The sequence below is a fragment of the Pipistrellus kuhlii genome, unplaced genomic scaffold (genome assembly GCF_014108245.1).
Source record: "Pipistrellus kuhlii isolate mPipKuh1 unplaced genomic scaffold, mPipKuh1.p scaffold_m20_p_2, whole genome shotgun sequence".
In the NCBI taxonomy this organism is placed as follows: Eukaryota; Metazoa; Chordata; class Mammalia; order Chiroptera; family Vespertilionidae; genus Pipistrellus; species Pipistrellus kuhlii.
In genome coordinates this window covers 157,319,062-157,895,777 of record NW_023425515.1, presented here as the reverse complement: position 1 = coordinate 157,895,777, position 576,716 = coordinate 157,319,062, and the positions used below count along the sequence as shown (strand labels likewise).

The 576,716-nt window shown below is 41.8% G+C and overlaps 1 long non-coding RNA gene across 1 annotated transcript; it reads right to left on the bottom strand.

Moving 5' to 3' along the window:
• Positions 1–147,866: 147,866 nt before the first annotated feature.
• Positions 147,867–433,395, bottom strand: LOC123652712. Its single transcript, XR_006742181.1, has 2 exons — positions 433,128–433,395; positions 147,867–147,924 (listed from the first exon to the last, which is right to left on the bottom strand). It is a non-coding gene; the product is annotated as an uncharacterized LOC123652712 (long non-coding RNA).
• Between the last annotated feature and the right edge of the window lie 143,321 nt (positions 433,396–576,716).

Below are 576,716 nucleotides of genomic sequence, written 5' to 3'. Positions count from 1 at the left end.
ATAGAAGAATAAACCAAACACAGAGCAGATGCATAACTTGCCCAAGGAAGGATTTTAAGCCAAGCTGACAATTCCTTAGCCTCACTGTCCTCTGAAGGTTCTTAGTGACATGAAGTCTACCAAAAATAGATCAGTATTTACTTGCAAAATTTCTAGAACCACCTGTGCCTTCCAAATACAAAAACGTGGACATTGTCTCAAAGGATAGGTGTAATATCCTGAAGTCGGGAGTGGTTCGCACTTGATGCGGAGACCAGAGCTATGGGTGTGTGGCATGCAGAGCTGGTGCTTCCCACACACTGCCTAAGCTCTCCTGGACTGAGTGGCATGTACCTTCATATAGGCTAAGAAGCTGCCGCTCAACCATGGGGAAGAACTACAGTACTAAGAGGTTGAGGTGTCTGTGGCTTATCCTAGCAGCCCAAGAATAGCAGACTCTTGGCACATGTGATCCCCTTTCTCCCCAATCCCTTGAAAGGCCCCAGGAACCAGCAAAGTGCTGTCTGTGCAACTTGAGCAGAACATCCTCCCAAACGTATTCACATGGTGCACCCCGGCAGCCCTTACTTGTGGATTAGACTGGGCATGTGGGAGTGAAACCCATTTCCATCCCTAAATACCCTGAGAAGCATTTCCAGTAGGTTTATACCATTTCACGACCCATTTGATGCAATCAGTACCATCTCTGCACTGTCATTTCATATGTGTCTTTCCAACTGAGGGAGCTTGGGAGCTCACCCCCGGGCAAGAAAGATTCCTCTGAAGGTGAAAGGGCAGAGCAACAGGCCCCAAAGTGGGCTCCTCAGACCTGACATAGATAAATGGAAGCAAAATGATGGGTTTAAAGCTACTTTGAATAGTATTAGCCTTATACCTATTAGACTCAGCCCACCTGAGTTATCCTTCTCAACCTACACATTTCTCCACCCGAGAGAACCCTTCCTACTCCAAAGCACTAAAGGCAGACTTGTCAGAGGGATTATTTGAATGCATTTTTGTGACTATGTCACTCCCCTCTTCAAAAGACTCCAACAGCTCTTGGGGGCCTACAGGATGAAAACCAAGCACCTTGATCTGCCATGGATATTAGTTCAACGGTTCTCAATGCACAGGCTTTCCAAATTAAATTCAACACATTTCAATTCTATAATGAGAGTGGATTCCTTGCAGCTCCCCTAATGAGATGTGTGACCGTGAGCAAGTTCCTTGAGTTCTCTGAGCTTTTCTCATTTCACTTTGAACAGTACTTACCGCTCATAAATGTCAAAAGTTGTGTGGTTTTTAGTTGTGGGTTTTATTTTTTTTCAGACATGTCTATCATATGTCTCTTGAATGCATATCTATTTCCCAGCATTATGCTATTGATCTGTGTGTGTCTGTTTATGTCCCTGGGTCTCTCTCCTATTCTTATGCTCCATATATCAGGTCCAGGAAAAATGCCTTTCCCTCCCTGAAGAAGACTCCGGGTATGTAGGGCAGGGCCCTCTCCCAGGCAGGCTCAGTTAAGGCAAAACTGCTCTCACACACGGCATTTCCTGCATCCACAGAAGAATGACAGGAGTGGAAAGCCCATGCTCATAAAAGCAGGGTCTCTGGTTCTCTCATCTTAACCTGTGTCCCTACATGCAGGTATGTGATGCCCTCAATTAGCTCTCTGTTTCATTTTGGCCTCTCTGTTTTTAGTGCTCTCAGAGCTCAGCTGGAAAGGTTGCTGATTGGCCCATTCTGATTTCCAGCCTGTGAGAGTTTGTTAAAGTGACAGATGACTGAAACAAACACCATTTTGGACCACATTCTTATATCAGCCTAAAGCATTTCATATTCAACAAAAATAAAATGGGAATGATTTTATATTCTAATTTTTATTTAGATCAGTGGTTCTCAACCTTTTTAAATGCTGCGACCTTTAATATAATTTCTCATGTGGTGACCTCCAACCATAAAATTATTTTCGTTGCTACTTCATAACTGTATTTTTGCTACTGTTATGAATCATAATGTAAATATCTATGCTTTCTGATGGTCTTAGGTGACCCTGCTAGCAGTTTTCAATCTGTGGGTCGTGACTCACAGGCTGAGAACCACTGCTGTAGAGTGAGGAACCACAACATGAGGAACTGTATGCAGCATTAAAAAGGGTGAGAATCACTGATTTAGACCCACCTCTACCTATTTTTTGCTTCAACTCTGTCAAAATGAAAGCTGAAGAGGATCTGGGGCAGGAAGTCCAGGGGAACATCTGTAGCTAACCATCAGAGACAAGGGCAAGTGTGAATCCTGTGGGTGGATGGCACATAGGGATGGTGGTAGTATGGTTTTAATCTTGGTTTAAAAGGTAGAATCATCAATCTCTTTTTACTGCCACTTCCATATTCTCTGAATAAGAGCTATTGTAGATCAAGATGGTGCAGAAAAAAAAAAAAAAATGGGAGGAAGGAAGGAGGGGGGAGGGAGAGAAGGGAAGCTGAAGAGAGAGAAAATGTCCTGGAATTCCAAGCCTTTGGTCACTAGATCACTGTGCCCACAGCAGAATGCCTGGTATTACTTATTCTTGTCTTCTCCCTGAAGAGCACCTCTTAACCTTTGAAAACTCCCTGCATCAAACCAATTAGGATGCTCTAAAATTAGTGTGTTTGCCTGGCTAGTATGGCTCAGCGCTTGAGCATTGACCTATGCACCGGGAGGTCACAGTTCGATTCCCGGTCAGAGTACATGCTTGGGTTGTGGGCTTGAACCACAATGGGGGGGCATACAGGAGACAACCAATCAATGATCCTCTCTCTTCATTAATTTTTCTATCCCTATCAGAAATCAATAAAAACATATTTTAAAAATTAGTGTGCTTGATAATTTTATTAAAGATCAGAGGTTAATGAGAAAATAATGTGACAAACTACAGTCCTCTGCCATGTTGCTGGCTCCCCTCTATGCCTGAGAAATATATTCCCCTCTTCATCTGACTCGCCATCACAAGACCTTCCTTCTTGGAGCAGCCTCATGGTCAAGAAAGGGGAGCAGCCCTGCCTGGCTGGCCTGCTTTCCCCAGTTCTACCACCACTCCTCCCCCTGGAATCCAGTGGTATAAATTCTGGAGGTTGAATAGAGATGTGCCAGATAGTTAGGAATATGGGACAGGAAGAGCCTTTTATGGAGAGGAAACATGGTTGGCAGTGCCAGGGGCATGGGACACAACTCGGACACACTGGGAATTTCACCTCATTTATATGATGGAAATCAGGATTAAGGCTGCAGAGACAGAATGTTCAGTGAAGGAGAACTTTGTATGAAAATGAAGAATCTTGGCCCTTATTTTGAGGAAAGAAATCATTAATATCACAGCAGCGAATGAGCACTGAGTGCTTGCTCTGAGCTAGGCATTATTGTAAACACTTTATATACTGAACATGTTATACACTTTGACTTTATTTAACATACATGACAATCCTAACTTCTATTCTTATCATCCTCATTTTACTGATGAGGAAAACTGAGCTGCAGAAAATTTGAGTAGCATGCTCAAGATTACTCAGCTCCAAGTGACAGAGGCAGGGTTTGAATTTAGCTGGTCTGACTGTAAAGTCCATGCTGTCAGTCACTACTCTCAACTACCTCTGATAGAATCAGGTTTCTGTTAGAGAATGATCAATCTGGCAGCAAAGGGTAAACAATACCAAGACTAGAACTGGATTCAGAGGAAAAATAGATAGCATTTCTCATCCAAAGTAGAGCTCTAAATGTTTGAGAGATTGACCTGAAAAGTTGAATATGAGTGTATGAAAAGACCATGAAAGCACCCACAGGTATGAATGGTGGAGGGAAATATGGAGCCAGATATCCCAGTAAGTTAGAGGCCTAGCAGAAGTGATTACACCTCAATTCAATGTCAGAACCCACAGAAGAAGTCATGCAGGTTCTCACTATTCCCAAATATTGACTCACATCTCAGCCCAAAACTAAGCAACAGGAAGTTCAAGCCAGCACATAGGCACTGCTTTTTAAAAAACGTCAGGTAGGCTTAACTGTTCCATTGAATAGTTGCCTAACCAGAATTGATGTGTTGAAACTCAGCAGCTGTTGACACAACTTTGCAGACACCCACAGGAATTACATCCAGTTAGACTAAGCATGCATCAGGCTATGACAGCCTGCATGTCACCTGTTACTTCACATCTTGTTAACTGGCTATTAGATTGCACATCCGTAAGCCACTGCAATCACAGGTAGGCTCGGCGGGGATGGCACCATGACCATGGTGGATGGGATTCTGTTTGCATCACACTATGGCCACTGGTTCCTGGGGCCACTTGTCATATCTCTATCTCTATCTCTATCTCTATCTCTATCTCTATCTCTATCTCTGTCTCTGTCTCTATCTCTATCTCTATCTCTATCTCTATCTCTAATCTCTAAAACAGAGAACCCCCTGTCATTTTTCAGCACAATAAATAAAGCTGATTATTGGCACTTTGCAGAACCTCTGAGAGGGAGGCACGGTTGCTTAGAAATATGATTGGTAAAGACTTGTACTTAACATCAAGACCTCAAGAAATCAGCATTCATTTGCAGAGAAATAATTCTACAATCAGAATGAAGGCCCAGATATAAGAAAGGTACATACCAGCCAGCTCAGCAATGGAACAAAAACCCATTGGGAGGTCAGCATACACTAAACTTCACGTGTTGGGAAAGCAGCCTGGATCAGATCCTCTTAGCCTTATCTGGCTAAGGACCCATCATTGCTTAAAAGAGCCTTGCACCAGAGTTGCTCTACAGGACCCTTTAGGCCAGTGGTTGCACAGTACTGGGAGTCTACTTGCTGGTTTAAATGCTAGAATCACTTCTAACCATGAATAAATTATATCATCTCTTCATGCCTCAACCTCCACATATACAAAATAGGATCAATAATAGTACTTCCTATGGTAGAAAACTTAAGATGGCACATTTAAAACACCCAGCATCATGCCAGACATAGTAACAGCTTCATTTATGTTATTAATCTTTCTTTTATCTTTTAACTATTGCTACTTATGTCAACATTCTCATTACAAGTGTTGTTTTTTTGTTGTTGTTTTGTTTGTTTGTTTTTGTTTTTTTGAAGTACCTAAGGCATAACTTCTCCACATTTTGTTAGAGATGCAGATCTGGTTTGAAGAACTTAAGTTTCAGCATTTCTAATGGCCAAAACCAGTATGCAGATCCCCATATAAACTGTGGTCTTAATGAAGTTTGGTTCTGCCCAGGTGTCTGACAGTGAGTCCTGTATTAAATGTATTTGGATATAGAATTTGCACATCCAGATCTGGCATCCAGAGGCAGATGGCTGTGCATATTTCTTTGCCATCCATCAGTAACACCTGCTGCTTGAAGGAAGCTAAGCCTCTCCCTGGGTCCCTGAGCTTGTAGGTGTCACACCTGGGCCCTGCTTCAGGTGATGGACCTCAAGCCACTTGTCCCTGCTTCCTGCCTCCTCTCACTGCACTGACATGGTGGAGGAATGGGAAGCACTTAGGCCAAAGCTTTCTAGGCAGGGATAAGGAGTTGGGGGTATGCATAAGGGTGGGTGGGAACAAGGAGGGGGAGAACAAAAGCCACATGAGTGACAGAGAAGACCATATAAAAGCCTCGCCGATTCTCCTACCTCACAAAAACTCATGATCTCCAGGTTCCCATGTTTTGATGGCCTTGGGGGAGACAGAGAGTGGGATGTTGGCAGGCAGGGGACAGGCAGATAATTAATGAGATGCCTGCATTGTTTCTGCCTCTGCAAACATTACTAGGAGGGTGACATCAATGAGGGCAACACATTTATTATTTTCTAAATGTTTTATATAAGAACCTTAGAAAAAGGGCACTAATATTTTCCCCACTTTTAAAAATAGAGGCATAACAAGGTTAACTAACTTACATAAAGTAATCCAGCTGGCAGCAGGGAAGCCATACTGTGGGCCTGGCTCTGATGGTTTCACTGCCCCTGGCCTTACCTTCTGTACAATGCTACTGTATCTGGGCACCAGCCATGGAATTCCAATTCCCTCTCAAACTGAACACCTACTGGGTGTGAGTCAGCATCCTGAAGTTTACATAAATATGTGTCAATGGCTGAAGTGGTCAGGGCAGATGTCCCACAGACAGTGGCCTCTCTTAACTCAATCTTCCATTTGACCCAGAAAGAGAAAACAAGAGGCTCAGAGAGGATAAGTGACTTGTCCTATTAGAACACTGTCACATCTATTAGATAGTGAAAAAGGAACCTGCAACCAGAGATCCAGCTCCAAAGACCTGGGTTCCTGGCTCCTGAGCAACAGCCCTCAAAACTCCTCCCATGTGGCAGGCCTAGAAGAAGAAAATCATGGGGTGGGTCCAACATACATGAAAACTGACTAGTATAGGTAAGAGGCAACTAGAACTCTTCCCTTCCCTTTAATTCAAGCCTAAACCAGATAAATCCAAACAGAAGAGGTTGAGAGGGAGTTTTGAAAAAAGATGTGAAGTTATTTTAAATCAAGTTCAATCACAGGTCCCATAGATTCCAGGATTGGGTGGAGAAATTCAGTACTGATATCTTTGCCTCTCACAGGAGATGCTGAACTGCTTGAGAACAACTGGGATTTCTTTCTTTTAACTTGTAGGATTGAACTAAGATCCAAAATACAGTGTGGCAGATGGATGGATGTATGGATGGACAGATTAATGAATAAGAGAGTCAATAGTCACTTTATACCCATTAGGATGGCTATTATAAAAAATGAAAAAGAGAATGACATGATGGCAGGATGTTGAGAAATTGGAACTCCTATGCATTGCAGGTAGAAATGTAAAATAGTGAAAAATGGTATGGTGGTTCCTCAAAAATAATGCTAAGATCTGTCTTAGGCCAGTTACACAGATTATCTCACCCAACTCTTACAAAAACCTTGTAAGATTTGTTTACTATCTGTGAAAGCTAACTTGAGTGTCAAGGGCACAAATATAAACAAATCAGGGTTCCACTCTCAATTTAGGTATTAGCAATTTAGAGAGACCTCCTTACAATGAAGAACCCGAATCACATACAGGTCAGGTTACTTGCCAAATGTTAATACAGAGAAAACCCACATTACCCATAAGTGAATTTGAGTCCAAAGAAAGAGAAAAACAGAGAGAGAAGAGTTCTAGGTGGCTTGCTTTGGGAAGAGGAAGCTCAGGGAAGAGAAATGAACAGGAAGGGTCCCAGAAGTTATCTCAGGAGTTCAGGGAATATGAGCATTTCCCCACATCTGGAGGGAATGAATTACCACTGACCCAACCATAACTTTCACTCAGCCCCCTGACAACCCAGGACACATTCCTGCTTGAGTTCTTTAAGCCAAGAAGCTGTGCTTTAATAAAAAGATTTCTAGAGTTGGACTCAGGAGCCTGAATCAAAGTCCTGTCCTAGTAACTCAAGGTATGGCCTTGGGCAAATCAGTCAACCTAGGGCTGTTGTAGAGAGCTGCCAGAAAAGGCTCATGGACTTTCTTTTAATTCTTAACAGCTGAGCCCAAGGGCACTGGAAGAATCCTATTATCAGTACTGATTTCTTAATCCATGTACTTAGAATGAGGAACAAATAGGATCTTGACTCACCCAGGTCTTGATATGCTAAATCTTGTACCAAAAAATAAGGAGCTTATCCAGATTTTGATGAATAGGATCTGGGCACGCCCAAAACTCCTTTTGACCTTAAACTCCCCTTTGGAAGCCAATAAATATGCTGTGTTGTCTGTGGTGAGTGTGACTGTCTCTCCATCAGAGAGATGGCACCCACCTAGCACCCAGCTTTATGAATCTATTTCTGCCTCTTGTCTCTTTCTTTCTCTAATTTCTTTTTTTTTTTTTTTTTTTTTTTTTTAAATATATTTTATTGATTTTTATACAGAGAGGAAGGGAGAGAGATAGAGAGTTAGAAACATCGATGAGAGAGAGTCATCAATCAGCTGCCTCTTGCACACCCCCTACTGGGGATGTGCCCGCAACCAAGGTACATGCCCTTGACCGGAATCGAACCCGGGGCCCTTCAGTCCCCAAGCCGACGCTCTATCCATTGAGCCAAACCGGTCCCGGCATCTTTCTTTCTCTAATTTCTTAATCCCCAGCTCCTCCCCTCAGGAACCTGTCATTTTTTTCAGTGAGGGACTTGGAAAAAGGAGAAACACCACAGGCTGTGAATCCCACCTTTCAAATGGGGGTGCACTTTTACAAGTGTGGCACTGTGATGCTGCTTGTAAAACACCGCATAATCAGCAGCCCTTGGGGCATAGCTGGAGAAAGCATTTAACCCAGAGTCCAAAGGGGCTCCACCTCTCCCCAACTCCATGAGCTGTGCCTTACAGGCAACACTCTCAACTTCCCTGAGCCTGTGTCTTTGCCTGTAAGCCACAAGAAGTAAGCTAAAAGAAGAGATAACAACTATGGAGAGAGAAATGCTTCACATGTGGTTTAATTTATTTACCCAGATCACATTTGCACAAGGTTTTCACCAACTCTGCAAATTTCACTCAAAATCAACCTGGACCTAATGAAGGTGAACTCTCCCAACCAAAACACATACCCAGGTTTCCACTTGTTCATGAAATAATTTGCTTTTGAAAGTGATACTGTTATGTGCCTGATTGTAAGCCCCGCCTTTAACTTTTTGTGACTCCTTTTTGTCTGGGGAGACTCTCAGATCATGGATGCAGGGCAGGAAGGGGACATGGTATGCTTTCCCAATTCAATTGAAAGAGGCAGTTAGGTTCTCTGTATACAAAAAGTAAATTGTTGCAAATTTCTTGTCAATTCCCAATGTCACCAGCAACCAGTAAGCACCAAAAAGTTGCAAATTACATTCAGGACTATATCATTTAAAATATAATTATAATAACTGATTTAAAGGAGCTCTTTTAATTACCACTACATATCAAAGCCTCAGAAAAGCATTCCAGAATAACTGTTTTCTATTGTAACTGCATAAATTTAAATGCCATTAATTTCATATCTGTCATTCACTTAGCTTCTAGTACATTGATCCCTATATCAGAGAATGCAATGCCTCCCGTTTCATTTGGGGATTTCATGGTCTTGATTCAGGAAGAGCTTTGTTTTCATTCCTTCAGTTCTCAACTGCCATTTCAGCTACACAGTATTAGTTGATAGACCAAATGAGGGCTAAAAGGGAAAGAAGTGAGATCAAGTCAAGGGGATGGAAAGACAACTGGCCTTGTCATGAAAAGATCAAGTTTTTACTCTTGATCCTGCCACTAATTTGCTGTGTGACTTTGGGCAAGATACAGTACCTATCTGAGCCTCAGTTTCCAAATCTATAAAATGTGAGGAAGAAAAATTGCTGCCCCTTATTATCTCCCTAGACTTTTTGAACTTTAAATGGAAATAAGAATGAGCTTTACAAAACCATTCATTCATTTAGCCAGTCAGCCAATCACTCTGTCATTATTTAATAACATTGACTACACTCTAGGCAGCACACTAGCAGCTAGAGAGAAAACAAGTCCAGATACAGTGACTCACTATTAAGAAATTTGCTCTGGAATAGAGAAGATGAAAGAGTGAAGCAACCTTTTGGGCTATATGTGCTTGTTTCCCCATTCTGTCCAGTTGTTTCCATTTTCATTAAAAAGTTCCATTTTAGAGTCTCTATAGAGAATGAACCAACTGCTGGGTGTAGCCCCAACCAATCCATTCAGTTTCATGTCTTGAACCTTTGTTCACACAAATAGCTGCTTACACGGTTCTTTATTTGACCACTTGTTTAAAATGTTAAACAAACCTAGACATAATCATAAATTGTCCTCCCATAGGAAAAAAATGTGGCTTCTTAATAAGTGGTACTTCCATTCTACTTTAAGGGCGCTGTCTGAACCAAGGATTAATGTACTTCCAGGAGAATGAAATCAACGGCATGTGGAGAAGTGATGGCCTTTTTGATTCTCAAATAAACATTCCTCAGAGAGACCTTCCATGTCCTCAGGGATATCATGATGATACATTCAAATGCCACCCAGCTGAACAAATATCAATATCTAAGTTTTAATAAAAGACCTACATTTTTCAAAAGGGGCAATTGGAAGTGTGCATTAGTGCCTCTCTGCATCGATTGCCATTTGCTGCTTATAAAAGTGGTTTGTGGCCTGCCTTGGAAGACTGAGATGAAAGGAACCTGATAGAACAAATATACTTTTCAGCACTGGAATTGCTCCTCCTCCCCAAGATACAGTTGAGATTGGTGCTCAGGAACTAGAGAATAAGGTGCAAACAAAAACAGGCAGACTGAGAGATTATGTGACAGACCCTAAATCTAATTTCCATTGTGACCAAAGCCCTTCTTCTTCCAAGGTGGTTGTGACTCCCTGCACACTGGATCACTGTCAGGGAGGAGACACCTCACACTCAGAAACTGCAGCTGGGAAATGAAATGACATGAACTGGATTTGGAATTTCTTAAAAAAATATTATTGATTTCAGAGAGGAAGGGAGAGGGAGAGAGAGATAGGAACATCAATGATGGGAGAGAATCATTGATCAGCTGCCTCCTGCATGCCCCACACTGGGGATGAAGCCCACTACTCAAGCATATGCCCTGACCTGGAATCGAACCGTGACCTTGCTCATAAGTTGACATTCAATCTCTGAGCCACTCTTGCCCAGCTGGAATCAGAATTTCAATGTGAACTTAGACAAATGATCTCTTTGAAAATCAGTTTTGTGATCTGTGAAGTGGGGGTGAGAATATACGTTCTAAAAATGAAATAACATTTCTTAGAGCTTTATCACAAAAGTGATTCTTATTTGCGAAAAAAGAACTAATCCAGGTGTGGTAAGGTGGACTGGCATTCTACATTTCCGTAACAAGGGCCTTTCATCCATCTTTCCCTCCCTCCCTCCTTCTTTCCTTCCCTCCTTCCTTTCTTCTTTTTTCTCTCTCCAAGTTACGTTTATTATGGCTATTACTTATATATTTGCTAGGACAGTTTTATCAGTCAGGACTCTGGCATGAAACAAGTGGCTCATTTAAATGAAATAACGTAAAGGAAGGGAGTTTAATGAGGAAACTGTATATATATAGGTGTGGACAGCATAAGAAAAGCCTGTGAGGTGGTGAAGCACTCCAGACTAGCAATAAAGGGGAAATGTTAGGGGATAATGGTAGGTTTGGCTGTTGCTACAGGAGGAGGCTTTTCAATAGGACCTGAGGCCTCAGGTTGAGGAACCCTTGGCCTTGGCACAGAGGGAGCCAGGAGATTTACTACCCTGTTTCCCCAAAAATAAGACAGTGTCTTATATTATTTTTTTCTCCCAAAGTTGTGTTAGGTCTTATTTTCAGAAGATGTCTTATCTTTCCATGTGGTAGGTCTTATTTTTGGAGGATGTCTTATTTTCGGGGAAACACAGTAGTACTGCCTTGATGAATCTTCTTCCTTCCAATTTCCTGCTGGTGCTTTCTATTGGCCAAACCTAACCAGAAGCCAGAGGCAACATGGCCGTGACAAAGCCTACTGAGCTGGGCACAGAGTCATGTGGACAAGGATGGAGACTGGATCTGAAGAACATACACAGACTATTTGGGACCAGAGTATGGTGTAACAGTTAGAGCATGGGTTCTTCAGGCTCTTAGCCTGCGTTGAATTGAATCTTTGTTTCTTTCTTTCTCACCTCCCCCCCTGCAACTGTGGTAACTTGGGTGGGCACTTACCCTTTCTATATCTCAATTTCTTCATCTGTGAAATGATTATAATAAAGTATGTAGCCATAGTTTATGGGAAGAATCAAATTACTTAATTTATGACCACTTACAGCAGCTCCTGGGACATCCCATGTGCCGTACTGAGCATTAGCTTGGACACATGGGACACGATGGTGAACAAGAGAATTAGTGAGGGAAAGGACTTCTTAGTGTCCTGCACTGCAACTTGCAAGAGGCCACCCCCTGGTGATTTCTTTTCTTCTCTTGTTCTCAGACGTCACCCTTTGAGAAGGTGGAGTGAGGGAGAAAGAATAGCAGGAAGAGGAATATTTCATTCCATTTCAGTTTCCCCTCACACAGTTCTACAGTTTTTGTCTTCACAACTCAGGTTTTGTCACCAATGAACATGTGTCTTGCTCCCTGATGATTTGGAACCAAAGCAGGGGAATGGGTCACCCTAAGGACCTGGCTGATAGTCACCATCAGCCCCATGTTCTACTTTGGAAATCGCAGATTCTTAGCAGGGACTGTGTTCACCCTCTTGCTGTGGGTAGAAACTCACTAATGGCTAAGGAGTATAAGAAAGGAGCCCGATCCTAGTTTGACCTTGACCAAATGACAGTTACTTTCTTAACTATTGGTGCCTTCAATGAAAACAGGGACTTGTGTTCTGCATATTATTTCAAATGTAAGAGGGGGCGGGGGTGGGAAGCCAAAGCTTTTAGTAAAATGAGGAATGGACAAGTTTAAAAACCTGTGCTAGGGTTTCAATTCTTATATCGACTGGCAACATGACAATGGATGAGTTAATCCATGCTGACCCATAGTTTTCCCATTTGCAAAATATCTATCTGGCTTATAGCAAGGTATAGCTAGATGTGAACATGCTTTGTAAATTACTAGATGTATTTAACAACATATTATTACTACCATACTCTGACCTCAGATTCTAATCACACTAATTGGAAGCCAGTGTTCATCCCCATACACAGACACCTCTCAGCCAACAGACTACTTGCTGACCACACACAGCCAGGAGCAGTGGGAGAAATGCCAGTACATGGCATCTTTGCTGTCTGTAGCATCACTCCACATTCTGGCAGCACAGAGTGCATTTCTTTCATTATTTATACTTAAGAAATTCCACATCATCATTCAAGTTCAAAATCTGAATAGATTGCTAGGCAGATTGCTGAATTATTTATTTTAACTGGCTTATTTCTGTATTGGGTAATTCCTTCCATGTGCTTCTCCTATATCAATAATGGGAGGCAATTATTGATTTTTCTAAAGCCATTAGGCTCAATGAATTGTTCAATTAGTTTTACGATTTCAAATAGAAAAATATGCAAGATTACCAATGTTAGTGGTTGGAAACAGCTTTCTAAAAGGAGGCTAATGCCTTAATTGGTAAGATGCGCAGGTAAATGATGGAGGTGGGCCTTGCATCACACATACACGGCAAGGCTGCAAACAGATGGTTGGGTTTCCAGCACAACCTCCTGAGCACTGTGTTCAAGAGGCTGCTAACCTGAGCCTGAGAGTGTTTACTCATTGATATGGTTGAGTTATTATAAATCCAGATGGGTAATAAAGACTCAATGACTTTAAATGATAAATATAAATAGACAGTGTCATGGTTCTAAATCTCTCAAGATGCTCTGCTTTCTATAGAATAAAATTCAAATTATAGGCATACAAGTCCAGACAGTTCCGTGTGTGGAACAGACAAGTGCATTCTTGACTTCAGACCTTTGTAGGTGCTTTACCACCTGGAATGCTCTCCTCTCTCCTTCTCTCACTGTCCTATTCATGCATAAGGGAGGCAAGCGGGTATAATACAGAGCTTCCCAAAGACACCTATGGACCCATTTCCCATATCTATGATCCAACTGTGTTATCATTCACTTGGCAGTTTTTCAAAGGGCACACTCTAACTTGTAAATATCTACACCAATAACATCATGGATATAATTCTAGTCATACCATTGGTGGTACACATTAAAACAGATACATCATGTAAAAATGAACCATGAACCACATAACAGTACTCTCACATACTACTGGGGATTTCCATATACTATTTTAGGGAATATTGGGATAGTAGATAATATTTCAGGCTCAGTCAATAGGCTTAAATTTAAACTCAAGCCACTTACCTGCCATGAGTCCTTAAGCAAAATAAATAAAAATGCTAGGCTTCACTTTACACATTTATAACTTGAACATCAGAATAGTACTTGCATCAGAGTATTGTTATGAAAATTAAATAAGATCTTACAGGTAAAGCACCCATCACTTGATGACCATTATCATATCCAGTTCAGCAAATGCTCATGGAGAGTTATTACATAAAGGCTGGAAACAAGGGATCCGCGGCCAGACTACTTGAGTTCAAAACCAAGGCAACTGAATAATCAGGTGAAAATCACTAAATTACTCAGTGTGTCAGCATCCTTACAAAGTTGCCAGGAAGTTTAAGTTGATATAAATATAGTACTGAGAGGAGTGCCTATAAATAGTAAGCACATCATAGATGTCAGCAATTAGGATTATCTTAGCTATGTTCTAGACAGTGAGTTATGTGCTCGTGATGCAGAAAACTGACAAATACATTAGAAACCTTCACTTTTGCCAGCTGGTATCGCTACATGGTTAGCATTGATGTATGAATCTGGAGGTCATGGTTCGATTCCCAGTCAAGGCACATGCCTGGGTTTCAGGCATGATCACCAGTGTGTGTGTGTGTGTGTGTGTGTGTGTGTGTGTGTGTGTGTAGGGGCATTCAGGAGGCAGGCAATCTATCATTATCTCTCATTTTTGATGCTTCTATCTCTCTTTCCCTCCCCTATCCTCTCTGAAATCAATAAAAATATATTGAAAAAAGAAATACCCACTTTTTGTGTGCATTTCATATACAAACATGTCAGTACAGACAAAGTACAGACATCGGCTAAAGGATGACATCATTAACTTTTATTAAGCAGGGAGGAGGGAATCAAGGAGAGTTTAACTAAGGAGGTGACATTAGGTGTGGTTTTAAAGATTGAGGTGGGGTACTGGAGGATTAAATTGATTCATCAAGACCAATTTAGTTGACATTTCCTCTAGAAAGCCTTCACTGATCCTACAGGCACAGTTGATGGCTACATATTGTTTGAGGGGCAGAGACTGGGATTGGGCATTTTTAAATGGTGAGGGACTGTCCCACAATAAGCGCTTTATAAAAGTTGATAAAAAGTATGAAGCCATTTCTCATCACTTAGCTTGATTTTCTTATATGTAAAATAAATATTCTTTCTGTTGCCACTATGCTATTCTATCACTTCACAGAAAAATATTAGTTAATATTAACAGTAATATAAAGTAACATATATTTAAATGTTTCCTATATGCTATTATTCATTTTATCCTAGGAAGTGGGCATTATTATTATTATTCAAATAACATATATAAAAGCTTAAGCAACCAAAACAACTGGAAGGACAGAATTACCATTTGCTACGACACACACTGACCACCAGGGGAAGATGCTCAATGCAGTAGCTGCCCCTTGGTGGACAGTGTGCTCCAACAGCCAACCTCCTCCTGCCAGCCAACCTCCTACATTCCCTCCTATTAGTCCCATCCAGGCTGGGATGGAGAACCAGGGCTGGGTGGTGGTGGACATGGCTCCTTTTCTAGGGGGGTTGAAGGCCAGCTTCCTCCTCAGGGCTGGCAGCCAACCTCCCATGTCCTGTTTTACCCCTGGCCAGCAGGCCCTGATCAGCCTACCCCTTGCCTCCCATGGTGGCAGCAGGTGGTGAAGGAAGGAGTGGGGGGAAGGGAGACAGATGGGGAACTGTGCAATGGTGGGGCGCTAAAGATGGCAGCATCCAGCATCCATTCTTTCTGCACTTGGCCTGGCGACTGTTGTCTCCTTTCCAGCCTGGACCTGATTGCCAGCTGACCTAGGGACCCCACCTATGCACAAATTTCATGCACCAGATTTCTAGTTTTATAGAAAAGTAAGCTGAAGCTTACAAAGCTTAAGTAACTCTTCCAAAACCAACCACTAGCCTAAGATGCCTCCCACTTGTCCCAAGAATGTGTATACAACCCTATGGCACATTGCCTCTCAAAATGTCTAAATTTTTAATTCTGTTTCATGGAAAATGATGTCAATCATGTGGGTGGGACCATTTACTAAATAATATATAGTCATTCTCAGATATCATCACAGTGGACTGAAGCAGACTGCTCTGGGACTTGGCATGCTAGGTCCATGCAAGTCTGCACAGTATGCAAATAGTTTACAACAATAGAGACCTGGTTCCCAGAATTAATCATTTCCCCTTCCACTGCCCAGTGAGAAATGCTGTGTGGGGGTTCAGCCCAGCTCGTGCTCAGCTGGCCAAGGCTAATTAGAACTGAGGAGACCCAGGACCCCAGCTGAACTCCTTGGTAATCAGAGAATTATGAACTTAATATACAAGTATAATTTGTAATAAGATGAAGTGAAGGCAAATAGATTCTAATCACTATTAACTTTCCTGTATTATGCTTTCATTAAGTAATACATATCAGATCTCTGCAGGAGCACTAATTCTCAATGAGGCCCACAGAGGTGGACGCTCGAGCACCTGAGCAGGTTGGAAAGGGAGAAAAATGAATAGGACAATTGAATCTCAGTAAATAGTGTTCATTTAAACTACATTCCATGGCCCTTTGATGAAAGTCACTTAAAATAGGGGGATATTTCTTTGAGCTCCACACACCACAAAGGGGGTGCTTCACAGATATCAAAATATTAGCCTGGGGAGGACCTTGGATATTTATCTTCCCCAATTTATTTATCTTCTCCAATATTTATCTTTCTTATTTATCAATTCTCTTATTGTACATATGGGGAAACCAAGGCCCAAGGAGTAGCAGATAGTGGACTATAAGATAAAAATATAAAAATAGATAGCATGGTATTTGAAAAACAATGTGGACCGTAAATCTAGGGAAATAGGATGGACAGGATAGAGGAGAGTGAAAACCTGGACATGTTTCCCTAACCCTGGCTGGTGTAGGAGGTATAATAGGAGAGGATCAGGCAGCTAGCTTTGAGTTCCACACCATTCTCCTTATGATAACTACATAATAAGGGAAGTTCATGCCTGATATGGTGCTGAGGCAGGAGGCCCATGGGACTGCCCTGAGACTGGAACTTGATTCTGTATAAAAACATAGATGTAGACCTATGCACTTTCGAAAGTCTTGGCCTCTTCTAGGCTGGTGGCCCCTTCTCCAGCACAGACAATGACGATGACTAGCCACATAATGAGTGACAGGTCATAAAAGAAGAGTGGGACTCTCTGGAAGTATGCGTGGGGATGACCAAATCTGGAGGTGGGGGACAGGGGACTAGGAAGGCCAACATATGAAAAGTGGTAGAATTTAACGAGGATGGTGGGGCAGGAAAATAAGGTAACCTAGGATGGTACTCGAGGCAGAGAGAATCACAAACATAAAAATGTGGAAGCAAGGGAAGCATGACTGTCCTACTACTCTTCCCAACAGAGAGGTAATACCCAAAGCATGCTACAGATATGCCCTGATACTGTGTAGTGTGCGCCACTTTATACGTGAAGATGAGTGGCCCTTGGTACACATGTCAGTTACTGGTGACACATAATAATTCATTCCATATTCATATCTGCTCTGAGCTGTTCCTATGTTGCCCTGAGTTAAAAGAGGTATTGATACACAGGAGCTATTAAGAAAGAGTAAGATCTTCTAGTGACTACCTCTTTGTACTGTGCAGGTATCACACCTGAAGACAGAGCTTGAGCAGGGCCTGTGGGTGGTAGGGTGAGCCACACCTTGCTCAGAGAAAAGGCAAAACCACTAGGTAACCTGGGAAGTCAGTTTGAAAATGTTCAACAGCCCAACGTGTGTGGCTCAGTGGTTGAGCATCAACCTATGAACCATGTTTGATTCTCAGTCCATGTCCAGGTTGCTAGTTACAGGCTCCATCTGTAGTGTGGGGCATGCAGAAGGCAGCTGATCAATGATTCTTGTCATTGATGTTTCTATTTCTCCCTCCCCCTTCCTCTCTCTAAAAATAAACAAAAAGACTAAAAAATTCCTCTGTTATCCAGGATATTCTGTTTATTTAGTCCCCTGCCTATATTGGTGATTTAAGAACTTGAACTATTTTAAGTGCATGATATTTAAGGATCAGAAAGTTCATTCTGGCTAATGTCACAGAGGAAGCTGAAAAGAAATTGTGACACTGGGGTTGGGGCATGTCCTCTGAATGAAGAAGAGTCAATTAAATGCTCAGGGCACACTGTGCAGGAACCCTCCATCTGAGTGTCCACACCTCAGCCACTGCCAATAACACTTCCTGCCCACTGGAAACCAAAGCTACGTGGTAGGCAGGCCTTTGCCAAATGCTATTAGTTCTACCTGCAATTTCATTTCTCAGTTTCAAGGACTAAAGCAAAGGTTGGACATTTTTATGTTTTATAGAACATTGCACATCTCTCTAAAGAGCACTAATCTCACTTCTCTAAAGACACCCAACACCTGCTCAAGCCATGGAGAATTTCATGTTGCCAATCTGAGTCTGAGAATGCACTCTGCCATTTAGTAATTAGCAATGTCCTTGGTCTGGCTCAATCTCAATATAGTGAATTTGCAGATTGGGATGGTAGTACCTAGTTCTTAGGATTTTGAAGCAAATACTCACAAAAATGGAATTGGGGGAGAAGGGGAATTGTGCAGCACGGGTATGCAGCAGTAAAATACAGCTTTGGCTCTCTACTTCCAAGGCAGTGGTTTATCTTTGGGTCCTTCCCACCTAGCACAGTACCTGCCACAGGGGAAGTTACTTGCCATAGTTTGCTAATGATTTAATAAAGTGATTTTGAATACAGAAATGAGAAAATTTCTTTTACTTAATCTTTTATATTTAATTTTAGCAAACAACAACAACAATCAACAAACAACACACACTATTGTTTCCTATGAGGGATGTAAGCCATGGTCAGAATCACTTGAATTTTGTACTACTTTACTTTCCCATGAGCTAGGGCATGGCTTGTCCTAGGACCATTTGAGGCAAGAAAATCATGAAAGTGATCTGCATCCTCACCCTCACCCACCAATCAGATATGATGTTTCAAGTAGCTCTTCCTCTCCTGAGATTGTATTTAAATGTTTGAGACATATATAAAAGTAACAAAAATGAAAATGAAATAAAACACACATCCATGGACCCACCCTTAATGAATAGTTGTTAATGTCTGTCATAGTTGCTTTAAATTGTTTTCCTAATAAAGGGATCAAACACTTCAGAGAAAATTGAAGTCCCCTCTGGCTCTTACTGCCAATCTCATTTATTTATCCCTCTCTAGCAGCCACTACTTTTATGAATCAAGTATATATCTATCTTTTCCAGTTTATTTTAATACATTTTATGTATAATATGAAGCATATACAGTGATGCTTTATGTTTGTGTAGATTTTTAAAAAATATATTTTATTGATTGTTTACATTACAGAGAGGAAGGGAGAGAGATAGAGAGCTAGAAACATCGATGAGAGAGAAACATCGACCAGCTGCCTCTTGCACACCCCCTACCAGGGATGTGCCCGCAACCAATGTACATGCCCTTGACCGGAATCGAACCTGGGACCTTTCAGTCCGCAGACCGATGCTCTACCACTGAGCCAAACCGGCTTTAGCTGTTTGTGTAGATTTAAAAGAAATTCCATGAATGATATCATGCTGTGCATACAATAAAACATAATCTTGCACATTTTACTTAAATTATGTATTTTAGATCTAATTATTAGTTTATTCTTTTTAAATATCCATTATATCAATACTTTAGTCATCTGTTCCTCAAATAATGGTCATGCAGATAGTTTGTATTTTTTTCTATTATGAATAGAATTGCAATATATTTTCTACTCCATGTCTCTTTGTTCACATGTCTATAATAGTCTCCAGAGTAACTATATATATATATATATATATATATATATATATATATAGTTATATACATATATATATAACTATATATATATAACTATATATATATATGCATACATATGTATATGGATGGATAGATAGATAGATAGATAGATAGATAGATATGCAAATTATTGGGTCATAGGAAATACACTCAGACAGCCAAATTGCTCTTTGCAGGTGTATTACCAATGTATATTTCTCTGACAATTCATGATAATTTTTCTTTCGTTATTCCTTTACCCACACTTGATCTTGTCATACCTTTAAATGTTTGCTAGTCTGATGGATGAAAAAATTATCTTTCTCATTATTATTTTAATTTGAATTCTCAAGATTACTAAGGTTGGTTATTTACTAGGAATTTAGCATTTCTTTTATGTGAATTGCCTGTAAATTCCCTTTACTCATTCTTCTCTATATAGTTTTGGCTTTTATTCACTGATTCAGTGTTTCTCTGGATACTCGCTCTTTGTAGATATCTTTGAATCTGTGAGTGATCTCATGAACTTCCATCTTTTTTACACATCGGTTTTGTTTTCTTTGTTTCTATTTTTGGCCATATATTCATTTTGCATTCTTAAACAGTACAATTTAATAACTGTATCCTTTGTATGTTACACTTTTTGTCAGATTTATGAATTTCCTTGTAAACCATCTTAAGAGCATTTAGATATTCTTCCATCAGTTTACATAATGATTTTAAGGTGTTTTTTTTTTTTACATTTAGATTTTCCCTATATCCTAAACCATACATTTACTTTCTTTCCCTTCCTTCTTTACTAAAAATTGGTTTTGCCTTACCCCACCCTTGGTAGAATTGTCCTCCCTCCTTCAAGTCCTCTTTCATCCTTTTCATTAGTCTTTGTATCATGAATCCTACTCTAAATGAGGGGTCCTTAGGGCAAAGCTTTTGTCTTAATTCATAGATTTAGTTTTAGCCTTTCATGTAGTACTTAGAACAGAATAGATACTTGAGAGAAAAGTGAATTGTCAGAGTCTTAGCTTAGATGATGCTAAAAAGAGAAAGTGGAGAGTGTCCATAAAAGGGGGAACAGTAAGTATGAACAGGGCTCTTGGAAAGTCCACCATGAAAGGAAAGATGAAAGACCTGGTGATACATTGCCTGGGATCTTGATAAATGTGACTTACTCAACAAAAAGTTATTTTGTGTTTACTACTTGCCAGACACTGTTCTAGATAATTTACAGAGGCTTGAACCCTGAAAGGTGGCATAAACCTCATTAAAAGTCTGGGATATGGAATATGTTCTCAATTTACTCTGAAAGGAAAGGACAGAGTCAGGTTGGAAACCTGGCTCTGGATGACACATCCATGCCCTTGGTCCTGCACACTAAACCTTGGTGCATGAGGATGTGGTCTCTAAGACCAGACTGCCATGGTTTCCTTTCTGCCTCTCCCACTTCCAAGCCATGAGACTTTGGGGATGTCATGTAATTGCTCTGTGCCTCATGTGTTCTTATCCTTAAAATGAGAAGGCTTTGTTATCTGCCTTACAGAGCTTTTATGAATGCTAAACAAGTAAATATATGTAAAACACTGAGAAAGGTCTTGGCATACATGTTTTGTGTGTTCTATTATAATTATTGAATGGGATATCACATTGTGTGGTGACTAAACTTACTTTCAGTATTGCTGGAGGGTAGATCTGAAACCATGGGCAGAAGTTACTGAAATTCAGATATAAATTTGATACAAGGAAAATATTTCAAGTAAGTAGAGTGGCCAGGGTGGCCTCTCAGAATAATGAGCCCATACCACTTTAAGAAGATACTTTAAGCTGAATCTAAAGGGCTATTGGGTGGAAGACTGGACTAGATGGCCTTCTTTGAGGTCCTTTAAGTGTTAGCATTCTGTGAGTTCATAGCAATATCCACCAGAGTGAGTTCCAGGCCAGTGACATCACTCGGCCTAATGAATGGAAATATTTTCAGGCTGGCTGGCTGATTCAAGCCATGCGTACAATGAAAAGAGCAAATCTTTTCATGTAAAATTGTGTATGAATAGAGATTCATTGCTCATATAAGATGCATTTTGGGAAAATGGCTTGCAACAAAGCAGGGTAAGACTATACAATGAGTTCTTCTGACTTAATCACTCACGGAAGAAACTGATGTTGCAGAAACCACTGGTCTTATCATAGACTGTAAACTCCTCTCTGGAATCAGATGTACATGTGATTAAAACACCATGGTATAAGAGTAGAGGGCATGAGGGAATTATTATCTATGGTGTATCTATTCTGTGTGAGACAGTAAGCTTAGCACTTACTATGCCATCTTCTATACTACTTAATGGTCATGTAACTAAGGCTCAGAAAGGTTAAGAGATGAGCTCAGAGTCACATAGCTAGAAGCAAGGAGTTTGACTATGTTGACTGTAGAACCAGTAAACATAGCTGAAGGTTTATAGGTCATTACCAGCCTGCAAGACTTTAAAAAATAACAATATTAACTGATAAAAAATTTTAAAATCAGAATATTTCATAAAAGATAAATCTAAATTTTCAGGCTCTTTGGAAAATTTGGAAGACTTGAGAGTACTGAGTCCACAGTCAAGCATGGTAATAATTAGGCCTTACTGAGTAACATTGCTCCTTATAGATTAGGCCTCCACTTTCATTATTATATCCTAATTTTAGTGGCCCACTGACCTATGTAAAATTCGAGTCATGATCCCTGCTCTTTATGCTGTGTTATAAAAATACAGAGCAAGAAATAGAGAATGATGGGAGAAAGAGCAGAAAAAGGGGGAGGGGAGAGAAGGGATCAGGATGGGGGAGAGAAAGAAGTTGAAGATGTCCCAGCCCAGAACAGGACTTGATGTGCCATGCCCTGAGATGTTATCCTGCCTTTGCATTCCACTCAGCTGATCAGGAGAGCCTTCTGATTTTGTAGAAGTTAGGAGTTCAGTACTCATTTTTGTCTGAATATCCTTATTTCAGGTAAGATTGCAAACCCAGCCTGGGGTGAAAATTCATATGTGTGATATTTTAGATGGCTCCTTGGCCAGGTTTTTGGTCTTTCAGGAATGTCTCATTAGTGTACTATCTCACTGCCTTGCTGATTCTTTCCCTCTCTTCTTTGTTACTAAATTATCCTAGTCACCTGTAAGATGGATCTGTTCCTGGGATATTCAAAAATCCTGAATAAGACACTTTTGGGATTGGTCGACCAACCGTGCTTTTTGTGTTTCTATCACATTCCTTTCTTATCCAGACTCTCAAAAATGCCCTTCCTGATGCTCTTTTATTATCCATTTGATAACTGTTCTCCTAGAAAGCAACAGAGTGTCACACGAGTGAGCACTTGATGCTTTTTTTAAAAAGATACTTTGAGGTTGTACTTACAATTTCGAACATATTACCTTTCTGGTAACACTGACATCACAGGAGACCTTTTATTTCTTTCCCACTCTCTTGTATGATGTTGAGTAAATCAATAAACTTCTCTGAATTCAGTTTTCTCCTCTGAGTAAAGACTATATCACATTGTTTTTACAAGGGTTAAATAAATATGAAAAGGTCTAGCCCACCCAATTTCTAGCACATATTATATAACAATATATAGCTATTAAAATGAAATATCTACCTATAACTAGCTGTGTGACCCTAGGTAAGTTAATTAACATTTCTGGGCTTCCATTTCTTGACATAGGAAACAGAGGAGGTTTGACTAGATTTCCAAGATGTCTTGTAGTCAAATGTTCTCTGTTTACTGAGCTGGGATCCTTGATTTACCTCTCCCACCCTTAGTGAAAGCCTTGGATGTTGATGTCATGTCCTTTTATCTTTGTATTCACAGTGCCTATCATGACCCTCTGTGGCTCAATAAAATATTTGTTTTCATCACCAACTTGGCCACTCCAGCTATTCAAATTCCCCACATCTGCTTATTGTCAGAGGCCTTAGGACTGAAGGCTGCTGGTAACAATTTGATCATTCCACCAGTCCTAGCCCAGGCTCTTCTAAAGAAAATCTCCCCTTTCCTGCAGTTTAAGGGGCAGCCTAGGTGGCTGATGAATGTAACCCATGAGCTTACCATTTTAACCTCAGGTAATTGGATAGAGGTGGACCTGTGACATCCAATCCAAAATTTAAACAGACCAACTGCTTGGGGGGCAGACAAGTGGGAAGTAGTAAGAGAGAGGAAGGAGAGAGAGCACCAGAGAGTCTCCTGGGACAATGGGTAGTTTTATGTGCCAACTTGATTGGGCTGTGAGATACCCAGGTATTTGGTCAAACTTTATCTAGGGATTTGGGGATGAGTTTAGATTTTAAATCAATAAATAGATAAGGCAGATCACTCTCTCTAATGTTGGTGGGCCTCACCCAATTAATTAAAAACTGAATAGAACAAAAGGTTAAGAAAGAGAATATTCTTCTTGTCTGATTGCTGGGACATCAGTTTATTTCTGCCTTGGGATTTGAACTGAAACATAAGCTCTTCCCAGATTTTCAGTGTGCCAACTGCAGAACTTGAAACTTAGCATCCATAGTTATGTGACTAAATTTCTTGTAATAAATCTCTTTATAGATACACATATAGAGATATTATATATATATTTTCCATCTGTCTCTCCATCCATCCACACATCCTCTTGGTTCTGTTTCTCTGGAGAACCCTAATACAATCAGATTCCTTGTTTGGGATCTGAACTAGAAACTGTGAATGGGGATGATATAATTAGAAGCAGGAAATGAAAGTGAAAGGAACCAGAGAAAAGGTAAGGAGGATCCAGGGCCATGAAGAAGAGTCACAACCTTGAGGGGCTGCAGGAAGTCCAAGTTCCTGAGAACAGCAGGTGCTGAGCCATTGATGAATCTGGAAGGGGACACCAGGTGGCTCCTGAGAGGCAGATGGATGATGAAGGCTCCATCTCAGCTACCCACCTCAGCCCTGATTGTTTCTGGTTCCAGTCCTTCTGCACAATGATTCTTACTTGTGACATTTTGAGTGAGATTAGAAGAGACTGACCACACCAGAGACTTAACGTCTGTGGCAAAAGATTAAAGTGAGAAAGGAAGAGGAAAGAGAAAGGAGAAGAAGGGGGAAGGCAAAGCATAGGATAAAAAGGATAAAGAGGAATGAGAAGGGTGAGATAGGGAGCAGTTAGATCTCACAGAGAAGAGCTTCAGGCTGATGGCTGATCACTCTCAGGATTTCTACTGTCTTTACCACTACAGTCAATACGAGGACTCTTCTCTCCATCTCTTGTTCTTTATGAGAGAGACAGAAAGGGGTAAAGAGAGAGAGAGAGAGAGAGAGAGAGAGAGAGAGAGAGAGAGAGAGAGAGAGAGAGAGCAAACCTGGCTATTTCCTCCCTGGAGAATTGAATGTGATCAGTTCTAGACATAAAGCCCCTGGAGAAATTCACGGTGTTCAGGAAACATTAAGAGGCTGAAAGAGAGATGGCTTCTAAATCTCAGAGGAAGAAGTTTTGCAATGAAGTCTTAGACCTAATCATTTTACGCCTTCCCTCGGCCTGGTCACACTGCCAAATCCCCCAGCGGCAGCAATCACTCACGGAGGAAGAATCTCAGAGCCAGGCGCGGATTCAAACCCACAATCAAATAGAAGCACCAGTTCTCATGTAATTTATGGTAAACACTATCAATTCCAGACTTCCAAATGGGGAGTCTATATTATTTCACTTTAAGTTATCTTCTCTTTCATTTTCTTGGGAAATGGGACAATTGTGCAAGCAGAGGGGTTTGATTTTCTGCACTGACTATTTTTCAACACATACATACACCTGTCAAGACATAAACTGTGCTTTGATGTTGAGATAAAGGAAGCACCATTGTCCCAAATGGGATATTCAAAGGCATGGGGTGTGAGGAAATCCTTGCTTTCAAGCTATAATAACAGATTAAAAACAGAATTGGCTCGGGTTTTAGCTGGGATAGAGCATTAAAAAATGAATGGATTATTCTTTGTTTAACAAACAAATGAGTTCTCTACTGCTGTTGGTGATCTTCTTCCATTGCAACCACTGACAAATGGAACTCTGTTTGGATTTTACAGGCATACTTGTCCTTAGTATCACACGTATGGGCAGACCTATGCTGTGGAAAGAGTAAGGTTTGGAGTCAAAGAGCCAGAGATTTTGATGCTTGGCTCCAGCACTTATTTAACCTGTGGCCTCTGATAAGTTTATTTATCCTGAGCTTCCCTTTTAACACTTGATAAACTGAAGTAGGGAATCTAATGTGTGCAGTTGTGATAAGGATTAATAAAATCAACAATGCAAAGTGAGTGGCACCACATCTTAAACTTGGTAGGCATTCAATTAATCTTTCCTAAAAGGAAACCTTATACTTTAAATATTTTTTAAAAATCTATTTTTATTGATTTTAGAGAGGAATGGAGAGGGAGAGAGAATTGGAAACATCAATGACAAGAGAGAATCATTGATCGGCTGCCTCTTGCATGCCTCCTACTGGGGATCAAGCCCACAACCTAGGCATGTGCCCTTGACCAGAATCAAACCTGGGATCCTTTAGTCCACAGGCCAATGTTCTATCCACTGAGCCAAACCAGCCACGGTGGAAAACTCATAATTTAAATAACTAAAGAGCCAGAAATAGCCCTGCCCTAGGCAACATAATATTTCACCTCTGCAACTGGGTTACAATCAAAAGTGTAATTCATGAAGTTGCTGACCTGTGTTCCCCAGGGCCACAATAGCGTTTTGGTTTCATAAGAGCTGTGTTCTGCTAGAGTTAGATGTGAGTTCTCCTGGGTTCTGTAGCCTTCTCCTGTCCATGATCCAATCCTATATGTCGTAGACTGTCCATGCTAACCTGACATTTAGAACAGCAGGTGTCTGGAAAGTCCTTGATCTTGCTCTATATAAACATGGCCAATTACCTCATTTCTGGGAACCCAAACCCTGCCTAGTAGTTGGAAATGTACCTGTTGCTTTTATCTTCAGCTGACCTCTCTGGACCTGGCCCCCTGTGTGAAGACAAGAACTAGGCTCCTGGCACTGAACATGGTTGGCCCTTCCAAGAAGGCACAGGTAGAGGAAGTACATCATGGGCCTTGGAACTAGAAAGAAAAGATTCCAATCCCTAAGTCCACTGTTTGTAATCTCAGTGTTGTTGTTGTTGGTTTTTTTTTTTTTTTTTTTTTTTTAATCTGGAAAATGACTATAACAGGGCCCATATCCCAGAGAAGTTGAGATTTCAAACAGTATAGGTATTAGTGTCTATATCCATTTCCATTATGTTTATCCACATTCCTCCCCATTGTTGTCCAGTTTATAAAACATTGAATAGCCAATTATCACACTCATAGCCTCTGACTGTGCAGAAGACAATTCCTACTCTTCCTTCGTATTTTTAATGATAGAAACAGAAGAGCAGTGAGGTTCTGTACTATTCTTCAGTGACATTTATTTAGTAAGTAGCAGATTTCAGATTTGAACCCTAGTCATCCGATTCTCGAAGTGAGGTCTTTTCACTTCTAATTGGAGAAGTAAGACTAGCTACAAGTCAGAGTCATAGATAGGCATTGTACCATTTTTGAGCTAGAATTATCCTTAGAGAGAGCTAGTTTCCATTTTAAAGGTGGGCAAATGAGGCTCATAGAGTGAAAAACTTCCCGTGGGCCACACTGCTTTCCAAGGCCAAGCTACAAGAACTCTTGTCTCTCTTCTAACTCCCCTGCCAGGTTCTTCACTCCAGAACTGAAACTGCCCATTCACTGTGTACCTGTCTTATGTTCACTCACAGTTTGTCATAAATCCTCCTCCCCTGTCTTCTTTATAGCTGCTACACACATGGGCATGACCTGCCTGGCCTCTGCAGACATTTGAGGCTGCAATCCCTACTTTATAGAAAGCTATTTCTAATATAGAAAAATAGATTTTAAAAGCACCAGAATATAGCTCAACTGTACTTTTGTCTAGTTAGCTTTTTATTAGTTAAATTTTGTATGCCCTGACTGGGTAGCTCAGTTGGTTAGAGTATTGTCCTGATAAACCAATGTTGTGGGTTTGATCCCTGGTCAGGGCACATAAAAGAAGCAACTAATGAATGGAAAAGTAAGTAGAACAACAGATATCTCTCCCCAATAAATAAACATTTTAAAACATTACAGATGAAGAAATTGAGATGCACGGAAGTTCAGCAATGACTCAAGGTCTCAGAGCACATGAAGTCAGGAGGCCAGAGCAGGGGCTCAACCTGGTACATGTGGTCCGTGCTCTCCCCTACTCTGAGCTGTAGCTCACAGCTGGCTCCAAGAGAGCAGATCCATGCTGCCTGCCTTCACTTTTCACTAAAACCCCTCAGTGTAGAGTGACTCTAGAAAGTTTGCTAAGAATCAGTTCCCTGAATGGCCAGCTTTCAAAATAAGGAAACACCAAAGCAAAATCATTCCTTAAAATTACGTAGAGCTTTAGAGTAAATCTTGATACCTACTAAAGCAGGTCAGTTCTCTTTCTTTCCCATCTCCCCCTTCAAAACCTCTTCCTATTCTTAGCCCTTTATTTTTCCACATAAATGTTAGGTTTGGCTTGTCAATTTCCTTAAAATACCTGTTGGGGTTTTGACTGAAATAGCCTTGAATCTATAGATTAACTTGGTGAGAAGGGACATCTTCATGACTCTGGGTTTTCCTACTTGTGAATAGGGAAGTATAATCTCATTTAGGGCTTCTTTGATGTTTTTCAATAAATGTGTACATATCTTTTTCTTCTGTAAATGTCTCACACCAGAATTTCATTCAATAAAAATCACTTGAGCATGTGGTATATGCAATTCCCAAATAGGCCCATTCCATGGGGAAAAAAACTTTTCTGTTTTTCTCAACGTTAACCACTTTTGTTATTCTAATACAAATTTTACAAGCAGGACGTGAGACTGCCTGATGTATTGGTAACATTTTTAAAAATATATTTTTATTGATTTCAGAGAGGAAGGAAGAGGGAGAGAGATATATAAATATCAATGATGAGAGAATCATTGATTGGCTGCCTCCTGCAACCCAGGCATATGCCCTGACTGGGAATTAAACCATGACCTCCTGATCCATAGATAGACACTCAATTTTGCAAGCCATGGCTATTTCTAACATTTTTACTTTAGCATTTCTTGCTCCTGACAATGTACAGGAGGGACAAGTTCCAGAGACTCAATGGATTCAGTCTCTGGCAGAATGCCTCGTCCCTGTACTTCCACGCCATCCTGGAGCTACATACCTAGTGAGGCGTGTTGTTTCAACTTCTCTTGGAATGAAAAGCCATTTAAACCCCAAAGATGCTCCAGAGGTCATGGTGTGTCTTCCACCATGAGGCTGCCTCAGTACAGAGCATGGATCCTGACTCCTGTGGGTTCTGGAGACTGTTAATTAGCCATCTTTCTTTCTTAAATGGAAGCCTCTGAGTAGCAGTTAGATCACATGGGCCTTAGTTAAAGCAATTAGGAGTAAATACTTTAGCTTTGTTCAATGAGATGGGATCTAAGAGGCTGCATCATGTGGGAAAGAATAAAGAAACTCCAGAAAAAAATAAACTGGTGGTTTCTGTACTTACTCTACAACTGGCCCCTAATCTGTGAAACAGCAGTGTGGCTTTGCAAATAAATGCTTCTTAAAGGGAAAGCACAATGCTTGCCTGGAACCTGGGTCATCTCCCAGTTCTTTTAATCTTTTCAACATATAGGTATTGATGGCTGACTGTATACCAACAAGGAGCTAGGTGTTGGGACACAAACATCACAAAGATTGTCAGAGTCTTTGTCTGCATGCTCAGGTAGTCTAGTGAGTAATACAAACAAATCAGCATGTAATTAATAAAAAGCTTCATTCATTTTTATGATTTTTAAAAAAGTATAGAGAAGGCACACAAGACATAGGAATTTAAGGTGGAGTTTGTGGTCAGGGAAGGCTCCTGAAAGAGGTGATGGGGCCAGGCAATGACCACAGAATTCACAAAAAAAGAAGGGAATCTGATCAAACTGCCACCTGCTTCTTAATCACTATATTTTTCTGACTAATATGTATATTTCTGTACCTCAAATTGGCATTGTCTCCCTCCCTCAAAAGATAGCTGAATATAACAACAACGGCAACAAAAACTAGTAATAAAAAGTTTAAAATTGATAATATCTCTGAAGGGCTGAGATGGTCTTCCTCGAAGGAGGTAATTACAGGAACTCAGTAAGGATGGAAGACATTTTTCAGAAAATAGAGTCTGAGCAATCCTAACGGAAATGTCAAAAGGATAATGTGTTTTGCAAATGTTTATTGCAAACAGACAAAAGTAGATTCAATTACTCATTACATCCTATACATTTCTCTCTCTCTCTCTTTCTCTCTCTCTCTCTCTCTTTTTTTTTTGTCTAGAAAGCACTCAGGTGTTTCTTTTGTTTGTTTGTTTGTTTTTTATTATTATTTTCCAGGATGGCATGGAGGTATTTTTAGCTTTGATTGTGAATTGCTATGGCTTATTTAAAAAAAGTGAGGCAGCCTTGAAACATGAAAAAGGATGATAGAACCTGGCAGACATGAGGAATCCACTGGACTTCATATATCAGCTGACCCTGGTCCCTCCCTCCTCCCCCTCCCCCTCCTCCCCCTCCCCCTCCTCCTCCTCCTCCCCTCCTCCTCCTCCTCCTCCTCCTCCTCCTCCTCCTCCTCCTCCTCCTGTGCCTGGCTCTGAACACCTCATCTGTGATTGTGGGCACCTGAATCCAGAATCTGTACTGGGCCCAGGTCCCTACATGATTAAATAAAAATAATCATCTTTCTCTGCTGTTGCCTCTGCAGGAGAGAGTTTGCAACTCCACCTCATCTGCCAGTGTCCCCTGCTGGGCCCCTTGGAGTGGAGTAAACATTGCTGGCTTTGGAGAATAGTTGCTTTTAAATCTTAATAGTGAGACTTTGGGCAAGAGTCTTGTCCTTATTGAGTCTCCATATCTTCTTATACCAGTAGAGATGATGGTGCCTGCCTCCTAGGGCAGGTGGCTGTGAGGGTTGAGATGTATTCTAAGTGACTACTGCCTGATATCCTTTAATGAGAATGGTTTGAGCCTTTATTGTGTACGGGCACTTTGCCTTTATTATTTCATTTAATTTAACTTTGTAGAGTAGGTGTCATTATCCCTCTATACAGATAAAGAAACCAAGGCTCAGAATAATAAAATTTTGACTGTTCCCTAAAAAAATAAAAAAATAAAATGTTGAAGTCCTAACCCCCACTGCCTCAGAATAAGAGGTGGGCATTAATCCAAATGACTGGAATCCTTATACAAAGTGAGGGGGGGGATTAGATGCAGATAAAGACACAGACATGCACAGAAGGAAGACAGTGTCAATACCAGAGGAAAGAGACAGCCATGTGACTGGAATGATGCATATACAAACCAAGGAATACCAGGGATCATCAGCAAATACCAGAAGTTAGAAGAGGCAAGAAGGTTGTGGTAAGGGAGCTATACTGCCTGGGTTTGGATCCTGTTTCTGTCATTTTCAAGCTGTGTGGCCTTGGGAAACTGCTTAAACATTCTGTGCCTCAGATTCCTGGTGATAAAACTGGGATAATAATAATACCTAGGGCATAGAATTGTTGAGGATTGAAGAAGTTAGTATATATAAAGAGCTTAATTGTGTGTATATTACACTATGTGCTCAGCAAATGGTGATTATAATTGTGGCTGTAATTATTTGGCATGAGGAATGACAGACAGCCTTGAAGTCAGAAGGCACTGTCACTTACTGTGGAATCTCACTGACTATATAATAATTCATTGGAATTATTCAATCTCACAGAGTTGTATAAAGCAGAGTAATGAGAGTGTGTCTTTTTTTCTTATTTTAATTAGTGTGTTGGTTGTTTTTTTTTTTTTTTTTTTTTTTTTGTGTGTGTGTGTGTGTGTGTGTGTTTTACAGGAGAGTTAAATTATCAGATTAGCATTTTACAAAGTTACTACAATTATTCTTTGGGGAATTAAATGGGCAAAGGTGAAACTAAGAAAGGTAAGACCTGACAGGGACATTGACCTCCCCATCCTGGTCAATGGAGATGGAGCAAAATGGACTCATCATGCAAATTGCAGGTGACTCTACTGGATTCAGTCACAGAGGGAGGAACATGAAGGACAATCCCTGGGCTTCAGATCAACTGGACAGAAGAGCAACACATTGAGATATATGCAGAGATTGTGTATACTCTGGAGTGTAATCAGAGAGAACAAAAAATGAAAGAAATGGAAATGTCTGCATGGAAAAGAAGACAGATAACTCAGTTTGTGGAGAACCTGCACCATCCATAGAGTGTTGAAGAAATGCCTTGCAGCCCTAGCTGGTTTGGCTCAGTGGAAAGAGTGTCAGCCTGCTGACTGAAGGTCCTAGGTTTGATATCGGTCAAGGGCAAATACCTAGGTTGCAGGCTCAGTCTCCAATGGGGTCTTGTAGGAGGCAGCCAGTCAATGATTATCTCTTATCATTGATGTTTCTATCTCTCTCCCTCTCCTTTTCTCTTTAAAATCAATAAAAATATTTTTTGAAAAATAGAAATGCATTGCAGACTGAAAGATCAGCACAATAAAGGTGTGGCAGAAGAGGACACTCATATTTGAGGGACACTGTGGTTGTCATTTATGCACAGGAACAGTACAGCTTTCAATAGTGCTTAGTCACATTATGCAGGAGTGGCCTTCCCATCGAAACACCTGAGAGTGTCCTACAGCACCACAATGACTTATGTATCCCAGTCCCATGCATAAAACAGAGTTCTTGGTAAGTACTTAAGACAGTTATTTAATAAAAGATAAAGCATTTATTAATCATCAACCTTTTTAAGAGCCAATGCTAGGTTTGGGGAATAAAGAAGATGAATGAGATATGGTTTGGTTCCTGTCCTAAAGACATGGATCTGCCCTAACTGCCTTTCCTTTGCCCTTGCTTTTCATCTCCTCCTCTCCTCTCTTTTCTTTCCCTTACTTCTTTCTATCTGCCTGCCTGTCTCTCTCATACACATTTATGCACACCCACAAACATGCACATACATGCACATGTATGTGTGCATGCGCACATACACAGGTTCCTGCTCCCCATACTTCACTATAAAGGGGATTTAGCAGCACGGAGTCCAATAACAAATCTTTCTGCAGATAGAACCTCATTCTGACCAACATGTTTCTCCTCCTCCTTGTACCGACAGGAAACATGGCATAGCCTGCTCATGGTGATGGATGGTAAAATGCAAGAAAGCAAGCACAGCTCTACAGGCCAATTCAAAGCCTCTGTCTGCATCACATCTATTTACAAACAAACAAGTCAAAAAGCAAAGCCCAAAGCCTAGAGGTACGAGCAATATGCCTCCAGCAGGAGTTACAAAATTACTTGGCAAACAGTGAAGGTAAAATGACAGATATAGAATCATAGTTGCCTTGGACAAGTCTTTTCTACTCTCCAAGTAGCCTCACTCTTTAAAAGTTTGGATCAGGTCCATGTGCCCAATGGTGTGAAATTCAGCCATCCAGTAGCACACAAAATGATTTTAGGTGGTACATGAAATTTAGTGAATTCTTGGGTATGGTATTAACTAATATTAAGCATATAAAGTAATGCTGATTCACTTCTGATTTGCTTTCAATATCAACAGGTACATCAAGGAGTAAGTCTGAGTAAATGTCTGTAACTATCACAAGACTTGTTGATTTCTCACTCTCATGATGAGCTAGTAGGCCACAGTGTCAAGCTATAATTTCAAAAGACTGCTTTGTTTTCATTTTATTTACTTTTGACTATATTGTATTTAAAGCAAGTGATGCTAGCTTTTATTTACATAAATTTACTTTCAAAAATGTGTATTTATTTATTTATTGTTCCTGGTAATTTTTTTTTATTTTTTAATGTCTTTATTGATTAAGGTATTACATATGTGTCCTTAACCCCCCATTGCCCCGCCCCACTCATTCCCTCATGCACCTGTTGTCTGTGTCCATTGGTTAGGCTTATATGCATGCATATAAGTCCTTTGGTTGCTCTCTTTCCCTACCCACCACCCTCCCATCTCTTCCCTCTGAGATTTGATGGTCTAATCGATGCTTCTTTGTCTCGGGATCTGTTTTGTTCATCAGTTTATGTTGTTCATTATATTCCATAAATGAGTGAGATCATGTGATATTTACTTTCCTCTGACTGGCTTATTTCACTTAGCATAATGCTCTCCAGTTCCATCCATGCAGTCGCAAATGGTAAGAATCCTTCTTTTTACCGCAGTATCATATTCCATTGTGTAGATGTACCATTGTTTTTTAATCCACTCATCTGCTGATGGGCACTTAGGCTGTTTCCAAACCTTAGCTATGGTGAATTGTGCTGCTATGAACATAAGGGTGCATATATCCTTTCTGATTGGTATTTCTAGTTTCTTGGGACATATTCCAAAAATTGGGATTACTGGGTCAAATGGGAATTCCATTTTTAGTTTTTTTAAGGAAACTCCATGCTGTTCTCCACAGTGACTGCACCAGTCTACATTCCCATCAGCAGTGCACAAGGGTTCCTTTTTCTCTGCATCCTCACCAACACTTGTCATTTGTTGATTTGTTGAAGGTAGCCATTCTTTAAATAAAAACTGACCCTACTTAAAGGATATATAAAGTCAATTATTGATGACATTTAGATAGTAAAAAATCATGACTATAGGACTTGAATCTCTCAAGTTTGAGAAATTTTGGATATGATGATCTTTACGGTTCTGAGATGCTAATTGCTCCAGCTGTGGTCTTTACTTCTGCCCCAGGCTTTTCTCGAGGAAGACTAGCAGTGAGGGTTTGTCCTTCTCTTCTGAAGGTTTCTAAGAACATTCATCCTCCCTCCCTTCTAAATTTCAGCAACCCAGCTGCCAATACGACTACCCAGACAGATGTATTTGATTCACATGCATATCCCTACACAACAGGCCAGAGTCAGTCACCCCGGGGCTATCCCTACCCTTGGCATTGTGACATGTGGGCCCAGATTCCAAATGTCATGTTACATCTCCTTGTGGCATCAAAGCACTCCGGGGAGCAGGAAACCCTAGCAGATGGCTGAAATGCCTTCAAATAGACTCACTGGGACAGCCTGGGAGAGGCACAGAACCCTGTCAGTGGTGATGGGTTGTAACATATGCTCAGCAAAAAATGCCAAAGGGAAGAGTGGTTCCTGTACCCACTGAGCCCACACAAGGCTGCTTGCCAGCTGCCTTTCACAGACTGCCATTGGCTTTTGCAAAATATCTATTAAATCCCCTATCATGATCCTTGGCTCCCTGGACTTTTAATAGTACAAAAGGTGGTTATATGTAACTTTTATTTTTTACTTACATTGAATGTTTCATTAAAAAACAGATAAGTAAGAAAAAGGCCTTCCCCTCCCTACAGTAGTAGACTGTTATCCCCTCTGGTCCTGGAATTCCTAATCTGGATTTTGTAGATTCATAAAGGGCCCATGGCTAGTCTGAAAGAGGCCTGTCTACCTTCTAAAATTGTCTGCAAAATTTGTGTGTGAGGACATACACAGATCTCTCAGCTAAAAGGATCTGAAACTATAGTTCAGATTCTCAAAATTGTCCGTGTCTACTTAGAAGCCACAGCTGCAATGAGTCTCTTTAGGGAAATTGTAGGCAGTAGAAAATTTCAAAACTAAACTGAACTGAGAACTGAACTGGGAAGCAATGTTTCCCCTACTAGTAACATTAAGAAAAACATTTGTCATCTCCATAATTTTAAAAAGGTTATTTCAGTGCAGAAGGACATGACAACAGGAAGGTCATACACTCTGAATAAAAACATAAATTTAGCTTTAATAGAGAAATTTATCATGCACCAGGCCCCTAGTCCAATATAATAAAGAGCTAATATGCAAATTGACCAAACAATAGAATGACTGGTCACTATGACACATACTGACCACCAGGGGTCAAATGCTCAATGCAGGAGCTGTCCCTTGGTGTTCAGTGTGCTTCCACAGGGGGAGTGCCACTCAGCCACAAGTCGGGCTCATGGCTGGCTAGTGCAGCAGCAGTGGTGGAAGCCTTCAGTTGGACATTCCTTGAGGGTTCCTGGACTCCAAGAGGGTGCAGTCCTGGCTCAGGGACCCCCCCATCTCCGAGTGCATGAATTTCATGCACTGACCTCTGGTATTATAGTAATCCATGTCTCCACTCAATGTGGGGAATCCCAAGTGAGATGGAATGATTGGATTTTCTTCATCTCCTCAAACTCTAAAACCTTGAGTTATGCAGGTCTTCATCCTTGAACACTCTTCCTCTTTTTCTGAGACTCACTTCTTAGGTAATCTCAGCCACTTTTATGTCTTATATATCACCTATCACCTATACGGTGACAACTTCCAGGTTTGAGCAATTCTACCTTCAAAATAGTGAATTAGAGGCCTTGCCCATACTAACCTAACCTAACCTCTTTTCATCACCACTGGCACCATCACCATCATTTCTGGATTACTGCATTGGTAACCTGGTTTCCCTTCCTGCACTCACCTTTCCTTCCCTATCTTTGATTTCTCACAACATAGGCAGAAAGAGATCATTCCTTTATTCCTCTGCTTGAACACCATGGGGATTTAGATCTCAGAGTGAAAAAACAAGTCTCCATGAAATCTCTCTATCCTACACACTGCTCTGGTTCCAGCTCAGCTTGTTCTAGAGACTGTAGTCTGCCACATATTCCTAACACAGGCCACACACAAGGACCTCAAGGCTCTCACACTTACCATGTCCTTTGCCTGAAAGGCTCTTTCTCCCAAATGTATACATACTTGCTCCTTCCCTTCCTTTAGGTCTCTGGTCAAAAATCACCTGGTGAATAAGGCCTTGACCACTCTGCTATAGGGAAGCTCCCCTCCCTCCTCTGAACTCACACTATGTCCCTTATTATTAAGCAATGATCACAATTGCACAAACCATCAATTTAATTTTCTGCTGTCTTCCTCACCAGGATGCAAACTATGGCACTTCCTAATAACTGAAATCTTGCTATTGTGTTCACTGCTCTCTTTCTACCCTCAAATGGTTTCTGCCACATAGTAGCTCCTCAATTAATCATTATTGAATGAAAAAACAAATTAGTAAATTTTATCTAAGATTTACAATCAAAATCAGGGAGCAGTGCATTGAAAGGCACCATGGAGATTGGAAGCCTCCCCCATTCCCCACACTTGAATGTTTCTCCAGCAAGACCCTAGGCTCCATTAGGGATTCACTTCCTTACAAAGATATTAAAAATGAATCATATCTTACATAATAAGGTATAGTGGTTAAGAGTTGAGGTGCTAATTCAGCTGCCTGGATTCAAATTACTACTCTATTCCTTATGTGCTGTGTGTCTTTGTGCAAGTAACCTAACTTCTCCATGTTTAGATTCCTCCTCTGCAAAATGGTTGATAATATTTGTACATATCTCATGAAGGTGCTTTGAAAGAACCTGGTACACTGTAAGTGTTAGCTCATGTTATTACATTAAGAATATATTGTACAAATAACTCTCTTTTTTTGTTCCCCAAGAAGTTTTTTTTTGTTTTTTTTTAGGGATCTACATTTATAGCATATATCCACATATGCATATATATGTATATATAAATTACATATGCATCATATGTGTGTGCATATATATTTAGATATATAAATACGTATGTGTATAAGCACATATATATTTATTTAAATTCAATATTGGCTTTCATTTTTTTTAATATGTTTTATTGATTTTTTGCAGAGAGGAAGGGAGAGAGATAGAGAGCTAGAAACGTCAATGAGAGAAAAACATCGACCAGCTGCCTCTTGCACACCCCCCACCAGGGATGGGCCCGCAACCACGTACATGCCCCTGACCAGAATCGAACCTGGGACCTTTCAGTCCGCAGACCGATGCTCTACCACTGAGCCAAACCGGTTTAGGCTGGCTTTCATTTTCTTATGTCCAGCCTCTGAAGCAGGATTCAGTGCTTATCTTTCTTCCCCCCAAAATAATCCATTCTTCTAAATATTAATGAACAATATAGATTTTACTTAATATTTCATAAAGGCCTTGGAAGAGAATGCTTACATCACATATCACACCAAAATATTTAAAGATCTTCAATAAATAGTTCTCTTCTCTATCCAAATCGCCCTTTATCCACACCATCCACCAGGTTTCTCCCTTTCCTGCTTCCCTATGCTGTTCCGTGCCAGGTCTTTCAGAAGCCTTGGGCCCCTTCCTCTGGGCTCACATTATCCTTCAAACACCCACAGCCTTTATGTCTGTCCACCCCCTTCTCAGCAGGGGCTACTGTGGGAGCTGTACAGCACTTGTATCTTACTCACACTCACATCCTATACCCTTGTCACCTATCAGAGGATCCTTTACACAGTACTGTGATCTGTGGGCTATTATGAGGATGAATCAAGGAAAGAATCTTATACATGTCTTCATCTCCTTCTATGGAGAGGAAAATGAAACAAAAGGTTGTCAAAGGGCCTATGGAACAGTCACAAAGAGCCCTCAGATTCTCTTGCTGTCCTGTGTCCCCATCCATCACAAAGACCAAGCACATCCAGTTACAGACTTTCCCTTAAACCCTGGAAAGATTCTGACCACCCTGCTTATTTGGAAGATCAACACTATACCAGACCAGTCTTGGGCCATGCAGAGAACAAGCCTTCTCAATAGCTGTTCCCTTTCTTTCATTTGTCAGTAGGAAGAACTAATCAAACATGCAGGAAGCTTAAGCATATTCCAAGGAGATTTGATTGTTCATCAAGAAATGCATATTCATTTTCCTCTGCCTCCCTTTACTGGCATTGCCTTGGTCTATCCAGAGCAGGGCCCAGGTCTGAGAGAGAGAGAGTGGCCCAAGAAATAGCTGCAGGAAAACAAGCCCTTGTTTCATCATTTAATCCAGACAAGGAGACCTGATTGACAGGTGCCTGGATTGTAACTCTTTCTTCTCTGTGATATTTTTGTTTTTCTGGGGGAGAAGGGCTGTCAAAGTGAAGAACTCAGCACTGATGAGAACAGAGATGAAATATAAGCTCCTAAAGGTTCTTGTTTTGGAGTGTTTTAGGAAGGCCTTTCCCCTTCCTCATTTACATGGCGAAGTCAAAACTAGTCTTGATACTCTGCTTAAGTGACACATCAAAGTTCTCTTTCCCTAAGTCCCTGCAAGGCTGACCTTTGCTCCTCAGTAATAACTCTTCATATCACACACATTGCCTATGCCCTGTCACTGTATCCACCACATGGATTAAAGTCATTGCTCTCCTGATTGCAAGATGCCCTCTTCCACAGACAATAGGCTTCTTAGGGTAATATCACATTATGCCCAGTATACAGTCAGTTCTCAACAAATTAGGTTAAATATATAAATAGATGACAAGTACAAGAAGCTTGAAATTCCAGCTCTGATCCAAAACACTTTTAATGTAGCTAAACCTTGATATACTAATCTGCACAGCAGGCATGATAATCCCCTCACTGACCTCACAAGATTGTTGAGATAATTAAATAAGATAATAAACAGAAAAAGGCTCTGTAAAGATAAAATGCCACATAGATATAGAGTCATTGTTGGGTATTGTCAAAATCCCTTTAATTTTGGATGACACAAAAATTAGTCGATGGAACTGTTTTTAAATGCCATCCAATGTAAGTTTAATCATAAAATAATGATGAAAAGAGCTAAATGATTCATTCAAAAAAGCAAACCTCTTTTTTAGCTGAGAAAATAAAACTTTGCAGTGTATTACTATAGAATAGTAGGGGACAGAAATAAAAGTCATGATGAAAAAGAACAGAATACACAGAATGAATAAGACACAATAGGTTAGAAAAAGGCAAGCTATGAGAGGATGGGAGAAGAGGAGAGGCAGTAAGGTGATTAGACAGACACACAGACAGGCCCAGTAGGGGAAGCCCTTATTGTCTGATAAACACTAAGTAGATACCTGGTGATCTCAGTCCTCACAACCACTCTGTGAAGATGGCATCACAATCCATCTGCAAAGATGATAGAATCCAGAAGTTTGGAGAGGGGGAGTACGTTGAAGCCTGGGACTGTGAGCTCTGTGAGGTTAGGAGCACATCCCTTTAATGCACAGTCCCTATGACTGGGGAAAATACCTGGCACCTTATAAAAACCATTTATATAATAAAGGATTGAATGTGCACAGCTAGTAAGTGGCAAAGCCAGCATTTAAACTACTAGCTAGCCTAGCCCATGTGCCTCAGTTGTTGAATATTGACTTATGAACCAGGGGGTCATGGCTCAATTCCAGTCAGGGCACATGCACCATTGTACAATAGGTTTGATTCTCCAGTAGGAGGTGTGTGCAGGAGGAAGCCAATCAATGGCTCTCTCTCATCATTGATATTTCTCTCTCTCCCTTTCCATCTCCTTTCCTCTCTGAAATCAATAAAACAATCTACTTAAACCACAGGCTGAATAGTACTGAAGCTTAACCAGCTCTTTCCACTATACCACAGTCAAGTTTATATTAGGAGTTTGTAATGTATAAAAGCTATAAGACCAGCGAAATTCAGAAAATGGTGTAATTGTCCACATCTGTTAAATAGAATAATTAGCAACCACTAAAAAGATATCTTAAACACAAACATTAACACTATGACATAGATCCTAACATCTCCCAACATGAAAGTGCTCTTATTGACCATTTATGGCAGGACTGGGCAGGAGATGTCAGTGGTTGTTCCAACATTTAGTTGCATTCTGCCTGGCTTAGGTGAGAGTTAGGTAAGAGCAGCTCTCCCAGAGCGGTTTTACTCCAGTGATAGGTGGTTATATTTTAAAAATCAGCTTTAATGATGCATAATTCTCATGAAATAAAATGAACCTGTTTTATGTATGGTTATTATGTATGCATATACTCCTTATATGCAAACCTTTACACTTGTAACCACATGCAATCAAGATTCAGAACATTTCCATCACAATGGGCTTCAGTGAATCTCCCTTCTCTACTCCCACCCAAGGAAAGCACTGATCTATTGTAATTCCTGTCATTACAGAATCTTTTCTCTATTTTACAAATCCACATAAATGTAATCATTCTGTGTGTAAGGTTTGGTCTCTAACTTCTTGAACTCATCATACTAATTTTGAGATGCATCCAAGCTACTATATGGATCAATGGTTCATTCTTTTTTTATTGTTGGAATTTTTTTAAGTTGATTTCAGAGAGGAAGGGAGGGAAAGATAGAAACATCAGTGATGAGAATTATTTGTTAGCTGCATCCTGCACACCCACTACTGGGGATCAAGCCCACAACTTGGACATATACCCTGACCAGGAATTGAACCATGACCACCTGGCTCATAGGTTGATGCTCAACCACTGAGCCACCTCTGCGGAGCTATTTTTGGTTATTTGATTGTATGGACTTAACACAATTTATTCATGCAGTTGTCAGTGGACAATGGGGATGTTTTCAAGTTTGGATTATTGTGAATAAAACTGTTATGAACATTCAAGTGCAGGCCTCTGTATGGATATATGTTTCCATTTCTTTTAGGTGAATATCTGGGGATGGAATTGCTGGGCTGAGGGTGAACATGTATTTAACTTTATAAAAACTGGCTGTATTCCAAAATGGTTGTATCATTTTACCAACCACCAGTAATGTATGAGAATTCTATTTGCTCTACTTTGTTGTCAGCACTTAGTATTGTCAGATTTTAAATTATTTTTAGTTAGTCTATCAGGCATTCTTATTGTTGTGTTAATTTACAATTCCCTGATGATGTTGAGCATCTCCTATGGGTTGAATTGTGTCCCCACAAAATATATGGTGAATTGTTAAACCCAGTATTTGTGAATGTGACCATATTTAGTAAGAGGGTCTTTGCAAATATAATCAAGATTAGGTCAAACTAGTTATGGGGGGTCCTAAATTCAATGCTTGATATCATAGAATAAGAAGGTCATATAGATAGAAACAGGATGGCCTACCCAGAGGAGAATGCTATGTGAAGTCAGAGGCAGAAATTGGAGTGATGCATCTATGAATTTACGATTGCCAGCAACACCAGAAGCTAGGAGAGCGGCATGGAACAGATCCTTCCCTATAACCTTCAGAAGAAGCACAGTCCTGCTGACACCTGGATTTCAGACTTCTAGCCTCTGGACCTGGAGAATAAGTTTCTGTTGTTTTCAGTCACCCAGTTTACGGTACTTAGAGTACCACTAGAGAACAAATATGGCGCATTTTCATGTACTGATGGGCCAATTGCATATCTTCTTTTGTGAAGCCAATATTCAAATCTTCTGCCCTTTTTTAAATTGCATTATCTTCTTGTTATTGAGTTGTATACATACATGCACATATTAGTCTAATATATACTTTATAAATAGCTCCTCACACTCTAAAAATTGTTTTTTTGGTTTCTATTTTAACAGTGCCTGTCAAAGGAACATTTTTAATTTTGGTAAAATAAACTTGATTTATCTTTTCTTTTATGACTCATGTTTTGTGTCCTAAAAAATGCTCATCCACTCCAAGGTTATAAATATTTGCATAAACGTTTTCTTTTAGAAGTTTTATAGTTTCAGGCATTCCACTTGGGTCTGATATCCATATCAAGTGCATTATTGTGTATTATGAGATCAAAATTTACTTTTTTCTCCATATAAGTAGTCAGTTATTCTGCCATTCTTTGGTAAAAAGACAGTCTTTTCCTCTATTTAATTTTTTTGAAAGTGTTGAAAATCAATTGAACATGTATGTGTGGGGTCTATTTCTAGAATCTCTGTACTGTTCCATTGAATGATATGCTTATATCAACTCTATCCTATGTTAATTACTGCAGTTTTCTTATTAGTTTTGAAATAAAGTATTATAAATCCTCCAACTTTATTCATATTTTCCAAAGTTGTTTTGGCTATTCTAGGCCTTTTGCATTGCATATACATTTTAGAATTCAGTTTGTCAATTTGAGGGGTATAAAAAGCATGTTGAGATTTTCACTGGGATTGCATTGGATTAATGAGTCAACTTGGGAAGAATAAAAATATTAAAAATATGAATTTTATAATCTTGCAACATGTGAAATCACTTTAAGTATTAATATTTCTTTCAGGAATGCTTTGTAGTTTTCATAAGTTAAGCTTGACACTTCACTTCTGTAATTAAATTTATTTCTATGGTATCAAAAAATCCATTTCATTATCAGTAGAAGGTGGAAATACAATTGATTTTTGTATATGGTATTTGTATCCTGCAACCTTTCTAAATTCACATCTTAATTCTGGTAGGTTTTTCAAATAATGCTTAAGATTTTTATACATCTGTAAACATTTAAAAAAAAACTTTCTTTCCCATTTCTTGTCTTTTATTTCATTTTCCTACTTTAACTAGCACTTACAGTACTTACAGCACAGTGTTGAATAGAAGTGATGAGAGTGATCTTGATCTTAGGGAAGGTGTCAGCCTTTCCTCATTAAGTAAGACATTAGCTCTGGCTTTTCATAGATGCCCTCTATCAGCTTGACTATGTACTATTCTCTTCTTAGTTTTCTGAGAGTTTTATTACAAACTAGAGGCCCGGTGCATGAATTCGTGCACCAGTGGGGTCCTCGAACTTGCCTGCGGGATCCGGCTGAAACTGGCTCTCCTACATCCTCTGAATTGTTCTGAATTGTGAGAGAGAACAGACTAGGCTGAGGGGCCCCATGAGTACATGATTGGGGCCAGGGAGGGATGTGGAAGGTTAGCCAGCTGGGGAGGGGCCACAGGAGGGCTTCAGAGCATGTCTGGCCCATCTCATTCAGTCCATATTGGCTGGACTCCAGCAGCAAGCTAACCTACTGGTCAGAGCATTTGCCTCCTGGTGGCCATGCATGTCATAGTGAGCAGTTGAATGGACTTAGCATATCATTAGCTTATTATACTTTGAATGGTTGAACAGATGACCAGATGACAGGACACAGTGTATTACGCTTTTATTATATACCAGAGGCCCATTGCATGAAGAGATTTGTGCAATAGGCCTTCCTTCCTTTGGCTTCTAGCACCAGTTTTCTGGGACCCAGGCCTTCACTCTAGCCAGAGTCCGCCTTCTTCATCTTTACTGCAGACTCAGGCCAGACTCTGACATCTTCACTGCAGCCTCTGTTCCAAGTCTGCCATCTCCATCTTCGCTGCAGCACTCCGCTCCTGTAGATCCCTTCGCCCACTGCCCTCCCTCTCACAGCAGGTGTCATGCCCTGCCATACAAATTACATATATCATATATGATGATACATATCATTATATATAATAATGGTATACAAAATACATATGCATGCACATATATGAAGAGTATTGAATTTTGTCAAATGCTTCTCTTGCCTATATGGAAATGATCATATGGTTTTTCTCCTTTATTTTAATTCTTTTGTATCATGAACTATATTGATTAATTTTCAAAGTATAAAGCAGCCTTGTGTTCTGGAGATAAACTTCACTTGGCTATGATACATTGTTCATTTATTTATTGTTTGGTTTCAGAATAATGCTAGTCTCCTCTAAATTTGGGACAATTTCATGTAAGAGTAGTATTATCTTCCTTAAATATTTGATAGAATTTGCTAGTGAGGCCCTCTGGGTCTGGAGTTTTACCTGAAAGTCAATTAAATGTATGTAATATTTAAGTTTCAATTCCATTCAAGTTCCATTTCTTCTACTATAAATTTAGTTAATTTTTAAATTATAAGAAACTTGCCCATGTATTTAAGTTCTTGAATTTAATGGTATAAAGCTGTCCATAATATTTTATTGACTTTTTAATCTGTAGTATCTATAGCAATGTCTTCTTTTTCCTTATTAATATAGAAATTTATATCTTCCCAATTTTTCTTGACTAATTTAGTTCAATGTTTATTGAAGTTGTATTGACCTTTCCCCCAAATCAGCTTTTGGTTTAATTGATTTTTCTTTATTGTTTATTTTCTAATTCTCTAATTTTTGCTCTTGTATGCAACATATAGCTAGGTCTTGCTTTTAATCCAATGTGATATTCTGCCTTTTCATTTGCATGTTTATACTAGTTATATTTAATGTGGTTATCAAAATGTTTGAATAAAGTTTATTGCCATGGTAGTTTTTTTCATCGTTCTTTGTTCTGTATTTTCTCCTTTTCTCTTGGTTTAAGCATCTTCCCATATTCCATTTTATCTCTGGTTACTTATTGATCTTAGTTGATGTTATAGAGTTTGAAATAAATGCCTTTAACCTATCATAGTGTAACTTCAGATTACCATTTCACATGAAATGTGAGAATATTACAACAGTACATTTCCACTTCCCCTTCCATCTGTTTTAATAATGTCACATGTTTTACTTCTAGATATGGGCAAATTCCAAAATAAATTATTGTTATTGTAGCTTTAAAAGTATATTATCTTTTAATGAAAAATTTTAAATGGGAAAAACTGTCATTGTTATTTACCGTTTTTGGTTATCTTCGTTATTTGTGTCCAAGTTTCCATCTGATAAAATTTTCCTTTTGTCTAAAACATTTCCTTCCATATTACTTATGCTCAGATCTTCTGGCAATATATTTTCTGAACTTCTGTCTTTCTGAAAAACTCTCAATACTGCCTTAATTTTTTAAGTGTATTTCTATGGCTATAGAATTATAGGTTGATGTGTCTTGTTTTGTTTTAAGTGTGTTAAAGATGTTCCATTATGTTCTGGATTTCATTCTTCTTGAGGAGAATCAGTGGAATTTTGTAATTTTGTTCCTCTATATTTAATGAACCCCTTTGCTGGTGTTTCTTTTAACATATCTATTTTATTATAAGTTCTTAGAAATTTGATTGTGATGTTCTCTAGCAGAGTTCTATTTTTTTTTATCCTTATTGTTTTTATTTAGTTTCTTTAATCTGTGAGTTTATAGTTAAATTTTTCCAGTTGTTATCTCTTCAAATACTTTTTCTGCTCTTTCTCTTCTGAGGTTCCAACTGCATATATGTTAAATTATTGAATATTGCCACACTGCCAATCCTACTAAGGAAAATTTAAACTTTTTTTTCTCTTGTGCTTTTTTCTCTTTTATATTATTTTTATTGATATGTCTTCAAGTTCCTTTCTTATTTATTTTCAGTATGTAATCTGCTTTAAGCTCTTTCAGTGTATTAAATTTCAGATATGTTTTTTCAACTCTAAAAGTTCTCTGAGTCTTTTTTAATATATTTTTTCTCAATATTTCATATAGCATATTTATAATAGCTATTAGAGGCCTGGTGCATAAAATTTGTGCATTCAGGAGGATCCCTCAGCCTGGCCTACATCTTTTTGCAGTCTGGGACCCATTGGAGAATGTCTGCCATGTTAGGCCCACTCCCTGCCACTGTGCTTGCCAACTGTGAGCCCAGCTTCTGGCTGAGTAACACTCCCACTCTGGCACCACACTGACCACCAGGAGGTAGCTCCTGCATTGAGCATCTTCCCCTTGGTGGTCAGTGTGTGTCATAGTGACCTGTTTTTCAGCTGTTCAGTCAATTTGCATATTAGGATTTTATTATATAGGATTTCATAAACTTGTTTACTGATTCCATCATGTCTGCCGTGTTTGGGTCTAAGCCTATTTACTACCTTTATTCTTCTTAATTATAGGTTACACTTTTCTACTTCTTCACATGGTTTGTAATTACTTTTTTTGAGGGGGATACTGGCCATTACATATATTTTGTTATTTACTTTTCAGATTTTCTGTCTTTCTTTAAAGAGTGTTGACACTTGTTTCAGTTGTTATTTGTGTATCAGCTTGATCATTTCAAGGCCTGTTCTTTTACGTTTTTATGGCAAGTCTAGATTCGCTTTTACTCTACAACTAGGTTTGGCCATTCACTAAGGTGTGACCCTACTTGAATGTTTATTGAAATCTCTTTACTCTTGTTGTTCAGAACTCAAACGCTTTTTTGTACTCTAGGAATTGTTAGGCTTAATACTCCCTAAGTCTCTTGTCTAACTAAGTATAGTTTTACCTTATACATCCACAGGTTATTATTCATAATCAGACTCATGAGGACCCATATTCATGTTTCAGGAGTTCTCTCTCCCCCCATGACCTCCCTTACTCCTCAACCTCTTCTCTAAAACCTTGTCTTTCTACTTTCAGATGCCTCAGTCAATCTGAACTCTGATCATTTTCTCAATTCCTGAGTGTGCCACAGAATGCTTGATTTCTCCCTCCTTCTGCTATAATCTAGCTAATGCCTCCTGGAAAGTAAGAGCTAGTGTAGTTTTTACCTCAGATGTTTTTGTTTTGTTTTATTTTTCCCCCTCAGGAATCACATTCTCAAACTGCTATTTTCTAGTTGTTCACAGTATAAAGGCAAGTCTGGTAACAATTATTCTAATATGGTTAAAACATAAGTTCCAAACTATCTTTTAAGACCATGGCCGGCAAACTGTGGCTCAAGAGCCACATGGGGCTCTTTGGCCCGTTGGGTGTGGCTCTTCCACAAAATATCATGGCCTGGGAGAGTCTATTTTGAAGAAGTGGTGTTATAAAAAGTTTGTTTAAAAAATTTGGCTCTCAAAAGAAATTTAAATCATTGTCCTGTTGATATTTGGTCCTGTTGACTAATGAATTTGCCAACCACTGTTTTAAGATAACTAAAAGAGCCATGCTTGCCAAAACCGGTTTGGCTCAGTGGATAGAGCGTCGGCCTGCGGACTGAGAGGTCTCGGGTTTGATTCCGGTCAAGGGCATGTACTTTAGTTGCTGGTACCTCCCCAGTGGGAGGTGTGCAGGAGGCAGCTGATAGATGATTCTCTCTCATCGATGTTTCTAACTCTCTATCCCTCTCTCTTCCTCTCTGTAAAAAATCAATAAAATATATATTAAAAAAATAAAAAATATATAAGAGCCATGCTTGAATTAAAAACAATTGTCTTTAGAATCCCAGTTCTTCCATTCACCACCTGTGATCACTACATAGATAAATAATTTCTCCTGACCTCAGTTACTCATCTGTAAATTTGAGATTAGGGATCCTACTACACCTGACAGTAGTAAGGACTGTCTGATCTAAGTTCCTCCCTTCCACTCTCCATCCCTCCCTCCCCACAGTATTCTCCAAGGGGTGGGGAATCCATAGTCATGATCACAAAAGCCACCACCGCCTCCATCTGCATTGAGTTTACCTTCTAGTAAGGACATATATGGAAACAAACAAATAAAGAAGCCATTTCAGATAGTAAAAAAGTCTATGTAGGAAAGAAAAGAATGATGTAATCAGAGAATGACTAAGGAAAACAATGTTACAGCTGGCCTCTAGGAAAGTCTTCTCTGAGAAGCTAACATTGGAGTTAAGCCCTGAGCAAAAAGGAACCAAGAAAGCAATGAGAGTGCAAAGCATTCCAGGCAGAGGGATCAGCCATGACAAAAGCTCTGTGGTGAGAATGAGCACATTTATCATGAACTGAAGGCCCAGCCTGATGGGCACAAGTAAAAGAGAAGATCAGTGGCTCAAGATAAACCTGAAGAGACACATAGGGAGGAACCATTTCACACGTGCCTTAGAGGTCAAAGTTAGGGGTTAAATTCCATGGAAAGCCATCAAAGGCATTTGATTGTTTTGATCTGTAAGCAGAGGGATGATAATAAAATCTGATTTTCTAGTTTTTCAAAATCATTCCATCTCCTTTATGAAATTTCCTAAGTGTTACAATTTTAAAGGTCTGTTTGATAAAATTTAAATTAATTTTACTAATATTGATTTAGTAGATACATTATGACATTTATTTTGGGCGAAAATAAATAAAATTTCCCTTGACTTCCTGAATCTTAAACCCTTGTTGAGAAGACAGAGATGGGCCCAGTAACTGTGACTGTTTCTTCACTGTTACTGAGTAGAACAAAGGAAAATCTTCCATGGGTTAAAAATTGATGCTAAGCTGAAAACTTTCTATTCAGATACAGCTTCCCTATCACACCTTCCCTCTCTAGTTTACCTATGATGTGTGCCATTCTCCATCAAGAAGAGAGCTGTCTGCCCTGGCAGGTTCACTCAGGCTGATTAGAGCATCAGCCTTCTGACCCAAGGGTCTTGGGTTCCACTCCTGGTTAAGGGTAATGGGTAGCTAGGTTTCAGGTCCCTCAGGTAAGGGCATGTGCAGGAAGCAACCAATTGGTGAGTCTCTTTCATGTCAATATATCTCTCTCTTCCCCTCTCCCTTTCTCCTTTCCACTCTCTCTAGAAATCAAAGGAAAAAAGATAATTGGGTGAGGATTAAAAAAAAACTAAAACAAACAAACAAAAAAAAACAACAACCAATAACAGAGAGGTCTGAGACCACAGAAGCTGTACTCTTATCTGACAGTTGAGATCTTTTCACCTTCCTGACCAATGACTCATCCTGAGATAGGAGAATGAGGTTTTAAATTATAAAGGAAAAAAGTTCTAGTAAATGGATTTTAGGCTGGAGGAATGGGCACAGCCAGATTATACTTTAAAGGCTTTAAATTGAGTATTTTGTTACAAGAACTAGAACCTGAACCATTGGGACTCTGAACATGTAGAGTTTCTATTAAAAAAATACACACAGACACACACAGACACACACACACACACACACACACACACACATATAGACACACACACATACACATACAGACACATACACGCACACACACACATACAGACACATGCTGCGTCAATAGCAGGCCAATTATATTTCTCATGCATTTTTAACAGGTTGCTCTCCTGTGCCATTCTTAACTATACACAGCATAGACACTTAAATTAAATATACAGTCATGCCAAGGAGGAGGCAAAAGTGGAAAGCAAGAAAAATAATTTGAAATAGATTATGAGAAAATTTGATAAATATTCATCAAACTAAGAATGTTTACTAAGTAGCACAGTCCTGTCAGAGGGGCATTGTCTTAGGAATTCTTCTCTAAGCTTGAATCTCCTTTAACAGTTAGCGTATACAGATTTATTCTTTACTTTGCAGTCAAATAGATATGGTTTTCTATCTTATTCTATATTTAATATCTGTTAATTATTTAAAAAATAGAAAAATTTGAAAAGTGGAAAGTATAAAAAGAGAAAAATTACCCATATTTTAAAAGGTATAAGAATTGGCACATATTGAAATGTAGAAATAGAAAAAAATTATCATATTCCCACTACTACCTACTTTAAATCTTCTGCATATCTCTTTCTATGCATATTTTATATATTTGGGATCACGTTATATATATATTTTTGATGCCTAATTACTTTTTTCAAATTTCCTCATTATATATCTCATAATTTTATTGTTACAATTGAATAATTTCCTATCATCTGGATAGAACCATTCTCTATGGTTGAGATTAAAACAAGACATTCATTTGTACTACTTCAATTTAAGTTATTTGAAGAATCCAATATTATAGACAAAGGAATGAGATATGATAAGGGAGCAACTTTCAGAAACTCCACTGCCACTTCAGTGGGGGTGTGAAGCAAACCTAACAGCAGGCATTACTTGGTAGTAGCTATTTTATGCCTTGCATTTGGGTAAAATCTAACCTCAAAAATGCATATAACATGAGTACATTCCCATTTTACAGATGGAGAAACAAGACCCCCTCCCCCTGCCAAAAAAAGACTGTTACCTCAATCATACATTGTGTAAACACCAGAGATGAGATTTAAGTACAGGCCAATAGGATTCCTAAACATTTTACCAGATCCCTATATGGAGTCATTATCAAGCTGGGTTATTGGATTTTGGTTAAAAGAATTGAGAAAGAAAAAGTGTGGTAGATGATTTGGTGCTGGTTAAATTGGGCAAATTGATTATGTTAAACATAATGGGCAATTTGGTCTCTTGAAGATAGTAAAACTAATTTTGTTCTTTTATACTTCTGGGCTGATTTATGATCTAAGTGTCTTCAGGGCACAGTTTTCTTGATTATGTCAAGATACAAAATCCTGGGAAATTTAAATAGACAGTAGGTCCATAGGGAAAAGCAAGTAGCTTTTAGTATACTTTCAATATTCTAAGAGTTTGAAAAACATTAACTCACTAATTTTACACACTGCAAAGCAATTTTAATTAAACCTATTTTACAGATGAGGAAACATTCTGCAGTGTTAATTTAATTCATAAGCCCTATAATGTAGACTTTTACTACCTTGGAGGTTACTAATCTCTCTGATAGTCAAATTGTGTCTAGGATAAATATTTGCTTTTTCATGTTGACCCCTTTTCTTCCATCTAGAAGGCAAAAAGCTTGAAGGCAAAGAATCCTCATAAAACCAGAGGATAAAATAAAAATCATTAAGCTCCAATCAACCTCATTACCCTGGGCCCATATTTTATAGACAAAGAACATGAAAGGAAAGGGCAGATGACTAGGCCAAAGAGACACAACTTTATAGAGTTCATTGCAGAGCTTGACATATGCACTGCCCATGGACACAGACAATAGGGTAGTGAAGGCCTGTGGTGAATGGAGGGGGTGAAAGGGAACTCTCAAGAATAAAAATAAAAGAAAAGCAAAAACCTGTGGCTTAACTATTTATGTACTGTTTCCTGTTATATATTGGTATATGATTTCCCATATTATCAAGGATGCTTACATCAAACTCTCTAATTTCCCTAGAGATTATGCTACCATTTATACCCAAAGCATGATAACCTAAAATGTCCATCAGCACTTCTATCTTCTAGAACCTACCTATCTCTCTCCCCCAACATTAATAAGTTGGCCAAGTTTTTTTTGTTTTTTTTAAATAAAATAGGAGAAGAATTAAAGACAAAAAATATTATCTTGGGTACTTTTTAATTTTTTCAAGTAAGAAACTCATGCTTTGGAGTGAATGCATTTGAACACATGAAGTCACATCACTACTCAATATTGGCAGCTACTGCTTGCTTAATGATAGTGGTAATTAGGTGTATATATCTAGAAGTCATTATAATAAGTAGATTGATTCTAGTTACCATCTGTATTGAGTAGTGACAGTGTAGGCGAAGGGTAGTTCTGTGGAAAACCAAAGAAAACCACTTGACAAGAATGGTCGGAAACAATTAGTACTCAATAAGTCAGTCTGGCCGTCATGTAAATATACTAACAGCCACTTCTACAATTTTTAATGTTACCTAAAGTTTTCTGCAACACTAGTATTCAGTGTTCAGAAGGTACTCTGTTTTTTAGATAGTCATTTGGTTAATATCAATATATGTCAGATACTGTATTAATATATTGATAGATACTATTAACAGCTGATATTAATAAGGACATATTATGTGCTAGACACTGTCTCTGTGCTGCCAAAGCTTTATTTTAATTTAACTTTTAACACAATTTTATTAATGCTATCATTATTCCTAACTAATACATGTGGAGATCAATGATAGTGGTAATTTGGTGTATGTAACTAGAAGTTTGGAAACTATCTTGCCCAAGGATACTTAGCTATTTTTACATGAGATGTACAATATGGGCCCATATAGATGAAGAAACTGAACCCTAGAAAATGCTACCCTGTTTCCCCGAAAAATAAGGCAGTGTCTTATATTAATTTTTTCTCCCAAAGTTGCGCTAGGTCTTAGTTTCAGGGCATGTCTTATCTTTCCATGCGCTAGGTCTTATTTTCAGAGGATGTCTTATTTTCGTAGAAACACTGTAGTAAGTGGTAGAGTGAGGCTTCACACCCAGGCAACTTGAATCTGGAATCTGGGCTCTTAAAATTACACTCTGATGCTTCTCCTAATTGGTAATTCCAGTTATCAGATGTCGCTCAGCCTGGTCGTACAACCCTCATCTCAACTACTGTCAAAACTGGCTGGAGTCTGGGAGAAACATATGGATAAAATACCAGTACTGTCTGTCTTAATAGTGAATCCTCCACAATAGCATTAAAAAAACAAACATGAAACACGTTTGGATAAATCTAATTATTTCAATTTTGTGTGCTGCCACCATAAAAATAATTAATGAGAGAATTAAAAATAAATAAATAAGTGGGGGAAATTAATTTGAAAATTCAATATTATTAACAAACCAGTTATCCCCAAATTAATCTATAGATTCAATGCAATTTCAATAAAAATTCCAGTGGGAACTTTTTAAAAGGAATTGGCAGGCTAATTATAAAATGTATATAAAAACATAAAGAACTAGACTGGCTAAAGCAATTTTAAAAAAGAATATAGTTGAAAGACTTAGCCTATCTGATTTCAGGACTTAGTATAAATCTACAGTAATCAAGGGTGATATTATTATTAGGATAGACAAATACATCAATGGCACAGAATGGAGAGGCCAAATATAGGCCTGCACATATATAGATAGCCAATTCATTTTTGACAGGGTACAATGGTAATTTAATGGAGAAAGGATAATTTTTTCAATAAGCAGTGCCAGTTTCTTGGGATATATTCCTAGAAGTGGGATTACTGGGTCAAATGGGAGTTCCATTTTCAGTTTTTTGAGGAAACGCCACACTGTTCTCCACAGTGGTTGCACAAGTCTGCATTCCCACCAGCAGTGCAGGAAGGTTCCTTTTTCTCCACAACCTCGCCAACACTTGTCGTTTGTTGATTTGTTGATGTTGGCCATTCTGACAGCTGTGAGATGGTACCACATTGTTGTTTTGATTTGCACCTCTCAGACAATTAGTGACTTTGAGGGTATGTGTGGGAGGGAGGGGGGCAAAAAAAAAAATCAATAAAATATATTAAAAATAAATAAATAAAATAAAAAATAAAAAAATAAGCAGTGCCAGAACAATTAGATTCACTTATGCAAAAACAACAGCAACAGACACAAAAACCTCACACCACATAAGCAAATGAAATCAATATGAACTATAGACCTACATAAAAAATATAAAATTATGCCGGGACCGGTTTAGCTCAATGGATAGAGCGTCGGCTTGGGGACTGAAGGGACCCGGGTTCGATTCCGGTCAAGGGCATGTACCTTGGTTGCGGGCATATCCCCAGTAGGGGGTGTGCAAGAGGCAACTGATCGATGACTCTCTCTCATCGATGTTTCTAACTCTCTATCTCTCTCCCTTCCTCTCTGTACAAAATCAATAAAATATATTAAAAAAAATATATAAAATTATAAAAATTCTAGAAGAAAACAGAGGACAGAATCTTTGTAATTTTGGATTAGGAAAAAATACTCATATAGGATACACACACACACACACACACACACACACAAATTTTTTTTTTTAAATGAACCATACATTTAAAAAAAATGATAAATTGAACTTCATTTAAATTAAAATCTTCAGTTCTAAACAAAAACAAAAACAAACAAACAAACAAACAAAAAAAAAAACATAAAACAGTGAAGACTATAAAAGAATAACCACAAGATGGGAGAAAATATTTGCAAAACACATATCTGTTAAAGGATCTATATCCAGAATAAACAGACTTCTTACCATCTATACTAATAAAAAGGTAATATGCTAATTAGACTCGGAGACCTTCCGGATGTCCTTCCAGACAAAGCTATGGTGGTGGGGCTGAGGCAGAGACCTTTAGGAGCGATCAGGCCAGAAGAGGAGTGCAGTTGGGAGTGAGCAGGCCGGCGGGGGCGGCGGCGGGGGGGGGGGGGGGGGGGGGGAGGAGAGGTGGGGACAATTGGGCTGGCCGAGGAGTAGTTAGGCATCAAGCAGGCTGGTAGAGGAGTGGTTAGGGGGTCATCGGGCTGGCAGGCAGAAGTGATTAGCCATCTTCTTCACAAGGCTAAGGATTGAATCTGAAAACAAGGTATAATACATGCCCTGGACCAGAAATCAAATCCAAGACCCTTTGGTTCACAGGATGAAGCTCTAACCACTGAGACCCAACAACTACACTGTTTCCCCGAAAATAAGACAGTGTCTTATATTAATTTTTTCTCCCAAAGTTGCGCTAGTTGAGATATCTTTCCATGCGGGTCTTATTTTCGGGGAAACACGGTAGCTCTACATATTGATTTTGGCATTAGTCAAATGTACCTATGTGTCATAACTATTCAAACTTTATATCCAATAAGGGCACATTGTGTTCTACATGTAAATTATACCCCAGGAAACCTGATTTATATCTAAGAAACAAACAGAAGCACCTAGAGGGTTTGTTGAAACAGGTTGCTTCACCCCCAGACTTTCTGATTTTGTCTGAGGTCTGAGAAGTAGGACCAAGTGAGACTTTGAATTTCTAACAGATCTCCAGGTAGTTGGGGGGCCCTACTTTAAGAACCACTGTCCTAAATAATAGGGGAGATGCTCAGTATATGGCATTGGAAATAGGCTCTCTTGCGGTAGGCTATTTGGAGATACACACATTGATCTCCTATGCTGGTTCCTTGGGCCTTCTCCATTCAGCCAATAATGCCACCAGATGCAGTCACCTGGGGGCTTTGCCTTGTCCTCTGCAGTCCTCTAAGGCTGTGTCCTGGGGATTGGAATCCCCTCATTGCCACTGTCTAGTGGTGTCTAGTCACAGGAGCAGCCCAGCTGAAAGGTAGTCTCTCTGGCTACCTTATGATTCTTCCTATTCTTCTCTTTGATTATCCAGGAAATGCTCCCTGTGTCTCCCCACCACCCATGCTCCCCATCTTCATTTCCCACTACTGATTAAGAGAGCATTTCTTTGGTCCTGTGGGTGGACTTTGGGTTATTCAAATCTAATTTGAATGTCAACTCTGCCATTTAAAACTGTGTAACTAGATTCAGCCTACATTATCTTCTCTGAGTCAGATTTCTTCACTTAAAGGAGGATGATAAATTTTACTCCATAGGGCTACACATGTATGTTGTAAGAATACATAACCAGATGTTCATTGAGACTCTTCATTTTGCCTCAGAATTGGCAGTGAAATCCAAAACCGAGACAAAAGAATATGTGTCCAAAGACTTAGGACAAAGCAGCAAAACTGACTTTGCCATCTTCCCTCCTTCCCCAACCATTACCACCTTCTCCCTCCTTCACTATGACAAAGCAAAACAAAAATCCAGAGAGAACTGAGAAGGGAGTCACTAGAGGTCTCTAGAGAGGGTAGAATTTGACTCTGAAGCTTTTCCTTCACTTCCCTGAGCCACCACCTGCCTGTCCCCAAACAAGGTAGAGAATGTGCCAAGAACATCCTTCAAAGAGATGGGTGCCTGCAAGAAAGAAGACTGGAATTCTTCTGTTTAGATGGCTAATTGTACTAGCAGGCCCACTGGACTGCTTCTTTTACCCATGTGAGAAGAAGAAAAATAAAATTGGGGAGCAATGGTAGGGAAAAGGAAGGGCCCTTAAATCATCCCTTACTCTTATGATTAGATATGGCAAGGATGAATGGTTTCCTGTGGGTCAAAGGTCATGGACATTGTCTTGATTACTGACTAACAAAAATTCTCAACAGGCAAGGGGTCCCAATAGCAAGAGGTTTTGGTGCAGCCTGCAAGGGCGTGCCATGTAGGTCAAACAGTGCTCAGTCTACTGCATTGGGCCCTCTCAGAATCTCAAATATATAGGAGGTACTGAGGGACAGTGAGGGTCCCCAGGAAATCAGCAACAACCAATCAGTAGGGAACAACTACTATTAAGGACCAGTAAGAAATTAATGTTTGCTCCTCCAGCTCCTAACATCAGAGATGAGCACTGGAAAGGGAGAGAGATGTATCTGAGAGCCAGCCCCAAACACTTTTCTCTAGCATGTCCCCTAAACCACAATTCTGATAGCACTGAGGTGGGGCTCATGGGAAACTGGTATGAGAATAGAGTTGTACATTGGATGAATATTTAATACCAAAAAATGTTGTGAAGGTTATGAATTCTGCTCAATATGTCATTAAGAAATGAGAAAAGAAGATTTTTATAAGTAACTTACAAGCAGTGAATAGAGGGAAATATCAACTTTATACATCATTGAGATTAGATTCCTTAATAAATTGGTTATATATCTTTATAAAGCACTTGATACACTATGCTATACATACTCACAGATGCATCCATACATATACTTATGTGTGTATTTATAGCACATTATTTGTGCTATTAGAAACAATAAAGATAACAATATTAATTATAATAGTAATGTAAAGAGAAGTAAGCCATTTTTATTCTACATAGTACTGATCTGCAGTCATCCTGCAAAGTCTTGTGAAAAATAAAGGTTAATTAGGCAAATATTTACCCTCAAGTAGCTTATAACCTATTAAGGATGGTCAAACTTATAAAAAACATACAGAAAAAATATCATATGAAGCATCTATTATAGAACAAAAGAAGGTCCTGCCTGAACTCCAGTCTACCTGATTATAGATTTTATAATCAGATAGACGAGTTCAAATTCTGGGTCTGCTACTTATCATATTAACTTGGACAGTGATTAAACCTCTCTGACCCTCAGTTTTCTTATCATAACACCTACCTTGCAGGGTATGATGAGAAATCAATGTGACAGCAAATGTAAAGCACCTACCACAGTGCCCAGCATGTAATTTGTTTTCAGCAAATACTTGATCCTCATCTCCTGCACATCCAAAGGGGAGCAGTTCATTGAGTGCATGAGACTTGGGCTCCTGACCTTCATCTTCCCCTCACCACTGAAAGCCCAGAGATACCCAGACATTCAACTTAGAATGCACCTCTCAGGAGTCTCAATCAATCACTTTGGGCTTGACCACTCTCTCAATCTCTGAGCATGCTTAATCAACTTCTTCTTGTCAGGATTCACCTTTATTTCTTTCAAGTGCTCCTCTCTCTCCTCTAGAATGGAATTTATGCTCACACCTAGCATTCATCTCCCAACCACTCCTGTTAACAATCACTGAGGCAAATAATTAATTTTTTAAAGGAATATCTACTTCTCCTTGTCAATAAATTACATTGGGCAAGCTCCTGAGGCCCCACCCACCCCTCCTTTGATGATTTGTTAGACATGTTCTTGCAAAACATGCTGTTTATCTCTGTCTCTCCTCTTACCCTCTATTCTCATTTTGGCATTCCCTTATCAACTTGGTTTTGTCCCTTAAAATTATTCTAATTTCTCACCAGGCTATGTGAATAGCTTGGACAATGTGCAGGTTCCTGTTGTTTTCAAAGACTTTTCCATTTATTTCCCCTTGTCCTTGTCTGACACATTTACAGGGTCAGACAAAAGTAGGTTTACAGTTGTTTGTGTAGAAAAGAATGAAATAATTAATAAATAATAATACAAGAATAAACTGTGATCCATGTACTAACCACTGTAGACCTACTTTTGCCCCACCTTATATATTTATGCCTGTCATATTTACTGTTAGATGGCAGCATACCTTTCAGATATACATCCCTATTTCTTTGAAGACCTTTCTTTCTATCTGTCCTTTTATATCATCCCTTTACAGCTCTTCTTCCACTGGGCAAATCCTAAAACTCTATTTGCTAAAGTATTTTTTAGACTCCAAAGCAGTGATAATACAATTAGGGTGTCATTTTGCTACAAGCTGCCAAAGAACAAATGGTCATCAGTCAATTTCATGAATTTGACTCAACTCTTCCTTCCTGACTGAGATGTCCTCACCTCTACTACAAGTTTTCTTAAACACATGGGCCCAGATAACAACCCTTTTCTCTCTGATCTTGTGAAATCTCAGTTGTGCTTTCCCTATAGTTCCTTTCATATCCTGTTGGATTGTTTTATGCATCTGTCTTTTCCAATAAATTGATACTCCTCTAGACAGCAGGGATTTTTTTTTAAAGTAAACCAAAGTGAGATTTATCTAATATACAGTTCAGGAGAGGAGCAGGCTAGTTGAGAGAGACAATGGAAAGCAGGGATTGTTTTTTAACTTATGTACTCCTAGCTTCCAGCACAGTGCCTTGCACTTAATAGGTGCTCAATAAATATCCTTTATGTGCTAGTAATGTTTAATATGCAGCAAAGAATTAATAACATCACAACATTTGTTGGATTTATCAGATATGTAACTATTTTTATAGACTAAGTAAATATTTTTAACAATTGATTTTTTAAAAATAACATGTTTCCAAATGGTTAGAATTCCAGTTTTGAAATTTCTTAGCTGGACTATTAACCTCATGATATTTAACTTCATTGTCTGAAAATGAATATGAATTGCATTGTTGAATAAGATTTTAAAGACTACAAGGCTAATCTCAATTTTTACATGAGGAACCTAAAGTTCCAAATGGGGAATCATCTTACCTACAGTTGGCTTTTGGGCCCACAATCTTAAATGAGAGGTTGGCATTTGGCATGAACTTGCTGATGAATTCATTTTACAATTTTAGTGATTAAGTTATAATGTCTATGCAGGAGCCCTAATGTATAAAATAGGGTGCACAGCCTTAAGTAGGCAGAAACATTAAATGAACAGGATCTTCTTCCTAGATGCAGATGTTGGAGTCTTCAGGTTTGTGACAAATTTTCTCTATGACCTTGTCATACCTTCCCTCAGATATCTGGAAATAAGGGACTGTGGCCTCACAGAAATGGGTGACAATTAATGAGGTATTTTTTTCATAATGTAGTGAAGTCCTCAAAGAAAGTGTTGTAGGAATGTTGAATCAAGGAGTAAACATGGAAGCAAAGAGAAGGCCATGAAGAAGAGACAGTGAATCTTTAGTGACCATGCAATGGATATTACAGGCCACGATTTGCTCTAGTCCTGTGCTCGTTGACAGCATGAAGCTTCCAAGGAGTCTCAGGCCACCAATCCTTTGGCCAACACTGACTGAGGCTGCAGAAAAGCAGGTAGCATGGTGGCTGAGCTGTACCAGAACTCAGAGATAGAGAGACCAGAATTTGACTTCTAACTTCCTGTGAATACCTGGGTAAGTTTCACCATGCATAAAAACCTCAGCTTTCTTTTCCCATAAAACAATAATAGTGAAAACCCCTTCTAAAGTTGTTGTGAGAACTAAGTGAGAAAATGATTGAAAATCACCAGGCAATTAGTGAGAGCACTCAGCTTCCAAAGGAGTGGCCTCTGAAATGAATTATCTGGTCTTCAGAGTGCCCCATAACCAGCAGCCCATTTCTGAATCCACAAAGTGTTTGCCTACTTGATAGGGTTCAGCATTCATCTTGGTGTCCTGATTAGTTTTGGATGCCCTGATGAGACTAGAGCACTGCCTACATTTTGGTGCTAGGCTGGAGTCCTGATATCCCTCACTGAGTTTGCTCCATGATCCTGGATCCTGCTTGAATAAAAAACCCAACCTCTGGTCCACCTAAGACTGGCTGCATCCTAGATCCTCTCATCCTCAGGAACCTGCGATTTTAGCTACTCGTTAATTGCTCCCATTACAATCTAGCTTTCTGTCAACATCAGTGGAGCAGAAGAAAATCAAAACTGCCTTGGGTGGTAGCAGACAGATCCACATTGCCAGCAGGGCCAAACACTTTAGCAAGGGCACAAGTTCCATCATGATCTGGCTCCTGGCTGCCTCTCTGATATCAGCTACTTCAACACATCCTTTGATTTTTGTATTTCATCCATGTTGTAACCTTTCTCATTTGTGACAGTGCCAGATCTCTCTGCTTGAGTACATGCTCTTCTCTCTTCTTGGGATACTCTACATTTTTGTCAGAAAAAAACTACTCATGTCACAAGCCCTAGCTTTGGCACTATTTCCTCTTCAATGTCTTCCCTGACCCTTTTGGTCAGAGTAGGGCAGTCCTTGCCCTGTGCCTCCATTGTATACATGCATATAAGTCTTGCATAATACCACGTTAGGTTGTTATTTCATTCTCTGTGTATTATTTCCCAGCCTTCACTCCTCTCCCAGATTGCAAGTCCTTGGAGAGAAGTGACTATGCTTTATTTATAATCTGTATCCCTAGCACACAGCACAATGTCTGGATCCTAGTAGGTCTTCAAAAATGTTTGCTGCTTTAATGAATGAAATTAGTTTCCATGGCAGAGTTCTCATTTTAACCTGTTTTCCTCCCATCATGACTCATGGGAATAGATAGCTGAATTATGGCAAGCAGTGCTCAAGTAGAAATCAGGACCTTAGGGACAACAGTCACTTGACCTAATAATGGTCCTTATGGGAAGATCACATGTTTGCCGGGGCATGTAGCATCAGGATGTAACTATCCATCCATCCAGTCAGCTTAATCAATCCTAATGGTCAATGGAATGACCCATGCCATAGCTCGACTCTCTCCCATCCATCAGAGTTATTGATTAAGGTGACAGTGTTAACATGTGCTTTACAGAACACAAGTAATACAGGAGACCACTGACAAAAATGGTCCCATGGCCAAATAAGGTGGGAAATGTTATACACTTTATTTCCCTCTAGGAGAAATAAACGTCATTTACCACATAAAAGGTTCTGAAAAATTGATGAGTAAAGACATCTATTTAATTTACTTAATCCAGTGTTTTCCAAACTTAAATGACCATTGGATCTCATTTTCCTTGTTACACCTATTTATATCAAAGTGAACTAGTGTTCTTCCAAACATGTTTTGGGAAGTACTAGATTAAGGAGTTTCTTTGGGTGCAGAGGAAGCAACCTTAAGGAGGGGATTTTTAGATAAAGAAAGCATAGAAATGTATACACAGGTAGAGGGTAGATCATAGCAAGATATAAATACCAAAGATATACAATATAATTATCATAAATGTATTCTACATTTTCCTCTTAAAACTCTGATTTGGCAGAATCCTGAGCAAACACCCTGAAAGGCTTTTCTGCTTTCCTAGTCAAACTGACTTTTTATTTTCTTTATACTCTACAAAATAGAATCATCCATGAAATATAATGCCTGGATATATGTAATATACATATGTATTTCAATAAATGACATACTAAGGGAAATACTGATTTTATATTCAGAATATAAATGCAAGTCTAATCCTTCCTTATCACTTATAGCTATAATCCTGGAAAAATAATTTGCCTTCTTGAATCATCAGTTTCTTAGTCAGTACAGTGGGAAAAATGATCCATGCTCTGGCAAAGTCACAGAAATATTGTAATAATTTAATATCACCAATACTTAAAGTGCTTTAATATAGTAAAGAGTGAAATAAATAAGGTATTTTTACATATACACATGCTAAACTCACTCCAGAATTCATGTGTCCAGATAAAATATAAATTTTTTCTAAGTCTATTCTGGGCTCCCCTCAAACTCTTACATGATGGTTGACAGAAAAAATACAATCTTAGTCAAACTAAATATCCAATTCAGTTTGTTCATTCAAATTCAATAATTTAAGCTATTTTTGGTATTACCCAGTGTCTCTGATTTTAAAAAAATGATAATGTTCCATTTTGAGATGGTCTCTGCCTCCAATTTTTTCTTCCTTATTATGGTGTCCAGATGGACATGGGGATGCCACAGTTGAGAAGCCCTGGAGAAGGCAGAGGGGAGTTGGGATTGTCAGATATGTAATTACTGCACATTTTGGTTTCTGAGACCATGACTTTTGATTGCTTGGTTCTGCTTGCCTTCCTACCACTCTGGTTGGTGTGAGTCATAGTCTGGTCTCTCCCTTGACCTAGTCTAAGCCTGGTTGCTCTCTCTTCAGTTCCCACTGGTTTCAGACCCCTGATTCTATGTCATTTCAGCCCATCAATTATTCCTCCTCCAGCCTGATGTGGGGTTCCCTGTCTGCTGAGTTAAATGATCAACAATGTGGCTTCCCCTTAGGCATCTCTCTACCTGAGCACATTGTGCTCCACTGCAGATTCATGAAGGCAGCTCAAAAGGTTTTCTCTTTGTAGAGCCCTAAGAAATGAATGGGGATAACAGCCTTCTACCCTCAATATCACCCATATTTGCCCAATGCAGCTTCTGGCTTTGGATTGGAGAGCAGAATATCAGAACACAACTGCCCATCTTGTTTCTCTCTTCCTTCCAAACAACTCTCCATGTTATAGAAAAGCTATTATTGTATTTTCCCTGAGTTAAATCCTCCTACCAATGAGCAGCTACTCCCGTGTCTGTTCTCTCATATTCTCAGAGCTGAGTCCTCCAGATTTAGGCCTTCCTAGGGTAAAGAGGGAGAATGAAGGAATTTGGATATTTCTCTCTGAAGACAACAGTGTGGTCTATAAGCCTACTGCCTTGCTATATAATCCTATATTGCAAGTCAGCAGATCCATACTATGTCCTTCCTTTTCATATTTCTCTGCAATACATTTGATCCAATCATAGCTCAAACAGGTGTATGCCTTGTCCACTTAAGATAGCACTAACCTTATCTTTATTTAATTAGAAGCCTCAAAACACTTTAAATTCTCACCCAGGATATGCTTTTTAATTGGAGAGAGAAAGAGAGAGAGAGAGAGAGAGAGAGAGAGAGAGAGAGAGAGAGAGAGAGAGAGAGATCAATGTGAGAGAGAAACATCAATTGGTCTCCTATATATGCTCTGACCAAGGCTTGAACCTGCAACCTGGGTATGTACCCTGACTCAGAATCGAATCTACCACCTTTCAGTGTACAGATGATGTTCCAACCAACTGAGCCACACCAGCCAGGGTTCAAAACACTTCTAACTTAACATAAAAGAAACTATAAGAAAACATATAGACACCAAAAAATGTTGAAATCCAAATCTTTACATGTATTAAAAAGGTTACAATTTACAAACTAAAAAGAACATTGGGAAGAATTCTTTATTCAAGTTAACAGCATAGAAGAACAGATTGCATAGCCTGGGACAAATTACATAACCCTTCTGATGCTTTGATTTCTAATCTGAACTGGGAATAAACATATCTAAAAGATTGCATAGAGTTTTCATGAAGATTAAATTCCATTGGTTTATACAAAAAATTATAAATGGCCATACACATATTAGTTATTGTTCACTAATTAGAGTCTCACAGAAGACTACAATGATTACAATCGTCACTTATTGTGTGTTTAGCATATTCCAAGGAGTATGGTAAGGGTTTCATGCAGATTAGGTCATTAAATCTTTGTAACACCATATGAAGTAAATACTCTCTTCTTCCATCTTGCAGATGAGGAAACCAAGGCCCAAGGAGGCTAAATAGTTGGTTCCAGGTCACCTATCAATGAGTGATAGATACAATATTCAAAGTCCAATACCTGCTTTCACAGTTCAAGCTGTTATCCCCTGAGCAGTAGGGTCTCCCGTACTGAAAAGTGGAAGACCAAATATGTAATGATGGTGATACCCATCTCATTGCCAAGGAAAACAAAGCAGAGAGCTGTGGAAACTTGCTCAAAACCACACAACACAAGTTAAGGGCAAATCCAAGTGAAGAATGAGGGAACATGATTTCTGGTCAGTGGGCAGCTTTCCACGCACTGGACTGCCTGCTTTTCAGGGTCACAGAGCCAAAGATAGACAGCCTCAGGCATTTTGTCTTCTATGCATGTTCTGCCAACCCATTCTTCTCAGAAGTCTCAAGGTCCAGAGGAGAGAAGTACAAGGGCCTCACCACCCACCACACCAACGTGCCGATTGAGCTCAAATTAGTCTTGTTAAAGGAACTTGGCCATTTCATGTCAAGGCACATTATATTCATGTGGTATCACCTCTCTCTGCTGGAAAAACAAGGCAACTTATTCATTTTAGCAGCTTTTCCTTTCTTGCCAAATCCGAGTCCTCTGATGACGATAATGCAGGGAGATGGGAAATCTTCACTGTGGGTTAGCATACATCCAAAGCAGCATTTCACCCATCTGGGCTCACTTTCAAGACTGTCTGTGTGGATTAGGGAACAGTATGGTTTTGCAACTGTAAATAAGGCATCTTATGTTCCTCCTGTTGTCACTGGGTGTGACAGAAAGGGGAAATGTAACTTCAGGGAAGGTATTGCATATGCCTTCATGCACATAATGAAATGTTTATTTTTGTCAGTTGAAAAAGCTACTCTCAGAAGGTCACCAGCTGTCATGTAAAAAATATTCAACATAATGTAATGGGTAAGAGGATGAACTCCCCATTCTTGGTGCTCAAGTTCAAGTCCTGGATCGGCCATGTACTAGCTCTGTGATCTTGGGCCAGTAACATACCCTCTCTGAATGAGTTTTCTTGATGGAAAACTGAGGATATAGTTTCACCTTGAGGTTTTTGTGAGAATGTGATGAGGTTTAAGAATGAAAGTCCTTGGTACAGTGGAGTGGGTCAGGTGGAGTAGTTATTAGAGCAGGTGGAGAGGGATTTCCTAATATCTTCAGACCCCAGCTGCAAATGGACTCCTTTGTTCTAGAGAAGCTGGGCTGCTGTCATAGCAGCATTTCAGGTTGGACCTAAAAACACTTAAATGTTGAGGGCATCGCCCTAGGTTTTTTCCAAGAGATTAAACTGGTCATCAAGTAGATGATAGATCAGAATTAGGGTTGATAAGCTACAGCCCATAGATCAAATCTGGCTCACCATCTGTTTAGTCTGCAAGCTAAGAATGTATTTTACATTTTAATTAATTAAATAATGAATTAATCAAATTTATTGTTTTAATTGAGGTATAACATGATTTGGTATTTGTATCTATTACCAAATAACCACCCCTATGAGACTAGTTATCATCTGTCAGCACACATAGTTACAGAATTTGTTTTATTGCAATGAGGACTTTGAAGATTTACCCTCTTAGTAACTTTCAAATGTGCAATATATTTGTTAATTATCATCATCATGCTGTCCATTACATCCCCAGAACTTACTTTATAGCTTGGAGTTTGTACTTTTAAAAAAAAAATCTTTATTGTTTAAAGCATTACATAAGTCTTCTTTACCCCCCATTGACCTCTCCCCAGCCACCCCCAACCCTCAGCATATGCCCTCACCCCCTACTGTCTGTGTCCATTGGTTATCCTCATATGCATGCATACAAGGCATTTGGTTACTTTTTGGCCAATTTCACCCATTTTGCCTACCTGGCTTTTATATTTTTTTAGATAGTTGGAAAGAAAAATCAAAAGGACAGTATTTCATGACAATGTGAAATTTATATGAAATTCAAATTTTAGAGTTTAGATATAAATCTTTATTGGAACATGGCTGTGTTTATTTGTTTACTTATTATTTATAGCCACTTCTTCTATTGTGGCAGAATTTGAATTGTTACAACAGAGAATGTATGACCCATAAAGCCAAAAAAAATTTACATTAAGTCCTCACTTAATATCATCAATAGGTTCTATGAATTTAAGCAAAATGATGTATAATGAAACCAATTTTACCATAGGCTACTTGATATAAATAATAGTTTTCCTACAACCTTTCATTACTATTATAAGGAAACAATATTAAAGGAAAAACACTATTTGAGAACCTCTGTACCATCTGGCCTTTCACAGAAAATGTTTGCTGGTCCTTGGATAGGAGAGGGATTGAACAGTAGATAGAAGCCAGATTGGGATGCCAATGCTTATATAAAAACTACCATCCACTGTACATTTACTCTCTGTCATGCTTTTTATTTGTATAATCATGTTTAATATTCAGTACAAACTTACACTAGCATCTAAGTAACTTGGCTAAGGTTACATAGAGAGGACAGGCAAAGGCATCATCTGAACCCTTCCTGATCATTAGGTTCACTGCCTTTGACAGTCACGTGAAAGTTGGTGGGAAATGGAAGAAAGAGAGGCATTTAAGAGGTATGTTGGAGATAAAGTTGGCATGACTCTGAGAGCTTTTGAATAGCAGGGACCAGGATAAAGTCAGAGAAGAAAAAATCCTAATGTCTATGTGCCTGGGACCAGTCAGACAAATTGCTTGCAAGGCTCTAAGTTTGAGCTTCCCATGAACTCCTCGTGTTAGTGTTCTGTCATCGCTCTTGATCTGGTAATTGTGCCACTTGGGCTCCCAAGCACTAAAATTAAATCTGGAAATTTGTCATACACCTTCCCCATGTGATGGTAACACAGAAGGTTTGAGCTCCAACAGTCAAAACGAATTACTCAGCGAGTTCATTTGTCACAAGAAGGTAATTGGGGTTTAAGCTACAGTCTCAGGAAGAAATATATCACATCGCATGATTACTTGCCTTAATGGAAACTTATGTCTAATTTTCATCCCCACCCCAACTCCTTTACATCAGTTCCAGGGACCTGCTAGCAGTATAATTTGCCTCTGTTCCTGCTGCCCCCCTGAAATATCAGACCTCAGCTGAGACCGGAAATGCCCTTGAAGAAGGATGATACCCTGGCTCTGGTTTTAGGGATTTTCACAGACGTTTATTCTTTCATAGACAACCATTTACTAAGAACTTATTCCATGCCAGGTCCAAAATTGATGCTAGCAATCCAAAGGAAAATAAATCACATTCCTACAGATACAGTGGTGATTCTAGCATATGATTTTCAATAGGATCAGGAGATCCCACACATATCAAAACACAACCCCTCACCCCCAACCCCTCAACAGGAAATGTGGCATTCCTCTGTACCTTCTACTCGTTTGTGTCTGAATATGCTGCCATTTTTTATGGGTAAATCTATAAGAAAATATCACACTGAACTGTAGGTAATGGAGAGAATAAGAAGACCTGTATTTATTTTTATCTCTGATATGAATTGTTACTTGTCTTATCTGGACCTTTGATTTCACATCGGTAAGATGATGGAGTGGGTTAGTCATAAAAAATAAAGGTAGAAATGTTAATTGATTTGGGGAGGGGCCAAAAGAGGGACTAGTATCAGAATCTCCCTTTTTATTCTCATTCTTTCCCCTTCACAAAGGAACACCATGGAATACAGTCTAATGTCTTGGGGTGAAAAAAGAAAAAGAAAAATACTTATATTTGGAATATACTTTTAGAGAAGTAAACTGGATTAAGTAATTCACAGCTTCATCCTTCTCTTTAACTATATTAAGCCCATCTGTGAAGCTGAACAAAGTAGCTGCATCCCTCAAAGCTGAGTCTGTGTATCTGACATGCCCAGGTGAAGTCCTCTCCCTCCCACCATGGAATCTGAGGATTATTCCAAAGCATTTCTCACTTGCCACCTGTTGAGCTATCATGGTGCACATCTTTCTGGTTCAAATAACACTGTGAGTCACTTCCTTGAATTTACTCTTGAACAAGCCAGGGAAATAGTTTTCTAACGGAAATCAAGCCATGGAACACAAGGGTTCCAATCCTAACATGTGAACACTCACTGGGAGCCACACCGTTCCTAAGGAGTCTCCAACTTAGAGCATAGAGTTTTCTGCTTGAGACTCACAATGGGAGATTAGACAGGTGGGGAGGCAGTTACCTAATCTATATTGTCCCTTTGGTAGAAAGACCAAGAGGGAGCATTCTGTACTGCTACAACAGGCCCTTCAATAACCCTGGGCATCAGTTTCCTGTCTCAGAGGAGTTCCTTGGAGGAAGATACAGAGACATAGGACATAAAATTTTAAATAGAGAACCAACAGCTAGAAAAGAAGCAGGAAGAACGGGATTGGATAGAGAGAGAAGTTGAACTCTGAGGCAGGCCCAACAGAGTGTCTTCCCTGGCAGAGAGCTGTAATGTGAATATTATTTGTTAAGGTTTTCCTGGATTGGACCTAAATGGCCTGACCTTTATATGCCTCCTGCTTTCCTGCTTCTCTCAGTCACCAGATGGAAGCTGCTGATTAGAGCATGACCTGGACAAGGTTGTCTCTGCAGGTGAGGCAGGCCCTAAAGATGCTGACAGCTGGAGGCTGCCTGCTGAACTTACTCCACATAGCTGGGCAGCATATCCTTCCTTGAAGGGATGCCTATACTGTCCACAAGACCCAGCACTAAATTTGATGGCAAAGGAGGCTTATTGAGGAGAGTTTAGAACAGGTACAATTTACAAGGGTGCTGCCCTATACTTTGTAAATTGCAGAAGACTGTACCCATAAACCTCAAGGACAAAGTGGCACTTGCTATAACCTAGTGTGACCTGCAGCAGTCGATGAACTATAGAAGGAAGCCACTCTGTGTGGGCAGTGGCATCAGGCAGAGGACATAGCCTGGAAGGGGAAAGCTAGGGAATAAAAGGTTCTGACCTTGTCCTCCTGCCCTCTTCCTCCTGTGTGTGCCTAGCAGTGTGGCAATGTAAACAGTGTGGCAATGTAAACTGCCAGTTGATGCAGTCTCCCTGGTGCAGAGCATGGGGGAAGGGGAGACTGGAGATCTGGAGGAGCAAACAACAAGACATCCAGCACTCTCTCCTATGAAATCTAGAGTTTAAAATATTGTCAGATGTCTAGCAAAGATCAAGATCACAGAGATAGAGTCTGAGTAAATTAAGAGCCCACAGTATAATCCTGTGACCTCTTCATTGTCAGTTTTAGTGCATTGAACTTGGTCCCCAGAGTAGAACTAGATCCTGGAAAAGGTTACAGAATGAAAAGTTTTATGAGTCTCTTCCTTGGCTTGGCTCTGTTTTCTCTTGAGACAGGCTGCTCTGTCCACATCTTCATTGATTCTTGAGAACTAAAGACCAGCAACCTCCTTGCTTTTTTCTCTAATTCAGTGTTTTTCAAATTAGGCATTGCAGTTTATTTGTAGGCTATGAAAGCAAACTGTCATGGGAAACTTTAAAACAACAACAAAAAAGGTATAAGATTCTGTCAGAGTGTACTGCATGAAAAATAAGGCAATTGTTGTTCAGAACAACCTTGAACTTTGACTTGGTCATGTGTATATGTATTGAGTAAAAAATGTAAAATGTATTTCTTATTTATGTCCAAAGAAAAAGTCTAAACTCACTATTGTAGTCCATTTAAAGTTATCTATCTATCTATCTATCTATCTATCTATCTATTACATATATATGCCTAATATGCAGTGTCCCCTAGGGAGTTCTACTGACTTGGAGTTTGATCGATCGCTATGATGTACACTGACCACCAGCGGGCGGCACAGAATGAGGGAAGGCCCTGGCCAGCAGCCAGCACCTAGGGAAGGGATATCCTGGCCAGCAGCCGGCAGCTGCTAGGGACCCTACCCGTGCATGAATTTTCTACACTGGGCCTCTAGTAGGAAATAATTATTAAGAAAAGTGTATTAAAGCTCACATAGTGTGGCTCAGTGGTTCAGCATTTGACCTATAAATCAGGAGATTATGGCTTGATTACCGGCCAGGGTACATGCCTGGGTTGCAGGTTTGATGCCCAGTAGGGGGCATGCAAGAGGCAGCCAATCAATGATTCTCTCTCATCATTGATGTTTATATCTGTCTCCCTCTCCCTTCCTCTCTGAAATCAACAAATTTTTTTTTAAAAAAAGAAATATGTATTATAGATATTGCAATCCCACTTTTTCAATGGATCAGGAATGTGGTTTTAAGAATAAAGATCAAGGATGGTGTGAGAGTCAAGGTTGGGTGGGTAGTAATGCCAGTATAGAACTTAATTGTTGGTTTTCTTAGAGTCATAACATGTTCAAATGGGTTAAAAATATTATTTTAAAATTCCTGCTTTTCCTCTTTGGTTCTTCCTACTCTAGACTATTTCTAGTAACCATCATATCACCCCAAAATTGACCTGAAGGCATCATTCTAACCTCAGCCAAGTACTTCAGATGCTCAGCTACAGCACCAGCCCCATATAAAGGGAGGAATCAGAACCAGAGAGAAGCACACTAAGATGTGCCTGCAGATCAATATCCTCAGAACCGTTCCCATTGCCATTTTCAGATATCTGATTTTCCTTTCTCAAAACAGATGTGCAAGGGCTGACACAACTGGTTGCCAGCTTCCTCTTTGGAAACAGCACCCTGATGTCTGGCTCTGCCATGATCACTATATTAACAATTCAGCAGCCTTTGTACATAGGTTAGAACTGCATGCATTTGATTGCCTCAGGTTATTAAGAGTTAACACCATGACCTACCCAGGGGGAAACTGCAAGGAATATCCAATTAGAGACAACCATCATTCTATGAAAATATCTAGTGTACAAGAGTGCTTGATAATGATCATGGAAATCATAATAATTTTAAATAATTTTAAAACTGTGAGCCATTTCTCATCCATGGAAACTTTATTTACTAGAAACTAGATCCTTACAATTATTCTAATTGGAGATTTGTATTCTTGTTGTTGTTCTTCTTCTCTATGGCCTCTCGGGTAACAGAAGGACAGAGAAAGCCATCCCAGAGGGGGACAGAATCAATCCCAGCTGCTCATTAAAAGGTAAACCGTCAATAATCTTTGTCAGGCCTTTTTATCTTGGGCTTTAGTGCATGATGATCCCTAAGGCAGCATGTGGTATTAAGATTTAGAATAACTCCTTGTCTGTACATCCCCAATGGTGTGGGTTAACCCTCAACTCACCACAATAGGCTCACTTGTAATCACTTCTGAACCCTGGATGGACAAGAATTGTGAGGGTGTTAAATCCATTTGTAGGAGGTATGCATTTTCCTTAGGAGATATGTAAATATTCAAGGTGCTTAGGAACGGAACCCAGCTATTAGGAGGAAGCAACAAGAGACAAATGCAGAGTAGAGTCACCAAGCTTTCACTGTTTAGAAATTCAACTCCTGTCATGGGCATTTATTGAAAATCCTTTATATTACCCTCTCATATTTTGATCTCAGTTGATCCTCACAGCAATAGTGGGAGGGAAGAGTTATGATTCTTATTTTGCATTAAAAAATTCAGAGAAGACAACTTACTGCTAAAGACACTCCTGTGTTGCTTTTCTTTAAATATCATTCATTTACTGATGACTCCCAAATCTCTCTCTTCAGTCTAAACTGTTTCTGGATTTGCAGATCCAACTGTGTAGTTGACATCTCCATTAGGATACGCAAGAAGTGTCTCACACTTTACATGTCTACAGATGAGCTCTTGATATATTCCCCTAGAGTTAAAGTTTATGACAACTCTGTCTATCAATGGCTCAGGCTCAAAACTTTGTGTTCAACCTCCATCCCTCATCCTTCATCTGATTCATCAGCTAACATTAACGCATCCCAAATTTGACTATTTCTCACTAGTTCTGCTATTATTGCTCTGATCTTCCTGCCATTATCTCTCCCTCAAATCACTGAGTTATCATACTTTCCAACTCTGTTCCTTGTTTTCCTTTGTCCATTTTAGTCTGTTCCTAACACATTAGCTATTGAGAACCTAGAAAAGTATGAGAAAATATGTGGTTTATTTGCCTTAATATTCCAATTAGTTTCCATTTCACATTATTCCTATACCCTGACAGCCTTACCTGAGCTGGGCCCCATTATCTCTCTGGAATCATCTTCAAGTAGATATTATTTCCTTTGTTCACTACTCTCTCTACTTCAGTCACATGGTCCTCAGGCTTTTGGGCCTGATATGAGTTGAATTGTGTCCCCATTCCCAAAAAAAGATGTTTGAGTCCTAATCCCCAGGACCTCAGAATGTGACCTTATTTGGAGATAGGGTCTTTCCAGAGATAATCCAATAAAGTAAGGTCATTGGGGTGGGCTCTAATCCAATAAGACAGGTGTCCTTATAAAAAGAGAGTCATGCACATTAGGAAAATTACTGGCAAAAATGAAGGTAAAGACTAAGGAGATTTGTCCACAATCCTTGGACTGCCAAACATCACCAGCAAACCAGTGGGAGCCAGGAGAAAGGCCAGAACAGATCCTCCCAAGTGGCTCTCAGAAGAAACCAACTCTGCAAACAGCCCATCTCAGACTTCTCTCCTCCAGAACCAAAAGTCAACGTATTTTGATCATTTAAGCTGTCCAGTTTGTGGCCCTTTATTATGGCAGCTCAAGGGCACTCACCCAAGGGCCTCTGTCCTTGCTCTTCAACTCTCCTGGAATATTATTTCCCCAAGAACCACATGGCATGGTTCGTACCTCTGTTAGCTCCTTTTCCAGTAAATCAATCTCTGGACACTTTACCAAAACTTAATACTCATTCTCTAATATGTCCTCTCTCCCTTTCTTCTTTTATTCTTTAAAACATGCTCAGCATATGTGACTTGTACACTTTCTATTTTATCCAGTACAATGACAGGATCAGGAGGGGAAAAACATTTTTGGTCATGGTGGAGAGTTGTTCATTGCTGAATTCTCATCACACCTGCATAAAATAGTCATTCAATAAATGTTGAGTGAATAAATGACTGACTATTGCTACTCTCCTCTATCATTCTAACTGCCACTATCCTAGTCTAGGCAAAAGTTACTTCTTTCCATTCCATAATAATAGCTCTTTTTTATATATAAGAAAATGTAATGAGTTTTATTATTATTGTCACATTCAATATTTCTTGCCAATTCTGTCTGGCCTGCATAGTTTCTGTTGAGAAATCAGCTGACAATTGTATGGGTGCTCCCTTGTAGGTAATTAACTGTTTTTTTTATTGCTGCTTTTAATATTCTCTCTTTGTCTTTTACCCTTGGCATTTTAATTATGATGTGTCTTGGTGTGGTCCTCTTTGGATTCCTCTTGTTTGGGGTTCTGTGTGCTTCCTAGACTTGTAAATCTATTTGTTTCATCAGGTGGGGGAAGTTTTCAGTCATGATTTCTTCAAATAGGTTTGTAGTATTTTGCTCTATCTCTTCTTCTGGTACCCCCCATAATTTTGATGTTGGTATGCTTGAAGTTGTCCCAGAGGCTTCTTACACTATCTTCAAATTTTTTAATTCTTTTTTTCTTTTTTGCTTTCCCCGTTGAGTGTTTCTTGCTTCTTTGTATTTCAAATCTTTGTCTTGATTCTTGTGTTCCTCTTGTCTGCTGTTGGGTCTCTGTATAACATATATATTTTTTTTTTATTTCAGTCAGTGTATGTTTAATTTCTAGAATCAGGTGTGTGTGTGTGTGTATATGAAGGAGGGAGGAGAGAGCTGGAGCTAGAGATGAGAGAGAGAGAGAGAGAGAGAGAGAGAGAGAGAGAGAGAGAGAGAGAGAGAGAGAGAGAGAGAGAATCCATTTGTAGAAGTTTAAAAATTCAGTGTGGCAGACAGAATAAGTTGGAGGTGGTGAGAGTACTATTTGGGGTGAATCTAAAAATGTTTCAATTATTTATTGCTGCATAAGAACACACCCCTAAAACTATATGGTGCATGCCACCTGATTCTTTTCATATACTAGTTTCTCCATTTCCTACTCCTCTCATTGTTTTGCCTGGTTAACTGTGTTCCCATCCTCTCAGCCCTTCCTGCTTTGAGAGCCCCCTGAGCTCACCAATGTCAGCAAGTTCAGCTCCCTGTATTCTTGGCATCTCTTGATTGTCTTCCACACCAGACAGAAAGCTCACTGGGAGTATAAAAATCATCTTAGTCACCTCTTTGGATGCAGTACTTAGCTCTGTGCCTGGCACATGGTAAACATCAATAGAAGATTTTAAAATAGTGAACTGTACTGAATAATCAAATACTCATAGATGCTAACAATTTACTTGGGGTAGAAAGGAAAGATTAAAATGTATGAAATAATTAGAGAACAACCAAACAATAGAAAACTAAATAGCAAAAGGGTACCAAATGTTCACAACCACAGAAATACTCTTATCTTGATAATTGGTCTATGTTACACTAGGTTTTTCATATTAGTAGTAGTTAGAATAATAAAAATCCATTACAATGAAAACCTTAGTTTTCAAAATGCTTTTTATCTCATTGACTCTACTCCAATTATTTAGGGACAAAGAAGTCATGGAATCGCTTCAGCGAGTCATATACCATGAGCAGGTTTCATGTCATGTGTTCTTTGCTGAACTCAGTTGCTTGTGAAGCAGACCACTGCTCCAATGTGGGGGGTCAGCTTCAGGAGGGGCGGGACTTGTCTATTACCAACACATGTAATGAAACACGTGCCCAAGAAGTGCAGCCACTGCACAGACTTCTTGAGAAAAAGCACACACAATAAAATCACAAAACAAAACTGAAAATAGGAACCTAGAAATAGAAGGGTGTTTAGTAAATGGAATTTAATGCCTTCAGATTTAAAATTATAATGAATACATTCTACATATGTCCATTTGCAGATTGGCAATTCTATATCCAAATACTCAAAAGATTCTGTAGCCAAGAGCAGAAATTTCAATATTCAAAACCAACAGGAGGATTAACCGTGAGGTAAGTGAAAGCTGACCAAAAGAGCACTTGGTCCATTCCAGCTTGCTTATCTCAGCTGGTGTTTCTTAAACAGCTGTCTTGAGCCAAGAACTGTGTCAGGCACTACAGTATCTTTACTATCTGTAATCTTTAGGCATTCTCAAAGAGCAGGTATCACCCCATTGTAAGGTGAGAAAACCAATGCTCAAAGAGTTCAGGGGAATGTTGCATTACAACCTAGTAAGTAGCTGCTAGGATGGAAGTGAGATCTTTCTGACTTCCAAGTGAGTGCTCCCTCTACCTTAAAAGGTTTGCTAATCAAAGAATAAATGAATATTTTAGGGTCCCTGGTTAAAACTAGGGACCTGTCATGTCAACTGTTTCTCATTATTGTTCCTAATGAAAACATGAATTATTAATTAAGGAATGACAGTCACCTCCTGATATAAAACACTCAGAATTGCAGATGGGCCTCCCTCCAAGACAGTCTAGCAACCAGTCGAAAATTTTAAAAAAGAAAAAAAAAAGCCTTCCTTGATCACACAGTTGTTTGCTTCCATTTCAGGTGGAAGGGAGGAAGGAAGAATGAGATAATTAGCCTAATAACTTACTTAGGTGTGACATACAATGGAACATCTGTACTTCCCACTGTGCCTCTCCTCCTTACAGAATCTCAGAGCACTCTAGCAGCACCTGAGAAGAAAATGATACCTGACCTGAAAGAACCAGCTCATCAGAAAGGGTCTTTCAGGGCTTTGGAGATTTCCTGTAGGAGGACACCTATACCAGGGATTTGAACTCACCAACCTATGGGGATTGACTGGGAGATTCAGAAGTTTTTCTTGATGAGTTTCCAACTCAGTGGCCACTACCAATGGGTTCTGCTGAAGGCTTCCCTTACCCCATTGGGTGTTTTCCATCCCCAGTGAGCAGAGAGGGGAAAAAGATAGTAGTAAGGGCCTATTGAATTCTGCTCAAGCATTTTCCTAACACATCCCTTCTTGGTTTTTGAAATAATAGAACAGATATGTTAGGAAAATGCATGTGCAAGCTATAAAGTACATTTTGTACATGCCATTTGCTCTGCCTGCAATTACCTAACCTGCCCTTTCCTCCCTCTTCTGATTAACAACACATGTTCAGCTATCAGATTGCAGCTGAGATGTCACTCCTCCAAGAAGTCTTTCTTGATACCCCAATTCCAGGAGAAGTTCCTCAGCTTTGTGTCCTCAAAACCAGCACATACTTCCCTAAAAGTAACACTGAACAGTAATTTACAGCTTATGACATAACTTTAAAGTGTGAATTAGATTCATTTGCTAGGAAACTATGACAAAAACACTATAACAAACTACCACAATTTTACTGGTTTAAATGTATTCTCTTAACCACTCTGTAGGTCAGATGACTGAGGTGATCCTTTGGGACTAAAATAATAGGACTTAGTTCCTTCTAAAAGTTCTAGGGAGAGAATCCATTTCTAACCTCTTCCATCTTCTAATATCTGCTGGCACTCCTTGACTTGTGGCTGCATCATTTGAATATCTGCTTCCATGATAAATTGCCTTTTCTTCTTTTATCATCAAATCTCCCTCAGTTTTCTACTTCTAAAGATACTTGTGATCACCTTTAGAGTCGACTGATAATCTAGGATACTCTTCCTAGCTCAAGATCCTTAACTTAATCACATCTTCAGTCCTTTTGCCATATAGGATGATGTTCACAAGTTCTAGGAATTAGTGCCTAGATATATCTCTACAACCTTATTCAGCCTCCTACAAAGTCCTAATTGTCATGGACACCTTCTGTTTCCCATTCTGTCCCGCAGCCCTGTACAGGACCAAGCCCATAATAGGTACTTAGTGGATGTGTGCTAAAAAAATGAATTAAATTAGTGGATGGATAGAAACATAAATGCTCTAGGTTACCCAAGACACGTGGGTTTGATTATTCATAAGACTGGACACAGAGAAGGGATAGGTCATTCAGGGTTGTATAGTCCTGGTAAGGAGCTCAGCCTTACTCCCCACTGAAGGAAGTTACTGAAGAGCATCAAGGCAAACATTATTAAAGAATATTGTGTTTATGTAATAAAAATTACCTTGGTCCCCACCTCGCCTCTGAGGTCTATATCTCTCCTGGTCAAAGTTGGAAAGTGGAATTCCTCCTTCTAAATGGTAAATGCCCTGCTTCTAAATGTCCTACTGGGATTCTTATGTGAGGCAGCCTCATGGTGAGGATGCCAGTTTAGAAAGACAAAGTCCCTGAGTAAACCAAAGACTCATGTATTCCAAAATGAAGAGTCCTTTTCCTGGGAACAGCTGTGGTAGTCACTGGAAATTCACACACCCTGGGCTTCCTTGCAAGGCTCCAGGAGAGCAGCACACAAGAGTGGAGGCTCTCAGAGATACAAAAGGGGCTCAGGAATGACCACAAATAAAGCAGAGGCACATGCTTCTCCAGAGTGAGGATGTGTGCATTGATGCTTCAGTGGAGGAGGAGGCAGGGAGGCCAGAGGTAGAGGGCAGGGAAAGAAAGAGAACAGCAACGTGGGGCTTTACCAGTGGGCTTTGCAGCTGCCAAGCAAATGGGAATATGTTCAGCACTTGAAGGAAAAAGCAAATAGGTAGTGCCAGCCTTGCTCTCAGAACCACTGCATGGTGCCAGGAACCTTTGAAACTGCCTTCCCCCCCCCCCACCTCATTCACATTTTCAAACAGTAAATAGCATTGGCAAACAGTCTTGTCACAAACATGACTTATTTGGCATCCGTTAATCCTTTTCATTGATTTAACCAGCAAAGGGGTTTCCATCCACTGTCGCAATTGGGATCCACACCAGCTCCTTAGAAGGAGGTGTGGCAACTCTCATCACCTCTATTTCACAGATGAAAAAACAGAGGCTCGAGAGGCATGGGCTCCTGCTCGTGGGCACAGAGTGAGTTAGTCCAGGCCTGTGGTAGGCAAATTGGGGCTGCTGAGTTACATGAGGCTCTTTGGCCCCTTGAGTGTGGCTCTTCCACATAATACCACAGCCCAGGCAAGTCTATTTTGAAGAAGTGACATTAGAAGAAATTTAAGTTTAAAAAATTTGGCTCTCAAAAGAAATTTCAATTGTTGTACTATTGATATTTGGCTCTGTTGGCTAATGAGTTTGCCGACCACTGGTCTAGATGGCTTGTTCCAACTCCTGCTCTGCTGTGCTGTCTGTTCTACCACACACATATATGACAGTTCTCAATATATTATTTTAAAGGATCATATCCTATCTTATATGTATGTATATACAGGCTGGGTAAAAGTAGATTTTTACAGTTGTTAGTACACAAAAGTTTATACTTGTATTATTTATTAATTATTATAAAATTTCCATAGGAACAACTGTAGACCTACTTTTTCCACTATGTATATGTAAATAAATTGTACATACATATGAGATCTTTTTATATGCATATACTAGTACATATACACACATAATATACATATAAATATGTATGTAATACTGATTATATACTCTATACATGGTCATATTTATATGCACTAATAACATACAGGTTTAACAGGAAAGCACTTGAGGTTGCATTGAAATAGCACAAAAAGTATGATGTTTATATGAATGGCAGGAAAGCCTTCCTTTACCCTTAATAACGAAAGGAATAGAAACATGATGACAAATTTATAAGGTCAAAATAGAGCCTCCGGGTATTTTTTGGATAGAAAGGCTAGCTGCTAATTAGGATCTGTGTCTTACTCCTCCAGAGCAGGATTCACTCATCATTATGTTCTCGGATGTCTCCAACATCAAGACCCTTCTATGAGGTAAGCATCACTCATAGTGTGTGGGACAGAAAAGCAAATTAAGACATAGTCTCTGTCTTCAAGGAGCTCACAACAAAGTGACAAGCAGACTTATAAATCCAGCAATCATCCTATGATGCCACAGCTGCTTCCATTTCACTAACCCTTGGGAACGTGGGGTGGGAGGGAGCAGCTATCTCAGGCTTAGTTCATAAGGAAACCCTGCTAGAACTGATGCTTGGGCTCAAGGGAGAATGTTTTGTGCTCCTGGCTAGATGCAAAGCACTCAGTAAATGTTTATTGAGCCAACCAATGGATGATTGAATGAAGGGAGGACTCCAGTTTCTCCCCCACATTCCCATTCCTTCCCCACCCCTCGCTACCATAGCAGCTCGCCACCTTCTTTGTAGAGTCAAATATGAGATATTTAATACTTAAGAATTCATAGATAATTCATAGACTGTTTAGATAGCAGATGCCATACTCAATAAACAAAGAAACCCACAACTTGGGCAAATGAAAGAATTGGCAGCCTCTTCCCACTCTATAATGAATGGAAATAACTATTCTGGTCTCTCTTCACTCAGCATTGTCCCAGCCTCTTCTCTTCTTAGTGAACTTTTTGGATGTCCAATTACCAGCCAGCTCCAAAAATTTTATCTTCTTAAGATAAACAGCCAATGACTGGTGCCCAATTTATATCTATTATTTTCTTATCAGGCTCCCCTCTCAGCCTGGCCCAGGCTATATAAGAAGAACTGTTAGGGAAATCGGAGTTGAGAACACAAATGAATGTTTTACCTTTGGTATTTAGATGCAGCTCTGATCCCAAATCCTGTGTGATATCTTAGAGAACGTTTTCAGTGCCGAATTGGAAAAGATGAGTCTAAACACAGATATAGTCTGTAATGAAGCCATGTGGCGACACATCAGTTTTAAAATATTTACAATTATGGCCTCAGCCTTATTAAACTTGCAGGCAAACAGCCGCAGCAGGATTTACATATGAGGCTGAGAATGCTCTCTTAGCCCAGGACCATGACAGCAACTGCTGAAAATTTCTAGAAAAATATAGACTCATTCACCAGGTCAGGAAATGGCCTGAAAACAGCAGGAAAATGGCTCGCTGGGGTATTTGCAAACTGCACAGAGGACACAATGAAGAGCATGTGTGAGATATCAAGTCCATATTTAAACCTATGGGCATTCTGAAAGGATACTCCAGGATGATTGCTCAAGAGGAGGCAGTTCCAGCAGATAAAAGGGAACTAGTAATCCATACTGGAAAATTAAGAAAAAAAAATCTCTATTATCAGGGCAATGCAAAAATCAAGATTTGAGACTGAGTTGAAACCCAAGCTTGTTAATGTCCTCTACTCAGAGAAGACAAAGTGATGTCCTTAAGAACCACATGGCCCATGACCTGGAGGTTCTGGTTCTAGTCTGGGCTTGCCACTCATTGTGTGAGGGTGGGCATAGCACTCAGTCTCCTCGAGTGCCATTTTCTCACGTGTAAACTGGAAAGAACAATCACTATCTAAGTCCAATTTACTGGAGAATCTGATGCTATTGCAGTAGTTTCTAAACTATGGTTTAAGAGCAATTAGTAGGTCTGAAAATTAGTTGAGGGAATTACAACAAATATTTTGAAACAAAATAGAATTGGAATAGAGTACAATAGAATGGAATGGAGAGTTACTCACAAATAAAGTATAGGTTTATAATATGTTTGTCTTTTTTTATGTATGTAAATATGTAGTAAGCTATGTTAAAAGCATTTGTTTCTGTAAATTAAGGCTATAGTACATAAAAGAGCTTGGTAAAATGTAAGGGGAGATACCCTGTGAAGCAACCAGTGGCCCAGTGATTACAGATGTATTTGGTTTTGCCTGAACAATGATTTCAATTAAAAAAAATAAACTTGATTTTTTAGAGTTTTAGATTCACAGCAAAATGGAGAAAGTACAGAGATTTCTCATGTATCCTGCACCCATGCTTGCAGAGACACCCCCATTATTAACATTTCTCACCAGAGTGCTATATTTGCTACAATTGATGAATCTATTATATATTGGCCCAAAGTTATCACTCAAAATCCATGGTTTATATTACAGTTCACTCTTGATGTAGTATCTTCTATGGATTTCACAAATGTATAATGACATATAGCCATCATTACAATATTGTACAGAGGAGTTTCAATGCCCTAAACATCTTCAGTGCTCTACCTACTCTTCCCTCCATCCCCCAAGCCCTGGTGACCACTGATATTTTTATGTTACTATAGTTTTTCCTTTTCCAAAAATTGTGCAGTATGTAGCCCTTTCAGACTATCTTCATTCACTCTGATATATAGATATAGATATATAGATATAGATATATAGATATAGATATATAGATATAGATATAGATATAGATATATAGATATATATAGATATAGATATATAGATATATAGATATATAGATATATAGATAGATATATAGATATGTTTTTTTAATTTATTTTTTTTCATGGCCTAAGAGCTCACTTCTTTTCAGTACTGAGTAACTCAATTTTCTGGGTATATTACAGTTTATTTAACCATTCACTCACTGAAGGATATCTTGGTTGCTTCCAAGTTTAGACAATTATGAATAAAGTTGCTATAAACAGCCTGCACAGTTTTTTGTGTAGATATATTTTTTTCAGTTGCTTTGGGGAAATACCAGAAAGCATGATTGCTGGATCATATGGTAAGAGTAAGTTTTGTAAGAAACTACCAAACTGTCTTTCAAAGTGGCTGTGCCATTTTGCCTTCCCACCAGTAATGAATGAGAGTTTCTATTGTTCTATATCCTTTTCAGCATATCGCGTTTGTCAGTGTTCTAGATTTTGACCATGCTAATAAGTGTGTAGTGGAATAGCATTACTGTTTTAATTTTCATTTCCCTGGTGACGTATCATATGGATCGTCTTTCATATGACTATTTGTGAGAATATATATATTCATTCTTTGATATGGTGTATGATAAGATCCTTGGCCCACGTTTTAATGGGGTTGTTTTCTCATTGTTAAGAGTCTTTTGTATATTTTAAATAACAGCCCTTTATCAGATATGTCAGATTTATCAAATATTTCAATTTGCAAATTTTTTCTTCCTGTCCTCTTATTCTCTTGACAGTGTCTTCAGAGAACAGCAATATTAAATTTAAAGAAATCTAGCTTATCAATTATTTTTCTCATGGATCACACCTTTGGTGTTATACCTACAAGTTTATTGCCAAACCCAAGAATTTCTCCTATGTTTTTTTCCAGGAATTTTATCATTTTGTATTTTACAATTAGGTTTGTGATCCATTTTGAGTTCAAGGAGTGTGAGGTCTGTCTCTAGATTCATATTTATACATGTGGATGCCTAATGGTTCCAGCACCATTTGGTAGAAAAAAATTATATTTTGTCCATTGTATTGCCTTTGCTCTTGTGTTAAAAATCAGTTAACTGTATATGAGTCTACTTCTAAGCTCTCTATTCTATTCCACTGATCAATTTGTCTATTCTCCTACCAATACCACACTGTCTTGATTACTATAGTATTGTATACTAGTAAGTTAGCAAATCCAGTAGTGTCAGACCTTCAACTTTGCTCTTCTTCAATATTGTGTTGATTCTTCTGGATCTTTGTCTCTCCATATAAAATTTAGTAAGTTTGTCAATATTCACAAAATAACTTGGTGAGATTTCATTGATTCTATAGATCAAGGTGGGAAGAAATCAAAGCTTGACAATATCAAGTCTCCCTACCTTGCAACAGAGGACATTTCGCCATTTTATTTTAGTTTAGTTTTTTGTTGTTGTTTTGTTCTTTGATATCTTTCACAAAAGTTTTATAGTTTTCCTTATATGTATCTAGTAAATGTTTTGTTAGAATTATAAGTAGAATGTCACTTATGGTGATGCTAATGCAAATAGTATTTTGTTTATAATTTCAAATTCTGCTTGTCTATTGCTCAAATATAGGAAAGTGATTGACTTTTGTGTAAGTTATGTCTTGTAACTTTGTTATAATTGTTTATTAGCTCCAAGAGTTTTTTGGTTGATTTGTTCAGATTTTCTGCATAGATTACCATGCTATTTATAATAAAAGAATATTTTATTTTTTCTTTCTAGATCTGTATACTTTTTATTTCCTTTCTTGTGTTACTGCATTAGATAGGACGTCCAATATAATGTTGAAGCACAGTGGTGAGAAGAGATATCCTTGTTTTGTTCCTGATCTTAGTGAGAAAGTTTTCAGATTGTCACCATTAGGTATAATGTTAGTTATAAGGTTTTTGTAAATATTCTTTATCATGTGAAAGTTTTCAAATTAAAAATTAGAATGCACTCTATGGACATTCATGTTCCAGCTCCCTCATTGGCCACCATGACTTTTTCTCAACATGTTTCATGATACCTGATTGACCCTGAAGGCCTCTGAGTTTGTGATATATGAGGAAATAAAGTAGAATGTATATATACCTCTACTTTTGCATTTTTCACACTGAATTAGAATTGTCCTCCAAATTCTTAAGAACAGAAACTTCATCTTTCAATATATCCTGCAGGCAGTGGCCTTTACATAGTAACTACTTAATAAATATGTCTTGAAGAAAAGACATTACTGTTGGACCAAAAAAAGAACAAGATTTCTGGAACCTTGGCTGGGCTCAGAATTTGCCACTGACCACCTAAGTGATATTGAGGGAGTCATATGACTACCTTGAGCCTATGTTTCCCTCATTGGTAAAATTAGAGTATGGAATTCAAACCAGCATTTTCCATGCATGTATGTATTCGGGGAGATCCACAAACCAGGAAAAGTGCTTGTCTGCCAAATAATAAAGACTTAAACTGCCAGAGGAATCTGCTCATTGCTTTTGCCTGTTTTATTTATTCAGATTCTGCTTTATGATTTCATTTGACTAGATGACTCCATCTCGCTTTGCCATTCAAGAACACCGGGACTCCCAGTATGGTGCTCTCTCAGGCACACACCAACATCTTCATTAAGTTGTTTTTTTTTTGTTTGTTTTTTTTTTCCAAAGCCTGCTAAGGTGTTGGTGAGTGAAGCTGTGGCTAATATGTATAGAAAATTTGACAAGCAGCTGGGATCTTCATTTGTTATCTAGCTTTCAAATAGAATCCAGGCGAATGGTCCCATCTTCCTTTAGGTCCTGCAATTTCTGATGACTAACTGCATTCATCTCCTCTGATATGTGGCTACTCCCATAGATCTCGCTGGGAGCTTTCTGTTTCAGGGGTTCATCCATCAACCAGTGTGGATTAGGAGGACATTTAATGGAGAATTCATTATGATGAGAAATCTCTGAGTTGCAGTCATAAAATTTGCTCATGCTTTTGTAGAAAGCTTCATCACTCACCCACTCCTCCTGAAAATGACTGATACCAGGCTAATACTCCTACCTCTGGCCTCCTGCTCTGTTTTGCAATGTTCGCAATGTTCACCCAGTTGATTCATTTCAACCTAGGCTCATTGAGTTCCTGTTATGTACCAAATATTGTACTAATTATGAGCAGTAAACTGAGGTATGTTTTAACACATTCATGCTTTTGGCCATTGGCATGTTTGCTCCCAAATTTTCTTCTTAATATCTCAAGATTAAATTCATTCACAAATTCTATTATGCCTTTTCAAACCTACCCCTCATAGGCTAATTCATTATCATAGTCTGTACTTATATATCTTGATTTCTTTCTTTTGATCACCTCTTTTACCCTATACCTCCATTTCTTTACCTTGTGGAGAAAATAAAATGAGTAAAGAGAGGGAAACGACTTAAACTGTGCCAGCTACATAATACATATTAAATAAACATTAGCTATCATTATTGCTATATTATAACTTGGTAACTACCTCTATTTCATCTGAACAGATACCACAGAGCAGGATAAGAGGGAGCTGGGCATTGGTATGTGTCACTCCGAGGGAGGAGAAGAGGATCCAGAGGTTGGGGATGTGCTGATTCATGGACCACTTGTGGAAAGGGAAAGAGGTGGTTTTGGATGAAAAACTGATAATGCTGGAAGCATTCTTCTGATTGCTCTAGGTGTCCGTTCCAAGCTATGACCAGTTGCCATGGAAGGTCAGCCATCACTGAGTGTCCTTGCTTCTCCAGTCCTATCTCCCCGCAGCTGGAAGGAATTTTCTGTGCTGGCTTTTCAAGAGGATCTGCCTCAGGCTTTCATCTCAGGCCACCAAAGTCAAGGGAGAGGGTCACACTTCTGGGCAGCCAAGGGTGAAGGGCTCCTCAGGCAACACTTGATCTGTTGGCTGCTTTTCTGGTAGCCCTCTCCCAATTATTGATTTGACCGTGTGGATCAGAAATGAGGGCTAGAGCTGAAAAGGGAGCTGCTACTCACCCCTAATAGAAATAGCATGATTTAAAGGTACTCTGTTCACACTCTCTCGGAGGATCTCAGTCTGTGCTTTTCTCAAGGCCGGGAAAATGTTAGCCACTGCCTCATTCACAATGCCTCAGCAGGCTTTGAAGAAAGATATAACAACTCAATTAAGATTTTGGACAAGGCCCACATTCCAACAAGTCTCAATGTCCCCTCTGTCTGCCTAGCTGCAAACTGGCCAATTTAAAGCACAGATGCAGCAATATTTAGACATTAGAACATGGTCACAAGAAGTGCGGTGGGGGACGGGGCTGCCTAAATACTTCCTTAAAAAAATTTAATGAGGACTTTTATTCATTTGTGTGTGTTTTTTATTACTTGGTTCATTCATCCATCCAACAAATACTTCCTAAATCCCTGGAACAGCATTTCATTATTTAGATAAGTAAGTTTACAAACTATAACGTTCAATCTGTTCTCTAGCTATCACAGGCTAATCATGAAAAAAACAGAGCTAAAACTATAATGTAGTGTAATGAGTATTACAATAATGGCTAGCACATGTTAAAGCCTGGGCAAGGCCCTTGGAAACAGGAATATCTAAAGGATAGAGTCAAATATTTTAAAAGTGTTGTTTTTTTAAAAAATTGAATGTGTGCAATTGATATACACAATCCTTCCTCCACTGCTGAGCCTCACACAGACCCTGATCCTCATCACATTTCCGACACCTCCATGTCCCTAACCATTCCCCTACCTGTGCTTTCCTCAAGACCCGAGTTTGTTTACTCTACTTTTTGTTTGGTATAATAGTATAATGTTGCTTTGTTTTACAGGCTAAAAAGATAGGTTCAAAATACTAAACTATATTATTTACAGTCATGATAATAATAATAATTGCTAACATTTATTGGATTTTTACTATATGCTACCTATCTGGCTAACCACTTTATATCCATTTCTTATTTAGTCCTTGTGAAACCCTGGGTGTTAGGATCAATAGCTCTCCACTCTAAAAAAGATGGCATAGACGTTCACGTAAGTTACCCAAAGTCACCCAGTTAGTCTTTGATGAAGCTTGAACTTGAACCCACACCTGACTAGGAAATCAGTCCTCCTTATCATTGAATTACATTGTTTTGCAGAGGGGACTTGGGGTGCATCAGAGGCAATTAGAAAAGCTTTACTAAAGAGGTGAGTGCCAAACAGAAATCTAAAAATCTGCTCATCGTAACCAATCAACCAACCTTTCTCTGGCTTTATAAGGCTATGAAGTTCATTATGTTTTAATTTAATGAACAAATACAGAGATAGCAACTCAGTGCCTCAAATTTGGTAAATGTAAAAGGAAACAATTATTCTAGATTACTTTATCCTCATTCTCCCTGCCTTTACCCCCACATGGCTAGTGTTGAGTTAGACAGACATTTGACTGGTGACTGATGAATGTAGACAAAATCTGAGTCTTGGGAAACCTCCGAGGTCATCAATCATGACGCAGGGTTTGAAGGTGACAGTTACACATCCCCAGCCATGGTTTGTGCAAAAACAACATTTTCTTTCAAGGCACATCTTCTTTGCTTTGAGAGTGTTAATTATTTCTGAAGTGTAAGAAAGTGTATCCAGACAGGAGTAGAAACATGTACACCTTTAGCTACTCTTTTTAAAAATAGACTTTTTAGAAGCTATCTTGCTTATCAAACACGATGTACTCTAAGATTTTCTTGCTGGTTTCAGTTTCATTCTCTCCTCGTATTCCAAAATCTTATTGAGAGACTTGGGGAGTGGCTGGGAAAGGGAAACAGTTTTAACAAACCAAGAGGAGTAAACAGCTGGTTTCCCTTTATGCCTTTGGAAACAGAAAGGACAAGTTAAGGGACATCTTTCATTCCTGGCAAATTCATTTTTCTATAACGAGAAATGTCCATCTTTCTGAGAAATCTGGAATCCTATGTAATAAAAGCCTAATATTCAAATTGTCCCCTTGACCAGTAGATGGATCAGGAGTTTGACCACTCGCTATGACCTGTGCTGACAACCAGGGGACAATGCAGGACATGGCAGACAGTAGCAATGTGGCACATGGCAGACAGTAGCAGGCGGCAGTGGGGGTGTTGCTGGCCCCAATGGGCCCTGATTAGAGCAGAACCCTGGTGAGATGGTGGAGCATATGATAATGTGTCACCAGGCCAAGGCAGGTGAGAGTGGAGGCCCAATTGCCCCATCAATTGCCCCACAGATAGCAACCAGCAGCAGTGGGGGGGGGGGGGGCGTGGCTGTCACCCAGCTCCCAGGCAATGAGGGAGCCAGGAAGGGGTTTGATGACTCAGGAGGAGGGGGATACGTGAGGGCCCAAAGGTCCAGGTGCTGCCTAGGGCCCAGAAGTCAGTTAATACCTGCCCTTCCATGCCAGTTGCTCATGCTTCAATCACCAGCCCAGCCTAAGGACTGCTCCCATGCACAAATTTTGTGCACCTGACCTCTAGTTCTCAGGTAACAATGAAAAGATAGTGTTTTTTCATAATGACATGGATCTGCAGCCCCATTTGTTTTGTGTTCCAGCAGCAAAACATACTGAGGACTGTTGTTCTGCTTTGCAAAGTGGGAAACTAGTTAGTCATTTAAATAGTTCTGAAATAAAAAGAGGTACCAAAGGGGAATAGCACAGAATAATAACTTTAGAGTCTCTTTAGGAAAAAAAAATTAACTGCTGGCCCAGATAGTAAGAATTCATAATTTGCCTTCTGAACTCTGCCTGCAACTGGAGCTCTTTAGGAAAGAGTATTTCTTTTGGCTGTCCTTTAATAATCATCATCACACTTTATATCTCTGTAGCACTTTAGATTTCTTTCACAGAACTTCCACGACCATTATTTCACATGGCCCTCCCAGTGGCCTTGGGAAGTGCACAGGGCCAGGGAAGCCATCCTCATGAACCAAAATCGGTGATGATCACAAGCCCTGAGGAATGTGGTTAAAAAAGCAGAAACCACAACCACATGCTCTAGTCTAAATACCAGATTTCTTTTCTCAGAAATCCAGTCTCTCCTTTCTGGGAAGACGCTTTCTCATGAAGTTACAAATCTCAACATCTTCAAAACAATTTCAAGTGTTTCCTTGAGCCACCATGATTGAAAAGATAGCTCTGCTCTGACAGAAGCCAGGCAGATCTTTCCCCTCTCTTATATGTTATACTTGGGTCCAAGAAGGTTTAGAATAACTTCTGGTGAAAAGCTTAATCCCTTTAAAGAAAATAAAATGCAAAGGTGATATTTGGGAACTCCTCACGTTCCCTCACATCATATCTGCTCAGTCAAGTCAGGTTGGTGCCTCACTCTGCCTCGATTTTAAATTTACAGCTGGTTATATTTTCACCTTCTGGTTTAAATACATTTCGAATGTGTCAGTATCATTGCTTCTACTCCAGATTAATAGGATCAGCCAAAAGGATGGCTGACATTTTTGTTGCTATAGAAACTGGGGCTGATGTTACACAGCTTGCCTTTCCCCTATTTGCCATACATCTATCCTGCTATGGAACACAGGCATCTTTTTGTTTCACAAAGAATTACATTTAAAAAAATTAAGCCATAATTTATCCTGTGTTAGTCCCCATTCTGTTGAAAAGAGTATTAAATAACATTAAGAGGTATCCACAGAAAGTGGGAATGGGTGATAATGCTGCTCAATAGCTTATGAGCCTCCCAGATATAAAGAGAATACAAGTTGAGCGAATTATCCCACATCCTTAATCCTTTTCTTTCCTGCTTGAGCTAAGTACTTCGTGGCTTTTCCCTAGCAAACTGCTAAGCTAAGCCGACATGTTCCACTTTAGCCCTCAGAAGACCAAACCAAGCCAACTCCTCTTCTTCCTCCCCCACCCCACAATAATTCCTGGACAGCTGTTTTCTTAAATATGCCATCAACATCCTCCAACACATCACCTCCATTGTACACTGAAATTCGTTTTCCACAGATGCACCATCGCCCCCAGAGAAAACCTCTCACACAGAATTAAGATGTAAAGTCTCGGCACTTAATGATGCAGCCAGCACGTATGGCTGGTGCCAGAAGGTACACTCAAGAAGGAAGAGATAGAAAGAATGAAAAAAAGAAGTGCCCTGGGAAATGACTAGGGAACAGCTCCTCCAACCCCTGTAATGACTGATGTTTATCAAAAGCAGAGTCAATGAGCAGCTCTCTAATTGGCACGGTCTGAACTGTCAGATATCCATTTGTCACAACTGTGACAGTGGGAGCGGACTATATATGGGAGTGGAATCTCTCCCTTTCCTGTTATGGGTTTAAATAAAACTTTCACCATCATTTAGTAGGTACAGATGCCCAAAAGGGACAGCTTCCTTAGGTAGCTCTCCGGGTTTTCAAACTTACCTGCAGCTGTCGGACATCCATGAGGTTGTATTTTCTTTGTATTCATGGTACATTGACTAAAAGAATATGTAAGCTAGACTTTCTCACTTGACAGAATATGGAACTCACCCTACAGGTTGATACAGGAGACTCTAAAGAGCTTGAGACTTCTTTATACCAAGAACAAAAAAAGAAGCAGAGGTGCCAGGAGCCTTTCTATCGTAAGTTAAAACAACAACAAAATATTATATTTCACCCATTTCCTGCATTATAACTTTTTACTATATAAAATGTTTTATTGATTTTTTAGACAGAGAGGAAGGGAGATGGATAGAGAGATAAAAACACTGATGAGAGAGACACATCATTAATTGGCTCCCTCATGTACAGCCCCTACTGGGGATTGAGATTGAAACCTAGGCATGTGCCCTGACTGGGAATCAAACCAGTAACATCTTGATTCATGGGTCAATGCTCAACCACTGACCCACACCGGCCAGGTAATTTCCCATATTTTAGATATTGAACTTGCTTTTTGGAGAGGACAATAGGAAAAATGTTAACTGAGCCTCTATTATATGGTACTCCAAAGTGGACCTAATAACTATATCTTGTCAACTTTTCACAATTTCTATGAGGCAGAGGTATTCCTCAAATCCACTTGATAGAGCAGGAAGCTGAGGTTCAGCAGGGCTAAGTCTTGTCTCCAATACCACCAGCCCCTTGGGTGGTCCCAGACTTCCTTTAAGTGATTGAATTGAAAAGTAGATTGATCAACTGTAAGTAGAGTATCTATCAGGCCGTTTTAGTAGTTTGCACATGTAATCTATGCAGAACATAACATGATCTAGCAAGCTTTTCTGTACGTCCCACACTCCATCCCCACCCCCAGCCACAGGGAAAGGTTTCACAGTGCTGGACAGAGAGTGTCGTGCGGTCCACGGTAATCAGCAGTGGAGGACTGCTTTCAGTTAAGAATCTATGAAGGAGGCATCTCTTCTTACCAAAAGGAGTGCTGATGGGGCAGGGAGACAGCACTGAAGACCAGAGAAAAGAGGGTCTGTGTGGACACAATGGAGTCTCTAATCAAGGCCACACTGGATAATGTTTCTTCTGGGAGCAGGATCTGCAGAGTGACCTAACAGGTTTAGGTGTATCTTTCAGAACTATGGTCATAATGCAATTTATCAGTTGAACCAGGACTCTTGATAATGAATAAGGCATTACTAAGTTATACTTGGACACTAGGCATAAACTGGGCCATTGGTGTGAAATTCTAGAAATATAGTCACCCTATCTATAAGGTAGCTGCATGAAAGTACAAATAATTAATTAAATATTGTCCCCAAAACAGGGAAAAAGTTCACTCTCAAAAAATTAGAGGCACACCTCGGTTTATAGTGCTTCACAAATGTTGTTGTTGTTTTTTTGTTTGTTTGCTTTATTTTGTGTGTTTTTTGTTTTGTCTTTACAAATTGATAAGACTTTACCACCAAAACTATTATAACTCTCTTCATTGCATTACTTGCTTTGTTGCAATACTCGCTTTACAGCGTTGGTCTGGAACCAAACCCGCAATATCTTTGAGATATGCCCACATTTTGTCATTCAATTTAACTTGTGATTTAAGATGGTTCCTGATATTATTCCAGATCAATGGTATGCAACAGAAGCAATGAGAGCATAACTGTTGGGTGGATGAATCTCCAGGGGATGATGTATACCAGGAAATTGTTCTTGGGATGATGGGAGAGTAACTACCATTTGTGGGATGCCTTTAGGTTCTAGCACCATGTGAACTATTGTTATCTAATACAATCACATGGAAGTAGGGAACGCTGATTTTACTAAAAGGATGAATAAGCAGAGACCCAATGTGGTCAAGTAACTTGCCTAAATCATCAAAACTTGGATTTGAACTTTGGGCCTGTTTGGGATAACTCCTTATTGTTCAACTTCTTATTTCATACTGTTACTATCTAGCCAGTTGGTGTCTGGTTTTTGAGAGGAATAATAATGGTAATAACAGTATTGGTGATGATGATTATGATGTTCATAGCTGATATATGAAGGTATCCCTCCAAAACTGTATATGCACTTTAACACCAATAGCTCATTTTTGAAAATGAAGTGGATTTTAATGAACACTGCATTTATAATTATTCAAAGTGTGTGTGTGCATTTTTGGGGACACCCTATATATTCACTAAGTTGCCAACACAGTTCCAACCATGTAATTCTATGTTTAATTCATTTAGTCCACATGATCACCCTATGAGGTACGGGTTGTTACGATCTCCATGTTACAGAAGAAGCTAAGGCCCAGAGAATCAAAGATAACACTGCCTGTTAGTGGCTGAGCTGGAATTTAAAGCTTGATAGTTTGGTTCCAGAGTCCACAGTGTTATATACCCAGTGACTTTCAGGGAAGGCTTTGCATTATATGCTATGAACAAGGTCAAGGTGTAGGATAGGAATTTGCCTTGGAGACTGAAGCACAGTGTTTTCCTGGAACTGGTGACTTTGGTTGACTACTTTTCAAATTTGACTGACTGTTCTTCCAGGGTGTGACTCAGAGAAATAGGGCATCCAAAACATGTTACCTCAAAATAAGTTTAGAGGAGAGCTTGAGAGTTTCATTATTGACTGGGATGCAACAATGCAGACATTCTCAGCACAAGATTTATATCTAAATTCAACAATAACACGTATGTAGACTGATATATGTCAGATATTCAGTAGCAATTTTTCCAGAAGCCAAGAGTAGAATATGCCTCTTAACCAATACCACAGTGTAAACTCTCAGAGAAAACAAATATTTATTCCCTGTGTCAGTCATTTGTTGCCCACAGCTAATATTTATGGTATTCATCCCTAGCACTAGCCTGCAAAGATAATGCTTTGTCAAGCTTCAGGGATTCCAGGAGTAACTAGGCAGAAGAGCACTGAAGTTTCTGGGGGAAATTCACCTCCTCCTGGGGGAAGGAGCTGACAGGTGGCCTGCCTAGAGAAGAGCACAAATGACCCCAAGCTGCGCTAATGAGAGGCCTCATGGGATGTCTTCCATAAGGGGCTCAATGTCTAACAAGATGATCTAGGGAAAGGCCTGGACTGGATTCCACTGTCCACATGGTCATTGGACCCCATGATCTCAGACAAGGCACTTCACTGGTCCAGGTCTCAGCTTACTCAGAATTAACATGAAAAGGCTGGTTCAGTCTCATTCAGGATCCTTCCAATTCTATGCCGAGCTGTTCCAGTTCATGCCCACTCCCAAACAAAGCTTAAGCTCCTGTGAATCCTCTTTCATTCACTCATTTACTATACAAATACTTATTGAGATCCTCAATGAATAGTTGATTTCTGAGTAAGTGACCATTTGGTCTCAAATAAGAAATATTTTCCTCTTGAGGCATTTTGATTCTAGGATCTGGTGTCTAATTAAAGGGCATAATTGCCCTTCACTGAGCTAATGCATGAATGTTGTTTAGGTCTGTTGGGTCCCACACATGGATGAGGTCATGAAGAAAAGGTAAAGAAACACCATCTTCGGAAACTTGGGACCATTTCCAATTTCCTGGGTCTGACTCCCTCTCAGAATAATTTCACGTGCCCAGCTGCATCATCAGCATGTTGGGTTATACAAGGTAGCAAGCTGTCGCACTGTACCAGGCATGACGTATCTTTCCACCGATGCATGAAATTAAAAAGATGTGGTTTGCTAGAGATATAGCAGATAAACCAAACTTGCTTCTCAGTCCATCTACTTTTATTCACATGTAAAAATCTCAGAAGAAGAAAATGAAGAAACAGTCAGTCTGATTAACTACCTATACATTTGCTTGCCAAGAAACTATTTCATGCAATCCACAGTTAAGGAAGGGGTGTTTAGTATTTATGAAGTTCCTACTATGTGCTTGGCATGCTAGGAGGTACAATATGCAGAGGAATAAACAGAACCTGCAGAACAGCAGGGAAAGGGCATCTCATCCAAGCTGAAATGATTAGAGAAGGGTCTTTTGGGAGGTAATGAATGCATGACCCGCATCTTGAAGGGAAATTAAGAAAAAGCCAAGAAAAAGAGAAGGAAGAAGCAGGGGCAGGTAGAGGTGGGGGTAGGGCAGCAAATTCCCTTACTTTATATCCCAAGGATGGGACATCTGTTGTAGACACTGCTGCCCAGGGCTTCAACATGGATGGCAAATTTTTGCCAGAAGGTGAAGAGATACAGTGAGCAGGCATCAGAGCAGATGTGGCAAGTGCACAGGGTTAATTAAGCAGTCAGCAGCCAGAAAGAGAAATAAATGCCCCAGAGCAATATTGGCAGCAGCTGGCAGGAGATGGCACTGACTCATGCTTTGTCCTCCTGGAATTAGAGGCACTATGCTGCTCAGAGGACTGGAGGCACTTGCCCAGTGCTCCTTGCTGGCCCTTCCTCATTCACAGAAGGGGCAGGAGAAAAGTGCAGGGAGAATAAATTAGAAATAGTGTCACTGACTTACAATAAAGAAAGCAATCAATAATCGTCCTACAAAGGAAAAAGAGAAGCGAAGTAGATGTTATTTGGTAATGTAATGGTTTCTATTTGCTGCTCTGACTTTGATTTTACAGTTGGGAAGGATGTGAGTGTTATTACATGGCAATGAGGTTGCTATGGTAACTCCTTATTGTTTAATATAAGACGAGCTAAATCTTAGATAAGTTACTGGGAGAAAAATTAATGCTGCCAAAGGCCAGCTCCAGTTTTTTATTTTTTATTTTTTGTAACATTTATGCCTGTTTCCCCTTCACAACCTGTCCTTCTCCTACAGGCCTTCAAACACACATCAGAATGAAGGATGGCTCCAGTTATTGTTGAGAGATTCCACTACTATAAAAATCAACCAGGGCCTAGTGGTCAGGAAGAAAAGACAATAAGAGAGGCGAATGTCTGTGTCTAGGAGAATTCAAATCTGGCTCCATCCCCAGACTCCCACCTTTCCCAACTTCCCTGGAAGACACAAAACTTGCTTCTCCTCTTAACTCCCTTTGATCAGTCTGAAGTTATCACAAGTGGCACTAGTTTTTAAGCAAAGAAGGGAGAGTCATTGACAAGTCCCAAGAGTTTGCAGTGGCCTAAGTGCTAAGCCAGGCCCCATTCTATTCCCTTATTATTTGACAAAACATTCCAATGACTTGTATGTGATTACCCCCATTGTACAGAGAAGGAAACTGAGACTCGGAGAGGCTTAATATTGGCAAACGTTTCCACTGTTCAGAAATGATAGATCAGTGGCTATCTGAATTCAAAACCCGAGCTTTTTCACAACATCTGAGAAACATTCTGGGTGTATTACTTTATAGTTCCTCTTCTGTTGCATTGCTTTCTTATCTCCTACCAGCCAGCAATTTGAGAGGTCAAAAGTGGGCCTTCATTTCTTCTTCCTGGTGTTCTTCCCCTTCCCTGGTTCTAATAATAGCACATAAAGGTGTCCCAAAAAATGTATACACACTTCAACAGCTAGTAGCTCAATTTTGAAAATGAAATGTATTTTAATACATACTGCCTTTATAAACATAAAAGTGTATGTACACATTTTTGGAGACACCCTAAATTACATGTTCAACAAAAGGCCTGTTAATTAAGGTATTGACATCAGTCAAAGAAAAAAAAAAAAAAAACTGAGACAAGAAAGATAGATGAGCAGGGTGTGCTGGCAGAGACTGACTTGGCCTTGGTTTTCAATTGACAGAAAGGAAAGACAAAGAGAAACAAGGATGATACTTTTGACATAAGTGACAGTCAGGAGAAAAAATCACTATGAAACCAGTGGATATAAAATAAAGCAGGGGAAATCTCAGGAAAGCTAATTAACTTTCCAATTATGGCAGAAGTCATACAGTGTAAGATTTTGCACCGCTGGAAAGAAGACTGAGAGAAGAAGATGACAAACCAGAGGTTTCAATATTGCAGAACACTAACCTCCCATTTAATAGGCAGCTCTGGCAGTAATATTATCCAAAGCATTCTGGTTTCATGAAATCCCCATATTAATGAATGGCTTCTCAACTCAATAATTTTATTTTGGTTAATCTATCACCTTGAAAGCACATGCTAAGGAAACCTAGTAGAGCGCTCTTTTGGATAATTTAATAAATCTTTCATCTTTTCCCCAACCTCCCTCCCTTCAAGGAATAACTGTGCTTGGGTGACAACCTTAAATGACAGGCAAGAGGTCCACTGCACTGTCTGCACTGAGGCTTGTTCTTCTCCTGCCAAGGTGCATATGAGAACCTTAAATGTGAATTATGACGTTGTGTTTGATTACTGCCTAGCCATCTCATTAAGAAGTGAATAAGTCCACTCAAGAAAAACAAAGTGTAAAAATAATAAGACAATTGAGTATGAGGTGGCTGAGAGTATATTGTGACTTTGGAGCCTCACAGACCTGCGCTTGTATCCTGGCTCTGTTTCTTATTTGCTTTCTGACTTTCAGCTTAAGAGATCTCAGTTTTCTCATTTACATTAAAGGAGTAGAATAATGTCTAACAGGTAAACCTGCTATCATGCTGCAAAAAGATAATACAGCCCTAGTTGGTTTGGCTCAGTGGAAAGAGTGTTGGCCTACAGACTGACAGGTTGCGGGTTTGATTCTGGTCAAGGGCACATGCCTGGGTTTCGTGTTTGATCCCCAGTAGCGGGTGTGCAGGAGGCAGCATCAATGACTCTCTGTCATCATGGATGTTTCTATCTCTCTCCCTCTCCTTTCCTTTCTGAAATCAATACAAAATGTATTTTTTTTAAAAGATAATACACATGCAAAGTGCTTGGGAGATAGTAGACACTTTAAAACAATGGTCTCTCATGTGTAATAATACTTTCAGCAGATAGGATTTATTTATTCATCAACAGTTACTGAGAGCCTCTTGCTAGGTAATAGATACTGTGCTAGAAGCCAGGGACCCAATATGAAAAGCAAATCTTTAGGACTGAGAAACTCACAATTGGGAAGGGCAAAACGTTCACCCCCATGCCAATCCCTCTCTCTCTCTCTCTCTCTCTCTCTCTCTCTCTCTCTCTCTCTCTCTCTCTCTCTCTCTCTCTTCCTCTCTCTCTCACTATCTCTGCCATCTCTTTGCTCAGGCAAACTTCTTCCACCTACCAATTCCCACCTCTACTGAAGGTTAATAAATACTTGGTAGGATTTATTTAAAGTACAACAACTACAATTGCTTTGTGTGGTAATACAAACAATCCTCTGGTTATGTTAGACTCAATGTATATCATCATCTCCCATTTATCTATTAAAAAAAATAAGTTCCATCATTTCGACGTATGTACATACCTGCTTCATGTTTTTTATTATTTATTTACCACAGTAAAGGTCAGGAATTGTTGTCTTTCTCTTATTATTATTTTTTTACTGTTTCACTTCATTACTGTTGTGTATGTGCTCCATGTGAGTGGGTTCTGATTTATGGCGAAAATCATGTTAAGTCACATTGTAGGAATGTGTCTCTGATGTAATCCAAGGACCTAGTGTAATATAATCCCTTACATGGGTAAATGCAGAACATACCACCTCCATGACTTCATTTGGGCATAACTGCAATACTAGCAATAATCTCAGCCAACGCTTATGAAGTATGATAGTATGTCTATAGCCTTACTTTCCAGGTTAGGTAGAGAGAGAGAACCGATTATATCTGACTCCACAAATCCAAGGCTTTCACATGACACTCCGAACTCACTCCCATTATGCTGAGAGAATTGGCCATACAAGGATTGCTGTCTTAATTGTAAAGATGAGGAAGCTGAATAATGTGCCCATTATTGTGTTGTGACAAGTGGAGACAGAATTAGAACCCAGGTGCTTTGTCACCCATAGATTCATTCAGTCATTCAGTTTATAGCCACTGGACTAAGAAAGATCATTACATATTGGCAAATCCCTGAATAATGATAATAATGATGACACCTTCCTCCCCATCAAGCATTTTTGAATGAGGGTTTGATTTCCTACAACGTCTGCAACACCAAGAGACAGGTCTAGTACATTTCTTGTTTTTACATATGAGTGAAGAGCATGGATTTTAAGAAACTTGCCCAAAGCAACATATCAAGTATAGCCAAAAATTAAATCCAAGCAGTCTGATGCCAAAGTTGACCCTTTTACCTACTTCACTAAACAGCCTCTCTCACCCAGTTATTGCTAGTGTGTACATATGTATATGAGTCTATGTATTTCCCCATACACATGAAAAAGTAAGGCATAGTCCTCTGTGCAGGAAAGAATTAACCTACAGGCCTGAGGCTGCTGTCTTTAAAGGGACCTGCTTATAAGCTTAGTCCTTGGCTGATGGCAGAAAATGTGGCTCTTCAAATGGTCCCTTCTGTTAAGGCTGTTCAAAGTACATGCATTGTTTATGCAAGCAATACAGTTTATGCTGAACACTTGCTTTCTTTTTTGAAGATGAAATGTTGGTATTTTCTAGAGAGGGAGTGTAGGTATGATTAGCCCCCAATGAAAACAGTAGGCATTAAGCCTCAAATGCTCTTTCTTGGGTATTTACTGTCAAATGGGTTTCCTTGGGCCAGAAACGTCTTACAAATGTTGCTGTATTATTCACTTCTGGGGGTACAGTGCATTCTGGGAGACCCCTCATGGAAGGGAGAGATTTAGAAGTCTGAGCATGCATCCTCCACACTCCACTTAGGCCTTTCACTTAGTGATCTAGCTGTCTGTTCTTGCTGCAGCTCTGCAATGCATCTCAGTTGTGAGCATGACTGACCAACTGTGGAGTGCTTATCATGCTACTCCTGAATAACTGGTGTGTGAATGGTCTTGGGTACCCCTGAAACACTGCTTCATTAGTAGGCTATGACAAAAAAAAACAAAAACAAAAACAAAAAAACAACAACTCAGGTTAACCAAATAATACCGTATTTTCTGGTGTATAAGACGACCCCCTAATTTTACAGTTAAAAATAGGTTTAGGCCTATATTCGCTGTATAAGACTACCCCCCACTTCAAAGAAAAGATTTACTTTGCCGTCAAGATCTGCAGGTAATTTTTGTGCAATTTTGGTCTTTTGCCCCCGATTTTCGGTTGACTTTTTTTCGTTTCAAAAGTCGTCTTATACGCCAGAAAATACGGTAACTGTTTCTCTATCTTTTAGATTTTTTAAAACTTTAATTTATATTCCCCTCAGTTTGATGAGATAGAATTAACATATAACATTATATTAGTTCTAGTTGTACAAAATGATTCAATATATGTAAATGTTGTGAAATGGTTACCACAATAAGTTTGCCTGACATCCATTACCAAACATAATTACAATTATGTTTTTATTATCATAAGCACTCATAAGATAAGCACTGTCTCAGCAACTTTCAAATATATGACACAATACTCTTAACTATAGTCACCATGCTATAGATTATATCACCACTAGAAACCCAATGGATAAAATTCTTGCAAGAGTAGGCCTTCCTACCCCCTGCTGCTGACACTGGCTTCCCTCTAGCACCCAGGACCTGGGCTTCCCTCACAGCCCTGGCTTCATTTGGAAGGTCTTTCAGAAGGACATCCAATTTAATTAGCATATTATGCTTTTATTATTATAGATAACTTATTTGTCTTATACTTAAAAGTTTGTATTTTTTTTACCACTTTATTTTATTTTTATTTTGACTATATACTTTTATTTATTCATTCAACTAGAGTCCTGGTGCAAAAATTTGTGCATGAGGGTGTGGGGGAGGGACCTCGGGAATTGGCTGGCAGGGGAGAGGGGAAAGGGAACCAGAAGGTTGGCTGCCGGCTCCAAGGAGGGAGCCAGCCCACAGGCCCCTGGGAAAGGAGCTGTATCCACCACCACTCACACCTGGCACCCTGTCCCAGCCCAGGGCCCAAACGCATTGGGTGGGGTCAGGAGAGAAAGTGATGGTCCTGGGCCCAGTGTGGAAGGAACAGATGCTGGACACTGATGATTCTCTGCCACCATGAGGTTCCCTGCCTCCCCGTCTCCTCCTTCCCTCACTGCTTTGCTGCCACCACAGTGGGCAGGCAGCTCCTGGGAAAGGGAGCAGAAAGGAGCAAGACAAACCCTTGTGTCAAAGGCTGACTTTCAATAGATCGCAGGAAGGGAGCTGTCGCACCCTGGTGGTCAGTGTGCATCATAGTGACTGGTTGGCCAGTCATTCTGGTCATTTGGTCATAATGGTCATTTAGGGTTTTATATATATATAGATAAGTATTCATCAAGGATTTACGATGTACCAAAGATTGCACTTTGTGCTGGAGATTAAGATTTTTATTCCAGTGGAGAAGACACACATCTACACTAATAAAAGAGAAATATGTGAATTAACCATCACTCCGCTACATCCACCAGCCAATCAGAAGTTAGTATGCAAATTAACCCAACAAGATGGCAGCGGCCATAGAGCTGGAGTGAGCAGGAGGTTTGGGTTGCCCTCGTTGATGGAGAAAGCCAAGCTTCCTGCCTGCCTTGGCCAGCCCTGGCCTCCTCTCAAGTCTACAAAGTTTCAATTATAAAAGATAAATAAATCTCTGATACCTGCTTCCAGCCAGCCCTGGCCTCTGTTCAAGGAGGCGCTAAAAAAAAAAAAAAAGAAGAAAAAAAAAGAAAAGAAAAAAAGGAGGGGCTGGGAGATTGGATCGCCAGGGGTGTGGTCAGCCTGAAAACAGCCCTCAGCCTCTCACCTAGGCTCGCCACATCCCCATGAGGTGAGGATCCCTGCTGGGGTCTTGGACAGCTTGCAAACAGCCATAGCCCCTCACCCAGGCCGGTCAGGTACCACAGTGGGGAACCCCACCCTGAAGGGGCTATGGCCAGCCTACAAACAGCCATCAGCCCCACATCCAGGCTGGCCACACACCCCAGCAGAGACCCCCACCCTGAAGGGGGTGTGGCCAGCCTGAAAACAGCCCTTAGCGCCTTACCCAGGCTCCACACACCCCCATGGCTCAATCCCTGTAACCCAGCAGTCAAATATCCCTTGAGGGGTCCCAGATTGGAGAGGGTGCAGGCTGGGCTGAGAAACACCTCTCCCCCATGCACGAATTTTGTGCACTGAGTGGCCAATTTATTATGATCTTTAAATGCATAATAATATAACCACTCAGTATATATGCCACACCCACCAGCTAATCAGAGCAAGTATGCAAATAAACCCAACCAAGATGACTATAGCCACAGAGAGCAGGAGGGAAGCGTTTCCCCGGCAATGGAGGAAGCCAAGCTTTCTTCCTGCCCTTGCTGGCCTAAGCCTCCATTCAAGGCTACAAAGTTTCAATTATAGAAGGAAAACAAATCCAAACAGAAATGGCTGCCGCCTTGGAGAGAGCAGGAGGCTTGACTCTGCTCTAGGCTACAAAGTTTCAATTGCAGAAAGTAAGTATATCCCAGATACCAGGGCCTCCACTTGGGTCGCTGGGTGAGCATGGCCAGACTGCAAACCACCATAGGCCCCTCGCTCAGCTGCCCCACGCCCCAAGGGAACCCCCACCCTGATCCAGGACACCCTTCAGAGCAAACCAGCTGGCTTCCACCCGTGCACCAGGTCTCTATGCTATTTAATAAAAGAGTAATATGCAGATTGACCATCACTCCAACATACAAGATGGCTGCCCCCATGTGGTCAAAGATCCTGCCCCTATGTGTAAACAAGATGGCCACCACAAGATGGCCAGCAGAGGAGGGCAGTTGAGAGGGACCAGGCCAGCAAGGGAAGGCTACCCTGCAGGGGAGGGCAGTTAGGGGTGACCAGGCTGGCAGAGGAGAGAAGTTGGGGGCAACGGGGCTGGTAAAGGAGCAGTTAGACATTAATCAGGCTGGCATCGGAGTGGCTAGGGGGTGATCAGGCTGGCAGGAAGAACTGGTTAGAGGCAATCAGGAAGGCAGGCAGGCAAGCAATTAGGAGCCAGTAGTCCTGGATTGTGAGAGGGATGTCTGACTGCCCATTTAGGCCCGATCCCAAATCTGGCAGTTGGACATCCTTCAGGGGTCCCAGATTGGAGAGGGTGTAGACTGGGCTGAAGGATAACCCCACTTGCCCCCATGCATGAATTTCATGCACCTGGCCTCTAGTGTGTATATAAAATAGACTGTGACCTGAGGTAAAAAGAGAAAGCACCGTAAGACCCATCTGATGACAACAGTCCAGTCTGACTTAAATAGTGGCAGCAAAGAAGACTTCCCTGAGGAAGTGGCATTGGTGCTAAGGTCTGAAGGACAAGTCAAGGTGAAGGAAGGGTGGGGGACAGAAAAGCAGGACTTTTAGGGACCTACCTCTCATCCCTCTTCCAAGCTTGAAAACCTGGGCCAATAAATGAAAAGAGAGTGTCAGCCACACCACTGGAGAGCCATTCTGGTCACAAAGTTGTAAGAGCCATGAAGGGACCCTGTCAGGAAAGAGGAATCCTCGGGAAGGTTCAGTAGGCCCTTTGCAGGGCAGATCTTGGCCCAGGGTTTGAATGACTGATGAGGATGGTAAACAACAGTGCTCCCCATTGCTAGTTACAATAGTTTAAGTCAGAAGCTTCTTCCAGCACTGCTGACAGGGGCTGGTCACTCCTGGGTCAACTCAGCCAGCCTTGGACCATCCAGGGTGGAAATCAGGGTGTGCTGTCACTGAATAAATTGCAGCTGCCTGCTGAGATGCAGATGTGCAGTCAATGGAGAGGATTCAATTTGTGCAGTGGCAGAGAGGGAGAAAGAGAGAGGAGTCAAAGGAGCTTAGTCTTCCTGCTTGTTCTCTCCTGAGTCTTTTCTTCCTCAAGCGCTGAGATAGACTTTTCTATATTGCAGAGGGAATTGGGCTCATACAACTGGGCACTTTTTTTTTTAAGGGGAAGTAGTGTAATAGGACAGGATCTAATGATGGGCCAGGGTTCATCCAAAACCATCCTCAGGATTTCATTGTGGGGTTGAGAGGGAGTGATAAAGAGCTGTGAAAATCCTCTCTCCTTTCCCTGCTCCATGAATCCTGGCATTAAATACCTGACCCTACAGGCCTATGAGCTCAGGCTAGAAGGAGGGAAGCACTGCAGTGGCAGGTAAAAAGGAAACTGAGCAAGCCTGGGAAGGACTCCTAAACAGAACTGGCTGGGACCCAAGAAAATCTCTGTGCTAATAGTCCTTTTCCAGGATATTCAAAAGGAATTTATAAATCTTCCACCAGTGAGTGTGCTTGGTTATTGCTGTTGTGTATAATATTATGGGTAGTGAATCATACTACCTTTCCTCAGAAAAGAGATCAAATTAAACACCTGTTATATGCCAGATATCTCTGTAAGTCCCATTGGCCAATTATTTATTTCTGGAAAAAAAAAATCTATCAGTAGGTGTTTAGCACCTATTATATAGATTTGGAAATGGGTTCAATTAGGCATTTTTTCCCCCTGTGAACACTGAGTGCTGCACATTTTACATTGCATCACACACTTTATCAATTGTATTTCACTTAATCCTTATAATGAAGGAAACTTCACTATATCAACAAGAGAACTTACATCCAGCCTTGCTGTCATGTAAACAGCACATTCTAAGAGTCAGGCATTGTCCTGGGCTCCAGTTGCCCTGGACCACATAAGCTTACATCTGAGGGAAGCAAACAGAAAATTTGGGCAAACAGAAAAATTGATGCCAGGAGCATAGAGCAAGACTCAGAGAATAAATACATGAATAAGTTTGGGGAATTAATAAATAAACAGAATGGTTGGTGAATTGAGGCATAGGCTGAAAGTAGAAACAGCAATATGTTGTCCCGAGGAGATCTGAATATTTTCAAAACCACTTCTAGCCTGGCCTCAGCACATGAAACCCAAAACATCTTTTAGCATGGGAAACAAAAGGTCATCAAACTAGGAGAGCCAGTAAAATGAGCAAAGAAACTCATTTTGTTCAAACTTGTTGTAGCTATGGTTTAACACAGTTTAGGACCATAGCCATAAAGCCCTCAGGAACAATCTAATGTGCTTGAAAGTATCATATTAAATTACATTTCATTACATTTTGCCCAAACAGCATAACAATATTTCTGTACAATATTTGTAACAGAATGCAAAATTGTGCCTTCTATTTGCATCCTATTAATCTGCTTAAAATCCCAAACAGAAAAAAGATGAATTGGAATATTTTATAGTCTAATGCATTAGACCACAAAATGTGGCAATAGAAAGTGGCATTAAACAACTGCAAATATAATAATAAGCCCTGTAGCAGTGTGGCAGTGATTTTCAGATTGTAGGAAATTCACATAGTTTTATCTATACTATCACAGTGAGGTAAGGAAGGCTGGTTTGAAGTATAAAATGGAGCTTTAAGAAAATAAAAATTGTGCTGCACATACAGCCATTGTCCCATAAATGAAATCAATTAACCTCCTTTTGAAAATAAATAAACATAGCTGAGTGATATGAAGAAAGTTTCTGTTCACTGTCTCCTGGAACACAGTAGCTGCTCAATGAATAATTATTGTGGAATTGATATCAATTCCATTCATTTGCCAAACAATCATTAGTACCTCCTATGTGCCAGGCACTGGGCTATGCATACCAGGATCCAAGGGGAATATTTACAAGGGAGCAGAAGAAACAGAAAGGTGGTTATGACTATCTCCCAGGGCTGAGGTCAAAGTCCCTCCTCCTTCCTGGTGGTTGATAGAAGTACATGTATTTAGACAACAGGCTAACACAGGCACTCCATCATTTGTTAAACTTGAGGGGTCTGACTTGAATTGCACTAAAAGGGCCATCAGGTCTCCTTAGAGAGGGTTCAAAGTTTCATAAAGGAGAGCTATTTGTGTCCAACCATGAAGGATGACCGAAGGAAGGGCATTCTTTGGCGAATGGATCAATAGGTACAGAAGCACCTATAAAAAATTAATGTGCTAGAGTGTAGGATAGGAATAATAGACACATCGTGTTTGGTAATAATGACTTTTAACATGATTCTAATGCTCAGATTAAACAGCAGTGGCCCCATAATTCAGCACTGATATTAGGCAACACTGTGACCTCGGGGCAGGAAGAAATCTGTTGTTTGCTGAGTGTCTATTATATGTGAGGAACCATATCAAGAACTATCTAATCAGCATCTCAGTCCATTCTTGTAATCAGCCTTTATAGTAGCTATCGTCATTCCTGATTTCAAATTAGGAAACTACGCCATAGAGAAATTGAACAATATGTCCAATGTCTTCTATCAAAGCAGTCTTCTGTTATTAACCCTACCTATTCCCCAAGCAGCAATTGTCATTGTAAACCACAGAATGCCTCTGCAGACTTAAAATCATGAAAGGAAGGCCTGTGGAGTCCAAGAGACTTGCCCAGAGTGACCCAGTAAATGGTGGGCAAAGCCTGGACAGGGCCCCAAACCTGCCTGTTTCCTCCTGGAGTTCCTATACATTAGGCTGTCCCCAGACTATCACTTCTCCAGTTGGAGCCTGTGCAAACAAGGGAGGCAGTGCAGTGATAGATCGTGCCTAAGAGCTATTTTAATAGCCCTGCTGTTTGCTGGAGAAACACAGATGCTATGATTTGCTCCCCCTGAAGCCTGCAGCCGGGTTACTACTCAGGCAGCCACCAGATGCTGCTATTTCCAAAAGACACCTGAAAGCAGCCAAGCATCTGAGGACTTCTGGGAGGGCTGCCTAGACTGCCCATGTCATATGACATCTATTAGTAGCCACCTAGATCCTTGACTGATGTAGGCACTCTACCCATTGGGGTCAAGGTCTCAAGATAAATGGATGATTAGTGATCCCCAATAGTAGGACTCCCCATTTTCATGCCACTCATTCACAACCCAACTCAAAGCTAGTCATATCTCATGGCCAGTTTTTTAGTCTATAAGGTAGGGAAAGTAAGCAATGGGCAGAAAGAGAAAGGAATGGGCATTTACTGCATTTCCACAGTTGCATTTTATGTCTAACAAATTTAATATTTATAACAACCCTGTGAAGAAATTATGATCCTTATTTCACAAATGAGCAAAGTAAGGCTAGAAAAGTAAAGAAACTCATTAAAATGTAATATAATTGATTTTGGGGTAAAGAAAGGCTTTGACCATTGGTCTGAAGGTTGCAATACCTATACTATTTCAAGGAAATGGGTAACAAATATGACTTTCAATACTTAGCATGCCAGTACCTTTTAAGGTAAAATAACTGACTATACCATCCCTTGATTAAGTCACTTCTTATCCTCTCCCCATCTCTCCTATGGTACCCATCTTTCCAAAAGGCCATCTAGCTCTAACTATACTGCATCAAAAAGTATCTATTCTTGCTCTTTTGAAGATGAGGGGAAAAGAGATGGAGGGAGGGAGGCGGGGACTGAGATTTAACCAGAATCCATTTTCATAAATGAGAACCTTTCTGCAGTGAAATAAATTTCCCACCTATGGTATCTCTGCATCTCATTCAGTATCTCCCATCTCTTGATTATCACTGTGGGTTGTAATGTACACTCTATTAAATGGGCAATAAACACAGCGAGGGTTATTGCTGCACATAATAGCTAACAGAGATCTTGTCTTTTTCCCTATTTCAAAGCTTTCCACACCTTCCTCCTACCACCTTCCCATCTCCCTGCTAAAATAGAAAAGCCAGACATAAGTCCTTATCTATAAAAGTTTCATCATTCATCCAACAAACCAAACACTTCATTATAGCTTCCAAAACATTATCTCCCTCCAATGTCCTCATCACAGAAAAAGCATCTCCACTTATAAGTTTCTCAAGCCAGAAACTTAGGGATGATTCCTGGCTCCTCCCTCTCCTTCACTGCTTCCATTAAGTTCTTCTCAGAATCAAAATTGACTTGCTGAATATTTTTTTCAAACCCATCTTCACTGCCACCAAGCTAGTTCAAACAAGCAGTGTTTCTCTCTTGAACTGAGAGAGTCAAAACAGATTGCTCTCTCCCCTGCCTTCATTTTGGCCATCCCCTACCTCCACTCTGTTTAACCTGTCCAAGGTAACTTCCAGGTTGTTCTCCTTTGGCCTGAAACTTTTATAGTCTTTGTACAAAATCAGGTCAGACCTCAAGTGTATATAGAGAGGGTAGATGCCTCAATGGTGGGATCTCGGTGATTCCTGTCCTAAAATATCCCTTTCATTCCAAATTACCACCAATAAATATTTACTCTTGTCAGGCACTCAACTAAGCCTTCACGTTTTTGTCATATTAAGCATCACATAGTCAAACATTGATGTTTGCAAGAGCTGGATATGAATCATGGTACCAAACTCCAGAACCTAGAACCTTAACTGCCATTTCCTTTCTTAATTACTGCTGGTAGTTCCTTGGATGTCCTAGGCTGCGTTCTCCCTGCCTCCCCACTCCTCTCTCTCTTGGCTGCTTTTTGTATTCCATGTTTAGTCTTTGCTGTTCTTTTTGTCTACTATGTGTTTGCATTTTCTCTTTCTGGCAAACTCTCCATGAAGCATTCCTTGAACTCTTCATATTCCTCTTTGTTCTTTTGATTTGCTCACATTCTTCTATCAGAACACTTACCTTACATTACTATAACTAATTTTTTATCTGACTGTTCAATTCATACCCATAACCACTAGGTGTGAAATAGAGGGTGGGCCCCATTATAATATCCTAGGCAATTTTACAAACATCTGGGAGTTTCAATATCTACTTTATGGGACTACTGAAAATATGTAAAGTGCTAAAAAAAAGTACATAGTATATGGTAAATCCTCAATAAATTATACATATACATATATATGTAAACACACACATATATTTGTATATACATATATACATATGTGCATAAATATAATATATATACACACATAAGGTAAGTATGTATATATACACTTATATATGAACATATGTATATATATATATATTTACTTAATAGAGAGTTTCTCAGGAATGCGACTCAGCAACTATATATCATTTAATATATGACAATAATAAAGATAAGTTCAATATTAATAATTTGTTATCTTTTTTTAAACAAAAAACAGGTTCCAGAATTTATGAATGCCTATTGTACACTGGGAATTGGTATCATCCCTTTAGGAAGCAATTTGAGAATATATATCAAGAGACTGGCAATATTTGGTAACTTAATCCAGCAATTCTTTCTTTGGGACAGTTGTTTAAAAGAAATGATCAGAAATATACGAGAAGATTGATCTGCTCATCTATACAAGACATGCGTGTCTATCAGCTGCCAGGCCCTGTGTTGGACTCAATATTTACTGAATTTTTAATAAGACAAAAATTTGGAACAGCCTAAATATCCATCAATAGGGACTATATAGCATGAAAGACTATGTAAGTATAAAATAAGATTTTTCAGGGAACATCAATGATATAAAATAATGCTTTTTTTAAATTAGGATATCAGAGAGTCATAAAATATAATCCCATTATTTTTGTTATATTTATATGGAATAGAATCCTGAAGAAAATACAAACAGAAAGTTGACAGTATTTTATTTGGATGATTTCAATGGGTGATTTTAATCTTCATCTTGAGTTTTTAAAAATATGATTTACAATTTAGATATAGGGTATATTGCCCACTAAGGGAGAAAAACAACTGGTATGACTGAGAGATGGAGAAGGTACAGAAATACAGTTCTCCAAAGGGTTGAAAGGAAAGGAAAGGATCTGCCTTCTATCTCCCACAAAGAGCTCAGAAAAGAGATATAATATGATTTGGTGAAAACAGCATGGGTTTGAGACTTCTGTGGTTGACTCTGTGGCTCTGCCATTTAACAACTATGACACCTCAAGCCAAAGATGTCATCTCTTTGTTTGTGTCTCAAGTTTCTCAGACAGAGATAAAGAAACTGGTTTAATGTATAGACCATGAAAATATGAACTCCTTTTCTTAGACACAGCTCCTATTTCCAAGATCCTCTGAGGGATTCTTCTAGCAATTCACCTACATGCAAACCAAGCATTAAAAATCTTAGGCCTGGAAATGTAAATTGGATTTAAAAAAACAACAACATACACACAGAGTTAAGTGGGTAACTGAGTCCTCAGACCCTTGCTCCATCCTCACTGGATGGCAATGAAACCCAGTATTTAACTACATGATTTTGATAGTTCTCAGCCATGACACCAAGGAAAGAGGTCCATGCCACCTTCTCCAATGATCTAAAGTGTCTCAGATTGCCTCTCCTCAGATTTTCCATCCTGATGGAAGGATACAGGCAACAACTTCATTTATAATTAGTATTTTTGTCATTTAAGTTAACTAGATTTGTGGTCAATTATTGACTAGAAAACATTTATTATTTGTAATATATTATTAGTTTATTATGGCTCATTGGTCTAAAATACTTTGTTTAATCCTTTGCAGGTCTTTAAACACAAATATGGCAGCTATTAGCAACCTCTTCAGTCAGGCATAAAATTGTACCCAGAGGCCTCATAAACAATAGAGTGCTTTGCAAAGATTAAATCAGTGTACACAGCTGTGAAGAAGGCCATTAGGAAATGCATTATCATCCTGTCTTACTGTTACTTTGTGTGCCACTGGGCTCTTGTCAATCCATCAGTTAGCCCTGCCCCTGCCCTATAAGTGGATCATAAAGTGCTACCAATGAAGAGGTAGTTGGGAGCAACAGGACTCCACCCTCTCCATGTAAGGTTAAGGGGATGGACCTGAGAGCTGTAGGACAGAGTCAGCCCAAAGAAAGCACAGCAAGGCTGTCCTTGTTACCAGGCTTCCTAAAAGAGGCTCATTCCAAATAAAATAATTGTCTTTCTGTTTGACTTTTAGTCTTCATTCAAAACCCCTGCTGTCTACAGAAAAAGGAGAAAGAAAAGAAAAAAATATCATCTAAGGTGCACCTGCTAAGCTATGGGGTCTCTCATATAGCCATGTGTTCATTTGACAGGACACATTTTGTGGACAGTACTGCAGCCACATCGAAGAGTGAAAAGGGATTCAGCATCGGGTGGGGGAGGCAAGCAAACAGTTGAGGCACATCCAGTACTATGTGACAGTGTGTATCTTCCTGGTGGAGGATGATCTAAGCTAAATTAATAAAGATGAAGGCAAAACACAGGCAATAAGAGTGATGGGGGAATCGTGGGAATAGGAGGAAGGATATTTCAGGCTGTGGGATCAGCATATGTGAGGCCAAAGAAGTGTGAAACAAGAGGTATTTTATTTCATTAAGTATGTCCCAACAACCTTGAGAAGTGGAGGGTATCTTTTACAGAAGGAAAGCCTCTTTCTGCCCTAATCCTTCACCTCTGACTGTGTATGGTCTGCATTGTCTTTTAGAGGCAAACATGGCCAATGCTAATAATGGCCAGACAAGCATGAGTTCAGCTTTGGTTATTATCTACTTGGGTGCTCTTGGACAAGTTGCTTCTCTGAGCCTCAGTATCCGGTCTGACAAATGGGGCTAATAATGCAGACCTCATAGGATTACCGAAGATTTAGATAACATATAAAAAGCATCTAGTGTATTATCTATCACAGAGCAGAGCCTCAAAATGTTAATTATCTTCCTTCTATACTAAGGCATCAGTTAAAAAATTTTCTTTCCCAGGAAGCTTTCCAAGATTCACCTATTGAGAAATTACCTAAGGGCAGGGGGCATCATCCTATGTTGGTATTTTCCAGAAAAACTGCACACAGAAAGTTTTGGAGAAAGATCAGATCAACAAAACTACAATAGTTTCATGCTCTGTTCACCTGAGAGCTTCCCCAGTGTGCCCTTAAGCTCTTCTCCCTGCACAGCTGAACACCCTGGGACACCATTCCCTGTGGCTCTCTTGTAGAGGCTGCAGGAGAGAACCAGTAGGAATGACAATGCTTGACTTCTTTGGAAACATCTCCTCCTGACTTGGTGTATGTATGGAAGAAGCAAGAATCTGACCACGTCTAATGCTCCCGGGAAGCTCTCTATCCCAAACCCATTATATAATCTGAGCCCATTGCTCCAGCCACAATGACTTTTTAGCTGTTCCCTGCACACACCATCTCTTTTCTACCTCATATAGCATAGCATTTGTCATACTGTCTTCCAGGCATGGTCCTGCCACAGTGAAACTTCAATCCATCCTTTAAGTTCTAGGCACCATCTTCATAAATTCTCTCAGGGAGAGTTACTCCTGCTACCTACAGTCCCACAAACCAGCATTCACACTTCCATTGTACGTCTAACATGTTGAAATAATTGATTCCCATATCTGTTTCCCTTAGTATACATAACATGTGAGAGGACAGGAGTCATATCTTTTTCATCTTTGTATTCCCAGTATTTAAAGTAAAGGATGGCACACAGTAAATCTCTGGTGAATGAATGATGGATCTTTAACATGCAGGAGAAATCCTTCAAGAGGCACAAATTCACAGAAGCCAGCCTGGCATTTGGCACAGGCTGTAGTGTGAATAGATGATAAATGCCTCCAGAATAAACCATGACAGAATTCTATAACCCCTTCCTTTCTGAAAGCTGGCCCCAGCAACCACGCACAGAGCTTCTGCTCTGATGATTCAATGTGGGCTTTCCCTCCATTCAGCCCATGACCCAGTCCCCCCCCCCCCCCCCCCGAACTGGCTGTGTTCTGTGTGGTTCATGTGTTGTTTTGTGGCCTGTGACCAGCTTCACTTGGGCTCCTTAGCCTTTGGCTCTTGTCCGGGTTCTGTCTATGGGAAGCTCTGACAGGAGGTCAAGGGTCAGTGAGAAAGAGAATGTGTATTTCCTCCCCTCCCCCTCTCTGCCATGGAGCCTCTTCAGCAGAAGCTGTGCCTAACCAGGAATGTAGGTCCTGCCAGCTGCTCCTACACAGCCCAAATTCTCCCCTTCTCAGAGAACACGACTTCCTCCCTTTGGTCTTCAAGCTCTGAAGTGGAAATGTTTTCCTACTTTTGACTCCTTGGATGCATCATCACCTCTACTTGATCCAAGTGAACTTGAACCTTGTCCACAGCTCCGCAGTGATGCCTGCATTAAAGTATCTCCATTGAACTACCTGAGATGAACTCTGCTTCCCACCAGGGCCCTGGCAGCGGCACCCTCCCTTGGATATTACTGGGGAAGAGAACAGGTCTCATTCATGAGGACCTCCACTTACATCTGAATGAGGAAACCACTTACAGGTGAGGCCTTGTGATGAAGGAAGTGTCCCTGGGATGAGCAATACTTTTGAGACTTGGTCTGATAACATTCAGGATGTGATGGTTAGAACTGTAAAGTGTCTAATTTTGTGCAGTATGTTGGGGCTGATCTGAGGGCTGGCAGAGATGGATAGATAGGCAGGAGGAAGGTAAAGGAGACAGAATAATGGAGGTTTGAGGGGGTGGGCTGATGGATTTTGCAAGCTTGCATCCAATTTCTGGTGGTCATGCAGATCTGATCCTCTATCTGTTTTGGCAGACAGCACATTCAAGTGGAAAGAGAGCAAGTTGTGCAGAGAACAGAGAGATTTGAGTTTAAGCCAGACTCAATCACATGCTGGCTGGGGTTCAACTTGCTCATGTCACTGTGTTTCCTTACACAGTGAAGTGTCAGTGAGAGAGCCTACTAGTGTCCCGGGCAGAGCAAGAACTATAGAAAACACAGTTTCCTCTTCTCTGGCTCCTGACTGAGGAACAGACTGATGAATACATGTCAAATGAATGAATGAACTCACACATCCCCTTTCATCACACCTTTTGTTATATCTTAGGCTGAGCTAAAATCTTCCTCCTATAACTTTCACTCCATGAACTTAGGTCTGCCTTCTAGAGCCAAGCAGAATAAATCTTCTAAATGAAAACCTTTCAAATATTCCTGTTTAATAAATTGAATAAATAGACTCCACTTTAATAAATTTGCCCTAGGCCTGGGGGTCTTTGCAAGGCAGGCAATATAAATAAAGATGATGTGTACACACAAAATGCTTTGTGAACCACATGACTGCTGCTCTGCCCAGAGATACAGAGGATGTGGGATGGGAGTGGGGGCTCATGTAAAATGAGCCAGCAGTGGTGGTCAGACATATAAGTTTTAACCTTTATGAAGCAAACCTATATATCACTTACTTAGATTTTTAAAAAGTATATTGTACATATTTAAAAATCAATCATTCCTTTCTTCTGTATTTTCCTTCTTTGTTCATTTATTTAAAAGATATTGAACCCTGGCCAGTGTGGCTCAGTTATTCCCATGCAGAGAAAGGCTTGATTCCAGTCAGGGTACATGCCCAGGTGCAATTTCACCCCAGGTAGGGGTACACCAGGGAAACAACCAACAAATGTTTCTCCCTTCTCTCTCTCTCTCTCTCTCTCTCTCTCTCTCTCTCTCTCTCTCTCTCACTCTCCCTCCCTCCCTAAAAAAACAATTAAAATCATTTTTTATAAAAAAGTGTAATTTTAAAAAAATTGAATACCTAGTCAGTACCATGTACTATGTGAAGCATGCCCCATGATTATCTCATGACATCATTCAGTCCTTACTCTAAGGGAGACATAATGTTAGCATCCTTACTGTAAACGTTGACTCCAAGCCAAAATTTTTATCCAGGGCACAAAGAGCTGCAAGGAGCAGAGCTGGCACTCAATGTCAGGTATATTTGTCAGATGAGTCCTATTGCATCCTTTTATCTACAGAAGAATGGGGCAGGAGAGGAAGGCCTCCTACCCACCTCCCACATACACATTGCATTCGGCCTTGAGGAAGTTTTGCAGGCAAAGAGGAAACAGCCTGAGCCAAAGTGTGAATATGTTTAAATATCTGTCTGGTTTGGGGATTGGGGAGTGGTTTGTAGCTTGATGTGCCTAAAGCATACAGTACTTAGCTAAGGCTGGTAAGAGGTGGGTAAATTTGGACCAGGTGTGAAGCTCAGAAATGTGACCCAGAGCTGATGAGTGTGGGCTTTATACATCTGAAATAAGGTGGTGCAGGAGCAGCCGTCACTATTCCCCGGGGTCTAACACCATTTTTATTGACTTCCATGCTCAGTGGTCTGGCTGCTCACCCACTGTTACTCTTCTGTCACTATTATGGCTCAGGGATCATTTCTTTTTAGGTTCACCCAGGACTGGCTAAAAACAGATATTCAGCTTTTAAATCACTAGGAGACAAAAAGCACGAAGATAAGAGAGCCCATATAGAAAAGGACAGAAAACAAAGAAGCCCCAAGAAGGTATAAAAAAGAGAACACATAAAACAAAAAGACAGGAAAAAGACCAAACATATTAGTTATGGCAGTAAATATAAATGGTTTAAGTTCCCCTAGTAAAAGATAAAGTCTTTCAGTTTGTGTTAAAAGCAAAATTCAGGTATATGCTGCTTACAAGAGATGAGCAGTAAAAAAAGAAAACACATAGACAAACAAACACAGAAAGAAAAGATGGTGAAAAGTGTTTTTCAAACACACAAAGCAAACAAATGGAAAGCAGCAACTGGTAACATTTCAAAGTAGAATTCATGGTAAAAGGGGTTGCATGAAATAAAAAAAGGATATTTTACTAATATAAGGATAAAGGCTCATTTTACAATAAAGCGATGAGATATACTACTACATAAAGGCAAACCATCTGAAGCAAAAACTCTTAGAAATATAAGGAGATAGTGATAAACAACTTCCTTGGTTTTAACAAAAACCAAAAAGATAAAAATAGGATACTACGGTACCATTAAGTTCTACATGCATCTCAAAACAATTGTTAAAAATGAACTCGAGGACTTACAATGTTCCAGGCATTGTTCTAAATATTTACATGTACTATCATTTCATTTAATCTCACCATGACCCTAGGAGTTAGGTAACTATTATTGGTGTATTAAAGATAAGAAAACTGAAACACAAGATTATAACACAGATGCACCTTCATAGAGATAAGCCTGGTTCTACACTAAGATGGGTATCTCGAGCCTGCCCTTACAAATACCATGTTAAGTAACTGGAAAGAAAAAATGCATGCCATTTTAAAAGCAAACTAAGACACTGACCATTCCAAAAGATCAGATTCCAGGCTATAAAGAAAAGCTCAAAAAATGGAATAGACAGAAAACATAGTCCAGATAATCTAAATGCAATGTAGTAAATGTAGACACAAGGCCACCAACACCAGAGCAAGGTATAACTTGTCTGTATGCATACACATGTACACAGAGACCCCATATATGCACACTGCATGGATTAATCATAGACATGTGATACCAAAATTCTATATCAAACACTTGTCAACCCATTTCATCCACTGATTTAGAAGATTTATCAGAACCAAATGTGATTTATTCTAAACTACAGAGATAATTCATTAATATAATGCCTCTCACCAGTAATTCAAAGGAGAAAACCCCATGGTCACCTTGACAGATCACTTTTTTTTACTTACTTGTAACATTATGAAGCTGGGGGCAGGGATGAGTAGTGCTAAAAGTCCAGGCCAGTCAGAAAGGACTCTTATTCCATAGAAGTTACCAGGAGCAATGACTCAGACACAGGACAATGAAGAAGTGATCAGGGTATCTCAGCCAGACTAATACCAAAACAACCTAAGTTTAAAGAAACCTTCTAAGCTTGTCTGCACTGATCCAAATCAAGGGGAGATTGGAGGTGCAGTGATGGTGGTGTGTATGGAGGTGTATGTGTGTTGGGAGGGGAGGGAGGGGGCTTTGGGGTAGGGTAACTACTTGATCCCAGTTTTGCAGAAGAGGTGCCCACGATGTAAATACTTAATGGAGTCTGGAAGTTCTCAGAGGGTATATCCCAAGATGTAATTCTCACACTTGAAGAAGGAAAATGCAACACCAAGATGGGAGTTCATGTCTGAAGATAGCCCTGGAAAGTTTTAAATGATGTGGATTCCCTTAAGAAAGTTATCTGTCTTAAGGGAATGTGCATCATCAGAAATGGGGATTTTGTTCTTGCAATATTGTAAGTTTGAGCTGCTATTCTTTTGAAAATGGGCTTCCTTCTCATGCAGCAAAACTTGGGACAGGATGCTTGAGATGGACAGAGGGACTTTGGTTTCTCTCAAACACCAGTCCTGGAGTGTCACCAGGAGTATCCTCACAGGGATAGGCACAGGCTTGAGACCAAGGAAAATAATATATCCTTTGCAGACAATTTTGAAAAATCACAACAATGTCCAGAATTAACAACTGGTAACATTGCAGGGATTTTTTCCCCTTTCAGTAATTCCTTCTTTTTGAGTACTTAGATGTGCATGGGTGCATAGGTACATAATTATAAAAACAAAATGAAGAACAATTCATGTTTTGAATGCTACTTTTTATTTTATTTTATCATCCTGCTTGTGGAAGGAAGAGCATTTATGGAAATGAGATACAGGCAGCAAAGCTGGCATTGGGCTTAGCTAGAAGATCCCCTGCTCATTAGGGGAGGTCATATAGGTGGGCAGACCTCAGCAAGAAAAGAATGAAATGGGGGAAGGAGAGATAGCATTGCTGCACAAGTAACTCAAGCGGCTTCTCTGAGAAGGAGAAAACTAAGGCAGAGGGCAGAGGGATGAAATCAGGAAGGTCTAATGGGAAAAACTCGAGCTTGGAACCAGGTACAGTGGCTTACATCCCAGCTCAACCACGTTCAAACCCCAGGACCAAACAGGAACGTGAAGCACCGATTGATCATCACCATAGGGTTTAGCTCCTTTCCACCTCCACATTGGATTGGGTATATTATATCAAATCTGGTAAAGAAACTGAACTCAGGGCTGCCAAAGGACACACTGTAAAAGGGGCAGAGCTGGGATTTAATCTAACTCCAGATATAACATGGTTAATTTTAAGTGAAAAAGTGGGACATTTACTAAAAAATGTAACTTGAAAGCTTACATAATTAGTTCCTAATAAAGACAAAAGAATACATACTAGATGAAATATTTGTTTTTTAACCAAAAGGCACCCAGGCCCATCCCTAGGAGCTAGAGTGTGACCTTAAGGTTTTGTATGGATGAAGCCCATCGACCCAGCCTGGGTGTACTGGGCTTGATCCCCATTAGTTTGATGCACCTGTGTATTCCTGTGACACTCCCACACTCTCACACAGGATGCCTCCTCCCCTTTCTGTATCTCACACAATCTTCCTTCCCAACATCAGTTTGTTTTCTATTTGACTGTGTGGTTTTCACAGGCATTGACCTAGAATGGCTATGTTACCCATGAGTTGAAATTTAAGCATTTCTCTTTCAACTCTCTGATAAAAATATTTTCCCTTTAATAATGCTCCCAGTGGTCCTTCTCCCATTTCTTTTCATTTCTGCAAGGTGCTTTTAAGTTCAATTTTCCTTCCACCCCCTACAAACTCCCCAAGGCTTAGCTTCACAGATGAGGCTCTCTTAAGACCCAATCAATTCCAACATTCAATTAAGCTAATTAAGTTTAGGTTGCCATCAATATATTTCTTAATTATGGTTTAAACATAGGTAAAACCTAGAATTGTTCATCAACAGCCTTTAGCCTCAGCTGAAAGCTAGCATCTACCATTAAGCATTCCCATGGGTCAAATCAAGGTTCTGACAATAGTTAGAAGACCACATGCGTATTTGCATAGGATTTGCATATATATACATAGGTTAGTCTCTTCACGTAGATTTCCAATTAAAATGTTATTATTTCCGCCTTGAAGTTGTTCTTTCCTGATTCTCCTATTCTCTAGAACTATTAGCAACACCTGTTCATGTTGAAGTTGCTGTTTTCCATGAGAGGACAGTAGGATGGTGAAGAGAAGGACAGGTAACAGGCTTCAACATGGTTTCAAATATCTATTTCACCAATATGAGTATCAGGGCCAGTACTGGGGGAAAAAAAAAACTACTCTTAGTCAAAAGTCTCAAGTTAGCCTCCCCAATGCCACTCACCTCCCTTAACTAAAAATAAGATTAGCAATAGATTCAATTAATCTCTTGTGTTTATATTCTGATTTTCAAAATTTTGTCATATCCCTAATTTCAAGTGGGCTCCAGAGCATTTACTATTGTTCCCATAATTCAGATAAGAAAAATTAATAAAGGTTAAGAGATGTACTTAAGGAGACAGTGATTTATAAATATAGCATAGAGGAGACTGGATCCTGATTCTTCAGATACTTAGATTTATATTTTTATCAAATGTAGCACAGATAAAAATATTTTAAAAGGAACCAATATATGTTTTAAATATATTTATTTATTGATTTCAGAGAGGAAGGGACATGGAAAGAGAGATAGACACATCAATGATGAGAAAGAAACACTTACCAGCTGCCTCCTGCACCCCCGCACTGGGGATCAAGTCTGCAACCCAAGCCTGTGCTTTTGGCTGGAATCGAACCTGGGACCTTTCAGTCTGCAGGCTGATGCTCTATCCACTGAGCCAAGCCAGCTAGAGCAGAAACCAACATATTTTGAATACCTACTTAATATAAGATGTTTATTATCCCCTGTATCTTAGGTTCATACATTATACTCTTACATTATATTCACAACATTAGCAAAAAGTGGTCACTATTATTCTTCTCCAATTTTCTAGGTTAGGAAAGTGAGGCACAGAGAGTTTAGTGGTTACCCACTTCCATAGAAGTCACAGAATCAGGGTTGTGCAAGGGTATCTGACTCCAAAGCTGTTCTCTCAAGGCTTCCTTATGGCATGCTTTTATTCTCCATTAAATCCAAGGTGCTTAAAGAATCGCACACAGTATTAGAACAGGAAGACACATCCCAAGCACTTCCACTAGTTGCTAGGTTACATCTGTTTGGCACAATCTGCTGAACACTGTCGTGGTTATCTTGACAATAGGAGCCAGCGATCAGGATGGTGGTGGGGCAGACACTTGTTGTCAGGAGACAGGGTCTGGTGTTTAAAAGCCACAGAAGTATCTTTGGATGATTAGGACCCAAGGGTACAACAACTTTGCAACAACAACATAAATAGTATGTGCTGGATGGACAGGCACCAAATGGGGATATTCCCTACTGCCCTGAGATGAGAAAGCTGGCACCACTGAGGACTTGCAAAACAAATAAACACTCCATATGCCAGAAGGAAAGCATGGCACAGCCCTATTCCAACTGAAGATGGTGAATGTCATACCCCAGGAAGCCGAGATCCAGCTGAGAGTGCTGTGGGGAGCATGAGGCCTATGGCTGACACTGGGCACTGCTGCCTGGTCTTTGGCCACTACATGGGTAACCTGCTGAGCCAACAGAAGAGGAATCCTGCAGCTGTGGTCCCAAACCTACATATATATTTCCACCAACTCAGAGACTGACTGCAGCAGAGGGTGGGCAAGGGGATGGAGGGAGGATGCAAGGTGTTGGAGAACTGTACCTTTCAGCAGCATGTGTCCCTAGGCTATGGCTGAGCAGAAGGAAACTAGCCACAGAGTGCCTGGTTGCAAGCATTTATTTAGTTTAAACATACCTGAACTCAAGGCTTTGCTCCTCCAATCTGTGCATGATTGGGCAAGTAATCTACCACGTTGAACTCATTTTTCTCATCTATCAAATTCATTACCTAAGGTGGTTGTTGTGATGATTAATACTTTATAAATACTTAGCACAATAGCAATCCTCAGTAACAAGAACTTCTTATATATTGTATAGTATATAAAATATAAGGTTTTGGCATGGCTGGTATGGTTCAGTGGTTGAGTGTTGACCTGTGAAGCAGGAAAGATTACAGTTTGATTCCTGGTCAGGGCAGAGGCCCAGGTTGTGGGCTATATACCCAGTGTGATGATTCTTTCTCATCATTGATATTTTCATCTCTCCCTCTCTTTTCCTCTCTGAAATCAATAAAATAAATACATACACACGGTTGGGCAAAAGTAGTACAAGAGTACAAGAAAGACAGAACTTATAATTGTATTATTTATTATTTCATTGTTTTCCATATGAACAATTATGAAGCTACTTTTGTTCCACCCAGTCTTACATATTTTATATCACTATGTATATACTTTAAAATGTATTAAATATAAAATGTTGTTATTTCCTATAAGGAACCAAACATTTTTTAAAAAAACAGGAGAGACATGAGAAATTCAGTATTTTTCTCAAGGAAACAATCATCTCTTCTAAATCAAATGGTCATTCCTTCTCTGCTTAAATGCTCCAGGTAATGGGGAACTCAGTAGCTTACCTGGTTGTCTTTTTCACTTCATTTATTGAACAGCAATAAGAAATAATTCACTAAATTTAGTAAATTGAGACAATCTGCTTCCCTATTATTTCAAACCTTTGCCCCCTCTTCCCTGCCTCAGGATCACAGGATAAAATAATGCTGGTAATTATTAAAGTCTCACTCCATGCCTCACATTGGTCTCAGGAATCTGTTCATATTCACTTAATTCTGACACTAGTCCCCTGAATGAGGTTATATTATCTTGATTTTACAGACTGGTTCCTATATGGAGGAAACAAAGTCACCTTTTTGTGCTTGGCTTACAGTGTTTAAAGTCAGAGGTTGTCTCATTTGGAGAACTAAAATTTATGAACATTTCCATGTGTAAGATTGCTGTGTTCCAGTGTCTAGGACTGTGGAGGGGAATGCAACAGAACTGCCTCACTCAGGGAACTTGGAAAGGAAATTATAAAGGCAAATCATAGACTAGAAGAAAATACTTGCCAAATTTTTATCTGACAAAGACCCTGTAGCTGGATTATACTAAAAATGCGTATAACTCAAATGTAAGATAACTCCATAAAAATGGGTAGGCCCCCAAAGAACATATAAAGACAACAAACTCATGAAACAATGCTTAAAAAATCATGGGTTATTAGAAGGTTGAAAGATAAAAGCACAATGAGAACCACTATAACCCACTAAACTGATTAAGGTTAAACAGACTAATCACACCAAATGTTGGCTAGGAAAAAAGACTGAAACTCTCATATACAGCTGTTAGGAATCTGAAATTACAACCACTTTGGACAAGGGTTCAGCAATTTTAAAGGTAAACAGATACCTATTATATAACCTGCAGTCCCACTTCTGGGCATCTACCCAAGGAAAACGAAAACAGGTTTATGCAAAGACTTGCATACAAATGCTCATAGTAACCTCGTTAAAGCCCCAAACTCGAAACTATCCAAGTGGCCAACAGTGAATGGAAAGATTAGTTGTACAGTGGTGCCTCGCATAAAGAACGCCTCGCACAGCGAACGCTGCACACAACGAACTTCATTTCATGATTCATACAACGAACTTCGTTTCACACAACGAAGTCGCCTGAGCTTCCACGACCGCTTTGCCCGAGCTTCCATGACTGCTTCGCCCGAGCTTCCACGATCGCTGCCGATGTATTGCATCCTTCCGCGCAGGCAGTGCAGGCAGTCGTTAGTCACTGCGCTTAACTTAAGCACGTATCGCGGCAATCGTTCTTCATTACAAATTAAATCACGCACGTATCACGGCAGTCCTTTTAAGTTAAACTCAATATTTTTTTTATATCATGGCTTCTAAAAAAAGCAGGAAGGTGATTTCTGTTGAAATGAAACAGGAAATAATTAGAAGGAGTGAATGTGGGGTAAAACAGTGTGACCTCGTCAAAGAGTTTGGCCTCAGCAAGACCACCATTTTCACCATTTTGACAAATAAGGATGCAATCAAATCAGCCAAAGTAGCCAAAGGAGTATCAAAACTATTTCATGAAAAACATAGGTCTTCAATCCACGAGGAAATGGAGAGGCTATTAGCGATTTGGATTAAGGACAGGCAGGTGAAAGGTGACGTAACAACCCAAGATATTATCTGTCACAAAGCCAAGAGAATTGATGACGATCTAAAGAAAAATGTCCTTGGAAGTAGCAGCAATCAAGATAATGAAGAAGAATTCAAAGCCAGCAGGGGGTGGTTTTTTAGATTTAAGAAAAGGTGTGGAATCCACAGAGTTACTATGCATGGTGAGGCTGGCAGTGCTGACAAGAAAGAAGCAGAAAAGTTCTCTATTAACTTTCAAAAATGTATTAAGGATGAAGGATACTGCCCACAACAAGTGTTCAATGCCGATGAAACGGGTCTTTTCTGGAAAAGAATGCCGAGCAGAACCTTCATTACAAAAGAGGAGAAGAAATTGCCAGGACACAAAGCCATGAAGGACAGACTTACCCTTATGTTTTCGTCTAATGCCAGCGGAGACCTCAAGATCAAACCTCTACTGTATTGGTTTATCACTCTGAAAATCCAAGAATTTTCAAGAAAAATAACGTTATTAAGTCCAAACTGCCCGTCCATTGGAAGTCCAATCAAAAAGCCTGGGTGACCCAAGTTATCTTCAACAAATGGATTCTGGAAACCTTTGCTCCTGCCATGAAGAAATTCTTGCTGGAAAAAGAACTGCCGCTCAAAGCCCTTCTGATACTTGACAATGCCCCTTCTCACCCAAAAGACCTAGAGGAAATATTGCAGGAAAATTATCCTTTTATCAAGGTGCAGTATTTGCCACCAAACACCACATCCATTCTTCAGCCAATGGATCAGCAAGTTATTGTGAACTTTAAAAAACTCTACACTAGAGCCCTCTTTAATAAGGTGTTTGAAGAATGCGAGTTTGGTGGAGACAATATGACTGTCCGAAAGTTTTGGAAGGAGAAATTTGATGTCCTTATGGCAATACGACATATACAGAAGGCCTGGGAAGAAGTGTCACAAAGGACCCTCATTTCTGCTTGGAAGATGCTTGTGCCTTCGTGGACCCAGGAAGAAGCAGTAGTTGATGACACAGAAGTGGTGAAGGACATCATCACAGTGGCCCAAAGGTTGGAATTAGAGGTAGAGGAAGAGGATGTAGAGGAGCTTATTGAGGAACACGAAGAAGAGCTGACAACTGAAGAGCTCCAAGCACTTCTGGTCCAGCAACAGGACAATGCTCAAAGGGAAGCGTCATCTGATAACAAGGAGCAACAATGAAACAATCAACCAATCCCAACTGCTGACATCAAGAACATCCTGGTCAAATGGAAAGCAGTTCAGGAGTTTACCAATGCCCGCTATCTGGATTCAGCTGAAGCAAACAGGATCAACGATCTTTACTCCGATACTCTTGTCCATTATTTCCGGCAGATGTTGGAGAAAAGAGAAAAACAAACGACTTTGGACAGGTTTTTCATGAAACCATCGGCCAAAAAGCAGAAAATGGATGAAGATGTGCAAGATTCGGTAGACTCTACTTAGTCTGTCTTAAAATTAAAAAAATGTGTGTTGTTTTTTTTTTTAAATTATGTTTTTAGATGTATCTAAATAAAAATAATAACAAAAAATTTATCTTTTTTTATGTCATCTTAGCATATTTTATGCTACAGAACGAATTATTTTTTTTAACATGTATTGTTATGGGAAAACGCGTTTCACATAATGAACTTTCCGCATAACAAACTTGCTCCTGGAACGAATTAAATTCGTTGTGTGAGGCACCACTGTATTATACACCTAAGGTAAAATTCCTAGAAATGCTCTGAAAAAATAGAATTTGACATATAATAGAACACTAATCAACAATAAAAAGGAGAAAACTCTTGATACACTGACAGCATGGATGAATGTCAAAATAACTACAGTCTATTCTGTTCATCAGTTTATTTTGTTCATGAGATTTTAGTTATGAGTGAGATCATGTGATACTTGTCTTTATCTGACTGGTCTATTTCGCTTAGCATAATACTCTCCAGGTCTCTCCAGAGACACAGAAGCATGGAACAGACTATTGAACCTCAGAGGGAAGGTGGAAGGTGGGTGGGAAGAGATCAACCAAAGAATTTGTATGTATATATATATATACACCCATGGACACAGACAATATGGTAATGAGGGCTTGGGGAGGGGGGTTAGGGATGGGTTAGAAGGGGACAATGTCGGGGGGGGGGGGGGAAGAAGACATAGGTAGTATTTCCAACAATAATATTTTTTTTTAAAAATAACTACAATGAAAGAAATAATCCAGATTTTAGAGTATAAGATTCCATTTATACAAAATTCTAGAAGATGTAAAGTAAGTGAAGTGACAGAAAGCACAGCTGTTGCTGCCTGGGTCTGGGTGTTGTGTGTGCTTGTTGTGGGGAAGGATAGAGAAAAGGAGTCTATATTATAAAGGGGCATAAGAAAACTTTGGGGCATGATACAAAAGTTTATTATCTTAATTATAGTGCTGGTTTCACAGGTGTATGCTTATGTCATAACACTTTAAATTGTATACTTTAAATATGTAAATACACTATACATCAATTATATATCAATGAAACTGTTAAATATGCTGGTGGAAGCCTGTGACTTTATAAAAAGATGGCTATGTGGTCCAAACTAGTTTTCTGAGTCATAACTCCAATGTAGGCTCTCATAACTCGGACAGTGTGGAAGAGTATATGTTCTATAGCATCTGCAATGAATACCAGGGGAACTGTGGAGTGCTGAAGCCAGGGTCTGTCACACTTTCTGGGAAGGCTATAAACCTTTGTCTTGGGCACAGTTTCTATAGAAGCAGATTAGGATCTAGAGATGTGGAAGCAGCTTTTAGGAAAGAGAAAAGGAATAAGATTTGTCCACAGACTCTAGGGTGATAAATGATCCACTATACCACAGAGGAAAAAAGAAACTAAGATCTGAAGTAAAGCTAGGACTTGGAATGGAGTGCTCTTGTGATAAAATCATCATTTACTCTTCTATTTCTTCATCCAGTATGCTCCGGGCTCCTACTCCATGTCAGACATTGTTCTAGATGCTGGAGATACAGCTGTGGAGGAGAGACAAGATCCCTGCTCTCATTGAACTCACATTCTAGTGGAATGAGATGGAGCATCAATACATAAGGGAAGGCTCTGCAATATCAGGAGTCAGTGTGTGCAAGGGGGAAATAAAAAACAGGGCAGGAAGGCTGTCACAGTGCAGGGCCTGGAGGAGTCACTGGAGTAGAAACAAATGAGCAAGGGCAAGCCATGTGTAAAGTAATCAAGAAGAAGAATATTTTTGGCCCTAGCTGGTTTGGCTCAGTGGAGAGAGAATCAGCCTGAGGACTGAAGGGTCCCAGATTTGATTCTGGTCAAGGCCACATGCCTAGGTTGTGGGTTCAATCCCCAGTAGAGGGTGTGCAGGAGGCAGCCAATCAATGATTAGCTCTCATCATTGATGTTCCTATCTCTCTCTTCTGCTCCCTTCCTCTCTCTGAAATCAACAAAAACGTATAGTTTAAAAAAAGAAGAAGACTTCCTTTGGGAGAAGAAGATATAAGGGCTATTCAGAAGAGACAAAGTACAAGGGCAGGGGGCTAAAATAAATGTGTACCTAATGGAACATAATGACAATAACATAATAGCTACTTATGCTTTGGAATCTTTCCTATGCACCACAATCTTGACCAAGAGCGTTCATCCATGTGGCAATCCCATGAGCCACATGCTAGTGTTATTCTCATATCACAGAGAAGAAAATTGAAACTTGTGGCTATGTAAGTTGTCTCCCCCCCAAAACACCAAACAAACAAAAACAGAGGTGGTGATCAGCTGAAGAAGAGATTCAGACCCACCAGGTCTGTCTGACTTCCTATCCTGAGCCCAGAAGCATATAGCAAGCAAGTAGGGGAGCACAGGTTTGTGAGGGTCCAGCAGTACAGTTTGGGATAAGTTATTCTACTTCAGTTATCTGCACTGTCTCTACCAGGCGTCTTCAAACTGCGGCCCGCAGAGGAGTCTGATCCGGCCCGCCAGGTTTTTTGGGCAGTGAGCGCAGCCGAGGTGTTACAGTAGGAATTAGTAGTTCATATAGTCCGGCCCTCCAGCTCTCTGAGGGACTGTGATCTGGCCCCCACTTTAAAAAGTTTGAGGACCCCTGCATCCCTCCCTTGCTTATTTCTAACAAAACTATACTTTGCTATTGTTTCTTATAACATCACTTCCGTGTAGACCATGAAAGTGCTACATAGAGAGAAAATAACTAGAAGTGCTCTGAAAATAAAGAACTTGACTTTTTTTTTTTTATTTCAAGTAATTTCCTCTGTTTACTGGACCATCAGGAGAGAGGATTGAAGGAATTATTGCAGCAGAGCACATGACCATCTGAGCCTTTGGAATGGTCCAAGCTGCCTGGACCATTTCTCACCCAGACAACTGTTCTCCCTGAATCTTCCCCTTGCTCTTCTTCCTTCTTTAGACCATGCCAGAATGATCCCTTTAAAATACAAACCCTATGCCTTTAGTTATCCTATTGCTAGCTACTGATACAAATAAAGTTCAGCACTTCAGTAAGCATGTAGATGTTTTATTTCTCCTTCACAAAGATAGTCCATCAATGTGGAGCTGTGTGCTTCTTTCTACCTGCCATCACCATGGGTCTCAGAGTGACCACCATCTAGGAAGTGGAAATACAAAAACCTCCCAGAGAAGGCACACTTGCCTCTGAAAACCCCTCGCCTGGCAGTGATACACATCACTTCCGTACATATTCCTTAATAAGAAATAATCAAATGCCTGAATCTTGAAAGTAAGTGGGAGGGTAGAAAAGGCAGTCATGTTTGTATTTGTTGCTGTTGTTGTTAAGTATTTCTTTAAAAATATTTTTAATGATTTCAGAGAAGGATGAGGAAAAGAAAGATAGAAACATCAATGATGAGAGTGAATAAATCAGCTGCCTCCTGCATGCCCCTTACTAGGGATCAAGTCCACAAACCAGGTATGTGTCCTGACTGGGGATCAAACCATGATCTTCTGGTTCATAGGTTGATGGTCAACCACTGAGCAACACCGGCCAGGCCACAGTCCCTGTTTAAACAGTTGCCCCCAGAAACAAGCCTACATTATGGAATGATGACTACATATTTCTGATGGATAACTAGGTGTCTCTAACATAGTCCCCTCATCTTCTGCTTAAGGTCCATATGATAAATTCAAGTATGTTTAACACCACCCACTAGTTGCTATTTAAAGTGGCTCTTACCCAGCTTCATCACATGCCAATCCCCTTGGCCTCAATGCTCCAGATGCACTGGTCTCTAAATGCCTAAAAATATACTTGGTCTTCTAGGTTCACTGGGTGTGATAAACTCCCTCCTCCTCTTCTCCTTTGCCAGCATCTTCATGAGGCTCCTTTTCACTTGAACTTTCTCTTCTTAGCCCACACTCAGCTAGTTACTCCTGCTCTAGGGCTCCTCACATCCATACTCCCAGGTGCTCCCCACATGCTTTCAGACCATGAACTTTCAAAGCATAGGTTCTCTACCGACTGGTGGCCTCAAGACCTAGCTGGTTATTTCAACTTTCTTTGCCACCATTTTCTCATTTGCAAAATATGGATAATGATAATACCTTCTTCTCTGATTACTGTGAAGATTAAAGTACATTGTGCATATAAAATACCTAGTGCAGCACAAGGTATTACTGTTACCATTCCTTCTCACAGGTAGAGGGCTAGCCCCCTGACCATTTATCTTATTTGCTATTGTAGTCTCCGGAGTTGTACCAAGCCTGGCCAGAGTGGGTATCTTGTAAATCACTATGGAGTATGTTAATGCTCTCCTTCTCCTTGTCTGTGGCAGGCCCTCTTAAAGAAATACCTATCTGTTGTTGGTCACTTTATGTGCAGGTCCCATTCTGTGAATGAGACCATTGAGGAGTAGAGTGCACAGCACCAGTGAGACTGTGGGTCCTGGCTTGGTTGTCTCCTCCCTGCTAAGCTCAAAGGAAGTTACTCCTCGATACTCCAGTGTCCCTGACTGCAAGTTGGACATAAGAACAGGGCATGACTGATAAAGCTTTCATGAGGGAATACAGCACCTGATGGGGGAAGCATCCATAAATGATGGCTGATATTCAGAACAACTAACTCTTTTTATAACAGAAGTGAGTGCAGGATTCATTCACCACACAGTGCCCTTCCTCCCTTCCCTTAGGAGAATTCTAAAGCCATGATGTTTACAGACTCCCTGGATTGAATGCCCATTGAAAGGAGGTAGCTGAGAATAGATGAAAGCTCCTGGGCCTCATTTATTTTGGATCATGAAATGGCACCTGAAACAGTCACCGTCTGTTTCCCTTCCCTTCCCTTCCCTTCCCTTCCCTTCCTTTCCCTTCCCTTCCCTTCCCTTCCCTTCCCTTCCCTTCCCTTCCCTTCCCTTCCCTTCCCTTCCCTTCCCTTCCCTTCCTCCCCTCTCCTTCCCTTCCCTTCCCTTCCCTTCCCTTCCCTTCCCTTCCCTTCCCTTCCCTTCCCTTCCCTTCCCTTCCCTTACAGTTCCAGGGTAGCGGCATGGGGGCACTAATGGAGGGATTACCACATCTACGCTGAAATATGGTGTTTACCTAATTGCAAAGGAACACATCCTGGTTGCGGACAATAAATAGTATGTGATGCTTCCATGGAGTGAGATGGATGGAGCTCCCTGTTGCTAACTGGCCGTAACCAGGGTCATTAATCACAGGCGCACACCCAATGCCAGTAATGGACTTCACCCCAGAAAACTCCAACTCATGGTGCCAGTGGGTTAAAGAAAAGGCCTCGCCTGTTATGGAAATGCAGGTCTTCCATTGGGATTAACCCTGGGTGTTTGCCACCCCTCATTCCCTGAAAGGCCCCTGTAATTGATTTTCCCTCTTTTTCCCTCCAATCTGGCAGGCAGCTTACATGCCAGCCTATGCCTGGACCCAGAGTCTTGGCATGAACTGTATGAATTGCTAAGAAGCCTCATAAGAAATCTCCCCTCTCTTCGGCCCTTGACAAGAGAAATAAGGAAGCCTCCACTGCAGATACTCGTTTTTGCATACCTCACACTCTGCAGCCAGGTCTGTGTGGGAAAATGACCTGACATCATCAGTTGTAATTTACTGAGGCTTGTTTTGGGCCAGGCCTGGTGCTTCATGCCATTTCCTCACAATTATTCTAATAATAATTCCAAGAGACATTTGGCTCTCCATTCTTCTAGGTAAAGAGACTGGGGTTCAGAGAGGTTAAGTAAGTGACTGGCTCGAGGTTGCACAGCTAAAAAAAAGCTAGTGTCCAAATAAGTATGCCAGATTGCAGCCAGTGCTCTTTCTCAAGCATCTGCATTGGTGCCTTGTTTTCTTTTTTTATTTAATATTTTTAATATATTTTTAGTGATTTCAGAGAAAGGAAGGGTAAGGGAGATACAGAATTCCTATCTAATAAAGAGAGAATATGCTAATTGACTGCCTCACCCTCAAAGATGGCAGCATCCATAGCCAATAAGGAAAGAATATGCTAATTGACTTTTCCACCCTCAAAGATGGTGGTGCCCACAGCCAATAAGGAGGAATATGCTAATTGCTGTCATGCCTTCAAAAATGGTGATGCCCACAGCCACAAGATGGCAGCACCCAGTCCTCTCAGCCCCACCTGGGCCCAGCCACTTTGCACACCTACCTCTGGAATCCCCCAGGCCCCTCAGCCCCCCAGCCACCCAGGGCCAGCTTGAGGCACAGGCAAGCCTTGGATGGTGGCTGCCAAGCCAACCAGGGCTGCCCGAAGCTCAGGTAACCAGGGCCAGCCAAGGCTTGCACTGCTGGCAATGGCAGCAGCAGAGGTGTGATGGGGCATCATCTTCCCCTGATCACCGGGTCACCTCCCACCCCTGAAGGCTCCCTGACTGTGAATAGCGGCAGTCCAGGCTGAGGGACTCCACCTCCAATGCATGAATTTTCATGCACTGGGCAACTAGTATGAATGATAAGAGAGAATCATTGATCAGCTGCCTCCTGTATGCCCCAAACTGGGGATCAAGCCCACAACCTGGGCATGTGCCTTGACCAGGAATCAAAGCATGACTTCCTGGTTCATAGGTTGACACTCAACCACTGAGCCACACTGGCTGAGCTTTCTTGTCTTTCTTCAACTGACATCTAAAGGTTCCTCAAAACCACAACTGAATTCCTATTTTTCCTCTTGACCAGCATTAAATAGCACTGGTGTGATTAAGCTGACCATGAAAAGTAGACTTTCATTTTAAAAGGCAGTTAAGTTCCACTACATTGATACTCCCAAGCTAGCTCCAGTAAATATCTATTACTTAACTTAATAAATGGGCTCTCCCCAGCTCCAGTACTTTGAGATGTTCAGAGTAAAGAGGGTTAGACATGGTTTAGTCCATTTCCTTTCCATGGGAGAACCATGTGATTACAGAGTTTGTAATAAATTCCTCAGCTGTTCAGAATTTCTGCAGAGGCAGTATTCACTTAATTTGATTAAGAAGGAAGAAGCAATCTAACATTCCTTTGTGGTGGGCTGTATATTTTCATCAGCCCTGAGTGGGTTTGAACCAGAGCAGGTAGAGAATTGCATTTTCAGACCATCCTGGGCCTATAATAAAATAGTTGAGGCAAGTGGACTGATTTCTTTTGTGTTGGGCGCTCATTTGCAACCAAAAATGGTTTGCAAATGTCATTCCTGTTACGTTTTGGTTGCATGTGGCCACCTGATCTGGAAAAGGCAGAAGCATGGCCAGCAAGGTTCTCCAGGAGCTGGCTCAGCATAGACAAGTTTCCAGGAGACCAAATGATTAAATGCTGTGGGAGACTGTCCTGTGCATTGTAGGATGTTTTGCAGCACCCTGGCTTCTACTTACTAGTGAGGGGCACTACCCAGCTGTCACAATCATACTACCTCCAGTCACTGCCCAAGGTCACCTGGGGTACAAAATTGCTCCTGATCAAGAGCCACTGCACTAGAGTATTGTAATTTATATTGCTTGTTGTGTTATTCCTGGGAGCCATAACCGTGCTGAACATATAGCAGGCACCCAATAACAATCTGTCCTTGAAAGAACGTGGCATGGAACCCAGTCTCATGTTCCACTAGGCTTCATTCACACAACACCCTCTTCCTCACCATGACCAGGGGGTTTCTTTTCCTCCTCTAGATCTTGATTATTCCACCTCAAATGCCTTTTTTCTTCCATTTTGATGTAGCTATTCAATGCTGGTCAAGAGGAAAAGTCTGCCTTGCCCTAACCTGTATGGCTCAGTGGATAGAGCATCAGCCTGAGGACTGAAGGGTCCCAGTTCGATTCCGGTCAAGGGCATGTACCTTGGTTGTGGGCACATCCACAATAGAGGGTGTGCAGGAGGCAGGTGATCGATGCTTCTCTCATCGATGTTTCTAATTCTCTATCCCTCTCTCTTTCTCTCTGTAAAAAAAATCAATTATATATATATATATATATATATATATATATATATATATATATATATATATATATATATATATATATATTAAAGCCTGTCTTTCCTTCAACACCCTATTCAAGGACAATTTTAACTAAAGCCACCCTTAATCACCCACATGGAACATATATCACTATCCCATGGCCTCCCTAGGTGACCTGCTATTTCTGTTTCTTTTGTGACACCCAACACTTTCTGAGAGAAATAACAAACCTAAAGGTTAAGATATGAGATCAGATGCTGAATTGAAATGTTGGTGCCATTGTTTTTTAGCAGTAAACCTGGGGGAAATTACTTAGCCACTGAGATTATTTCCCCATCACTAAAATGTAGATAACAATATTACTATCTCAAAGGTCCCATGTAGGAACTGAATGAGAAAACATATTTGATGGACATGCCCAAGTCCTTAGCATGCAGGAATAGGCAGCAGTTATATTATTCTCTCTATCAGAATGAGAGTTCCTTCAATACAGAGAACATTTGCCCATTTGGTGTAGCTCTGTGGTTGAGCCTCGACCTATGAACCAGGAGGTCACAGTTCAATTCCTGATTAGGCAAATGCCTGGGTTGTAGTCTCAATCCCCATTAGAGAACATGCAGGAAGCAGTGATTTATGATTCTCTCTCATCACTGATGTATCTCTCTCTCTCTCCCCCTTCTCCTTTCTCTCTCTGAAATCAATTTTAAAAAAGACAAAGACCATTCCTTACTCATCACTGTAGTCCCAGCTTCAAGGTCAGAGCTGGTAGAATGGGTACTGAATAACTCCCCTGTGTGCCCAGATGAAGGTGAGGCTTCAGACTGGGACATTTTCCAGATAGTCAACTCATAGACTTACTGTACAATAGAAGAAAGAACCTAGTCTGAGCCCCTTATTTTACAGAGGAAACACTGAAGGGCAGGAGGTGCAAATAGCCTGTCCACAGTCACACAGGATAATCTGAGCCTGAAAGTCACCTGCTGGGCTGTTCCCTGAATCTCTCTGCACACCACTTGTCTTAGGAGAAGTCCAGCAGAGCCCTTCCCTCCTGTTCACAGAGTGGTGACAGGAGAAACTCGCTAAAGTGTGCGGGAAAGCTAATTAAAGCTAATTTATTATCTTTCCTCAGAACTATGATGCTGGGTAGAACCTGCTAGAGGTCTGTGCTACAGAGAGAAATGTTGTTGATTATATTTACACATCTGATTTGAGAAGTACATGGGAACCTAATCATAACTATAATCACATGTTCATCGGTTCTCACTATACTCATCTTGCCTGTGTGGTACATTTTCCAAGGTATAGCTTGAGCTTCATCCTTCTCATGAAGTCATTCCAGGTGATGTTCTGCATGATTCAAACCCTCTCTGAGGCAGCCTGATGGAGAAAATGATACTCTGGAGTCAGTGCATGACCTTGTGAAAGGTATGTCTCCTTTCTCAGCCTGATTCCTCCTCTATAGAGTGGGCACCAATATCTACCTTATAAGTTTTATGTGGGGATAAAATGTATTAGTGCACCCTCATGGCATGTTCAATGCCAAGTACACACAGAAGATACACAGTGAATGTTAGCCTACACCCATGTGGATGTCTGGGTGTTTGTCATAGAAAACACTGGCCCTGTCTGTGAGTGCTGAGACATCTTCTGCCTCAATTCCAGGCTCTGCACTTAGGACTGGAAAGAGGTCTGGGAGCAGCATCATGGAAAGATGGCTGGAGTGAAGAGAGAAGTCATTCTGGGGTGGAAGATGGAGGTAGCATCAAGTATGATGGGAGACCCATGCATAAGCATTACACAGACCTGTGTTGGAATCATAGCTATGATATTTTCCAAATGGAGGACTTCAGGAAATTCATTCAATCTCTCTGAGCTCAGTTTTCTTATCTGAAATATGGGAAAGAGTCCCTACTTCACAAAGCTATTGTGAAAATTAATTTATAGCATACATGTGAAATGCAGAGCACACAGCAAGAGCAAAATCACTGAGTATAAGGCAGAGGTTGATCCAAGACCCTTTGGGGCACCGAGCACAGTGATTTTGCTAAATAAGTAATGATTCGGATGGAGCTCACTATAACCTTTGATACCAGGGGAAATAAAAAGGACACTGCTTAGGAGACAGAGCCATATTAGTTTATATCTTAAATTTGCCGCTTGAGCAAACTCCCATCATCCCATCTCAATCTTCTCATATGTAAGAGGAGAGGGTGATCCTATTGAAGATGAAAGAATTGACATTGGCGAAAAGGATTCATAAATTTTAAGATGGGATATCATGATATGTGGAAAGCATTTAGTGTGGTACCTGTAAATAGTAAACCACTCAGTCAATGACTGACAATACCTCTAACATACTCATAAAGCACCTATGATGTATCAGTCATGTGGATTCCATATGAATAAGACACAGGGCTTTCTTGGAGGAGTAACAGCAGTATGAACTCCTCTCCGTTGTCACTAATGGAGGGATCAGAAAGCTAGAGTCTGTAGTCATGATCCAGCTCCTGCTGACAGAAACAGCATGTGCGCAAAATATACACATTGTGTGTGTGACAATTCACTCATTTGTTCTCCATTTTAAGGTTGTTGTTTTTTTCATCGTACTATACTTTCTTGTTCTGGTCTTTTGTCAAATTTTTCTTTTTTTGTTGCTCTCTCTAGAAGAGTTTCAACTCTCAAGCATTCTTCTGACTTCCTGACTTTAGCAAGCACATATTAATTATTGGTTAGAATGTTATAGAGAATGAAGGAAAGGCTTTGAGGGGAGGCCTGAGGGCTCTTCCAAGAATAGAGTAAATGAGTATTGATGAATGAAGTGACTGATAGCTGTTTTGCCTGCTTCCCACCTATCAACATTAACCCAGGTCTATAGCCCAAGTAATCTCAGCTACTAATGCTGGGGCAGGCTGTTCCTTCATGGTCTCTGATCAACCATCCCTCCTGCACTCATAGTTCCACGTCATCACCTCCAAACCCCTGGATCAGGCTGGCCTTGTGACTCTAACCTACAGAATGTGGTGGAAGTGATAAAGAGTCTAAAGTTTCAAAGGCTAGGTACTTCAGAGATGTGGTAATCATTTAAGTATCACTACATCCCTCAAAAATAGATACAATTAACTAAGAGCTAATAATAGTTTCCTGGATGTTGGTCTATTTTAAAGTATTCAAATGAGTTGATTTATTTAATTGTCATATCAACCAAATGGTCATTTTACAGGTGAGAAAACTGAAACACAGAAAAGTTAAGTGTCTTTTTCATGAAAACACAACTAGTAAGCTTAGAGCTGGGTTATTTAGACCCTGGCCATCTGATTGTAGATCTCATACATTAATCACTGTGCTGAACTTCAGAGGGGTTAATTGTGGGGCCCAGAGTCACAGAGAGGCCAGAACAAGAGTTACTGTGCTGTGTGCTGAGGCAACAACAGTGAGCAGAGTGCAAAGACTCTGCTCTCACATCCCCTGCAGTGAGTCGGGGTAGGATCTCATCTGGCTCCTCCAATGGGGGTATGATCTGGGGTGGGTATTGCACACTCATCAAGTCTTAGTTTCTTATCTGTAAATGAGTAAACAATAGTATCTGTATAATAATTTATATATATATATATATATATATATATATATATATATATATATATATATATATATATATGTAGCCATAATGTCTTAACGACCATCAACCAGACAGGAAACCACAGGGAATGGATGGGTGGCAGCGGTGTCCATAGCAAAGCAGATCGGGTCACCAGGAGGTGCATGGAGCACTTCTCGGTCCCTCCTCCTGGCCTGCAAGTTGCTCACGGTGGTGGGACAGGGCTCACATGGTGTGGCCCACAGGCTCTGATTGAAGCAAGGCTGGCTGCCAGCATATGGGTGGGGCAGAGGGCAGGTGGGCACAGTGAGGCATGTACAGGTGGGCAGGGTTGCAAGTGTGGTGGGAAGGCAGATGGATGGGCACAGCTGCAAGTGCAGCGGGGCACATGCATATGACTGGGGCCCCATGATTTTGCATGCTGGGCTTCTAGTCTTATATAATAAAAGGCAGGGATCATAAATATAATGACCAGATGCCATGAGGTGTATTGACCACCTCTCACCCCTACCCCCTCTTCCCCCTGCCAGTCATGGGCAGGGCAGCAAAGGATAGGCAGGGTGGTGAGCTATGAGTGGTGGCAGGTGAGGTGGAGGCCTGAGTAACAAGAAGTGGTGGGTGAGTCGTGAGCAAGGAGCAGCAGGTGGGCTGATGAGCTAAGAGCGGTGGGGCATGGTGGTGAGCAACAAGTGGCGAGTTGGGCAGTGAGTGATGTGTGGCAGCAAGTGGCAGCAAGCTACTCACACACAATTTTGTGTGCTGGGCCTCTAGTCTAGTATACTATAAAATTATTATATTGGAAAAACAAAATTAAAAAGCTGAAATAATTAACACAATGTCAGGTAGTGATGGCAGTCAGATGGTTTAAAAGTTATAATTACTATTAGAGTCCTGGTGTGTGAAATTCATGCATGAGGGGGTGTCCCTCAGCCCAACCTGAACCCTCTCCAATCTGGGACCACTTGGGGAATGTCTGACTGCTGTTTTAGGCCAAATCCCAGTAGTTGGACATCCCTCTCATAATCAGGACTGCTGGCTCCCAACCTCTTGCCTGCCTACCAGCCTGATCACCCCCTAGGCACTCCCCTGCTATCTTTTTTTTTTTAAATATATTTTATTGATTTTGTACAGAGAGGAAGGGAGAGAGATAGAGAGTTAGAAACATCGATGAGAGAGAGTCATCGATCAGCACCCTCTTGCACACCCCCTACTGGGGATATGCCCGCAACCAAGGTACATGCCCTTGCCTGGAATTGAACCCGGGACCTTTCAGTCCCCAAGCCAACGCTCTATCCATTGAGCCAAACCGGTTTCGGCTCCCCTGCTATCTTGATGGACGACTAACTGCTCCCCTGTTGACCTGGTTGCCCCTATTGCTCTCCTCTGCCAGTCTGATTGCCCCTAATGGCCTCTGCTTCGGCCCCCACCACAGTGGCTTTATGTGGAAGGACTTCCAAATGATGTCCAAAAGATGTCTGGTCTAATTAGCATATTATAGATAAAATATATGCCCTTAAAAAGTTATATTATTTTACACACTTTAAATTATACAGTACATATTAAAACTCTTTTACTTTGTTTATTTTATTTTTTCTAAATATATCTTATTGATTTTTTTTCACAGAGAGAAAGGGAGAGGAATAGTTAGAAACATCAATAAGAGAGAAACATCGATCAGCTGCCTCCTGCACACCCTCAACTGGGGATGTGCCCGCAACCAAGGTACATGCTCTTGACCGGAATCAAACCTCCTGGGACCCTTCAGTCTGCAGGCCGATGCTCTATCTACTGAGCCAAACTGGTTAAAGCCCACCCCCTACTTTTCTTTTTTTTTTTTTTTTTTTTAGATTATCCACATTTGTAGATGTGGCATTAATTCATTTTTTCCATTGATTTTTAGAGAGTGAGAGAGGGATATGTAGAGAGGAACATCAATGTAAGAAACATCCCTTCAATCACCTTCCTTAGGAGCCCTGAGCAGGGATCCAACTTGAAACCCAGGTATGTGTCAGGTATGTGCCCTGACCTGGAATCGAACCTGCAGCCTTTCTATGCATAGGACCATGCTCACGCTCAACCAACCTATTCACTTCAGTCTGGCTGTTATACAATTTCAGGAATTTTATTTCAATTAATTCTCGTAAAGTCTGTGGTTTAGGTATTATTCACATTTTGCTGATGAGAAAAACAACAACAAAAATCTCTTCATTTTGAGACATTATTCTTCCCTCATTGCTGCGTTTTCCTGAGAGCCCTAGAAAGGCTCTTGACAGTGGTCCCTCTAATATCTAGGGTCAGAAGCATTATCCTCACTACTAACCTCTCCAAAGCCTCCTCTGCACTGGTACTAAGGCTGCCCTGGAGAGTACAGAGGCTAGGAAAAGGAGACAATGAGGTAACTGGAGCCACCATATCCACCTCTCTTCTCTCAGGCTTTCTCCATCATGCTAGAGAAGGCAGTGCCAGCAACTTCCAGCAGCACTGAATTCTGGATAGGCCAAGGTTTGCGGTGTTAGCTCTTTGGACACCGGAAGTGCTGCAGTCTCTCCCTCTCCTGAGCCGCTGCCGCCCAGAAGATTATAGGGCTGCCCTGATGGATAATTTGCATATTGCCCTTTTATTAGATAGGATTTTTAAATAATAACAATTACAGAAGTCTCATCTACACCAGACACTGTGCTAGGTTGTTGGAATGCAGCAAAAAATAAAGCCTGTTTTCACCCTCAAGGGGTTCACAGTGCTATCCAGGAGAATGAGCATGTGAATGTACAGTTAAGATTAGGGTTGTAGGCACTATAACAGAGTGGCATGTTCAGTGTTCTTGAAGTGCAGAAGAAAGACAGTTAATAAGTGTGTGGATTGCCCAGCCAATGTGTCTCAATGGTTGAACATCAACCTATGAACCAGGAGGTCCCAGGTTTAATTCCCATTCAAGGCCCAAGCCTGGATTTCAGGATTGATTCCCAATAGGGGGTGTGCAGGATGCAGCTGATCGATGATTCTCATCATTGGTGTTTCTATATTGCTTCTCCTCTCCCTCCCTCTCTGAAATCAATGGAAATATATATATATATATATATATATATATATATATATATATACACATACATACATATATATATACACACACACACATTTGTGTGGATAAGGATGTGATTGAGGATATTTCACAGAGTGTTTAAACCTGGCCTTGGTGTTTGGAAAGGGTTTAGGTAAGGAGAAATGTGAGAGAAAAAATTGAAAAGGGTACTTAAGGCAGAGAAAAAAGGCTGAGCCTTAGTGGTGTGATTGTTCTTGGATGCTTTCCAGTTAAGAAACATTTTCTGGGAGTAGATGGAGAATAAAAGGCAAGAACTGGTAGGAGATAAGCCTGGAAAGATACGTGAGGACAGAGGACAGAATATGAAGGAGCTAAGAAGGTGTGCTACTTATCCTATAAGTAGGCAGGAGGAATGAATTAGAAAAACTCTTAATACAAATAGACTGGTTGACCAATATATAAATATATATATATATATATATATATATATATATATATATATATATATATATATTAGAAATGTATATATATAAAGCTATCTCTGTCTGTCTTTCTGTTTATGTATTTTCTGATTAATTTTTATTTTTTCAAAAGTAAATAGGGTGAGAGCAGTGTATGTTTGTTCTCTGTTCACCATTGTAGCCACTGCATGAAGCACAGAACATTGAGGCATTTGATAAAATCTCACTGAATAGATGAATGAATTGGCTGTAACCACTATACTTTGCAGTTTCCTGAAGAAGAAAAAAAAGAACTTATCTTGAATGTGGGGGGAGGTGGATGGTTTTACAAAGCAGGTGGCATTTAATCTTGGTATTGTAGATGACATTTAGCCTTGCAAAAATGAATCATTCCTGATGGTGAAAACATATGTACATGGAAATGTTGCTTCCCATGGTTTAGTGTGGTAGGGAAGAGCATCAATTCTGGAGCCAGGGTTCAAGTCCTAGATCTGCCATTGAACAGCTGTGGCAGGGGGTGGGGGGTGAGGAGTAAGAGAAGGGCATGTTTCTTAGTGTTCTGTGTCTCACTTTTCTCATTTGTAAAATGGGGACAATAAGAGGACTTACCTTCTAGGATTATATGAAGTTATAAGGTGCTTACCAAAATGATCAGCGTATAATAAGCTCTACATAAATGTTTGCTGTTATTGGTAGTTTCATTGTTGAGTCCTGAATGCAGTCAGCAGATCACACACTCTGCATTCCTATTACATATAACTGGTTCTTTCTTCAAATATTATATCTGAAGTGTCTACATGAGCCTCTTTGACACAAGTCTCTTTGGTGCAAATTGAGGCCAGAAAACTTGGGAGTCACTTCTGAAGAGAAGAGGGAATGACTAAACAAGGGGCATGAGGATACAAAGAACATATCAAATGCCAGGATTCAGAAGGAATTGTTCCAAGATACTAATGAGCAGAGAGCAGAGAGATCCGGAGAAACCATGTCAAAGCTTTCTGAGAGAGAGTGAGAGCAATACCTGGGGAGTGCCAAAAAGAAAGATGATAAAGAAGAATGACAGCTCCCTGCAGGCCTGGACCAAATGCAACGCAGAATAAGCAACGAGGCAAGAGGAAGGCAGTGCATCTTTCTAAGTTTCTTCGAAAAGCTTTAAATCAGCAGTGGGCTCCTGGCTGGGTGAGGCCAGACTCCAACCATTGCAGGTTACCCAGAAGCCACCAGAGAAAAATGGAGAAGGGAAGCCTTGAAGAATGAGCCTGGTCCCTGCTGTGATGTGGTTACCATGGAGACCACTCTCAGCGGTAGCCAGGAAGGCCAGTGCCTATCCTCTGAGCAGTTAACAAGCTATTAGGCCCCAACACGAAGATGCCAGCAGGTGAGTAGAATGAAGCTGCTAGATCACAGCTGTCTGTTTGCTAAGATCAAACATGAGAAGAAGCAGCCATAAATCAGCCAGGTCACTGGGGCCATTGAGTCAAGTTCAGGGGAGCATGACAGGATTTCTAACCGGTGAGCCAAGGCCCAGAAACTATGGCCCAGAGGGACATGTTCAGAAGAGGGATGCTGATGTTTCCCCAGACTGGCTTGAGGATTCATACAACATGAAAATAAAACAAAACTGCAGCACCAACAAACAGAAAAACAAGAACTGAGAATGTGGGAAAGAAAAGACCAGCTGAGAAAAGTGCAGGAGGAAGTATAAAAAAAGAGGAGTTCACACAGTTGGTGCCTCACATTCAGACAAAACTGAAGAGACAGCCTGGTTTGCAGCACGCAGGACCTGCTCAGTGTAGGATGGCAGAAGCAGGATTGAATCTAGGTCTGTCCCCCAGAAGGGGCATTTGGTTCTCCTGGGCTGCTTCTTCAGGAAAGTATCCAAAGGAGGTGAGCCCATGTGCAACTACTTCCTTTAGATGTGATTGCCATTCCAACAGCACAAACATAATGCATCTGTGTGGTCGTTCCCTGCATGTTGAGGCCTGTCCTATAATTGGGTGCAAGTTTTCTGGGGTCCACCCTGCCTTCTGTCAATATGTCTATGTACACAGGTAGCTTAACACTCAAGGTCATTATGTATGTTTCTTAACTATCTAGAGCCCACCATTTGCCTTCTTTCAACCAGACTGGATTCTGTCTCTCCTGTTTGCCAGGCCAAACATGCAAAGGAAAAATGTGCTATATTTAAAGCAGCAAATCTTTCTATATTTGCACATGCTTTTTTCCTCAGCCTGAAAAGCCTCTGCCTACTTTTCAGTTTAGCCAATTTTTACTTCCCTTCAAATTTTAGGTTGAGAGCCATCTCTCATTCATTCATTCGTTTGTTCATTCATTCATTTTTGTTTGACAAGAGCTAAGTAGACAACAAGCGCATAGGATACCTCTGTGAGTCCTTCCTCAGTGTTTCCACATGCCCTGTACTTAACATCTAATAAAAACATTCCCCATGAGGCCAGGACTGTTTGTTCATTGATGTATCTGTTGAGATCATTAGATGTTACATTCTTTGAGGGCAGATTGTGTTTATAGGGTGCATAGCAGGTGCTCAATAAATATTTATTAAAGAATGGATAAAAAATAAATAACATTATAGCATTTTTAGTTCTATCCAGGTTTCCATATTCTAAAGGAAATTCTCCAAGCTATCCAGTTGGCATAGGACAAAATGTTTTTGTGCACATTACTTAATAAAAAGAGCTCTGGATCAACTGAAAAATTTAAAGTCAATATGAAATTGATCCTCATCAGCACTTTATCTTTCAAACATGGAGACAGAAGGACATTTCTGAAATATATGTATTAGTGTTGCATTTTCTGCTCCAGAGACTCAGCGATCGTTGTCACCTCCAAGTCCAACCCTCATTAATTTAGGGGGCATCCAGCATAATCAGCAACAGGCTTCTTGGCAGCATACATCAGAGACTTTTCTAGAATTTGGGAGAGTCTCTAAGCTGCAAACAGAGCCATTTTCTTTCATGCTCCTTTCTCTTAGAACTCACTGGGCACTATTTAAATTAAACTGAAGAGCTTTACACTATATTTCAAGGACACTGCAGAATCATCAGCAAATTTGTCCTCTTCAGCCATGCAGGGAAAGGGTATAGACAACCAAAATGATATCCAACAGCAATTCTCAGGAACTTCCATCCCATATTTGCTCAGTTTAACAACCATGTAAATCAAGATGTGCTGGGTAAGGTAGGAAGGATGGAGGGAAGCAGATGAAAAAAAAAAAAGAAAAAGAAAAAGAAAAAAGAAAAAACCTCTTCTTGATGGAGGAATCAGTGTAAGAGCTAGATATACTGGGTGTGACAATGCTTGGGCACATCAGGCACACAAATGGGCCCATTACTTTGAAGTGTTGGCCGCAATGATCTGTTGAGACTATCTTCAGATAGAATTGGGAAAATGGTTCAAAGCTCTTGCTTATGTAGCAAGAATACTGGTATAGATGCATGTTTGTGTCATCCCCCACCCAAATTCAAATGTTGAAATCCTAATGCCTAATGTGATGGTTTTAGGAGGCAGGGACTTAAGGGGATAATTAGGTCATGAGGGTGGAGCCCTCAGGAATGGGATTAGTGCCCTTATAAGAGAACAGAAAACTGGCTTCCTCTCTGCTCTTTCTGCCATCTGAAAATACAAGGAGAAGATGACTACCCACAAACCAGTAAATTAACCCTCACCAGACACTGGATGTGCCAGCACATTGGTTTGGAGTTCCCAGGCTCCAGATCCTTGAGAAATAAAGGCTTGTTGTTTAAACCGACCTGCCCATGGTATTTTTGGAATAGCAACTTGAGCTGACTAGGACAGATGTGAAGTCACAGCATCTGGGCTGACTTTCTTCTCTGTTAATTCTGTAGAAAGGTGCAGTGTCACAGCCTGAGTGCCTGCTTACCCAGAATCAGCTGGTGAAAACTAATGCAGTTGCCTTGAATATGTCTTGGAGAAAGACTTCCTTCAGGAGGCTTTACTTTTCTCCCAATCAGTGTGTAGGCTGGACATGGAGTGGGCCTTGATCACTTGGATGCCAAACCTAATATGCAAAGGAAAACTGAAGGAGACTCCCCAGGAAAAACATCCCCAAATTTCAGGTGAGCATCCTCTAGGCTAAAGCTCCAGGTGGTCCTGATGATGGTTTGGTGGAAGAAGGTAGGGATGAAGCAGAGGAATGAAGGCTGAAGGAGATTATGAATATTCACAATACAGAAAGCTTTATCTCAAAGTACACCCCTTTGAGCTTGGTGGGAGGTGTCAGGTTTTAGCTTCCACAGTGTTACCTGAGCTTCTGTGAAACAGGCTGGATTCTGTATCACCTTTTTCCTTAGATGCTAAAAGAATCCCAGCTAATCAAAGGTGTCATCTGTCAGTCACAGACACCACAATTCCATCCTTAACTTGTTTCTAGTGATTCATAGAAAGTATATTCATGGACCCAACTATTAAAGTCCCTCATATTTTGACTCTTGGGGCCTCCTTACTGTGTGTGTAATTGCATGTAATGTCATAGTAATACCATAAGAACATAGTATTATTTCCATATTTTTTAAATTCCATGTTTAAAATTAGGTTCACTGTGAATAGGATGCATGACCAAAACCACAGTTAGTGGAGCCAAGGTTTGAACCCATTGCCCTGATCTTATATTTTTAAATCCATTCACTTTCCCATTTTGAAAGCCAGTTAAAGTTGAGATTTGTGCAATCTAGCCTTATTGAGAAAATTATTTGCTTAAATCCTAACCTTCGTGATATCTTCTGGTCTCCAGCCCACTATTCCCTCTGGACTTGACACACTCCAGATCATGGCTTACACACACCCTCTGGTTGCTCCCTCCTGAGATATTTGGGATCATGCACCTCCACCTGAGTCAATCCTAATCCAAAGCTATTCTTTCTACTTCACACTTTTGAAATATTTTAATTAATTTATTTGTATATTTACAAAAGCTTTGCATACATATCATGCTATCAGATTTAAGAGAAAAATATAAATAGGAAAATAAAAGTCCTTATCCCTAATATCTCAGTGCATTGACTTCAACTTTTTTTAGATGTCTATGTCTATATTCTTACACATTTGCAACAAAAATTGAACTGTGTTGTACATAAGGTTCTGAAGTCTGCCTTTATGTGTATATGCCATTAAAAACATTGAAAATTCTGTATAAACATTTTATTTAATGACTACATTATTTGAATGTGAAAAACTTCAGTAAAACATCTTTCTCATTGTTAGGAAATGTAGGTTGTTTGCTTTTTTTCCAAATTGTAAGTAATGTGGAAATACACATGTTTATTCACAAGTCTTTGTCATTTCTATTTTTAAGATGGAATACTGAAAACTGAGTTTTGAAATCAAAAGTTGTGAAGTCATTTCAGGTTCTTCCAGATAATTTATATGAGTTAAATTTTCAGTAGCAGTGTTCAATTCTACACTGGAAAATCATTTTTCCTGGAAGGTCCCCTCAAAGTGGTCATGAAGGGCAATCTAGATCATCTTTCATTTGTTTAAATAGCAACTGACTTTATCTAGGCTTGACACATGGTTAAGCTGTATTTCCCAGAGCACTTACAATTAAATGGGGGCTTGCAACTGAATTTTGGCCAACAAAATATGGGTGGAAGGAATGTAGACAGCTTTCAAAAGGCCCCTAAAAATCTTCCTTTTTATCCCCTTCAGAAACCTCAGAAGCCACATATTAGAAATGATGGTGACATATATAAGACAAAAAAAAACACCCCCCCCCCCGAGTTCCTGAATGATTGCATGAAGAACAACAATGCACTTTTATTTTATTAAATATTAAGTTGGGAGAAGCTGTTGATTAAGGCAACTACTATTGCTTATCCTATCTAACACAGGGAGTGTCTGGTTTACTTAGTGGTCCCCAAATCAAAATTTGGGGCTTAGCTGGTTCTTTGTGTGTCAGCCACTTCGTGGCTTTTCACAGAGCCCGGCATCTAATCCAGTATCCAGCAGACATTAGGGCTCCTCTGGGTGAGAGCTCATGTATGCTTGTAGAATGAATGGGATTCCAACAGACTGACAAGTAAACAAGGTTTCCTCTGCCATCTGAAATAGACCATGCCCTGGCCTCTGACCCCACTATAGGTACATTCTTCACCCCCTGAACAAGCCCATCTCAACTACCCATGGTCTCCGTACATGGCCCCCACAAGAAAAGCCCGATGCTGGGACCATCCTTTAGAACAGAGGCTGCTATGCAGAGAAGAGGTGTCCCCAGCACAGTCTTTTCTCTTCTCCTGCCGACGCTAATTACAGTTTGCTAAATGCAAACTGGGGAAACATCTCGCCCACCCAAAAGAGTTCCAGAATTAGGTTTGTTGTCTTCACAGTAATCCGGAGCAGAAAAAGCTCCTCCTCCTTCTAAGTCTTTGATCTTATTTTCTCCCAATGCATTTGGAAAACAGAGAGGTACACTCATAGAAAAGGTGAGATTGAAACTGCCAATCTTCCCAACCTTAGGCCCTTTCTTTTGGTGGCTGGCTCTGAGGCAAAGCTGGAGCAGAAGTGATGGCGTGCAGAAGACACCGTCGGGCTGGCAGGGGGCTAATTACCAGTAGATGTGTGCAGCACTGTGGTGGCTGACTGGGAATGCAGTTATACAACTAATTATATTGGCACAACAAACTGGAGCTTCCTTGAAGGGCCCCCGCCCATGGGACCACCATGCTGTCATTTTGCTACACAATTATTCCTATCTTCCATTTTAGTATCACTGGTTGAATCTCCTCCTGCTGTTAAAATCCTTCTCCTCCTTCTAGAATAGGGGTGTCGAACTCAATCAGAGAAGGGGCCAAAATCTAAAATCCAGCCTAAATCGCGGGCCGAATGGTTTACTGAACAGTCATAAACTGTCATTGTGATGGAAACACAGCGGAGTGCAGTGATGACAGCGCGGTGTGGGCCACATTGCAAGGCCTGGAGGGACGGATTTGGCCCGCGGGCCTTGTGTTTGACACGTGTTCTAGAACATCACTAAGAGTCACACCTGGAGCAGGCTTTTCTGGTTTTAAGTGTGATCTGTAGCCCCTAGCATACAACCACGTGCCATGTCCCCAGCCACGCGAATCCATCTTTCCTCTGTGCTGTCACTGGACATAGCATGGCCTCTGTGACTCTGCTTCCAGGGTCTGGGCTGCAGGTGTCAAACCTGGGAAACAGAATTGATGGGTACCGAAGGTCTTTTCAAGTTTCAAAACATTATTTTTTGAATACTTGGGAATAATTTTTTTAAATATCATAGCCTAGTGAAAAGACAGTGGCTTTGACACCAGAAGAAGAGTCTGAACATCCAATCAGTGGCTTTTGGCTGAATGATCTGGGGAGGACTTACCTGTCATGTCTCTGGGCCTCAGTTTCCCTATCTGTAAAATGGTAGTAGTGCTGACATCCCTTCACAAGCCTGCAGAGTAAAGTAAGTTAGGTCGTGACTGTGAAAGCACTTTGTAAATGATGGCATTCAGGGTTTATATTAGCCATATTCATTTGTAAAAAGCCTGAGCCTCTTCCCACTCAGGGAATACCGTCACCACTGCTGGGTTATCCATCTCCATACACACAACTCAGATTTTGAGGATAGTGCCTAACAGCCTGAACAAAGACCTTTATTGAGAATCTCCAGGCAGCTTCACACTAATAGTGGTGACAGCTTTGGCCACCACTTGTTAAGCTTTAGCTAGGCCCTTGCCACATAAACTGAGTGAAAGACTTAAACAGGCTTAAGGTAAAGTCTTGGATTTGCAAATGAATATTTATGTGATCTTGAGAAAATTGCTTCACTTTTTGACTCTTCATTTCCTTGTCAATAAATCAGCAGTGATAGGGCCTACTATGAGGGACTGTTGTGGAAACCCACTTACAGCATACAGACACAATGAATAGAAGGCACGCAACAAAAATGAGTCTCTTTCTCCTACATTCCTTTCAGCACCAAGAATGTAGAATTCCACAATATGAGACATTCATGCAAATAAATAGGAGTGTGATAGATGATGGGCAACTCCTAGGGGAGTGATGTCAGAGAAAGATTTTGCCAGAATCTCTCTTCCAGTATCACAACGGGACCCCTGCACAAGCCATTCACCCATGGTGCTCATCACCACAATATTTTACAGTGAGCATTTATTTTTTTTATTAAAAATAGAGTATTCGCAACGATGCGTGCGATAAATATGCCGGCTTTAAACCTTTTAGAAATATTAAAGGTTTCCCAGCTCAATGTTTGACAGACTTGATTAATCCTTTCCACTCAGGAAGATAGCCGTGGTTCGGTTTTAAAGCTCCAGGAGTGCTCTTGGACAAAGGGAAAGAAAGAGAAAGAGCTCTCAAACGAGAGAGAGAGAGAGAGAGAGAGAGAGAGAGAGAGAGAGAGAGAGAGAGAGAGAGAGACCCTGATGCCACACAGAACAAAGAATTCGAAAACTCGGAGGCTTCACGGTACATGGAGAGTTGGGAGCTGGGGTGGGGCTGAGGGGGAGAAAAGCGCTTTAAAATCTCCTCTGGAGGAGCTTTAAAATGAAAGGCCCCTGTCTAGCCTGACCACATTAGTCTAAGAGTTTTCTTCTCAGCTGGGTTCCTAAATGGATGATGTAGGAGGGAGCACTGGCAGGGCAGACCCAGGGCAGTACAAACCCAGAGAGGAATGCAATGCAATGTACAATCGCCCCTTCTCATCATCCAGGACTATTGCCAGCCCACCATCTGCTCTTTCAGTCACCAGGGCTATTTCCCATGGGGACCCCTCCAATCCCCAACTGGAGTTTCAGCTCCTCTAAGAAACAGGAAATACATTTTGGCTATTATTTTATTTATTTATTTATTTATTTATTTATTTATTTATTTATTTATTTATTTATTTTGCCCCTCAGTGCCTACCCTAGCGTTTGTATAGAACAGGTGCCTAGCAAACATTTTTTAAATAGAGTCGGTGTTTGATGAATCCTTAACAAAAAGACCTAAGGATACATGGGACAAAACCCCTACTTAAGAGTGAAGCTTTAGAAATTACTAAGATTTTGCCTCCTTCTGATTCCCACTCCACAAATGAAAACTGAGCTTAGACATGAAACCATTGAGATTTCCAAATAAATCCTCATTTGACAGACAGTTACTGGCCATCCTGACTGACGTGGACATGGTCCCCAGCTTAACCACAGTGCCTGGAAAGGTGACTTGTCCTCATGTGTGAGGCACTAGAATGGATGTGCATATGGGAAATCATGCAGGACAAAGGAAGATACCCCAAGCCCACCATTTTGGCTCCTGGGGAATGTTAATTGAAAGCTTTGAAGATGAGTGGCAGACCCTTGAGCTGCACACTGAAGGACACTGGGAAGATAGCCGAGGGAAGGATGCACACCTCCCCATATCACGTATACAGTCTTGAGCTGTAAATTTCCACGTAAATTACAAATAAAACACTTGTTCTGCTAAGTAGCCTCCCCCACAAAACCTCTAGGTGTCTGCCCACTCCGCTGTGGTGTTTTTCTTTGACATTCAGGTCAATCACCAACGCCAACTCCTACTTCATTTATATGGAAACATTTCCCAACACAAAACACTGATGTATTTGATACATGATATGGGGGGGAAGGCAAAGAAGTAATTCAATTATGTGACTTAATCATTTCAAATGGCTGATGTATTATACAAGGATCACAGGATGCCACCCCACTTTCAACTGAGGGCAAATAATTGTTCCATAATTTCTTAATTCTCCCACAAGACACTTTAAATTAAGGAACGTCAATTTGCCAAGCCATACTGCATTGTATTCTTAAATTGGGCCTGAAATAGCCACACGATGAAAGGTAATAAGGCAGAGAGTAGAGCCCAGAGTGCCTGGTGCTGTGCAAAATTGTTTAATACGGTCAGACCCTTTAATCTTCATATCTACTGATGCAGAAAGCAGCATATTTCTGTCACTTATGATAAGAAACATTACTCTTTAAATTCCTTGGTGAGGCCTGCCGATCTTAGACAGCCAAGATAGCAGGAATCTCCATTTCTGTGTCTGTGAACATTTCTTCCCCCCCCCCCCCCCTTAAATTGGTTTTATTCTAATCCATTTAGTCTCCAATCTAAGTCAGAGACAAGTAACCCTGACTTCAACCACACAGGAGAACAAAGGCTTGTGCCTTTCAGTTCTCAGATTCCCCTGGCCACCACCTCCTTGGATAAGTCAGTGATTAAACAAAGAATGAACCTGAGAGAGTGAACTACTAAAGGACCAGCAGTTAGTCCCAGAAAGTAAGAGAATTGGAACAGCTTTTGAGAGATACAAAATCATGCTCAAAAGTGGAGGGTACAGAAGGGGGAGATGGGGATGATTTGAATTATTTGCATAAAAGAACCAAGCAATTTACTCACTGGGTATCCTAAAAAACAGTTTGGTCAATGTGTTCAGGCTGGATGGGGGTGATGCTGGGGAAAGTTGGATCCTGAGGTCTGGATTGAAGAAAGGATGATGTTTGCCCAAGATTGCCAGGGCCACGAATCAGGAATAGTCACTGAGAAAAGCCAAGGACATAGCTGCAATGAAAGAAGTATATGTCAGTTTCAAAAGCAAACCACTGAAGGAGAAAAGAGGATGAAGTACACAATGGAGCATCTTTCTGAGGCATATGTGATGATGCATGAGGTGGACCTGGGGCACAGAGATCATAGGAATCATGCCAGGCCAAACAAAAGGGAATGTGTGCATCTGTACCTAGCCTTGTGCTGGACAATGTAGAGGGTACAAACTAAGCATAAAACATTTGCAAATCTTTAGTTTAAGAATTTGGACTTGGCCGAAACCGGTTTGGCTCAGTGGTAGAGTGTCAGTCTGCGGACTGAAAGGTCCCGGGTTCGATTCTGATCAGGGGCATGTACGTTGGTTGCGGGTACATCCCTAGTGGGGGGTGTGCAGGAGGCAGCTGGTCGATGTTTCTTTCTCAGTGACATTTCTGGCTCTCTATCTCTCTCCCTTCCTCTCTGTAAAAAATCAATAAAATATATTTTTAAAAAAAGAATTTGGACTGGGTTATACATACATAGTCTAAAATTCAATAGTACAGATTATACATTTTTTTTTCTTGGAGTGAATCTATCTATAGAATAAATACCTAGAAGGAGAATTATTGGGTAAAAGAAATATCTTTTAAATTTTGATAGATGCTGTCAAATTACCATTTACAAAGGCTGCACAATTTTACACTATCTACAGCAATATATGAAAGGATAACTTTCCCATGCTCTTACCAACAGAGCCAATCACATTTCTTTCTTTCTTTCTTTCTTTCTTTCTTTCTTTCTTTCTTTCTTTCTTTCTTTTTTTACAGTTTTTTATTTAAAGAGACATGAGATATAAGGCATACAAATGGCAATCATAGTGCTAATATTTAATGAATGATCACAGAAGTTTAGGTACAGTTTTTAGTCTCTATATTAATTCATTTATTCCTAACAGCAACCCACTGATGTACAGACTATTAAACATTAAACAGATAAGAAAATAGGAACAGAGAATGTAAGAATCTTGTGCATGGCTGAAGCTATGAAAGACAGAGTTGGGATTTCAACACTGGCACTCAGCAGTTCTTTGAAGCCCAAACTCTTAACCGATAGCTCTTTTTCCAGAAGGTGGGATGTTATCTATGGTGTGTGTTATAACAGGTACACATATAGGAAAGCTGAGGTGGGGTGTGAATGCAGGAAATCAGAGAGACAGTTCTTTCCACTTAATGAAAGTAGACACAGGCTATTAAGTGGGAAAAGTTGGGCTATAGTGATTGATAAGGAGCATTGACATGTTTTCCTTATTTTTTTCTTATCTCTTTCACTGTAAAAAACATTCTATAAGTGTTCATGATGAATTAGAATGGTTAAAGCTTTGAAACTGAATGTGTGGTATAGTCAAGTGAATGCGGCACATTAAGTACCATAGACTGGGTTCAAATCCAAGTTCTACCACTCTTTAGCTGGATGACCCTAAGCAAGTTATGTACCTTTTCTGAAACTCACTTTAAAAAGAAGTGAAATGAAAAAAGAAAAAGAAGCCTATAACCCCAGAAAGATTTTTATGACAACTATGTAATAAATATCATTAGTTGCAAACAATTTTTACCTACCTATTTGACCTTATTCCTCCATGCTTCTCTTTACAGACCCTCTGCTTTCATCAAATTAGTGTCTTTTCTTAAACATGATGGGATTTTCCAGTCACTTCCATTTCTGCATCCCACTCTCTCATGCTGAAATACTCCCTCCCAAGTCATATCTGTAAGAATTCTACCATTGCACTGGCATGTGTGCTTCAATTGGTTGGAGCATCTTTCTATACACCACAAGGAGGTGGGTTTGGTCCCACTTTAGGGCACATGTGGGAGACAACTGATTAATGGTTCTCACATCAATGTTTCTCTCTCTCTCTCTCTAATTTTTTAAAAGAAAATAAAAAATAATTCCACTAGTAAGCCAGCTAGGTCTGCATTAGATGCCAGCAACTACACAAAGTGTGGCTTCACCAATGCCCTTTGCAAACCTACCCCTAAGTGGTTTGAATTCCTAAGTACTATTGGACTCTACTACTTTTAAGATATTAATCATAATAATACCAGTAAACAAGGACTTTAGTGCATACCAGGCACTGTTTATAACACTTTATATATTTCTACTTCAGTTAATCCTCTCCACTTGTGATAGGCATTGTTATTATCCCCACTTAAGACATAGTCATGTATGTTGGTCATATTTGCAGGTCTTTTCTGCACAGCTGGACTGAAGGCTCAAAAGGGCAAAGAGAATCTGTGCAAAATATTTAAATATGTATGTTTAGAAGTCAAAGAACCTGGGTTCAAGTCTTGGTCCTACTGCTGTGTGATATTTGTCAAGTTATTGAATATCTCCAGGCATCAGTTTTAATTTAAAGAAGGGTATGTTGATAATACCTATTTTGAATAGTCATTATAAGGTTTAACATAGTTTGTAGATATAAGAATTTGAAACAAGGTGTGGCAAATGGTGAGCATTTAAATGTCAGCTTCTGTTATTATTTAAATAGCTATATATGTTTTCCAACAAAATGCTTGCTTCACAACTTCACATCCCTATTCCCTCTCCCTGTGCCACTTTTTCCAACCTTCACCCATCACTTCACTACCAACTCAAAGAACTTAAGGTCTAGGTCTCTAGTATCTACCTCCAGCATTTCCTGCCCCCTCACTATGAACAGCTCCCTTTTTCGACTCCTCTATTACTTTATGCCCAAGTCTCTTGTACCATTTATTTCATCATGGTGCAACTTCTTGTTATAATTCCTGCACAGAAAAATGAATTCCCCGAGGATGGACAATATCTTGTTTATGTTTAATCCCTAATACTTTACTACATTGATAGCTACCAGAGGCTGAGTGTTCATTATATGCCTATTAAATGAATAAACAGATGTTTTAAAATAAATACCCAGTCCTGTCCTGTGTAACTAAGTTGGTTGGGTGTCATCCCATGCACCAGGAGGTTGCTAGTTTAATTCATGTTAAGGGCACATGCCCAGGTTGTGGGCTCCAACCCCAGTAAAGGACTTGAAGGAGTCAGCCAATCAATGTTTTGCTCTCACATTGATGTTGCTCTCTTCCTCTCCCTTCCTCTCTCTCTAAAAGTCAATAAACTATTCTTTTAAAAGTAAAACCTTATACAATAAAGGGCTAATATGCAAATTGAAAACAGCAGAATGACCTGTCCCTATGATGTGCACTGACCACCAGGGGGCAGATGCTCAATGCAGGAGCTGCCCCCTGGTGGACAGTGTACTCTCACCTTAACCGGAGTGCTGCTCAGCCAAAAGTCCTAGCCTCCACGGCAGCACTAAGGATGTCCCACTACAGGGAGTAGGCTGTCAGTAGGACATCCCCTGAGGGCTCCTGAACTTTGATAGTGTGCAGGCCAGGCTGAGAGAATTTCCCAAATGCACAAATTCCATGCACTGGGCCTCTACTTAATTAATAAATACTCAAATGATAAGAGAGGAAAAAGTACCAATTCTTTGCTCACTACTATGTAATTCACCAAAAAGTCATTCAGTCTCCCAATCAAAGCTTAGAAAAGAAACCCTACTAAAACTAAATGTTTTATAAAAATAGAGGAGAGGGCCGAAACCGGTTTGGCTCAGCGGTAGAGCATAGGTCTGCAGACTGAAAGGTCCCAGGTTCGATTCCAGTCAAGGGCATGTACGTTGGTTGCAGGGAACATATCCGGTAGGGGGTGTGCAAGAGGCAGCTAGTTGATGTTTCTCTCTCATCTATGTTTCTAGTTCTCTATCTCTCTCCCTTCCTCTCTGTAAAAAATCAATAAAATATAAAAATAAAAATAAAAAATAGAGGAGAGGGTCCTGTCAGGGACTCATGGCATTACTATCAGCCACACATACACTGGCCACGCTGCCAAGCTATTGATGTTTTAGTGATCAACATTGTAGAATTATAGAATCACCAGCAGTTCATCAAGTGAAGACACTAACAAGTACACTGGCTGCTCAGATATAAACAGAGCATGTGGAAGGAAAATAATAATTAACTCATAGGAGAGGGGCAAGTAAACATTCTATTAAAAGGGGGAAAAACTCCCAAACAAATATAATCTCCTTCCATTATGCTATGAGCATTAAAATTAATGGTAATGGTGTTGGTTTTTCTGTGGTTTGAATAGTCATTGTATTTAACAAGCCGAAGTTAACTTCACAGGGGAAAAGGAAATAAATTAAATGTGCGGTGTCTCCGGAAACTTCATTTTCTGAGTGAATAGCCAAGTTGATGCACATCACCAGAGTGTCTGACAATCAGGTTTCCATACTGGTGTGTTCTAAATGGGAAAGGAAGCCAACTCTTCATTTAAATTATATTGCAAATCACTTCTTGCCTGCTGAATGGCATTCAGCTGCAGTAGGTGGCTTTCACTGTTGGGGCCCCAAATAGGACATTGGCTGATTAATGCTAATTTGAAATGTTTTCTTAGAGGGGGGAGGGGATGGGCACACTATCTTGGTGCATGTGAGGCGAAGGAAATTTTATGGCGGGTGACTGACTCAAAGGCCAACAGCATATTTGCCATCAGATAAAAATGCACATTCACAAACATACCAAGACAAGTCAATTATTCCCTGATTCACTGTTCCCTGGGTCCCTTTGTGTAAAGAAAACTATTCATGCTCCCCATCAGACGGATACACAGAATCATAGCAAACAGGCCCCCGATTCAGCTAGTCTATATTATATTTCCCAGGACACCTTCCTCTGTGGAAGTCATTAGTTTTGGTCTTTTAGTTCCCGATTTATCAAAACAGACATTTTACTAAGTGAGCTCAGCTTTAGCTCCAGACACAGAACAGTTAGGAGACGCAATTTTGATCAGCTGGAAAAAGGAAACAAAACATTCTTTGTAATTTTTGGATGTGAGTGACTGGGAATTTGTTTTTCTCTACCTTGATAACTGATAGGTGGATAAAGACTAAAATCAGTGCTCAAAAGCTTATGATTCTTCCCCCCTTCCCTCACGAATAGTTCAAAGAAACAAATGCATCCTTGTGTTTTAATTACTCCCAATATAATGCACTTGAGACAGATCGTTCAAAAATAAGGAAATTAATCAGAACTGACATCTGAAAGAATTAACATGAGCTATCATATTTCACTTGTTAAGTCAGCAACACTCTTTAAAAAAAAAATAATACTCAGTGTGATTTATCTAATTTAGGGCTTGGGAAGGCGGCCCTGCTCCTAGGTGCCCAGTCACAAGAGCATGCTCCCTGGACATTGCTGTCACTGACGATAACGAGTGTGTGGCACAGAGCTGGGCGTGCTTGAGTCAGACACTCTGGCAATGGAATCCTAGTAACAGTTTCCTTCTTGCAGGGTTGTTGTGAGGATTTGAGGTAAACTAACTTGTCTGTCATTAAGTAGACATGCCATAAATGAGAGCTACTATGAGGTTGTCCTTAAAACAGAACTCCTTTCGGCTTTTATTCCACCATACTACGATATAGTTAATACTACCATGTAGATAATCCATGAGTAGTCCTAGAATATCAGTTCTCAGTATATCTAATGGGCTAATTTATACATACATAAATAGCCAGTGTGCAATGAGGCCACATTTTTCTGTTGTGTGTTTAACTCAATGTGAAAAGCTAATTTCTATGTGGGTCTTTGACCTTTGAAATTACTGGGTGTACTGCTCTCAAGTGACAGGGTCTTTCCTATACCTGACACTGACTTGCAAAATTAGATGTCGGGAGGGCTGAAACATAATTCTTATGAACAAGACAACAGTGTAACAAGCCAGGGACTATCTCAATAAACTTGACGACAGACAAGTCTTGGTGGCCATCAAGTGACCAGCCTTCTGCCATCACAGGCTTGTGGAGCAGCTCAGGACGGTTAGGCAGGGGAGCATGGACAGGCCTGTGAGCAGGTTGCACAGCTATCATGAGTACACGAGGTGCTCTGCCCTGGAATGAAGCTGTGGCTCTCAAACTGCATGTGAGACTCACCAGGGGAACATCACAAGCCGCTGAAGTTTGTGGTCCATCAGACCCAGTGAGTCACAGCTGGAGTAAATAAATGTTCTGATTGGTTGATGGGGGGAAGGAAAGCTGGACAGCAGCCATGGACACAAACTTCCTCCCCCCGCCTTTGAGAGGGATGGGGATGTTGGTAAGTTCTATGAAAGCTTATGCAGTGCAATAGTTTGGAAGTTTGTAATTAACACCTACTCTATGCCAAAATTTGCCAGGGTGCCTAGGATTCAGAATTACACCAGAAAGGGTCCAAGTGTTAAGGAATTTACCATCTAACTGGGAGAGAAGAGCAAGTAAACAACTTGTAATATTGGTTGTGCATTAGAATAGGAAAGCAAAAGAGCTGAGGCACGACTGTGGGTTGGGAATAGCTGAGAGTAGCATAGAGTCAAGGTGAAAAAAGCATGGACTCCAGAGACAAGGGCCAGAGGGTAAGCCAACCTCCACTCCTTCCCAGCTATGTGACCCTGAATGAGGTATTTAACCTCTTGGCGATTCATTTTCCCACCTACAGAATAAAAGTGATAACACTACTTTGTAGGGTTGTTGTGCTGATTAAATGAGATAATGTAAAGCACTCCAAACAACATGTGGTTCAAGGTGAGCACTCAGTAAGTATCAATTGCTACTATTATCATCTGATTTCAAGCAAAGGCTATCAGCTCTACCTAATTCATTAGGGTGGAGGGGAGGGGAGAAAAAGAGGGTAGATTATTAAGGGGAGGTTTCCACCATAGTTAAAAGCAGATCTTGCTATTCAAAGTGTGATCCCTACTGGAGCCCTGTCATTTGGAGGCTTGTTAGGAATGCAGAATATCAGGCCTTACCCCAGACCTACTGAATCAGAATCTGCATTTTTAACAAGATTCCAAGTAATTATTCTGAGCAAACTTTAAAGATTGAGAAACGCTGGTGGAGAATAGTATTCCTGAACTGCACAAATCAGAAGAGCAAACACACAGGCCAAGGTATTCAGATATGCATGGTAGGGCTGTGGAGTCTGAGGCAGGAAGTGGTGGGAGAGAACAGGAGGTGTGGACCAGCAAGGCCACTGGAGGAGGGCTGAGCCTCAGGCATCCAGGTTTGCTGCAGCAAGGACAGGAGTGGGGTCGAATTTTATTTGAGAAAGCTCATCAAGTAGGCTGGGTGCGAGCTAGAGGTCTAATTCACCATATATTATCAGAGCCAAAGACAGTGCCTGGCACACAACTCATGGGATAAAGCTGGCTGCATGAGATGAGCATATCTCTGAAGTTCCTGCTTTACATTTACAGGCCATATGACTTTGGCCATGCTTTTAGGCCTCTGTTTTTCCATGAATAAACCAAGTATGAAATAGTCTACCCAGCATCATTGTCATGTGTATGGGGCACAGAGTGATCCAAAGTAATGCTCAGCCCAGAGTGGTGACTGCTACTACTAATATTAATACTGCTACTATTATTATTGCCACATGCTTGTAGACTTAAAAACTAGCATCAAGGCCAAACAAGTTAGGGAAAAGGGACTTTATCATAAAAACACAATTTCAGTTAGTTTTTTGATAACTATAGGAAATACGTTCTGTGTCAGTTAACAGAAACTCTTGGAGCAACATGACTTGATAGAGAAATCTGAGAGACAGCATAGCAGTTAAAGGTGTAGATTTTGGACCAACCCCCAGCTTCTCCACTTATTTGCTATGCAATCCCGGGTACATTACATAACATCTCTGGGTCTCAGCTCTCTCATTTGTAAGGTGGGAGTGTTAATAGCAATCGGCCTTGTGGAATTGTTGAATATTAAATGAGGTATCGTGCATAATGTATTTAGATGTGCCTAACAGTATGTGAACACTCAATCATTAATTATTGTGGTTATTGTTTTGGTTTTTCACTGTGTGTGTGTGTGTGTGTGTGTGTGTGTGTGTGTGTTTAAGGCAAAATCAGGAAACTAGCAGAAGCACAAAACACTGGGCCCCTGGTCCGTCTGCATGTGGCTAACAATGTAACCAACTCCAAAGAGAAGAGAGACTCGCCCCTCTCATTATTCCTAGCACTGAGCAATTCCAAGATGCTGTCTGGCAATCCTAATAGCTACAGGCTGGCTATTTAACGACTTACAAAAACAACAAGAAAGAGGAACCATCATTTGATGCCTAAAAGTGACATAAAGCGAAAGAGAAGGTTTGAGTGTGTAAAAGAACGTATTGTTCCGTTCCTTATGCCAATTAGTGTAATCAGCAGAGATACAGCACAGTGCGAGGGCATATCCGGAACTCCTTCTCCTGTTCTATCAAAGGATAATATATATTTTCACCTTCAGAAAGGTTAGGTAATTATAAATGTATTCTCCTTACTCATAATATTTTAAGCAAGTAATTGTTGCCCATGGGAAAATGTTTAATTATTTCTGATGAACAGTAATGGCACAGAAACATGAGAACATGACAGGCAGAGTGGAAACCGCAGCCCAACTCTTAATTGTGTGGGAATCTTGTCTTTTTGTGGTGGAGGGGAAAAAATCCCATATTGATTTTTCTCTCAATTGATTTCACAAAATGTTCAGTTTAGCAGCACTGAATCCCTCCAATTATAGCATCTTGGTTTCCATGGCTAGAGCCTGCCTCATGCCTCCAATGACAGAAGCCTCACACCATGTAGGGTTGGGCTGCCCAGCTAGGCCCCATCCATGGACACTAAAGCCTCATAACTGTGCCACTCCCATCCCCGAGGCCCATATTTTAAAAGTGGATAGAGAAATGCAAGAGAATGCAGCTTTGGGGTGACACAGACAGGTGGAGGAGCCCTTTCTTATTCTATATATGCTTCAGAGGCCCATCAGAGGAGGAGGGCTTGAGGAAGCTTGCGGATGAGAAGCACCCTGTTGTGGCTGGGACTCCCAAGACTCAACTAGGGGGGTGGCTTACCAGAAGCTACACAGCAAAAGCCGGTCTTAAAAGAAGATTTTGGACTCCAAATCCAGGTTATTTGGGAAGGGAAAGAGAAGCAAGTTGAACTCGGAAGAGCATAGGCTTCAATCCCAGTGCAGCTGACATGACAATCTGAGAATTAGTCCTTCAGAAGAACATGGCATCCCAGCCATTGGCAGAAAGGGCTAAAGGGGTAACAGTCAGGAGGCTGCATACAAGCCCCGTAGGCTCCCTTCCCTGTAGGTGGCACCTATTGTCTCCATTCGGGGTGGCCTAGCAGGGAAGAGCAAGCAACTTAGGACTCACACAAACTTAACTTCAAACCTGCCTTTTCCTAACAATGCTGTGAAATAAGCAGAACTATCACATTTTTCATATTTTGGAAACTGAGGCTCATAAAAATTAAGAGGCTTTTTCCCCAAGACAGAGTGTAACTACAATAGAACTTTAACCCATCTCATTTTCATGCCCACCACAACCAACTGCTGGAATAATTCCATTGAAAATATTTTCCCCCATCCTGTGTGGCTTAGTTGGTTTAGGTTTGCCCCATGCACCAGGAGTTCTCTGTCAGAACACATGCCCAGGTTGTAGGCTCAATCCCCAGTAGGGAGCATACAGACAACAGTCCATCAACATTTCTATCTCTCTCTCCCTTTCCCTACCTCTCTCTGAAATAAATAAAAACATTCTATATTACAGTTACAAAGTGATAATAACTTCAAAAAAAATCAGTCATTTTATACCTTAATTTTTAATTTACTCATGCATTAAAGACTGGTTATATACATTACAATGTTAGTCAACTCTTCTTAAAAGAAATTTTTTATTGAGACAATTATAGATTCACGCGAAGTTTTATGAAGTAACAGTGAGGTCCCATGTGTTTTATAGTCAAATTTTGATGAAAATTTTATATCAAATATGGGAGACTTTATAATAAAAAAAGAAAAACAGTGTCAAGCAGCACAAAAGGTGGTTAAGTCTGTAGGTCTTTAAGTTCCATGTTGGCATTGTGATCCCAGGAATTTTCTGGCCTTTCTGTGCTTGAGCAGTGCACTGTGGGATGTTAGGTTTCCCCAGAAAAGACCTGGGCTTCCTGCTGCATCTTTATTTGGAGCCAGGATAGGAGTCACCTGACCATCTGGGGAAAGCTGGAACTTTGTTATCAAGGTGCCTCCAAGAGTGAGGAATGCCCTGCTCTAGGACATCAGCCTGGCCCTAGGGAGTCTGCATAGCAGACAAGGCTGGATAACTTTATCAAGACTGCAGAGGTAACTCCTAAACACCTTGGCTTGCCTCTTTTTTCCACATTTGTGGACAAAAAGGGGGGGATGCTTATAGCCACCTCACTGATAACAGTGTGAGGTAGCTATAAGGGGGATTAAATTAGTTCTTACACATAAGGTACTCAGAACATATAACCAGCTAACCTTTGATATTCCTGACAAGTGTCTACATTTTTTTGTGTGTATATACTAACTCAGGAAACAAACTCAAATCTTTCCCCACCTATTTCATGCCCTTTGGGGGTAAGGGACTGGAAATAAGGGTGGAGTTTTTTTGTTTTAACTTAAGTAACACTTGCATAATGGTATTATTCATCCATATCATCAATAAATGGGTTCTTTCAGATGTAGAAAATTCAATTTTTTTATACCAGATTACCCTGCATGTGGGGAAGATGTTCAAGGACACCAGCAGTTTCTTGCAAATTTGGGATTTTATTCCTTTCTTTCTTTTATAAAGTCTCCAATAGAGAATGCAGGATAAAAAAAAATAATTTCCTCACGAAATAGGATCTATTTCCTCATTTCATCTATGTGTGAACTTTGCATGTTCTAAACCAACAGGGATGGGAATTGTTTCTGGATCCTGCAGGCAAAATGAAAAGTGTTTGATCTGACTTCCTTGTCAGATGTGGAAGTCCTTAGAAAATCCTCTCACTGTCATAGTCAGCAAATATCTCTCCAAAGAACACAAGCTGTTTTTATGTCCTTCTTACTGGTAAATAATTAGGGAAGATAAAGGTATAACAGAGCAAAGGGCAGAACAATGGAAGGTGTCTTATGTGTCACTGAGCTTGACTCCCCCACCCCAAACCATTCACATACAAAGAACACCACCAACTCCACTTGAGGGGGGAACCGGAAACCATAAAATGACAATGATGTGCTGATCTGCACATGCTACCTGAAGAGTGAATGGCAGGCAAAACAGTCTTCAGATCCCCCATGACATCAGCCAGGCCCCAGGGAATCTTTAAGGCAGACAAGGCTGGGCAACTTTAGCAAGACTGCAAAGGTAACTCCTAGACACCTTAGCTTGCCTCTCCTCAATGAAAACATAGGCTTCCTTCACCAGGTTTCAGACCTTTATCCATCTGGTCAACCAGATCATCATTTAAGTCCCTGACCCTGCTCCTTGGGGATGGGAAAGAGTATTGTTGTTTATGATGGGTCTCCTTAATGCTATTTCTTTCTTCAGAAGGCCTTTCTGAGTTCCCACTCACAGCTGCATCTGTAATCACTTGGTCTACTCCCCTCTTCCTTGCTAGGTGACCTGCTCCATAGGGACAGGGACGGTACTTTCTCCTTCCCTGTTATACCCCTGGACCTAGCATAGCCCTGATACATAGTAGGTGCTTCATAAGTACTTCCTGAATAAATAAATGACAATAAGACAAAGTACTTCTTATATGTATTAACTGTTTTGTTTAGTTCTCACATGATCTATAGAAAGGAAAACCATTGTTCTAATTTTTACCAATGAGAAAAACTAAAAATTAAAGAAGGTTGAGAGTCAAATTGAAACCACCAGTCTGGCTTTCTTGCTACAATTATATGACCTTCTCAGAGGGCAGGGTGGGGCGAGGATGAGCTCCTTCCTCCACTGCGGGGCAGGGTGGAGTTATCCCTAGCCCTCACCCAACCAATTAGGGTTAGCTGAGGCAGTGACATCACCACTGACTGGAGTAAAACTCCTGGACTGGGCAAAATTCGCTCTCTTCCGCCATGCTGTCAGTGAGTGGGACAGAGCCCATGCTAGCATGGAAAAGGCTCTTTTGTTTATTGCATCAGACTCTGCTCCCTGGTGGTCCTTGGGAATCACGAAGTCTGGGCGTAACACCTCCTCCTTGCTCTTTAAATTTTCTCTCTATTCACCTAAATCCCAAAGATAAACTTAGAATCACCAGCACCTTCCATCCCCCACACCTGCTGTGGATCCCAATTAATAACTGCAAAAAGCATTTGCTATTGTTCCCAGAAGCTGGGAAGTCAATGTGTTCATTAGTGAGTTCCCCCTCCCTGCAATCAGCTAGGAAGATGAGGTGCTGGGGCCTGTTCTCTGTATTTCTCTTCAGCCATCTGTTTTTTGAAATTTACTCTTCCCCAACTCTCACAATTATAATTTCATCTCATTTTTATCTCCATACTAACACTCTCATCTCTGCAACTAAAACCCCAAACCCCACCCGGCCTGGTGACCTGCTCCTCTTTCCCAAACCCTCTAGGCAGCAGGAAAGAGATTTGGGCAGCTGCAGGTATCAAAGTTTTGCCAAAAAGGAAAGCAGACTTTCGTCACTAGTACTTCTAGTCTGTCAGGCGCTGTGTTCATGGCTTGTTAGTTCAGACACTCCAAAGAGAAGGCAAATGATGTGAGTATGAATCAGACAGAGGCTAACCCTGAGGCCACCAAACCCCAGCTCCCCCTGTTGCTTCTGCTCAGAACCAACCACATTTCCGGGGGTACAGACTGATGGACCAGCAGCCAGATTAAATAGAATTCCAAATGCTGATGTGGCAGGATAGTATAAAGCTAGGAAAATTACTTGCAAGTGGAATAGGATAAATGATACTGAAAACTGGCATCATCCAGCACACACCCTGACTCATCTGTCTTCTTTTCCCTTGCACACCCATTCCCTTAAACATTAGCCTTCAGAACAATGAGGTTCTGATTAGCATTAAATTATCCTGGGGACAAAACCTCAAGTCTGTTGACCACTGAGGCAGAGTTTTGGTCAAATTAGAGATAACATCTAGACCTCAGTGGTGTTTCAGCTCTAGGCCCAGAATAGCAGCAAAACCAGATAAAGTGACACCAGGACTAGATGCAAGGACCAATGATCCCCTACCCTAGTGCCAACCAATCAGTAGAGACTCTGACCCTATATACTCATTTTTAAAAATGCATATGTTTTTATTGATCTTAGAGAAAGAAGGGGGGGGGGAGAGAGAGAGAGAGAGAGAGAGAGAGAGAGAGAGAGAGAGAGAACAATGTGACAATGTGACAGAGAAATATTAATCAGCTATCTCTAGTACCCACCCTCACCAGGGATCAAACCTGCAACCTGGGCATGTGCTCTGACCAGGAATTTGAACCAGTAATCTTTTAGTACATAAGATGGTGCTCAACCAACTGAGCAACACCAGGGCAATTCAGCATATTAAAGGACACACTTTTGAAATTGATGAATATTCTATTGAAATACTCTTCTGAAATTTCCCCTAAAATTCTTGCCTTGAAAGAACAGATAAAAACCCTAAGAAAAAGGACCCAGTGTGCATACTCTCTCTCTAGAACATGCCCATGTCTTCTTTCTTTTTCCTAAGCTCTAAGGGTCCCCCTGAGACTTGCTACTAGGGAAGCAGTGGACAGCAGTAGCTCCTCCAGGGTTAAATTAATTCCTGAACCTGTCTCCAAGGGCCCTTCTTTTGCCTCTGTAACTTGTTTCCTAAATCCACACAGCAAAGCTGGCTCAATTCTTCTGCTTCTGTGACTCTTTCTAAAAGACAAAGGCAGGCCTCTGATCAGCCCACTCAAATCTTCATTTCAAGTGTACTGTCACTTTGCATGCTAAATAAACTTCCTCTTGTGTTAGAGTTCTTGATTCTGAATTCTTTCTTTGCTGAACTCAAGAATGAGGGCTAGCATTGCCAGTAACAATGAATTTTGGGGAATCCATTATATACACAAAACTTGAACAGCCACCAGAGAGAGTAAAACACTTTTTATTTAAATCAAATTTTAAACCTACTTAAAAGGTTTTTATAATTATCACAATTATAACATAAAGAACATCTAAATACTACTCTTTACCTAGGTTCACCAGCTTTTAATATTTTGCCACACTTGTCTTTCCTTGTGTACTTTTACTTCTTTTCCTAAACAATTAAGTTGGCAACATCATGACTCTTTAACTTATTCTTTAACATGCATCTTCTAAAAACAAGTACATTTTCCTGGATAGCCACAATATTATGATTTCTCTTGACACATTAGAAAACTGTTATCTAACATGCATTCTGTATTCAGATGTTAATGTCTCAATAATCTCACCATTTCTTTCTCATGTAGGATTCAACCCAGAATCATGTGTTGCATTTAATTGTCATTTCTCATTAGACTATAATATGAAAATGGTCCTCAGCACATTTGTTTCTCATGACATTGACACTTTTGAATAGCATAAGCCAGTTGTTCTTCAGAATGATTCTCAATTTATGTCACATGATTCCAATTAGCCCCATCATTGGTGACATTACATTTATCATATGATTAATATGGTGTTCACCAGATTTCTTTGTTGTAATGGTACCTTTTCCCTGTGTAATTAATCAGTACTCTGTGGGATGCTATATGAGACTGTATAACTATTCTTATCCCAAACAACTTTTAATACAATGGTTTAAGCATCTGTTAATTATGCTTATCAAAATCAATTATTATACCAGTGGTTGCATAATAGTAGTTTTCTAATTCTACCATTCCTCATGTATTAATTGGTTTCCCCTATTAAAAAAAAAAAAGAGCGCTCTCTCGCTCTGTGCGCTCTCTCTCTCGCTCTCTCTCTCTCTCTCTCTCTCTCTCTCTCTCTCTCTCTCTCTCTCCCTTTTATTATCACTTTAGACCAGGGATAAGGAAAGTCTAGCCCAAGGGTCGTATTAGGCCCACATAATCATTTGGTCCAGCCCTGCCAAGAAATTAGGGGTGAGTCAATTTAGTGTTTAACCAAATATAGCAGCTAATTTTTAAGTTAATGTTTTGAATGATGTAATAAATATCCAAATGGCCCTTGGCTGAAAAAAGGTTGCCAAACCCTGCTTTAGACCTATGGGTTCATTTTTGTATTATTCAGTGTATTAGAATTTATTGCTAACATTATTATTTCCAATTCAATAAAAGGAGAAAATGGTAAGTCTAGCTCCCTTCGCATCTTTTTCTGCCAAACTTTGGCCACTTGAGGCTTCCTGACCCCTTCTCTTCCCTGCTGACCTTATTCCTGAGAGGGAGACCTGAGAGGTCACACAGAGGAATCTGACACTGTATCATGATGCCTATTTTCATGCTTAGCTCCTGGAGGGATGTGGTCATATCTTCTCATTGCTGTGTCCCCAGCCCCTAGCAAGGTGCCTGACAGGTAGCAGGTGCTCACTAGTTATTGTGAGATGCAGCCCAGAAAGAATTACTTCAAGGAAGCACGAAGTGGCAGCTCAGTACCTCAGGCAGTCTTTATCACAGGACAGGAAGGAAAATTCACCTTTCCACACTGCCTAGAATGGATCAGGTGCCTGAGAGACTCAGCAAAAAAGCAGCCATATTTGCTTGGACTTTTACATGAGATGTGAATACATATACCTGGTAGTTTTTTGGGTTTTTTTTAATACTCACCTGAGTATATGTTTTTATTGATTATGAGAGAGAGAGAAAGGGGTGGGGAGAGAGAGAGAGAGAGAGAGAGAGAGAGAGAGAGAGAGAGAGAGAGAGATCGGTTGCCTACTGTATGTGCCTGAATTGGGGATCAAACCCAAAACCTAGGTGTGGGCCCTGAACAGGAATCAAGCCTGCCACCTTTTGTTGTATGGGACTACACTCCAATGAACTGAGCCACCCAGCCAGGGATTATCTGGTGTTTTTAAGCCTCTATCATCCTGGGTTTGTCATGTGCAGCTGAATTTATATCCTAGCTGAAACATTACCTTGTTTACTTTATGCTCTAGTCATGATGGCTATTCCTGGTTCCATGAACACACTATTCTAGTTCTTCTCTAGTGAAACACCTGAAAGTCTTCTTAGAATGCAGATTCTGACTCACTGTGTCTGGGCCGAGGACCAAGACCCTGCATTCCTAACAATTCCCAGGTGAAGCTGATGCTTTTGTTATGAAGACCACACCACATTTCTAAATAGCAAATCACTACTCTATGTCCTATCAGAATGCATTTGTAAATGCTGCTCCCTTTGCCTCCAATCCTTGCTTCTTCTTGTGTATCTGGAACATTCCTATTTATTCTTTAAACTCTTGCTCAAGGGTCATCTCTTCTTTCATTCACCAGCAGGTTTCTAAGTACCTATTATGTGCCACCACTGGTTCTGGGATCCACGACCATATAAGTAAATTAGATCTGTGCTCTCAGAAACCCCATATTCTAGTAGAGGCCATAAAAGAGGCAAAGAAACCAACAAGAAAACCACAGAAAAGGAAAGGGGAGCTCCGGCCTGGCATAATCATGTTGCACTGAAAGGTGGCTGATTCAATTCCCGGTCTGGGCACATACCCAGTCTGCCAGTTCAATCCCCAGTCAGGTGAGTATGTCAGGCAGCTGATGGATGTTTCTGTCTCACATTGATGTTTCTCTCTCCCCCTCTCAAAGTGAATAAAATTATATTTTTAAAAAATTAATGAAGGGGAAGAATTACAAGAGCAGGGACACTCCTTTAGGCACATGGTCACAGTGGGCCTTTCAAAGGGGGAGGTCATTATGTTGAGATCTAGAAAAAGATGAGTCAGCCCTATGAATCATTAGAGGGAGGGAAGAGCATTTCAGGCAGAGAAAGAAGTGAGACAATGTTAAAGAAATTAAAATAAAGCTTGGAATGTTAGAGGAATTAAAATAAAGCAGGCAGGGCTAAAGATGGCAGCAATAGCTATATGTAGAGATGGAAGGAGTCAAGGGCTAATAATGGAAGACCTTTGGCCATGGTAATATATTAGAATTTCATTGCAGCTGAAATGGGAAATCACTAGAGAGTTTTAAGCACAGAAACGATAGGATTTAATTTATGTTTTTAAAAGATCACGCTGGTGGCTCCATGAAAAATGTATGGTAATAATAGCTAACATAATAAGCTAACATTTATTGATTGTGCTTATTATATGACAGGCCTTGCTCTGAGTACTGACATACAGGGCAGGGTAAGAATAGGTTCACAGTTGTTCATAGGGAAAATAATGCAAGAATAAATAATAATACAAGAATAAATCCTCTGCTTTGCATACTCACAACTAAAAGCTTACTTTTGCCAAACCTATATAGCAACTCATATAGTGTTTACAATAATCATGTGAAATAGGTCCTATTATTATTCTCATTTTAGAGATGAAGAAGTTCAGATTTTTAAAAAGTGTTAATAAACTTATCTATGTCAGATACCTAATATATGTTGGAGCTAAGATTTGAACCCAGATTGTCTGGCTCCAGGGTCCTTGTACTAAACTACTGTGCTCTATCACAGAACAGAGTGCAAATAGAAGGATTCATTAGGAGGGACTTCCAGTAGTTAAGGTGAGGGATGTTTCTGGCTTGAAATAGAGCAGTGGTCGCCAAGGTGTAACAAGGTGGACAGATTTGAAAATTATTTCAAGGTTAGAAATGGGATTGGGGGATGATGAAGGATAAGGAACCATCAGGCTGGTTTCTAGAGTCTTGGACTTCAAGCAGATTTGGAGGTTCCCTGTTCTGAGATGGGGAAAGTAGCAAGAGAAAAAATAGCTATGGTTAGAAAAGAAAATTTTGATTTGGTTATTCATTCTACAAGTGAAGAGAAGGTGACAGCTAGCATGAGTGCAGAGTAAAAGTCTAGGGTGGAGATGCACAATAGGAATCACCAGCATGAGGCGATATTCTCCACCATGGGAGTGAGTGCAGCTGGAGAAGAGAGGGAGGGTCAGTGGTAAAACTGGGGGTCCCTAACATACAGAGCCTGGGAAGAGGATGAGAAACCATCAAATTTGATAAAAAGACAGTGGCCAGAAAAGTAGGAGGAAAACCAGAAGCCAAGGTAGACAAGTATGTGTAGATGGGTAGGCAGTGAGAGTAAAGCAGAGAAGAATCCATTAACTTTGGTTATGTAGATAAAACAGAGTCTGCCGAGGCCTAAAAATATTCTACCCTCTTTTCTTCCTTCCAACCAGTTTCTCCACAGGGGCATGATACCATTCGGAATAAAAATGTCATTTCCAAGTCTCTCTTATAGCCATGTATGTCCAGAAAGCCAGGTTCTATAAACAGAAGTGTTGTGAGGACCTGCACAGGAGAATCCTCACAAGAACTGACTCAACAGGCAGAAACCCCTTTGCCTTGACTGTTGTCTGGAATGTGGTTTGAATGGCTGGAGCCTCAGTAGTCACTGTGTATGCAGAGGCATTTGCACAAAAATGTAGTGTGTCCAATACTAACAATGAACACATACCTATATAGTGTCAGGCACTGCCTTATATAGTATATTTTTAATTATTTCATCTTCAAAATCCTATGAAGTAAATATTAGTATCTTTATCTTACATTAAATAAGAAAGGCACAGCTAGAACTGGTATACAAACCCAAGCAACGTGGCTTAGCTCGGAACTACTCCACCATACCCCCAAGATGAAGGTTTGTTATCATGAAATATAATCAGGCTGCCTGGCTGTGCTTTTATTCAGCTACATGCAGCTGCTCTAGTGCCAGACACAGGGGAAGACAGCTCGATTCCCCTGAATTGTGGTCTGAATAATACAGAAGGATAGAGGTAGGGAGGAAAAGTTGCTGGGGCCTACTACTAGAGTGATAATATTGATGGATCACAGACTCTGAGTGAAGACAGGGAGGAAATTCCCGGTAGGAGTATGGGCCTAGTCATATTAAGATCCCAGGTTCTTCTCTAAATTGAGAGCTTTGAAGAAGACGACTGCATAAACCCCTTCCAGCTCTAAAATTGTGCGGTTCACTTGGTGCGCAATAAATATTTGTTGAATGAATAAATGAATAGATGTGTATGCACATAGGCAATACACATTTTCTTAGTAAACATATAGAAATAAGAATCTGATAAACATAATATATTTGCGAAGCAAATGAATATTGCAGGCAAAGAGAGTACCTAGATCTTTGGGAAGAGAAAGGTAAAAACATATATATACACACACACCAACAGCATTATTTTATCATTACATCACATGCATATAAAGCAAAAGCACAACTGCTCCATAGTCTTGGATATTCTGTATCCAAATTATTGGGGGGTTTGCAGGACTCTGAGCATGCTTTGCCAGCACATAAGCCAGGCTCTCACCACTGCCTCATACAGATGCAGGGTCTGCACACAGCACAGCTGTCTGGTGGCTACCTTTCCTTCACATCTCCATCACACAACCAGGTTAAACACATAGGAGGGGGGTGGTGAGGAGAGAATTGACCTTGGAGGTAATCAGAAACCAGGAGGTTTCCTGACCTGGTTGAAAGGCACCCTGGGATCTATATGAAAGCATCCTAAAATTTACCAGCACAAGATCCCGTGTGCCTGGTGCATTACATATTCTAACCTAATTTGTAGAATTCATAAGTGCTCACTTGAAGAACAGTAATTATATACCCAGTATTGTGTGTGTATTAGCTCATTCCCACCTCTGGACCACCCATTGTAGTGAGGAGAAAGCTGAGGCTCAGAGTTCATCCTCTGCCCTAGAAGATGGCTCTTGGTGGCAGGAGTAGGAACTAGATCTGCATGAAAACTGAGCCCTCCACTCCTCTCACCATCTATTGGCCTATGGTTTGCAGAGATAAAGCACCATTTTCTTCTTCCTTTGAGATGCCTAAGAAATAGATTTTTTGGAACATCTTTTCAAGAGGACCAGGGCCTCACTCAGAAGGGTGGCTGTGAGCCCTCTGCTACGGTAGCTCCCTCAAACCACCATCCTTTGGCTCTGAGGCCTGATCGGGTTACTCATCCTTATGCCCATATATTAGCTAAACCCATTAACCTGACAGGACTCCGCTGACATCCTTTTCAACCAGCCTCCCAACAGCCGATTTAACCGATATGGATTTATTGCTCAACGCTGGAGAGGAGGGAGCCAGCATCCCTTCCTTCCCTACGCTGACGGGCAGCCAGCTATCCTCTCCTCCAGCAATTACTGACACTAATTAGCAGCTTACTACAGATCTGAGGGAAGAGACTGACACGGGCGCTATCCCTGCCTACCCCATCCCGGTGCATCGGAATCTTCAGGAAAGGCCCCTGTCAAGGGCCTGTCTGAGAAGAACTTGGCAGCTCGGAAACTGAGCAGATTGGAAGGGGTGGCGGGAGGATATGGAAAATGGCCTCATAACCAGAGGCCGTTCCAGTTTCTCGTTCCCAGTTTTGGTCTGGCTGCTGCTCCCCTCAGCTGAGGCCCTGGACTTCCATCAGCAATAGCCTTCATTGTGGGCATGCAGCTGGCTGCCAATCATGAAGGCATATGGCTCAGATTCCTGAAGCCAAGTCATTAGTCCTCTGACCCAATTATGTGGATTATCACAAAGAACAAAGCAGTTGGGATTTGGCCATTGTGGTGCTCGGCACTTCAGGGAAGTATTTTGGGAACCAGGTCTCCGTTCCACTTATTTCCTTTTTAAACATGTCCATTTCACAGGATACAGAGGCATTTCAAGTAGAAGACAGACTTGACAAAGGAGGAAGAGGCTCCTAGTGGGTAAGAAGCAGATGTTATTTAAAGTGAACTAGCTGGCACAGTAGAAAATGAGCTGGGCTAGTCAAAGGGTCTAGGCTTGCTTCTGGCTCCATTGGGTTGTGCGACCTTGGACAAGTCACATTCCCACTCTGAGACTCAGAGGCCACGGCTGTCTTCATAAAATGAGCAGTTAATAATCTTTGAGGTCTCTTCCAGTGTCTCATTCTCAGGCAATCAAGCTCCAGAGTCCCATAAAAGTGGTAAAATATTTAATAAAATAAACTCATAAAATATTAATTTTTGTGTGTAGGAGAATCATGGATGTGTTTTCTTTGGTTTATTTTTAGTGTTAACTTAACCTAAAAGATTGGACACCCCTGAATCTAAAATGTGAACAAAATTGACTATATGATTTTGTATCCTTTGGTTAGAGAAGCACGTGGAAAATAATAGAAAAAGAAAGCATAAAATTATGATTGCCCATTGTAGCTATCTATGGGTAATAACTGTTGCTGAATCTGTGTCATTTAGCAAAAAATACTGCAAAGAAAAAAATATATATTGCAGGTTTAGTATCTTAATTATGTAGATTTTACATTCAATGAACTCTTGCCAAAATAAATTGCGTATATTATCTAAAAAGCAAATGTTAATTAAAACTGTATCTTGATAGCGTGTGTGGTTCACGAGACATTCTGAGCACGTGAGATTATATGGCTCACATTAGCTACAATCAGCTCAGACTGAAGGTTAGGGTCATTTCAGTGATTCATGTGGAGGCAGACAGCACTGGCTGGTGCTGGCGTCTGACAGCAGTGCTCAAATATTTATACAGAAGATGCAGCTTCATCCAACTTCTTCTTCCAGATGAGCAGTGTCTCTGCCTGCTCCAGAGTCTCATAAATAGGACAGCTGACTTGAGTTGCCATTAATTAGCTGTTTAACGGAAAGTTACCCAGCGATTGCGGCATCCAGGATGAAAAATAAAACACCCAGCGAGGAAATGAGACTGGGGAACAGGCACAGAGAATAGGAGGTCACCATATTCATCACTTGTCTCTCTCCCTCTACTGACCGGAGCTCGGAAGTCCCCACGACCAGATCATCATCCGTTCGCCCTGATAGGTGGGTAATTGCATTTTTGAGCCCCAGCATCAGGTCCTTTTTGAACATCTTCACTGCTGAGCAGTGTGTATAAAGAACAGGATCCAAACACTGCAGAATTGATTCTCCCACCCTATCCAGGAGGCACTGCTCCAAAGCTGGTTTAATTATAGGTGTTTAGACATGCTGAGATGAATACCTAGGGAACAAGTGTTCCAGAGTGCTGCTCTGGTAAGCGTGAACATCCCTTACCTTTTTGCCACCCCCCACTTTCCATTTCAACAAACAGTCAACTGTGGGTTGCACGTGAGTGATCTGTAACTAACAGAACACCTAAATGCCAAGTGTTAGGAAAAGGTCACGAGAGAGTTTTCAGACAGGAGCCTGAAGCCACATCGTGGCCACAAATGGCAAGGCTGTCACATCCACTGGACTCCCAGGGGCAATTAATATCTATGCTGCTACCAGAATGCCTTCATGGAAACTCGGGAATGCTCAACAACCACTCTCCACCCTTAAATGTGGGTATATATATATATATATATATATATATATATATATAAAAGGCTAAGTAATCATTCAATCATCTGATTATCTGACCAGCTGGTTCATATGACACACACTTACCACCAGGGGGCAGATACCCAATGCAGGAGCTGTGGAGCTGCGGTGACTTGGTAGGGGAGGTTCTCAGGTGAAACACCCTGGAACCAGAGAGGTTTCTTCTAATTAATGTCCTTTCAATGTGCATGAATCCGTGCACTGAGCCACAAGTATTATAGAACTTCCTAAAGCAGTAGCAGCGATTGAGGCAAGCAGACCTGGGCTTGCGTCTCATCACTACTTTGAAGATGTGTGATGGTGAGCAGGTCACTCCCATTCTTGGAGCTTCTCTGTCACTGCCAAGTGGGAGTGATAATGCCCCTCTAGAGGAGCAGATGTGAGTCTTGGTTTAGAAAATGATTGTAGGTACTTAGCACAGGACAGATCCTCAGCAATACCTAGGAGTAACTGCCATTCATTCATTTGCCATCGATCTATACATCATCCATCCCTCCAGTCAGCTTTGACAGAGTGTTGACTTTGATGGTTTAATGTCCAATTTATGCATGTGCACACTTCAAAAAGAAATAACATTTTTGAGGATAGAGGACCTGTGGGATGGATAACCAGTGAGCTGGTCTAACACCCAGGAGCAGAGCACAGGCCCAGGGAATGAAGGGGGACAGGGGAGAGAGTGACTCTCCTCTCTGTGTGCTGGGCATATGCCTGCTTATTGTCAGGTCCCATTTCTGCCCTTTCTTCCGGGCACCTGAATTTCCACCATTCTTTTGCCTGGAGATTTCTGTTAGGTTTGTCAATAGGGAGATCTGGTAGGATACCGTAAGTCGGGAAGAAAGGAGAAGGAAGTCATTTTCTGCCAGCATCCTTTCAGCAGCCGTGGACAGCTAGAATCTCAGCATCTTTTGGCAGTTTCCTCCCTCAGAGGACAAAGCCTCTTCCTGTAACCCAGGGCCAGTGCTCAGCAGCACCCCCACCATCTCAGCATCAGCCATGTGATGCCCCTTGGCCCTCAACCTCAGCCAGGAAGTGCTAGCTTAACATTCTCATCACCAGCCAGTGTGCCTCCTCGGCAGCTCTGCCCCAGGCCCAGCATCTGGATGCCCCAGCACAAGCCATGCAGCACCTCCCTAGGGAAACCATTCTCGCTGATTCCAGAGCAGGCTAGTCCCCCAGGCCCTTGGTAGTGCAGTTTAGCAAGAAGGAACGGCCGGCCACTGGAAACACCCCAGATTTCCTTTATGTTCACTCAGTGTCTGTGGTACCTGCTTCCTGTAATGACTGTTCTCTGACCTACCTCACCTCCCCCCCCCTTTTCTGTTCTTTCAAACTACTTTATAATTAAGCTCCTGTATGAAATGCCAGATGTGGTTTGTCTTCTCTCTACTGGACCCTGACCAATTTGCACCTTGTACCAGACACGACCCCCACATTTTCACAAATTCTCCAGGTGATTTTCATGTACCTAAGCTCTTGGGAATAAGTAGAAACGAAAATTACCATTGTGGTTGGGCAAAACAAAAATAAAAGCAACCAACCCAATAAACAAAAATCAAGGACAATGGTATAGTTAAGTTAGATAAGCATGTAACTATTCATAGAGGAAGGTAACTAAATGAAAAAGCTAATATATCAACATTTTTTTTTTAATTGGAGAAAAAGAAATGGAAGAAAATGCATCAAAATGTTTCTCTTTGGGGACTGGTAAAATTGACTTTCCATATTTTCTGAATTTCTGATAATACGCACGTATTCTGCAACAACAACAACAAAAGCCAACAACAACAACAACAACAACAATAAAACACTATTATCTCTTAAAAGAAAAAAAGAAAGAGATGCTGAGCAGCTCACTTGGGCCAGTTGAAAATGCCAGGTCAGGCTCTCTGAACTCTATGCCCTGGGTTTCTTTTCATCCATAGGGCATAGGAGGTGATCCCTTCCTTAAGTCTTACCCCCCTGTCGACACTAAAGCCACAGCTCGGCGCCTGGTAAGCCAATGAAATTTCATACTTAAGACATCAAAGCTGGCAGCCTTGCTTCCAATTTCCCCCCAGCTCATCTTCTTAGAAGAAAATTTTCACGAAAGCTCTTGATCCTGTGAAGTTATTGGGCATCACATTTAACTAAAGCCCCGCTCAGGACAGAGGGGCCAAGTCAGAGAGAGCCACGCACAGTATATTAAAGGTATGGGTCTGTGCATGATGCCGAGGGGAAAGGGACCCGCTCAAAGCCCCTGGAGTCCAATTCCCAACAGACGGTACAATTATCGTCATGGGAGGAAGAGGGAGGACTGCACGTGTGGCAGGAGTTAATCTTGGGAGAGACTGTCTTTGCAGCCGAGCCCGGAGCCTACCATTACCCAGAAACAGCATAATCACACGCTGTTAGGCTGTCTCACAGGAGGAGATTTTTAGGTGAGCCCTTTGACATCCTTAAAAATAGGGCCTCGCTCAGTGGAGCTGCCTGATGGGGACAATGCTTCCAGCCTGCTGTTAGTTCTTGAGCTGGCAGCTCTGTGCCGAGACCCCTCGCTGCTCCATAAAGACAGTCATCACCCCACCAGGTGAAAGTGATTCCCAATCCTCCAGAGCAATAGGCAGAAGTGCTCCCTGACAGGCCTTGGAGCTGGCCACATGACAGGCATTGGCAAAGCCCAATGCTGTCAGCAGGGCTGGCCCTCCCTGTTCCCAGACAATGAAATTACCATAAAGACCTTGGCAGCAGCCTTTTCCTTAGTCTCTTGACTCTAGTTTTCCTGCTACTTGAATATATTCTAACACAGGTAAACCTTTCCAAAGCCCGGATTTTGTCAGGCCCAGAAACCAAGAGTTACAGAATTGAGGGTGAGTTTCACAACCTGGCATCCAAGCCCTTCTATAGTCTAGCTCTAAGCAATAATTCTTAGTGTGTAACAGTAGCGATCAGCATAGGCTGGAGTGCTCACTTGTGCACTAGGCGATGTTCTTAGGGCTTTAAATATGTAGCTCATTTAGTTCTCAAAATAACCCTACAAGCCCTAGTTGGTTTGGCTCAGTGGATAGAGTGTCGACCTGCAGACTGAAAGGCCGATGCGATTCTAGTCAAGGACACATGCCCACGTTGCAGGCTTGATCCCTAACTGGGGACATGCAGGAGGCAACTGATCAATGGTTCTCTCTCATTATTGAGATTTATATATCTCTCTCCCTCTCCTTTCCTCTCTAAAATCAATAAAAATATATTTTTAAAAAATAACCCTACAAGAAAATAATATTGGGCCCCATTTTACAGATGAGAAAACTGAGGCACAGTCAGGTCAAATAGGTCAAGGCACTTGCCTAAAGTTATTCAGCTCATTAATGGGGGAGCCAGAGATGGAATGGGGCAGTGTGACGCCATAACCCACACATGTGCACTGGCAACTAAGCTCTGCTGCCTCCCCATAACCCCTAGAAGGAATGGTCCCCCAGCCACAGTCTGGCCAGTCTGAACACTTTTCTCAAAGTTTGTCTGTCTTACTCCTCTGTGCTGTCCTGTGTTCCCCTCCTCTACACTTAGTAAGCATGATGTGTCAGAGCCCAGGCCCACGGCCTGCTCTGAGGGCCCAGCTATTCCCTCCCTCTCTGCAGGGTTGGCTGGTCTTGGATGGAGGTGTGTGTACCCAAGAACATACTGTTTTAACAACTGGATTTATACTTCAAATGGGTAAACTATGTTCTATGAATTATATCTCAATAAAGCTTTTCCTTTTGAAGGGGAAACACACACACACACACACACACACACACAACCACAGACAATATGTAAACAAGTGGGGTGGCTGTGTTCCAATAAAGCCCTGCTACAGAAAAAAAAAGTGGATTTTAAACTTCATGCTAATTACATGAGGGGATGGGGTAACTATATATGATATTTCCAAGCCCCAGACCTTGAAGGAAGACAGATTTCAGTTTGAATCCTGTGTCCTTCCCTTCACTCTGTGCCCCCAGACATGTCACAATGCTCCCTAAGTCTGGGTGTCCTCAGCTAGGAAATAGTGCTGGGACCACCTGCTGTTGTTGGGAGGCTCATGTTCAAGACATTCATAGCATGCCTGGCACAAATTGGCACTCAAAATTGGGAGTTCCTTTCCATCTGCAGCACTGTGCCTTAAGCCCTGTATTAAGGGTTGGAGATGCAAAAATGAAGATGTCACCACTGGTGCCCTCAAGTAGCTCCTCAGGTTATTGGAGGTTATAGAAATGGATATTGTGGGACAGGTGGTGGCAAAGCAAGTGAGAGGGACAGCAGCCTCAGGGGTGTCTTTCCAGAGCCCAGAGGAGAAAGCGTGAGCTAAGCCTTAGAAGATGAAAGGATACAGACCACATCTGACAACCTGGCTCTAATTCTTACTTCGCCTCTATTTGCTGGGTGATCTTAACAGAGAGACTCTAACTCTCTGAGCCTCTGTGTCTGTTCCATCTGAAAAAGGAGGTAAGCAAGAGCACTTCACTTGTGGTATTGCTATGAAGTTCACATGAGATAATAAACAAAAGTTTTGTAATGGCAAAGCTTGGAGTGAATTTCAGGACTAACAGATATCAGATTAGGGAGAGTGTTTTTTAAAAATTAAAAATTTAGCTCCATTTAAAAAATGTACTTTCTAGGGGTGTGGCAATTTATATGGGTTATTAAATATAATCCTCACAACAATCCAAAGAAATGGTTAACGTGGCCCAGTGTTGCAGAGAGGTTCACTGATGCAAAGACAAGTACAAAAATGAAATAAAAATTAAAAGTTTGTGAATCTCAACATGATGTGCCAATGCGTTGAAAGTAGTTCAATGTTATGTAAAATGAGCACCTGTGTGCACTTCTATTTGTATTGAAAACAAATCTATTTGCAGGAACTTATTCCTAATAAAGGCCCAGGGGAGGCCAAGTGGACCGCCCAGCTCCCCAGCCCTGCAGCCACTCTCCTAACACAGATTTATAGAGCTTATTTGTCTTATGTTGCTCTAAGTGCTTCAGGTGTGTTACCTGATGTGGAGGCAGGCAATATTATTTTCATTTTGTCGATGCAGCTATTAAAGCTGAGAGGGGAGTAGCTGAGTCCAGGAACGTTTAGCACAGAAAAAGACCCTGACGCTCATTTAGTCTGACCCTCCTGCTGGGGCTACAGTGCTCTCAACAGCATTCTTGACAAGATCTTATCCAGCTCATGCCTGCATCTGTCCAGGCCGAGGGAGGTCTCTGCAGGAGAGAGAACTCCAAGTGTGGACTGGGGAAAACTCCTTTCTGGAAAGGCTACCGTGGAGTCAGTCTGGGCTTTGACATGTGAGAGACTTGGGTTCAAATCCCAGCCCCACCATTCACTAGCTGGTCCATCTCTCTAAGTCTCCACATTCTCCTGCATAAAACTAGAATACAGAACATCTACTTTCTATTATAAAACTCTTTCTAAATAAATGGTAGATATCAAGGCACAGTGGCTAATAGAATCAATGCACCTGCAGGTTATCCTTTGTTTCTCTATTAGCATAAAGGCATTTCACCTTGGCAGCTACCATCATGCATCGCTGCTGGGCTATAAAGGTGTACTTGGGTGGACACAGTGGCCCATCTTTTTTTTTTACTTAAGTGTACACATTCCTCTGAAGCCACCTAATCCAGACCTAGGAATTCACTCTACACATACACTCCCATGTGTGTATAATACACATCCAGAGCTATTATCCAACACTACATCATTAGTAATTTTAAAATACCGGAAACAACCTTAATGCCCTTTGGAAGGAATTAATTAAACACAGTAGGATATGGCAATATAATGGAATATGCTGTTGTATTTGCAGGAGAATTAGATATTTCTGTATGTGCTGGTATGGAGTAATCTCTAAGACATTATTCAGTGAGACCTGTAAGCTGCAGCACAGGATACATAGTCTGAACCAGTATTTTTTTAAAAAATAAAGTGAATATATTGTAAAATAGCCTCACCTCCACATATGTCTATTCTTAGACTGTGTCTGGAAAAACCCACGAGAAGTTGATAACAATGGTTGTCTCTCAGAAAGGAAATCAGGAAACAGAGTTTTTATTGTATGTGTTTGTACTGCTTTCATTGTTTTACAAGAATATGGGTTTCTTTTATAGCAGCAGAAATAAAAGCACCATGAAAATGCTGACTCTTTAACTAGATGTTAAGTTCCCAGGGGGCAAAAGCATAACCCTCTCCTCGTCTCAGAAAAGGCCACCCCACGCCACAGGGCCATCTCAGAGCTTGCCCTATCCTTTCTTCTCTCTCATCTGCTTCTCAGCAACTCCTATCTGCTGCACTTTCATAGAGGTCCAGCGCCTGCTTCCTTCTGCCACTCTGGGCTGACCCCATCATCTCTCACTCCCTTTGTGCTCTCCTCCCCATGGTCTCTCTGCTGCTATTCTCACTTCCTCAAGTCTCTTCCCCACAGAGAAAGAAGCCCAACTGAGCTGTTTTAAAACCTAAGTCAGATCAGGTCAATTCTGCACTCAAAACCCCCAAATATGTCCCTCCCATGTTTCTAAGGATGCCCAAGGCTAGGGCCTCAGCCATTCCTTGGACCCCCATTTCCTAACTCACGCCTCTTGCTCATTCTGTGCCAGCCACACTGGCCCATGGTGCTCCCTGAACTCTCTCTCACCTTGTCACCAGCCCTTTCCATAGCCTGAAAGGGACTTCCCACAGAACTCCATGTGGTTGGCTCTAACTTCCTTAAAGGTCACCTTATTCCTGCCTTTCCCACTGTTGTAAATCAGCACCCCTATCACTGGATTCCCTCATCCCCTTAGTTCTTCTCCATGGTGCTGTGCCCACCTGACACTTGAGAGCATTTGTTTGTGTAGTTTCATCCCTACCCTCCACCAGAGAGCAAACTTCAGCATCATTCTCAGCACAAAATACAATGTTTGGCACATGGAGTCACTGATAAATGCCTATTGACAGAATTTAGAGAACAAGGATGGAGAGTAGAAACTCTGCTGAAACCAAAGAATAACCCCATGGCCAATTCAAGTCCACACCACCTGACTCTCAACCTGACTCTCTGGTCTATAGAGAGTAGAACAGGAAGAACAAGAAATACAGGTCTATAAGCTTGTGTCAGTTTTGCATGCAAGGGCTGAAACAGTCATTTCCTGCTGATGCTCAATACAAGTGGGAAATGATTTTGCCTGAAAATACAGAGCAAGTAAATGTGTCTCCCAGTGTCAAGTGTGACAATGCATTGTCTAAACAGATAGGACATATGTTTAGACACCCAGGAGCCTGCTCCAGAGACAACTAAATTAATGGCACCAGGTTGGCAAACCACACTTCTCCACTTGTGTGTCCACGTAGGGGCATCACTGGTGACAGTCATCAGGCACAGTCATGGGTGGGGTCCTGAATCAGTGACTGGCAATTAGCAGTTCATTAGGAAAGATAAACACTGCTCTCACACAGAATTCTGTGTCCTCTACCAAATTCTTTTAGAACAGAGCCAGTCTGACATGACATCATAGGTTCAACCCTAGACCCTAGCACAGTCCCTGAGATATGTTTAATGAATGTAAATAGGTGAGGAAAGAATAGCAGGGAATGAATCTGAGTCTCAGAGTCGTCCTATGTATAACAGGCTAAAACATAAACCTCACAGGGTTATTATGAGGATTTTGTTAAGTGTTAAACCTTTTGGTTTTTCCTACTACCAGAAATATCATTAATAAATAATAAATAGAATAAATAATAAATGCCTCCAAAACATGGAAGGTAATTTCAGTAGGAAGGGAGGGAGGAACTGCAAACACAGGCCATACTTTTCACTTCCAAGTTTCATACAAATGCAAAGCAAACATAATCAACTGAGGAGAGAAGAATTAGCAAGAACTCCCATAGCAGACAAACATTTGGGCACTAAAGTCACTGGACTTGTAAGAACCTTTCTTTCAGAGGCCACCTTGCACATTCAAAAGGTGTTGAACAGCCGAAACCTGTTTGGCTCAGTGGTAGAGCATCTGTCTGCAGACTGAAAGGTCCCAGGTTCGATTCCGGTCAAGGGCATGTACATTGGTTGCGGGCACATCCCCATTAGGGGGTGTGCAAGAGGCAGCTGGTTGGTGTTTCTCTCTCATTGACGTTTCTAGCTCTCTATCTCTCTCCCTTCCTCTCTGTAAAAAAATCAATAATATATATATATATATATATATATATATATATATATATATATATATATATAGTGTTGAACAGGGCTGAGTATGAATGAAGCATCAATAAATAGATAAATCACTGTTGGATAGCACCTTGACTCTTCATAAAGCAATATCTTCTTATTCTCCCCACTAATCTGTGTGTTTTTTCGGAAAGCAGTTACTGAGCACTGAGTATGAATCAGCCACTTTGAAGGGTCCCCAAGTACACCAAACACCTCAAGGCTCTGATTGGCTGATGGAAGAAACAAATGATTTGAAACTTTCCTGATTTGAATTTCATTAAAAAAAATCAGATATTATAATGTCAATTTTAGTTTAATAGACTGAGGGACAGTTTACCAATGGAAAACTTCAGCTCTGGAGTCAGATCAGATGTGTGAAGCACTGGATCTGCTTCCTTTTTAATGGGGGACCTGGGATAATTTACTTAAATGCTCTATGCCTTAGTTTACTCATCTGATGCATTGCAATGATCTGTCCTCCTTCAAATGAATTAAATGAGTTAATATAAGATTCAAGAAAAAGTTGACAAAGAACTTGACATACACAGCTCCTCCATAAATGCCAGTTATTGTGTTATTTTGTTATTAACATTATTATCCATAGTTCTAATATTAGATTTACCTAAAGTCACAAGGTTGTTAAATTTCAGAATGGAAACAATACCCTCTGGGACCAATAGCTGTGCATTTCCCATGTAGAAATGTTGGTTGATAAACACAGAACCATGGAAGGGAATCCTGGGAGGAAACTCAGGGGTCATCAGCTCCAGGTTCTCTCCTAGTGATAAGGCATCATCTGTTTCTCCTCAAGATAATTTAGTCTCCATTTTAAAAGTTAACCCTTAAGCACCTGTCACCATTAGAAAAGTGTGTCTTCAGTTAAGTCCCACCGTCACAATCTAACCTTGCCCATCAGTCATTGCTCAGACTTCTGGCCTTCCCTATCATCAGGACCTTTTTACTCTGACAGGTCTCAAGGATGATGAACAACCAGCGTTTCCAGTCTGAAATGATCACACCAGAAATACATGCAGGTAATGCATAGGATTTATGTATTTATGGAGACATAGCTTCTCATAAACATAGGGGATGGTGTCTCATTTATGTGTCAGGAATTGGCCAGACACTGGGGTCACAGAATACAGAACAAGACCCTTGCTCTCTGGGTTTCAGACTTGAAAAATGCAAGTCCTCCAGGCAAGGATCTTCTTTCTTCACAGTTCAAAAGACTATATGGCTTTTGGTCCCACTGCCATTTTCCAGAGGAGTAAACTGAGGCTCAGAGAAGTAAAGTGACTCAACTAAAGTCACTCAATGGCAGGCTTGACTAAATGTCTTAAGCTTAGTTAATATCCTTCCCAGATAAAAATGAGAAATGCTCACAGGCTAATGATACACAGAGGTCTTGGGTTTCTCCAGGGCCTACCCTGATTTTCTTTGACCTTGAACATAGATAGGGGTTGCTGGTGAGTTTCAAAGCTATCATATGGGATGTCTATTTCTGTTCCTTTACAAGAACTCCTTGGGGTATTCAAAAATACATTACAGGATGTGAAAGCTGAAGCATATTCTCATGAATGGTTACATTGGAGTCATGGTTCTGCTCTGCCACCAAGAGTTGGTGATTGAGCCTAAACTGCTTTGGCTCAGTGGTAGAGTGTTGATCTGCAGACTGAAAGGTCCCAGGTTTGATTCCGGTCAAGGGCATGTACATTGGTTGCAGGCACATCCCCGGTAGGGGGTGTGCAAGTGGCAGCTGGTCGATGTTTCTCTCTCATTGATGTTTCTAGCTCTCTATCCCTCTCTCCTCCTTTCTGTATAAAATCAATAAAATATATTTCAAAAAAAAGAGTTGGTGATTGACAACTTGTGTGCCAGTGACCCTGGGTCAAATCTCTTCATGTTCTCTCCTCCTACACAAAATGGGGAGCACAATGGGAATTCCCAGGCACACTGGTCCACTGTGAGGATAAGATTGTTTCTCTGGGCCCATAAAACTCTCTGGGCTCCACTGAGAAAGGTATAATTATTACAATCCCCTGAGAGTTCCCCTTCCTTTGTAACAAAAGTGAAATTGTACTTTATCCCCTTAACTACACGTTATATATTGGTCACCTACCAAGAACTTGCAAGATTTCACATATAAATTAACCTGGGCTTAGAAACCTAGAGCCAAATGGGATAGAGAGTATGAGGTGTGAGGTGTGAGAGATGCCAAATTAGGTGTCAAGGGTCTTGGCTCTGGCCATTGGCTCTGGCCATTGGCTCTTTTTGGCCTTGGGCAACTCTGGGACCTCTCTCCTGCCTTCCTGGCATTTATCAAATAGAGATAATGATGCTATCCTTGTTTGCTCTGTCTTGCAGTATGGCTGCAAGGCTACACAGGAACACAGAGGTAAAGGAACTTCGCAAGTAGCAAAACCATGTGTGAGCATCAGATATGATTATTATAAATGGAAACTTAACCCAAAGTATGTATGCCGTGGGCTGAACTATTCACCAACTCTCTTCAAAAGAAAATAATGCTATACAGAAGGGTTAGTTTCCCAGGCAAGTTATAGAATCCCACTTAGTCCCAAATTAAAAAATAAAACCCCTGAGGGATAACAGAACTATTTTCATTATACCCAATTACCTTTGATAATATAATTTCTCAGGAAAAATGCAATATATATATATATATATATATATATATATATATATATGAATGATATGAATACTCACTGAAGATATTTTCCATTGACTTTTAGAGAGAGTTGAGGGGGAGAAATAAAATAGAGAGAAACATAGATATGAGAGACATATGTGCCCTTGATCGGAATTGAACTCGGGACCTATAATCTTCTGGCCAACACTCTAGCCACAGAGCCAAACTTGCTAGGGCCTGCATTCCATATTTTAAGCCAGAAGATATCTAACTTTCCAGCAGGATTAAGTAACCAGAGTTCACAACTTGGAAACTAGGCAGGCTGAGGTCAAGTCTCATCTCTGCTACTCCCTGGTTATGTGACTACAGGTAAATGCATTAACCTCTTTGATCTCCAGTCTCCTCATCAATGATGACTACCTTGCAACCATTCAATGAAGCTCACAGTAAGTATCACGTTCGAGAGAGTTCCCTTCTTGTACCTGAAACACTTGATAACTCTCTTCATTTGCATAAAGAAAATACCTTTTCCCAGCTCTACAGCATTCTCTCCTGAGCAGCCTGAGATCTGGAGGTAGAGGACAGCTGCCCAGTGGGGTGCTAGCTCCCTTGTTGATTAGGCATATGGTAAGTGAATAGTAACCATCAGGCTCAAAGGAAACATCCACAGCTACCAGTGTCACCTCCTCATTCGCAGAAGCAAACTAGTAGCAAACACTTCTCTCAGGCAGTGAAATGATCCTATCTAATAAAAGAGTAATATGCAAATTGACCATCACTCCAACACACAAGATTGCTGCCCCCATGTGGTCAAAGATGGTTGCCCCCATGTGGACACAATATGGCTGCCACAAGATGGCCAGCAGAGGAGGGAAGTTGGGGGTGATTGGGCATGAAAGGAAGGGCATTTGGAGGGGGGGACCAGGCATGCAGGGGTGGGAAGTTAGGGGTGACCAGGCGTGCAGGGCAGGACAGTTAAGGACAATCAGGCTGGCAGGGGAGTGGTTAGGAGGTGATCAGGCTGGCAGGCAGAAGTGGTTAGGGGAAATCAGGAAGGCAGGCAGGTGAGTAGTTGGGAGCCAGCAGTCCTGGACTGTGAGAGAGATGTCTGACTGTCCATTTAGGCCCAATCCCACTGGGCAATCGGACATCCCTCAAGGAGTCCCAGATTGGAGAGGGTGCAGGCTAGGCTGAGGGACACACACCCCCTTGCATGAATTTCATGCACCAGGCCTCTGGTTCTGTATAATATTCTAATGATGTATACATGTCATTATACATTTGCCCAAACCCACAGAACATACAACACCAAGAGAGAACCCTATTGTAAACTATAGACTTTAGGTGATAATGATGCGTCAATATAGGTTCATCAGATGTAACAAATACACCACTCCGATGGGGGAGGTTGATAGGGGGAAGTCTATGAATGTGTAGAAACAAGAGGTTTATGAAAAAATCTCTATACCTTCCATTCAATTTTGCTGTGAACTTCAACCTGCTCTAAAGATGAAGTCTTTATGTAAATTCTCTAGTGACACTAGAATGTAGGACTATTAACTGCCAATCCAATTCTTTCACCAAATCACATTTCATTCTAATCCCAAAACTTATCAACTTAAAACTTAACAACAAACCCAAAAGTACATTCCTTAAGATAGTGCATATGTTTTAGGTTTCCAAAATGATATTAGAATTATGTCTTTATTTGAAAGGCTAGTACCTGTTTACAAACTCTTTTTGTTGTTGTTTTTGTTTGTTTTGCTTTTCCCCCAATATTATGTACTTTCAAACACACAGAATACTTTTGAAATAAACATCCATACACCTACCACTTAAGTCAGTGGTGAGTTGCAGATCCTCTGGGCCATAGGTTATGTGTATCTTCAGTTTCCTAAGAAACTAGCAGACCACGATGAATGAGTACAGTAGTAGCTCCACACTCTTTGTTGTTGTCAGTCTTTTTAATTTTGGCCATTTTGGTGGGTGTGTACATCCTATGTGATATGAATTTTTAAAAGACTAGTGTTGCCTGAAAATAATGTAAGTGAAATATCTATGAGATGCATAATTTTTCATAAAGTTATATTTCTAGTTGTATTATTTTTGGATGTCTGGTGAACTAGAGGGTTAAGAGGAAGAAAAGTCATGTTCTGTCAATGTCAAAAAGTATAGCTGAGGTAATATGCTTCTTTTCTAGGGGCTCTTCTAAGCTCTTTACATGCATAATCCCCAGTAACTAGTATGTATTAAGTGATTACTGTGTGCTAAGCATCAAGCACTTTACTGATCTAATTTAATCTGCTGAGTTAGTATTGTATGTCATTTTTCACAGATGAGTAATCCGATTGGCCCAGCCTAGAAAATGACAGGGCCTGGACCTAAACCAACATCAGTCTAACATCAAGACCCACACTCAAACCGGGCACCGCCCCGCCTCACTGCTGCAGGGTCATCCTGAGGCGGAAGACCTGGTGCCAGGAGTTCTTCCCTCTGCATTTAGCAAACTGACCATCACTCCAACACACAAGCCTCTTTAAAGCTCCCACCTAAGTACACTGTAAGGCAGCGGTGCGACTCTGCTGACTCAGCGCTCTGCTGGAGAGAGGAAACAAAATTTCTGTGACCCAGAGAGCAAAGCTCTGTCTCCCCTAAGGCAAGTCATTTCTGGCTGTTTCAATTTCATTCACTTGGCAACTTCTGAGACTGAAACTCCTGTCCCTTCTCAGGAAGTTAGGCTCAAGGCCTAATTGAGACATACATCTCCTGCCACCAGCATCAGGCCCTGTGCTGTCTATGGTTTGCCACAGAGCGACACCTGGTGCTTGTAACAGCACGGTTAGTGTTGCTTGGGAGATGGGGGATGAATGGTTAGGAGCATCTGTTCTGGAGCCTGAGACCTGCAGCAAACTCCTGACTCTGTGTAACTTCCGATAAATTGTGTTGTCTTGTGGAGCCTTATTTCTTACAATACATCTGTAAAATGGACATAACAACCCTAATATATGCATCATGGAGCTCTGGTGAGGAATAATTGAGGTAATAACTAAAATATTGACCACAGTTCATAACCTAGTGCTCCAGAAACATCAAATATTATAATAGTGGTTGTTTAATGATGCCTGTCTTTCTTTGTGGTTATTAGCAAAAACGAGTGTTACTGCTGGGGTAGCAAATGTCTATCTACAGGTTGATGTTAGGAGAACAAGAGAACCGACATTTATTCAATACCAACTCAATGCTGAGTTAGCTACATTAATATTATGATTACTCTGTATTTATAATGATTAGGGTTCCCATTTTACAGATGAGGAAAACAAGTCACAAAATGGTTACCTAAGTAAGGACCAAGAGTCTAAGGAGTCATAGTCAGCATCACTATCAGAAAGAAAAAATAAGCACATAAAAACTTGCATAGGCAGATCTTCTACTGGGCTCTCCGTGACTGTAGGAAGTGCTGGGGACAAACTCTGACTTGGCAGGAGGAGAAGAAAATTGAAAACAGATCTCAATTTTTGCAGTGGGTGGAGTATAATGTTAGAGATGGGTGGGCTCGGTCATTGAAAGACCTGCTTTTAACTTCAGGCTTCATATCTTTCCTGAAGTGTGACCTTGGGACAAGGACTTGATCATCCTGAACCTTGGTTTTCTTATCTAGAAAATGGGCACATTTTTGGAAGATTGCAAAGATACCTACATAGTGAAAGATAAAGCTCTGCAGGCAAGTTATTTCAAAGAAAACAAAAGCCCTTAAACAATCAGCCTTGTGAGTGGAAGGCTCCCACAGCCAAACATGCTTGCTAATTGATTTTCCATCTGTGAGCATTGGCTGGAGCCTGGGCCTCTGTTGCAGACTAATTCTGAATTGATCCATTCCTCTGCCTCTCCCAGCCCAAGCCACCATCATTTCTTGCCTACATCACTGCTTTAGGTCCCACAGGTCTTCCTGCTTCTCCTCTGCCTCTTTATCTCATTATAACCCTTTTTACTCTTAAACATATAAAGTAGATCATGTCACTGCCTGCTTGGAACCTATTAGTGGTTTCCAGTTGCTCCTATAATTATATGCAAAGTCTTTTCAAGGACCTAAAATACCATCATGTTTGGGCCCTACTGGCCCCTCCAACCTCACCTCATCGTTCTGCTGTTGATCCCTCTCACCTCAGCCACACTGGCCTTCCCTGTCTTCTGGGACACAGCCAGGCTGTGAAACTGTGACAATCCCACCTCAGGACCCTTACACAAGCTCTTCCCTCTGTCTATGATTCACTCCCCCTAGGTTCTCACACTGCTGTCCCCTCTTCTTTGTAGTCTTGGCCCAAATGAGTTCTCAAAAGGTGCTCATCCCTCCCGCCTCCCCCACTGCTGTTTCATTTATTTGTGGCCACTATTGTATACTGTTTTGAGTTACTCTTTATTATTTATTTGTTCGTTTGTTTATTTTTACTTCCTAATTTCTGACCTGCCTGACTACAGTGTAAATTTCAGGAGAGCAGAGGCCCTGTCCTGTGTGTCTCCATACTACTGTGATTAAAACTGGGTCTGACACAGAGTTTTTGCTTGGTAAATATTTATAGAGGGTCCAAATAAATATTGCTAATCTTGGAACTACATGGTGGTGGCATGCAGCCACATGGGGAAGGAGCCCACATGACTATCCCCACCTAATATCTATCTTGGGATGGGGTTGAGGTTTGGTGAGAGCAGCCTGAAATTGATTTGATCAGTTATGCCCACCACGCCAGTCCAGCCTGCAGTCTCTTAGCTAGCATCCCATTTGTATCAGAAGACGAATGGCAAAATGGTGCTCATGAGAGAAGGTGGAGGCTGAGCTTGAGTGGCATGTCCACAGTGGGCCACCAGCATCTATACCACCTGCAGTGTCCCTTCAGAATTCAGATGCAAGGGAAGCAGGTGGGGAGGCAGAGAGAAGGCTGGAGGGAAGAAACTGGGAGATGATCTGGAGAAATTATAGGACAAAGGGGCAGCACCCAGAAATGTTCAACATATAAATTTGGGTTGGGGTGCAGCTGGGGACATGAACATTCAGGCCACAGTAGAGAATACCCCAAGAACTATCTAATAAGTCAAATGTATATTGAGATTTTCTCAGCTTAACTCAACTCAGCACACTCTCTTTCTCTCTCATTTTTTAAACTTTGAGATGCTGTTTTCCTCCAGGGAAATTCTCCTTTCTATTCCACCTGCTCTCTACTCTTACCTATATCTAGCCAATTCATCCTTGTCCTGGGGGTCTCAGGCTAGAAGTCATTTCTTCTAGGAAACTTTTACACCACAGGTCAAGAGGCAGAATCCACAGTCTTGCCTCAAAGTTGGACCTGTCTCCCCAGGCCTTGAGGGTGCTAAGCAAAGCTGTGCTGTTCTCCACAAAGCATCATGATCTCCTTTTACAGATATAGAAAACAAGGCCACGTGAGGCCAGGGAGCATGTTCTAGCATTCATCTGATAAATAGTGGGGCCACCTTTGCCACCTAGGTCTGGTTTGGGGCCAGGCTGGTGTCTTACTACTACTCTGTCCTGCCCACCTGGCACTGGGCCTAGGGAGCACCTTAAGGCCTTTGTAACAGTTGTATAAATGTTCACAGTAGATCTTAAAAAAAACCTTGTTCACCTTATGTGCGTCTAACATGGCATCATGACAGGTTGAAAGATTACTATTATTTAAACAGAAGATTGATCCTGTATAATAATAAATAATAAAAAATAATAAAAAAGATTATTAAAATGATCATCAAAGAAAGTAAAACTCCACGAAAACTATCGATAAATGTCTCAACTCATTGAACACACACTTGGGAGGTCCTAGGCACAATCTTTGGAGATTCTGGGCTTGGTTTCATTGAGGGAGGCAGGTCTTTCTATAAGTCCAGGGCAGTGAATTTCATGAGATGAGGGTCATGCTGCCTGCTGCATATGGACACTCAATAGATCGTGTGTTAGATGACTAATTCTTCCAAAAAGCAGATATTTTAGGGATTCAAAGGAAGGTGTAGTTTTTGCTGACACTTGCTGCACTGGATTTGTGTGAAAACCACCTCCCCGAAAACAAGCTCAGAACTGCTAAAGTCTGTGCCTTACCCTCTCACTTCACAGAAAAGGCAGCCATGGAGGTCCAGAGAGGTGATCTTCCTTGACCAAAGCAACCCAGCCAGTGATGGAGGGAGAATAGAGTACAAACATCAGTCTCTTAGTCCAGCGCTTCTTCCACTTAGCAAAGAAAATACCTTAGACCTGTGGTCGGCAAACTGCGGATCGTGAGTCACATGGAGCTCTTTGACTTCTTGAGTGTGGCTCTTCCACAAAATACCATGGCCTGGGCGAGTCTATTTTGAATAAGTGGAGTTAGAATAAGTTTAAGTTTAAAAAATTTGGCTCTCAAAAGAAATTTCAATCGTTGTACTGTTGATATTTGGCTCTGTTGACTAACAAGTTTGCCGACCACTAATTTAGACCTTGTTAACAGCCAAATTAGGATTCTGAGGATCTGGGGCCAAGCCTGAGGCTCTTTCTTTCTAACAGCCTCAAAGGTATCACCAATGCCATGCTCAGGGACCACATTTGAGTAGCAAGGTACTATCCTTGATATGTCCTTCCCCACCCTAAGCCCTCTATTGTGAAAATCAAAGACAAGAGAAGAATCAAAGGCCTGAGTCCCTGAAATGCCCAATTCAGGAAGTCCTAGTAGGAGAGTGTGAGGCTCCCTATAAATAGTTGCCTGCCAACTTTCCTGCAAAGAAATGGCAGCTTTTCCTTTCTGGAGTACCAGGTTTAGGTACTAAAATCGCCATGTGATCAGGAGAGAAAACCTGAGCAGAGATGCTTAATATTTGCTTATGATCCATCTGCTTAGTGATTGTCAGGTTCCAGGGATTCAATGAGCATCTATCTGATGACTGTGAGTGGAAGAACTGCAGTTTGTGGTTTAACATAACAATGAATATTCATGAGCCTGGAGCAATCCTCCTTTAGGACACTTAGGCCTGATAGAGGACAGCTCCCCACCCCCACAACACCCAGGATTATCAAGTGGCTTTGATTAAAATATCTGCAGGGTTCCCTAGTTGTGGACTCAAGTGCAGATTTGGGTCTCCCAACAATACTAGTGCCTGATGCTGGAATGCTGTGCAGTTTACAATCTGCTTTTGTATGTACCACCTGATCTGCAGGGTAAAGGTCCAGGAAGATTAGTATACAAATAATTGAGTGTAGATCCTGGCATCTCACATACTGGTAGAAAATATTTCATCACCTTTTTGAGCATCTATTAAAGAGAGATTTTAATAGACAATACTAATTCCAACATCTGCTATAAGGAGTAAATAAGACCATGGATATAACCCATGGTAGAAATCATGAAGAAAAAAACACTTGCTTTTATCAACATCATTTTTTTCTGGTATAAGAAATCTAACAGGGTGGTGAAAAGAGTACTGGTGTGTTTGGAGTTTGGGATAGTGATCTCAATATGCAGTAACTCTTTAGGTAACCTTCAGCAAATCACTTAACAATTTAGGGCCTCAGTTTTCCTATCTGTTAAATGGAAAAGGTCAAGTGTTGTCATTTTTTTTTGGGGGGGGGGCGGGTAGATTAGGCAATAAAGTGGACAGATGTTACCCAGATGTTCAATATATTAGCAGTAAAGTAGGAGCTGTTTGGCTATCCAGATCATCTGGGCCAACTTGGCTCAAAGTGCAAGATGGACCCAAGTTCCTATCAATGCACACCCTTGTATCACTCCTCACAAGCCATACTGTGCGCTGACTTAGTACCCATCCCAGGGCACACTGTAAACAATCAGTATGTCAGTCAACAAACACTGAGCAGCTGCAATGGGTCAGATCCTATGCGAAGCTTTGGGAGTATACCAAAAAAGAATAAGTAAGATCTAAACCTTCAAGAAGATTGTCCTCCAGAAAAGAGTTAAGACAGATGTATTTGAAACTAAGACTAATTATACAAGATAGCTCTCTATCTTCAAATAAAGTTAAAGCTGACCTTCAAATAGAAGTGTTGGTAAGCATATGGGGTATAGAGTGTATATCATTCCCATATCCCTTTTTCTCTTCTTGTATTTACTAATATGGTCTCTCAAGTTTCAATTGGGCATATGACCACTCAACAGAAGACTCCATTGCCCAGTAATGTTACAATTCAGTATGCTCATGAGATTAAGTTCCAGTAAGAAGTAGAAATGATGTGTGAAATATTCTTTCTTAAAAAAAAAAACTGCGTGCCTTCCACTTCCTCTTTCATCTTTCCATGGGTTGGAACTTGGATGTTATAGCGATGAGCCAACTTTGGCCATTCAGAAGAGAGCATTATCCTGGGGAATGGCTGAGCAACAATATGGAAGTAATTTTTGCCATGGGTGACATAGAACAGGGCAACTTATCTGTCTTTAGTATCCTGTTTACTCTAGTTTGAAGAGAGAGAAAGTTCTAACTCACTTGAATCATTGTACTTTGGGCTGAGCTGTGTCCTAACATAATATGTTATATATTAAGATTAAGTAGCCAGCAATCATGGCTCGTTAATTCATTCATTTATTAAATATCCTCTGAGCATCTATAAAGTATTAGGCACTAAGCAAATAATTTTCATATACATTATTGCAGTTAATTTCTATAACAAGGTGAAGCCAAAGATTACTGTCATCCTCATTATACAGATGAAGAGGAGGTGGTGATTGAGAGGTATACAATAACTTGCTGGAGGTCACACAGCTAATAAAGGGCTGGTCAGGGAGCAAAATGAAAACCTGATTCCTATTTACAAAATGTTACATTCCTTTCGCTATCCCTAATTAACACCCAACAAGATCTGGAGATACTGAATTATAAGACATTATTTTCTTCTTAAGAAATAATGCTGTGATTAAGAAACAATGAGAATATAATGTAAGAGTAAACCCAATTGCACAGTCATTTATGGGGTAAAAATCAACACAAGCAATTATTATTTAGGCTGCTACTGCTGAACCAATTTATAATGAGTTGGTTCATGTCCGATGGCAACAAATTCCCTTGGAAGAGGTCCATATCTCATGGAAAGAGCCTACTCAGAGAAGCAAAAACCCTACCCCTTCCCCTGACCCTCCTGGGCCCTACCCTTTAAAGAAGGACTCATGATAAAATGACCCTCATCATCCAACATGCCTATCTTTATTATGTTTATATGAGTTCAGCCTATAGAAGCAGAAATAATAATCATTAACCATTAGGAATATTCACCAGTGAGAAAGCACATAATTCACAGGCAACGGCTGTGAGAACGCTCCCATCTTCCAGAATGGCCATAAATTGCAGAAGGAGATACACAGATAACAATTCTTTAGACTTGAGAAAGGCAAGAGCAGTTTTGTATTATACAATTACCTAAATCTATCATCCACCACACTCACATTGAGATTTATAGCAACAAGAGAGCCATGCTTGGGTCTGGTGCATTTTTTTCCTGATTTATAAGATATACAGAATGAAAGAAAGAGCCAGAAAGGTTCTGCTGCAGAGAAAATAAGTCTGATGGGGATCCAGGCTGCTCCTGCCTGTGGAGCGGAAATAGATGGGGGTAATACTGAACTCCATTGCCCACCATGTTAAGACTTAGGAAGTAGTTATCTCTAAAACACAAATTGAGCATGCCAGACAAATGCTGGCCACCTTCTCTGGCTTCCTATTGGCTCAGATTGAAGCCCGTGATGCAAGCCAAGGCACTTGGAGTGCTTCATAATCTCTTCCCAACTAACTCTACCAGCCTCAAATCCCACAGCCAAATACCACACTCACCATACTGGCTTTGTCTTCCTGCAAACTTGGACTGCTTTTCATATGTCTTGCCTGTTATGTTACCCTTTTCTTGGGCTTGAAATTCCCTATTTTACCTTCCTGGTCTCCTCTCTGTCTGTATCTAGGCCACCCTCTGAGTTTAGCTCAAATCCTGGCTCCCTGAGCAAGTCTCCTAGAACATCTGGCTCTTCGGCATTCATCAGCAAACCTCACCCTGTTATCACACTACACATAGCCTGCAGGTGTTTCTTTACATGTGTGTGCCACACAGAATGCTGTAGTCATCATAAGGGCAGACTTCCTTGTAGAGAAAAGCACAGGCTTTGGAGTGATTCCACCTTCAATTTAAATCTAAAAGTTCAACCCTCAACATCTTCAAAACCTTGGACAAATTGCTTAAGCTGTTTGCTGTAAATGTAAGATGAAGATGATATACATCTTGCAAGGTTGATATCCTGATCTGATTGATGATTATTAAATGCCTTTTATTCAATTAACATAACTTGAAGCCCACATATCCAGACCTGCATTTTAATGGTTGGTACAATTTCTGCTACATAATATATGCTCAATAAATATCAATAATGTTACCTGCAACTTGGAATTTCTTATTTAAGATGTTTTGCAATTTGACTTGTTATTGACCCTTACCCTCAGAACTAGAAGACCTCCAAGAATAGAAGCTTTCATGGTTCCTAACCTTGGTCAGAGCCAAGGTTATCAAGCTGGCTTGGAAAAATCTAGAACATCTGCTTGTTAGGGAAAACAGCTTTTCCACATGGACACACCCATGAATATGGCAAGACACCCCAAAAAGTGCTATTTCATCTGTCACTCGGTATCTGGCCAGTGATCCAGTGATTCACTCTCAGCTTATAACATCTCATTTAATCATATAATCATGCTACCTCACACAGGAGGCAGAGTAAGCACGGACACAAAGAAACACATACTTCTCTCTACCATAGTCACCAGTGTCTTTGCATCTTATCCTGGTGAAATCCGAGAATTTAAAGAGATCTTACAGGCTACTTGCTCTCACACAGAATGTTATGTAAGTGATCTTTCAGCATCTTCTTCAATGTGTCAGTCCCTTCCTATCAAGTTTCTGATTAATCTGATTATTAAAATTATTGTAGGAAGCTGTCATTTCCTTCTTGCAACCTCTGTCCTCTGGCCCTAATTTTTCCATGCAGGGCCACAAAGAGGTGGTTATGGAGTCATCCTTCAATAGTCTTCTATTTACAGTGAATACTGCCTGGGTTTTGTTTTGTTTTTTATTACTGTTCTACTGAATCAGAGGTTTATAACCTTGAACTTTCTTGGGAATTATCCTCTAAATGTTCTCCCTTGGTGATTCTTAACTTGGAGAATCCAGTGAAATATTTCTAGAAAAATGCACAAGCATACTTCCATATATATTATACAAACCCCTACATTTGATTTTAAGGGCTTTATGGACTCTCCAAAGCCTCATGATCAGTCACAGAACAGAAACTCTTATTCTGGGCCATGAGTTCCATCAGTTTGGAACATTACTGGAGTCATCGTGATTTTTTTCTGAGGCTCAGCACAAAGCTGGCACCCAGGAACTGCTCATCACGTGAAATGGTGTTAGCAAGCATCACAACATGCCGAGGACTAGACTGCATTTTTTAAGTCCTTATAATCTACAAGAAAAGGTTTGTAAATTAGAGACTGATACCCTATTTTACTGGTAAAGAAACTGAGACTCAGAGATCCCAAAGCCAGCAAGTGATAGAGCCACACTTGGGACCCAGTCACCAGGGTTCTATCAAATCATAATGCTTTCAAAGCAGCCTCCACTGTTTTCCACCTCCTGGCATAGAGATTCCCTATAACTCAAAGAAGTCACAGAAGCCTTTGTCAGAATGGAGTCTTGGGAGGGGGGAAGAGGAGATGCATAGCCACACATGGTGCAGCGTCTCCCCTGAGAAGAGCTAGAGCAGTGGTCAGTAAACACATTAGTCAATGGAGCCAAATATCAACAGTACAATAATTGAAATTTCTTTTGAGAACCAAATTTTTTAAACTTAAACTTCTTCTGATGCCACTTCTTCAAAATAGACTCACCCAAGTTGTGGTTTTTGGACAAGCCACACTCAAGGGGCCAAAGAGCTGCATGTGGCTCATGAATCGCAGTTTGTCAACCACTGAGCTAGATCATTCTGATAGTAGGCCATGGTGACCCAGCCTCAGATTGGTGCTACTCCACAAACTCTAAAACTATGCTGTTATTGATACTTTCTTTTTCTTTTCAGATTCACTCTCTCCACCCTCTCACCAGGACCTGTGTCCTGGGAAATTGACAGCAATGCTGCAACAACAGGTTTTTGCCCCCTAGCATCCTGTTGGATTCAGACAATGGGAGGCATCAAAAAGTGATGGAGGATGAGGAAGAGGGTGAAGCCTGGTATCTATGACCTGGCCCTCTTCACAAAGGTTTACTGCAGTCCCTGTAAGAGGGCCTTTTCCCCAGGGCTACTTTTTCTGGGTTCTGGGAAGTCTCCCTCTCTTTACTCTTTCTGACACAGGGGATCCTGAATTATTATCCCTTGTTGGTTTTCCTAAATATTGCCCACACCTTTATAATAACCCCTAAAATCAACGTTCTTCACATTTCCCAGTTTGAGTGTGCCACGTGTTACTTGCTGGAACCCCATCTGATACACATACCTGGCTACTACCATTATTTCAGCTGAGTGAAAATGTTTTAGCATTTACATGCTGAGAATACAAATCAAGAAGCCCAAGGTTTTTAGAGTTGGAAAAGTCCGTAGAGTCCCATGCCAAGCCCTTTATTCTATTATAGTAACGGTAGTAGTGTCATAGCAGTGCTGATTATTGAGCATCTTTCATGTGCCAAGTGCCATGGGTCTTGGTTTAAATCAATTATTTCAATTCCTCACACTTCCCTAAAGTGGAACCCATAACCCCTCTTTACAAAATAGGAAACAGCAGCATAAAGAATAACTTATCTTGCCCGGCTGGTATGACTCAGTGGTTGAGTGTCATCCTGTCCACCAAGAGATCACTGGTTCATTCTAAATCCCCAGTAAGGGGCATTGAAGAGGCAGCTGATCCATGTTTCTCTCTCATTGATGTTTCTATCACTATCTCGTTCTCCCTTCCTTTCTCTTTAAAAATCAATAATAACATATTTAAAAAAAAAAAAAAGAATAACTTGCCCTATGAAATGGTAAGGATGAAAAAATTATCATACCAAAGATGGTAGAAAGTTAAAAGACTCATCTGACTCTGTTGCATACGGTCTTTGTACTAGACTTCCTACAGATGTGGGCCCTGACACAACTTGCTCACAGTGTCCTAGGGAAGTCACACAGAGCCCAGACCAGGAATGAGTGCTCCTGATAAACCACCTAGTGACCCCTACATTTTTGTCAGTACATTTTAGGGATTTTCAGCCTCAGCACTTGGGTTGGGTCATTCTTTGTTGTAGAGGTGTCTTTTACATTGTAGGATGTTTAGCAGCATACCTCGGTCTACTTACTAGATGCTCAGTAGCACCTTCACCAGTCCTGACAAACAAAAATGTTCCCAGACATTGCCAAATATCCCATAGAGAGAAAAGAACTATCTTGAGACTAGTGGCACAGAGTAGAATTCATTGAATATAAGTGACTCACAATGGAGCCACCATTGTCCGGGGTAAGACCTGTTAACCTACAGGAAGCAGAGCCAAGAGACAGGGCCTTGGGTACTGCATCAAGCCAGGCTGAAAGCCTAATCTACCCCCTTGTGTGTTTCCCCTTCATTTTTTGTTTCAGTAGAATGTATCACATGCTTTATATCTATGAAAGATTAATAATAATAAAATAAACATCCACGTGCTCATCACCAACACACCTTCCCCATTGCACCAACTATGTGCTGCTTCTTAGTCTGTCGCCCCACTTCCTCTCCAGCACCAGTTCTCCTCCTTAAAGTCCTGTTAAACAATTCTTTTTTTTTCTTTATCTTTATTGTTGACACTATTACAGATGTCCCTGTTTTCCCCTCCTTTGTCCTCCTCCTCCCAGCCCCAGACCCCCTTCCCTTTATCAATCACCATTCTTCTAGAAAAAAAATTATCACACATGCACATACTCCTAAACAATGCAATATTTATATATAGTGCTTTTTTTTCTTTTTTGCTTTAAAAAAATGGAATAATAGCATATGTGGTCTTCTGAGAATTGCTTTTCTCACCAACATTAGTTTCCTGAGATGCCTATATGTTGTTAGAGGTAGCTATATTCATTTATCTTTGGCATTCTAAAAATTTTTATCTCTCTTTATAAAAATAATAGGAATTACAAAAGTGCCAGCATCTTCCAAGGGGGAGGAAGGAAAAAGAAAGTAGCAGTTCGAATTGTTTTCTAAGTTTTGGGCACTGTGAGTGTCATTGCATGTACATGGTCCCTTGGATCGTCAGAATAATCCTATGAATTGCGAAGGTTCATCTCCATTTCAAGAAAAGGTCATGGATTGCTGTTTTCAAGGTTCTTGAGGTAGTCAAGTATAGGGATGTTCTGTTCATCCTTTTCCTAATTCACTTCCACACAGCTTGTGCCCTTCAAAGAAAAACTTAGCCTAATATTTTAATAAGAAAAACATATTAAGGCATCCCCCTTCAGCGTTTAAAAGAGAAGGCTGTATGACTAGACTGGGTTTAAATTCTGGTCCCATCATGTTTTAGCTGGGTTCAATACCTGAATTTTCTTATCTGTAAAATGGGGACAACAATAGTATTTACCTCCTTGGAGAGTGGAGAGAATGAAAAAAGTTATCATACCAAAGAACATAAAACAGTGCCTTGCACATGGCACATCTTCAATCATGCCATCTGTTTTCCCTGTCCAGCTTCACTTCCCAGACACTGCACAACTTGTATATTTTCTCTTTGATCACTACAACTGCTTTCCAATCAGGTCTCCCTGATTTCTCCAAGCCTTTCTGACATTGGCAGGAAAGACATTTCTAAAACATAAATGTGATCACTTCAATATCTTGCTTAAACCCCTCACCCTCCCGTGCACACACACACTACATATCTATCTCCCAACAAATAAGGTCCTTAAATAGACAAGATTAATATATATAACAAAATTCTTAATCTGCTTATGGTTCCCAAAATATACAATGTGTTTTATGCCACCCTGTCTTTGCCTATTATGTTCCCTCTGCCTGGAGTGTTGACACCTATCTCTGATTAGCTCATAGTTTCAAAACTCAACTCAGATATTACCTATCATTTTAACTCAGGGTAAACCTCTATCTTTTAAGCTAACAGCAGTTTGAAACCCCTGTCACCTGTTGGACGAATCTCATGGAACTACATTGTCCGTTTCCTTTGTTTTATTCTCCTCCTGTGATCCTACCTCTTTGAGGGCAAGTTCTTTATTTTCTCCATGACTCACCTGCACTTTCTACAATAGTTTACATCCAGGCACCTCCTGTTACTCAAGGAGTTTCCTTAAATTGAATGTATTTAGAGTCCTCAGCTGCACTGGGTTGAGGAATGAAAAAAATAGAGAGGCTTGGAATTATGCTACTCTGATCAGAATGATTGTAATTTCCCTGCAGACTGGGGAGCTGTCATGTTAGTACATAATTTATTAGGTCCTGGAACGAGTTTATTTTTATAGGCAGAGCATCTATTTTAATGCTTACATATATAACCACAGTTTTCAATCTGCTCCTTTACCCCAAGAGAAAATCATGGAAGGAATCACGGAAGAATAAAAACAGGAGGATAAATAAGTCCTCTGTACTAATTTCTTAAAACCTACCCTGGAGAAAGAGAAGCATGATTCATGAGGGAAGATGCAGTACACTCCTTTTGTAAATCAATGAGCACAATGGACAAGTTGGCTGGAAATTTTAAGCTTGTGTATCTTCTTTAAGTTACCAGTCTACCCACTGTCTCAACACTGAGTTACCCAGTAGTTTCAGTCAGTAGTTTCAGTTCTGTGAAGCTTCCTCCTGCAAAGCTTTTTATACAAAAGTTACAATGGAATTAAAGGAGCAATAAAACTTAGAGCCAGAAGGTTTTATGATTGAGTTCTGAATCTGGCACTTGCCAGCTGGAGAACTTTGGAAAAGTGTGTCATAAATTATTAGCTTCTTCATCTAGCAACTGGACAACAGTATAATTCATGGAGCAATTGTAATGATCGAGTGAGGTGATGCTCATAACATAGCACAGCACCTGGTACTTGGTAGATGCCCAATATATAACAAAGGTGGTGATAGATGGGTTAGCATTTGAACCAACTCTTCATGTATTCCTTGAGGATAGGTATGATATTCAGGTTGGTCCTCTTACAATGTTAAAGACAATGGAAAAGCTTTAAGAAAGGGCATGCTTACATTGGTATCTAAAAGATGATGAGCATTGGTTTCATAGAGGGCAAAAGGAGACCATTCTGGTTAGAAAATACAACATGCATGTGCTACCAGGGTCCCAACATGCATTCCTGCCTTCCTTTTTTTTTTTTTTTTACTGACACAGCTCCTCCTCCATGTTGGACTGTCCAACTGGAAGCTCCTTCCAGCCTTCCTTGTCACCAAGCATGAGCATATGATGAGCTCTGAAGGATGGGATATGACAGGAAGTGTTGTTGTAGACCTTCCTAAGATGCATTGGTTCTGCATAGTTTCTTTCCCCTCTGTGAGAAGGGCATGGGGATATGGTAGAGGAGAATCATCTTTGATCATGCAGACAGGGTGGGTGCTGGAGCAACAGGACAGAAGGAACTGTGTCCCTGGTGATCTGGGAGAACATAACCACCCTACCATGTGGACAACCACGGCTTCAATTGTACAGGAGAAAGCAATGTGTCTTTCTTCTTGTTAAGTCTCTTTTGTTTGAGTTCTATTATTACAACCAAACCAATGTCCTAACTAATGGCACCCTGAGAATATATATATATGGAGATTGAAATGAGCCTAGGATATACAGGGACAGAGAAGAGACTAATCAATAGATAAAGGCAAAGAGATGACGTTTCTCTCCTAGAGTCCTGATGGGAGGAAGGGTATGGATTCTGAATTGTGGGTAAAATAAAGCTGCCACTTCTACCCTAGAAGAATGGAATACAATTAAGGCAATCCAGGAAAAAGAGTCAAGTTGAATTCCAATTTAACTCAGCATCAGCTCAACTTCTAGGGCAGAAGGAGGGCTCTGAAGACAGAGACCAATAAAACCTCACTCAAGGGACAGTTCCCTTTCTGTGAGGAGATTATGTGCCCAGATGGGAAACCAGGAATTGGCAGCCCAATACGGAAGGAGCTGGGTGAAGTGCAACAACCTTTTCCTCCTTCCACCTGCCTGTCCCTTCTATGCTTCTCATTGGCCAATCCCAACTAGAAGTCAGAAGTGAAGGTGCTGAACATTTATATTGCCAGGTACAGAAGTGATTCCTAGGGTTCTAGGGGGCAAAAGTCCTACTTTCAGTCTTTAATTTGGTGGGACCATGTGAATGAAGCCTTCCCTTAGGAAGACACGATGACCGTGTTCATCCAATATGTTCCAAATAGACATTGGCTTGTATCCACACCTTCTTTTGCCACTGCCTTCTCTGTTTGAAGATATTTTATATGATTCCTACCTTAGGATACACAATTTGGTCCACTCCAACCTTTAGTGTGAACTCTGGCACTCGGGGCTTCAGCTTTGAGCTTTTTTGATGTGCTGTCTATGTTGAGGCTTGGGGCTGGTCTCCTCCCTTCTGATTTCACCTCTCTTGACTCACCTGAGCTATTTCTGTCTAAACTACTCCCATGAGCAAGCCCCCTGAGCATTGCTTGTTGTGAATGCCCCAAAAAGTCAGGTTAACTGAGGTCCTAGTATTTCTGACTTAGTTCTATTCTTTCCACAGTCTCTCCAGCAAATGCAAATCAAGACTATACCCAAAAGCAGAGAAATTGGTACATTTTATTTTCCCTAACGATGGTGCCTTTTTGCATACATGCTCTGTAACCAACAGCTCTGAGGGTGGAATGGATTTTCTAGTCTCACTTTCAGTCACGACTTACAATCTCATAAAATAAAAAAAAGCATGGAAGTTGGAACAATACGGTTTGCTCTTTACAAATGAGACAAAGGACTGAAATAGAGGATACAGCCCAAATTAGCACCAGAGCAACTCCCACTGATGAGGAAATTATCCAACTGCAAATTACACTCTGTGCTTCACCACAAGCCACACTGGAGTTTAAGGTACTGCATTAATCAAAATGAAGCAGGGGAAAAAAACTGGAAAAACATGCACCAAGGTGGAGGAAAAATAATATTAATTACTATTTGCAATGTGCCTACCATGCACCAATCTATATCAGTCATATAGATACCACTATAAAATGTACAAGATCTGTTGAATGGTGAGTTGCTATGAAGTTATGGCCTTTGTCCATGGTCTAATTCAAGATTATGAGATGGGTCAGTTTGGCTTCAGTTGAGTATTAGTGATCAGAAAAAAATTCCACACAACTATTGTATCAAAGGAATGGAGTATACCAGATCTGTTATCACAGATAAAATGTAATTACACAAGAGATCACCTATAGATCACTAGATGAACCTATCAAGGTCCAGACAAGAAACTGGTGCAACACTCAAATGAGAACAGCTCAAGGAAGGACTACTCATGGGGGTCATGGGGGTGAAGGCCAGGGAAGGACACGATAAGGCAATAGCTGCCAAACTTTCAGATCTCATGGACCACCTATGGTCCGCACACCACCAGTTGGTAACTGCTGCTCCAAAGGTTGCCCAAAACCAGAGGTCCTCAACTGTTTGGACCTCACAGACCACCGGTTGGAGACCACTGCCCTAAGTAACCCAGACGTAAGAATAGTGAAGGCTGATATCCCCAGCTGTGATGGAAGAGCCTTATCAGAACCTTAAAGGAGAGGAGTTCTGTAGGGCAGCCTCTAAAGTATTGGTGACATTTGGGACACAATCAATCTAAGAAAACAGAGAGGAAACTAGGAAAGGTACCCTAACCTCACTCTTCTCTCTCCCAGCTTCATCCAGAAGCCTTAGGGCAGCACAGCCATCAATGTGCTCCATTTAGGCCAGTTTCCTGGGAATGGTACAGAGCAGAGAATGATTTAGAGATGACTTAGTTGAGAGAAGTTATCCAGCTTACCAAGACCTTCAGAAAAAACACTCAGGATAAGGAAATTGCAGTGTGTTTGCCTTCTTATAACCATAAAAATGAGGCAAGCCTCTTTCCAGTGAAGTTTGACCAAAATACAATAGATAAGAGGAATGTTATAATGTTACGTAGGTTCTTGGACATACCAATATGGAGTTGAGCATAGAAGTCCAGGCAGGTGATATAAATATGTATTATCAACACACAAGTAGTATTTAAAACCACAAGACAGGATGGGGCTACCAAAGGAGTGAGTCTAGACAGAAAAGCTGAGAGCTCTACAGAGTTAGGAGTTTAAAAAAATGAGGGGAAAAATCCTTTAAGGAAAACCAAGTAGTAGTTAATGAGGCAGAAAAGAAAACATCTAATTACAATGTTTATGGACAGAAACCAGAGAAGAAGGAAGGTAGGTAAGTCAATAGTTTCCAAATATAACTAAGAATTAGGGCCCTGGAGCTTTGTACCAGACAATCTATAAAATAAGACTTCCAAGGAGGTTGTTTGAAAACTTGTTCATAATTGTGTCTAACTAAAAAGTATCTGAATGCAAGGTACAGTATTTTCCAGCGTATAAAATGACTTTTGAAATGAAAAAAAGTCAACTGAAAATCGGGGGTCATCTTATACGCTAAGTATGTCCCGAAAAACGACTCGATATGCTGCTAAAGGAATTTCCCAACTTGATCCCGAAAATCGTCTGGATATGCCGCTTAACAAATTTTCCAACTTGATCCCGCACCAATCACTGCAAGGCTGCTCAGACCGCCTCTCTAACTCAGCCAATCCAAGCAGGCTTTTTATGCATGCAAATTATACATTTTCTGTACCCAAAGCTACACTGTGTTCTAGTAAAAAGCCTGTTCAGATTGGCCAGAGTCAGAGAGGCGGTCTATTATAACCTTTGAACCTTTGCTTGTTGTGATTGGCTCACCGTGGTACATACAGTTGCAGCACAGGAACATTTTGTGTAGCCAAAGCTGCTGTATCAGGACACATACAGTGAGTTAAAAGGTACCGTAATAGAACATTCTGTGTGTAGCTGAAACTACAGTACTGTATAACCCCGGCCTAAAAGATTAGTGGGTGTACAACAAATGGTTGGTAGAAAAGAACCCATCATGGCTCCAGCAAGAAGAAGGAAATCTGAAGCCAGTTTCAAACTGAAAGTTGTAAACTTTGCCAAGGAACACAATAGCTGTGCTGCGGCAAGACAATATGGAGTAACAGAAAAGATGGTCTGAGACCGGAAAGCAAATGAAGATGCATTAAAGAGTATGCCAAGGAGTAAGTGTGCATTAAGAAGAGGCACCCCTTATTGGCCAGAACTCTAAAAGTATGTAGCAGACATGGTTCTTGAGCATTGTCAAAATGGTTATGTAGTGACATGAACAAAATATGTATGTTTGCACTTCAGTGGGCCAAATCTAACCCAGATAACAGCAAAGGATTTAAGGCCACTGTATCCTGGAGTACTAGGTTCTTGGAAAGGCGCAATCTGGTACTGAGGCAAAAGACCAAAACTGCACAAAAATTACCTGCAGATCTTGACAGCAAAGTAAGTCTTTTCCATCAATATGTAATACAACAGCGCAAGAAACATGGCTATGCATTACGTCAGATTGGAAATATGGATGAAACTCCTACGAATTTCAATATGGTTGGAAATAAAACTATTAATCCAAAAGGTGCAAAAACAGTGTTAATTAAAACAACAGGACATGAGAAGTCCAGTTTTACAGTGGTACTAGCATGTGCAGCTGATGGTGCCAAACTAAGAACAATGATTATTTTTAAAAGAAAAACAATGCCGAAAATCAAGTTCCCTATTGGAGTTTTTGTACATGTGAATGAAAAAGGATGGATGGATGAAGAAGGGGTAAGGCTATGGCTTGATAATGTATGGCGACCAGGTGGACTTCGTCAAGAACGTAGCCTACTGGTGTGGGATATGTTCAGGGCTCATTTAACTACCAGCACAAAGAACAGGCTGGCAAGAATAAACACAGATGCAGCAGTTATTCCTGGAGGATTGACATCATTGGTACAGCCACTGGATGTGTGCCTAAACAAGCCATTTAAAGATCGCATTAGAGAACAGTGGAATGAGTGGATGGTTAGCGGCAAAAAGTTATTCATAAAAGGAGGAAACATGCGTGCGCCACAATTGGATGTTTTGTGTAACTTTGTCATAAAAGCCTGGAATGATATTACTGAAGAAATAGTAATCAGGTCTTTCAGGAAGTGTGGCATATCAAATTCTTTGGACTGTATGGAGGATGACTTCTTGTGGCAAGATGAAGGGGAAGCCGAAGCTGAAGCCACACCATCTGATTCGGAATTTGATCCATATGATGACTGTCTTACAAATGTACCACAAGAGGTCATTGATGAACTTATGATGTCAGAAGAAGAACATAATGAGGATTTTGAAAGATTTTAAGCTCACAATGCTCCTCTGCCTAGAAAAACCTCTTATCATCCCAGTCAGTCACAAACAAGCATTTTCTGCAAGTTCTTCATGTAATTTTCTTTCCAGATGATGCCATTATTGTTAATGTTCTCTTTTGGGTTTCTTGTTTCTTGGTTAAGTTCATGGCATTGCCATTTGTGAAGAGACCTTCCATTTATCGTATCATTGCACAGTATATTACGGTATGTTCGAAAAATGTCATTCATTAAAAATTTAATTAAAAAAAGAACTGGTGTTGCCTTGGAAGTGGGGGGTAGTCTTAAACAGCGAATATAGGCCTAAACCTATGTTTTAACTGTAAAATTAGGGGGTTGTCTTATACACCAGAAAATATGGTATGTATGAAACACTTTTTTATGACAATTACTGTGACTTGCTGAAACTTTTGTTCCAATGTGGTGTGCCCTCTCTTTTGTTCTTTGTAATCATCCTATCCTAGGGAAGATGTTCCAGGTGATGCCGTAGAAAAGCATTCATTCATTCATTCATTCATTCCTATAGCAAATATCGGTTTATAACATCAGTGTAAATGCTGGACACACATAAGTAAACAAAACCAAGGGAAATTCCAGCCCTAAAGATCATTCTTTGCAGCAATCTATTGCAAAAGTGGAAGGGGAAATTGGGTACAAATGTCAGCAATCAGCTCACCAACTGGAGCAAGTCATTGTAGTCTTCTCTTCTTCTAGAGCCTCATTCAGAAAAGGGGTTCAGAATATGTATGATTTTGCTGAGGCTACCATAACAAACCCCACCTGGCTGGCTTACACAACAGCATTTTATCATCTCAAAGATCTGGAGACTAGAAGTTGGAAACCAATGTTATGATAGCAGGGCTGGTTCCTTCTGGGGTCAATGAGAGAAGGATCTATTCTGTGCCTCTCTCCTTGACTGCTAGATGCTTGGCTTCTTCCTGTTTCTCTTCTCTTCATATATATTTGTCTGTGTCCAAATATCCCCTTTTTATTAGGACATCAGTCACATTGAATTAGGGCCCTCCCTAATAAGGCCTCTATTTAGTTTGGTTACTCTGTAGAATCCATCTCCAAATATGTATGAAACACTCTGAGATACTGGGGGCTAGGATATCAACATATTTTTGCGGGGAGTATACAATTTACTCTAGAACTGAGCACCTATCCCTGCGTCAGCTCTTTGGATGACCCTGGGGCTCCTGGCACATAGCAGAGTGGTTAGTGCTCACACTCTGGACCAACTTGTTGGTTCCAGGGTGGTCTCAGAGAGGAGGCAGCTTCTTAGTGACTTGGGTTATACAGCTTCACCTCTCTAAGCTCCCACTTCAGGTGAGAAATGGAACCTTCCTCAGAGAGTCATTGTGAAGGTCAATGGATTTGGCATATTTTAAGCACTGGAAAAAATGCAGCTATTATTGCTATTATAAGTATTATAATTGCTTGGAGATTAAATTCATGTGTTAAAGGAGATAAAGGAAGAGGAAACCTTTATAAAAACAAATAAAAATACGACACACACACAGTGCTTTAAAAAAATGACCCAGTTTTCTTATTTCAAAATGCTTGTAAGGTTTAGAGAGTATGTTTTACATCTTCACAAAAACCCACTTTGATAGATACTTTTATTCCCATTTTACAGATGAGAACACTGAGGCCCAGAGAAGGATTAGAGAGGCTACAGTTCTCTCAGATATCTTAGGCATGGTGCCCTCTCTTTCCTTTCCTTTTCCCCTCTCATTGTCATCATATAACTCTTAAGCAGCACATGGAGCATGCCATGATATAAATGACCCAGAAGAAAAGCTGTCCACAGGAATTCAGAGCATCTTTGAGCTCCTTGCTGAATAATTAAAATCATCAACACACTCAGCTTTGGATCAGTTTCCTAAATGCCTTCACACTGTGGGAGCTGGAGAGCTTGGCTCCTCAGGGACCTTTCGGTTCTTTTTCAAACCCAAAGCAATGGACTTGAAAATCAAAATCCAAAAACCTAACAAATACCTTATTAATTGTGGCTTCTTTATAAACAGTTCTTTTCACTCTTTTCCCCCCTCTCTCTAGGCAACCCTTGCATAAAAATATCCATTCTCCAACTGTTCACCAACTGTTCTTCCTGGCACTGGCATACCTTGTGCCACATTCTAAGATGCCAGAGCCTGTTTGCTGCAGCCAGGCTTGCCACCATTGGGCCCTGATACAGGGGAGCCTGTGTGAGGAAGGAGGGTCTCTGGCAGAGGAAGCCTGGGCCATGTGTCAATTAGGCTAAGGTGAAAAATTCCGTGTCCATCTCATGGAATTTGGCATAAAAAAAGACCCAGGTTTAGCTGAAACCAGTTTGGCTCAGTGGTAGAGTGTCTGTCTGTGGACTGAAGGGTCCCAGGTTCGATTCCGGTCAAGGGCATGTACCTTGGTTCCGGGCACATCCCCGGTAGGGGGTGCGCAAGAGGAAACTGGTCAATGTTTCTCTCTCATCGACATTTCTAGCTCTCTATCTCTCTCCCTTCCTCTCTATAAAAAAATCAATAAAATACATTTTAAATAAGTAAATAAATAAATAAATAAATAAATAAAGACCCAGATTTAAATCCCAGCTCTGCCTTTGTTTACTGTGTGTTAGTTCTCAGATTATGTTACTTTCTGAGCCCAAAATGGCTCTCCCATGAAGGCAGACAATATCTGTTTCTAAGAATTGTCATGAAGATAAATAAAGTCATGCATGAAATGGCCTTGATATGGTGCTTGGCATGTTTTATAAGCTTAACAACTGTGAATTCCTTCCTTTCCCTTTAAGTCCAGAGGATCCAAGAGGAGCCCATGGTCCAGTAAGAGTGAGAGAAGCAAACTCACAGAAAGGGGAAGCCATGCTCATGTTAAATATTAAGAAAGTACTGTAAGGAATGCCACAGGACAGTGTCTGGTGACTCACTCAGAAAGAGGAAATGGCTGTAAGTGTTAGATTTCAGAACAGAGAGAATTGTAGAAGCTGTACAAAGATCCTTCATGTTCTGCTTAAGATGTCAAGTTCTAGCCCACCTCTGTCACTTGCTACCCAAGTGCACTGAGGCAATGAATCCCTTTACTTACTACCCAGAGGCACTAAAGCAGTGCTTCCATCACTTCCTCCACATTTAAGGTGTTGCCATAGGCTAGAAATAGGCCATGGAGACACAGACCAATGGACTCCAATTCTGACTTTCAGAAGCTCGCTGAGGAGCCAGCTCCCAGAGGAACCTGTTTTCAAACAGGTAGTGGGAGGTAAGAGAGACAAAATCACCCGGCTGTTCATGGAACAAGCCTGGAGGAGCCTGACAGACTGAAGAATAACTGGCTCAGCTGGTCACTGACACTGTGGCCTTGACAAGTGGCCTAACTTCTCTGCCTCTTGCTTTCCATGTTGGAAAATGAAAATAATCACAATTACTTCCTCAAGGTGTGGTGAAGCATTAGACAACATAATACTTGTGAAGGCATAGCATAGAAGGTACATAAGAGTCAATAAAGTTTAGATGGTATAATTCAAGGTACATATGCTTATATACATACACACAGTATATACCTTTTTAAATTATGAGAACATGTGTGTATATATATATATATATATATATATATATATAGTGTATTATGCATACACTTATTTGTATGATAACTGTAAACCAACTTTTGCCCATCCATTTGTGCATATATATTATACGTGTGTATATCCCACCTAATAAAAGAATAATATGCAAATTAACCATTACTCTGCTATACCCACCAGCCATGCCCATCAGCCATGCCCACCAGCCAATCAGAGTGACTATGCAAATTAACCCCAACTAAGATGGCTACCACCACAGACAGCAGGAGGGAGGCTTGAGTTTCCACAGCAATGAAGGAAGCCAAACTTTCCACACACCCTGGCTGGCCCAGGCTTTCACTCAGGCTACAAAGTTTCGATTATAGAAGGTGAATAAACCCCAACAGAAATGCTGCCACCACTGAGCGAGCAGAAGGCTTGGCTTTGCTCCAGGCTACAAAGTTTCAGTTATAGAAGATAAATATATCACAAATACCAGGCCCTCCACTTGGATCACCGAGGGGGAGCAGGAAATGGCCAGCCTAAAAATGGCCACAGGCTCATTGCCCAGGCTGCCCCATGCCCCAATGGAACCCTCACTCTGATCCAGGACACCCTTCAGGGCAAACCAGCTGGCCCCCACTCATGCACCAGGACTCTATCCTATCTAATAAAAGAATAATATGCAGATTGACCATCACTCCAACACATAAGATCAAGATGGCTGCCCCATGTGGTCAAAGATCCTGCCCCCATGTGGACACAAGATGTGTGTGTGTGTGTGTGTGTGTGTGTGTGTCTGTGTGTCTGTGTGTCTGTGTGTGTCTGTGTGTTTGTGTGTACATAAACATATATAGTTTTTATAAAGCACTGCGGAAAGCCTGTAACCTTTGCAGTTTTCAATTTTCTCCTTTTAAAATATATCCATTGGGTCAGGCCCCCTGTGACACAGCAGAATTCCCATGACCTGACTCGCCCACCCCTAGCATCATCTCTGGTCAATTGAATCCCTTACTCTCTTGTCATGTTAAATATTTTAAAAAATCACTTCCTAAAACTTGTGCAAATCTCCAAATGCACAAGTACTATGATTACAGCAAGCCATCAAAAGTCCATAAAGAACTGGAACTAGGACTCAATTTATTTTACTGAAAGGTCAATAGATAGACAAGGCATGTTCTTTACTTCATGCTGAGTTCATAGGAAGAGGGAATCAAGTACACTTAAATTTAAATCCAGACAATGAGGGACTCATTATGTCAGACAATAAGCTGCTAGGGCTATCTTATAGCCTGATTCAGCCACATGGTAAATTTAAATCCAGACAATGAGGGACTCATATGTCAGACAATAAGCTGCTATGGCTATCTTATAGCCTGATTCAGCCACATGATAGAAGAATGGATTCCAAAGTCGAATGATCTCAATTCAAATCATGGTTATGCCTCTATCTAGCTAGATGATCTTGAGCAAGTCACTTAACCTTACTAGGTCTCCTCCTATGCAACTCTTCTTTAAGGGGGATCTGTACAGTGCCTACCTTATAGTGTTGTGAATATTAAATGTGAGAGCATGTGGAAGATAATTATCACTGTTCCTTCCTGGTATATAATGATTTCCAAAAAAAACATTAGTCATTACTAATGTTATCCCTCTTATTTTCCCATGGGTATAAATGTATGTTTAATGAGATTATTTCTTTCATGGCTATTTTGTTCCTTTGGAGCCATTTTTTTCCCAGCAAGCTTCATCAACTAGGCAATGGATAAACCCCTCATATCATCACCTCACCACTTAGAAAAGAATTCCTTAAACATTCATTAGCTACAATCTCCTTTGAAAATGGTTTTATTCACCAGTCACACTAGTGACTTTTCTACCTAGTTCATCAGCAAGATGTTTATTCAGTACCCCATCTGCCTCCCAAATTACATTTGCATTAAAGTTGGTGTTTCCTGTGTGCTTTCTCATAGACACTGCCAGTGAGGCTTGGCCTCTCATAAAAGCTTTTGCCTAACTAGGGACAATGTGAATAACACCATGAAGAATACCAACCATTCATTCTCAATGATTCCCCCTCAATTTGGCTCTTCACTTTTTCACTCCTGTAATTTCATATACCGTTATACATGTTGCATGTCTCTACCTTTGGCTCACCTGTCCCTTCATCCATTTACCTGGATGGTTTCTTCCATGTTCTTTAAGATAGACATTATATATGACTAAATCCAATTATCCATTCATTCAACTGCAAATATCATTGGAACATGAACTATGTGCCAGAGACTGTGCCAGGTGCTGAAGACATAACAGTGAGCATAGTAAATGAGTCCCCTGCCTTCATGGCCCTTAGAGTCCAGAAGCCAGAGAGACACTGATGAAATTATCATACACACAACTAACTTTTGACCATGAGCAATGTTGTGAAGGGAAAGCCCAGGCTTCCAGATCATACAGCAGGATGATCTGGTCATATATGAAGGGTCAGGGAAGACATCTCAGAGGAAGTGAGCATTGGGTGGTTTAGCTATCCTCCTCTGCAGTTTTATATTAACCTTAGCCTATAGCTATTATTGCATTAATCATGTCCTGTTGTCATTATCTCTCTACTTGGTTCTCTCTCTACTAATAAGAATTTCTTTCAGGCTGGTGAAGCATCTCATTTCTAGGGCCTGTTCCAAGCCTGGTCTTTAGTAGGAGCTTAAGAATTGATTATGAATGATTTTTGTTTTTATTTTTGCTGCTGGAAAAGGATATGTCTTTGAGCTCTAACATTTTCTTTCAACCTATCCCAGAATTAGTCCTGAAAATTCTAGACATCCTGCTACACACCCATGCTGCTGCCCACTTCCCCTTTCCCCCTTCATCATGCACGGGAAGAGGTAGTGTAACTCCAAATTAGCCCCAGGGCAGCTCTCATCTGCTCTGCCACCAAACTCATATCGCATTACATTTAATACATGTGTATAATGAATGCCGCACACATTTGGCAGTGCTTCTGTACACCATGTCATTATAAGCTGTATTGACAGCAAACAAGTCACATATTCTCCCAGCGCACACTACAGGAAAATAGAACATATAATTTTGTTGTTGTTTGTATGCTTTTTTTTCCAAGTCACATTGGACACCATTTGCCTTTCATTAGAAACACCATGCTGACAGTAAAATCACATATCCCCAACACACAAAGAGGAGTAAAACAAGCTGTTTGAGCCCCCTGTGAAGAGGAGGGGCCTTGGCATGGCCTCTGGGGAGGGGGTCGGTGGCAGGAGAGGATGTTTTTCAGGGCTTTGGTGGCTCAGAGCCCCTAAGAAGAGAGCTGATGCTTGCTTGCTTTGTGGGGTTTGTCTGTGTCATCATACGCTGAAGTTTTATACTCTACTCAGGTCTTACCTCATTGATTCAATCATCCATCCATCCATCTAACAATGCATTTTTAAATGCAACATATTGTTTCTGAAATTAAGTTGGGGAGAAGTTTTGAATGCTAAAACACATTGAGCTCTTACTATAGGCATTTGCCATCTACTTGAGTTTCACAGAAACCCTATGAGGTCAGTATTTTTGTTTCACAGATTTGATAACTGAGCCTCAAAAAGTTAAAGAGGTTGGCTCAAAGTTACCAAGAGAGAAAGATTATAATCTGAACCTAGGCCTATCTCATTATAGAGAGTAAATGAATGAATAAATATTTCCCAATGTCTATAGTGTAGGCACAGCACACTTCTAGTATAGATTTGATAATACTCTGGCTTTCCCCATAGGCATGCTCCTCCATTTATTTACTTACTGTGTATTCAATGGCTTCTCTGTGCTGGACCTTGTAAGTTTTCTGAGTGTAACTGATGTCTTAGTTACTTTTATCATCATAGGCTACGGCATAGTACCTGGACAGAAATGTCAAACCTACTGTAAAAAAGAGAAGAAAGTTCACTGTCTGTTGGAAGACAGGTATGTAAATAGTGAACTGGAATAGAATCAGGTACAATAAAGATGTATATTACTTGCTGGAGAAACATTGACAAATAGTTGGTTAATGGCAACTAAAGAATTTTTTTTAATGTTTTACCAAAGAATAATTTTATCTAGTCATGTAGACAAAGAATAATTTTAATATGTATAGAATGGAGAAAACATTATCAACAAAGGCAAAGAGATATGATAGTGGATGCCACATCATAGGAAGGGTGAGTGACATAATAGGACTATTGAAGCTATAGATGCACTGAGTAGAAAATAAGACTATAAAGGTAGTTTGGAGCCAGAACATAAAGAGTTTTGTTTTCCTTCTATTTTATTCAGTAGGAACAAGGAGGTTTATCTCATGTAAGTTTTCTTCCCCATGAATTTATAACATTTTCTTCCAGAAAAAAAATACAGAAAGGCAATGGGGTTGGGTGGATTGAGTCATTCAGTCATCAAGAATATGATCTTAGGATTCAGACAGTCCAGAGCTCAAGCCCTGCTCTGTCTATAGTCTGATTCTCTTCGCCAATCCCTTGGCTCCTCATAGGTAAAATCAAGATGACAGCACCTGTCTCATACATGGTGAGAATACATAACATATTATAAATATGTAAAAAAATGTCTAACAGTTTCTGGCACCTAATAAACTTCTGAGAAATATCGTTGATTATTATATCTAATCATATTCTCATCCACATGGGCTCAAATAACATAAACTAGAGACACACATAGAGGAACAAAGATAGCATCCATAGTTTGGAAGTCCATTCATTTCTCCATCCAACAATATTTACTGAGAACCTATAAATTCTCTTCAGCAGATTCTGATAAATATGTAATGCACAAAGGAGGAATACACAGTCTCGTCATCAGGGAGATCACAATACTTAAGGGAGGTAGGTAGATAAATGGAGAACTGCAATGCAGCAGATCAAGTGCCAATAATAAATAAATTACTAAAATGGAAGATTACCATGTGTTGACTGCATACAGAGGCAAACTTCTTCGTCTTTCTGAGATTCAGTGCCTTTATCTTAAAATGAGAGTTGATGGGAATGATAAAGTCTGATAGATTCTTGTAATAATTTGATGAGCTAATGTTAATTTTTAAAAAAACTGGCACTTTGCCTAGTTCACAAATTATCTTCAATAATTGCTTATTCAATGCAAAATAGATTCATATCATAACAAGAGTACACGCAAAATTCTGCAATGTCATGTGGAGAATGAGCTAGGGTGGGAGTGCAGGGAAGAACTTTGCAACTTCTCACTGATATATCTTGACCAGTTATTTTAAGGAGGCTGTAATTAAATATTGCTGTAAAAAGTTGCAGCTTGTTTCTTCGTGGTGGAGTTGATTTTCTGACCTTTTGAATCTGGGACAGACTTGATATTTGTTTTGACCATTACCATGTTGGAGAAATGAGGTGTTTTTTTTGTTTTTGTTTTGTTTTTGTTTGTTTGTGTTTTTTAGTTCTGGAGACTAGGTCTTAGGAGGAGAAATGTTGCCCTATTGCTACCATGCAAGAAAGCTGGAGTGGCTTACTGTGGGATAAGAAACCACAGGAAAAGGAAATGAGGCAGACCAGTCCACATCCAACACTAACTGCTAAACACTGATTTAAGTCATCTTGAACAAGTTACAGCTCAACTGACCCTCCAGCTGAAAGCAGCTGCCTGAATGAGCCCAGGGAATCCAGCAGAAAGGAGTTGCTCAGCCAACCCACAAAATCATGAGAAATAATGCATTGCTACTCTTTGAGATCACTGTATACAACAAAAGTAGAATCACCGCTGTTCTGAGTCTAGGGCAAAAATGTCAGGTGCTTTTCACGTTTCATCTTTAGGGCAGGGCCAATCCCTGACAGTTGCAGTTGAGAGCCACTGGAGCTGTCCTCGGTGCTGACCCCATGCCTTTCCCATTTCCTGTTCATTTGTACTGACCCAGTTGCAGATCACCTTTGTTAAGCAACAAGGGACCCAGATAACATATTAATGCTCCCTTGTTTAGTTCTGAACAGCGTACCTACTATCATACACCATATTGTCTACTGTCAAGGCTGTGATGAATACTGTTACAGTAGCTGGAAGGATTTTAACCTAGGTATACCAATTGGGTCATATTCTCTAGGAGATGAGCTCCTTAAAGCCCTGCTAAGGCGAAGTATAGAGATGGAAAATACAGTATCTGGTTTGGATTCAGACAGAGCAGTGTAGTTAAGAGTGCAGCTTCGGGAATTAAACTAATTGGACCATCAGTTGCATCATCTTGGAAAAATGTGGGAATGATAATAATACCTACTTTAGGGGTTTTATGAGAATAAACTGTTTAATATATATAAAGGTATTTAAGTAAATTAATATATTCAATATACTTAGGAGAGGACTCAATACATAGTAAATGCTTAATAAATGTTAAGCATTTTAATGAAGATAGTGAATGATAATTATAATGACTGGTTATAATGATGGTAAAAATATGTTCTGAATCCCAGCTCTGACACTAAGTAGCTATGTGATATGAACTTCACAAAGTTTTCTTATTTTGTTATATAAAATGAGACACATGCTTTTTGGGGGGATTAAGTGAGGAAATGAGGGCAAAAACATGGTGCAAGACATATAATAAATACATTATATGAATGGTATTTTATTCTCTTCTGGGGCTCCCTGCTTTTCTAATCCTTATCAAATCCTAGAATGTTATCTCAAAGCGTGTGTGTTTGTGTGTGTGTGTGTGTGTGTGTGTGTGTGTGTGTGAATCTGTAATAACATAAAGTATAAAAATCATTTAATGAAATAATAGTGGATTCATGGAAATCATTCTGGGGTCTCCTGTGCCCTCTCTGTCAGAAAGGATGCCCTCTTAGCCCACTCCTTGTTGCCTTGCAGTTAAGAAGCTTTTGAGATAGATGAAAACAATAGCATCAACAGAGGTATAATTTTCTTCCATCCTCTTTAATTAGCTGTGATCTACAGGGCTTTATAAGTGGTAACAGAGTCAGGGAAGGCATGAGGGGCAGAAACTCACCATCCGAGTTCCTAGGATAAAGTAGCACTTACTGGAAACCATTCTGAGAATCTGGGTAAAAGATGCTGTCAGTTTTTATCTTCTCTCTTTTAAAAATAAACCTTTGTCTGTTGGCATTACCAATTCCAGCCTAGAAAAATGGCATGATTGATAAGTGTTTTAAGGGTGGGAAGAAGAAAGTGTAAGTTTTTAATTGTGGTAGAACACAGGTGCATGAGTCAGGAGGATTTCGCTTTGCACTACCCACAAACAATGTGTGAGTGTGTGTGTGTGCGTGTGTGTGTGTGTGTGTGTGTGTGTGTGTGTGTGTACTGTGTCTTAATCTTTCTGACCTTAATTTTCTTATTTGTAAAATGGGAGTTGGAAAAAATATAGTTCTTATTTATAAAATGTCTATCATTGCAGAGCCTCACAAAAATGCTATGAAGTATGCCCAAATTGCAAATCAGAAAACTGAGATTTGGAAAGTTTAGTTGCCTCAAAGATACAATGCTTAGAAACAATGGAACCAAGCATTTATGGATATAGGTCTTTTTGAGTTCTTCCACTGCATCCTAAGACCTCTCAACTTGAAAACTCCTTCAAATGCCGTACATGCTGTCATCTATATACCTGTGAGTTATTGGGTGGTTATAGGCCAAAAAGTGACACATATGGGTTCTTTTAAAACTTTATTTTTTATTGTTGACACTATTTCAGATGTCCCATTCCCCCCCTTGCTCAACTCCACTCAGCCACCCACCCACTTCCTAAGCTCTGGCCATCACCACACTGTTTCTGTGTCTATATTTCATGCATATATGCTCTTTGGCTAATCCCTTCACCTCCTTTCACATATAAGTTCTTAAACCTTTATCATCATTCTTGTTTATTTGGCATAACAGAAATAAACTAAAAATTCTGGTTAGCTAACCATCATATTATATATAGATGTTCACTTTTCAAAGAATTAGAAAAATTAATTTAAGAATTCAGGATTTCTCAACCAATGGATAACAGAACCCAAAAGACTCATAAAATTTTTACAAGGAGTCCAAAAATCTGTATACCCATTAAATATTGTCTATAAATTGAAAAAAAAATGGCTTAGCAATGTATAAATTAGTATTTTCAAATGTATGGGTACAGCTCCACAAATGTTAATGTGTGTGTCTCTTTATGTGATATTTGTATCCACCTAACATCTGAGCTAATTTTTAAAGGGCTTATGCTATTCATTTTAACTTTAGTATCATGTGTGTGTGTTTTTTCATTTAAGAGATACCAGAGTGTAACTATTATCATGCATCGCACACTTTTTAATGTTAAAAATGAATCCTGAGTCTAAGATGAGTTTGAAACTGCTTCTTATAATATTTCAAGGTACTTTAAAATATGTTGTCTCATTTAAGTCTTACAATCAAATCAACAATCATCATAGCACCTCTGAGAACAAAATTCTTTCTAGTTACCTTTCTGTCTCATTGCATTCAAGGAAAAATGGGGATTTACTACCTTTCCATTTTTTATCTATTTTGTGCTCTGGGGATTATAGTCAATAAAGTCTGAATGCAAAGAAAAATAGATCCCAACTAGAGGTGAGAGAGCTTTGCTTCAGAGGCAGTCAAATCAGCATGGGCAGAGAATATCACAGTCACCCAAGTTCCTCTCCTTCAGAGGTTCAACTTGTCCAGTAGGATTGCTCATAACCTTGTGCAACATGCAGGAAATTCCACCACACCCCTCACCAATTTTCACGAGGATCCTTGTTGAGATGTTATGAAACCACAACCAAATCTAGAAACCAGAGCAGGAGAAAATTATCATTGCTGGTGAACTGTCTCCTTTGAAGAGCATTTCAGCTAAAATGAACAGACTAAGCAAAAAATGATGGAGAAAGCTGGTGCTTCCTCAGCATGAGAAAGAAATCTAGTCCTTTCAAATCCAAAGAACATAGCCATTGCTGTAGACTGAATGTGTCCCCCAAAATTAACATGTGGAAAGCCTCATCCCCATTGTGATGGTGTATGGAGGTAAAACCTTTAGAAGGTGATTACAACATGAGGGCAAAGCCCACATAAATAGGATTAGCACCCATGTAAAAGAGATTCTAGAGAGCTTTCTCACTCATTCAGACATGTGAGGACACAGCAGGATGACCTTCTATGAACCAGGAAATGAGCCATCACCAGACAATGAATTTCCCAGTCTCCAGAACCATGAAGAATAAAAATTTGTCACTCTAAGAAGTGTGTTACAGTATCTCAAACAGACTAACAGTCATGCAGTTTCAAATCCAGCTTTCCAGACTCTAACTGCCTGAAGTAAGCATTTGCAATTCTTTATCCATCAGGAACTTGGATAGATTATTAGCTGTTTGGCCCAATGGTCTTTATGAAATCTCACTATGCAATTTTCAACTTATTTGTGTCTTGAGGTCTGTCACAGAGAGCCAGGGTCTAATAAGAAACATCCAATATTCTATGAAATACAAGACAACCTTCAATAACCACTAAGATAAAATATTAATTCCCATAGAGGGAAAAATACTTATCTGAAAGCCTCCTGGGCTTCAGATCACACAGTTATTATGCATTGTATTATTCGCAGAACATTTTTTGCCTCCATGATTCTGTTTAATCCTCATGATGGCAATCCAAGGAAATGAGTGTTATATGAGCATCCTTTTTTTTAAAGATGAAAAACAAGACAACACAGAACAGATACTCTGAGAGTATTTTGTTTGGGCACAAGTGAGTCAAGGTTTTGGTATTCTGGTTTCTTTAGTTCTATTGTACCTAATGTTTGCTCTCTGCCTTCAACCATCTCTGACTTTTCCTCAGTGTGGGTAGAATTCTTCTATTGTCTACAAATTCTCTCTGCTCTCTTATGTATTACCTATCACCACTTTTCATTGTCTTGAACTGAAATAAGTAGATTTCCTCCCTTGCTTTTGTTGAAGGCCAGTGGTTTAGCCCTATTTCCTCAGATCTGACCTTGATGGCTATCCATTTACAGTAATATCTGGCTTGTCTGGAGTTCAGGCAAATTGTAAGGAAGACAGTGTAGTGTGAGAAAAAAGTGCATCTTTCTAAGAGTCAAGAGGCCTGGATTCCAGCCATGCCAAGTCCACTTGCTAGCTGGAGGACACTGGGCGAGTTGTTAAAACTATTGAGCCTCAACTAATCTTTAAGATAGGAATGATCTCATCTCATCTCCATCACAGAGTGGTGGTGAGAGTTATTAAACTAAAATGAGATCAAAGATATCAAAGTACTTTACCAATTGTAGATAGCTGCAATTTGACAAGCAATATAACCATTTCATACCAGGGATCATAGATCAAATGTCTTTCAGGGCCACCTGGGATATTAAGGAGTTGAGGGCGGGGGCACCTGCAGGCATATCTAGTAGAATTGTGAGTGGTGGGACTAGAACCCACCGGGGAGCACAGGGCCTAGCAAAGGCATTGTGTTTTAATTGCATATGTTGTAATAATAACCTGCTAGCCAATCCAGACACACCTGCTGGACAAAGTGGGTCTGTGGGACACTTGCTTGTGAATATCATTTCCACTGTAATACATCCCAAGCTGTGGATACAGATCTCCCCACACACCAAACATTACCTATCACCTAAAAAACAATGCCACGTACATCCAATTAGTAGTATTTTTAGTGTAGAGCTCTATGTGAATATGAAGGTAGATGTAGCTCAGGATCTCATGCTAACCTGGATGGGCAGGGAAAGTGAGAGAGACTTATCCTATCTAATAATCCTATCTAATAAAAGAATAATATGCAAATTGACCATCACTCTAACACATAAGATGGCCACCCTCATGTGGCCAAATATGGCTGTCTCTGTGTGGACAAAGATGACTGCCCCTATGTGAACACAAGATAGCCACCACAAGATGGCCAGCAGGGGAGGGCAGTTGGGGGAGACCAGACTGGCAAGGAAGAGCAGTTAGTGGTTACCGAGCCAGCAGGGGAGGGCTGCTGGGGGTGACCAGGACTGCAGGGGAGGATAGTTAGGGGCAATCGGGCCTGCAGGGGAGAAGTTAGGTGTCAATCAGGCTGACAGGAGAGCAGTTAGGGGGTGATCAGGCTGGCAGGCAGAAGCAGTTAGGGGAAATCGGGCAATCGAGCAGGCAGGCGAGCAGTTGGGATGTCTGACTGCCTAAATGGACAGTTGGAGATCCCTCGAGGGGTCCTAGATTGAAGAGGTGCAGGCTGGGCTAAGGGACATCCCCCTTCCTATGCACAAATTTTGTGCACGAGGCCTCTAGTGTTTATAAAAACTGTCTCACCAGCAACCATGTGACTGGCAGACTCTCTTGGCATGGGGACACAGCAGAGGCACACACCACAAAAAGAGGGCTTCACATTCATGTTCAGTGCTAGAAGGCTCTGTATACACATAACCTGAGTATACACACAAACACACACCTGAGCTATAATTTGCACACTTCTCTGTATGGTATATATCACAGTGCACACAGGTCTTAATCCTTAGAACCTGTAAATGTTGAAGTGTTGCTTTATTTGCAAAAAGTCTTTACAGATGTGATTAGGTTAGGTATCTTCAAGTGGGGAGATTATTCTGGTTATTCATGAGGGCCCTAGATGCAGATCACTCCCTCTCTCTCTCTCTCTCTCTCTGACTGACACACACACATATACACATGAGAGGTGATGTGTGAAGACTGAGCAGAGGGAGATTTTAAGATGCCGACCTTGAAGCCTAGAGTGGTGTGGCCTCAAGCCAAGGACTTTCAGCAGCTGGAAGGGAAGGAACAGATTCTCCTCTGATGACTCCGGAGGGAGTACAGCCATGCTAACACCTTCATTCCCACTCAGTGAACTAATTTCAGACTTCTGCCCTCAAAAATTGTTGAGAGAAAAAGTTTCTGTTGTTTTAGCCACCAAGTTTGTTACAGTTGTTGTAGCAGTCCCAGGAAATGAGCATAATATCTCTCATAAACACACATTCTACACATGCACATTGTACAGCCTTATCGAATATACTTCAACTACTAATGCACAAAGCCCTAATCCACAAGAAACACATTTCCCTGAAAAACCTCTATATATGTATCATACAAAATGGCATCACAATCCAGTTGTTCCAAAACCTGAGTGTTCTCTTTAGTGTCTTTTCCCCCCTTAAATCTTACATAGCCCATTAGGAAGTGCTGCCAGGTCTACCTCCAAACTATCCCCAATCATTCACTTATCTCCTCCTCCCCTGCTCCCATCCTCCTCCAAGTCATCACTGCTTCCTCCCAAACACTGCATTTGCCTCCATTAGGTCCCTTTGCTACCATCCCTCCCTACCAGCAATGACTTCTCCAGACAACACACAAAGCGGTCTTTTAAAATCCTTACTAGGATAATTTCCCCCCTTACTCTAAATCCTTCCAACATGGTTTTTCAATTATTCCAAATTAATTTTCTTACAATTTCCTACAAGGCACTATAGGACCTGACTCCCCCGCCCCTCTCTTTGATTTTGTTTACTCCCCCACATCTCCATTCTTCGCAGTCCACAAACAATAGCCTTTTCTGCTCAGGAAAAGTGCCCAGCTCATTTCTGTCTCAGGGCCATCTTGTATGCAGTTATATGTGAAGATGGTTAAAATGACCAATTTCATAAATTTATAGACAGGGTGGCCCCACAATGAATATTTTGAAAGAATCTCATATGATATGATAGATAGGATTTTAGCTGACTTAAATGCCTCATTCAATGTGAAAATCCACAGTATACAGGCCCACACCCCACATGTACCTTCTGCTCACACATATATTCCATCCCAGACATCATGTACACCTTTATGCTTCTTCTATGTTTATTATGTACATGTATATACAAATGCAACATATGCTGATATTTATCTGATAATTATTATTATAACAAAACTACCATTCATTAATTGACTGCCATGTTCTAGGGACTATAATTGCTGTGCTGAAGACAGACACCTCTAAAGAGCTCACAGCCTCCAGTCTCCAAAGTATATCTTGCAATCCAAGATGGTAGTGTTAGGAGAGAAGTGGAAGAGATACAGACAAGAGGGCAGGAGACTGTGAGGCTGACAAAGTCATATATAAACTGAAGCAAGCAATGCATGATCTGAGTCATAAAGAATATGTTATCTAGGTTGAGAAGGGGGATAAAATGGGAAAGTTTTTACACAGAATGTACATGAATAGAGATCTAGGGCTGATGAACTGGGACTTCTCTGGTTTGTCATCCCCATATTATACCCTACAGCTTAGGAAAAGAGGTAGCTCATCTCCCTTCCAGCTCTGAGGCCACTGAGCATCATAGAAAGCCATGCACCAGTCAGCAGCCACTGCCAAACCAGCCCGGATAGAAAGGGCTCACCTCCCCTGTCCCCTTCATTTGAGGGGAAATTTTGCCTGAGGCATGAGCAAAGCTTCAAATTGATGTAATTTGAAATTTCAAACTGCCGGATGCAGTTTTGCTTCCGACTGCCATCTGCTTTTCCAGCATGCAATGACACCGAGCCTGTTTTTATTGTGTTTGCTCAACCAAGTCCACTAGTAAAATATTAATAATTTCCCCAGTGCCGGGGCGGTCTGCGTGCTTGGGATGATATCCGAACATTCATCAAGCTCATCAAAGTTATGAGCAAAATCATCTTTCTCTTTAAGCAGAAGGGGAAGAGGGAATCTTGATTTTTATTATTCATGCATAACCCCGACACTTTTAGCTTTCTCTGCACAGGAAAGGAAACAAGTGTATTGCTCCTGGCCCCAACAATAGACACATTTTCTTTATAAAGATATACTTTTCCAGCCAAGCAAAGTAATAAGTAATTGGTGGATCCCAGTAAGATGAGACAGAAAGTGGGTACCACCCTTAAGCCTCTTTCCTGTACTTTTTACATGCAATGAGAAACCAAGTCCTATCGAGACTATCATTCCTGAATGTCCCTTCCTTCTCATTCCCATTGCCTCTGTTTTTATTTAGACCCTTACCAGGTCATCTGAATTAACCCAATCAACTGCCTCTGGTTTCCTAACACCCCCTAAATCAGTTTCCCTTTCCTCTGCTAAACAATCCCCTGGTACAATGTACGCAGCAGGGTCTGCACAGGAGAGATCCGCAGAGCATTCCTACGATACAGTGCCCAGGCAACAGCATAGATCCAGAAATGGTCATTATGGTCACACATTAAAAAACAACAGATCTCCCTGGTTGATCTCTGTCCTCATCAAAGGCATTCCTAGCCTCTTTGGGGAAAGAAAAAAAATAGATTTAATCCACTGTTTCCTTGCAGGTTGTTTCCAGGGAAAAATGGCTCCTGTCCTCCACACTGGTGGCCCAGAAAGAAACTACAGACTGATTCATATGCCTTTCAGCATAAGGATTATTGCTTGTCTCATTTTTTATTCTTATTAGTATATTTCCAGTAGGACATGATCTCATTCATCTAAGGGAAATGGTGAACAACACAGACTGATGAACAAGAACAGACACAAAGATAAGGAGCCATGGGTCAGATGTTGGACCTCAAAGGGAGGGTGGGGATAAAAGGGAGAGATCAACCAAAGGACTTATGTGCATACATATGAGCCTAACTAGTGGTCAAGGACAATAGGGGGGTGGAGGTATGAGTGGAGAGGTAGGGGATTAGAATGGAGGGGTTGAGGACAAATAAGTGATACCTTAATTAATAAAGAAATTAAAAAAAAAAAGAGGCTGAGAAGGCAGGAAGTAGGGCATTTGAGGCTGAGGTGAAAGGCTGGCTCTGCCACTCCTAGCCACAAGAATTTGGGCAACTCACTTGATTCCTTTGTGTCTTCTATTTGATAATCTCTAAAGTGGGCATGAGAATAAGTATTTACGTGTAAACTGCAGACAAGATCAAAAGATGCAGTAAGTGTTGAGCACTAAGGCTTGCACTTGATAGACAATAAACACTCAGTTGGCAAACTGAGTACTCACTCCAGTGTATACAGATCTCTGAAAGTAGGTGTGCACATGCTTAAAAAGGACCACAGATTCTCAGCAAGTTGTTTTTCCTGCCTGGAGTTCTCTTCATCCATCCTTGTCCATCTGGAGGTGTTACTAAAAGGCCACTTCCTTTAGGATTCTTTGATGGGAAGTGGAGTGAGATTTGGGGTCTGAAACTCCTGGCTTTCACTTCATCATTTTCACTTTCCATCTGCATAGTAATGAGTAGGTTGATTGACCCACCAGAGTCTCATTTTACCCACCTGTGAAATGGAGATAAGATTACCCTCCTTGCAGGGTTGTTCTATGTCCACTTGATACATTTCACTTCTCTAAATGCTGTCTCGACCACTAATGTGGGTGGAAATGGGTTAATCCCTCTGATGGGCTTCCCCTAAGATGTTTGCACTTCTCTTATAGCCACAGGCACCTTACTTTCTGAAAGGAAAGCTGGGACTTCTTCATATCTTGCCTTGATTATTTGGACCTTGCCTGACTAGTGCCTTTCTGTCCATTTATTCTCTAGTTTCCTATTTACTCAGGGTAGTCTCCTAAAATGACAAATCTGATCAAACTCCCATCAAGAGCAAACTCTGTCTGAATCTCATTATCTATAAACCAAATTCAAACTCCATTGAATAATATTTAAGGTTTTTGGCGTTCTGCCCAAGCTCACTGTGCCAATCCCGACTCTAGTCACTGCCTCATTTTGTGCATATGCATTGCTCCCACTGTCCCCAGAACAAGCCATGCCTTCTAGGTGATGGTTCAGGAGCCACCTCTATCAGAAGGCCCTGTTGTTACCTCCTCACCAACTGAAATCCTACCCCAACTTCTAAGGCCCCGGTGAACCACCCTCCTTTCCCAAAGCCTCTCATAATCCCCATTCTATCCATGCCCCCACCCAACAACTGGAAAAATTATTGTTATTTAAATAGGGAGACCAAAATTTCAGAGCCAACAATTAGCAATTGGTAAAGGTGAGTCTCAAAGCCAAATATTCTGATTCAAAATGTTTTTAGCACACTTTATTAGTATTGCCCCACCCTATGCTGGTTCTCTCTCTACTTTCCCCAATACCCTCATAAGCCTACTACTGTGTTTCCCCGGAAATAAGACATCCTCCAAAAATAAGACCTAATGCATTGAAAGATAAGACATACCCTGAAAATAAGACCTAGCACAACTTTGGGAGAAAACATTAATATAAGATACTGTCTTATTTTCGGGGAAACAGGGTAGTATAATAACCAGGAGCTCCAGAATTCTCAGATACTGTACATGCCTGAAATGTTAGCCATATATGATCATTCACTTCTTTTTGTGGTTATTGTTGTTAATCCTCACCTGAGGATATTTTTTTCCATTGATTTTTAGAGAGAGTGGTAGGGAGGGAAGAAGAGGAGAGAGGGGAAAAAGAAAGAGCAAGAAAGATAGAGAAACATTGGTGTGAGCGAGACACATCGATTGGTTTCTTCCATACCTGTCCTGATCCTGACTGGGGCTGGGGATCAAACCTGCAACCCAGGTACATGCCCTTGACCAGGAATTGAACTCATGACCTTCAATGTTGCAGGCCAATGCTCTAGCCATTGAGCAACACCTGCCAGGGCTATTAGCTCCTTTTGATTCCCCTTTCATTTCTGACTAATGTGTGATGAAATGAGCATTTTCACACATTGGGGGCAAAAATGTAAGTGGGTAGGACTTTGGGAAAGTAGTTTGGCTGGGATATTAAGAGTCTGCAAAATATTCATACTCTTTTACATAGTCATTCCTTTTATGTAAATCTCTTTTAAGAATCTAATCAAAAGTAACTACATACACACACACCACACACCACACACACACACACACACACACACACACACACACAGGATGATACTATAAGAAAGAACTGGAATCAACTTATAAGCCTGAAAATACAAATGTGGCAGGGTTAGGAACTTCATTCTAGAATCTGAGAAAACAAAAGAACAACCACTACTTTTAACAGTCATGCTATCTTAAGTAAGTTATTTAACCTTTTTGCGCATTAGATCCCTCATCTCTATATTTGTTTCTTTAAAAAGATAATAGCAGAACCAGCTTCATAGAGTTACTAAGAGGACTGAATGAGATTTTACAAGGAAAGAATTTAATTCAGAGTCTACTGCACTGCAAGCCCTCCATAAAGATGAGCTATAAATAAGAAGTACTAGCAGCAGCAAGAGGGGGAGGAAGAATAATTAGAAGAGACAGCCATTGGTTAGAAAATTATGCCGTTAATAAACATTATGTTTATAGGGTTTAAATTAATAATATGGAAAATGAATTAATTATCAGTGAAAAACCAGGATTCTAAATTCTGTGTATAGTAATAATCTAATAAAATTTTTAAATCTTAGAAAAATGCTGGAAGAAGTTGTACATAATATTATCATTAGGTATACCTCAGTGATGAGACTATATATGTGTGTGTTTGTGTAGGGGCTGTAATTCTTCAGTGTCTTGTAGATATATGTATACTAGTGTGTGTGTGTATATATGTATATGTATATATGTATATGTATATATATATGTGTGTATACATATATATGTATATGTCTGTGTGTAGCTATCCTTGCTTAAACAATACCACCAATACCCTAAAAAATATGGCAAAAATCATGTTCTAATTTTTCCTTCATCTCTCATGTTTCCTGATATTAACTCAATACTGAGCCAGTGAAGCCTCTTGACTGAACAGGCAGTAACGTCTGTAAAATGGAGACCATGTATGTCATGGGTTCTCCGTAAAGAGGACATGACTTATTTTACTAAAGATGCAAGGATGGTGCCTAGCACAGAATACTGTTCAGTAAAGATGAGTTTCCCTTCCCTTGCCCCACTTACCTTTCTACTTTATTTTAAAATGTCCCACCTGGTTGGCAAGGAAACTATGGTTCTGAGAGCCCTTTCTGTCACTGGCCTCTAGGGAACAGCCCACCATAAAGTGCACTTGGATCAGCTGCCCACAGGACTTTGATGAGAGGAACACAGGTCCACAGAGAAGGGCTACTGACTAGCTCCGTGTTGGCCACCATGAGTTTGTGAGGTCTGAGCACAGAGGAGGGTAAGATTCAAGGTCTACCTTCTGCTCTTTTGAAAGTGCTCCCGTGTCCCTCTGTGAGAGCTGACTCTGCCAATCTAGTAAAAAGTGAAGTCCCCAAATTGCAGGTGATGGAAAATTTTCTTCCATCTGTGATAATGCTCATTTTTTTTGCCCCAGAACCCTGGATCACAGTGCTGTGTTCTACCTACCAGGGAGCTCTTCCATTAATACAATAGCTTGTTTCAGGATAGAGAGTTCAGCTCTTTCCTAGGGTCTGTTGTGAGTTTATCCTGGTGGTCTGTTTGCCATATTTTTAAATCTAACCCTTTTTTCATTTAGTTATTCAGCATTGAAGTGGGCAGGTACCATTCACCAGACATTGGCGATGCAAAGGTGAATTGGCATTTAGACCTCAACCTGTTTTGGCTAAGGGATCCATATTAAGCAAATGCGTAAGCTGTGCAATTCATTTAAATGACCACTGTGCTTTGCTAGCCTGCCTTTGACAGAGATAGAACAGGAACCATGGCTAGGGAATCAAAGCATTCAAAACCTGAACTCCATTCCTTCTTAGACATTTGACTTTGTGCTTGTTTCTATGTAAAATGCAACAGCAAGTGGGTGTCAGGATGAGAGCTCGTCTATGTATACAGTATATCACTTAACAAGCCCATTGCCTGACTCAACAAACTAGTTAATATTACAGTTGTGGTTTCAGTATCTTTAAAAAAATCTGCTGTCGACAAGGAAGAAGGTATGCACCTCCTCTTTCCTAAACTGCCTTGGAGAGAAAAAAGTTATCTACTATCGTTATTTCAGAAGGCTCCCCAATTTTCCTTACACTCATTCATGGCCATATATTCCTGGTTACTGATTTTAATTTCTGTTTTATTAGTTCAATTCTTGCACCTCCTCCCTTCAAAGAGGATAGAACTGAGAGCCAGAGGAGAATTATCTTTCCTTGAGAGCCTGTGCATGCCAGGTACTGTGTTGATCACTTTCACCAACATTTTCTCATGTAATTTCCCTGGCTGGGCTCCATGGTCCTGCTTTGCCAAGAGGAAAGGGGGCTCAGAGAGGAGGAGGGACCCCAGGTCACAGAGCTCTTAAATTGTGGAGCTGGCTTGCAGCCAGGTCTGTGTGGACACAAATTCCCACTCTTACAGTGCACCCTGAGGCCTTTTGTCCATCCTCATTACTCAATTAGGTCATTGGCCATTCTTCCGGAGGAAGGCAAAACTGAGCGATAAGCCTTCCAATTCTCAATGTCCCTGAGCCAGATTCCTGACACTCAAGATGCATATATCCACGAAATCTGAAATCCGTAGCTAAGAGAGGCCTTGCCCTTTACATGTGAAATGAAAACAGAAGCCTTGAGGGCTTGAATGTCATGGCCAGGCCCACACAGAAGATTTGTGGTGGAGGGAGAGCCAGAAAGGGTCTCTTCCCAAACATGAGCGTAATCTCCTAATGTAAAGCCAATTGATAGTTGCATGTACACCTACATGGAAACAATTCCTAGAAAGCTATTTACCAAAGTATTCAATGGTCTATCACTGGGTGGTAAGATGAAAGATTCTTTTTACTTTAAATAAATTTTTAAAATCAAGTGAACTGAAAGATTCAGGGGGAGAAATCTGACCAACATTTTGTGGGCATTGAATGATGGGAATCCCAGGCGGCAGATGAGCTCACTGGGCAGAACACAGGCCCAGAACTTCCTCCAAAGTACAAGCGTGAATGCCAAACAGTTCCCCAACAGCCAGAAATAGGAGCAACAGAGGCTCATAGGCAATGAAAGAACAGGGCAGTGAGGGCACAGTTGAACTTGTCATACCAAAATAAGAGTTGCCAAGGAGGATGCAAGCCCCACTGTTCTGGTGGGAGGGATGTCGCTGTCACTCAAGAGGCTCACTCACTCACACAGAAACCCAAAAATAGAATGTCTCCTAAGCACTTCCTTTCTAAATTCTCCTTGTAGAAGCCTCCTTATTCTTTTGTAATCACCTCAAAGAAAGCCTCAGTAAAGTAATAAAGTACATTCAAAGCAATTAAGAGAGTCTATCTACAGTGAGCCCAAAATGTGTTTGCAGTGGCTCTTGGGGAGATGGCTCAGTGTATATTTTCCCCAGAATAGTGTTATTTATGGAAGGAAAATGCTGCTCTTTCCCAGAGTATAAGCACACATGCACACACATACACACATGCACACACACACACGTTTACTATGACAAATGGATGTAACATCTCAAGAGTGAAATATTGTGCTGTGGGTTACAAGCCAAAGCAAGGCAGCGCTGCTCCAGTAAGCACTTATAAATTGTTGCAAACAATATCAAGAAACAGAAGCTCACCCTGGCAAAGCAGCAGCTGCAGGATTGCAGGGCTCAGGGCTAGCTTGAAAACAGAAAAATGAAAACAACCACATCCACTGCTTCCACTAGTCTGCTGGATCTCCAGGGTGGTCTCATGTTTCTAATTAATATCTCCCACTAATTACCTTCAGGATGGTAAGTATGCAAAATGCAAAACTCACCCTTTTCTTCTGAAGGGAGCTGGAGCTGAGGTGGGGAGAGGAGGAAGGCAGTCTAGGAGGAAGGCTGGGCAGCTTCATTGTGATGCAAAAGAATGCAACAATTAAGAATATAATTTTGGAAGATGTCAGCAGCCTAATTACTCATAGGGCTTCTAGCAAATTAAGCAGTAGGTGAATTAGCTCATTTAATGAGATCTTAGAGTTGGGAGGCAAGGTGTTTTTATTCTGCATTTGAGAAACACATTTCCCAACTACATGTTAGTAATTTGGGCATCCCAACAGGTTCTGCAAAAAGCATGAAGGTCAGCTGCTTACAAGGGTCTGGGAGTCAGTTAAATTGCATTTCTTTGCTCTTTGTCTACCATCTTCCCCCCCTCTCCTTTCTCTCCTTCCCAATGCAATTGTCCAACTTGAAAAGAGCATAGTTCAATAAAGCAACTTTAGAAGCCACAGCTTTAAGCCAGGGTTAAAGTAGAAATTGGACTGAAAATCTGCTTTAGTATCTTTATACCAGTCTAAGCCTTTGTTTCTGTATCTGTAATATGATAGTAATGACACCCATTTTATAACTTTTGTATTTACAAGTCGAATTCCTTTACAATATGGTATTTCTTGAAGACAGGAAATACGTGATTTCATCTCTATATGCTATAACTTATCAATGTGCCTGGAACATGTTATATACTTAATAATAGCCTAAACAGAAGTTAATAATTTAAAAAGAATGGCTGAGTGAATAACTGGTGTGATGATTCGATGAAAAAACAAACAAACAAACAAATAAAAAACAATAACACAGGTATCTAGTATGGTTCCTTAGTAGACTCAAAAACCTAAAAGAGGGGAAAATAGTGACTGGGGGTATCAGCTACTCTGGGCTCTACTGGGCCTTGGAGGAAGAAGCCATCAAGGTACCCTGAGCAGAGTTATCCACTGACTCCATAGAGGAGAATGGTAAAAGACCTGTGGTCAGTGTTCTTCAGCCACAAACACAGAAACTCGAATGCTGTCCACCAACCAGGGGCTCAGTGTACACAGAAAGCATGTCAACAGCATAGCCCATCAAGCCCTGTGCTTGAGCCTGCACTGGAGGCTTCCCATCAATCACATAAGCATGATGTATCCTAATGACCCTGTAAGGAGGGTAGTGTTGCCCTTTCTTTTTTTAAATAAAGAAACTCAGGCTCAGAGATGACCCAGTTTGTTCAAATTGATGCACAGTTGATCATGCATATTCCCAGGCAGTGCCCTTCACACTTGACCCAGAGATCAGCAGAGGACTCACCACACTGTACTGATGGCTCTCAGCTCACCAGCAGCTCGGGAACTACAAGAGTGAGGAAAAGAAGGAGTCTCTGGTCTCACTACCCACCCTGAATTTTCTCCAGTCTCCCTGACAGAGGAGAGTGTTCTCTGACACTCCCCCTTCTCTTCTAGTGGGAAATGGGGTCCACAGAGGTGAGACACCCCAATTTTTAAAGTTCCCCTTTATGACACAGAGCAGGAGGCCTCCTGCTTTTGAACTTCATGAGGACCTGTCTTCCAAAACCATCTCCTGAGGCTGTCTTGTCCATGGCTCTCTTACACATTGGAAGGCCTTTAGCAACTGTTCCTCTTATTGTGTTGTAATTAACTACCGTTTATTGAATATTTACTACATGCTGAGCAACAGGGATTTTACAGGTATTATCTTATGTGAGCCTCACCCAAAACCCTGGGGAGTTAATGTTATTATCCTTAACTCCTAGATAAGGATACTGAGGGTTAGGGTTTAAACTGTTCAAGTTCACTCAGCTTGTAAGGGGTAAAGCTGAGACTCCACATGAGGTTTCCCATCTCTAGTTCCCTCACACAGACTGTTCAGTATTGCCTTTCTTGGATGGCTGTGCTATGAAATTTCTTTTGTGAATAGAAATAATACCTTTGTTTTGGGAACTTCCATCTACTAGCCATGGTTCTCCCTCTGGAACTACACATAACAAGTGGGCTCTTTTTACAGGCTGCTCCTCAGGTAATGGGAACTCAGCCCCATACCCAGCATCTGTCTCTCCACTAATAGAAGAGAAAACTGAAAGTTGGGTGGCCCCACTGAGCTTGGGGCCAAGTGAGTACTTACAAGTACAGTTTCTCCCAAAAGAAACTTGTGTTAAAAATGAAGATGGCCTGGAGAAGCACAGACCACATATGTGAGGCCACTGTCTGTTTCAGCTTCCTGGGCAGAGTAGGGAGGAAACCAAATACTTACCCTCATCTGGGCTGAGCTCGCTAGGGAAGAGAGCCCTGAGGTGACCTCAGCAGAGGTAGGCGACAGAGCAGAAAATGCAGAGCCTTTTCAAGGGACCTGGTTCCCATTCTGAATCCTCACTCTCACATTGATGGCTATGTTATCTTAGGCAAATCACTTAATTTCTCTGAGCTTCCTTTCCTTCTAGTGGAATGTGTCTCAAATACGGGGTTTGAAGATTGCAGATGACCTTATAGGTAAAATTCCTGGCACTTGGAAGGTACTCAGGAAATCTGAGTCCCTTCCTCTTGAAAGGAGCCCACACAGGGAGCTGGGATTAAATTCCTGTCACAGAGAGTCATTTCCCCCTCAGTCCTCCTGTCTTCTAATGTGGTGGAATCCCTGGCCTTTTACCTGCGACTGGGCTGATCCAGTCCACAAATTTTCTGGTGGAAAATTCAGGTGGGGCTAAGGGGAATTGAGAGAGATGGAGTGGGGACCACAGGCAGTCAGTATTCTCAACACTTACAGTTGCACAGCCAAAGTACTCTGGAGCCTCTTCCTTCACAAAGCAAAATAAATATAAGAACTATTTGAGAACCATCAGGTATTCCAAATATTGGCTTCAGCTCCGGGCAGCTAAGAAGTAAAGCCGACCTCAACAGGCTCAGTGCAGGCCCTTCCATCTCCACATATCAGGAGCCTGATTTCCACTCGAAAAGCATTTCAGAGGTCATCCAAAGACCCCATGCTGCCCTCCGTGAGGAAAACAGACTCTTCAGTTGGGTAGGCCTGGCCCAAGTTTTTGCTGTGCTACATACATGCACCATGTGACCCTGGGGAAGTTACTTACATTCCCTGTGCCTCAGTTCACCCCTGATGAAACTGGGAAATGATGCTAACACCTTATAGAGTAGACATGAAGATTAAATGGGTTAATATAAGAAATGGCACTTGACACGTAGCTGCTCTTTTAGGGGCCTCTGGCTGGAGCCCCCACACTCTGGAGATACTTCCCAACATGTCTTCTTCACTTTGTCATTAGTGGGAAGCCCTTTGCCAACCATATGAGAAACAAATGATACACAAAAAAGAATAAAAGAACCACCTGCTTTCAGTGCTAATAAACTTTCCAAACATCCTGCAAAGGGTCTATATAGGATGTATCCATTGACAGGAAAATTTAATACATTCATAATTAAACACATTTTACAATTTGGTTTCTTTAAGGGCAATTTCAGCAGCTAAAGAACTTGAAAGAGAAAAAGATGTATATGTAGGGAACATTACTTGCAATGAAATAAAACTCAGAATTTGTGCTTATGAAGAAGAAACCAATTTTCCCTTTGACTCTAACAAGTGTCCTGCCCGGGTCCCACAGCCAGTGAAAGATGAAGCCAGGACTAGGAGCTCAATGTCATGACCCTAGATATCTTTCCTGCCACACCAGGATGCCCTCACCTCTGACTTTATTCTTACTCCATTTCTTTGAACAGAAAGGTTTTGATGGAACCACTAACGACATATATAAACTTCGGAGCAGATATCCATTTTTAATGCTGGAAAGAACACATTAAGATGTCAAACTCCGGGCTGCTAAATGAGCATCTGGAGCCCACACATGGGGCACTGGGGACTGGAGGCTCAGGAAAGTAATTGCCACAAATAAGACTCAACTGGACATTGATTTATTCAGCCTGTTTGCTTGATTTCTGCTTTGAGCTTGTTCAACCCGCTATTCCTCTCTGTCGTGCCTTTACAGGAACATGACCCCAGCTCATTTGGATGGAAATGTACTCACCCATTACCTCATTAATTTCTGAGGTTTTTCATTATTATTTACACCCTCCTCCCCTACTCTCTTTCTCCCTCAAAATCCAAAGTATTAGGGGTAATGAGACAAATGATGCACCATTTCTCCGTGATGTTTCAGGACCTGTGTTTGCCAGGTGCAACCCTGACTGTCATAATTCAGCCAAGCCAGGCTGCAGTGCACTCTTGGAATGCATCAATGAAAAGGTACTGAGGGGAGGAAGCCAAGACAAGGAATGGTCAGAGGACAGAGGTGCCATTAGTTCCCAGGAATTGGTGTCTGAAGGTGATGGTGAACTGGAATGTCATAAAGGTCCAAAATAATGATGATGCTGATGTGATAGCAGCACTCATCAAACTCTTCCTACATACATATGTCAGCACATTTATCTTTACAATCACCCTCCAACAGAGACTTAGAGATAAGTCTCTAGATGGCAAAGCTGGTTAAATTACAGAAATGGAATCACCCCCACAATGTTTCCTTGCAATCCCATGCCCTCTGCCACTACCAAACCCATCTTTGTTTAATTTCCCCAAAGTGTAGCAGCATCCACTGGTCAAGTCCCTTCTGTGTTCAACCATAAGGGTCTTCCACACATACATTGTTTATGTCCTCATGGCAAGCCTAGGAGGAACACACACAGATGCTCATTTGCAAATGAGGAAATGAGTGTAGGGAGGGAATTCCGCTCACCGAGTATTAATAGGAAAAGGAAGGACATCAATACAGATCTTTCTAAGCATAAACTTCAGGTTTTATCCCCAAGACCTGATGCCTTTCTCAAGAGGTCCAGAGTGACAATGGGGCAGAGTCAGGAGAGAAGGTAGCAGACGATGTGCACATAAGGGGCAGTGGGGTCATGGCCCCATTTGATCAGTTCCCTAAGGGAGGGCCCGAAAGCACTGTGCCAGACTCTGTGGACCCTGGCAAAGCGGTCCCAGAAGGAACACCAAGAGGTAAATGAAAGGACCTGCCATTCCTATTAGGTGCACACATCAGGGTTGGGATGTGCAGATATGTACCTAGGGCTCGCTCCTGGCTCTGTGAATTCTGGGATCATAGCACTTTGCCAGGCCATACCTGCCACTGGCTGGAGAGGAGAAGTGGCCTTATTGGAGTGTCTACTGTGGTCAAGCACCAATGTCTAGATGGGATGTCTTCAATGATTACAACAGTTTTGTAAAGCAGGTTGTGTCACCTTTCCTTACTCCTTACCTAACTTCCTCATGCTTAGCCAAGTGCTTAGCACATACATACATTTAAAAACAATGTGTGGGATTGATTCCTTTTCAGTTCTGCTGGAAAGAAAGAAACTAAAAAGAAGCAGAAGCTCTTAATGGAGTACTGCATGATCTCTGATGAGAGTTGAATAATTATCTCAAGTATTGACAGTCAGTACTTTCCCCAGTAACATAGGAGTAGACTTCTGTAGTTGAATTGGTCTTACAAATATGATTGCTATCTTGCTTTAATTCAATGAGTTAAGTTCAACAAGCATTGGCTAATATACACTGTCGCCTGATATTGTGCTGGGGATACAGGATAAAATATGGCTCCTACACCTAAGTCCTCCCCCTTGGGCAAGGGGGACTTGTCACAGTGGGGACACCACAGTGTGAGCTTCTCTGTGACAGCAAAGGTTCAGGGGCTGTGAGAGGGAATCACAGGCCAGAGAAAGCTCTCTAGAGGAACTGATGGCTAACAGGAGACTTGGATGCCCAAGAGTTGAGAAGGTAAGGCCACATGGGGTGGGGCATTTGAGGCTGAGAGACATGCAGGTGAAGAGACACAGAGGCACAATGCAGAATGAGAATCAGTAAGAGTCAGCCTGTGCCGAAACTGGTTTGGCTCAGTGGATAGAGCGTCAGCCTGCAGACTGAAAGGTCCTGGGTTCGATTCTGGTCAAGGGCATGTACCTGGGTTGTGGGCACATCCCCAGTGGGGGGGGGGGGTGTGCAAAAGGCAGCTGATTGATGATTCTCTCTCATCAATGTTTCTAACTCTCTATCCCTCTCTCTTCATTTCTATAAAAAATCAATAAAATATATTTTTTTAAAAATCAGCCTGAGCTCCCTGTGCTTGGTCATGTCCCTTTTACAGAAGGAATAGCCTTTACTTCTGACAATAAAAGTAACACAATCATGTTGAGTGAAAGATGCCAGGCTTGGAAAAACTATATACTGAATGATTCCATATATATAACATTCAAAGACAAACAACCTTAACCCATGTTGTCATAAGACAGCATTGTGGTTACCTTAGTGGAGTATTGACTGACAGGAGGAAGGAAGGGGCTTTAGGAGTGTTGGTGATGCTTGACTTCTTGATCCGGGTGCTGATTACAAGAGAATGTCCATTGGGAAAATCCATTCATTTCTGTGGATAGGATTGGTATGCCTGTCAAAATAAAGCTTCCATCAAGAAAAGAAATGCAAAATTACTGAAAAATAAATTAGGCCATGCAGATAAAGATGCAGTGAAAGTATACTCCCACTCCCCAGGATTAACAGAGAGAACATATTGCTCCCTGTGCTTTTCAGTCTGGCAGAGAGGAGAATGGTGAGAACCAACATCTGAGTTCCAGGATTTGCCCCTGAATGGTGTCCGTGACAATGGTTTCAGGAAGGGGACATGTTCCTATGGATGGAGCCTCCCACTACTTTTCCTAACCATCTCAGGAAAGTGTGCAGCTCTCCATGATGGTGCTGAGGCCCTATGTCGACAGGTGTGAGCCTAGCAGGTGGAAGTAGCAGGCGAAGCCAGGTTGAGTGCAGGGAGGAAGGGGAGACCTGGCCAGCAAGAGGCAGGCAGGAGCCTGTTCCACAGGCCCGCAGAGGCCATAGGATGGCATTTAGGTTTTCTTTTATGTGTAGTGAAAAGCTATTGGAGGTTTTTGAGCAGAGAACTGACACAAGTGGTTTTTTGTTTTACAAAAGGGCACTGTGGTAGTCGTAAAGAGAGTGTGGTATAAAGAGGGGAACAAAGAGACCTCACAAGGTGCAATCGCAGTGGCCAAGGAGAGCAGTCTAGGTGGTTCGAATGGAAGTGGAGGCAAAAGAGATGGAAAGAACAATACAGATTCAAGGCAGCGGCCTGTACTGGCTGGTGGACAGGATATCAGAGATGAGGGGTGGGAAGGAAACTCAAGGCAATCAAGCCTATAGTGGAAAGGTTGAGTAAAACCTCCTGTGTGTGGAAACTCAGAAGCCAGTTTTAACATGGTAATCTGAGATACCTGGAAGATATCATTTGAAAATAGGCAGAAGGCAGTTGGAAGTCCAAATCCGAAGATCAGAGGATTGCACTGGGAGGAAGCCATGGGCCTGAGTTTCATTGGGCACAAAGTGCATTCAGAGAGGCCCTCCCACCACCCCTTGGGTTAGATCTGGGTAGATTCCCACAGAAGAAGAAATGGGCTTTCAAGAGAGACTGTGTGCCTTGCCTTGCACAAACCACATGAGGAGTGATCAGCAATGCCTGGGCAGAACCAGACTTGCCATGTTTATTCCCATATGCTTTCAAACCAACCCACATAGCTTAAGCTTGAAGGGTTTTCATCATGAATGTGGGTGGCTATGTTACGAGAGAGGCACTTAGAAGCCACAGTATGTAGGCGTGTTTGACACACATTAAGTGGCCTTACCCTGCAAAGCTCCTAGGTCCTGTGGCTCCTGATTACAATGTGCTCCTTCCCTAGCTGCCCAATGGACATCAGACAGATGGTCCTTTCTCCTGGGAGAATATACACTTGTAGTCCCTTTCTATGTTTCTTTTATAGTATCTTGTTTAGAATCTGATTTAGGTCATCCCCCACGCAACATTAGAACTATGTCTCTAAGAGAGTCCTATTGGAGTGACTATTTCCTCACTCGTAGACAGTGGGGATCCTCACTCTGTAGTTCCATTTAATTCAGGACATGAGAATTTGCCAAGCACCTATTCATACACAGAGTCACAGAGGATGCTGATCTAAACAAAGGCTCGGCCCTCACCTTACACACTCTCTAGAATGCATTGCTTCTCCTCCGTGGCTCTGATGACATGTTTAATTATTTGTGCAATTCCGTGTTTAATGTCAGTCACTCCTGCTAGATCATTACTTACTCACCACTGTATCCCTAGTGCCTAGTATTTTGATTTGCACACAATAGTTTTCCCATTAGGTATTCGTTGAATGAATAGAAAAGAACTGACTGCTGAGCAGATGACTTAGACAAGTAAACATGCTTTAGGGCAAAGACTATGTCTGGATACCCTGGGTCTAGGGCCCTACCTTGAAACACTCACTCACCGTCTCCCAAGTGTCAATGCCCTGCTTTGAATCACAGCAATAGACAGGATTCTACAACCTCTGGCTGCCAGCTACTTTCTAAGATTCCCATCATTTACCAGTGCCTTTAGAGCAGGGGTGGGAAACACCCAGCCCACAAGCCATAAGGCCCCCAACATCATTTGTACTGGCCCTGCCAAGGCAACCACAGGTGGGTCTTAAAATTCAATAAATCTAGGAGCTTTTTTCATAGCAACATAAATGTATAAACCGAGTTATATTAAGTAATGATGTTATAAATATCCAAATGGCCCTTGGCAGAAGAAAAAGGTTCTCTACCCCTGATTCAGAGTGACATCCCACAACCATGTGCCCCATGGGATGCACATATTGATTGGTAGTTGGCTCTGTTCTCTATGGAACACAGAGCCTGGCCATTGTGTTAACCTTACAATAATGCATTTCCCCTTGGATCCGTATAATTTCTACATGCTGTGTTCTCCTTGCTAGATGGATCCCATTTATTGCACTTGGTTTGGTGTCCCTACCACAGGCCCCTCAACAGCTAGGAAATCAAAATCCACATCCCAACTGTGATGTAGTTACCTAAAAGAGAGAAACTGCCTGGTATTGAACTGCTGGCATATGCCAAGAGTGTTCCTTCATCACAACTACACTACCAGGTAAATCTCATCTTACACAAGAACAAAACAGGATCAATGCAACTTATCCAAGGTCATACAACCAGAATTAGAGCTTTACACTTCCCCACTGAACCTCCATTAACATTAGGTTAGCCCTCTTATCCTGGATCCAACACATTTTTATACTTTTCACTCTCCTTCCACTTGCTCCCAGTATCCTATGGCAGGGTCAGAAAAATGATGATTATTTCAGAGAGGGTCAGATATCTGACCATTCTCCCAGATAATTGAATTTGTTACTCCATTAAAAAAAAAAAAAAAAAAAAAAAAGCAAGCAGATACAATAATACTACTATTGCTGACCATGTCCTGGAGGGAAGGGATCCACAGGGACTTTCCAATGAGCAGACAACATATTTAAATGCAGTCCATCAGTCAGTAATCTGCTGCCGCCCCCTCCTCGAAGAGCTGCTTTATTGAACACCGTAATTGCCTGGATGCTGTTATTCATTTCTGTAGCTGTTGCCATTAATTAAATATTTTTGTCAAAAGCTCCCCATGACATTTCTTGCTGCATTCTTGAATATCTGATAAGATATACAGCCAGTACACTGGTACCCGCTGCATTTGCCTGATAGTCTTGTCCTAGTTTCTAACCCTCTAAACGCTAAAGAAATGACACAGTTTTAGTGGAAAGAGAACTTCTTTGTTACAGACTTTCAGGGTGGAGGTCGTGAGAGAGAGTGCAAGAGTCTTAGTGAAATAGATGCAAATGTCACATTTTAGAGCTCATTGTGCTGGTTCAAGCTGGAAATTGGACTAGACCTTTATTCAAAGGCTTAGCCCATTCTTTAGGTCAAAGAAAGCTTCATGGGACTAGTTCCTGCAATCCTGACCCCTGTAGAAACAGCAATGAGTTATTCTTCCAATAACATTTAACCAGCATCACCAGAAGTCCTACTATGTGTACCAGATCCTGTGCTAAGTGTTGAAATCACTGAATTTAAATAATAAATATAAAAACAAAGCAGAATATCTGCCCTTTAAATAAAAAAGCACTGTCTAGCCGGGACCAGTTTGGCTCAGTGGATAGAGCGTTGGCCTGCGGATTGAAAGGTTCCAGGTTCGATTCTGGTCAAGGGCATGTACCTTGGTTGCGGGCACATCCCCAGTAGGGGGTGTGCAAGAGGCAGCTGATTGATGATTCTCTCTCATCGATGTTTCTAACTCTCTATCCCTCTCTCTTCCTCTCTGTGAAAAATCAAATATATTAAAAAAAAAAAAAAAAAAAAGCACTGTCTGGGGGAAAACAGGAAGCCAACTACTACAGGAGGCATGCTTTCACTCCTGGTGAACTAACAACCATAACAGGTGAGGCCAGGGCCTCTGGCCATAAGGAAACAGGGCAGAGAGACTGAAGTGTATGCAGAACACGGTGTCCCAGCCGAGACAGGGCCACGGCACGGTTTGTCTGTGCACAGGCGTACCAAGCTAGAGATTCCTCTGGCCATCCATGTGTGTAGATAACATGTATAAGGACTTTCATTTTTCCTTGAAAGAGGGAGAAATCTGAGAACAGAGACATTGGGTGAAGAGGATGATGACCATGGAGGCATCTGTCCTCCACTTATAGTCTGGTCTGCAGCCAATCTATAATAATAAAAGTGTAATATGTTCATTATATCAACATCCTTCTGGATGACCTTCTGGATGAAGCCCAGGCTGTGAGGGCTGAGCCCTTGCATGTATTTCATGTATTTGGCCTCTAGTATAGCAGACAGAATGGTTTTATGAGTAGGTGAGCACCTCTTATGTATACCTGGAGATTTTTAGGGTGGGGACTACTCTGAAAGGTGATGCATTCTTGTGGGGAGGGGCTTTCAGCCTGAGAAATTTGAATGTGACTGTTAACAAGGTGAGGCAGCTTTGGGACATTTGGGTTATTTAGTTATTTTCTAAAAGGAAAGAAAACCAGAAAGAACTCAGGAGAGAGAAAGATCCTTAGCACAAGTCAAGAATATGTTAAAAGGACTCATGTAGCAGAGCAGTGTGGTGCAATGGAAACAACATGCAGGCTCTGGGACCCGTGCCAGCCTTAGCTTTGCTGATTGAGAGCTGTGTGATGTGGAGCAAGTTACTGCCCCTTTCTGGACCTCAGTTTCTTGGCTATAAACTCCAGGCAACATCATTTCAACAGTATTTTTTTGCTCCTCTGGGTCCATGAGCTACTTATAGGTACCCAAGCTTGTAAGTGCAGAAATCTCCTAATACTAAATGTAAACATTACAAAGTGAGAGAAGAGCAAAAAGTTAAGGTTCTCATGGCAACCGGGATTCATAGCAGCCTTCATATTGTTCCAGGAGCTTCTCCTGAAGGCCTGAAGAATAATCCTCAAGCCTGCCTATTGTGCAGAAATTGTTAGGGATTCTCTTCAGGGCCTTGGAGGTGGGAGGGAGCACAAAGGCAAGATTAGCCAACTGTGTCAATGAGATGTTTAATCAACGCAAAATTTTTTGGCAAATTTCAATGAAGGTGCCCAAATAAAAAATGCATGTATATTTAATGAGGCACTCTATTTATTATTTATACAATAATAAATGCCAGTATGTTATTAATAAAATATTGCTCAGTCATTAATCCTCAATAAATACTGTTAGAGTAATTAGTATAGAAGTGACACGGAATACTTCATAATGAGAAGGTAATTTTCTCCACATTAAGGGATTATTCAAACAAACTCTAGCTTGCAGCTATCAAGATCAAGCTCCCCTAGAGAAAGGCATGAGGCAGTTATAATGTAACCTTGAAAACTTTGAAAGTTTCAAGACTTGAAATTGAGGCCAACGGGTGATCTCAAACTGTTCTTAGCAGTCTCAGAGTTTTCAGGACAAATGGTATAGAAGCCCAAACAGACAGGCACATGGACGACCTGAGGCGGGATCTAGGATCTGACTCTAAGGTGCATGTCCTTGGCAAAATCATTGGGTTTCCCTGTGTCCTAATTCCTTCCCTTGAAAGATGAGAATAATTACACCTCCCATTCAGAGTTGTGGTGAGGATTAAATGAGATTATGTATTTTTTAAAAACTTAGTGCTGTTCCTGGCACAGAGTAGATGCTTGATAAATGATCATTCAGGCTTAATCCCGTAATCAATAATGTGCATTCCATTAGTGTCATGAAGGGAACTGTATTCTCTGATTCCTGAGGATTCCCCCAAATGTTATACATTAAGCTCATCTGTTGGAAATTCACGAGCCTCATTCTTTCTCAAAGTTATGACCATCATGCACAAGCCTTACCTTGGTCCTTTCTGGTTGACATAACCCGTTTTCATAGCCAGCAGACCTTTAGACAGCATCTTACTACTGATGGTGACCGACAGCACAGAGGAGTGGGAAACTGAATCTGAGAAAACTCTGTTCCTATTCTAGACAGGCACAAACTTCAGCCCATGGGCCACCTCCCTGGGCTCCTGTCTCAGCACGTGTTGGAACAAATAATGTCTACGTGTCTCTCAGTATTTAGCAAGTATTTTACAACTCTTCTTTAAATCGTGTTCTTGCAATTTCCTCTTCCTTAAAGATTTGTTTTAGAGCCAGGCCGTTCTTGGAGAGAAAAGTGCAATTGGTGACTCAGTCTGGAGGGTCCAAAAGATCAGGGTTGGGGGGAGGACACCCAGACTGATTAGCTTAATGCAGCACAACATAGAGAAATAGTCCTGAGCTGAGGAGGTGGGGAGAACATTGCTGGGAGCTGAGGACAGGGGAGAGTTGGGAACAACCAGTGGAAGAATGGACTCGGAGAGCACTGACTGAATGCAGAACCATGATCGTTTAGATAATGACTCCATTGCTGCTCTGAGGTGAAGTTCATGGGTCTCCAATTCAGTTAGACACCCCAAGTGCACCCTATGTGCCAGGCACCCTGCTAGGTGGGGGAATACCGAGCTGAACATATCATTTCTTCCCTCCACAACCTTTCCAATGACCAAATCATCCTATTAAATATGGTCAGTGCCAGAAGAGAAACAAAATACACTAGTACCTTTAGAAAACCCTCTATTCTGTCTGCCTTCTGCAGAAGATAGCTAGCACGGGAGGGAAAGCTCTTTGTAAACTCCCTTAGAACATTTTTTACTGTTTTGAACTGTTTCTTTATAACTTCTCCCTGAAGCACAGTGTACACAGACCGCGAGTTTGACATGCTTGGTAGTAGGTCAAGGAACCTGGAGGGGTGAAGTTCAAATTTGAGTTCCACCTCTTCTAGCCCTGTGTGTGACCTTGAATAACTAATACCTGCTGCCTCAGTTTCTTCAGCTGTAAATAATAGTCTCCCCTTCCTATTTGCAAATTTCAAATGACTTAGTATATTTAAGTGCTTATAACAGTGCCTAGGATATACTAAATGTTCAATAAATGTTAACAATAGTCGTTACTAGTATTAATACTATGTGCATTTGCCCCAAATCTCCACAGGAGAAACCTTTGGATTGGGTGCTGTAAATTAGACACTAAATGATATACTGAGAAGAGCCTGGGTTTTTGAGATAGACATGAGTTTGAACTTGCCTCCTGGTTATGTGCCTGATGGAGGCATTTCAATCTGATTGAACCTCATTCCTCATCTGCGAAAAAGCAAGAAAGGAAAATGGGGTCAGGGAATAATATATTACCTATCTAGTATGGTTGAAAACTTGAGATAAAGTTAAAAGTGTTTTTGTATTGGTTTTTGTTTCTGCTCTAGGACTTACTATAGCTTTATATATGCTCATAGATTTCCAGGTAAGAAATAGAAAATGTAGGGTTTTCCCAACTCTTTTAACCACAGAACTCTTTTTTGGAAAGCACACCCATTAACACAGTGCTAAAAATTGGTATTGTCTATAAACCCTTTGGGATCAGGTAATCTAATCTAAACTATTCCTGTTTCACAGATGATAAAAATGTGATTGGAGGAGTATATTAGCCTGCTTAGGCTACCATAACAAAGTACCATAGACTGGGTAGTTAAAAATTTTCACAGACCTACAGGCTAAAATCCCAGATGAAGGTGCTAGCAAGTTCCATTTCTAGCGAGGGTCTCTTCCTAGTTTGTCGATGGCCACCTTCTCACTGTGTCCCCTCATAGGTGTGTGTGTGTGTGTGTGTTTTCTGTGTACAGGAAGAAAGATACCTCTCTCTCTCTTCCTCATGTAATAAGGCCACCAGTCCTATGGAAATAGGACCTCTCCCTCACAATGCCATGTAAACATAATTACTTAAAGACACTATCTTCAAATAGTCGTAGTGGAGGTTAGGGCTTCAACATGTAAATTTTGGAGAACACAATTCAGTCCATAATAGGAAAAGCAAGTGGCTTCTTCACTAAGGCTACACAATAAACTTGTAGAAAATTGAGAACAGAACCCAGAACTCCCTGCCTGCAATCTGATGTTGCTTCAATGACATTTCCTCATTTCCTCAGTGATTGATTGAGACAACTTTTTTCTTTAATCATTACCTGAGATGTTTTATTGATTTCAGAAAGAAAAGAAGGGAGGGGAGAGAGAGAGAGAGAGAGAGAGACAGACAGACATTGATGTGAAAGATGAGAAACATCAATCTGCTACCTCCCTTACACTCCCCTACCAGGGATCAAACCTGCAATCTTTCTGGTACATAGGATGACACTCCAACCAACTAAGCCACCTGGCCAGGGGAAGATAGTTCTTTATTCATTCATTTGCCCTCCCAGCACTAAGTGCCAATCATGTATAACTCACTATGCTAGGCTCCAGGATGACAGAGAGCAGACCCTCTCAAACAGGGAACAAAAATTCTAACTAGAGAAACAGAGCTTCAACATACTGGGCTCAGAGCATTGTAAGCTACCAGGTGCTTATCTGCACCTCCCAGCACTGGCCTGCACCTCACTGTAGGGGCAGAGCAAAGAGGTCAGAGTCACATGGAGCAGGGGTGCAACTCTGGTACAGCATTTGCTGGCTGCTTGGCACCTGGCAAATTACTTAACCTCTCTCTCTCTGAATCCCTATTTCTTCATGTGACAAGGATAAGACTTTCCACAGTAGTCTGAGGAATAAACGTACATAGGCATATAAAATAGCACATTGCCTTGCACATAGTGGATGCAAGATTAATGGTAGCTCCCTTCTAGCTGGATAGAGGATATCGGAAGTTTTTAGGCAACAATATCCATAGACATGCTTTCTTTTTGGACATTAGTAACAGACTTAATACTTGGGCTTATTAACGAGCAGGTGTCTGTGTATATCAATTTTAGATCCCAAGATCTAAGTCACAGAGCTGGCTCCCATCAATTATCTTCCATCACTGCAGGAAGTGAGCCCACCCTGGGGAGGGAGCCCACCAGAGACATGAATAAGCACATATACTTTGTAACTATTAAACCTCTTTTGTAAAAATGTGTGCTGCTGTTCATTTATTCACATACATTTTTAATCCTCACAGACCCTGTCAGAGACTAACCCCCTTAAGAGGGCCTTCTTTCTGAGCTGCCATTTATTTATCACCTGTTATGGTCCAGGATCTTGTGTGGGTATCCAGGTACATACTTCTCTTAATCCGCAGAGTAGGCCTGAGAGGGAAGTCTTATGAACTCTGTATTTTGTGGAAGATATTGAAGGTCAACAAGTTGCCAAAGTGTGGTCCTGGGCTGGCAGCTGCGGTGGCACCTGGGATGCGTTATAAATGCACATTCCCAGTCCCAGCCCAGACCTACTGCACCAGGAGCCTGGGGGGGGGCGGGGGGGAAGGTAGCACCCTATCCTTTATAATAAAAGAGTAATATGCAATTTGACCTTAATGGCACAATGACCTGTTGCTATGCTTTGCACTGACCACCAGGGGGCAGACAATGCAGGAGCTGTGCCCAGGTGGTCAGTGCCCTCCCACAGGAAGAGCTCCACTCAGCCCCAAGGCAGGCTAATGGCTGGGGAGTGTAGCTACGGTAGCAGGAGTCTCTCCTGCCTCCTTGGCAGCAGTAAGGATGCCCGACTATGGCTTAAGTCCTGCCAATTTTCATGCACTGGGCCTCTCGTCTATAATAATAAAAGCATAATATGCAAATCAACCAAATGGCCTAAAAGCAGAATGACCATCCAGACGACCACATTATGACACACACTGGTGCCAGGCCAGCCAAGGTGGATGTGATGCAATTGGTTGGGGGGGCCTGCCATTGCCCCATGATCACCCTGCAGAGGGAGGCCCTGGCCACTGGCCAGAAGGGTAATTGATGGGGGAGCTCCATGATCGATCATCCCATAGAGGGAGGCCCAGGCTACCTGGCCAGCGGAGCTGCAGCAGGTGGGCAGGGCCTCCCTCTGTGGGATGATCCATCACGAGGGCTTAGGCCAGGCTGAGGGACACACCCCCTGAGTGCATAAATTTCGTGCACTGGGTTTCTAGTGTTTAATAAGTCTAACAGACAATTTAGATGTATCTGCATGTCTGACAGCCAGAACCCAGGAAAGGGTCAGAGTGGGACTGGTGCTCAGGTCTGACTACAGAATAGGGTCTTTCTCAACTAGGGGTAATTATGCCCCTGTGCAGACACTTGGTGACATCTGGAGACATTTTTGGTTGTCACAACTTGGGGATGGGTGTACTGGCATCTAGTGGGTAGAGGCCAGAGATGCTGCTAAACATACATGCACAGGACTGCCCCTGGGCAAAGAGTTAGGCAGCCCCACATGTCAGTAGTACCTCAGATGAGAAAGCCTAGTGTACAATGTTATGCTGCCTCCTGAAAAGACACTTAAAGGGGAGAAAGGGGAGGGGGAGATAGAGACAGAGGGAGGTGAGAAGGAATAAAAAAGGAAATCTTAAGAGAGTACAGGGGAGGGGAGGAAAGGGAGAAGAAAAAGAGGAAAGGAGGAAGAAAGGACAAGATGGAGGGAGGGGATTAAATGACTGATTTGGAGAATAGTCAGTGGGAAAGGGATCTGTCTATACCTTGAATATTAGGAAACTGATTATCAAAATGGCCATTTTTTAGTCATTGTGCCAAAGCTGGAGAGTTCCACAGAATGGAAACTAAGTAAGTCCTCCGTATATCATACTTAGTGGAACTTTTGGACGTGAAATGTACTTACAAAATAATGTGGCATTTCCAAAGCATGTTGTCCCCTGATAAGCAAGGTCCGGAACCAGAAAGAAAATGTCTGTATGGACATTACCAGGTGGTAACAGCCGAGAAATGTGATTTGTACCTTGCAGCTGCTCTACTTATTTTAGCATATTAACCTATAGATGTTTGTCACCTTAATAAATGCCTTTTATATTTACTTTCCCAGCCTGAGCTAGAGCTGGGCTCTAGCTTTCTTTCTCCCCTTTCTCTGCTGGCTTCCTCTCCCACCTCCCTGCCTCTCTTTCCTCTCTCAGTGCTTCTCCACATCTATTTACTCTTTCCTTCTTGCTCACTATGTCTTCTCTCACTCTCTGGTCTTTTATTCTCCCTGCCTCCTGTCAATATTTCTCCCCTACATTTCCTTTCTCTTGATTTTTTCCCTCATTATCTCCTTTCTTCTCATCTTCTCCCTAATTTCTTAACCTTTCTATTACATTTTCTTCCATTTTCTTTAAATCATTCTTACTCTTTTCCATCTCTTGATCCCTCCCCCTTTCTCCCCCTTTTTCTTTGTTTCCCTAATTTCTCTCCCTTTCCTCTTCTTGCACCCTCGACTTTCCATTCCTTTCCCATGCCCCTGTCTTGCTTGTTCCATCCACTTCATGTCTTTGTCTCAGTTAAGCCTTGGCAAGCTCTTCATCTAAGGGCTCTTTTTCAGAACTGTGCCTCTCCCCAGTTCCCTGCTTGTGTGAAGATGTTGCCTTTTGGAAAGGGAGCATTGTACCTGGAGGTAGCAGGGGTGCTCCCATATGTGAAGGAATAAAAAGACAGGAGATTATCTCTCTGCTGCTTAGGGACACCATGCCTCAGTCTCTGACTGCAGTGGAAAAAATAATGACTCCCAAAGGCATCTAGTCCTCATCTCTGGAACCAGTACAGGTTACCTGATAAAGAAAAAAAAAAGGTATTTGAAGATGTGATTAAGTTAAGGGCTTGGAGATAGATTATCCTGGTAGGCCCTAAATCCAATCACAAGTGTCCTTATAAAAGGGGGATAGAGAGGAGAAGGTAACAAGGAGATTGAGGAAGAGATAGGACTGATGTGGCTGCAAACCAGAAATGCTGGCAACCAGTGGAAGCTGGAAGAGGCAAGGACATTTCTACTCTAGAGTCTCTAGAAGGAGTGTGCCCTGTTGACACCGTGGTGTCGACCCAGTGGTGCTGATCTCGAACTTCCAGAACTGCAAGAGAATAAACTGTTACTGTTTGAAACCACCAAATTCATGGCTATTTGTTATAGCAGACATAGGATACAAATACGTTGCCCTTGAGTCTTTAGCCATCCAAAACATTAAGGTCTGAATTTTTTATTGTCTGTCTTTTTCTATTAGCTGTGACTCCCTCCTTATCTGATGAATTGATAGGGACCTGTGTTCAGATCCTAGAAGATATTATTTTCTTTTTTAGACTTGTGGGGTCTTGGCATATGTTGGTGTCTATATACTATGAGTTACCTCTACCATTATCAAATACAGTAAATATTTAAACCTACCTATTTTCTGCCAGTTTATAAAGATCCATCCTTTTTTTCCCCTCCTCTGGTCTACTGGGATACAGAAAACAACAGAACTCTGACTCCAACAGTCCTAGCTTGTAGCTCATCACTTATGAGGTCTGCAGTTCTTACACCTCTCTGAGCCTTGATGATGTATATATATATATATAAATCAAGCGACCAGAATGACCAGAACTATGTACACTGCAGCTGGCCAACCAGTCCAATGGGGGCGGGGCTGACTGGCCAACCTCCCATGTCCTCTGACCCCCAGCTGACCAGCCCTGATCAGCCCCAATCAAGGCAGGCCAGCTGGACCCCACATATGCACAAATTCGCGCACCGAGCCTCTCATTATCTATACAGTAGGGATAACAGCTTCTCTTTAAGTACTTGAAGCAAAGAAATCAGCAAACAGAATATGAGGAATATTACATGGGGGACCCACACATCTTAAATAAACAAGTGACTTGATACCAATGACATACAGCATATGGAGAACATTAAACAGCATATATCTAGCAAATTAATAAAAAGAAATATATCTAGAAATATATCAAAGTAATAAATAAAAAAATAAGAGTTTGGACCCAGGCAGACCACTTACTAGTCCTCTAAAGTTGGGCTAGGTATTTATATTTGAGTCCTTTACTTTATCTGTAAGATGAGGACAATACTCTTTAGTATATTAATTATTTAAAGATTAATTAAGATGTTTGGAAGTGCTCATGACAGTATCTGGCATATAGTGTGTGTTACTGTTATAAATATTATTAATAATCATATTGTATTCATTGTATTACCTATAATTCCCTAGGAGAATTACTTAAATTCTTAGGCCCTCAAGTTCTCTAGAAGGAGTACTATGAAACAAGGGTACCTGTCCCTCCTCATTGGGTAATTATTAAGGGTCAGTTGGAGTCACATGTGTGACACTGGCTGGCATTGTGGCCACAGTGTAGTAGGCATCCTAATAGTTCCATCATCCTCAGACTGTGGAGTATACTGTGCTCCTCTCTGCTTCATGGACAAAAGAAATCTCAAGGGATAAACCTGATTTGGGTGATTTCTCTTTACTGACATGTTTTAGCTGGCTGGCTTCATATGAAAGTCCAACTGACATTATTTAAAATCTGTACTGTAAGAAGGAAGAGACTTCATTTTACCAGACAATTCTTCACTTAGCCCAAGTACTCAAGGATTTCTTTAAACATGCAACTCCCTACTTCCTTGTAAAATATGATAAAGGAGGACATTTTCATTAACTCAACTTGTTAGGGCCCCTTTTATCACATAAAGGACACCTGTGTAGATCAGGACTGCTCTGTTCTTTGTGTGCTGGCTTCAGCATTCAGTCTGCCCACCGACACCCTGGATCCATGTCAGTGCCTCTGACTCAGACTGAAAGCCCACTGGATCATTGCTTTCTGACTGGCATCTGTGGATGCTTCCCATGCGGAGCAGCCACATGGGACGTGTTTCGGGTCCTCACTGTCAGATGACTGCCTTGAGCACCTGCTGGCCTTGGAGTTTACAAAGGGAAAGCAGCAACTGACACAGCCCCTTTTCCCAGGCCCTGTCCAGTTCTGCTCTGTCTGGTTCCAAGTCCAGAATCCATCTCTCTCTTCTGCCGCCCCCAGTTCAAGGCTGAAAGGTGGGAGGTGGGAATAAGAAGACTGAGAAATAAGTTGGCATACGTAATTCATTCCTGACCCATTGCGAGGCCACCCAGAACTCTGCTTTGGAGACTGAGATACCAGACCTGTGCCAAGGCAGAGGAGCAACAAAAAGAATCAGAACCGAGACATTGGAAGGACCAGGCAGAGATTAGAGGTAACACTTCAGGTGGCTGAGTGACTCAGGTTTCTGAAAGGCTCTCTCACACTCTTCATTCATTCTTCCCAGCACCCCAGAGAGTCAGTAATCATACACATTATTTTCCATATAATATACATAAGTATGTGTATAGGAATGCATATTTGAGGCCAAGTGCCCCCGTCAGAGATGGCTGGTGCAGAGCTGAGCCTCAAATGCAGCTCTGACTCCAGGGCAGGCCAGGGCTGAGGACATTGTGCCACTTACCATCAGAAGCACTTGGTTTACCTGAAAGTCCCTGGCCTCAATCCAGGGACAGATGTAGGTGGGGATCCTTGGGGCACATAGTATGAATTCCTCATTTAAAAACATAAAGTAGGAGAAACCAAGATGGCAGCATAGGGTAGACACCCGAATGCAGCCTACCACAACAAATTTGAATTTAGAACTGAAAAACAGGGGGGGCATTGCCCTGAAGCGCCAGACGGCTGGCTGAGAGGAGGCTCTGCCATCTGGGAAGGAGAGAGAAGGCACGCTGAACCTCAGGAACTGTGAAGGTATGGAGAACTGTGTGCGCGAAAAGGAGCTGGCTTAATCCCGGTGCAGAGAGGAAGGGCCGGACCGAGATTGCTGCTGGCTTACTCCCTGCACGTAGAGAGGGCGGGCCGGGCTGAGTTCGCTACTGGCTTACTCCTGGCACGGAGAGGGTGAACAGCTAACGCGGCTGGCTTTCTTGTCCGAGAGGAAAACAGAATCACCCTATTGCTCTGATAAACGGCCCCAGACAGGGAGAGGCCAGACTGTCAGGCAGTGGGCAGAGATCTCTTGGAGGTGTGTGAAGCCAGAGGCCATTACTGCGGGACTTGGGGAGGAGCCGAAGGGAAAACAAAGTTCGTCTGCACCAACCCGAGACTCCGCCCTACCTGTGGCTGAGCACAGAAGCTCTCCCAGAGGCTGGCTTTCTCTAAGGAGGGACTTGCAGGAATCCAAAGCTTGTCTGTGCCTTTACCAAAGAGTGCGCGCGTGCGCCTGCAACCAATCTTCCAAAACTCTCCAAGAACAGGACTTTTCTAAGTCAAGACTGACAGGGAACCAAAGATTGTCTGGGCCATCCCGAGACCCCGCCCTATTCAAGCAGAGTACGGAAACCCTCCTAGCTGAGACACTGCTGATCCTCACAGTCAATTGGCTTGGAGATCAACGCTTCCCAGTGATACCAACAATAAGCAAGGCTTAACAACAAGACTGCACACACAGCCCACAAAGGGCTACACCAAGACTGTCCACTGCAGGTAACTGGGAAGGCTGTGCTACTGGGCTCTACTAGAACACCTAGCACACAAAGCTATTCCATCAAATCAGGGAGACAACTAAAATGCAGACAAGAAGAAGAACACAAAGGAAGGAGATGGAGGAAAAGAAAAGATTAGACATTGAGTTCAAAACTACAGTTATAAGGTTATTCAACAATATCCTAAAAAAGGCTGATAAAATAAATGAGACCTATGAGGATATGAAAAGGGAGCAACTAGAAATAAGGGATCAACAAGAAATGAAGAAAACATTGTCTGAAATAAAAAAATATTATACAAAGTCCTAAAAACAGACTGGAAGATCTCAAGAATCAAGACAAAGATTTAGAACACAAAGAGCCAGAGGACACTCCTCTGCAGAAGGGAGAAGATAAAAGAATCCAGAAAGTTGAAGATAGTGTAAGAAACCTCTGGGACAATTTCAAGCAAACCAACATCAGAATTATGGGGATTCCAGAAGAGAGAGAGCAAGATACTGAAAGAGTACTAGAAGAAATAGTGACAGAAATCTTCCCCCACCTGGGGAAAGAAATAGACTTACAAGTCCAGGAAGCCTGCAGAACCCCAAACAAAAGGAATCCAAGGAGGACCACACCAAGACATAACATAATTAAAATTCCAAGAGCAAAAGACAAAGAGAGAATATTAAAAGCAGCAAGAGAAAAGCAGGTAGTGACCTATAAAGGAGCACCCATAAGATTGTCAGCTGATTTCTCAACAGAAACCATGCAGGCCAGACGGGAATGGCAAGAAATATTCAAGGTGATGAATAATAAGAACCTACAGCCAAAAATAATCTACCCAGCAAAGCTATCACTCAGAATCAAAGGACAGATAAAGAGCTTCACAAATAAAAAAAAGCTAAAAGAGTTCATCACCACTAAACCAGAATTATATGAATTGCTGAAGGAGGTTATTTAGGAAGAGGAAGAAGATAAAGATAAAAATTATGATCAACAAATACGTAGCTATCAACAAGTGAATCTAAAAACCAAGGGAATTTAAAAATCTGATGAACAATATTAACTGGTGAATATAATAGAATCAGAGGTATGGAAGGGGAGTGGACTGACGATTCTCAGGGAAAAGGGGAGTGGGGGAGCGGGAAGAGACTGAACAAAAACTGTGCACCTATGGATGAGGACAATGGGGGATGGGGAAAGGACAGAGGGTGGGGTGGGAACCTGGTGAAGGGGAGCAATTGAGGGGGGGAAGAGGATCACATTTGTAATAATCTGAACAATAAAGATTTATTTAAAAAAATAAAAAATAAAATAAAATAAAATAAAAACATAAAGTAGTTTCTCTCTAGGGTATCTTATAAATAATGGCTGAAGGTCTTTGCACAAAGGAAGAAACCACTGAGGTGTTGATAAGGGCACCCTGGGCAGCTGCTACTGGCTGGGACAACCCTCAGGGCAGAGGGAGCCAGGCTGCTGGGCTTCACTTCTTGGTTCTGCCACTAACCAGCTATGCAAGTCACTTCGCCTCACACTACCTCAATGTCCTCATCTGCTTAATGGGGGTAAGGGCAATAATGGTACTGTCTGCATAGAGTTGTTAGGATGACTAAACCAAATAACACGTATAAAGTTCTCAGAACAGTGCCTGGGTCGCATGAGCACTGGATAAACATTACTGCCATTTTTCTCATCCACGCTGGCTTGGCCCTGCAGCTGGTCAACTCTTCCTAGCAGCAAGTTCCCTTCACAGTTTCATTTAGAACTGGTCTGCTTTCTAAGGCAGATCAGCCATCTCACAGCCCGCACAGGGACCTGCTCGAGGTACAAGCCTGGCAGCATTGGGGTACCCCAAGGAACAGGCACCCACACCCCACAGGAGCTGGCTCTCATCGGATCAGATAAGCAACATGGCTAAGGTGGTGACTCTCAAACTGAAGTGTGCACAGATTTCTAGGCCCCACCGCCCAGCTTCTGGTCCAGCAGGGCCAGTGGGGCCTGAGAACCTGCATCTCCAGCAGGTGCCCTCACGAAGCCCCCACACACCACAGGGAGGAAGAGTCCTGGGGCCCCGTCTGCTTCCTCCTAGCCTTGTGCCACCACTTAACCTCGGAGCCCCTGTTTCTGCATCTGAGAGAGAGCAGAACATTCCGACAGAGTTCTTGTGAGAATTGGATGAGATCATCCTTAAAAATGTTTACACATTGCCTGAAGCAGATAAACATCCCAAACATCCTCACTCTCCTGCTCTGTCATTGTCATGGTGGGTGTGTCAGGAGGATGTGGGCAGCAGAGGCCTGCCTCAGAGGGTGCTCCACAAAGGCCCCTCTAAAAATCAATGTGCATGTCAGACTCCAGAGGAGCCCAAGGTCAGCACAGTCACACACCACCACCACCCACTCCTGTTTTCTCTTTTCTAACACAGTTACACTTAAGTCTGCTGACAATAAAATCTACATCACAGCCTCCTCAGCCACAAGAAAGCCATTAGTTATAAAGAATCCCGTTTCCAGATGAGGAAACTGAGACTTTTGTCAGAGTAGAGTGAGCTTCAGCATCCCCAAATGCATGTCCCCACTTTCCTTTATAAATAACCTCATTGTGGCGTAGAATAATATAGATATATTACATGATAGAATTCGCTTATTTCATTGTGCACAACTCAATGGTTTATAGTCAAGCTGCTCAGCTGTGTGACCATCACCATAAATCAGTTTCAGATCATTTTCATCGCCCCAATAAGAATTCCAGTGTTCATGACCTTTTGACCTGTCCACGATGATACAAGGGTTGAAAGGGTCAGGGTAAGAGGGAGGCATGGCAGGCAGGACAGTAAGACAGGAGTCTCCCCAAATGCCCAGACCAGAGTCTGAGACTCTGAGCCCTGGGCTGGAGTTGCTGGCTGAGAGGATGGTTGTTATTCAGCACACACGAGGCCAATCCCTTAACATTGCAGAGTGCTTCAGGGGTGTATGGCCACTGGACATTGTGATTCTGCTACTATAGCCAACTTCAAGAAAGGCTGCTCTGAAGATAAACCAACAAACAAAGCTCTTGAGGAGCCTCGGTCTGGCCCAGATGCCCAGACAGATGGCTGTGGTCAGGAGGGCTTCTGTGTGCCTGGCCTTAGAGGATACATAAAGCAATGCCTCGATATCCAAGGCTAGATAAAAATACTGAACAGAACATAAATAGCAAAATCCCTTTTGATTCCTCAGGTCAAGGCACTCAGATGCACGCCAGTTATATCAGTCGATTAATAATAATAATAGCTACAGTTGTTTAGAAATTTATTTGTGGCAATGCATTATGCTCAGAAACCTATGTCTCATGTATTGTGATATCATTTAATTCTCACAACAACTCCTTGAGACAGGGATAACTATTTGTTCCTACTTTCTTTCCAGGAGAAAATTAAAATTCAGAGATGTTGAGAGACTTGCTCCAGTACACACAGTAAGTCAGTGACAGCATCTGAATTTAAAACTACATCTGTTTGGTTCCAAAGCCTGTGTTCTTCCCAAGGAACAATGTAGTGACAAGATAGTAACAGGGGTGCATGGGGAGTCTGTCCTCATCTGCTTATTCACTGACGCCATGGGAGTCCCATCAGGGCAGGGCCAGGTCTGCCTCTGTTCACCACTGAGGCCCCAGCACCTGGTGCCCATGCCTGATTCCCAGAGGTGGTCAGCAAGAATCAATCACCTTGACAATGATGAGCTTCTGTTATATGAGGTAACAAGACACTAAAATGCTTGGCTTTGTCACTCAGAGGTCAAGTGACTAGCATGTTACTTCTTTGTGCCTCAATTTCCTCAAATGTAAAGAATAAAAAGGAGGAGGAGGAAGGAGAGGAGGAGTGAAGAAAGAGGATAGGAAGGAAGGAAGGAAGGAAGGAAGGAAGGAAGGAAGGAAGGAAGGAAAGCAACATCAATGCCTGCGGGTTGAAGTGCTGAGCATTTTGCCTCACAGTCCGCACTCAGTGGCTGCTAACTTACACGTACTGTTAGCATCCCTTCTGCAGAAATGAGACTTCACCTCACAAGCTGAACATCTTGGCAAAGGGCCACAAGTAAGAAGTGGCCAGGGTGGTCCATGGGTTCCCATCTCTGTATTCCAGGGACCTCCAAAACTTTTACTTAACCTTAAAATACTTAATGAATGTTTGCTGACAGGAAAGCATGCCTGCACGCAGACTCAGAGCTAGAAGAGAAGGTGCTGGTACAAACCAGGTTCCAGAGCACCAATGACTGAGGAGACTGCATGAGAGGGAAGCTCAGGTTCCAGAGGCAGTGGAATCCTCACCTACCCTGGAATTTGCTGACTGAATCTCTTTTGAAAGCCCCTCCTCCCTCAGGAATATTTTCCTGAAGGTGAAACAAGTGGATTTTGAAAGGGAGCAGTGAATAGTTGCCCTTGTGCATTGTTATGCAAATGCTACACAAATTGGAGTCTTAAATCTGGCCCTAATGATGCCATCCTGCTTTGTCTTCTGCCTCCCTGATGCCCATCCTGAGATGCAGGGTACAGATGTTAGTTTATTACATACACCAATAACTCATTCTGCTCTCATTGAGGTGGGCTGTGAGCAGCCCCAGTCGCCCTGACAGCGGAGGAATGTGCCCTGGGAGAGATGTGTGATTTAAGCTCTTTGCAGCCCACAATTCAAGTGCTTTCTTTTATCAGGGCCCCAGCAGCAGCTAATCTTGTGAAGGAGTGATGGCAAATCCAGAAACAATGAGATGCCACAAAGAGGCTGATTAAAAAGCTTACTTGAAATTTGGAAAATAATTTTTAAAAATTTAACATTAAAAAAAGAAAAAGAAAAAAACTAGGAAGCACAAAGAAAACCAATTTAGTTCGAGCCAATCCTTCATCCTCCTCAGGATTAGAAGAAAGGTTCTGCTTCCTGTTGAATGTGGAGGTGGCTTTGCAGCCAAAACATAGAACGTCCTGCTAATTATTCTTTCAAGCTTCAACATGTATTTTATTAATCTTTCTTTCCCACTTTAACAGCCATAGACTTAATTCTATATGTAAGCAACTGTATTCAAGTTCAGCATTGTTCATTGTCCAGTAGGGCACTTCTGAAGTCAGCTGCATCCTGGGTGTTGCTGCACAAGGGCAGCATTGGTGAGGCTCAGAAACGGAAGTCTGGCATCATCCTTCCCAAGATAACCTGTCTTTAGCATATCTCAGCCAATGTATTCAAGACAGAACAATGTGGTGTCCTCAGAGATTCGCTTGAGGAAAAGAGACAGCTGGGGGAGGAATAAAAGCAGTGAGGATCTAGGAGGTGCTCCTTCCTAACAGTGGATCCAAAAGAGAAAGAATAAAATAGACTGTAGAATAAAATACCAGTTACATGGATACTGGGCATTTAAACTTCAAGTTTAGCCTGGTAGGTGGTGTGGCTCAGTGGTTGAGCATCAACTCCTGTATCATGAGGTGGCCAGTTTGATTCCAGGTCAGGGCACATGCCTGGGTTAGAGGCTCCATCCCCAGTAAGGGGCATCCAGGAGGCAGTTTATCAATGTTCCTCTCTCATCGATGTTTCTATCTCTTGGTCCCTCTCTCTCAAATTTAAAAATAAAAATAAAGTTCAAGTTTATGTTTCTGTTTTGGAGGACATACTCTATTCTTTGATGTAACTGTCTACCCATTTTTGTGTGTCTAAGAATATTACTTACATAATAGTTATTGAGTACTTACTGTGTGCCAAATACTGTGCATGGGACTTAAGCATGTGACCTACCCTTCTCCTTAGGAGAGGGGAAAAGAGAAAAGGACCCACTATGTGCTGAGTGCCTCCCATGTGTCAGAAACAGTGCTAAGAGCTCTCAGTGACCTTTACACCCTGACAGACAGATATGATCTCCATTGCAGATAAGAAATCTGAAACTCAGAAATCTGACTTACCCAAGATCACACATCTAGGAAACAGTGGATTCAAACCCAGAACTGCCACACTACTAACTCAGGATTCTTTCCAACTCCAGATTACTAAATCTTAGGATTTAGGGATATATATATATATATATATATATATATATATATATATATATATATAGTTACCATAGATGTAGTGCTCTTTCCAGTATATTACTACTGCCTCACACTAGCCATTTAAATTGGGGATGGTTCTCAATCTACATGCTGTGGAACACTTCACAAGTGTCCAGCTGAAAATGAATAATGTTGCAACATCATTTTTGTTATACACTATGTACTGTCAGAGGAATGCTGAAATAGGGACATCGTCCAAGTGCAGATTGCCAGGGGTCATACATCATTGGGATTCATCCTCCCTATTTCATATAACAGGTGATCATTTACATGATACAAAGTTGTTAGGATAAAATGAGACATTGCATGTGAAAATTTGATAACATAGAATATTATTTAAAAAAATAAAGAGCTCTTTACCTTTTCAGAGGAAATGTTTTTTAAAATTCTTTAAAATCCTTAGTTTTTTTTTGTACACTTGTTTTCTGCTTCCCACTGATATAAACCCCCTCAGGTTAACAGTATGTTCTATTTGTCTTTGACATCATCAGAGCACCCAGCAAAGCACTTGCTATTTCCAAGAAACTCCATTTAGTGAATGAAGTTATAATTCATCATACTTAATAAGAATGATAATGATGAGCGCTAGAATGGGTTGAGCACTTACTATGTGCCAGGCATTGTATCAAATGTTTTGGTATTTATTAGTATTTGTAATTTCAACTCTAGGAGGCAGCTGCTAATAGGTCCTCCATTTTCCAGATAAAGTAGCAAACCAAGAGAGGGAAGAAGACTGCACACAGCCAGGCAGGGGCAGAGAGGGGACTGCAGCCTTGACAGTCTGGCACATGTCCCTAAGGCTTAACCTCTGTTAAGAACTGGTACCCAGAAAGTGTGAACAGTCCTGGATCGTTCATCCACTCCCTCATGCAATTCTTGAAACAATCCTCTAAGGCAGGCAGGATGACTCCCACCTTAGAGATGAAAATACCAAGGCTCAAGGCCACATGCAACTGTATTATTATTATTATTATTATTATTATTTATCATTATTATTATTATTATTATTATTACTGAAATATTCTGTTTTGCTTACATCAGGAAAAAATAATACATATCTGAAACATCCCAGGAACTCTCAGCTCAATTGCAGAGTCTCTTGCTACAAACACAACAGAACCTTCTTCAAAGCACCATACATGCTTGGAAGAACACATACATAAACGCGTAATTTGAACACTTGTTGGTTTTACCCGCTTGTTGCAAGGGAAGAAGAATGTGGATGCACAAAATAAATAAATAAATAAATAAAAATAAAAAAAATCTCGATGCATTACCCAATTTAATTAGTTTTGTCAAGTGCCTGCGATGTGATTTCCATGTTAATTTCCCCATATCCCATTTCAGTTTCTTTATATTCCACTTCAATTATTTGTTTAAAAATTCAGAGAGGCACAATAATTGTGTTCAAATTCTACTCCAGTCAACTAACATTTACTGGTTTTTCAGCATGTCCCAGCCTGCAGAGCCCTCAGAAACAGCACATGCCTCTCACAGAGGTCCCTCTTGCCTAGGCACCCTCCTGGCCCCACACCCAGCCTGGGAAGTGGAAGCCTCAAGATCTTTCTCAAAAGGGCTTTCCAGGCAACCACCACCAATTGATGGAATTCCCTGCCATCTGAGTGTTAAACACTTTCTTGCAACTTCCCTTTCCATTCAATCCCCAGGAGGTTGTGGTATCTCCATTTTTACATAAACAGTAACTGTGGCTCACAGAGGCCAGTGTCCTACCCAATGATTGGATAGGACACTGACCAGAAGGCTCCCTGGCCTCTTTCATTTAGTATAAAACTCATCAGGCTTAGATCTATGGTCAACTGTAGACCCGCCCTGCTTAGGTCTGCTTTCCTAGCCTGTGAAGGGTAATGCAAAAGGGAGCAGGAAAATCATCTCCACCAGGTTCAACTAACCCTGGGTGGGAAGTCAATGTTCTCACATTAGCCTGGGCAGCAACCTTTGCTCTGTACTTTATACATGGGACTGTTAGCTCTGGAAAAGGTCCAAGTGATTAGCTAGTCCAAACACCTCATTTTAAACCCAGGCTCAGCATCATCTCATTTCATCTTCACATCAGTGGCCTTTGAGGCAGCCATTACTGTCCATTTTTTTAGGAGGAAGCTGAGGCACAGAGCGCTTCAGTAATTTGCCTAAGGTCATATCGTTTAATGACATTTAAGATGCAAACACTGATCTTGCTATCTTATAAGCCTGAATATTTAATGATTTTTTTTTCTGATCTCTTTTTCCTTTCGAACAGTGTTTCCCAAACTTCTCTCATGATGAGAATCACCTGGTGGAGTTGTTAAAATACAGATTCCTGAATCCCAACTAAGAAGTGCTAAACTAGAATTTTTGAGAACATATAGGTAAAATTGTATACTTAACTAGTGCTCTAAGCTTTTTTTGTATATTTAACTAAGTATAGAAAATTATATACTTAACTAGTGCTCTAAGCTTTTTTTTGTATACCTAAGTATACAAAATTGTATATTTAACTAATTGTATATTTAAATAATTGTATATTTAAGTATACAATTTTACCTATATGTTCCCAAAAATTCTAGTTTAGCACTTCTTAGTTAGGATTCAGGAATCTGTAGTTTAACAACTCCACAAGGTGATTCTCATCATGAGAAAAGTTTGGGAAACACTGTTTTAGAACATAAATATTTAGATACTCGACCAAACATTTATTTCTTATTTCACCTCCTTCTTCCTTCACATCCTCCTAAAACTGTTTTTGAGCACACCCATGCATTTTTAACAAGTGCACAACTTCATTTTTATATACTAAATTACCCTGGTTACTTCTGAGTGGGTCCAGACTCAGATGTGGCAATTAAGGTAGCTGTGGAAACAAACAGCCCTCATGTCTCAGCAGCCCAGCACAGCAAAGGTTTATTTCTCACATCACAATCTGAGGTGTGTTGGGAGGCTCTACTCCATGGGATGACCCAGGGACTTGGGCTCTTCCATATTGTATTTCTGCCATTTTCCCCACCCCCAACTCAGGCCCACCAATAAGCAGGAAAAGAGAGGATATGAGATTGTGTGAGAAGGTTTAAAGCCAGGCCTGGAAGAGATGTACATTCCACATCCACTGGCCATCTAACCAATCTAATCTCTGAGCCTCTGGGGTGTAGACTGACTAACTGCTTACTGTTCCTTGTCCTTAGTACATTAGAAGACTGCATCCCCCAACTTTCCTAAGAGCTTAGGGCCTTGAGGCTGGGCTCTGGCCAATGGAATGCCCCTGAGTCACTTGTTGGAAGAGATTCCCCCAACCTACTTCATATTGGCCTGTGAGAAATAAACCTTTGTTGTGTTCCAGGCATCTTCAAACTACGGCCCTCGGGCCACATGCGGCCTGCAGAGGAGTCTGATCCGGCCCGCCAGGTTTTTTGGGCAGTGAGCGCAGCCAAGGTGTTACAGTAGGAATTAGTAGTTCATATAGTCCGGCCCTCCAGCTCTCTGAGGGACCGTGATCTGGCCCCCACTTTAAAAAGTTTGAGGACCCCTGTAAGCCATTGGAATTTTAGGATTATTTGTTATAGCAGCTTTGGCTAAATTAACCTGACTAATAGAGATCCTATTTTTCTACTCCAAAATCATAGTTTCCTGCCTGAAAATCAAATAACAAAATGGGTATGAAAACTCCCAAGTGATCTAAAGTAGTATAGTTACCATTATTCATTTTACCCTAGAAAAGCACAGGCATGTTCCTTTTATTGAATTTCACTTTATTGAGCTTCACAGAATGTTGCCTTTTTTTTTTTTTTTTTTTTTTTTTTTTTTTTCTCCACAAATCTAAGGCAAAACCCTCCACCAGCAAAAAAGATTACAACTCACTTAATTGCAATACTCAACTGCAGTGGTCTGGAACTGAACACATGATAACTCTAAGTACGCCTACATAGAGATAGCAAGGACAGCCCCTATGATCCATGATGGATGGCTGTATAAGAGATTCAGTCCCTTCCAGAGAAGAGACCAAAATAGTGCTGGCCTGAACCACACACTCCACAGAAGACAGTGGAGTTTTTCTTGGTCTTCCTTCTCTAATAACAACAATTCTGCACACATGTATTGATTCATTAATTAAGACATGAGCGATCATCCCCAGCAAAGAGTCCATCAGACAGTCAGTATCAGGCACGATCAAGCTTAAGACTACTTCCTGGATGTTAGGATGGTAGTTTCCACACACAGTTGCTCCTTGCTCCTTCCTGTCCACTGCCCCAATCATATGTGAATAACGTTAGTAACTGGAATCTGGCTTGCACCAGTTCAAGAGAGTGTACACAAGCTAATTTGTGCCTACCCTCTTTCAATGATGTCATGTTAGTTTGGAATCAGCCATTGGAGTGCAATACCACAGAAATCAACAAATGTGCAGAAAAAGGTTTTTCCTTTTTTTGCAAGAGGACTGGTAGTGTAAAAATTTACCAGCATACCACTGATAATACAATTAATAATAATAATAGTAATACTAATAACAGGAGCTGTCATTTCCTGAATGATCACTACATGCCAAGAGTCCAGACTCAATAAAATGCTAACTATGTGTAGCTTCACTTATTCCTTATAACAGCCAGGCAAATATATGTTACTGTGTTACTCCAACGTGGAAACCGAAGCTCAGAGAAGTTAAATAACTTGCTGAGAACCATAGAACAAAGAGGGGGAACCAGGTTTTGAACACAGCTCTAACTCAAGGCTCATATTATTCTAACCCTGATATATTAGAGAAAATTAGAGTTTGGACATCAATATTGAATTCTTAAGTATAAATAGTTTGTTTCTACCCAGGAAGGGGAAGCATAATAAAATATTTCAAATAAGGATACACAATTTTGTAGACATTCACACATTACAGATATTAATCTACTAGAGGGGCACCGTGGTTGAATCTGAGCAGCCATGGCTGTGTTTCTTTGGGGGGAAGCGAGGCTGATGCATGGAATTGAGGGGTTTGCCCTGAGCCAAAACCAGATGGCGGGTGCCAATGTGGCTTTCGAGCCTTAGCTCTTCCAGCCCCCTGCTTAGTCTAATTTAGAACCTGAAAGATCATACTGTGGTCATATCTTATGCCCATAAACTGTGATGGGTTGTTTATAAATCTACCTCTTTCCATCCCATGGGAGTCTCCTGACAGCTGATTTAGAAGTCTTTCATCTTCCCGCCTCAGGAGTAGAGCAGGTTTGTGCCAGGCACATGGTCAATGTTTTATAGATGTTTGTTTAATGAATGACTGAATGGATATCAATGAACTGAAAGCATGGATTTGCCCAACTGAACTAGGAAGGGAGAACACACAGGCTGGCTGGGGAAGATCAGCCCTGAAGAAATGAAGGAAAAGCAAAAAGAGAGATAGAGAGAGAGAGAGAGAGAGAGAGAGAGAGAGAGAGAGAGAGAGAGAGAGAGATATGAAAGGGACATAGCAGAGGGACATTATGGTCAATAGAAGACAAGTGTAATTTCTTTATGGCATTTGCCAAGGGTCTGTGCTAAGCTCAGCCTTCATAAACCTATTGTGAATTAATGCTTCTCAATTAGCAAAACTGCAGGCTCCTTTCATGCATCCAGTCAGAGAGCCAGAGTCAGATGAGAGATAGCAAGGAGGCAGGTGGCCTGACCAGGGCCAATGGAACCAATGGGTCCCAGACAGAGACACATGCCCCCGCCATTTGGTCCAGTCCCATCCCGCTGACTCTGCAGAACAATGCTCTCCTCCCCAGAGCCTGCCTTGCATTACATCTGGTCTCTGGCACTCCTGTTGTTCACATTCCCCAAGACCTCTCACCTCCACCTTCTGTGATGCCCTTCTCATCTCTTCCTACTCTTGGCTCATGTTCGTACTTCCTATTTTCATTTTGTCCGCCAGACATGATATTTAATTCTGCTTCTTGGCTCTGAAGCCTGGCTTTCCTCCTTGGTCACAATGTATCCTTCTGATTAGATTACCTTTGGCCTAAATCAGGCCTTGTCTAGTCCAGCCCAGTGGCAAGATGGCCCTTGACAAGCACACCCAGACCCAAGGCCCCAGGCCCCATGCCTTTCATGTTTTCTCTATGGAGACTGTGTTGGTCATGACATTTCTGTTCCCAACATCTGTTCCTCCACCAGATGATGTGTCTAACTCAGAGTTCACTTCATCATTACTGCACCTTTCAATCATCCAGGATGCTTTATAAAAATCTAATATTTGTGCTGCTGCCAATTCTCTTTTTAGTTATTAGGGTTATTCTGATGTCTGGCCAGCATTGAGAATCACTGGCCTATGATAGACTGTCAATCCCCTTCCCCTTGCCAGTGAATGGGCCTGAGATTAAATGCTGAAATGATAGACATGAGGAGGAGATGGGGGACTTCTACAAGGAGGACAAAGGAAAGAGACACAGCCTTCCCCGGGCATCAGTAAGTGTCATTTCTAGATAAAACACGGGAACTGCTGCTGACTCTTTGCAAGGCTGACAAAGAAGGATGGAGTACAAGACGGACATCGAGTCAGTGAGATGGAGAGACCCTGGGTACCCATCACATCCTTAAACCAAGGCACCAACCTAACCTCAAGTTATATGTCTTCATTGTTTAAATCAGGGCTCAGCACTTATTTATTTTCAGTGAATAGCCAAAGAGGAAATATGTTGGGCTTTGCTGGTCATATAGTCTCTACTTCAGCAACTCTAACCTTGTAACATGAAAGCAAAGATAACAATACATAAATAGTGAGGCATTGCCTATCCAATAAAACATGATTTGCAGAAACATGCAGTGGGCTGGATGGAGCTTGTGTGCCATGATTTGGCCATTCCTAGTTTAAGTCATCCTGAGTCAGCGTGTTTTATTTGCAGCTCATGATGTCTTAAGTGATACAAGTGATTTCCCAAAGTTAAGGATACATGACTGACCCCTCCACCCCCACTGAATCCCATATACACAATTTTTCATATATTTTGATAGAAATCTCCTTGATGTCCCACAGACATATCTAATTCAACATACTCAAAGCCAATCTCATATTCCTCACTTAGCAAGTGGCACCATCACCTTAACCTGTTCAAACAAAACCCCTCAGTCATCTTTATTGCCTCTCTTGTCATTAGTCAACCAGCCACCGTGTTCCATCGGTTCTACCTGTAAAACATTTCTCAATCCATCCATCCAAAACTATTTACCAGGCACAGTACCAGGAAATGGGAATATAAAAATTCACAAAGCAGATGCAGTGCCTGCCCTCACAGAGCGTAAGAAAGGATTCTTAATGTATACAACAAGTAATAGTTGGTACCCACCATTCCTCAGATCTTCCCAGGTGCCAGGCTCTGCACTAGGCACTTTGCAGGGAGAGCTTGAATCTTGAAGGCACACCTGAGTGCACATATTATTATCTCACAGATAAAGAAATTTGTGCTAAGAAAGATTGAATCACTCACTGCAGTCGCAGTGGCACAGGGTGGTCACACCAAATGGGAGGCAGATCTGTCCCACACCAAAGTCCAGGATCTGCACCCCGCCCCTCTTCCCTTCTGGATCATCCTTGCACCAGGGTACTTTCTGGACCACTTTTCATTTGGGGAATTCTTAATCAACGAGAACCCAGGATAACACCTGGATCTCACTTTGGCAAAAAGCCCATGGCAATGCCTCATCAGCATGATATCTGTGCAATCAGACTCAGGTTGTTAAACCCAAGCTGGAAGTCAGTCTCCCTCGGGCCCCCTGCCAAACAGAATGCCACATATGCCCAGGCAGGGCTTTCTCCCAGAAAATAACCAAAACCCAGGTGCTAAGGGCAGGGACATTGTAGGGTGCTGGGGGTTCTCAACAAGAGGCTCTTTCCATCTTCCTCTTCACACTTGGATGTGGGAGGGTGATTGAAGGAATATAGCCATGGAGTTGAGAAGACATGGGTTCAAATCCTGCCACAGCGGCTTTGGGTCAAGTTCCCAGATTTCCCCTGGCCTCTGCCTCACCTCTAGACTGGAATACTACTTACCTGCCAGGATGACCCAGGAGGTGGAAGGCAATGCGGTATGTGATGGAAGAGCATGGCATACCTGAGGTGAGGCTCCATCAGTGGCAGCCATCATCCCTGCTGTGGTCATGGAGATAACAACCCCCAGTTGGGCTCCAGCAGCCCCTCTCAGGGAGGCCAGCAGAGGAGGGGATACTGAGTTGTTCTCAGCAGCTTAAGAGATGAGGCCGCAACTCTCCCCGAGTCTGCTGCCTTCTCAGTTCTAAATAGCCTGCTAACTGCTTCACAGGCATATTGCATTTAATCATCATTGCCCCATGTGGCAATTATCCCCATGTTACAGGTGAAGAAACTCAAACTCAAAAAGTGTAAAGTAACACCCGTACCTGGCAAGCAGCACGGGATACTTAGCAGCATTAGGACATGAGCCCAGGTTTCAGGCTTCAGAGTTGAAGCATGTAACCATGTCACTACTTGGTTCCCATCTCCAAACCCCATTCTGATTATGATGGGTAGTTGACAGTTCTCTTAGCACCATGAGCAGCCCTTGCCTTACACCATGTGTCTCCCTAACATGGTTAATTCCCCAGGTTCCTCCAAGTTTGGGACTCCCTCTCATTCTTGTCAGCTGCTGCCCCACCCCTATCCCTAGCCAGGTACCCAAGTAATAGCAAACATCTGTACCTCCCTGTTTATCTAAAACTTAAAAGACCCCCATTTATAGGACCACGAATAACCAGGCACTGTGGCTTACCTTATGTAACAGACCTTATTTCCTGTATATAAATAGTGTTTAGGTGGACATCATTAAGCCATTTTTCAAATGATAAAACCAAGAATCAGAAAATGACAACCACTGAGAGCATAGTCAGAGCTCAAAAGCAAGACTCTGGTCACAGCCTGTGCTTTTCCCTCCTTTCTATGTGTTGTTATCCTCCATCCAAACACTCATAATGCCTCCTTGCCTTCTTCCTTCCTACCCTACCTTCCTCCCTCCTATCTCCCTCTCTTTCCCTTTCTGGATTCCACAGTCTCTGTGCTCCCTCCCCAGGCTGTAGGCAGTAGACTTCCAGCCACTTTCTTTACCCTTCAAGGATGTCTATTTTAATCAATATATTTAACAATTTTTAATATATATTCTTATTGATTTCAGAGAGGAAGGGAAGAGTTAGAGATAGAAATATCAATGATGAGACAGAATCATTGCTTGGCTGCCTCCTATATGCCCCCTACTGGAGATCAAACCTGAAACCCAAGCATATGCCCTTGACTAAAATCGAACCCTGGACCCTCCAATCCACAGGCTGACACTTTATCCACTAAGCCTAACCAGCTAGGGCTATCCAATATACTTAGTATGAAATCACTGGCCTCTGGAACTAGGAACTTAGAATGGACATTTGCCCAGAAGTCAGTTACCTAAAGGTATAGTTGTCAAGAAAATACCTGGGAACCTGCTGACTTGGAATTCCTGGACCTGGGGTTTGTCTGACAAGGTTCACTGAGTGTTCAGACTCCAGCCACAATACACCCTTGCAGTTGTCCAAGGAGCACTCCTCTATGGGTTTCACTGACATGGGAGCCCTCTTCCCAGGCCCATCCCTTCCTTACACACCCAGTATTTTTTTTTTCTGGCAAATGCTCACTGTTGGTACTTCCTTCTCTGACAAATTTTGTCCACCTTGCCAATCTCAGGTTTTAGTCCATCTATGTGCTATTGCACCAGGTACTCACTTCCATCAACTACTCACCAGATAGTACCACAATTTTTATGTACCTGGGTGACTCTTCCATGAGCCTTCTAGCTGCTGGTCAGGGCCTTCCTTCATTCCACACTACCCCCTGGTTGTCAGCACACATCATAATGAGCGACTGAACTCCCAGTCAAACTCCTGAGGGGACACTTTGCATATTAGCCTTTTATATATATAGATAGATGAGACCCTATGAGTGTTTTCAGGATAGGAAGGTAAGAGAAGATGATAAGAAGTAAGAGAGAGAATGAATAGGAAAAGATAACAAAGAGTGAGAAGGAAGGCAGAGAGGGAGGAAAAGAAAGAAGAAGGGAAAGAATCAGAGAAGTCGGAAGGAAGAACTGTGTGCAATATACTGGTGAAGTTTTAGGGGTGAGGGAGATGCTGATAAAGTCTTTATTCTAAGAGAGTTTACAGTCTACTGAGGAAGACATAGTTGGGGAGTGAGGAAGAGAGTGGGGAGCAGGCAGGGCAGTGCTGTGAGCTGTAAGAAACTAGTTACAAATTCCAACCTGGAACACTGTCTGTGGCACTGCAGGGACTGGTTTCAAATCCAGTTGGTGGTATCACCAGTGGGACTTTCTTCTCATTTTGTGGCAGCAAGGAGGTTAGAGCCAGGTTCAGCATGGCTTAAGTAGATAGATTCTTCTTTCCTACATTCTTACCCAGAAAGCCTGAAATACCAGATGTGCACTGCACAGGTCCTGGAACACATGGGATGCTAAGGTATTTATGGCACAAATAAATAAAGCATAAAAATGGTTGAGGAACACATGATCTTGTCTCCAGCATCCTAGAGGCACATAACGAAAGTGCTGAATGACTGAATAATGAGTATGGTGTAATTCCGGATATCTACTCCAATGTCTGACACACAGCAAGTAAATACATGTCAAAAGAAAAAAAAATTCAACAGGGTCTTCATCATCATCTCAGATTGCAGTCCCAACCCCTCACCTCAGGACTAGGTTTGAAATTAAATTGGAGACAACTCTTCTACATTCCCCAACAAGCTCTTTTGTACTATATTGCACACAGATCAGCAAGGTGTCAAGTTGCCTTGGTTAAATTACACTGAGTTTGAAGCCTCCCAAATAGTTGTGTTTGTTTTTTGTTTTGTTTTTTCTCTAAGAGATGAAGACATGTTCCAGTACATCTGAGTCAAAATATCTTCACAAACCTGTCAGTACTAATTTCATTTGACCTCCAATCCCTATGTAAATCTTTATTAATCACTTTTCTGGAATCAAAGATGTTAAGTGTTTTCATAATGGCTTCCAGTTTCCAAGCCCATGTTACTATTTCTCCCTCCTCCAGACCCTTTGACTCTGAGAAACTCAAAGCAGTACTATGCTGCCAAAATCCTGTGGGCTAGACTCAGGGTAGAGAGGGGATGCATAAAGAAGGGAAAAGAAAATTTCAGTGGTATAATAGTTGCTTTGGAGTTTAGGCAGTAAGATGAAGGTGTCCTTTGAAAATGTTATTGTTCTTGAAGGAGGCAAATGTGATACAATGGAAAGGAGATGGTATTTGGAATCAGGGATCTGTATTTAAATCTCAGTTTCACCACAAACTCCTTGCATAACCTTGAACTAGTCACTTAATTTTCCTGTGCCTCAGTTTCTTTGTCTTTAAAATGAAAGGCCCATATATAATAACCTCTAAGATGACTCCCAGATCTAATATTCTGATATGCTAAAACAGCTTAGGACATTCTAATGTCAAAGAATAAAGGGTGACTCCGACTACAAGGGCAATTCATATTTTATTTATCTTTAAATTATAGGAAAGTTCCTTTGGCCAGCTATAGATGCCCCATTCACTGCTGGAACAAATGCATGTGACTTCAAAACTATACCATTGGGTTTTAAATTTAGAAAGGGAATAAAATTGTGCTTTTGTGGTTATAGCCTTATTAAACAATGTTCGTATCATAAGTAATGTGGTCCATTTTTCCACCCTGAAAGACAAGAAAATATTTAATACAGGAAGAAAAGACTAAGTTATCATTTATTGCCTACCTACTATTAATTACCATTTATGCAGTACCTCCTATAAGCTAGTCACTATGTCAGAGACACTTCTTAGGTTATTTCATTTCAAATTCATAACCACAGCATGAAGTATGCATTGTTTTCTACATTTTATAGATGAAAAATCTGAGACCCACCAGGATGTGACTTGTTCAATTATACTAATAGGGTGAATTGAAACTCATGTCAGTTTGATACTCACACCAATATTTTTCCTATAGTATCACTTCAGAAGTAGATTTACTAAGTATAGGGCTTCCCATCAGTGGGAATAATCAAACAGCAGTAAAAAATGCTGTAACCTGGAGTAGATCCTGAGTGGTTGGACTCTGAAGTCCCGTCCAGCCAGAGAGTCAATGATGCCATAATCTTAAATTATACAGGGAGAGAAAGAAAATATCACTAAGCATCCCTAAAAAATGCTGCAATGTGTGGTATCTTTTTCTTCTTATTATTTCCTACAGCTATCTTTTTTTTTTCAAGAAAAATAACATCTTTTTCAAATTCAGAAGAGTCCACAACTCCCCCTTCTCCAACAGCTATCATCATTCCATGCATCTGATGACCCATTAGAACCTTAAAATTATTATTCTGCATTAAAACTGTCTGCATAATCCCAGGAGGTAAAATGAGAAATGTGAAATTTAATTCAAAAGTGTAGGAAGTATCCACCTGTAATCCCAGGCAACAAAAGCTGGGCTATCTTGCTTACTAATGAGCTTCTTCCTGTCTGCTGGATATATTCAAGAAAGGGCTTAAATACTACTTTTACAGGAAGTCATGGCCACTGATCACCTAAAATCACTTTCTTCTGTCCTTTTTATAGCCATTAGCTCTAGAATTCTTGTAGGAAGCTTTGTGTATATTTGAGCTTCTCCATTAAACAATAAACTGAAGACAAAGACTGTGTCTCCATATAAAGCAGTCTGTGTAACAGAATGCTTCATGCGATAGACTCATTATCGTTGTCATCTTCATCACTATTTGATTAAAAGAAATTCCAGTTATAGCTCCAACAAATGAACAACTTGCACTTAGATTAGGGCTTTGGTGAATGGTTCCTCCCAGGGAGAGCGTGTAGCAGGCCCTGTAGAAGCCAAGTTCAATACTCTCCAAGTGAGATTTGAGGGAGTAGGCTTATGTGTTGTGAGGTGAACTGGGTTTGAGTTCCATACCTCCAGGGACTTCAGGCAAGTTTCTTCCCCACTATGAACTTCAAAAAGAAGATAGGACTAAATGACCTCTAAGGTCCTGCAGATTGCCTATTACTGTTATTACCATCCGTACCAGTATGCTAGCAGCATGACTCATGGCATATTTAAGTATACTTGCTTGTAAATGTCCTTCCGTCCCCTTAAAAGCAGTTATGCTAAAAGCAAAATCCCTATCCTTTATACACTGAGGTATTTCTGAGTATAATAATATAATGTCTGCAGTTTGCTTTAAAATATTTGAGTCCTTCCCTGCCACTCCCCAAAGAAAGATAATGGGTTAAAAAAAAATTGGCAAAATGTTGAGACTGTTGAAATTGGGTAACAGACAAATGGGAGTTTATTATATTATTCTTTCTACCTTAATGCATGCTTTAAAATGTTCTTAGTAAAAGGTAAGAAATAAATAATAGAATAGAAAATAAATATATCCAGTCGGGTAGTCTCTCCCTGACCCTAGATTAAAATTCCTTGACTTTTCTGCTCACTCATAGGTAAGAGACAGTTCTAAAGAATCTCTAAGTCATGAATGCAGTTTCAGTTCAGAAATGAGAATGTCCAGTCCAAGGAATAAATCAAAGCCTAACCATGATTTAGTGCTCACCTTACATTTCCCATTCTGGCCATTTTAGGGATGGAGACACACAGAGAGAAAAGGATTGGACATGGCTGGCTGAAGCTCCTTTTAATTTATTTTTTCAATCTGCCTCTGTTTGTAAGCTAAATATGACTTCTTGCCCCCTCTCTTCTGTTCCCTTCCCCAAATATGAGTGGCAGGTGAGCAGTTGGGAGGGAGAAGAGGCAGGAATGGTCTTTCTTGTACTTGCTACAGTAAGGCAAACTGACTTGGAGGGTCTCTGGATCTTGCAAATGTGTAAGGCTGCTATTGGGCTAGTGAGGAATTCTGAGGATTCTCTAGAGCAGTACAGCCCCATATAAATATAATGTGGGCCATGAAGGAGATCTTCTATGTCATTTTCAATTTTCTAGTAGGCACATCCTAAAAAGTAAGAAGTAACAGGTGATTTAATTTAAATAATATATTTTATTAAAAATAACATCTAAAATATCATGTAATCTATATAAAATTAATGAGGTATTTACACTCTTTTTTCATACTAAGACTTTAATATGGATACTAACATTTTCAACACATCTCAATTCCAACACCAAATTTCGAGTGCCCAATAGCCACATGTGTAATGGTTACCACATTGGGCAGGGTTAGAAAACCCGATCCCTGGAGACTCTGGCTTGCAGCTCCCTTGCCCTTATATTAGGTGACCTGACCATGCATCCTAGTTTGCCTGGGAGAGTCCTGATTTAGTCCTATTGTCCAGCTCTATTACTCCTTAAATTACTTAGTTATTAGTGACCCCTTTCGCTCTCCCAAGCATCTTTGGACAGTAAATCATATGGCTACCTTGCTGGTAGATCCTTCCACATCTGCGTTTCCAGGCTCCCTACTCAAAGCTTCAAGCTCTTCCTGTTCTAGATCAACAGCCAGCAAACTACAGCCCACAAAGCTAAGAATGATTTTTACCATTTTTAAAAGATGCAAAGAAACAAAGAATATGTGGCAGAGATACTATGCCTCCTGCAAAGCTTAATTTACAAAATAAGTTTGCCGATCCCTCCCCTCTACCTCGTGGATAAAAAGGAAATCAGGACCCAGTTCTCTAAGCCTCTTCCTCTGGGCCTGAAGAGGGAGGCAAACCTTTACCTGTCACTGGTTTGAGGTCAGGAGGTAGACCACTGTTCCCTTTTCTCCTCCCTTGTACTCAGTGGGAGCTCTGCAGGAGTATTCTTAAAGGAAACCTCATCACTCATCTCATCCCTTCCCACTCTCTCAATCTTAGGCCATTTGCTCTTATCATCTGCACAATATAATTTGGCACTTCACTTTGGAATTTGATTTTTTTTATTTATTTTTTATTTTTTATTTTTATTGATTATGGTCTCACATAATTGTCCTTATTCCCCCATTCCCATCCCAAACCCTCCCTAAATATGTCCCCCCTCCCCCTTATTACCCCCCCCCCCTTGTCCATGGCCACTGGCTAGGCCCATATGTATGCACACAAGTTCTTTGGTTGATCTTTTCCCCTTACATCTTAGTATCTAGTGAAGTTTCAATTTTAAGTCCTGGTTACTAAATTGCTACCATCATCTCATCACCACCAACAATATCATCATTCCTGTTCCCTTGAATAGTCTGAGTTTGTTGACAGTAGGATCTCTTTTGTCTTATTCCTGAATTCTTGATAGTACGTAATATAATGACTCACATGGTATAGGTACACAATAAACATCATTTGAATGAAAAAAATGATAATTCATTCACTCAGTACTTCAGCCCAATTCAACTCAAAATTCTCTGAAGACACTGACATCTTTTTCCCAAATGCCTTGGGATACACACTCTGGTATTCTTTTCCTCTTCCCTTCACATCTACTCAAATAAGACAGTAATAAAATTGTATTAAATTTAAAATAATCCTCTCTGATACCATGAAGTGTAAATAACAGCTCCAGTGAGACCTTCCAAGTACTCCCTAGAGGAATTCAGCACTCTTGTCCCAAGCTGGTAATGCATATCTCTTTTCTTGTATTTAATAGAGTGCAACTTAATTGGTCACTCAATTCTTTCCCACCAGATCTGAGCTCTGTGTGTTATAATCATCTTGGAAGATTTTAAAATATACTGATTCCTGGGCTCCATTCCAAACCAAGGAAATCAGGATCTCTGGGTTGGGACTTGGGCATTATTAGCCTTTCTTGAATGCTCTTTGGTTATCTAATATGCAGCAGAGTTGAGAACCACTGTACAAGGTGGTGAGCTACTAGACCACCTTCTAGTTATTAGCAATTATAGTTATTAGCAAAGCTTACCATTCAGTAAATCATTGTCAACTGAAAGATCCACAAAGCATAACAGAAATATAAAGAATACTGTATATGCCTATTTACAGACATTTGTGAGAAAATGTTATGAGACAAACAGCTATATATTAATCTAATGATCTCTGACTAATTGGACAGGTTTAACTATATCAAGTGCATAAGTGGAATAGAACCCCACATCTAACTAAGCAGTCTTCCCAATTGTCATAAAACTTGGCCTTATAAGAAATATGGATGGGTCCTGCAAAAATATGAACTTTAAGATGGTTCATTAGCATGGTCTCTAACCAAGTCCAAAAGACAAACCTCCAATGCCTCCTCACAGAGTTTAGATATATTTCAAGGTTGTTATCCCACAGCTGTCACACTCAGCCTTTCCTTGCCTTCTGCTGGGTAATTTATACTGGAGTCTGGCACCAGAGTTTTTTATTTGTTTGTCAAGCAACACTCTCAGCACTCTTGTAATTATGCTGCCTGTTAGTAGCATTAAGTAAAAATATATCTCTTCATTTTCACTTGTTAGTTTGTGCCTCTCCTATATGTAGAGTCATCATAAGATGAGAAAATTGCTGGTGGCCAGGGCAAGACATCTGAAGGCCTGCATGCCTTTACCAGTAATTTATCTGCAATAAACTAGAGTCGTGCAGTGCAAAGATCAAAAAAGAAGCCCTGGGTTTGAGTTGGCTCTGACACTTACTCTGTGTCCCTGGATAGGTTAGCTCACCTCTTTGAGTTGTGTGCAATTAGATATTAATACATAAACAGCTCTATCAGGTGTGCCTATGAGGGCATTTCAGGGTGAAATTAACATCTGAATTGGTGGACTTAATAAAACAGATTTCCCCTACCTAATATGGGCAGGCCTCATCCAATCAACCAGAAGGCCTGAGTAGAACAGAATGGCTCAGTATGAGAGACTTACATATTGCTTGACTGTATTGAGCTTGGACGTCCTTTTCTCCTGTCTTTAGACTTAAACTAAAGCATAGGCTCTTCCTGGGGCCAATGGTGGCCTTTTTTACTGGAACTGTACCATCAGCTCTCCTGGGTGTCCAGCTTGCCTACTTCAGACCTCAGGACTCAATCTCCATTATTGTCTGAGCTGATACTTATTAATAAATATTTTTAGATAATATGTATAAATATAAAAACACATACTTATGTGTAAATATATATACAAAACCAAATGTGTGTGTGTGTGTGTGTGTGTGTGTGTGTGTGTGTGAATCCTATTCGTTCTATTTTTTTGAACAACCCTGATTAATGCACATCTATAGCAATAAACATTATAAAACCTTTTTGGGGCTTCAGAGATAATCCTCTTTAAATAAAATTTCTCACATTGCTAGAAGTATTTCCAGTGCATTAATGAGAAGTAGTTGTATAAGTTGGTGATTGTTAGAATCAGGTGGCCAGCTTTAAAGACACTGATTCCCAGACACACGGCCAGATCCTTTGAATCAGTAGCACAAGAGGGCAGAGCCCAGGAATGTGGATAGCTATTGGTCTTCCCAGTACTTCAACTGTCTAACCACATTTGGGAACTACTCATCTAAGTGGCTCGATTGAGGGAACTAGGAACCATAGATCTGCCCTGGTATCTAAAATTCTATCACCTGTGACTTGATTTGGTTTCTCTCTCATCTGTTAAATGTGAATGAGCTAGAGAGATATTATATGAGGTCTAGGACCATAATTTTTGGATATATTTATCCTAAATTCATCTCTGTTAATGTTTTTCTTATGTATAGACACTTCCTAGGTCTCCTCATTGCCTATTTAATTAATTAAATCCAATCTCCTCTGAATGACTTCTGAATCTCCTCTGAAGTCCCTCCAAAATATGACCCTCAGGTAAATGAAGTGTCATTCTTCAGTCAATCACATACATCTCATGGTTTAACCACCACAAAGATTGCACAAGTCCCCTTCTGATGTTATGCATTGGTCGTGTTTTTACCTCCAGCTGGTTTTCACACTCATCCTCCAAGTTTTAGCTCAAATGGCATGCTACTCATATGATTTCTCTAATGCCTCTCCTACAGACTGCTTTGTGTCTTAGCCACTATGTGCATGTCTCCCTCATAGAACAGAAACTTTTAGAAAGCAGAGGTCTTCCCTTCAGGTCTGTGTGTCCAAAGTTCTGAATCTGGCTATTTTCCTGTATGATTACCAAAAGGGAAAAATTAAGAAGCTGCGTATTTAGTTACAAAATTTTGAAATGATAAGAAAAGAGGGCACAGGGTTTAGGCCTGGCAGCACAGTGTATTGATTAGAAGCAGGAGCTTTGGAAAGACACATCTGGGCTCAATTCCCACATCTCCTACTAATTAGTGATATGGGTCAACTTACTTCACCTTTCTTCATCTGTAAGTGAGAGTGATGACCAGCATGACATCAAAGGCTATAAAGGTTAAATACCCTAAGAATTTAGCACCTCCATCTGAATGTATCATATTCACATGAATAAGCTATACTTGCTATTAGATTTCCTTATTAATTTGTCCATGTGTTAGTAAGGGAGCCCAGACTGAGACAATGGAAGATTCCCATTTAATGGGTGATGGAAAAGTGGGAAAATCCTCAAGCCAACTTATCTCATAGGCCATATCCACCTGTGGGTGGCCTGGGGTGGGGAGCCAGAGAGCTATGCCCTGTCTTCCATGAGTTGCTTATCTTCCCTGGTGAATATCCTTAAGGAATATATTGTAGATCCACAGGAGATTTATGTGTGTGCTCCATTTCCCAATAGTTAAACCAACTTATTTGCCAGCACTAAACATTCATTCTTTCCCTGGAGGTTAGTTCCCAAAGTGCCTGCTTCTGTCCAGGGCTAGATGAATAGAGCAGCAGCTGCTGACCTGACAGCTAATGCAAATGAGGCTGTCTCCTCTTTGTCTCTGGGCTGGCAGGAGAAATGGACCAAACTCTAAAACCATCCTTGGAATTAAAAACCCCTTGAAATAGATATAGTTGGTTCTTAATATCTGATTGAATCCTCTGTCCAGGCTTGGACCTACATCAGAGGAAACTTAGAATAAAGCAGAGAGCTGTCATCACCAAAGACTACTTATCTGTGGCAAAGGCAGCCCCGTTCAGAGTGAACTAAGAAGAAAACCCAGAAAATGTTGTGAGGTTTTCATAAAGTTGAATGGGTTGGATTTTGAAAAATCTGAGGTTAAGCTCTTCATACTTTTATGATATTAAGATTACTTTTCTTGATAAAATAATGGTGATAATCAATGCCAACTTTTTTCTTTGATGTCCTTATCTGGGTAAATAAAAGTCGACAACTCTATGTCCTGCTCCACTTTTTTGTTGGTGGTGGTGGTTGTTTTACTCGTCTACACAATCCTCCAGAGTTTATGACTCTCTGATGTCAAGGCAGAGAATAAGGGCTCTGAAATCAGAAACACATTAATTATTACCTTTGCTCTTCTTCTAAGTTGTATGAGTTTTATTGATTTTTTTAACTTCTCTGAGTCTCTAAAATGATAACAACAATAATAATGCCTACTTTATAGAATATTGTGCAAAGAGAGAGAGAGAGAGAGAGAGAGAGAGAGAGAGAGAGAGAGAGAGAGATAACAGCACCAACACACTAGGCATCTTACACACATCTTTACCTAACATACACAGTAACCCCTTGAAATAGATATAGCTAGTTCTTATTATTTGCAGCAGTTAGGTTCTATAAAGCTTCATGAATACTGGACCAAGATGAGAACCAGGGCCTTGAGACATCCGTGGCTGGGCATCCCTCATGTGAACAAGCAATGAGAAGCTAGTGATTCAAACTAATTCAACATAGCCTCAATTGGATAACTGGCCTTGGGTACTGAGAGAAAAAGGAGTACTTGCAGTATATTTTAGTTGAAATATAAAAATGCAGGTTGGGGGCACTAAGAACAGCATGTCTGATGTCAAGCTCACTGACAGGAGCTATTACAAAAGTCCACCATCCAGGGCAACAAAAATCACCAACAGCAGCATTAGCCAACAATGCCAATATTGATGAATGGGGGCATTGTTTCAAAAACCATCTTAAAGTGACTTGCTGTGCCTTAACGAGGGAGGGGGTTTGGAGCCCACAGGCTCTATGTTAATTACAGAAGGGTATTTAATAATTGAGGCCAGACTCACCCAAATAAGATTGGAAGAATTAACCATCTCAGATATAAAGAATCACTAAAGAGAGAGAAAAAAAAAAAGGACTTAAAAATGTTCAGACCTTTCAATTCACTAATTTCACTTCAAGAATAATAAAATAATCCAATCAGGAAAAATATTGATGCATAAAAATATTGATGCACAGTAAAGCTCTTTCTAATTTTAAAATAATAGGTAAATGTTTTAAAATTATGACATTCCCATACAAAAAATTGGTGATATAATTAAAAATCATTTTTAAAAGTTTAATATAAAAAAAATACTCAAAGTGCAATAGTAAGTAAAAAAATATATAAGACCAGGATACAAAATAATGATACAAACTGTTTGTGTGTGTATGCTCCTACAAACAAAACAAAACAAAAATGAAAAGGAAATATGCCAAATGTTAACAACCATTGATTTAATTTTTGTGAAATTATGAGTGGTTTTTATTCCTTTTTTTTCTATTTCCAAGGTTTTTACCATAAATACATGCTATTGTTATTTTTAAGATAGGGTGGCAACAATACAATGAAAGTACAATCCAATTTGCTATCATACTCCACACCAAAAAACTGCTTTGATGAACAGAAGCCCAGATTAAACAAGATTTAGCCTGTTCATCTAACAGGTCACTGATCTGTAAAAATATCAGATGTTTTCAGATTTTTCAAATCATTTATTATTAAGCAACTAGTTGGAGTGTAGCCAACTCAATTAAACAAAGAACATGAGATGGCCCTGTCCCCGGAACAGCCCCAGGAGGCCAGGACCCTTGTCTCTAAACTTTGTACTGCCAGAACCTTGTGTGTGCAACAGAGCAGAAGCTTAGCAACTACATATGAAGAGAATGAATACAATGGGAAAATATGCTGCCATGAAAGCACAGTTCAGATGTCTTCTCTTCCATTCATTCATGCACTCATTCAAAGGTTTATTAAGCACTTAATATACATGTATATGTATATGTATATGTATATGTATATGTATATGTATATGTATATGTATATGTATATGTATATGTATATAATATATTAATAGGTTAATATGTAAATTGACCGGGATGCCATCACACAATGACAGTCTGTGTCCCCACCCTCTGCTTAGGCAGCTGCAAGGCCTAGGGTAGGTAGGATAGGATAATATAGGAGGGAATAAGAAAGGAGAGGGAGAGGAAGGCAGGCCTGCATGCAGACAGGCCGGGAGGAGAAACAGAAATACAGAAAGTGAACAAGAAAAAGATGCAGGAGTGGAAAAGGAAAAGAAATGCAGGGCTGCACACAGGACAGGATGGCAATCATAGGAGTGGGGGGGCATGGAGCAGGTGCACCTGGCAAGGGGCGGGGCGAAGGCAGCATGGAGCCCTATCAGATGTGGGAGGAGGGCAAAGGCCCCCAGCATGGGCCATTAGTGGGGAGGCGCCTGAGGGTCCTGGGACTAAGGGGTGGATGGTCCCAGGCCTTCAGAGCAGAGGCACTCCTGCTTTGCTGGCTTCTGGGGCCTAGGCCACCCTTTCTGGGCTGGGTGCCCCACACTGGAAGGAGAGGCGTAGCTTAAGGAGGGTTCTCCTTTAGTCCCTGAGGGCTGGACCCCAAAGATACTGGCCAGGATTAGGTTGGTGGCACATTAAGTGTACTTTGTTGACTAGAAGTTGGAGCCTCCCAGGCAGGGAATGGAAGGAGGATGGTGGCTGAGAGGCCGAGGAAAGGGGGTGGGCAGCGAAGGCCTGGCCAAGTCTGGGCCCTGGGCTGGGGGTTAACACACCAGAACCGAAGCATTAATATCAAAAGTGCACTCAGGCGGGGCTGGAAGCAGGTCCCAGAGAGGAAAGGGGAAATTTTAAAAGAGAAGCCAGTGAACATGGCAGGCGGGAGAGGGAAGGGGTTAATAATAGAGAAGGAGGGAGGGAGGCAGGGTTCAAGCTCACAAGGGAAAGGTAAATGGGGGATAGGTGGGGAGGAGTAAGAAGAAGACAGACACAGGGGAATGAAGTGAGAGAAGGGAGGAGGAAGGGAGGAAGAGGAGCCTCGGGAAGTTCAAAGGGAGGGAAGGAAAGAAGGCAGGAAAGAGAAGGATGCTAAAATGGGGTGAGGCTAGGAAAATAGTTAAATAAAAAGAAGAAACAGAATATGAGAGTGAGGGGAGTTTAAAAGGAGGAGTTAGAAAGAAAATTAAGTACAAGGTAATTTTTTTAAAAAGGTACTCAGGCATCCCCTGAGGGCTCCAGGACTGTGAAAGGGCATAGGCTTGGCTGAGCACCGCCCCCACCCTCCATGTACCTGTGTCTTTTTCTTGTTCCTTTTCTGTATTTCTGTTTTTCCTCTCACCTGTCTGCATGCAGGCCTGCCTTCCTCTCCCTCTCCTTTCTTATAGTTCTTTTTTAAAAATACATTTTTATTGATTTCAAAGAGGAAGAGAGAAGGAGAGAGAGATAGAAACATCAATGATGAGAGAGAATCTTAATTGGCTGCTTTCTGCATGTCCTACACTGGAGATCGAGCCTGCAACCCAGGCATGTGCCGTGATCAGGAATCGAACTGTGACTTCCTAGCTTATAGGTCAATGCTCAACCACTGAACCACATTGACTGGGCATGGGATGGTTCTAATACATAAGCAAATAAAGAATTCATACAATAAGAAAGTCATGAACAAGATGCTAGGATTTGAGCTGGAGTTTAAAGGGTGGACAAAATTTTCACACAAGTGAGGAGAAGGCATCTCAGGGAAGTAATGACAAGAGCAGTCTTAAAGGTGGGAATGTATATGCTTAGAGGAAACAAGCAATGCTTCAGTTTGGCTGGAGCATGAAGACCTAAAGGAGGCTGATACCATACCTGGGCCTGCTTACTTAGGAAGGATTTGACTGCCCTGTTAACATCTTCTTTCTCTCATAGATAAAGGAGAACACTGGAAGAGTACCCTGCTCAGAAAAATGCTCTTTGAAGAGACTTGGGCAGTAATGGGGGAAATGGATGGGGAAAGAGATGGCTGGATTGAAGTGGAAAACTCCCCATAGTCAAGGTCTACAGTGAACAGCTGGGAATACCCAGCAGCTGGAAACTGCACCAGCTCTCTGCTGCTGGGTTTCCTTTAAGTTCAAATGCTAAGGACCATGATCTTGAAAGAGATGCTTAAATCCCAGGCTCAGCCACCAGCCCCCACTTCTCCTACCCCTCAGAAACAGCTGAATTGTTTTGCAAATATATGCAGATACATGCCAGTAACAAAGCCATTAACATGTGCCCTAAGCCTCAAAGGGAAAGGTTTGCTTTGATCAAAGCTCATAATGGGATATATCCAAGGGGCAGAAAAACAATATCCTGCTCAGCCCAAACAAGGGAAGGCTTAGACTTCACAGCAGATTGCCTGGCCTTACCAGCTGCAATTCAGGCAAATGTCAGAGCACATGGCTCCCCTTTTACTTCCCACACTTTCTGAAGTTGGAATTTCTATAGAAGATCTTCCCTCTGCTTCCATGTACCATGGTTGCAAATATGATAGCAGAGTGTCAATCTAATGCTCTATACTCTGCTTCCCAAACCACAGTCTATGGACCAGCAGCACCCACATATTGTGGATATCCTATGAGAAGATTAGGAAGGCAGAATCTCCTGCCTGACTCAAGTACTAGGAAGTCAGAATCTTAACAAGATGCCAGGTGGGTGATTCATGTGCACATTATAAGGCAAGGAGCACAGATCTCAATGACTTAAGCATCCATAATTACAATCTCCTAAAGGCCAGGCTATTTCTTACTCACCTTCCTATCCCTCAGGCACAGTGCATGGCAGGTCATGATAATCAAAATAGACCTCTGTTTCCTCTTCTGTAAAATGAGCTAATAGCTATTTCAGTGGCTATTGCATGGAGTGAATGAAATATTTACGTGAGATGTCCAAGTACAATGCCTGGCATGTGGGATGGGGGCGGGTGTTCTAATTCTCTTCTCATTCCTATTCTGCTAAAAGCAATTGTTGACCTGTGTACTAATAACTTATGTCAATCATTTTGATTTTCCAAAGTGTCTGCCTCATTGAATCCTCACCAGATTTGTCAGCCATGCTTACCAACCAGAAAACTGGGATCTAGGGATGTTAAAGGACTTATGAAAATTCCTGAGACAAGAGGGGCAGAGCTGGGACTTGAACCAGACCCCTTCCAATCAAGACATTCTTCCCATTGCAGCCACCCTGTATGCAGTGCAGAGATCACACATGTGCCCTGATAAAAATTCCTCCACCACCTTTAGGGAGAAGTCAAATTTTTTGCACAGATAGAGTGGGGATGGTGAAGGTTATCTTGTCTAATTAGCACATTACACTTTTATTATTATAGATATCACTCCAATAAATTCCATTTTTAAAAAATCTGTATGTAGAGTGTGTGCATCAACTTGATTAAGACTGAGTTATCACTCCCAAGATAGAAATGTCCAGCTGAAAGGATGAACCATAAACTCCTCCCCACCTTAAAGTTTCATACATGCACAAAGTTAAATATGCATTATGAATAATATCAAAAGGCTTAAAGAGTCTTTGAAGCTTAATTTCCATGTCTCCAATTCCCTGCCCCTAACCAAGCCTTACAAAAACCATTGAATATTCAGGACTTTCTTACTGGCCAACCTGTCTCCCCACCTTGCCCACCTCCTTCCCAGCCTGGGCCCTCTCTGGGAGCCTCCCACAGCATGCCCCACCCCCCTCCACTGAGCCCTTCCTCTATTAACCAGGTCATTTTATTTTCTGTATTTCCAATCCTTTGACATCTGGGATCTTGATTCTGCAGGGACTGTCCATCCCAACCAATCCAGATCCCATACTCCCAACCCTTACACTCCAGGCCACTATCTGCCTACCTTAGTCACCCACAGCCAGTGCCAGACAGCCAAGGACAGCTCCGTTGCCCCAGAGTCCACTGAAATCATTTGAAGTAGCCGATTTTAAGCCTCTCCTTCTTTTCCATGGAAACCACAATAAAGGTCTGTCCCATGATTTCTTCCTACCCCCAAACCCCCCTATCTGACCAAGGCTGCAGCTTCCCAAGTGGACTCTGGGATGGCACAAACTATTATTGGAGTCTCCTCCTGATCTGTTGACTTTTCAATAATAGAATCTATATGACAAAGCACGGGCCCCATCTATCCCATCCTAGGTCCCCACATTCTTTATTAGCCGACGCATGCCCTGTCTCCCATGGTCCCTTCCCTGGAACCTCCAAGAGGAAAGAGCCTAGTAGGGAAGAGTACAGATTTTGGAGTCAGCATGCCTGAGGGATCAGGAAAGCTGCTTTCATCTCTATGTGTCGGTCTTCTCTGACTCCTGTAGGGATAATAAAAATACCCATCTCAAAAGCATATTGTGAGGATTTCATGAGGCAATGAATGTTAAGTACTTAGAACAGTACTAAGAGCTTGGCACTTAGAAAGAATTCAGTAACTCTTGGTTATCACCACCATCATCAGTATTATTAGGCAGCAAAGAGGAACAGGTCTAGCAAAACTAGCTCAAAATTCTACCTCTCCCTTTACCAATGCTTTCCACATGCATAGAAAAAGGGGCAGGCACCCCAGAGGAATGATTGCATATTCATAAGCACCTCCAACCAAATTAATTGATAGGGCACGATTGTAATAAAAAGAATTAATTTCCATTTTAATAACTTCACATGCTACATGTTAAGCATAGTCCACATTGCCAATGGTCATGCAATTTCCCCTTTGTGTCTGTTCCATGTTGGTTATGATATCAGGAAAGCAAAAGTTAAATCCCTTTTCAAGGAAGAAGAAAAATATATAATTTAATAACATAGCAATCCTGTTGAAAGCAGGATTAAATCTTAATAAGGGTGGAAGGATGTTGTGTTTCAAGTCTATTCCTCTTGAAGCTCTGGCAACTTGTTCAGGGATAGAATCCGTGTTGTCAAAGGGCTTCGCAGCCCAACCTTGGCTCATCTTCCAGCGTCGGACACAGAGAAATCTCTGATGGTGCTGACACTTCTATTTTCACTTTTCCCTTCCTGGTGCTTTTTCTCATTAAAGCAGCTTCATTCTGTAATCCATACCCATCCAGATGAAGATAAAATGACTCCCAACTTTTATTTTGACCTTATAAAGCTATGTAATTGATGCAGAACCTTCAGACTACACCAGACTACTTGAGTTTCCTTTAGATTGAGAACCTTGGTCAGAAGAATCATAGAGTTAAAAATACACCACCTGCCCAAGGAGAGTTATTAGCTCATGAATCAATATTCAATTTAAATATATTGAAACTCAGGTGAAACACCCATCTCATGAAAGTTTTCTTTTGGATCTATCATTTTGTTTCCTCTTAAAAATAAACAAAATAGCTAAAAAGTGCAACCAGAAACATCCACTTCCATGCTCTCTTCTTTTTCTGAATCTCACAACTTTTGGAGAGTCCTCATTATCCACAGAAACTGTGTCCGAGCTCTTAAAAGTTGCATCTGAGACCCAAGGGCTGGCCCTTGCCTGGCTGCAGCACCTCCCCTGTCCCTGCTTTGTCACACCTAGGCACTGTGACAGCTCCACTGGGCCCTCGCTCTAACCTTTGCACATGCACCACTACCAACCTGTAATATCATTTCCTACTCATCCTCCTGCCAAACTCCCACTCCACCTTGAAGAGTGAGCTCTAGTGTCTTCTCCTCTGGGAAGCCTTCGGTGACCTCCCCAATGTCTCTGGGCAGATGCCCTGCTCTCTGGAATCTTGTGAAAGCCTGCATTTTATAGTCATAAACTCTACAGCCACGACTGGCTTATTTGTCTCTCACGCCTTGTTGGCTGAGGTTATTGATAGAAGCCCATCTTTCCATCTGTTTCAGGAAACTACATGGCATCTCAAACAACACTTGTCATATATATAGCAGTCTCTCAGCATACGTTTGTGAAATGACTGATAAGCCAAATTTATATCATGCTTATTATACATTGGGCACAGCTGTATACAGTATACCATGTATATATTCATTTAAAACCCCAACACCCAAGCTACTCTTAGACGATCGCCCATGTTACAGCTGCAAAACCTGGGACATCTAGAGGTATGTTGACCTGCCCAAGGTCACACAGCTAACAAGTGTTAGAAGGAAGAGGGTGGGTCCCAGCCCAGGGAGTCTGGCTGCAGACCCCTGACCTTGCTCACCAAGAAAGGACTCTATGACAACACCCTGGGACCAGAAGTGCTGGCTTCTGGCATGCTCCAGGCTGGGGAAGACATGGAGGCTGTGTCGGGACTCAGGGGGAAAGAGAGCTTTGATCAGCATTTCCAGACAGAGAGACAGAGACAGGATGGCTCTGAGGTCCAACCACTGGGTGGTCAGCAGGCACCTTTGCTAACCTGGGGGCTTGTGCCCAAATGATCCCCAGCTGAGGGTGAAGAACCCATAGGGTTGGACCAGCAGATGGATGTTAGATGGCAGAAAGCACACAAAGTCCCCTCACTTGCCAATCTTGCTTATCTTCTGACCTGGGTCAGGTCAGCTCTGCCTCAGGAAGACAGCTTGCTTACTAACCCAGGGCCCTGTCACAGATGGCTGCTGGACTGAGGAGCAAAGGTAGTTGTTTAGCAGGACAAGGCCATGCATAAGGAGACACTGGCTCCTTCCATGTCCCTCTGACAAAAGCACTATTATCCTTACCAGGTACCTTGGTAGCACGCTCTACCTGAGGGTGCAGAGTCAGGTATGAATTTAAAACAGTCTTTTAATAGTACCATGTTTGATAAATGGAGGCTCTAAAATGTGTTGTTTTATTTTTATTTTCAAATCTCCAATTCTTCAAACATTCTACAAACATTAGCCGACACCTACTGTGTGCCATACATTGTGTTTTACCCACCAGGAAGGCAGAAGTGGGTAAAACAAAGCAATAGCAACCTGCTACCCCAATAGCTTCTACTTTACCAGCTTCTACTACATGTCAGACCTTCAAGGAGGCTGTACACACCCCACTATAAGTACTGAGTGATGGTTCTGTGCTGACACTTTGAAAACACACAGAAATTAAGTTGTGATGCAGGGAAATCCTTGGAAGCAATAGTACTGCCAGTGACAGAGGCTGGGAGAGGATATTTCATTGGGCATAGCACGTGCAAAGTCTCTTTATCTGGAACTAGGAGATGGTATGATCAATAGTTCAATATATCTGAAATGTAGACCTCAAGGATGGGAATTTGAGGGCTTAAGAGAAGATATTCTAAAGAGATTAGATTGAAGGATGGGGCACCATTGAGGAATTTTAAGTGAGGATGAAGAAGGCTTTGATGTAGTAAGATTTGCATTTTTAAAAAGTAGTCCATCCATAGGAGTGGGGGGATGATTGGGACCAGGAGAAACTAGAGATGGGTATGGTAATAGCTAAAAGAGGGTGTGGGGCATAGGTAGCACCGTTTATCTATCAAACTCACTACAAGGAAGTGTATAATGGAAATATGTGAATCAAATGTCCCTGAGACATATCCTAGAAGGAATCAGTGACTGAAACACTAGTGTTAGCACATTGGCAGGAAGAAGGCAGATTAGAGAACAAAATTCTCTGTCCCTCTGGGGCAGATCTTGTTAGCAGCATTTTCTCCATCTGTGTTATTAATTTCTTCATCAGCTTGAAGGGATATCATGGAGCCAGGGTAAACAGAGGTCCAGGGATACAATTGAGCATTAGAAAGTGGCTCCCTTAAGGTACCATGAAAACAATATGGACTGCATATCTCTTCAATCTCCAATAGAATTTCAACATTAAAACAAAACAAAACAAAAAACAAAATAGAGGGTTGGCAGGAAGTTCAGAGACTGTACAGCCAAAACCCTTCAATTTATGGATCCAGATCTTTACCTCTCCTGTTCTCACTGTTTGGAGTCATGTTTAAGCTGAACCATCTGATAAAACCCTATGCATCCAGAACCCATGCTACCCTCAGAACCCCTCTCATTCTGAGGTTGGTCTTAAATCCCATAGGATTAATCATTCCCTCTCTGGAGCTCCTGTACTACTTAATGGTTGGCCTTTACTTTTCTCATCTGTAAAGTGAGATCATTATTATGCCATAGATTGAATATTTGGCAGATTCACATATAATAATCTCATAGGGTTGTTAGATGTACTGGGCACCTACCTATTTGATCTCAGAAATCTCCCCTGTCCTTCTTTGTCAAGTTCACAGGAAACATCATTTCCCAAGTTTCCTTGCTCTAAAGTTGCCTAATATGAGTGAGCAATTTAAACCACTGTGGGATGACTGGAGGTTAGGAGGAGAACAGCAGTCAGGATATTTCTGCACCTGACTCTCCTGACTTTGATAACCTCTCCAGGTGGTGTGGCTCCTCTCTGTGGCTCCTCTATAATTCTAGATTCTGAAGGTGATCTTTCTTTAATTTGGTGGCACCACCTTCTCCCTCTGTCCCTCTAGCTGAAAGGATACAATGGCCTTTCTCTCATCCCTGATCTCTGGCTTATTTCAATGTTCCCCTTTGGCTTCTCAGCTCTTCCAACACCCATGCAACCAACTCCTGTATAAATTTCTGTTTGAAATACCTGGAAAGGTTTCTATTTTCTAACTATATGTAGTCTAACTGGTATATTAGTCAAAGAAAAAAATATAGAAAAAATATTACTGACAAGGTACTCTGTCCGGCTCTTGCTCTTGGGGTTTTAATTCACAACTCCAGTGCCACATAGTGGTTAAGGTTACTAACCTTTTAGTGAGACCAGGCTTCAGATCCCAGTTCTGGCATGCACCAACTCAGCCTCAGCCTGTTTCCACTTCTGTAAGTTAGGGTTGTGAAGATTATCAATCACATGTATAAAGACATCAGCACAAAACCCATCACATAGAACTCCATGCTAGCTATGATTATTAAAAACAAAATCCATAGAAAACTATGAGGCTGGCCTTCTTCATTTTCAGGATGTACGAGAAAGTGAGGTTGTTAGACATCAAGTAACATGCCCAAGGTCATAAAGGTGATAGAGAAAGACGCTAAGATGAAAACTCTGACTCCAAAGTCTTTGCACTTTCCACTGTGCAGAACAGTCTCACAGATCGAAACACACTATTGGAAAGTGTAATGGATATTACAGACGCAAAGCCAGAGCTAGCTGGCTTCTGAACCATTTACATGTGCTTTTGTTAGCAGCAGAGCTAGAAGCTACTGCTGCAGGCAGACCTAGTGCACTGTCAGGGTCAAAGCAGGACACTCACCACTGGGGAGCAACCCCATCCTGATGATCCATTGGCAGTGACCTTCAGATGGGGTCTCGCCTCATTACTGCCCTGCTGAGGGGGTAAGAGCTAATGGACTGTCAGTCCAGGGGGACAGTTGGCAGCTCCCCACAGCTCACTCCACAGCATCCAGGCCTGCACCTGTGACCTGAGACTGGCACACAAGGTGATTACTACTCCTGAGACTCCAGGCATTAAGACTCCCTCATTACTGGCCATGCAGATTGTTCCTGCAGTAATGAGGTGGCAGGAGGAAAGGCCGTCCTGAGGGAGCTTCAGAGAGCCAAGCCTTCAGCAGCGCTGAGCTCCTAACCTGCCATTGTAGAAAATCTCTCCCAAATTGCCAGGAATCATTTTCTCCAGAGAAACTCTGACCCTTCTCTTTGTCTTTCTTCTTAGACTATGGCCAAAAGTCTTTTAATTCATATTCACTCACCCCCTCCTTTCCTCCCATTTTTGTGTTTCTACCCTTCTCTATTGCCTCTTTCTCCCCCTTTTTCTGCATTCTTTCTCTCTTTTTTCCCTTTATTCTTTTATTCCTTCACATGACACACTGACACAGTTTTAGAACCAGATGCATTATGGGTTCAAATCCCAGCTCTGTTACCTGGCAGGCAAGGATTTGAGGCACCTTTCTTAACCTTTTAGAGCTTCTGTCTCCTTATCTGCAAATTGAGCCTCAGTGTCTCAGGATGTTGAAGTTATTTTGAGATTATTCAATGAGCTCCTATATAAAGAGGCTTGTCAAGTGCATGGCGCAGAGCTGGCACAGTTTCATGGGCTCCTTCCTCTAGACATCAAAGCTTCACTGAGTTGAGTCTTTATCCCATGTTAAGTCCCATGGAAGACACTGGCTCAGAAGATATGGGCTGTTCTCCCTAGGAACTGGCTCATTTTGGAGAAAAGTGGGGGGAATCTGAATTTTCTTTAAATGAAGATACATGTTTTGCCCAGTATATCGGTATAGTAAATATCCAATGGCATATACCTAGCCTTCATTTTTCTAAATCCAAGCAAACTGGGGTAAAGTACACTGTGGTAATTGAAAAGTCCATGTAGTCCAAACCACTTACTCAGGCTAACGCCTCCTGCCCCACTGCACCTGTTCACAGAAAAAATACTGCTTTGTTTTTCTGCATTTTTTCCTATTGATTCTACTGATTTCTTTGTAATGTAGGATTATGAACTACTTTAAATCCTTCTGAAACTGGAAAGAATATAAATAAGGTAAACGATGAAACATCATGATTTTTATTTGCATTTTTTAATTACTAGTGAAGTGGAATATAGTTCCATATTTGCTTTCAGCTGTTCCTCAGTTTTATTATTTAACTGGTTACTACCCATCTGGTATCTCCTCCATTACTGTGTGAATTTCTAGAGAACAGAGCCTCAGAATTGCTTACCTTTGTATCCTTTGTGCTGTATTGTAAAGCATCTCACGCCGAGTAAGTATGGAATTTTCAAAATAGCTTTTCTTTAACCAAATATAGGTAACTATTACGAGTTTTACATGTGGCAATAGCTCAGGTGCCCAACCTGTGGCCCTTGGCTCCCAATTTGGACTTTGTAGTTTGAGCATGACCTGGGGGAGGTTGCCTTTTCTGTTTCTGCTGCCCCCTGGTGGATGTACACATGAGTGGCATCTCACAGAATGGGAGAGATGGGTACAATGAAGCCCCCAGCCTGGGTAACCTAGTAACAGTTATCATATGTCTAAATGTGAAACATAGATAGTTAAGGGAATGGAATTAAGTAAGCCATGAATGAAAGATCCTCCTGCATTCCATATACACAAGAAATATAGGCTATTCTCCTGACAGTATCTCAGGCCAGGAAGCAAACCAGGTCATCTCTTTGAGTTGAAAGTCTAGTTGAAGACCTAGAACCTAGAAAAAAGAAAATTTAAATGATCTGAACCACTTTCCTTTCCTTCATGCTCAGTCATGCTCAGTCATCAGGCTCGGCGAGGCCTTCTGAGTCATCAGGACCAATTGTGTCTGGTGCACTTTGATTCTTGTAAATCGGTACCATGCACAGGACATATGTTGTGACATTCTAGTAAGCAGAGTATTTGATTTGCTGCAACAATTCACGTTGAAATAGTGGAAAGAGCATGGACTTTTGAGTCAGACTTGATTTGACTCAAATATGCCATTTTGTATGTGACCTTGAGTTTGAAATTTAATCTTTTTGGGAATGAATCTTGTTTTTCAAGTTATTCTAGTATTAAATAATATATATATATATATATATATATATATATATATATATATATATATATTTGTTGAGCATATATTATATGCTAGCTATTGCATGAGGTGCAATATATGCAGGAATAAATGAGATACAATCTATTTCTTCCTCCATGGGGCTTTAAGCCTGGTGGGTAAAACAACTATTTAAAAATTACTAATATTTGAAAAGAAGACAAGCAGGGTACTATAGAATAATAAATTTTGGAACCATATGGGACAGATTTCAACCAGGGTCCCTTGAGTAAGTAATATTAAATGGAGACTATAACTATGAGTAAAGATCATCTAGACAAGGGATTATTGGAGGTGTGTTGGGGATGGATGGGGCAGATCTAGGCAGATGAAACAGTATGTGCAGAGGCCTGAGGCAAAAAAGAGCATGGCTCATTTAAAGACCTGTAAGTCCAGAACATAAAAGGAGACCCATGGGGCTATGGAGATTAGTGGGCCAGATGCAGTAAGTTCTTGTGAGCATGAAAAGGTTCAGGCCAATATTTGGGAGGCAGGAAGCTACTGGTATTAAACAGGAGAGTGACATTATTGCATTTAAAAAAATCTTTTTGGATACATAGTAAGACATAGAGCCAATTATAGTGTAGAGAGTAAAGTAAAGGCTATGGCAGGAAAAAGGGTGAAAGAGAATGGGGTTTAGACGTGGCCTGTTGTGTTATGATAGAGAGAAGGGGATTATATTGGCAATATTTAGGGAATAAGAGATAGAATCTACCAGATTGCTTTATCTTCATGCATTGATCACAATGTGGCTTGCACCTGATAGGTTTTGCTGTGTTGTTACTTATATAGCTTCAGTCCATTCAGCAAATATTTACCAAATATCTACTACATGCCATAAGTTGACCTTGGTGCTGAAAATGCCACAGTGAACAAAAATAATAAATAAATAAATAAATAAACAAACAAACAAACAAACAAACAGATCCCAAACTCCAGTCCCTGTGGACCTTACATTCCCTTTAAAATATGATAAGGATAAAATAGGCAAGTAGCTGCCATATATTAGGTACCAATGACTATTGATTCCCTTTCTTCTCTTTCCCAAGCGTGATAAACACACACACACACACACACACACACACACAACTAATTTCTACAATTACATTTAAATAACTCTCTATGAAAGCACTCTAAAAGCTAAACCAATACTGTGATTCTAAACAAAGTCCGAGATCCCATAGCGTTTTCCATACTTTTCTATTAATGATACTTGAGTTGGGATCTTACTTTCTATCATCTTACCCAAGCCATGGTCCCCTAATATTGCCTGCTGGTTATTTTCACTTCTATCTAACACCGAAGCAAAGAGAGAGAGAGAAGTTAGCAAGGAAAAATAAAGCTGGAACCAGAGCTTTCTTCTTGCCAAACACAAACCGCACGCCAGCACCATGCTGGTCCTTCACACCACACACCCATAGGTATGGCATTATCATCCCAACTTTACCGAGGAAGATGTCAAGGCCTCAGAAGCTTCCTGGGATGAGGAGCTTGTCTGTTTGACTCAATGTGGCTAACCTGTATTTCAACCCTGGTTTATTATCAACTGCACGTCTCTTAATCCTGACTCTCATCTCACATCATACGTAAAATTGGGCTTAAAATGTCAATTTCACCAGCATTTTCTGGTAAAACAAACAAACAAACAAAAAACACAGGGCATACGTAAAGTGCTTGGTGTGCAGAATAATTATCAATACATTTTAGTTGTCTTTGCTTTTTCATTCTCCTACCAAGAGAGATAACAGAGCAGGTCTATATCTGCAATGGGGTTGGGGAGAATTGCTCGCAGCTTGAGGACTCCACCTATGCAAAGCGTTCTTTCTTCTGCTCCATCCCTTTTCAGCATCTCATGCCCTTATTCCTGGCCCAGGTTTCCAGAGCATGAAGACCTCTCGGATTCCATATTTCCACCAGCAGACATGCACGGGGAGACCTGCTTCTCTATTTCCAAGCACAAACCACCACATTAATCAGAAGTATTTACACGCTGTGGGCTAAGCAACCCACCCGTGCTGACTGCAATGAAGGAAGGGCCGCCTGCAACGCCACTGGTTACAGCTACACATAAAACCCATTGCCAGCTCATTGGCCGTTTGGACATAAAACTGCTTGGTACCACGGAGATATTTCCTCACTGAGGGAATACATTTAATAAGAACCTCAGATGACAGTAAAAAGCACATTTATTTTCTATAACCTATGGAAAGTCTTTGTTGCATATAGGATAAATAACAGGCTGCCATGAATTACTGGTCTGTAATCCCACTATAGAGGTTTGGGGCAGGAACCCAGTGGGGAAGAAACTGCTGTTTTAAAATCCAGGCCCTGGAGTGGAAGAGGCAAAGGAAGATGAGGTTGTGTATAAAAGAGAAGACAACCTGCTGTCAAGCAATGGCTCAGCACAAACACATACATCCTTGAGGGAACAGGCAACCTTTCCAGTCAGAGGCAGGTGGCCTAAAGCAAAATTACTAATCAATGAAAACATTACCTCACCTCATAATTATTTCCAACACAAACCCATAGACCATCTTTTCACTGGACCTTACCATCACCTGAAAGCTAAACAAATTGGGGATTATCATCCCATTTTACAGATGAGGAACAACATCCACGTGAGATGTGCAAGGTTGCAAAGCCTACAATCTGTCATGTGGAACAAAGTCCTCTAAAGACCATGGGCTCTACAGGTCTGACTCCTGTTACCTCTGTGACCTCTTCACACTCACTGCCTATGGTGTCCCCCTCACCCCCATTTCACCCCAAGACACTCTAGCTCATTCCCCCTCAGTGCCTCTGCACTTATCTTTCTTTCTGCTGAGAACCCCGGCCTCTGGCTTCCTCCAACTCCCTTCACATCTCCATTCAAACATCGCCTCCTCAATGATCCTGCTTGTCACTGTATTTCAACTTGCAACCCCACCCCAAGGGCCACCCCATATCGCTTCTCTGCTTTGATCCTATCTACAGCACTGATCACTTTCTGAGTCTATTTTCCTTACTTTCTTTGCTTATTGTTGATTTTCATCATCAGAATTGAAGCTCCATTAGGGAAGAGAAGTTTGCTTGTTTGGTTTGCATTGGCAGCCAGATCAGTGATGGGCACACAGTAGATGTCACAAGTACCTGTTTAATGGATCCATGAACAAATTAATTAGTGCTGTACACAGTGATGGTGACTTGCCACCAGCCTTCAACAGAGGCTCCCATGTAAAAGGCTGCCATTCAGTGCTGTTCATAGGAATACCAATAGTATGGCAGGCACTTCAGTTGTACTGGTGTGTATAATAATCTCAATAGCCGCATGTGGGGTCATATGCTAAGGTCACACAGCTAGTTGGAGGATGGAGTGAGCTAGAGGTTTTAATGCAAGCCTATCTCACTCCAGATCCCAAGCTCATTTTTAATATCAGGTTATATCATCTTTCTCGTTGCAGTGTAACTTGCCTGTTTTCCGGGTATGCTTTTTCATCCATGTCCTAATGGCAAGATTCTGTCTGTCTGCCTGCCTCTCCACATCCACTCTCCTGTCCTCCCCACTGTGCTCAGGAAGCTGATACATGTGGACCACACGGATGGGCCCTCTTGTCCTCTGGCCTCCAGCTGGGGTAAGCCAGTGGGATAATAAGAGACCAGAGGGAAGAAGGAATCAAGTCAGGGTCCTTATGTTCCTGGATCCCTCCCTCTGTGTCACCATGGGCTGCTACCTTAGCCCAATATTACAACTCTTCTCAAGGTGGCTCTCTTCACACAATGTTCTGCTTCTGGATCCCAGTACCTGCTCCATCATCTACATCTTTCTGACCCATGTAACAGCCTGGTGCCCTGTTCTATTTCTTGTGATTTCCCTTCCCCCTACTCATACCCCTGCAAACAGTCCCTTCACCAAACCCTCCTGGAATTACCCTAAGCTATACATGCCATCTGTTTCCTCCCAGGATCCTGACTGATGATACACTTTCTGAACTCAGAGCTCTGATTTCTCCCTCTAGCCTCACTCAGCCTGATTCTCTCACCTTCAAAGGAAGTCTGCATTTACATATCTCTAAACTGCTCTCCATAGTGTTTGATAGATACACTGTTGTATCTCGAATGAGGCTTTATTATTGTTATTATTATTGTTATTATTTATTATTATTGTTATTATTGTTGTTGTTATTAATAGGTCCCTTCATTGTCTGGTTCTTGTCCCCTTTTCATTCTTTCACGTTCACTCCCCTTGGTTATTCCTCACTGTTCTGGGTTGAATAGTGTCCCCTCAAAATTTATGTCTACCTAGAACCTCAGAATGGGACCTTTTCTGGAACAAGGATCCTTGCAAATGAAATTAGTTAAGTTAAAATAATGTCACAGTGGATGAGGATGGGCCCTACTCCAATGGCTGATGTCCTCATCAGAAGAAAAAAACAGAGATACACAGGGAGGGAAGACAGCTGTGTGCAGATCTAGGCAGAAACTGGAGTGATGCAGCTACATGCCCAAGAATGCCAAGGATCTGGGAAGCCACCAGAAATTAGGACAGAGCAAGGAGGGTTCCTCCTAAAACCTTCAGAGGGCCTGGTCCCATCGACACCTTGCTGCTAGACTATAATTGCTTTAACTGTTTTGAGCCAATCTATCTTTGGTATTCAGCCAGCCGGACTCTGAGTGCTCACAGAGACACACCCTCCAACCTCCAGGTCTTTGCGTGCACTGCCTTTTCTCTCTGCTCAGGGCATCCTCCTCCATGTGACCACCTCCTGCTGGTTTATTTCTCCCAGCTCACTGCTTCATTCATGAAACCTTCCCCAACTCTCTAAGCCCAGTTTAGGGAGCCCTTTCTCTGAGTTGCCCAATGCTTGGTGTATTTGCCCACATGGCACCTGGCACACTTATGTGGCTGGTTGTTCATACACTGTAGGGCAAGCATGTCAAACTCAAAGGATAACACAGGCCAAATAAACAAGGTTTAAGTTTATGTGGGCTGCAAAAAAACAAATGCTTCAATTTTCATAGAAACATAAGTTTAGTTCCATAGAGACATGCTGAATATGAAGGGCTGAAATAAATGAGTAAAATCATTAACATAAAATACTAGAACAGTTTAATAAAAATTAATATTTTTTCTTGAACATTAACTTACCAGACACTGAATAACTGCACAAATTAATAAGTGTAACACAAATAAACCCATTTTTCTTGTTCTTTGAAGGCTAAATATTTCCTGTTGTGCACAACAAACCAGTCAATTCAAGACTAATGATGAGGCAATTGGGTGCTAAAATACTCACTGCTAGTATTAGTGGAGAGAAATGGTGTGCTGTGCTTAAGGCATGTAAGGAAAATGAATGCAACACAATTATAGTAACCAGTCATTAACAAACATTGTATTTTGTTATTAATAATTATGTTTAACAGGATATTGTAAAAATCAAGTTACAAAATATTTATTAAAACATTGCTTACATGCCAAAACTGGTTCGGCTCAGTGGATAGAGTGTCAGCTTGCTGACTGGAAGGTCCCAGGTTCGATTCCAGTCAAGGGCATGTACCTTGGTTGCGGGCACATCCCTGGTGGGGCATGTGCAGGAGGCAGATGATTGATGATTCTCTCTCATGGACATTTCTCTCTATCCCTCTCTCTTCCTCTCCGTAAAAAATCAATAAAATATATTTTTTTAAAATTCTTACAACCGTTATATTGGCTGGGCTACAAAAATATTCATTGTGGGCCGCATACAGCCAACAGGCCACGAGTTTGACATGCTTGCTCTAGGGTCTACAAGAACAATATGACCCAGTCTCTCAGTCTTAGTTTTACTCATGGTGCCTGGAACGCATTAATGCTAAAGCTCATAAAGCACTCGCAACAGACTCAGTACTGATCTGAGTGCTTTATTTGTATTAACCCTACGAGGTAGGTCTGATCCATTTCCCCATTTCACAGTTGGCCACGACAGAAAACATGGGCTGAGACAGCTTGGGCCCATCTGCATTATTCTTGGCTCTCTTCCAAGTGTACTTTGCAATTCCACCAGCAAACCCACCATATGATTTCGGTTGCCAAGTGCAAATCCATCTTTGCCTTAAACTCATTTATGCTGCCCACTCCCACTCTATCACCCACTCTCGACGATTGCATGGTGAAATAACTCTCTGCTGGCCTCCCAACACTCTTCCCAGTCACCAAGAAGGCACAATTGATTCAAAGTGCTAATATTTACCCACCACTGAGACCATCGGGGGCCTCATCACTCAGAGCAAAGCCGCCCGCCAGAACTCCAGAAGCACAAGGCACCAAATGGCGGCTGTGTCAGCCAAAAACAGGAGGCTCACTTCCTGGATACGCAAAATCTCATCTGGGAAAGCTGTGCCCTCCCCTAACCTGGGCTCTCTGCATACAGGTGAGAGTGGTTTACAGTGACAGCCATGGAAAGTGGATGCCTGCACAAGCCACTGCATCTTAGAACTCCTGAATCCTGATGCATTCGTCTGCTGCCCTATATTAAATAATAGTGACCAGGTGCACGAAATTCATAAACATCAAAAGGGGATTAATTAGAGGAAATAATTTAATATTGATATTTTCCCTTTCTCTATAATAGAAGTGTCAGAGATGAAAGATAATTAGTAAAATGTATATGAAAACCATCCTCCTGTCAGAGTCTGGGGCTCACCACAGGACCCAGAGTCAAGTCCCCACCCACCCACATGCACCTCAAAATCACATGAGACCCAGATCCAGCTGGCCTCCCCCATTGGGCTAGATCCAGACTGGGCCAGCCCCACCCTTGTCAACCCCTGCTGGGCAGAGGGCATAGCCTCAGGTCCCCTGGCTTGGTGCCAGGACTGGGGGTGTGGCCTGAGGTCCCCCAGCCCAGACCAGTGCAGGGGCTGTGCCTTGAGGTCCTCCATCAAGCCCTGCCAGGTGGGGAACACAGCCTGAGATCCCCTGTCAAGCCTTGCTGGGTGGGGGACATGGACTGAGGTGCCCCCATAAAGCCCCACCAGGTCCTCAAGTCCCCTGTCAAGCCCAGCTAGGCAGGGGTGCAGCCTGAGTTCCCTCAACCTAGCACTGGGGGTGCACCTTGAGGTCTCTTGTTAAGTCCTGCTGGGTGGGCGACATGGCCTGAGGTCCCCTATCAAGCCTAGCCAGGCAGGGGGTATAGCCTGAGGTCCCCTGGCCTGGCCCTGGGGCACGGGGAGCAGCCTGAGGTCTCTTAGCTCAGTACCAGAATAGGAAGCATACCTTGAGGTCCCCTGTCAAGCCCCATTGGGTGGGGGGAGTGGCCTAAAGTCCCCTGTCAAGCCCCACCTGGTGGAGGGCATGGCCTGAGGTCCCCTGGCCTGGCACTGGGGTGGGGGGAGCAGTCTGAAGTCCCATAGCCCAGCACCAGAACAGAATGTGCATCTTGAGGTTCCCTGTCAAGCCCCATGGAGGAGGGGGAGGGCATAGCCTCAGGTCCCTGCTGATTGCTCCTTAAGGCTCCTTATGGGAACTTGGCCTCAGCTGTGGGTGTAGCCATCTTTGTGATGGAGTGATGGTCAATTAGTATATTCCCTCTTTATTAGTAGGATGTACTCTGTATCAGCACTCCACTAGACACAAGGGTCACAACACACACCAAAAGGACCCATGGTCCTATCCTCAGGGAAGACCACACCTGTCACCTGATGGCCATCTGCTTCATCTCATTCCCTTTAAGACCATTAGGCCAACTTGCAGAGGAAAGTGAGGGACTTAACCAGGACTGCCTGCTTGCTCCAAACACAGCCCTGACCCACCCTGCCTCCTTCACCCCATCCTGCCTCCCTCACTCCTTCTAGCCTGTGAGCCTGGGTGGCTGTTTCCAGATCCTCCTCCTGCTTCCCTGGAACCAGGACAACAAGTGGCCTGGGCTGAATCCAGCTCTGCCTGTGCTCTGCTGTGTGGTCACAGGGAAGTCAGTGGAGCCCAGAGGGTGCGGCCTGAGTTCCCCTTCCTGCTCCTTGCTGGGAACCCTGGAAAACCCACTTCACCAGGTGCTTGGTGTTTCCATCCATAAAATGACAATGAAAATGACTGTAACTGCTTCAGAGTAGAGACCATGGCATGAGTTAACAGGCTAAGTATTTAAAACAGTGCATGACAACAACCAGTAAACAGTAAACAGTAGCTAATGCTGCCATTAATGTTGTTATCACCTGGTTGAGGTGGGACACACACGGCAGTGCACTGTACATGGGTCACCTCCTTTTATTTACATATGTATGCACCCACCAGCACCAGGCTCTGTGGTCGGGACTATGAGAGGTACAGAGGCACGTAAGCTCAGTCCTCACCTTTGGGGAGCACATGCCCTAGCAGGCTGATCGTAGGCAGGGCAGGATAAGAAGCCAATGAGCTCAGTGGTGTCTTTTTTTTTTTTTTTAGTTCACATTTTTAATAAACAATATTATTTTTATTTTCAATTACTGTTTTTTAATCCCCCCAGTCACCCAATGGAATAGACACTTGTTGTCATCCCCATTTCACAGATGAAAAAATAAAGTCAGTGTGAGATCAAGCCATTCCCCAAGGTTAGGCAGAGAGGTGGAGAAGGCTGCCGTCCCAGGCACCTGGCTCCGGAGTGCAGACCGCAAGACCTGTTCCGTCCCTGTGCTGCACGGCTGTCACAATGCTGGTCCCTGGTGATGGGGGACCTAGTGGAGAGTCTGGGAAAGCTGCCAAAGGCGACCGGTTCTTGGCACCTGAGAAGGCTTTCTGTGTTGTGCAGGGTAGGCCCAGCCAGGCCATGGCACAGGTTCAGGGAAGTGGGTTAGCTTGTGAATGCAGGAGGCTGGGCCCTGCCCTGGAGGAAAGCTGTAGGGGGAAGGGGAAAGGGTGAGGAGTTTGCTAGGTGTGAGGCTGAGTGCAGGTTAAGGAGTCTAGACTTTTCCGGGACCTAGAAGGGGTTCACCTGCCAAAACACATGGTTAGACCTGGAATTTAAACAGAAAACCAGCCCTAGCCCAGCTTGGCTCAGTGGCTAGAGTGTCAGCCTAGCAACTGGGGTCCCAGGTTCGATACTGGCCAAGGGCACATGCCTGGGTTGTGGTTGGATCCTCAGTGTGGGGTGTGCAGGAGGTGATTCTCTCTCAACACTGATGTTTCTATCTCTCTTTTTCTCTCTTCTCTTCTCTTCCTCTCTAAAATCAATAAAGAAATATATTTTAAAAAGCAACAACAACAAAACCAAAGTTCAAACTACCTGCCTCAAGCAGCTGCGTTCTCTCTCTGTCCTCTGCTGGCCTCTAAGCTGGGAAGCGGGCAGAAGAGAGAGGCCGGCTCATGCCTACCGCTTCTCTGCATTGTGGTCTGTGCTGCTAAGAGAAAGCATAGAAACTCCTGCAGACAGAGCAGCTTTTAATTCCTGACTTCCTGGTCCTTGCTGGGAACCCTGGAAAACCCGCTTCACCATTCTGAGCCAGATTCTCCCCTGGGCATAGAGGGACTCGTTACAGCTGCCAGGTAGGAGCGCTCAGTGAAAAACGGCCAGTGCTTGGGTGGGGTGATTTCCTTCTGTGAGAGCACAGAAATATATACATGTGTCACTGCCCTGTTCCAAACACAGGACTCCTAAAACCAAACCATGTGGCTTCCTCAGAGCACCTTTTGTTCTAATACTTGGTCATTGATCTCAAGTCCTGGGAATTCCCTGGATGATTACAGTGCCTTTGCTTCTAATGAGGAGGCTCTGGGCAAGCTTCTGGATGGGGCTGGTCCACAGAAAGACCAAGACATGATGAGAAACTGGGAACTTCCCACCTCACCCTCATCCTCCTGCAAGGGGGAGGGCTGAAGATGGTAATGATGTCTCATGCCTACGTGCGGAAGCTCCATAGAATCCAAGAATGGGGTTCTGGGAGCTTCTAGGTGGGTGAGGACATCCTCACTGGGATGGTAACACACCCCAGGACAGAAGTCCCTGAATTCAGGACCCATCCCCCACCCCCAACCTCGCCCTATGTCTCTTCATCTGGCTGCTCACCTGCATCCTTCAATGAACTTGTAAATGTAAGCAAGTGTTTCCCTGAGTTCTGGGAGCCACTCTAGAAAATTAACAGAACCTGAAGAGAGGGATCATAGGAACCCCGAATGTGTAGCCACGTTGAACGGGAGCTGTGGGTAACTGTGATGGGCATCTGAACTGGTGTGAAGTGTCTTGTGTAACTAGCCCTTCCTGTGGAGTCTGACATATGAAGTGACCACAGTGTCAGAGCAATGTTCTGGTGAGTGGTGAAGAAGACCCCCAGGAGGTAGACTGAACAGTTGTTGTTTTTTCCAATCTAGGATCCTTATCTCTCTACCCTTTCCACACTTGCTATGGGGTTCCAAGGAGCACCCTGCCTGAGCACCCATTAGTCCTGGGCTGCTCACAGCAAGCGGGTCTCTGGTTTCAGAAGTGCTTGCCGCTAAATCCTGGGGTAAACTGCCTATTCTCTGCTGCCTCAGCCAGGAACCACACACGGACTGTTAGACAAAAGGCCACACCAGCCCAGGCAGCTTCTCCTTCCTTACCTTCACTGAGTGACCCCTCCTGCCATGAGTGACATCATGGTCCAAAGTGGGGCATCTTGTTCCTTGGCAGAAGGATGCAGTGTTCTAACTGGGGGGGAGGAGGAGGCTGTTCAGGGAAGCGAGCCAAGCCAGGGGCTGTCTGCTACCTCCAGGGCTGCCTGAGAGAGGCAGAGGAAGAAGGGCCCTTGATCCACAGTGACTCCATCCTTGTCCTCAGGCAGAGCAGAGGACCATACTGGCGGCAGGAAGGGGATGCTCAGGGTCAGCGAGTTGCCATTTCCACAGTTACTAAGTGGGAGAGACAAGATGAGCTCCCAAGCATGAGTTCTTTGCACCTTTAACAATAGTTGCTTCCTGGGATGAAGTGAGGCATAAGTGAAAGTGCATCTGAAAGCATTTTTTTTTTTAAATCATAAAGTATGCCATACATATGAAGGGGCTTATTATCTCTTTCCTCCCTGGGCATGCGTAGACTTCCGCTACACCAAGAAAATTCCATTTTGAATCCTACTCTCCCTTTATTCTTCAACTGTTACAGTAACACGAGGGCCCAGGGATTTGGGGAAAACCATCAGGAGCCAGAGAACCAGCCATAGAGATATGAGCCGGGAGAGAAAGAACCACAGGGCCTCGTTGTGCACACAATTTGCAAGCTGATGTGCAGACTATTTGCTGAGTCCAATTACTCTCATCTTAATTAATGAACACACAACCCACAATCTGTCTGAGAAAGGCAAGAAAATGCAGCATGTGCTTAGAGGCTGCAGTGTGCCAGTCCTAGATCTGGAAGCACCTTCCTCAAACTGCTGGGCTGGGAGTAGCCTGGAAGCAGCCGTGGAGGTCACGTTTGTGCAACTGAGATCTGGTTCAAACCACCTCTGTGAAGTACATGTGTGAAGTGCCTGTTGTGCTGGCACTGGGCAGGCAGTGTGGCCAGCCCAGAGTAAAGTCAGGCCACTCTCTGCCCAAGAGAGCAGGAAGGGGAAGATTGATCATCCACTGATAGCAGGTGTTTTGCACCTCCAGTCTGCTCAGCATGGTACCTGGAGCTGTAGAGGGCACAGCAGAGGCTAAGGACATAGATTTGCTTGTTGTTCTCAGTCACTTAACATGAACTGTTACTGATGCCAACAGATAAATTTATTGAGTTCTTACTCTGAGCTAGGCACTATGCTAACTAAGCAATTTGCATGCATTCCTCACTTAATCCCCACAACAACCCCTAGAATGAATTGACTCTTTATTGCTAAGATTTGTTGAGCACTTACTCTTTGCTATGCATGCTATAGGCCAAGCAGGGCAGGTCCCAGAATTTGAAAGCTTGTGCAAGCCCTGGCTGGTGTCACAACCAAAATTGAAAACCAGGATGTTTAGCTTTAACTGTTGAGTGAACTTTTAACCATGATTTGATTCTAGATTCACTCACCTAGTATTTGTTGAAGGATTTCCAGGAAGACAAGAATCTTATTTTCAGTAAAGGGAGCTGAGGTGAGGGGAAACAAGGAGTAAACAAATCCAGTTCATGACTGACTCTGACTTATGTTATAAAGAAATTGTACAGAATACTAGCCAGTTTGGCTCAGTGGATAGAGGATTGGTCTGTGGACTCATGGGTCCTGGGTTCAATTTCAGTCAAGGGCACGTACCTTGGTTGCAGGCTCAATCCCCTGTCCTGGTCAGGGTCCATGCTGGAGGCAACTAATCAATGTGTCTCTCACATAGATGTTTCTCTGTGTGTGTTGTCTGTCTCCCTTCTTCCACTCTCTCTAAAAATCAATGGGAAAATATCTGGAAGAAAGGAAGGAAGGAAGGAAGGAAGGAAGGAAGGAAGGAAGGAAGGAAGGAAGGAAGGGAGGGAGGAAATTATATGGATTGTGTTAACATAAAGGGTTAGAGTGAGACAAGGTGCTCTCCTTCTAGCTCAGAGGGGACAGCAGACATAATTTCAGGTTGGTAGACTAACCATTTCAAAAGCTAAACTCCTCATCTGGGCCTCATGGCCCCTGGGCCTGTCTCTAGAGTCTTGCCTTACAGGTAACTTACCTTGTATCCCAGTACCACCTCAGACACCTATAGTAATACTCTTTATGGTATTTTATTATTAACATTACAAAAAAGGGTGGTGGACTAGAGGTTAGTTAAGAGTGCAGACTGCAGCCAACACCCTGGAATCAGATCCCAGCTATATGCCATTTGCTAGTTGGCCACAACCACTTCACCTGTGAAACTGGGGCAGTAAAAGTGCCACACTCATGGGCCTCAGTGAATATGAAAACAGGAACAAAGTATTTAGGAGAGCCTGGTGCATATTAACCTTTACATCAATGAATGTCATGTTATTGTTGCAACAATAATACAGCAAGAAGAATTTAAAGACAGGCTTAGCAAGAAGACAAGAAGATGATGAAGAAGGAGCACATTTGAAGATAGATACCAAGAAGAGGGACAAGAGGGACTCAGTTTCCACTGTGAGAGTCCAGAGAGCGGAGCCAGGAGGAAGAGGGTGAAATTCAGAGTTGGCTGACCTTGACTCAGCAGACTGGAGGCCAAATAAAATAGCTGTGCGGCATTTCTGGATGTATGGACAGAGAGGGTGAGGTGAAAGAAACAGGGTGGGGTGGGAGGTTGTCCTGCATCTGTATGAGTCTGAGCTATAAGATCCCCTAATACTTTCAATTCTATGCAGGAGTGTCTTCTTTCTTTAGTTTGGCATTTAGAAAAAAAAAGAAAAAGAAAAAAAGGAAACAGTCATTCACCATTTATCAGGAATATAGTAAAACTTAAAAAGATGTCTACACAGATTTCTGGTACATTCTAGAATCTCAAAAGGAACATTGTAGGTAAAACCATCATAAATCTCTAGCTTTTGGATTCATTGTTCTCCCAAATGTTCTCCCTAAGTGGATTATATGCAATGAGTAGGAATACAGTAAGGCAAAGGCACCTCCAATGTGTTTATTACCATCACATCTTCTTGGTGTTGCACACAATCCCACATTCTCCTTGGCCTTGTCCCCAGAGGACTGGGCATGGGAGTCCATTGATGCTACGTTACAAGGGCTCACAGAGACATGTGGAAGGCACTATTCATATCACAAAGACATGTGGGAAGGCAGGAGAAAGCTAGGCAAGCTAAGTAACGGATCTGCCCTACTCTACTACTCCTTACATACGCTCGCCCCACAGTATAGAATGTACATTCTCACTCCATATAGACTTCAAAATAACCCCATGCAATGACTCATTTTCCACTCACTCAATATGGTTCATTGAATTTAGAGAGAGTGGAAGAGAGTGAAAGACCAAGAAATACAGATGTGAGAGAAACACATGGATAGATTGCTCCCTGCACACTCCCTGACCAGAGCCCAGGATGGAGAAAAGCCTGTAACTGAGGTAGATGCCCTTGACCAGATGGAAAAATATCCTCATGTGATGATTAAATAAATAAATAAATAAATAAATAAATAATGACTGTCATTAGCACTTTACAGTTTACCAAGAACACATACATAGTCCATCCTATGAAGCATAATGGCAAATGTCCCTGTTTTAAAAATAAATATATTAAGACATAGAGATGATAATGAGCAGATTCACCCTCTTCATCCAGACAGTAAGTGTGAAAGAAAGTCTGCTCTGAGAATGGCACTTCATGTCCCTACATGTCTATTCAGCATAGCATACCTAATATTGATATTTAGTACCTCCATTTTGAAATTATATCTTATATAATCCATCCATTACTTACTTTGATCTTGCTAAGAACACAGTTAGAGCAACAGTGTTATCCCCATTTCAGAGCTGAGGAAACAGGCTCAGAAAGATTGGATAACCTGCACCAGATACATAGTAGTGAGGGTGTGAGCCAGGAATAAACCCACATCTTCTGATTCTAACACACATGTTTTTCTCATTAGCCCCCACTACCAAATACCCACCTAACAGCCCCTAAAACTGAGAAGGAAAGCTGCTGACCTTGCCACAGCTTCAGCACATCAGGAATTCCCTTTCCCTTCCCTCATCCCAGACAGAGGCACAGCATTCTGGGGGAAATAGCATTGAAAGAAGCATGTGCCTTACTCAGTACTAGGCCAGGCACTTGGGACCTGAACCACTAGGGAGCTGACATAATTTCAAGTGCTTGCTGCCCTAATTACTTGATGATCTGTCATCACAGAGATGGATTGGGGAGGAAGGTTCATCTTCTGCCTCAGCAAAGGAAAGGCAGGTAGGAATGCTTCAGGATCAGTTTCTAGGAGAGAAATCTCCACTGAAGTCCACAATCTATTCCAAATCCTCTTTCAGGAAGAAAGCAGGAAGAGGATTAGCATTTATTGAGCACCTACTAAGAACTAGACACTGTGCTGGCAAATATAATACATATTACATGAATTTGCTTATTTGATCCTCCCTAGGACCCAACAAGATAAAGGGATTAATATTTTAATTTGTAGATGAGGAAACTAAGGATCATGGTGGTAGCCTGGGACAGAGAGGGTAGCTCAAAGACACATAAAGAAGCTTAGACTCAGCTCTGTAGAAATCACAGATAGTTTTAACTAGAAGAGAGCTGTGGTTAAATTGCAACAGTAAGTCACTGTTGCTGTGAATTTGAGAAATACTGGAGGCAAAAGAGTTTAAAATTATATGTTCAAGATGTGATGAGGACCTGTTACTAAGATATATTGTCCAGCTGGCATGGTTCAGTGGTTGAGCATTGACCTATGAGACAGGAGGTCACAGTCCGATTCCTGGTCAGGGCATGTGCCCAGGTTGCAGGCTCAATCCCCAGTGGGGGCATGCAGGAAGTAGCTGATCAGTGACTCTCTGTCATCATTGATGATTCCCTCTCTCTCTCTCTCTCTCTCTCTCTCTCTCTCTCTCTCTCTCTCTCTCTCTCTCTCTCTCTCTCCCTTCTTCTCCGAAATTAATAAAAATTTGCATATTTTAAAAATATATATAGGCAAGATTTGTGGCTTATCAGGATGCTGAATCCACAGTATCTGGAGCCAAGAAGTGGGGAAGGAGTGAGAAAGAAAACTCACAGATGACACACAGGTTTCTAGCCTCTGCAACTAGATGGCTACCATTCCCTGCGATAAGAACACAGTCTGCAGGGCACAGATGATACCTAGTGAGCTGCTGAGACTGTGGGGCTTCCAGATGGAGATGTCCAACTTTCAGTGGAATCAGGGTCTGTAGCCTAGGACAGAGGCCAGACTGTGGACATCAACAGCATGGAATTGTAATTGAAGCCCAGGGTAGAATGGAGTTGCCAGGAGAGGGCATAGTGAGATATAAGTGGGGAGTAGCAAAGAGCTCTGAACACACCAAGAATAAGAGCCCCCCCCCCCCCAAAAAAAAAAAAAAAAAAAAAAAAAAAAAAAAAAAAAAAAAAAAAAAAAAGAAAAAAAAAAGAAAAAAGGTTTATCAAGAGTGGCCAGAAAGAGGAGAAGTAATGAGAAGAGTCTGCATTTGCTTATAGAAGACGACATCTTCTACTGTGGGGTATTCATTAACAACTGAAGGCAGTTGCTAAACAAGTTGAGAACACATCTCTGGTGTGATCTGTATTATTCTGGGAAACCACACAGCATGATGGGAAAGAATCTGGAGTCAACATGAGAAATAATTCAGAAGAGCTCTTTCTGAATCAAAGGAGAAAGTGAGAAGATTGTGGAGTCCCAGTAGCTGGCATGCTAACAGAAGAGTGTAAGACTGTGGCGTGATTTCCCTCCAGAAGTGTGTGCTGAGGAGAGCATGATGTTTCTGCTTGTTGAGATGGCATTAACATGTGACACTCAGGAGATGCCAATGAAACATGGAAGTAGTCATTCCTGAGCCTGGACAATGAACACTTGGAGAATAATGCTCATGACCACTATCGTGCAGGCTTGCAATTCATGATGTACCTTTGGCCTTGCTGGCAAAATAACTGAGATTGGTACCTGCCCATCATCCTAACCTTCAAAAGTAGACATGATGAACAAAATCACGGAAACCACCAGAATCCTAGGATCTCAGAACCTGCGATGTCATTTCTTTCATTGGCAACTGGTGTATTAATGTGCAAATTAATTCATTCACTCTGCAAATATTGATTGAGCACTTATTATTTCTGAGCACTATTCTAGGGTGGGAGGACATTAAAAAAGAACAAAATAGACTGTAATATCTGCCCTCATGAGCTTACACTGGGAACATGAAGAAATAAAAAGATAAGTATTATAAGATATATAAAATATAGTATGTTAGATGGTGAGAAATTTCCTGGGAAAAATGTAGCAGGACAGAGGTGGTGAATGTTGAAAGTATGCAATCCTAACTAAATTAATGATCATGGACTGTTTTCATAGTAGTCTCAATGAATGGTCTTTCCTCCCTGCATTTGTCTTCATGCCCATTAGTTAATAGAATTCCTATTAAGTACATGAGAAAAGCAAACGTCATCATCATCATCAGAGCTGATTCATCAAAGACCTATTTCTGGGCCAGTGATGATGTTGATTGGTTCACAAGCACTGTCTCATTTTATATTCACACTAATATAAGGTAGTTATAATCATTATTCCATTTCAAAGATTAAAAAGAACACCACAGAAGTAAACATCCCTAGTTCCCAAAGTCCTGGGCTTGTCATGCAGCTCTACCATCTGTATGAGAGTAGGTGGGTTGCTTAACTTCTCCAAATCTCAGTGTCCTCATGTACAAAGTGGGAGTAACAAGAACTAGCTCCAGAGTTGGTATGAGAACTTAAAGACAAACATATATGACAAGGGAGATATCACATCAGATAGATCTGTCTGATTTCAAAGCCTAGACAATGAACACTTAGAGAATAATGCTCAGGACCACACATTTAACACAGACTTTACTGACTGATTTTTTTTTAGCTAAGAAAATTGCTAAGCAACCATGATTATAGGAATGATAAGATTACAATATTTATGTGATCATGTGAAATACTCCTGACTCAGAAGCCAAGACCATCAATTTAGAAAAGAACAATGACATTCTTTATAGTTCTAGATCTAGAATTTTTTCCAGGGCTGAAACCAAAAGGAAAGCAAGACTTTCAATAGAACATCACATTTCCAAAATTTCCCTTCTATTCCCCAGGTCTTGTTTCCTTCACATAGAAAGCATGAGTGCCTTTATGTACACACAGCCCTGGCTATGATAATAGTGAACACTTTGCCAGTGTTTCCATGGTAGAACATAATCCAAGTACTTTACACATAATAACTCATTTAGTCCTCACTACAGTCTTAATGAGATGGTTACTATCATTATTATACCTATTTTGAACAAGGAAAACTAAAATTTAGGGTGGTCAAGTAACTTACCCATCACAGGAACACTAAGTGGCAGAACCAGGCATTCCAATGCCAGACTCCACCCTGATGACCCTATGCCATATTGAACTAGTTGCATTACTCAAATCCCTATGCTTTCTCTCATTGCTCTGCTTTCCCACACACTGTGCTCTGGAATACCATCCTTCACTCTTTTCCCATAGTTTCATCTGATTAAATCCAATTTCCCCCCTCAAGACTGAGGTCTGTATCATCTCTCTTAGAAAGCCCTCACTGACCCCATGCACCTCCAAACTCCCCTCCCCATTCTCTGGTCATGTTACCTCTATCATAGCAGCTGGACAGATGCTCAAAGTGTTCTGTATTTTCCCTTCCCTTCCCCTGAATGTGACTTCCTTTAACCATAATGCTGTATCTGGAGCAGAGTAGACTCTCCATAAATATTTATTAAGTAGAATATACAAGGCTAAGTGTGGATAATATTAGATATATTGATAGTTGCAGCCCCAGCATGCATACTTGTCTGAGTCCTTCCTTACACACTTGGAAATTCCAACTAGGGAATTTTAAAATAGGATATTCAAGTAGGGTTTGGGGTAGGGATAGGAGTGTCTGGCCTAAGTCAATCTGTCTCTGTGATTTGTTCAGAAATGCACACATAATCCAAGCTTAAGGCATTCAGTGAGCCCCTTACACTGGCCAATATGGGCAATTGATTTATAAATATATGATCAGAGGAAGCTTAGAAATTAATTCAGAAGTTGATGAATAAAAATATTACTTAGCCCCACAAGGGAATAAGGAAGCATGTAGCTCATGAGGATATTATGAGCTGTTTTAAAACCTCAAGGAGACAAAATTGGCTCCATATAAGGTAGATCAGAGAGACAGAAAGAACATACCTTTGTGATATGGATGAGCCACAACTTTAAACAAACCTTGAGTTCTCTCATACCTCTGGACTTCTTAAATACATGAGCCAATATATTCCACTATTATTTAGTCTTTGAGTTGGGTTTTCTTTACTTGTAACCAAATAGGTTCTAAATATATTTTTATCCAGCTGATTTTAGTGAAAGGAAGAGTACCACTTGAAGTAAGGATATGGGCAAAAGCCCAAAGTGGAGAAGTACAAAGCATCATGGGATATGTTACTGGAATTGTACTTGAACTTCACGGTGTGATCCTCGGGGACCCCTGAGTGGTTTTGGAGCAGAGGAGAACTGTTTTCAGAGCTCTGGTTTCAAAATATAACTCTATCTCACTAGACTTCAATTACCATTCTATACTTAGACCCCTTTGTCTTTAGTTTTACAAGGTTACTATTCATAAGAAAAACATTATAATAATATCTCAAGATTTCCACTAATAGATAAACAAAAATATATCTCTGAAGTTCAGTGAAAAGGATATTCTCAGAGAAGATTCAGCAAAAAGATGCTTTTAGAAACAGATGGTATCTCAGAGCCTCAAGTCTGTTGGCTTATAACACCAAGGCAACGAACTTTATGCCAACAATTAAACTAGTCTTCCCAGTAAAATGGCAAACCCTTCAATCACATGGCTCTCCATGATACTGCCAATATGAAGTGTTTAGGTTCACCAGGGGGAAATAAGAAGAAAACTTTGCAGCAGCAGCAACCGAAAAAAAGAGGATTGTAGTATAAGGAGATAAGGAAAGACAAGTAACAGTTTCTCAACGGCTAGTCAGTGCCATATTATACTAGGTGCTTGCCATTCACTAGTCCACTTTGTTCCTAAAGTGCAAAGATGCTGACTCTGGCCTGCATGACCCTAATATCCACCACATTAGGGGAAATTTTTGAAGATTGAATTATGAGTGCCAGACAAATACTCCCATCCTTCATAGCCCAGATCAAATACCACCTCCTTCTTCTAGCCTCCATAATTCCATCTCCCTTCTGGTGTGCTCCTTCTTTGAGGCTCCAATATCATTGACAGCTTGTCTCAGCCAACTTAACATTCAACCACCTAGGGAACTGAGAGTTTCTTTTCTTACAATTTCTTCTTGGTAGGACTTTTTGTTTATTTGTGTTCTTAGGATTGAGAAGGAAAAAGGGTGTGGAACATTTTATTAGAAAATGTTCAAAATTAGTTTGGGTACCTCTTATTAAGACATGGTAAAGTAAGCGTGGTCATGTGACTTGTTCACCAATGAACTTGTGCGCAGGAGTAATCTGTGTCACTTGCAAAAGGTTTAGAGCCAGTGCACGCTGGCCACACTTACTGCCTGACCAAAGCTATAGTGGAAGCAGGTCAAGATGAAGAATACATCCCCAAGTGATGATCACAAGAAAGAGCTCCCTGGTGAGCATGAAGGTTGGCACACACAATAAGCAAAGCCTGTGTAGTATTAAACCACTGTGGTTTGGGGACTATTTGTTACTGCAACTTAAATTAGCCTATACAGACTGATTCAGATGGATTTGTTATGATAACACAGGAGTGTCCCCTGAAACCCAAGGTTCCAAATGCAGCTGGGTTTCCAGAGGCATAGAACCAGGACCTATCAACCTGCCTGACTTCTGTTGCACTCTCTGTGTGTGCTTTGGTCTCTCTTTTCCTTCCTTCATCCCTGAAACTCTAACTTCCTCTCTCTGTCTTTACCAATCCGTGGGCCTCTATTTCTCCTCCTGTGCACACTTGTCACAAATCTTGCACACACACACACACACACACACACACACACACACACACACGCACACACCCATCATTATATGGTTGCACTCCCAAATTACCAGGGAAGGGACTCTAATCAGCTGCACTTTCTCTCTGGGCCCCATCCTAGTTCAATCAAATATGTCTTAGTTAAATCAAATATGTTCAACAAACATAAAATATATGGCAAAGAGAGAAGCATCTAAAGTCACTTATGGGGGTTGGACATAATAATAGTAACTAACCCTGAGACATAGACTCCTCTGCGATAGTTATGGTCCTAACAGCTTTAAGTCTATTGATTCTCATTCTCAGAACAACTCAGGTTCTAATATTCCAGCCTCATTTTACAGATGAGAAAATGGACATACCTGGCAGGTAGTTACCTTGCTGAAGGTCACAGTGAAGAAGCAGGTATGAGGGGTGAACCAGGCAATATCCCACAGAAATCCTGCACTACCCTCAATGCCATGTCATCTTTTATATTGTAGTTGGCATAGAAACACCTTATTTTTCTAAGCAGAGCAAAGTCCATGACAAACATCTCCTGCTCTTATAAGAGTGTTTTAATAAATGAAGGAGCATTACCAAGCACTTTGCTGCTTATGTCCACATGAAATGATTGTTATTATTTAATGGTAGAAAATGTTCTTCAAGGAGGTAAACAAAAAAAAAATTGCCCACGTTTTTATAATTAGTAAATGACAGAGCATTGACTCAGACCCAAGTTCTCTGATTCTAAATCCAGCATTCTTTTCAGTTGTCCTGCACCAGGTATTTCTGCCTATGTCAAGAATTACAAGTAAATCCCATTTCCCTCCCTCTTAATGCCTTCAAATGACTTTATCACCAACGGCTTGGAAGATAGAGACAGAGGCCCCTTCCATGCAGCAGCACTGGGAAAGCTAAGAAGTCATCCTCCAGGCCTTCCACAGCTACACTTGGCTGGCACCAAGCTTTTGTAGTGTTATCTGTACTCCACACCAAAGAAGCAGCAGCCCTGAGCTCTGGAATTCAGAGCTAGCAGAGAGCTGGGATTGCACCTGGTGAGGGCTTCCTGGCTGGGCTTCCATCCCAGCAGAAAACTGGAGCAGGAACCAGGAACTGGGGAACAGGCCAGGCGATCAGAGTGAACACGCATGAAGATGTCAGATTGGGAGGCTGCAGCCAGTGCTGCTCAGGGGAGCACAGGGAGTTTTCTTCCTTGGCCATGCTCACTCTGGTAACTGCACAGCTGACTTCTCTAGACCTGTGTTCTAAAGACAGAGCTCCTAAGATTCCATCAGGCTATGCTGTTACTGGCTCAGGTCCTGAGGCACAGAGCCTTAAGGAGCAATGATTATTGCTGAGATCTGGTTTGGCTGGTGCAGGCAGGGACCCACCTCATCTACACCTCTACACCACTTTCTGTACGGAACAACAATGACAACTACGAAGATGGTGATAATTACTATCTGCAGGTCACAATCTTGAGCTCGCCATATGTAAGGAGGAAGAGACAAGGCTAAATGATTTGTCCAAGGTCATATAGCAACTAAGCCCCACACCAGAATTTGAATGCACATCTGTCTGATTCCCCAAGCTTCCCACTGCACAGTGCTGACACCCCCATGGATAGAAGATCCACAGCAAGCTAGAAAATGGCCTTGAAATTGACCAAATGGGTTCATTACTCCTTAGATGAGTAGAGAAGAGCAGAAAAGAGGGAGGGAGAGTCAGGAAAATAATGAGAATAAAGAAGACAGGCAGTGATGGACCGGAAGAGAGAAATAGGAGGGAGAGAAATTTGAGGAGAACAAAGCTCGAACTGACAAGCTTATGCAATTCCAACAGGTCTACAGATTGTTGGAATCCTACAGCAAAAGGATTATAGGCTGCATAATTGTCCTTTGGACCTTAGCTCCCCAAAGATCAATGGGTGTTAGAGCAGTCTAATTGACTAAACACCCCTCACCTCCTATTCCTCAAAGCTGCTGCTTTTCCAGAAGAAAAAGGGACAGGAGAGATCAGCTGTTCCCAAAGGCTGGGGACCAAGTCCTCCTCATGCTGTTTCTGTGCCTGGGAACTCACAGTTAGCCTCTTGGGACCCAGGGTCCACCTCATTTCTCAGAAGGCAGGTGAGGGAGTTGGCATCTACTGATCCTGAAGCTTTGAAACAAGCAGTGCTGGGTTCCGAGCACTGCTCTGCGTGGGAGTCTACAAGTTCAAACAAAGGTGGCTCCATTTTCTCTCTCTGATTCCCTTTGTCTTTCTTCAACCTTCCTCAGAGATTAGCAATTTTACAACTGTCTGTGGACTTGCTTGCTAGCCCAAGGGAAGGAGGTTGGTGGACTAGAGAAGGGAAGAAGAACTAAAGTGACAGGGCATCTCTCCCATATGCCTTCCAGCATGGGGTGCCTCCTCATATCAGGGACAGCCGCCTCCCTGCACCACATCTGCAACTTTCAGGCTTCAAAGAGGCACAACACTAAGAAGTGCCACCCCTTTTCTTCTTAATTTCTTGGATAACTGCTGTCCTGAGTCACTAAATCCATCCTTGTTTAGGGGGTTTGGGCTGGAGAGTCCCTTAACTAATAAGCTCAACGGCCTTGGAGAAATTACTTAATATAGATATTCCTCAGTTTCCCTGACTAAAAAATGGGGACAATTGACAAATGTACCTTACAGTGTCTGGGGGTGGAAGAGGGGATCGTTACATTAATAATATGCAAAGTGATTAGAACTGAGCCAAGAGTTCTGTGGAAGTGATTGAAAGTTTCCAAGAAGAAAGAAGTTAAAGTTTCTTGACCATGTTCTCTCCCTGGAGCCTAATCTAAGACATCAGCTCTTTGGAACCTTGGCTCCAGATCAAACAGAGGGAAGCATCATTGGAAATAGAATGAGATGGAAGAGGAAGAAAGGAAGGGGTGATAATATTTGCTGAGTATCCACAACATGCTAGACAACCTTGAGGCTTCCACAGGTGTTGCTATTATTTTTAATATGAATAAATACATATAATGAGTGTGACATGAGTGCAGGGAACAGAGGGCCAGTGCACTCCGTGCAGGAAACTCCCACTAAAGAACGTTAAATGCACAAGCTCACTTAGTCCTGACAGTAACCAGAGAAAACAGGTCCTACTCATTATCCCCACTGTCCAGAGGAACCAGGCTCAAAGCTGAGTCTGTGATGTCTCAGCTGCATCACCGAACTATGAGATTATTAGGAGTCTAGGTCTTCTGGAGAACAGGGCGATAAAAAAGAATTCACAGGTCCAGGTAAGGAGATGTAGGCAGACTGTTCAAGAACAGTTCCTCTGGCCACAATCATAGCAGGTGGGTACACTGGGCATTAAACCTCCTCAAGATTCATCCGAAGGGACTGAGACTCAGAGAAATCAAGTGGCTTGACTAAAGTCACAAGCAGATGTGGTTTAGAGGCCTCACAGGATGCTGTGCTTCTGGCCTTGTGGCCTTATGATCATAGGGCTTTCCTTGAACACCACCTCTTCAGAGAACCAGTTCCAGGACACCCTAGCTAAACAGCGCACTCAATTACACACCCTACTGACAACACCATCCTTGGCTTCATAATGCTCATCATTGCCACTCACCATGGTATTATACATTTAATAACAGCCAACATAATCAGAAAGTAAGCTTCATGAGGGCAGAGATGAATGTCATTATATATGCATTTCCAACACTTAACACAGCACACAATATTTGCTGAATGTATGATGATGTAATTAATCAATCATACCATATCATTTTATCACCGCTTTTCAAATCTTCACTATTTAAAGCCTCAGTGTGGTCAGGGATTAGATCATCAGAGTATCCTCAGTATCTAGCATAGTGCCTGGTATGTAATAGATGCTCAGTAATTATTCTAAAATGAATGAATGAATGAATGAATGAGGTAGAATTGAGTTCTTAACTCTTACCCTGGTTTTTGTTTTTCTCACCCAGGCACTGGGAAGTTCACTGGGGAGGATAAGGTTGGGGCACCCTGGAGTAAATGTGGCTTAGCCAATGAAAAGGGGAGCAGAGATGTGTCCTGGGGCAGGTGTGAAATGTAGTCAATCTTCTTCTATGGCCCACAGTGACTTAATCTGAAACGACCCCAAAAGCATCTCCAGTGGCTTTGACATCCTGGAGCTGAAGGACTCTGGGACAGGTGGTACTCTCATTTTCCAATAAAACTTTATGACTCAATTAAGATCCAGAAGGATTTTTTTAATGCACAAAAGGTCTGTGACTTCACAGGGTGTGTAAACTTTCCTTGTATTTTCACCGAATATTTTGTCATTCGAGGGAGGAAAAATAAGCCCAGCTAGGTAAGCATCCGGAATAACAGATGTGTTTTTCCAAGATGATGCCCAAGGGAGAGAAAATAAAGATTTTGCTGGATGCAGATGTCCTAAAAGCAGCAAGTTGATCCTGTAACCTTGCCAAGGCAATGCCTGCTGTTCTCAATGCTAAGCCAGAGTATGAAAAAAAGAGAGGAATATTCAAAGAGCAAATCAACTTGGCATTCCAAGGCAAACAAGAACAGGCATGGGAGGCTCTCCATGTTGAAGTCAATCATTAAAATCGGGCCGTGCTTCTTCTTCCTCACTGAGGTAGGGTTTGAGCAGAGTCAGTTATATCTTTCCAGGAGTGAGATGTACTGGAAGGAATGAGAGGGGTCCTAGTTGGGATTGTGGCTCTGCCCCACCGCTTACTACATGACCCCAAGCAAGTCACTTAGCCTCTCTGATTTGAAGAATGTTGAGAATACAGATCTACCCCAAATAGCTACACATCCTGCCTGATGCTTGGCATTATTCCATCAGCAGCAAGTATTCCTGCTGTTAAGACTTTCCACTTCCTGCAGTCTTGATTGAATCAGTAGACCTGGGAGACCACATTCTAACAATGCACCAAGGACACTCAGCTAAGGATGGGCAAAGCCAGGACTAAAGCTCCTGTCTGCTTTCCTCCAAAGCCTATGATCTTTCCACTGACCCTTTTTTGCCTTCCAAATATCCATCATGAAAACCAGGACCCACAGGGTGTGCTCAAACAAATCAAGCATGTTAATTAATGCCAATTAAGGCTGCAGTGTGGTATAGGGAAATAGCACTATGGATACTCAGCAAATATTATCACCCCTTCCTTTCTTCCTCTTCCATCTCATTCTCTTTCCAATGATGTTTCCCTCTGTTTGATCAGGAGCCAAGGTTCCAAAGAGCTGACCTCTCCTTACTTGGACCTGTGAATTATTTTCATTGCCCTGTTCTCCAGAAGACCTAGACTCCTAATAGTCAGAAGATCTAAGTTCAAATCCCAGGCTTGAGCTTTTATGACCTTAAGAAAGTCTGTGTAATTTACTTCATTGAGCTTCAGTTTCTCCGTGTGAGAAATGGAGCTAATGCTGGTGTCAGTCTAACATATGTTAAATTGTGGTGCAATAAGAAATAGCACCAAAATGTCTGTGACTTAACAAACAGAATTTTTTTTTTTTGCACGTGCCATGTCTCTCGTAGTTCATTTGGGCCCTCTTTTCTATTTTAGCTTTGTTCCAGGATCGGGGACTGAAGGAACAGCCAACAACTGGAACATTTCTTGCCAGCCTGGCAGAAGGAATAGAAAACACAAGGTTGCCTGCTATCTGCACTTTAATGCTCAGCTTGAAGCTAAAAGACAGAACTTCAGGGAATGCACAATTCCTTGGACAGAACTGGTTGTATGATACCCCCAGTCACTGCAGTCCAGGAGTTATGCTCTTACTATGCTCTTAAAAGAACAGAGAGTTGAGCTGGAATGTTTTGCTGAGATATATTAATGGTTACCTAGTTGCCCGTCCAGGCTACATCAAAGGGATGCTGATAAGATTAAATGAGAAAATAGGAAATAAGAAAATATGTGACTGGTGGGGACTTTTAAGTTTACCTGATGAGGTTGGAGGCTTGCATGCCTAGCACAGTAGTTAAGGACCTGGCCAGGGAGCATATATTTCATGATGGCAAGACACTGAAATGGCAATGCAAACTTGGAGGCATGAATAAAAAGCTTTTAAGCCGTGAGAAGAATTATAGAATTGGAGGTTTTTAAATCTGAAAGGGATCCAACTATCCTCAGCACATGGGCTCACTTTTTCAGAGGAGGAAAGAGAAGCCCAGAGCAGAGACATGACTTGTCACACAGCAAGATGGCAGCATGGCCAAGTCCAGATTCTAATGTTCTGCTTCCTAGCTACCTACGCTGAAGGTTCTTTTCCCCTGGCTTTTCATTCCTACACTAGAGGTCTGGTGCACGAAATTCATGCATAGGTAAGGTTCCTAGGCCTGGCTGGCAATTGGGGCCTTCCAGCTGGCCAGGGCCTCTATTCCCTGGCTGCTGGTTGCTGGTCAGGGCCTTCCTTCATTTCATGTGCCACACCTTGGTGATCAGTGCACATGACCCCCCATGGGGACAAATTAGGCATATATATATATATATATGGACAATTTCCATATTAGGCATATATATATATATATATATATATATATATATATATATATATATAGAGAGAGAGAGAGAGAGAGAGAGAGAGAGAGAGAGAGAGTGTTTATGCCCCACTCATACTGGCTTGTAGGTAACCTGCTTCTCCTTTAAGCTTTGAGCCATTGATCTAGTTATACCCAAAAACATTCCTTAGTCATTAAATATGTAAAAGTAAAGGGCTGTCTATAGCTTAAACAGTATGCAAAGGCATAATTCAATAAGCATTAATTACATGGTCCTTGGGAAATTTTTCTAGGAAATCTGAGATTAAAAAAAATAAAAATAAAAACACACTTAATATTTCTGTCTTCAAAAAGCTTCCTGTCTAGTGCAGGAGGAAACCTGAGCACACAGACAAATTATAGCATCAAGATGGTTAAGTACAAGGTACTCTGAGGGTGCTGTGGGAGCCCAAAAGTGGGAAGAAGTGTAGGAGAAGGGATAGCACAGAAAGCAATCAGGGAAAGCTTCCCAGGGGAGGTTTCACTGGAGCTGAATGCTTGAAAGATAATGGGTTGAGGGGGGAGATAGTCAAAGGCAGAAGAGAGTAAGAGCCGCCTAGGCAGAGCAAGGGCCCCATCAGATAACCGGAGAAGAAAAATGCTACAGCTCATTCAGGGGACAACTGGGCCCAGGCATCTGGGAAGAGGGGGTAGGATATTACTGAAAGGTGCGCAGGAACCATATCCCCAGGCCTTAATGAGCTAAGCCAATGAGTTTGGCCATCCATCCTCTGACAGCGTAAAAAAGTGGGATCCCTGTTATTGTTGCGGCTAGTCTGTAAACTGTGGGAATGACTGGCTGTAAAGGGTTTGCAATTTACTCTTCTCTGGCATAAGCCAGTCAAGAGGCTTAGATGAGAAAATGAACTCACTTCAACACAGCTCTGAGCTGTGGGTTTTGATAAGAGATGTTCTTGGGTTTCAGTACACCAGCGCGAGCTCCTGCCTCCTTCTCCTCACCTCCCTGCGTGGAGGTGCACGGATTCCTTATAGCTCTTTCCCTGTCCAACCTCGGCAGGAGGAATAATTCTGGTGGAAAAATAAGGTCACGTCAGCTGCTAATTTCTTTTATTCTCCTCATTGTGGAATATTCATGCTCATCTTAAAGAACAAAAAATAGATTTCTGTTACTCAATACGAGGCCATGGGGCCAAAGGCCACATTTTCCTTCTTGGGGGTCACTGTCACCCTTTGCTCCTTGACGCTAAATGCACCCCCTTTTTTTCTCCAGAGCCTTCTCTAGCACCACATTCTGTACCCCAAGGGCAGAGCAGCATCTCACTGTGCCTCGCAGAGCCTGGTGTTGGGCGGGCTCAGTAAGTGTTGGACAGTGGAAAAGACAGTGAATCAAATGCTGCAAACTTAGAAATAGACCTTATTTTGTGACTTTAGTAGTGTGAGAGTTCCTACAATGAAATCAGCCTAAGGTAACATTTCATTGTGCATTTAACAGGTCATTCATTGGACCAACATGACAGGCACTGTCTGCATCTTTCATGGAGCATCAGTAAGTGAACGGGGCAAAATGCTTGCATGTGGCATTTATGTTCTGGAGTGGGGGAACCAATGAGCAAGCAGATGCAGTAGACAATGAGAAATGGGATGATTCCTCAAAAGGAAAATAATCAAGCAACAAGCAGGGATCAGGCTGTGACCAGAGGTGGTCAGAGAGCTCTTCTCAATGAGGTGACATTTGGGAGAAGATCAGCATGAAGGGTGGAAACAAGCGATGAACATATATTAAAGCCAAACATTCTAATGAGGGAGACCAGCAAGGGCAGGCCCTGAGAGGGCTCCCAGCTCCTTGTGTTGTCAGAGCAAATAGTTCATTGTGGCCAGAGAAGGAGCAGCAGGGGAGAAAATGTCATCAGAGAGATCAGGTGCCTGAGGATCCTCCAAATGGCCTATTTAAAAACCGCATGTTTAAAGCCTAGACATAGCTTTTTAAAATCTTGAGTTTCTAAGCCACAATTTCCTCATCTGAAAAATGGGAATAATTGTTTGTACCTTATAGGATTGTTGAGAGGCTCAAATGAGATGTTCCTGGCACAAGATAAACCAGTAAATGCCACCATAAAGGTTAGCTTTTGTTATTTCTGTTAATGTTTCTCTGCTTTAGACTCCCAGTCTGCAGGTTTCTATGAAGCTCAGGACTTCCCTCCTCTGACTTTCTTTCCTGGTCTGCCTAAGGCTGGCAGTGTGCTCCCCTGTCTCCTTCCTATGGCTCTCCATCTTCCTTTTGGTTTCAGGGAAGAAGGATATTGCTTCAAGCAATCTGTTTAGCAGAGTGACCTAACAGGTATCTAATGAGAACTGAAATGTAGGCAATAAAATGGCAATCCTCTATCTTCAGTTTCTGACTAATCAACTCATGATATGGTTTCCCTCTTGAAGTACTACTCCTTTAAATATTATAGAGGAACCTGGGATTTTGAAAAGATACACCTTTTGCCTAAAAGTTACACATATAGCTAGGAGGGGACCGAGCAAAGGTGAATCACAGATGAGCCATGAAGAATAAGTGCTGCACACTTGGCTGCAACAAGAGCAACGTAGTTCCAGTCTGTAAACCACCCCTCCTCTGAATGTATGCATTAGCTAGCGTGTCAGTGGCTGGCCAGAGACCTGGGCTTAAGCCTGAGGTGTACCAATTACTGGACAGTGGGGCCCTGGGCAAGTCTCTTCTCTTGTCTGAGCCTCAGTTCCCTTCTCTGTAAAGTGGAGACACAAATAGTACCTCAGACGATGAGAGAAAAAAGTGTATACACACACATATATTTAAGTTGCATAAAGGTGGGATTATTGGAGAAAATGTGGGATGAATGAAGGTTATTTCTTCAGAAAGAAATTGTTTGTGACCTGGCTGCCTCTGAAAGTAGTTGGGTCAGATGTGCCTGGGATGTATATTAGGTATGCAATGAGTGACAGTGAAATAAAGAATGGTATTATAAATAAATATATATATATATATATATATATATATATATATATATATATATATATATATATATAATCTTTATTGATTTCAGAGAGGAAGGGAGAGGGAAAGATAGAAATATCAATGATGAGATAATCATTGATCAGCTGCCTCCTAGACACCCCCTACTGGGATTGAGCTTACAACCTGTGTATGTGCTCTTGACTGAAATCAAACCTGGGACCCTTCAGTCTACAGATCAATGCCCAGTCCACTGAGCCAAACACGCTAGGATATTTAAGCAGGGGGAAAAACAAATGAATCTGTTTTTATGGAGAACATCAACTTGTGAAAGTGCCTTTGACCCAGGAGCACTGGCCCTTGTACAGACAGGATGATGTCTATATCCACCCCACTGTATGATCTGTACTGGAATCCTCTGGGTTTGAGGTTCCTTCTAAAAAAGAAAAAGAAAGGCAAATACACGAAACTGCTGTCCTCTGCTTAAGTGAGAGATCCAGTGGCTCCAGGGTCCTGAGAGTTTTATTTCTCTTAATTTAAATTACTATGTAAAACCTCATATTTTAAATAAAACCAGTCTCCTTTAAAAAGGGCTAAAATCTGCCAGTGAAATGAAATTATTTTCTCCTCACGCCTCCAACCCTCCTCCACTTTTCCAGTTGTGGTATGCTGCATACTTCCACTAAAGTATTTAAATGTTTTTAATTAGGGAAGGCATTGTTTTCCAAGTCTGCCCTGCATGGGGCCGAATCATCACTCCCATTACGCTCCATTTCAAACAGGGGGTCTGGGAAAGGAATTCATTAACAAGACCCCAGAATTCTGTGGGTTGACCTCCCCTGATAATGCCACTGCCTGGAATCAGATCCCCAGCTCAGTACCTTTCACTGCAGTTTGTCCTGGTGTGTGTGTGTGTGTGTGTGTGTGTGTGTGTGTGTGTGTGTGTGTTTACATAGTACTTCTGCATTTGAAGTGTCTCAGCAGCACAGTGTTTCGTACCTGGCGTACCTGGCTGGCGTGTAGCTGGAGAGACCTACAGCAAGCTGCTGAGAGGTTTCCCCGGCTCACAGCCTTCCTGTTGTCCATCTGTTACTCTGCATGCAGTTCCACCCTCAGTATCAGGCCCTGGGAAGAGGGACACCATCCAGCCACTTAATATGATGACTGGAAGTCTTCTATGGAAGCTCACTAACCACGGATTACAGTTTTGAGATTCTAAGCTTCCAACCTCCCTCTCCAGTCCTCCCTCTGGCTGCTGTCGTTCACCTCAATCCCCACTGCCTCAGCCATCATCTACATTTTCTCCCTCCCCTCCCCCCCGGGACTACTTGCCATTCCTGAATGGGGCATGAATTCCCATGCCTCTGGATGCCTGCCTCCGTTGTTCCTTCTGCTTGAACTTCCCTTCCCTTGGCTCTTTGGTCAGCAAGCTCCTATTCGCACTTTAGAGCCCAGTAAAATGTCTTTTCCTTTATAAACAATTTGTTTGTTGCCCCTTTCCCCCTGGGGCTTCAACAGCTCCTGGCATCTAGCTCTTCCCTAGTATCTCCCACCAGATAGGGCCATTTTACTGTGAGATCCTGGTGGGATGGTGTTAGTTCGAGAGCAAAACACATGAGCTTTGGAATCAGATAGTCATGGGTTCAAATACTTTCTCGGTCCCTTCCTAGACATATGTGCAACTTTTAGGCAAAAGGTATATCTTTTCCAAATCCCAGGTTTCTCAATAATATTTAAAGGAGCAGTACTTCAAGAGGGAAACCGTATCATGAGTCGATTAATCAGAAACTGAATATAGAGAATTGCCATTTTATTGTTGCCTACATTTCAGTTCTCACTAGATGCCTGTTAGGTCACTCTGCCAAACAGACTTTTAGAGAAGGCCCTGAAGACGGGAACTAGCTAGGAGCTCAACTGATATATTGGGCTCAATAAATGCCAATCACATCTGCTGAAGGAATCAGCTATGAATTCAGCATGATTCCCAGACAGAAAACTACAGTTTCAAGTAGTGAACACACACAGCTCAGTCAAAATCAAGGATTCCAATCTCTTCCCAATAGGACTTTCCTATTTTACATCTCTTCCCTCTAACCTTAGAAGATTAAGCTGTGTTAGAGCAAGTGCTTTGCCTTAATAATTTTATGGAGAGCATCTTGAGAGACATTGTGACAATGAGACATACTAATAGGTGTGAATCAGAAGATGAGTTTTTATAGGTGGCTGATTACCCAGAAAACCTAACACAGTGCAGACACTGAGTAAATACTAATATAGATTTTTCTCTTCCACTTAGACTCCTCTCAGTAAAATGTGTCCCTGTCTTATGTCCCTAATGGTTCTGTTAAAAAAATATGACCAGTGCCCTTTGGGAAATGGGCATCAGAGGAGAATGTGAAGCACCCCCTGGGCCCATCTTAGTGTAGAGAATACGAAATCCAGGGACACCCACTCTAGGAAACAAGCATGATTCTAGAGTCATACAAAACCAGGTGTGATGCAAAATGAAATGAACCACCTCAGTGGTGACACGATAGGCTATTCCCATATTTATTGACTTATTCACTTCATTATTCATTAATTCATTCAGTGAATGTTTCTGAGCAGCATCCATGAAGCAAGCACAGTGTCAAGCACTGGGATATAATGTCAAATAAGACACCATCTCTGCCCTCATGGGGTTCTCCATCAGATGGAAGCATCGAAGCTACAGAACAATGTGAGAGGTATCACCCTGAGAGAAGTTAGCCAAAGTAGCCACAACAGCGCATGGGAGGGGATGTTTAGGAGATGGAGGAGACTCCCAAGAAGGAATCCAGGACAGGAGAAGGAAAGTAGTATAGTGTGAAGGACCTTCAGGCAACGGAAGGAGGTACAGATAACTTAACATCCAAGTGCCTTTTAAGCCACAACTAGGCCACATGGGACATGGCCCCTTATTCCACTGCCTATCACATATGCCATTGCTTTTGATGTGATTATACTTTAGTGGTCTTCCTCACCCTAACTAGGCAAACCAGTCCCAAAGCATAGCAGAAAAATGAGGGCTCTGATACTAGCTTTGCCGCTCTCTTACTGTGTCTATTTCAGGGGAGGCTTTTAATTTCTCTGAGGCTTAGCATGCTCTCCTGCAAAACAGAGCCAGGATACCTGCCTAGCCCAGCGGTGATGAGGGTTAAACATTGCGCCTGCAGCACCTAGGACGGTATCTGTGTTTACAAGTGCAGGGCATTTTCTGGCATTCTTATTGCTATTCTATTGCTGTTATTATTTGAACAAAGATTGAGGTTTTAAGTTAATGCCTTTGACTACAACCACTTCTGGAAGGAGAGATATATTGAGAGAAAAACTGCCCCTCAATAAAAAAAGATTTTCAATGTTCTCTATTAGGAATCATGAGCCATCTGACCTTGTAAGAAAATAAAATGGTCTGAATTCTTTACATCCTGGCTGGATTCCTAGAGGCAGCTAAAGTGATATTAGAGACAAAGAGAAACATGGCAGGGAAGGCAGCCGCCTTAATTTCCAAGGTGAACGAGATGGATAGCCCTGCGCCCAGCGGTAAACCTCTTAGTATTTATGAAACTGAAATTACAAGAATCCAATAAGAGGGACGGTTAAAGAAGGTGCACTCTACATAATGGCTCCTTGTGAGGCCATCCTGGTCGCCTGCGCTCTGTTTTCATTGGAAAACCTCCAGCACCCTGTGTTCCAGGGCCACCCTCCTCTGGGGGCAGATAGAACTGTTTATTTAGCCAAATGAAAATTCACTTAAATAAAAGCTCCTAGTGGCATGTGGGCCAGAGAAACAATTACCTCACCCGAGCCACCGCAGCTGCAAACTTGGGCCAGGAAAGCAGGTTGCAGGCACCGATTACTCCACCGCTGCAAAGGCCACAGCCTTGTTTCTTCATCTGCTGTTTGAACAATATTTCTTTTTGCTCTGGGACACCCAGAACCAGCATGGGCAGGTGGGGGAGGAGAGGAGGTGCATGTGAAGATGGAAACAATGTATAGGCCACTGATGCTGCATGGTTGAAATGCCAAGAGGGGTCAGGAAAACAAGCCACTGAAATCCAGAAAAAGAACCAAGATGACAGGGTTTCATTCACTCACTCAATCAACATGTCATTTCGGAGAGGCAGCCAGGGGCCCATGCTCCTGCAGGGCCCTGGGGGAAGTGGGAAGGGTGGGGAAGAGGTGGAAAGAGGAGCTGCATGCCCTGGACTCAGGGGCCTGGATGAAATCCACCGTGTTGCCTTGGACACAGACAGTACTTTTTGCATTTTATTTTTCTTTTCCAGTTCTATCAGGCCCTGTTCCCTGCCATTTACCATTAGGCTCCTGCCCCTTAGGGTTTAAATCTAGTCTTCACATCCCCATCTTTCTTTTCCTGGCCTTTAACCAAAACTACCACTTGCTTTTGATGGGCCTTTAGCCCTTGAGCCCCTGTTCCCTCCTCTGAACCCTCAAGCTGGCTCCTCAGAGGGGACAATTCAGACAAAAGTATAAAGCACTGAGTTGGGCCCAATAGGGTCTGTACAGGTAAATTAGACAGAGTCCAGCTCAGAATCAGGAGGGCAGACAGGCTAACAAGGAGCCAGTTTCTCTAGCACACAGGCTAATGGGGGGAGCACAGAGAAAGGGGGGCGGGGGAGCACAGAGTAGTCCCCTCCTGGACTACTGTCTAAGTGAAGGGTGAGCACCCAAGTGAAATCAGCTCTCTGCCAGCACAAAGAAGCAGGGAAAGGATAGTTTTGGGTGGCAGCCAACTGTGCCTGCGACAGTCTCTCACAGCCATCTCTTCCTCTTCCACCCCAACACTCCACAGATGACACATGTCATCCTTCTTCCAGACTTCTGCAACTGCTTCTAACTGGGCTCTCTACTCCCAGTATAACTTCTTCTAACCCAACAATTATCCTGCAGCCACAGTGAAGTCTGCATAATGCAAATACAAGCACATCCTATCTCTATTTAAATATTTCAGTGGCTCCCTACCAGGTTACCATCCAGACACTTTTGGGTGATATATACCAGCCAAGAAGACCTTGAGTGCTATCTGCCTCCCTTTGTACATTAGTTATCCCTCCGCACTGGGAACACCAGATCATGACCTTCTGCCTGAAGAACTCTACTTATCATCACTCAAGACCCACCCAAGAGTTTCTGTTTGAAATCCTGGGCAAATGGAGGAGGTACAAAGCACTGAATCTAGCTGCTGGGCATAGAGGCATGATGATTTTCACCCAAAGGCAGCTCAGTATGCAATCAGGAAAGTTACAGACTGTGGTGAGGGACAGAAGGGGATTTGGAAACAGGACAGTTTAAATAAAAGGTACTTCTATGGGGCTGAAAGAAAAATGGGAAAGAAGCAAGACAGAGCATGAGAACAGCAATCACATCCCACAGATATGGGGTATGGAAGGAGTTTTGAGAGGCTGCTAAGACTCAGGAGAAGGGGCCTGTGAGAGAATGCCTGGGGCCTTCTCTTTGCACAGGGAGGGGATTACAGTATCCTGCTCCCTGCTGGCCACATTTTCTGAGCTCCTACATGATCTGGCTTCCAGCTAGTGCAGAAACAGAAGGCAGGAAGAAGAAGCTCATGATTCTCCTGGGCTCAGCCTTGAGCAGCTGCACCAGCTGCTCTGTGTCCCTGTGGTTAGATGTCCTGATGGTGTTCAGTTTCACCCAGATGACTGGCTTTTGGGCTCCAGGGACACCACCTTCTCATTTCGTCCCTTCAGGCAAGGGTGGCAGCAACTTTCTGTTGTTGTTAATCTCAGAATACCTCAAGAACTCAGGCTGGCTCTCCAGCTTCTTCAGGGTTGTGTAACTTACTCTCTGAGTTAAACTGTTTTAGATTCTTTGACCTAGAGTGATGTAGGCACTGAGACAACTCTGTCAAATTGTTTGTGTTGCTTTTAGGAAACAGAATAACATGACGATGCAGAGCAAAGGGTTGACAGTCTGGTAGACCAGAACTCAACCCCCAGCCCTGCCTTTAGCAAGCTGACAGCCTTGGCTGAATTCACCTAGGCTCTTTATGTCTGAGTTTTTCAACTGAGGTTAATAGCATACTCTCTTCTCCACCATGGTCAGGACTAAATAAGGTATTGTGTCTAACACATTTAGGCCAGCCCTGAAACAAAGTAATGACTCAAGAAATGGTCCCTTATACCTGTGTCTATTCTAACATTTTTTCACTGTTTCTAGGTGGCATCTAAATGCCTTGACTTTCTCCAGAGCAGTGCTTATTAAACTTTAATGTGCATTCACACAGCTTAGAGACTGAATTAAAATTTGGATTCTGATTCAGGAACTCTGATTGGGACTGAGATTTTACTTCTCAGTCTCTGTCCCCCACTGTGGTCCAGGATCACATAGAGTGGTAACGCTCAAGACAGAGGGTTGGCAGAATTTTCCTGTAAAGGATAAAATAGCAGTTATTTCAGGCTTTGGGAGTCACCCAACTCTGCTTGGACTACTCAACTCTGCCCCTGGAACTTCCCTCACAAAAACAGGCCTTGGGTGGGATTGGGCCCCAGGGCTGAAGTTGGCTGATTCTCTGCTCTGGGCCATAAACTGTCTCAGGGGGTGGTGTGCTTTACTGACCTCCTTATTCTCCTCACCCAGCACAGGGCCTAGCACAAGGTCTGGCACCCAGGAAATGTCCGATGTATGATTAAGCAAACCCGTATACTCAGTCTTTACTATAGAATCAAGAATTCAAAAGCATGTATTTATTGAGTATATACTATGTTTCAGGAAAGGCTCTAAGTCCTTGATGCTATTTTCTTTAATGCTCACAACCAGCTTAACAGGGGGGTATTATTATGATGCCCATTCCACAGGTAAGGTATGTAAGGCTCATAAAGATCAAACCTGCATCCACAGGTCACAGGAAAGCGAAGTTGGAGGTCAGAGATGATGTCTGAGTCCATATGCTCTACCACTTGTCACTCAGTTTGTCCTAGAGGTCCCCCTCCCCAATCCCACCATTTAATTTTTAGAGATATTATAATTTCCTGGAGAGCTGGAATCATATCTGTTTACTTCTCCCTATCACTTTAAATTCCCCTAATAGTGATAGGCACAAATTAAGCATTTACCAAAGTATTTCTGATTGGTATTTTTATGGGTCCTACCCTTAACACACATGGCTGTGAATCTGGGTCACAGGAAAACATTTTAACAATCTCTGTGTCTTTGGCACGTATGCAGGAGAAGTTGAGCCTGAAGGTAGCAATTACCATATCTAAAAATGCTTAAAAAGGTATTAATAATTTAGCAGTTATCATCTTGTAGAGAAAGATTCCTGACAGTTTCTATGTCCCTGGAGGTCAAAGGCTCAGTGTCCAGGAGAGACCTGGGCATGCAATGGTATCCACTCTGTGGGCTAAACCATAAAAGGAGAGCAGAGGAAGGCAGTTGGAAGAACAGGGGGTTGGGGCCCTAACCCTGATGGAGCTGCAGGCTAGTTTTGTGCCTTCATTACCCTAAACTTTAAATTTACTGCCAGAAATTAAGGTTCTGGACAAGAGCATCATTTGAATCCTTTTGATTTTAAATTTTTGCTTTAAAAACAACACAATATCATTAAAGAGATTTTGAAGAATGTTTGCCCTTAAAGAAAATGACCCCAAATTAACAGGATTTAAAAATTAATGTCAGTCTGCATGGTTGGTGTCCCTGCTGTTTATAGCAATATTCTTATCTCGTTTCCATCGTCTCCTTTTGGCTCACCATGCCTAGCAAATTTGAATTTGTTTCAAACTAGGAAACCAGATGATCAGGGTTATTATAACTGTTTGCAAAGGAGGTGTAAATTGATCATCAGTTATGGTCTTAGAGTCTTCTCTAACTAATACAGATGAGATTTAACACATGTTCTTTGTAACAGCTATTTCAGCTGTGATATGAGAATGTGTGTGTGTGTGCATATGTGTGCATGTGCATGCATTCACTTATTTACATATCTGTTAATGAGGTCATTAGACACTGTATAAAAGCAATCAATAAACCAATGATACTGTGTTTTTCTTCCTTCCTAATAAACAAGGAAACCACAAATTCAGATAGTTGGACACTTCCACCAGGATACACACTCAGAAACCAGGTATCCTAATTTCTAGTCATGATGTGAAGGCAGATACATCCCATAAAAAGAATGTGTGGTCTTCAAACATTGCCCAAGTTACTTCTGTCTAGACATCAAACAGCCTAGACATCTCTGTTGCATTTACTGCGAGGCTGCCTTATATCAGATGTGAAGGGGCCTAAGGCTGCACCCACAAACAGGTCAATGTTACCCCTGTCTAAGCAATGGATCCATCAATCCTCTCTAAGTGAGATCAGCCAGGATTCTCACTGCTGAGACTCCATCACCTTTATGGAAAGTTCCAAAACTTTCCTACTTATTCTTCCTTGTCAGGTGAATCTGGAACTATCTGTCAAACCACAAAGACTATCCTCTGAAGTAGTCAGGCCTCACCTTAGCTCTAGATTTCTTTGTACAAAGATCATATAGTACACTTGTATAAAGCTAGATGGTACAGTCCAATACACACCTAGACAATGCGGTGTAGCCTGTTGCTCTGAGGCTATTAGCCTGGACAGCATGTTACTGTACAAAACAGCATGAAATTAAATCAAATACAAAAGAAATGATGTGATCAAGAGATGAGCTAAATACAACATGTCTGAGGCTGCAGCCAGCATAACCAGGCATCCATATCAAGTATTATGTACCAGGCATCCATATCAAGTATTATGTACTGTACATAATTAATTGTATGTGCTGTACTTTCACATGACACTCAGCATAATAGGTGTGTTCACACCAGAATCACAACAAACACCTGGATAAGGTATTGTCCTGGGATGTCACTAAGTGAGAGGATTTTTAAACTCTGATCTAATCTTAGCGGACAACTGTCCTATGTGGCAATCATCGTTGATGGGAACATCGTTACATGGTGCCTGGCTGTAACGGAAAACTCAGAGGTAAACACTCATTTTGAGTGACTGCTTTAATCACAATTCTAATAATGACATGAGGAAGTTCCAGGAGGTCTGGAAACACATGGTGGGAGTATGATCCTTAGCAAGAGGCTTTCTCTGGGGAAAAACTGTTGGTATTAAGTTTCAAAGGCTAAGCAGGAGTTCACCAGGTAGAGAGAAAGATATGAATCTCTGGGACAGATGAGTGTGAGGCCTCAAGGTTAAGAGCAGCAGGAAATGTGGAAGGATTGGCAAGAAGCCAGTGCAGTGGTGTTCAGGAGGCGAGGGGTGGAAGCACCAGATGAGGAAGCTGATGGGGTGGCCAGTGTCTACAGCCCAGTAGCCAAGAAAGGGGAGTGAGATATGCCTCCATCTCTACTGGGTGTGGATGGTGAATAAGGGTCGGGAACAGAGAAATTACTTAAAAGCCAGCCAGCCTGGAGCCTAAGCAGGGGTATAAATACCCCAATTCACTCTCCTCTACCCCAATGATCCCCATTGACCAAAACAAACCAGGGTGACTCAGGACCCTTCTACTTGTCCCTAACACCTGACCCTGGCTTTTTTCCCACTGCTTCAGCTCAGTTATAATTCCCAGGACTTTCCTAGAAAAATGGGTGGTGCTGTCAGTTTAGCAAAATATATATTTTTTATTAGAACAAGAAAAATCCATGTTGTTTTTTTTTTTTAATAATGATGGAAAATAGAATGTTGACCTTATTACCACCGACATTTTTCTTTAATGAATTTAGTGAATTAGAATATACACAATTCAATAAAAATGTAACTGAAAAGCCTGGTAAGCATCATTCAAAGCATTTTAAGCAGTCATTTTCATATTTCCTGAGCCAGCATTTCCATTAAAGTCCTATAACCTTATGCGAAAATAAAATTTTGCTGTTACTTCAGGAAAATGGTGCAAAATTTGGCAATAGATGAAGGCAAAGGATAGGACTTGCCTACTGGAACAGAGTGTTCCTTAGTGTTTTTCAGAGGCTCCACTGCAATTTGGGGAAGGACAGTTCTTCCTTGGATGGAACTATTCTGCATATTAGGGGGTGTTCAGCATCCTGGATCCCTGAGCACTTAAAGTCACTATAATCACCAAAACTACATTTCCAGACACCTCCTAGAGAGGGACAGGACTAACAACCAATGGTAATCAATCCAGGGAAGTTCAGGAAACACTGATTGAATGCCCCTATGGGTCCTGGAGCAGCTCACAAATGTAGTAAGGTGAAAGGGGAGACAGGGCTGAGTACACCAAGCCACCACCCAACCTATGTGGCAGCTGATACATGGTAGGCCTTTTATGAACGTTTATCTAATGTAACACAAAATGCAATGTTTACAAAACATTAAATGAAATACTCTCAACAGCTAGGATCCTTCTTGTATCAGAAGTAAGTAATTAAATCAACTGAAAACATAATCTTCAAATTGGAACCAGCTCTTGAAGAGAGCCCAATGATCGCCACAGTCCTAGTCCAGGAAGTGGGCAAACCTTTTATGTAAGGGACCTGAGTATAAATAAAAATGCTGGGCTTTGTGGGCCACACCGTCTCTGTTACAACTATTCACATTCCATGTCTCCATGTTGTTGCTCAAAGGTAGCTGTCGACGATGTACACGAACACTATGGCTGGTCCAATAAAACCACTTATAAAATCACAAAAGATGTGTGAGATAGATTAATATGAAAAGATCAGCATTAGTGATTTTCTCTTCTGTGTCAGGTTCCAATATGGCTCCATATAGCACTGTTACTGATCTTGTCACTATTTCAATTTTTGATAATATGCTCATCATGGAATTTCTGGCTTAATTGTGATTGTTTTTTTTTTAAAGTTGCATTCAAACATTATTTATTATTGAGTTCTTGGCCTCTGCTTAAACTTTACCATATGCTAGTTTGGACCCTGCCTCGTGCTCCCAAACCTTTGCCCTTGTGTCTGATCTTCGTGGAGCCAGTCCCTTTGTCCAACTTCCCTATGGCCCCATTCGTTATAGGATGGAGTCCTAGTGCCTGGGCTGTGCATCTTTGTGCTGCAGTTCCTGTCTTGACCCCTTCACCTTCTCACTTTTCCTCCCACTTGGGAGCAACAACCAATCTCTCCCACATCCCAGGTTGGGCAGTTCGCACCTTCAGACCCTTTAAAGAACCAGCTTCTGCTTCAACAACTTCGACATATTTCCAATATAGCAGAACTCTCCCTAAGAAGAATTCTCCAATGGCCTCTAAGAAAATTGGCCATCTCCTCCTATCCAAAATCAGTATTCCAGGCACTGAGAGGGAAATATGAGAGAGAGGCCTCCCTACCTAGAATGTGAGACCCTCAGGACAAGGGCCTCATATCCCGGTGTCTAGCACACTATGAGCCCTCACCAAGTATTTGTCAAACCTAAGTGGACAGCCCTTTCATTTAGATTTTCTGAGTGTTGATGACTGGACCAGAAAAAGGAAGGCAGGCTGAGGAAGACCAATTTCATGCCCTTGAAGCAAGAGAAAAGCAGTGCTATTTTGTGGATTTTATTAGTTGAAATGAAATCACTGGGGGGGGAAAATTGCTAAAGTGGGCATTGTGGATAGCCTTGGACTCAGAAAACAGTCATCACCACTTATACCATAACTAGCTGGTCTATTGTGGGAAAATCCATTTTTGATTTCCAGTATGCTACCATTCCACGAAGTGAGAGAGCCCATTCAGAAATAAATTACTGCTCTCAGCTAAACCTCCATTTCCCAAACCCTGAGCCTTCCTTTAACCCATTTATATAATTTCTTTTAACATATTTAAATCCATTGGAAGAATTGTGAGGGAGACAGATGAGACAGGTTGCAAACATCGGCATGCACATTAAAATAAAGAAAGTTAAATGAAAGATTAATAGGGCAGGCAGGTAACTATGTAGCATGATTTCACTTTCAAGCAATTTATTTCCATTCAAACTGTGATAAATAACTACCAAGTGAAATAATAATTACCCATTTCTTAGTGTTGAAATTATTCTCTGAAGTGCAAACATCCCATGGACTTTCAAAACGCAATGTCGCACATTCAATAAAGCTACAAACCATGACCCCACAAGAAATTGAATTGGCCTGTTTGTATTCCCATCGCTATGTCTGAAAAGCATGTTCTGACCCTTCAAGGCAAGCTTCCCTCTTTGTTTGATAAAGTCTTGTGATTTGCGACCACAAAAGCTCTGAGGACTCCATCAATTTTGTGCTTTGGCGTTCATTCCCCTGTGAGATCAAGTTCTGAAAAGAGGGCTCCTGAAGAAGGCACTGCTGAAGGTCGTCGCAGAACATTCCTGCCCTCACAACATAAGATTTTTTTCTTCTTTTTGGTGGTTAGCAATGGTCATTTCTAAATGCCCACAGGGCTGAAAAACAATTGAATGCTCTTTAAAAGTGGGTCTCATTTTGTTAAAAGCAATACAGCATCTATAAACATTTATCAACATCCATTAGAGGGATCTTCTTTGCGGGGGTTCTTTACTGCTCATTAACACACGGCTGCCATGGCTGTAGGGCCCGCCGTGTGCTGGATGTATGCACACACCATTTGCCACCAGAAACATGCTGACTCGGGGCCAAGAGGTGGAAGGCAGAGGCTAACGTTCTGGTGGAAAAAGCACTGGAGGAAGAGTGAGGATTAAGAGTGAGAAGATTTGGGTTCTAATTCTGGGTTCTAAATCTTGGCAGCCAAAAAATCTTGGGTAGTCTATGTAAACAATTCTGACCCTCAGTTTCTTCATCTACAAGATGGAGGTAAAGGTACATACTTACCTTGCACTTTGGAAAATCTTAATGTGGTCAACTAATCCCCCTCAAGTGTTTTTATTTATTTATTTATTTATTTATTTATTTATTATTATTTTAAAATATATTTTATTGATTTTTTACAGAGAGGAAAGGAGAGGGATAGAGAGCTAGAAATATCGATGTGAGGGAAACATCAACCAGCTGCCTCCTGCACACCCCCTACTGGGGATGTGCCCACAACCAACGTACATGCCCTTGGCCTGAATCGAACCTGGGAACTTTCAGTCTGCAGACTGACACTCTATCCATTGAGCCAAACCGGGTTTGGCCCTAAGTGTTTTTTTTTAAACACTAAAGCTGTGCAAGGCACCCAGGAGTGGTGGAGAGAGTTAGGAAACAATTCCCACTTCAAAGATAGTTTCCACACAAAAAGTAATGTGTACATGCACCTCATCTCAACAAGGCTATATGAATGCTCTCTGTCACTTCCTGCCTGACCATCCCAATGCTCCAGATTGTCCCTACTCATTCACTCATGTGTCATCACTTTATTCAGTCCATTTATTTAGTCAATAAAACTTCATCTAGTGGTTTCTGTGTACTTGGCACTAGGAAATGGAGATGAATCTCATCACATCTCCTGTTCTTAAGAAACTTACAACCTAGAAAAAACAACCTCAACTTGGTAATTTGCAAAGCACTTTAAATAGTTGATTTAATCCCCAAGAAACTGCTTGGAATAGTTTTTATTAGCTCCATTTGAAAGATGAGGGACACTGAGGATTCCGAAAAATAAAGTGACTTAAAAACTCATGGAGCTTTCAGTGACAGCAACATTGAAATGGTGACTTTACTACTCACATCCTCTTCTTCTCTTAGGCCAGGGATGTCTTCTAGGACAGAAGAAGTTGAAAGTATAGTCCCTGCCTCGAACAAAACCATCTTGCTGAGACCATGACTCCACCCAATTCTTTTAAGGTCTTTTCTCTGTAGAGCTGGATCCTGGTCTTCCTTCATTATCCAGGGTCTAGCTAAAATAAATGTGTTTCCTTCCATCCTTCCTTCCTTCTTTCTTTTTTTTCTTCCTTCTTTCCTTCCTTCCTTCTATCCTCCATTCCTTCTTACCTTCCTTCCTTCCTTCCCTCATTCTCAAGCATTTGTGGAACAACTGCATCCACTATATGCTAGGCATAATGTTGGGCCTTAAAGATCAGAGAGTGTTGAAGTCATAAGTTCCTGACTCCTGGAGCTCAATACCTAGTGGGGGACAGAGAAAAGCACCCTGATGATTCACTATAGTGTGTGAAGTGCTGTAACAGTAGAACATAGGATGCCGTGACAACACATAAAAAAGAACATAACCCAGCCTTTGGGAGTGAGGGAGGAGTTCACAGAGGACGAACAGTCAAAAGGAAATATGGGGCCTTTGGCCAGGAAAGAGGGGGAGTGCAAAGCCTGGGAAGGGAGTGAGTGGGAGGCTTGGGGGACCTGCAGTTTCTGTAGGGTGGCTGGGCTATTTTGAACAAGAGATGCAGTAGAGGGAACATTGCTGTTAGGAGCTCGTGAGTCAGACTGTGGGGAGAACAGGTGAGAAGCTTAGACTTCGCTCTGAAACCAACAGGAAGCCTGGAGGGATTTTCAGCAGAAGGTGATACTCTTAGATTTGATTCTTAGTAAAACACATCTGACTGCTCTTTTGAGCATGAACTCAAACAAGGAAACTGAAGAATAGCTGTGAAAGAACTGCAGTATTAACACTGCTGAAATGACAGTGAACTCAAACTAGTATAGTTGAGGCAGGAAGTTGACAGGATTGAGAGATACCACCCCTACAGTTGCTTGTTGATGACAACTTCAGCTTGAATCAGCATTGGATAAGCCCATTGAATACTACATCACAAACAAAGCTGAAAATAATGACGGTTTACATATCAAGTTCTTAAGATGAAGACATGCACCAGGCAAATATTTTCAGGTACCCAAAAAAATGTATACACACTTTGAATAATTATTCATTGCAATAAATCTGAAAATGAAGAAACAGCAATTGAGCTAAATGTATATACATTTTTGGGGCACACTCTATATATTCCTGCAATTAAGAATTAAAACTTGATGATATTGATGCAGTTTACCCCCCCCCCATTTTATAAGTGCAGATTCCTAGGACTCCCTGCAGCTAAACTATCCCCAAATCTTCTTGAGATTCCAGCTCTCATAATGTGTGCTAAGTCTTCAGAGCCACTGCTGTGAACCCCAAAGCATGTGACAGTTTTATTCAGGGGAACAGCTTCAATTAATGAAAAAAAATAATAATTTCAATTCCAAAAATAACAATTTCAATTAACCTAGACTGCCTTATGCTTAATGACATGTGCATACCCCAAATAGTATGAATACCCCAGTGAAAAGTGCACATAAAATATTTAGCTGAGAATGAGACTGACAGACACTTTTCAGTAGAGATACTACTTTAGAGAAAGGTGTCTTTGGGGACTCCAAACAGAACAGGTTTGAGATGCAGAGGATGATTATGGGTTGAAGGAGGATGACACCACCAGGATTCAATAGACACCCTGGCATGTGGTTAAACTGAAGAACCTCAGCACTAAAAGGAGCCTGAGACACCTTCCAGTCCAAAGGTTCCCAAGTGGTATCCAGAGACCACTACGTTCCTTACATGTCCCATAGCAGCAGAGGAGAGGCCGGACCTTTTTGGTTTGGGCTTTCCTCAACCCAAGCAGCCCACCTTCTCTTTTCACTGTTTTACATATTGGGTTTGATCTAGAATTCCCTTTGAAGGAAGGGGTTGGAGATATGAAGAGAAATAAAAAGAAGGAGTGCAAGTGCAGCACCCCCTTTCTGAGCATTTACGGACCAGGTGGAATTAGTGCAGGATACTAATGTGAATAATGTTCAGCCTCCACCTGCATCTATTGGGCACTTTGCAACAGAAATCATCTCTAGCTAATTTAAACATGTTTTCTAGAAGATAACATAGGGCAGCTCTTGAATGGGTCAGAGAATTGAACAGTCAGACTTGAGGTTGAACAAGAGCCATGAAGCTCTAGAGATTCAAGTAGGGAGAGATGATGGACAGGCTTACGACTGCCCTTAGAAGGATTCTACTCTAACCCATGAGTCACTCTGCTCAAGAACCAAATACTCAGGAAATAGTTAATTGACCCAATTTGAATAATACTCACCTGGGCCAAAAATGTGGGACCATGGAAAAGTTAAAGGCAGAGTAGATTCTGGAAAATATGGGTTACACTCCCAGCAAAGCACATGGAAAAGGGTAGGGTAGTTCGCCAATGCCAAAGAGGGTGTTGTTGACAAAGGAAGGTGGAACAGAAGCTCAGCAAACAAAAAGATCAGTTGTCCACTAGAGTGCCTATAAAGCTTAGTTTCAAAAGGAAGGCATTGGAGATCTATCTATATCTATATCTATATCTATATCTATATCTATATCTATATCTATATCTATATCTATATCTATATCTATCTATATCTATATCTATATCTATATCATCTATCTATATCTATACCTATCTATGTGTTTCTGCACAATGGCTCACTCCCATGTTGAAGCCTTCTCTCTAGTAATCCTTCTCTAACTGTGATATGTATAGATGGTAATATGTTCTCATAGGTTTGCTCACCATGATTACAGTTGATTAGTCCTGGAGAGAGCACCTGACCCATACTAGACCAATCAGGGACTTGTCCTTAGATAATAAAATTATAAACAGAGTCCTCAAGGATCACTGTCAGTCATTCCCCTCTACACTCAGGAAGCAACTCACAGAGAATGAGGACACAACTGAGAGAAAGAGAGGTGTGGCTTTGCTTGATCCTTGGACTCTGGTTGTCCCAAAGCCAAATTAAACCCTTGCATTTGCCACTATGACATAAGGTAACTTGATATAGTTAACAACAGATAAGCAACACACAACACTTCTTCTTTGGTTGAAATTAATTCAAAATGGGACTCCATTATTTGCAATCAAAACTATCCTCACAAGTGTAAGTGCATAAATAGCTGGACACCAATGTCATTTGGGATAGATGCCATCAGAATGAACTGATGTTTAAATGAGGCAGTTGACCAAATGCAAAATTCTAATGGCTCTCACTAACCAAGCACCAAGCTTGAGGCAGGCATGCTGGGTACCTGACACACATTATTTGCTTTACTTTTTTGCATTGGCCTTTCAAGGACATATCTGTATCTCCTAGTAAGAAATTAAGACCAGAGAAGTTGAGCAGCTCAAACACAATTGCCCAGCTAGGAGAAGGCCAGTTCTGGGTTACAATCTGATCCTGAAACACACTTTTCTTGCCCTGCTGCCAGAAGCACGGGGGCTCTCTTGATTGTTTACAACAAAGACAGGTCCTAGGAGCTTAGCCAGATTGACAACAGGTTGCATCTCTGCCCCCCTTAAAATACAGTTTGTTTGTTTGTTTGCTTGCTTGCTTGCTTTGGGAGAGCCTAGGCTCTATGTTAATTACCACCTCATTGTAGCCCAATGTTCTTTGGAATGTTTCTGAGGACTACAGTTTGCACACATTTTTCACTATGTTTCAATATTTCTCTCCACCCTTCAGGCCACCACAACTGTTGCATTTCTCTGTGTACAGTTTTTACAACTCTCTGTTGTTCATTAGGGTAAGAATTTATATGTTTGACCCAGGAAAAATGCATCACTATTTCTGAGTTAGAGCCCTTTTGGGAGGGTGGAGTGTGGGCAGAGTGCTTTGTTCACGCAGCAGGCAGGGAGTGTGTAATTTGTAGGCAGGACCATATCAACACAACAGCACCAATCTTCTCTGCTGATGCAGGTGGCTCCGTGGGGTAGAAAAAAGAAGCAGTGTGTTTTGAGTCAAAGAAGCTATGATTTATGACTGGCTCCGCCTCCACTGAGCAGTGTGATTGTGAGAAAGTCATTTATCCTTTTCTGGGCCACCATCTCACCATATTCTAAGGTACCTTATCCCACCCACTGGACCTTCTCCAGGGAATGCTAGCACAGTACAAGCAGTTCTGTGAAAAAGGAGGTCTGGGGTTAAATAAACTTGAGAAGAGCCACATTAAAATCAAATTGGTTTTGTTACTCAGGGGTTTCCTGGAGACCTGAATATATTATTTGCTCTCCATTACTCTGCAATACAAGATGCAGCATTGTCCAGACTTTTTCTTTTTTTTAATCCTAAAGGAATTTGATCTTTTTTTCTAAGAACGACTTTCACAACTTAAAGGATGTAGTGTTTTCTTGGAATATAGTTTAGGAAACCCTGGATCAGAGGATGATTACATGTCCTTTTGTGCTTTCCTTTGTGATCCCAGAGATCCCTGCTCATTGTCTCTCTGCTTGCACTTGCCTTACTAAGTTCCATTACTCTGGTCCCATCCTGGATCTATCCACCTCTCTCCATCCCTCAGACCCTCACATCACTTATCTCCTTGTTGGTCTCAGCTTAAGCATCACTGCTGAGGGAGACCTTCCCTGGAATTCCATCTAGTATGTCCCTGCAACCCCCAGTCACTCATCCACATGTCCCATTGTTTTCCTCACATACATGTTGACTTCTTCACTGCTTACTTCCTTTCCAACAGAATAGAAATTACAAAAGAGCAAGCCCTCATCTTCCTTGTGCCAAGCACACACCAGGCATTCATTACATACTTTTTGAATGAGTGGATGTTGTCCTCAATAGATGTTGAATTTCTTGAATATAGAAGCCATGTTTTCTACACTTCCACTTCCCAAACCTGCCTGAGAATACTTTCTCTTCTGTGAAATAGAGTTCATAATAGGTCCCTCATAGATATTCCATGACAATATGTTCCTAGCAAAATGCCTGGCAAATATAGCACATAGAAGATCCCTTCATTTCCATGTCATTCACAGACTCCTCAGTTCCTAGTGCAGTGCCCACCACAGAGTAGACTCAATGATTGTTGGCTGAATAAATAAGTGAGTGAAATAAATGGTTTTTCTCAAAATGTCCCAGCCAATAAGACATATGAAGCACCATACACATTTCCAAATTCTGCCACGGTCCCTTCAATTAGGTGGTGTGATCTAAGTCTGATGCCCCAAATAGAGAATGGAAGCCCTGGAAGGCTGCAGGACATCTTCCCTAAAGCTCCTAAAAATAGGGAGGAGCCACTAGTCTGCAATACAATCCTACTTGTGAGAGGAAATGGTGATTGACATCCACTTATGTGCCAGTCACCATGCTGGGCATAAAAGGTGAGACATACACCTTCCTTGTCCTCACAGAGCCATTGCCTGGTGAGAGAAACAGACAAACATGCTATCTATCTATCTATCTATCTATCTATCTATCTATCTATCTATAAAAGCCTAAGTGACCGTCTGCTCATTCGACTGTATGACTGATAGCTATGATATGCAATGACCATCAGGAGATAGATGCTCCAACTGGTAGCTATGACGCACACTGACCACCAGGGATAAGATGCTCAATGTATGACACACCCAACAAGAGAGGAGGGAGCCCGATTCCAGGGCAGGTCACCCGAGAACCACCCTCTTGCAATTTGGGACCCCTCAGGGGATGTTGGAGAGCCAATTTCAATCCCCACAGGCCAGACTGAGGGGCCCCACCAGTACACGAATCTGTGCACTGGACCTCTAGTTGTAGTATAATAGCGTGAGTGATGTAGGAAAGGCCATTCTGGCACAGAAAAAGGTGCCTGTAAAAGGTATAGGGTGTCTGAACATGCTTCCTGGAAAAAATGATGCCCAGACTAAGAATGAAGAGGGCTCAGCAAGGGGAAGAGAGAAGAGGGGGTGGATAGGATTCTAGCCAGAAATGACTAAGCTGTTGATAGGTTGGAAGGCACACGGGAAAAGGATCTGTTAGGGAATGATGCAAAGGATTCTGGTTCAGGCCATCCTGTGGCTTGTGGTGCCCAGGCAGTGGCATATCTTATGAACTCCTCTACATGACTGGCTAGCCTACAACTGACATCTGAACTGTACAATTTGCCCTTAACAAATATCTGACTCTTAAAAGTCCTAGGTTTTCTCCACATCATCCACTCTGTCATCATAAAGTGCTTGTTGTCAAAGGCTGAGACAGGAATGGCAAAGAGTTCTGTCTAATGAGAGTGCATGTGTGCGGGTATGTTTGTATATTGGAATCCCTGAGGAGTGCTTGTGAATGCAGTGCTCACTTCAATGACCCTATTCTGATAATTAGTGCACTCCCCATGCAGACTGCATTGCCAAAGGAAAGATGAGCTGCACTCAAGTCGGGAAGATGTGATGCCAGGAAGTGTGAACAGTCCTTGGAAAGTATGAAGGTCCTTGAAGCATAGGAGCTTTGCAGATAAGAAGGATGTTCTAAGTAGAATTTTTCAGAGACTGTTTTGAGATTGGCCAAGCACTTTCATACTATTTTATTGAGACTCCTAAGCATTAGGACTACTCAAGATGATAATATTTGGGTAATATGGGAAATACCACCAAAAGGTATAGATTGAATTTCTGTATCATTATTCATAGTAGGCCCATGGCAGATTTATATAGAGTCTGAAGGAGAAAAAAAATGGCCTCTATTCATGAGAGCAGGAAGGAGATCATCTAGTCCAAATGGAAAATTGTTGGCAATGCCCATCTTGATATCCCCAGAGAGAGATAGCAGAATTAACCAATTTCTGGTAGTCTGCATTTTTGACAGGACATCCCTAATATAAAAATAAATGCAGAATAGGGGCTAGCAAACTACAGCCCACAGGCTCACCCTGGCCTCCCACTGATTTCTGTAAATAAAGCTTCACTGGAATAGCCACACCTACTCATTGATGTATTGTCTATGGCTACTGTGCACTATGATGGCAGAGTTGAGTAATTCCAAGGAGATCATAAAGCCATAAAGCCTAAAATATTTACTATTGATCCTTTGCTGACTCTGACGTAGAACATTGGACAGCACCACATGCAATTGAGACTCACTCAACACCAGTGCTTACCACTCTTTGCCCTGATTACCTTTTACAATAGGCAAGGTTAATATTCTATCTGAATGTATTAGTAAGACTGTGTCAGGTGCTCAGCCATAATGATTGGAATCCATTATGATTGGTCTATGCCTATTTTTTTAAATACCATTACAATGGTAGAAAGGTAAATACTCAGTTTCCCAACCCACCCACCCCTTTAAATAAATGTGGCCAGGTGACACAGTTCTAAAAAAATTAAATGGCTGTGGAAGTCTGCTGAAAGGATTCTGGAAAAGTGGGAATTAGTTCATCCTCCTTCTTCATTCCTAGACAGTGATGTGATGCCTGGTGCCAAGGCAGCCATCTAGTGAACAAGAGGTAGAATAATAGAAAAAGCCTAAGTCCCTGGAGGCACTTTTGAAAACTTGAACTAATGCTCACAATTTCTTAGATTAGGAATATAAAATTCTATTTGTGAGCTATGATTTGGTGCTACACACATTCCTAGCTGATACAGTAGCCATAGCTGATACAGTTCCATTAGCAGGGTCTTCCCTATGAGAAGATCAAGCTCTTCCAATACACATTAGACTAATCTAACTCTCTTGATCTGCTTCACTGCTCACCACACAATTTTTATTAGAATTTGCTTGATGAATGGGCTATGAGTCAGAGAGCAATTCTAGTCCGAGCTCTATCATGGATTGACCCTTGGTCCCTGAGCATCCTTCTTGCTCTTTTTTCATTTTCAATTTCTTCCTCATGAAATAAAGGAATTCAGTTGCTACTCTTTCCTTCTGATATCTCAGTCTGTAATTTAACTTTTTCATTTTAAAACTGCATTTTAAAAAGTAGGGGATAACCCCAAATAAGCATTAAAATAATTATGAGTTTCCTGGTAGTTGGGGGAGGGTAGAGAATTATATATATATATATATATATATATATATATATATATATATATATATATATGCCAAGGGACTGGAATGACCGAACTACCATCACTAAGACATGCACTGTGGCCAGCTAACCAGCCTGATGGGGGCGGGGCTTGTCAGTCAACCTCCTGCTGTTGACCCCAACTGGCCCTGATTAGGGTAGGCCAGCTGGACCTCATGCATGAATTTGTGCACCGGGCCTCTAGTGATGACATAATTCTCATTGTTTGACAAAAGGAAAACTAGAAGCTTATAAGTGAGACAGTACTCACTGATGCAAATTCAAAGTATAAAACTCAAAATTCATAAAGAAAACAAAAAAGCACCTAAAGCATAATATTTCACCAATGGTGAAGTAAGCCCCCAGAAGCAGTGCCAACACCAGCAGACTCATTTGCTCCATGAAGATGGTTTGTTTATCTATCAATGTATAGCAGTAACATGCATGTACAACATTCTTTTTTGCCACTAAAACAACAATGATGATAAACATTTAATAAGCAATATCAATTACTAATACACACCCAATATTTCTTTTCTTAAAAAAAAAAAAAAAGTTTGTATTGCTTTTTAGAGAGAGAGGAAGGGAGAGGGAGAGAGAAAGAGAAACATGGACAATGGGAGCTGGGGGGGCATATCTAGGGAGGGGGTTGGGATGGGAATGGGGGAATAAGGACAATTATGTTAGACCATAATCAATAAATTTAAAAAAAAAGTCAAAAAAAAAAAAGAGAAACATGGATGTGAAAACAAAACATTGAAGGGCTGCCTCCTACATTCCACACAACCAGGGCATGTACCCTGACCAGGAACCAAACTAGCAACTCTTTGGTGCATGGGATGACCCCCAATCAATTGAAGCACACTGGCCAGGGCAACACCAGATATTTCTACTTGCCCCTTCTTCCCTCAGAGGCTTCCCTTCCTCCCAGAAGAGAAGTGTTGCCTGAACTAAACATCTTACATGTGCTCAGTGCTCTAGAATTAAGAAAGTACAGTACTTTAATCTACTCTGCATTTGGTCTTCATGACAGTATGTGAAGGAGGCAGAATTATCACCTTATGTTGCAAATGGTGGAACTGGAGCTCAAAAAGTTTAAGCCATGTGACTGAGACAGAACCCCAGCCTGGAGGCCCTGCGACTACTGCTACAACGCAGTTGCTCCATACCAAGGGTCACTCATGTTTATATCCAAGCACATCTGGCAGGTGCCTCTATCCAGAGTGATCCAATGCCTTGCTGGGCGACTTCCAGACAGCACTCCACTCTATTTCTGTTTCGACCGCTGTCACAGAGAATCAATGAAGCTTCAACATATAATATTATCTCAAATACATAGTCCTGACAGCAAGTTTGATGTCTTACAATAGCCTAGTTATGGCTGATTTTTAAAATTAAGGTTAGGAACAGGAAAATGGAACAAAGTAGAAAGAAAATATATAAATTAAGCCTTGATCTGAGGAATCAATAAAGCGTAACCATGGTTCACTGTCGGTCTCCATGTCTGAGCCTGACCCTAAAGACCAGGCTATTGTATGGCTGTTCCTTGCTCCTGGCTCCCAGGTGGCTCTCTCAGATGCTCTTGTGCATTCACTCATCCACTCATCCAGCAACACAGAAGCAGAGATGAACAGGACACTTGTCTGTGGAGAACTTCGTACATTCAGCTTAAGAGTAAGAACTTGGGAGGTGGAGTTTAAAACATCTTTCTGTGCCTTGATTTCCCCATGTCTAATAATAATCATAACAGGCCAGAGTTATTACAATAGATAATAACTTCATGTAGGCACTGTTCTGAGGGCTTTACACTATGAACTCCTTTAATCCTCGAGACAACAAATGAAGTAGGCACTATTTTTACTCCCCTTTTTATAGATGAGAAAAAAGAGGTACTAAGAGATAAAGAAATTTGACCAAGGCCACATAGGCAGGACCTGGTGGCACTGGGCATTACAGCTCCACAATCCGTACTCATCACCATGACACTCCACAACATGCAGACCAACATGGTCCCGTACAACTTGATGCTTGGAAGGAAATGTTCTGTGCTGCCCAGCACTGTGGGCACGAAGCACAGACAGCCAGTGCGGCACACAGCCATTAGCCACACACTAGTCATACACACTTCACAACACACACAAGAAGCTTTTTTATTTGTTTGTTTCAAGTAGTTTAAATTCATTTAATTCATATAAATGTAAATAGTCCTCTGAGGCTAATGGTTATTGATTGCATAGCACATCTCCCCAGTGAAAAATGCAGATAACAACGTCATATCCACCATAGACTCTGAGGCTCTCACGCAGCATATGCCTGTAAACCATGTGGCACAGCACCTGGCACGTGATGGGCACTCAATCTCTGAGCTACTCTTTCAGCAGTGGCAGGCATTGGACAAACATTTACCTGCAATCCCTTATCTGAATTATAAAATCCAAAAAGCTCTGAAAACCACATTTTGTGTGTGAATGTATATGCGTGTGTAACTCATTTTGGCAGCAAATCTAAGCTAAGCTGAATGAATTTGGTGGTGCACACTGACCAGAACTGACAGGAACACTACTCATACTGTTTATTCATCCTATATTTATTTACTGTACACTTTGCTGCAGAGATTTTAATGTGTTTGATTATAGGTGCTTCCCCACACCTAGCAGCGGTGTCACATAATATATAATAAACATATCATATTGCATCTCTCAGATCCAAACTTCTAACACTTATCTGGCCCCTAAGGTTTCAAATAGGAGATCATGAACCTGCATTTGCATTTCTCTACCAGGCCTGCTGTGATGGATAGGGCGGGAGAACAGGGCCTGACCTGGAGGCCTGCATTCTTGCCAGCATGGCTGTTGGAGAGGAAAATAGCAGCTCCCCGGGCAGCTGGAGTGAAGGTGGGGTTGAGGCCACCCCTCGGGAGCAGACAGACCTGACCAGGGGACCAGGGAGCACCTGGAGCATGGCTCTTCCTGAGGCAGCCACATGGCCAGTCATTACTCTATGAAATTGCTCAGTAAGTTTATTTAAACAGTCCTGCAGGGAAAGGGACATGATGGTCTTATTTTATTTAGTGACTTACTTATGTAGATGCTCTTCTGGGACTTCAGGCTTGATGCTGCACACAGCTGCTGCCCCTTTGCACAGAACCGGCCTCTGATCCTTTCTCCTCATCTTTCTCCCCACCCCTCCTACATTCCAGAAAGCCAGGGTCTCAGAAAAAGAAAAAATGAGCCTGCCTTACAGATATGTCCCCCACTGTTACCTGGACTGGGGACCAGGGATGTCCCTTATTAGTCTCATCCATTTAGATTGGGCATTTCATCCTGTAGAGATCTCAACTTGATAAGCAACACAGTGAGCTGGAGTCTGTACTTTCTATACTTTCTAGCTGTGTGATTTGCGGTAAGTCACTGAGACTCTCTGAGGCAGTTAGCTCACTCATAAAGAAGAGCGAATAACCCCCCATTCATATGGTCCCCAGTGCAGGAGTCCCTGGAAGACACTCTCTGAGCTGTAACATGGAGCTAAGCCCCATCTTGGTGGAACTATCAGCATACAAATCTAGTCACCACCCATATTACATTGAAGAGGAAAAGGCACGGGTTTGGAATAAGCCTGGCAGACCTTATTCTAGGCCTACAACACTGTGAGCCTCAGTTTCCATATCCGTACAAATGGGATCAATGCTTCTCTCTCATAGTAATGCTCTGAAAGGGGTCCCGAAATACCTAGAGGGCTCCACACAGTCTGGCCCACATGCAAGCATCTCTACCCTGGCTTACCCTTCCCTTCGGCTAATAAACTAATAGCATCAAAAAGCCTATGACATTTGCCTTTCAACTTGAACAACCTAGTAATTTCTAACGAAGAGTGACTGAATTCAATACAGAAATCAATGAGGGAAGAGCCATGTGGCTCTTCTTAATCAAAATCTAAGCCGCTGCCGTGGCCTGCAGCAATGCAGAGGAGGCCTGCATGGGAGAAGCGGCAACGGAAGAGGGTGCTTTTCACAATTACTCCTTCAGAGAAGCAGGAGCCAGGGGGCTGGCCTCGCCTTTAATGATAGGATATAATTCCAATCTCACAATTTAATTATGACGGGATGAAAAGGACACCATGAAACACTAGGTGCAGAGTAGGGAGTTTCATCTCGTTAGGTTCACTGACACCTCATTAGGGACTTTGAAAAACATTCTGCTTCCAGGCAATTTTGCTACTATCTCGATTTTTTTTCCACGTTTATCTGGCTCCATTTATTTGACTTGACACCAGTAGGAAAATGGAATCCTTGAATTTTTTTTTCCAGATCATAAACTAGCACTTCTAGTTCCCCCTTTGAATGGCAAGGTTCTTTGTCAGGTTATGATCATCGACACCATGGAATCAGAGCTGCCAAGGGGATCTTCTAAAAGCATATGGTGGGTCATGTCATGCCTCGACTCCAAGTTTGTTTTTGTTTTTTTTTAAATATATTTTATTGATTTTTTTACAGAGAGGAAGGGAGAGAGATAAAGAGCTAGAAATGTCGATGAGAGAGAAACATCAACCAGCTGCCTCTTGTACACCCCCCAATTGGGATGTGCCCGCAACCAATGTACATGCCCTTGACCAGAATTGTAAATTCTTTCAGTCCGCAGATCGACGCTCTACAACCGAGCCAAACCGGTTTAGGCCCAACTCCAAGTCTTTCATGAGTCCTCACTGTCTGTGGGATCACATCCAAACACAATAGCACAGTGTTCAAGGGTCCCCTACTCATTTCCCACCATTTCCTTTCAAAACATCTATTCTGGTTGTAACAGGGTTATTTAACATCCCCTCAGGCCCAACATAAACTATCATGGTGCTCATGATATTTCCATGTTCTTTCTCAGTTTCACCTTCATCCCTGAAGATTCAACTCAAAGGTTCAGTTTTCTACCAAAGTGTGCTGTATCAAAGAAACACTCCCTCACTCCTTCTTGTATTGCTGGTGCCAGAAATTTTAGTACTAGGGCTTGTTGTCTTTGTGTTGTGGTTAATTCTCATCTGAGAATATTTTTCCCATAAATTTTTTAGAGAGAGTGGAAGAGAAGGACAGAGACAGAGAGAGAGAAACATCTATGTGAGAGAGACACATCAATTGGTTGCCCCCTCATGTGTCCCAATCAGGGTTAAGGATTGGGTCTGCAATCAAGGTGCCCTTGGTTGGAATCAAACCCACAACTCTTCAGTCTGTAGGCTGGTGCTCCAACCACTGAGAAAAACCAGCCAGGACTAGGGCTTCTTGTCTTGAATGATAGTCAGTGGTCCATGTCTGCCACTCTTCCAAATGTACACTCCTTGAGAATGGAGCCCTGCCATGGTGAGCTGTCTATTCTCTGTTACTGAATCGCATGACACAGGTGTGTCCCAACAAGTTATGACATGTGTCAGTAGCTTCCTGTAAGATATCACACTTGGCAAACAAGCAAACAAAAATATTCAAAATAAACTGAAGCTTTAGCACTTTCCTTGCTCTCTTGAGTAGAAAAGTTCTTGATCACATGCGGAGGCCCAGGATTCTTTTACTTGACTATGCACAGCAGCACTGTTCACTGTCCCATGCCCTTGCCATAGGAGGACACTGTGACATTTGGAAGCAAAGAATATGTCTTGGTCCCCTAAGTATGCTGCACAGTATATTTATTTGGAGATTCTGCCACGATTGCATGTTAAACTGACTGTGGACCTGAATTAATTGTTGCAACCTGATAAAGGGATTTGGAGATAGGAGATGGGGGTTAATTTCCTGCAAATTGCTAACTTGCAAAATAGCAGAATGGCTTTTGGCAAATCCCTTCTCTAAGTCTCCATTTCTCAACTGTGCAGCAATAAACTTTAACACTAGAGCAGTCCCACTTTGCAACTTTCGTTACATGGATCGAATAAGATGATGTAGATGGAAAAGTGCTCAGTAAATCATAAAACATTCTATCAATGGGGGCTAGTAATTAGTTATTGGTATTAGGAATTAGCTAAGGGTGAAATGCATTCTCACATTTGGATCCTTTGTTAAAAAGGCAGTTTCACATGGTGGTTGAGAGACTGGGCTTGAGCCTGACCTCCCTGAGTTTAAGAATTGGCCCCCATCACCCACTGCCCTGGAGACCTTGAGTAAGATATGGACCCTCTCTGTGTTTCATGGGTTTCTCCGTAAAAAAGGATGATAAGATTTCATGATCATTAATAAAGACAAATGCATTTCTGAAAGAGAAACATATCAATGATGAATTCAGAACACAGGAACTTAAACATTGTGCTGTTTACAACATAGAAATTGCCATAAGAACACCAAGGAGGAAGTAAGTTATATACAGAAGCTGGTTTTGAATAAAAGCTTTCCAGGATGAGAAAAAGGGGAGAGCATATTCCAGGACAAGGCAAGTGCAGTGCATGGCAGAAGTTAGCACATCTTAAAATCTCTTGATTTCTCTTAATTCTGCTTCCCTGTGTACAAATGAGAATAGAAATGTCTGCCTTTCTATTAGATTTCTGAGATACTCTTAAGGCAAATGAGATCATGTCTTTACAATAAAATTCACTCTGGGGCAGAAGGAACTATGCATACTCAATGTGGTCTCAGATTGGTAACCATCACCAATGGTCCAGCCTGCATTTGTCAAATGTCTCTCCATGAGGGCAAGTCATCACCATGACACTATATAGGTGCTTGGAGAAAGGACTCCAGGAGGGTGGAAAAGTGCCCACCACTCTTCCATTTCAGCTGTGCTTTCACAGGTGGATTAGGATGTGTCCAGACATTTAGGGAGGTAAGGTCCAGGTAGAATATGGTCCCGTCATCTCTCTGAGCCTTCCTCAAGTCCCTGTTGCACCTGAGAAGATCTTGAAAACCAGAGCCACAGATAGAATGATAAACTATTACAGGATTTTCTAAGCAGAAGAAATTATGAAGGGGGCAGGGTGAGAGAGAGATGAAAAATAGCTAAGCAAGTCAAAAGTAAAAGTCTTTTGGGAGTTCTCTTGTTTTTCTATCAAAATGAAAACATTTTACCTTAACAAAGCTCTCAGGTTTTAGCACCTTTAATTTGCCCTCATTAGAAGCTATCAACCCTTTGTTCTGTGAAATCATTCAGTATTACGTGACAAGAGCCCAGCTGTGCCCTTACTAGCTGTGCTATCTCAGGAAAAGTATTTAGCATCTCTGGTCCTCAAGGTTCCCATCTGGAAAATGAAGACATTTGACTAATTGATGTGTTAAGTCTCTTCTGGCTCTTAAAAGTCATTTTCATCATGTACCTGAGACCCTGTGCTAAGTGCTAGAGAAGGGGAGGGAGACATTTGACAAATTCAGGCTGGGCCATATTCAGTTTGCAGTCATACATGGGAGAGGAAGCTAGAAGTCTGGCAGTCATCCAACATCTACCCTGTGACACACCCTGTGCTAGTTTCTTAATGTCCATGTGATCATTTTAACCATCACATTAGCCCTGTGAACATTGGAAAGCTAAGAGCGATCACCACTCCCTGCCACACCTCCAAGTCCAGAACCAGCTGAGAGATCCATGCAAAAGTCAGCCAGATAGAGAACAAACTCTCCGCTCTGTTGCCGATGAAGCTGGATTGGGGAAAATGCCTGCCTGCTGCCAGAATCAAGCTTCCTACAACATCCCCCTTGAAGAGGGACCTTCTGCACAAAGGGGTCCTGTATTCCAACAGATGCAGAATAAGCTCGCGGACAGGGCTGGACCCTCTGGGACAGTGTCTTCACTCAACTCTGGAGAGCAAGTAAGGCACAATGCTCCTTTGGGAGGCATGAAGGAGTGAGTGAAGAGAGAGCAGAAGTTTTCTGCCTCCACTTTTGCTTTCCTGGGGATGGAGTGGAAGCTCCCTCCTCCATAGAAATGGGGGCCCTCATGCAGGATAAGCAGCCCCTCCAAAACTATGAATAACCTCTTTCATAGGATCTCAATGTGCCCAATAAACTCAGCAAGGTGATCCAGTTAGTAAGGGGTGGGGCAAGGGTTTGGGCTCAGGTCTGCCAAGCTCCTTTCTCTTCCTACCTTACTACATGAAGCTATGTGCAAGTACACACACACATGCACACACACATACAACTTGATACAAGACAGTGTCATGAATATCATATGAGTGTTAGAAATGCTATAGACTGTTTTAAAATATGTAGTGCAAGCATCTAGGTTTTCATAGTGACTTGTCATCTCAGCATCTCAGTTACTGTGAATATACAGACATATGTGTATAGATGTGTGAGTGTGTGGGCCTATGTATATATTTGTCTGTGTGAATGTGTTTGTGTGGCATCACCCTTAGCCCTTAGCAATAAGCTCTGAGATGCACATAAACAGCATGGGGAATAAAGTGGTTGCTATCAGATTATATAGACAGCAAGTCCCCACTCAACGCAATGGACAGATTCTTGGAAATCATGACTTTAAGCTAAACAATGTATAACAAAACCAATTTTCCCATAAGCTTATGGAAATAAATAAGAATTAAGTTCCTATGGCATATTTCTAGTCACAAAATACCAACAAACTTCTAAATAAAGACCAAAAACACTTTTAATATTAAACATTGAAATATATGTGAACCATATATACCTTTAAGAGAGCTGAATAAAAACAAGTAGGGGAGGGTGGGAGTAAGGGGAAGAGATCAACCAAAAGATTTGTATGCATGCATATAAGCATAACCAATGGATAGAAACAGCAGGGGGATGAGGGCATGTAAGGGAATGGGGTGCAGGGGCAAAGGGGAATATAGACCCATATGCGATACCTTAATCAATAAAAAAAATCAATTAAAGAAAAAAGTGAGATAATTTTTCTCCAACCCACTTATTTCAGTTCAGGGTTTCAGGTGGCCAGAGCCTGTCAGCTCTGGGCACAGAACAGGAACCTACTTACATTTCATTGCAGGGCCACTCATACCCACACCCACACTCATCCCAGGGAAATTTAGAGGCACCAGTGCACCTAGCATCACATCTCAGGGATTTGGAAGGAAACCAGAGTGCCTGAGGAAAACCCACATGTAGGTATGGGCAGAACATGCAAGCTCCATGCAAACAGTGGCCCAGCCAGCAATCAATTTTTTTGTTTTCTGTCAACACTATAATGAAATGACATTTGACAACCTGCTGTATTATCTCAGATTTCTATGTATAATATCTATAAGATCTGTTTATCCAGATGCATGAACTGGATGTAAGCAATGACAGATGTTAACATCAGCACTCTAAAATGTTAACGTTAAAAACATAGCATTCTTTCTATTATACAATGTTATCCTTGCTTCCTTAAATACAGGGTGAGGCAAAGATAGGTTTACAGTTGTTTGTATGGAAAAACAACATACTAATTAATAAATAACAATACAAGAATAAACTCTGTTTTGCATACTCACAACTGTAAGCCTACTTTTGTCCCACCCTGTATGGTTTAAGAAGTCAAGTTCTCATGATCAACATTAGCCAGTACTCTGGGCTGAGCTTCAGTAATGAATTTGGGGCTACCTCATGTTAGAGAGATGAGATGCTGCCTGTGTCTAGATGATTATGCTTTGCCAAGAATAATCTACCTGCATAACACTGGGATATCTGCTCTTCTGATTTATATGTTTTTCATTAATTATAGGCAATGGGATTGAGATTAGAATTATCAGATAAATGATTAAATATTGGACACCTGAGTTCTGCTTGGAGTTTTCTCATATTTTATGCAAGGAAGCAGTTTAGCATAGTTGTTTAAGACTGCATACTGTGGCGTTGGATGAGACCTGCTGCTTGCTTACTGTGTGTGTTAAGGCAAGTGTCTTCACCTCTCTGGGTTTTATATTCCTTATATCTATATAATAGGAGTAATAATGGCTTCTTCCTCACAAGTTCACTAACCTGAAGGTTCAGTGAGATCAAATGAGGTTATTCATATAGAGTAATCAGCAATGTGCACAACCCATACTAAGCAGTCAAGGAGAACACGGGCACCACTGCCATATGAGGTTGACAATATGGTAAAAATAGGTCTGGACCTAGACACCCTCTGCCATTGTTTTATTGTTTTATTTCTAGTCCTACTATTATAATTTTTTAGTCTAGGGATACTCAGACCTGGTTGTCTTATTTTTCTGGTATACTTCTGTAGTAACAAAAAATAAAAACTGAAAATAGTATAGAATGATTGTATAAGTGACATTAACTAGCTCAAGGTACATTCGGGAGAAAATTCAATAACAGTGAAATAAACAGCACAGATATTCAGCTTTATTATACTTCCATTCATTGTATTGAATAAGTTTTGCTCATTTATTTGTGTTTTAATTAGTACAATACTTAAAATAGGAATTTTGATTTTTTTTTTTTTTTGAAACTCAGTGTATTTTATCCTGGGCTGGATTCAATTCCTAGTTTATAGAAGTCCTTTCATTCTTTCAAGAAGTCTCTATGAATAGAGTACAATGGTAATTCTAATAACATTCTAATAATATTTATATACAACTTGAGACTTTCATAAGCCTTTAAGTACATTCTCTCCTGTTGTCCTCCAATAGATATGTGGGTCAGGTACACTCAACCCATTGTTTAGATGGGAAAACTATAGGAGTGAGGGAATACGGAGAGATGAGGCTACTGTAGGACAATACAATCAGTTCCAATTGGGGGAGAGGCAAGTAAATGATCTTAAATGGAAGAAGGAGAAGGAGGCAGGCTGTCCCCATGAGGAGCCAGGAGTATTCCTGGAACCCTGAACTTAACTATCTAGGACCCCTCTACCCTCTACCACTCTGTGTCTTTATGAAAAGAGCTTTTGAGCATCAGACTGAAATGGTCCTAGAATGAAGTCAGCCCAGCATTTCCCACAGAACTTGCTAGACAGAAAAAAAGGCCTAAAAGGACTCTCTTGGCATGGTTGCCCTGAGCCTTCCCTTTCCTAGGCAAGGCCAACCCTCTTGTGAGGGTAGCAAGAAATGAGAGAAGGAACACACCAGCCTCCTGATACTTCGGTGCCTCCTCAAACAAGCCAGTTTCTTAGGAACCCCATAGGCTGGGGCAGGAGAAGCTTTGAGACTCAGCTTGAGCCCCTGAGCCTTTCAGAGCATGAGAAAGTGACACGGCAGTTCTGTGACTACTCATTAGGAAAGAGCCCATCTCTTTTAAAATATTGGTTTTAAACCCAGGTGGTCTGTTTTTGCTTTTGTTGCCTTTGCTTTGGTGTCAGATCCAAAAAATCATTACGGAGACCAAAGTCAAGGAGCTTATCCCCTATGTTTTCTTCTAAAAGCTTTACAGTTTCTGGTTTTACTTTCAAGTCTTTAATCCATTCTGAATTGATTTTTGTGTATGATGTAAGATAGGGGCCCACTTTCATTCTTTTGCATGTGGCTGTCATAAAACAGGATATGAAAGAGATACCTGCACTCCCATGATCATTGTATCATTAGTCATAACAACCAAGATATGGAATCAACCAAGATATGGTCTGTCAACAGATGAATGGATAAAGAGATGTAAGATATATATATATATATATATATATATATATATGTATACACACACACACACACACACACACACATATCACACATATATATATATATATATATATATATATATATGCAGTAGAATATTATTCAGAAAAAAAGAAAATCCTGCCATTTGTGACAACATAAATGGATCTTGGTGATATTATGCTAATAAAATAATCCAGACAGAGAAGACAAATACTTCATGGTGTCACTTATGTGTGGGATGAAAGAGAGAGAGAGAAGAAAAATGGTTGCCACAGGTTGAAGTTGGGAGAGGGGAGTTGAAGAAAACAGGAAGAGGTTAGTAAAAGTGTAAAAGGTTTCATTTCAGTGATAAAATGAGTAAGATTTGAGGATCTAATGTATAACATGATGACTATAGTTGATAACACTATTATATAACTGAAATTTTCTAAGAGATTGGAACTTAAATGTTCACACACACACACACACACACACACACACACACACACACAAATTCACACTGTGGATTGTCTTGCTCCTCTCCCTTTTACAGCAGGGATCTGTGAAAATATGGCTGAAGTTGGCATGAGAAGTATAACTTTGATCTGTCAATGTCACCCTTAAGAGGGGCCTCAGATGGTAGGAACTAAGGTAAGCATATGAGCAGCCTATGCAAGAAGACTGCTGTTGGGCGAGGCACCCTCACAACTAACTGCCCATTTTAGTGCTTCACACTTTAAGTGTGACTTAGAAACAACTTACTTGGGGCTGTGTCTCTCTCCATGCTGCCTGAGTAATTTGGATACATTCCCTCATCCCCCACAACTACCAGCCTAATGTCCACTGTCTATCAGACGCCAGGGAGGTGAGTGTCTAATGGTCTCTCAATACTCAGGGCTGTATTAATACTGGGTACATGACATAAAAGCTGAGCTCACTATTCAGATTTATAATGTGTGAAAACCTGTTCCAAAATTTCACATTTGCATCTCCTACTCTGCTGGTGATAGATTGAAAGCTTTGGTAACAAGTAAAATGCAGGGGTTGAATGGAATTCAAATCCATTTGACTCAACAAGTGTGTTCTGAACATCTACTAGGCAACTGTGTAGTGCTTCTCTGCACAGAGCAGAGGGTAAAGGGGGTTTCCCATTTATCTGGGTTATCAAGACTTATCACCTTCCTGACACAACTTTCTCTTTGATCCCTCCTATGAGGCATTTTGAGACACCATTGGACAGGCAAGGGGGCCTGGGAAGTAAGCAACTTGCAAATATCACAAATAAGTAGAGAATGCAGAATTTGATTCCCTTATCTGTCTGGTTATAATGTCTGAGTTGCCTCCACAAAAAACAAGCTTCCTTCCCACTTATAGATGACAAGTAGGAAGTTTTTTTACCCTTAGGAGCTGATGAGGGTATGAAGAGGTGACAGAGGATAGATAGGGCAGAATGGTGGGAGATGCACAGAACTGAGAATCAGGAACTGTGTGTGTTTACCTCCGTTAGCCTCTGAGAAAACAACAAAAGTAAATGATTGTATATCTACTGTATATCCATCTATTAAGAGCAGATAAAACACACATATTGATCTATATCTATTTCAGAATCATAGAACTATAGACTAAGATCCTATAAAAGGTCATATCATCCATCACAGTCCATCATGCATTCACTATCCATTTATGCATCCACCTTCTATCTATCTATTCATCCATCCATCATCCATCTATCCACACATACATCCATCCATTCCCCACCCATCTACTCATTTATTTATCCTTTCTTCTAGCCAATCTTAGCACAGCACCTACTTTAAGCCAGTTCCTAAACCAGATTCCAAAGAATTCCAACCTTCCTGTCTGTTCCACCAGCATGTTTTTATCTCTAGACACAATATAAGAGTAAATGTAGATTAGAGTTTTACTTCATGGTAACAAGCTACATATCCAAGTGTCACAAACAAAGAACACTGCACCAGATGAGAGAAAGGTTCTACAGGTCTTGGATTTGCCATCATTTTCAGCATGAAGTGCCTCCAGAGTCACATGCATGCATCTGAGCCAGAGATTGTGGAAAAGTAATGGTCTGACATTTACAAGTTGGTCAAGACCTATAGCCCTGGTCTACAGTGGGCCTGGAAAAAAAACAAATTTTTCATAAAACTAATACTAAATTTCATCTAAAATAAAATAGTGAACATGGCAAAATTTGGGTTTGATTATATATATATATATATATATATATATATATATATATATATCCATTAACAAATATTTATTGAGAACTAACTGTGCATTTTCATATGTTTCTTTTAATACCCACATAAGTTTATATGGTAAATGTTAATATCTCCCCTACCTGCATTTTATGGGTAAAGAAACTGAGTTCAGACAGATATGGAACTAACCTATCGTCATATAGGTATTAAGTAGCAGAGCCAAGATTTTCACCCATGACTCTTAGACTTCAAAGCTCATATTAGCCTGGCTGGTGTAGCTCAGTGTTGAGCGTTGACCTATGAACCAGATTATGGTTTGATTCCTGGTCAGGGCACATGATTAAGGTTGAGGGCTCAATCCCCAGTGTGGAGTGGGCAGGAGGCATGTAGTCAATGATTCTCTCTCATCATTGATGTTTCTATCTCTCTCCCCCCATCCCTTCCTCTCTAATATCAATAAAAATAAAATTAAGAAAAGCTCAAACTAGACTAAGCTGTCTCCCCAAACAGTTTGTGCCGCAAAGGAAGAAAGAATACTTCCTTGTGTAGGGTTCAGAGAGACTCACAGGATAGAATTTCAACCAGAAAAGGTAGGAATCTGAAGGTAAAGAGGACTAATGGGGAATCTCCAGGAAGAGAAATAGATTGAGCTAAGGAAAACGTAAGCCAAGTTTAGGAAATTGTAAGAGGGCTGTAGTGATGAAGCAGTGAGCTGGGAAGAAGTAGGCTGGGGTCATGTTGGGACCCATGATCTTGACCCTAGGAACAACAGAGAGCCACTGAAGGTTTTTGAGTTTGAAGGCAATACAGTAAAATCCATTCTTTCAAGATATTCAATCTGGTGGTGAAAAGAATGAAAGCTTTCAAGATGAAGACACTTTAAGAGACACCTTTAGAAAAGAAGGAATGAGAATATGACCAGGGTGATAATGATGCCAAAGAAAAAGCAAGATAAGAATGTGAAGATGCTAAAGAGGCTGGATAGATGGGTGTGTGGATGGATGGATGAATAGGAGGGTAAATGAATGGAAGATTGAATAGATGGATAGGGGTAGATGAAAGAATGGTTACTTTTGTGCTTATGCAGGAATTTCTCTATAGGGGCAAATTTGCCTTCCTTTTAACTCTTTCAACAGGGTCAATAATTTTATAGTTTTTTCCCCTCAGTAAAAATCAGTCATTATAGATCTGACAGCCTCCACATTATTCCATTTCCTGGGTAGAAAGGCCAGAATATATAAACTTCACCATTCATCTTCACCTCACTTTGTGAAAATATGTTATTTGTTCTGTCATTTCATCACATTTACTGAACATAGTACTAAGCTATAATATGAAGTCTGTGAAAAGCCTAAGCTTTACTATCAGGTTTAATCTGACCTGACCCTGGCCAGACCACTTCCTAGAAGTGAGACCCTGGGCAAGTGACTTAATTGTATTCAAACTTATCTATAAAATGGTGATCACACTACTTTATGAGCTAATACACATAAAGTAGCCAGTATGTTTAATAAATAGGAACTATATCATTAAATAAGATCTGCTAATTCCTATAATGGTGCTCCATTATAACACCTCTCTTTTTCTCAAGAATCTTTGGGTATCCGAGTTCCCTTAAACAGAGACTTACCTTTGTAATGGCATTTTATTTTTACATTTGGAAGATTAGGCTAACCCACATCACCACTATCACTCTTTATCATAAATCCACAAGTGTAGTGATTTTTCCCCCAATAGTTAACAATGGGCAATCCCATCCCTCTCTCCTCCCAGATCTTTCTATGGAGGCAAATTCCTCATTGTTTGGTTAAGATGTCAAGTCAGGATGGATAGAAGAATTACACTCTCTAGCTTTCCCAAGTATCCTGCAATGGAATCAGGTGAAACAACTCTAAGCTTAGCATTGGCATCAAAGGGAAGTGTCACGTTTAGCAGAGCTTGCAAAAGGCAATGCTATAAAATCAAGTATCAATGTGCTTGCAAAGGACTGATGTTTGCAGCCTTTGTCTCCATCCGTCATCTTAAACAGCATTACATAGTGCCTTTCTATCTTCATGCTTTTAAAGATTGAGATAATCCTTAAAAGCATGAAGATAGGAAGGCACTATGGACCATGTACAACTAGTTCCCTTTGCTCATGCTCTTCCCTCTGACCTGATTTTTCCACTGTTCCCCCTGAAAAGTTCATGGAGCTCTGAGAAAAAAATTAATGATATATACCCATTTTAATATTTCCCTGTTTACTGCCTATCTCCCCCACTGACCTATGAGTCTATGAAGGAGGACACTTTAGTTTGTCTGATATTCCTAAGGTCTAGCAGAATTTCTGGCATACAGTCAAGCCTTCAGTGTGTATTTGTTAAATGAATGAATAAATGATTGATTGAGTGGATGGATAAGTGATTAGTGAAAGAGACAGATAAGTAAACAGATCATTCCAACGTTAAATTCTAGAAGGAAATATAAGGCACAATAGGAGCTAGCAGAGGGTTGCTGGAATGTAAGGAAAGGAATTCTGGAAAGAGGAAACAGCTTGTGCAAAGGTGCAGAGGCGGAATATACAGAATATAACATGTCACATTCAGAGACTTACAAGTAATTCATTTGAACTAGAGAAAGTATATTCCACCTTCTTTCCCCTATAGACTTTCCTATTTGATTTTACACGATTCTTGTTAAACACACCTCCTCTCAGTTCTCAACTTGGGACTAGCCCTTGTCAACCACTGTATCATTGCTCACCTTGGTTCCTCTCTCCTTTCTGCCTGTCTAAATCTTAACCAACCTTCATAAGCCAATATTATAGCCATTCCTTCAGGACCCTCCTCTGTCAGCTCCATTCCCTGAAGGATGTGGTCATGGAAACCCCTTTCACAACTTGGCTTGACCATAGTGGGGCAGGGGTCATGCCCTTGCCCTCTTCATCTCTCCTGCCAAACTGCAGCCACACCTCCTTTATCCCCTGCCATTAGGCTTTCCTTAGCCCTGCAGCCAGACGGGAAATCAGGAACATGATGCCAGGAGCATTAAGCTGGTGTTTCAGAAACCGTTTTCATGGAACAGTGAGCTAAGCATATGATTTTTAAAAAGAAGATTTCCAGATGAACTGTTAATTCCATTTTTAATTCCTTTGAGGTTCCCTGGGGGCACTGAGTGATTATGTTTTTATTTCTGTAGGAAATAGAGTTTCTTCATCCTTGATCTGGGTAAGATGGGCACCGCCATTAAAATTGCAGTCTCATTCCTGGCCCACCTGAGAGCAGAAATTGAAGCTTTTAAAGTCAAAGGGAGAGATTTCCTTGGATCTAACCCTTTGCTGCCTTGCATTCCCCTGAGTCAGGAAAGAAAAGGAAGAGCCAGAAACTTTACAGCATCTTTTTCTGTCTTCCTAACCTGCTATCTTTCAGAGAAACTTTCTTCTACACCTTTTATCACCTGCTTGATTCTTGCTCATGCCCCTACCTCTCTGCACCCTTCACGATGCCCACTGCGCATAAATTGCTTTCTTCTCTCACAGCTGGATCCCTTTCTTTATGCCTCCATCTTCATAGTCTGATTTTTATAAGAACCCATTGTCTGTACTTCTTCCTTTGAGAAGCACCAGGAGTTCTTTATGACAGTGGTTCTCAAAGTGATCCTGGACCTGCAGCATCAGAACCACCGGGGAGCTCATTGGAAATGGAAATGATTGCCATCTCCCTTCTCACATCAATGCCCACCAGACCTACTGAGTCTGAACTAGTGACCTGAACTGTAACAAGCCCTCCAGGAGATTCTAAAGCATGCCAAAGTGTGCGGTCCACTGCTTCTCCAGGAGGAACAGGAAACTATGGTACCTGGCAGAGTTCCACTCCCCGCCCCCATACACAGTAGGTCCTCAATAAATGCTCTGTTGAATGGAATTTGTTTAATGATACAACCCCTGACATGCATATTATAATATATAGTGGAGAAGAGGATACATAAGGAAGTATTTTCTCAAGACAGAGATGAGCTGAATATAAAGCTGGTTAGCTCTCTGCCCCTCTAGTGCATCTTAAACCAGAGAACAGCAGCTGCTCACTCAGCCTTAGTGGATAACTGCTTTGTTTCTGAGACATCCCTGGGATGTTCAGGGTCGGGAGTTCTTCATTATGAAGGCTGGTATTCGATTGGAAAGTTCTGAGACCTCTGCTTGTGTCAGAGCTGATTCACAGACTTAAGGACAGAGGCTACTGTGTTCCCGGCACAGGAGGCAGGCAATAACAGTGCTTATTATTCTACTAAAGCCCCAGTGCATGAAATCCGTGCACTGGTAGGGTCCCTAGTGGCTGCAGGCTGCTGGCCAGTGCCTCCCTCCCTTCTCCTGGCTGCCTGCTGCTGCTGGCAGAGGCCTCCATCCCTCCCCCTCTGGCCCTAACCCCTGGCCAAACTCCAAGGTAACTCCCAGACCAGGAGACAATTTGCAAACTATGCTTTTATTATATAGGATAGATCCAATACAGAGCAGGTCAAAATCCTCTTCCCTAGAACACAAAAACTGCCTAGAAAAAGAGCATGAAATAACATAGCTGTCCTGAAAGCTATTATTATTTTCCTCCAATTTCAGCATTCAAAGCATTTCACTTTTACCTTCCTTAAGAAAGACTCCTAGGTCCAACACAAAACATTACATCCCTGTGACCAGAGCTGTTCTACTGCAGGTCTCCCCTGATAGTGCTGTATATTTATGTATGTATTTTTTCATGTCACCATATTTTAATGACAATTAGAATGACATCTTACCAGAGTATATTTTTCTCCTTACTGATTTTTTTTCTATTTGATTTCTTCCTTCAACTGAGTTGCATTTTACTCTTCTAAGGAGGGTTGGTTCATTTTCATCACAATGTACACTGGCTTGCTAGAGCCATTGGTGAAAGAATTCAAAGCTCAGCCACTTAGTTCATTTAGATGTGAAGGACCAAGTTCAATACAAGAAGCAAAGGGTAAAATGAAATTATAAATCCTTTTGCCTGATTTCCCATTTCTCTGTATAGAAAGGCACAGGATGGCCTTTGCTGCCCCAGATTCTGGAACAATAATGCCCTAGAAGGAGTTCATATAATATTAATAGCAAGTTATTGAGGGAGATAAATATAAAACTAATTTTAAAAAAACTGACTTGGCAAATAAAGATTATCAGAAGTCCTTTCTATCTTATTTCAAAATGGCAATCATCATCAAAAGAGTAACTAATATTTGTACAGTGCTTTACAGTTTCCAAAATGCTTTTACATCCATTAAGGCAGTTAACCAGCATGGTCATTACTAATAGCTGATATTTGTACAGAGTTTACAGTATACCAGGCATTGTGCCAAGGACCTAACAGGGATTATGTAACTTAATCTTCCTAACAGTCCTCATGGATGTCCTCATTTTACGTAAACAAAGCCAGAGGCTATGTAATTTGCACTAGGTCACACAGCTGGTGAGTGGTGAATCAAAGAGGTAACCTCAAGCACTCTCAGAGCAGCAGCATCTAGGAAAGACATTCAGGTTCTGCTTGGGTAGGTGATAAGCTCAGGGTCACCAAGCAAGAAGTAGCAGAGCCTAAGCTGAGAACCCAAGGGCCCCAGTTCCCAGTTCAGAGACACCCCTGCAACCACCTGACAAATAGGCCCAAGCAAGACAAAGGCCCCTGTGGCTGTGGCAACATGCCCCCTCTGCAGGCAGAGCTCCTCGTATCTAGTTGACCTTTCCTTCTATAGTTAACACTGGGGAGAAAGGGAGAAAACATTGTAAATAATGAGAAATAAGTGCTACTGAGAAAGAGCAGAAAGAGCAGATCAGAAACAAAGCGATAGTCAGCGAGGGGGCGGGAGCACAGAAAGGAGCGTGAGAATGCAGACAGGAGAGGGAGACCTTTTGTACTTGCTCAGTTCAGAAAGGCCACGTCATACTACAGGGCAGAAGCAGCCCAAACCAGCTTCATATGCTAAGAAATGCCACTGCAGACACCCTCTGTGTATCTTCCTACGAGAGAATGGAAGGACAACCAGATTTCACGTGGCTCCCCTGGCTTCCAAATTGTGGGCTTTTTGAGGACTACGTCCCTGCCTGCAGGTGTATAGTCTACATGGTGCCTGGCACATTGTTAATTCCCAAAAGAGTTTTCTCGAATGGAATTGCATAGAGTCTGGCTACTATTATTAGCAAGATTTGATGCTTTCACTTCTCTTCTTCAGTTTATCATCAGTAAAATAGGAACAATGATAGTACCCTCTTGACAGGACTGTCACCTAAAGGTAATCTATGACATGTGTGTAAGGCATATAGCACATAACACATTGTCTGGCCCCCAGTGGGTGCTCCATACTGGATGATGGTTGCTGTTAGAATTAATGTTGGCAGTAAATGAAGTCATGTCATAATTATACTATCTACTATCAAGCCCAGTTTACTCATTTTACAAATGAGGAATTGAGGCCCAGAGAAGGATCAGGGCTTATCCAAAGTCACACCATGTTTTTGCAAGGAGGGAAATAGCTAAGTTACCTACTGCTTCCTATTGCAATGTTAACATAGTGTGGAGTTTAAGCAGAAACATCTGGCCCCCAGTCCCTCTCTAGGAAGATAGAGGTTTGAAGATGATTCAGAGTCAAGGCCAAATAATTCTCATTGAATGCCTACTATGTGCTAGACATTTTCACAAGTACTATTTCACTTGATGCTTTAGCATAAGCCTATAAAAAGCAAGATTTATTATTAAGTCCAATTTGCAGCTGAGGAAAATGAGGATTGGAAATTTTAAATTATAACGCTACCCAGTCAACCATCCAGTAAGTGTTGGAACAAAGATTCCTATCCAGGTCTATCTCACTCTGCAGCCCATGAGCTCTAAGAACTTTACAGATGGAGACAAAAAAAGCAAAGACCTAACTGCTGAAGAACACAAAGTCACTATTGCTTTTGCTCCCAATGACAAGTAGAATTCAAAGTTCAGGAAGCCAGGAAAATATTATGAAGTCATCATATCAATGAAATGGCCTCACCTAGACTCCTGATTTCAGGGCCAAACTTGTCTGCAGTCTAACTTACCCTCTGCAGCCCCCCACCATCATCACTAGCTACACATGCCTTAGTCCAATGGGCAATTGCCTAGGACCACTGCTCAGCTCTTACCTGATCTCCTTTTTTCACTCTCTTACCCCTATAGTATATTCTCCACTTGACATCCAGAATGATCTTTTCAAAACATACATCAAGTGATACTATTCCCTTGTGTAAACCTGCCAATGGTCCCTGCTCTCTTAAAGTACATGTTGAATTCTTTGTCATGGCTCCAAGGTTCTACATGCTTTGGCCTCTCCCTGTCTCTCTGACTACCTCTTTCTCCCCTGTGCTTGACACTTAGACCCCGTACTTTCCTTTGGATCATTGCACAGAACCCACTCTCTCCTGTCTCAGGGTGCCAGATAGTCCACTGCCTGGGACGCTCCTCCTCCCACTTCTTCACGAGGCTGCTTCTCCTTGTCATTTAGGTCTCGGCTCAAATGTCCCTTCCACAAACAGTTCTTCTCTGATCACCTATGAGAGCAGCAGCCCCCTTGCCATCCCTCCCCATTACATCTTCTCTTTCTTTTTCTGCATAGAACTTCTCACTAACTAAAAGCATCTTGTCTATTTGTCTATTTATTTACTTTCTGTCTCTCTCTGGTCAGCAGATGGTAAGCTCCTACTTACAAGCTTATGAAATGGATGTAAATATGAGATTCAAACAGTGGCTGGCTTCTAGGAAGGGGAAGAACACAGTTGCTGGTCCTCATCACATAATCATGGAGAGGGGAGATGAGGGCTACTATCCACAGAGAGAAGAAAGGCTTACTTTCCTCTGTCTTCCATGGATGGGGGAGGGTGCTATTTTTAAGACTGTTTAGCAGAGACACAGAGCAGGAAGGAAGCCATCAACTGTCTACTCTGGGTGAGAGTCGCCCTGACAGCAGCTGCCTTCGATACATTTTCTGAATGCTAACATGGGTTCAAACAGGGATCCGGATCCCAAATTTGACAAGAATCATACTCATGCCCTGAACCATCAATCTGACATAGCTCAGGGCAAAATAGCATCCACAGAACCTGAAGTTAACAATAGAGGGTTGAACCTAACGGCTGTGCATCTGTGCATACACCCTGCAACAAGGCAGGAGGTAATTCCTACCAAAGAGAAAGTCATCACAAAGCCTATGTCCCTGCTCCCCTGCTCACCCCACCACCACTATTATTTTGCAGGCCTTTACTGATAAATAGGACTTTAACTGTGAAATGACGCACTTTCCTTTGGAAGTCAAGGCAGCTAACATAAAGGATAATCAAAACAGCACAATTCCTTTCATGGTGGTTCTAAGTCAGCTGTTCACTGGAGATGCTTTCAGCCATAAAGCAAGGTTAAATACTCTTCAAGGCAAAGTTTTATGATTGCTCAACACTATGTGGGAGAGAGACAATTAGCTTCATCCATTGAAGGCTTTCTAGGAACCAGGTAGTAGAATTGTGCCACCTCTCAGTCTTAGGGGTCACTGCAGAATAAGCAGTGGTGTCCCCATTTTACAGATGGAGAAAAAGAACTTCAGAGAGGTCAATAAACTTACCCATGCTTAATGACCAGGAAGTTGCAGAGCCAAGAATTCAACCCATGTACACCTGGCCCTAGGGCCCATGAATTTTTTACTATGCCTGCCCTCACACTACCATGTCCACCCCCCACCCCCCTCCAACCCCTGTCTTAGTCCACTTGGCTGCTATCACAATCTGCCTCAGACTGGGTAGTTTATAAACAACAAAATTATGTCTCACTGTTTGAAGGATGGAAGTCCAAGATCAGGTGCAAGTATAGTTGAGTGAGGGTTGTCTTCAGGATCTTGGACTCCTCACTGTGTCTTCCCATGGTAGAAGGCCTAGGGAACTCTCTGGAGCCTTTTGTAAGAATACTAATCTGGTTCATAAGGGTGAAACTCTCAAGATTTAAGCACTTCCAAAAGCCCCACCTACTAATTCCATCACCTTTGGGGATTAAGATTTCAAGATGAATGTTGGGGAGCCACAAACATTCAGACGATAGCATTTCCCAAATCTCTAAGGGCCCACCCTGATCTTGCAATCACAGCTGCTAAGATCCTACAAAACCCAAAAGCAATGGCAAAATGAAAGAACTCAGCAGTTAAAGAAGTGTCCCCTTTGTCTGAGCGGAGCACCTTCATAGCTCTTTCCTATCCTTATTCACAGCTTCTCCCCCCAGAGCAGTGCTTTACCCAAAATAACTCTTTGACAGGCTAAAACAGAAAAGGAGCAGGATGAGATGTGGCAAGTTGCCCAAAGGGATTTCCTCCTGGACCCACACTCTCCAAGACATTGAATTTGCCTTCAGGTAAAATACAAAGATATGTAGACTTAAGAAAAAGGGGGATCTGGGGTGGGAGGCCTCCCTTGCTATGCTGAACAGGGCCAAGCTAAGTATCACCAGATTTTGAATATGAAGCTTTTGCTAAGCATTTCTAAATCAACCAAAAAGTACCAATTCTCTTGATAATTTCCATAGAAGCAAACAAAAGTGACTCAAAGGCTATCAGAGCATTAGCTGCCCTGAGTCTATAACTTGGCCAGAACATTGCCTTATGAGCTCATGCATTCCTTCATGACTTCATCCAGAAAATGGGTCCTCATGACCTACTTTGGGCAAAGCATCTGCCAATGAAGAAGAAAATAATCTACAACTCCTTTCCCCAGAGAGCCCCTTCTAGTAAGGGAGACAAGTAAACATACCTTATGTAGAGCTGGGTAAACAATAAAAGGAGGAATACTGAAGGAACAGTCAAACAAAAGAAGACAAGACTAACTCTTTTTGAGCTGGCTTTTATATGACAAATAGGTCTCCATTAGAGATGTGAGCCCCAGAAGAGGATCCCAGTAGAGAGTCAATATGGAAAAGTATGGACATAAGAACAGGTTGACTCCAGGGTGAAAATGATTCCAGGTGACTAACTCTAGGAAAAGAGTTAGGTTGAGGAATAGGGAAGGAGATCACCACAAAGTAAAATCAATACTTTTTCTACCCATTTCCATGTTACCCAGTGTTGCACTGAAATGGATATGAGCAGGAAGGGAAATTCGCACAAGCCCACAGGGGACTGCACTACACTCCCCAACTCTGGTAAGTGGATTTTCATCATCCTTGGATCCCTCTCCATTTATATGAGAAACTGATCCTTGGGCAGGTACCTGACTAATGAGATGCTCTATTCTACCAGTGCCTAATCAGAAAGAAACATCACAGTGAACCTGTTTCCCAAACAAAGCCATGGGGAGGGGGAGAGGGGGGTGGAGTCTAAAGAAGGAAACTGCCCATTGTCACATCAGGCAGTAGGCATCAGCCTGGGTAGCTCTTAGCTCTTTTAAGTGCTACCTGTATACGTTGGGAAATGTAGGACAATCTTTTCTCTCAGCCTTCTCATCTGTAAAATGGGGAGAATGCTTATTGCAAAGGGTTATTAAAATCACACGAGATTTATCATGCGAAAGCCTATTGCCCTATCTGACAACAGCATTTTCTTGTTATTCATGTTAATTACCATCCCTTCTCCTTAATTAAACAGCATTCATGATCATGGCCGTGGAAGGCTATATTGCCAATTTCTCCTATTATTCCTAATAAATGATCCACAACATATGTGCAGTATGTTACAGTTTTTAAAGCACTTTAACATCTGTTAGCTGATCAGTGAACCCAGCAACCTTCTGGTTAGATGAAGGGCTATGTCAGTGATGTAGATGAGGAAACAAGGGGCTTTCCCAAATGTATGTAGTCAGCAGGTGGCGGAGGATAAGCATGCAAGCTCATACTTTGTCTCCAAAGCCCAATCCTTTCTTTTTGACCGCATGGCATTGCCTCTCTGATTCTCTTCTAGGAAAATGGAAGACATTAATGTGGCAGCCATTAGCAATCAAGCCCACTCTCCTAAATGCAATACTAGTAATAATATCTTACAAATTAAGTGGAACTTCTCCTATGGTATGGCAAATGTTGTTTTTTTGTTTTGTTTTGTTTTTTGTTATTGTTGTTTTTTGTTTCTTTGGTGTGTATTTTTTTTTTTTTTTTTGCCAAAGCTCCCTGTCCATGTGGAAACTCGATGGAAAGAGACCAGGTCTCATTCATGCCTGCACCCCAACCCAAAGTGCCTGCCACTGCTCCTGCTGTATCAGACAAACTCAATAGTGTTTGCTGGATGAATGGATGGGTTTTGTGGGCACTTAGTAATTTGCAAAATCTGACATCCTTCATCTTATTTGATTTTCCAAAGAGCCCTGGAACATAAAGGAAAGCTGATATCATCGTCTGCATTTAACAGAGGATGATATGCAGCTCACACCCAGGCTGCTGTTGGCTCCTTTCTTTTAAGAATTATAATGGGCTCACACGCCCTCCTGGGAACCCAGCTGAATTCCGCACACTGCTGCTGGCCCCGCCACACAAGTCTGCTTAAAAGCCAAGAGAGTGTTTTGTTATTATCTTTCATATCTTACAAACTTCATCAAAATGTGAAAAACTGTGATAATTAGACCAAAAAATGTGAAAAACTGTGATAATTAGACCAAAAAAGAATAGGAATGTAACAATTATTCCAGGTTAAACCATTCAACCTGGAATAATTGTTACATTCCCATTCTTTCCTTTTCTTGTTTCCTTTTGGTCTCCATTGTCTACGGTGTGGAGTATTCATCTGCCTCCACAAAAAGAATCCACCTCTTAGAGAATAGAAAGACTGTTAGGGCCATAGCATCTGGCCCTCCATGTGAACCCGGGGGCTTCACAGCACACAGCTCTCCCTGAATGACCTCCACCAACAGTTTCCCCTGTGGCCCTTGGAGGGCTCTTTCCCAAAGTGAAGTCAGCTGATGCTGCTCCCTTACACCAGAACCACTGGACTTCCCAGCACATCCTGCTAACGTTGCTTAACCCAGCTCTCAGGGTGTCCAAAATCTATATTCTACCTACCTTTGTAGCCTCATCTTCCAAATCCCCTCTCCATGTGCCCTGTATTCTACTAGAGTATAGAACAATCCATGATTTCCTAAATATCACTGCACCTCCACACACTGCCCATCCCATCTCCACTACAAGGGTGAAGGCCCCACTTCTAAAATCCCTCCCCCTTTTCAAGAACTTTCCTATGAAACCTCCCCTGGTTCCCACTGGCAATTAATTCAACAAATATATAGTAAGAAACTTCTGAATGCTCCAAAACTCAAGGAGCTCAATAGCTACTGAGCATATGAGAACCAGCTAAGAGAAGCTCAACACCATGAGGTGCTGCAGTGGTTTCATTGCAAAGTAGTGGGCTGGCCACTGAAGAGAATGCAGGAGAGTCTATTCTGGACCTACTGGCACTGCAACCTAGGCATCAAGTGAGAAGGGAAACAGCACCGGACCTAGCTTAAAACAGAGAGAAGTCCTGTGCCATGCAGTTCATTCATTCATTCACTCATTCTGAAATCTGTGCACAGCACTGTGCTAGAAATACAGAAATGAAGTGATGTGGTTCCTGTCCTAAGGAGTGTACCATCTAACAGAAAAGACAGAGGTATACCACAAGGCTCCACCACAGTGAGAAACACTGTACCAACTGCTGGAGACTACAGGAGAGGGACTGGCTCCACCTAGCTAAGTACAGCAAAGCTCCAGAAAAGGGTGGCATTTGTCAGAGCTCTAAAAAGGAGCAGGATTTACCAGGTGGAGAAAAAAAAGGAAGGAAAGGGGAAGGGGAAGGGGAAGGACAGGAGTGGGGTGGGAAAGGAGGGGAGGGAAAGAAGAGAAAGAAAATAGTATCAGTCAGTCCAGTCAGGGGAAAGTATCTCAGTTATCCTATCTATTGTAATTAAAGAGCAACATGAAAATTGACTGTCACTCCAACACACAAGATGGCCACTCTCATGTGGTCAAAGATGGCCACCACAAGGGCAGTTGTGGACGATTAGGCCAACAGGGAGGGTAATTGGGAGGGACAAGGCCTGCAGGTGAGAGAAGTTGGGGACAACCAGACCTGTAGGAAAGGGCAGTTGAGGGGGACAAGGCCAGTAGAGGAGGGTAGTTAGGGGTGATCAGGCTAGCAGGTGAGGGCAATTAGGAGTGACCAGGCCAGCAGGGGAGGAAATTTAGGGGCAATTCATCCAGCAGGGGAGCAGTTAGGTATCAGTCAGGCTGGCAGGGAAGTAGTTAGGGGGTGATCAGGCTGGCAGGCAGAAGCAGTTAGGGGCAATCAGGCAGGCAGGCAGGTAAGCAGTTGGGAGCCAGCAGTTCTGGATTATGAGAGAGATGTCTAACTGCCCATTTAGGCCTGATCCCACCATAATCAGGCCTAAATGGGCAGTCAGACATCCCTTGAGGGGTCCAGATTGAAGAGGGTGTAGGCTGGGCTGAGGGACACACACCCCTAGTGCACGAATTTCATGCACTGGGCCTCTAGTTTTGACATATAAACTTTAATACAAAAAAAGTTTAGTTTCAAAATTATTAACTGTGTAACTGAAAGATAAAAAGGAAGGCTAAGGCATCATCAAGCTGTCACCACTAGAGCTGAAGAAATAAAGGAAGCCCATCCTTAGTATGTGGTGGTGTGGCTGATCTCCGAGGAGGGGCACTCACAGGGGGCTGGGTCTCTGAGCCCAGTCTTATGAGGACAGGGCTCTGGCTAGCTGGTGCTCATGACTCCTGACTGAGGCCTGACCAAGCTGGTTCTACAGCCCTGGGTTCAGCTGTTGCCTCAGGAAGAAACTGCACTGCTGAAGTGAAGAAGTGTCTGTACAGATCCTGGGCCAGGGGTTCTAAATACAGAGTGATGTGGGCAATGTCTGCAGACATTCCTAATCATCACTGTTGGACTTCAGCAGGTAGAGGGCAGGGGCACTGTTAAATGTCCCACAACACAAAAGACAGCATGCCCTCCCCACAAAAATGAAGTACCAAGCCCAAAACTACCAACAGTGCTGCCATGGAAAAACCTGTTCTAGGTGAAAGCTGAGAGGAACAGAATGTTCCTCATCCCGCCATGGCCTGGGGCATCTCCAGCACCCCCTCTTGGCAGGGGCTAAGAAGGACCTAGTGGGTAGAGCAGAAATGTGCATTTGTCTCAGCCCCAGGGTCACAAAGCTGAGCAGAGAGGATGTGTTTGTAGCTAAGTGCCAGCAAATTAACAACTGGCACAAGCAGTGCAGGTTGGGTTCTCAGAAGAAGCAGACATGATGGCAGGTGCAGGAGTGACTCTGAGGGGAAGGGTCAGCAGCCACGAGTGCTTACAGCAATGCCCAGCTCACTGAAGGCGCTCAGGGACTCAGCATGCATTTATTTAGTGAGTGGCTTCAAGATGCAAGAGCCCCAACTAGAACTTCTTGCAAACCAATACTCCTGGTGGCATCTGAAATTCTTCCACTGGGGAATGAACACAATTCCTCCCAGCAGGGACCTTTCTTCTGTCCATGAATTTGGCATTTTGCTACTTATCTGTTGTCTTATGAGAAATGGTATACCTCTTGAAATTTAGTTCTCAGAGTTTGTCAAAGGCGCTAGAGTCCTTTCCATAACAATGTTTTACACACATTGAGTCGTATGTCTTTTGCTCATTAATAGTATCTTGGATATTTTTACATAATATTGATAACTATTTATTTAGTTCTTATTATAGCACATGTTATCACTCTTGCCTCACTTTATCTGGTACCTTCTTCCCCATTTGGGGGGAAGAATATTGAGGCTCAAATGAGATGAAGTGATTGATCCCAAGTAAAGTCATAAGTGGAAGATGACATTAGAATCCACTTAGGTGACAGTAGAGTGGCTTGTAAGTGGCTTTGAGGTGGCTTATATTATTAGGGCCCTTAGCCCGTCCCACTCTGGGCATGTTTCAAGTGCAGCTAGGTTCTCACGGCATGCTCAATCCTCTCATTTTTCCTCCAATGCCTTCTTCCTCCAACACCATCAGGATGTTGGTTTTCTACCAACGACCTTAGTCGGACATGAAAAACAGCAATTAATAAATGGGCTCAAGGTATGTGGTGTCATAAAGACAGGGCAGGGACCCCCATCCTGAGAGGTAGGGAAGCCTTTCAGCATAAGGTGAGCCCTGAAGGGGAAGGAGAGAACAGATGAAGGAGATGGCAGGCTGGACAGGAAGGAACAGTATGTGCAAAGTGCAGAGGTTAAGAAAGAACATGATACATTAAGGGTCTGCAAGTTGACTGTGCAAGAAGAATAGACTGAAAGGAAAACAACATTGTCAGAGGAAGACTGGAGTGATCAGTGCAAGCCAGAACAACAAGGGATTTGTACCCTATGTGCAGGAACTTGGACTTGATAATGGCACTCGCTAATTATGTAAACACAGCCATTTATCTTCTTTGAGTTTTGGTCTCCACTGTGTAAAATGGTAGTAATAGCATCTGTTCTGACTACCAAACTGGGTCTGAGTTGTTCAAATAAAATACAGGCACACGCATGCATGCACACAAATACATAACACACACACACATACACACACACACACACACAAGCACACAGAGTCACAAGGAGATTAGCTTAAGAAATTCATACATTATCACTATGGCATCCTAAGTTGGCTACAGAAAACAAGCAGCAGCCTTCTCTCTCCTCCTGCTTCCCTCAACCCCTGTGGAGGAAAAGCCCCCTTTGGAAAAAGAGACTCACAATAGCCCTTTGCCAAAGCTTTCTCAAGCAATAATCCATAATGCAATCTTCCTGAAAATTGTATTTCAGCCTCCCTCTGCTAAAACTATAAACACGTGCTACCTCAGCCTCGGAATGGCCTCTGTGCCTTCCCACCCCCCTCGTGTGCCTTCCTCCGTGGCTGTCCTCTCTGTGGGCACCAGCCTGTGTGAGGTCCTGGTAATTTTGTGTACACTTTGCTCTCAGAGGCCATGCTGAGGTTGGCGAGAGGCACTGGCAGCTAACAGCAGGCCCAGGCTGCTTTGTGAAGATCTGTGGCTTTCTCCTCTGTGCTTCACTGGGCTCAAGCCACTGCAATTGGGTGACAGAACCCATGCTCCATAAGCCTTACCTGAGTGCTTGGTAAAGAAGGAGGAGGTTGAAATGAGGTTGTCCTAGGCACAGAGAATTGGCAGAGGGAGGAAGACAAGTCACAAACCCAGAGCTCAGTCATCGGAACCACAGGAACTCTGAGTTACCAGATTCCAGAACCAAATATGGGACCCCTTAAAAATCACCGGAGTTATGGTTTACATCATTTTTCACTCCATGGTCTTTTTACCACTTTGCAATAGCTCCCTTCCCAAATGATGTTTACTCTGTTCAGGAACGACTCTGTAAACATTGAGGAATGACTATTAAATGCCTCTTCTGAGGTGACACTGTGGGCACTGGGGATAGTGATGAACAAGGCACGACTTGCATGCACAGAACTAACACTAAGAAACAAATCCATTGGGCTTTCAGCTACTGATCAGTCTACATTGAAAGAAACTGCTAAAAGACAATGGCCCACAAGGGGTTAAATGAAAAGCCACATCTTCCCAGGGCCAGTATTCAAAAGGGTCCACCCTCCACCTCTTTTTGCCTTCACTATCCTCTCCATTTGCATGAGGAAAGCCAAAGCCTCTTACCAACTACCCCTAACCTGAGCCACAGAGGCAAATGTAGCTCAGATTATCCATTTAATTCCCCAGCCTGTGAGAGGGCCTTTACATTGTCTGTGTCTTAGCCAAGCATAATGGATTAACTCAGAGCCAGGGGAGAGACATGAGTACTGTGTTTAGAAGGAAAGCTATCCAGCAGAAATATGAACTCAGAGGATGAATTTATAAAGGAGAAACATTGAATGAGGTTATAGGCAACTCCTGTGAGTCCTGGGGGTCAGGCCTGGGCTGTCCATGGCTGTCTCGGTCCCATTTCAGATGGCCCCTGTGCTCTACCCAAGGCTGCCCCACCCCCAAGCTCACCATAGATCAGCGTCATCCATCACCCAGGGGATAAGGTGAGGCTGGAGGGAGGGAGGGAGGACAGCAAGTCAGGTTGCACAAGGTCGAAAGAAAAATCTACTTCAGTCCCGTTTCCTTAGAAACCCCCACAAGCTGAGAATGGAAAAGCAGTCACACAGCCAGACAGGAGGGCTACTTCTGATTCCTCATCAAAGATCACATCCCTGAAGGAGGAAGAAAACATTGTTAAGCAGCTGAGTCTTTCAGGCAAGGCTCAAGAAAGCAGCCTCCTGCAGAAGAAGCCGGACTGGTTCCCTAAGCCAGGCAGCCACAGACACAACAAGCAAGTCAAACTGAGAACACAGCAGTGAGAAGCCTGCCGAGGAAGCAAGCGGAAGAAAATATTTTAATGGAATATTCAGATTAAATGAGAGTTACCACAGAATAACCACAGAATACTACATGACTTTCACTGCAAAACTTGGAACAGGGCTGACTGAATCTCACCTGAGGCATGGCAAGCTCTTACCCTTGCTACAAAGCTCCATCTCTGTCACCAGAACTGGTTCTGGACTCCTCAATCGCTGTGTGACTTTAGGCAAGTTTACTTAACTTCTCTGAGCATTATATGTGAAAGGAAGATAACAGGCCCTCCCACAGGAGAATGTGAGGAATTAAGTGAGATAAGACAAAGAAAACACTCAACACAGATTCTCTCTCTCTAAGGACCCGTTCTTTTCTTCCCCAAAAAAGAATGAACTGTGTGTATGCACAACCTGGAATGAAGACCCTACAAGTTGTATTGACAAAAAAGAGCCAGAGACAATTACTGTGTCATTCCACAGATGAGGTGCAAGAATAGTCCAAACTAAATGATGGTCAGAATACTGCATGCCCCTGTGGGCATGGACTAGGAAGGGGCATGTGTGAAACTGCTAAGGTGTCAAACAGGTTCTATACATTAATATGGCGATCATGTTTGTTCCTAGAAGTTGGGAATGCTTTCCGCAGGGAACACATGAGCCTGGACCTTGCATTTTGGACAACAAGAAAAGCATTCTTAAGAATCACAGTTTAAAGCCACAAGGCACTTAGGAAAATGATGGCCTAGCTGTAGTATAAAGCAAGTAGTGGGGATTCATGGAAGGCAGACAATAGTAAAAGCTAACATTTATTGAATACCTATTGAGTGCACTATTCTCAGCAATTACAGATGTATATAAATTTATTCGTCTCAGTAATTACACAAGTTAATATAATCAGCCTCCCCATTTCACAGAGGAGAAAACTTAAAAGGCTAAGTAACTTGCTCATGGTCACTCAGCTAGTAAGTTGTGAAACTAGGCTATGAACTTCTTCCCTGGTGCCTTAGCCACTGCATAGTCACTGAGAGCCTGGAGGCCAAGTTCAAGACTGTTGACTTCACCATTTGGTCATGGGAGATATCCTTATGGATTTTGAGCTGGGAACTGACATACACATTTATATTTTAGAAAGACTGGGCTGGCTATAATATAGAATGTGATTTGAGGGTTATTGAACCAAAAGCATGTAGACCAGGAAGAGGCATCATGGTGGGAGGAAGAGGGGCTGAGGATCTGATAGTAGGAGAGATTAGTGGGTAGAGGCAAGCTGGCATGGTTACTTAAGAGGAAAATGTAATGGTTCTTTGTGACAGACAGGATAGAGGGCCTAACAGAGAGGAATGTGTAAAGGATGACCCGTCAAAGTGCACATTCAGTCTTGACAGGCAGATCCCACCCTTAAAGTAATGAGACAAGGATTGTCTTATCATGACAAAGAGAGACTGAGGACATTCTTGTCAAGTCTCTGAGCTCAGGTATGTGAATTCAGAAGGCTGATCCAAATAATAACCATCCTGAAACAGGCTGTCAGTCCAACAATGATACTGTTGTCCCTTTTCCTCCCTCCCTCCCATCCTCCTTTCTCCCTGCCTCCTTCCCTCCCTCTCTCCCTTCCTTTATCCTTCCCTCCCTCCCTTCCTTCCTTTATTTCTTTTTTCTTTCCATTTCTCCATCCTTCCTTTTCCTTCTTTCTTTTTTTTACATTTATCTTTATTGTTGAAAGTATTACGATATCTCCCCTTCCCCCCCCCATTGACCCCTCCTCCCCATTCCAGCCCCCCACCTTCAGCAAACTATTTTCTGTATCCAGGGGTTAAACATATATGCATATAAGTTCTTTAGTTAATCTCAGTTTCTTTTCTATTGTAAAATAACAAATGTGCATGCACAAAATTCAAGCAATACAGAAAATCACAAAGAGAATGAAAGTTTTCTAAAATCCCACCACCATTCCCACTTGTGAAGGCTTTCCAGGCATCCCTGCCACACAGCAGAGGTTCACCATACACATACCATATACACTGATGCTCTTTGTTTTATTTTGGAAACTTGCTTTCGTACTTATGCTATACTGGAACTATTTCTGAGTCAGTGACTAAGTCATCTTGTTTGGTGGCCTGGAGGCACTCCACTGCCTGCATATACCATGTCTACTGTGGGTTCCAGTGATGGCCAGATAAGCAGATGGGCAAATCCTCTCCCTCAGAAATATCTCTAAGGCTGGACAAAATTAATAAATCAACTGTTTCAAGTTGGAAATCAACAAAAACATGTAACAATCTGATAAACATTTATGCTGAACTTAGGGTCACAATAGTGAGAATTGGTTGCATTCTTGCCTGGGTCTACCCCAGTCCCACCACTCCTTGGATTCTAGCAGGACAAGGCAGGTGCAAAGAATAGCGGCACCTCTGCCAGATAGAAGGGGGCTCCCTGTACTGGAGGGGGTAGGAGATTCCCACACATTTTAGTAAAAGCGATGAACCTTGAGGTAGCCAATGGCTCCATTAGTGTGAGGTTGCAGTCATGCTAGAGATAAGCATATCACTGGCTGAGACTAATCAGATGGCCCAACGACTCACACACTCATATACATGTAGGTCTCAGGTGAGGGCACAGTGGAAAATCAAAACTAGGGCAGCTTTGAGAATACCTGAACTTTATGTGCATCTCTCCATACATAGTTCCAAGGAAGCCTTCTGGGCTTGAAGTATTTAAACACAACCTCTGTCAAGTCACTGGATTACCACAAGCTATGCAAACACAGGGCACTTTTAGGCTTAAAATAAAAACATTTAAAAAATGAGTACAGATATCAGTGGCTGTACCCTATGGGAAAAAGAAGATAGATTTAGCCCATGCGAGTTACTAAACAAACAAGCAAACAATTGACAAAAAAAAAAATCAGCCTTGCTAAAATATAATATCTAAAATGTCCATATTTCAACAAAAATATCCTAAGACAAGCAGAGCAAAAGGAAAGTAGAACCCAGACTTCGGGGGGAGGGGGCGCGCATCAGGGAAGAGCAGTCAATAGAAACTGTCTTTGAGAGACCCAGATGTTGGATTAAGCATAACATGACTTATGGTTCAAGAATTTACAAATTTCAAAACTTTGCAACAACATCTATAAGCAACAGTGAGCACAAATAACTAATTATTTCAACTTAATTTCTGCTCTAGTTTGCAAAGGTGACTTGGAAGAGATTGAAATTGGTGGTGAATGTGTCTAAGCAACACAGGAAAAGAGAGAATGGGCAGAAAAACAAATATTTGAAGAAATATTGCTCCAAATTTGTCAAATTGGTGAAAAGCTACAAACAAAAAGCATTAGAAGCTTAATCTATAAGCTTTAAGAAGCTTAATGAATGCCAAGTAAGACAAATACAAAATAGATCCCCACCTACATGTATTATCATCAAACTGTTGAATGGCAAAAACAAGTAGTAAGAGAAAATCTATTATGAGCATCCCTGCATCCTAGACATGCATTATATTTCCCATATTTTGTTATCATAAGCAATGCTGGAATGAACATTTGTCTGGTTATACCCACAAGGATAAATTCCTTAGGGGAAATTATTGAGCCAAAATGTTTCTTCATTAAATAATCCTCCTTGCCCTCTATCCCAGGGTTAGTCCTCTTAAGTGTTACTGTTATTCTCTCTACCTTACTTTAGTCTCAGATGTGTGTTGTTCCATCTTCTTGGTACTCTCCACCTCATCCATTCTTCCTTAGCTAAATAATTTTAGTCCTTCAAGTCTCAGCTTAGATATTTTCCTGGGTTAAACTTCCCTGATCACTCAACCAAAAGCAGAGCCCACCCACGCCCAATTTCCTCCTCTCATAGAACCCTGATTACTTCCTCTTTAGCTTTTACCACATTATGCAAAGGAAGTCAATTCTAATTCATGTTTAAAGCCTCTCTACACCATGAAGACAGAGACATTGTCATTCCTATTCACCACTGCATAGTAACACAATGAAATGCCAGGCAGGTAACAGGGACTTAACAAGTGTTCACTGAATAAATTTGCTTTGCTAAAGCAAACACAATTTTTTAAAGTAAAAATTTCTGCGGTAGCCAGCATGGCATCAACTCCAGAGTCAAAATCTCCATCTCTGGCTTTCACTGGTCTACTTCTTGTCCTTCCCTCTTTGATATGCAGCTCTTCTGTCTCATCTCCTAATTTTCTGGCAATAATTTGAGTCCATACCTGGGCTTGGATAACCTGCTTTGGTCCCAGCATATCCTACTGGATATACTATCTTTCCCTTCCCACAAGGGGTTCTCTCTCCAACAACACACACTGGGCTTCCGATTAGCAGTGATGTGTGTTATCCCTGCACCAGATAGTGAAGTCACCTAGCAGGGTCCAAGATTGCAAACTACTTAAGTCAACTCATCCAGACTCAAGGGCTGGGTCTCTCATTGTGCCCCGCCATGTAGAACTCAATGCACCTCTGAAAGATATGAGATGGCAACAGGATGCCCACGACCACAACCAACATGAGAAACTATTACTTGTTTGTTAGATCACAACTGCACATGTGTGCCAGAGTGGGCTTATGAATGGACATCAGCATATGTGTGTAATTTCCTCTTGGTGTCTGCATGTGATGGCACAACCCACTACTAAATGAGGGCTTCATTTCTGTCATTTGTTTTATAAATGGGACTCTCTGAAGAGCTATATTAAGCATCATAAAAAGGTCAATTTTACTTTCATTGCTGATGAAGGTGTAGTAAGCAAAGTTCACACTCGTCCCCCTGCAGAGGGATGATGATGATGATGATGATGATGATGATGATGATGACAATGACAATATCAGCTAGCACTCATCAGGTTACCATGCATCAAGGATACTCCATTTGAAACTGTGTTTCTCACAAAAGCTCTACTTGTGAAAAAACCTGAAGCCCCCCCTTCCCATCAGCCACCTCTCTCCGTCAGTTTGCCATACAATTCTTGTAAATCTCACCAATTCTCTGCACATCAATTTACCAGTCTGCTCTCACTCCCTCTACCTGACATGAGCACTGCAGAAGCCATCTGATAACATCTACACAAAGGCTATGAGTTTCCCAGATGCAAATACATAAAACAGAGAATGCATGTTGAATGTTATTAAAGTTGCTTATCTACCTCAAAGTGACACTTTCATATAAGTGGTCCGATAATGCTAAGGAGTCTTTCTTATTCTTTAATTTGGTATTAAGAAATCTACTTGCCTACAGCTATAAACAACTTTCACCAGCATCAGTTTTATTAGAAAGAGACATTTTTTAAATGCAACGTGTTCTTTTTCTACATAAACTAATCTCAGCATTAATTAGAGTGGATGTCATGTGGCAAAGCATTCCCCATACTTGGAACTAGAACCACATCTCCTGAATTGAAGCTCTCTCAACTAGAACACTCTGTAACCTAGTCAAGTCTTTTGTTTTGAACTAGAGGCCCAGTGCACAAAATTTGTGCATGAGGGGGAAGGATTCCTCAGCCAGGCCTGCACCCTCTCTAATCTGGCACTCCTAGGGGGATGTCCAACTGCCAGTTTAGACTTCTCTCTTGCAATCCAGGACCACTGGTTCCTAACCACTTGCCTGCCTGCCTGCCTGATCACCACTAACCCCTCTGCCAGCCTGCCTGATAGCCCCTAATTGCCTCTGCCTGCTGGCCTGATTGCCCTTATCTTTCTCCCCTGCTGGCCTGATCAACCCTAACTTGCCCCCCTGACAAACTAATCAACCCTACCTTGCCTCCCTGCCAACCTGATCACCCCTACCTTGCCTCCCTGCTAGCCTGATCGAGGCTAACTTGATCCCCTGCCAACTTGATCACCCTTAACTACCTTTGCCTCAGCCCCTGGCCTAAGCCACAGTCTGGCCTCCCTCTGTGGGATGTGACTTGGCAAATTAGGGCAAGGCTCTGCCCCCATTACCTCACTGCTGCTACCACTGCAGGTTTGAGCCAGGGTCCTTCACAGCCATGCCTTGGCTGCCTGAGCCTGGGATCTTCACAGCCACCCATGGCTGCCTGAGCCTTGGCTCTTCGCAGCCTCACACCTGCTGCCGCCCACCTTCTGGCCACCAGCCTTGCTGCAATCAGAGCCTGTGGGCCACGAGGAAGGACCCGAGAGGTGCTCCATGCACCTCATGGTGGCCGGTTGTTTTGTCATTGTGGTCATCACCTTTGGTCATCCCTCACTGTCCCCCTGCCAGCCTGGTCACCCCACACTGCCTGTCTATTCAGTCCTCTGTCCAATTGTGATGGCCCCTGGCTCTTTATATATATATATATGAACTAGAGGCCCAGTACATGAATTTGTGCATGGGTCAGATCCAGTTGGCTTGCCCCAATGGGGGCACATTGGGTTGGACTGGTGAGGGGAGGGGCTATGGGCAGTTGGCCAACCAACCCCATCCCTAATCAGGGTGTTGGGGGCTGATTGGGGGGCTGGGCCAGCAGGGTGGGGAGCAATTGGGGCCGGGATCAGGCTGGTTGGATGCTGCGGTGCGCATCATAGCCAGTGGTCATTCTGGTCATTCTGATTATTCCACAAATCTAGTCACTGGGCTTTTATATATATAGATGATAATATTATAACAACAGACAAAATAGAAAATAGAGGTGTTCCTGATTTCTAAGTCCACTATTCAAATACATAGAAAACTACTTGGTATAAATGGCTTGAAACAGTCCCATCAGCTAAAAACAAAAACTGTCCTTTAATCCAATTTGATGTTCATTCCAACTGGCTGGAGCATGAAGTTTGATAAATCACTGGTGGTTCGAAGCAGGTGCCAAGGTGAGCTCATGCTCTGGAGAAGGAAGTCCATGCTTTCTATGCCTAGCAGATGTTTTGCTGACTGACATATAGCAAGAAGTCAACATTGCCCTTTGTTATTATGCCTAATGGATCTCAAAGAATAAATAAAAAGTCTTTTAATTGGGTTCAGAATGCATTTTGTTTCTCTATCATCGACCTTGGTTGATTTCTTAAAATTTCAGGCCCAGGGACACATGGAAGAGAATTATATGATATGAATCAGTCTATAAGTACAGCCAAAGAAACTAGTCATTTTTAGCAGGAAGATGATCTGACTTTCCCCAAATCAGCCCGTGACACTGAGGAATGGGAAAGGCTCCTATGCCCTTCTTAGCTGGATAAATGTTCTTATCCTATATTCTGAGGGTGGGGGAGAGGGGATGTCAGCTATATTTTCCATTCCCTAGTTATAAGGTAGAAGAAACCACTGCTGGTTTGATGAGAATTTCTATCTAAGAACCACAATCCAATATTGGTCCAATTTATCAGTCTCAAAGCAGGCCCATCTTACTGGTCTAAAATAAGAGAAGATACCAAAAGTAGAGGGGAGTGGATAAAATGCCAGGGGATAACAGTTTCATTATTGGCAGGAATCTGGTTCTCAGTTGTATGCTAAGGCAACTTCCATAAAGGGCACCCTACCCTACACAGCACTTTCCTGAGATATCTCCAGGGCCTGCAGCAAATCCACACTGGGCAGCATCCTGCAGCTGTGTCATGTGGCAACTGCCCAGCCTATCCTTCAAACATGAAGCCCTACTAACAATTCAGGAGCCTGGAATGTCTTTCCAATTAGGCCTGGCTCTAAGTAAGGTCTTGTTTCACGCTGGTTCCTGAAGCCTACCACAGCTTTTCTGAGGAATCTGAATCTTTAATGTATGATTTCTCTCTACCAATACTCTAGCAATGTGGCTGTGTGTTGGAACTGTAGCAACTCCTGAAGTTCAGACCATATGGGCTGCACCCCTCACTGTCCCAGCCAGCAGTACTGAATGCACCCAACCAGGCCACCCGCCAAGAGAGAGGGGAAGCTGTTTTGTTACAGAAAGAATGGAGCTCTTGCTACCTGGGGCACAGTGTTTGGGTGGTGCTGCTCTTAGAAACCTGTATGACTTTGGGCATGTCATGAGGTTTCTTTGAAGCTCACTCTGCTCACCTGTGAAGTGTGGTTAGAGTCCCTACTCCTGAATTTGTGTGGCAGAGACTGTGGATAACCTCACACAGCACCCACTGAACCCCTTCCAACTTGCATTCTGCTCCACAAGCACAACTGCACTTCTGGCACTCTCTTCCAGCAAGGGTACAGTCATGTGACATAATGCCCTCCATGTATGCACAGCTGCACAAATGTCTACACAAAGAGCAACATGAGATGGTGGCCACAGTGAGAGCAGATCTGCTGACAACCAAAGTGGCAGAGACCTCTGGTTCTGGAGCAGCAGGGTAGAGTTTCGGCACCAGGAGCACTAAATTGCAGATTTTTCCACCAGAAAGACACTGTAGAGTGACCAGAAGCTTTGCTTGAGCCTAGTATTTTAACAGTGGAACATCCAAGTCTGGCTTTCTAGAAAAACTATTTGTATCAGTTCTCTATCTCTGCAAGAATTCTACATAACAAATCACCCCCAAACTCAATCAATTGCAGTCTCTCCCCTTATTAATGGTTTTGCTTTCCACAGCTTCAGTTACCTAAGGTGAACTGTAGTCTAAAAATATTAAATGTAAAAGTCCAGAAATAAACAGTTCATAAGTTTTAAATTGCATACTATTCTGAGTAGGATAATGAAATCTTGCGCTATTTGCCCAAGATGTGAATCATCCCTTTGTCCAGTGTATTCACACTATATATACTACTGTTTCTTAGTCACATAGTAGCTGTCTTGGTCATCAGAACACCACAGTATCTCAGTGCTTGTGTTCAAATAATTTTTATTTATTTAATAATTGCTCCAAAGCACAAAAGTAGTGATGCCAGCAATTGAGGTATGTAAAAGACAAATGTGAAGTGCTTCCTTTAAAGGAAAAGGTATATATGTAGAGGGAAAATATATTATGCATAGGGTTGGCTCCTAGCCACAGTTTCAGGCAGCCACTGGGGGTCTTGGAATATATCCCCTTGAGTAAGGAGGACTATTGTATTTAGTTTTAGAGTTACCTAGGTGATTCTTCTGGTCTAGCCTGGACTACGTCATATACTTGGGAATTACCGTATTTTTCGGACCATAAGACGCTCCGGACCATAAGACGCACCAGTTTTTAGAGAAGGGAAATGAAGAAAAAAAGATTCTGAAACAAATAGTATCCTAAAATATTTTATGTGCATTAAAACACAACATCACAGTCATAAACACATGTAATCAACCCTGTAAAGTAAACAGCAGCATTTAGAACCATTTTAGAGCCGGGCAAGCACACAGAGACCACACAGAGCCGGGCAAGTAAAAAAACTTTTTTTTTTTAAGTATATATGTAGGCTATATTTGGACCATAAGATGCAGGGACTTTTTCCCCCCACTTCTGGGGGGAAAAAAGTGCGTCTTATGGTCCGAAAAATACGGTAACTAGCTATTGGATAATCCAGGTTGGCTTTGGCTGGGACAAGTTAGCCAACTTTCCTAGTCTCTGTGTCTCTCTCATCTTCCAACAGATTATCTCAAGCTTGTTTTTATGGCCATGGGAGAAGAGCCAGGGTGCACGGGGAAGCACACTAGCACCACTGAAGCTTCTGCTATGTCTCATTTGCAAACGCCCATGCCATATGGGCCAGATTAAAAGAGCGCTGCAAAGCTACATGGCAAAAGGTGTGGACACAGAAAAAAAAGATGAACAATTGAAGCCATATTGCAGTCTGCTATAGCACATATGCCTCAATGTCATAGATTATTAAGGAGGTCAAAGAGATTAAGTAAATTTCTTGCCTCCCAAACATAGCAAATGGTAGTAATGAAAGATAAACCTACTTTAATCTGACTATAACACACACAGAAATATTCCGCTATACACATATAAATATATTTATAAGTATATAACTACATTTGTATATATTTACATAGTCATAAAATATATAGTAGCATATATGTGCAGGTTTACATATACATGTCTCTCTATATATAAACACAATCATCCCTTTGTATCCATGGGTCCTACATCCATGATTTCAACCAACTGTGAATTGAAAATACATATTTTGATCCACAGTTGGTTGCATCTGCAGGTGCAGGACCTTCAGATATATAGGGCTGATTAAGGGACTTGAGCATCCTCAGATTTTGGTACCTATGGGGGTTTTGGAACCAAGTATGTGTGTATGTGTGTACATGTGTCTGTTAGACATACAGATCAAGGGTTCACAGGATAAATCCAGCCAAATATGCATTTTCATGACCTCTGAGATAAGAATAATTATTATATTTTTAAAATTTGTACAGTAAAACAAAAACAAAAAAGATTATGCATCAGAAACTACATGTGGCTGACCTAAAAAGCTAAAATATTTATTACATGGCCTTTTACAGAAAAAGTTTATTAGAGAGTGGACTCAACGTATGACATTGACCCAGAGGCTGCCCTTTGGACCAAAGTGTTGAACATACAAGAAACTATCAATGACGATTCTCCCCAAAGAGAAGGGGCTGAGTCTTCAGGTATGGAGTTTCCCAACTCTGTAAACATTCTATTGGAAATAGCACATTTGTTCTTTGAATAGGAGTAAAACCAGATAACTCCAAAGTCCTGTCTAAGGCTAATTCCAAATCATGAAGCTAGGATTTGATGCATAAAGGGTAATTACTAAAAGGTTCAATTGCCCAAGAACAACATAGCCTCTCTAGTAGAAATGCCATAGTCCAAAAATAAATTATCAAGCATGGTATCTTAACTTGGAATTTATTCATTTATATCACTAACATGTTAAAAATTTAAGGTGGTGGTCACATATACCTACCACTACCAGAGACTAGGAAAGGCATTAACTCACTTTGTTTTTCCCTGTATATGTGGACGACCGAAGTTGAAGGTGGCTAAGCCCTCAGTAAATGGAAGGTGGCTTGTGTACCTGGATTTCATGGGTCTTGAATGTTCCACAAGGGAAACAAGCCCAGCAAAAGTATTTATCCACTAGGACCACTAATCAGGATTTAATTAGCCTTATAATTAGAACGGTAAACAGAAGTACAATTCCCAAATTGCTCATTTGTTTTGTTATGCCTACAGAGCACTATTTTATTTGCCTTTGCACCTCCCAGCATTTTAGCCCTAAGTTAACCATTAAAAATTGTTAAATATTGAATGAATTGCTTGCTTTCCACAAACTTCAGCTGCATCCTATTTGCTTAGGTGCAATGTCCACATCCATTCACCATATACACATTCGGCTGTGGTGAGTGTCACCAGAACAGGAAATAAATATTTTCGTTCCAGTCACACTGTTATTTCCAATGTAACATAGTGGTACAGGTTTATGCAGATGGTTGTCATCTAAGTAGGTTTTTTTCATAAGGTTTATTTAGTTGTATATTTAGAAAAGTGGGCTTAAAGGTCTTACCCTCCTTTGCAAATGAAATAACTGACATGCAAAAGAGTTAAGTGGTTTGCCCTAGGTCACTAAGCCTAAAAAAGGGTTTCTCAAAGTATAAGCCCCAAAGCACCCTGATCAGGATCATTTAGGGTTTGTACAGACACCCTGTGTGCACCACTAGAGGTTACTTGGCTTTGCCTCTCTCTCTGGAACCTTTGGTCACTGATTCTACCTCAACCATCCCTGTAACAACCAGCTATCCCAAGCTTCTGCTGATTTGTCTTCCCATAAGTGCAAGCTGACAAAACCTTGGCATTGCCAATGACCTATATCTTCATCTCTCATCCTCACTGCCTGACTGAGGTATAAAATGCACAAGATCTACCTTGTACTCAGTCATTTCAATTTGGGCATGCAGAGGAGTTCATGCTCCATGGGCAAGACTTTAACCTGTGGGAGAGGGAGATAGTGGGCCAATTCCTCCCCCTCTTCCTCTGATCTAACCATCCTGGAAAATGTTGGCCCCACAGACTATTTCAAGACAGTCTTGTGAAAAATTGGTTTCACTCCTCATGGAATGGCAGTCAGCTCTATATAGCCCATCCTGCTACTCCTTCCTTTCCTTCCTCACCCGCTTTTGCCTTCCCGGTACTTATCTGGGATTCTAGTTCCAAATAAAGCAGTAGGATATGAGCTCTTGCCTCAGGCTTTGCTTTCTGGGACCCAGGCCAGGTACTACTGAATTGGAATACTTGGTAGTGGGGCATTTTTACATGCTCCAAATTAATTTTTAAGAAGCCTAGAATCTGAGAATCAATGGTTAGAATGGGAGCCCAGTGCAAAGGACTCTAACTTTAGTAATCTTTCCATCCTATATATGCTCAATAAAATAAACACAACTCTATTGTCCTTAGGCTGGGCCATGGAGGGAGAGAAACCCCTAACTACATCACATCACTCCAAGCTGAGAGGTCCCTGACCCCTGAAATACCTGATCCCACCTAGTGCACCACCTCACCTGCCCAGACCTGGTCCAATCTGTCATGCCTGCATGATTGGTGATGCCAGAGAGGTTCCATTCTGTCTTATTTCCTGGCTCACAATCAATCAAACACACTTTCTGAATCTGTTACTCACCATCACCTCTCTCCCACCCTCAGCCTTTCGTTTTCCTTTCCTCTTCCTTCCTTTTCTTTTTCTTTCTTTCACAAGCCTCTTAGACCCTAACAAATCTGATTACTACTCATTGCCTCTTCATTGGGAAAATGTCATGTTAAAAATTAAATTAATAAAGTACAGCACTCCCTGCCCCAAAGTGATCAGGGGACAGGTCTCTCTGCTTTGTTAGAGCCGTCTTTACCCTCCGTGGCATTTTGGAGCTGGATTAAAAGGGGCACTGCAGGCACACATCTCCGGAAATGCTATAAATAGCTAGTCAGCAACATCTGAAACAAAAGGGAAACATGCCCCGTGTGATAGTTCACTGACTGAATGAGTGGCCTATTCCAAGGCTGACTTCCTGTGTTCTTCCAAGCTGCAGCGGATGAGACAGTGGGATGGGGAGGAAAAGAAAATTGGCTCCACGCTGGCTACAGCACACATGATCCCAGGCCCCACTGGGCTTTCACAGTCCTCCTCTCGGTACAAACAGCGGCCCACAGAGGAAGCATGGTGAGGCAGGAGCCCAAGGACTGAGTATATATGAAATGTGAGAAGGAACTCAAGGAGCCCAACACTAGAAAGCAAACAGAAATACAGGACACGGGGAGAACAGGGCAGAAGCAGGTCACCCCAGAAAGTGGCAGGGGATGCTCTTGTCCCATGTTCCCCTGATAATAATGACACTAATGTTCGCTAAGGTACCTATACTGCATACTTACCATAATTATAAGCACATTCAAGCCTCCCAGGAACTCCCTAAAGGTAAGTACTGTTGTAAGTTTAAAGGATGGAAACTGAGGTATGGAATGATTAGGTACTTGACACAAGGTTAAACCTATAATTTCAAACTTTTTTAAGCAATGGAAGTTTCCATGTTTTCTCTCAGAATCCTAATAATGAGAACAGATCAAAGCAGAGTTAAGGAAGAAGGGGTTTTGGGCCACAGAATTCTGAGAAGCGGAAAGGTGTCCAAGGTCACTGGGGCCAGTGGGCAGTGAGACTGGGAAACACAGAACTTTTGTTTCTTCCAGCAATGCAGAGGCGTATAAAGCCCTGCATGATGGTGGAATCACACAACGGAAGGAGCCTGAATCCCCAAATGACTATTTGGAGCAGAGTCCTCCACAATCTACACTGACCCACAACATGAGTGGGAAGTAGAGTGTATCATAGTAAGCCACATAACCCTGACAAGTTCTACTGAAGGCAGTGAGAATTAGGATAGAGCAGGAGATGGATATGCAGAGGTAAAATAGACATGGTTTAGCCATCAATTAGATCTGAGATATCCCCTTTCTCTTTATGGCAGTGATTGTCAATATTTTTCATCTCATTGCACACATAAACTAATTACTAAAATTCTGCAGCATGCCAAAAAAAAATTTTTGCCCATTTGATTTAAAAAAATAGTATAATTTTGATTTATTCACACTAGACAGCAATTGTTGTGTTGGCTGTTGTCATTTTTTTTGACAGCCTAAGGAAAAAGAGGTCAGTGCACTGACTAGTCAGATCTTGCACATTTTATAAATTCTTGGGGCACACCAGTTGAAAACAACTGCTTAATGGCCTTAAGAAGAAACACAGTTTCAGTAGGAAACTTGCTCACCTTTGGAGGACAGAGCTAGGACATACAAGAAAGGCATGATCAAAGTCTTAGCAAAATTCAAAACTGCATTTGAGCTCTACCTCTTCCTTAATTCCTACTTAACAGCTTCTGAGAAAATAATTGTGCGTCAAAAATCTCATTTGGAAATTAAACCCCAGGCATAATGTTAGTTCAACATGAATGCATTAATGCTGCTTTGTACTTAAAAGCTGTAAATGTAAATCTATTTCCATCATCACACATTTGATTGAGATTCCCAAGTACACTGGTTCACGCTGCATAGGATTTTCAGTTCCAATTCTACCAGCCATGGTGTGACTCTTCAAAGAAGAATCTGTCAGCTTCACTTCATGGTAAGCAGGACTAATCAGCAATGCCAACATTTTACTGAATCCCCCCTTCTTGCTGATGGAATTAATCAAGAAGTGGAGGGAACTGCATCCATGGGAAAGCCCAAGTTGAGGCAGCTGTACCAACACTCAAAGCAGCATTTCCTTTGAGAAACTCAGAGCCACTTTCTTCAGCAAACAACAACTGCTTGCCAATCTTCACAACAGTGTAAGGGGTGCTACACAGGCTCTGGAGATATTCACTGGGAAAAGTATTAAGGTGCAGAGCCAGAAAACATGGGTTTAATTTTCAATCATATGCTATTCATTCCTTTCTTCATTCAAAAAAAAAAAAAAAAAAAAAAGGCTTGGCCAGTGTCATTGTTCTGATGCAAAAGAATGTTATACAAATTAGTTACTTATTTGTTAATGGAGTTCATTAGCTGTGTGACTTCAGGCAAATCACTTAACTACTCTGGCCTTGGATTCCGTATAAAGGCTCTTAACTATATTTTGGCTGCCCTATCTTCATGCCTGCTTTTCATAACATCAGCACATTTTCCTCTTGTGACCAGCCCCTCCTACTTTCTCATCATGCACTTCGCTGGAATGAACTCAGACCTTTTGCTCTGAGTTTCAACATGTGACTCAGCCTAATCAATCAGGGTACTGGAGTGCTTGGTAACAGTGATTGGTTCAAAATTGAGTCCAAGAGCCAATCCAATGAAAGACATGACTTTTGTTTGTACTATAGGGAAATAGGAAGCTTTAAAATTCTCTTAGCTTGGAAAAACACGGGAAATACATGTCTGGAGCTTCCAGGAGCCATATGATCCCATAAGAAGTTTTGTAAAGAAGCCAATCCGAAGAAGAAGTGAGCCAAGAATGTGAGAAAGATTGGTCTTAGTGATGTGTTTTGAGGTCCTGGCTTGAACAGTGCCTGAAGCCAGAGAAAGGAACTTAACAGCTTTTTTAGTAATGTGTGGAAATTTTCATTACCATTTTGGATTAAGTAAATTAACAGAAATAATAATGTCTGGCCTGCTAATTTCACAGTACTCTAGTAAAATGAACTTTGGGTCCATACTAGCTGTGTGACCCTGGAAAAGTAACTTAATCTCTCTGTGTTTTAGTTCCCTTCTTTGTAAATGGGAGATAATATCAGAACCAGCTTTTACAGTTGTTCTAAGGATTTAATGAGGTAAAATATCTCAGCGTCTAGAAGAGTGCATATATATGCCATTTCCTACAATGCCAGTACAACTACAACTAGTAGTATTTATTATTAATTGTAACTAATAATTAAATAAATTCTATTTATTGTAGTAGCAAGTAATGATATTATTATAAGGAAGGAACTTACCAGTAATTAAAGTTGCCTTGAAAAATAGTGAGTTTCTCACTTCATTAATCAAGCCAAATGGTGGAGAAAGAGGACAAGGATGAAGAGGAAGTTTTTATGGACCATGCCTGGAAGTTTTATAGCACCTCCTTTCACATTGCATTGGTCAGAATTTACACTTATGGCCACATAAGGAGCCCCTGAGAAACAAGGTCTAGCTGTGTGCCTGGATGCAAAGGAAACCACACATACTGGGGAACCCTGGGGAATCCTGCCACACCTGGAAAGTATTAAAGAAATGACTAAATGAGCACCTCTCAAAATTATGGTATTATGAAATAGAAAAGGCCCTTTAATAAGCTCAATCCAACCAGCACCTTATATGAATTTGTCCAAGGTCCCCTTGCTAGATCCTGGCAGAGCTGTAACCAGAACCCACTTCTAACTTGCATGTCATTACTTTGTCCACCCAATCACCTCCTCTCCAAGTAGTCCTTTCCAAGTCTAATAATCTAATATATGAATCATTGTCCTTTTGCCCCTGGTTTAGCTAGCTGTTTGTCTTAGGGAAAAAACTTACTGCACTTTTCATGTAGATTTCTTATCCAAGTACCTTACTATTCGGTGCCATCTGCCTCCTTTCATAAAACGTGGCTTTGAAGGTGAGGGAACAGAATAGAGATTACTGTGCATATACTTAAAATATCACAACGACCATATGGATGGCACAGTGGCCATAGGGAAGGTAAAATGCTGGCTGTCTATAGCAACGAAATATTTGGCACATCTAGAAATATAGTTCTAGTGACTGCTTTCTTCGTGGTATTTTTGTTTATTTGTTTGTTGTGTGTGTGTGGGGGGGGGAGGTTGGCAATTCTAGCACTTCACCTAAGAAAGCAAGTTCCACTATCACATTCACTCACCAACTCATGCAACCAAATTAACTAATTATTAGCACAACTCAAAATAACTAGCCACAGAGCCATAATTTAGAATGTAGCTAATTATTTTCCAATTAGCTTGTTTAGACTTTATTAGATGCATGGCCTTCATCAGTACCTGTAAATGATGTATTCTATTTTGGTTTATCAGTTCATTTAGCTGTCTCTCCTAAAAATTCAGGCAGCAAACTAGAAATGCCTCTTGACAAGTGCCCTTTCAGAATATGGATTCTCTGGATGTGTTGATCTTTCCAGGTGTTTGCCTGTGTTTTGTTGAATACCAAAGGTCCACAAACAGAATAGATGAATAATTCAACAATCTCCCCAATTCAATACTCCTTACCCCATTGGAAGAAAATATTAGGAACCCCTTCCAAGGATTGTATAATACTGAAAGCTGACAATTGTATACTTAACTGTTCATGAAGGACCCCAAGTCTCAGGGTTTTGCAGAGAGAACTGTTCAGTGTTGTGCCCTGAGCTCTAGTCCTAGGAGAGATTTTCTGGAAAGAGACAATTACCTCTTGGAAAGCAGTGAGGGGTCCTGGCAGATGCCCACAAGGACACTGAGCAGATAGCTGATCTCCTGTGTTCTCAAATTTCTCAATTTTAAAAAATCTTCTCTGCAATTCTTTGAGGAGTCCAGATGTACTCTTTTTAAGTCTGGGATGAATTGTGATTTAATTCTTTGTTTTCAAGTTAAGTAGTCCTACCTTGCAATGGAGAGAGTGAACTGATGTTTGGATAACATACAAGGGCAAGTAGCAGAGAATGAGAGTTAAAAACATGCACTTGGCCAACATGCCAAACTCTACTTCTACCATTCACTTGAGCAACTCGTCAACCGCCCCTGTTCTGCAGTTTACTCATTGTGAAACAGAAATGACAACCATCACAGGGCAGTAATAGGATTAAACAATACATAATAAGAACTTAAAACAGTATTTGGGGAGAATCCAAGATGGCTGAACAGGTAGACACCTAGCCGCAGCCACACACAACAATTTCAATAAGATACAACTAAAATATTAAATGGACATTACCCAGAACTACAGGAAAGTCGACTGACTGTAAATTCTACAACGAGAAGCAAGGAAAAGGCCAGAAGGAAGAGCGGAGGAGCTGTAAAAGCCTAAGGTATGGAGACGCACTGAGAGGACGGAGCCGGAGAGGAAGGGCGGGGTGGCTGAGTGCCTGGCTGGCATTCCCTAACAGGAAGGAGATAAAAGCTCTGACTGTGCTGGGCCCCAGTTCCTACTGCTCTGAACGCCATTTCTAGGCCAGATCCCTGGGACCCAGGCTCAAACAGAGGGAGCTGGGCTGTAAGGCGGAGCCCCGGGGCAGTGGCAAAAGGAGGTCTCGGCTGCATGCACATTGCGGGCAAAGAAGGGATGGTTGGCTGTGCCGGGGGATTGCCCTGGCAGGAAGGAGACTGGGACTCCAGACTGCTCTGAACGCCACCTCCAACTCCACTTCCAACTGAATTAAACTCCAATACAGGGCTCATTGGGGGAGAGCCTAGACTGTTTGGTAGCAGGCGAAAATCGAGGGCACCTTTCTCTCAGAGGTGCTTGCAAGGAGTACTGAAGGACCCTGAGATGCAGGAGCCGCATAGGGCGGGGCTGACAGAAGCCAAAGTTGTAGGCTCCACCCTGAAACCCCGCCCCATCAGGGAAACTGCAAAAATGCGACAACAAAATAGATCACAAATGAAAGAAATGGAGGACAAAAAGTGACTGGATATAGAGTTCAAATCTACGCTTATAAGGTTTTTCAAGAATTTTCTAGAAAAGATTGATAAGACCTATGAGGATATAAAAAGGGATCAAATAGAATTAATAAGGAATCAACAAGAAATGATAAGGGATCAACAAGAAATAAAGAATACATGTCTGAAATAAAAAATATTATATAGAGTCCTAAAAACAGAATGGAAGATCACAAGAATCAAGTAAAAGATTGGGAACATAAAGAGCCAGAAGACACTCCTCCACAGAAGATAGAAGGCAAGAGAATCCAGAAAATTGAAGATAATGTAAGAAACCTCTGGGACAACTTCAAGCAAACCAACATCAGAATTATGGGGGTCCCAGAAGATGAGAAAGAGCAAGATATTGAAAACATACTGAAAGAAATAGTGACAGAAAACTTCCCCCACCTGGTGAAAGAATTAGACTTACAAGTCCAGAAAGCACACAGAACTCCAAACAAAAGGAGTCCAAAGAGGACCACACCAAGATACATCATAATTAAAATCCCAAGAGCAAAAGACAAAGAGAGAATATTAAAAGTAGCAAGAGCAAAGCAGGTAGTTACCTATAAAGGAGCACCTATATGATTGTCAGCTGATTTCTCAACAGAAACCATGCAGGCCAGAAGGGAATGGCAAGAAATATTCAAGGTGATGAATAGTAAGAACCTACAGCCAAAGATAATCTATCCAGCAAAGCTATTACTCAGAATCATAGGTCAGATAAAGAGCTTCACTAATAAAAAAAAAAAGCTAAAGGAGTTCATCACCACCAAACCAGAATTATATGAATTGCTGAAGGGGGTTCTTTCAGAAGAGAAAGCAAATAAAGATAAAAATTATGAACAACAAATACGTAACTATCAACAAGTGAATCTAAAAACCAAGGAAATTTTAAAAAAATCTGATGAACAATATTATCTGTTGAATATAATAGAATCAGAGGTATGGAAGGGGAGTGAACTGACAATTCATGGGGAAAAGGGGAGAGGGGGATGTGGAAAGAGACTGAACATAAACTGTGCACCTATGGATGAGGACAATGGGGAGGTGGGGAGGGGACAGAGGGGGGGTGGGAACTGGTAGAGGAGAGCAATGGAGGGGGGGGAACATTTGTAATAATATGAACAATAAAAATTTATTTTAAAAAATAAATAAATAAATAAATAAATAAATAAATAAATAAAACAGTATTTGGCAGATAGTAAATGCTTTGTAAGTGTTAGCTTTAAAGAAAAAAAATAGAACTGGAAATTAGATGACAGTTTAAGACTCCTTGACAGTCAAAGTCTTATGTAAGCCTCGCCTTCTTATTTTTATTGACTATCTTTCCACACAGCCATATAGTATTAGTTGCTCTCTTCTTAAAAGGAATCAAGTGATTCCCCATTGGTTACAAATAATAATTGCCACTATCTGAGGACCTAATATGGCCCTTAAGATGTAGCCATTATCTGCATTTTACAAATGAAAATGAGGCTCTAAGAGGTTAAATATCAGGTTATTGAAGTGGATTAAAAATGGCACAACTTCTCTGACACCCTCTCATTGAGAAGTGGGGTCAATTTTCCCTCCTGCTGATGCTGGTCTGGTCTATGACTGCTTTAGCTAATGGAACACAGCAGAAATCATATTGTGCTGTTTCCAGTCATAGCTTCTCCCCATCTGAGCAACAAAGACCCTAATAACACCGGCCATGCCTGCTTTACAAAGTTGTGAGAATCCGATGAGTTAATGGATGTAAATGAGTGTTGTAAAATAGAAAGCTCTATACAAGCATTAAGAATTACTGTCATTTGTACAAGCTAATTATACTCTATGTTATTATATAACAATAAAAATCACTTGCACAATAAGGTTGCTTTGTGGATATCTGTAATTTAGGCACTGGGGACCTTAAAGAACAACATGGAGCACCTACACCTCCAAATTGTTCTCCACAGGTAGGTTATGTCTTTCCAGTAGCAAAACATATGTTCAGTTTAATTCAGCCATTTCATTTCAAGTCAACTACACCAATTGCTCAGTGGCATGCATGCCATAAAAAGAATGTGGAAAGTCCCTTTGTTTCTGGGAAATAAAATCAACAAATATTTGTTGAGTCATGAGCATAGTGTTTGGGTTTTGTTTATTTAAAAGAAAGAAAAAAAGAAAATCAGATCAAGAAGGTCCTGCTTTGAAGAGGTTTAAAATCATGATGTGGTGTTTAGGAAAGTGTGGGAGGCTACTGTCTGGGGGAACCCTTGGTAGGTCCTTTCAGTAAAACAAAGCTTCTGTTCAGTCAAAATATGTTCCTTAAATTTCCATCCTATAATTATACACAGTTAAGTAATTATTTGTCTATAATTAAGACACAATTGTGATAAAAAATATTTTACCTGATTTTGACCCACCATTCAGAATATCTGGGCTTCAAATTACTAAGTTCATTTCAGGATGGTCTTCACCAAGCCAAGTCATAGCCATAATCATGATACTGCTCCTTTAAGACTTAGCTCAGAGTTCGCCCAATCCAGGAAGCCTTCCTTTATTTCTCTCCCCATATACATCCAACTCTCTTCACACACATATACACATACTCAGATATACATAGACACTTTTCTCTTCCATCATAAAATCTCTACTTTTCAATGTCACAGTGGTTCTCAAACTCCAGGGATCATAGGATTCACTAAGGGCTTGTGAGAACATAGATTGCTAGCCCAGAGCCCGACCTTCTCATTTAGTAGGTCTGAATGGGTGGGGCTGAGAACATACCTGTGCAAGAGTTCAGTTGATGCTGATGATGCAGGTCTGAGGACCTCACAAAGATGGTTGCTGTGTCCTATCTCAGTGATCCCACTGCATTGTAATGATCAATTTGTATGTCTCTCTCAGTCGAGAAAGATGAACTGAGTATCTACTGTGTCTATCAGTAGATATGTTGAACTTTTCAAGGGCAGGCATTCTTCTTTTGCTTTTTAAGTCCAGAGCCTAACCCAAAGCCTTGCATATAGTAGACTTGGTAAGAGTTTGTTGAATAAATGACTAAGTGAATGTTACATTTTAAGGTCAAAGGGCATGCCTGCAAAGGCATTTGAGAATGACTCAAGGGTTTAGCCAGTGGATATAGATCATGGCCACGTACCTGGTACACCTAACGATCTAAGACTATGGTTGCAACAATTTCACACTACCCAGCCACAAGCAAGCACAAAGTTCAGGTTCAAACTGCCACCCCTTGAGTATGTCACATGAATAAAGAGTACAGGATGAAGAGAAAACCTGAAATCAATTTATGAGAGATAATTTTTTAAAACTGTAAATAAAGCTTTTGGATAAGAGAAGATTGGGGATGAGAGATGGTCAGAAAAGAGTGGCATTAAAACTAGTTGACATAAAGAATTGCCATGAGAAAAAACAGAATTGACTTACTGTTAGAACCACAGATGGTGGAACTTAAATTTTCCATAAAATATTTATCTATGCCCCAGAATTGAAGCGCTAACATTCAGAAATGAACCGGTCACTGTCTTTATTGTCTTATGAGATTTAAATGCAAGTGGTTTATTTGGTAGGCAAAGCCCAGCAGGGCCAGTAGGGGAGTGAAGAGTGAGGGGAAGGAAGCCAATGTCATGGGTGATAGTGTACAGATGCTCTCTCTGCACAGTGGCAGCACAGTCCCCTTCGGGTCCTCTGGGAGATGATGAAGACTGTGCTTCAGAGCTGGCTGAAAATATTGGTGGAATATTTGCCCACCACCTCCTCTTTGTAGTTGTTTGATGACTGCTCCTGGGACATTAATTCCTGGGTATTCTCAGCCTGTTTCTTTTGCAGGCAGAGGTAACAAGAAGCCTTCTACAGAATGTGAGTGCCAGTGGATATGGGTGGGGCACTAACAGCATGTGCTACTCCTACCTATGAAAAATAACAAAGAGAAGGTGGACATAAACCGTGCATCATCCGTGAGGCCATTCCAACTAAGTACCATGTGATCCTAAGGTTCACTGTTATACTAACATCAAACATCAGCATGTGATATGTATGTGACACGATTAGGCTGCTGTCAGCCCTATATTCAAGGGTGCTATAATAATATTATTCCATTTAACCAATAATAATGCGAGGCCATGCTTGCTGAGGAGACATGTCTGAGATCACACAATAAGTTGGAAACAGAACCAGGATTACACAGGAACCTGCCTGGTCCTCATTTGAGACTTGCTGCTCTATGACCCAGTAGCACACATTAGGCTCATGAACAGACTTCCATCTGAGTCAGGTTCCATCTGCACAACTCTTTCCGTCGAGCCTTACTTTTTTCTTTCGCAGCCTCTGGTCTAATAATAGTACTGTTCTGTTCTGCAGAGACTGCCTGAGCTTAATTCATCTGCCTTCCCCAAATCACCGCCCTCCTAGGCCTTTTTACTCCATAGCTTATGACCTGCTTTATTCCCACATCTACAATTAACTCCAGTGTTCCCCTGCAAGGGTATGTGATTTCCAAACAACATGCATTTCTAAAACGGCAGCTTGCTGCTAGTGTTTGCCTGAGGTCTTCTCACCCAAGGCCCCTTGAGGCCCAAAGATCCTGTTTGTGCTGGCTAAGTATATAAAATGGCCCTAAAGTAGCTTTTAATTAATTCAGTTGTTTGGCTCATTGAACTAAAAAATATCAAATTAAATGGCTCCTTTTTAGCTTAGTGCTTTTGTTTTCACTGTTATCCACTTCACCAGCTATTGGGGACAAACCATATAATTTCCCCAATGTTGTCGTTAAAATTATTTAATTGAATGATGAATGTGCAAACCTGATGAACACTGGTCTTCAGAAGTGGATGGAAAACCTCAAGATGCCATGGAGCTGTAATGAGCCATTCTCCCCTCAGTGCTCTGAAACCCTCTTCTGGATAGTTCCTTCTCCTCTAAGGCAGAACCAACCTAGGCTGCCCCAGAATCTCAGGAGGAATCCAGATAACTAATCTCAAGTTCTTATCTATTTCTGAGATCAATTTGTGAAACTTTCTAAAACCAGACAGCTGAGTATTTTCCTAACCACTCAAGGTGTTATTTGTATATATCACTTCCCAATAAGAACACTTGATCATTGTATTAAAACTATGTTACAACCTCCCATGAATAATACAGCTACCTGCTGAATAGGCTTCCCTTAATTTCTAGTCACTGTATTTTCAAGATCATGGTGTTTTATGAGACTCAGAATGCCTGATTTGAACCTCAGCATTTATTGAGCACCTGCTTTGTGTTAGGTTAGTTGCTACCGTAGATTGTAAACATGACCGCATGTATTTTATGCTCTTTGCTATGTGATTTTACAACTCAAGTGCTAGCATCTATTTCCCTTCCTTAAATTTATGTCATGCCTTTAATTGGCCAATAAATTCAATATAAGTGATGGTGACACAGTTCCCAGCATGGGCCCTAAAGGCTTTGCACACTTCTGCTGTCTCTCAGGTCCTGTTCCAACATGTGAACAAGCATGTAAGTAGGCTGCTCTAGGGTGAAGGGTGAAGAGCCATGTAAAGCACAGCTGATATGGCCAGTAGGGAAGAGACACTCACCAGAATTTAAAGTCTCAACTGACTTGCCAACTCACCCTGCAGATACATGAGGAAAGCCATCTAGATGAGTTAACCTCCCTAGTTGATTTGCAGTCCCATGAGTGAAGTAAATACTTGCTGTTATAAGCCACAAAGTTTTGGGGTGGTTTGTAAGACAACAATAACCAACAGATAAATTGGTTTATAATATAAATATGGTACAGTTTGAGGTTAAAGTGGCATGATGAACTGAATGTTTGTATCTGCCCCATAATTTATATGTTGAAGCCCCAACCCCCTGAAGTAGCTGTGCAGGCATACCTTGGAGATATTGTGTGTTTGGTTTCAGACTACCAAAATAAAGTAAATATTGCAATAAAGCGAGTCACACAAATCTCCTGGTTTTCCAGTATCTATAAAAGTTATGTTTACACTGTACTATAGTCTATAAAGTATACAATAGCATATATCTTTAAAAAACAATGTACATAATTTAAATATGCTTTATTACTGAAAATGCTAATCATCATCTGAGCCTCAGCAAGTCATAATCTTTTTTCTAGTGGAAGGTATGTTTTCCATTATCTGTGAAGCACAAGAGTAAAGAGCAATAAAACAAGGTATGCCTGTTTTTGGAAATGAGAATTCCAAAGAACCAATTTAAGTTAAATGAGGTCATAATGGTGGGGCTCTGATCCAACAGGATTAGTATTCTTATAAGATGAGACATCAGAGAGCTTGTTCTTTCCTTGTGACACACCTAGGAAATGCCATGTGAGGACATAGTGAGAAGGCAGCCATCTGCAAGCCAGGAAGAGAGCTCTCCACAGACACCAAATCATCTGGAACCTTGATCCTGAGCTTCCAGGCTCCATAACCACCTATAATAATCTATAATAATAAAAGCATAATATGTAAATCAACTGAATGGCCAAACGACAGAACAACCATCAGGACAAACCACACTATGACACCCACTGGCACCAGACCAGCCAAGGCGGTTGCAATGCAATTTGTCAGGGGCCTGGCCATAACCCTATGATCACCCCACAGAGTAAGGCCCAGGCCACCAACCAGCAGGCTGCATTGGGTGGGCAGGGCCTCCCTCTGTGGGGAGTGATTGATCATCCCAAAGAGGGAGGCCCAGCTTACCCTGTGGTGGCACTGTGTAGGTGGGCAGGGCCTCCTTCTGCAGAGGTGATCCATTGCAGGGCTCCTGGACTGTAAAAGGGCACAGGCCGGGCTGAGGAACCCCCCCCCCACACACACACACAGTGCACAAACTTTGTGCACTGGGCCTCTAGTGAGATAATAAATTCTTATTGTTCAAACCACCTATTCTATTACATTTTGTTATGGCAGGCCTGGAAGACTAACACAAAAAGGATGTATAAAAAACAACAACAACAACAACTATGAGCTATGGAAACATGGCTGAAAAATAAGAGAAAGATCCCATTAACCCCACTCTTACCACTGCAGGTTGATGCTTAAAAGCAATGTGCTCAGTATTTGGGACATAAATTTTAGAGGTCACACAATCTCTCCTCCAAATTATTTATGACCCAGTGAGGGTGACCATGACCAGCCATCCTAGTTTCCTTAGACCATCCTAGTTTGACACTGAAAGTCCCATATTCCAGGAATCCCCTCAGTACTGGGAAACCTGAAATAGTAGGTTCTCTAGGACCCATAGGAGAAGCAAATACCTAGAGTTTTAACATAAAATGCAAGTGGTTTGATATTGGGAGTTGTAGAAGTATTAGTAGGATCAGTGTTTCTGCAAGTAAAATTATGCCCAGCCTATATGGAATGCTTCATATATGCTATGCATTGTGCTAACTACTAATTATAGATTTTCTTATTCTTAGTAATATATGTTTTGTAAAGTCATCTCTTTACATGAAAGAACATGAAATCTCATATAGAGTCCATAACTTGCACAAAATCACAAAGCTAGTAAATAGTGAAACTCAAATTCAGCCTCATGCTAACTCCAAAACTTATTAAACATTAAGCTGAAGTCTCTGTATCACATACACACTCCCATTGATTCAAAGAATAAGGCCAGGAAAGAGAATAAAGAGGAGAAACCAAAAAAAGATTAGGGTATTCAAAGAAGGCTTCCTGGAGAAAGCAACATCTGAAATTATTTTTTGAGGACTAACTGATAATTTCTCAAGAGATATTGGGGTAAGATATTCCATATAGAGAGAACAGTTCGGAGATAGTACTGAACCATGAAACCACATGGAATATATAAGAAACTGTAGGATGATCCATTTTCTTGCAGAGTGTAATTTTGGGTTTGCTAGAAAATGGGCTAGCAGGTATAGCTAACCAGAATCTAATGAGAGACAGAGTTCTTGCATTTTAAAATATTTACAAAATGAGAACAATTAACCTTCTTTGTTGTAGAACATTTTCCATGTGACAAACTGATTTGAGAACTAACACCACTGCACTTGTAAATCTGGAGTAAAAACATTGAGGTATCACATGCTGAGAACCTGAGGCTAACAAAGAAAAAAAGAGAAAAATCTACCTTATAAAAGTCATTAGAAAATGTGCTAAGCAGCTGTTTTCCAATGCAAATAGTAATGAGAATTAAAAGTAGGCACCACTTAGCCATCTTATAATGTTTTCTTAAACATAGAAATGTCAACACTGGGTAGACTTTTCAACAGAAAGACCAAATATGTTTGCTTTATGTCTATGCAAGACATGTAAGCAAATTAAAGAGCCAATCAACAAGTCTGGTCTAATTTACCTTACTATATGGAATGTGTTTTTTCTAGTTTTTTTAGGATTAATTAATTTCTTCATCAAAAGATAGTTATTAAGTACCTAGTAGTAGATCTAGTACTGTCCTTGGTGCTGAAAACACATTTGAAGAATACTTCAACCATGTCTTTAAGTACACTACAATATGATGAGAAAGTGGATATGCCGAAAATTAGAGAATGATGGAATACATGCCAAAACAATATTACATATAAACTGGAGTGACAAAGTTCCCCTTACTCTTCCCAGGAGATCTGAGAAAGTCTCCAAACAACTTTTGACTTGGCTCTTAATGGTGAAAGATGAATCAAAAGCCACATCATGTAGCATTTGGTGTGTCATGAGAAATACTCTGGACTTTATCTCCCCACACACAAAAATGAGTTAACAGGTAAAGATATCAGTATGGCATTTGGCATTTTCCCTGATCTGTTTTCTTTCTGGGCTGAGAGAATGTGCTATAATCCATGCCCTGGTCCTGATCATCCTCACTACCAGGATGAGAAACATCAGAAGCTTCTGACCCAACAGCCTATTGTCTGTGTCTGAGAAGCTGTATTGCTATAGAGGAGTCACATACTCCTTTGTTTAGTATTTGTTTTCATTCCTATTGTTTTCCTATCATGTGCCAGGTCTTGTATTAAGTATATGGCATTGTTGTTACGTATAACAAACATGATTTCTGCCCTCATGGAGCTCACATGTGGATGTAGTAGAAAATAAACAATTACCAAATACTTAATCACAAACTGGGATAGGCTCTGTTAAGGGAAGAGTGATATGGGGTGGGGGGAGGAGGTAAAACAGAGGAATCTGGAGGCTTAGACACATTCTCTGAAGAAGGGTTATTTAAGATGAGCTCTGAAAAGTAAGTAGAAATTAAATGAATGAAGTTAGGAAAGAGAGCCTGCAAGGCTGATGAAACTAACTTTGCAATGGTTCTGAGTCAGGAGTTTTCATAGCTTGATGGAGAATAGAAGCCTAGAGCAAAGAAAGCAAGGTGGGAAGTACTGGAGATGAGGCCAGAAAGGCAGGTGGAGAACAAACCATGTGAGGTCGAATAAGCCATGGTAAAGACACTGGTGTTTGGAATTTTGTAAACATGTCTTCAGATTTATTTACACGTTTAAAATGTGTCCTAAATGCAAAACATCTCCACTGTGTGACACACTTAACTATAACTTTTAGAATCTCTCCCTTTCTTCCTATTTGCTTTAAAAATCAGGACTAAAAGTATTTTATATATTCTACTCCAGTCGATATGGTGATATGTGAGTCTTTTAAGTTCTTCCAGAAATTTCCTCTGAAGGGATATTGATTTTTACACATTCAAAAATTCATTCTAATGAAATCATTTATTCTGAAGATTACTTTGCACTTGCTCTTTGCTTTGTGAATTTTGCGATGAATTTTAGCCAAACCATGAGTAGTTGACAATTGCTTGAAATAACTCATAATCTACTCTTTCAAGCAAACAAATGGAGGAGGAAGAGATGGTTAATGCAAGGAAGTGATAAAAGACATGAATTTAAATTGGTGCCATTGTAATAAGATAACAGTTTCCATTGCCTAGGACTTGAAGGTTTAAAAAAATATTCTCAAAGTGCTTTCTCCTATATTCTCACAGCAACTCACAATCCCCCCCATTTTTTGGATGAGGAAACTAGGGCAATAGGAAATGAAATACTAGTAAGTTGTCTGTGGTCTCATTGCTAGTTATGGTAAAAATGGGATTCATAGTAAGGTCTAAGAGCCCAAAGTCAATGCTCTTTACACCTCACTGCCTCAATGAACACACAGAAATGATTTCCAGATGCTCTGTCCTTAGGGATGACCCATAGTAAAGACACAGTGAGTGCATTTCCCTGCCAGTCTTCCTTACAAAGTAGCTATAATCTCCTACCCCCAGAACCCACCAAACCCTTTTTCTCCTGCTGTGTTAAGCATCACCTCACTGTGTGGCTCCATAAAGGAAACCCCAGGAAATTAATGGCCTTGTTACCACCATTGGGGCTTAATGACACTGCAGTTTCCCATGGAGTGTATTCTCCCTGGGCAGGTTGTTAATGAACCACTTCTTCATCCTCTGGTTCCAGTGTGAGTCTCTTACAACAGCATCAAATTTTGGAGCCGGAAAAGAACAGATTGAACACCCACTTGATGCAGAGCCCTGTACAATGTGCTTTGTATGCATTGCCTATTGACAGTTCATTTCACATGAAAACAAACCTATGGAGCAGCTATTAGTATCCCCATTTTACAGATAAGTAAAGTAAGTCACAGGAACGTTAGTTAACATGCAAAGACCATACAGTTAGTTAGTAGTTGAGTCAGGACTTGAATCCATGGAATTGGGCTGTAAGGCTAACTTTCTTAAGGATCACAGCATTGACACCCTCCAGCACTTATGCAGGAAGCCCTGACATCAAGGCCATCTGGTTGGTTTGTTGGGCAGGGATGGCCCAGTTCTATGGCATTCATTGCCTCTTATTTTAGGTGCATCAACAGGCACCAAAACACAATCTTCTCCACTCTTAAAGCTTCTAGCATTAAGATAAATGCAGCTGTCAGGCAGAAGCTTAAACTCATCCCATCTTATATCAACTCAATGCTTTTATTTCTTCGCACAACCCTCCCCCCTCCCATACACACGCATACAAAAAAAAAAAAAATAGGAGGAACATTTCATCAAGAAAGTAGAAAAAGTGAGCCAGGGTACATTTCACTGGAATGATTTCTAATTTCTGCTGATTTAAGTGCCACTCAAGCACACATCAGTCAGTTATTGAAAACTTTTAGAACAATAAAGCAAACACCTGGTTGGAGGTGGTGGGATTGTTCCATATCTAACATGGTTAAGAAAACCCAAACTTCACCTGGTATTTTGTTGCTTTTGAATGCTGATTCTTAGAGAAAAGGGCTAAAAACACTCACAGGAAAGAAAGTATCATTGAAACTGTGTTTCAAGCATCCGTGTCTCCAGGTAAGTATATGATGTTGGGATCTGGTCCTTTGTAGCAGTAAGATGTGACTGATAAGAAATTGGAGTGAAGAGCTCTGGGCAGCTTCCCCTTTGGGGAGCCTCAGTTTCCACATCTCTAACAAGAGGAACTTAAAGAATCACAGAGGCCTTTCCCAGCTTAGAGGTTTCATACAGAGAGGGTTCATACCTGAAGATCAAAGGAATAGGTCATGGAAGCTTGGCTAAGGCCAAGTTACTTTGCTGAACTGCTGAAGAATCTACCTGTGGACTCTTCTCTTTGTGCTTTCCTCAACTGGCCTTTAGTACCTCCTATCTCATCCAACAATCTCTATGTCTGATCATTTTGCCTCCTGGTTATTTCTCATGCCATGGGAATCCATTTGCCCTTCTCTTTTCTGCTGACAACAGTTTAAGCCAAACCACCATCATTTCTTACTTTGATTATTCCAAGGGCGTTCTCATTGTAACCCTAACTGAGTCTCACACCCACTTAACTATTCTTCACACTGCAGTCATGTGAATCATTCTAAAATGTAAAACATGTCACTCTTCAGTTTAAAACATGACTAAGTTTAAAACTATGTTTCAACATAGTCAAATAAAAAATTTAAAAAGACCTTTCCAACCTGCTTTTGCCTACCTGCTAAACCTTCTTTCCCACTACCTTCCATCATAGATCTGTTGCTCTAAGAAGACCAGCTTCCAATGCAATGCCATGCCATGCCATGAAATTCTCCTGCTCTGGCTGCTCTCTCTGCCAGGAATGAACTGTCATTCTCTCTCAGATAAGGGCTCTGACTCATGAGCCTTCTCAGCCAGTTGATTTCAATCCTTGTTTGGAACAAATGCCCATATCATATGCTTCCTTAATACCCTGTTCATACTTTGGGGTTATCACTGGCTGAATCATATTTGAGCATAAGTAACTTCAGCATTTAGAAGTTACATTAAGTATTAACAATCAGTAAAGGAGACTCAGAAGTTTAAGCCAGGAAGGGTGAGCAGCAGAACAGCCAAAAGAAAAGGGAGGCTTGAGAAAGATGGAAATATAGAGAGAACTACTAAAACTAAGTAAATAAATAAAAATGGGCAAAGAACTTGAATAGACATTTTTCCTAAGAAGATATACAAGTGGCCAATAAGCATATGAAAAAATGTTCATCCTCACCATCCCTAAGAAATGCAAATCAAAACTACAATAACCAATTAGTGTGGCTCAATGGTTGAGCATTGACCTATGAACCAGGAAGTCATTGTTTGATTCCTGGCCAAAGCACATAGCCAGGATATGAGCTCAATCCCCAATAGGGGGAGTGCAGGAGGCAGCCATTCAATGATTCTCTCTCATCATTGATGTTTCTATCTCTCTCTCCCTCTCTGAAATAAAAAAAAAAGTTTAAAAAACTACAGTGAGATACTACCTCACACCTATTAGGATGACTACTATAAAAAGAACAGAAAATAATGTTTGGTGGTGAGAATGTAGAGAAATTGGGACCCTTCTAGACTGTTGGTGGGGATGTAAACTGATGCAACTACATGGAGAACAGTATAATAATTCCTCAAAATATTAAAAAATAGAATTACCATATGACTCAGCAGTCCCACTTTTGGGATATAACCAAAATAATATTGTAGAAAGAAAAGACTTGAAGAGATGTTTGTATACCTGTTCACAGCAACATTATTCACAATAGCAAAAACATGGGGCGGGGGGGGGGGGGGACTAAGTGTCCATAATTGACAAATGTATGAGAGAATTCTGTGCATGCTATAACATAGATGACTCTTCAGGATATTATACTGAGTGAAAGAAGCCAGTTCCTGTTATATGAGGTACTTACAGTAGTCAAAATTATAGGAACAGAGAGTAGAATGTGGTTGCCAGCAGCTAGGGGAGGCGAGTAATGGGCAAGTTATTGTTTAATGAGTACAGAGTTTAAGGTTTACAAGATGAAAAGAGTTCCAAAGATGGACCATGGCAATGGTTGCACAATATTATGACTGTGGTTAATATCACTGAACATCACACTTAAAAATGGCTAAGATGGTAAATTGTATGTTATATACAGGGTGTCCCCAAAAAATGTATACATAATATATTTATAGATTCTACTACATTTTGAAAATAAAATGTATTTTAATAAACACTGCCTTTATAATTATTTAAAATGTATATATGTTTTGGAGACACCCTGTATATTTTACCACAATAAAACATTGTTTAAAAAAACACAAAAGAAAAGATTGAGTAGTTCTATATAAACTCTGCTTTGACAAACAATAACATGAGTTCTGAAAAGTGACCACTGTGTTGAGCAATTTAGAAATCCCTGATGATCTCAGAATCAGATTTGGGGTTTGTTGAATAATGAACAAACACACTGATTTATTTCTCCACTACCCTAACTCTTGATTATGAACTTGCTAGCCTTCAGAAGTAGTGGATTTGTAGAAGCAACATCTTGGAAACATTTCTTAAATGAAATTATGTCTCACATTGGAGCAAGGCCAAGGTTTTGATTGAAATCATATTTTCCTACATGCAGACTCCACGCAGATGTCTTTATGGCCAGACCATCATGGCCTCAGCAAGAGAGCAGTCCTAGAAAATGCAATCACAAGAGGTAGGGAGGCAGATCTGGATTTTTTTTTTTCCCCGAATAGAATTTTGAGCATGGACAGGTCTCAAAGAGCCTTTGTCAGAGAGGCCAATGCATCGAAGGCCATTTAGAGAGATAGACGCTCTGTCTCTCCCTGCCCCAGATACAGCTGCAGAAATGGGTCTTACTGAGACCATCAGCATCACAACCATATGTGATATTAACCACAGTCATAATGGTCTACAGGCTGACTTCTCTGCTCTCCTCTCTTATCACCCTCTCCCTGATTCTCTTGGTTATAACCTTCCTGCTTTTTTTGTGCCTTTAAATACTCCAAGTGTGTTCATTTCTCTGGGTCTCTGCCATTACTGTTCCATACACCTAAAATTCTTCTCCAAGATCCTTGTCACTCAGGTCCAGCTCTGGTGTCCCCCTTTCAGAGAAGCCTTCCCTAGTGGTCATCACTGTCCAGGTAGTCCCCAGTAAACCTCTGGCCCACACCCGGATAGTTTTTTCTTCATAGCACTAATATCTCCAAGAAATAGCCTTATTAATCTGTGTTTGGATAGTCATTCTCTATCTCTCTTCATTCGATTGTTAACTTCCTGAAGGCAGGGAGCAATAAGTCCTTGTACTGCTACATTTTTCGCAACCAGACAGCACCTGGCACAGATCAGACTCTGCTAAACAAGGCATGAATGAAGGTTTTCAAAGGACCACAAATATTTGCACATAAGCCAAGTTCTGCACAGCTCTGTATCAGACTTCCTAATTACTCCTTAAGGCTTCCCAAAAGGCTAAAGCCAATGTTCCTCAGAAGGATAGTGAAAACATTCCATGATCTAATGAGTGGTTCTAAACTTAGAGGGCATTAGAACTACCAGGGTGTTGGTTTAAAATGTAGGCTGCCCCAAAAATTCTTTGAAGGAGGTTGGGGTAGGGCCCTGCGCTCTGCAGAAGATCCCAATGCCACTAGCAGATGGCTCTTGGAGAATGTGGTTCTATAATTTAGCTTCTGTACCTATCATACCTCATAAATCATACTGTAACATCTCTGACCTTAGTGGATGCCTGGATAGATAGATAGATAAATGAATGGATGGATGGATGGATGGTTGGATGGATGGATGGATGGGTGGGTGGATGGATGGATGGATGGATGGATGGAAAGATGGACTGTAACTCCTATATGCCAACCAATCCAAAAGGAAGGTAACACATCATTATGTTCTTCCTAGGCAGAGTTGGCAAGAGAAACTGGGGCTGAAGAGATAGATATCTGGGATGTTTGATAGGAAAAAAATAAGAAATCTTGATGGCCTCTAAAATGACCTCCCACCCCCAAACACACACACACACACACACACACACACACACACACACAATGCAGTACAAAGGGACTGAATGCAGATGGGCTCCTGGAATTGGGATTTGATTCTGGATCACCAGAACTGAAGTGAGATCTGGGCACGAGTATTTTGACAAGCACCTAATTAGAACAAGCATCTTGTATGTTTCAAGTGCTTTCTACACATAAATTCTTAAAACAGTCCTATGTGCTCTTACCTGCATTTTACAAAAGAAAAAAAAAAAGCAGCTTATCCAAGTCACAGAGATGGGCTGGAATTGGAACTCAGGCCCACTTGGCTCAAAGCCCATGCTCTTTCACCTAAGGCCTAGCTAGAGATGTTTTGCTTTCTGGAGGTCAAAGTTTTGAGTGTTTGTTGTCTGCACATGGATGTGCAGGAGGGTGAAGAGCCAGAGGTTGTCTGTACTCGTGTGTTGTGTTTTGGACCATGCCTCTGTAGGTGTCTATCGGTTGGTTCCCCTATCCCTGGACCTGGGTTTGAATTCTTGGGCTAGTACCTATGTGTTGCCTGGGTTAGAGTTCTGGGAAATAATAAAGGACAGAGAAAAAGTCATTGGAGCAAAACATCTAAATCAAATACTCAATAAGTGGAAAGGATTTGGGGCATGACTTTACTTACAGAGAAAAGTCCATCTTTCTAGCTACCTGAGAGGTGAGCATCCACACTTACTGAGAGCAAACTCTTACAACACCCCAAGCTTAAGATTCCTCCTGTAGATTGTGGGTGGTTTCTATAAAGGAATTCAAGACAGGGCTTTACAGACTCTCTGAGTGGTTTTTGAAGGAGTAAAAACTCCCATAGTCCTAGCTATTCCATTTTCAGTTAGATGTGTGATATTATCTCTGTGTTTCAATTTAAAATAAGTACATATTATCCTTATAAACATGGCGAAATGAGCACTAGAATAAAGAGAGATGAGCTCTGAACCCATGTCTTAGCTTCCCAAGGCTCCTCTGAGTTTCTCACCTCTCCTTGGATGGGATTCTCCCCCTGGAAGCTATGGATGTGCTGTCTCTGGGTCTAGTTCATCCCTCAGAGTCCATCTATATAGAAAGGCAGGGAGGGAAGAAGGAAGGGAGGAAGTGCTTCTTACATACAGAAAGGCAGGATGTTATGGGGTGATGGGAGAAGACTCATCGACGTTGTCTCCTGACTGGATGTTGACTTTGACACAGACACACATCTGGCCATGCCTTGCACCTGGTTAACATCCCTCAAAGGCTTATCTTAGCCTGAATGACCAGACAGGGCTGGGCCTGTCCATGCTCCATTCTCACCAACCTCTCCCAATATTAGTGATATGATGGCCACCTTTCAATTCCTCCAAAGCAGGGGAACTTTCCTGCCTTGTGGCCTTCCGCACACAGTTGCCCTGTCCCCTGCACACCCCTCCCTTCCTTAGTCAATTCCTATTTGTCTGTCAGGGTGCAGTTCAGAGGAATGTTCCATGTAGGAGGCCTTCTCTGATCTCTGCCCACTCAGGTCAGCCCCACCTTTTTCAAATCTTCATTGCACCCGTGTTACCTATGCAATCTGCTTTGTAATGACTGTCTTCCCCAACTAGAGAGAGCTGCCTACGGACTGGGACCAGGCCTGATTGTGCATCTGTGCATATATAGTGCTTCTAGCAGAGTCTTCATCTAGCAGGAATGAATGCAGTAAAGATTGTTGAATGATGGGATAAATGAGCCCCAGGCTCCTTATCTGTGAAGTAGAGATAATAATTAAGATCCTGTGAGGATTACAGAGATCACAGAAGTGACACTGCCTGACCCATAACAAGGTTTTGTTGTTGTTGTTCTTGTTGTTTTGGGGGAGTTGTTTGTTCCCTAAATAGAGGGACTCAAAAATGAAACATCTGCTTCCAAGGATTTTGAGCTTTCTGCCATTAGGGGGAATTTAGCATGGGAAGGGGGAAGATTTCACAGGGATGTGTAGAAAGGATGGTCAGTGGGTCTAGATGAGTCATTCTCCATCTGGGATGCACATTAGCATCAACTGCAGGATTCAAAAAAGAAAATTACTGATGACCCCAGAGATTTTGATTTAATTGATCTGGGATGGGATCCAAGCGAGAATATTTTAAATCCAGGTGATTCTAATGTGAACCATGGCTATGAAGCACTGGTTTAAAAGCAATGATCTTTAAATTTTCTTCTAGCCATGAGGGGCTGTTGTTGCAGAAGAGCAAGGACCCCTTGTCTCTTCAGAGAGAAGAGGAGGATGGAAGAAGGGGAGGGGCGAGGGAAACAAAGGAGGAGGGGCAGAAGGAGATGGAGGAGAGAGGGAGGGAGGGAGGAAAGAGGAGAAGAGGGAGAAAGAGGATGGAAGAAAATGCTATAGCACAATGCAATTTTTTTTTCAATTTAAATAAGTAACCTTCAGATGTGTAACTCTGGAGTCAGCCATGTGGCTCTGTTTAAAGAGCACCAACTTTGGAGCCTCAGATCCTCTCTATTAAAGAGTGCTGGGCCTTTCCAGCTGTGTGATTTGGAGTAAGTCACTTTACCTCTCTGAACCCATTCCTGCAACTGAAAATGAAGGTTCTGAGAACCTTGCCGTAGAGATTCTGGGGGAATTCAGTAAAATTCAGTGAGCACAAGAGTTTACTATATATTTACTATCGATGTGAATACATTGCACAAGCCTAAGTGTAGTTGCATGGCATCATCGTTGGGAATATTGGCTGACCCAGGTGAAAGCTATGGAATGATTTTTTTCTTCTTTTTTCAAACCCAGAAACATGATTAGAGAGTTGTGTGATTTTTTCCCTCTGTACTCGTATTGGTGAAGTCTTTTTAAAAGCACACACACACAAACCTGCACACATACAAACACACACACACACACACACACACACACACACACAGTTCCAGTTCTCTTTTTTCCCCAAGTCCCCACTAAACTCCTAGGGTTAGAAAATGTGAGTCAGAATGTATCATGCTGCGCTGTTTTCCCAGGTGGTGGGGTAACATATATAGGGCTAGACATGATCCGCCCACTTTTTGCTCACAGCATTATTATAAAATGGAGCACCTGACCCTAACCAAAAGGAGAATAATTCAAGGGAGTGCATTGCAAGCAACGGAATTTTAAACAGATTCTCAGCACCAGCTTGTAACATGATGCCTGCTCCTGAATATGTCCTGTCTATAAGAGCAGTCGTGGTGTGTGCAGGAAAGCCATGTCCTCATGTTTTCACAGTCTCCAGGGCAGAAGACAGGAGACAAGCCCAGTGCATGGAGGACAGGGAGTCTCCACACCAGGTAAGCCCTGGCTGCACCCCTCACTAAGTTAACCATATGCAGCCCCCCTCACCTCTGGACCCCCTCACTTTGTGAAATGGGCAATGATATTTGTTCTCGTAGGTTCAGAGTTGCCTGAGGGACACTGGCATACCATGTGGGCAAGTGCTTTTTACCCTATAGAAAGGTATGCCAAGTGGCACCACTACCACAGGACTGTGCAAAGGACAGCCAGGATCGCCGATAATGACTGCACATCGCAGGGTCTTCTAACAAGACACAGAAACCTGGTTTGCTCATGAAGATGTCCGTGTTCTGTTGGTCCCACAGCATCCATAGCCCTATAATGGTCTAATGTTTTAACACTGCCAATCTGGCTGGATAGTGGCTGGATGCACAGATCGAGTGTTAGGTAAGCAAACCAAATATGGAGACTGTGCTTAATCCACCGGTACAACACTTTAGGCACAGGGACAGATTAACGGGCCACAGTGGTGATGGCAAGAGGTAGAGAGATCTGGATTTAGTATCAAGTGGGCTTTTCCATGCTCTTTGAAACTGTGAAACTCTATTTTAGGGGAGAGGGCAATTAGTTTTTTATGAATGCACCTCACCAATGCCCACCAGATTTTAATAAGCCTTGGTCATACAGATGGGATGGGGAGAAAGAGGAGCTATGTACATACTAGTAGACATATATTTTTTGAAAAATTTCCTAGGTAACTGTGATATTGTCTCTGTCCTTCCATCCCACCATGGTTGAGAAATCCTATTTAAAGCCATATTCTATAGATGCGTACTCATTGCACTAAGCGTGGGTGTGTTCAATATTCAATTCACCTCCTGGGAACCCAACATCCTCCCATCTGCAGAGCTAACTTGTCTACGTCATCTTACTTACTAGTTATAATGATAATGATAATAAACTAGTTCCTTCTAGATGTACAACACCTTCTACTTTGCAAGCCCCTTCCCATTTAATGATTTTTATTTGATCCCCCCCATCTTATCCCCACCTGACAAAAAGGAGCGTGAGGTTCTTAGGAGCAAAGTGACTTTCCTAAGGTCACACAGCTGAGAAGGGACTTGAGTCAAATTTGTCTCCCAGAACTTATCTCCAGTTCTCTCTAGTTCTGTCATACAAAGACTGTTATCTTTCAGGCCCTTTGCCTCTTTTAAATAATACTAATTATTATATGGTAAGTACTTGACTAAGCATTTTATATAGTTACATAGCCTATTTCCCAAAGGGAATACCTTCAAAATAGGTATTATTGCCCCATTTTACAGCTGAGGATGCTGAGGCTCAAAGATGAGGAGAATACCCAAGGATGCAGTCAGCTTGGATATCCTCCCCTCCAAGGTTGCTTCTCTGAGTCTCAGGATGGGCCCCAAGGCCTGCTTTGTGAACCACAGCGCTTACACTGTGTTGATAGCATTTGTTCAGACATGTCTTTGATCCTCAAAACCATAGTCTCTCCAAACATGGGGCCATGTCTTTATTCCAAAGTCGCCTGCACACTCCCAGGGCTGGTGCCCACAACATGCATGCATAAATATCACAGCACACAGGGAATGAGCAGAGAATTGGATTTTGATCACAAATCATTCTGAACCCTGAGCAATTTATTTGATTCTATCAAAAATATCCCCAAATAGGCCAGGCGTATATCCAGGTTCTGTCCAGAGGAAATTCTCCTCCTCCACCAAATGACTCTAGCATTTCTTTCAGCCAAAACCAAAGGTGTAACTAGGTTTCTGGTTTAAAAAACAAACAAACAAACAAAAAACAAAACAAACACACACACACACACACACACCAAAAAAACAAAAAACAAAAACATCACTCCCCAAAGATCACGGTGCCTGGGTGAGAACAGAAATGGCAAGGCATAATTAGCAAGTTCTTCCTCCAGTTTTTGACCAAGAACCAGGAAGTTCCAGTTACCAATTCCCTGAGAAAATCGCTTCCCAATTGCACAAAGCTGATTTTCAAGGCATTGCCACCTCTTTGCTTTTTTGCTACCTTATGAGTCAGGGGTTGGAGAGGATGGAGGAATATTTAAAAGCTGGTGTTCAGACCAATGAATCTGAAGAAATTCTCTTTATTGGTCTGCAAGAGGGGGTAGGGGGTGAGGGTGGGGGTAGAGGTGGGGATGTGGAAGGCAGAACCAGATCTGATAAAGGAGATTAAATGGCCGTATACATCTGACTGCAAAGAACAGTCCCCATGGGAATCCACAATCCTGCTGGCGCTAATAAAGTACACGCTATTACTCCGGTAATACAGTGTACAATATAAGGCGTCCAGATGCCGGGGCCAGAGCCGCGACCTACATCTTCCACAAACCAATTTTCTGCCGGGTTGGATGTGTAAAAAGGAATCCAAATACAGATTTCCCCCCCCCCCTCACTTTGAAAAAAGAATTGCTTCTCTGACTTTTTTACCTTGGCCTGTCTGCTCCTCCCACCCCCTGCGTTCTCAACATGGGAATTACTTCTAATCTACTCGCAGGAAAAATCACTGCCTCACTCAACTGTGGGCTATTTCAGGACAATTGGGCTGCTCACTGGTTTCCCAGTGGCAGGTGGGTATGGGGAGCTGGTGCAGAATTCATAAGCAGACAAGACTGTTTTCAGATCCTCACCCTCCCATTGATAAGATGTGTGCCCTTGAGCAAGTCTCTTCTTGCTTCTCCAGGCCTCAGTTCCGCACCTACCTCCCAGAAATGCCCTGTGTGCTAAAGATACTGCATGATAAGTGCCTAGCACAGGGGCTAACACCATAGGAGGTGTTTAATAGGTGGCAACAATTTAGTAGCAATAGCAGTAGTAGTAGTAGTACCAGCAGCAGCTTAAGTTGGTGAAGCTTAAAAGCAACCTCATTAGAGGAATAGCACTTTTTTGACAAGGAGATTAGGGGGTGAAAGTAATAAAGCTTATTAATAAGATTTAATAGCAACAATGCTTTATTTATCTTCTAGAGGCCCAGTGCATGACATCCGTGCACTAGGGGGTCCTTAGCGCTGCTGCAGAGGCAGGAGAGGCTCCCACCAACACCTGGCTGAATGTCTGCCCCCTTGTGGTCAGTGTGCATCATAGCAACTGGTTGTTCCACTGTTCAGTCAATTTGCATGCTAGCCTTTTATTATTTAGGAGGATTACCAGCTATTGAGCATCTGCTGAATGTGAAGCCACAAGCATTGCCATAAGCATTAACAAAATGCAGACAACACTCCTTCCAAGCCTTGTAGTGGAGAAACTGAGAAATGTCACAGCATGCACACCACAGTACCCCTAGTAATTTAATATCCATCATCTCATTTGACCCTCACAAGAAGTTTAGAAAGTGGGAGGACATGAATGCTAATCCCCATTTAGTGGATAAAAATACTGGGGCTCAGAGAAATGAAAGGGCATGGCTAAATTCACACATGAGACAGAGGCCAGCTGGCAGGCTTTCTAACTGCTCATCTCTGGCTCTTGATGGCTTTGGCCTGAACCCCTCCGGGTGGCCCTGGTTTGGTCTGTGATTGACATCAGAGCTCCAGCCATCTCAGTATTCATGGCATTCCCATTGACCACAATTATTCTGTTCCCCAAATGTTGGAGTCTCTGTTAGACGCAGTTCAGTTGCATGAGAGTTGCTATAGCAATATTGCCTGGCTGATTATAATAAGAGTAATAACAATAGATATAAAATATATTTCCTTTGTATCATGCTTTGTAGTTCAAAAAGTGCTCTCACATAGGCTGGCACTAGTTTCTCTGACTGTTAAAGGTAAATGTATTATCCCATTTCCAAGATGATAGAGAGAAGGCTTAGAGAGGATCGTCTCAAAGCCATAAAAATAAGAAGAAAGGCACAGAGGCTGGGTGCTCAAGGTAGGTGTGTAGAAATCCAAGTCTTGGGCTCTTCCTACCCATTTGTCTGACTCATTGAGAGTGTGATATGAACCCTGGAATCTCCAGGGTGAGCCATATTTCCCTAATCAGAGCAGGAAAGAAATGTAAAGAAAAAACCTGGAGATAACAGAGCCAGATGGCTGACTCTAGAGTTTTAACGGCAAAGCTATCCAAAATGAAGGGGAGAAATGGTTGCCACAGGCTGGCTTAGTCAAAAGGCTCTGTGGAGGGAACAAATACTTCAGGTGGGCCTTGAGGACCAGAAGAAAATAGAATGGGTAGGGTAGTCCTGGCAGGGGAATAGCATATTCAGAACAGACTTGGGTAGCAAAGGGGAGTCATGGTAAGTGGCACATGGTTGAGTAACACCCACTTAGCAGGGTTAAAACTTGGTGTCCAGCATCATCTATAGGCCCCATACCCACAGCACATGGAGATCCCTTTGTTCTCCTTTAGCATGTAGCCTATCAGGTGCTAAAGCAATAAGGGGAAAAGTCACCAAGAAAACAAACCAAGAAGAAAGATAATCTACGCATCCCAAGTGGGACCTTCTAGAAGGGAGGGAGAAGCTGGATGTGGGGGGAGGGGACAGCTTTGATTTGCCCACAGTGCAAGTCCATCTCAGCTCTCCCTCCCTCTCAGTATTCTGCACGCAGAAGCAAATGTATGAATGCTTGGATGGCTTGGCAAAACACTTTCTGAGATTTATTTCTGTCGGACAATCTTGCATTCTTTTTTCGGCCCTGCTGACAACTCTGTCAGCAGCAGGCTCCTCTGAGAGTCTGTGAATTTGGAGGTCGTACACCTGACAGAGACACTGATATTTAAACACCAGACCAAAAAAAGTGGACTCTGGATGTCAGGGTGACCTACAACCCAACTTGGTCTATTACTTGGGAGTCTGATACCTTAGAGCTCAATGAAAAGGTAGTCTTGTGCATATGGTCGGCTAAAGGATGCATTTCCTGGAGATGGATCTAGTAGTTCAAAAACTAGACCTATTTGGATGAAATCCAACAGTGGCCTTGAATTATTTTGAACTTGAGTGTAGATAAGCTGTTGGGTAGTGGAGTAAGGGTAATAAATGTGAAAAATGTTTTGTCAAGTGTGAATTTCTATACCAATGTAAAAGATTATAATCATTACCTATATGAAAGGAAGGAAATAGCATATTTCATGTCTAGTTTTAGAAATTAGGTAACCTTAAAGGCAAATAAACAGAAACACCGAATTTCAGAGCTGGAAAAAAATTAATTCATTCCATCAGCACTTAGCAATTGAATTTGGGAATCACACCCTGTGTGGGCTCTAAGCAGCTGGAGAGGAGCCAAACCCAGGCCTCCAATATCCCCACGGAGAGTGCTAAGTGCAGACACAGGGGAGGCTCTGGGAGTGATGGGACAGGGGTTGGGGGTTGGGGGTGCACCTCAATCCACTTGCGCATCCATATAGGCTTTCCACCTGGAGGAAAGGTAGGGCTGAATTACAAAGGAGCATTCTAACCACAGGATGAACAAAGGCATGGCCTCCAAAACCTTATATTTTAGATGTGAAAACTGAAGCTCAGAAAGATAAGTAATTTACCTAAATTATCCAGGCAGCAGGTGGTAAAACTAGGACTCATTCTATTTGCATTTCATCACTCTACTACCGCTTTATATTAAACAGGGAATACAATACCTTCAAAGGGTCATGACTTAACCACAATCACAGTTAGTGGCAGATTTGAGATGGGAAGCAGGGTCTTTATCATCACAGTCCAGTGCTCATTCCATTGTGCCAGGCAGATGCCCTAATCTGAGTCCTGTATCCCTGTCACAGCCTTGCCTCGGGATCTACCCAGGGCTTCCTCACTGTGAGATTCAGTCTTCAAGACCGATGCCTTCATTTCTTTTTCATTAAGTTGACAAGAAGAATGAGCCACTCTACCTTCCTTTGGCATTTCTCACCCTTGGAAACATTGAGGTCAGGAAGTCATCAGGCATTCTCACTTCCAAGCTATCCTTTGAAAGGCCAGCTCATCTGGGAATAAAACATCTCAGTGTCGAGCATTTAATTTTTAAAGAGAGCAAAATGGCGAGGGACTTTAAAAATTGCTCTCAGCTCTGTGTGTAATCGCCAGCAGGCTGGAGGTCACCACCGACCCCCACCCCCATGTCTCCCGAGACTTGCCAGCTTAGAGGGGCAGGCGGAATATTTGTTCCTGGAGCCAGAGAAAATTGCAGACCTGACCCCACCTTCCTTGTGCTCAGAAAGGACCCACCTCTGCAACAAAGCCCAATTCCTTATTTAACACATGCCCCTCAATGGCTTGACCACTAACAAAGAACCAACACCAAAGACCAAGTGGTGCCCTCTTAGAAGCATTCCTACAAGGTCCTGGTATATTACTACTGACAACCCCAGTTTGCAGGAAGAAAGCAGCTTCAGATAAATGCCTAGTCCCAACAATCACAGCTTAATTAGAAGCAGGCACATGGTCAAATGCAGCCACAAAATAAATGTTTGTTAAACTCAGGCTGTGCTAAGCTCCAAGGAGGTGCCACATCGTAATTGATTGGACATCCACAATATCATAAATATTCTCTGTTTAGGCTCTCTACACCTCACAGCAGCTCTGCAAGATGGTTAGCAGTATGATGTGGTGGTTAAGACTGTAGGCTCCAGAGCCAGACAGACTGAGTTTGAATCCTGCCTCTGCCTCTTATTAACTGTGTGACCTTAAATGAGAAACTCAGTCTCTCTGAGCCTATATATCCTCAGCTGGGCAGTGGGGATGAGTAAATGTAAAGCACTTAGGAGACTGCCTGGTACATGGTAAGATTCAGTGTTAGCTGCTCTTGTCATTATCTCCATGTACATAGGAGGTAACTGAGTCCAGAGTAGAGAGTAAATTGCTAGAGGTCACCCAGCCAGTAAGTTTTAGGAACTAGAAATGGAACTCAGAACTCTTTCAGTTATATCTCCCTCATATATTGACTTAGAGTATTCTAATTTATAATGTCATTTCCCAAACATGTATATATCATTGGCAGGGCAGAGAACGATGATTTCAAAGATAATGAACTTGAAGCTCAGAAAAGATAAATGATTTGTCCAAGGCCACAAACATGGCCACTGGGAGAACCAGACACTGAACTCAAGTCTTAGGATAATTCATTCTTCTCCCCACAGGAGGAGAAGGCAAGGGAGGACCAGAGTGGGGCGAGGCAGGCTAAGTGGGTGAGAAACAAGCTGGTAGTGTTGGCAACTGAGGTGTGAGGCGAAGAAGCCTGGATGCAAGTGCCAACCATAGGAAAGGGGCCCTCCACCTGCACTGTATAATGATTGTTATTGAATAGGAAAACTGCAAACCACAGAGTTTGAAGCAGGTTTGACTTTGTGATGCATGATGAGTGCCCTGAGAAAGAGTAAATCCACTGCCTCCATCATCATTAATGCACCATTAATAAGGTCATTCTGTGCCCAGCATTGTGCCTGGCACTGGAGCTGAAAGGAAGAAGAACCCATGATCCCAAAAAGCTCAAGTCCAGTGGAGGAGAAGCATGTTAACAATAGAAAGTACTGACTAACAGAACAGAAGGCATTGTGGAAGCACAGAGACAGGAGAGACTAACTCTGCCTCAGTGGGTGCGCAGAATCAGGGCTTAGAGCAGGTAATGTTTGAGCCAAGTTTTGATAAACAGGAGGATGCTGATAGATGGAGAATGACAGACACTATAGGTGGAGAGATCTGTAAGAATAAAGACTGTGCTCCAATTCTACCTTCTAGGAGGGGATGTCCTTGACCATGCAGACTGTTACATAAATAGCAAACTCTGTCTTTGTTTCCTCCCTTTTTCTCTTCACATGTATTACCTATTTATGAAGTTATCTATTTATTATCCATCTCTCACTAGGATGTAAGAACTATTGAGCAGACGTATTGTGTTCTTTATTGCTATAGCCCAGTGCCTAGAACTGTATGTAGCACTTAGTAGATGCTCAGTAAATATATGTTGAGTAAACAGATTTCAGGGAGGTGTGACTGTGCAAATGCTTATATGCTTCCCTCTTTAATGTGAAGCAGAATGGAGGAAGCATTTTATTGATTGCCTCTCTCTTTTTATCTGCATCCTCCCAACATCAATTATGTATATTGATATGGAGAGAGGAGAAGGAGAGAGGAACTATTATTTACTAGGGATTGACTATGCTGATACTATTCACATACTCTTAATAATTCCATAAAAATTTCATGAGTAGGTATCATTCTCCCCAGTGAAGAGTAATGGAATGCTGGGTGCACGTGATGTATTCAAAGGCTTCCAGCTAGTGAAGGAAGGATCAGGACTGGGGTTTGAATGCAGAGCTGCCTCACCCCCAGGGCCTGTCCAGTGACCACAGGAAGCTCCCTTTGAAGCCCTGTCTGCAATGAAATACCTGAGGACCTTACATGCAATGTGAGGTGCTGGCAAGATCTGTTATGTTCTGTGTCTGCTCTTATCCGGGTCTTTTTGTTCTCTCACTAATTCTCATGATAATCTCTGGTGCAATCTAGCCTCATCTCGCTTAACAGTATCCACATACTAATAAAAGGGCAATATGCTAATTAGAGCAGGAGACCTTCCAGATATCCTTCTGGACAAGCTATGGTGGCAGGGCTGAGGCAGAGGTGGTGAGGTAAAATCAGGCCAGGAGGGGAAGGCAGTTGGGGGTGAGCAGGCCGGCAGTGGGGAGCCAATTGGGGGCAAGCAGGCTGGCAGGGGAGAGGCAGTTGGGGGCAAAAAGGCTAGTACGGGGGCAGTTGGGGGCAATCAGGTCAGAAGGGGAAGGCAGTTTGAGGTGATCAGGCCGATGGGGAAGGGGGCAAGCAGGCTGGCAGGGAGTGAAGTTGGGGGTAAGCAGGCTGGTTGGGGGGAGGGGCAGTTGGGAGCAAGCAGGCTGGTGGGGGGCAGGCAGTTGGGGATGAGCAGGCCGGCAGGCAGAGTGGTTAGGGGTGATCAGGTAGGCAGGCAGGTGAGCAGTTAGGAGCCAGTGGTCCCAGATTGTGAGAAAGATGTCAACTGCCGGTTTATGGGATCGGGCCTAAACCAGCAGTCAGACATCCCCCGAGGGGTCCCAGATTGGAGAGGGTGCAGGCCGGGCTGAGGTACACCCTCCTTTATGAATTTCGTGCACCGGGATACTAGTAAGGAAATAATTTTAGAATCTGAGCAAACTGTATCAAGGCCATCTGGCTGATGAAGTGAATGCAGAAGTAGTGGATTCAAATTTGGGGTCCAGGAGGCCTAACTCCTAAGCCTGGAATCCTCCCCGCAAGCTGCTCTGCGCCACAGACTACAGGAGTCGGAAATCTCCATCTCGGCTCCTGAAACACATGAGTCTCTCACCCCAGATTGTTCTCAGCTCAGTATGAAAACATGTACCAGTGTATGAATGCCTGAGTGAAAGAGAGACCTAAACTTAAATTATTCCAGAACAGCAAGCTATTGTCAGTGATTGACAACCACTCTCGGCTCACCAGTGACAGCCATACAAAAAGTGAGCCTTCAAAAGGAGCGTGGTTCTCTTCAATTAGCGAAGCTGAAATGAAACCACTTAGAAAATTATACTATTGTGCGACTGGTGTGCTTTAAACATAATGAGAAAAATAAAGGCTAGGCCTGATGTTTACCATCAACTGAGCGAGAGACATCAAATGTGCCAGAACTGGGGGGCCACACATGTTCCTAGAACTCTGCTTGTCTGCCTCTGTGCCACTGCGCCAACCCTGGACCCATTCATTCTTTCATTCCTTTAGCAAATATGTGTTGGTTCCTTAGTGCCTATGCCTGGAGCCACAATGGGGAGCAAAATGGATAAGGTCTATGCCTCCTGGTAGCCCCATACAAGAAAACAAGATGCAATACTTGGTGATAGGTGACATAATGGGAAAATGCAGGGGGCTCAGGGGACCTACAGAGAGAGGGCCTTTTAAAAAAAGAAATTTCATACTCAGTGGGAAGTAGTCTTGTGGGCAGAAAAGCCTGCCAGCAGGTGTACTCAGTTGTCAGGAGGACAATGGTGGCCAGGGTAGGGGACAGGCAGCTGTGGAAGTGGTGTGCTTTCCTCCTCCTGGGCCTGTCTGGCTATTCCCTGAGAGTCTCAGTATCACAGCTCTGAAAATTGGAAGAACTTCCAGGCACACAGCACCATTCATTCAACCAACTGTGCCCCAGAATATGCAAAGGCTCACAAGGGCATGGCACACACAGGGACTTGCCTTCCCAAGCCAGAGCATGGATGGCTAACCCTAGAAAGGGTTTGCACTTTATCTTGAGGCAATAGGGAGCCATGGAAGGCTTGAAGCAGAGGACGAGACACCATTCAAGGAGTAAGATACAGGGGCCAGACCCTGAGCTCTGATTGCTAACTCCAGAGCCTGTAACCTTTAACCAGCCTCATATTTGTGGGATTCCTAGCTCTGTGGGGCCAAGACCTGGGGAAAATAGAGAAGAGAAAGATTGTTATTTATCTTGTTGAAAGAAAATTCCAGGATAGACTCACTTCCCAGATCTGGATCACAGCAGAATAGGAAAACAGTGAATATTAGATTCTATTTCAGCCTCTGTTTAAAATTATCTGTTTAACACTGGACAAGCCAGTGCCCCTCCCCTGATCTTCAGTATCCTCATCTGTGATGGGTGGAGAGTTAGGCAGCAAATTACCAAAATACCCACTAACATTCAATGAGATATTCCGATCCAAGTGTTTATCTCATTTCATGCCTATGAGCACCTGATAAGGTAAATCCAATTGTTATCATCCCCTTGTTACAGAGATGGAAACTGAAGTTTGGAGATGTTCAATAACTTGTTGAAGGTCAGATATGAAGTTGTAGAATCAGGATTTGAAGCCAGCATTCAAGTGCTTAACCATGAAAACATAGTTAAAGGCCCTCATAAATTTATTTTACAGGATTTTCTGAGGACCTGGGTTAGGAAGGAAAGAATATGAGGAAGCAGAGCTTCCCCTGGTGCAGGAGGCAGACACAGACTCTCTTTCATGCCAGGAGCCCTGAACTCTGGTTGTGATTATGTAAATGGACAATCAATGGGTTCATGCTGCCTGTCACTACTTGAGCCAATTCAGCAGGGACAGGGTTGAATCATACATGAGTGTTTATTCCAACCTGTGGACAGTATGGGAGAACAACAGGTCATCCACAAAAATCTGATCTGCCCCCACCATAAGCAAGCTACTTATATTGGGTAGAAAGACAAGGATTACAAGAGGAAGTAGGCAAAAGATATGCCAAATGGACAGTTTATATACTAGTAGGTAATGCAGACTGGAGATTTGCAAAAGCCTACAGGTATGCAAAGGCTGGGGGTTTTCAAAGGGCTGGCAATATGCAAAGGACTAGAGGCTCTGGTTTTTGTAAAAGGGTTGTTAATCTTTTCATGATAATAGGCAGCTCAGGATGGGGAGGATGGGCTACTTTTCCAGGTGAGTTCCCAGGTCCCCCATGAAACTCCTAGCCAGGTTACAATGTGCCCTCTTTAATCAGAAGAAAACAATAATTATAGATGGTCCCCAATATCCCATTTCTGCCCCTATCAGTTAATTAATTTGTTTTGTTTTTATATAAAGAATGTGAGAGAGAAAGGGAAAGAAACATCAATGATGAGAGAGAATCACTGGTCAATTGTCTCTTGCATGCTCCACACTGGGGATGAAGCCTGTAATCTTGGCATATATCCTGACCACGATTGAACTAAGGCTTCCTGGTTCATAGATCAATGCTCAACCAGTGAGTAACACTGGCTGGGAAAATATGTGTGTGGGGGGGGCGGGGGGGGGGGGCGGCGCGCAGTGTACAGATGGAGGGTGGGGGAAATGGTTGTGACAAAATAACCTCACTGGGTCTTTCTCCTGCATTTTGGAGTTACCTTATGGCAATAAGATGTCACAAGAGACTCAGGGTCTAGAAAACCAAAACCTGACACAGACATACCAGCAGCAGCATCCCCAGTGAAATAAGCCTCCAAATCAACCAAGCTCCCAAACAAAGGGCTGATTGGGCAGCTTGGTCCATCTGGGGCAGCCCCAGCCACCGCTATTGGGGTAGAAGCTGCCTTCTCCGCTCTCAGAGCCAGGCCATTCATGGGGGACAGAGCCCAAAAGTCTGAGAGAAAGGTCTTCACATTGCAGACCATGATATCTGGTAGGGTCTATGGCCAAAATGAGGGAAAGGTACCCCGATAAGCTGCCTAAACCACAGACAGCAAATGCCATCCAGTTAGAGCTAATTAGCCTCTTGTGGGGCAGAAGCAGAAGAGAGGGGCTGTGAGAGGGCCCATGTCCCTCCTGGACCCCTGGCAGTGCTGCCTGTGGAAGCCCAGGCTGTCACCCCCAGGTAACCGGCCCTGCACTGGCTAATGAGCCGGGGCCAGGAATGGAGGGCATAACCTGCAGAGAAATGTGTTTTCCTTTCTAATAAACTTTTCAAAAAGGCTCCTGAGATCCACGGCTGGATTCTCCCATGAATACAGCCCCAGGTGTCGAGGGGACAGGGGTGCACAGAAACAGCTCATTTAGCAGGGAACAAATGGCCTCCTTTCGGGCCAACAAATAAAACATTATGCATCAGACAGGCAGGCTCGGGGCCCAGGAGGGGTAGCCCTCAGCAAAAGCAGAGGACACAGCACCCCTTCTCTGAGATTTCCTCTGACTGCTTTGGGGAAAGAAATAAAAAGCAAGCAAAACTGAAAGACAATGCCTCTGTGAAACAATATAGAAGGCAAAAATTCAAATGTGCTGGCTGGAAAAAATATTGAAACCAAGATGAGTATTAACAGTATATGTGTGTACAGTCCCTTGTCAGTCTTCACTTGCTTCTATATGCATCATCTCTTTGAAGTGTCTCAACTTTATGCAGCAGGAAAGACAGGAAAGACATCTCTGCTTTATAGAGAAGGACTTGGGGGACACAGAGAGGTTCAGCCCAACATCACAGGAGCCAGCATCAAAGCCACCATTCAAACCAAGCCTTCTAATTCTAAACCCAATGCACTTGCCATCTCAGGACAGCAAATCCAGACTCTGTTATGTTCCTTTTACATTTTTTGAAACATAATATGTTAGGGCTGGGAAGGTCCTAAATTATCACTGGAACCCATAGACGTAAAACATCACACTGCAGATCATACATCAAAGGAGGTCTAAGTAGTCCTTGGTCTTTACATCCCTCCAGGCCAATATTCTTCCCAAATGGTACTTCCATTCAGGCCTCAATAACAAGGAAGATTTCTGCAGAAACCAGTAATAAAGAAATTTCATATTGTCCCTTTAAAAACAGTGGATGCCTGTGACTAATGTATTTCTTCTTTGACCCAAACCTTTACTCCTAATAAAACAATATTGTGAATGTGGTGGGAGAATCAGGCACAAAAGGAGAGGATGCATATAGTCCTCTACATGCAGTAGGGGCTCCAAAAATGTCTGCTGAATTGAATGGAGTGAACTAAGTGTGGGCCCACAGGGTAAAGAGAGAGAGAACGAAGGCATTTTGCACATACATAAATGGAAATGCATCTACTCTGAATGAGACACTGTGCTGGGAGCTTGGCACGAAGAAGACATTTGCCATATTCCAAGCTGGGTTTCGACATCAGCTTGAAGCTCCTACTGTCTCAACATCACATCTCACAGAGAGAACACAGCGGGACACATGCTTCTGGACAACCCCTTTGAAAAGGTTTGACCTTTGCTAAAGTTTTGACATTGTCTTCAGTGTCAATTCTGTGTCAATTTTTTTCTTTTTTTAGGGGAAAATTCTGGAGAACAAAAAAAAAGTATGTAAAATAGATGGAACTGTTAGTAAAATCCCGGTGACAGTGTTATTACTAGAACCTGATGTCAAGAGGCATTCTCACACGCTGTCACTGAACCTCTTTGTAAATGGTTTTGGCTTCTGTCAATTTCTGTCTATTTTCACTCCTCCTCTCAATCCACTGGCAGTTTCAAAGCCTTTCAGGGTAGGTTCTCAGGAGGTCGGAAATGTCACAGATCACCCCTTAATACTTAGGTCTACAATGTGTTCTAGTGATACTAACAGGTATTGAACATCTGTCACAATAATGATTATCTTATAACCTAAGGAAGAGCTAACTTTTAACAAGTGTTTACTACGCGATCTAGGCCAAATACTGATTGTGCATTATTTTATTTGGTTTTTATACAACAACCCTATGATGTTTAACTTGCCTAACGCTATATAACTACTTAGAGGCAAAGACGGATTCCAACTTGGAAGCCTTTCTTTATTCATTGGCACAGCCACTATGTCAGAGGCATTGCGCAGGCTACTGGGTTACAGAGATAATAATAGATAAATCCCATGCTCTCCAGAAGCTCACAATAAGGGGGACAGGCAGAAAAACCACAAGTAACAATATTAGGTGCTAAGTGTAGTGACAGAGATTGCTGGGTGCCTGGGGCATATCCTGGAGGGACACCTAACCCAGTGCAGGAAGGGATGAAGAAAGTTCCCAGAGGAAATGATGCCTCCATCTGTAAAGGTCTGCAGAATTCTATCAAATGAAGGTGAGTATGAAGGGCAGTTCATTCACATTGGGAGTAATAGGCACGGAGGCATGGAGGCATGGGCTTGTTTAAAAGTTTCCCAAGTAGTTCACCATGGACCACACCCAGAGGAGAGAGCCAGATGGGGAAAGCAAAGAAGACTGCAGAGGAATGAGGCTGAGAAACATGGGCACTAACTGAGGAGGGGCTTTTCCACCAGGCTAAGGAGTGTGAGTTTTACCTGGAAAGTCATGGTGGCCTTTGAGGGTTTGTAGAGAAGTTGTAAGGTTCACTTACTGCCTGCTTTCACTCTACTCCCTCGAAGGGCAAATAAGGGCAGCAACATACACATCCCTCTCCTCAAAACAAGGGGACTGATTTATCTTTGGTGAAATCAGGAGAGAGCAAGTATGTGTGGTTACGGCAGTTTTGCTATAAGCTCACCACCATTCCAAGTCCATTTTTGAGTTCCTTATGCTTCTGTGTGAGACCCAGAAGTGACCACAGGGTGCTCTGTGGACACCAAGCAAACACCTTTTCATGAGGCTTGGGGGGAGCGAGTCAAAGAGAGGTGGTACCTGCCATGTGGATAAAAGGGCAATTCTGACAAAGGTTCTGTTTGTCTGTCCCTGGTGTATTTGAGCAACTGTCCTGACATCCAAGCTTGGCTTGCTGGAGTACAAGCTTGGCTACTATATACCCATTAATAAATCTCTTTCTATATAAATTCCTTCATCTGTGATTAAGAACTTGGCTGATACAATGGAATGGTTCCTTTCCTTGTCTTATTCTGACCTCAGGAGATCCTCTTTCAGTGCTCACCCATGAAATAAGCATGTGAGGCCACTTGTACCCATTCAGGGGACAAGTATACCTGTAGATATCCAGCTCAGAACAACTTTGAAAGTTCAGGAGTCCTGGTATAGCTACAAAACTTAAGTTCTCTAATCAAGCCTTAGCAGAAATAATGCCCATGTTTTCATCTTTGCCTAACTCCAATGTTCATCCCCCATTCTAGTTTTAACTTGGAGGAAGAAAGGACATGATTAAGTATGATTCCTCAAAATCCCCACCTCACCTAAAAAAAAATGAATCATATATGTGTTTTGGAAGCAGGAAGACCAGTTAGAATCAGCCTTTTGGCTGGAGCAAACTCAACTCCAGAGTAGATCTGGAGCAAGGAAAGGGATGAATTTTGTGATGATCATAAAGGCAATGGGAGCCCGTGGGATGCAGAAACTTCACCTAGGAGATGCAATCTGTTGATTACCAGAAAACCCTTTTTGCAAAAGAGGTCATAATCTCAAACCCTGAGCTCATTTGTTTCACTTGCAGGGGGCTGATTTCCCCCTTCAGGCTCACAGAGTTGCCAACACACCTGCTTCCAATGCATGTTGTCCCCACACCTGTACCTCTTGGAGCTGAAAATGAGGAGTGATTAAGAAATAGGAGTAACTGACCTTGAGTGGAGCCATAAGAACGAGGCAGGACTTGAGCTAAATTAAAGGAAACTCATCCAGGAAGGCCAAAGTCCAGCCCCTGAGCCTTGTACTATCAACAATCTCAATTATCCTCCCCGAATTTTCCCATCACTCAAACAAGAGAAAGATAGAAAATGAAAATGTCTGTGTTGAATAACCATTTAGCAGTGCACATAACAGTGGGAGATAGAGAGCTAAAAAAAAAAAAAGTAGGTGTCTGCATTCTGGAGTTGGCAACCTTATAAGAAAGCTGAAGGGACACCCAGGAATGATGAGAGGAGGTGTGGCAGACTGTTAATGTGTACACTACATGCATCCTCTGCATTTTCTAATATAGCACCCCATTTTGGGCCATTGACACCCACAAGAAAGACAATACTCCTTCATCACCCTTCTGTTAGAAGTGGCCAGGTGACTTGGCCCTGGCCAATGAGAATGTAAAAAGAAATTATGGGTCCATCTTCTGGCCATACCTTTAAATGACAAAGGGAAATTCTTCTCTGACCACTTTTCTCCCTTCCAGCCATCTGATCTGAATGAGGATGAGGTGATTGTGGATCATGAAGATGAGCTAAGTCCTAGGGATGGCGGAGCAGCAAGCAGAGGAGCTGGAATGACTTCACAGACCAGAGCCCTGTGTGCTCAGACTTTTACAAAACTGAAACATGTATTGCTACCATCTTGAAGACAACTTTAAGCCACTTTGGGGTCTTGGCTAATGCAAATGGCCCTATAACCTAATTAATTGAGATGGCATGCCACCACTTCACTTACCCAGCAACCTCCGTTTTCCAGAAAACAGTTGGGGGGGGGGGGGAGAAGCAAGAAACAAACAAAAAATACCCCAAACAGCCAAAGCTATATTTTCACTGGGAGCTGATGCACTTTATTCATAGCAATGGCACCCAGGCCAAAACTTGATTGATGTTTATTGAGCCTTATCACATCCACAGTTCCAATGAGTGTGATTCCTGACATATTAGCCCACAGCCAATGAGCAGGTGGATAGAAAGGGAAGAGGACTGCTTTTAGAGGCAGGTAAACTGACAACCTCATGACATGACAGCACAATCTGGGTGAGGAGAGGGACTGCAAAGTTATAAAAGATTATTACCTATAATATGAAAGAAAATTTTACAGATTTAATCAAAAGACAAACCATCAAAAAGAGAAATAGGCAAAGATATTGAATTAACCATCCCCTGAGAAACAAATTCTGGTTCCCAGTAAATGTGAAATGATGCTCCTCTTTGGTAGACACCAAGAAAATACAAACTAAGAAACTAGAAACACCAATCAGAAAGGATATATGCACCCCTATGTTCATAGCAGCACAATCTACAATAGCTAGAATTTGGAAACAGGTTAGGTTCCCGTCAGCAGATGATTGGATCAAAAAACTATGGTACATCTACACAATGGAATACTATGCTGCCATAAAAAGAAGGAATTCTCATCATTTGCAGCAACCTGGATGGAATTGGAGAGCATCATGCTGAATGAAATAAGCCAATCAATGAAAGAGAAACACCACATGACCTCACTCATTTATGGATAATAAAGAACATTATAAACTGATGAACCAAAAGATAGATATAGAGGCAGTAAAGCAACAAGCAGACTGTCAATTTACAGTGGGGAGGGGAGGGAGATCTGGGGGAGATAATAGACCAACCGAAGGACTTGTATACATGCATATAAGTACAACCAATGGACATAAAACTCTGGGGAGGGAGGGTATGTATGGGAGGGAGGAAGGGGGGCCAAAAAAATCAATAAAAATATATTTTAAAAAAATAATAAAATAAATTTTTCAGATAGTAAATAAAATAAAAAAAGAAAATACAAACTAAATAGCAATGAGATTTCACTCATTACCTATTGGATTAGAAAAAGTGAAAAAGAATGATAATACATGTTGCTGGCAAAGCTATGAGGAGAGGTTACTTCACACATGCTGATGGAAATGTTATTACATTCTCATTTGAAAAATATATGGTACCATTCACTAAACTTAAAAAAGTACACACATTTTTTGACTCAGAAATATTAGTTTTGGGAATCTACTCATATAAATTAAAGCATCAACTGGTAATGATAAATGTACTAGTATAAGGATGCTTATTTCAGTATTATTTATAAAAATTAGTAAATGGAATAGAAGTAAATGCCCATCAGTAAAGAAATGATTAAAAATCTATGGCATATTCATAGTGTTGAAATTTATGCAGCTATTGAACAAAGTAACATATCTATACCAACTGACAGAGGCTGGAAAGTGATTGTTTTTCATAATATTTAAAGTGAGAAATATGCCAATGGATGTATATTTAACCTCATTTTTAAAATCAATGGGAGAAAAAAAATCCCTATGTATGTAAATATGTATGTACCTATATGTATAAATGTTATAGAAGCTTAGAGGAAGATATGGAAAATAATTAGGTTGTGAGACTAGTTTGTGTGGCAAGGGAGAGTAAATAAATGTTTTTAAAAAGTAGTGTCCAGGATAAAAAAATTAAACAGCTTGTATAATAAGGCAGCAATGTAAAATTATTTCAATTTACATATGCTAGTATATATATCTAAAGAGATGAATGAAAGAATTGTCACCAAATAATAGATAACAAAGAACTGGAATTTCATTTGATTTTCAGTAACTCCTTATATTTTTCTAAATATTTTTATTAATTTTTAGAGAGAAGAAGGGAGAGGTAGAGATAGAAACATTGATCAGCTGCCTCCTGCAGGCCCTCTACTGGGGATTGTGAGCCTGCAATCCAAGCATGGGCTTTTTTCCAGGATTTGAAACAGCAACCTGTTGGTGCACAAAATGATGCCCAACCAACTGAGCCACACTGGCCAGGATTCCTCATATTTTTCTATACTTTTGCATCTTTATACGATTGACTTCTATTATTTATATGATTTGAAATTTTAATAATAAGGTGATTTTTTTAATACTGTCATTTTAAAAAACACTGTCAGTGCTGGTCAATATTAAGTGGAATTAACTAAGAAGGTTTCAGACCTCAGCATTAAGAGACTACTGGGTTGGGAGGAGATTTTAAAAGGGAGAGTGTTCCAGGCAGGAAGAACAGCATAAGTAAAGTGTGCAGGTAGACTGCAATAAGTATGGGGACTAACCCTGGGTGAGTCGATCTCATCTGGAATAGAAAATAAGGAAAAAACAATGGCTGGAGCCCCGAAACTATAGTAAAACCAAACAGATAAGTAGAACTGGCCACCAGATGCATAGACAAAAACACGATTTTTAGAGTTAACATTAGCAAATGAAAACAGTTTGGTTTCTCCATGGTCTACAAATAGACAAATATTTTGAGTTCTTAGGACTCTGCCCATGGTGACACCATGTGTTCAATTCAGATGTAAACTTGGTTTGGTAACATTTTCATTTCAAATCCTTCTTCTTGTCAGTTTCCAACTCAGCTGTAAATATTTGCTTAGAGAAAAATGTCACTAAAGATCTAAGCTCAAATTTCAAAAAAATGGTCATTTTGAAACAAGAAGTTGCATTCTGCATGTTAATTGAATAAGAAGTCTCAAAACCTAAGGTTCAGAGCTCATTTAAAAAAATGGTTTTATTTATTAACAGTCTATGAGTACAAATGAATTATTTATTGGATATTCATTCATGGTTAATTTTCCCTCCTTTGAGATAGGAACTTCATGTACTTTGCATAACAAGTTGATGGTTATTTAATATCACTGGGTCTGTTGTCCACAATATGACTGTTTTATAAGTCATAAGTGAACCAGAATTAATGATATAGTATCCTTGCATTTTCACCAACCAAGAAAGAGCCTAGATGTCACCAAGTAATGCTCACTTCCTGCCTAAACCAACCAGTGCCACACAGCAGCCCAAGGTAGTTTATTTCAACCTGAGAAACATTCCCTCCTCTCATTTACAAGGTGCCTCTTGCTTGTAAGTGGAGGTTAAAATCACAGGGACCTTAACATTCCTATTTCTATCACCATATTAGGAAGCACGGCAGGTAATATTATTATTCTATTTCTAGGAAATTGAAAGAGACAGACTGAACAATCAGGTGACCCTTTATACACCTGAGAGTGGAATAGGAGAAAAACTCTGGTCTCTGAAATGCAAAGCCTATTTCTTTTTAAACAATAATCTTTCTGAGCATTGTGTTAACAATAAAAAATAAACCAAGAAAAATTTCATCATTTCATGCTTTGCTGGATCATAAGAGCAGCAACAAGGATCAGTGAAAAAGAGTCAGAAGAACAAAAATGAGAACAGATGTTGATATCAGACACATGGATTCCCACCTCAGTCCTGCATTTACTGACCACATGACTCTGAGCACTGATTTAACCTCACTAAGTCTCAGTTTCCTTCTATGGAAACATGGAGTTGTTTCAAGAATTAATGGGATAATGTATGAAAAGTATGCATCAGCACAAGATATAGGTACTTCAAAAAGATCATTTCTATGAAAGCATCAGCAGGGACAATGACGATGACAGTGGTGGTGGTGGTGGTGATGATGATGATGATGATGACAACGATGACAGTAATTCTACTAAGTTATTCTAGGTTCTTAAACTGGTCCAGAATCTTATACACTTGAATAGCAAAGATGTGTTCAAATCTCATCTTTACTGCTTATCTGCACTTCTTATTCCTTACTTGGAGAATAGAAAAATTAAGTAAGTCAATATCTCCAAAGTGTTTAGAGAAGCACTTTATTCATAGTAAAACTTTTCCCTCTCTCTTTTTTAATGTTTTATTGATTTCAGAGAGAGGAAGGGAGAGAGAGACAGAGATATTGATAAGAGAAACATGATTGGCTGCCTCCTGCACATCCCCTATTGGGGATTGAGTCTACAACCTAGGCATGTGCTCTGACCAATAATTGAACTGTGACTTCCTGGTGCATGGGACAACACCCAATCAACTGAGCCACACTGGCCAGGTGACTTTTCCCTCTTAAGTAAAGCAGTTGGACAAAAGTATCTGCAAGTTCAAGTTCTATTATGTTAACTGGTCAGGATTTCCAATTCAGAAGAAAAGAGTACAGTCAAAAGAGTACAGTCTCTAAGTCAGAAAGAGTTTAGTTCAGATTTAAGTTCTGAAATGCACTAGCGAGTAAGCTAGGATAAGTTAATATCTTTGATCCATGGTTTCTTTCGCATAAAATCTCAGCAAATATTTTATTGATATTTATTGTGCCAGGCACTGTTCTAGATCAGGATCTTATACTATTCCTAGGCTTGTAAGGAGAATTAAATGAGAGAGTACAGATTGTATGCCCAATCTAGTGTCTGACATACATCAGGCACTCAATAACAGGAGCTGTGTCCCACCCATATGGCAGATGTGATAGCCAAGCTTTGGAGGTATCCAGAACCCTCTGCCTCACTGACAAAATAGCCCTACACAGAAGTCTCAAACCATTCCATTCGGTTTTGTTATGTCCACAGTTGCTCACTAGTCTCAAGAAAATAACTCTGTCCATGGTTCTCATTCAAAGAAGACTTCAGGTATGCAGAATTGGGAAGGAGCCTTACCAGCCAGACTTCTGTCCAGTAAGTCCCTACCCTGCTCTGAGATCAACTCTTATATCTAAGAATAGGAAGTGAGCCTTGGACCCAAAGGCCTGGATTCACACATTCCACTTCTTCCCAGCTCTAAGGATTTGGCATAGATGTAAATTTATGTCAATTTACATATGCCAGTACATATGCCTAAAGAGATAAATGAAAGGATAGTCACCAAATAATAAATGACTCAAAGCAGTGTTGTTGTTGTTTTTTAATGACAGTGTTTTTTAAAAACTCACATTAGTTTCTCACATGTGCTCCCTTTTCTCATCTGGAAAAGGATAATGATACCTCATTGGAAGGACAACTGTGAAGCTCTGAGCAAGTATTAGGTATATAAAGTTGAGTTAGACGCTTTTACCCTAAGTACCCACACACCACTTATGGAGTAGAGCAAAAAGAGCAGAGGCAATAAAATAAAGGAGATCTGGGTTTGAATCCAGACCCCTCTCTGACCTGGCCTCTCACCTCTTGAAACCTAACTTTCTTTATCTGTAAAATAAGGATTATAGCACCAATCACATAGGGCTATAGTGAAAATTAGTGAAGCCATTTATTTAACATAATTTTAAAAATGAACCCAACCAGTATTTCATATTTGCTGGACACATATTACATGTACAGCACGGTATTAGGCATTATTGGGACAAACATAGATATATATTGCATGACCCCTGCATATGAACTAGTTAGAAAATAAGACATAAAACAAAGGTCAAGAAGAAATTCAATATTTAACAACATGTGCATTAAAAAATAAAGGATATTTAGGGGTGATGGGGAAAAGGATTGTCACTTTTTTTAAATATATATATTTATTTCAGAGAGAAAGGGAGAAGGAGAGAAAGATGGAAACATCGATGATGAGAGAATCATTGATTGGCTGCCTCCTGCATGCCTCCTACTGATGATTGAGCCCACAGCCCTAGCATGTGCCCTTGACTAGAATCAAACCCAGGACCCTTCAGTCTACAGGCTGACACTCTATCGACTGAGCCAAACCAGCTAGGGAAGATTGTCACTTTTTACATACTCCTATACCATTTGAAGTTTTTAAAGCCTGTATTATTTTCAACCAAAAGAAAGAAAAAGAAAACTAAGAGTAAGATAAAATAAGTGAACAAGATGTCATGAATGTTAATCAACCTTTAGAAGATCTTAAAATGAATATATCCAATAAATGTCAACCATGCACCTTGTGCCAAGCACTGTTACACCCTGAGACTGAAGAGGTGCATAAGTTATCCCCACTTGGAAGGGGGATAACTTACTACTATCTATAGGGAGAAGAACTGATGAAGAATTATAAAAGTTCTTCAAGAGAGGGTGTCAGAGGGTTAAGGAAACACAAGCTCACTGAGGGAAAGGGAACTCTGAGTGGATGTCGCTTTTGAGATGAATCCCGAAGGATGAGTAGTTTGTCAGGTAAAAGAGTAGAAATGTTATACCTGCCAAGGTATAAAAGGCATGGTGTGGTGTGCAGATGATATAAGTGCAGTGTGCATATGAGTGTGTGTGAGTGTATGTGAGGGTATGTGTGTACTAGTATGTCTGTGAGGATATGTGTAATGCTTTAGATATGCAGACGGGGAGAATTAGGAAGCAGCCTTACCATCCTTAACAGCCAGACTTTTTCTCCTATTAAAGGTGTGTGTGTGATGGTGTGTGAAACTGTATGTGGGAGAGGATGTGAATTTGTCTGTGTGTGTATGTGTGTGTGCGTGTGTGTGTATGATGCAGTGTGAGAGAGGGTGTGAGTTTGTCTATGTGTGTACAAGTGTGTGTGTGAGGGTGTGTGCTGCTTGTGTGTGAGAGGGTGTGAGTTTGTGTGTGTGTGTGTGTGTTTGTTTGTGCATATGTGTGAGAGTATATGATGCTGTGCGTGTGTGTCTGTGAAGCCCATTAGAAGAGAAGTAGAAAGCCAGGCTCCAAAAGGCCTGGAGGCCGATGGTCAGAGATGTGAATGATATGCTTTAGGCAGAGGGAAACATTTACATTTTCTGATCTAGGGAGTAACATGATGAAAGCGATGTTTTAGGAAGGTGATGCCAAGCCCACACTGGAGGCCAGGAGATGAGTCAAGAGGCTCTGAGGATGGTCCAAAATGGGGACAAAGAGGTGGAGAGGAGAAAATAAATTGGAATCCTTTTCTCATCACTCAGTTCTAGGTGGCAGGTAAGAGTGTTTACTACACCATCCCTCATGTTTCTTTTTTCCTTCAAGGATAAATAAACTAAAAATACACTTTTTAAAAAGTCATCCATTCTATGGAAGACAGATCTAAAAACCAAAAGTCTCCTCTCCAAAGTTGTTCCAATACCCAGCCTGTCCAATTGGAGAGCCCCAACATGGCCCAAAGAGGAGTATGCTCTGGGGCAAAGCAAAGCACATCTCCTAAGCAGACAGATCTCTTCCGAACTCCAACCCCAATGACGGGAGTCCCCATTCAAGGAAGAAACGAGAAACCGAGTTAATGGCTTTGTGTGGTGCAATGTCCATTTCATAAGTAATTGCCCTTTACATGAAAGCTGAGTTAAAAGCAAGTCTATCTGAAATGAGTCTTTGGCAGTTTGGGGTTTTCCTTTACATTTTCTTCAAGACATATGATAGGTAAGACCTTGCTTCATGTGGGTCCTTCTCTTCTCTTCTCTGTTTTCCCTTTACTACCTGTGTCTCCTTCTCCTCCTCCTCCTTTTCCTTGCCTTCTTCCTCCTTCTCCTCTTCTCTCATTCTCTGTCTCTCCAACCTCCTTCCCAATCTGGCTGTATTTGAAGTCTTAAGCTATCTATGTTTCTATATTTCTCTTACTGCTGCCCCTCCATACCTCTTCCTCTTTCCCTCTTTCTTTTCCTCTCCCCCCATATCCCTTCCCACTATATTAAAAAGCTTCAATGTTAGATATAGAACAAGGTCTTTGCTAGTATAAGAGTTTGGCTGATAAATATGGTCACAGTAAGGTGATTGACTGAGTCCAGCTTCAAGGAAAAAATCATCTTGGAAAAGAGAAGGGCTGAATGGTGGCCCTTCACTTTAAGAAAGTAGGATGGAGCCCATGGCTCCCAGTGGTCCCTGGACACCAGCATCACCAGGCAGCCTTATGGCTGGGTGATTCCTATGTGCTAATAAGCCCCAGCCTGCCAGTCCCATCCCTTCCCACAGGGAATGATGTGCCACTGCTGCTGTCACATTGCTCTGCTCAGCTGCTCCTCCAGCTCAGCTCCAAAGGGAAGACAAGCCATAAAACTCAGAACCAGCTAATGTCAGCACTGCAGGGGAGCTCAGAGACCCTGGTCCAACCTGATCAATCACTAAAGGAGAGACTGGGGTCCCAGGTTACCAAATGCCAGGGGAACCCATTAGCAGAAAACCCAGACCTGGGACCTGTTGCAAAAATCCCTCTGCTCTGAGAACAGCTCTAGGTGTTTGCTTCATGAACAAAAATCCACTATGTAGGGTATAGAGGTATAAATAGGTAAGAGAAGCTTAAAATAGGCACAGAAAGGGACTAAAATACACACAGCACACTTAAGACATCTGCTGCATGCTCCCAGAAAGCAGGCTGAAGCAGGGGTGTCTGTGGTGGTGGAGGGCTCCAGCGTTGAGGATCTTTTAATATGGCTGTACTGGAACACTGCAGTGCCAAACCCGCCAGGCACTCCCAAAGACGGAGAGGAAGCCCCGCTCAGCCGCAGAACTTCCAGGGCTTTATTTAATGCGAGGAGAAATGTGTCCTCCAAAGCACAGCACAGAAACCTCCCTCAGCCACGACAGGGTTCCCCGACATGAAACTAAAATGCATTCATTCCAACTCAGCCTCCCAAAGCAGATGCAAAGCCACTGAGAGGGATTTACAGGGAGAGCCCCCCAGAGAGGAAGGGGTGGGGCTGGCAGCCTGGGACACACCTTCCTGAGCTGAGGGAAACCCGCAGCCTGCCAAGTCCACCCAGGCTGTGTTAAGGGTTAACTTCCTTGGCAAAATTTTACACACATACACAACACACACACACACACACACACACACTCCTACAGCACTCAGACAACCTCCGCCGCCACCACACATTAAAATCTTGTTAATCTTAAATTTCCAGAAATTCCCTGATCAGCCCTATCTTTTAGGAACAGCCCCTCCACCTGGGCTGCATTCCCACTTCATCACCAGCGAAAGCCCAGGGAGCGGGCATAATTATTTTTCTACAAGGTTATGCCTAATTGGCCACTAACCTAATTGATTAATCATCTCATTTTTCAAGGCAGCATCAAAGAGCCCAGCTGGGGGGCTGCGGGGCAGGGGAAGGGGGAGCGGATGGCGAAGATTCCCCCCAGCTAAGCTTGTCTGATTTCTGGACACAAGTAAACAGGAAAGAAGAGAAAACCCGGAATGAGCGGGGACATGCTCCAAGACCACCAGACTGAGCTGTGGGCCTGGAGCTGCCCATCAGCTGCGTCCAGTCGCCTCCGCCCAGGACGAACTTGTTTCCCAGAGCCGGAAGGGTTAAAGGCTGGGCGTCCACCAGCCTCAGCTGGCATTGGGGGAGCAAAAGCTACTTGCCCCGATCTCCGAGATCTACACCGGGGGGCCCCAGGGTCGCCCTCCGGCTCTGGCCACAACTTGAAGCTCTGCGCCCTGGCCCTCGCTGCGCCTTCTGCTCCGCCCAAAACTTTGCGCACACTGCAGCGTCTGCCCTTCTTAGCGAGTCTCGATCACCTAGTGCCTCGGGCAGCCCTCACAGCCCGGGGCTCAGCTGCAGACTTTTCCTCCGCTGCCTTCCATTCCCACCCAGGGGGCTCCCTCGCGGCTGGGGGAGCGCGGCTCCTACCCAGGGAGGGCGACGGGAGCGAGAGCGCAGCGTTCCAGATGACCACCTCGCCATCTGGGCAGCACCAGTGGGATGCTGGTCCCCTCGCCTGCCCGGCGCACCCACTCAGACTCCCACCCTGGGGCAGCAGGCGCAACACCATCTCCTACCTTCCAGCAGCTGAGGACCTCACTCTCCGCTCAGCTCTCCGGAATCATCCTCCGGCTTCAGGAGAGGGCGAGTGGGTCCGCTTTTGTTCCCAGGGGTGGGCAAGTCCCTGCGGGCCAGGACACGGAAGATGCAGTGGAGCTGGGAATCCCGAACTGGGGACTTTCACTCCCAGCAGCTCTGCCAGCAGCAGTAGCAGCGGCGGCAGCAGTAGCGGCGGCAGAGATAGTGCGGGCTCTCTGCAGGCCACATCTTTCAAACCTACATCACTACCGCATTCCCCCGAATAGGGGAGCCCCACAGCATTTCGCTATCTAGCGCAGAATGCAGGCTCCAGGCAGCAGTGGTGAAGCTGGACCTGGTCCAGGTGTGAGCACGCGAGGGGTGAGAGACCTCAGTCTGCATCCACCCCCAGGCTTCCTCCCCGCTCCATCTCAGCGATGCCTAAAACTTGCAGCCATCTTGCTGTCCTCGCCATTTGGAATTGTCTGTACCTCAGGGAAGTCTGGACTGGCCAAGCAATGACGGTTTATTAGTGGGGAGCCCTCTCTGAGCTGGGGCCTGCAGGAGTCTTGGCCTGCAGTGTGCTTTTCAGGGGCCTCATCCTCGCTGGAGTCAGCCCACACATGAAGCTTTGCAGCAGCAGCACACACACTCCACTGCATGTACAGAGCCCCAGGGACACATGTCTGCACTCCCCACATTCGAGGGTGCGGCCATAGGAGAAAGGGCTCCACTTGCAGTTGTGAGACCTCAAGCAAATGGCCCGATGATGGAGCTCCCATTTCTCCATCTGCAACATGGGAATCAGATGAACAGTTTCATGGGAATCAAATGTGATAAGCACAGAGCTGAACACGTGAAGTAACAGCAGTGATAGGGCTTTTCTTCCTTTATCCAGCACAGGTCTGCCCTTCCTAGGATAAGAGCATATCAGTAACCATCACCAATCCAATCAGTACTTACTCTCCCTATTTAGGGGAAGTGTGTGTAGTTGCCACCCCTAATCTGAAACTGTCCTGACTAGGACCTGGCAGAGGTGACCTGGTGGATCCAGGGCAAGTTTCTCTCAGCCCCTGGGGAGAGGCTGGCATTGGTAATGCTGGCCCCTGCACCCATCTGTAATCTTCCCAAGCAGGAAACTGATTTCCATCCTGTTCAGGTCATTTTGATGTTTTTCTTCCTTTATAACACCCTCATGCAGGACATCAACATATGAAGCACTGGAGGTATAAAAATAGAAGGAAAAAGGGCTGGAGGTTCATAGAGCCAGAGATGGCAGGAAGGGAAAACAGTACTCTCTTAGCAACAAGAGGAGAGGTTCTCACTGAGACACATGATGATTCTCTTGTATCTGTGCAGTGTGACAGATACCAGAGGCCTTCCCCCACTGGCACCACAGACACCCAATGAAGTGACACAGGTAGGGTGTGGATATTTTCCCCTTTTCCAAATGAGGGAGCTGAACCCCAGCTTGGTGACGTAGCAGAGAGGACACTTGGGCTCAGGCACTCTTAACTTTCTCTCTCTCCATGCCTGAATGTTTTAAGTGACCCCAGCCCAATAATGTTACCTAATTTCTGGGACCCTGAAGCATTTATCCAATTGAGACCCAGAACTGTGGGCCTCTAAGACAGTCAACCCATTCCCTATTACCAGTTCAATATATAATACTACAGCAACCCCCATCTTTCTCCAGGCTAGTTTTATTTGGGTACTAGGATATTGACATCCAAACAGGGATCTTCTCTCTTAAGTGGTTCTAGAAACTGATTTACTATCTCACTGAGGCTGGGCTGGAGATCCGGGAAAGGACAGATGCTAATGGATGCATCTTTGGAATGCTGCATGGTTATCAAAGAGAATGTGAGACCTGACTTTGAATGTCTGCTCTGTTAGTATTGTGTGTTCTTGAACAAGTTATGAAGTCTCTCAATGTTTTAAGGGCCTCATCTATAAAATAGGGTTCGTATCTGCCCCCAGGAGTTGTTGTGAAGACTAAAGGGGATGCTATAAGGGTGCACTCAATACATACAGTCCACCTTAAATATTAATATCCTTTTCTTCTTCTCTCCTTCCCTCCCAGCATCACTGTGCCAGTTAACAACCGACGATCCCTGGGAAAAACAAAGCTCTGACTTGTAGCACTTGCTCATTTCCTCGGCGTAAATATTCTCACCATGGTTGAGAATATCAAGTCACCAACAGGATGTCACTGAATATGAGTTGAAAGGAGGTGGGCTCTATAGCTCTTGGGATCTATACCAGCTGAACTCAGCACACTGTTGCCCACTACTCATAAAAATCACCCCCAGACAGGTGAGCAGCATGTTATGGCTCACAGAACCCTTTGTTCCATTTCGTCCCTGTGATAGACACAAGAATCCTTAAAGGGAAGTATCATCCCTATATCTGACAGATGGAGAAAGTGAGACTGGGAGGGACTGAGTGATTTTCCCAAAGGCAGATAACTAGGACTCAAGCCTGGGCTTCTGGCTCCAAATAGCAGGGATCCTTCCAGGTCTGTCCCATTTGTTCCCTGTGAGATCACTGCACAAGCACCACCCATGTCCTTCTCTTCTGTGCTAAGATCCCAGGGCCTGGGCCTCCGTTTTTCAATCTGACAAGCAGGTTCAGTAACCCTGGCCCTGCTTTCTTTATAGATGCCCTGAGAATCCAATGAGATAATGCAAATGAAAGTGCTTTGCAAAACAGTGCATCCTACAAAGATAAAAGTGTGAATAGTACAGCTAGTGAGTGGAGGGAAACTATGGGAGCAACAAACCCAGGCCCTGTGGGGACTTAATAAACCTCAGAAGAGCTAGGTCACTGCAGATCTACACAGTCACTGCAGATCTACACTCAAAGAGAAACATGTGACAAGATATACATTCAGTCCCCTTTTAAATGCTTATTGGCACAAAGACAATTGGAGTATAAAGCAGGAACAATGTCGTTGTAATTACAGGAATAGACAGTCAGAATTGTTCTTCAGAGGCCAATTGCTTTTTCTTCTTGCTGTCTACAGAAATATGGTCATTCCTTCCTCCAGTGCTGTCCTCTGCCCACACCCATCTCAGGCTGAAAGCTTAAGGCAAAGAAAATGTATCAGCTGGTGTGACTTGGTAGAATTTTCATTGCTTCCAATGATGTCATGTTTGTGAAACCTCCCCCACCTTTCTCTCTTTCTCCTTTTCTTTCCTCTATTTCCTCCTCCTCCTGCATTCTCCCCCCTGCAGAAAGCTTCACTCCTTTGGGTGGTGGATGAGGACATGGTGGCTGAGAGCTCTAGGCTTATATCATCTCAAGAAAGAGATATTCTTTCTCCCAATTCAAACATATGAATCCTATTTGGTGTTCTGCTGCCCTGGTTTGGGTCACATGCCACATGTCTCCACTGGCCAGGAGTAAAATGATACCATGACTGGCCAGGCTTGACCCAGACCCAATCCTGTGGCCAGACATAAATGAGTTGGGGAGAGGCAGCCCCTTCCTGCAAGAAGGTCCTGTTACCAGATGAAGAGATGCAAGACTGGGGAGACTAAATTGACAGGTATCCTCTGTGGTGACAGAGTCAAAATCAGACACTGGCTTCCCTGATTTCAAAACCTCTGCCCTTCCCATGACCTCACACTGATCCTAAGCAAGGGGTATGCCAGGGTTAGAAGCTTCAGAAGGCAACTGGATTGCATCTGTAATGATAGAGCATAAGTTTTATAAGTCAAGAACAGTGTCTGCCTTACTCCTTAGCACCTAGCAGGTTCCAGACCTTCAGTTAGTGGCCACTAAGTGAATGACAATGCAAGCTGATTGGCAAGAGAGGGGAGGTTGCTGAGTGCCTATCAGGGACTAATAAAACAGAAGGCTGAGATTGATTCCTGAGGGAGCCATGGCTGGGCCTGGATAGTGGCTGTGTTTGTTTATATATGTGCTGACTCTGCTCTATAACCAAGGCCCAACACAGCAGGACTTTCACTTTAACCTGGAGTCTCCTGGTGATGTTGGTGCTTAATACTGACTGTCATTCCTTAGAAAGCTGTATTTACAGTGATGCTAGAGAACAGTGTCCCATTCTTATTGTCCTAGTGGTACCAATATCCCTTGGAGGTTTCCATTCTGAACCTAATGCAGAATTTGCTTGGGCCATACTCTCTCTTGTTAGTCTTCCTCTGATCAATGGCAAGCACTGGTGGTGAGTTCTCCACAAAATGAAGAGCTGTGTGGAGGGGGTGAAGAGGAGGAGGCCAAATTGGGAGTCAGAAACAAGGATGGTTCTTATTCAATTTTGGCTGGAAACTTGCTCAGTAATCTTGGGAACAATATCTGGGCCTCTGTTTTTGGACTCAACTAATGTTTATCAAATGCCTCTTTCACTTTCATTTCATCCTTACAATAAGCCCATGAGGTAGGAATTATCAAGTCCATTTTTCAAACAGGAAAATTGAGACTCAAAGAGATTCAACCAACATGTCTGAGTTCCGCTGTTCCAAGGTAACATGTCCAGGATTCCATTCTGTGACTTCCCAGTGGTCATGCTCTTCCCACCATCTTTGCTGCTTCTCCATCACTGCTGCTTGGCCACCGAGTATGGCCCTGGGTCTGTGAAAGGAGGGTGTCCCTTCCAGCTGGGCTTTCTCTGAGGGAGAGAGGGGACTCAGAGCCATGTGTTGTCTCTAAGAAGGTGCATTTTTCTCCCTCTGCAGTGCAGGTTTAAGAGAACACTTTTACTTTTGATGGCATTGTTGCCAAAGAATCTTTGGGCACATGGTTGCCAGCGTGATTAGAGTGAAGCAGTGAGGATGGACTTCCAAGAAAGGCTCCATGGAAGCTCTGTGGAGTTTTGAAGATGCTCTGGGCCTGCTCTTGCAACTGCAAGCCTCTGGTTTCCAGTCCCATGTGTCATCAAATCACTGTCCAAGGGCCAGCAACTACACAGGGCAATACTCTGAAAGGTTGCTGGCTGGTTTAAAGAATGAAGGGAAAACCCTGGCCATTTTTGCTTGGTGGTGAGAGCACTGGGTCATGGACTGAAGGGTCCCAGATTTGACTCCAGTCAAGAGCACATACTCCTCAGTTGCAGACTCAATCCCCAGCCCCAGTTGGGATAAATGTGGGAGGCAACCAATTGTTGTGTCTCTTGCATCAATGTCTCTCTGTCTCTCTGTCTCTCCCCTCCCTTCCACTCTCTAAAAATCAATAGAAAAATATCCTCAGGTGAGGAATTTTAAAATAAAAGAAAGGAAAAATGGGGAGATGAAAAAGTAGGAGAGTTAGAGACTTAATAGATATTGGATTGTGGAGATGTGTGTTCAAAAATGTGCTCAGATTGCAATCAAATCAGAGGCATCCATTACAATGCACATCTACTCTGTGCATTAGCTCATTGAATGCTCCCTCTGTTGCCAAGGTCCATTATTTTAGACCATATTTATATTGTGTTTACCTAACTATCATCCCCACCACCACCACCACAAGCCTGTGAGGTCCTGAGGCTGTGGACTGTGTGTGGTTCATCTCCATACACCAGGACCTAACAGACAAACTGGCACTGGTATGGACCTGGGACATTTTGATGAATGAATGAATGTGCTGTTTAAGTACATGAGTAAGAACCCATCCAGGCTTTCAGACTCTAAGTCCACAAATCAATCTCCTCTACCTTTCTGAACTCCTATAAAAATTATCGCCTGGCAATTAATTTGACACTCATATGCTGACTTGCACCCTTTCTTGAGTTGTTGTATTGAGCTATAATTTGAAAAATTTATTATTATGAAATGCTTCAGATGGGGCATTTATGCCTTGTTTTTCACAACTAGACTGTGAGCTCATTCATTCATGCAATAAGCATTCATCAAATCATGCACTGGGCATCATTACATGTGTTATCTCATTTAACCCTCCCTCCTTCTCCATGGAGCTATTCACTCAGACCCTACTGTGTGTCACAGGCACAATGTTCAGGGTAGGATATACTTGGCCCTAAAAGAACTAAAACTCAGGGCCTTCCAGGGCTACATTAGTAAGCCTGACCAGGAACACAGCTGACTGCTGAGAGGGAGGGAATGTGTTTGGACAAGGCAGCTGCATATGACTATGCAGCTTGGGTACCATGAAGAGGTGCCAGATGAGAGGGTGGGGATGGGGTGAAATCCAGCCTGTTCTGTGCCCACTAATCCTGCCCTGCAGCTTAGGGCTAGGCCTGTCTGCAGGTAAGAACCTTTTCCTTCAATGCAAGGCACTTTGGCTTGTCAAGCCACACTGAGACTGCAACTGGCCAAAAGGGTTACTTTTTCCTGATTTGCACAAGGACACTACATTGCAGAGGGGGACTATTCTGCATGGTGTGTGCTGAAGATAGGAAATAAACTTTTAGATGAACACCACCCAAAGGCATTAAAATTAAGTAAACAGATTGTTGCATAAACAAAATACTTCTGTAAAACGTATTCTACTAGGAGCAACCTCTGGTTTCTAATTGATTCTTTAAACAACCCTACAAAAAGAGACATTTGCCATGGAACCATCCACTGGGGGCAGCTAACCCTCCAGACTTGGAGTGACATCCAGGAGGCTATAGTGCATGGAGTAAGGCTCAAAGGCAGTCAGTGCCTGCTGAGAGGAGAACTGGAGCTCAGGAACAAGCTAAGGCTTCTGCTGGGACTCTCAACTTCCAGTGGAGCACAGAGGGCTGGTGAAGGCTTGCCCACTGGGATTTTACATGTGTGTCCTTGTCACAGGGAGGCCTTATCCCAACACCCTACACACACACACACACACACACACACACACACACACACACACGTGCACGCTAGGATGGTGCAGGGTTTCCCTAGGATAGGCCCTGGCAGGCTCTATGTCCTGTTGTTGCAGCTGCAGGCTCTTAACACACCAGGAGGAGCCTGAGAACCCGGCAAAGGAGCGGCTGTGTCTGTCAGCCTCCCAGGCAGTGACAAGTGGATGCAGACAACAGACACGCCGGGGGGCACAAAGGACCCATTCTGTTTACTTTGACTCCCTACTGCTCAGTTGTTATGTGCAATCTGTTGCAGGAGTTCAGTCAGGGAGAAGAGTGAAAGAGAAAATCCTTAAAGCCAACTGGTCGAGATATTTAGCAGGTTGAGTTTGGGCTTCCTGGCAAAATGAACAGAATACGGTTTCCAAGGCCACTGGCTAAACAGGAGCTCTACTTCCAGCTCCATTACCAAATGCCGCGTGGCCTTGGGTCGGGCACCTGCCCTTTCTAGGCCAGGTTCTCCTCCTCAGACAGAGGGCACTGGACTAGGGAGGTCTCAGGTTCCTAGCAGTTCTGTGGACTACAGTTTAATGACTGTTGGCAAAACTGGGCATGGGGAGAACACCGGGTACTAAAGGGAGGCTGGCCACTGGGTGGAGATGACGATTTGGTAGTTAGATGGGGAACCTCAAACATCCCCACACAGATAGCATTCATTAAATTTCCTGTTGGAGATCTTTACAGGGCCAGCGATATTTTCAATGAATGTAAGCTTGTAGGTATTGGATCTATGAAAAGGATTATGTCCTTGGGGATCTGAGCCTCCAGATAGAGAAATAGCAGTATTCTGTGTCAACAGGAGAAGGACTTTGAAATCAGTGTTCTGGGCTCACTTCCTGCCTCTGTGCCCAACACTGGGCAGGTGGTGATTGAATGAATGAGCTCACTGTGCATCCTCAGTTGTGGTTTAACTCCTCTGAGTTGTGGTTTCCTCTACTGTTAAACAGGACAATAATAATGCTGGTCTTACAGGGTTGTTAAATTTAATGAGGTGCTCTAACTAGCTTTTCATAGGCATTCATAGGCACTAGTTTTCTTCCCCTTTTCTTCTTCCTTATAGAAGCATAACATAAAATGCAAGAAGCTGAACTAAGTAGGACAGAGGTGAAGGACCAGATGCAGTGCAGTGTGTGCAGACACCCATGCATGAGTTGGTGGGTCGGGAGAGAGGACTGCATGGGAAGCTCTTACTTAGAATTCTCCATGAAATGCTTGGAAGTTTAGAACATTCTATCTCTCTTTCTTTTGCCTTCCCTCCTATCTATGATCAGGTCTGTTGATACCCTCCTTATCCTTCGGGCTCTGTTCAGAAGCTACCTCCTCTTAGCATTATGTAACCTCCTTCTCTCTGGACTCCCCCAGTCTCTCCTTTGTGTCCATGTGTCTTTGGACCATGTGTCTCCAAATCTTACATCTGGTGAACAATGGAATCCTGCAGGTTGGAAGCCAGGTGAGTCTCACTTGTATCCATTACATCCTCAGAGATGTAGGCACAGGTGCCCAGTCAGTCTGTGAGATAACTGACCATGCTCCCCAAGAGGAAATTAGAGGGGAGATGAGAGGAGATCTGTAATATTAATGAACTTGTCCACACCCAATTTAAGATTCCCAGTCTTCTCTCCAAAGCACAGAAGATATATAAGATACAGCTTTTGTCCTCAAAGAATGGTCTTGTGAGAAACAAGGCCAGCCTGACTGAAATAATAAAATCGTAATTATAGCTAACACGTTATGATAAAGCCCTTACTAATGATAAGACATTGCTTTAAGCACACACATATTAACCCCATTTAACCTTCACAATAACCCCATAAGGTAGGGACCATTATTCTGTGGTTGAGAAAATTGAAAAACAAAGACTTCAGTAATATACCCAGGACCACCAGCTGTAAACAGGGGAGCTAGGATATGAACCCAGGAAGTCTTGCTCTAGAATCTGCATGGAACTCCCTAATTACAGCAGAAAAATCTAAGGTTATAACTTCTGGGACCTCGTGCAGATCACTAATCATCACTAGGCTCTAACTCTACCTCACAAAGTGATCCCAAAGCCATTTTCTCATCTTCATGGGGCCCTTTACACAAAGAAATGTATCAGCTGAAGAATAGGAAAGAGGCTAAAACTACAACTGGCCTGCCTAGAGGGGGCTTTGGCTCCCTTTTCTATTTCTTTAGGCAGACCCTACCTGCCTTTCATGTACAGAGAGGTACCTGCTGGCCTCATGCCTGCTATCATCTCTTCTCCAGGCCATGGAATGAATAATGATCAATGTACACATAATGCAACTTGTCCACATTATCACTTGCCCTGATTGCCTAATCATAAGCCTAATATGCCAGCCCTTTGTGAGCTGGCTGTTCTATTTCTGGCCACTCTCCAGCCAGCACCCTCAGTTCAGCCAAACTAAACCAAAGCACACCCCTGCAGTTCCTCAAAAGACTGAAGAGTCTTCTTTCTCAAGCCTTGTACCTTTGGTGCATGCTGTTTATCCAGTCTTGTACATCCCTCCCTTCATCCCTCCTCCCATCTCCCATTGATTTCTTAAGTTAGCTCAGGAGTCATCTTTTCTAAGATTTCCTAACCCCTGCTCTATCCTATGCTACCCACCCCATTACCTGCATTCCTTCACCTATAAGGACACAGTATTGTCATTATCCCAATATTCTGTGGGGAGCCAGATTCTGAAGGCAGGAACAGTGTCTTTTATCTCAATTACCCAAACCCCAGTAGGAGGTTTTCCTTAAATACTGCTATATAAACAATGAAACAGTACACAATGGCAATGTATGTAGCCCTTGTGTTTTTCTCAGGCTGATGAGGACACTGAGATGGAGATTTGTAATTCCATATCAGAAATAACATTTTCAGCAAATTCACAAGCTAAGAAATAACAAAATAGGGGCTGAACCTCAAGTCCTGTGTTTTTTAAGTACATGGATGAAGCCTGCAAACACAGCACTCTTTCCTTGCCAAGGATGTGAACAAGTTGATAAATAAACAATAGTGAAGATGGAGAGGAGAGTGCCTACTGATAACTGCTGGAGGCCAATTAGGCTTTGGCTCTCTTAGCCCAAGAGGCTTGCAAGTATTTCACCCAAAATTGGGCAGACATGCCCCCCAGTCCAAGGCAGAGCTGAACTGTCTTTCCTGGGATGCCTGCCCAGGTGAGACCCAAGAAATGAATGAGCAGAGGGGAACCAATGCTCTCTGTGGACAACCCTCACCCAGGAAGAAGGAGAAGATACCTGCACTCAGCAAGCCTATTGTTCCTAAACTCATAACCAGAAAAACTACTTTAATTCTCCCAGATAAAAGACAAAGAGAAAAATCCATCCTCTTGGAAAACAAGAGTGGGGGAGAGGGGAAATGCTTATTTGATTCTAACTACAACCCAGAAGACAAGCTTTCAAACCCAATATAAAGAAAAGTTCAATTCCCCAGGTACCCACCCCCCCCCCGATGAAATTTATCAAACTTAACCATGTACTCATAATTCTTCCAAAATATTTAGTTTGAGATCCCTATGAAATATTCAAACCACAATGTCTAAATGTCAATTGGTCTATATGCCCACAGCTTCAGAGTTAGGCCTGAGCTTCAGCTATCATTATAGGAATTATCAATCTGTAGAGATATGAGAGTGATGAGACTCCAGAGAGTAGGTAGAATAAGAATAGAGAGTTAAAACCCAGCTCTTTAAAATACCATGGGTCTGGGGACAGGAACAGAGCAAGAGCCTGCTGAGGAGTGGCTATGAGGAGGACTGGCCCTGTGAGCCCAAGGAAAAGGGTGAGAGCAGTGGCCTCATGTTGTTGAGGGATCAAGTTTGAAATAAGAATTGAATAAAGATCATTGGATTTGAATGGACAAGAAGGACTCATTTCAGTGGAGTGATAAGTGGAGTGATGAGGTGTGATAAGGGCAGAATCCAGAAAGCAGGGAGTGAATGGGAGGTGATAAATATTTGCAGATAACTTTCAAAAAGTGTGGTGGGAAGGGAGGGTGGGGATGTAAGGCAGTGGCTGGAATCATGGGTTAAGATAAAGAAGATAATTTTCCTTCCATTTAAAACATAAAGATATTTAAGCATGCTAATGGGAAGAGGAGCCCAAGAGAGAAGGGAAAGATGAATATACTGAGAGAGGTGATACCTTGTGGAGCAACGTCTGTGAGGAGGCAAGAAGATAAGCTTCAGAGGACAGTGGGAGAGTTTGAGAACGTGAATTTGGAATCAGTTTGATGGAATTCAAATCTACTTACTAGTGGTCCAAACTCCAACAAGTCATTTAGCATTCCATCTCCTCCCCAAAATTCAGTTTCCTTATCTGCAACATGGGTATAATAAATAATATCTTCCTAAAGCAATAATCAAGGTTATAAACAAATATTTGATTTTCTCATTCTGGGCACATGTTAAGATCAAACTTTCTCATCTCAATTAAACTCAGGCATATCTGACTAATTCTGCCCAATGAAATATAGAAAGAAGTGATGTGTGACATTGCCATGTGGAAGCTTTGGGAGCCAGTGTGTATTTGACCACATTTTCTTTCCCTCGACCATAACAACCTCAATGTTTACACTGGCTGCTCTGTCAGTCTGAATCTCAGTGTCAAAACAAATATAACTGAGTCATGAGCAAACCAACCTATGATGGATATGTAGCATGAACAAGAAATAAAACTTTATTGTTTTTGCCACCTAGATTTTGGGTGAGCTTGTTACTGAAGCATAACCTAACCTATCCTTATTCATATACTACCTTGTAAAATTATTATGAATGTTACATGAGGATATATATAATGTGGCATACATAATAATAGGGAAAACAGAAACCAATCCTATCTAATAAAAGAGTAATATGCAAATTGACCATACCTCCACTATAACCACAAGCCATGCCCACCAGTCATGCCCACCAGCCAATCAAAGCGAATATGCAAATAAACCCAACCAAGATGGCTACAGCCACAGAGAGCAGGAGGGAGACTTGGATTTCCCTGGCAATGGAGGAAGCCAAGCTTTCTGCCTGCCCTTGCTGGCCTAAGCCTCCACTCTAGGCTACAAAGTTTCAATTATACAAGGTGATCCAAACAGAAATGGCTGCAGCTATGGAACGCTCCAGGCTACAGTTTCAGTTGTAGAAGGTAAGTAAATTCCTGATACCAGAGCCTCTGCTTAGGACGCCAAGGGGTGTGGCTGGCCTGCAAACCACCACAGCACCCTCACTCAGGCCACCCCATGCCCCAAGGGAACCCCCACCCTGATCTGAGACACCCTTTAGAGCAAACTAGCCAGCCCCCACCCATGCACCAGGCCTCTATCCTATCTAATAAAAGAGTAATATGCAGATTGATCATCACTCCAACACACAATATGGCTTCCCCCATGTGGTCAAAGATCTTGCCCCCATGAGGACACAGATGGCCACCACCAGATGGCCAGCAGGGAAGGGAAGTTGTGAGGGACCAGGCCTGCAAGGGAGGGCAGTTGAAGGGACCAGGCCTGCAAGGGAGGCAGTTGGAGGTGAACAATCCTGCAGGGGAGGGCACTTAGGGGTGACCAAGCAGGCAGAGGAGGGAAGTTGGGGGTGACTGGGCCTACAGGAAAAGGCAGTTGGGTGGGACCCAGGCCTGCAGGGAAGAGCAGTTTGGGGGGAGCAGGTCTGAAAGGGAGGGCAGTTAGGGGCAAACAGGCTGGCAGAGGAGCAGTTAGGCATCAATCAGGCTGGCAGCAGAGTGGTTAGGGAGTGATCATGCTGGCAGGCAGAAGCAGGTAGGGGCAATCAGGAAGGGAGGAAGGCAAGCAGTTGGGAGCCAGCAGTCCTGAATTATGAGAGGGATGTCTGACTGCCCATTTAGGGCAGACCCCACCAGGATCCCACCTAAACGGGCAGTCGGACATCCCTCGAGGGGACCCAGATTGGAGAGGCTGCAGGCTGGGCTGAGGGACACCCTCCTTCCATGCACTAATTTCATGCACTGGGCCTCTAGTTAATAAATATTGATCCTTTACCTTATTGAGAGCTATAAACAATACTGCTCATTGGATGAGAAGTATGTAAAATTGTTAATAGGATGCAAACATTGTTTTAGTAGTAATGATGATAGAGGACATTTATTGAGCAATAACTACAAGCCAGATTCTGGATAGTGAAAAAGTCCTTGCTCGTGCTTGCTTCTTTTCCCTGTCCTTTATCTCCTCTCTCCTCTGATCATTTCCAGTGATCCTTTTCAATCAACTAGGTATTATACAACCTTACTTTCAGTACAAAAAAGGACCCCAGAAATGATCCAGCACAATGTCTGTCCAATGTAAGGCCTTCCTTCAAAATTTCTGTGGCACATAGGCATCCACAATTCACTGAATTAATTTATGTGACAGGTTGCTAACTCATATGATGGCTGCTAAACTATACGTTCTAACATGTTGGGGTCCATATTTGCCTTGTTCACATTCGAATTTTCTGTAGCCAACACAGTACATGGCAACATATTAGAAAGTCAATAAATATGTGTTAAAGGAATGAATGACTACCTGAATAAACTTACAGATAGCTATAATTTTTCATCTCCTTGTCTGTAAATGGTGATAATAATACTAATCTCAGGAGACTTTCATGAGTTAACAGGTGAGTTTAGAAGCTTTGTTAGTGTTGGTTCTCAGCCTTACATCACTTCTTAAACAGAGCTCAAAATAAACTAATGCTATAATACAGATTGAGCCATTCACTGGTCTTCCAACTAATTTCCCACAGCTAAACTTCTGAGCTATTTCTGGAACAAAGACATAATTTGTATGCACTTAAAATTATATTGATAGAATGCCATTTTGAAAGGCAGTATAGTTTAGTAATGAGGATTGCAGGCTCTGAAATCCAACAAATGTGGATATAAATCCACTCCTTATGAATTGTCTGTCATAAGTAGCCAACAACTTTCTTATCTTTAAACTAGAGGCTCAGTGCACAAAATTAGTGAAATTAGTGCATTGGGGGGGGTGGGGGGGCGGTTCCAGGAGCTCCCCTTCCCTCCCCTCCCCACCTGGCAGTGCTAAGGATATCTGACTGCTTAGTGGGCCTAAGCCAGCAGCAGTCAGACATCCTTAGCATTGCCAAGGAGGCAGGAGAGGCTCCCACCTCCACTGCTACACTCTCTAACAGTGATCCCTTATTCTGGCTGAGCCGCCCTCACACTGTGGGAGGGCACTGACCACCAGGGGAAAGCTCCTGCATTGAGTGTCTGTCCTCTGGCAGTCAGTACACATCATAGTGATCAGTTGTTCCACCATTTGGTCGCTTTGCATATTTTCCTTATAGGATTATTATATAGGATGGGGATATCTTATTTGCTGTAAGGTCTAAAGAAGAAAACTGATTAAAAAAAAAGTACTTAGCACTAGACCTGAAACATAGCAAACACTTACTAAATGCAATGTATTGGTGTTATTCATTTTGGATATTAAGGGACCTTAGAGGCCATCTAGTTTAACCCCAGTCCATTCATAACTGCTAGGCAATTAGATCCTGTCAAGGATGTGTTCCCATTCACCACCTCACTTCCACAAACAGATATAATCTATCATTTTGGACTCTGCAGATGGATTAGTTAGGGTAACACTAGCTGCTATAACAAAACAAAAATTCTAAAGTGTATATAGCTCAGAGATTATGGGAGTTATTTCTTATTCAAGTTCTCAATTGGCTTTCCTGATTGATGGGTGGCTTTTTTTTAATTGGTGAATTAGGGATACAGGTTACCTCTGATTTCAGCATATAATTTCCAAGGACCCCAAGCTTGATAACTACAACCAAGAAGACAAGTTTGAGATCCCTATGAAATATTCAAACAATGATGTCTATGTGTCAATTGGTCTATGTGCCCACAGATCCAGAGTTAGGCCTCGTTTTCAGCTATTATTGTAAGAGTCATCCATCTGGTCAATTTTCATATTAGCCTTATAGAATTATTATATAGGATGGGGATATCTTATTATTATATAGGATGGGAATATCAAGCCATTAGAAGAAGAAAGGAAATAGAGAAACCGTATCTGCTTATTGACTCTCTTGGTGTGGAAGTGACACATTCCTTCTCACATTCCAGTGGTGAAAACTAATTACATGGCACCTCCTAAATGCAGGGAGTGCTGGCACATGGAACAGCTGCCTGGCTTGGTAGCTATTTGCCAGTGGACACTTTCACCTAGTTCTGTGAGAAGAGGAACATGGAGTTTGATGGACAGTGAACTGTATTTTTCTTAAGCCAACCATCATCTGCATTTTTGTTGCTGTGATTTACACCATCCTAGAAAAGGTTTTAATTTAGACTTTGGAAGACCTAAAATATTATATACCATGTGGCATCATCCATAAAAATGTCAAATACATTTTATAGTGGAGACAAAAAGTTGAATGTTAGGAGTATGGAGTGAGTGATAGAAGAGAGAAATATAGAAATGAATGAAGTGAGGAGAAGGCACTTTACACACAGAATATGTCATATAATCCTCAAAGAAACTCTGGTCATAAAATATGCTCTGGTCAGTAAATGAGGAAACTGATGCTCAAAGAGGTGACATGGCTTGCCCAAGATCACATGTGAAACTATAGAGCTCACACTCAAACTTGAATTTGTCTGACTACAAAGCCAAGGTTCTCTCTTTCTCCAGATGTGAATGTAAGAGGAGCCCCTTACTTTATCTTTCATTCGTCTCCACTGGCCTGCTCCCTCCTTGGTGGGTCAAATTTTCACTTTCCTCCAGGAGAGTAATTTTGCAAGTGGTTTTAGTTTCCACTTCCATTTGGTATTGCATACAATTCACCCATAGTTATTATAAGCATGGTCTATTGCTCATCATTTTTACTGACTTCCCTAATCAAAACCATTTTTCCATGTTGCACAACAGGAAATTTAAAAATTTGTTTTATAGTGGAATCTATGAATATTCCACTTGAAATAGCCCAACATCCGCTCCCCCTTCAGCTAAATTCCATCCACATTTTGCCAGCAATGCCCTGCCATTGTGAAGAGTAAAGGAAGGCAAAGGATCAGAATTACTGGAATTGGAGTGTGAAATTCCATTGGGTTTGGCTTTACCTGTTCAACTCATTTGAGATCCCAGCTTTGAGGGATAATAAAAAATATTAGCTTCATTTGCTTTAGCTGATTTCCTCATAAATGATTCATATTTTTCTAATAACTTATACTCTCCCCTCTCATCCAAGGGGGCACCCATCAGCCACAAAGAGCCAACTACTAAATATGACACTGGCAGGTGCTAATTTTTGATCACTCCAATTTATAGGAATCACATTCTGTATAAACACACACACACACACACACACACACACACACACATATACACACGCACATGCACAACCACACGAGAATCTGGTATAATTATGGGAAGCATTAATTAGTGCATATCAAATGTGAGCTTGACAGGGCTATGATTTAAATACAAAGATGCTTGAAGAACCATAATTCAATATTTGAGCTCCACGCTAGTCTGATGCTATTGTATCCACCTGAACAAATACTGTCTGGCATCCTACCTTCTCCACAGCTGTTTGACTGTCTCCCTCTAGACTGGTGAGTCTAAAGGGGTGTTTATGTGGGGGAAAGGTTGAGGACAGATTCTACACAGTTCTTAGTAAGGATGGAAGACAAAACAGGAGCACCCAATCTCTGGAAGTCCCCTGAAGCTTTCATCTGGGATCTGACACATTAATTGTGGGAAAACCATTAAAGATTTTTTAACCCTGCCAAGCCTTATGTTTTCTTACCCATGATGTAGAGATGATTATTCCCAGCCTTCACAAACTTGTGTATTTGTAAATGTTTACATGTTTAAGGTGATCACTTATGCTAGACTCTGATGTAGCCTTTACATGCAACTTTTCATCCATTTCTTACAAGCATCCTATGAATCCATGGATGAAGGAGAAAACCGATGAGCATAGATTTAGGAGATTTCCTAAGGGTACCCAACTAGTAAGTGATTTAAGCAGAAGTCCCTATTCTTACTTTATCCCATACCAACAGTTCTCTTTTGGCTTGAAATTGAAGATATTCCATTGAAATAAATTTAAGTGTCCAATTCTTCACCACCAACTAAATTCTGATCTAGGCAAAGACCTCTCTATTGACATACAGTAGATATGTATAGTCTGAGAGACTTAGATTTAAATCTTAGCTCTGCCACTTATAACCTTCATGATCTGTTGAAGTTTCCTAACTTCATTTCCCTTAACTATAAATATGGTGATGATAATATATATCTTTCATTTTAAAGTATTATTTCTGTATAGGCACACTTCAATTCACAATGGATTTAAGGCAGCTTATACAATGCATCCAACACATTAGAAAAACAAAATATTAGGGCCAGTGAAGTTATAAATAATATTAGACATAAAATCTGAAGAACAGTAAGGATATAAATATAGAAACCTTCCTACTTATTAAATTATAAAATATTGTACATAATTAATAGTTACAAATAGTGAAGACAATCTTGAGCAGTTAACTGATTTCTCTTCTATGTGTGAAAAAAATGTGAGGAAGAAGCATTCCAGTTCCTCACAAAAGCAAAGTTTTTTCTGGCATCCAAATGGGTATTAGGGATAAATGACCTTTGAAATTCATAGCCTCTGGTTGATGGTTTAAAACAATTGATTCAAAAAGATACAAATAAATGGAAGGCATCCCATGTTTATAAATTGGAATACTTATTATTGTTATGATGTTAATACTACCCAATGTGATCTATAAATTTAATGCAATCTGGAAGTGAAATTACCCTTTTTTATTTCAAACTTATTACAAAGTTACAGTAATCAAAATAGTGGGGTATAGGCAGGAAGACATAAAGACCAGTGGGATAGAATAGAGAACACGAAAATAAACCCTTCTATATGTATGGTCAAATAATTTTCAAGAAGAATACCATGACAATTCAATGTGGGAAGGACAGTCTTTTCAAACAAATGGTGTTCAGAAAAACTGGAGATCCACAAACAAAAGTGTGAAGTTGGACCCTTACCTAATACCTTCTATAAAAATTAACTCAAAATAGCCAAAACTGGTCTGGCTCAGTGATAGAGCATTGGTCTGCGGACTAAAGGGTCCCGGGTTCGATTCTGGTGAAGAGCATGTACGTTGGTTGTGGGCACATCCCTGGTGTGGGGTGTGCAGGAGGCGGCTGGTTGATGTTTCTCTCCAGGCGACATTTCTGGCTCTCTATCTCCCTTCCTCTCTGTAAAAAAATCAATAAAATATATTTTAAAAATTAATTCAAAATAGACAAAAGACATAAACATAACACCTAAAACTATAAAATTATTTGAGGAAAACATAGGGGAAATGTTCTTGACATTCGATTTGGCAATGATTTATTCAATATGGCACCAAAAACAGAGGCAAATAAGGTAAAAATAGATAAATTGGACCTCATCAAAATTAAACCTTTTTTGCACCAAAGGATACAATCAACAGTGATAAAGCAACATTTTGAGAAAAAGAACTGAAAATCATAGTCTGATGAGTTGTTATCTAAAATGTGTAAAGAATTTTAAACCAACAAGAAACCAAATAAACCAATTAAAAATGGACATATGGCTTGAATAGACATTTCTCCAATGAAGATATACAAATAGCCAGCAAGCACATGAAAAGGTGTTCATAATCACTAATCATTAGAGAAATGCAAATTAAAACCACAATGAGATACTACCTCATAATTATTAGAATGGTTACTATCACAAAAAAAGGAAAGCAGAAAATAACAGTGTTGGTAAAGATGTAAATAAATTGGAATCCTTGTGCATTCTTGCTGGGAATGTAAAATGGCTAGCTGCTATAGAAAAGAGTAAGGAAGTTCCTCAAAAAATTAAAAATAGAATTACTCTATGGTGCAGTAATGCCACTTCTGAGTATATATCCAAAATAATTGAAAGCAGCGTCAAAGATATATTTGTACACTTACCTTCAGAGCAGCATTATTCACAATAGACAAAAGCCTGGAAACAAGACAAATGCACATTAATGAACAAATTGATAAACAAAATGTGTTATGTGCATAGAATAGAATATTGTTTGGCCTTAAAAAGAAAAAAAATTCTGATACATGCAAAACAGATGAACCTTGAGGATATTATGTAAGTGAAATAAGCCAGTCACAAAAACACACATACCATATGATTCCACTATAAAAGATACCTAGAAAAGTCAAATTAATAGAAATAAAAAGTAGAATGGTGGTTGCCAGAGGCTGGGAGGAGGGAAAAATGAGAAATTGCCATTCGCAGGTATAGAGTTGCAATTTTGCAAGATGAAAAGTTCTCGAGAGGGATTTCATAACAATGTAAACACACTTAACACTACTGCACACTTAGAAAGGGTTAAGATGGTAAATTTTACGTTATACCTATTTTATCACAACTAAAAAAATTTTAATTACAAAAATACCCTAGGTGCTTCCTAATGCAAGCTTCCTTCCTCTCTGTTGCTAGGGGAGTGCTTTTCATAAAGGAAAAGGGATAAAATTAGCTTGGAAGTTCTGGAAAAGCTACACAGAGGAGACACTTAAATTGCTAGTAGATATCTCCAAAGCAGAGAACAAGCCACATGTGTAAAGCCAGCCAGGGAGTCACACATGCTGAAATACTGGGGGGAGGGGGGGGGGCGCGGAGGCGTGGGGAGGAGGCCAGGTATGAGCTGAGTACAGAGAATGATGGCTGAGGAGGCTGGAGAGGAGCAGGTTTGTCTGTCCCATTAAGGAGACTGGACTTTAGACTTTCACCTGGAGGCGCTTACTGCTCACATAATAGATTGGAGTCATCAAAACTGTCATGTCTCAATGATTTGAGAACTGGCTATCTGTGTGAATTATACAAGTGTTGTCATTTTCTCTATGCTGCTTTCTTTTTTCATTTCACTGAATCTCAACATCATAAATTTCATAGACATAAGGAATGCTAGCATTCATGTAAATCATGAAATCCTTACTTGGTGGCTGGGGTAGGTAGAAGTTACATAGAGTGGAATTACGGTGTGAACTCTCTATTTCATGAGAGTGATTTTGTGCCCTGCCAATTTGCAGGAGTCCCGCATATATAGAAGGCATTCTCTAGCTACTGGTAGAATGAGGGAGAGAATGGTGCCGACACAAAACCTATTCCAAGCACTTAATGTAGTATCACTTTACCTGGGGCAAGATAACTATTCAAATAATCTTAGTTGTGATTTGGCAATGTGGTTAGGCTTCTCAGGAACCTCCTGACCATGGGGGAAATCCCTGCACTGGAAAGTTTCCGCGGCCTCTGATGCTCAATTTCCAATACATGGAACTAGCAAGATCTGCCACAGAAGCATCAGAATTCATTCCTCCCACCTCTCATTCACTCATTCAGCCAGTGCCTCCCAAGAGTAAAGCACTGCTCTAGAAATTCAGAGATGACTCTGGCCTGACCCCTGCTCTGAAGTACCTCGTAGTCTAAAAGAGGAAGAAAAATAAATGAACAAATCATGTTCCTCACTAGCATCTCCACCCTGATGGAAGGTAGTTTCAGACCTACCTCTACCTCTGTAAAGCATCTTGACTTCTTGACCCAGAAGCGCTGGTGGTTTCTCTGCTACAAGCCCTGAGTGTACTTTATTCTCTACACCACTCACCTGGCCCCTGTTACATCCTGACCACTATGTAGTTGTTAGAGTATGTTCACCAACCACCCAAATTGTAATCCTCATAACAGGAACTTTTTCATAGCAACTCAATGCATCTCACTTTACATTCCAGTGTGTTTGCTCCTGCAATTCTTTTTGCCTGGAATGACCTCCCCAGCCCTCATCATTCACCCGTTGGAGAACTCCTCTTCAGCCTTGAAAGTCAAACTCAAATTTCCAGGGCAGTAGTCCTGACCTATTTGTGCTCATGGCCTTCTGTTTTTACTGTAGCATTTACTGTGTTATTTTAAAATTATTCACTTACTTCTATGCCTATACACAAGGCAGGACTGGGGGCATGGTTTTGCACTTTGTTAGGAATGCAGAATCAAGCAGTGCTCTAGTTAAGGGAAAGCAAACTGCTCTAGTAGATAGAACCTAAAATCTCAGTGAGCTGGCACATGTAAATTTCAACAGGTTTTCCAGATTAGGCACTGGGGACTGTGCTCCATAAAGCCAATAAGGGGCTAATTTGACTAAAGTTCTGTCGTTTTTATGGCTTCCAAGATCTCCCTAGTGTCCACATTAAGTCACCAAATGAGTGAAAAAAATAGTGGAGAAGGCATACCCCTCCCTGGGCCAAAAGGGACACATGTCTTCCGTTCACATTTCATTAGAGAGCTGGGCATGCAGCCCCTTCTGGGTGTGAAGTGGGTGGGAAACTGTAGGCCATCTCTGCCAAGGGTGACAAAAATGGACCCTCTAAACACATGCCCATTTTACTCAGGAGATAACAGAAAATTTTCGACCTGCAAGGAGGTTCAGCATTTAGACACTGAAAGTTGATGTGAGAAAATTTCTCAGATTCTTTAGAACTTGGCAGAGAATGCCTGCAAACAGTATAAGACAATAAAAGATAATGCCATTTAATTTGGTCCTGTAATTATAGTTACTTCTTTCCAAAGAGTCGAGAATAAACACTCTAATTACTCTACAGGTTATACAGAGATCAATAAAATGAACTCCTTCCAACCTCTCCCTGCAGAAACACACAGCTCATAAATACAAAAGATCAGGGCGCGACCTGACCAGTGATTAGACCCATCTCTCTGGGCAGAGAAAGAAGGGATTGTAAGGTGAGCATCTAATTTGCTCCATGAATGGTAATAAGTATTTTATAGAAGTCAGTTAAAAAAATAATTCTCAAAGCAAATCCTGGAGCAGAATATTATTACCTGCATTTGCATATGAGGAAACTGAATTTCAAAGAGGAGGAGGTATTTTCTCAAAGTGGCAGAGCTGGGATTTGAGTCCAAAGCAGCCAACCCTATATCCTTTCCATTGTATCAGGTTCTTTCTGGGCACTACACAGAGGCATGTAGGAAGTCCCTCTTCTCAGAACTATGCCCAGGCAGGATTCCTTTGTTGTAAATATACACCTTCCATACTTAGTTGCCCAAAGGAAAGATGCTGTCACCTCTTAGGAGGTCCCTGAGGTGTCCCAGTGAATGTGGTGAGTGCACTTTCTCCCAGGGAGGCATGACTTTCAAATGCCTCCTTCCAGCCCATCAGAGCCATTGTTGTGACATTGTGGATGGGCTTCGCTGAGCTCTCACAGAAATGAGTGCCTGGAATTGGACTCTCTCATGCATTTATATTGGCCTCATCAACAGGATGACTCCAGGAGATCAGGGCCAACCATCTGCACACCCTGAGAGGGGTCTCCCAGAGGAAAAGAATTACCTTGAGCCAAACAGCAGGAGGCAGCAGCCACCAGGGTATGGAATGAGAGGGACCACTCTTCAGGTAAGGGCATCTGCAATGTGATGGAGAGAGTGGAAGCACCCTCTGTCTGTATGAAGCCTGTCCTTCTCACCTCTCAGGAAGAGCCACCCATGTCTACCTTTTCTCTTGCACACTTTTCCTTCCCAGCCATACTACATTCCACTCCTTCTCTACACTCTTCTTTCTGGGCAGTTAGCAGAAGGGCTCAGCCTAGTGTGGAAACAAGAATAGGGGAAGCAAGCATGGAGATTAAGATAATGCACCTTGCCGAAGCTGGTTTGGCTCAGTGGTAGAGCATCGGCCTGCGGACTGAAAGGTCCCAGGTTCGATTTTGGTCAAGGGCGTGTACATTGGTTGCGGGCACATCCCCGGTGGGGAGTGTGCAGGAGGCAGCTGGTTGATGTTTCTCTCTCATTGACATTTCTAGCTCTCTATCCCTCTCTCTTCCTCTCTGTAAAAAATCAATAAAAATATATATTTTTTAAAAAAAGATAATGCACCTTGGCAACGGATAGGCCTGCACTCTAGCCCTGGCTCGGCCACCTGAGACCTTGGGCAAGTGATTCCATTTTTCTGAGCTTTAGTGTCTTCATCTGTAGAATTTGGATAATAGCAGTGACTACCTCACAGCAGGACTGTCACACAAAAAAAAATCATGTAAAATCCTGAGCTTACACCAGGTGTAGAATAATTACCCAAATTCCTGTAGATTTTTTAAAGCCTATAAATGAAAGACAAGGAATTTGGAATTTCTAAATCCTACCTGGCACTCTTTAACTACATTATGTTGGGCAAGTTACTTAGGTTCTCTCAGTCTCAGCTCCTTCATCTGTAAAACAGGAGGAGCAAGAGAAAGGGGAGAATAAAGGAGGCCTGTTCTTGGATCTTGTGGAATTGATGAGATTGGAAAATGAAGTAATGTTCATGAAACCCTTGGGGACAGGGAGGGAGGAGCACAGTCGGGGGGGGGGGGGTGTCACTATTTAGTTATAGAAGCAAGACTTAGAAAGAGATCTGACTATCTGTGACATGGTCTTACTGTGGGGGCCCAGAGACTGCAAGAGCCTAAAAGGCTCAGAAAAGAGATCCATAAGGTAGGATAGGCCATGTATTTATAAATGGGGGTTGGCAGACATGAGAGAGCCATCCCATTCATAGTGAAATGGATACAGACTGTGTTTGGGAAGGAAGGCAAGTCAGTACATATGAGCAGGGAGGAAAGTCCTCTGACTAAATCATTCTCAGATGCAAAGGACCATAACAACATAAGCAGGACGGGACCACACCATGAAGGGACTTAGGAAGGAGCAAAGGAAGAAGACACGTGTTTTATTTCTGACTTTTGATGTGCTCATATGTTGTCTTTGTCCACCCAGCAACCATTTACCATGACTGTCCTGTGGGAGCACAGGGCAATTGAAGTCTCTCTGACAGTTCTCCCTGGTTATGAAGTCTGAGACCTGAGATTCATCATGAATACCTTTCCATCCAAACAGCCCTCAGATTCCATAGATTCTACCTCCCCAAATTCTCTGACCCATCCAGTTCTCTCCATCTCTACTGGTACCCTCATCTTCACCTCTCATCTGAGCGCTTGCATTCGCCTCTACCTGGTGTCCTTGCCTCCACTCCCTTCTCTCCAATTCATTGTACTTCCTGCAGCCAAAGTGGTGTGTTGTACAGTGCAGATGTCTCTATCCTATTTAATAGCTTTTGATGGCTTCACATTAGGATAAACTTCACAGAGCATAAACTCTCAGCTCTTTACTGTGGCAGGTCCCTATTTGTCTGGCAGAGATTCAAGATCCAGGCTGCTTACATTCTGACTTTGTGATCTCAAGCAAGTTACCTAACTCCTCTTTGTCTCGATTTCCTCACTGCACAACGGAGATAAGAGTGCACACTTTTAAACTTTGTTGTGAGGTTTACATTAACTAATATATGTAAAGCACTTAGAACAATGGCTGGAACATTGCAAATGTATTTTTTTAATTGTCGCTATCACCTCTGCCAATATCATCCTCACCATTTCAATCTTTCCCTCTCACTCTCTGCTAGATTTAATTACTGCTAACATGCCATCTCCTCTCAGAATCGTATATGCTGAGCCCTCTACCAGGAAAGACGTTTAGTTCTGTACAACTGGATTTTTACCTCTCATCTTAAGCATCTCTTTCTCAGAAAAACTTTCCCTGACCAACTCAGGTGGAAGTAAGATGCTTGGTATGGTTTTCATTTTCACTCCCTAGTCCCCCACTTTGTAATATTCATCACACTGGTAATTACTTATTCAATATCTCTCTTACCCACCTATTGTAAACTTCTCAAGGACTAGGACCAAGCATGTATTGATTGCCACTCCAACTGCCCCCTCCACTCCCAACTCCAACATGTTTCACGCCATTTCCTTTCTCGACACCCTCTCATTTTCATAGTGGCAAGCACTCCTCCTAATGGAAATTAGTTTTCCACTTATTTATAGAACTTCTTTATTTAAAATTATGTTTTAAAAAAACTAACAAGAAGGTCACATTTTAATCCAACTAGCTAAATCATTTAAAATATTTATAAGGGCCATTTTCAGCCGTTGTTCTAAACAGGGGGGTGGAGTGAGAAGTTGACTACAGAAGCCACACATGATTTAGAATTAGCAGAGCCTTCGGAGGGGCCATCCAAGCCTGCCACTCTGCCCACTTGAAAGATGTTTCCCAAAATAAAAGCCATGCCATCCACTAACACTTGCATAGTCTTGAAACCACGCGTGTGCAGCCTGGTGCCAAAAGAGTTTGGGAGAAGAGGAAGCGGCTGCTCCAAGCTCTGTGGGCAGCCTCTTCTGAAGCTGCCATAGCAACAAGAGTAGACTAACTGCAATTCTTCCATATTAGGTGTGAGCTGACTCCAGACAAGGAAAAATAGAACGCAGAGAAGAAAACTTCCTGGGAAACTCCTAGAGAATCATTTGCAGGTGACCCATCCCCCTGCCTGCTACATCCCAAACTGCCATATGAGTAATATAGCATGGAGGATTTAAAAAAAAAAAAAAAAAAGCTTTCCATTCCTTCAGACACCCAGACATACAACCCTCTGGATAAAATTGCACCGGAGCCCTCCTCCACCCCCCAAATCGCAGCACCTCCCCTCTTGTTCTTATTCTCAGCTGCTTCCATAGCCCATCCATCTGCCAGTGCACATATGGGTAAAAGAGGCAAGCCAGAAAGCAGAGAAGGATTTGTATTTCATAAGCATGTTCTTGGCAGAGGAATAAAAAATGCTTTCTACCCAAACTGAGAAGGGGTTGGCAGGTCTAGGATAGTATCCTCTCAGCTTGGAATGACCTTGCAAATCCAGATGCTACTCTGTCATTTGGGTTCCGGTGGCAGAACCTACCTCGCTTCCCACAGAGTCTCCTTCCCTTGACCACCCTACCACTCCCAACCACTCATCCACTCCCACCTAATAGCATAACTCTGTGTGGCACATGGAGTCCTAGCCCCTGCATATGTCCTTGTCTGCAATTTCCAGATTCTCCTCTTCACTGAAAGAGCTCAGATCAGAACTCTGATGCATAGTGATAGCGACCTTGAACAAGTCCTTTCATAGCTGAGTATTGGTTTCCTCAGCTGTGAAACAGGACAAATCACACTGCCAAACTCTTAGTTTAATGGGGAGGATTAAATGAGATGATGTATATTAGCCCAATGCCTGGCTCACAATAAATGATCAACAAGTGCTGTTTTTTTGTTTGTTTTTTTTCCCACCCATGAACATGGTTTTCCAGCTCACCTTGGAGCTGCCCACAATATCTAGACTTGATGATTTTTTTTTTTCTTGAGGCAAAGACCATGGTGCCTTATTTATCTTTGTCTCCTGATTTTCCTGTGGTTCCAGTTACCCAGCACAGATGTCTGGCTCAATAGGTATTTAACACATTTGCTATAAAAATGCGCAAATTGGTGGATGGGTGGGTGGGTGGATGGAAGGATGGATGGTGGGTAGATAGGTAAAGGCATGAATAATAAAGGGAGGATGCACCTTTTACTTGTCACATTGAATAGGGACAGTCTGGTTCTCTCACAAGCCATCCAATAGAGATAAATTGCCCAAATAGGTCCACAGACTTGCCTAGTCTTTAGGTTTTTTCTGACCAGCAGCTTCTGCATGAAGTTGGCTGGATGTTTTCCTCTCTATCAATATGGGACCTTCAGAATTTGGCTAAAGTTTGGTATTTGATTTTATTTCTTTCTTTTTTTTAATATATATTTTATTGATTTTGTACAGAGAGGAAGGGAGAGAGATAGAGAGTTAGAAACATCGATGAGAGAGAGTGTCATCGATCAGCTGCCTCTTGCACACCCCCTACTGGGGATATGCCCGCAACCAAGGTACATGCCCTTGACCGGAATCGAACCCGGGACCTTTCAGTCCCCAAGCCGACGCTCTATCCATTGAGCCAAACCAGTTTCGGCGTGATTTTATTTCTTTCTTATCTTGACACTGAAGCTCCTTTCCTTCCTCTCCTTGAGTGTCAGCATAGATGTCAGTTGGCCCATGGCTCAGTTAACCCTCGCAGCCTGCCTTTGGATGGCTCTGCCAATGCTCCATAATGCTTAGCTTTGCTGGGAATCCACATGGCTCGCTGTCTCATGATGTCTACACAGCTATCTTGCCTTTGTATCCATTCTCCCAGCCTAGCTCCTTCCATTGCACAAAGCTATATCAGAAGACAACCGGGACTAAGAACAGATCTGGAATAAAGGCAATACTTAATGCTATCAGGCACTTTACCTTGTGCCCATCACACAGCTAAGACCATTTTATACAGGAGAATGCTAACGTGTATAGAGCTTAATTCACACAGCTGGAAGATGCAGAGCCTGAACTCAAACCCAGACCTTCTGACCTCAGAGCCTGTGCTCATTTCACCACAGCATAACATGTTCTCATAGACTTTCCATGGAGATGGAGGGGCAGCATTCTTCTTATCCTTCTTTCTGTCCCATCTCTACAGCCTATCTTATGTTTCTTGCCTCCTTAATATGTCTAATTGACAGAGAAGTACTCCAGTCCTCACAAGTAATAAGGGATCTGTGCGAACATGACGTCTCATTATTGGAAAAAAAAAACAGAGGTGATGGGATCCATCAATCCTGCACAACTCCACATGAAGAAAAGCTCTCACTCCTCAAGGTCCAAGCTAACTCCACAGCATCATCTGCTTACACTCAGTGCTATTCACTTCATATGTTGAAATCACCTGTTCATACATGTGCCCACCATTTTCCAACTGAGACTTTCTTGATGACACTGTTCTGTATAGTTATTGCTGCTTAACCAACAACCTCAAAATTTACAGTCTGAGAACAACATTTTTATTATTTCTCACAGTTCTCTGATTAATTAATTGGGCACAGCCTGCAAGTTCTTCCTTGGGGCCTCTTGTGTGGTTACAGTCAGTGACTGAAGCCAGAGTTGACTGAAGACTCACTTGGGCTGAATGCTCAAGGTGGCTCATTCCTATGGCTATTGGTGGCTATTGGTGGATGCTGGCCCCTGGGTGGGAACTCAGCAGAGCATCTATTCATGGGGTGGGGATTTGCTTAGCATGATAACTGGGTACCAAGAGCAAGTGCTTCAAAAAGCTCAATCAGAAGTTACAAGGCTTCTTATGACTAGCCTCAAAAGTCCACTATGGCCAAAACAGGTTTGGTTCAGTGGATAGAGTGTTGGCCTGTGGACTGAAAGGTCCCAGGTATGATTCCAGTCAAGGGCATGTACTTTGGTTGCAGGCACATCCCCAGTAGGGGGTGTGCAGGATGCAGCTGATTGATGTTTCTCTCTCATCAACGTTTCTAGCTCTCTATCCCTCTCCCTTCCTCTCTGTAAAAAATCAATAAAATATTTTTTTAAAGTCTATTATGTCATCTGACACATTCTATTAGTCAAGCAAGTCACTAGGTCAGCCAAAATTCAAAGGAGTAACAAAGAGTTTGATGACATCTTTAAATTAGCCACAGAAAGGCTCTTAAAGCATCTCTGTTATCTCAACACCTAGAAAAGCATCTGTCATACACAAATGATAAATACTTGTTGATCAGTCTCAAACCAAAAGATAGTGTAAGATGGAAGATATTAATTATTCCAGGAACAACTTTAATGGCCTCAACTTTCTCCCTTATTTTGGTGTCTTTTACTCCAGATAGTATTTTTTAAAATTACCTTTTCCAGTTTATGTGAAATTTCTGTCTGGATCTCTTTAGTAACAAGGAAGACATCAACACGGTAGTGTCATGAGTTGGGAAAATTTCCAGCCAGACTGGTTAAATATATGAGCTCTGTAGTCAGACTGCCTCAGTTGGGTTCCCAGCCTTACCCCTTCTACCATATATGTTCAGGCCAAACTTCTTATGCCTTCATTCCTCATTCCTATAATGGGATAATAAAAACGTCTGTCTCTAGTGTTGTTGTGAAAAGTTCATCATCTAGTATAGTTCCTTCTACATAATAAGTGCTTAATAAATATTAGCTATTATTTATAGGCTTTCTTCCCCTTTCTTACATATATTGTATTTTGAATAAACATCTCCTTAGCTTTTGCCCTTCATGATTTTTCCCTTTCTCTTTCCAGCTACCAGGTACTAATTTTTCTAGGTATCACCTTTTATATTATGCCTGGATTTGTATAGAATGTTATGCTCTTCAAAATACTCTTGCATCAATTTAGTGTATCCCCTTAGCATCTTTAATAAAGGTAACAAGATTGTCACAATTGTTCCCATTTTATACATGTCTTAACAGAGGCTAAAAGATGTGAAATGTCTTGTTCAATGTGGTAAATTATCAGAACAGGGGGAACAGAATCTCAGTGTCATGGGTTAGATTCTACTAATTTCCCTAATAACTGAATGGCCTCTAATGATGTCACCAAATGTCAGATAACAGATAACTTCAAAGTGTGAGCAAAATCATTACAGCTTGGGTTTTCATGAGCTTGATATTAAAAGTTTTGAATATTTACCCCTTATTAAATGATCAAAATTGACTTAAACTTCTAGAACAATTTAAAAGGCAATTAATTTTCCTAAAATAAGAACAGCTGTTCTTGCCAGTGGATATTAAATAGAAGTCTAGTGATGATTTAGAATTTGCTAAAGATTCTTGGAAGCCAGATCATGATGACTTTATTGCTAATTCATGCAGGCAGGTGTCCTCTCCCCTCTGGATCTAATTCATGGCTTCTGTGAATTCTCTGGTTCGGAGAGAATCTATGCCAAAGACAGTAAGACAAACCATCTTGATATGAATCCAGCATACTCAAAGGATGACCGACAGCAAATTGAGTAATCCCTACAAGCGTGTGGCATTAGCAAATAAAGATATTTACAATAACTTTCCAACAAGCTAGAGACAGCATACTATGGGAGAGAGTACTGGGATAGGTATGAGAAAGGAGCTTATATGCTTGAAGTACCTATCATGTTCAGTTCAAAGCAACAAACATTGGGCACTCATTTGGTGACATGCAATATTTAAAATGATGACAGATGCCTCCTTTTTTCAAAGAGCTTGTAGTTTAGTAAGTTGGAGACACCAAAGTATTCATGATCATGTGGTAGGTGTCTTGTTAGAAAGATATGTAAAATGATATGCAGAGAGTGACACAAGAGCAGCAGAAGAGACAGTTAATCTAATTTGAAGGAGAGAATGGGAAGAACAGAGGAGGTTTTCTGAAGGAGATGTCAGCTGATCTGAATTGTGAGCAAAGTGTGGGCATTATAAAGGCAGAGAAGAACCTGTAAGGGCAACATAGGCAAGAAGAAACAGTATGAGCAAGGCCTACAGAAGCATGGTATGGGAAAGCAGGACCATAAATCATTTCAAGTTACTAAAGCACAACACAGCACACAGGGAGCAGCAGGGGATGTAGGCATGATCCAGGCAGCATGCTGAGGACTTTATACACATGACCTAGTCTGTATGTCACAGTAGTTTTTAAAAAAGTTTAGGCATTTGACGACACCTCAGCATACCAGCAGACAGCAGCTACAGGTTGCTGAAGGATGCCCAGGACCAAACCAGAGATGGGCGGACCTACATTACCACCATTTGTCCACCAACCAGATCTGAAATATCATGGCTGGCATGTACACATAAGGAACTATCTGGCATTGAAATTGGGACGCAAAAGAACTGTTGACCCAGAAAGGAACTCACTACAGACTGATTCATTTGCCTCTCAGCACATAATGAATGGCTTGTTGCAGTTTAGGTTCTTACATGGGTATTTCTTGGATCACATGATCTCACACATCTAGAGGAAATAATGAACATAAACAGACCCAGAGAAAGAGAACCAGCAATCAGGCTCTCAAACCTCAGAGGGAAAGTAAGGGCGGATGGGGGTAAGGAGAAGAGATCAACCAAAGGACTTGTGTGCATACATATGGGCCTAGCCAGTGGCCATGGACAACGGGGGTTAGGGGGGACATATTTAGGGAGGGGTTTGGTATGGGAATGGGGGAATAAGGATAATTATGTGAGACCATAATCAATTTTTAAAAATCAATAAAATATATTTTTTTTAAAAGTTTAGGCATTTATCCCATTTTACAGATAGGGATAGTGAGACCTAAGGAGATGAAAGCACTTTCTTAGCTTGTCTCTGAAACACCCAATGTGTCTCCAGAAAAGCTACATGCTGATGCACAAGCAATATAGACCATCCTTAGGGCAATAACTCTTCATTTCTGTGTATCTTCTCCCTTTTTGTTGAAAGAAAGGAACTGAGCAGGATGCCCTCTCCAGCCACATCCTGCTGCTACATGTTAAGATCCTACCCCTTAGTGGCTATTGCAGAGCTAAAGCTACATGGTTGTTTTCAGAACCATGAAGAGGTGCCACGTTGCTGACAGCTGCAGACCTGAGGATCTGGCAACCTAGAGGAAACCAAGCGATCCACAATTCTCACTTTAAACAAAACATCAACCAAGACATAAGGGCAAGGAGAAGGGATATCAGCAGAGGAGATAAAAAGAGAAATTGTCCATCACCATTGTTTTCTTGAACAACCACTGAGTGATATTCTGAGTGAGACAAAGTGAACTAAATAAAGAGAATAAATTGTAGCAGCAATATGTCCTCAGCATCATAATACAGATGCTGTAATCATACAAGGCTAATAGTCTGAGTCACTCCACAGCCAATGAGAATAAAATATTGATGGGACATGGCCTGTGGCTGCTCGCAAAAAACACAATAAATTAAACTTACTGACCATGGCCTGGAGATGAGAGAGGCACAGTAAAATTATGTAACTGGTTGTTTATGTCCTGAATCACAAAGCTTTTTCTCCTCTTTATCTTTCTCTCCTTCGGGAGAGGTTTCCCGTGACCTTGTGTAACCCCCTACCACAATCAGAACTTCCTCCATAGAAAGGATCCACTGCCTGACTTATACTAAGGTTTAAGTGGCCACTAAAACTTAAAGAGCTCTCAGGGAAAGTCAGAAGTTGGGGAACTGATTCACTGTAATGTAAGCTTCACGAGAACAGGATAGATTTCTTTCTTGCTCATAGCACCTATAATGATATCTAATATGTTATGAATAACAACAGCAATAATAGTAACTAATACCATGTGGCAAGAGTTTTATTGTGAGCTACCTCTTTTAATCCTTATAACAGCAGCATGAAACAGGTCGTATTATTATTCCAGTTTTCATATGGGAAAAGTGGTACATTGAGAGGTTATTCATCTCCCAGGATCACAGAGGAAACTCAGAAGTGAGATTCAAAGACAAGAAATCCAAATCCAAAACCCATGTTTTTAACCATTGTACTATAGTGATGAGATGCACATAGAAACCCAGAAAGAGCATAGCTATGGACACAGGAATGAAAATGTAAACAATACTTTAAAAATATTATTAGAACCCATGAAGTAATACAATGAGAATTAAAAAAGATAAATAAGAATCCATCAATTCCACTCAACACATAGGCACTGTACTGAGCACTGAGGGTACAGAAACAAAAGAACCTGTACTCCATGTGTTCATAACTTGTTAGGGACAAGGACAAGCAAAAAGAAAAGAGAATATGATAGTATAATGGCTGTTTAGATGGAGGTTAGCATCAATGCTATGGGAATTCAGAGAAAATGTGCCTTCTTAGGGTTGTGGAGTTATGATATGTGCTCTGTGCCTGAATTCTAGAAACCCCATTGTTGAGAAGTTAAAGAAATACACAAGTTAGGATGTAGAGAAAATTCTCAAGCAAGGATTTGAAAAGATTGGTGGATCATGTTGGAATATTAGAGATCATGTAGCCTAGCCTAACGTACTCTACAATCTGTTTATTTAATACTAGAGGACCAATGCACAAAATTTGTGCCTGATTGGGGGGGAGGGGCCTTACCCTCAGTACAGCCTGCAAACCTCTCCAATCTGGAACTGCTGGCTCCCAACCTCTCACCTGCCTCCCTGCCTGCCTGCCTGATTGCCCCTAACCACTTCTGCCTTCCAGCCTAATCATCCCCTAATCACTCCCCTACCAGCCTGATCAATGCCTAACTGATCCCCTGCCAGCACAATTGCCCCTAACTGCCCTCCCCTGCTGGTCTGGTCACTCCTAACTGCCCTCCCCTGCCACTCTGGTTGCCCCCAACTGCCCTCTCCTGCAGGCCCAGTGACCCCTAATTTCCCTCCCTTGCAACCTCATTACCCTTAACTGCTCTCCCCTGCAGGCCTTGGTTCCCCCTAACTGTCCTCCCTTGCCAGCCTGGTCACACCCAACTGCCCTCCCTACTGGCCTGGTCACCCCTAATTTCCCTCCCCTGTCTGCCATCTTTTGGCAGTCATCTGGTGTCCACATGGGGGTGCCCATCACATGGGGGTGGCCACCTTGTGTGTTGGAGTGATGGTCAATTTGCATATTACCTCTTTATTAGTTAGGATTCAACAAATATTCTGAGTGCCTCATAGATGTCAAGCCCTTTGCTTGGCACTACTGATGTGAAAATGAACATGCAGACATATTTCCTGCCATTGCTGAGATCACATTCTAAAATCTACGCAAGAAAGGTGAAATTGAGACCCTGAGAGGTAGAGTATCCTGCATAAGATTGCATAAGGAGGTGATGGTAAAGCATGGACCTAAAGCCTCTCAGGAAAGGCTCATGGCATGAATCAATGAATAGTGAACAGGGGCATTTTATAAAACTCCTTGATAGGCAAAAAAAAAAAAAAAAAAAAAAAAAAAACAACAACAACAACCAAAAAGTCAATTTGATAATTTATCAGAAGTCATGGCTTGAGTTAGGCTGAACTGCAGATACTGTTGGTGAACAGAGCAGTTGAGAATGCCAGAGTCCAAAAACCTTCATCGTGGACAGCAGCTTTCTTACTCCAGCTTCTCAGCAACCCCCTATATTCCACTAAGTTTGTGCATTTTGCTTCCACTTGATTTTTGTTTCTTAAAATCCTCAGTCAAGCCATGGATAATCAAAATTAAAAATGTAACCCACAGAAGCAGCCTCAGAAAGCCCCAGGAGAGGTGCAGCAGTCATAAGGGAAGAAAATAACTGAGCAGAGTATAAATAAAGCCTACACAGTGATAGAGAGGCTAATTCGCTTAATTCCTCTGCCACTCACTCCTAGAAAACCACAGGAGAGCCTGGCAATTGAGGGGTGACCTTTAGGTGACCCCGCTGCTGGCTGTTTGGCCCAGCTCTGCAGCACAGAAGAAGACACTCAGAGCTTGGGTCTGATACCAGCAAGGCTCTTTGGAGGTCCCTGATAGGCCAATATGTAGAGACCATGATCACAATTCCTTTAGCTGAACTGTCTCATTTTTTCCCTAAGGTGGTCAATCTTAGAAAGGTCCAAGACAATACATCTCAGGAATGCTCTAGTGTGAAGCATCCAATGGGTATTTTGCTCAGAAGAACTGTAGGTAGAATGAGGCTCTCACGCAGTTATTCTGAGAGCCCACTTGGAGCTCATGGTTTTTTGAGCCCTGACAGTACATCTGAGTGACAATGGTACCCAGGCCTATGGAACCCTGGGTGCTATGGAACTGGTGGTTTACTTCCTGTATCATTCAACCTTCCTTCTTTCTCTTTCGGACTCATGGCTGTGGCCTTTAATGATTTCTATCTCACCAAATGCTAAGATCTAGTGTAAACCCCCTCGACTCAAGCAGGTGACAGATATCCTACTTTATCCAAATTCTAGTCATACACACACACACACACACACACACACACACACACACACACACATATATATGCCTAAGTGACTGTTAAGAGCAAATGACCAGTTGCTATGACGTGCACTCACCACCAGGGGGACAGATGTTCAATGCAGGAGCTGCCCTTGTTGGTCTGTGCCCTCCCACAGGGAGCACCACTCAGTCAGAAGCCAAACTCACAGCTGGTGAGTACAGCTGCCATGGTGAGAGCCTCTCCTGATTGTGCAGCAGCTGGCACAGTGGGTCAGGAAGAGCATGAGCGGCACCCAGCCCTGATTCGAGCTCCTCCCTGATTGCCTGCCACTTGGCACACTGCTACATCCCCCAAGGAGTCCTGGACTGTAAGAGGGATATCTGACTGCCAGCTTAGGCCTGATTTCATGATGATCTGGCCTAGGCTGGCATTCGGACAACCCCTGAGGGGTCCTACACTTTAAGAGGGTACAGGCTAGGCTGAGGGGCCCCCCGCCCCACTCCCACCCTCCAGAGCATGAATTTCATGCACTGGGCCTCTAGTAGATGAAATTTCATTGGGTAGGACTTAACCATCTTTGACCATGGAAAAAACTTTCCTGCTGCCTAAGGCAATTTGACCTGGAAAAATCACTCATCTACCTATATCCTATAAAAATTAATTTTTAAACCATTCATTCATAGCATAAGTGGCAAGTGGCTGAAGGAAAATTTTAATTCAACCACCTACCTTCTTCATTGACTAAATTCTGTTGGAGCTAAGAAATATTAATTAAAGCCGAAACTGGTTTGGCTCAGTGGTAGAGCATCAGTCTGCGGACTGAAAGGTCGCAGGTTCGATTCTGGTCAGGGGCATGTGCATTGGTTGCGGGCACATTTCTGGTGGGGGGTGTGCAGGAGGCAGCTGGTTGATGTTTCTCTATCATCAACGTTTCTAGCTCTCTATCTCTCTCCCTTCCTCTCTGTAAAAAATCAATAAAAATTAAAAATTAAAAAAATAATAATAATAAATAAATATTAAGTAAGTACCTACTATATGTCAGGTATTATACATGGTCTTAAAGATATATGGGTGAAAGAAACATAGGTCCATCCTTGAAGAACTTACCATCTACTAGAGATATCACACACACACACACACACACACACAAAAAAAAAAAAAAAAAAAAAAAAAAAAAAAAAAAAAAACACCTTAAACCAAGTTCCAGAAAGTGTGTACCATAACCATGATTCAGACTGCACTAATAGCAGAGAAGAGAGATCTCAATTACAACTAGGACAGAGGGAGGATGGCTTCTGGAAAGAGCAAGAACATGGTGGCTATACATAAGGAAAACACATTCTATTGTAGATAGGGGGTACGATAACAACAAAGGTTGGCATTGCTAGATGTACACTGTTCTAAGGAGTGAAATAGCATACTTTGTCCAGATTTTTGTGGTGTGTTTGTGTGTGTGTGTGTATGTGTGTGTGTGTGGTGAATAGTGATGAGGAAGATTCGAAGCTAAGTGAGGACCCAAGTTGGTTCTCCTACTAATTAGCAAAGCACTTCATAGCTATCACTAGATACTCAGAGACCATGTTCTCTGGAAAGCTCCCCTAGCCCCCCCACTGACCACCTGTTACTGGTTCAGGTGCCTCCTCTGAACAAGTGAGATTTGGCATGAGGATTGTCTATTGCTCCTTGCATTCTCCCTTACACTGTGAATCACTGGAGGGCAATGACTGCCTTATTAACTGACACCCATGCCAGCATGGTTCCTGGCACACAGTAGGTACTCACAGTAGGTACATAAAGTTATATTGAATGAATGAATGATACTTATCATTTGTGCCTTTGCCACAACTTCTCACACAGGTGATAATTCTGAGGCATAGAAAATAAAACAATTAGCTTCAGTCTCAAGGCCAGTTATGATAAAATTTATTTCCAGATCCTTTTGTTTCATGAGGTGGGGAGGATGGGTGCAGAGGAGAGCACATGTTTGTAACCCTCTAGAACTGGAGAGACCATGATATGTGTTTGATCCATTGATCAAAATCTCCAAAATAGAGAGGTCTTTCTGGACTACCTCCACTCTCCTTATTCTCTATTTCTTCAAGTCACATTTTCTCTATTGACTTATAACAAATATTCACTATGTGTTTTCTTGTTGCCTTTCTTCCTCTCTAAAATAATAGAGAAGAAATTTTGTCTGTTTCATTTATTGCTATATTCCAAGCACCAAGGACATGTCTAGCCTATATTGTGTTCAATGACTAGAAGAAACACCCATAGGATACAAGGGGCAGAAGCTCTACAGACAGGAATGTGGTAATCAAAAGAAGTGAGAGTCACAAAGTCTTTGCAGTGAGTACACAGTGGTGTAGAGCCTTCTGGGGACTCTCATTTGGAGAACTACACTTACCAAGGTCCTGCCTGAAGGACCTGGCAATATGACCAGCAGAGGCACCAAGGTGTCACAAAGTGTCCTTGGCAGGTAGAAAGCTGCATGGGGTGGTGAAAGGTAAGTCAGGAATAGCTAATGGGCAAAGCACAGCTCATGTAGGTTCCAAGAGGGCCCGAAATCAGGACTACAACAGAAGACATGAGAACCAAGGGAGCTGTGGACATTGCAAACATCAACAACTAAGAGCTCTAGTGGCATGTTTTGCCAGAGGCTCACATGCACATTGACTGTCTCCTGCCTCCCTGCTCTTGCTTATACTATTCTCTTCACCAGCTGTGTGGTTCCCAATTCCCACTCAAATCTCAAGACTGTGCTCAGGCCATTATCTTCCGCAGGAAGTCTTTCCTTCTAGCTAATTTCTACTGCATGCTACCATACACTGCGAACACATCTTCATGGTAACAATTGCTACATTGAATTGCAACTTTAATGGGAGGCAGAACTATTAAATGTTTAAACACTCAGTGTGGAGCCAGACTACCTGGATTCAAATCCCAATATACTTCTATTTACCTGTGTTTAACATGGGCAAGTTACTAAACTCCTTTTCATCTCCCAAGTGAGAATAATAATTACTACCTATCTTATAGGGTTGTCCAGGGAAGAAAATTAGTTAATTCAATATTTAAGGTACTTTGGATAGTGCCTTACAAATAGTAAGAGTTCAATAAAATGTTTGTTTCTGGAGAGTGAACCCATAATTTTGAAGCATCTTCCCTGGATCAAATACTATAGTAAGTCTTATTTGCTTAATAGGTGACTGTTTATTACCCAATATAACTCATTATGGAAATAAATAAACAATAGCACTTCTGAAAACATTAGGATACAAGATATTTGATTTTTGGTTAATCCTCACCCAAGGATATTTTTCCATTGATTTTTAGAGAGAGTGGAGGAGGAAGAGAGAGAGATGAGAGAGAGAGAGAGAGAGAGAGAGAGAGAGAGAGAGAGAGAGAGAAGAAGAAGAAGAAGAAGAAGAAGAAGAAGAAGAAGAAGAAGAAGAAGAAGAAAGAGAGAGAGAGAAAAACATTAATGTGAGACACATTGACAGACACGTTGATTGGCTACTTCCTGCACAAAGGATCAAACCTGCAACCCAGGTATGTGCCCCTGACTAGGAATTGAACTCACAACCCTTTGGTGCATGGGCCAATGTTCTAACCACTGAGAAACAATACATTTTATATGCAATTTCATTATTATTTTTAACATCCTTATGCAATAAGTAGTATCTAACCAGTTTTTCACTTGAAGAAATTGAAAGTTAATATGATTAAAAAGGTGGACATTTAAGATTCTTTATCTGTAAAATAGAGTTAATAATGACTATCTCAGAGTTGTTGTGAGAATTAAGTGAGAACATACGTGATTTGGTAGAGGACACAGAAGCTAAGAGAAGGGTTTCAAATGACTTGTCACTTCATGTTATTTGGGTAAGTTGCTTCAAGTTCAAATCAAGGCCAGGCTCTGGAGGTGCAATGATGACGACAGCTATCCCTGACCTTAAAGAGCCCATGGTCTGGTGAGCTATTTTAATGGCTTATGTACATGACTAGGTCTTCCTCATCTCGGTGCTCCCTCAACCCAACAGCACAATGACTGGCACAGAAAGAAAGCTCAATGAAAGCTCTTCTCTAGCTTCCCATCGCTGATTACAAGTGGCCTTTGCTTCACTTCCCTTTGAGTTTAGGAGGCATACACAGTAAACAAAATGAGACAAACATACCTAATGAATATGCTTATATATATCATGGCTCAAAGTGGGTTATAAGAAATACTAAAATTTAAAGCCCGGCACAGTCATATAGAAACATGGTGAGGAAAACAGTAAATCCGACTGGTTGGATCAGAGAAGGCTTCCTGTGAAAGTGAGAGCTATACTGGGTCTTGAAGGATGGTAGGACTTCGTAAGGGAGATGTTTGAGGTAGTAGGAGCAGATAGGACAAGGTTTTAGGGTTGAGTTAGTGCCATACTATTTGGAAAAATACAAGTGTGGTTGGATAGTGTTCTTTAGGGGAGAGGGCAGAGCTGAGAAGAAATGTTGCTATAGTGCGGAAGTTGGGAGAAAGGCTGCCATCCCGTGGGGCAAGATTCCCCCTTGTCAGATATAACAGATGACCCTCAAAGTGCTATCAAGTAAAACATTTTTATTAAACATTACATATTGAAAGACCCTAAAAGAATTACATGAATGCTAATTGCTGCAAGGGTGCTGGAGATGTCAACACCCACCACACACTGGAGACTTGACATCTTCAGGACAGTTCTAAGAAAAGCTGTGCTTCTCCTTGGCAGCCAGTTCAACTTACTCAGGTGGCTGCTATGAACGTTGCAAAGCTGACATTGGTTTCCCAACTTGTGCTGGCTACTCAGAGGCTCCAAGCCAAATTTATGATCACTTGTAACAGCTGTATAGGATTAATTTGTTTACTGATTCTACAGTTGTCTTCATCTTATTTTCCTGCCATTGTTTCTTTGTCCATCTTTGTTCATTTATCTCATCTTTTGACTGGTATAGTTGGTATCTAATTAAGATACTTCAAATCCTGTGTTAGAATGAGATAGGGTATAAATAAATAACAAACAGCAGACTATTTGTTGTAACCCGAGGCTTTTGGAAGAGCAACAATGTACATGACCCACAAAAGAAATCTGTGCTCCTGGAGCACCTCTGTCTTCTCTCTAAGCCTGTGGCAGCTGGTGGGGCAGGTGGCCTGCAGGTCTAGGCGAGACTTGTCACTTCACACATGCTGGAGAGACTAAGGGAAGCTGTAAAGAGAGGAAAGACTCTGAGGTCCAGGGATAAGCCAAATAAATGCTTTGATGAGGGCATGGCTCAAGCCAAAACATGACCCTGAAAGGGAGACTGGCCTGGAACAGGCATGAACAATGCTTTGCCTTATTTTTGCTAGGAAGCTGCCCTGTCTGAAATAGTTTCCCCACCTCTGGGCTCCCAGACCTCCCAGAGCTTATCCCCCTCTTTGTAGCACTTCTCCTGACTGTACTTCATACCCTGTCACTGCATCTATGTACCACTCTGATGACCTCTCTCATTTTCTCTGTTCATAAAAACCACCAGGAAATGTGTAAAATGAAGATTCCTTGGTTCTAGTCCAAGATATTTTGATTTTATGTCTACAGTGAGACTCAGGAATCAGCTTCTTCCACCAGCACCCCAAATTATCTAAAATTGGTTGTCACAGATTCTGGGAAATTCTTTCTGGATCAAACTCTGGACAAAGGGGCCTGTCCTATCTCTAAATCTGTAGGATTCAGGACTGGCTCTGGCTAAGAGTATCAACCTCACTTTACAGACAAGCAAATTAAGGCCCAAGAAATTATGTCACTTACCCACAATCACCTAGCCATGGATTTGGGGAGCTAGAATTACAACTCTGGTCTGACTGATTCCAAAGGGTATGTCTTTCTCACAAGCAAGGGTATAATATGGTTTCCCCTGTGGATGGTATCTAAGTATCTGTGTACTTGGCAGGAGGTATGCAAAATGATTGACTGGGGTGGGAAAAAGCAAATTGGAACTTATATTTATATTTCTTTTTATACATGCTTTCTCATTTTTATTTTCATATATTTGTAAATGTTCAGGGATACATGTATGCAATGAATGCATAAATAAGCATGTGTATATGGGGTGCTTGCTCAAAATCATCATACTGGTAGGGGTGCACAGTCAAAGCCATGGGAGCTCACTAGTTCAGCTGCCTTTAAGCTGTGATAGTAGTAACACAGGGGTGCCCAAGCCTGTGCACCTTAAAGATGCTGCACACAGAATGGGACACATCCTGCTGAGACTTCTCAGGGGGCAGAGCGAGAGATGGATGGGATAATTACTGCAGGAGGGCACCGCCGCTCAGAATTCCTAGGGTCTGCACATTTGTCTCTTGCTTACAGAGAACTGTCTGTGGAGTGCAGGGCTGGCTGGGACGGCCTTCATCTGCCATGTTTGGGCCAGCCATGTGCTTCCTGGAGGCAGAAGCAAGCTGCTTTGTGCAGGGAAGAAACCCATAGGCTCAAGGATGTGATAAAAACTTTCCTGCCTCTGCCCCTGCATCCTGCATCATTTATGGCTCAACCCCACAGGGTTGCTGGAAGAAGGAGCCATGGTTCGAAATGAAACTTACTGAGCAGACAAGCTAAGTTTAGGAGAAGTGGCTGCTCGAGTGACTTGTGGCAATACAGAAAAATGGGTTGGGGTGGGCCTTGCTCAGAAGAAGGGGATTCTGGAAGATGGTTTTCAAGGGCCTAAGCATGGTAGAGGAATGCAGTCATTGGAACTGGGCTTTTGGAAGATGGTGCTGCTTTAAGAGGCAGCCAAGAAGAGAAAGCAAGGAAGTTTTTCACTTTGGACCCAGGTGACCTTAAGTTCAAATTATGGAATGGGGTCATCGAGATGGCAGCAGCAGGGCTAATGCATGCAGTTCTGTTCACATGCCCTGTACAAGGTGGGGAGCAGTCAACAGCAGGAGTGGAGCTAAATTCAGCCCATTGGCACTCTTCCCACAAGTTGGGGTCTTGCTATGGCCCTGTGTTGGCAAAAAGGGGCAGCTCATTTTTATTGTTTACGAGGGTCCTTTTTTAATTAGCTTCAAGTGTTGATGGGGTATGTTGTGTGTGTTTTTGTGTGTGTGTTGTATGTTTTTTTTCTAATTTGCATAAATGTGTGATATGGCACCCAGTGGCCAGGAATAGACTCCACATCATGACTCAAAAATTTTCAGGAATATGACAAATATGATGTGCTAGGAAGTACTGAATCGCCTGAGGAAGCCTGAAAAGGGTGCGGTTTTGAGTTATGTTATCAGTTTCAAGACTAATGGAGCAGCAGAGGCAGAAGGTACCATACACTAAATTAAGTCAGTACTTCACAGAAGTTCTGGGAAAGGCACTAGACTCACAAGCTATGAGACTGATAAGTTGAGCCAACTTTACCTCAACCTCTGGGAAGAGAAGGTCCATGAGATTTATGGGTTACTGTAGGAGCATCTGTTTTTCCCTCCTCTGTAGGTCACTGGGACCTAAATTGTCTGATAACATAAAAGTTTAAAATGGAAAGAGTCCACACAAGAAAACTGAGGCCCAGAAGGACTACTTACATCTTTTTCACTTTGGACCCAGACGATCTTGAGTTCAAATTATGACTCTGACACATATTAGTTCTTTAACCTTGAGCAAAATAATTCATCTGGATGTGCCTCAGATTCCTCATCTGCAAATGAGGCTAATAATAGAATCTAAATAGGATTGTAGTAATAATTCAGTGTGTATGCCTGGAACAAGTATGCACCAAGTGTAGCTTTAAAAACCATCATTTATCCAATGGTAACTTCCACTCACTGGTCATGGTGTTACCTGCTGGAACCATGGGAAATACATTTGCTCCTCAAGACTTACTCTGTCTATTTTTAGATATCTTTTCTCTTACAACAAAAATTTCTAAATTTCTTCAGCCATTCCTCCAGTGATACTTCTTCCAGAGAAAATGACTGGTTCATGAGTTACAGTAAATACACGAGGCAGAATAATATGTAACCTCTAAAATCATCATTATGAAGTAGGAAGAGAAACTCTTAAAGTTGAAAGACAAGAACAGATTACAGAATTGGAAGGCAGCCATTTCCATATTGCTGAACACTTAAATTCACATGTGCTTTTGCATTTTCCCATTGTAAAAATAATTTGGCAACAGTACAAAACACTTACAATATAGAAAAAAAGATCTCCAGGTCCCCAAATGAAAGTAGCTTCCCAATTGCTGCTCTATGGATAAACCAAGTAAGAATCACAGGAAAAGGGATCAAACTGGAGACCCCAGGGTTCCACCTGCCTTAGCCAAACTCTGAGGATTAAACCTGGTTTCCTATGTTTTCCAATTGTGACCAGGGGGCTCTGATGTGCAGCCAGAAGTGGGATCATTGCCTGACTGGTATGGCTCAGTGGTTGAATGTTGCAAGAAATCACTGGTTCAATTCCTGGTCGAGGCACATGCTTGAGTTGTGGACTTGATTCCTCAGTAGGGGACATGCAGGAAGCAGCCAACTGATGTTTCTCTCTCATTGATGTTTCTATCTGTCCCTCTTGCTTCCTCTCTCTCTAAAACCAATAAAAACATATTTTTAAAAAAGAAGTGGGATTATTGCCTATTTACCACAGCAACAATAACCATTTCTATACTTCCTTCCAGTCTTTTTTCACATGCATGTTTACTCTGAACATGGTGATAACACAATTTTCCCCACACTATTACAAACTCTCAACAAAATTTAACCACCACCTTATTGTGAGACATCATTAAATTTACAAGTAATTCTGTAACACACAAATCAGCATTGAAAGCATTTTATATTGGAGTATTTCCTTATAATACACGCCAAGAAATAAAGTTATGGATCAAAGCATATGAATATTTAAGACTTTTCTTTCTCTAAAATGATCAAGTAGTTATAATTACAATTTAAAAGTTCTATTGATTAGGTCAGTCCATTTCCAGAATATTTAATTCTATACTTAAAACTAGAGCTGATTAGGAAACATCTCAAAAGCAGCAATATGCAGAGAAGTCCTTGAACAAGCTACACGGAAACCTCATTGTAAGGACTTTGAGGTGCGTTTGTCCCAGAGCTGACATTCAGGGAAAAGCTGCATAATGAGGATCTTTCCAGATTTCCAGAACTTTCAGATGGGGAGGATCTGTGATAGGAGCACCCTGGTGTAGATCTCTCTCTTGGAGGAAGGACTCAGCCCTCCCCAGTGCCCATGTGATGGTCAGGCCCCACCTGTGTGGGTAACAGGGCAGGAGGAGGAGCTGGCTCTCAAACAGGAGAGAACTGAGTGAGCTCTCATTATTCAGGGCCCCAGATTCCCCTTGAGAAACAGTGTCACCATTGTTCTGTGGATTCAGAGAGGGCCCTTCAGGAACAAAGCAAGTGGATTTGATTAGAATAATCCACAACAGTAGTCCACCAAGGAGGAGATAGGGTAGAACTGGAAGGGCAAAGTGAAGTTTTGAAGAAAATGTTGAAATGTAAAAATGAAAGTACATTTTAAACACCTCACCTTTCATGTCTGTTAAGCTGACAAAGCACCTTCCCTTCTAAGCATATGGACACTACGAGCTTATGCACAGGTGCTGTGTATGCCCCACCTGTTTCTCCTCAGCCTGCCTCTGAGACCTCCTGTGTCTGTGGTGGTCAGTTTTGGAGTACAAACAGCTTCCCATCTCAAGTCCCTGCATCTCTCTTCTCCTGTACCTGAGGGTTTCTGCAGCACCTAGAGCAGTTTGCTTGGCTGCAAAACTGGAAGGAAGTTCATCCCCAGGAACAATCTTCCATCAATGGAGAATGAGGGTCATGGAGCAATACTCCCAGCTTCCAACTCATCTCTAGCCACAGTTGATGCACCTTCTGCAAAGTTTCTCAGAGCATCCCCAGCAGCCCTGGGCCCACCCTGTCCACTACAGCAGCCCATCACAGATGTACATGATATTGTCTTGATTCTCATCCGTCTCCTTTTTCCTACTCCCTCACTGGTGCTTCCCAAGACCACCTCCCGAATAAACTACATAATCCAAGCCCTTGTCTGAGAGCCTACTTATGGGAAAACAAACTAAGATAGCAGAAAATTTGTATACCTATTTGGCAGATTAGAAGACTGAGTTTCGACCTAACCAGTTTGGCTCAGTGGATAGAGTGTTGGCCTGCAGACTGAAAGGTCCCAGGTTCAATTCTGGTCAAGAGCATGAACTTTGGTTGCAGGCACATCCCCAGTAAGAGGTGTGCAGGAGGCAGCTGATCAATGTTTCTCTCTCATCAATGCTTCTAACTCTCTATCCCTTTCCCTTCCTCTCTGGAAAAAATCAATAAATTATTTTTCTTAAAAAAAAAAAAGGAGAAGAGAAGAAGAAGAAGAAGAAGAAGAAGAAGAAGAAGAAGAAGAAGAAGAAGACTGAGTTTTAAAGAGCCCAACCAACTCTCCCAAGGACACCAGTTGCCATGTGACAACATCAGGATGAGAAGCTGACTATCCAACTAGTGTTCTCTCCACTCTATGAGGTCATTTACTTTCCAAATCAAATAATAGCGATGTTTTTAGTATCTATGAGGCACTGTGTGTGATACTGGGAGCTCCAAGTCAATGAGAGAGAAAATTATTTACCATCATGCGATGTCTTAAGAGTAACAATCATATAGTTCAATTCCATTATTTATTATTCAGCATTGGTAAGGTCTCTCTGCATGCCAGGCATTTTACTAGTCACTGATGTCTAAAGATGAATGAAACTCAACCCCTGCCCTTGATATAGTTAGAATCTAGAGGTTGGGGAGGAGTAAAGAAGCTAGACAGACACAGACACTTTTCAGCATAATGCAGTAACTGAGAAGATAAACACAGAATGACACAGAGCAGAGAGGACTGACACCCAACTCAGACTAGGGGATGAATATCAGAGAAAATGTTTCTTGGAGAAGATCCATTCATTCATAGATGCAACCGGTATTCCCTGAGTTTCTACTACATTCCAGGTAGCATGCCAGGAGCTTGGAAAGCACTGGTGAATCATACAGCTGTAGTCCCTGCCTTAGGCTAGAGCCAAGTCTTGGAATATGCCTGAAAGTGAGCCAGAAAGCGAGTGGGGAAAAGAACTTCCAGATGGAGAGAGCAGCCTATACATAACTAGAGAAATATGAAGCAGAACTTGGGTGAGAGGTGTTTTTGCTGTGTGTGTGGAAGTGGGGATTGCATTGCTAGAGCATAACTGACAGGAAAGGGTACTGAGAAATGAGCTGTAGAGTTGGTCGGGAATCACATCAATGTGAAACCTTGGCAAATGAGTCACTCCAGGAACACCAAGAAAGGGGGGATGGTTAATTCCATGGGGATGAAGTTGGCCTTCAGGGATAACTTCAGAGGCATCAGCAATTAAATTGATCCTTAAACAGTACAAGGGATTTAGCACCATGTAAAAGGAGAAAAGGTAACTCGGGCAATTTGGCTTATTTTGCAGTACAAATTCTGTTCACTGTGCATATACTGGTAGAATGACAATCCAGCAAATTTTCTTCCAGAAAACACATTCCTCCAAGTTGCTCTTCAAGGATGCCACATATAGTTGTGTAGAGCTCAACCTAACCAGTCAAAAACAGTGGCCTCGACAGGGTTTGCTGGAAGATCTGACATCACAAAGGATCTCCCTGACCTTCTTTCCAAGGATCTGAAAAGCATCTAATTAGACATTCATTCCTTTGAGTGGAACTAGTTGTTTCTTAGTGAAACTTTTTAAATGCAAATATGCTGAAGAGGACTGGAAGGCTGGATGGAAGGACATGACTTAGGACATCTCCACTCCGCCTGGTTCAGTAGAGCTGGGGGACCCAACTTATTTCCTGAGGTTCTTCTCTCTCTTCCTCCTTCCACAACTGAGCATCTCACTAAACAAAACAAAACCTAAACAAAACACTGGGGGCTTAGGTATGTCCCTAGCTCCTAGAATGCAGAAGAGATTCTAGTAGATGCACTCAGCTTCTAACCACCCTGAGAGCCTCTGAAGACTCCCTACTTCAGATAACCAGTCTTCAACCTGGTTCTGAAATTACCCTGGGATCATAATGCTGCCACTCTGCCATCACTCAGTACAGAAATCTCTGACCGCTTCACTGTGGGTCTTGTCCAATGGGAAGTAGCCTCTTTTATCACCTATAGCTGGGTAAAGAACTAATTCCTAAAATGGGTTCCAGCCATTCCCCACACTCAAGGGTCTGTCTGGTCAAATCACCAAATAGAAAGGTAGCATAGGCTCCCTCATTTACTTCACAAGCTTTTAATGAGCACCTACTATGTGCACAGTCTCAAAGGGTACCTTATGGGTCAGGTGAGTGAATGAATAAATGCCATGCGGGGTGAGATGGGAGAGACTGGAACTGAGCTGAAGAAGGTGATAATGGGAAAAAACTTAGGCACAGTGCTATGACCATGTTTTCTTAGCTTGTGAAATGGAGATACTATTATTTTATTTGTTTAATTCCAGGTTTCTTGTCAGAATGTGAGATGATGTTATGAGATGCATGTTGCCAATATAGATATTCCATAAATGACAGATCTTGTGTTGTTTCCAGCTAGGATAAGCGTGTGGAAGGGCCTAAATGGAGCTTCACTTTGAAGCCTATTACCCTTCCTTGGAGTGCCTGCTTTTTGTTAATCAGTTTGAAGCACTTCCCAACTGGTGCCACTACAAACACATTAAAGATGTCTCAAATATTGAGCTACTCCTTCCTGTAGGGGACTGATAGGGGGTGGGGGTTAAGGTTGGGGTACAAGCCTTATTTCCAACCCTTCCTTGATTTTCATAAATGATGGATCTAAAGCACAAGCAAGTCTAATCACTTGTCCCGGGCTACAGAGCTATAAGAGCTCCGAAGCTTTTTTTATTCAAACCTAGTCTTTCCACCACAAGTCCACTGCTTTCTCCCTTTCCCCTTTCCCCTGCCACCTTCCTTATTGTAGGCAGGTCCATTTTTTAAACTTGGAATGGGGTTTGGTGAACATTACCCTGCAGTGGGCTTTTTTCCCAATGATAATGACAACCCTGTAATTGACCCAGGAGCACTAATGGCTCCTTCAATAAAGCTCTAAGCACCTTCAAAAATCTGTGTGCAGATGGAGATGAGCAGACCTGGAATTGACAGAGAGATAATGCACTTCCAAGTTACCAGCTCAGCAGAAGTGGGGAAAGGAAACTCACACTGGAGACTAATAAAGAAACCCAGTTATTGGATTGACAGACAACTGGAGAATTTTAAATCTTGATGGTGCCTATCCAGACCTTGTGTAACTATTTCCAATACCTTAATTTAAAAAATATTATGCTCTCCCACTACCAGGATAAGTTTGATCAAGGTAATTAATCAAATGACTGCATGGCTGGTGACTATTAGGATAGAGAAAGAGAGAGAGAGAGAGAGAGAGAGAGAGAGAGAGAGAGAGAGAGAGAGAGAGAGAGAGAGAGAGAGAGAATTCAAAGAGAATGTAGCCACAGGGATGAGGTCAAGACTTTGGCTTCCGCCAAAACTGGTTTGGCTCAGTGGATAGAGCATCAGTCTTCTGACTAAAGTGTCCCAGGTTTGATTCCAGTACCTTGGTTGCAGGCACATCCCCAGTAGGTGTTGTGCAGGAGGCAGCTAATCGATGTTTCTCTCTTATCGATGTTTCTAGCTCTCTATCCAGCCCCCGTCCTCTCTGTAAAAAATCAATAATATATATTTTTTTTAAAGACTTTGGCTTCCAACTTCTAATTCTTCCATACATTTATTCTCTGACCTTTAAGACCTGTGCCCTCAATAAACATCTGTTTCTTCATATATAAATTGAGGGTAGATATACAAAAAAAAATTTTTCATACAATTTGATATAGAAGAATATTCAGAACAAACCTGGGGTGTAATGGATACCATTCAAAGAAACTTATGTGGAATATTAAGATGGTACCAGGAGACAACGTTATAGGAAGGTACCAAGTAAATAGATTTTTTTAAAATATTATGAATTATTTGCTTAAAATAAGTTAAATTTAGAATTAAGAATTTGAAAGTGAAGGCTTTAGCCTTCTCTCCACTTAACAAAACATTTGCATATAGCTCTTTAAGACATAATATATGAATACTAGAGGCCTGTTGCAGAAAGATTCCTATAAGAAAAGGGCTTATGGTGGGCTTCCCTCTGGCCATTGCCACCCCTCAAAGTCTCCCTGCCCCCTGCACTTTCCTCCCACCATGGTTTCCCTTTCTTCCCTCCACCACTGCAACCCACCCCACACTTTACCTTCTGCTGCTGCTGTTGCTGCTGCCCCATGCTTCCCACTCCCCCCATGCTTTGCCTCCCACCACCACTACTACTGCACTTTCCACTTTCCCTCCCTCTTCCTTTTATGCTTTCTTTAGTCTTCACTCTCAGTCATATGCAAATTAACTTCCATCTTTGTTAAGTTAATTTGTATACTTTCTCTGATTGGTGGGCGTAGCAAAGTGATGGTTAATTTGCATGTTTTCTTTTATTAGTGTAGATGTCATGTCCAGGTGCCTCTTCCCCAACATATGGCTGCCAGTTGTCATATCTACACAGACTGCCCAGTTGTTCAATCCTGAGTTCAGACCCATGAGGCTCTGCTTGTTGCAAAAAGAGACTCAGGAGGCACAGTGTTCAGCTGTCCACAGTTGTCATCCAGATACACCATGTGCTTGTCCTAACTATCAGATTCCATTTAGTAAATCTATTCCTTACGAATGCTAATATTTACTATATGATCACTCCACAAGCCTTTTCTGAGCCCTACAGGGCATTAGGCACTGAGTGAAAGGCTAAGTTTGGGTAAAATGGTAGCCTGGCATGCTTCCTCCCCAGGCACTTTTCATCTAGGAAAGATGACAGTTGACATAGACTCTCTCCTTAATGAAACTTTAGTCAGGCTCCTCTGAACCCTCTTCTCTACTATGCCTTCACCTTGGGCCCTGACCTTGGCTTACCAAACCAACCTTTAGCCAAGTCAGTTTGAAGAAGCACTAAATGGAAATGAATAACAAGTGTTTATAGAAAGTGGAGAGTTGGTAGTTAGAACCATAGAATCTGTTGTGTGACTTTCTGGGTTTAGATTCCAGCTGCCACCACTTATAGGTCTTTGATCTTAGGGAAGTTATTTGACTTTCCTGTCCTCAGTTTCCTCATCCCATAAAATGGTGGTGGCATCACTCCCACAGACTGACTCCAGCCTTCCTTACTTTGTGAATCTGCCCAACACTGTCTCTTTAAATTAGGCTGAACCACCCATAGTTTATCACACAGAACCCAATAAGACAGAACTTTGGACAAAAGCCCTGAAGCTTTTAGCTAGGGTTCCAGCAGAAAACAGATGGCACACTCCATTAGGATAATAGGATTCTTTAAAACATTGTGGTCAGGGTATAGGGAAACTGCAGGGAATAGTGCAGCATCCAGGGGCTGGTAATAGTGGGATTCCCTGACATCTCTAGGTGTGAAGGTGCAAGGGGTGAGAGTGGTTACCAGAACCAAGAGAACATAAAAATGACAAAGATCTATAGTTGAGAAAAGTGGACATCCCACGTCACCTGAAGAGAGAAGTCCTTTGACCTCACTCTCCCTCCCATCCTCTTTCAGTCTCCTGCCTGTCTTCCCCCTGGCTGTGGCTGAAATCATTCAAGAACCAGATGATCAGAGACCCATTTACCCTCAGTGTTGGTCTGTCTGCCAGGGGACAGAACAGGATGAAGAATAACAGAGAGTAGAAGCAGAAAAGCTAACAGAAGTTATCTAGCATATATTCTAGCTTCCTAGCATAATTTGTCCTTTGCTTCATGCTCCCTTCTTAACACTTCAAGGTTCCTGAACTATTGGCTTTATCTCCCAGTGTTAGCCTTAACCTCACTCTGTAGACTGATGGTACATTGAGCTCTCTAGTCATATTCTTGGTATGATTTCCGGGATGTGGTGTCTATGCTAACCCATCCTTCTAAGTTTTGCCTTGTGTCAATACAACATGCTCCAGTAAATACTTAAAGCCATAAGCTATGCTGTCTCTTCTGTCCTAGTTCTTACCTGCCTGATTCCACAATCCTGATTCTATTTTTTGGCCTTGACATCTACTTTCAGTGTTCCTCTTTGATTCAGTTGGCCATGCACCTAGGTTTAGATCACATGTGTCAAACACAAGGCCCACGGGCCAAATCCGTCCCGCCAGGCCTTGTAATGTGGCCCGCACCGCGCTGTCATCACTGCACTCCGCTGCGTTTCCATCACAATGACAGTTTATGACTGTTCAGTAAACCATTCGGCCCACGATTTAGGTTGGATTTTAGATTTTGGCCCCTTCTCTGATTGAGTTCGACACCCCTAGTTTAGATGTTGGCTTCCCATTTGGTTTCTGGGCTCTGTTGAATTGCTCAGCTTTCATGCCCCACTTTGTTTTGGGTGGGAAGCTCCCCACAACCTTGAATTTCCCAACTGGTAGGACAGTCTATATCTCTGAGCCTATAGATCCAGAAACATGATATTTTGCACTTCATTTTGAGTTGTATTTACTCACGATCACAGCAAGTGACCATCTCCCTGATATCACCAGATCTTCAAAATAATCATAGGAAGTGTGTGTCATTTTTTGCTCCATATTTAGTAAACTGATTCTCAGTAAAGTGATGTGACTTGCCAAATGCCACACAGTTAATCTACTAGATACTAGGCTGCCTTCTTTTAAAAATATATATGCATTTTTTTATTTTATTGATTTCAGAGAAGAAAAGACACATCGATGATGAGAGAGAATCATTTATTGGTTGCCTCCTCCAGAATCCCCTCTGAAAATTTAGCCATCGACCTGGGCATGTACCCTGACCAGGAATTGAACTGTGACCTCCTGGTTCATAGGTCAATAGTCAACCACTGAGCCATGCCCACCAGGTTGCCTTCTATTTTTGTTGTTGTTGATTAGAGAAAGATAAATGGAAAGAGAGAGAGAGAGAAACATTGATTAGTTGCCTCCTGTACACACCCTGACTGAGGCCAGGTATGTGTCCTCACCAGGAATTGAACCCATCCATGTCCCTTTGGTGCATGGGACAATGCTCCAATCAAGCCACACGGGCCAGTGCAAGGCTCCTTCCTTATATAGACCACTCACCACAATCTAAACTCCATGATAACATTTATTTTTGTCTGGTTTGTTCATTCCTTTTGCTCCAGTTCTTTAAAAAAAAAAAAGAGAGAGAGAGAGGGAGAGAGAGAACCTATTATTACAGGAAGTTAATAAATGCTTGTTGAATGAATATTGAATGAATGATTGTATTGGATCCTCATCATATAACCTCCCAGAAAGATGGTTTGCTCCTGGTTGATGATGAGGTAAGAACAGAAATTGAGGGTTAGCTCTTAGAAATTTTTATAGTAATTAGACATTGTTGTGATTTCTTGTATGTGACCAGCGCTTCGTCTCATTGTATAGGATATTGCATTCACAGAGACAAGCTGCTGTGTTTATACAAACGTGGTGTATCCGTGTGTTCATGATTCTCCTCTGTAATAAGAAATGACTTAAGAAAAAGATCTATCAGCTGATAAGGTCACTAGGCTCTCTATGGTACCCTTGAACGCACTGTTTGTCATAATATTGGGCTGTAGCCTCAAGATGGAGACTCAGAAGACACAGGGCATGGGCTGAATGACACTGAGAAACCCATCTCTTATTATGTTAAATCATGGAGACACCATTGTGAACTGGTCTATGCTATTTGTTCCCTTGATACCACGATTCTGACTTTCTCCTGAATGTTTTTAAAGTGTGATGGAGACAGTGATTGCATGGATGCTAACATGGGCAGTCACTGCAAAAGAAAATGAACAACCAAGTCAATGAAAACAATGGTCAAAGCACTAAATCTTTCCCCAAAAAGCCCAGGTTTGGAATCAGATTGTGGATTAAGTCCTAGGTCTGTGGCATGCTGGCCTATGGCCATATGCAAATGACTTAACCTAAAAGAGAGATGTAATCCCTATGTCTAAAGTAAAGATAATAATTCTTACTCCCCAAAATGTTGTAGAAATTTGTACTGCAAATTCAGTATAGGAACTATGCTTTAATCCTATACAGTAAAAACATAATATGCAAATTGCTGAATGGCTGAATAGCAGAATGACCATCCGGACAACCATCTAGATGACCATCTGGAGGACTATCCAGGACCACGCTATGACACACACTGGCATCAGGCCAGCCTACATGGGTGTGATGTGATTGGTCAGAAGCCCAGCCATTGCGCCACTAGCACCCCACAGAGGGAGGCCCAGGCCACCAACCAGTGGGCTACAGTGGGTGGGCAGGGCCGCCCTGTGTGAGGGATGCCTGGGTCCCAGGTGCCAGCAGCCAAAGGGAAGCCCAGGTTTTGGGTGCCAGAGGGAAGCTGGTGTTGGCAGCCAGGGGAAGGAAGACCTACTCTTGCACAAATTTTGTGCATCAGGTCTCTAATACTCAATAAGTGGTTGTGGTGACCATTTGTGTTTGTTGTTAGTAGTCATATTAGGTATGAAGCTGGTGAGTAGGTCTGAAGCCTCACATTCATCTGTGTCACATGCAGCATCTGAATCTGTCTGCATCTGAATCTTGGCACTGTCACTTACTGGCACATAACAGGTTCTATGCAAATGTTAAAATAAACTAGAGTGATGGGTTTGATCTAAACAAGAAATCGAGAGAGGGAGGTAGAAAAAGAAAGCGGAGGGAATCAAATCATGAGAAGGACTTCTCCCTTTGTTGCTGTTGTAAAGAAGGATGAGAGGGACCACGTGAGAAGGGATGCAGTTGGCCTCTAGGATAAATGGGTGGCCTTAGGCTTCATAACAGCCAAGGAAATTCAAACCTTGGACCTATCACTTTAAGGACTGGATTCTGGCAGAGCTGAATGAGCTTGGAAGTGGATTCTTCTCCTGAGAATCCAGATGAAAGCCCAGTCCAGCTGACACTATGACCTTGGCCTTGTTAGATCTTGAGCAGAGAACTCATCCGTCCCTTTCTAGATGCTGCCTACACACTTGTAAGCTAATACTTGGGTGCTGTTTTCAGCTGCTAAATTTGTAGTGATTTGTTACACAACAATAGAAAATGAATACATCCCTCTACCCTAACTCCCTCTGTGTAAACATCTGTTTACTTGTCTGGATCCCTCTTTAGACAGTGAGTTTATTCAAAAGCAGGGGTTGTGCCTTGTGTCTCTTTATCTTCAATGAGTAGCACAAGGCCCAGCGGAGAGGTGCCTGATAATACTTGCCCTTGAACGTAAATAAAATCAGGCAAGGTTAGGGATCTGAACTGAACACACATAAACAATGATAGAACAATTTAAGGGATGAAGTGACCTACTGCTGGAGTGTGTGTTCCAGATCATAACTGCTATGGGAGGTTTGAGATCAGTGTTGGTTGGAACATTCAGGGAAGATGTTAGCTTACCCCTTATTCAATTAAAGACCTCCTCACCTCTCACCTCATGTCAGCCTCACCTTATTCCTCCTAATACAAATTGTATCTGAGCTGGTACTAGAGATGATGGATACTCCAAAAGTTCCAGGTGGATCTCTGAGGCATCACATTGATGTCTTTGCTGAAGCTGACTCCTAACTGATAACCCATAGATGTTTAGCCTCCATTGACTGGGATGAAGCCTGGGAGAGACCTGCAAGTCTCTTTACAGGTCTGGTCTAAGGAGCTATCCAGGAAGTGGGCCGTCTCTGTAGAATTGTGACTCAGGCCTCAAGCCATGGTCCTGCCCTCTGAGACATATTCCCACGCATAGAACCACCAAATGTAAGACCTCTATGGAGTAGCTCCCTGATTTTACAGATGAGGAAAGTGAAGGGCAGAGGGGGGAAATCAGTAGCCTATTCCTAAAAAGCAAATTAGTGTGAGAGCTAGGTCTATGCCCAGGGTTTCTGATTCTCTAATCTGCCCTGTCTCTGCTTCCTAGCATCTATTTGATGACTGACCTTAGGTTCTTATTCTCCAGGGAATCTGAATCTTTACTCACCTCACAATTTAAGACTTAAAATGCAGAAATAATGAATTTTTAGCTAAACCAAGCATGCAGTGTAAATTTTTGTTCTCTTTCTGACATGCTGACTGGAACCCCTTTGTAGCTACCAGATATCTGGCCTATTCCCGTGGTGATAGCATTGGTTCTAGAAGGATAATTCTACAATCAGAGAGCAGATCACTATAACACAAAATATTTGTGAGAAAAGATTTTGGAGTCAGAGAAATGTGTGCTGAGTCAGAGGTGTTTGTGGAGGAACTGGGACAAGCATATCCCTGGTATTACTAACTTTCGAGCTACAGAAGTGATAGGGTTGAGGGGAACTACCCACTTGGTGTGGGTGTCAGTGTAGGCCTTTTCCTTTAATACAGGCCTATTGGTTTGACTTCCTTCCTCAAAATCTTGCAAAGGCTCCACATGACCTACAGAATAAAATCCAAAGATTATATATGGTAGTCATAGCTATTGACATGTTAGTCTCAAATTTCTTTTCTTGTGTACAGTCCATGTTCACAACCCTTTTGGATTAGGTCATTTTTGTTTACACCTAACAGAAACCAAACTTGAACTAGCATAAAGAACTTTATTGTGATTCATGGACAGAAATGTGACATAGACTATATGAACTGGGCACACATTCTTATGACTCCTCTCCCTTCCATTCCTCTCTGTATAATTCCTTCATTCTTTTATCTTTCTGCAGAGTAACTTCTCTTTACATCACAAGGAGAGAAAAGTATGGCTGCCAGCTGCTTCTGAGTATTACATCATATACCTTTAATCACTGGTAAATGATTGGCTTCTCTTTATAAGTATCTGTTCTAAAATTCCAAGGGATCCAAACTGATTGGCTATGCCCAGCCGGTGTGGCTCAGTGGTTTAGCATTGATTCATGAACCAAGAGGTCTCTGGTTCAATTCCCAGTCAGGGCACATGCCCTGGTTGCAGACTCGATTTTAGGTGGGGGGTGTGCAGGAGGCAGCCAATCAATCCCTCTTTCTCTCATCGGTGTTTCTATCTTTTATTCCTCTCCCTTCCTCTCTAAAATAAATAAAAACATATTTATTTAAAAAACTCTGATTGGCTCCATATGGGTCTCATAGCCTCCATTTTGGCAATAAACTGAGAACAGTGTCCAGGACTCTTTATATAAACATGGTAGCTCCCAGGGTCACTTTCTAGGAAAGAAATGCTCATCTAATATCCAGTAGATGTCCACTCTCTTCCTCCCAACTTGCAATTAGCCAACTGTAAGATTTCATCCAAATTTCTTCCATGTCCTTCTCACTGGGTGATCATAGATTCACTGTGTTGTACATAAGTGGTTTAGAAACCAGGCAAAGATGCCTCTAAGGAAGAGGGAGCCAGAGAAGGCAGATTGCCATAACTGCAAAAATGGTTCATCTTATTTCTGGTGAGTGAATGATAGCAATCGTTTATTCATTCATCAACAAACACTTGCTTTGCCAAGCACTATGCTAGGGGTGGTATGTAGAATGCAACACACACTCTCCTTTATAGAAAGAGATCATATTTTAGTGAAAGAAACCAATAATTCTGACAGGGCATGAAATGTGCCTGGACAGAGGTCCATCCAGGGTGCCTTGGGAATAGGATACACAGGAAGGACACCCTGGAAAAGCCTCTTAGAGGTGGCTTGAATTCTGAAAGCCAAGGTGGCTCTGCTGAAAGCAGTAGCCATGTGAGTGTGAAGCAGTCCCCAACTATTAATAACATCACAGTGTGTCAGGCATTGTGTTGTGTTATGTGTTTTTCATTCTTTTTCTGATTTAATCTTCAGAACAATTCTGTGAGATGGGGAAAGTAAAGCTCAGGAAAGTGGGGTAACTTCCCCACATTCTCAGCATGGTGTGTGGAGGTGCTGGGATTTAAACCTAGGTCTATCTGCAACTAATTACAGTCTCAAAGGACCTAGAGATTATCAAAGGCCCAGAACGTTTCCTATGCATGAGACTGTAAAAAATAAACCAGACACCAGACTCCCCAGGATCCTTACAGTGCTCACAATCCAAGTCCTGGCCAAATTGAGCACAGATACACCAGGTTCCTATTGCTCCCCTCAAAGCCATCTTTACCTTTCTTCTGCTCATTCTATAGCTAAGAGGAGCTAAGACTAAGAGTTTTCCCAGACCCCCACATCAGCTGATTTCAAATGACTTCTGCCAATGGGAGGCAAGAGAGCAGAGGGTGGGGAAGGGAAGGGTCAGCTTGTTCTCCCCTCTCTCTCTATGTAGGCCAGCATCTCTGGCAGTGATTGCATCCCCCATAGCTTAGCTCCCAGTTGGCATGGCATGCTATGGCTCTAGCTGCCTCCAGGAAACCAGCTCTAGTAATACCACCTCCTCCCACTAGTTCAGAAGTATATGGATTCCTGGTGTTGCTGACTACTGAGTTGCCTCACAACGGCCTCTTGCCTTCTCAGATCTCCACTATCTATGAGGTAATTCCCCACATTAAATGTCTTCCAACTTACATACTCAGAATTGATTCTGTTTTTCCAGTTGCACTGACATAGCTTCTTTCTTCTTCATGCTGCAGCAACATATAGCCAGAGCCCTCTCATGTTTATCACTCCCCTTGCCTGCCCTGTCCCACTATTTGGTGGAAGGGTAAAGGTTATGATCCTCCAACCCAAGATTTTCTGAATTAATTATAATTTGGTGTTACCAATAGTCTCAGTGGTCTGCTTCTGTTTGTACTCCTTTTAGTATTCTGAGTTTTATTTTTGTATCTAGACAGATCACCAGAAAGCTGGATCATTGGTTTAAATCAGCTTAATAGAAACACACAGAAATGCTTCCCTACTGGAGATCATAATATATCTATCTTAAATAGCTGTTGTCATCCTCTATATCCTCACCAACCAGTGTATCCATGGAATAAATTTCACAAGCTCATTCTTATTATACACCTAGTATGTGCCATATAACAAAGCTCAGAAAGCTGACCATCTAAGTTCTTTTGGAAATTAATAACAGCAGAAGTTTCCATTTCCAGATTTTATTGTTCTATTTGGTATTGCAAAAATATATCCATCATGATCTCCATTTTACCTTACATGCTAAGAAGCTCATAGCTAATCTTAATTCTCTTTCATAGTAATCACATTTACCTATGTAGTTAGTGATTTTTTCCTCTGCCTTCTGCCACAGATACTAATTCTATTTGAGCAATCTTATTTTTTAAATATCTTTAATAGTAGGCCCCTTAATTACCTTCTACATCTAGACTGAGTACACACTATAAGTAATACATAATCTTTTTTCTAAGATCATCTAGCATATAAATATATAGTAGACACTCAGTAAAGAATTGAGTTATTACCAAAACCAGTTGGTAATCCACACCATAATCTAATAAAATTGCTAATGTATTCATATCAATTGCTCATGCCAATATCATCAGGCCTCAGCTCTTTGAGTTTATTCATGTTAAAACAACAGAAAAAAAAACGAAAAAAAAAAAAAAAACACTCTTGTTTCCTGGTGCCAATTAAGCCATCTTGATAGCTTCTTGAGAACACTAATTGTCTCACTTCTTGTGTCCAACGTGGTACTCAGCAATTGGACCCCCATCAGGCCATCCCCAGTTGAGCAAGTGTAATTTGAATCACCCTAATCATACTTGGAAAAACAGACACTCTTTGGCCTCTTCATATTCAATCTGGAAAAGGAAATTCAACCTAAGGGTTTTATTTTTCTTACTGTGCTTTTCTGTTTCAAGACACCTGCTTTTTTGGTTGATAGTGTCAATAGGCTCAAATAAAGCATCTCAGAGTCCATGCAAGAGAAGGGATGTGGTTAACTAATAGGTGTGTTGCATGTTCATGTTGGTGACTCCTACAGAATTCAGCTGTCTCAACCTTTTACATTAGAATATATCCCCTGATATATATTCACTGCACAGAGAAAGACTATAGGAGCAGCTGGAATAATCAGAACCTAAGATAAGCAGCACCAATATCTGGCAGATATACTACCATCCCACTGTGCTGTGACCACCCAGACATCACTAACCAACCAGCCCTCTTTCCTACTGGGCCCTAAAGGGTCTTAGAATCATTCTCAACCCAACACCCCAGGCAGCTGTGACTGGTGGGTCATATTCCGCATATGAGAAACACTTATATGCTGTCCTCTTCCTACATATAGTTTTCAGGCCAGAGTCTCAATTGCTGAATCCTGGAACCAGCAAAAAATCCCAGGCTTAAAGGAATCCATTCAAGGGATGAGGAGCAGATTGCAGGCACTGCTCTTCAACAGGCTCCTTGTGAGGAGTTAATATTCCTTTGCCATGATTTTCTCTGTTCTCACTTTACCTTTCTCTTAGACTTCAGACTTGGGCACTGATCAAATGGTGATCTTGGATGAATCTCTTCCTCTCTCTAAGAACATACTCCCTTCCATAGGTGTCCTGAGATTGATTATACAGCGTAACTTATGCAAAGCAGTGCAGCACAGGAATTAGCAGCATGGACTTTAAAGCCAGAATTTATATTGAGCATATTAAGCCCTGAGCTGCTCATTTCCCTCTGTAAGACTTTAGGAAAGTTCTCAACCTCTCACAGCCTCCATTTTTTCATCCAACTAACCCACTACTGACATCATAGGGCTAGTCTACCGGTTAAATTGGTGCAGAAGGTAAGGGCTTACGCATAGCCACATGAAAAGTACTCCACCAATATTTGCTACTGATTATTTTGACCCCTGGCTCCTATCAAGCATGTACCAAGGTTCAATTTCCCTTTGTTCAATTCCTGTCTGAAATCATCTCATCTCCTCTTTCACCTCTTAGAATTAAAGTGATTGGTGAAGCTTTGCTGATCCAAGTGGAAGTAAAAACCTGTCAGGATGTAGGGCCAACAAGAAGGCTGCCCTCAGAGGTCCCCCTTCTGGCAACCGGTGACATGGACTCTTCCACTTAACACCCTATTTCACAGCCCCACACCTCCATACCCTCTCCCTCTGGCAGTGGCAGGCCTCTCCTGCTAGGAATCTACTCCTTCTGAGTCTCCAGGAGGCAATGTATTCAGCTTCATAATTGCGCGCTTCTCCCCAATCACGTAGCATTATGCACCACATCACCACACTGCCGAAAAAAGCCCCAAATGCTAATTAGGCCTCAAATTATCATTGATTTGATTTGATGTTGAATAAGCTTTGCCGTTTATATTTAGGCAAGAACTTCAGATTCAAGATCCTCTCTCTTGGATCGGGTTTTAAATAACTCGGCGGGGCCTGTCTTCCTTGTTCGGTGTGCTGATGCCCAGAAAGCAAACTGGCTGTGCTCCCTGGCTGCGGATGAATGCCAGGTTGATTGAGTGCAAGGAGGCATTATCCTCTCTGCCTGTGCTCAGAGCCCAAGGCTCCCGGGAGCCCCTGCATGCAGAACTCTAGGTCCTGCAGTAGGACTGGAAATGAGAGGAGGAGAGGAAGAGACGGTCTCAAAGAATAAATGTTGGAGGTGAAGGAAATGCTTCTGATTCACATTCAGAGGATGCTTCTTGTACCTATGGGGAGCCAGGCTCTTTCATAGGCCCCTTCTCTTTTAATTCTGACAATTAACCCAATGACATGGGCATTTTTAGTTATGGAAACCAAACTGGGAAACGCAAAATGAGTTCGCCCATCACAGAGCAAGGCAGTGAGAGGAGCTGACATTTCTACCCAGGTCCTGAGACTATGAAGGATGCTTCCCTGCCTTCTCCTTTGCCATTGTTTGTCTGTTGGGTCTGTTTGTCTGAAGGCCACTGCCCAACCCCTCAGCATATTTTCATGTTTCACTCTGTCAGCAATGCTTTAAACTCAAGTGATCATGTCACTTAAGGGGTGGGGTGATGGGGAATTCTCTTAGACACTTAGATAGTAAGTGACGTGGAGCACAAAACTTTGTCACTACTAACTAGTGTCTATTCTGGCCATTTGATAAAAGTTATCCCTAACTCCTATGGATAACCTTGTTGAAACCTGGCTTTAAAAATAAGTTCTAGGGCACAATTTCACTGAAGTTGCTATTTATTTTATTAATCCCCATGCTGGATTTTGTTTAATAAATCGATGTAGCCGAAACCGGTTTGGCTCAGTGGTAGAGCGTCGGTCTGCGGACTGAAAGGTCCCAGGTTCGATTCCGGGCAAGGGCATGTACATTGGTTGCGGGCACATCCCTGGTAGGGGGGGTGCAAGAGGCAGCTGGTCGATGTTTCTCTCTCATTGACGTTTCTAGCTCTCTATCCCTCTCTCCTCCTCTCTGTAAAAAATCAATAAAATATATTTTATTAAAAAAAATAAAAATAAATAAAAATAAAAAATAAAAAAAATAAATCGATGTAGTCTTTATTGAATTTGGTTTTCCTTCCTGTGATAATAGGTCCTGCAGGAGGTCCTGCAGTGATAATAAATGGTATATGAAAGAAAAAAAGGGAGGGAGAGATGAAAGAGGAAGAGAGAGGTGGAGAGAGGTAGAGAAGTCAGGCAGAGGAAAGAAGCAGACAACATCCAAATCCTCCAGCTATAATGCCACAGGAAAAACAAGAGGACTGTTAGGCCAGCCCAGCCAGGCCCTGGTCACATCCGTTCCCTCTCCTCCTCTGCACTCTCAGGGACAGGCACTGTTGACTCATGGTTCACCCTATGACCTTGAGCAAAGTTCTTGATTCTTTGGGCATCTTCTCCCATTTGTAAAATGGGATGACAGTTGTGACTACCTTATAGGGTGGGGGAAGATGAAATGAGCACTGTGATATCAGTATGCACTCCTCAGTTAGTTCTTGTGGACACAAAGATACACAACCTAAAACTTGGTACCCAGCTGTCTGCACTTCAGCGTCTGCCTGCAAAGAGCCACTTTGCCTGTGGTGACAGCTACTTGGAGTTGCCATATCTTGTGGCTGAGTGAGGCAAGACACCAAGGTGTGGCCATCGGCCCATGCAGTACAACCATGGGAAGCGCAGAGCTAGCTCCTGAGCTCCCACCCTTTTGACTGAGGCGGTGCAATCTTACTTTCCTCTCTGGCCCTACTTCTTATCCCTTTTCTTCACACATGTGTATCCCTAATACACATCTTGCACCTCAAAATCCATTATGAAGGTCTGCTGGAGAGCCCACTCTGCAACAGCTATGACTTTTGTCACTAAACCCTATCAATTTCTCTTCCTAAATAACTCCTAAGTACAGTCCCACTTCTCCAGGTCTATCACGATTTTCCTAGTCTAGGTACTCACCCTTTCACACTTGGACTTTCAGACTCCTTACTGACCCATCACCCTCTATGTGTCCTCTGCATCTGAGCAACGGTTCCCATATAAAGACCTGCTTATTCTGCCTGGCCAGAGTGGCTCAGTGGTTGAGCATTGATCTATGAACCAGAAGGTCATGGTTCGATTTCCAGTCAGGGCATGTGCCTGGGCTGCAGGCTCTATCCCCAGTAGGGGGCATGAAGAGGTCAGCCAATCAATGATTTCCTCTCCTTTTCTCTCTGAAATAAATAAAAATATATTTAAAAAAAGAATGAACCTGCTTCACTCTGATTTTCCTCCATGGGCTCACTACAGAATAAAGTCCTTGTCCTTTGGGGGCAGCAGAGCCTGTTGCCCCAGCAGCCCCCTTCCTCTGCCCCTCTCTTCTACCTCTACTGATAGAGACTCCTTGACTATTTCATGGTCTGCTCTACTTTGTGCTTATTTTCTTGCCCTCTTTGTAGCCAGACCAATTCTTGCTCACTTTTCAAGACCTTCCTCTGAGAAGTCTGTCCAGATCCATGGGCAGGTATAGTTACTCTCCACTCACATAAGCTCTTGATTTGGCATTAATAATAAGTATTATAAAAATGGTGACAAACAAATACCTATCAATAATAACTTTAAATGTAAATGGATTAAATGCACAAATCAAAAGACATAGGGTAGCCGAATGGATAAGAAAAATTTGGTCAGATACATGCAAAAAAATGAAACTAAATTACCAACTTATACCCTACACAAAAACAAATTCAAAATGCCTAAAGGACTGAAATATAAGATTGAAATCCATAAAAATCCTATAAGACTTCATAGGCAGAAAAATAGCAGACATGTGTTGTAGCAATATATTTACTGACACAGCTCCTAGGGCAATGGAAACTAAAGAAAAAATAAACAAATGGGACTACATCAAAATAAAAAATAAAAACTCTATATAGCAAAAGAAACCATCAACAAAACAACAAGAAAGCCCACTGCATGGGAGGACATATTTGCCAATGCTATTTCAGATAAGGTTTTAATATCCAAAATTTACAGAGAACTCATACAACTTAACAAAAGGAAGATAAACCATCCAATCAAAAAATGGGCAAAGAGCTATACCACTATTTAAAAAAAAAAAAAAAAAAGAACTTTTACCATTTGCAACAGCATGGATGGAACTGGAAAGCATTATGCTAAGTGAAATAAGCCAGTTGAAGAAAGATAAATATCACATGATCTCACTCATATGTAGGATATAATGATCAGCATAATTTGATGAACAATAATAGGTCCAGAGACAAATGGCAGGGGCGGGGGGGTGCGATGGTAGAGAGCAAACAAAGGACTTGTATACATGCATATAAGCATAACCAATGGACACAGACACTGAGACAGTGGGGGCTTGCCCAGGTAGGAATGGCTGGGGGTCAGGGGAGCCGTCAATTGAGGAAAAAGGAGACATATGTAAAACTTTAGACAATAAAAAAGTTATTTAAAAAATTGGCAAAGGACCTAAATAGACACTTTTCAAAAGAGAACATACAGAAGGCTGAGAGACATATGAAAACATGCTCAAAGTCACTAATCATCTGAGAGATGCAAGTCAAAACAACAATGAGATACCATCTTACACCTGTAGAATAGCTGTCATCAACAAATCAACAAACAACAAGTCCTGGAGAGGATGCAGAGGAAAAGGAACCCTAGTACTCTGCTGGTGAGAATGCAAACTGGTGCAGCCACTGTGGAGGACAGTATGGAGTTTCCTCCAAAAGTTAAAAATGGAAATGTCATTTGACTCAGTAGTCCCACTTCTAGGACCATATCCCAAGAAACCAGAAACACTAATCAGAAAGAATATATGCACCCCTGTGTTCATAGCAGTACAATTTACAATAGCTAAGATTTGGAAACAACCTAAGAGCCCATCAGTGAACAAATGGATTAAAAAACTGTGGTAATTACAATGGAATACTATGCCACTATAAAAAAGAAGTAACTTTTATCATTTGCAACAGCATGAATAGAACTGGAGAGAATTATATTAGGTGAAATAAGCCAGTCAGAGAAAGATAAATATCACATGATCTCACTCATGTGTGGGATATAACGATCAACATAATTTGATGAACAAGAATAGATCCATAGACAAATGGCCGGGGAGGTAGGGGGCGGGAATTTAGAGAGCAACCAAAGGACTTATATGGATAAATATTAGCATAATCAATGGACATAGACACTGAGGTGGTGGGGGCAGCTTGCCCGGGGTGGGAATGGCTTGGGGGGATCAATGGGGGGGGGGAAGGGAAGGAGACATGTAAAATTTTAGACAATAAATAATAATAATAATAATAATAATAATAATAAGTATTGCATGTATTTGGTTGTTTAGTCTATTTTTTTATTAGTTGGTGACCATCTTCGGGGTCTATATTACATCAATTTTTAGAAATATATTATCTTTGTGTATTTTTCTTGTACTGAAAGATAGCATAGATTAAATGTAGAAAATTTAGAAAATGCAGATGAGTAAGTAAATAAAATGAAAGTTCCCCATAAATCTCAGTACCACTATTAACCACTACTTAAGTTTTTCTTTGTATTCATCCAGCCTTTAGTCTATGCATACATTTCCATTTAGATGTATACAGTAAAAATTGGACTATATGTATGTCCTGGTTTTTTTAAAACCTGATATTTCAAACTAATTTTCCAGAGATGTTATTATTTAAATCATCTTTTTACAACATCCTCTTTAGGGCTGCTAGTTTTCCATTTTATGGATGTATCATAATTTATTTAATCTTGCTTATGTTTTATTCACCTTTTATTCCAACACATAACATAGTATCTAAAGTATAATATGTAATTAATAAAAGTTTAGTGATTGTATATCTTCCATATTAAGAAAGGGGAAGAAGTAAAGAACCTTTCCTGGAAGAAGTGCCCAGACCTGACACTGGCCTTAATTCTTGCCATTTCTTTATTGTCAAATTGCCTAACATTCTTTATTCTCAGGAGACAAACTTCCCTAGCTTCTATTTGCTCCCTAACCTGTGCTGGCTGGCTTCTGCATCCATTATGCCTCTGGGGGTGCTTTACACTGAGGTCAATAATGGCCTGCTTACAACTACATCCAATATTTTTTGGTCCCCATCCTTCCAGTTCTCTCAGAAGTGTGTTACTTCTGTAGATTTTGTCTCCCTACTCAAAATGCCCCTCTCTAAATCATCTATGACCCTGCCTCCTCCTAGCTTCCCTCTGGCTTCTCTGCCAAGCCCCCTCTCCTCTGCCCATTCCTGAAACACTTATTTATGTTCCCCTTCAGTCCTCTCTCTTTCAAGGACAATTTTTAAAATGCCACTATTCTTCAAAGAGTGACCTGCTTGAAAAAAAACAAAAACAGAAAAACAACTTAAACTATCTTTGCCTCAAAGGGTGGGAAATAATTATTCACAGGATCAAAGAAAGGGATGAATAATAAAATATAATCAAAACAGAAATATGCTGGACACCAGGAACAATTGGACATGAACTTGCAAACTACTTGGTGTGTGCTGGTGTCTTCTCTCTGACACTTTCAGTGTGTTGGTTTTATTTCCCCTAAGTTAGACTGCCTTCCTTCACAAAGAGGAAATGTGGAGGTATAAACCTTCTTAGGTTCACATCACCCATAATGTTTCCTGTGGAAAGGGGAAATGATGCTTCTCCTAATCCCAGTTCTAACAAGAGTTTACAATGACTAAACTTATATCAGACACCCACCTATAAACCAATCAACACAGGCAGAAAAGGAGCATATGAGAAGACAGTGGTTTTAGCAAACTGCATAACTGTGGTAGGAGAAAGAGGAGGGAATGGTCCAAGAAAAATGAGAGGAGCATTGTTGAATAAATAAAAATATGCTTGTCCACTAAAGCGTTGATAAAGGATGTTAGCTGAAGAGTTATACAGGAACTCTAGGAGAAAAGATGCAAAAGAGCATGAATATGTTGGGGCAGCTCCAAGATTGTGTGTGTGTGTGTGTGTGTGTGTGTGTGTGTGTGTGTGTGTGTAAGAGAAAAAGCAAGAGAGACAGAGAGATATTAAGATATTGTATATGAGGGTTACGACCAATCTGTTTATTTAAGAATAAATGAGTCCATGCTTGGCTCAAGCTCTGACGAGACACTTTAATTCCTTTTATTCTAATGCCTTGTTCGCCAAGGCTGATTTGACTTCACAGGATGCAAGAGAAAAAGATTTCCAAGCAGTGTACCAAAGATCTGGCTGCTAAAGAATCCATAGCTCTAATTATAAACAAGTCATTTAACAGCTGGTTTTCCCAACAATGTTTTGTGAAGTTTATCTCAGTTTCCGCTGTGTCTAGCACAGAGCGAGGGCTCAGTCTTTGCTGAGTGAACACATAAAGGAAAGCATGACTGAAGTCCCTTGGAAGCCATTCACTGCTGGTGGAAATAATAATATTGTCAATCCAGATTTGCCAGTGTGAAGACAGACCCTAAACCATGCTGACACCTCTCCTGCAAAGATATCTGGAGGGGGGCTTTTGTTATTTTTGTTCTGTAGAGCACAGTTTTGGAAATATCTTCTCTTTCTGTGATACATTGGAGATGATTTTTCTGAACTGTTGTTTATCTGTAATAGGATTATATATTTCCATCTATTGCCATGTGATAGGATGGTACAAACTGAGGGAGGAATATACATCTCTGCTTTATTGAGTTTTTAATTCGGCCATCTGACATACTTTGACCAAGAAGCTATCAGAAATATGTGACACTTGTCATATCTAATCAAGAGCTTTGAATGTGCTTGCCCAGTTTGGCTTGCTCCTTCTCATTTCCAACTCTACTATTAAAATAGCATGTCCCAGAGAGTGGATCCTCCTTTGGTCTGGATTGCAGGATAAGAAAAAACATGGACTTAGTTGAACCCAGCTGATCCATAGCCCTCATGAGCAAAAAAGAAGTATTTGTTGCCATGAGCCTATGAGATAATAAGGTTGTTCACTGTTGCAGAAAAACCTGAGTAATTTACCCTCAAATAAACTCTACATATTGTTGTAATTAGATCATTTCCATTTATTTTATTTTATTAACAGCTATGTAGAACTATCAGCCAGCATGGTTTTGGTAGGAAAAATTTCCTAGAGTAGAAAGCTCATGGACAATGAAGCACATCAGACTGATACCTCATGTGGCCAAGATTCTTACTCTCTGTAAGACTCTCTTAACTTGTAAAATTTAAAATCATATCATTGTGAGGATGAAAGGAAATGGTGTATGTGGGGTCCTAGAATAGTATATTTGATTAGTCGATGATTGTTCAATGAAGGAAGGAAGGAATATATGAACCAATGAGTGAATTGCTTATTCCATTTGTCCAACCTATAAATTTTATTGCACATTTATTAAGCACTAGCCTTTCTAGGACTACAGTGGTATATAAAATGAAAAAAAAAATCCCTACCTTCAAAAGGACTAAGTGCTCATGGTAGAAACAGAGAATAAACAAATAAACAAGTAAATATATAATGTAAGGTAGAATAAAAAAAAGAAAGCAGGGTAAATAATATCAAATTAAATTATAAGATAATCAGGAGAGTCCTCTCTGGGAAGGGACATTTGAGCAAAAGACTTGACTAAAATGATGATGTATGCCATGCAAATACCTGAGGGAAGAGCAACCCATGTAAGAACCAGCAAGGTCAAAGGCCCTGAAAGAACTGTAGCTGAGATGGTCAAGAAAAGGGAAAGAGAAGCATGTGGCTAGAAAATAGTAAAAGAGTGAAATAGTTAAGTTTGTGGCCTGAAATTAGATTCTGAAGCATCTTATAGAACTTCACATTTTACTGTAGGCATGAAAGGAAGTCCTAAAGTTCCAAACAGAATAGCAACAGGCTTTGACTTAAATTTGGGCATTCCATTTCATAGATAATAGACTGGAAGAAGGCAAGTAGGGTCCTTGCATTGTATGACTCCAGAGGTGTTCTCACGTTGAAATATATGCAAAGGGTGTCCCTGGAGTTGTGTTGTACACAATGTATGTGGCCCTAGGCACTAGCCTATAGACAAGGGTAAAAGCAGGGGTTTCAGCCAGGAAGCCAAATCATACTATTTGTAAGTATTTTACTTCAAATTCTGGACCCTTTCTATACTTTCTAAGCTGTAAGAATTCAGCCCTGTACCAAAAATGCATTCAATTGGATAATACATTCATTTTTTTATATTTAGGATAATAATAATTTCTCCCACTTGTTAAATGGTTGATATGAGAAATATGCTAAGCAATTTCAATGCATTATCTCATCTGCTCATTACAACAGTATGAGATAAACACTATTGCAATCAACATTTTACATCTAAACTTCAAGAAGTTAAATGACTACTCTAAGGTCAAAGACCTAATTTAGCAACAAATCCAGGATTCAAATTTGGCCCCTTAGCACTTATTGAATGCAATGGCTAAAACTTTCAAATTAATAATGCTCAAAACAATAGAGAAAAGATAAATAAGAAAAATAGATTAAAGAAGTTGGTTGCAAGAAGAAAACAATTTATGTGGTGGTTTGCTTTTTAGGTATTTTGAACCAGAATAATGAATTTTATTTTATTTTATAAGTATCTTTCTCTTTTCCCAGCAACCCAAGAGACAATGCTAATGTCACTCTTTAATGTTATTTGTAATGAATCATTGTAGCATAATGCATTAGGGATAAACTTGCCTTCAAAATCCGACATCAAATCTTAGCTCTGCTACTTACTAGCTCTGTGACCTTGGATAAAACAATTGACTTCTCTTGACATCAGTTTCCTTTTTGGGAAATGAAAATAATAACATTTGAGGAGAATCACATAATGGGATAAGTGAGTAGTACTTAACAAGGTATAAGGTGCGTATAAAGGAAAGTACCTAAAAACTGAGAAACATTATACAAATGGAGATAGTTCCTAGATGTAAATGGACAAAGGTGCTAATTACCCAGAGAAACAAGTTTTCTTTCACTGCAGGTACATAGTAAGTGTTCGATAAATGCATACATAGGTTCACTAGATATAGTTTTGGTTGTGCAACATGAAAAAGGTTCAAAGCTCTGTTGTACAAGGATGTGCATGAGTTAATAATACTGTCATATACACCTTAAAACTGCTAAAAGGATAAATTTGTTATGTGATTTTTTTTTCCCACAGTAAAAAAACAAAACAAAACAACAGTGACTAAAAATAGAAGTCAACTCTCCATTTCAAAAGTGTATTTCTAAAAGCCAAAGTCACTCTTGAACACCTTCAGAATTCCACACAAAAGCAAACCTCTGTCTCAGAAATGAACTTTGAAGTTTGAAAATGAAAGACAAAAAGCTGTTTTCTGGGGGCAGAGAGGACGTCTCTCAGACTGGAGAGGCACACAGCACACCTGAGTGGGGATCTGTCTCCTTCATCCTGAGCTTCCCCCCTCCTCCTCCTGCCTTAGTGTGGCTCTGGGTGAGTCCTTCATTTCTCTCATTTCCCTCCCCTTTCTGGCAGTTATCCTTTATATAGAATCAAGCAATTGATATCCTTTTATACAATATTTGTGGCATTTTTGAAATAAATAAAAAAATTAAATACAGTGGTATCCCTGCTATTTAGGAATTTTCAAACATGTTAGGTTAATTAAAAATTCAAGGAACTTGGACAGTTAGTATCATTCAGCAAACAAATATTTTCCAGGCCACAGCTTAGTCTGGGAATGTGTTTGTGAACCATACAGACCCGGTCCCAGTCCTCATGGAGCCCATGATTTTGTATGGGAGACAAATCAGAAAAGGAGCAATCAAAATATAGTGTGAATAAATACTTGCAAAGAACTATTTATAGCAGCACTGCTCATAATAACCAAAAGATGAAAACAGCCCAAATATCCTTCTGTAGACAAATGGATAAACAAAAGTAAGTCTATACATTCTATGGAAGATTACTCAGCCATAACAAGGAATGAAGATCTGATATATGCTATACTATGGATGAACTAAAGGTTTACATTCTATAATATACCATTTCATTTACATGAAGCTAGTGGTCCAATGCACAAAATTCATTTATGGGGGAAGGGGGAGATGGTTCTTCAGCCTGGCCTGCACCCTCTCCAATCTGGGACCCCTCGAAGGATGTCCTACTGTCATTTTACAGGGATTGAACCTAAACTGGCAGTCAGACATCCCTTTTCACAATCTGAAACTGCTTGCTCCAGCTGCTTACCTGCCTGCCTGCCTGCCTGCCTGATTGCCTCTAACCACTCTGCTGGCCCCCAACTGTCCCCTGCTGCCAGCCTGCTTGCCCCCAAATGCCCCCGCCCCACCAGCCTAATCACCTCTAAATACTCCCCTGCCAGCCTGCTCATCCCCAACCGCCTCCCTGCTAGACTGCTCATTCCAAACTGCTCCCTGCCCCCCTCCCCCCACTGTCCTGACCACCTCCCACTCACTCTCACTGACAGCCTGCTTACCTCCAACTGTCCACCCTGCTGGTCTGCTTATCTCCAACGGCCTCTGCCATCCCATCCTGGCCTGATCACCCCCTATCGGCGACCCAAGGTCCCAGCCCCTCCTTTTTTTCTTTTTTTCTGCGCCTCCTTGAGCAGAGGCCAGGGACAGCTGGAAGCAAATATCTAGGATTTATTTATCTTCTATAATTAAAACTTTGTATCCTTGAGCAGAGGCCAGGGCCAGCCAGGGCAGGCAGGAAGCTTGGCTTCCTCTATTACTAGAGCAACCCAAGCTTGCTCTAGCTCCATGGCTGGCTGCCATCTTGGTTGGGTTAATTCACATATTCACTCCTGATTGGCTGGTGGGTTTGGCTTTGGTGTAGTGGAGTGATGGTTAATGTGCATGTTTCTCTTTTAATAGTGGTAGGGGTGTCGAACTCAATCAGAGAAGGGGCCAAAATCTAAAATCCAGCCTAAATCTCGGGCCGAATGGTTTACTGAACAGTCATAAACTGTCATTGTGATGGAAACGCAGCGGATTGCAGTGATTACAGCGCGGTGCGGGCCACATTGCAAGGCCTGGTGGGACAGATTTGGCCCGCGGGCCTTGTGTTTGACACATGTGGTGTAGATACCCAGGACAGGTACATCTATAGACACAGCAAGCAGGTTGGTGGTTGCCAGGAACTAGGGTTAGGAGGGAATGGGGCGCAATCACTTGATGGCTACACAATTTCCTTTGGAGCAGACAAAAAATGTTTTGGAAGTAGATATAAGTGGTGGTTGCACAATATTGTAGCTTTATTAAATACCACTGAGTTGTATATTTGGAAATGGTTAATTTTATATTAAATGAACTTCACATAAAATTGTATTTAAATACATGTTGTGATAGAAAGTACTATGATAGAGTAAGTATATAATGAAACTTGTGTAGGATGAATTTCAGGGAGGAGATGCCCTACAAAGTGGGGTTTATCAAGGTTTCTCTACACAGTGAGGCCTGGGAGCAGTGGATACACCTGTAAAGGCAACAGGCAAACTCCCCTGTCCTCAAAGAGCACAGGAGAGATAAACAAAAACATAATAAAAATATTTTTAAATTATGTTAAAGGTGATAGTGCTAAGGAAAAATAGAGTTAGTCAATAACATGGGGCACTTCAGAGTATGCTGGATATGGCAAAATTATCCAGACAAAAGGGAAAATATTCAAAGGCCCAGGAGAGAGTCTTGACATTTTCACTAAACCTCATAAAATTTCTTTCTTCGTGGATATGGGCAACACGTGATTGTTCCCCATCCTGAGCCCGTTTAATCTTTCTCTTTGATTCTTTGCCTCAGTTAATGCTATCTATCAAGCTAAAACCTTAATATTATCTTTAGCATGTTCCAGTTCTGTAAGACTTTAAGATACTATTTACCAGATAGAAAATTTTTAGTTGCTTTTCAATAAAGATTTTGTGGTGCTATTCAGGTTATTATTAATTCATTAAAAATTAATACTTAAAAATGTAAATACAGGATTTTATAAGACATCCTGCAATATTAAGAATAATTTTGTTATGTCCTGGGCCAATATTTTCTCCAATTTTATCATTTGAATTAAGAAAAAAGAATAGGATTTGCTTTTAGAAATTCTAATCACAGCTAATTTTTTTGAACAATACTTCTACTCCATAACATAACCTAATATTGATTTTGTTAACACTGCAGTGAAAGCTATAAAAAATAAGGAGAGAGCAGATCAGTAAAAGAAAGATCCCTGACCAAATGCACTCTTGTGCTTTTCTATAAAAACTATTTCTTTTATGCATTTTCCAGGGACTCTTAGCATAAAAATTTTCTTGCTATAATGATCTTCTCTCTGTCTTCCCCTCAACTCCCCCACAAAAACCCTTTTATTATTCTTTATTAGGTGTTAGAGACCTCCCTCCCCCAATTTTTCTAGGACAATAATAGAAGGGCAGGAATGAGGGGAAAATGGGGATACATGTCACCCTAATGAGCCAGGCCCCTTGAATCAAAAAGCCTTCAACTCAGGAGTCTCTGGCTTTCAGCTTATGCTGGATTCTGCCTTCTTTGTTTCCAACTTCCCACCTCATCCCCATTCCACCCCCTGTGAAAGGATATATATGGTAAGAACTGTAATACAATTTCAGAACCCCAGACTCATAAGGGGCAGCAGCTGGGTTAGGATGGAACTATGGTTTTGTGGTTTTGTTTGTTTGTTTGTTTGTTTGTTCATTTTGGTGTTGTTTTTTTAATCCTCACCAGAAGACATTTTTCCTTTTTTTTTTTTTTTTTTTTTTTTTTTTTTTTTTTTTTTTTAGAGAGTGAAAGGGAGGGGGAGAGACAAAGAAATGAAATAGTCGATGTGAGAGAGACACATTGATTGGTTGCCTTCTGCAGGCACCTAACCAGGGCCAGGGATTGAACCTGCAACTAAGGTACCTGCTTTTGACTAGATCCCTTCAATTCACAGGTTGACATTCTATCCACTGAGCCAAACTGGCTAGGGTAGAGCTTTGGCTTTTAATCTTCATAGTCTCTCTCTCATCTAGAAAAGATACAAGAGCCTGGACTGTAAGGAGTATGGGGCTTCTCAATTTTGAAATCACAAAATTGCCTGACAAAGGGGTGATTTGGAGTGTCTCTGACCACTCCAGATGGAATCACAGACAAAACATTCTAAGGCAAGACCAGACTAAGATTTTACATTGGAAATCAGGTTGGAATCTACATCTGCCCTTACTACTTAGTGTCACCTCAATCAAGTCACTTTACGTCAAAGCTTAGTTTCCTCACCTGTGAAATGGGAATGCCTACTTTTCAGAGTTGTCCTCCATAAGTGGGAAAATTGAACATATAGAAGGTTCTGGAAAGGGATGAATTTCAACAGGAATTTGTTGACATTTCCAATGTACCATATTGCAGATCTAAAATGTTGTGTGTTTGAGGGCTGTTGCTGATAAAATAGTTGGGTAGCTATCAGTATTTTCTCCATTTCTGTCCAGATGTTCTGGCCCTATGCAGACCAGCTAATGTAGGCACATTATTTACACAAGTATCATTTATTATATAAAAACCATGTGCAGTAACTTGAGCATAGAAATTAAAAGTTAAGGGAAAGAAAGAATGTCATAGGACAGTCAAGCTTAAATTTTCCAAGTCTTTCCTTACAATATTTAAGACAAGCCCATCTTTCTTATAGCAGTCTATCAGTTAAAAAGAAGTCACTTTTCAGAGTACACACACAATCTGAATTGGAAGAGGAAAAACTATGGTCCAGAAAAGTCCCCTGATTACCCCAAACTGACAACTATTTAGGAGCAAAGCTTGGACTGAAACCCAATAATCCTACTTCCCAGTCTTATGTTCTTCTACTCTAATTCCCAGGCTCCTTTGGCAGGAAGTAATTAGAGGCTTTTTTTTTTTAGCTGTAAAGAACCTTGGAATTTGTCTAACACATAAAAATTGGATCCATTGGTTAAACACAGCATCCCCTGTGAAGCAGGGATTATCTGCATTCTACAGATGAGTGGAGCCGGCACAGAGGTAAGTGAGCAGTTGAGTTTCGACTCTAGATAGTCTGACTCATGCCCCTAACTGCTCCTCTATCATGATTGAGCAAATTCTATTACCTACTAAGAAAGGAGACAGCATGATATATTGGAAAGGACTTAGAATTAGGGTCTGCCAAAGCTGCTACCAGGTTCCTTGCTCTGCTACACACTGCTACCCATCTGGGCTGATTTTTATTTTGAGGGAGTAGGAAGGGATTCTAAATCTTTAACTTAGTGGTTTTTGTGTGGTGTTTTATTTTTGAGGGGAGGGAGTGTTCCAAATTGGTCAAATTCCTGGCAATGATTAATATTCAGTGAATCCTTCTTTAAAATAAATGAAGTAAATGTAAACTAAACCAAGTAATCACATCTGGGATCAAACTTTAGTTAAATTATAATAAGGAATCTGTGTTGAGTAAAAAAGTGCCACTCTTTTCTATTAACCCAAAAGGCCTTCCCTGACCATGAAAGCATCATCTTGAGGTCACTCTCTACCTTGCCACTTTATTTTCTTCCTTACAATGACCACTACCTGAAGCTTTTATTTATTTTCTTATTTATATTCTGTCTGCCCTACTGAAATAGGAAACTTGCATTTCTTGATCTTTGCTGTGTTCCTTGTGCTTAGCAAAGTATCTCAGACATGGTAGATTTTCCATATATATGTTTTGAGTAGGTGTATGAATAGTTGGAAGAGATGAAAGAAAGAGTTGAATTAGAGGGTGAAGAGAATGAGGGAATGAAAGAGGAAGGAAGGAAGAGAAGATGAATGCATGAAATTAAGGTGGATGGGTAGAGAGTTGAAAGAAGAATGAGAAAGAACTGTGTGCATCACAGAACCTGCTCTAGTTTCTTAGGGTTAAACTTTGAAATGGAGCAGAATGGTCTTCAAGGGTCATTCAGGTCAAACACACCATCTAAAGGAGAAAATGGGGCCAGGCCATATAAAGGACCACAGATCTGAGGAGTGTGAATACAGGTAGCCTGAGTTAGAGTAAGGAAGAAGGTGTCACATCAACTTCTAGATACAAGGGAGGCAATGGAGAAAGTTTCAACAGAGATGAAAGGAAGAATCAGGGTTTTGCTAACAAAAAGTTAAGAAGAGAAAAAGAATCCGTGCTGAGCTGTGTGAAGAGCAGGGGACAAGAAGTCAGCCTGCACTACCAGCTATGCAGCCTTGCCCACTTCTTCGGACCTCTGAGCCTCGCTCCTCTGTTTCCCATGTTGTCCTCCATATGGGAAGGCGGACGGAAGCTCTGTGTTTCCTTAGTGTAGCTTTGTACTTTGTGAATTGACAAGTGCTGCAGACACAAGTGCTCTGTTGTTAAGAACAGGAGAACAGAAACACTGCTGTTTGACCTCTGTCTTTCTTTTTAGGGTTTCAGGGAGGGCACAGAATGAACCTCCCACTTTTGAGGCAAGTCTCCAGTGCCTGTCACTATAGGTGACATATAGTAGACACTCAAAATCGTTTGTTCCATAATAAAAAAGGCATAAAATTGGGACGAGAGCCTCTTTTCATGAAGGATGAGGTTTTGGAATGACAAACCTCAGTGAGAATCCTACTGTGCCACTTCCTAGTGGCATGACCTTATTTAACCTCTCTGAGCCCGTTTTCTCAACTGTCAAAACACTGCCATTCAGTTCACCAGGCTTTGGTGAGTATTACATTAATTGTGGAATGTAAGGAGCTCCTGAGCACACAGTAGGTGATTTAAGGAAGCACATAAAGGTGATTCTGGTGACAAAAATTAAGGAGGATCATTCAGCATCAGAAATAAAAGGGATAAGAGATCAAATTAATGTCTCAGTGGGATGGGGGGGGGGGCATGATGGGATTCTTGATGATCACTTCATCTCATCCTGCTCCAGAAACATTATTGCTCCAAATCAATTTCCTGTCTGTTGGGAGGGAGTGTGAGCTTCAGATGGAAGGGAGGCTTATATTGACCAATGAGAACAGAGGCTACTTGGCATAGAGAGAGAACACAGGCCTGAGATGCACCTGCCTCTACCTCCTACCTCAATCCTCTATACAGTGGGAAAGGTGGATGAGATCATCTGAAAAGCCTTTCTGGATATAAAACCCCATGTCTCCAAAGGGAAAAAAAGACGGACAGCAGACTGAGGTGAGTGGACTGAAGAGAAAGATCCTTTGTTCTCTCAGCAAATAAAAAGTGGTGTGTGTTGGTTAAAGTCATGTAGAGAGGTTAATTAACATCACTGAGCCTGTTTTCTCATCTGTAACAGGTGATATTAATACCTATCTTGCAAGAGGGCTGCATGAGTTAAAGGAGATGCTATACATAGAGTGTTGAGTACAAGGTAGGCTCTAATGAAATACTCAAATTGTTGTAACTCTCTACCACCCTCTCACTAGCCTGCCCCTACTGAGATAGTTCTCTCAACCTTTTCCTTATGCTACCCCTGAGATTATCTTCTAAAGACCTCCCTGCCTGGTGTAAAATAGATGCATTTGCCATCAGTGAAATGAAAAGAGGAAAAAGCCCCATCCAGTCCCTTCAGCCCATCTTCCACTGGGCTGACAGAATTATCCTCAAAAGCATAATTCTAAAAAGATGGTCACAGCTCTCCATGGTCCTGAAACAAGGACCACCTTGCTGAGCTTGTCTGGATAGTGCTATTTCACCACTACTTGGCACAACCCATTTCCTAGCTGAACCCAACTCAACTGCAAACTCCTGTTTTTCCCACCACCCACACGCCACCTAGAGCCTCCTGTGAAGGAAAATAATGACATCTGCTTTCAGATACTAACAGCCACAGGGGGATATTTCATCCCAGTGTAGTCCCAATCAGAATTTGCTGTATCAAAGTGGAGAAATGTCTGCATTATTTGTCTTCCTTATGAAAACAGTGCTCCCTCGGTAATGAATTCAGCAGGGCACCTCCATCCCCCAGTCCCAGGGGTTCCCCTAACAGAACAAGGCTTAATATCCTCCATTTCTCCTCCTCTAATAGGGGCTGTCAAGTAGCCTCCTCCCGGCGTCTTGGCAAAGGATGCATAAATCCCGCTGGAAGCTTTGCATGGCTGTCACATTTTCTTTCTAATCAGCAGGCCCTCCCCACCCTCTCTTCTCCCAAGGGACCAGGGATAGTCCAAGCCCCCTCTCCAGCCTCTCATACTTAACAGGACCCCTGCCCTCTTTCCCCATCTCTGCCCCCTCCCAGGAGGTTGCAGCCCCTCATTATCCAAGGAGGTGCCTGCTCCGAGGTTCATTTCATCTATCAGTTCTGAGCTTCCCCTCTGACCTTAGCCTTCCTTGGGGTCACAGTCTGCCCTTCCTCCCTCCATTCTGGGGTCAATACCATAGATTTTTGCTGCTGCCAAGAGCAGCTTGTAGGGAGCAGAGGAGGCTGGGAGCGGGGAGTGGGGGCGGGGGAGGGAGAAATTGCCTGTCTCAGCTCTGAGTGAGACACTACGGAGAAATGGGACTTTTAACAACTGCAGCTCAATGATGAGAAAGCGATGGGGCCCCACCGCCATCACTCAGACCCTCCTCTGAGCCCTTTGCACTTACCAGGTAAAATGGAAAACATTTTGATTAGGCCTAACTGGATGATAAATATGGGAGTCCGGCCCATATAGACGCTAAATCCATTTCCTGCCGCAGATGAATGGGCAGGCGGCCGGCAGCCTGATCAAAATTTTCCTTGGCTAGAAGCGGAAATGAAGGCCCCCTTGCCATCACCCACTGAACTCTAAATCGCTGTTTATTAGGCTTTTATGAGAGAATCCTGTCCTCTGCCTAGGACCCCACATTGCTGTTTCAACAGCAGTGCATGCTGGTGTTTGTTAATTCATGATGTTGCAGAATCAGAGCTGAGGAAAGGACTTAGAAGGTCATTTATTCAGTAGAGTCAACTTGCTTTTGTTTTAAAGTACTGAAGCACTGCAACCATTTCTTCTTCTTCTTTTTTTCAAATAACAACTTATGGGAAATAGATAAAAAGGAAACATCTCTGAATAAATGACCTTCTTCAGAAACTTGGAGTTCCAGAGAAAGCCCTTTGAAATGAACAATCCATTCCAGTCATCAAGCACGCATAGGCATCTGCTCTACCACATCCAGGCACATGGTAACTGGCTTGGTCACCTTTATTGATGAGAGAAGCTCACTTGAGTTATAAAAAAAAAAAAATCATCCCCATCTAGAACCTCTTACTAATAATGAGTTACATGGCAATGGGTAGTCATTTAACCTAACGGGACTTCAAAATTATCAAGTAGAAATAAGGGAAAATAATAGCAACTGTCTGTTAGAAAGAGAAGATGAAATATTATGTGAAAAATTTTAAAACCCAAGAATTACTGGGCAAACTGGCAGAGCAGACAACAGTCTTTAAGTGAAAAGGACTAAACTTAGAGTTAGATTGCACTTTAAACTTAAATCAGTCACCTATTAACTGTTTGACCTTAGGCAGCTTACCTATCCATTCTATGCCTCAGTTTCATCACCTATTTCACCATATAATTCATTGGGTTGTTTTAAAGATTAAATAAGTGATAGAAAGGCACTTTATAAAGCATAGGGGATGATGATGATGGTGATAGAGATGATGATGATGGTGATGATAATGGTGGTAATGGTGAGGTGATGATGATTATGATTACTATGAATAGGGTACACATAGGAAGCCAACCTTGACCATGACCTTGCAGGGGTTGACAGTTACCACATCCAGACCAAAAAAATTTTTAGCCATCTGATAAGGACAATCCTTTTATGCTTAGTCAGGTGTCCTGAGATGCAGTCATTGTATCACAGAGGGATATCCACCTGTAGTGCACAATGCTAGGTGCTTTGCATGCAGGAAATCATTTAACTCAGGTCTGCTCCATTTTTCCCCTCTCCTGATCTACTTTCTATCACAAGGAGGCTAACCCTGCCAACCACCCGTCCAAGGCTCCCTTGACAAAAGGCAATATTTAACCAATTGGAGGCAATGGAGGCAGAATGCAAGGAGGGAGACAAAGAGAAGTCAGAGCGTTTTTCACCTTGACCCCCTTTGTTTCGGCAGAGTCTCTAGCAGTGGCTGTGTCTTCAGATTCCAGCTCCCAACAGTCAGCACTTCAAAGAGCTCCTGCCAGGCAGCGTCCCCAGTAACTCCAGGTCATGCCTTTACCCCTAAGAATAGCTACCCTTCAAGGTCCCAGCTCCTTCAGTATCCAGCCTCAGAGCTCTGATGGCACAACCTCTAGTTTAGCGGTTTTCTGTGCTTTCCAATCCTGAGATTGCCTCTCCATCCCCAGGTTGCTGCATAGGTCCTTCTAACACTTTGCAGCCAATTCATATTAAATTTCACTTATTGAGCCACTCAACATGAGTTTAGTTTCCTACAAAACCCTGATGAGTACACCCCCTAATAACTCTATAAGGTCATTATTTTTCCGTATTTTCCTTTGAACAGAGTATCAGAGACGTTAAATAATGTACTCAAGATTACAAAATTGAGTGCTAAACTGAATCCAAACCCAGTCAATGAGATTTACAAGGAAGTGTATATCTTTCCATCAAACCACAAGCCTTCCCTTGGGATTAGTGAAATTTCATGAGGCTATAAATCCCTAAGAAACAGAGAAATCCATATCAAGATTTACCCATCCTCCCATCCAAAAAAATATAATAAAAACTGCTGATTTTGTTTCAGTTTTTTGTTTTCTTGGTATTGATGGCAGATGCTCTATTGTGTGAGGCTCGTATTTGCTTTTAAAGGACAGAGATATAGTAAAAAAAAAAAAATAACAAAAAATAAAAAAAATTAAAATTAAAGATTAAGTGGGCTCCCATATGGGTCTGCCCCTAACTAAGTTAGAGACCTCAGGTAACAAATGTGTCTGCTTGGGGTCCCCATTTTCTTATCTTAAAATGACGTCTTTGAACTCAATAATCCATCATTTTGATTTTGTGATTCTAAAGAGTGTGATTTTATAATGATTTTTGCTTTACCCCACAATGAGATGTTACACATATTGGAATGTTCTGTTGGCACATGAAACCCTAAATTAAAGTGAATAGAGGAAGTCTTTTTCATGTCACCCATGAAAAGATTTCAGAGCCTGAATCAGAATGAACAAAGGAAAACTTGGCAGGATACTTCAGAAAGGTGCCTGACTCTGATTTTGATTGTCAAGATGTTGTTCTGGAGGTTGGCATGCTCGGCCTGCTACAGCTCACCTGGGGAAGTTTCATGGAAAGGTGAGCTCAGAACAAGGTTCTGAGTGAGAAGAGTATCTGGCTTCCACCCCAGGCCTTTTTACCTTCAAGGGGGCAGTGTGTACTCCACTTGCAGTCCTAGCCCAACCCAAGTCTTTGGAAACTTACACTGTTTCTACTTTCAGGAGAAATTTGTGAGCAGAAGCTTAATGGCATGTAGCATTAAGATGGTAATCATACTAGGTCCTTGATTTCGTTTTGGGTATCTGAGCTCCTTGGTTGCTCTTTAGCTTCTAACACATGTAGAGGAAGGAACCAAGTGCTAGGGAGATGACTAAACTTAGAGTTAAAAGATTTGATCAAGGGCAGCAGCTAATGGATGCCAGTTCCAACTCTCCAAACTTTGTTCTTTCTATCTCATCCCAGCAGAATAACAAGAAGCTATCAGGAAAATAATAAGTTTAAGAAGACCAACACATCACAGAGTGCATGAGGCATGGTTTACATCTTACTGTGCATATACACCACTCCCTGGTGTTACAAAATCCTACAAAACTGGATGTACACTCAGAAACTCCAATACCTCTTTCTCCAAAGGCCCTTCTTTATTTAGGCTTACTTCATGAATTCCATGTTTTAAAATATTTAGTTTATCAAGTGAACTTCATTTTAAAATACAAGTAAATTATATTCCCATTGTTCTAATGGTTCAAAATACACTACAACACCTTTTGAGATTTTGATCACCAGGAGATAACCAATATTACAATTTTGAGTTTATTAAATTCCAGTCAAATGCACATAGATTTGACATTTGAGTTAGCATGTGAAACCTTAAAATAGGTAAATGTTTCATTTCCCTTAGGGCTTATGACATATTAAAAATAACTAGAGCACCCCACTGCTACCTTGACGTTAGTAGTCTGTGAGACTGCTGACTTAGGAACCCATGACTTCCCTATCCCCAAATAGCAAGGCTGGTCAATTGTTTATTGAGTTTGAAATTAGTGGTGGTGAGGGAGGGGGTGCAAAAGTCAAAGCTTTTGTCGAAAATACCACAAAACACATACCCAAAAATATTTTTCATATATAATTATATTTGTTAACATGGGCATAACAGAATGATAAGAAAATACCAACAATTCTACTTTCTTCTTTGTTAGTTAAAAAGAAAATGGGAGAAGTGAAGGAAATTGAAATTATAATGCATTTTATCTACTATGTGCCAGGTACTGTAAAAGAATAATCATGGCAAATATTTCTCTTGTTTAATAATAAAAGAAAACTGAATCTCATTTAGCTAAATAAATTGCCACATATCTAGTAAATGATAAAAACCAAGATTGGAATTCAAGATTTCCTGATGTAGTCTATATGAATTTTCCCTTCATTGTGCTATTTTATTTACTTAAGAAGAAAACAATTCAACAATGACTAAGCTCTTGCTTTTGCCAGGCATTCTTTTTCATTCTATTTCATAGCAAATATTTATGGAGCCTCTAGTATGTTCCAGACAGCATACCTTTTATGTAGTAGTTCATGGTCAAAGGGAGGATGAGCAAGCTGCTCATGGGGAGACTGACAGGGATGCAGTGAGAAGAAAGTGATTTAAGAGAGCAGAGAAGAAAGGTTTCTTAGTTTTGTTTTTAGTGTTCTTTCCTCAATGTGGCAATCTCAGTGCAACCAGGTCTGTGAGAAAGGATGGTCAAGGTATCCGATGTATTCAAGTTCAGTGAAAGATAACACCTGAGACACATCAATGCAGGCAAAGATCCCTCTCTGCATAGCATCTGATAAAACATGGAGCATGCAAACTTGGCCCATTGAGGGAACCAATGTAATTGGTGCACCTTTTCCTGTAGCATTTAAGGTGTTATCTCTATAAATACAGTGCATTTTGCTTTAATAAAAAGTGAATTTTTCAGAACAGTGACAGTATTGACCTTACATATTATCCAAATAGAAATTGTAATGAAACAAGTTGAACAGTGAGTAGTCATAATAGATATGCAAATATTGGTCTTTTCTTAAAGGTCTTTCGGCCTACTCACACGTGTCTCCTATGCGTCTGAGAGGGTGGATTCAGCTTGCATTTATAATCTAGGAAGGCAAAGAGGGACAGGAATAAAAAGGGAGGAGGGAACATTTGTCAAACAACTGTAGAGCGCAGAGTCCAGGAGGACTGTGCTTGAGTCGCAGCTTCAAAACACATTTTGGGATAACTGCTGTGTGCTCAATGAATTCATATGTGCTACCTCATTTGATCCACACAACTACCTGTGACTCAGATATGGTTCTGGATATTTTCTGGGTGAGAAGACCAAGGCTCAAAGAAATGTGTGACTTGCTGAAATTAATACAGCTGGTAAAGGACATCACTGGACTTTGGACCCTAATCTTCTCCCCTAAATTAACAGACCCCCTCTCCCCCCCAAAAAAAAAACCTCTCTGGCTATAACAATCTAGCTGAATCTATAAATTTATTTCCTGATTAACACAATAAATATGATCTCCTATGTGCCAGATCTTGTCCTAGTTGTAAGAAATCTATAATAATAAAAGCATAGTATGCAAATCAACCAAGTGACTGAATAGCAGAAATAATATCTGGATGACCTTTCAGATAACCACTCTATGACACACACTGATGCCAGGCCAGCCAAGGCAGGTCCTATGCGATTGATCAGGGGCCCCGGCATCACCCCACGATAGCCCCACAGAGGGAAGCTACCCTCTGCAGGGCAATTGATAGGTGGGGGGAGTTCTCTGCAGAACTGGGGGGTGGGGGTGGAGTGTTGCAGCAGATATGGGACAGCACCAGGCCAAGGTGGGTGCAGGTAGGGAGTAAAGCCAGGGCTGGGGCTGTGAGAGGTGGCAGCCGGGGGAAGGAAGGCTTATCCTTGCATGAATTTCTTGAATTAGGTCTCTAGTTATAAAATAACTGAGAAGTAATTTGTGATTTAAAGCATTTGCAGGTGGCTGGGAGGTGTCATACAGACTTCAAAGGGTCTAAAAAATGAAACTGAGAGAAGCAAATATGCAACTCAGCTCTCCTTAACACCAAACTACCAAGAGCCTTTAGCAAAATTCACCAGCCAGTATGCATCTGCAATGTGAAACCATTCTGTTTCAGAATTTCCACACAATGGCAAATGGTGATGGAAGGCTATAATGTTCAGTCTTTAATTATCTCTAGATAGATTGTACACTTTGTGGTCTATCAGTGGAAATTTGTAGCTGATTTATTGATGAAATTGAAGTTGATGGGATGTAACCATGAGAGAGTTTTATTTTTTCCCCCATCACTCTTTTCCCTCAAGTGCTGATGAATCTATCCCTTAATAACAACATGTCTAACAGGCCTCTGAGCTTCCTGGTCACTTTTGTGAATTAAATATCCAGACCAGATTGGATCAGTTATCTCAACCCAGTTTGATGTTCACCCCCTTCTCTAACTCCTGCCCTAGGCAGGCCTAGTTATGAGGAACTTATGAGTAAAGAGAAGGCTTGAATGCTCCCTGGATACCTCCTCTTCCTCTCATTACCTTCTTCCTCTGGGATGATAAGATACAGAGAGAGGTGCTATAGACTAAGTAGCTCTCTTTTGTATTGCTGACACTGTTACAGATGTCTCCCAGTCTCCTCCCTTTACCCACTTCCACTCAGAGTATCTCTTTTCTAGAGCTTTCCCCTTTATTCTTGAATAACTCTAATTGCCTGAGTTGTAAGAAACCAAGTGATGCCTCTATTATAGGCAAATGCAAAGTCTTAAGGGCACCATACTTAGAAAACCATTGATCAGATCAGCCATTCTGCTGTAATAATAAACAGCTTGCCCCAAAATGAGATACCAATTTCCTCTTGAAAGCACCCCAGTTCTGTAAGTAACTCCTTTGGAAATTACCTCACTTACATTAATTGAGGAGTGGGGGGAAAGCCACAGTATTCCTCCTAAGCCAATCATGCCTGACCCTGGTCATCCTCCTCTCATCCTCAGTCTCCTATCTATGCAAGCTTTGTATAAATAGATGGAGATGAAAGAGTTTGGGTGATGGTTGAGCTTTCCAGAGTCCTCAAAGTAGGGTCTGGCTTCATTCATTTGGCACTGGATTTCCCTTTGGCCTCAGCTTTGGGTCTAGTTGGTGGTTCTGAGCAACTGAAAAAATTCTATTCAATAATTCTATCTAATAAAAGAGAAACATGGCCGAAACCAGTTTGGCTCAGTGGATATAGCGTCGGCCTGCAGACTGAAAGGTCCCGGGTTCGATTCCAGTCAAGGGCATGTATCTTGGTTGTGGGCACATCCCCAGTAGGGGGTGTGCAAGAGGCAGCTGACCGATGATTCTCTCTCATCGATGTTTCTAACTCTCTATCCCTCTCTCTTCCTCTCTGTTAAAAATCAATAATATATATATATATATATTTTTTTTTAAAGAGAGAGAGAAACATGCAAATTGACTGTGCCTCCACTACAACTACAAGTCATGTCCACCAGTCAATCAGGAGTGAACATGCAAATTAACCCAACAAATATGGCAATGGCCACAGAGCTGGAACAAGCAGGAGGCTTGAGTTTCCCCCAGTGATGGAAAAAGCCAAGCTTCCCACCTGCCCTGGCTGGCCCTGGCCTCTGCTCAGGGCTACACAGTTTCAGTTATAGAAAATAAATAAATCCCAGATACCAAGGCCTCCACTTGGGTCACTGGGGGCTGCCAACCACCACAGACACCTCACCCAGGCCGCCCCACAGCCCAAGGGAACCCCCACTCTGATCCAGGACACACTTCAGAGAAAACCAGCTGGCCCCACCCATGCACCAGGTCTCTATGCTATCTAATTAAAGAGTAATATGCAAATTGACCATCACTCCAACACACAAGATGGCTGCCCCCATGTGGTGAAAGATGGCTGCCCCATGTGGACACAAGCTCCTAGGTGATGCAATTGTTGCTGGCCTGGAGACCTCATTTTCGGTACCAGGAGTTTAGAGAGAATGGGTAAACAGAGCAGGTGGCCCAGGTCAGAGACCTGTGAGATTTAACATCAATAGCAGGTAAAGAAGGAGCCATCCAAGATGTTCCTCCCCCCTCCCTCAGTTCTTTTCATCCTCTCCCTCCTTTCCTCCTATGCATAATTACTTAGGAGACCACTTAGATGTCAGGAGCTGTACTGAACAGTTTCTTATGTTCCTCCATTGACTAAAAGTTGTCAAACCTTAATCAGATTTTATTCTGCAGGTACATTTCCCACTCCCTGCTGCTAAGATCTTTCTGCTTAATTCAAAGAACCTGTTTCCAGAAATATTCAGATTATAGATTAGAACTTTAAAAATGCAAACATCTGTTTGAAAGGATCCCCTCAGGAGCCTTAATTACCTCTGTGAAGATGTTGCAGGGGAGCAGGAAATTGTGGGAATAGGAAGCGTTGGCAGAGCTTGACCTTGGGGATGAGAACAGCTGGGGACTGAGAAGTTCAGCCATCATCCAAATGCAGCCAAGTGTGGAGTACCCCCTTCTAATTCCAGGTGAGAAGAGAAAAACTGTTTCCTTCCAAGCAAGGACTCTGCTGATTATTCTTGACAAGAAGAAAATGGACAAAGAAAGAAAGACAACAAGCACTACTCTAGTTAAAGGAAAAAACCCGAACTGAACATGACTCATCTGAAAGCAAGCAAGTGAATTAAAGCAATGATGTCTCTGAAGCAATACAGTCCCCCACTAGCCCAACTACTAAATTGCATCTCGCTTACTTCTCAGCTCGAAGACAGAAAGAAAACAGAAGGTGGGGACATTGCCTGGATTTATGCATGAAGAAAATGATGGTGATAAAAGCCAGAGCTTTGAAAAGCAATCAGAGCTGCCAGTCTTCCAACTGAGAAGTGTTTAAAATAGCACCATCAAATGAGAGTTGCATATATACAAGTCAAATCCTAAAATCCCCTTTGGACATGCTTTGCAGAATTCCAGAATAATGAGGCTATGTCTCTTTGTCTCACTCCCCTTCTCTCTCTCTCTCTCTCTCTCTCTCTCTCTCTCTCTCTCTCTCTCTCTCTCTCTCTCACACACACACACACACACACACACACACACATACACACACACACACACACACACACACACACTCAGTCTAAATAGATGCTGGGATCTAAGCTCTGAAGAGAGAAAAGTGAGCTTAGATCTATGATTTCACAAAATATTAGTTGGAGTGAGGAGAGGAAAAGTTATTTCATTAGCTGATGATTCTATTGCTTCTACTCTTAATAGTATAAAAGTCTTGCCCATGTGGAGGACTTCCCAGAGTGAGAAGCAGTTTCACACATATGATCCCATGGAAGTCTTCATACCACACATGTGAAGGGAGTCAGAAACATTACCTCTCCTGTTTTTATACCTGAAGAAACTAAAAAGCTCATAGATACAATGGAATTTGTACAAAATTACTTAGCAAATCAATGTAAAAGAAGGTAAACCAAGGGCTTTGACTCTCAAGTTCCATACCAACTTTTAGCTTTTGGTTGGAGTTGTGAAGAGTGACAGCTTTGTCCTCCAGATATGGCCAAGCTGTGCTCCAGCTTCCCCCAAAGTATGCAGAGTTCTCAAATGGGGACATTTCCTCATTCTAGAATGTGAAGGCCAAGTCAAGTCAGTAAGTTTATGTCAGAACTATGCTAGCTACTACAGGAGATACAAAAGAACTTAAGGAGTAATGACATTCTTCAATATTCAACACAGTTCTGTGGCAGGAGGTACAAAGAGAAATTAGGAAGAAGGGAAAGTGATAATAATAATGGTGGCAGTAGTATATTTATTAATTCAACTAGGGTATCTTATGTTCCTATCCCAATACTGTCACTGGGGATGAGGAGGAGGAGGAGGAAGGGGAAGAGGAGGAGAAGAAGGAGGAGGAGGACATAGTGGTGATAGGGATGATGATGGTGATGACAATGGAGATGACTGTTAATCATGGTGCTAAAAGACACAGGCTTGGGAATCAAACTAACCTGGGTCCAAATCTCAACTTCATCACTTCCTAGATGAGAGATTTGGAGCAAGGTGATCTTCATTTGCTCTTCTCTCAAACAGAGGTGATATTAACTACCTTGCTTGCCTTTAATCCATGTCAACCAAGTTGACCACCTGCCAGGCATAGTGCTAAATACTGAGTACACTGAGATGAACAAGACTCTACTTCTGCCCTTGGGGAGGTCATATTCTAGTGGGGAAAACAGCTATTTTCCAATACCTACTATAAACTACCTATGAAAATGTCAGGTACATATAATGTGCTCTGGTGATACAGTGGAGGGGTAATTAATGCTGGACTCAAAAGAAGGCTTTAAGGAGGATGCACTTTAAATGAACAATGTAGAATTTTTACAGGTGGAGAAGAGAACACAGTAAATGCAAAGGCAGAGGAACTTGGAATAGTGGCTTATTACAGGCATAGCAAACAGTTGTTGTAACTATAAAGCATGTCTGTGGACATGAAGGCCTTCTGTAGGCCATAAAGTACCATTTCTGCACATTTAGGAATGCATTATGTTTCCATGGATCCATGATCAGCATGAAGCACTGAGGCTATGTCTAGTCTGGCAGCCTTTCCATCTTTATACCTGCCTTCACCCTGCTTTTCACTACAGTTTCTAAAAAAAAAAAAAAATGCAGCCTCCCTTCTACAGCCATGGGGCTGGACACCTTCAGGCCAAGAAGACAGAATATGAGACTGTGTAAAAGGATGCAGGGAATCACTCAGAAACACACTGTAAGGTGATGAGTTGCTCAAGTGGCCAACAGGGGCTATTAAGTGCTTTGGCAGAAAGTCAAATACTGTCCTGAGATGACTTCAGGCTTGGGAGTAATCACATTAGGAATGATAATAACTTATTTTCGATTTATAAAAATATACACATTTCTCCTAGAATATTTGAAAATACAGCAAAATAAAAAATACTAAAAATCTCATCAATTATAAGAATAAAAAATGAGACAAGCACGAGGACAATATGGGGGGTGGGAATATGTGGGGGATTTGAATGGGGGGTTGAGAACAAATATGTGATACCTTAATCAATAAAGAAATTTTTTAAAAAGATTTTATCCCTAAAAAAATGTCATCACTTATTTAGATATCTTTGATATTTTTACTTTTTTAAAAATTTTAATTATTACAAAAAATTGCTTTGTAACCAGACTTATTTCATTTGAAACTATTTTGTGAATATTTTCCCATGTTGTGAAATTCTCTGCAGCATAGTTTTTTTCATTGTGAAATACTTCAGATATATAAAATGATTTAGAAAACATACTGTCCAGGTGGCTACTTCCCAGCCTACCCACTCAGGTGCTGCAGGCACTGTTGCAGCCCTGGTGCCCATCATCATTGCTATAGTGCTGGTCTGTAAAGAGGCAGGCCATTGCCCCTGGGACAGTCCACAACCTCAGCTTCTGCAATAACAGAAGACTCTCAGGCTGGCTCGGTGGAGGGCGGTGGTTAGACAGACATAACTCTCTGGCTCCCCTGGACAAGCTAGGTGCTTCTGCTTTCCTGTACATTAGACCAGTAAGGAAAGGCTTTCACTGTGTCCACAAAAAGCCACTGTAGTCCAATGACTGTGTGCACTTGTTTGTATCCCGACTGGACTGTTTTTTCAGGACATGGCCTTATATTTCTTGGTCATCTAGTTCCTATTATGATGCCTAGTAAGTGCTTCTAAAAGAGTGGCAGGTTCTTTGTGACTGTGGGGCATGATAACCCAGAGGTGAAGAATACTGGTGTCTATAGTCAGACCCTCTGGGTTTCAGTCTCAGCTCTATCATTTACTTGCTATTTAACTCTCTAAGCCTTAGTTGTTTCATTAATAAGATCAAGAGGATTATATTCTTAACTGCTCCTCAGCTGTTCTCAGCCTTTGAGGCCAACAGCTCCATCCTTGTGTCTTCCCTATTATGGCCTAAAAATCCTACCATTAAAAATTCATCCCTGGGCTGATAGCTCTCACAGGGATGGGGTGAGGAGGCAGGGGGTGTGGAGGGATTGAGCAACAAAGGAGAAAGAAATCATGGACAAGGACAACAGTGTGGTGATTGTTGGGGAAGGGGTGGGGGGAGGGGAAAGAGGGTATGGAGTGAGGATAATCCATTATTGTATGATAATTGTATTCCTTTGGAATGTTGAACCAGCACATACATGCTCCCTTACTCCATGAACTGCCCTACCCCAGACTCCATGGGTACTAAGTAACACTTAGTTTTTAATTTCTGACTCCTAGCCATAGCTAATTGATCCAGAGCTAGCACCTGGACCCAGGTAGGCTAAAAAGTCTCTCTGGGATTTTTGAAATATAAACCCAGAATGTCAAGTTTGGTTCCTCCTAGTGGCCTATGCTATGAGATGTTAAACTCAAAAGGTTTCCTAATATGTCTCTAATCTTGGGGGCAGGTAGAGAAACAGAGGGACACTGACCTACACTAAGAGCAAATGAAGTTAACTCACAGAAAGGAGCAGCAGTGAGGGGTGGGTCTTTCAGCTTTTAAGCCCAGATTCTAGATTTCCTATCACCCCACTATATCCCTGTCCATCCTCAATGTTAGTAGTTAAACCACTCCTTAGGTTTGGAACCAATAAATTTCTCTTTTTACATTCAAATTTGCTTTCTATCACTTATAGGAGAGAGAGATAGAGAGATAGAGAGAGAGAGAGAAGAAAGAGAGAGGCAATAAAGGAGGGAAGAAAGAAAGAACAAGAGAATAAGGAGGAAAGAGAAGACTATTACTTCAATTTTTTTTATTGAAATTTTGAAATATCCCTGAAAGGGGCAATACATTTCATCAGTGACATCTGAGAGTACATTAGAAATAGAGAATTTCAAAAATACAGTAGAAAGGACCTTAAACCTAATCTAATCTAATCCAATCTCCTCATTTACCAGTGAGAAACTGAATTGCAAGAAAGAGATAGAGCTTATCCAGATCCCTTAGGGAGAAAAGGGAAATCACAGTGTCTAAATCAGTTAAATTATCATAACTAAATACTATAGATCAGGTGGTTCAAAAAAAACACAAAAATTTATGTCCTCACAGTTCTGGGAGGGGAAGGTGGGATTTAGTTTCATGGGAGAGCTCTTTTCCTGGCTTGTAGATGGCTGCCTTCTTTCTGTGTTTTCACATGGCAGAGGGAGAAAAAAAAAAAAACCAAAAAAACACCTTTCTAGTACTTCTTATTAGGACACTAATCCCATAAGACCAGGGCCCCACCTATATGATCTCATCTAATCCTAATTGCCTCCCCAAAGCCCAATCTCAAAATGCCATAAATTTAGGCAGATAAATCTTCAACATGGATTTTTTAGTGAGTATCATTTCGTTCACAACACACAGAATTACACTTTAGAGGACTGAAAAAATGTCTTTAAAGATCTTCTAATCTAAATTCCTTATTTACAAGTCAGAAAAATTAAGGTCCAAACAAATATAGGGATCTTTCAAGGGCTTCATGGCAGATTTTACACACCAGATTATCTTCTGATATAAGCTAAGAAAATCTAGGGACATCAAGATGTATGTGAAGTTACAAGAAGGCTGCTGTGTGGCTTGATCATGGGGTGAAAGTAATAGTGAAATAATAATAATAATAATAATAATGTAAAGATAATTGATTTTAGCCAATTCTGCAAACCTCCCAACTTTGTTAGATGGAGCTGATCAGCATAGGTTAGTGCATAGGCTAGAGGATTTTGCAAGCCTTGCCCTTTTATTTTTCATCCTTCTGCAGCCAACCATCAGGAAGCAATTATTCCTCTACTCCACAATCCTGACTATTTGAATATGCAAATCAACTGTGTCCATGTATTATTAAGACAGACACTGTGGAAAGTTTCATTTTCCAGGGAAAGTTTGCCAGATAGCTGGAAAGAAAAGTCAGCATAAACTACTATCACACATTCTTATCTCAAACTATTGTCTAAGGGTGGTGGCATCCAGCCTCCTGCCCTTTTGTTCTCTTCTGTTGTTGCAGTGGGGAACTTCAGGGTAGCCCTTGTCTCACTCTTAGGCCTGGAGAGACCATGGGGCTTTCCACAGAACTGTTTTGGGACTGGGTATTATCTGCCTCCAGTAAGAGCAGAAGAAGGTACCTATACGCCCAGAGGCAGAAGTTCCAACCTCTTTCTAGAGTCAGCAGCTCACTTTGTGACTCCCAAGGATGGAGTTATTTCTGAAGGACCAATACTCAGGGAATGTGTTTAGAAGTGGAATGCACAGGTCACATTGTTTCCCAACTGCAAACACATCTTTATCCCACTGCTCTGTGATGCTGGAACTATCAATAGAATCAAACACCTTTTGGACCTGATACCTCGGAGGTGAAGAGATTGGCTCTGAGAGCATGAAAAGAAATTGGAAGCTGAAACCAACTACTGCTTCCAGGGTAATGAGCTACTGCGGGCTTACAAGACCAAGAAGAGCAAATAAACGAGGAGCAGGAAGTCCTTCTCGCTCTGTTAGCCTCTGCACCTAGCAGAAATGAACAGGAAGCCAGTTGACAACAAAGCAATGCATTTTCACAGTCCAAGTCCTAGCACTGCAGAGCAGCAAAGGTGATGGGTCTGGAGATGAGACAATAGAAGCATAACAACTGGCACAGTCCACCTCTTTACATACATTTGAACTTCTCGAACTCAGTCACACAGCTACTCCTGAATTTCTGTAATGTAAGCTCTACATTGTAATGTTAATCACCAAACTCAATCCTTATATGAAATAATAAGGGAAAGAAGGAGAGGAAAACATACTGTGTGTACATTTATTTGCATGGATGTGTATATGAGTGTGTATATATATTCATAACAAACAAGGGGGGGAAATCCTAATAGCTACTACCATTCTTGTTTCTTTATCAAGTCAAAGGCCATAGTTGGTAGTTTAATTTCTTTCTTCTCTATGATTCCTTGTTTTCTTTGTACTCAGCCAAGACCTCAACTAACTGGATTGTTCTTTACCTGACGTTGTGACCTAAATCTTCATTCTTGAGGGATCTGAATCCTTTTTCCTGTCTTACTTTGGTTGCTGTCCTTTTCCATTAACTTTTGTTGTTGTTGTTAACCCTCACTGAAGAATATTTTTCCCATTGATTTTTTTTAGAGAAAGTGGAAGGGAGGGTGGGAAGGGTAGAGAGATGGGGAAGGAAGGGGAGAAGAGAGGGGAGGGGAGGAGAGAGAGAGATCAATGCAAGAGACAATGATTGGCTGCCTCCCACATGTGGGATTGAACCTGGAACCTAGGTACATGCCCTTGACCAAGAATCAAACTCAGGACCCTTTGGTACTCAGCGGATGCTCTACCCACCAGCCAGGGCTCCATTAACTTTCAATATTGGATATGCCATTACCAAGAGGTATTCCAGAGAATTCCTAGCTTCTAGACACACTTCTTCCTAGCTTCATTGTATGGGAGCCTTCCAATTTCTGCTTGGGGATCAACCACTTCATTAAAACATTACTCCCTTTCTTTTCTTTGTTTATGGGCATGAGGAAACTGAAATAGTCAAGTGGTAATCTCAACTTCTGAATCAATGAGATGTTTTAAGTGTCCCCTGGTAGAAGTATTTCTTTAATGGGAACTTAGATATCTCAACCAACAGAACTCAAAGTTATAGGAAAAAGAGCAAAAAGCCCATAAGAGAGTCATCGTAGACCTGAAGACATGTCACCCATATCCCCTATCAAGAAAGGCCACTGTCCAGCTATGAGGAGTGTGGTCTGAGAGAGCTAGAGCTGCCAGGTCCCTTAGGGTCCACTTCAGCAAAGTCACCCCTTTCTTCAGAAAGCAGGATATTGTGCTATAAAGACCTGGCCATTTCTGCCAAATGTAGAACAACTTCAGTTGGCAGTATGTGCTACCAAACTCCCTGCCTGGCTGGTTGAGGCTTAAGCAGGCCTGCATTGCCCTATCCTGCCTTCTCCTTCTTCTTTTCACAGTTGCTGATCTTGCCACCCAAACTCCATCTCCGCATCCACTTCCAGAGAACCCAACTTGCTAGGGCCTAGTCCTAGAGGAGGCAAGAGCAGCACCTAGGGCACAAAATTTGAGGAGTTACTCACTCTTTTTTTAATGTATTTTATTGATTTTTTTTTTTACAGAGGAAGGTAGAGGGATAGAGTTAGAAACATTGATGAGAGAGAGACATTGATCAGCTGTCTTCTGCATACCCCCCACTGGGGATGTGCCTGCAACCAAGGCACATGCCCTCGACCGGAATCGAACCTGGGACCTTTCAGTCCGCAGACCAACGCTCTATCCAATGAGCCAAACCAGTTTCAGCAGGAGTTACTCACTCTTGGCTGAGTGCTCTGCACTCACACTAACCTGAAGCCAAGCACCTCTTAAATGTTGTGCACTAGTTCCCTCACTTATCTCACCCTAGTCCTGGCCCTGCAACTCATGACAGTGGTATTGAGAGTGGTCCAAGAGAATAGAAGATAAGATGGAGCAGTATCACTGGCAATGGGTATCTCAGTGGTAGATGCAGCAGATGCCTGGCAATGGGTATCTCAGTGGTAGATGCAGCAGACATCCCTGACAAAAAGCTACTAGCTACTCCACCTCACTCTTAGTGGCACACTTGATGAAAAACGTTGGCTCTCTTAACATTTTGAACTCCTCATGCCAGTAGATAAGTAGATTTTAAAAAGAGTCACTATGCTTCCAGGGTGATTGACCATGGTTTTCATAAGGAGTCAGGTTTGGTGCTACATAATAGCAGTATGGAGGAGTTATGTCTGAGACTCAGAGGGTTTATTGGAACATCTCTTAGTATTTCTCTGCCCAGTAACAACAATGCATTAGCAAGTGCAGTAGCACCAGCCTGAGGAAAACATGGTAACCAAAAGTTCTGAAGCCTCAGAGAAGAGAATCTGAGGTTACCCCCCTGGGCAAGCAATACACACTAGCAAAAAAGTTAGTCAAAGGTGAGTGAATTTTAGAATGTGTAAGAGGAGGGAGATGATGATTATCAATATGACAACTGCAGGGGCAGAGACTGTATTCCAGGGACCTTTTTGTTGTACGATTTTTGTTTATTCGTGGTTTGTTTGCTTGCTTTTTTATTTGTTTGCTTTTAGAATTATAACAGGCAACACTCTTGAAGGATAAGTGAGAAGATGCAGTGAAGTTGGGCAGAAGTAGACACAACAATCCAAGGGCTGTATCCAACTCCTATTGCCTCAGCTTTGCTATTTGCACTGAGACCAGTTTACTGATCAGCAGCTCACTGTCCAGCTACCAGCATCTACAACTCTTCCTGATGGTCTTTTTGGCCATTGGGAAGTTCTCTGCCCACACACAGGCAGACAGAAATACCAGGGAATTAGCAGCCCCCAAAAGCAGCCCTCAAGCAAGGAATAATAGAAGCTGGTACATAAACATCTTTGCTCCCTTGTACTCTAGGTGGAATAACTCAAGGAAGGGGCTCAATACTGTTTCCTAGAATATTGCAATGGGATTAAGCTTCCTTTTCCTACAAAAGGAATATGTTTGATAAAATATCCTTCATTGGCTTCCTTTTCATCCCTATTCTACACTCCTCTCTTTTATCACTGTGTCCTGTATTACCTCCCAAATACAGTGTTATCATCCAAATCCTTGTCTCAAGGCTTACTTCTGGGGGAACCAAAGCAAAGACAATACTGTATTATTTGATTGATTTTAAGACCTAGATTTTTTTAATTCTGCCTATAGTACTACATCTTCAGAACCCTTCCCAACACCCACAATGGGCTCCTAATAAGATCATAATACTAAACATAAAGTGGGTATTTAACTTATTGCAGGCCCTGTGTGAATCACTTCACGAGAATTATACCCTTTTTCTGGCTTGCATGCTTTTGATTATGTCTTTCCTCTTTGAATGTTCTCTGCCAATACCATTTTCTTCATCTAAAATAAGTGATGAAAATACCTACCATACAGTGTTGTGAGATGCATTACTCAAGTTTCATACATCCATTTTTAATACAGTGCCTGACACATAGTATTCAATAATATTATTGTTATTATTAACAACTATTACCTGTTAAAGTACCTATATCTTTTTGAACCTCAGCTCAAATATCTTTGCCTTCTACAAGCCTTCCCTAACCCCATGCTCACATCTACTTCCAGGTCAAAAATTAATCTTCTCATTTCTGTGCTTGCATAACAATAGGATTGTAGCACTTGCTTAAATTCTTACCTTACAGCTAATCTTGTTATGCCTTCCCTAGACTCCTGCTGACCAGGTTCTATCCATCCCCCAAAGATACTTAGTAGGGATGGGTTGAACATGCTAAAATATTTTCTCCCTCTCTCTTCTGCCAATCCCTCACCCTCACCACACTGCCAAGACCTCCTGAAGAGAGTATGCTCTATCCACAGCCAAGACTATTTCTCTCAGCAACAGGAAGATCTTATTGTACACGTGGTAATGCTAACAGATTCTATCTGACAGCACTTTACCATTTACAAGGTGCTTTCACTTCCATTATTCATTCGATCATTCATTTATTTGGCCAAGTGCTTCCCCTGGGCCCGGAAAGCAGAGGAGAAAGACAGCCACCCTGCTTTTGAGTGTTGTTGTGAGGTGATAACCAGGCCCTTCTGCTGCTCCTTCCTGAACTAACAGATGAAAAGACAAGATACCCAAGTCGATATTAAGGTAGAAACATTATTCCTTGCAGACCTGTGTGGTGAACATTGCTTGAATTAAATGTCAGAGTCAGGTTTCTTCTAGGCCACCTCCTGCCCCTGCCACAAAGAATGACCCTTGAGAGCTGGCTGAGAAAAGAATCTTTGGAACAGATACCGTCTCAGCCAACTACATGGGAAATAGCACCTGCCTTGCACCCAGCATGCAGTTTATAACATAATAACTCTATCCAATCAAGAATATTTTTCAATCAGTGAACAAACACAAAAGGAAGGAAGGAAGGAAGGAAGGAAGGAAGGAAGGAAGGAAGGAAGGAAGGAAGGAAGGAAGGAAGGAAAGTTCTCCCTCCATAGAGTGGGATGAGAAAAAGGTAAAGATTTTGGATAGAAATGTTAAAGTATTCTTTCATCCTAAGAAATGGAATGGAAGTCCCTTGGTGAAAGATGAGCCCTAAGAAATAGCACCCCCCAAAAAAAGCATGCCCTCAGGACCCTTCAATTTAATGGGGATTAGGTATCCCTTATGCATGGGAAACATGTGTAAATGGTTTAAGTTCTATACTTAAGGTTAATGAGAAATGATCATTTGGAGAAAGGACACTAACTTGCTTTAGAGATGATTAGGAAAATGCATTAGAGTCCATTAAATGTTCATTGTCATTTTTACTGAACACTTAAAACATGCAGGCATAGGGTGGGGGAATGAGGTCATTGAGTCCTCACAACAACCTTATGAAGTTGGTAGAATTATTATTGCTATTCAATGGGTGCATGATAAGCAGAGAGAGACTTATCTAAAGTCACAGTGGGTCCTAGGATACTGAATCCATTCCAGGTTTTATCACTAGCTAGTTCTATGACTTTGAGCAAAGTCACTCAACCCCTTTGGGCCTCAGTTTCCTCTTCAGTAAAATGGGAAGTATAATGTCAGACCTTCATGACTCCTGGTAATCTATAACTTACCTACTATAAAGGGCTTTCATGGAGGGAGATTAAAAGGATCACACACATGAAAGTGTTTTTGAAAATTAAAAGCCTGGATCACTGTAAAGTATTACTGAGGTCATTACTGCACAGCCTGGTACAAATCAGTGGCAAACACTGCTAGCTCTTGCCAACATCCACTCTCCTTTCTTTATTATATTAACAGAACTCCATTTCTGTTTCAGGAGGCCATGTACTTAGTTAGAAATATTCACATCGCTGATTCCCTGCATCCACAGGTAGTTATATGACCACTTCCAACCAATTAGATGCAAGCAGAAACCTCTTGAGTGGCATTTCCAGAAAGCTATTGTTTCTCTGACAGAAAAGGACAGACTCTACTGTCATGAGGTTTGTAACCTTTACCCTTCTTCCTGTCTGGAGTGCAAACTTGATACTTAGAGACATCACATCCATCTTACAACCATAAGGACAAAAGCCATAGAATGAGAATGTCCGAGCAGAAAGTTAGAAATCGCCTGCACTCTTGAGCATTTGCTCAGGCAGCTGCACTAGCTCTAGATCATCCCGAGAAAAATAAAGCTGTTTGGTGAAGCCATTGTGATCAGGTTTCTATTGCACTAAGCGGCAAACAGTCCCAGTTAGCAGTAGGCGAAATCACAGCAATGGGTGTTAAAATGCATTCTCAGGCTCTTTACAATAATTCTTCCTTCAGAACCATTAAAGAAGATGAGGCAACATGATATCCACTTTTGAAGTAACTTTCAGACCTGGACAAGCCCAAGTGTGGCTTCTGCAAGGGCTATTACCCAACTGTACAATCTGAAACCCAGTCTTAACTGTAACAGGATGATACCAAGCATCCACTTTGCAAGGAGTTCTGCATGAAAAGGGCATAGCATCTATTAAGCACTCAACACATGTTCATGATGCTGTGGGCAGGGGAGAGAGGGGCAAAGGAAACACACAGTATTTTAAGGTTCCAACCTGGGCCAGAGGATCATGATCCTTAATGGAAACCTGTGCTTTCTGGCTGCTTGGTCACACCCTGTTTTGAAGCAGTACTATAGGATGGGAAGAATGGCCTGTTAAGCCAATGGGCTTAATAAATTAATAACTAAATGAGTGTCAAGCACTTCAGAGGCAGTGTGGCATAGAATAAAGAGCTCTGGCTTTGGAGCTAGAGACCTCAGGGTTGGAATCCTGGCTTCATCCCCTTCTACTCACATAACCTGGAGTGGCTTACATCATCCCTCTGAAGCTCCACTTCTTTCTGGTCTGATACACTGATCACAGAGGGTGTCAGGAGCCTCAGATGAGATAGCAGATGTGAACATGCTCCAATTGCACAGGCTCATTGTTACTGCTATTTGTATTCTTCTCTCTGTCTGGTAGAGCAATAAGTCCAGTGCCTGTGCTGGCAGAGAGGGAGGGGAAGGAAGGAAAGGGAGAGATGGTTCCAGCTACAAACTGAATTCCAAAGATACAGAATCAGGGTTCTGGGGAGAGGCACAGAGGAAGTTGTTTAGGTCAATGCTGCCTTGAAGCAGATCTAACCACCAAGCCTGTGAGGTGGTGGCTGCCTGCTGGACAGCAGCACGGGCGAGGATCAGGGGCTAGTGCCAGAAGAGGGGTTCAAAGTCCTACATCACTCCCTGACTCTTCTCCATGATAGCCATTTCCCTGAGGGCCCCAGCAAGACTAAAAATATCTTTGCCTCCAACACAGCTCAATATATTTTGGGCTGAGGAGGGGCTGGGGAAGGAGAGAGCAGAGCTGATCTCTGCCTGATGATAATAAAAAGCCTTTAGAATATGAGCAGCTCCTCTCCCCGCAGACATGGAGGAAATGCGCTCAGGCAGAGACTCCGCTACCCTGGCCAGCGCTGCCCTCCTCTGCAAACCTCTGGATGCCCCTCTGCCAGCCAAGGCCTCTCAGGGGGCCTTGTAATCAGGCTCAAGTTCATCCACTTCTTAGCACTCTGCATTGCTTCACTTGGTTTAAATATAGAAGCTATAAAAACGAGGGAGAAGAGGAGGGGGCACAAAGACGCCAAGAGCTGCTCCACGCAATAGTGGCTGCCGCTGTGGCCCTGCGTCTGCACAGGTGGGTGTGACTGACATTGATGAGGGGCCCAGGAAAGAACACACTTGTGGAGTCAGGGGAACCTAAGATCAAGTCTTATAACCTATTGTCTCTGACACACTGAGCAAGTTCTATAGCTTCCATGATCCTCAGTTTTCATGAGCTTTTTTGTGAAGTAATTTAAAAAGCAATATTAACAGCTACATTTTGTAATAATTATAGCTGAACCTTACTGAGTGGCTAATATGCTTCAGACCCTGTTGTAAACCATGTACATGTAGTAACTCATCCCAATCTCCCAATAACCCTGTGAGATAGGCATTCTATTGTCCACATGTTATCAATAAGGATACTGAGGCAAACAGGTGAAGCAAGTTACCCAAGGTCACTCAGAGAGGAAGAATAATGCATAGCAAACAAACAGTATCCAGCATGCAAACAGTCTCACTCGATGGTAGCTATCCCAGGGGGTGTGCCTACGTTAATAGAGCAGTTCTAACCTCCCTTCCTTTCCCATAGGTCATAATGATGCATCCATTGTCTCACAGTAAGTATACCAATATTATAGGAGGGAGGGAGGGAGGGAGGGAGGGAGGGAGGGAGGAAGAGAAACATCAATGTGACCAAGATACATTGACTGTTTGCCTCCCACATGTGCCCTGACCTGGAGTGGGGAGCAAACCCACAACCCAGGTACATGCCCTTAACTGGGAATCAAACCCGCAAATCTTCCATCTTGGATAGGCCAACACTCTACTAAAGAGCAACACTAGCCAGGGTGAAAGAAAGGTCTTTCTACTAATTACAGCTAGAACAACTGAATAAGTGTTTTAATAACATAAAAAGAATGAAACTGCCAATTCATGTAACACCATTGATGAATCCCCAAAACATTATGCTAAGTGAAAGAAACCTGATACAAAGCAATTCTATTATGAACTTCTAGAAAAGCCAAAACTATAGCAACTGAAATCAGATCAATGGCTGCCTGAAGCTGGCTATGTAGGGAATTAACAGCAAGGGAATATGGGCTTGCTTTTGGTGGGAAAGTGTTCTATATCTTGATGGTGGTGTTGGTCATACTACTGTACATATTTGTCAAAACTAATTGAATTGTATACATGAAAATGGTGAATTTTATTACATATGAATTATATATCACAAAACTGATTTTAAAAAAACAACAACACAGTGTGAGAAGTCCAAAGAAAAGATGTGTACAGAATATAGAGAGGGTAAAAAGAGGCACAGCTTAGCACAGGAGGCTGCATAAGAGGCCCCTGACAGTCTGGCAGAATCTTCAGCAACTGAAGGATGATCCAGGCAGGAAGCAGTTCTCATGGCTGGTTCTGAAAAAGTGATGGCCCTTGTTCGCTTCTGCTGACCAAGGGCCAACTTGGGTTCCATTGTTAGACTGCACTTAGGGGGATGGGTAGATTTATTGAGTTCTGATTTTAGGTTGAAATGGAGAATGGAGTTTGATGGGGCTTGCACTTGCCAATGCATAAGAGTATGTAGCCATAGAGACCAAGATTAGTGTTTGAGGAACTTTGAGATACTGCAGAACATGTATCTCTCTGCCCATCTCTGCTACAAGGACTTGTACTTTGTCCTTGTACTTTGGATGAGTTACTCTCTTCTTTGGGGCCCAATATGGCCACCTGTAAACTGGAAGAGGCTGGAGTAGACTTGCTACTCTCTTATGTCTCTTCCTTCTTTAACTTTCCAGTTAAAATTCAGACTGCTACTGTATGTGCACCTATTTCTGCTGGCTTTCTTATGTCCAAGAGGTCAGTGCTCTGTCCTGCCAGTGTGACTCGCGGACATTTCTCTTCATCTTCAAACATCCAAGGGTCACAAGAAAGGAAAAAGCTGGCTGGAAAGGACAAAGACCTAGAGCCCTGGTTGGAGTTCATGTCTAGAAAATCAGTGGAGGAAAGGAGAAGCCAGCAAGTATTCCATGTCTAGAAACAGGCAGGTTCATTCATTTGACAGATACTTATAAAGCACCTACTGTGTGTGATACCACATGAGCTTATTAAGCACCTCATGTGAGCTTGGTGCTAGGATTCAGCAGTGAAAAGACAGACATAATCCATGCTGTCAGAGTCTAGGAGGGGGAGGCATCTCACTGAGTTTTTCATTTGCATTTTACTAAAGTCTAGTGATGATGATCAACTTTGTTATCCCAAGAGAAAGCTGGCTGCCTTGCCTAGAATGGATTGCAGGTCTAGTCTTTCTAATTTACACAGAAGAAAATTTTGGTTTAGAAGGATTAAAACACTTCTTCCAGCTAAACACTGATTATGATCCTGCCTGTGCTGGCTACAATCTCAGCCCTGCCCATTACTGTGCCTCTTTCTATTCATGGTATTAGTGAAGTAATGCAAGGGGAAGGAGGGGGTAGGGAGGGAGAGGTGGTGATGGAAATGAGGTGCCCTGGGTCAAGATGTGCCGGGCTCACACTTCAAGGGGCTTCACTGTGATTCACTCCGTTTGAGCCTGGTCCAAGGGCCAGCCATTCCCAGGGGCTGAGGTCAGAGGAAAGTACCACTGCCTCTGCCCAACAAAGATGTCTTGTTGCATCTTGTTCCTATCGATTACCCACCAAAGTGTCTCTCATTGTTAAGCATTCCCCAGGGGCAAGCAGAAGAAAAGTAGCCCTTTCTCCCATTTTTTGCTTTTAATGACGTCCAATTCTATCCAGTGATCTCTGCCCTTTTCCTAGAGGCAGGAGAGGGGGAGGGAGAGGGATAGGAGAGAAAGAAAGCACCGAGGTAGTGAGGAGGGGGCAGGCACAGACAAAGATAAGAGATTCAGAGACAAAGGGAGACACACCGACATACAGTGAGAGAGAGAGAGAGAGAGAGAGAGAGAGAGAGAGAGAGAGAGAGAGAGAGAGAGAGAGAGAGAGAGAAACCTGCACAGACACAGAAGTTGCAGAGAGACTCAGATATTGAGTTAGAGACAGAGAGGCAAACAGAGAAAGAAAGAGTCTGAGATAGGGAGTGAAAGGCAAGTGGAGAGAAAGAACAGTGGGACAAAGACAGGGACAGACAGAGATGAAGCCGCAGGGACATAGGGAAACAGAGGGCAAGAGAGAGGCAGGTAAAGAAAAGAATGGGAGGCAGAGGGTGAGGGAAGCTGGAGTCACTCAATGTCCTAAGTTTGAAAGGATTCACTGAGAACCTGGGTGGTGTCCCAGACACAGCCCAGGCACAAGATTCCTATCCCTTAAAGGTCTGGGGATTGGTTGTTCTGCCTCTTCCCCTGTGAATTATGTAAATCCCTGGACAAGTGGAAATTACAGCTTTGGAGAGGCATGCATGCAGCCTGCAGCCTGCAACCAATACCCTTGCCCACAAGTTGGGTCCAGGTGCTAGAATAAAACAGGCTTTGGATTTGGGAGACGGAAAATATCTGTGAAGGTCAGCATGCACCAGATTCAGGCCTTGTCTGCCTCACTACCCGTCACATTTCTCAGAGAAGATTCTCTTTCTCCCTCAGCTTCATGTTTCCCAAAAAAATGCTAAAGCCCAAACTTCCATGTTCCGTGCAGTCCTCTGAGCTCTACACACCTAACAACCAAAGCACCCATCCACCTGATATCCCAACTGCTTCTCACACAAGCCACTGACATAACCCATCCTCTTCCCATCTCTTTCCCCACCTGCTTCTCCTCCTGGGTTCCCCGCCAGGCATCCCAGCCTGAGACCTGGGTACCACATACTGCTCTACCCCACATCAAATCACTCACCCCAGACACAGCTGAGGCACAAGATTCCTATCCCTTAAAGGTCTGAAACCTGAAGACCACATACTGCTCCATCTGTCCCTGCTTGTCCCCGTCTTTGTCCCACTGTTCTATCTCTCCACTTGCCTTTCTCTCCTTGTCTTAGACTCCTTCTGAATGTTTTCTCCTTTACTTTTCCTAATCTCCTGCCTCAATTTCTGCATCCGTAACATGGAGATAACAGTGCCTATCTGATAAGTTGTTAAGATAATGAAATGAGCTAATATGTGCACTTCTGGCATACAGTAAACCCTCGATAACTATCACTAGAGGTTAGTACTCTGTCTAGCTGCCACGGCCCTCTCTCAACCCACCATAGGCTCTCCTGCCTGAGCCCTGACTCTGGACACAAGAATTCCAATCCATCCTCCACAGCCACCAGGATGATCCCTCAACAGGGCAACTATTTCCACCTTCCCCACTTAAAACCATTCACAGAGTCCAAACAGACCTAAGGATGGAGTTTAAGCCCATCTTCTAGGAAGAAGGATTCTCCATGATCTGGACTTCTCTACATCTTCCTTCCTGCCATTCCTCATCCCATCTGAAGATGCATCTGTGCACTCCAGGCTGTGCTCAACCTCCCTGCTATTGTTCCTGCTACTGTTCATTCTTCCTAGATAAGCTTTCCTTCTCTCACATCCCTACTTGCTCCATTTCCTAAGTGTCCACATGTGCCAAGCATAATATGCAAATGGTTTCTAATCTTTCCAAATAGACACTGTCACCTCCATTGTACAGAAGGAAGGGAGGCATGGCTTTCCAAGTCACACTGTTAGAAGAGGTGTAGCCTAACCCTAACCCCAGGGCTCCCCTCCCATGTCTGTACCCCCCATCCCATACCATCAACAGGTAGTGAGAAAGTGACCTACACCTATGGAGCAGTGACTCTGTCTTAGGCCCATCACATGCATTATCTTATTTAATCTTATCAACCATTTTGCAGAGATAATTATTTTTCCCCATTTTTCCAGGTTAGAAAACCAAGGCACAGAGAATTTGAAAAACTTGCCCAAGTGGTCAAGTAGGGAGCTGGGTTAGAAAATATAGGTGTCCCCTTCCCATACCCTCTTGTCCTTACATAGGATAGAAACTGTTTTCGTGTACACACATATGCAGGTGCACACACAGACATTTGAATACTTGCACATGCATACCTGACTAACAGGGTTTTGAACCTTGGTCTTCTGACTCCAAAATCTTCATTCTTTACTATCCCAAGCTACAAAGAGGATGGTGAAGAGACTCATGTCTACATTTTGGAAACACTTGGACTTCTTTGGTCTGGAGAAGATTCCAAAGAACATGTGAAGGGTTATCCCAGAAAATAGATACAGGACTTGCTCTGTGTATTCTCAGAAGCAGAACTAGGGCCAACAGGTGGTAGTTAGCAAGTTTCTGTTTAGTGCAAAGAACTTTCTCAGGGCCAACATGTGCACCTTCCAGAGAAGTAATGATACCCACATCAATGGCACTAAGCAAGCTGACTGAGTGACTTGCTTGGATGGCATGTCAACAAAATACAGGCATGAGACAGAAGTTCCTCCTGCCCCCAAATCTAAGAGACTATTTGGGGACAAGATGTATATTTGAGATTGCCTGATAAGACACCACATTTTGAGGTCAGATTTCACAAGCACTAAGTTCCTACGAAAAGGCCAAGGCCTTAGTGAACAGTTACAAAATTAAGTGGAGAAGCTGAGCCATATGTCATCTTTGACATGAGTCCTGGATTTCTTACATCTCATCTCTATGATAATCAGGACCAGTCATATTTTCATTGCACAGTCCCTCAAGGCAGCTGGAACCAGCATGTCCAAGGTCCCCAGGGCCACCTCAATTAGCCTGTCTCCTCCACATGCTTCTGGAAGAGTGCCTGCAGATGCAGGATCCATGCTAGAAGCGGGAAGCAGTATGCGGCAGAAGGTGCAAGCCCACTTCAGGAATCCTAAGAATTCAGGTTCAAATCCAACTTTGTCTGTAAGCCAAGTAATCCCCTAAACCTTCCACAGTGAAGTTCCCATCTCTGACCCCAGAGTGGCCGAGGAGATGCAATGAGGAGGAGCACTCTTTTGCATGATGCTTAGGGAGCAATGGGTGTCCAGGAAGAAAGCAGCCTATCCATACTCCCTCCCGTACCCCACCTCTTCTCATTCCTCTCTGCTTGCTTTTCCCTCTTCCACAATTCCCAAGACCTTGAAGCCCACATTCATCTTCTTGCTGGGTCAGTGGTCTCAGGTGGGCCCAACAGGCTCTCTCACCATGTCAATCATCCTAACACTCTGTGGTCAGGGCTTTGCAGTTTATAGAGCCCCATTCCCACACATCATCACATTTAATCCCACAGGGTCCTTTCCCACTAATGACCCTCCCACCTTCTCACTCCATTCCTAGCAACACTGCCTGCTATCTATTCCTCAAACAAGCCCAGCCCTTCAATCATCTCAGGTCTTTGCACTTGCTATTCCCTCAGCCTGGAATACCATCCCTAACTTCATTCATCTCATAGCTAACTCCTTCTTATCACTCCAGTGCCACACCTCAAAAAGTCCTTCTTTGACCATCCAATTTAAAGAAGATTCATCCCAGATACTCTTTGTTGCATTATCCTATTGTAGTTCTCTCAGAGCACTGATCACAATCTGCACATTTACTCTTTGTTTTTTTGGTTTAATTTTTATTGTATGGCTGCCTCTTCACAGTGTAAACTCCATGAGGAAAGACCATCATCTCTCTTGTTCATTGTATCACAGAGCCTAGCAGAGGGAGAGCACTCAGAGAACTATGAATGAATGAGTATATGAATGAGCAAGTATTATCACTATCGTCCCATTTCATGGGTGAGGAAACTGGGGCTCAGAGATTTGTCCCATCGCACAGGGCTGTGTGGCTCTCTTCTCACCACCGCTTGATGCCCTTTGCTTTGATCTAGGAAGCTGGTGACTAATCATGACTCAGGGAGCAAATAGACCTGATCTCAAGAGAACGGGCCCTAGCCCAAAGGACAGTATTTTTTATTGCTACCAAATGCACCATGCTAGATGCTTGATGTGCATGGCATCACTTAATCCCCCCTCAGTTCATATCAGTAAAGGAAACTGAGGCATGGGGAGGTCAAGTGCCTTTGTAACACTGTGTCAGAGCAAGGTGGCCAGCCCAAGACCATAAACCTCTAGTCGTGGAGCCACAGTGGATGCTGCCTCCTCTCTTCCTCGCCTGCTCCCTCCTTTGTCCTTTCTCTACTCCCGCCTTGTGACCCACAGGCTTGTGTCAGATCATTTGATACTCAAGAAAGTCTTTGAGTTTAAATACAGCTGGAAATCTTAGGATCTCTGAAAGCAAAAGAGAACAAGTGCTTTGAGAAGTGCCCACCTATAATTGGCACGGTCTGGTCACAGCTCTCTCAATTTGTAACGAAGCGGAAATCCTGTTGAAGTCCCTGGAAGGCTGTCCCTGCATAACGAGGACAGGATCCAGCCCTGGGCGGTTCTGCCCCTTTCAAAGCTGCAGCCCAGAGCCAGTTTTAATGATCACTGAAGGAACTTCTGAGAGAGTTGTAAGAGGAAGATGGGATAATTGCACTAGAAATATATGCCACCAAGACAATGGCCCGCTGGCCCCGGGCTCTTCAAGAGATGTGGCCTTTGAGGTCAGCTCCTCTAGCACCTGCTTGATTCTCTCTGACTCTCTGCTCCAAGATAATTATGAAAGATAGTAAAATCTCCCCACCATCACCATCACCACCATTTCACAGACTCTACCTCTCATCCCCATGAAGCTGCAGAAGAAAATGATTCATAATGGCCAAAAATACCATGAGTTTGGGAGTAGAAAGCTCTATCATGCTCCCCACCAGCTGTGTGACCTTAAAAAAGTTACTTAGCCTCTCTGGACCCATTTTCTGAGCTGGATAAACAGTATCAAGTGACACTCCCTGATGGTCTACCTACAACCTACAATGCCGGCAAAAGTGCCTGACACTGGGCAGGTGTGCTAAGGGGATCACTGCTAGTAGCAGAGGAAGAGAACTGTGAGCTTTTGTTTAATGTTACTGTCTAACTCTAGTCTCCAGAAATTCAACCATACTTCTATGACAAAAATATTCATGTTATGTACTCCTGTGTCTTCCCTCCTCTCCTCTTCCACCTTCCTGAATCCTCTACCTGCTAAGAGGATGTTCCCTTTGTATATTCAACTTCCCTGGCCCCACCCACCGGGAGACTACTGTCTTTATGAGATTTCTGTGCTATAGATCTGAGAGAGCAGTTATGCTAAAAACCACTGGATTCCTGGCATCTGTAGTCACCTTCCACCTCTTTTCTGTCCACTAGGAATGTAAACTCCATGATGAGTTTTAGTCTTCATCTGTTTTGTTCAAAATCATATCCTGACACCTACCATATTACGAGCACATATGTATCTGCTAGCATCAATGGCTATTTCATAAATAAATGAAAGAAAGATGAATGAGAACCAGTGGTTCTCAGCCAGGGGTGATGTTGCCCCTTCCCCCAGGGGCATTTGGTCCTACCAGATGTCCCTGTTTCCACTCTTGTCCACTGAAATCCACTCTCCCTGGAGCAGCCACAATAATGGTTAAGAAACAAGTCAGGCCAAAACCAGTTTGGTTCAGTGGATAGAGCATCGGTCTGCCGACTGAAAGGTCCCAGGTTCAATTCCGGTCAAGGGCATATACATTGGTTGCGGGCACATCCCTGTTGGGGAGTGTGCAGGAGGCAGCTGGTCGACATTACTCTCTCATCGATGTTTCTAGCTTTCTATCCCTTTCCCTTCCTCTCTGTAAAAAAATCAATAAAATATATATATTTTTTTTAAAAGAAACAAGTCAGTTTCCAACTAAAAACCTTTCCAAATACATATGACTTCCAAATGCCCTCTGAAGAAAATCCAAACTCTTTACTGTGTTATAAAGCGCTACATGATCCAGCCTCCACCTGCTTCTTAGTCCTCCACTCCTGCCAGCTGCCTCCTCACTCACTGAGCTCCATCCACACTGACATTCCATGTCTCTAACTTGGTGGTTCTCAAAGTGATCCTTGATCCAAGTTAGAAAACACATTTTTCAGCCCCACCCGGATAGACTGAACAGAAACTCCTGGGATAGGACTAGCAATCTGTGGTTTAATAAGACCTCCAGGTGATTCTGATGTATCCTCAAGTTTGAGACCCAATGACCTAACAGAGAGGTTCAGCCCTATCTCAGGACCTTTGCACTTGCTCTTGCTCTTCTCTTTGTCTAAAATATTCTTCTTCCATATCTTTATGTAATTAAATCCTTATCATTTAAGTCTCGCCTCAGTTGATATTTCCTCACGTAAGCCTTCCCTAGACAATCTAGCATTGTCCCCTGATTCAAGTTAATATCACATTACTTCATTACAGGCAGTATTTTATTAGATTATAATAGTCATTTATTTGTATTTATTTTCTCTCTCCTCTGCTACAATGTAAGTTTCATTACAGAGCAGAGACACTGTCTGTGTTGTTCATTGCTCTATCCTGGGTATTCTGAGCAGTGCCTGTCAAAATATTTATTAAAGGAATAAATAAATGGAAATGTAGTTAATGAGGAGCAGAAGAGAAACAAAAGAGGGTATCAATTTATATTATAATGAGAAATAAGGGCAGGATAAGAAAGAAAAAATAATCAAACTGAGGTATTTAAGAATTTTGGCTTTACCCAGCTGGCATGGCTCAGTGGTTGAGGTCACGGTTGGATTCCCAGTCAGGGCACATGACAGGGTTGTGGGCTCAATCCTCCATGTGGGCAGTGCAGGAGGCAGCCAATCAATGATTCTCTCTCATCATTGATGCTTCTATCTCTCTTGCCCTCCCTTCTGCTCTGAAATCAATAAAAAATAATAAGTAAGTTTTTAAAAAAGAATTTGAGCTTTGGAAAGGTGAAAGGATTGTGGAGTTGAGAAGGATAAAAAGGAGTTTTGAGATATGTTGCCAAGGGTGCTACAATACACACAGTAGAAACTCAGTCACCTCAGAACCTTGGCCCTGTGCTTTATTGACTGTGACCTCATGCAGAGTGACATGGGGCCATGGGAATTTCCTGTATTCGTTCAATACTCATAGAAGACTCTCTAAAGCCATGTCCTTGGAAGAACACAGAAGAATTAGATGTGAATCTTATCTTTAAGTAACTTACAGTGTAACATGGGAGTGAAGACATGCACAGAGGTAATCACTTAAAAAGGTGGACAATGCTAAGAAAGGAAGAATATTCATCAGCTCTCTCTTCTGTGAAGCATCATCTAGGTGCTTTACATAAAATACATCATATGATACCCACAGACATTCTGTCAGTAAGTATCCCCATTTTACAGATGATAAAAATAGCATTTGTTGAGCATCTGGTCTGTTTTAAGTTAAATGCTTTCTAAAATGTGTCACTGAATTCTTATAACACTCTTAGGAGGTATTTATATCAGAATCCCCTTTACACAGATGAGATTAAGTCCCAGAGAGCTGAGAAGATTTGTATAGATGATAGAGCACCTCTGCTCAAAAGGAAAAAAGAAACAAAAACCTAGGGATCCCTATTTTCTCTGGATGCTGTGTAGAGGCCGTTTTTGGCTTTGCACAAGGAAGACCTTGCCAACCGGCATGGCTGTCTGACCAAGCAATGGCTTATCTCCTGAGATGGTGAGCTCTCTGTTGCCATATGCATTTAAATGGAAGCCAGACCACCTTTTGTCTGGGCTAATGTAGTGATTTTCTTGGAAAGAGGGATATTAAACTGATGACTTCTATGCTTCAGGACATAGATCCACATGATTCTATTCTTAGCTTAACAGCTTTGGAACAGTTCTCTTTCTAGATCTCATTTTCATGTCACTGGATTCCAGACCGCAAGGTTGCATTCAAAGATTCTCAGCTGTAAAGGGCAGATAGGAAGGCCAGGGCCACTGAGCTCTGGCCAGGTGTTTGGCAACCCTCGGTGAAGGTCCTGCTCAAGCCAAGAGATCTGGGAGCCTTGAAACTGTACTTCCTTCCTAGTTTTGCCTGCAGCTGCCCATAAGCAAACCCATATTGTAAAAAATTTCAGGCAGCAAAATACTGGTTTGTTGAAAAAAAAGTCTTTTGGAGCCATTCCCACAGCTACCTTGGGAATCTGTACTTCCCCACACACCACATCCATTCCCATACCATCACCCTCCCCGCCCCCCAAAAGCCTCATTTGATTAGAATTCCAATTATAATCAAGCAATCTCAGGTCCCTATAATTCCTTTATCTCAGGGCAAGAGTGTTTGGACTTTCTCCTTCTGAGCCTCAGCTGCCTCTCCACTTCATCAGCATGCTGGGCTCCAGGCCCATTGGACCCCAGAAGGGATTGAAAAGATGCCACAGAGCTTTATAAAATCATATGCACGATCTTTAAGGATGCTTTATGTTGGAGACAGAGAGCTTTTATTTTTCAATAAATCACTTCAGATAACAATTTTACAGCCTGTTAAAGTTCTGAGATAGTATTTAGGATTCTGGGGAATTGCTCCTTCTTCCTCACTTGGCCCTTTCTTTTGCCTTCCCCACCCGCCCTCTTCTAGAGGATCCAGGAAAAGAGGTGGAAGGAGAGAGATCTGAACTGATTACCTATTGCCCACAATTCCCCCACAGGACTGCACTTTGTATCTTTGAAGCACTTTATCCATCATGTCATGTGATCCTCATGAAGAGACTGCAAATAGGCTGAGCAGGTATTAATGGTCCCATTTTCCAGATGAGGACCTTGAGGCTCTTAATAGAGCCAGTATTCACAGTCATTTCTTCTGATTTCAAGTCAAAGGCCCTCTCCATTACAATACAATAGCCCACTAGTTACTCTATGAATTCATTTCTATTCCTAAGTTCAGAAGGGGACCCATGTTGGGAGGACTGAACTCCTTAAATGAGAGGCCAAGAATTAAAAAGTAATTGTCTTGTGATAGTGGAAGACTCTTCTCCTTCCTAATTTCACAGCCACCAACCAGTAAATTGAGATGGTAAACCTATTAGCCAAACACTTGTGACCTTTAATTTACCTTATGTGTTCTTTCTCCTAAAAGAAAAAATTACAGAGTTCAAAGAAAACTTGGAGACTACCTAATCCTAGACTCTAAACTATGCAATAATGTGCTCTACACTACATTATATCCCTCAGGTCTCTGCTTAAATAATTCCAGGCATGGGAATCTCATTACCTTTTCTTTTTCCTTTCATTCTTCCATTTCCTTGCCTTCTTTTATCTAAACAACAGATATTTTCTGGACATGCATAGTATTAAGCCTGTGAATACAATCCTGAATAACACATATTCAAACAATAGTGGTTAGAAGAAAGTTCTGAAGGCAGACTGCCTGGGTTCAAATTCCAGCTCCAACATTGACTTGCTACATATCCTTGGGCAATTACTTCCTGGTTCAATTTCCCTGTGTATAAAATGAAGACAAGAATACTTACTACCAACCTGACACATTGTGATCACTGAATACATAGGAACTAGAAGCATGGATAAGCAAATGGGCATTTACAGTACAATGAAATATGTGTGAGAAAGCTGTGGGGGAATCTAATGCATTGAGGTATGGAAAAGTGGTACTTCTAAATGAAACGTTACAGCCAACAGTTGTCCAAGCAAAAAAGAAGTCTATTTCAGGAAGGAGCGATGCAATATCAGATGCTGACCTATATAGACAAGAAGCCTAAACTGTTCAGAGAATGGTAAGCGTTCAGTGTACCTGGAGCAGAGAGGACACGGCAGGGATGTGAGCTAATCATCTACATTTCAGAGAGTGCTATGATGGGAAAATCCTTTCTAAGCCTGGATGTCTGGCATGGCACTTAGAGACTTCTGCAGTTTGGCCCTAACTTACTTTTGCAATTTTATAAATTTTATAAATTCTGTACTATTCACAAGTCTATCAAGGTCTTTATGCATCTAGGTCTTTGCTTATGCTGCTCCCCTTCCCAGGAATGATATCTATAGTGGACATTTGGGGTTCAGATTTTCTCAGGACTCCATGCCATCTTTTACTAACAACCTCTCTTTCTTATGGGACTCATGTGATGTGATTCAGGTGGACTCGCCCTAGTCTAACCCCACCTTCAAACTATGTCCCACAAAGAATTTCACACTCTCTGGACATAATGATGTGTAAAATAAGTCAAGCCTTCATTCCCTTGGTGATTCACAACTTGGAAGATATGTATTTATAGCTGCCAGACCATCTTGAATGCCCCTCAAAAGGAATCATTCTAAGGAATAATGCCAACTAGGGAAAAACAGAGCCTAAGGATGGCAAAAGAGGCAGAGGCAAGATACTACCATTTGAGCCTCTAAGTGAAGACCTCACATACTTCTGGTCTTCCAGTTGTGTGAGCCCATACCTTCTCTCTTTTTTCTTAAACTCCTTTGAAAAGGTTTTGTCACTTCCAAAGAAAAAGGGTTCTGACTAATTAATTTTCTGACCACTTTGTCACCTGCCATAGCTTGGAACAGTTACCAACTCTTCCCTGATCATCTCTTGAAGCACTCAAGTGTGTGGCAGCCAACTGGCATTTATCACATCCCATCTTCCATATTAGAACTGATATATACTTCCTATTTAGCATCTGAGAGGAAAACTTCTCATAGGCAGGCAGGGCATGTATTATAGTACCCACTATGAAGCAGAATGTTTGTGCAGAAAAAGAAAAGGAATATGAAAGAAGAACATTGGACATGGTCTAATATTTCTATATGGGTGTCCTTGGAAAATCCACTCATTTACCATAAACTTTGTTTCTACACTGCTTCAATTCATTTATAAAATAAGGATAATATTGATTAATATCATTTAAGGATGGAATAAAAGGATGCATGTTACATATTCATAATTTCCAAAACTTGGAAGCAATCAGGATGTCCTTTAGTAGGTGAATGAACCATGATACACCCAGACAATGGAATATCATTCAGTACTAAAATAAATGAGCTATCAAGACATGAAAAGACATGGGTGACACTTAAATGCATGTTACTAAGTGGGGAAAAAAAGTCCATCTGAAAAGGCCACATACTGTATGATTCCAACTATATGACATTCTAGAAAGGGTAAGACTATGGAGACACAAAAATATCAGTGATTTTGACAACAACAGGGTGGGAAAGGGAGAGAAAAAAAAAGCAGAGTGCAGAGGGTTTCTCAGGTGGCGAAAATGCTCCACATTGTTCTTTAATAATAGTTGTATATCATTACACGTTTACCCAAACCCATAAATGTATAACACCAAGAGTGAATCCAAAGGTAAACTGTGACATTTGGATGGTTATGATGTGTCAATGTTGGTTCATCCTTTGTTTTAAAAAAATGCCATTTTGGTGAGTTGGTAATTGGAGAGTGTGGGGGCAGAGATATATGGGAAATCACTGTACCTTCCTTTCAATTGTTTTGTAAACTTCAAACTGCTCTGAAAAACAAAGCTTTAAAAATATAAAATGTTAAATGCTATTCAAACATTTTTTTAAAAAAAAAAAAGAATGCATGCTTGGTAAAATGTAGAGACATCTTTAAGTAAGATGAAACTTCTCTCCCCAATGGCAGTCAAGAAGTAAAGAGGGGGGAAAAAGAAATAAAACCTGGATTCTGAGTTCACAACATCTCTGAGACTAATGATCTATGTGACAAGTCAGTTATCCTTTCTGGACCTCAGTTTACGCATTTAATAAATGAGGTGAGGATTACATGAGTTTTGGGGGATGTTCTATGTTTCTATGATGTAATAACATCATTCCTAATAGCTTTGCAGGTGGCATATCAAAATCTCCCCCAGGTCACTGGAGGCAAGATGTTAGTACAGTAGTCTGAAGATGATCAGGGTGCCCCCTTGCTTTCCCTTCCTGTCAGTATAATCTCTTAATTGAGGAACTAAATTTGACAGGCACCATGCTAGGTAATTATCACCCATTATCTCATTATTCTTAAACATAACTCTATAGGGTAGGATCTATTCTCTCCTTTCTATAAACAGAGAAACTGAGGCACCAAAACATTAAGTAATGTTTGAGCCTGACAGCTAATAAGTGACGATGCTGTCATTCAAACCTGTGAAGTCTGCTTCCAAAGCCCATGTTCTTAACCATTGCATTGTACTGCCTCTCTGTGATTCCAGCCATGTCTCTTGACAAAGGGAGAGAGAGAGAGAGAAAGAGGGAGAGAGAGAGAGCTCTGTGTCTGCTCAGAGGGCCTCTGCAATCCCAACCATGCCAACAGTCCAGGGTTATGGGGGCCTGTGTTCAGCGGGTATGCCATGCTGCTAACGGAAGAAAATGTAATTATAGAGCATAATTACAGTGTATCACATTCTGTAATTACGCTGACGGTATTTAATATGGAACATATTCTGAAGCTAAATGGAATGGAAACACCCCCCAAACAGAGAGCTGCTGAGAACTTATCTCTTGACATTATGGAATCTTAGGGCCTCTACATCACGTTCCCAATCTTAATGAAAAATACCATCATCCATCCAATGGCCCACACCCAAGACTTGATGCTCTCCAGCCTCATCCCCAAATCCCATAGAAATTACCTCTCAAATCTTCCCTGTTCCCTCCAACTCAACTGCTCCTTTCCTACTATTGATATAATACTTTGGAAACTGTCATCTTTTCCCTATCTATTTTTACAACTTTCCAACTGGTCTTTTGGCTTCTCAAGATACCCTTATAGGGCACCATCCACTTTGTAGGCAAGAAAATCAACCCAGGATGCAAATCTGATCTTGGCAATGCCTTGCTTAAAACTTTTCAGCAGCTGCATATTGCTGAGTCCATATACCTTTACTCAGCACACTGAGCCTTGGTGACCTGGCCATTGCCCCCATCCTGAACTCACCTCCAGATGCCTTCCCCACACCCATGTACTCCAGCCATTCTGAACTGCCCATGAAGATTCTGGACTCTCATTTCTTCCCATATTTGTGCATGTTATCCTCTACCTAGAGTCCTTTCCTTTCTCATCTTCCCCAGTTCATCTTTCTCTAAAACACTCCCTGACCCTGTAATTAAGCTGAGTAGCCCTAATATGTGTTCCTTCAGCATTTTCTAGCAGAAGACTCACCCTACTGTGTCCTACTTGTCTAATTGTCTGTTTTCTTCTGTCTCCCTATTGAGAGAGACATACTAGGAGCACTTGTGCACAGAACTGTGTCTAGTCTTGATTTTATTTTCATTTCTATATCATCCTTAATGCCTAGAATGATGTCTGGCATAGAATAAGTGTTCTGTGTCTCATAAATGAAATAAATGAATGAATGAATGAATGAATGAATGACATATTCAAAGAACCATGTACAAACAGAAATGTTGTATTTCTATAGAATTACAAGTCACAAATTAAGAAAACTTTTAGGTTTTCCTTTCATTTTAACTATGAATAAAGAGGGCACCAAAGAAGTGAAGAAACTCAACCAAGGTTGCACAGCAAATATGAAAGTCTAGGAAAGAAAAGAGTTCTTTCAAGTTCAAGTTTAGCACTATTCTATAGTAAAAGACTTACTTACATATAGCCAAAGATTTAGGCTATGGGAAAGAGGTGTCTGAAAGATATAAAATATGAACAGCAGAAAACATTTGGGTAAACAATTAGGGTCAAGATTGTGAATTGTAGTACGTGGCATCACCTTTACGTTTTTCCTTACCTAGGTTTCAGTAAAGAAAAGAAATCCATTTCCCACTTTGGTGCAGGCTCTACTGGGCTTTCTGACAGTCGCTGGCTCCCTTCAGGTACATGCCTATGGTGGGGAAGAGACAAAAATGGAGAAATCAGATGCAGAAATCATATCTCTATCTCATCTGAAAAAATGACTGCATTCAGGAATTTGTTTCTTTAGAATCTTAAGTAACTACTCGCACTTGTGGAATACCCTAGAGATCAAAAAAATTCAAGAACTAAATTTGCATCACACTGGGCTCTCTCTTCCTCCCCACCTGTTCATTAATTTAATCACCCAGCAATTATGAGTTGAATACCAACTGTGTCCCAAACACTGGGATCACAGCAGTGAGAAAAACAGAATTCCTGCCCTCACTGAGTCTCTGTTTCAGGGGCTGGGTTGCCTGCTGATAAAGCACCTGCCAGAGCAGCCAGGTAGCCTGGATCCTAATCTCAGCTCTGCCCTCAACTGCTTGTTGAATTTAGGCAAGTCCGTAGGCTTCTTAATCTATTAAATGGGGTATAATTAGACCCCTTTCCTAGTTTATTTTGAGGGGGAAATAAGGCAGTACAAATAAAGTGCTTAGAACTGTGCATGGTGCGCCAGCCTCTCTGACATTCTTTGTCCCACCAGTGTGCCCTCAGAGAGAAGAGTGCTCAGCAGCAAGGAGTCAGTGAGGAGGTGGTCCCACTCTCTTGTTTACAGACAGGGAAATGGCATTTCAGAGAAGACAAGCACTGTGTCTTAGGTCCCAAGGCACATTGGTGTCAGAGCCTCAGTGGAACTGTGATCCAAGGCCATCCCTCTGTGGGTGACCTGAGAGCTCTGGCCTGGCACTGCTGGTGGCACAGACCCAGGTCAAGCTCTGTACTTCACTGGGCCACACTGTTACCAGGGCAGTTCATTTCATCGCTTTGCATCTCCATTGTTCAACTGGAGATGGGTATGATCATGCTGCTGCTGCTGAAGATGATGATGGGGATCACGGTATTAAAATAATAGTACTAAGTTCTTCCTTCATGGTGGGGAGGCTTTAATAAGATACCTGGTGTGATAAAGGTGAAGTGCCTGTGAAAGGCTGAGATTTCCCACATTGTAGCCACTAACTGCAGGTGGCCATCAGCACTTGAAAGGTGGCCATCAGCACTTGAAAGGTGGCCAGTGTGATTGGGAAACAATCTTTCAGTGTTGCATCTGAGTTTAAAAATGAATACTCAGTTCAGTTATTGGCAAACTTCCAAGTACTCATAACTCAGAGATATGAATCTACTTTTTTCAACTGTCTATTTTATGAAATCTTAATACAGATAAAGTGTTTCTGATGAAAATTTAGCATCCAAATTAAAATGTAAAAGCATAAAATAATGCAGTATTTCAAAGACTTATATAAAGTATCGCAATTTTTATACTAGTTACATATTGGCATGATAATTTTTTGGATATATTAAGTTAAATAAAATTTATCTATATTAATAAAAGAGTAATATGCTAATTAGACTGGGAGACCTTCTGGGGATCATCTGGACGTCCTTCCAAAGCCAGGGGCTTGGCTGGCCTGCAAACCACCCCCAAATGGCCCTCAAACCTTCACCCAGGCCAGCCACACCCCCCAGCAGGAACCTTCACCCCGATGGGGGCGTGGCCAGCCTGCAAAAGGCCATCAGCTCCTTACCCAGACTGGCCACATTTCCCAGCAGAGACCCCCACCCCGAAGGGTATGTGACCAGCCTGGAAATGGTCCTCAGCACCTCGCCCAAGCCAGCCCCACCCCCCCAAGAGGAGCCCCACCCTGATTTGGGACTCCCTTCAGGGCAGACCAGCTGACCCCCACCCATGCACCAGGGCTCTATCTATACTAATAAAAGGGTAAATGCTAATTAGACCAGGAGATCTTCTGGGACACCTTCCAGATGTCCTTCTGGACAAAGCTATGGTAGCCGACCAAGGCAGAAGTGATTAAGGGTGATCAGGCCAGGAGAGGAGGGCAGTTGGGGTGATCAGGCCAGCAGGGGGAGCAGTTGGGGTGAGTGGGGGGGGGGGGCAGTTGAGGGTGAACAGGCTGGTGTGGGGGAGGGCAGTTGGGGACAAGCAGGCTGGTAGAGGCAAAGCAGTTGGGGGCAAGCAGGTTGGCAGTGTGGGATGGGGGCAGTTGAGAGCAAGCAGACTGGCAGGGGGGCAGTTGAGGACAAGACTGGCATGCAGAGTGGTTAGGGACAATCAGGCAGGCAGGCAGGTGAGCAGTTAGGAGCCAGTCGTCCCAGATTGCAAGAGGGATAGGGCCTAAACCAGCAGTCAGATATCCCCTGAGGGGTCCCAGATTGGAATGTGTGCAGGTTGGGCAGAGGGATAGCCCCCCACCCTGTGCACAAATTTCGTGCACCGGGCCACTAGTTTTCAAAATAAATTTCATCTGTTACTTTGCACTTGTTTATTGTAAATTTCCAATTAGCTTACATGCTGTGCCATAGTAAAGGGCCACATGCATGTGAGGGCTAGCCTTCTTCTTCTCCTTGCTTTCTGGCTGGGAAGGTAAACCATTTAGTGACAACCAGTGACAATTAGGCCTGCTTGTGTTAACAAAATAAAAGGCGGGGGGTTAAGAATACTCACAGGCTCTAGGGGAAAGCTGAAGTGGCAGACCCAGGGCAGATGTAGGGAGCAGGATGCAAAGGTGGTCCCTGCCTCCTGGATGCAGATATTGAACTATTCCTTTTTGTTGTTAATATTCACATGAGTATATTTTTCCATTGATTTTTGGAGTGATTATAAGGGAAGAAAAGAGACAGAGAGAGAGAAACAGTGATATGTCTGATGTGAGAGAGACACATCGACTGGTTGCCTCCCGCACACACCCTGATCAGGGCCAGGGATTGAGCCTGCAACCGAGGTACATGCCCTTCACCAGAATTGAATATAGGACCCATCAGTCCTCTGAGCCAATGTTCTATATACTGAGCAAAACCGGCTAGGGTGGTATCAAACTATTTCAATCTCTGTGTCACATGCTCCAGATTTCTTGGAAATTGAATCTAATTGCCTAAGTTTCACTTGCCAACCTGTTGTCTGGGGGTAGTTAAGGGAAGGGTGGGTACTTTGATGGACAGATCCACTAAGATAGCACCTAGTGCAGAAGGCTCAGTTCACCAGAGGAAAGTCAGAGTGCTGGAGCTAAAGGGGCAAAATGGATCCTGGGCAGGTACAAGCCACAAGTGCCACTTATCACAGAAGCCTGGGTTCAGGTAGATCCGAGGAGATGTAACAGGAATGGAGTTTCTGTTATGACATTGAATTGATGGGGCCTTGGATGACTTAACTCTGCCTCTTCCGGACTCCATATCCTCCATCAGAAAATGGGGAAGAATGCATGTGCTGGATTCCCTCCACTATAAAACTGTCACAACTGCATCAACTCCTGCTCATCTCAAGTCTGGCTCTGTACCCTCTCAGAAGGGGAAGACTCAGTTCTGGCTGCAGCCCACCCTCCCATCCCACCCCACTCTCCACCCCCACATTCACCCCCTGCATGGCACTGCAATTCTGCCACTCTCTCCGAAGACCCTCTGCCACTTCCTTGCTTTCCTACCATCCCTAATAGCTTTGCTGCAAAATAAAAAGAAGTAAGATTTGGCATGTTCAGAGAAAGCCCTTTAGTCTAATTGATCAGGAATTGCTAATTCAGCAAAACTAAAGTCTCAAGAAAAGAACTGAATTTCTTGCATACTCTCTCTTGTTAAAAAGGGAGGGATGGCTTAGAGCTTTATATAAACCCATTATATCACTTATTCATTAACAGCTTCCACCTCTTCTTGCAAAAATGCTGCTTTAGTAGACAGACCAGCAACAAGAAGGACCCCATAGAACTGGGTTTGAATCTCACTTATGCATGCATGCATTCATTCATTTATTCAACACAATGTAGGGAGACAGAAATGATTAAGACCTAGTCTTTGTCATCTAGGAGCTCATAGTCTACTAGAGTCTCCTAGAGATTGATAGGTGAGCAGATAACCACACAGAAATAAAACAGGCAAGAACAGATCATCAGCCCTAGCTGGTTTGGCTCAGTGGAGAGAGCGTCGGACTGCAGAGTGAAGGGTCCCAGTTTTTATTCCGGTCAAGAACATGCATGGGTTGTGGGCTCAATCTCCAATAAGGGGGCATGCAGGAGATAGCCAATCGATAATTCTCTCTCATCATTGATGTTTCTATCTCTCTCTTCCTCTCCCTTCCTCTCTGAAATCAATTATATATATATATATATATATATATATATATATATATATATATATGTTTTTAATTCACATATCATGAGGAAGATAGAGGAGAAACCACCAAACTCAACCTGGCAAACTTATTTGAGGAAGGAAACTTGTATTCTATTCTCAGTTTTGCCTGTTTGTTCTTAGATCTCCTCCCTGGTCCCTTCTCTGCTTCTTTGTATATATCAGGAACTACATTTTCAGGCTCCTTTAAGTACTGGCTTCCTAATAGGTATAGCCATGGAGATGTTTATAGGCCATTATGTTCATAGAAGACAGGAGGGTAGGAGAAGGAGAAAAGCCAAGGTATTTCTTCCTCTCTTGCTCTACCTCTGAGCTGTGTTTTGCAGCTGCTGTGTATCCAGTCAGATCTTGCTGGGTTCCAAGATGTGAAGGTTCTAAGATTCCCATGGTTCAAAGGTTCTAGCTCCTACCCAGGAGCTCCCAATGTCTGATAACTCCACCTCCTCTGGGGGGCCGCTAGTCCCTGCAGAAAAGTAGCAGCTATCTGCTTTGGACAATCTCTAGGTTGTCTCTCCATCCCATTTGGCTTTGGGTCTTTTTCCATTTAAAAGCACTCCCTTTCCCAAGCCAGTATGGCTCAGTGGTTGAGGGTCAACCTGTGAATCAGGAGGTCAAGGTCTGGTCCGCTTCTCAATCTCCAGTAGGGGGCATGCAGGAGGCAGCAGATTAATGATTCTCATCATTGATGTTTCTATCTCTTTCTCCCTCTCCCTTCCTCTCTGAAATTAATATATATATATATATATATATATATATATATATATATATATATATATATATAAAATCCCTGAGTGACATACCTAGAGTGGTTTTACTATCTAAACCCTGATTAATATCCTAGTTGAGTTATTTCACTAGTAGAATGAAGCCAGTAAATGACCTCCAAGACATCTACTTTTAATATTCAAATAATTTTTGGTCAAACAATTTCAGAGTTGGTCACACCTACCTCTTCTTGCAGACTTATGTCTGGCCTCACCTTCGCCCTTCTCCTGTTTCCACATCCATACCTGGCTCTTCTCTTCTCCTGTGACTTGAAACAACAATCTCACTACCCTAGTATACCACACAACTTTCTGGTGGCTCCCTGTTCCATTTCTGTTACATTGACCCTAATCCCTGAAAGAAAGCCAGAAACTCTCTCTTTCAAGAGCTACAAAGTAAGATGCCAAGATGTGAACTCTTACTTCTGACTCACAATCCCCTGCCACACCTAACATATCCAGTCAGGCCAATCATTCAGATTCCAAAGACACTGACATTCCTCTCCACCATTTGAAAGCAAAGCATTAATGCTCTAATTATGTGTCTATTATCATCATCATCATAATGCACCCACATGGATGATGGCAGAAAGGCTAGGTTAATATATTCATTAGGAACAAGCACAAGCAACATGACATTAATACCGCTAATAACACCTAATTGGGCTTAATTACAATGCGATGCCTAATATATTGTGATGAATTTATTCTCTAAGTATTTACATATTTGTAGTGAAGTAATTAGCATTCCACCCATACATAACTCCTCAAAAGTTCACTCAAGCTCTGGAGCAGAAAGGAGACTAGACACACCAGCCTGATTGAAAGGTCCTAGAAAAAATAATGCTCCTAATTTGTGCAGAAATAGATATGCCACATCTTCCTTAAAGGCAGTGCGAATGGATCCCACTGGGAAGGTCAGGGGAAATGGTGGCAGGAGAGAGGTTTGCTCCTCTCAACTTCAAGAGTCTAAGGGGGATGAGGAACTTTCTTTCTTTTTTTAATATATTTTATTGATTTTTTTATAGAGAGAAAGAGAGAGGAATAGAGAGTTAGAAACATTGATGAGAGAGAACCATCGATCAGCTGCCTCCTGCACACCACCCACTGGGGATGTGCCTGCAACCTAGGTACATGCCCTTGACCGGAATAAACCTGGAACCTTTCAGTCTGCAGACCAACACTCTATCCACTGAGCCAAACCGGTTTCAATGGAGATGAGGAACTTCCATGCTGGGGCGTTGCTGTGCTTGTCAGACCACAGAGAGCTCTGTGATCCGCGCTGAGTGACAGACTTAAAGGGAGACATTCACATATTGGGAGAGGGTGCTCCCCATTAAGGAGTACACACTGAGGAGCAGCTGAAAGTGCTCAGCATGTTTAACTCTCAGAGAAGAGCCCCTGAGATAGGAGAGCTGTCATCCCAGATGGGAAGGGCCGTCATGGGGCGGCAGAAACAGACTGTGAAGTGGACAATAGCATAGACCTTGAAGTCAAGGAGCAGTATCTGAATTCCATTTACTATCCACATGACCTTGGGCCAAATACAGTGTCTCTAGGCCTCCATCTCCTCTTTGAATCATGTTAATTTTATCTTTAAAAAAAAAAAAAGGAGGTTGTGCCTGAGATCTCGGATTATGGAATCCTCAGCCTACCTGCCTCATGGAACAAAGGTTCAGTGGCCCAGGCATTAGGGCCAGACTTCACTGCTTACCTATTCTCACCCCCTGACAAATGGTGGTGTGGGCAAGTAAGCCTCACATTTCTCACCTATACAATGATGACAGCTATCACACCTAACACACACGTTGTCCTGTGTGAACTGAATGAATGAAATAATTCATGTAAAGTGCTTGGAGCGCACAGCACATAGTAAGCACTTAATGATAGCTGTTATTGTTACTACTGTGGCACCTCTTTTGTTTCCTCTAACGCTGAAAATACCCACCCTAGCAAGTTGAAGCAGAAATGGAATTCATTACAATGATTAAATATCTAAAAGGGTTATTGAGTGCTGAGGACAAACTCAAGGTTGAATTTTTAGGGGAATAACACTCCCAAAGTCATGCCATAGGCTCCTGTTCTACCACCAGGAAGCCATCAGCTTCTGGTCTTTCATTTCCTGCTTATGTTGCATTCTGCCTACATCATCAGAGTTGTCAGTCTCAATGGAAGGGGCCTTTAAATCTCTTGTTTGTGGGGAATAGATCTTATTTGACACGATACAGAACTTATACCCAGCAGCCCGATGATACAGCCCTTGTGCATCATTATTGAACAAGTCGTGGTGTTTACTGAGCAGTGCTGCTAAACCTCCACAGTCCAACATCATTACATTTCCACAGACTCCATGGAAGGAAGTTAAAAGGAGGCTGAGCAGTCCAAAGTGGAATAGCTGCCTATTACTGGGATTCTTTGTGTTCTCTTGTGCCTGCACCCTATCTAACTCTCCCACACACAATGAGATCTACAAAACTGAGAAAAGGATGCTCTGAGATAAACACACAATCTTTACCACTAGATTTATTGCCCTAATCACATCCCTTCTGTTTAAATAATCTCGAGAAAAACCTGGAGTAGTTTCCGTTTTCTAGCTGGACCCTGACTTATGATAGAGAGAGCAAGACTAGAGATAAAAAGTCCAGTTAAAAGCTAGGCAATTGTACTGAGAGGCAAGGATGTGGGTGCAAAACTAAGATAGCAGCAGTGGGAATGAAGATGAGAGAATGGGAGTCAAGAAGTATTTTAGAAATAGAATAGGACTTGGTGAGCAGTCTAATATTAAACATGAGGGAGAAAGGATCATGGGTGATGAGACCTAAACCTTTGGCTTCAGGAGCACAGCAAAGATGATGATGTCACTCAGAGGCAGGGTGCAGGTGGCAGATAGAGTTGGAGGGGGGGTTTATTTTTTGTATTTTTTTCTTTATTGATTAAGGTATTACATATGTGTCCTTATACCTCCATTGGCCTCCACACCCACACTCATGCCCTCACCCCGCTGTTGTCTGTGTCCATTGGTTAGGCTTATATGCATGCATACAAGTCCTTTGGTTGCTCTCTCCTCCTTACTCCCACCCTCCCCTACCTTCCTTCTGAGGTTTGATGGTCTGATCGATGCTTCTCTGTTTCTGGATCTGTTTTTGTTTATCATTATTTATTGCTGATTATATTCCACAAATGAGTGAAATCAGTGATATTTATCTTTCACTGACTGGCTTATTTCACTTAGCATAATGTTCTCCAGTTCCATTCATGCTGTTGCAAAAGGTAAGAATTCCTTCTATTGTATCGCAGCATAGTATTCCATTGTGTAGATGTACCACAGTTTTTTAATCCACTCATCTACTGATGGGCACTTAGGCTGTTTCCAAATCTTATATATGGCAAATTATGCTGCTATGAACATAGGAGTGCATATATCCTTTGGTATTTCTAGTTTCTTGGGATATGTTCCTAGAAGTGGGATCACTGGGTCAAATGGGAGTTCCATTTTTAGTTTTTTGAGGAAACTCCATACTGTTCTCCACAGTGGCTGCACCAGTCTGCATTCCCACTAGCAGTGCATGAGGGTTTCTTTTCCTCCACATCCTCACCAGCATTTGTCATTTATTGATTTGTTGATGATAGCCATTCTGACAGGTGTGAGATGGCACCTCATTGTCATTTTTATTTGCATCTCTCAGATGATTAGTGACTTTGAGCATGCTTTCATATGTCTCTTGGCCTTCCTTATGTCCTTTTTCAAAAAGTATCTATTTAGGTCCATTGCCCTTTTTTGTTGGGTTGTTTATCTTCTGTTCTGAGTTCCCTATAAATGTTAGAGTTTAAGCCCTTATAGGTGATAATATTGGCAAATATGTTTTCCCATGCAGTGGGCTTTCTTGTGTTGTTGACAGTTTCTTTGGCTATGCAAAAACATTTTATTTTGATGTCCCATTTGTTTATTTTCTCTTTAGTTTCCATTGCCCTAGGAGCTGTATCAGTGAAGATATTGCTTCAGCATATATCAGAGATTTTGCTGCCTATGGATTCCTCTAATATTTTTATGGTTTCCCATCTTATGTTTAAGTCCTTTATCCATCTTGAATTTATTTTTGTGTATGGTGGTGTAAGTTGGTGATTTATGTTTTTGAATGTATCTGTCCAATTTTCCTAATATCATTTGTTAAAGAGACTGTCTTGACCCCATTTTATGTTCATGTCTCCTTTGTCAAATATTAATTGTGGTTCAGGTCAATTTCTGGGTTCTCTATTCTATTCCATTGATCTACATGTCATGTCTGTTCTTGTGCCAGTACCAGGCAGTTTTGAGAACAGTGGCTTTGTAATACAGCTTGATATCTGGTATTGAGATCTCTCCTATGTGGTTCTTCTTTCTCATGAGCTATTCAGGGTCTTTTTTTATTCAAGATGAATTTTTTTGGAGAGTTTGTTCTAAGTCTGTGAAATATGCCATTAGTATTTTAATGAGGAGTACATTAAATCTATAGATTCTTTGGGTAGTATAGAATAACGTTGATTCTATCAATCCATGAACACAGTATGTGATTCCATCTGTTTATGTCTTCCTCTATCTCTTTTTTCAATGTCCTGTAGTTTTCCGAGTACAGGTCTTTTACCTCCTTAATTATGTTTATTCCTAGGTATCTTAATTTTTTTTGGTGAGATGATAAATGAGATTTTTTTTAAATCTCTCTTTCTATAATTTCACTATTGGTGTATAAAAATGCCATAGATTGCGTGGCATTCATTTTGTATCCTGCTACATTGCCAAATTTATTACATCTAATAATTTTTTGATGGAGTCTTTAGGGTTTTGTATGTACAATATCATGTCATTTGCGAATAAGGACAGTTTTACATCTTCTTTTCCAATTTGTATACCTTTTATTTCTTCTTCTTGTTTAGTTGCTATGGCTAGCACTTCCAGAACTATGTTGAACAGGAGTACTGAAAGTGGACATCCTTGTCTGATTCCTGTTCTTAGGTGAAATGGTTTTAGTTTTGCCCATTGAGTATGATGTTGGCTGTAGGTTTGTCATATAAGCTTTTATTATATTGAGGAATTATCCCTCTATTCCCATTTTGCGGAGAGTTTTTATCAAGAAAGGGGGTTGGATTTTGTCAAATGCTTTTTCTGCATCAATTGATATGACTGATTTTTATCTCTCAACTAGAGGTCCAGTGCATGAAATTCGTGCATGGGGGAAGGGGGCAGGTGTTCCTCAACCCTGCCTGCACTCTCTCCAAACTGGTTCACCTCAAGGGATGTTCAACTGTCCAGTGAGATCGGGCCTAAACTGGCAGTCAGACATCACTCTCACAATACAGGACTGCTGGCTCCCAACTGCTCACCTTCCTACCTTCCTGATTGTCCCCTAACGGCTCCCCTGCCAGGCCTGGGATTAATGCCCAACTGCTCTCCTGTCAGCCTGTTTGCCCCTAACTGCCCTCCCCTGCAGGCCTGGGTCCCCCTCAACTGCCCTTCCCTGCAGGCCCAGTCGCCCCAAGCTTCTCTCCTCTGCCAGCCTGGTCACCCATAACTGCCCCCTCACCCCCCGTGCAGGCTTGATTACCCCCAACTGCTCTACCTTGCAAGCCTGGTCCCTCCCAACTTCCCTCCCCTACTGGCCATCTTGGTGGCCATCTTGTGTCCACCTGTGGGCAGGATCTTTGACCACATCTGCATGTTACTTTTTTATTAGATAGGATAAAGGCCTGATTCATGGGTGGGAGGCAGCTGGTTTGCACTAAAGGATGTCCCAGATCAGGGTGTGGGTTCCCTTGGAGCGTGGGGTGGCCTAGGCGACGGGTCTAGGCGAGGGTTTGCAGGGTGGCCACACACCCCAATGACCCAAATGGAGACCCTGGTATCTGGGATTTATTTATCTTTTACAATTGAAACTTTGTAGCCTGGAGTGGAGCCAAGCCTCCTGCTGGCTCCGTGGCAACAGCCATTTCTGTTGGGATTTATTTATCTTCTATAATTGAAACTTTGTAGCCCAGAATGGAGGCCTAGGCTGGCTAGGGTGTGTGGAAACTTTGGCTTCCTCCATCACCAGGGAAACCCAAGCCTCCCTCCAGCTCTCTCCATGCTGCAGCTCTATTGGTTGGGTTAATTCTCATACTTGCTCCTGATTGGCTGGTGGGAGTGGCTGGTGGGTGTGATGAAGTGATGGTTAATTTGTGTATTACTCTTTTATTATATAGGATTTGTTTATGTGATGTATCACATTTATTGATTTGTGGATATTGTACTATTCTTGCTTTCTGGGATAAATCCTACTTGGTCATGGTATATGATCTTTCTGATGTAATGCTGGATCCAATTACCTAGAATTTTGTTCAGGATTTTGGCATCTATGTTCATGAGGGATATTGGCCTGTAATTCTCTTTCATTGTGTTGTCTTTATCTGGTTTTGGTATTAAGGTGATACTGGCTTCATAGAATGAGCTTGGAAGTCTTCCTTCTTGAATTTTTTGGAAAAGTCTGAGGAGGATAGGTTTTAGTTCTTGCTTGAATGTTTGGTAAAACTCCCCTGTGAAGCTGTATGGCCCTGAGCTTTTGTTTGCTGCTTCAATTTCCTCCATAGTAATTGGCCTATTGTGATTTTTGGATTCTTCCTGATTGAGTTTTGGAAGATTGTATTTTTCTAGGAATATGCCCATTTCTTCTAGGTTGTCTAGTTTATTGGAATAGAGGTTTTCATAGTATTTTTTTAAATAATTTTTTGTACAATATTTCTGTGAGGTCTGTTGTTATTTCTCCTCTTTCATTTCTGATTTTCTTTATTTAGGTCCTCTCTCTTTGCTTTTTGGTGAGCCTGGCTAGAGGTTCATCAATCTTGTTTATCCTTTCAAAGAATCAGCTCTTGGTTTCATTGATCTTTTGTTTTGTTTTTTTGTTTTGTTTTGTTTTTTGTCTCTTTGTCATTTATTTCTGCTCTGATCTTTATTATCTCATTCCTTCTGCTCACTTTGGGCTTTTCTTGTCACTCTTTTTCTAATTCTTTAAATTGTAGAGTTAGATGATTTACTAGCATTTTTTCTTGTTTTTTGAGGTAGGCCTGAAGAGCTATAAACTTCCCTCTTAGGACTGCTTTCACTGTGTACCATAGATTTTTAGATTGTTGTGTTTTCAGTTTTTCCATTTGTAGTTCAGTTATGGTGTATTTTGCTTCCCTGTCTTCTAATTCACTAATTCAGTCCTCCACTTCTCCTAGTCTATTGTTGAAATTTTCCATGGTGTTTTTTATTGCAACTATATCACTTTTTATTTCTTCTTGATTCTTATGTAAGTTTTTTATTTTTTCATTCTTCTAGTTTATGAATTGTATAACCCTTATTCTGAATTCTTTTTCTGACATATTGCATGCCTCCACTTCACTCAGCTTTCTTTTCTTGTGATTTTCTTGTGATTCCTCCTTTTTATCCTAGGGGTTTCTTTGTCTCCCCATTTTTACTCTATTGGGGGCTGGGAGGGGAGGAGGCGCTAGTCAGCTATCTCTAGATATAAAGTATATGGCTCTAAAATAATCACCTGTAATTCTGTATCCTAGAACCTCTTTCTGATGGGAAGAGCAGTGCCCCCTCCCCATTTTCAGATCTGAATGGAAGCTGAGTGTTTGTCTTAGATTCTCCTCACCTGAGGAAAGATAGGCCCTTGTACCAAGGCAAGCAAACCTGAACTCTTCCCCAGGACTTTCCAATAAGGGCAAAAGAGCTTCTTTCCTTCCTTTTTATAAAGATTGTGAGCCTAGAGCTGTGAGTGGCCAGAAAATCATGAAGAAGCCAGTATAAGAGAATGTAGCCAACAGGAAAGGCAAAACATCACCACGTACAGTACAGACATCCATTGTGTAGGTGGTTGTGAGAGCAAAGTGAGATGAGCCACTAAAAAGTCTAGCACTGTGCATTGTACCTGGTGGTTACTCAATAAGCCATCTTGACTGAGGGTGCAAACTGTGAGCTCTGAATGGGCAAAGAAAGGACCAGATAAGAGGAGATAGCATTTGGATTGGTTTTGAAGATGGGTTGGATTCAAACCTGGAGAAAGCTGATTTTTAGGAACTCTTTGGCTCCTGAAGTTCCCCAGGCCATAGCAACAGCTGCCTGGAGGGAGCCAGCTTGCACTGCCCCCCCTATGAGGTCATCTCCCTTAGATGGGGGCTTTGAAAAGAAAGCCCGCCCACCAAATTCAGACTGCAGCCTCGACCTCACTGGGCCTGAGAGTGACAAGAATGAAGCCCATAATTATTAACCTTGCCACTTGTTTCTGTAGTTTATTGTGACAAGACAATGCAATAAGGAGGGAGGTAATCAAAAAGCAATTTTGTAGCAGTAAGCTTAAAGTGACAAACCTTGCTTTTCCTAAATAAATCACCATTATTCCCATATGGCTCAGGACTGACAACTTGGGTTTCCTTAGTAACTGAGTGCTTAGATAGACCTGTGGCCCAGGGTGAGCGAGAGCAGCAGCATCTGGAGAGAAACTAGTTGCCAAGTCATTCCCAGAGGCCCCCTCATCTCTTCCAGGTGAGCTTGGTCATCATTAGCATTCCGATGTGAATGTTCTCCCTTTGCACTATTCCCTGGGGATCCCTGAGGTCTGTGACACATAGTCATTTGTCATTTTGCAGCATCATTAATTTTGTTTTCGAGAGTCATTTGCTTTGCCAGGGAGTGGGTTTGAGAACCCCGGCATTCATATCTCAGCATGGCCTTTGAAGTTTACAAGGTAATGCTCATGAACTGAATTCTAAAAATGTGGCCCCCTAAAAAAGGTTTCTCTGTGAATCGCAGTTCTAAAAGATATAGCCAAGGGTTAGTGCTGGTGATGGGAGGGAAGACAAAATAATAAATACTAGGAAAGCAATAGCTCTCAGAAAAGAAATGTTCTGTGGCAGAAATAATTTATAAGGTGGGCAAAAGTAGGCTTATAGTCGTTCATATGGAAAATAATAAAATAATTAGTAAATAATAATACAAGAATAAACTCTGGGTTTTGTGTATCCACAACTATAAACCTACCTTTGCCTTACCCTGAATTCTTAATTGACTTTTGCTTGCAAATATCTGGGTTTACAAGTGTTCCCTAAATATATTCTTTGTGAGGATTAGACAGCTATAGTTTTTTAAGTTTGCTCCTTTCTTCTTCCTGCCCTCTTTTTTCCCCCTTCTTCCCTTCGTGTTTTCCACTCTTTTTTAAGACATTATTTGAGTACTTCATGGTTCAAGCCATGGGCTCTGCACACAGAGGCTACACAATTCAGCTCTCATGGCCTGACAGCCTGGCTAGGAGACAGATATGTAAACATATGAGTGACACCTCCAGGCTAGGAGCCCAGAGGTGAGTGTGACCTTCCTGGCCTGCAAGAGGTGATATTTGAGCACAGTCCCAAAGGACAAGTGGGATTTGACACGTGGGGCTGTGAGCCATAGGCCCAATGAGCTGTGTGAGGTTGAGCAGGGCCTGAGCATAGAGTCCTTAGTGGTTCTTGATGGATGATTTGGCATGGATGTGGAAGGGCCTACACTGCACATTCAGAGCCCTGCCATGCCAAGAATGCCTCCCCCAGGCTAAGCAGGGACTTGTCCTCTGATTCTCAGTCTCTTCCTACCTCCTTGGGGCCTCTGCCTGAATAACCTGGCCCTGCCGCCCAATCTTCCTTTGTGTTTTGCAGGGCTGCCTCACTGGCACCCTACACACTTGCTTTAAACCTCTCTTCCTTGGGGATGACAGAGTCTCCCAAAAATACAACATCTAGATGTCCTGCAATTGTTCTTCATGACCTTTAACCAAAAATAAGTTTTTAAATTTTACATTTATTTTTTAGTTTGCTTGTTATATCTGTCTTCTCTCCTGTACTCTAAGTGCTTTGAAATCAGAGGAAACTTTTTTGATTCATGATTGTTCCTCCTGAACCTGATAAATTGCTTCTTTTCATAAAGCTGATACAGGTTGGGTGGGTGAGTGGGTGGGTGGGTGGGTGAGTGGGTGGGTGGGTGGGTGGGTAGATGGATGGATGAATGAGTGGAGTTAAGGTTCAATTTAGAGATCACTTCTCTCACCAGTCCTTCCCTCAAGGTCTGGAACATGCATTTCTTCCCAGCACCTATGCTTACCTGATGGCAGGACTTATTAATAACACAAAACTGAAAGCATTTACCTGCCTGCTCTCCTCCTCCCCCTGCCCCAAAGAAGAGCTCCCTGAAGGCAGGGAACTTGTCAGTCTCTCCCAATCCCCCCAGTCCAGTGCCAGCACAAATGTTCTTGCATGGACACTGTGTCCCCCAACCAGGAGCACTTCCTGGGTAGTAGGAGGAAGTTGGAAACTTTCTGTGAGCTTTAAATTGCCATGTACCCACCACCACATGGGAGCAGTGGCACCTGCTTGGTGGCCCCCACCCCTTCCTATTGATGACATCAGGAAAGCAGGGCTGGCCCTTCCTGCTGGCTGCCAGCTGGCCTCAGCATTCTCTGCCTCCCAGGCACTACTTTGCAAGCTGACTGGTACCCCGAGGCCATTGCCTATGCTCCTGCCTTGGATAATGAGATTGTAGGCTGTGTAAGAAAGCAGAGCTTGAGCAGCCAAGAGGGGCCTCCCACATACCCGCCTTCCTCATTCACACCCAGGGCACCAGCCAGACTGGAAGGCTTTTCTCAGGAAGGTGCAGGATTACACATTTGGCATGTATGGGTGCCCCAACTGCTCCTTATAATAAGCTTCTGGTGAATAAACAAGAGGGCAGACAAAATGGGTCAGGAGTGTGGGAATGGGAGTGTGGTGAACTTGTGATTTTAAATAGGTTGGCAGGGTACTCGTGGAGAAGGTGACATTTGAAACAAGATTCCAAGGAAGTAAGGGTTTTAACAACAAGAATAGCTGGTGGAAGAAAATTCTAGGCAGAAGGGTGAGCCAAGGATTCATGTCTTTGAGAGTTTGAGTCTGTGCATTTCATCACTTGGGAACCTTTGCTGGTTGACTTCAGATTGGGTTCATCCAATAGGAGACTGGTGAGCAGGAGAGAGCGGTGAGGATTTCTTCTCTGCTTTCTGTTTTTTTCCCCCCACATCTGGCAATGACTGCATCCTCCTCTTCCAGCATTCCAGTCCTCACAGAGTTCTAGGAGAATTTTTCTTCTTCTGTTCTAACCTTTCTGTTTCAGTCCCTATGATAGTATCATCCTTTCCTTATGCACTAAATTCTATCATTCCATCCTCACCAAATTTCCCTTCTTTACTCACTCTTTATGCTGTCACTGACCCAGTTTTATTCATGGTTTTAGCTACCACTCATTTTGTACATTAATAAATACCACAGCTATAGATCTGTGGCGTGGCAACCCATGTGCTCTGCTCCTCTCTGGACATCTCCCCTGGGTGCCCCACAGACTCCTCCAGTCATTGTGTCGGATAGTGAACCAAACTTCTGCTTTGACAAAGCCCTAGGAGTGGGTGAGTTCATTCCCAGAAGCCTATTTTCCTTTGCTTGTCATCCCTTCTGCCTGGAATTCCTTCCTACCTCACCCCTCATCCTCTCCCTTCCTCCCTGTTAACCTTCTTCTGTCTCCTTTTCTGGCACCATTCCTGGGTGTCTGCTGTCTCTGGCCTGTGTCCTGTCAGTGGGTGGAGAGTCTTTGTTATTTATGACTCAGGCCCAGCTCAGTTAATCTGTTCCATAATTTATAGGACAGCCAACCTTAGCATGTCTTAGCTACTGAACAAATATCCGTGGGAATTTATATTTGGTCCCTGACAAGTGCAGGATCTGCATTTCTGTGGCCTGGGCAGGGCCACTCAGGGAAGAGGATCAAACTGCTGCCTCAGCTTCTAGAACTAGTGTGGTCTTTCTCCCTGGAGCAGAAGTCATCCCCAACCCTAGCCTGTTTAATTGGGGTCCTGACACTGCCCAGCCCTCGCACCCAGTGGTGAAAAACAAATTTTACAATCCATATGGCCAGAATTTGAAGCCAAATCTTCATTTTAACTGTTTGATCTCAGGCAAGTCACTTCTCTTCACTGAGCATAAAAGATGAGGATAATAATACCTGTCCAGCCTCCTTCATTTAAAAAAAAATGCATAGATTATACTGAGTACCAAGAAATTTACTGGCACTATCTTATGTAATCCCCACATCCAGTCATCAGCTAGTTATACCTAGGGCATACCCACTGAGTTAAAGATGGGGAAGTAAAGGGAGATAAGAAAATATTATCCTTTATCCTTATAGGATTCTGTACTAATGTGAGGAAATGGGAACCATCCTCTAATAGAGCTGCTAACTTCACCCAAGATTCCCAATGGAACAATCAAAAGTTCTGGCCACCATATTCTTAGTCCATCAATACTTATCTTTCAATATCTTACTCCTCAGTATCATTCACCATCTCTCATTCCCATGTCACAAAGTATCTTCATAGTGGTCTCACCTTGGCACATAGATCATACCAGAAACAGAATTTAGAAAGACCAGCAATTAATATCAACCCCTTTTAGTGAAGGTGCAGAAATTCAAAAGAAGAAGTACTAAAAAAAAAAAAGGAGAAATAAAATAAATAATTAAGGATGTTTTATTCATCTACTGAATAATCAAATGACACCACCTATAATAATAAAAGTATAATATACTAATAAGACCAGACGTCCTTCTGGATGAAGCCAGGACTGCAAGGGAAGCGTGGGTGCTGGCTAGTGGCCAGAGGGAAGCCTGGGTCCCAGATGCCAGAGGGAAGCTGGTGCCGGCAGCAGAGGGAAAGAAGGCCTACTCTTACAGGAATTTCATGCATCGGGCCTCTAATTGTAACATATGACTCTAAAACCACCCGTTGGGTATAGAATATTTAAAGAAAGAAAAGCAATGCCTGTGATGTCCACATATTTTTGTTCCTGGTTGAATGGTTCCACACTCCTTCCCCCAACCCCTGAGTTAGAGAACCTCTGAACAGCTCCCTTTCCTTCACCCTGTACTCTACTAGGTACTAGTTTATACTGATCTATGACCTGAACTTTCTCTTCTGTTCTACCACCTCCAGCTACATGTTCTCTCTCTGTCACTGAGAGCTCTACAACAAAGTAAGGGAGGGAAGGGTAAAGAAAAAAATGGAAGAAAGAAAGGGAGGGAGGAAGGGAGGGAAGAGAGGGAGGAAGGGAGGGAGGGAGGGAGGGAGGGAGGGAGGGAGGGAGGGAGGGAAGGAGGGAGGAAGGAGGAAAGAAGGGAGAAAGAGAGGTAAGCAGGTCTAAAATGAGGACTTACTTCACATCCCCCAGAATGGCATAAAAGATTTATTACCATCTGGTCCTGTAGCACCATTTCCAAGTTGCTGGCTCTGACCAACCTGTAGAAGCAGTGTTTCCTCAGCCTCTTCAATCTTCTGTACCCTCCTCTGCTTTTCTCCAGAACACAGTTCACTACCTGACACATTTATTATTATTAAAATGCTTATTATCTGTCTTCTTCTTTGCAACAGAAGCTCTGGTGTAAGCAGGAAATTAATATGTTTGTTTCCTTTCATATCCCTTATTACCTAGAACTGTGGTCAACAAACTGCGGCTCATGAGCCACATGTGGCTCTTTGGCCCCTTGAGTGTGGCTCTTCCACAAAATACCACAGCCTGCATGAGTCTATTTTAAAGAAGTGGCATTAGAAAAAGTTTAAGTTTAAAAAATTTGGCTCTCAAAAGAAATTTCAATCATTGTACTGTTGATTTTTGGCTCTGTTGACTAATGAGTTTGCCAACCACTGACCTAGAACAATGGCTGACACCTAGTAGGTGCAAGTGGACCAAATGGTAGAATAAACAATGGAACAACCAATTGCTATGACATGTGCTGACCACCAGGAGGCACACACAGAACATGGCAGGCATCAGCCATGGCAAGATGGTAGAGCAGGTGAACAGAGACACCAGACCAACACAGGGCGCCAGTCACTATCTTCAGGGCAAGCATCTGGTGGTTACTGAAAATTATTTGCTCCTGAGCCCCACAGTCCCACCCAGGAGCTCACACCTACTGCCGGTGTGGAGTAGCTGCTCGCACCCACTAATGGCACCTGGAGTCAATCCCAATCACTCAGCACTGTCAGCTCCTGAGGGGCAATCAGGGCAGCAGCTGCCACTCAGACCTGTTGATGGTGCTGACCCCAATCACCCCATCAGGGCTGCTGGCAGAGGGAGCCATGGTGGGAGGGGCCAGGAGAGGGCACCGAGGATGGGCTGAGACCCACCACTGTGCACACTGCAGCCTCACAGCTCACAGTTCCTTTCAAGGTACATGAATTTGTGCACTGGGCCCTACTTTATAAATATTTGTAGAAGATATACCATAATACAAGACAAAAATGTTATATCCCAGCACCTCCCCGACACGTCCTTTGAAGAGTAGTACCACCTTTTGGAGTCATGTGACTCTGGGGGAACCTATCAGTAGCAAGCCCTGCTTTCTATTGCACTGGATGACCAAGGCCTGGCCAATCACAGCAGCCCATCTCTATGTCCTCCGTGGTGATGTTCTAGGTCTGGGCATGTGACTCCCACAGGTCAATTGTAGTTTTTTCCAATTAGCTATGAGGATGTGAACCTGGAGTTTTCAGTGGCCACATTCCTGCCACATCAGCAGGGTCAGAAAAGGGGGGAAAGCAGAATCAAGCAAAGTTTAGAAAAGGTGAGAAGAGCCTGGCTGTGTGGTGGTATTTAGCCCAAGCCCTGAGGCCCAGGTGTTTGCAGTCAGTTGTTTTTCTAAGTCCTGAGGCCCAGGTGTTTGCAGTCAGTGTTTTTCCTTTCTTGATTCACACCCACACCCTTTCCAGCTGCAGAAGCCATTCCACCACCCCATTTTTTATGCTTCAGCTACTTTGATGTGTTCTTCCATCATTTGAAAATGTCAAGGTTCTGCCTAACACATAGGGACCAATTACATAGGCAATTAATTACAATTTGTTATCAAGGAAAGAAAATATAGTATGTGTTGAGAACAAATAATTGGTGGGCCTACCCCAGTCTTGAGGGTAAGACTGATTCTCTGGAGAATGGCATTTAACAATAGCTGTGGTCTAAAGGATGAGAGGAATTAGCCAGAGGAAATAGGGGAACAAGCATTCTGGGCAGTGGAGCATTGGCTATGAGGAACCTTGGGTGGGAAGGAGAGAGCTGGGAACATTTAGGACACCAAACAAGGCCAGTAGAATGGACATTGTTGGCCCACCTCGCCCTCATGCTGGCCTGCGTCAGGGAGGAGCCTCCAACCAAAGTATGTGCCCTTGACTGGTATCAAACCCAGAACCCTTCGGTTCACAGGCCAACGCTCTATCCACTGAGCCAAACTTGCTAGGGCATGGGATCCCTTCTGTTTCTGTGTGATCTACTGCCAGCAGCTTTTCTTATACCTGTGGCCTTGAAAGGCTGGAGACACCTCACTGTATGAAGAGCCAACAGTGCCTATGAACCTGTGTCCTCCTCAGTTACCTATGGTCAATAATTGACTAGTTTGAAGAATCAAAGCTGGATCCCCTCCGAGGTATAATGCCCCCAGAGCTTCCTGTGGGATCAGAAACAGTCTGGAACTGTACCTGAAATAGCACTCTTACTCCGCTTCCTCTTATCCACTACCCTGCTTCTCCTACTTCCTAAGAAGTTCCTGGAGAAGAAACCACCTGAATTTGATTCCTTTGGCTCAGCAACTGTTTGGGGATTACTTGACTAAACCAGCCAGTGTGTCTGAAACAGAGTGAGGTGAGGGCAGGGACAGGGGAGTAAGGGAGGTGTCAGGGGATCGAGATAAGGGCCAAGGCATAGGATTTAAATGGGTTCTGTAGAGGATACTGGTGTATATCAAGAGAGCAATGGGCCCTAACCGACTTGGCTCAGTGGATAGAGCATCGGCCTATGGACTGAAAGGTCCCAGGTTCAATTACGGTCAAGGGCATGTACCTTGATTGTGGGCCCATCCCCAGTAGGAGGTGGGCAGAAGTCACCTGATTGATGTTTCTAACTCTCTATCCCTTTCCCTTCCTCTCTGTAAAAAGTCAATAAAATATATTTTTAAAAAAGAAAAGAAATGATGGGTCATCTAAAGGCTATTCAATTTTTATTTTTATTTTTTAAAGAAAGAGCAATGAGATACCATTGAGATCTTTAAGTAGCAGAGCTACCCTTCCCCACTGACCCACTCAATGTTGTAGACCCAAACTTTTCAACATCTCGCAGTCTTTTCATAGCTCATTTGTAGGTGTTGGTCTAGGAAAGGTCTCTTACCTTCTCTTCTCAGTTAATGGTGGTGTGTCCCCAATGTGTCCCACAAGACTCACTTCAAGTATTTCTCCTCCAGGAAGCCTTCCCTGGCCTCCTCCAAAGATCACCCCTCTCCAGGGCTCGACTAGATGCTGCTTCTCATGTTCTCCCAGAATTTTCTTACTACTTTTATCAGTCAGCTCCCTTTAACAAATCAACACATTGAGGGAACCTGCTCAAACATTTTATCACAGGTGGGGCAAGGAATCAAAAAAATTCATGACCTCAACCCTAGATTCTGAGCTTAATGAGAGCAAAAATTGTCTACAACTTTTACTTTAGAGTTTGACTCATTGCTTAGTAACAACTGGCGATGCCTACTTGCTCACTATGTGGTAGGCCACTGTCCCACAGGCTATTATGTTTATGACAGTCCTGGGAGGAAGGTATGTGTTGTCCTAGTTTTACAAATAAGACAACTGAGGCACAGAGAGACTAAATAATTTGCCCAAGATTATTAAGTGACAGAGTAGGATTCAGACTCTGGTAATATTGACTCTAGGCCCTTGATTCTTAATATGTGGAGGCCAACATATTGTATAGACACTGAAAAGGACTGAGTGTGTTCATTATTATTACTATCATTGAAGATCCCTGCGTTTCTAGTCTCATTTTAGTTTCCTCTTTTCCCAGTGGGTTCCTCCAGTCATGCTGATCCACTCTTCATCTCCTGCCTGCTGTTGTTCACGCTCCTAACAGTCCTTGAAAGCTTCTGTCGCTCTAGCATGACCTCACCATGGAACAATTACTGGGATGAGAGTCTCGCTTATCTCTCTGTGGTAACAGGTGAGATCCTTGTCTTCCTGACAAGATTTTAGGGAAGACTAGACACCCTGATGAAATTTGGGAACACCCGAGAGGCCAGTCAACCACATTTACAGTCCTCTTGGCAGCAGGAAAGGGCAAAGCATAATTCCTGGTAAGATTTCCAAGATGCTTCCAGTTGAAATCCGAAAACCATGAGAGCCGTAGACAGACTCACACTCTAGGCCCAGCCACCCTGCCTTGTTCACAGCCTCTGTTTCTGTGCTTACTTACCCAGCACTCACTGTAAAGAAGCCTGCTCTGTGCAAGGAACCAGGCTAGATGCTGAGTTTACAGACATGCCTAAGGGAAGGTCACAGGCTTTAAGGAGCTTGATGCCCAGGAGCATTTTCATACACTAAGCACCCTGATGGCAGAAGTGGTAGCACAAGAGGAAGAACCCTTGACCTTGACCCAGATTGGGAATATCAGGAAAAACTCCCTGGCAGAGGCAAAAATGGGGGGATACATTTGCATTTGGATCCTGACATATTCTTTATTAAGCTGCATAAGTTTGGGAAAATTATCTAACCTCTCTAAGCTTGGATTATTTTATTTGTGTAATGGGAGTAATCATGTGTACAGCATGAAATTAAGAAGTAATAATATAAGTATGTATCAGCCATATAGCTAATATTTGTGAATTCTCAGAGTCAGACACTGTTCTTTTCATTTTTAGCTCATTTAACCAAAAAATTATTGTTAAAACTCTTTGATATAGAAACTATCATTAACACCATTTGGATGAACAAACCAGAGGCAAATCCTGAAACAAGGATTTGAATGCAAATAGTTTATAGAGAGATGTAAAGAACATGGGCAACAGCAGCAACATATGCATGATGAAGCCAGCTACTATGGTGGGTAAGTAGTGCTTAATCCTCCAGAGAACTCTGAAAAAGGGGTACAAAACACATGCCCGGGAATTATCCAGGCCAAGAGGCCAGGAGGCTAAGCATCCATACTCCATATCTGTCAGTCATTGGTCCAAGGCTACCCCCAGGAAACTGGACCTGTAATGCACACTGACAAAGTGGGCTCTGGAGGCCCAAGAATAGCCTTTCAACAAAGATGCAGGTGCTGACCAGGGACAGCAGAGCTGGAATTGGTGGAAATCATAAGGGGATTTGAGGGAACAGGCACCTAGAACTGGTCACATCTGTAGAGGTCTCAGTGGTTAAGAAACCTGCCCAGGGTCACCCAGCTACATGTGATAAAACTATGGGATTTGAACTCAGGCAACCTGGTTCTAGAACCCATTCTATGAGTCCTACTCTAAACTGTCTCCCCTATTTTGCTAGTCATATAAAGTGTAGCTCTGTGGTTGCTATCATTGTTATCATAATTCTTGTTCTTGGGTCCCACTGGTAGAGATTAAATCCAAGGGCAGGTAGTCAGGTCATTCATTTGACTTTATGCTGTATTGAAAAGATCGAGTTTGGAAATAAGAGATCCTTAGTTCAGTCCCAACTCTGCCCGACTCATCTAGACAGACCGTTTCTTCTCTCTGGCCCTGATTGTCTCATTTGTAAAAGGTGATGTCAACTCAGATGATCTACAAGAAAGTCTCTGTGCCTGACATTCTTCACTTTTCCACTAAGGTGCAGGGTGCCCTTCTGGTAAGCCTGGGACAGTAAGAGTCTATGGCTTGACGGTTTCTACCCCTTCAGACAGCAAGCTCCTGATTAACCGGGACTGGCGGTAATTTATGTATTTACAATATCCTCCTTGTTGGGAACAAGAGAAAATTAAATTGCTCACTGGAGTCGATAACAGATGGTTGGCTACATCTTCTTCTGACTGGGACCCCCCCCCCCCCCCCCAGAGAGAGTAATCGAGAGCACCTGTCACATGAAAGGACCACGGGGTGAGGAGCTGAAGGATAGTCGGGAGTCCTCTCTTTCGCACATAAGTCACTCTGCTATCTCCCCATTTTTCAGTGAAGGAGAAAATCAAATACAACCCAGAAAGAACTAAAGCAGTTTGTAAATAGGGCATGGGGGTTTCCTAGGCATCTGGCACAGAAAACTCAATGTGGCCAGAATCCTTGGGTGAATCTGGAGGCTGACTGGGCCCTGCTCATTCATGCAAGTGAGGCCTCCTCTGAAACTTCCAAAAGGCTCATTTTAACTAAGACCTTATTATTGTTCAGCAAGAAAGAGAGGAAGGAGATGTTGAAATGTCTATTTCAAGCAAATGGTTTACACCCAGCAACCCCACTGACAAACATTTCACATAAAACCCCACTGTACCCCCTGGAGCTCCCATCTCCCTTCCCTGGATATCCCTTTCTGGTCTCTTAGTCAAATGCTCAGCAGTATATAAGGGGTCTCCTTTGTATCAAACTCCAAAGTGTTTTGTGTGTGTTTTTTTTGTTTGTTTTTTTTTTTTTTGAGGGGATGTCAAAGGAGTACAGTTTGGGGCAGAGAAGAACAATAGTGTCACGGGACCTGGGTTCTAATCCTTACTCTGCCACTGAAAAGCTGTGTATCCTTGGGCAAGTCACTAAGCCTCTTTGACTTTACTCTTTTGATCTTTAAAATGGGAATGAGGCATTGTATTTTGAGGCTGACAACACACAGAATAGGTAAAGCAGCCAAGAGAGGATAAATACTGTAAATAATTAATATATCTTTGTCCTAAAGTCACAGAAGCTCAAATTAAAAAAAAAAAAATCTTTAAAGCTACTCTCTTAGACATCCCAGCCACTGGGTTATGAACCCACAGGCAGAGTTTACATGCATCTAGCCCCTCCCTCTCCCTGTTCCCTCCTCGTGATGGTGGTGGTGGTGGCTCAGCTTCATCCCCTGCCTCCCTGTAGTATACACATTCTTCTCCCTCCATGGGGCCAATAGACAATTTAATGACTTTTCCAATCCACCCACAACCTGGATTGAGTTGGACAATGCCAAATGTCAACAATACAGGAACCTTTCTGCAAGAACACTTCCCAAATAGTTAATGTAATGTATTAAAGTTTTGAAAATAGAAAACAATATCACCTACAATTCTACTGCCCTAATGACAAACCCTTATTCCATTAGCAAGCAAGGTTTTCCATCATTGCCCAGGCTTTTCCTAAATTGGATCCTAGAATAGACAAAGGACATCAGTAGAAAAAAAAAAGTCTTGAGTTTAGATAATAATAATAATGCACCAACAGTTTTGACAAATGCACCATGGTACTATAAGATGTTAACATTAGGGAAAACCGCCGAAACCGGTTTGGCTCAATGGATAGAGCGTCGGCTTGGGGACTGAAAGGTCCCGGGTTCAATTCCGGTCAAGGGCATGTACCTTGGTTGTGGGCACATCCCCAGTAGGGGGTGTGCAAGAGGCAGCTGATCGATGACTCTCTCTCATCGATGTTTCTAACTAGCTCTCTGTACAAAATCAATAAAATATATTTTTTAAAAAAACATTAGGGAAAGCCAGCTAAAGGGTATATGGAAGCTCTCTTCACTATTTGATAAGCTTTCTACAAATCTAAAGTGATTCTAAAATAAAAAGTTCATTTTTTTAAAAGACAAGGTATAGACTAATATATACTGTATTAACACTTGTGTAAAGAACAAACATGTTTGCTCTTATAAAAAGAAATTAATAAGCATTTTTCAATGTTTAAATATACTAATCACAGTTATCATTCCGTTGCTAAATATTAGTTGCTAATATTTCTATTTTCTTCTTATTCTTCCACCACTTACCAGCATCCTAGTTGTGAGGCTATATTTTACCTCTCTTGCTTCTGTTTCCATATCTGTAAAACTGGGATTATAATAATTTCCAGATGTTGTTGTGAGGATTTAGTGAGATAATACAGTGCCTGGCAAATAGTAAATGTTGATTCAGAGTTATCATCATTCCCCTGTATTGATTCTTTATCCAACTCCAGCATTAAAGACCCCTGTGACATTGAAAAAACTGTTAAGTATCTCTGGATTTTGGTTCCTTATCTGTTACTCAAAATAATCTCTTGTGCCAGCATTAGCATTCTTGGTATGGGTTGTCATACTACACTAAAGGCTAAGTAAAGCAGGAGAAATGAAAATAGACAACCACAGCATTTATCATGTGTGAACCTATTATAAGGACCTTACATGCTCTATTCATTTAATAATCATATCAACATTATGAGGTAGAGGTTCTTTTGAAAATAAACTAAGGCTCAGAGAAGTTAAGTAACTCACCCAGGGTCACTCAGCTGGGTGATCTGGCTTTGGATGTTGTGCTCTTAATCCTGCTAAGCAGGGAGAGCTGTGAGCTCTAAGAATCCCAACTCTCACAGCATCTGGGGTGCAAATGTACCAGCCAGCAAAGGGGATCTGGGAGAGATACCACCAGCATCCACTGCAAGGAAGATGGAGAATCACCTACTGTTTTTCCACATTTTTGCCCTGAAGTAATGCATATCACCTTTCACTCATATTTCATTGGTCAAAACGAGTATTTGGCCATGCCTCCTATCAAAGGTTTAAGACTTTTGAGAAGGAAACAAACTACCAATACTGGTGAGCAGTGCTGAGAGGTCTAGGGAGCATTGTTAGTATAGATCATGATTGCTATCCTATATAATAAAGCCCTAGTATGCATGCACACTGACCACCATGGGGCAGATGCTCAACACAGGAGCTGTCCCCTGGTGGTCAGTGCGCTCCCACAGGGGGAGCACCACTCAGCCAGAAGCCAGGCTCATGGCTGGCAAGTGCAGTGGCAGTGACAGCAGCACTAAGGAACTCTCAGAGGATGTCCACCTGCTGGCCTAGGCCCACTTTCCTCCACTCTCCACCACAAGAGGGCACAGGCCAGGCTAAGGGACAGCCCCTTCAGTGCATGAATTCATGCACTGGGCCTCTAGTATTATTACATAACAAAATACAACTATTATACCAATAATTGTTATTGCTATGATTTTTATTAGCAATTTGAATAAATAATCATTTATCTGAAATATACACTAGCTCTACGCCTTCCTATTTCGGTAACTGTCTAGGATGGCCTACCATCTCAGGTTGCCCAGGACTGAGTTTACAAAGACATGAGACTTCCAGTGCTAAAGTGGGAACAGCCCCAAGCAGGCCAGGACAGCTGGTCATCCTGCCTTTGACAAACCTCAAATAGTATTCAAATCTACTTGTTTATGGGGATCAAACATATATGTAAACACACAACCCAATTCCTTGTGCATGATATATTTATCGCATTCTGATAATATTATTATTATTTGACTCCCAATAGCTATTTAAATTAAATATTGTTCTGGTTTTCCAGATGAAGTTGATGAGAATCACCCTAGATGCCCAAGCCTACCTGCAAGCCCATTCTTTAGGGGGCAGAGACCAGTCACTTCTCTTGATTGAACCCCGCCCTGCCCAGGGGCCTGACAGCAGAAAGATTCCATTAGGCTCAGGCCTGGGGAGAATGTGCTCCTGCAGCAGCCTGGGGGTTTCCCACCATGCGATCTGCATCTCCCAGGGTGAGGGTGCGCTCCTGTTCTGCATCTGTGGGAAAATGCCCCTTGCTGTTGGATTTACTGATGCCCTCAGAAAAACTTCTCCTGGAGGAAGGAGGACTCCCCTTCAGAGAATGACAAATTACATTCCTCTGAAGGAACAGTGATCTCTGGCACTAAGGAGGCCCACTATACCTGGCAAAGGCCTTCCTATTATTCCCAGCAACCTGCCAAAAGGCATCGCTCTCTTCATTTCTCAGATGGAAAGTCAGGCCCAAGAGGTAGGACTCCCAGAGTTCTCTCTGCCATAGTCAGAGCCTCAGATGGGTCCTAGAGGTGACATTTGGCTTCGGTGACCAAACATGCTGGTTTGCCTGAGGCTGTCCCATTTGTGGTAATTAAAGCCACCCATCACAGGACACTCCATTGTGGTCAAACCTGGATAGTTAATCCTCAGCTACCCTGATTTCCCCCCAAACTACCTCCCTGTCTTGTGAATTTACACACATCCTGTGCTTTTCTTTGATAGCACTCGTCGCAGTGAAATTAAGCAGTCGATTGGGAAATTTATTTAATTTTGTCCTGTCCACTAGACTGTAGCTTTAGGCAGGCATTGATCAAATCTGCATCCTCGCTCCTAGCCCATGACATTGTACAGAGCAGTCTCTCAAATAGATCTTTCTCACATAAATGAATGATTACATGAAATGAATGAATGAATGAATGAATGAATGACTCAGAAAATGTTTGTTATATAAGAACACATGGTAGTCACCCTTGCTCAGATCGGCATGTCCTAAAATGTCTTCCTTCCAG